At 41.6% G+C, this 576716-nt stretch overlaps 9 protein-coding genes, 2 long non-coding RNA genes and 3 pseudogenes across 17 annotated transcripts; 9 read left to right on the top strand and 5 right to left on the bottom strand.

Annotated features, from left to right (window-relative positions):
* Positions 1-11369: 11369 nt before the first annotated feature.
* On the bottom strand, positions 11370-39513 carry sonb (SON DNA and RNA binding protein b). Of its 2 annotated transcripts, none has more exons than XM_085264979.1 (20): positions 39398-39513; positions 38702-38902; positions 38316-38350; positions 36047-36219; positions 34678-34832; positions 31651-31841; positions 28646-28913; positions 26009-26202; positions 25089-25241; positions 23365-23540; positions 22681-22815; positions 21588-21674; positions 19979-20197; positions 18343-18453; positions 17089-17205; positions 15912-16059; positions 15600-15668; positions 14508-14623; positions 13186-13287; positions 11370-12406 (listed from the first exon to the last, which is right to left on the bottom strand). In XM_085264979.1, the coding sequence occupies exons 1-20, from the start codon at positions 39478-39480 to the stop codon at positions 12329-12331; spliced, it is 2811 nt and encodes a 936-aa protein (XP_085121105.1). In that variant the 5' UTR covers positions 39481-39513; the 3' UTR covers positions 11370-12328. The 2 variants fall into 2 exon arrangements, with proteins under 2 accessions (XP_085121105.1, XP_085121106.1); XM_085264980.1 differs by lacking the exon at positions 39398-39513 and adding an exon at positions 39189-39312.
* Positions 39514-49353: 9840 nt separating this feature from the next.
* Positions 49354-50315, top strand: LOC146548345 (uncharacterized). The gene has a single exon (XM_085265519.1). The coding sequence runs from the start codon at positions 49386-49388 to the stop codon at positions 49992-49994; it is 609 nt and encodes a 202-aa protein (XP_085121645.1). The 5' UTR covers positions 49354-49385; the 3' UTR covers positions 49995-50315.
* Positions 50316-53003: 2688 nt separating this feature from the next.
* On the bottom strand, positions 53004-130466 carry hecw2b (HECT, C2 and WW domain containing E3 ubiquitin protein ligase 2b). Of its 3 annotated transcripts, XM_085265518.1 has the most exons (31): positions 129988-130466; positions 124329-124848; positions 123646-124248; positions 117329-117436; positions 115094-115188; positions 108789-108864; positions 108547-108716; positions 96020-96162; positions 95406-95506; positions 92605-93500; positions 92278-92419; positions 87519-87620; positions 85670-85820; positions 85420-85523; positions 85202-85326; positions 78527-78712; positions 78157-78309; positions 77904-78006; positions 77686-77782; positions 75963-76046; positions 75651-75760; positions 74955-75075; positions 71205-71318; positions 70977-71129; positions 70777-70875; positions 69587-69716; positions 66989-67135; positions 66746-66860; positions 62450-62535; positions 62198-62310; positions 53004-53456 (listed from the first exon to the last, which is right to left on the bottom strand). In XM_085265518.1, the coding sequence occupies exons 3-31, from the start codon at positions 124025-124027 to the stop codon at positions 53345-53347; spliced, it is 4518 nt and encodes a 1505-aa protein (XP_085121644.1). In that variant the 5' UTR covers positions 124028-124248; positions 124329-124848; positions 129988-130466; the 3' UTR covers positions 53004-53344. The 3 variants fall into 3 exon arrangements, with proteins under 3 accessions (XP_085121644.1, XP_085121642.1, XP_085121643.1); XM_085265516.1 differs by having other exon boundaries at positions 123646-124848; XM_085265517.1 differs by having other exon boundaries at positions 123646-124848; positions 130220-130466.
* A 3878-nt stretch (positions 130467-134344) lies between these two features.
* gtf3c3 (general transcription factor IIIC, polypeptide 3) lies at positions 134345-145163 on the top strand. 2 transcript variants are annotated; one of them, XR_014890757.1, is made up of 19 exons: positions 134345-134598; positions 134729-134801; positions 135339-135652; positions 135724-135847; positions 135992-136183; positions 136938-137103; positions 137265-137412; positions 137508-137679; positions 138460-138560; positions 138652-138823; positions 139040-139242; positions 140001-140102; positions 141253-141385; positions 141476-141701; positions 141786-141840; positions 142284-142419; positions 144473-144597; positions 144700-144824; positions 144929-145163. XR_014890757.1 is itself a non-coding variant. In XM_085265155.1 (19 exons), exons 1-19 carry the CDS (start codon positions 134506-134508, stop codon positions 145049-145051), a joined length of 2811 nt encoding a protein of 936 aa, XP_085121281.1. In that variant the 5' UTR covers positions 134345-134505; the 3' UTR covers positions 145052-145163. The 2 variants fall into 2 exon arrangements, 1 of the variants encoding a protein (XP_085121281.1); XM_085265155.1 differs by having other exon boundaries at positions 144672-144824.
* A 4274-nt stretch (positions 145164-149437) lies between these two features.
* Positions 149438-445869, bottom strand: dmd (dystrophin). Of its 2 annotated transcripts, XM_085266347.1 has the most exons (83): positions 445634-445869; positions 375014-375075; positions 356978-357070; positions 355480-355560; positions 353714-353806; positions 351535-351636; positions 349990-350060; positions 346546-346664; positions 336609-336805; positions 327334-327462; positions 323727-323822; positions 322559-322657; positions 321214-321395; positions 319419-319569; positions 316171-316290; positions 314901-315002; positions 309273-309380; positions 308942-309121; positions 307250-307419; positions 307128-307163; positions 303536-303659; positions 294838-294916; positions 292916-293028; positions 292553-292681; positions 291168-291360; positions 289616-289761; positions 285110-285210; positions 284414-284525; positions 284161-284274; positions 283735-283890; positions 283477-283647; positions 269576-269758; positions 268176-268310; positions 267592-267741; positions 259250-259411; positions 258408-258524; positions 257612-257785; positions 257381-257536; positions 257135-257305; positions 256819-256998; positions 256550-256669; positions 256271-256441; positions 255885-256007; positions 255658-255792; positions 254871-255023; positions 252458-252628; positions 249191-249313; positions 247235-247407; positions 246926-247061; positions 246545-246720; positions 244788-244935; positions 244293-244418; positions 243681-243830; positions 243379-243477; positions 243009-243108; positions 242172-242341; positions 241792-241909; positions 237760-237971; positions 237282-237436; positions 235188-235377; positions 224580-224752; positions 224327-224483; positions 222589-222700; positions 213732-214000; positions 211479-211625; positions 208953-209016; positions 201605-201665; positions 175865-175926; positions 175521-175595; positions 172097-172298; positions 171913-171998; positions 171598-171755; positions 170772-170938; positions 169475-169586; positions 169241-169377; positions 168747-168785; positions 166678-166743; positions 163059-163124; positions 159996-160154; positions 158955-159198; positions 154133-154247; positions 153808-153897; positions 149438-149707 (listed from the first exon to the last, which is right to left on the bottom strand). In XM_085266347.1, the coding sequence occupies exons 1-83, from the start codon at positions 445713-445715 to the stop codon at positions 149589-149591; spliced, it is 10968 nt and encodes a 3655-aa protein (XP_085122473.1). In that variant the 5' UTR covers positions 445716-445869; the 3' UTR covers positions 149438-149588. The 2 variants fall into 2 exon arrangements, with proteins under 2 accessions (XP_085122473.1, XP_085122474.1); XM_085266348.1 differs by lacking the exon at positions 307128-307163.
* Positions 445870-456735: 10866 nt separating this feature from the next.
* Positions 456736-457376, top strand: LOC146548341 (uncharacterized; annotated as a pseudogene).
* Positions 457377-462106: 4730 nt separating this feature from the next.
* Positions 462107-485019, bottom strand: LOC146548340 (transmembrane protein 47-like). Its single transcript, XM_085265438.1, has 3 exons — positions 484607-485019; positions 471337-471477; positions 462107-468788 (listed from the first exon to the last, which is right to left on the bottom strand). The coding sequence occupies exons 1-3, from the start codon at positions 484833-484835 to the stop codon at positions 468610-468612; spliced, it is 549 nt and encodes a 182-aa protein (XP_085121564.1). The 5' UTR covers positions 484836-485019; the 3' UTR covers positions 462107-468609.
* A 22493-nt stretch (positions 485020-507512) lies between these two features.
* On the top strand, positions 507513-516682 carry LOC146548339 (uncharacterized). 2 transcript variants are annotated; one of them, XM_085265217.1, is made up of 9 exons: positions 507513-509024; positions 509156-509213; positions 510908-511131; positions 511337-511983; positions 512294-512556; positions 512752-512942; positions 513076-513169; positions 513351-513544; positions 514165-516682. In XM_085265217.1, exons 4-9 carry the CDS (start codon positions 511786-511788, stop codon positions 514350-514352), a joined length of 1128 nt encoding a protein of 375 aa, XP_085121343.1. In that variant the 5' UTR covers positions 507513-509024; positions 509156-509213; positions 510908-511131; positions 511337-511785; the 3' UTR covers positions 514353-516682. The 2 variants fall into 2 exon arrangements, with proteins under 2 accessions (XP_085121343.1, XP_085121342.1); XM_085265216.1 differs by lacking the exons at positions 507513-509024; positions 509156-509213 and having other exon boundaries at positions 510365-511983.
* On the bottom strand, positions 513670-516761 carry LOC146548338 (uncharacterized). Its single transcript, XM_085265215.1, has 6 exons — positions 516552-516761; positions 516161-516289; positions 515761-515954; positions 515117-515264; positions 514817-515021; positions 513670-514736 (listed from the first exon to the last, which is right to left on the bottom strand). Exons 1-6 carry the CDS (start codon positions 516759-516761, stop codon positions 514432-514434), a joined length of 1191 nt encoding a protein of 396 aa, XP_085121341.1. The 3' UTR covers positions 513670-514431.
* Positions 516762-522406: 5645 nt separating this feature from the next.
* Positions 522407-531947, top strand: LOC146548337 (uncharacterized). The gene is made up of 3 exons (XR_014890811.1): positions 522407-531547; positions 531656-531727; positions 531882-531947. It is a non-coding gene; the product is annotated as an uncharacterized LOC146548337 (long non-coding RNA).
* A 342-nt stretch (positions 531948-532289) lies between these two features.
* Positions 532290-533329, top strand: LOC146548336 (uncharacterized). The gene is made up of 4 exons (XR_014890634.1): positions 532290-532348; positions 532425-532535; positions 532768-532866; positions 532959-533329. It is a non-coding gene; the product is annotated as an uncharacterized LOC146548336 (long non-coding RNA).
* A 258-nt stretch (positions 533330-533587) lies between these two features.
* Positions 533588-551509, top strand: LOC146548334 (uncharacterized; annotated as a pseudogene).
* LOC146548335 (zinc finger MYM-type protein 1-like) lies at positions 537353-541228 on the top strand. The gene is made up of 3 exons (XM_085263839.1): positions 537353-538272; positions 538697-538811; positions 539019-541228. The coding sequence occupies exons 1-3, from the start codon at positions 537353-537355 to the stop codon at positions 539544-539546; spliced, it is 1563 nt and encodes a 520-aa protein (XP_085119965.1). The 3' UTR covers positions 539547-541228.
* Positions 551510-561017: 9508 nt separating the features above from the next.
* On the top strand, positions 561018-561136 carry LOC146548333 (5S ribosomal RNA; annotated as a pseudogene).
* The last annotated feature ends 15580 nt before the right edge of the window (positions 561137-576716 follow it).

The raw sequence follows: 576716 nt of genomic DNA, 5'->3' as shown, positions 1-576716 counted from the left end.
ATACCCCCTCCCGACCAGGTTATGGACCTTTCCTCAGTGCACGTGCGAGAGATGCCCCAGATTGAGTGGTGGCTGGGTGTGGCCAACTCTCGTGTGCGTGCAGGAGGAGCTCCGAGTGGTGTAATCTGGTGCGTGTTTGAGAGGTGGACTGGATTGTGTGGTGGCGTGGGCGTTGCGCACTCTTGCAGGAAGGGCTCAGAGCGGGTAATCTTGTGCGCCCAGATTTTATGTGGGAGCAGCGCCCTTTCGCACATTAGCGAGAGGGCGCTGCTCCCACGCGTTTTTCCTGTCCCTGCAGGAGCAACAGGAACTGAAGGAGGAGCAGGAGCGGCTGGAGATGCGACAGGAGTAGCAGGACCTGCCGGACGAGCATGAGCAGCATTCTTCACCTGATGGAAGAGACAGGAGCAGCAGCCATCATTAATAAATGCAACATCATATCAAAATAATAAAATCAATCAGTGTCATTCATAAAGTTGAAGTTGTGTCACTTCAGTCTTCAGCACTTCCTCAAAACATGAAGAAATCCTTTCTCCTTACAAATATCTCTGCCTCACATGATTCTTTGATTAAAACTCATTGTTTAAGTTTATTGGTAAATATTGACACTGATACACACTGTGAATGTGTATGCCAGTGTTGGTGGTCATCTCAAGTTCACTGTACAGATAAATATATATATACGTATACATAAATATATGTAAATACGTATAAAGTATGCATTTTTAATGTGCCGTGCTCAGTTATATGTTGCAGCGCTGACTCAAAACTCAAAATAAACCCTTCAGATTTTTCAGCAATGTCTTCAAACCTGGTTTTTTGCTCTTCAAACATGGGAATTCCATTTAATATCACATATAATTGTGGGAGCCAAACTTAAGGTGCCAATGCTGTAATCCACAAACCTATGGGTGATGTCAGGGTGGCTGCATCGATCGTTTACATACAGTCTGTGGTTAAGATGCAGAAGTGCATCTTTTGTACCACTCTAACATAAACTGCATCAAGAAAAAAACACAAATCTATTTTTAAGTAAACTGAATTCACACATTGATCACACTTTCTGCTTCTTTTACCTGCACTGTTCACTATTGTCTGCAATGGATATTTAATCTCCTTTGTTTCAAGGCTTGAATTAGTCCAGCAGAAACTTCATTTAGATGAGAAAGAGAGAGAAAGTTGAGGGGTGATGATTATCCGATTGTTCAGTCTGACGTCACTAGCCGTGTCTGGGTCTAAACTCCGCTGCAGGTCCATATATCAAACGATCACTATGGCATTACTGAGAGTTGAAAAACTGTCTAAAGTCTTTCATCTTTAATAAAATGATCAGTGTTCTGCTCTACCAGGTGTAACAATTGAGTTTAACATCCAGGCATCCATGAAAACGGAATTTATGACATTTAACAGAGTTAGAAGTTAGCAGGGAGTTAGCTCGCTAGCTTCTATCTAAATACAATATAGCATGTCCTGACTGCGGGGTTTTGGAAACAAATTAAAACGTACAGCTCTGTTATCACTTCCAACATAAATGAAGACAGAAAACTAAACAGCAGTGACGTTTGTAGGGTTACTGAAGTTGGGCTAGCTGGTATATAATGATGTGCTACGTGACCGCTAGCGACACAGCTATGTTAGCATAATATAAACAAGCTAACTTTTTTTCCACTCGATAAAAGTTAACGTGAGTGTTCTCGGTGGTCAGGAACAAATGTAATCGCATGGCAGGATGCTGTAAAAGGACCAAACTTCAGCCAGGAGAACAACTGAGATAATCCATCCACAATACGAGGTTAGTCATTCATATACTGCTGCATGGGCTGGGCTGTAGCTACATCCTAAGGTTTTAAAAACTGAGCTTAAATAAATGATTAGCGGTAATAAAAGCCGAGGGAGGTCAACAGTGATCACTGACTGTTTTAGGAGCTTTTTGAGATCAAATAGAAGAAAATACAAAACATTAAACATGTTAACAACACAAAAGCCGAAGCTCGCTTCTGTCAGACTGCCCCAGGGCAGCTGTGGCTACAACCGTAGCTGCCTCCACCAGTGTGTGAATGTGAGAGTGAATGAATAGTGGCATTGTAAAGCGCTTTGGGTGCCTTGAAAAGCGCTATAAAAATCCAATCCATTATTATTATAACTCTGCTTCCTGGGGCCCGTTCTTCGTACGTCGCTCACTACATCCAAGATCAAATGACACATCCAAGACCAAATCATCGCGCTAACCGTGAACTCGCTAATCTGGTTCTCCGAACACACCTGCTGTTGACGATTAGTACAGCTAGATGAAGTAATCACTGGGTGTCGTAAAAGGGGCTACGCATCGATAGTAGAAACATTGATCGGCAACCTTCTGATTGGTCGGCGAAAATGTTGAAGGAGCGCGCTCGGTATTTGTCGGCAGCAGAGCAAGAACTCTTGAGTGAGGGATTTCAGGAGTTTCAGAGTTTAATCAGAACGCAAGGGAACACTGCAAAGGCTGCAAAAGCAAGGAGAGAGGGCTGGCAGAAAGTTGCTGACAAATTAAACTCGTAAGTAATTTAATAATAACAATAATAATGGAGTGGATTTATATAGCGCTTTTCAAGGCACCCAAAGCGCTTTACAATGCCACTATTCAGTCTCTCTCACATTCACACACTGGTGGAAGCAGCTACAGTTGTAGCCACAGCTGCCCTGGGGCAGACTGACAGAAGCCAGGCTGCCATATCGCGCCATCGGCCCCTCTGGCCAACACCAGTAGGCGGTAGGGTAGATTTATCATATCACACTAAATATAGTGTGATATGATAAATATATCACAAAAATATAAATATATCCAATATTATATTACATCATAGCTTTGGTCTACAGCAATTGATTCATTTTGCCAACTTACTCCAAGAGCCATATTCTTGATATTATCTGTTGTTCTGGTGTTACTCCTTCAACCTCTCCATATCTGATCTCAAGCTGGTATCTTTTGATGTCAATTTAATATTATCTAAGTCAAATTATTTTCCCTCTGTTTCATATCACAACATAACTCGGGCGTCAGAGGGAGTGCTCGCCCAGGGCGCCAAACAGGCTAGGACCGCCACTGCTTGGAACACCTTTGCACAAAGACTAGTCTGAGGATGTGTCACTAACAGATGTGACAGTATAAGGATGCTCTCTCTGCAGCCAAATCTGAATATTATGCTGTTCTAATCAGGTCTGGTGAAGGAAAGGGTCAGACCCATCGGTCTACTTTAAACTGCATTCTTCAGTCACTTGACAGTTTTCCACCCCGGCTTCACTGGACTGGGCAGTGTAATATTTGTATGATCAGTAATATCTACTAACAGCTGGCTCTGGCACCTGCAGCGCTGTGCTCTGAAGCCCATTTCATTTCAGTAGTTGGGACAGTTACAAAGCTTTCTTCTTCATGAATAAGCAATACATGTTTGTTTTAATTTATTAAACATAATACAACACAAACTATTGTAGAGGATACAAAGTCAGAAAGATAGAAGGACCCTGTGTATCTAGTGGACTTAGAGCGAACACACAAATGACGTGTAGGCAGGGTGCAGCCTACAAGTTCCTTTGCTCTGCGGTCAGTGCAGCACATGCACCGTCCTTTGTGAAAAGGCCTTTAGGTCCCCTTCTATTTATTATTTATCTTTTACCCTTTGATGACATATTTAGGAAATTTGGCATATATTATCACTCTTATGCTAGTAATACCCAGCTCTGTCTGTCCACTAAGCCTAATTAGGCTCTCCCACCACCTTCTCTCACTTACTGCCTACGCGAGATTAAATCATGGTTGTCTGCTAAACTTCTTAAATTAATAAACACGGACAAAACAGAGGTTCTTCTGGTAGAAACTAAAATCGTTTTAGACAAAAGTGAAAGATTCTCGCTGTGCACTGACAATTTTCAAACGTCTTCCTTCCAGGTTAATAATTTAGGTGTTGTTTTTTAAGCTCCTTAAATTTTGGAGCACATCAATATTATTACTGTCTGCACATTTCCACTTACGTAATAGTTGGCTGTGCCCGTCCCTTACAGCTAACAGTACTGCTCTTCTTGTACATGCTCTGGTTATAACCCGTGTTTATTACTGTCATTCTATCCCCTCTGTCTTTGTATGCAGATTTCTTCACAGACTTGGTCTAAAATGCAGTCGCTTGTGTCATTAACAGAAACCCTTCTAGTACTCCTGTCCTTCAACAGCCTCACTGGCTTCCTTTAAAACATCGCATTCATTTTAAAATTCTGCTTCTTACTTTCAAGCCTCTTCATAATCTCGCACCTCCATGGCTCTGTTTTTTTGCACAGTGTCACTTCTGCCCATACTTTCCCTATCTTTAAAGCCGTTCTTAAAACACATCTTTTCTGTTTGATTTTAGTTTATGATGTTAATTCTATGGCGTCTTGCCACTGTTATTTTATCTATGCTATGATTTTTGTTTATTTGCTTGTAAGGTGTCCCTGAGTTTCTTGAAAGGTGATTATGAATGAAATGTTGTGTCTACATGGGAAACTCTTCACTATCATTCGCCTGCACTCAAAAACCAAGGTCAGGGCGGTCCTCATCCACGAATTGCTGTTGCAAACTGCACAGCACTGATGTCACACAGAGAAGCTGGTTTCCAGCAGGGACATGCGAATTATACTTCTGCCAGGCACGTTGGAGGCATTAGAGCTCCAAACCCACCCACTTCCTCATGCCAGAGGAGACGAGGCTCCGCGAGTAAAATCAAGACTGTGTTCACTGTTCCTGAGTTGGCTGGTAATAAGACTGTGTTTTCTGTTCCGATGTTAAAGACATGAAGACAGTAGTCTCTGCTTGTAAGCTCTCTGTGAGCTGGCTAAGAGACTTTAAGTGTTTCTGAGACGGCTGATCAGGTTACGTTTTGTGTTGCTGGCCGGTATTATAATAAAGAAATGAACTGTGTGTCTGGTTCGCTGAACTTAAAGACTGTTTTTGAAGGCTTAGACACCTCAGTGTGAGTCTAGTCGACATGCTTGTGAACAATGTATGTTACCAAAATGTTCTTGTGTATGAAAGACTCTTAGGTTTGAGGATAAGCCTTCTTTGTCACCAGTTTGTTACGCTCATTCTCAACCATCTCCTTGTGAGCCATTGCTGACCTGATACCTTTTAACGGACTCAAATTTTGCTCACTGTGAGCCAAAGCCAGCTTATTCAGACATTTCATGCATCCAAACCTGTTGCTCCATGCACTGCTTGTGGTCATTCTCTCTGTGTGCAGGCCTTGGCAATAAGTGTTTGTGTCCCAGCCTGCACCTTAAAAACTGATTATGCTACAGGACCAAAACGTCCCAGCTTACTGTGTCTATATGCCTATAATGGCACTATTTATGCACCACAGCCTGCACTCCCAACAACTATTGCTCTTGAGCCCCTTTTCAGTGATTTGCATCCTGAGGACTGTTTTGCTCCACAGCCTGTGACTTCAAAGACTGTTGCCAGTGTCCACCCCTGAGCCTATTACTCAACCTGTTCCAGTTCCCCAGGACAGACTGGCTAGGGCCCAGCTAGTCCCCTGTCTCTATTCCCAGGGAAGGTTGGGTCCAGCTTTTCCCAGCAACCATTTCAGTTCCTGGAGTAAGGCTGGTTAGGGCCCATCTGGTCCCTGTTCCAGTTCTCAGAGCAGCTAGGTCTCCGCCGCTCAGCTGCACCTGTTCCTATTCCCAGGGAGAGAGTGGCCAGTCTTCCTTATCAGCCTCAGCTATCAGTGGATGCAGCTAAGTGCCCTGCGCATCCCCAGTCGCAGCACCCAAAGCAGATTGAGCACCCTGTGTCTGGTCCTGTTCCATCCCAGCTAGAGGTCTTCATTTAGTTCTAAGAATCCTCCTGGGTCCAATCCTTCCTTGCTTCACACAGCGTACATGACAGTTTGGCCCAGGATCTCTGCCCTAGACAACGTACCTCACCTACCTAACTCTGGCGATTCTCGTACTCTGTCTGAGAATGAGAATCGCCAAAGCTGTAACCATCATGCCAAGACTGAACAAACCCGTGTAGAGCAAGAGCTAGCTGACTTAAGACACCAAGCGGGAACAAGGCTATGGCATACATGGACAAGGGAGAGAATAGGGGACTGCTAGAATGCTGCTACACATGTAGCCTCAGTTAAAGGGGTTACATGAAGAGGATGTGGGAACTATGGGTTCTTTGACACCCAACTTCTACAATAACATCAATACAACTAGTAACTCATTGTTAAACATCCAGCACCCTGAGACTGTAGGCTAAGCTGAAGAACGGGGCACATGGACTAGGCCGTGTAAGAACCACTATAAAGGTCGAGACAACAAAGATCCATGAGTACATCGGAAGATGGCCACAACCACTAATGCGCTTAGTGAATACCTCAGGCGGAAGACACCAGAAAAAAGAATAGGAGCAAAAGGAGGCATTATGGAAGGACAGGCCCCCATATTCAATGTACCACCAGCAGGGAGAAGAAGTGGCTGAATAAAGCTGAACTAAATAACAGCACAGAGGCACTAATCATGGCAGCACAGGAAGAAGCTCTGAGCACAAGATCCATAGAGGCTGGGGTCTATCACACCAGGCAAGACCCCAGGTGCAGTAAAGATGCCCCTGAGACCCTCCGCTATTGATTTGGGACCCCTGGCAGAGTATTTTAAATCTGTTGTTACAAACCTGGGTTTTAAGATGGACAGTGATTTTAAATTAGAAAGTCAAATTAGGGCTACTGTCAAGTCCAGTTTTTATCATCTAAGGCGCTTGGCAAAGATAAGACCTATTGTATCCAGGCCGCATATTGAAACGGTAATCCATGCTTTTATTTCATGTCGTGTAGATTACTGTAATGCACTATATTGTGGAGTTAGTCAGCATCTTCTCTCTCGTCTGCAGCTGGTCCAAAATTCTGCTGCACGACTTTTAACCAGAACTCGTAAAAGAGAGCAAATAACTCCCGTCCTGGCTTCACTCCATTGGCTGCCTGTATATCTTAGAGTTCATTTTAAAATTCTCATGTTTGTGTTTAAATGGTCTTGCCCCAACTTACCTCTCTGAGCTTCTGCATCCTTACTCACCCCCCAGGTCTCTCAGGTCAGCTGACAAGCTGCTCCTGGAGGTACCCAGGTCCAAGAGGAAGCTCAGAGGGGACAGGACCTTCTCTATTGCTGCTCCTAATCTGTGGAACAATCTTTCCCAGCACATTAGAGAGGCCCCTCACTGTCCACTTTTAAAACACGTCTTAAAACCCATTTTTACTCTTTGGCTTATGACACAGTCTGACCCTGATTTTATTGTTTTAAATGTGTTTTTATATATGTATATATATTTTACCTATCTTATATTATTATTACTATTTTTCTCATTTTTTTAACATGCTCAATGTATCATGTTTGGCATGTCAAGTGTACAGCACTTTGTGCTCAGCTGGTGGCTGATCTGAAAGCGCTATATAAATAAATTGCTTGCTTGCTGAGACAATCCAGCACATAACAGCAGGGTGCAAGATGCCAGCATAACCAAGTGGCCGGCATAGTGTACAGGAACATCTGTGCTGAGTACAGCCTAAAGGTGCGGAGGTTAAAATGGGATATGCCCCCCATGGTGGTTAAAAAAGACCAAGTTAAGATCTTGTGGGACTTCCAGACAAACTCGCAATGGCTAACAAACCGAACAATGCTTGTTGGTTGGCAAACAGTGGAAGAAGGCCTTAGTGATAGATCTAGCTATACCAAGTTAGAACAACATCAGGAAGAAGAGAAGCTGGAGAAAACAGCCACCACCACTCATTCATGTAAGTATCTAATCAGACAGTCAAATGGTAACAACTTACACATGATAAAGATGACGTGATGAAGCAGTGACTTTGAATGTGACAAGCTGTTGGTGTAAGACAGGCTGGCCTCAGAAAATCTGAAACTGCTGATCTGCAGGGACACACAGACATCCTCAGGGTTTACAAAGATGGTAAACAAAAGAGAAAATAGGCCGTGAGCGTCGGTTCTGATGAAAATGCATTCTTGATGCTGGATTTAGAGAAGACTGAGTTTGAGCTGATAGGAAGGCAACAGAATCAACCACTCATTACAACCAAGGCATGCAAAGAGAGTATCTATGGATAAACAACACATTGAACCTTGAGGCAGATACACTGCAGCAGCAGAAGACCAAGCTGGGTGCCACTCCTGAAAATCCCTGGATGGTCTAGTGATGAGTCTGGACTCAAGGGTGATGGTGTAATGCTGTGGGAGGATACTTTCTTTCTTTGAATGCATTAGTCCTAATTAAGCGCCGCTCAAATTACAGTGTCTGTCTCTGCACGTGTACACTGCTCTACAGTTTTTACTGAGGAAATTAGGATTCATATACTTTACAGGTGTTTTTGGATGTAATGCTACAAGAAAAAGTGGAACGAAATGATGCTTCTTGAATTCACTGAATACAGCAGTAAGATGAACTGTGTGCTTGTGTGTGTTTGATACAACAAGCTTACATAAGGAATTCTACTCAACCTCATCTCTGACTTGCACAAAAACACACTGCATGTGTCATTATGAGTTGAAGTGGAGCAATTTTGGCTCAGCCATTATCTGCTTACACAACCCACTACAGTGAGGAGAGTCTTGATGTGTGCTTGTGTGTGCGAGCACTAGCTGGTTTTTGTAGTGTACAAGGACAATGTCCACCACACGTTTTATATTACGAGGACTGGGCCGGTGCCCTCATAACCCACCTCCACGATTTCTCCAGATGTCATCATGGCTCAAAATAACTCAGCTTTTGTTTCAGGAATCTGAAATCTGTGTATTTAAACAGTGCCCCTTTGGTGGGCGTGTATTGGTTTGTAGCTCTTAGTTGGCAGCCTCATCAAGTAACCTCTTCTTTGATCCTCAAGCCCTATGTTGACTGCTTCACTCTAGCCCAGCCAGCTGCTGAGCTATTCAGATGGCATTCATGACTGCTCTTTGTTGTTAAGGTAACATTCTGTGATAGAGCTGAGTAATGAATAGCATCCCTCTCGGGACACAGCCCAGGGTGCAGTTATTAAATATTCTGTGGTTACAGAGAGAAACAGCACAGCCTCTGGCCATTTTCCTGTGTCCATGAAGGCGAAAATAGAAGAGGAACTATGTGCTACATGAAAATAAGGTGTTTCCTGCATGGGAAAAACAGTGTTGAGCATTCGAGAGCTGTGCCACTGCAGATATTACCAGGAAATACAGAAGAAGCCTTACATAAACATGCCTTTGGGACTGTGCAATTAGGGAAGAAGGGAGACCTACTGTGTGCTATTTCAGTAGTACACACAGACTGCATGTTAGTACTTGTGATTTAGTTGTGTGAGAGACGATGTGAAGCACTACTCTCGGTCATATCAAAACCCTGTGACTGCTGGCTTGTTGACTTCTTGTCTGCTAGAGGTCTGTGCTGCCACTGCTGTCCCTGGGATGTGAAATTCTGCCTATTTGTGCATGTTGCCCATTTTCTCACGAGCACATTGTCTAACACAGGCCTATGTCACAAGCACTGACATGCATTATTTCAAACTGGATAAATCTAGCTAGTTACAATGTTACTGTAACCTTTCCTGAGCCTGCTACCCCAGACCTCTGAGGTCATCAAGGGTAACCAGCAAAAATATACATTTCTAATTGGACTGGCATCTAAAATAGCAGTCTCTAAGCAGTTTTATATATAACAGCCCCAACATTAATGCATTGGTTTCACAAGAAATGCTAATATAGATTAACATAGACCTGCATTACAATTCAAAGGTTTGGACACAACTTCTCACTTAAGTTTTACTTTATTTTCATTTTCATTGTAGATTCTCACTGAAGGCATCAAAACTATGAATGAACACATATGGAATTCTGTAGTAAAGAAACATGTGGGGAAAAACTCAAAATATGTTTTATATTTTATATTTAGATCCTTCAAAATAGCCACCCTTTGCTTTGGTTACTGCTTTGCACACTCTTGGCTCCCTCGATGAACTTCATGAGGTTGTCACCTGAAATTATTTTCCAACAGTCGTGAAGGAGTTCCCAGAGATGTTGGCCCTTTGCCCTCACTCTACGGCCACGGCATGTCACTGCAGGATGCTGTGGTAGCCATGCTGGTTCAGTTTGCCTTCAGTTTTGAATAAATCCCCAACAGTGTCAGCAGCTCCTGCACTGGGGAACACATTGACTGAGAAACTGTCATTTCTCTTTAATTAGCTGATTGGTTCTTGGTATAATATGAATTCAAATAGCTATCAAATAATGCTTTCGGCTGTGCACCAACTTGACTTCTGCACAACACAACTGATGGTCCCAACTCCATGAAGAAGGCAAGAAATTCCACAAATGAACCGTGACAGGCTCACCTGTGAAGTGAAATGTGTGGTTTTCGGGGTTTTTAACGTGAACTCTGTCTTTTCCCGTGTTGTAGCTGTGCATCTTATTTTGAAAGAAATATTTACGCGTTACCATAGCGACCAGAGAGCATTATGGGGCAGAGAGGAGGATGTTACTCTCTGTCGTTGGTGCATTTCAGGAGGACGCTGCTAACAACGTTGCACAATTACACAGTGAATTTGTGTTTATTGTTATATTTACAAAATACCAGTTTCTGTCTCGGCCGTATGGTTTTATTTTGCTGTATTTATCTGCGACAGCTTAAAGGCCGCTCCGTTAAACTGGTCCGGAGGCTGCGGAGCGCTGCACTAAATGTTACTAAATTATATTATAAAGTCCCACATTTCACCTCAAACTAATTCTTTATACAGAAACAGCATTCATATTTAAAGCTTTAAATCACCATTTATCCTCATGATACTGATTTAATTTGTTCAAATACTGACTTAGTTTGGTGAGCAGTGTGTATTTTACAGTGATGTCCTCAGGCTAAAATATCAGCATAATCTGTCTCCATTTAGGTCTATTTTTAGGAGGTATAATACCATGTTTATGCCTCAGCAATACCATTACACAAAGCTCTGATTAAAAAGTGTGTGGAGCACCAGTTTAGGTCCAGGTGTGACTCTGAGCGGAGGTCTCCCCCTCCCCTTTCTCCGCTTTCTCGAGTCACTAAAACTATTTAACAAAGGTGACAAAAATCTCCCCCAAATCAAAGCATCTTCTGCCATTTATAGTACACAGTTTAATATGAACGATCAAACGGTTCTTTGCCTGACTGCATGTAATGTGTTGACATTTAGACAATATGTTGGTGTTCATGTTCACGGCAATTTAGCAGGATAAGTTACACTAAACATCAGGTCGAGACTCCAGAACAACGCCACCCTCATTAAAAATGTTGGTCTGAAGTCAAAAGTGCTAAAGAGTGCTGGTATAGGACTCTGAACAAAGAAAGACAATGCAGTCCGTCTACTAAATAACATAAATATAATCTTTATTTCTGTATACATATGTTTAGAAGGCCAGAATAAAAGTTTAACAGCCTTGTATGAGAAACACTTTTGTTTAAATTTAGGTCATCAATGTAACACAAAGACTAACATTAGCTGTCATTCACAGATACAACTTTTCACTAACAGTCCAGTTTGCTTCTGCTTTTGTGTGACTATGAGAAATGTCCTGCAGACTGTCGGCTGTGTGTTAGACGTAAGTGTTGATCAGCTAATAGAATATAGGGCTAAACTGCTACTAAACTATACATTTGTCATACATATGTACACACACGCATGCACACATCGTCCACTTTTACTATGATCACTTTTTACCACTCCTACCCCTACAAAAACAAACAAGGTGATCATTCAAGTACCTTTAGAAAAGGTGTGATGTCTTATAGGCATAACACTGGTCACCATCAGCACTCTGAACCTGCTTTCATTGTTCTCATGTTATGTGCCAAAGGTGGTAGTTCTTGAAATATAAATGAGCCTCCAGAGTGGAAACACTGGTTAATCACTGGGACTGAAACAAACAAAAAAACAACATTGGTGACAAACTAAAACTATCTAAACCACTCATGGAAGACCTTGTAGCAGTGCTGCGGTAGCTGTCGTTACTTCACAACAGTTGGTTCCCCTTTTTGTGTGGCATTTTCTTCAGGTGTTCTCTAACAGTACAAAGACACCTGAGTCTGTTTTCAGGTACCCTGTGTGATTGGTGTACCTGTGCCTGTTACCCAATGGGTGGGAGGACAGGGCCACATGACCCTGGTTGATTAAGCAATTAAGGAGCCAGGTAGACACTGTGACACTGGGAAAGTAGATGGACCATGGCACAAACCACAGGACCAGCTTCAGAGCTCTGGGCTTTCCTACTGTGACAAATCAAAATGTTTGCCTTGAACAGGGTCCATATTACATTTGTAATGTGTGCATGACTATGTAGAGAAAAGCGGGCCTGTAGAAGCAGCAGTGAAGACAGGGCCAGTGTAGAGTCCTGGTCCATCCACAGGAACCTTTGGATAGAAGAAAATAAAAAATTAATGCAACCTTGCATTTTTATTATTGATTATGCCACCAGGATTTAAAAAGCAATAAAAGCTATTTAAATTCTATGTGTAGTACAACTTTCAGAATGCCTTAATTACATTACAAAAACATTTACGTTAGTCTTCAAATAAAAGGAATTTGATCATTTTAGTCTATTTTCCTACTGTATCCTATAACGTCTTTAGATTGTTGATTCTGTGCCAAAGGTTTTGGCTCCTTTAACCTCTTAAGCCCCGAGCCTGACTGATCTCCTGCCTTTTGCCCCCGTATCAGGGGGCGTTGGGGCTTAAGAGGTTAAGGACGCAAACAGAAGTGATTACGTTCACGGTTCATACTATCCATCTGTATATGTTTAAATAAAATCTTTTTGATGTGTTTTCTTTGTTGATTTAAGCACATAAAGACATTCAGAAGAAGTGCCCTTCAACTGCACACTATCACTGCTCTGTGAGGCTGAACCTGCACGGTGACATAAAGGTTCTCGATCATTTCAGGGTCACAGCACACAGACTTATGACTAACTACATAAATAAATGCTACATTTATTTATGTAGTTAGTCACAACTACATAAGCAATAGATTCTTTGAATTGTGTCAAAACTTGTTGAGTTATTACAGCAGCCAGTGTAGACTGAAGGCTCTCGCTGAGCAATCAGTTACAGCGGATCCACTCTTTTCTTTGTAGTTACACACTTGCAGGGTGACTTATATTAAAAGTGACGTGACTGTCAGAGCTGTGGGTTACCTCTCCCAGAGCTTGCAGGGCAACTGTGGCTGCCATGGCCTTGGCGTGCTTCTTATTGGGACTGGCTGTCTGGGGTTGGTAGTCCACACCATTCACTGTGACCTGGAGATAACACAACACATAACTCTGTTCACTAACAACATCCAACAAACACAGGTCCAGATTAACAAAATCCACTTTCTGGGATCGTAAACAACACGTGAATCTGATGCATTTATTAAAACACATTTTTAGCAGTTTTTTAAAAGGTTTTTAATTACATGCACTCTCAAGGATTTAGCATGAGGGACAATAACACGAGCTAGGAAGTACACCTGTGTGGTGCTCAATCATCTTTGATCAAATAGATTGAAATAAAAAAGTATCACATATACAAAAACATGTGTTTAAGAGTTGGCAATAGGGTCACAAATGAAGTTAAATAAGGCCAAAATGCATACGAGAGGAATAAAGAGCTGGCTGTATATAACAGAATCAGGTGCTTCCCTTTGTGACATACATTTCTTGGTACATCTTTACAGTCACATTGTACCACTACAGTAACATCTTTGAAACTGACAGCACACCACAACAACTGGGAAGCAGCAGAGACTCCAAACTCTCCCTGAGATGCTGGATATTACGAACACAGATCACTATTTATAATTTTCATTTTCTCAGATGCACCTGTAAGTTACCCAAAAGTAATGAGATTACTGTTACTTTCCCATAAGCACGCTGCGTTACTGCGTTACTAAACCGTGGTTTGTTTGTGAGAGCGTCTCATGACAACGACGTACGAGCGTGCGACGCCCGTGGCAGCAACAGACGTGTGCAGATCAACAATGGATAAAATAGTGCAGAGAGAGTACATGCAGCGTTCAACGCTTGGAAGTAATCACATTACTTTGAGTTTGATTCTGTAAAAATCCACTGTTCACTCTGCGTGGGAAGAAAACTTTCTACAGCGAAAAATGAAACTTCAAATGTGAGCGAGTGGCGAGCGGCGAGCATGCTGCCACGGGAACGCGACGCTCACAGAGAAACCCCTGAATGCGTAAATGAGTAAACAGTAAACTAATGGGATTACTTTCTTGGAGAAGTAATCAGTAATTAGTAACTAATTACTATTTTCAAGGCCAACACTGTTGGTCATATAAGGTGATTTACCCACCACCAGCAGTAATGTGATTACTATCGTCAGATGATTTTTGTTGCCTCTCGATTATAAAGCCCTGCAGAGCAGGAAGCTCCAGCTGCACAGAGTGACTGTGTGGGGTTTAATGACGTAGTGGAGAAGGTGCAGATTGTCGCCAGCTTCACGCAGAATGAAAATGACCCACCTTGAAAAGAAAATTCTTGCGGTGGTCAGGACCACTGTGATGGACCATAACAAAGTCTGGCTGCATTATCTTTCTCTTGTTACACAACTCAATGAGAGCAGACACCGGGTGCTTCCCTGCACACAGATAAAAGGACATCGTTAGATTTGGACAGCGCTCAGAGGAAGAGATGTTCTACAGAAGCATTGATATTTATGATGAATATTTTTTGTCCTTGTTTATGTTTGACATGCAGCTCAGACCCTTGCAGGAGCTTTTGCGGTTTACTGCAGATTTAGAAGTTACTATTCCTGAAAAAAGATCGACTGCAAAAACAGTTCAGAGAATTCTGTTTATTGTTTATGTGAGATCGCCATCTTGTGGAAAATATCAGTACTGCGGCTTGTTTGTTCTTGTTTTTGCACATTTTATAAATATGTTGCACATAATCACGTATATCTGCACCTTTGTTCTGATTCACATCACTTTGCTGAGGATAAATTACACACACTGTTCTGATGCTACCGATACGTTGATCCTGTGGATGAAGGCTGAGAGCCAGACTTACAATGCAAACTGCACGTTGGAAATGAAAAGTTACTTCCTGGATTTACCAAAGACGTGCAGCAGCATGTTTGTAATTGACAGGCATGGTTGTTTATTGTTTATATATTTGTTGGAATTTTCCTTTTAGAGGTGAATGCCTAAACATGTAAGTGCTGCTGCGTTTATGGACTTAACAGTAACTTCTTTAACACGCAAATTGGTTCGTTTCTGGACACAAATACTGTTTTATCTTCTTCTGTCAATCCTAAATGTCAGCTGATACACACGGATTTCAGATTTGGTGGAGTAATATATTCATTCTGTCAGATTTCTCCAGCTATCACCCCCTCACAGATGACACTCAGGCAGCAGAAACCTCTAACAGCAGGGTCTGATTCTCTGCCTCTCACTGGTCCTAAGCACCATCGTTATCATAAAGAAATGCATGTAGAACAAGTTTACTCTGTATTTGCTCCTGTGGGTCTGATTGGGTTTTTTTGATGAGCTGCAAGACTAAAGGTCAACAGTATCACCATCTTTAAGGAAACAAATTCAGGTGTATTTTACCCATTAGGTCCTTGGTTACTACCAGTCCACCAGTTTGCTTCTGTAGTTTCTCTCCTTCAGCAACTAGACCTAAAACATTAAAGTCAACATCAATAATGTGGTATTATTTATAATATCACCCATACACTTCCCTAAAGAGTGAAATGTGAGAATCGTACTATAAACTAATATTTGTGGCCAAATAACAGTAAATCCATGCAATATGACACCATATAGATCCCACTGCCTTCACTATCACCGTCTTGCAAAGCTTGTGTGAGCATCTATTGTCGAGACTCAGCAGCAAAAAGTGCATCACTTGGTTTCTCGTACCTTTGCGGTCAACCTTAAAGTCAATAACGATGGGTTCCACGGTACCCTCGCGGTTCCTTCCGAGCCCTTCGCCTGTCTTCCACCCCATCTTTCTCATCAGGAACTCCCCGACACCCCCTGACACTGGAGCTGCCCTGAGAAACTGGTCCTAGTCAGAACACAAACAACACAGTAAAAAGTCAGAAGGGAGAAAAGAAAGAAAACAACATCTACACGAGCGCAGGGATGGACAGGATGTGTTATCACATTTTCATCGCAAACATTTTCTTCTCATGCTCCTTGTCACAGTCGCAATTGTGTGGTGTCTCTTTAAGACAGCCTAAGGTGATGTTTTGTGATGTCACAAGTATGCGCTGCTGCCCATGCTGCACATGAACGCTGACTGAGATGAACCTCGTATCTTTACCTCCCTAACTCAAAGCAACGTTACGGGTTGTGTGAACACTGCTCGCTTTATATATGATGAGACAGCAGCCGTTCAACCGGGCCGTGTAAGGTTGATGAAGAGTGTGTTTATTAACGGACGAGCACTGTGGAATTCCCAGTGTGGTCGTGAGTTTGTGACCGTCCTGCCGAGTGTTTCTGCCGCCTCCTCTCAACCACTGAATACAACCCACGTTGCAGCATGCAGTGAAGTACACGCAGGTTAAATGTAGGTAACACTTAACTCGAACTGAACGTGAACCAGCGATCGATTAGAGCAGGCAGATACGTCTTCTTCATGTTTATGCTTTGAGAACATGCGATTCGATAAGACTCCAAAGGTTTTGATCACGACAGCAGTGATGAGTGCGGCTGCTGTCTTAAAAACACACTGTTTGTATTCCAGCTGTGTCAGACAGGAAGAAGAGGCTGCACAATAACTTACACACTTCTTTGCTGCTGTTGTTGAGAAAAAAAGGGTTGAATCTTGCATCACTTTCTATTTGCACTCAAGCTTTTGGATGTATATTACAGTACGCATGTGATGACACGGCTGCACTACTGCACGTCTTTTCTTTTATATTCTCTAGAAGAGTTATAACCTCTGCTTTCTAACAGCCTCAGATGTGAGGCTCAGTGTGAAAATACTGAGTATAGTATACTAGACGTGGTGCAGAGCTTCACTAGGAGATGACTACCAGGGGGTTCAAACTAAATCAAGCTTGATTTTTGCGTTGAATGCTGTGTACATTACCTTCTTCAGCCATGCTTGTGGTCCACTGGTCGAGAGCTCCTCAGAGCTGAGGACCTGGGCTCCAGTTGAACCAGTGAAAAGACCAGGAACCGTGTTGGATTGGGCCCAAGCATCTACCTATTGAAAAAGGACACTTCTATAAAATAAGAGCGTTTAAGCATGTCTGTATTTGTCTGACACAACTGTCAGTATTCCGAGATTAGCTATCCCCATTCTCTGGGCTTCACGTTTGCTACCATGGGTGGGAATGCAGATTTGATTTGGCAGGTTTTCTGACAGATCCACAGGCCTCTGGCTGCTCTTTTTGATTTTATAGAAGAAACACTGTCACATAAATCATTAAGACTAATTTCATTCACGAAGCGTCTACAAAACATCTGCTTCCAAACAGATCAACTGCAGCTGCTGCAGTCAGTATCAAAGAGGCAGCTCCACCTCACACTCATGACAGCCGCACAGATATTTATGAGGCTCAGTCACCACTTAATCAAAGCCTAATGTTTTCCCAAGTTTACGCTTTTGTGAAATTGTATAATACGCATAAAATACTATAACACTCAGAATTAGCTGTGAACTCACCAGCTACAACATTATACAAGTATTAATATGTGAGTAACGTCTCAGCAGTGGTACACCAGGGACAGATCACCTACTACCAGTGTGTGAATGTGTGTGTGACTGAATGTAGTGTAACGCACTTTGGGGTCCTTATGCACTGAGTAAAGCGCTGTGCAAATACAGGCCATTTACCATTTTTACCATCTACTAATCAGAAGGCTGGTGGTTCGACCCCCATCTGCTCCGGTCTGCATGTCATCCTTGGGCGACATACTGACGCCAAGTTGCTCGAATGTGTGTGACTGTTGGGTAGAAAGCACTTAGAGCGCATGGAACAAAGTGCTTGTGCAAATGTGTTTGAATGGGTGAAGGAGGCAAGTTGTGTAAGCAGCAAAGCACTCTATAAGAACCATTTACACTGAACATGAAATGCTTTTGTATCTTTTGTCCATTTTCCTGTTTTACAAAATGCTGACCTGACAAAATGAGAAAAGCCATGTTTTGTTTTTATTGAAAAAAGATGATATTAGGAGCTGAAACCCAGAACAACATATACATGCTGCACCTAAAACTGAGGCTGCCAGAGTGGTGATACAGTGTGATTATGCTGCTATTATAGCATCTTGCTAATAATATAAAGTTTTTATGGTGAGCACGTTAGCTGCTTTAAACGTTTATTCTTTTGAGACTTATTACCTGCTCTTGTGCTCGGGTGAGCATGCGGATGGCACTGATGTCATAGGGGTTCTCAGCCAATCGCCTCTGAGCTTTGATTCGTTCAGTTACAGCCTGGGTGATGTCTACTTGCTGGAGAGACAGAAAAACAGAGAGAGTCAGACACAGGTTTGAGGGTTAAGAAGGAGAGAAGACCCAAACTAGAGTTGTTTTAAACTCTTACAGTCTGAATAAGTCCGTGATACAAAAATATCTTAAACCATTCAATTGTTTTGCAGCTAGTTTATCCGTTTACCTGTAATTTGGAGAAAAAAGCAAACTGAACAAAGAAAACGGAGCTTCCTCCAAAACCCTAAATACAAGCATACTGGGTTCATTGGTAACTCTTAACTGGTCAAAGGTTTGGCAGCTGTGTGGCTGAGACTTTGTGTTAGCCCACTGCTGGCTGGTTCACACTCCAGGGCCCCACTTATCTAGAAATCTCTGCTCACCTGTTTGTTCATAAACACTTCACTTTACTGATGATTACCTCGTTAAAGACTAAAGCGTTGGGAAGTGTTTTCAAGAAACTGTTTAAATTCCATTTTCTCATTTTATATGTCAATAACAACATTACAAATTCAGCCACTTTATGTGCAGAATTGTGGTTTCCAAATCAATCCATGCCTGCCACCAAATCTAGTGCTTATAAATCAGAAGGTGTGGAAACACAGCAGTTCAACAATTCAGAGAAGATAAAATCTCGAACCACATAAAAAAATTGCACCCTATGTTTCAATTACATACTTCATTTAACTTTTGTAAAGCATTTAAACAATGTTTCCCACAGACAGGCAGTGTAAAAATAAGAGCTCTCCCACACAGCAAGACAAAATATCCCCAGAGATCCTTCCAGGAAAATTCATGTCAGCTCTGCCTTCACCACACAAAATCTGTTTCAACGCCGATATTGTCAAAGTTGAACATTAATTAGCATCTCATTAAGCCGCATTTTAAAAACAGCGACCTTTCCAGTCCAATAAAAGTAATGTCTCTGTGCCTTCCCTCAGAGCACGTCTTTGGTGGGACGGGAGTAATCTTGTCCCATCACTGTAGACAAACACTGTCAAATCACGGTCCAGGCAAATGGCAACAACATACTGTTTGGATCGTTTTGCATTTTATGTTAAACGAAACCTTCTTTGGGGAAACACATGAGGAAGGACGCATGAAGGAAAATGCAACAAAGAACAGAAGCAAACTGAGGGTTTAAATATGGGAAGAGTGAAGAAAGACAGAAACAAACAGCGAGAAAGACACCAGAAGGCACAGGGAATAAAGGGAAGGCATAGTAGGAACAACAAGAGAATATAAACAAACTAGATAATTCAACTAAGGAGAACTAAGAATACAAACACTCCAAAAAACTCAGCCTAAGAATTTTATCTCCAACTTCCTTTCAGATAAGTGGTAAATCCACCTCTTGGAAGAAGAGACCTGGTTGAGCTTGCTAGCATTAGTACAGGATATCCAGTGGATTTTGTCCAACTAAACACTGTAATGCCTGGCATAGTGGAATCACACAATCACATTTACTCCATGCACTGTTCACCAGCATCGCCCAAATCATCTTTAAAAAGGTGAGAGGTGTTCACTTCTGTTGTATCTCATTTCTCACCTGCAGTTGTGGGTCAGGAAAAACTTTGTCACTGTTTGTCACAAACGCTGGCTGTTCAATAACTTCCTGCAAAACCGCTGCCGTTTCCCCTGATGATGATGAGGAGGAGGAGGGTGCTGCTGACAGAACATTTGTTTGGGCCTTTGTTGTAACAGCAGCCTTCTCGGTTGTTTTGTCAACTGGCACCCATTCTCCATAAGCACCCAGTCCCTCTCCTTCCTGTAACACATTACATTAGATAAGTAACTATGGGTTTATATTAAAAGACATTTTCTTTGATAATTACCTGCAATTAATCCGTTTAAAGGGAGACATTTATTCTGTGGAATACAAAGTGCAGCTCAAAGAATAAACTGAAGCTAGAATTGTTTCAATGCTTACTGTTCATATAGATCAGATTCAGATCATTTTATTGATTCTGACAATTCATTTGCAGCTTAGCCACAACCTGCTCATGCAATCACAGGCAAAAATAGAAATGTGTCCACCAACGATCATACAAAGAAGTCAATCTAAGTGTGTCAGAGTTAAGTGATCTAATAGCCAAGGGAATAAAAGATTTGAAGTATCTGTTTGTGTTTCACTGGGAACGAGGTAATGGTGACCTGAGAGGAACTTCCTGAACTCAAATGACGAACATGGTCAGGACAGCTGATTCTTTGGGGGGTATTGAGAGGTGCCCTGCTCCTGTGGATCAATCAGGATGCAAACTGACATATCTAATGCACCACCAGCTACAGGCTGAGACGTCTGCCACCGTGCACCTTTCTTCTCATACAGCATTACCCCATTTTTCTTTTTGTGGTTTTTAAATTTGTAAATGTCTGCATGTGATCGTCCCGAGATGAAGAAACAAACAGAATATTGTTGAGATATTGATGGTGTGAAAAGTGCCTCGACCATGGCCCCAGAAAAAATATTAAATATCCATTAAACTCGAAAGCCCAAAAAGTCTCCTGAGATGGAAACCAATTCCTAATAAGACAAATGGCACAAAAATGTAGGAAATGTAAAAGTTAAATGTTCTCTCGACATCCTGCAAAGTTCCCACCACGACCACAAAGTAAGATCCACAAAGATGTTCATTCATTCAACAACAAAAAGAACAAAATTAAGGAAGAACACCGTCGTAGTCATGGTTACTGCTCCCACAAACTATCCTGCAACACAATTCTTGGGACAGATAAAAATTTGTATTCTTAACTTTTCAACAAAAATGCACAACACATGTTTGGGAGAAAAAAAGATTTTGCACACCAACAACAAAACCTCATATTTACCATAAAGCATGTTGGGGGGGTTCGTGCTTTTATCTCAGCCCCTCAAACCCTTGAAAACTTTGTAAAGAAATCATAAATAAATAAAATTTAAGAAGAAAATTCAAGGCTAGAGTCCGTTACTATGTTGTTTATGCAACAAGACGATGACTTGAAAGCAGCAAAATGGCAGCAAAATCTAAATATTATGGTTTTGAAATGGCCACGCCCCCTGCTGACCTAAAGAAAGGAAGATGCTAACTCAGACATCCCGGTTAAGTGGAACAGAAACGTAGCACTGAGATGCACACTGGAAGTGATTCTATTCAGTCTAATAAAAACGAGTTTCATACCTTCTTACGATGCTGTGTTCCTGAAGACACTGGAAACTCCTTGGCCATGCCTGCATCACTACGGACTGCTGGACGAACTGTTGAGTTCTGATTGGACAAAAATTGGAAATGGTTACTTCTTTTTTCGAAAAAGTTACTTATTACACAACTGCGACTATATCCACCAGAAAAACCCTATGAAGGACCAGGTGACCCCATCATTACATGCCTCTCTGCAGCTTCTCTCCTCCTGTCCCTGCCCACAGAGAATGTGCCAGGCCATCAAAAATAAACCCAAAATGAGTCAAGCAAAAGTCAAACATAAAGACTCACAAAGCTATGACTTTTCAGCTGGTGGAATACATTTGAGGTACTGCTACCTTTTGCAGCAATAGTTTTGCTGCATGTTTTGCAAATTACCGGATGTTTGACATCCTCTTTGTGAAATCCAAACGGCAGCGAGTCTCATTCCCTCGCTCTTCTGAAACTCCCACTTTCACCATATTATTCCCTATCTGGGAATTTGAACTGAGTTATATAATTGACATCAGCTCAAGAACAGAAAAACCACTCAAAACATCTGCCCAGTTTTGGGATAGCATTCTTCAGAAAGTTGAAACTAAGATAATCAGTTCACAGTTCACACCAGAACCACAGGAAGAAAACAGTGTGACAAAGAAACCTGCATGTGATGACAGGGTCATGTGTATAGGGACATACTGTCAGCTCAGATTCAGTTAAATGAATCGCACAGACAGATGATAACCTTCAGCATACTCCGCAATGAGCCAATCATGCGAACTTGGCCTGATGAGAAAATGGATTTTAATGCCTGTAAAGAATTCCTAAAATATCCAAGATAAATAAACCTCTGAAATGAAAGGATTGTGTAACAAAATGATTGTAAATCCTAAAAGTTTCACGTAACATTTCAGCTGTATCACTTATATTTAAGTTAAGTCTGCATCTAATTGGTATTTCAGCTCCTGCATTTCAGATGTGTTGTGTTGTGGGTGTACAAAGACTAAGCTATGAAAACTGCGTGTTTGTCCAAATATTTCTGGGTCTAACTGCATTTAAAACAGACACGATGCAGCGCACGTGTGCATATTACATTAACACTGAAGGTGATTGCTTTTGGTTCTCGTAGAGCTGCTCCTCCAAAAGGTTTCTCATCATCCTCTTCATCTGAAACATGAGGCACTGCCACTGGCAGCTCTTCTGTACTGTCTGCAATCATCTTGCATTTCTGCAAACACACACACACATATAAAGAGTAAGCTATGTAACTACGACGCATCGCTCTTGTTTTTCCACATTGCAGGCTGCAGATCTCCATGGCTGTTACAGAACACTGCAGAACTGTACTTTAGAACTGCTATGATCTGAGTAGGATCCTGTATGTAAGCAGACAGAGACCTTTCCACCTACAAAGGTAGAGCGGCAGAGCTTTAACAAAACGTAATGCACTTGTCCTTTAATGTAAGGCTCACTCTATGACATTAACCAAATCTGGAAAAGAAAATCCCACCTGACCCTCTTTGAATCAGCTCATATTTTATACAACAACTGTTGGATGTATGTAAATCCATGCTCTAAATCCAAAATCATTTTTAAGTATCAGGCTCATCGTTGCTATGTGAGCATGCACAAGGGCCTGGATCACAGAGGATCATGGAGTGCTTCAGTGTTTTAACTCATTGCCTGTTCAGCTTGTGACCGTTTTCTTTTGGCATACGATGGCCTGTCCTTTGCACTAACTTTAGTTGTTTTGATACATAGAAAACATGAAACTTACGTCAGTAAATTCTTTAATGCTAATGCTGTTCGCTTGCTTTGCTACTTTCCTTTTCACCTCCTCCAAATTAGCGATGTTGGGTTGGGCAGGGGCAACGGGTGGCTTCTGCATAATGGAAGGCAGTGGAACCAGTGACGACAAAGTGCCAATGTTAGTCAAGGCTGCTGTCACAGTGGCTACAAGTGAGAGGAGACACGGCAAAACACACAAATCGGTGAATAAGAAGCACAACAGCTGACTCAAATAATATTCGAACATTTCAGCTTCAGTCGTGTAATTCTGCTTATAGTACTTATTTTATTGACTCAACACACTCGACACTTCACTTGACCTTCATGGTTATTTTGCTCCAGAAAACTTACTCATCAGCAGTAGAACTACTCACACACAAGAAAAGACATCAGGGATTAAGGTTAGGTGATATTTGAAAAGTTTCCAACCGACAATCGTCAGTCCAATAAATGACAACAGGTGATATATTCACGCAGGTGACTTTTCGATGGGCGGAGCAACGTAATCATGCACGTTTAGAATTTATAAGATTTGTTTGAATATTTTACCTTCTTTTCTTGTTTCAGTATTAATATTGCTACTTTTTGGATTATTCATTCATTTATTTATTTATCTGAGATGAGCCAAAGCACACAAAAACTCAACATTACATCAGATTTTTTTTTAATGTTCGCAGGAAGAGACATTTGGATTTTTAACTTACTTATTGTTTAATTTTGTATTTGTTGTTTGGTCGAGTGTGTGATAAGATAAACACAGTTATAGTGCTAAAAACAGCGCTATTATGTTTTCCGTTGACTGCTTCTCTTAGTTTCAACCAACATTATTAGCAAACCAACTCATGGGCAAATAAATAAATAAATCGCTCTTGTAAAAAACGACTGGTGAAAGGCTCAGCCTATAGTCAATATATCCGTCCAATTGCCCAACTTTATTAGAGATGCAGTTTACTGTTGAAGAAAGAAGTCAACTGGATGTCTGTATTTGTACATTTTGATAAATTACAACTTCATTCCAAACAGACAGATTCAAACTAAGTTAAACAGTCCCCTCAAGGAAATGACCAAATCTGTATCGATGGAGCAGCGGTAACTAGGGATGGGTAACGGTATCCAGTGTTCTAACATAAACGGTAGTAACCAGACCGAAAAGCAGCGCACATTTCGGTGCTTTTTTTCTGTGCTTTTTTTTTTCTTGACATGTCACACACTTTGGATTTTAGCCAATCATTTTACCTTTCCAAGGATAGTAGGCGGGCCCAGGTACGTACATTCTTTTAGAGCAGATGGATGATGATGCAGCAGCAGCCGTTCTTCTCTGCGTGAGTAGCTTCATGTTGTTCGTGTGTAATTTACGCTGAGTAGGCTAACCACGTTATTACATTAATGCATGTAAGGTGAACTAGCAAACACCGTCGTAGTTACATGTCTACCTGTCTTCTTGTTTGATAGAGAGATAGCATATATGTCCTATAGCTGCAGAAAAGGCTAACATTGTTATCTTTTTACAAAAAAACAGCTGAACATGAGAGGTTTTAGGACAAAGTTTGTGTTCTCCATTCTCTAAGCACCGGTTCGAGCACCGTTTAAGCACCGGCACCGTTTCAAAAGTACCGGTTTGGCACCGGTATAGGATAAAACCTAAACGATACCCATCCCTAGTGATAACAGGAGGAAAAAATCATGCAGGAAAGAGGAAAGTCAAATTCCTACCAGCAGTCATACTGGCCATTGCAGCATTCATAGCCATTGTTGGCAGAGCCAGGGGAAGCACTGAGGATCTCAGGCTAGCAGGGATAGGCATACCAGCTTTGGCACACATGGCAGCAGCATTGGCCTTAGCAATTTCCAACAACTGCTCCTTATCTGAGAAACAAAGAAATAAATCTTACATTTTTTAGACATAATACATAATATGAAGTTTCTAACAGCTATATACAGTTTTATTTTCCTTTTTTTAAAATAGAAATCTGAGCATATGATTTTAGCGGTAAAGAAGATAAGAAAATTGTAATCTCAAGTAAATCATCACAACAAAATGAATTAATGGGAATTAGTGTGATGATCACATAGTCAGAAGCAACATATAACCATCATCTTTCAGAGGTAATGGACTCAGACTCAAAGTGCTTTATACTACTTGCCTAATTCATCATTCAGACAAGCACTTTTTCTATTCACACTAACTTGGAGTTCACAGCCACCCCATAACATACAGGATCCCACATATATTTACTGGTACTGACTCATGATAGAGTACAACATTGAATCCCCTGTTGTTCTCACAGTATTTAAACTTGAGCTTTATCATGGGGGGGGGGGGGGGAAGCATCAAGTTGACAAGGAAAGGTGAGCAACTAAAAAATGAAGTAAACAAGAGGTTTACTTCATTTTTTAGAGGTTTTTACTAGAAAAAACCTCTAAAAAATGAAGTAAACAAGAGGTTTACTTCATTTTTTAGAGGTTTTTTCTAGTAAAAACTGGCACCTAGTAAAAATCAGGCGCTAACTTATTTACAGTTACTTTATGACAGCAGCCTCCTCTTTGTTATATACAATAGCACCAAAATACAAGTAACAAAAAGGAAAAATGGCACGTATTACATTCACACGAGTGACTTCATAATATCTGACCCAGTTCACTGATACGGTGAGGGCTGTTGCTCAAGCTGCCGTGTTTCCGTGAGGGCGACCTGTTTTTGCGTAGGATTAGCACAGGGGAATGGCTCGGCTCACGCTTCCAACGGTCTCTCTGGCTGTATGCAACCCTCCGCCGACTTTGTGACACTGACCGCGAGCGTGACCGCCGTGGCCTGCGGCCCCTTGACCTACAAAGCAACATGCAGTCTCATTTATCTTTCAAAAAACCAACTGCTAAACAACATCTGTATACAAATATTCATAGGTGAAACTTTACAATGTAATAAAAGCACTCACAAACTTTCAAGAACCACTGTGTACAGCTACAACTGTGATAAATATTTTGGGCACCCTCCTCTATGATTCTGTTCCATGGACTGAAAAACTAGATGTGATGAAGACAATGTGGTGATTGCAAAATGGCCAGGAAGCACTAGTTTCATCAGAACACTCTTGCCAACACATAATCAGGCAAACTGCATTTGCAACTGTGGGGAAGCAAGTTGCCACCTCTAAATGAGGCCGTGGTCCTGTGGAACAGGATGACTTTGACGCCATCGTGCACGCACGGGCGTCTGCTTTGCATGCACTGCTACAGTTTCAGGGTCCTGCAGGTACCTCCCTGCACTCAGAGAGAAATCCTGCTCACGTGAATAAACTTACTTTTGACTGTCGGGAGGCAGAGCCCAAAGGAGGATGGGCTCCTGATGTGATTGGCCACTTTGATGGACACTTCAGATTACTGTGTTAAACTGAGTTACACTGTGCCAGCGACAAATGCTGTTCTAAAGCGCATTTGTTTACAATTTGAAAGATAAAGTTTAGTGAATTAAGTATCAACAGCTATTGTTTACTGAGTGGAAATACACACAAGTGTCACTGGATTACTTTAATGCTGAAGAAATATTTGAAACCATTAATCTGTGGTACAGAATAACACAGCTTCTATGATTTAGAAAGAAATCATCATAATGAGGACGCATCATTCCTCAAGTCAACTGAGTAAACTTAATTTTATAAAATGTGAACAAGTATAACATGTTTTATGTTTTTGCCAGTGGGTGGCTTCACTCAGTGAAACAGCTTTACACATCTGGCTCAGAGCTGCACTCACTGTGGGCTCAGAGCTCCACTCACTGTGGGCTCAGAGCTCCACTCACTGTGGGCTCAGGCTCTACTCACTGTGGGCTCAGGCTCTACTCACTGTGGGCTCAGGTTCCACTCACTGTGGGCTCAGAGCTCCACTCACTGTGGGCTCAGGCTCCACTCACTGTGGGCTCAGAGCTCCACTCACTGTGGGCTCAGAGCTCCACTCACTGTGGGCTCAGAGCTCCACTCACTGTGGGCTCAGGCTCCACTCACTGTGGGCTCAGGCTCCGCTCCACTCACTGTGGGCTCAGGCTCCACTCACTGTGGGCTCAGAGCTCCACTCACTGTGGGCTCAGGCTCTACTCACTGTGGGCTCAGAGCTCCACTCACTGTGGGCTCAGGCTCCACTCACTGTGGGCTCAGGCTCCACTCACTGTGGGCTCAGAGCTCCACTCACTGTGGGCTCAGGCTCCACTCACTGTGGGCTCAGGCTCCACTCACTGTGGGCTCAGAGCTCCACTCACTGTGGGCTCAGAGCTCCACTCACTGTGGGCTCAGAGCTCCACTCACTGTGGGCTCAGAGCTCCACTCACTGTGGGCTCAGGCTCCACTCACTGTGGGCTCAGGCTCCACTGTAACAGGTTCTCTGAAAAGACAGTCTGTGGGCTGGACAGGAGAGCAGGACGTGACGAGTTGTCCAAGGTAAGCAGCTAATTTGTCTGACAAGCAGTTCAGGTTGTTCCCAAAAGTTGATTCTGTTGATCTGGATGTTTTGAGTGGGAGAAACGTTTCGTCACTCATTCAAGTGACTTCTTCAGTCTCAGCTGACTGCAGGTTTCCCAGCCTTAAGATACACGTACTGTTTATGTACGACTGAAACTAGCACCAATGGTGAGCAGTGGGATATGGGGTCAGTTCTTGAACTCAAACTCGTGCACTCAATGCTAGTTTTTTAAACGTGTTAAAGATGCCTGGAAAAGGAAGAGTCCAAAGAAACGATTAAAAGCCTAAAATTACTATGACAGTCATTTCTACTGTGATGGGTCTGTATAAACTTTATATAGGGCTTTTTTGTTCACTCAAACCACCACACACACATTCATGCAGCACTATTTTATGCCTTATCTACACACAAATGCACACACTCAATTTCACAAATGTATTTTTGTGTCTATTTTAGCACTAAAAGCTTTGTCCTCTTTCACTGAGTGAAATTAATGCTTTACTTTACCAAACAACAGGATTTTTTCAATGTTTAAATTCTTTGTGCAAGAGCAGTGATAAATTATAAGCAATGGATGAATACTACTGCTAACAATTAAACACAATCTAGCAGTATGCAGACTGGAGGCAGACTCCCGTGTACTAATGAGAGGTGAATGAATAAAGGGAGGGAGGGTCCATGGGGCTATTTGGTGTATGGATGTCATGTATAGAACAGAACCATAAGGCGTGTGTGAGGTGTGATCATGCTTCTCAAATGCAGATAAATTATCTCCAGGTAAGTAAGCCAGCGCAAACACACTCCACCCCCTGACCTACCTTGAGCGTGATCTCTTCCTAAGTGAAGGGCTCGTGGATCTAGATTCTCTCTTGTAGCCTCTACGTGGTGACTTGGATTTTTTCTGCTTCTTTGATGACTTCTCCTCTTTTTTCTTCTGTGGTGACTTTTTTCTTTTCTTTCCAGCAGATTTCACATTTGCAGGAAAGGACGTTTCTGATGCCTTGCACTGAAGCAAGCCAGGCTCAGTGCTCAGGTGATGTTTAGCAGATATGGACTGGCTTGGCACGGACGTGGATGCACTAGAAGCTGAAGTTTTTAGAAAATCACATGACAAAGACCACAGCTTGAAAAAACCCAAATACATCTAAATTAAAAGCCACACCTATTAATAACACAAAGCACTGATTGGACATTACAAAGTATTTATTTTAGTTTTATTCTAGTATTTTAGAATAAAACTGTGTATGTGTCTGTAAGACTAGAGAGGAAATGACATTTTTCAAGTTATCTCTATTATCACCAGATTTATAGTGTGTATGTGTGGCAAGTTGAGGCTGATGGCTCAGCTGCAGGGGAGGAGTGAAGCAGCAGGTTCAAGGTGTGGTATCAGGGGAGGCTGGTCTTCGCAGTTGGCGAGCATCATCTAATCATGCCTTCCCTATTTCAGTAGCGCCTGGGGCGAGAGAGGGGGGATATCTGATCAGATCTGCTGGAGGTGGAGGAGCTGGCAGCGGAAATCGCAGAGAAAAGAGAGCAGAGCACTGTAAAGTGCAAAACATAAAATAATAGTTTGCACAAGAATCTGGGTGGAGCCGAAACCCAGGACACCAGCATGTCATAGCCCCAACCCCCGCAGCCGGTGGAGGCACTAGCGAAGATTGGGTCTGAGCTGGTGGCAATACACCGGGAGTAGGTGGCGGTAGGACTGGGCCATGTCAAACCGTTCACGGTAACACCGGTAAAATGTTGGGCAACGATAAGAAAATGAAATATCGCGATAGAATTTGGGTAAAACGCGCATGCGCAGTGCCTTTGTTTTCATACGCACATGACCGATAAAGCATGGCGGTGACGCAGAATGAGAAGAGCGAAAGCGGATCGTTGAATGAAACGATGACCCAGAACTGGTTTGTAAAAATGCTGCAGCTTCACTGGTGTGGAACTGGTTTAGCTTTCGTGCGTCAGATACACAACAAAGCACTATTTTTGGTAGCGCATGCTAGCGGGCCGTCGTTATTACCGAACCGATTTCATGTACACGGCGCTCAAAAATCTGTTAACAATGTTTCAGTACGACTTTGCTAAGCTACGAAGCCGCACCGCTTGATGGATTGTTGGAGCATTACGGCTGTCGTAGGCGGAGCCTGGCGGAGTGATACGTACTGTGCTTCAACATAATATTACCGTATTGTGTGTGTTTAACCTCTTTTTAAGTTTTGTGTATATTATACATGGTTATGCTGAGGATGTGTCGGCCAGTTTCCACTGGAAACGCCTTTTGGTTAAACTGTCAGCAACGAATTTGCACTGTTACATGTTTATATAACTTTAATGCAGATAAAAAACAGCTGCTTGTTTAAGTGAAAATACATTGATGGGGTTTTTGCACTAATAAAGTTGTGGAGTTGTAAAGTGTTTTGTCTAGTGTCAATTATATTGTCAGTTATATCGATATTGCAAATTTTCAAATATATATCGTGATAAATAGTTTTGGCCATATTGCCCTGCTCTAAGTGGCAGTGCATCAGAAGCAGAAGCATTGTGTGGACCTCCAAGCTTTCTTGGAGGTGTTCCAGGCGATGGCCGGCAGAGGAGTCGGCTCCCCGGCTGCTCCCGTTGCTCTTAGGGGAAGCCCAAGTGGTAGCGCTGAGTCTTCCCACAAGGCATCCTGGACCAGCTAGGGCTCTCCTCCGAGGACCATCTGCACCACTTTCCAGGAGGGTCGGATAAGGCCGGAGGTCCACGTATGTCAGCCGGCTGCAAGACACCGGGATGGCGAAGTGGGTCTGTTGCCACCAGCCGCCGAGCCTTGAGGCTGCGGTGAGGCTGACTTAGGACCAACTGGCAGCGTGGCAGGAAGGTCCGCAGGAGCAGCTGTGTGCAGCAGTGGCTAACTGACTGTTCCCAGCTGTGCGAACAAGGGTCCAGGTACTGTTTTATACAACACTATTTCCCACACAAATGTGATCAGAGCTAGTTCTTACATTTTCTACTCAAGTCCTTAAAGCCCTTTATACAACATGCCTCATTCAGCCATTCGCACGAGCACTAAGTGCCTTCTATTACACACACTCCAATGAACTCATCAGAGAAAATGTTGGGTTCAGCGTCTTGGCCAAAGATATTTAAGAGTGAAGACGAGAGACTCGAGCACCGACCTTTCAATTAAGTGGAAACTGGCCGACATATCCTGAACATAACCATGTATCATATCCACAAAACTTAAAAAGAGGTTAAACACACACAGTACGGTAATATTATGTTGAAGCACAGTACGTATCACTCCGCCAGGCTCCGCCTACGACAGCCGTAATGCTCCAACAATCCATCAAGCGGTGCGGCTTCGTAGCTTAGCAAAGTCGTACTGAAACATTTGACAGATTTTTGAGCGCCGTGCACATAAAATCGTTTCGGTAATAACGACGGCCCGCTAGCATGCTCTACCAAATAATGTGCTTTGTTGTGTATCTGACGCACGAAAGCTAAACCAGTTCCACACCACTGAAGCTGCAGCATTTTTACAAACCAGTTCTGGGTCATCGTTTCATTCAACGATCCGCTTTCGCTCTTCTACTAAACGACCCTGCTGTTACAGCCACCCCAAATTTGTGTTAATAGCTTTTGAGTAAGATTTACAGTATTATTCCTGGATACATGGTGTTTATACTGTTTGAACAGTGATTTCCTCAAACTTGAAATTTAAGATTTTAATATTCTGAGATCCTGGATATCTGATTCCCATGAACTATGAGCCACAATCATCACAACACACTCAGGACCTGCTCAGTCATGGAAACCAACGTCCATTTCATACAGGTCTTACCTAGTTTTTCTGTTTCCTCTCCTTCACTGTGGTTAGAGGTCTGCCGTTTTATTACTCTTGATTCAGTCAACTCTTCTGCTTGTAAATTACTTTCAGTGTTGCTGAGGTTGCCCTGAGGTGGCTTCGGCCAGTTTGGAGGCCATTGGTGGGAATGAAAGGATTCATCTTCTACATCTTTCTTCTCTGACGAGCTACAAGTAAAAATAGAAATCACATAATTGCAGGATGAAGTAATATCACAGTGAAACATATTTATCAACAGTGCTGTCATCAAGCACAGAGTGTTTCATACAGTTAGTTGCAAAATCTTCCTCCATTTTTTTCACTTACAGTGGGGCAAAAAAGTATTTAGTCAGCCACCGATTGTGCAAGTTCCCCCACTTAAAATGATGACAGAGGTCAGTAATTTGCACCAGAGGTACACTTCAACTGTGAGAGACAGAATGTGAAAAATAAATCCATGAATCCACATGGTAGGATTTGTAAAGAATTTATTGGTAAATCAGGGTGGAAAATAAGTATTTGGTCACCTCAAACATGGAAAATCTCTGGCTCTCACAGACCTGTAACGTCTTCTGTAAGAAGCTTTTCTGTCCCCCACTCGTTACCTGTATGAATGGCACCTGTTTGAACTCATCATCTGTATAAAAGACACCTGTCCACAGCCTCAAACAGTCAGACTCCAAACTCCGCCATGGCCAAGACCAAAGAGCTTTGGAAGGACACCAGGAAAAGTATTGTAGACCTGCACCAGACTGGGAAGAGTGAATCTACAATAGGCAAGCAGCTTGGTGTGAAAAAATCAACTGTGGGAGCAATCATCAGAAAATGGAAGACATACAAGACCACTGATAATCTCCCTCGATCTGGGGCTCCACGCAAGATCTCATCCCGTGGGGTCAAAATGATCATGAGAACGGTGAGCAAAGATCCCAGAACCACACGGGGGGACCTGGTGAATGACCTGCAGAGAGCTGGGACCAAAGTAACAAAGGTCACCATCAGTAACACACTACAACGGCAGGGAATCAAATCCCGCAGTGCCAGACGTGTTCCGCTGCTGAAGCCAGTGCATGTCCAGGCCCGTCTGAAGTTTGCCAGAGAGCACATGGATGATACAGCAGAGGATTGGGAGAATGTCATGTGGTCAGATGAAACCAAAGTAGAACTTTTTGGTATAAACTCAACTCGTCGTGTTTGGAGGAAGAAGAATACTGAGTTGCATCCCAAGAACACCATACCTACTGTGAAGCATGGGGGTGGAAACATCATGCTATGGGGCTGTTTTTCTGCCAAGGGGACAGGACGACTGATCCGTGTTAAGGACAGAATGAATGGGGCCATGTATCGTCAGATTTTGAGCCAAAACCTCCTTCCATCAGTGAGAACTTTGAAGATGAAACGAGGCTGGGTCTTCCAACATGACAATGATCCAAAACACACCGCCCGGGCAACAAAGGAGTGGCTCCGTAAGAAGCATTTGAAAGTCCTGGAGTGGCCTAGCCAGTCTCCAGACCTCAACCCCATAGAAAATCTGTGGCGGGAGTTGAAAGTCCGTGTTGCTCGGCGACAGCCCCAAAACATCACTGCTCTCGAGAAGATCTGCATGGAGGAATGGGCCAAAATACCAGCTACTGTGTGTGCAAACCTGGTAAAGACCTATAGTAAACGTTTGACCTCTGTTATTGCCAACAAAGGTTATGTTACAAAGTATTGAGTTGTATTTTTGTTATTGACCAAATACTTATTTTCCACCCTGACTTACCAATAAATTCTTTACAAATCCTACCATGTGGATTCATGGATTTTTTTTCACATTCTGTCTCTCACAGTTGAAGTGTACCTCTGGTGCAAATTACTGACCTCTGTCATCATTTTAGGTGGAGGAACTTGCACAATCGGTGGCTGACTAAATACTTTTTTGCCCCACTGTACATTTGCAGCCTGTTGTTCCCCCATCCCATTTTTTTAGACATGTTGCTGCCACCAAAGTCAAAATGAGCCAAATAAAAACCGAATAAAAACGGAACTGCTCTCTCTGCTCTCTTCGCTTCCGCTTATCCTTTTCAGGGTCGCGGGGGGCGCTGGAGCCTATCCCAGCAGTCATTGGGCGAGAGGCGGGGTACACCCTGGACAGGTCGCCAGTCTGTCGCAGGGCTAACACACAGGGACAGACAACCATTCACACTCACATTCACTCGCACATTCACACCTAGTGGCAATTTTGATTATCCAATTAACCTATCCCCACAAGCTGCATGTCTTTGGACGGTGGGAGGAAGCCGGAGTACCCGGAGAGAACCCACGCAAACACGGGGAGAACATGCAAACTCCACACAGAAAGACCCCGGCCTGATGGTGGAATTGAACTCAGGACCTTCTTGCTGTGCGGCAACAGTGCTAACCACCGTGCCACCGTGACTAAAAACAGAACTGTCTTAGTTTAAACATTCAATGTGTTTTCTGTTTTCAAGTGTGAATAAAATGTGTTTATGGGAGTTGCAAATCACCACATTCTGTTTGTGTCTATATTTTACACAGCAGCTTAACTTTTAAATTTAATCTAAAAGCCACAACACGACCTGATTAAAAGCCTAGTAATTTTACTAAGGACTCAATATTTATTATGGAAAAATAAATATTGCCATTATTTTGCAAACATTTATTTTACATTAACTGGGAGATATTGTGTCTGTCTCTTTAACCTTTAAACAGGCAGGTGGAGTCGGTCAACCATTCATCGGAGGACAGCTGAACATAAGAAAGTTGGTAGTAGTTCCTAGATCTTCCAGTTAGCATGTCAAAGTATTGTTGGTTAAGTTCATAAATCCAAATCATGAATGTGGAATGTCAGGTAAAGTCTACAGAGTGGTAGAATAAATACTAAATAAATGCGGTACATTTACTGTTGGCAGCCGTCTTGGCAAATTAGGATCATCAGCCCACAGATTTGAAGGGAAAACAGTTTGTATAACAAAATAAACAGAGGAGGAGCCATCAACATTTCGTTCAAAGTTTGCTTCCCACCTGGAGCGAGTCCTAGACCTCTGACGGTAGTGTCGAGTCCGAGAGTCAGAGTTCTTCACTGGGCAGGAATGTGACTGGGAGTAGGAATGTGAAGGTGAATGGCATCCCTGCCTGTCACGTCTTTCCTCATCTTCTATTCCTTTATTTGAGTTTTCCTGTCAGAGAGCAATAAAAAATAAACCTTATTTTCATTATTCTTTCGTGAGTGTAGCATGGACTGGTAATGATATAGCACTTTCAACTAACAACTATTTGACCACACAAAGTGCTTTCTTATAACCAGCTTCATTAAACCCCCACACACACTTTCACACCATCACACGGGGCGACTCAGGTTTCACTGTGATGTGCTTATCCTGGCTTTTCCGCCTGAGCCAAAGCTGCCCCAGTTACATCAATATGTAATTTATTTGACCCATCTCCCCTCCGAAGTTATTTTCCCATGCACTCTCAGAACGTCTTCAGTGTGACTGTTACACACTTCCACCCTCAGAGTTGCAGTCTCAGTCCATTCACTTGTGCATTTGCAGAGGAAGCTGGATGTGTATAAAATGGAGAGTCTTCAACTTGATTTTGTGGAAGTGGGCGAAGTTGAAGGAAGGAAAATCTGACAAAAAGGGCGGCTTTTAAGCAACAATTGTGTTTTTATAAGCGAAACCCTTTTGACCTCATCGAGAGGTAGAGGCCGTTCTTCCACAGATGCCTCGAGACAGCACACCAGAACCCTGCAGCCACAGTCTCACTCTGGAGGACAAATTCATGGTTGTGCTTCTCATCTCTCCCCATTAGCAGAAATATTCTTAATTATCTCACAATCAAACAGTTGGTTCAAAGTCAGTGGCTGAATCGACCAAATGGCCCAAACTTGAATTTGAAAATTGAAGAATTTTTCATTAAGCCTTATGTATTGGATCTAATGGTAACAGGCAGAAATATATTACTGTATTATTACTATTACCAAGCACAAAAATATCATCACACAGACTTATAATCAACACACTTAAGATTTACAATGAAAAAGATAAAAGCTCGCATGCAGGGGCTAAATCGGGCCCAATGTCCCGCCTCAGACGCTGGCCCAACAAATGCAGGACACTCGCTCCTCCTAAGATAATTAGTCCAACTAAACAGTCCGACGGTGACGACTTTGCAAGAACAGACTAACAAGCTACAGTCGCAGTCAGAAGGACAGCAGTACATAAATTTAACGTGTATTCTACTTGACATAGTTACTTGTGAACACTACAGACAAATCAAACATGAGAAAGGAATTCTCTCCTACTCTTAGTAAAAGCAAAGGGATAAATCTGTATTAGAAACTAAAGCTGATTTATGTATTGGGACCACAATGAAAGTACTTTGTTTTCACCTGTTTTGGGATTATATCAGGCAGCTCCTCCTGTCGTTTTAGTTTAGTATGCTTTAACACAAAAGCAGAGTCAGTATCTGATGAATTCTCATCGTCTTTCCTCCTTTTCTTCTTCTTCCTCTTTCCAATTAAGTGCTTCTTGCGGCATCTGGACTTACTCTCACGATCCCCACCTGGAAAACAGTTTACCAGCTCTGCATATTTTTGCAGCAAAAAATATTGTATGTGACATATACAGGACAACATATGGCAACGTAGACAGAATTTACAAGGAAATGGGAAAGGAGAACCGCGGAGCTCACAGAGTCTGACTGCACTTGGATGATGTGACAGCAGATGCTGTTTATGTGGGTCTGCTGTGGTGAAACGACAACATGCCGAAGATGGACAACAAAGCACGCGTCTTAGATTATAGCCACTTACCAGCAATATTCGTTGTTAGTTTTTATAAATGATCTACCAGTACGTTGATATAAACTATGGATATAAACTTTAATGAAGGATGGCCCCCTGTGGACTCGGCTAAAAGACATATGTCTACATCATTAAAGCAGTATTGAAGAAGTTTTTAGAGAATTCCACACTGATAATTGTCACATTACTCAAATAGAAACTACTAATACACTATTGAACCTGGCCCTTGTTTTGCTCTTCAACTTCTCTGAGTTTGGTTATGCAGCATGTCTGTAGGTTCTCAGTCATTCCAGACATCGTAATCTAAGGAGCTTGGAATGAGAAGCAACTGGACTTCTTTCAGTTTCTTGAAAACGTGTGTAGACCTCAGACCTCTGCATTGGAGAAACCAAACAGCCACTCCATAAGCGCACGGCACAACATAGAAGAGCCACCTGGACAGGACAAGACTCAGCTGTACGTCTGCATCTAAAGGTCAAAGGTCGCTCTTTCGAGGACACCAGAGAAGACCGATGGTTTAAAAGAGAGTTGACAGAAGCCATCTATGTCCACTGTGAACGACCATCCTTGAACAGAGCGGATGGCTTACTACACCAACCATCTGCCACCTACAATCCAGTTTTGAAATCCCTTCCCTGGCGTCTTAATTAGGGGTGGGTATCGTTTAGGCTTTATCTGTGCCAAATCTGTACTTTTGAAACGTTGCCGGTGCTTAAAGAATGGAGAACACAAACCTCTCATGTTTTCATTTTTAGCAGTCTCTTTTTTTCTGCAAAATGATAACCACCGTCTAGCCCCACGCACGGGGCGATCCGCGCTAACTCACTAATGGAAATTTACCACACCCGCAGTAGATGTGCTCGGTGTGAGGTCTCGCAGCAAGCTATCAAATACGGCGCATTTCTCGGCTTTTAAAACAACGCTATGCGTCGCCAGGTGCTTCATCAGATTCGAGGTGTTACCTCCTTTGACAGTATCACAGTATCAGCTTAAAGCACTTGTTGCTGCTGAGTTTGCATCTTTTGCTGTGAAGTACAGCCAGACTTTGACCGCTTCGCCTTGGACATTTTTAATCTGTAGCTCTGCTCTAACAGAACGTACGTACCTGGGCCCGCCTACTATCCTTGGAAAGGTAAAATGATTGGCTGGAATCCAGAGTGTATGACAGCTCAGAAAAAAAATGGCACCGGATATCGGTACCCATCCCTAGTCCTAATGCCCACTCACATTTTGCGTCAGTTCATCTACACAGACACATGATAGGGTGAGTCAACTGGCCCACACACTTTTAAACAGCTTGGCTCATGTGATGAGGCACATGATCAATAATAGGTTGAGGAGACTTTTCCTCACCCTATCATGTGACCTATCAGGTCACCTGACGCAAAATGCGAGTGCGTGTTGAGGTACCTGGGAAGGGATATCAAGACTGCTTTGTAGGTGGGTGTCTTAAGCCACCCCCTCTGTTCAATGATGGTCATTCACAGTGGACATACATGGTCTCTGAGAACCTACACAGACATGCTGCCTTCCAGAGCAGACAAAACCTTGAAAAGGGTGCAGTTAGAATACAGTACAAAGGACCAGAGTCTTCATGTAGCTAAAGAAGGACATCAAAGACGGGGACAATGTCAAACCAATCAGCTTCTGGGAACATGAGACTGAAAAGGGCCTGGGCCAGCTGGTCAGCAGTGACTTAACTTTTAAATACGAACAAGGGGATTGTCTACTGAAAATATTTTTTAAAAACATATATAAAGATTAGCCACAGAATAGGGCAGCTGTGAATATACCAAGTCTATCTGCGGTAAACACTCGATGCTCAAAAAGTTGACAATATAATAAAGAGCCGTACCTTGCTCTGTTTTTCTTTCCGTTGGTGTTCCTCTTCTATGAAGCAAAGATAAAGCCTGAATTAGGCACATTTAAACAGTCATAATTAACAGTAAAACGGCAGGAAGCTATTGGCTGTTTTTGTACAGTAGTGTTGCCCCCCTGAACGATCTAGGTTGCGGGCTACACGTTATCCCACCGTGTATGTAGTAAACCTTTTTACTCCCTTCATTCACTGACTTTTGAAACTGGACATAATGCACAGGTAAAGTTACAGGTTCCTTTGTGAGCCCAGCCCCTTCCTCTCAGACTATCACATGCTTTCTTTGGAGTTATATTTGCTGGCTGAGCACGTGAGCACACAGGTTTTCTGACTGTGGATGTTGCAGCATGTGCTTTCAGGATCACCTTGACTTGTGTTTATTTTTTCGCTTCAGGTCTGCCCCAGACTCTGAACTACTCTCCTTCTCTCGGTTCCTCTTCTTCCTCTTGCTTTTGTGTTTTTTGTGCTTCTTGTGCGAACTGCTGCTTCTCACGTCTTTGTGTCTCTTTGTAGAGGCATTTTCTGCTCCATCCATGTTACTGCAGTCACCCACTCTTTTAGCATCACTGATGGACAGAGGCAGAGAAAATACGTGTTACTGTTTGACCAGAAAGAGTCAGCCAACGTTTATTAAATGTCTAATATTCTGAAGCCTCTCCCTGCACCGCTTATTGGATAGTAAGATCCAGATGAGGTGTTTAACAGTCATGCCTGTTGAAGATTTAAGAGGTTTCAGGTTTCTTCTATCATTGCTTCGAATTCTTTTCATAGTCTTATCATTAAAACCGGCAGTGACTTAAATAGAAAAATGTCCGCTTCAAACCTAATGAACTGTTTTTAAACTTTACGGACTCTCTCGGCTTTCTTTTCGACCTCCCGCGTCCACGAATGGCCTCGCTCCTAGCGGTACAGTTTAACTGAAAACAAACCTAAGCAACGTTAGCTTTCATCCTTTATTTGGCAACTGGTGCAGCAACCGGTAGCTGCAGCAGCGACTAACATGTCTGTTCAGTGAAATTTCAAATAACGTCTCAATAGAAGAATACAAACAAACAACATACGCTTTGTCCTCATTCTGGTCTTCAATTTCTCTGATTTTATTTAATATGAAATCTTGAAAAATTTGCTCTATGTTGGCCGCCATGTTTTAATGTGCATCGCTTTGCCGTTCCGGGTGGAAAGTGAATATCTGTGGCAATGTTCCGGATGAAAATCTGTTCCTCCTCAGCAGACTACACTCAATCCTATACAGTTCCTCTGTATAGGGTATTGTTTTTTTCAATAATCATTGTCATAATGATGATGATTATTATTATTAATTACTATTGTCTCTGCTCAGTTTATTATTATTATTATTAGTATTAGTATTATTATCATCATCATTATTATTATTAGGGCCCGAGCACTGAGGCCCTACTGTATCTTTCATCTTCTTCTTCTTCAGGCGAAACAAGTGCCTTTTTGAGGGCTTTAACATGCTCAAAAACTCATGAAATGTTGCACACGTGTCAGGTCTGGTGACAAATTTCGTATTTTAATGGTTTTACATATGAGCATTGGAAAATGGCTCTGGAGCGCCACCTATGTGTTGTTAAATGCAGTCCTACGAACACATCGTTTGAGCTACATGAATGAAATTTGACCCACATGTGTATCATGCTGACATGAACAAAAAAGTCAGTGGGACCATTGACACAAACCCAACAGGAAGTCCATCATTTTGGACTGAATGTGACATTTTGGCTCAGTTTTTGCTATTTCCAGGCCTTGTACTTTTGCAAACTCCTCATCGGGATTTGATCTTATCAGCTTCATATTTGGTCAGTGCCAGCTGCACACCTGGGCCATGTTAAATTGTGGAGCTGTTGAGTTTTCGGGATAGAGTGTGGCCGTGGCGCCACAACCGATCCAAAATATCAATTACCAGTCTTATGTTGTTAGTTATGTGTCTGCCATTCATAAAACCAGACTGTGTTTCATCAATGATATCATTAAGTGCACATTTTAATTTTTTAGCCAAACACATAGCAATTATTTTATATTCATTATTCAGTAGTGAAATATGTCCAATTTTCTATCAAAAGGGCATCTTTTTGAGGGTTAGGAATCCAAGTAATTAGTCCCTGAGTCAAGGAAGGAGGGAGCTTTTCATTATCAATGCTTTCAATATATACTTTATGTAAAAAGCGTGATAAGTTCTTTGAAAATAATTTGTAAAATTCAGAAGTCAACCCGTCACTCCCTGGACTCTTATTAGGTTTAATTTTATTAATAGCACCTTCAATATCTAGTGTTGTGATGGGGGCATCACACACAGTTTTATTATTGTCACTAATTGTTTTAATATTACCTAAGAAATTACAGAATTTTTCCATGGCTTCTGTAGAAAAATTAGATTTATAAAAAGTTTTATAAAAAAGTTCACAAGTCTTGGAAATCACTTGAGGTCGTGTGTGATGACCCCATCTGAACAAAGTTTAGTCATGCTGCCAAGTGTATTGTCATGCTTTTCTAATTTTAAAAAATAGCTCGAGTTTTGTTCTCCCTCTTCAAGCCATTTATTTCTTGACCGCACAAAGGTGCCTTTGCCTTGTAAATATATATATTATCTCATTTTAATTGTAAAATTTGAAGTCTGTTTCGGTTATCTTCAGATAAATGATCAGGTGATCTAGACAAAGCGATAATTTCAGAAATTATTTCAGACTCTTCTTTTTTTCTATTTTTAACTATTTCAGCTCCTCTTTTCATTAAAAGGGACCTCAATTTAAATTTCATGAACTCCCAATTTTTACAAAAAACTTTTTCAAAACATGCCTTATTCCAATACTCATCTATTTTTGTTTTAATTTCCTTTACCAAAGAATCATTCAGTAGAAGACAATTATTTAATTTCCAATATGAATTCTACGGTGGCCCTGAGAGGCCAAACAGACTGCAACTTCAGAAAACACCAGCAATAAGAAAAATGCTGCAAAAGCACACAAAACACAACGGAAATAGGAAAAAACACAATGGAAGTGTTTCTGGGGAGACAATAACCTGACGGACCAGTTGCAGGAAGCAAAATAAACTCTGGACCCCACGTGACTACCAGTTGTCAGGTGACTAGTGATGGTAAATTCAATTCTTTTTACTAAATCGAGTTTGAATGAGTCACTCGCCAAAGTGAATCGGATTTTTTGAGTAATTTAAGTCAGTTGACCAGAGAGTGCAAAAAATTTACATTTTTCACTCAAACTTAATTTTATTTCTCTTTTCATGTAAATTCTGCTAAGATGAGTGATTGGAAAAGAAAAAACAATTATTTTTATAGAGCAAAAAAGAGCAAAAAAAAATTCTAAAGGGAACATTTATTTTTATTTTTATTTTATTAGTATTTTCCTCAAATGTGTCAAATATATATTTTCTCATCTAAATGTCCTCTGAGCTGTGAGCCAGGGGGCGGTAATGCTCCTTAACATTGGTTGCCAACCAAGCTGTGAGCCAGGAGGGAGGGGGTGAGTACTCAAATGTGCTGTTAGCATGTTAGCAGAGTGATGCTACTGTGAACTGAGGAGTTATTGTCTTGATGTGAGCTTCTACTCAGGGTTTTTTCCTCCAGTGCAGAGCAGAAATGTTTTTGTTAACAAACTGGCTGTTGCTTTCCCCCCCACAATTTTAATTATAAGTTAGATATATTTCTACTAATGAGATTAGTTTGCTGTTCTGTTTGGCTCTCAGCGAAGGCGGCCGCACTTTTCTCCTCCTTCCCCTTATCTTCCCTGCTTAGCCTCTTGTGTCCTTGTCTTGTCTCGTGTGTAGTTCACTTCCCTGGAACACTCTCTCACAGTCTGTGTCTAAAAACCTAAAGAGAATTATGGATTTGATCAACTGGTCTCTGAATGCTTTTGACACCCTTTTCTCAACGAGAAGTCTGGGCTCGGGAGAGCCCGAGTGCCCTGGAGGGACTTTCCCTGCCGGATACACGATGGACGGGTGGCAGACATGGAGGGTCGTGTGCTTGCGGTCTGTCGATCGAGAACACTGAAGATATCGACCTATTCGGAACCATGATAACAGAGTTCTTGCTGATCGGAGCTGGCTTGGCCCTGGCTTATCGGAGAATTAAGAAAGCGGAACCGGCTGTTCAAACCCCCACAAGGCTGCCCGCTGGGATTGGAACGATGGGACGAGGTGCGGCTTCTCAGAAAGGGCTCACTGAATGCAGCAGGTTAAGAGCTTGGAGGCGCTAACGGCTGCAGTGAAGGCTCAGAATAACACCTCTGAGCGTATATTGGATTACATCAGGGAAGAGTCCACTCGGAACAACACCTCTGGGCGGAAGCTGGATTACATCGCGGATCAGTTGGCTGCGGTCGTGAGGTCTCAGAATCTGCTCTGTGAGCAAAAGTGTGAAAAGACCACGGAATTGAAGGTAAATAACATCATGGAGAAACTCGCAGCTATCCAACGGGAGATTGAGAGACCAGTGTCGGAGTGTAAAAAACAGCTTGAAATTCTCATGAGTTGTTTGTAAAAGAAAAACCACCATTATAATGCGGATACCCCTTCGGTGCCAGCTGTGGGCTCAAGCTGAACAAAAACTCCCTGATAACGACTGTGTTGAGTCTGTTCCTTCCCATTCCATGCAAGGCCACCTGGGTTGGCTGGTAGACTGTTTACTTAGCCTGATAGGGCGAAGGACACTGTCTCAGCTGAACTATGGACACGCACACACATACACTTACACTGATGAGCACACACTCATCCCCCCTCCCTTTCCAAACGCCTTAGATGCTTGTTTCCTGCGGGGGAACATGGCGGGTCTGTGTGCCGCGCTGGAATGGTAGCGCTGTGCAGGGCGGCTGCTGTGTTCGCTTCGGATTACTCCTCACCCCCCACCCGACCCTGTGGCTTGTCATGTCTTTCACAATGTTGTGCTGTGGACATTTATGCGCTTTTTGTGCAGGGGAGTTTTTTTTGTTTCCTGTACTCATGCTGTCCCACCATGGAAGCACAGCATGAGTAGAGGTCTCTTTTTTCCTCTTGTACTTTCCCCATTGTAGTGTACATTTCAGTGTTTTTCTGTAACGCTACCGATCTCCGACTTGTATCCCCATGTAATGTCTGTGTTGTGTGTGTAAGGTCGGGGGGGGGGGGTCCCATTTCACTGCAGGGCAACCTGCATGTGGCGAATAAAGCTTTGATTGATTGATTGATTGATTGATTGATTGATTGAGTAATAGCAACAGGGATGAGTCAGTGAGTCAGTTGGGTGTCAGTAAAGTGATTCTGGAGTATTGAACGATTCGTTCATTATTCGCACATCACTAAACCGAGCAGATATTTGAAGTTTACACACCCACATTCACAGGCACTGAAAAAATGTTAAAAGTTTCTTTTGTGACCCAGAAAGATTAATAAGAGTTGTTGTGATATTTTGATACCATGGTAGCATTTACAGGATATTGTTTTATAGTGATATTATACAGGAAAACTGTTACTCAATAAGGCCCATTTACTAGTTGTTTTTCTCTTTCTCTGTGACCCAAGAATTAATGTGTAAGAATCACAGGATGGTACCTCAAGGTCGAAAACACCACAGAGATCACTTCCTTACTCCCATCCTCCCTTCCTTATCCTTTAGAAAAGAGTTTGTTAAAGGCCAGGTGGTTTGTTTCAGAATTCACTAATGAAAGAACTCTGTATTCTATGTCTAGGAGTGTATTTTGCTGGAATGATCATAAATTGTAGCTGAACTGATAAACTACACAAAGGATACTTCTTTGCTCAGAAGGCAGGAAGACGTTTCCTTATTTGGTCTGTACCGGTTTGAACTGAGAATCTGCTGACACACGAACCTTTTTTTTTCCTCTATATAAACTGTTGTATACTGAATAAACCTTTGAGTTGATTTTGGAAGAGCAACCTGAAGCAGTTTCTGTGTCATTTTGTTCTCCCAAGCTACTCCCGGCGCTGTAACTAACCTGCTGAACGGCATACCTGAGCTTACTTTGAATAATTAATTTTATACAGAACTCTGCTTATCGGTGCTCACGCCTTGGAGGAAACCCGATCCATGGAGAAACCCGGGACGGAGATTTCTTTCAATTTGGTGTCAGAAGTGGGATCCGCTGACGAAGGTAAATACACGTCTTTAATATTTATATGGGACTGTATTATACCTCTCTCAGTGATTGATCTATAATGAAACGGGATATGCTGACGAAGTTTCACTTAGTGATCCAGAGAGATACACTGACGACTTCCTTAGTCCCCGAATAAAGTAAATTAAAAGCAGAAAGACACAGGAGATTGCCTGTTGTATTGCGAGAAGTTGCTCGTTAAGTGAGAAATTGCTCACCCAAACAAAAATTGCTAGCTAGCGATAAGATTTAAAGTAACCTCAGCTGTGCCGCAGCAAAATACTAACATAAATCCTTCAAGCGTGTAAACCCCTCTGGAAATCACTGAACATGGGTCAGAATAATTCAAAGACCACAGACAGGTCCGATAAAAAATCGAAATTACCTGTAAAACCAAAAAATAATAAAATACCAAAAGCGAAACATCAGCATTTACCACAACCAGATTTTCCATTTCATACATTATGACTCCATCTGCAGCAACCAAATTATCTCCATTTGAAATAAGACTATTTCCAACACCATGGTCAGCTTCCAGAGGGGCACCGCTAGTAGAAGGTGATGTATATTGCATTGTCCGACTATGTTCACAATCTGGTAGAAACACTGAATAATAACTATCAGAAAGTTTGTCTTTCTCAGCCTCTCCCCTCCACAGTTCCACCAGTGGAGACAAGGAGATGCGGTGTTGGTGAAGTCGCTAAAACCAAGGACACTCAGGGAGGCCGCGCGTTTTCCAGCCCCCAGACTGTACTGGCAGTGACGAAGAACCAGCATCCTCACAGACGGACAACCTCAGTGGATTCATGCCAGCAGGGTTAAGACCAGCCCAACCAGACCATCTCAGGCGTCGGATCAAGTAGACGACGTCTCCGGCGAGCCAACGCCCGGAACCAAAACAAATAAACACACAACGGGTAGATGACATCTCCGGCGAGCCAGCGCCCGGATCCAATACACCTACACACACGCAATCACTGATTAACACACAACGCCTGAAAGAGCCAAGACTCAGAGAGCTCTTTGATGCTTCACCTGAACAACAACAAGGTACTCAAACATCCAGCAGGAACAGAAAGCCGAGAGTACCACAGGATGTCTAATCTGATAAAGCTAGACTCATTCCATCCTGATCATGGAGAAAATGAAATGCCCATTGTCATCATACGACGCTTATTCTGTGTCTCTCGAACCTGGGACCAGGCCAGGAGACGACTGAAGAACTGTTTTTCTTATATATTTAGGTTATTTATCATATCTATCGCATTAACTTTAGGATTTTTCTTTGCTATTTTGTATTGTAAACTGCAACCATGTTCACATTTCTGCAGGTCGTATCTTGCTGACAATACCTCATGCTCCATTTGGCAAGACACCAACCTAGTACGCTCCTTACGCTCCCTAAAATCAGTAAATGGCAACATAGATGCCACTAATAAACCATTTTATGCACCCTCTAGAGCAGGAGTTAACTCCTGGTATGAAAATGCCAGAACAGCCGCTCGTGACTTAGGAAACAGTAACTGTTATGTCTGTTCAAAGGCTAATCCAGAACAGGTTATAGTAGGATACCCCATATCCAGTTTCCCCCTCACTGAGGGACTAGAGGAAATCGGCGGAGATAATGCTCTCCTTAAAGACACTTTACAGTTGACTCTGAGCCCTCTCGACTGCCTACTTAGACACACACACACACCAACTAACCCTGAGACTCCATTAGGCGAATTATTGAAGTTATCTAATGACACCACAGGGACCTGCGCCCCAATGAAACGCCCCAAGAATAGGTTAAAGCCCTCACTACCCCTAGGACAGATCCCTTTCCATTTTAATACTAGTATGATATGTCTGCGCAGACTAAAGTTAACTGGCCCAGACACACACATAGATTATACAAAGGATAACTACACATTTTTCTCTGACTCCCCAGGTGCACGCTGTAATGAGACATGGCTAGCTGTCTCTGTGGCTGAAGTTTTATCATATCTGGAGGAACACACACACAGTTCAAGTTTGAGCGGAGAATCGATCATTGTTCCCCCAGAAGGTGTATTAAATGATACTGACTGGGGGGAGTTAGTTAAATCACACATGGTCACGCGCCTAACTAGAGCAATCCCTAACGGTTATTGGTTGTGCAACAATACTCTTAGACTAGCCTTACCTGTTAATTGGACCGGTACCTGTGGTCTAGTGACCGTTGATGTATGCTGTACTTTCATTCCCAATAACACCGCCCCTAACGGTTCATTCACACAAGCTATGAATAGACTTGAAGCATTGAAGATAGAACTAATTGCCAATACAGGCCACGGTCAGTGGCTAGATAAGTGGCTACAGGACACGTTTGGAAAATGGAAGGAACTAATTGTAGCCTTTGTAACCGTTGCCGCATGTTTTCGATAATTATTGTCTGTTGTGTGATACCATGTATACGCTCTCAGGATTTTTGATATTAAGCTTGCTCGAAGGACCAGTTACATTTATGATTTGTTTTATGTTTATGATTTGTCTTTATATTATGTTATTACATTCTGTCTTTATACTATGTTATCATTTCATGATAAAAGGAGGGAACTGTTGTGATATTTTGATACCATGGTAGCATTTACAGGATATTGTTTTATAGTGATATTATACAGGAAAACTGTTACTCAATAAGGCCCATTTACTAGTTGTTTTTCTCTTTCTCTCTGACCCATGTATTAATGTGTAAGAATCACAGGCTGGTACCTCAAGGTCGAAAACACCACAGAGATCACTTCCTTACTCCCATCCTCCCTTCCTTATCCTTTAGAAAAGAGCTTGTTAAAGGCCAGGTGGTTTGTTTCAGAATTCACTAATGAAAGAACTCTGTATTCTGTGTCTAGGAGTGTATTTTGCTGGAATGATCATAAATTGTAGCTGAACTGATAAACTATACAAAGGATACTTCTTTGCTCAGAAGGCAGGAAGACGTTTCCTTATTTGGTCTGTACCGGTTTGAACTGAGAATCTGCTGACACACGAACCTTTTTTTTTCCTCTATATAAACTGTTGTATACTGAATAAACCTTTGAGTTGATTTTGGAAGAGCAACCTGAAGCAGTTTCTGTGTCATTTTGTTCTCCCAAGCTACTCCCGGCGCTGTAACTAACCTGCTGAACGGCATACCTGAGCTTACTTTGAATAATTAATTTTATACAGAACTCTGCTTATCGGTGCTCACGCCTTGGAGGAAACCCGATCCATGGAGAAACCCGGGACGGAGATTTCTTTCAAGAGTAATTTTAAAACTTAGTAGCAGCCGCCATTGCTGGAAACTGGAGTTTGGCTGGGCCGCGCTATGAATTCTGGGATATGGTGGGCCACGAAAGGACACACCTGACCCATCCTTCAAATTCAGGGAAAAGGAGGATGCATTTGTCGGCTGCATTCGGAGGAGTCTATGAATTTGGACAGCCTTCGGCGCGTCACTGTGACATAATTGGTCTACGAATGCGCCCTCAGCAGTGTTGCCAACTCCTCAGTAAGGAAAATCGCTATTGGTTGTCCTAAAAGTCGCTAGAAGTCGCTAAATGACGTCATCGCCTAATTTGCATAATTGATCATGCTAATCTAATTGTAACCTACGTTGTTGGAGAGAGAAATAACATCGTGGAAGAGACATAAAGTGAGTAAAAAACGTCCTAAATGCATTTAGAATTTATTTAGAACTACAAATTAAATTTCTTTTAGCAATTATTGGGATTTTTTAATGTCACAATTCCAACCCTGCTGCTTTACCCGGGCTTGGACCGGCAAAAGTGACCCGAAATAGGCACTCTGGTGGAGTTACTTTGTGTGTGGGTTCCAAGGCACTTGTAGCTATTCTGGTGGTACAATTTCTTCAGTTCTGACTACTTCTCTCTCTCTCGCGCTCTCTCATACCATCTGAGTATGTCCCCCCCAGTCCAAATGACATTCCAATGTTGTTGATGGGCCCTTCCTGTTCGAGCATTACTGTACACCAGTATACAAAGCAAGGTCCATGGATGAGTGGGTTTGGTGTAGAAGAACTTGATGGTCCTGCACAGAGAGCACAAATGCTGCTGGCAGTCCTTATGTCCAAATATATCCCCTCACTTTCCTCTCTTCTCTTTCTCACACCTTTCTCTATCTCTGATTTAAGTTATCTCTTACTCTTTTCTCTCCTTGGGAAATACAGCAGGTGTACCTTTAGCTAGCACAGTGTGACAATGTGTCTTTGGTGATTTTTGTTCCTGCCATCTGAAGGTACTTATGGATATCTGGACCAAAAAGTCCGTTCCAGATGGTTCTGGCCTACTTTAAAGATATTTGTATTAAAATGTAAAAAAGTATAAGGCTGTCTGAAGTCGTCTCAGTAAATAGTATTCTAAAACTAGAAAACAACAAATCCTCAAAGTTAATGATGTGTAGCACAGATCAACTATTAGTGATTTTCAATTTATTCAAGATTTATTCAAGATTTATTCAAGCCAAAGGCAAAGATTTATATATTTGTCTTGTACTTAAAAAAATACAGTTTCACTACCACTCAGAGAATGACTGGGAAGTGTTAGCAGAATATCCAAATATCCTCATTTCAGTCTTCATCTCACTTTTGCCATCATTCAGCTAGTTACATATAAGATAAGATTAGGTCCCAGGTGTACATTAAAACAGCAATAATCTGCCTATGGATGATTCATAATTAACACATTCACATTTGAAATGTAGAAAATATTAAGGATTATATAATCTATTTTATAATAATAACACAATTCTTCTTGAGCTCTCAGCGCAGGCGGTCGCACTTTCTCCTCTCCTCCTCACCCTTATCTTCCCTGCTTAGCCTCTATGTCCTTGTCTTGTCTTGTGTGCATTTACTTTCCCTGGAACAGTCTCTCACAGTCTGTGTCTAAAAACCTAAAAGAGAATTATGGATTTGATCAACTGGTCTCTGAATGCTATTGACACCCTTTTCTCAACGAGAAGTCTGGGCTCGGGAGAGCCTGAGTGCCCTGGAGGGACTTTCCCTGCCGGTTACACGATGGACGGGTGGCAGAACTGGAGGACTGTGTGCCTGGCGGGACTGTCGATCGAGGACGCTGAAGATATCTACCTATTCGGAACCATGATAACAGGGTTCATGCTGATCGGCGTTGGCCTAGCCCTGCTTTATCAGAGAAATAAGAAAGCGGAACCGGCTGTTCAAACCCCCACATGGCTGCCCGCTGGATTCGAAGCGCCGGGACGAGGCGCGACCTCTCACAACGAACGTAATATGGTCAACACCTTGGAGACGCTTACAGCTGCTGTGAAGGCTCAAAACAACACCATTGAGCGTATGAGGGGAAACATCAGAGAGAGGCCTGCTCAAAATGAGACCCTTGAGCGACAGTTGGAAAACATCGCGGAACGGATCACTGCAGTTGTGAAGTCTCAGAATCAAAAGACTGACAACACCATGGAACAGAAGTTTGATACCATCATGGGGAGGCTCGCGGCTCTCCAACGGGAGATCGAGAGACCAGCCTCGGAGTGCTAGAATTCGAGCTGCTCACAAAGGAGAAATCAACAATATTCAACATTTGGACACCACGGCCCCAGCTGCAGGCCCAAGGCTGGAGCCCACCAAAACAACTCCCTGATAACGACTGTGTGATGACTATTCTTCCCGCCCCATGAAGGACACCTGGATTGGCTGGAGGACTGTTTACTTAGCCTGATAGGCCGAAGGACACTGTCTCAGCTAAACTATGGACACGCACACACACACACACTTACACTGACAAGCACTCACTCATCCCCCTCCCTTTCCAACGCCTTCGATGCTTGTGCCCTACCGGGGATGATAGCAGTCAACTGGACCAGCGCAGATGCTGCAGGACCGGATGCGCTGTCTACGCCGGCTCTCTCTTACCCTTTACTCGCCCCTGTTGCTTGTCTCGTGTTTCTATGGTGTATTGATAGTCATGTGCTTTGTGCTGAGGTGTTTTTTCTGTTATCAAATTGTTCTCCCACTAGGAGCTCAGTCTGAGTGGAGTTTTTTTTCTCCTCCTCTTACCTCATGTAGTGTATTTTCGTTGTTTTTTCCTATCAGCCTACCTTCTGACATGTCTGCCCAATGTGATGTTTGTGTAAAGTTGGTCAGAAGGTTCCTTTGTGAGTGCGCATGCGCCATTAGCGTGCTGCCTGCTGTAACCCTAATTTCCCTCGGGATGAATAAAGTATTCTGATTCTGATTCAATTATATTATTATATAAAATACTTTTATCATTGTGCATCTTGATGTTTGGTTTAATCTGGTATTATTATGAAATTTAAGCCCCGATTCATCGTCATTAGACACAGAGTCTGTCATTAAAAACCAAACAAAAACTTCAATAGAGATGAAACTTTATTTTAGAAGAGAAGTGCTTACAAATATTCATATATTAAAGTACGGTGGACTGGACAGACTGATTGGCTGTCAGATGTGTGGCTGCCACGTAAGGCTCAAAACTTTGGTACATTCTAGCCAGACAGACAAGTGAGAGAACTGACAGAACTGTTTTCAGTACGAGAAGTATTTGAAGTGAATTTGTACATGAAATTTTACTCAGCTTCCTGCCAAAATGTATCTTTAGTCTCTAAAAATATAAAGAAGGAGAATATGTCTGTGAAGGTTCTCAGTCATCCAGGTCATCGTAGTCAAAGGAGCTTGCAAAGAAAAGCGTCTGGACTGGACACATCCTGGGCCATCTGACCTCAGGAAATCGCATGATAAGGTGGGGCCAGGTTTCACAATGAACACACCCGAAACTCTGGCTGATTGGGACCCACACCCAGTTTCACGCCTTGGCTCAGGCGATTAGAGGATAATCAGGGGGTCCTTTTGTCCCTCTGTGGGGGGAAACTCCCACTAGGTTTATATCTGGGACTCTCCACCATTTGACCTTAGAACTGAAGAAGCTTCTCGGATGAGAGGTGAAACGTCTTCAAGCAACTTAAAGAAGTCCAGACGCTTTTCTTTGCAAGCTCCTTTGAATAAAGAAGGAGAACAGTAGGTCCAAGACAAAATCAATTTCAAATATTTAAAGCAGCAGGAGTGGTTCCAATGTTCTAAATAAATAACTGTGCACTAAATAATTTACACTGTTGAATGCCATCTAACACACATAAACCTCTCTGCACAGTAGCAGTCTGTATGTTGTTACTTCAGGCACACATCCAGTGGTGTAAACCCAGTGGGACACTCATTTCAGCAAGAAAAGAAAGTAGATGAAGAATTAAGCATGTTTACACAACACTCATATTACAAGAAAATAAGTCAGAACTAAAGGGACAGTGAAAAGTGATGAGAATATAGACACATTCAAAGTAAGTAAGTAATTGAGAACTTGTGTCAGCATTAATGATAGTGCATCAGAATTACTCAGAAATAATTAGTTTCATTAAGGGCAACTTTTTCATGCACTGCTTTTAGGTTCCTTTTTAGTCTTTAATATTCTGTGCATGAAATAATAATATAAACCAAAGTCCAGGACTAAAGATTTGACTTGTTTTTCTGTGGTAGTGCAGTGCATGCTTAAATTTATACTGCATCCTAAGTGAAGATCTGAATATACAAAAGAGAATAAACTAACTGCAAAGTCCTTCGAACTGGATTTTATGGGTAATGTTCATGCTTCTACCATTACAGAGTTTTTACTGCTGAATGACTGAAGAAGGTCCAGGTGCTTAATTGGCTGACATCTAAGTCTTTCATCAGTGAAAAACATTTGATACATGAGGAAGTGAAAAACACAACAAAGAAGACTTAAGTAACTAGAATCCTATATCAGACAAGGAGATAACATTCCTTTTCCAAAGACTCACTCAATAGTGATAAACATGACACGATCCCGTCTTAATTTTTATGAGATGTGTTTCTGCCATTAAATTCAAATTGACTTTTTTTTCCTCAAACTCCTCAAATTTTCTGTCTTAATTTATATTTTACATAGCATCCTAATGTTTTGAAGACTGGGGTTGTAAAAGTAAAATGATAAATTGATGATCATATATTGGTTGTCAATATAGTAACTCAGGTAAGTGGTGACCAAATATGTTTTTGCCAACAGATCCAGATCTGGTAGAGATATCACAATCTACACTGTAAAGCTAGCTAGTTAGTTCAGATCACACATGTCACTCCTGCATCATTAGAAAACGAGTTAAACAACAGGGTAGCTGCAATACCAAAAATGTCTGACTACACTCCAGAATTAGCTGAGGACAAAGTCCACTGAAAAACAAAAAAAATTACCTTAGGTCTACCTCAGCTTTTTAATAAATAAATGCACAACCTACACATAGTGAAGTTACTACATCACAATAACATGCTGTATTACAAGTGCATTGTAGAGACACATAGTCTTGGATGGTCCTTATAGTCCTCCAAGATCCATCCAAACTCAGTTAAAGAAGTAGAATCAGGTCAATATTCGCAGGGAAGGCAGTGGCTGCAGGTTCTTTAATTGGTCTAACCATTTTAACCTCCTTGATTCCCCCCCCCCCCCCCCCCCCCCCCCCCCCAAAAAAAATAATTAAAAAAAACTCAGGCGCCCTTGACCTCTGATTGGTCAGATCTTGGCAGTTCCAGTCAGAGTCCTAAAGCGAGCGCAGGTCTTCATTTGTCATGTCACATAGGTGAAAGCAAGTTATTAAGTAGGTGTGAAGTACATGCAGGTGCAACAAAAAAGGTTTACCTTTGTACACAAAACATTTCAAAGGGTCAGATCCTGTAACAAAACATCCTGTTATAAATTTAAATCAGGAGTTGGACTTCAAAATCTGACTTTTAAACGTCACTATCAGCAGCAGTCTTCCAGGGGCAGACGCAGGGTAAACTGGGATATGGGGGAGACGAGAATCTCATTCCAGTCCAAAGGTGCTGGTCTCTTCCACAGCAGTCAGCAGCTTCTCATACAGCACTGAGAAAGATGGGTACGGTGGTAGGTCCAGCCGGTTGAAGCAGGTGTGAGCTCTGGAGAACAGAGCAGAGACAGTGTTGTTCATCAGCAAATGCTTGAACAGAAGCCACAGTGTGTATTCTGGATGTATTAAAGCACAGGCCACTGACAGGATACATAGAGAAGCTCAAATCTAAGAAAAATCAGGTTTTATTATCATAATTACTACAGTGCATGACCGAAATAAGTGCCTGGAAATGCAGAGAACTTTAATATTTAATATCATAGACACAGAAATAACTAGGATTACCCCAGCAAACTAAATGTGGGGCACAAAGTTTGACTGTGTGAGAATATTACCATTTCTTCTTTTTGCATTAACATTTACAGACGTGACAGACAGACAAAAACATGTCAACGTTAAGAAACTCAACTGAAAAGAGAGAAAAATAAACAAATTAAAAAACATATTGTTGCACCTGTATGTGTAATCATAGCATGTTTCTGTGAAGACTAAGTATCTTTTCTAGTATAGCACATATATACATAATAATACATTTTTGATTAGAACCAGAAATCCTATCACTATTGTATCATATCAAAATTACCCCTACATGGAGAAAGAAGGAGAGCACCTCTGATTAAAAAAATATTACATTTTGACCACTAATTATCATTTTTATCAGTTAAACGTTTAAAGGAAAATTTCATTCTTTCCATTGCATGTATATGTTATACAGTCTCTATCCTATCTATCCTAACAATCTTCAATAGTCGGACATGTGATATGAAAAATCTTAAAATGCTCTTCCCAATTACTCCTTTGCATGTTTCTGAATTTGAGGTGTAGCAGCATTTCTTATACATATTAAGCCAGTCATTTTTATTTATTTTATATTTGCATCTTTCTCCCTAAATGTACGAGGTAGATAAAAGTAGATCGACGTTTTTTCCTTCTTGCAGAGACTCGAAATAAGTTTCCCCTTTGTGTTGCCTTCATATGAGTTCACAAAAATAGTGATCAGGCCAGATTCTTTACCTTGTGTAATTGTGTCTTTTTTGAAGATGTCTAAAAAACATCCTCTTTTTCTAAATTACATTTATTAGAATGTTTTTGGAAGGAATCCAGGCCTTCTTCAGATGATACATAATGCCATATGAAGTGATTCCATTCTCTACCCATTTTTTTTTTTTTTTTTTAATACTTTCTCTTTATTGATTTTCATCTTATTTTACATACAGAACTAAAGAGGGCAGGGGGAACCAACACAGTCACACATGTTCGCATATTCCAAAATACACAACGCCTTGTTTTACTTACACATATTACATATTACACAGGTGCATGTTCCATTCAAACAAATTCGCAGCTGTCCCTCTGCATCACAGAGGTATCAGTTTCTAGCCTCTTGACATAATGATCCCATCGTTCCCAAAGTCTCTCTCCTTTCTCCTTCTGTAGCCGCAGTGAGAGGGTAATCAGTTCCATATGATGAATTGCGTTAATAATGTCTATGACCAGCTTCCGCGTGGGGGGGCTTGTCTGTAACCAACACCTAGTAATTGCCTTTTTGCATGCAACCATAATTATTTTCAGTAAGTATAAGTCTCTGTTATTTATATCCTCAGGGATATTCCCAAGGTACATGGTACTAAAGGAGAAGTCCAGTATTACTTCCAGCACATCCATCACCATTTGTTTAATCTCCTCCCAAAAGGTCTTCAGTTTAGGGCATGACCAGAAGACATGGAAGCAACCTGCAGCGACCTCCCCGCACTCCCTCCAGCATGAAGCGCCTGAACCACTTATTTTGGATTTCTGCTTTGGTGTGATGAAGAATCTAATTAAATTCTTCCATCCAAAATCTCGCCATGTTAAAGAATTTGTGGTAGACAACACATTCTTCCACATCCGCAACCAATCTTCCTCTGAGATAGTTATACCTGCTTCTTTTTCCCATCGATGACTGACATATCTTGTTGAGGTCTTTTTCATGGCTGTAAAACTTCTGTATATTTTGCCTATAGTACCTCTTATAATGTTCTCACCATAAGCATCCATAAATATTTGGATCACCCCACTAGCATCTGCGTCAAGCATTCTAATTTCCTTCCGGAAGAAGCTCCGAACCTGCAGGTAACGATAAAAATCTTCCCTGCCGATCTCGTAAATCTGACACATGTCCTCAAATTTGATCAGCTCCCCATGCTTAACTATCTTACAGATCGCAGTGATTCCATGCCTGGACCACTCCCTGAATTTATGGTCTAACAATGCTGGAAGGAAGCGTGGGAGATACGCTGGCCATCCCAGCAACCCTATTTCCCTATTAAGACCAAAAATTTTAATCACATCTGCCCATTTTTTCAGGGAAAAACTTACACATAAATTTTGCATCTGATATGCCTGTGGCAAACTCTCAAGAGACCCCAGAACAGACTGTATTGGGAAATCCATCAAGGAAAGCTCAATGTGCTTCCATTTTGCCTCAAACTTAGAGTTACACCAGCACACTAGAGGTCTGATCTGGGCTGCCAGATAGTAATCCTCAAAGCACGGTAGAGCCATGCCCCCCCGCTCACCAGGCAGCTGCATTGTTGCATATTTCACTCTCGGCCTTTTATTTCCCCATATGAATCTTGAGCAATGCATATCCCATTCCCTAAATTGTTTTGCTGGAACCTCAACTGGAAGTGCTGCAAACAAATATAGCAGCTTTGGGAGGATATTTATCTTTATCGCTCTAACTCTGCTGCCCAGATCGAGGGGGAGCAGGCCCCACCTCTCCAGATCTTCATATATCTTCTTGTTCACCCGATTATAATTAACTTCATATAACAATGCAGGGTCTTTTGTCAGCAGGATCCCCAAATACTCCATTTGAGATTGATGCCATCCGAATCTATATCTTGCTACCAATTGTCTTGAGGGGTTAAAGGAGAATGCCAAGATTTGAGTTTTTTGAATGTTCAGTCTATAACCAGACAGTCTGCCATATTCTTCCAGTATTTCCATAAGCAGAGGAATTCCCTCTTCCGGGTTTCCTAGCGCTACCAGCACATCGTCTGCATACAAGCAAATTTTATTTTCCACATTCCCCGTTGTAACCCCCTCCAATCGAGTATCTTCCCTGATACATTGAGCCAACGGCTCAATGAAAAGGTTAAAGAGCATTGGGCTCAACGGGCAGCCCTGCCTGCAGCCACGTCGTAGCGTTATCCGATTTGAGAGGCTTCCATTAACTTTGATCCTCGCTGTTGGAGACAAATAAATCATTCTTATACACTGAATAAACCTGTCACATAGCCCAAATCTCTTCAACACATGAAACAGAAATTCCCACCCGACTGTATCGTATGCCTTTTCCGCATCAAGCCCAATGAGAACTGTTCCAGTTTTCCCTTTAAGTATCCGGTCAATAATATGAATGGCCCTTCTGATATTATCGTGTGTTTGTCTGTTACCAATGAAGCCTGTTTGATCCTCCTCTATCAGCGTGGGCATCAATGTACTCAGCCTCCTAGCCAAAATCGCGGCAAATAGTTTATAATCTATATTTAACACGCTAATAGGTCTATAACCTCTGGGGTCAGTTTTATCCTTCCCTGCTTTTGGTATGACAGAGATATACGCCTCCCGCCACGATGGTGGGAGCGCCCCCCCACTCAGAGAGTAATTAAAAGAGGCCTTTAGTAGCGGGATTAAGGGTTCCCTCATCTGCCTATACCACTCTGGTGGAAATCCATCACATCCTGGGGCTTTAAAAGTCTTGAGTTTTGAGATCCCAATGTTAATCTCTTCTGCTGATATTTCTCTGACGAGTTTTTCATTCTGCTGCTTACCTATAAACGGTAGATCTAGGCTGGATAAGAAATTCTGAATCTTATGCTCATCTGCTTTGTCCGGTTGTGTGTATAGCTCAGTGTAATATTCTTCAAATGCTCTCTGAATTTCTTCAAGTTTATTAGTTATCTTATTTGTTCTTAAATTTCGAACTTTATGAATAGTGTTCTCCTGTTGTTGCCTCCTGAGTCTCCATGATAATAGCCTAGCAGCTTTGGGTCCTGCCTCATACCACCGTTGTCTATTATATTTTAATTTTTTTTCAATTTCCTCACTTAAAATTTTGTGGATCTCTTGTTTAACCAGCCTCATCTGCTCCAATACCTGGGGGCACCTTGTAACAGTGTGCAATTGTTCCAATTTTCCCAAATTTTCCTGCAAATCTGACAGCTTTTTTGCTCTCACCTTCTTTAGGACTGCACATTTTGCAATAATTTTACCCCTAAGGTATGCCTTAGCCGCATCCCATAAAATCGTAGGATTAACTGTTCCATTGTCATTGAGTTCTAAATATGTTTTTAACTCCTGTCCCATTTCTCTTTTAAACAAGTCATTATTTAACAGACCTGTGTTAAGCCTCCATAAGGTGTTTTTGGGGCTAGCTTTAAACCCAATCTTCATAGTTAGTCCCGAATGATCAGATAAATCTCTTTGTCCTATTATACAATCCTTCACTCTGTGGAGATCTTTACTAAAAGTAAAGAAATAATCAATCCTCGAGTACATATCATGTCTCGCTGAATAAAATGTAAATTTGCGTTCATGTTTGTGTAAATATCTCCATATATCTATAAGCCCCAACTCAGACAACATTGTTTTTACTTGTTTCTCTAATTTAGTTCCCCTCCGGTCTCGGCTAGTTGTATCCCATTTTGGATGGAGAAGTAAATTAAAATCTCCTGCACATATACATGTACCAACACTTTCTGCGGCGATAAGACTGAATATCTCCTTAAAGAACCCTGTACTACTACCAGGGGGTGCATATATATTACACAGCGTGACGTCTTCCTGTTCCATCTTCCCTTTCACCAACACAAATCTTCCCTCTTTATCTTTATGTTCTCCAGTAAACTCAAAACCAACCTTGTTCGGTATCAGAATGGCCACTCCTCTTTTTTTGCCAGATCTATGTGAGGCATAATAGATATTTTTGAATCCCATTCTCTTCCACTTCTCATGTTCTTCCTTTGAGAGATGCGTTTCTTGTAGAAATGCAATATCAATTTTTTCCCTTTTTAGCTTTGAAACTATCTTACTCCTCTTAATGGGATTCTTTATACCATTTACATTCAAAGACAATACCTTATAATACTGCATATGTTCTATATATTTCCAACTTATTTTCCTGCACCAACATACCAATACTCCCAGCCCTCAGAACACATAATAAACACACATGAACAAAGACAGAACTTGTCTTAACCAAATAAACCAGGTCTTCCATAAGAGAGGTTTTTTCTCTCCTCTCAGTCTGGGGGAAATGCCACAGTGTGGGGCCCCTCTCGTTTCCTATTTTAAAAGAAAAAGGGAAACTAAAAAACAAAAACAAAAAACACGTGAGTCACCTGCATCGGCCCCTCACCACTCTATGATCAAAGGGATATCGACGTGCCATATTCCATCACGGCCAGGGGAGGAGGCCATCCAACCATATATCCCCCTGTATTGATCAGCAGCCCGGCGCACCTGTTGTTCCGTTGGTCTTATGATCATCTTAACAGCGAAACGGGGCGGGTGGGGCGCAGGTGTTACTCCTCCGTACCGACGTCCTCCGTGCGCTGGAAAACCTTCAGCTTTTCCCGTACGCTCCCGCGTAGATCAGCTGTATTCCCGGCGCGTCGCGGCCCAACCACGCTCGTCGGTAGGATACTGCTGATCATCTCCGCCGTAATGCCTTTGGGCTTTCTTGTGGCCACCGGTCCCACCGTGTATCCGCGTCTTCTTAGATCCGCCGCAGCTTCCTCCGCGTTATTGTATAGGACCATTCCCGAGTCAAAATGAACCCGCATTTTAGCAAGCGGGGTCTGGAACCGGATGGCGTTTTCTTTAAGTACTTTTTTAACCGGGCCATACTCTTTTCTCTTCATTTGTATGTTTTCGGCATAGTCGTGATCAAAGAAAATCCGTTTCTCCTTTATATATACAGGCTTCTTCCATGCAGCGCGTAGGATTTGTTCTTTAATATTGAACTTTAAGAAGCGCACCACCGTTGATCGAGGGGGCGCCCCCGGCGGCGGCTGCACTCCCAGCGCCCGGTGAGCTCTCTCTATCCCTAGGCTCTTCTCGCTGCCCAAGTCCACACCGTCCCCCAACTCCGATATCATCATGCTTTCCACATACCTTAGCATGGAGGTGCCTTCTATGTTCTCAGGGATGCCATATATCCGTATGTTATTACGGCGTGAGCGCCCCTCCAAATCCGTAACCTTCTCTTGGAGCTGCCTCTGGTTATCCAGCAGCTGAACAATGGCATCCCTCACTCCAATGTCCCATTTCTCCTTCCCTACCATGTTTCTTTCCATTTCTTCCAGACGTTTCCCCACCTCCTCGATCCTGCTTGTGGCGGCGGTAACCTGTTGATTTATCTCGTGTGTTAACTCGCTCATTTGGGCTTTCATGTCCTCTTTCAAACTTGTTCTCACGAGCGATAGCTCCTTCTTCATCTCTGCCTTAAGGTCTTGCATGCCCTCCGCCACTACTTCACTCACCACTTGTCTGAGGGGGCCTAGCGCTGATGTTGCGGCCTCCGCCGCCATCCTCTCGCCCTCTTGCTCGGAGCGTGTTTCATATGTCTTACTCTCAAGTCGCGTTTCTAAGCTTCGGCCTGGGGCTCGTCCCTTCTTATTTTTATCTCCGCTCATTATTCTTAAAGGGGAAGTCGCTTTTAATGAATTATATTCTTGAATTGCGGATTATTTTGGCTATCGATGCAGGAGCTCCTGTTTATGCTGCTACTCTCGCCACCATGACACCGGAAGTCCGCTCTACCCATTTTTTTAATCTGCCATCTAATTCTGCTGGAAGCAATTCTGACAATAGTGAAGTCAGGCTGCCTTGTAATAATTTTCTAGGCAATGCAGAGCTATCCCTCTCTCCTCTTTGGTTAACTGCAGAGGTAGGAAGTAATGAAGTACAAATCTTAAGTAGAATTTTCAGATATTTGTACTTTACTTGAGTAGTTTTGTTTTTGCCTACACTGCATGCCAATTGGCTAGAATGTAGGTTTAATTTGCATGTAGGCAATCCTTGATTATTGTCCTTTTGTAAAAAAATAAATAAATAAATACAAAAAATACAAAAAATACAAAAATGTGTTTCTGGAAAATTGCCCAATACTTAAAATTACTTGATGTAATTATATCATTGTTTCCTGCAAAAACCTGACTTGTTACCAGTACGTATACACCTTTCTGGATTGAATTGTCATTATTATAATTATTTTTTGCACATATTTTGACCAGCTAATAGTCAATTTCAGGCTTTTATCTTTAATAGTTTTGAGATATTTATATGTAAACAATTTTTTTCAAAGTGCAAACAAAAAGAACAAAACCATAACATTTTTACGCAAATCTGAGATGGTTGGTATTTACTAGAGATGGCACGATACCACTTTTTTATGTCCGATACCGATACCGATATCATAAATTTGGATATCTGCCGATACCGATATGAATCCGATATAGTGTTTTTTAATCAACAAAACTGTTTTTTAAATATCTTGCTGCATTTTGCAAGTCTGCAAGTTCATACTCAAGTTTAAAACAACAACTACACTAAAGCTATTCTGTTATACCTGTATACAAAAAAAATATTTCATAGTTCAGCAATACTGATCAATCTAATAAACTTAGACCTACACCATCCTCCCTATTCTGGTATTTTAAAGAGTACTTAGCGTAAATATTAAGCAACCTAACTGATAGGGTTCCAACTCCCAGCAACAACAAAAATAAATAAATAAAAAATAGGGAACCACCCCTCACGCTCCACCTCATGATGCTTAATCGACGTAATCAACCTTAATTTGATGCAGTGTGAAAAAAAATGCACAGAAATCAATTATTTTTCAAGAAATATTAAATAGATTCAACATCTTTCTTCAACAAAATTGCAGACTGCACAGATGGTACCTTCCCAAAGGAAAAAGTACTATAGCTTACTAGGGTATATATATTAGACTTAATAGTCACTATATACAGTAATGGACTTCTATTCATTTTACATCAAATTAAAACTTTGGGTGTCAGATAATTATTTATTAAAAGCTCGACATTTTAAATGAGAATAAGAAAAAAGTATGTCTTTGTGCCCCCTTTTCCCTGTTCATGCCCTATCGGCCCCCCTGGCTAAACTTTGCTAGATCCGCCCCTGCACAGTTACCAGCCGTCAGCTACGTAGAAAAAGATCCTCGAGTAGAAAGTAATATTAAATACATTCTAACAACAGCTTATCAAGCTTAAACGTGCTGCTGTTGTTCAGCCGCTGGTTTCCTCTTTCTGGTGCAAAGTGGGCCAAAAACAAAGACGGACTCGCCACAGAAAAGCCGATCAGCTGATCGTTAAGCAGTTTCATGATTGAAGTAGCAGCAAGAAGAGGCAGTCGCTCGTTAAGCTTAACGCAGGAATGCTTTACAAACATTCAGAGATGGACTTACACACTTGCTTTACTTCTCTCGGGATAACTTTGTCGGAGATGAAATGCCGGGTTGCTAGCGAAGCTCCAAATGCTATCCAGACCACCGACAGGTCCCGCATGCCACAGCCGCTCTATCACGTGATGCATACTGCTCGACGTGCTAACCTGAGGTGAGTTACGGCGTGTTGCAAGTTTTGTGAGGTGCTTTCGTGATATTTAATGGATCGGATTACATTTTTTATTTTTCTCCGATATCCGATCCAGTAATTTAGGTCAGTATCGGACCGATACCGATACGTAATATCGGATCGGTCCATCTCTAGTATTTACCTGGGTAGGGAGGTGACTTTACCCCACTTCTCCACACAGAACCTACGGGGTCCATTGCTGCCTCGCAGAGAAGCAAAACCCTCATATGGAATGCTGGATGTCCCAGTCACAAACTGAGGATATAAGGTGAGAGACAACAAGTAGAAAAAAGACATGCGGATAAGAACACCAAGAAAGAACTGCAGTGTTACATGTTTGTTGTTATTGTTGCTTTTAATAAAAAGCCTCTTTAACTAAAACAAAAAAGCCTACCTGTAGGAGCCGCAATCTCTGCTCATTATTGAATCTCTCCACCGCTGCCCAGAACCACCGGATCACAATGTGGTTATCATGGTAACCTAAACACAACATTTCATGTTTTGTCAAAATGTCATGGTAATAGGACTATAATGAAAGCCAAAAAAACCAAAGCTCAAGTCTGAGTGAATCAAGGGATGAGCTTTTTGAAACCTTATTCTTAGTAAAAGTCGCCGAAGTTGTTAAAGTTTTTTTAAATCCTTTTTTAAGTGATGTATTTATTTTTTCATTTTAAACCACAATGACAAAAAAATCAAAATCAGAAAACCACGAAAACAAAACACAGCAAAACAACAAATGTCTTGATGCATGCTGAAGTTGATCCAGTTCATCTGGACGTTTTGACGTTTTTAGTGGGAGAAAAGTTTCATCACTCATCCAAGTGACTTCTTCATTCTCAGCTGAAGGCAGCAGTTGTTGTTGAGATGCAGTTGTTGTCTCTGTGGCTTTCAAATCCCAAAAACTGGTCCACCTGAACGATCCGGTCCCATGGCACAAATAGAGTAATATAGTGTACACTGTTCAGTCGAATGATTTATAAATCGGGGAAACCAAACAACCTCTCGACAGCCCAGGACTCTGCAGTCTACAGGCCAGTGGCCACTCTGTTAATGATGAGGATGTAACATCCTGGACAGGGAGAAACGCAGTTTGAGTGGGGAGTCAAGGAGGCCATTTAGATGAAAAAGGAAAGACCATCTCTGAATCGATGAGGGGGCCTAAGGGTACATCTGTCACCATCTTACAAGGCTGTGATTGCAGCCATTCCCCAACTCTCTGTGAATAGTTCTCATGGCGATTGATCAGTGGTCTTTGATCATCAATGGTTATTACAATTTGCAGTCTTTTGAATATGTGGCTTTACAGCTGAAGGCCTCATCCAGAGTTGTGTTTCTTAATGTTTACAGGCCTCCCAAATACTGCGCAGACTCTTTTAATGATCTCAGTGAACTGCTGTCTGTGATCTGTGTTGATTTTGACTGTGTAATTATTGTTGGGGATTTTAACATCCATGTGGACAACCCTCAGGACAAAGGGACTAAAGACCCTGAAAGTAAAATTTCAGCGCACACAAATACATCAACAGCAGTGATCACAAAACGGTGTATAACTGAAGACAGTAGTCAGATCTTTAACCAGGTCTTCCCATTAACACCTGACCTGTCCAGAGGGTCAGTCAATGAGCTCGTCAATAGCTTCAATGCTAACATGTTAAATGTAATGGACACTATTTCTCCCATTAAGGTGAAGGTTATCTCTGGAAGGAAAAAGTCTCCATGGAGAAACTCCACACTGGTGAAAAATGAAAAAAGAGAGTGTAGGAAAGCTGAGCGCAGATGGAGAAAAACAAACCTCCAGGTTCATTATGACATCTATAAAGAGAAACTTCACAATTATAATTTACAACTGAGGAGTGCAAGGAGGTCCTACTTCTCTGACATCATCACTAAAAACAGCCATAATGCTCGGGTCTTATTTTCTACAGTTGACAGGCTAACAAACCCTCCTGTGCCAGTGGCAGCTGAACTTCAACCATGGCCTGCAATGACTTTGCCAAATTCTTCACAGACAAAATCCAAAAGATTAGACAAGCAGTTGGTACATCAACAGCAGATCCAGGATATGTACTGTGTCCACCAAAAAACTGTTTAAACACCATGAAACAGTTTCAACCTATTAACAGCAAAGACCTGGAGGACATCTTAGGTCAGCTGAACTCCTCCTCCTGCTGTTTAGATGTCCTGCCAACAAGTTTTTTCAAAAAGGTCTCAAAGACTTTAGAGTCAGACCTGTTACAAATCGTCAACTTTTCTTTATTATCAGGTGTGTTTCCAGAATCACTAAAAACTGCTGTAATCAAACCTATACTGAAAAAGGACAATCTTGACAAGACACAAATGAACAACTACAGGCCGATCTCAAATCTCCCGTTTTTAAGTAAGATCATTGAAAAAGCAGTTTCTCAACAGCTCAGTTACTTCTTAAAACAGAATAATTGCTACGATGCCTTCCAGTCAGGTTTTAGACAGAACCACAGCACTGAAACCGCTCTGACCAAAGTGTTTAATGACATATGTCTGAACACAGACAGTGGAAAAATGTCAGTCCTAGTTTTACTGGATCTCAGTGCAGCATTTGATACAGTTGACCACAACATATTACTCAAACGACTGGAGAACTGGACAGGTCTCTCAGGAACTGTACTAAACTGGTTCAAAACATACGTAGAAAACAGGAAATACTTTGTATCAATAGGTAACTTCACATCTGAGCAGACAAGTATCACATGTGGAGTTCCCCAAGGTTCCATCTTGGGACCCCTTCTGTTTAACATCTACATGCTCCCACTGGCACAGATTATAAACAACAACAAAATAAACTATCACAGCTATGCAGATGACACACAAATATATATCACAATGTCACCAGGAGACCGAGGCCCTGTACAGGCTCTTGGTAAATGCATTGAGGAAATCAATGACTGGTTGTGCCACAATTTTCTCCAGCTAAACAAAAACAAACTGAGGTAATAGTCTTTGGCGCCAAAGAAAAACGATTACAGGTCACCAGAGAACTTCAATCTATACATCTAAAAACCACAAACCAGGCGAGAAATTTGGGTGTAGTGATGGATGCAGACCTAAACTTAGAAAAACACATTAAGACAATAACAAAGTCAGCTTACTATCACCTCAAGAATATTTCAAGGATAAAAGATCTGATGTCTCAACAGGACCTGGAAAAACTGACCCAATTTGTCTCAGGGTCACTTTTCTGTTTACACGCAGACAGGCGCTCGTGTGTGTGTGTGTGTGTGTGTGTGTGTGTGTGTGTGGTGCCACTGGCTGGAGTCGCTATAGCAACCAGGCTCACACCTGCCTGCTTAATGAGCTCTGTCTCTGTGAGCTCATTGTGAAACCTGGCCCCGCCCTATCATGTGATGTCCTGAGGTCAGATGGCCCAGGATGTGAGTGGGCGTTAAGGCGTCTGGGAAGGATCTCAAAACTGGATTATAGATGGCAGACAGTTGGTGTGTTAAGCCCCGCCCTCTGTTCAAAGATGGTCGCTCACAGTGGACATAGATGGCTTCTTTCACTCCTCTTTCAATGAGCTCACCCGAAACTCTGGCTGATTGGGACCCACACCCGCTTTCACACCTTGGCTCATGTGATTAGGTAGAGGATCATCAGGGGGTCCTTTTGTCCCTCTGTGGGGGGAAACTCCCACGGGGTTTAAATGTGGGACTCTCCACCATTTGACCTTAGAACTGAAGAAGCTTCTCAGATGAGAGATGAAACGTCTTCAAGCAACTTAAAGAAGTCCAGACGCTTTTCTCTCCAAGCTCCTTAGACTAGACCTGGATGACTGAGAACCTTCACAGACACAGTATGTCTGTAGTTAGTGCAGGCCATCTGATCAGAGCATTCTGCTTGGCCCGTTAAATTCAAGCTTATTGTTCATCGGTGGATTTGTCTTCTGCACACAGGTGGTTCAGATCTGGGCAGTTGGAGTCAGATGATGACTTTTAGAATCATCTTTTCTGACTGAATGACTAGAACTTGCAGCATTTACCTGTCTGTAGTGAATCCTCCCACATTTCAGTCATTCAGTGATTAAAAGAATATGAACTTTTAATATTCATTCAGATGTTTTCTGACTCTAAATTTCTTTTGTCATTACTCAGCTTTTTCTAATATAAATTTTAAACATGTTCAGCTACTTTTCAACTTCTTCTGTGTGAACGTCAGCTTTCAACAGTTCTGCACTTTAGTTTTCAGGTGAAGAATTCAGAACAACATTCAGCAACATTCATTTCAGCTCAAAACATTCAGCTATCAGCATTCACGCTGCAGTGTCTTTAGAAAATGCATTTTTCTAGTTACCTTTTGTTTCCAGCTTCTTATTGGTTGTTACATGAATTTAATGCTAGTATTTCTCAAACATAAAACTGCGACTGTAATAAATAACTAATAGCAGGTAATAGATTCTCTTTCCCCTGGGTCACAGGTTGGCAGTTTGCATAACTCTATTAACACACATGCTATATGTATTCATTTATCCTCCCCCAGTTAGATCTGTGATCCACCTGTCTGTCCCCAGCTGATCCTTTTCTCCTGTTCTTTTGATGTTGAAGTTTGCTGACACCTGCCTTAGTTAATTGTAAGGACAACACTTTATCTTAAACTTTATCTAAAGGTTTAAACAAATCTATCCTGAAAAACAAACATTCATTCTTAGCTTCCTCCACACCTCCTCTGTACTCAGTGTTGTTCCTCCAGTCTGTTAAGTCAATTTCCGCAGTGCCTGCAATTACCAGCTCCAGTTCCCTAGCATCAAACACAGACACCAACCTGGCATCCACCACCTGCAAAAACATTCAAAATGTAAAACAGTGAGATCTTTTTTACACTGTACATTTAGGGGCACTAGAGATAAACTGGGTGATGCATAACATGTGAAATATATATAAAACTCTGTCACACTAAGCCATACCTCATAGAAGCCTCTGACCAAGCTTTCAGTCTGGTGCACCACTCCTCTCTCTATCCTCCACTTTACCATGCGCTCAATGTATTCCTTCTTGTTCTTCTCTGAGACAGGAATGTTGGCTCCACCGGGCTTCAGCTCCCTTTCTGTTATCTATGGCAAAACACAATTATTTGGTGGATATCAGGGATTGTTTCCTTTCTAAATCATGAACGGTTAACGAGATTCAAGCTAGAGTGTCTTTCCTCCTCCTCTGCACCACTGTTCAAACTGCAGGAGAATCACTTTTCGTTCTCAAATCCAATTTCGAGATTTTCTACCCTGTTATTTGCAACAGCGTATATTGGCAGTACATTCTGTATCTTCACATATATCCAACAACATTTTTCTAAGTGTTTCGATGATGAAAGTAAATCTAGTATCTTTATTTTTCAATTATCTTACATTGGCTCTTTCTTACTTGGCTCTCGGTGAAGGCGGTCGCACTTTTCTCCTCTCCTCCTTCCCCTTATCTTCCCCTGCTTAGCCTCTTGTGTCCTGTCTTGTCTCGCGTGCACTACTTTTCCCTTGAACAGTCTCTCACTGTCGTTCTCTAAAACCTAACAGAGAATTATGGATTTGATCAACTGGTCTCTGAACGCTATTGACACCCTCTTCTCAACGAGAAGTCTGGGCTCGGGAGAGCCCGAGTGCCCTGGAGGGACTTTCCCTGCCGGATACACGATGGATGGGTGGCAAACCTGGAGGATCTTGTGCCTGGCGGGACTGTCTATCGAGGACGCTGAGGATATTTACCTATTCGGAACCATGATAACAGGGTTCTTGCTGATCGGAGCTGGCTTGGCCCTGACTTATCGGAGAAATAAGAGAGCGGAACCAGCTGTTCAAACCCCCCCTAAGCTGACCGCTGGAATTGAAGCGATGAGACGAGGCGCGGCCTCCCACACCGAACGCAGCATGGTTAACACCTTGGAGACGCTTACAGCTGCCGTGAAGACTCAGACTAACACCATTGAGCGTATGATGGGATACATCAGAGAGGGGCCTGCTCACAATAACACCCTTGAGCGAAAGTTGGATAACATCGCAGAACGGCTCACTGCAGCTGTGGGGTCTCAGAACCAAAAGAATGACAACACCACGGAACAGAAGCTTGATACCATCATGGGGAGGCTCGCAGCGCTCCAGCGGGAAATCGAGGCCCCAGTGTCAGAGTGCTAAATTCACTGCTCGCATAAAGGAGATATCAACAATATTCTACATTTGGACACCACGGCGCCAGCTGCAGGCCCAAGGCTGGAGCCCACCAAAACAACTCCCTGATAACGACTGTGTGATGACTATTCTTCCCATCCCATGAAGGACACCTGGATCGGCTGGAGGACTGTTTACTTAGCCTGATACAGCGAAGGACACTGTCTCAGCTGAACTATGGACACGCACACACACACACACTTACACTGATAGGCACTCACTCATCCCCCTCCCTTCCAAACGCCTTCGATGCTTGTTCCTGCGGGGGAAGGCGGCGGGTCTGCGCGCCGCGCTGAAATGGTAGCATGGTGCAGGACGACTGCTGTGTTCCTTCGGATTACCCCCCACCCCCCTATCCATCCCCTGTGGCTTGTCATGTGCTCTGATGTTGTGATGTGGACATTAATGTGCTCTCTGTGCAGAGGAGTTTTTTTGTTTCCTGTTCTCATGCTGTCCTCCCATAGGTTGCCCAGCGTGTGAAGAGGTCTCTTTTTTTTCCTCTTGTACTTTTCCCAATGTTGTGTAATTTTTTCAGTGTTATTCTCCCAACGCTGCCGATCTCCGACTGTATTCCCTTGTGTTGTCTTGTTGTTGTGTGTGTAAGTCGGGGGGGGTCCTATTCCTCTGTGGGGCAACCTGCATATGGCCAATAAAGCATTCATTCATTCATTCATTCATTCATTCATTCATTCATTCATTATATTCACTTACAGACGTGAACAGCATGCTACCTGACTGGACAGTGCTGTGCAACACCCACATTACCAAACTTGGTGTTGGTGACAGCATGTGATGTTGTCTGGTGTTGCAGATTGCCCACCCTTGGTTGGTCAAGTTTGTTTATTTGTTGGTCAGAATTGTTTAGGCCCCATGAAGACCTCTAGTGAATAAAGTTAACAAAAACTCAAAGTAAATGAAACGACTGTAAAATAATGAAAAAGGATTGATAAAACTGGCAAATCACTCGGTAACCTTCATCCACTGGAGAGACGGGTGAGACTCCTTACACTGCCAAGGCATCTGGGATGTTGGCTTGGTGTGAGGCCAGGATTGTACCCAAGTTGTGTATTTTAATTTGGTAATTGGACTGGTGCTTTTCTACTCTACCTGAGCACTCAAAGCCCTCAATACAATTTGCCTCAGTCACCAACTCACACAAGCACTCTGCTTTCTCTAAGTCACGTTGAACTATCTAACATTCACACATAAGTATCGTATTTGGCATGTCGACCGAAGCAGCCAGGGAACCACCAACCATCCGATTAATAGATGGCCTGCTCTACGTCCTTTGTTGAAAGCATAGTTGGTGTACACACACACACAAGCACGCACACACCTACATACACTGACCTGTCCAAAAACTTCTTCATTGACAGTGAAGGAGAGGTCCAGCATATCGTCTATGTCGTTGTCCTTCATCCACTGAAGAGACTGGTGAAACTCTTCATCCAAATACTCCAGATCACTCAGGTCACAGGGACTACAAGTTGGGAAAGGCAGATAATGTGTGTCTGCTGTCTTAGACCCACATACAGATTAACTTATCCTCACACTGGCTCTTGTTCACAGTTAAAATCTGTTTAAAAATGTACATATATATATTTCAGCAAACTGTGTATACATTAGTCACTTTGTTAAGTACGTATTTCTAGTACTGAGGTGGACCCCTGTTGCATTCAGAACTGCCATAATTCTTGATGCCAGACATTCAACAAGATGCTAGAAACATTCCTCACAGATTTTGACAGGAGTGGCACCTGGTGTAGTGCATCTGCACCAAGCTCCTCTGCCTGCTTTGGTTGGTTGGTTATTTTCACATTACTATCAGCTTGAAGTGCTCTGGCCATTGTCCTTTGACCTCTGGCATCAACACATGTTCAGAGAACAGCCACTCACAGGATATTCTATATTTGTCATACTATTCTCTGTAAATCCTAGATTCCCAGCTTTTGAAATAGCAGACCAGCCGGTGTGACACTAAAAACAATGACACTTCAAAGTAACTTAATCACCTCTCTTGTCCATTCTGATGGTTGTTGCGACCATGTCTACAAGCATTAAGTTGCTGTCATATTATTGGCTCAATAGGTGCGCTGGACAGCTGTCAGAAGACTGCTGTGGCTGGTGTGGTTTGGGGTTCAGCTGCAGGGGAAGGGGACAGCGTCAGGGCAGAAACAGCTGATTCTGATTGGACTGATTGTTTTTTCCTCTCCTTATTTTAGTATCTGCTGGGGCCTGGAGAGTAGGGATCGGCCCAAGGCTGAAGAAATGCCAAGAGGGCTGGAGATGGGCTGGGTTGGCGTGTGCTGTAAACACACACTGACCCAGAACACACTTCTATAGCAGCTATAGTTATAGCTGCAGTATGTTGGCCCACAAAATATTAAACCCTGGATTAAGAATGTGATATCACTCAAGACGAGCGAAAACATAGAATATATGTGTTAACGAGCAGCTGCTCAGGCGTACCTAACAAAATGGCAGGTGGGCGTATACATACAGACATTTCATGTGCATTTGAGTATTGTGTGTCAACATACATCCGAAGTAGGCCTTTATAAAAGGGTCTGGTGAAGAAGGCATCCAACAGGTACTGATGGATCAGAGCCATTCCCAAAATGCGACCACTGAATCGGAACCTGAGGCACACACAAACACAAAAGTTAAATACTGTGTGTGTGTGTGTGTGTGTGTGTGTGTGTGTGTGTGTGTTTGGGCGGGGTTTCAAATTGACTTTTACCACTCATGGTGATTGTCAACGAAGGCAGACATGGGACTGATCTGAACGGTGTAGGTGTCATTGGCAGAGTACTCAAACAGACCATAATAAGGGTTAAACAGTTCTCTGGACACCAAGAAGAAAAATTCTCTCGAGGGCCCGCTGTAGTCCAACCTGAAACACACACATTTAGACTTTAGATTTCCTTTCTTTCTTTTCTTCCCTTCCTTGCCCCTCCCAGACACTCACCCCTCCTCCCCGACAAAGCTAACATAGAGCTTGCTCCGCTGTAGGTCTTTCCGGGAGTAACACATGATTTGGTTGAAGGCATCTTCCAGGAGTTGGTCGCGACGGATGATCAGTCTAAGACAGACAGACAAGAGTGAAGACAGACAACTCCCAGCAGACAAAGAGTGCTGTATTTATCGGAACATAAGGCGCATTAAGCGAAACAAAACAGGCAGATAAGTCAAACTTTACTCAGTTCATTTTTTTTTGCTTGCTTCATTTTCGTACCATTGACTCATTAATGTCATATTCTCTCCAGCTGCTCTATTCCCCTGTTGTTGCAGTATATTAATGACTAACCTCGTATTGTGGATGGATTATCTCAGTTGTTCTCCTGACTGAAGTTTGGTCCGTTTACAGCATCCTGCCATGTGATTACATTTGTCCCTAACCATCAGGAACCCTCACGTTAACTTTCATCGAGTGGAAAAAGGTTAGTGTTCTTCCTCTAACTTCACTGTGTTTATGTTATAATAATGATAATAATAATGATACATTTTATTTGAGGGCGCCTTTCTAAAACCCAAGGTCACCTTACAAGAGAAAAAGACATCAAATAAAATAGTAGATTAAAATAGATTCTAATAAATTAAAATACAGAAAACCACAAACAACAAATTAAAAACAAACAAACAAACAAAAAACAAAAAAACATGATTTGACAACAAGTAAAATCTGTATTAAAGCGAGTAAGCCAGTTCAAACAAGTAGGTTTTGAGTTGTGATTTAAATAAGGGAAGGGGATCCATATTTCTTAAGGCTGAAGGAAGTGAGTTCCAGAGCCGAGGAGCAGGGCGACTGAAAGCTCTGAGCCCCACAGTGGTGAGGCGAGCAGAAGGAACAACCAGATGAGTGGCAGATGAAGATCTGAGAGAGCGGGAAACTGTGGTGATATGAAGCAGATCACAGAGATGACGAGGGGCAAGGTTATGAATACACTTAAACGTGAGAGCTAAGATTTTTATCCTGGCTTCTATGGGCAACCAGTGAAGCTGTTGAAGAATTGGGGTCATCTGGTCTCTTAAGGGAGTGCGAGTTATGACCCAGGCAGCAGAATTCTGAAGAAGTTGAAGTTTATGGAGGGACTTATTGGGGAGACCAAATAGGAGGGAGTTGCAATAATCGATTCGGGAAGTAATAAGACTGTGGACGAGGACGGCAGCAGCATGGAGAGTAAGGAAGGGACGGAGTCGGCTAATGTTACGTAAGTGGAAGTAAGCAGACCGGGTTATGTAATTCATGTGAGACTGGAATGAGAGAGTATTATCAAGTATGACACCCAAACTCTTAACCTGAGGGGAGGGGAGGGTGGGAGAACTTTCAATGTTAATGGAACAACTGTGGTTAAGGTAGAGGCCGTGCCAACAAGTAAAACTTCTGTTTTATTACTGTTAAGGTTGAGAAAATCGGAGGAGAACCAGGATCTAATCTCCATAAGACAGTTTGAGAGGGAGGTAGGTGGGAGGGATGAATTGGGTTTGGAGGAAATGTAGAGCTGGGTGTCATCAGAATAGCAATGAAAATTGGTATTATATTTTCAGAACATATGACCAAGAGGGAGCATGTAGATAATGAATAAAAGAGGCCCTAATACTGAACCCTGGGGCACACCAGCAGAAACAGGATAGAGACTTGAAGAATGGGATTTAACTCATTCACTGCCATTGACGTCTATAGCCGTCAATTGCAGTGAATGAGTCAATGGGTTTAACTCATTCACTGCCAATGGCTGGCAGTGAATGAGTTAAATTGGATAAACGGAGTGCGGTCTGAGAGATAGGAGGTGAACCAGGCAAGGGGGGTGTGACTAATGCCAGTGGATGCTAATCTGCTCAGGAGGATATTATGACAAATTGTGTCAAACGCTGCACTAAGATCCAGAAGGATGAGGATGGTAAAAGACCAGAATCAGCTGCCATCAGAAGGTCATTGGTAATCCTTAACAAGGCAGTTTCTGTACTATGATGGGGCGGAAACGAGATTGAAATTGTTCGTAGAGATTATGGTTATTGAGGTATGAGTGAAGCTGAGAGGCAACAACTTTCTCAAGGATCTTTGAAATAAAGGGGAGCTTGGATATAGGACGGAGGTTATCAAACCTATTGGGATCTGCACCAGGCTTTTTGAGAATTGGAGTGACAGAAGCAGTTTTCAGGGATGGAGGAATAACTCCAGTGTTAAGGGAGTTATGCTAACTTAGCGATCACATAGCACAGGGGTCGGCAAGCTGCAACTCCGGGGCCACATGCGGCTCTTTAGTCCTTATAGTGCGGCTCTGCGTGGTTTGGGAAAATAAATTAGAAGCTATTAGCTGAAGTGTATTTTATTTATATTCTTTTTTAACTTGTAGTTCTAAATTGGAAGATTATTGTGATATTGAAATATAAAAATGAAATTATATTATATTATTTTTTCATCGCTCAAAATAAGCGTCACACTCGTGGAAGCCGGTGTACCCGCCGAAACGCTGTGCATTTATCGAGACTTTCAGCCCCAGGTAGGTCAGTTATGGATCTTCAGATCCACATTATGTCAGCAGCTGTTCTCCACCGTGAACATGAGAGGTTTTTGGACCAATTGTGTGTTCTCCATTCTTTAAGCACCGTTTAAGCACCGGCACCGTTTCAAAAGTACCGGTTTGGTACTGGTATCGGATAAGACCTAAACGATACCCATCCCCAGGTAAAATACATATTTAGGCAGAATTTTGCAAATATCTATTTTTCGTTTTTTAGCAGCATAGTGCTTTTTTTCCAATTATTTTTTAAAAGTCAGGTCAAGGCTCCAAAAGCACAAAGGCGATATAAGGGTGGCTCACAGCAGTTTTTGTTTGCTGGATCATTTTAGTTCAGCTGGGTGTCTTTCCTTTGGTTATATTTCTTTAAGAGTTCAAATGTGTTCATTACATAAATAAAATGTAATTTTCTCTGTAGCACTTCATGGATTTCATAAGCAACACACCTTAGTTGTTCACACAAAGCATAAAGGTAAAACAACAATACATACAGTGTTATCTTCATTTTAGATGTCAGAAAGTATTCGCGGCTCCCAGTGTTTTCTTTTGCGTGGAAACTGGGTCCAAATGGCTCTTTGGGTCTTAAAGGCTGCTGACCCCTGGGTTAGCACATCATTATATACCAGCTAGCCCAACTTCAGTAACCCTACAAATGTCACTGCTGTTTAGTTTTCTGTCTTCATTTATGTTTTAAGTGACAGCAGAGCTGTACGTTTGAATTTTTCAGAAATCTCTCAGTCAGAACATGCTCATGTTTAGGTGGAAGCTAGCGAGCTAACTTCCTGCTAACTTCTAACTCCGTTAATTGTAATAAATACTTGTAATTGTTACACCTGGTAAAGCAGCAACACTGATCATTTTATTAAAGATGAAAGAATTTAGACAGAATTTGGACCTGAAGCCGACGGCGTTTTGGACCCAGATTCCTCCGCGAGGCTCCTGACTACAGTAGCCATAATGCTCCAACAATCCATCCAGTGGTGCGGCTTTGTAGCTTTGCAAAGTCCTGCTAAAACATTTTCTAACAGATTTCTGAGCGCCGTGTACTGCAATAAATCGGTTTCGTTGTCAGTAAGCACAACCAGAATTCATACATAAGCGCACCCGATGTGTAAGTGTGCCTTACAGTGCTGAAAATACGGTAAATAAAAAATGATGAGAAAGGATGCCTTCTACAGTCAAAGCTGCTGACTTACTTTAGCTTCCCTGGTCCTTGTCCATAGCCCTTAGTTTCCAGTTTCCTGTAGAAGTTTCGCAGTTTTGCCTCAAAGTCTCTCTTGTAGGGTGCTGGTGCTCTGGCATTAGCTCTCTGAGTACCTACGCACACACTTAAATGTTTACTTTGATGGGTTATGTCAACAAGCTGACAGATAAAGCAGAAATTTCATTTATATGTGCAGAATTCTACCAAGCAAGAATATGCCAATTAATTTTGTCACATGCACAACAACAGTGGTGCAGCTGTCATACAAGGGTGTTTATTTGTAACCTGGGTTGCAGGTTCAGCTTCTGCACTTTACAGACAATGAACTGATCAGTTAAATCTGTGATTAGTGAACAACCTGCTCTAACATGACTAGCTGTGTTCTGATTTTACCAATGGTTGTCAGAAACATTAAGTCTTTATTGTTGGTGTGAAAAGTCATTCATTTTAGCTCAGAGCTCAATTTCTTTCTGTTGAACTGGAGTTCTGAGTTCAGTTCAATCCAGATATTCTACGTGAATCAGCTGTACAGCAATGTGAAGTGCACTTAACGAAAATATCAGCAAAGTACTCTGCAGGGCTCAAACACAGTAAAAGGTTCCATATGAATTTGTGAGAGAGGGTTTGTGGATAATATTTTTTGCATGTGTTGGGTTTTTTCACAATGACTTTTCTGTTGATCTTTTACCAGGTGAATTCTGTGGGGAAGAGACAGGTGACCCCCGAGGTGACTGGCAGTAGCTGGGGTGAAGTAAGGCATGAGGAGGCACATAGGACATCACTTCTTCTTCAAAGAGACTGCAGATGGAAGGTTGGAGAGGGGATGAAGGGACATAAAAAAGAAACCAATTCACTAAATGCAATTACTTCAGCAGAGCAGCGAGAAAATGAAAAAAAAAGAGGTAATAACAAGAAGGGGATACACAACTAGTCCGATTAGAAAAAGGAAAGCCAAGAAAAAAAAGAATAAGACAGAGGAGGTAAAGCAGAAATATGTCACCTTAGCAACATGACAAGGTCGGCAGATCCCGACAGCCTGGCCAATCCTGACACTCCATCTGTGCGGATCAGCTGCACTTTCTCCCTGTTGTCACAGCAACATTACAATGGCAATGCTGTTCATTAATGTATCCTATGCATGTATTTCACTTTGACTTTGGCTACTTGAGGGACAACTGGAGCAGATCCCAGTCTGCTCCAGTCTCTGTACGAACCCCATGCTCTCCGATGCAACCACTGGAGTATGAATGTGTGCGTTAGACAGAAAGCACTCAGAAAATAGTCCTGCATGAGGCTGTGTAAAGCGCTTTGAGTGCTCAGAGAGAGTAGATTAAGCGCTATATAAGAATCAGTCCATATTATTTGTGTGTTGTGACTGCTTCTTGCAGACAAAAGCAGTTTCTGCTGGAAAGTCTTGGTTTGCAGTTGCAGTATGGTCTCCAGAAAATTGCAATTTTTATTTTTGTGTTTGCAACGACAGATTTATCATAGTCAGGACATTTTGCAATCATCTTTTCACATTTCCAGGCGTATTTGAAGGTTATGATCAGATTTTAGGGCTAGTGTTTTCAGCTTGTATCAATTTATAGTTTAAATATTCATTTAACAATAATCTTAATTAATTTCTAATATGTTTTTGTAAATGTTTCATCATTTTATTATTGATTTTTATTTCCATTTTCATTTTTTGGCACTTGCTGTTTGTGCATGTCTTTGATTATTATGTTGTAAAACTTCAAAAATTAATGGAAAAAAAATGTAGCAGTAGCACAATGAACTTTGCTTCCTGCTTTGATGATTTTCTCTTCTGACAATTAGGTTTTCTTGCAATACTTAAATGTTTCTAAATATGATACCAAGGCACAGCAATATTTTTCATCTTGTCTAAGGTCTCTAATGTATGAAGTTGATTCTTGTAGTTTGTTTCCTGCAAGCTGAATCGTGTTCCTCATCAAAGCTACTTAAAACACGTTTAAGTTCTAACTGGGTTTTTCCTAATGAGCCACATTCAACATGTCTTCATAAAGTTTAGCTCAAAAATAATATTTCAGTAAAAATCTGTCAAGATCACCACCGCTTTTAGGAAGTCAATCTCTATACCATGAAACAGAAAACAAATTATGCCCAATTGGACTGAAATATCTACCAACTTGGATTTTTCATTTTTATTCTTTTTGTCATTTGAGACCCGTGGAGCAATCATAAGGTCTATGTGGAGTTTTCTGAAAACTCTTGCACTTAAACTCGACTTAAACCGTGGGAACAGACGACAGGTCTGAGGGTTAAGGCGGTGGAGATGTGGATCAGAGGGATTGGATAGTGAAGATGATTTCAAATAATGTTTGTGTACCAGACATTTCATCTAGAAAAGCTGTTTTTCCTCCCATATTGGTGCGGCAGCAAAGCTCTGCATCAATGACACATAGTGGTGGAGTTTGTGGAGTCCTGGCACGAGAAATGTCTTTTGAATATATTTTAAGCATGAAAAATAGCACTCTTAAACTTTTACAACCCGGGGTTCGTGCTTGAAAATGACATGCCCAAAATGAAGTGATTATTTCTCTGCTATTACAAACACTTGCAAGACTTAAGGGGCCATTATGTGTAAGTATCACAGCAGATGCCATTGCATCAAAGTAACTGAGAACAAAGAAAAAATCTAGTCACCAGATTAAGGAAAGCATTATATAAACGCCAAGCTGTGCATTTCTGTATGTGTGTACCTGAGTGCATGGTTCCGGTTAAAGTCAGGCTGCCTCTCCTGCAAAATCTCAAAGATGTTTGGTTGTCGTAGAAATGCCACAATCTTCTCATTGTAAGCTAGAAAAAAGTGAACAGAAATTTTTTGTCAAATGTATTCATCTCTTCCTCTCAGATTCTTGTGTGTGTGTGTGTGTGTGTGTGTGTGTGTGTGTGTGTGTGTGCTTGTGCATGCACTAACCCACTGGTATTAAGTCTTGGCATGGCCCTCTGTTGGCAGATGTGAAGGTGCTGGAAGGTCGTGGAAGAACAGGTGGGCTAACATGGCGAGGGTCCTCACCCAGCTATAAAAACAGGATGTCAATAAACATGCTGCCCAGGTTTACATGATATGTAAGTGGAGGAAGAAAACATGTAACTGTTCCTGTTATGATTAGAGGACCAATTTAAGTAGCTGTACTTTCTGTTGTCCATGATCGTTACGTGTCCCTTACCAGTCGCCGAGTGGTCACCTCTCCAGCACTGTGGCTGCGCTGGCGAGTCAGGTGTTGGCGGTGAGCGAGGAGGCTCAGCGGCCGAGAGCTTTGGAGAGGCAGCCGGGGGTCAATGAACGTAGTGGCACGGCAGTTATGGTCTACAAAGAAAGGCTAGATGGGTGTGCACACAGATACACATACAAGCTGTCAAGTGTTAATCATTTTTAATTTGATTACAGTTTTTAAAAAGTAAGAAATACTTGACAGAATAAGTGTAGAACAGTTAGATACTATTGAGGATCTGAATACAGTTTAACTGTATTCAGACCCTCAAAAAGTCATGAAATGTAGACATTGGGGCACTGACTGATTACAGTGTCAGCCCTACCTTGCCGGTCTGGTCGTGCTTCATCTCCCAACCCCTGGGCAGCTCCAGCTGTTTGTTAGCAAACATGTTGAGGAAGGCCACCAGGTCCCTGTTGTGCTGGTAGCGCTCAAAGTGATGAGCATCCCGACGAACCTTACTGATCATATGCTTCAGACATGTGTTGGTGGTGAACATGTGGTAGGCACTCTAGAACCAGGAAATAGATTCCAGTAGACAGGAAGGAGATTCAGCACAGAGGAAACACATCAAGAAAAGAGTAAGTTTTAATCAGAATCAGAATCAGAATGGGTTTATTGCCAGATGTTGAGGTTTACAACATTAGGAAATTGCTGCGGTGCTTCAGTGCAGACAATAAGAATTAAAGTGCTATGTAGAAAGAAAGATATGTGCATGCGATATACATGAGATATATACATGAGAATAAGAATTATGAGTGCTACGTAGAAAGATATATACATGAGTGCAGGTGGTGATCAGTGCCAAACATGAAATGATGCAGTGACACAGCGTAGGGTCATGTGTTAGTGGCGGGGACAGTCATGTGGTTATTGTTCATGTGTCCAACAGCAGAGGGGAAGAAACTGTTCTTGTGGCGAGAGGTTTAAGTGCCTTGTGCTACTATTACACTATGTAGTCACTATCGTATGCACACATTTCAGAGGGAAAGCAAAGGGCATGGCTGTTGTGCTTACTACTCACAACCACTACACAATATAGGTGCTGTTTTGTATGAGCTGAAGCTTTGAGTCTGGGATTTGAGTCTTTTGCATGTTACGAAAATACACTATGGAGCCTCTGCAGTTACTACAGTATGTGTGTGAGGCTTTTCTAATGCTGTTAATAACCTAGTAAACACCTTCAGTATGCACCATCAAGTATTTCAAAAGATTACAATTTATTCTATCTATCGCATACATACAACGTTAAATATTTTGTCCATTTTATTTGTATGGCAATGTCAGTCTGTCAGTAAGCCTCAAGTTTGGTCAAATTAAACATGAGAATTCTGCTGAATTCTACTTTTATGCCTCTTAAAGTTTTCAGTTGCAAAATTGTGATTTTTCACAAAATACATGCGTTGTTATGGTTGCTATGCTCTTGGCTTCCAGTGTGCCACTGAAGGTTTTGCAGTCTTCTCTTCATGTCCGAACAACTTCTTGCTACTTGCTCAATTTTCACTCAACTTCCACAAATTATACATCAAAACGTAGGTATTTTTGCTGGCTTTCCGAAAATGTCACTATCATTGTTATGGGATTTATAGAATTTTGGCAAATCTCCTCAGACCAACACAAAGTTGCAAAACTCTCTATAGAAAGTCAATGGAGAGCTTGTTCAAAATCACCGCTTGATTTCTGTAATGAGAGGCATATTCGAATCGTCATATCTCCTTAACGAAGCAAAGTTAAGACATAAGGCTTGTCCCAGTATATCTTCAGACACTCCTGACGCTCACAATTCAAGAATTATTTTCTCACCTATTGCCGTTCTGAAATGAGTTAGACTTGTTTGAGGGTAGGAAATTCGTCCTTCGCTCAGATTTCTTCAGATTTCAAACTCTGGAAATGAACCACTTTTTTCTCTCGTCATATCTTTTCAATGGATTTCCACAGAGACCTGAAAATTTCCATGATTGTTCGCCTGCTGTCTCTTACGGTGAAAGAATGATATTGATACTCCAAATAGATTTAGAGTTAGAAAGCGTTGTTTGAGGGCAAGTCAAGGCAGTTTTTGCTTTGCTCTACTCAGTTATGGTGCATTAGAAATCAAATATCTTTAATAATTCATATTTTAATGATAAATTGTCAACACTGGAAGATTCCCCCATCTCTTCTGAACAAAACGGTGTAAGAATGACCGTTCTAGCCCTTACGGTTAGGAAATTATGGTCATTTGTTTGAGGGGAGTCCTCACTATGAGAAATAGACTGCAAAAATCCTGTGTCTCTCTGTGCTGCATGCACCTGTTTTGGCGGGAAAAAGTACACAGCCTCTCTGATTGGTGGATTCAAATTCAGCAGCTCCCAGGCTGCTTGACTGAGCTAGAAACTTGCTTCTCTCTCCGTGTGTGTGTGTGTGTGTGTGTGTGACAGAGAGAGAGCGAGAGCCTTTTAATGGGATGATCTCATTGTAAGATTCAAATTCAATATATTTAGACTGGGTGACTGAATTGGATCTTGTGTGTGTGTCTCTCTGTGCATGTGTGTTTCCTTATGTGTACATATTTCTGATTGTGTGGCTGTTATATATTTTTTTGCTGATTTTTTTCATTTAACAAGTATATTTGAGGGACCCTCAGCATGTTCAGCATTTTTTCAGCTTTCCATTTTGCTTTTCCAATTTTTCTGTTTAAGTTATTACTATTGTGCTAAATCATACTATTTCTGCTATTTTATAAGATTTGTGCAAAATATAGTATTTCTGCCAAATATAGTATTTCTGATTAATTATAGTTTTTCTACCAAATCATAGTACAGTATTTCTGCTTTTTATAGGATTTTTGCTCAAACATAGTATTTCTACTAAATGTAGTATTTATGCTTAATCATACTATTTCTGCTTTTTATAGGATTTGTGCTTAATATAGTATTTTTCCTAAATTATAGTATTTATGCTTTTTATAGTATTTGTGCTAAAACATAGTATTTCTAGTAAATGTAGTATTTATGCTTAATCATAGCATTTCTGCTATTTTATAAGATTTGTGCTAAATATAGTATTTCTGATTAATTATAGTTTTTCTACCAAATCATAGTATAGTATTTTTGCTTTTTATAGGATTTTTATAGGATATTTATATTGCTTAATATAGTATTTCTGCTTTTTATAGGATTTGTGCTTAATATAGTATTTCTGCTAAATGTAGTATTTATGCTTAATCATAGTATTTCTATATATTTCTGCCAGGTCCCCAGGCAGCCAATCCTCTGTGAGGACTGAGGCATTCAAATTTACATATCAGGGCCTGCACGGCTTCCCAGCCAGCCAATCATATCTGAGGTCTGCCGTTTCTTCTCTCGTCATATCTCAGCGACGGATGTACAGAGAGCAATGAAAATCGTGGTCAAAGTACACCAGAGTCCGCTGATTCACCCAGTACAAGAATTATGCTTCTAGTCCACCTAGTTTTTGAGTTACACAACGTTTTGTAACTCCAAAATACAGCGTTTTTCTCCTCTCACCGCGATCTAATTCTGACTGCTCATCACCCTGTTTTTCCAAGTACCTGCTCTCTTTCCCAGTGGGGCAGTTGGTAATGACACGGGTCTGCAAGCCAAAGATTGTGGGTTCGATTCCACCTTAGTCAACATGTTTTTTTCCCTACAAATTAATACACTATCACAGACCAGTAATTCATATTCATCATTTATTACAATTCTGCAAACTTTTATGATTTTACCAGCTTTTCTAATATGGACCTCACATTCTTGTTAACACTCCATGGCACAAATACTCTTCCCTTTAGGCTCTGTGTATGTATCAATATTTCTCCCATTTTAAAGTATTACTCCTCCATAATTGTATTTCTGTTAAATCAAAGTACTTTTACTACATCTTAGTACTTCTGCTCAATCATAGTATTCCTGCTACTTTTTGGTACTTGTGCTAAATACAGTATTTCTGCTAAATCATACCATTTCTACTTTAATATATTTTTCTTTCTAAATATAGCATTTCTGCTATATAATTGTATTTCTGCTATGTTATAATATTTGTGCTAAACCAGAGTATTTGTGCTAAAACATAGTATTAATTTAAAATGACAATATTCATAGTTCATCACAGTGTCTCTGGTAAATCACAGTATTTCTGCTATGTTGTACTATTTTTCTAAATCATAGTGTTTCTGTAATGCTTAAGTATTTTTGGCTAAATATATTCTTTCTGTTATCTTATACTATTTCACCTAAATTCTTGTATTTTTGAGAAGTTATCATGTTTCTGGTAAGTTACAATATTTCTGCAAAGTTCTGCTATGCTATTGTATTTCTGCCAAGTATTATGTTTCCTCTAAGATATTGCAGTTCTGCTAAGTTATTCCATTTTAGCAAAGTTCCTTTGCTTCTGCAAAGTTTTTACAATTTCTGCAACTTTTCAGCTTTTTCAGCTAGTTTTTGCAGACAGCTTCAGCTTTAAAGCATCCACACTGCATTTTCGCAAGAAATGCAAATTTTTCTAGTTATTATTAATCTCCGATTCTCTTCCACAGAGTGTCTTTGTCGTTTCTTCCCAACCGGTTGCATCAGGTGTCCAGCCCCTCCCAGGTTTCTTCCTATTAAAAGGGAGTTTCTTTCCCACTCTCACCAAAACACTTCCTCAGAGGGGATCATATGATATTGGAGTTATCTATGTTTTCTTTGTATTATTGTAGGTTCTTTGCCTTACAATATAAAGCACCTTGAGGCAACTGTTTTTGTGTTTTCTTGGCTTTATATAAATAAAATTGAATTGAATTGAACAAATATAAGCAAACTCACAAACTGTGTGCAGTTTATTGCATATTGCATCTGCTAGGTGCAGCTGCTGTATTTCACAGGGAGATAAAAGAATTCAAGATAACTTGAAATGATGATGTATGAAGACAGGATACGACAGGATGAAGAGGTAAGGAGTGCTCAGTGGTATTTGATAAACTGCAAATTTAAGGCTTACATGTAATGTCATCATTTTAATTAGCTATTCGTTCTGTATATGTTGCTTTGACAAATTATGTATTTTCATATAGTAAAATGTTCTGCAAAACAAACTAAGGTATTGTACAATGTTGTACTATGGTGAGTTTGAAGTTTTACCGGTTTACAGTGGTTGAGGCGTTCGAGAGTCAGATCAAGTTTTGCAGATATTAGTTTGTATTAAGTTGGTGATACTTAAGAGTTACTCCCTAAATTCAGTATTTATACTACCTGTATTTATTTATACACTGTCCAGTATTAAGACAGTATAAACTGTATAGTGTCAGTGTAGGGGATGGACATCAGCCAGGAGGCATGAAACATCTGCTTGCATCTTGTTGAATTCAGTTGTATGAATCCACAAAAAGCAATAAACCTCAAGCAGCAGCAGGTCAGCTGATCACAGGCTGTACGCCGTGAAAATCTAGTTCACATTAGAAATTATTCATTCATATTGAAATGTTTTAGATTGATCATCAAACAAATTTTAACATGTCTTAAAATGCAGTTTTTAAATGATTTTATTTATTAAGGGAAAACATACACGTCCCTATGTGAAAAAAATGATCTCCCTCTCTAATAACTGCAGGATCGCTGTCCTGCTGCATAACCTAAGTGTATTTGAGCTTCTGATCAATCAGTCTGAAGCCCAAATACTTCTTTAGAGTGTGGCATGATGCATTGCTTTTTAAGATTTTTAAGCTGCTTTACTTTGTCAGCCAGGATCTATTTGAGTGACTTATTGATTCAACAACAACAATAATAATAATAACAATAATAATAATAATTTATTTGAGAGTGTTGATGTGGAAGTATAAAAAAAGGTCAAAAAGAGTTGTGCCATGTCTCTGTGGATCTAGAGAAAGCACATGCTGGGGTGCTGTGGAGGTGATTGAAAGAGGATTTCACGATGCTGGGTCTTTTGACTCAGCGTTTTGAGTTTTAGTTTATTTTGATGTTTATGGTTTATGTTTAAGTTCATTGGGTTTTCTGAGTTCATTTGTTTATTACTTTCCCCGTATGTTTTCAACGCCTCTGTTAAGTCTCCTTTGTCCTTTATGTGTTTCATGGCTGCATGTCTTTTGTTGTCACATCTTTGTTTCATTATGTTTCCTATTTTATTTTGAAGAGGTTCTGTGTTCCTGTGTTTAGCTTTACGTTTCCCCTGTGACGTTGTTATGCTCACTTATCCTCATTATCCTCCTGTGTGTATTAAGTCCGTGTGTTTTCAGTCATTCCTTGTCAGGTCGTCTGCTTTGTTCACGTCATGCATCCAGTTTTTGTCCATGTCTCCATGTCAGGTCCCACGTGCACGGTTTTTTCATGCTTTAATCTTAGTTCACCCAGTTTAATTTATTGTTTAGTTTCACCTTTGCCTTTTGTTTTGTACTTCTTGGCCAGCCTTAATAAACGGCTCATTTTTTGTTATTCCACGTCACGTTTCACATTCTGTTTTGATCTGCATTTGAGTCCTTTTTTGCAATACATACAGTCTGCCTCAGCCAGACTGTGACAGAGGAACTGGACGTCAGGAGTGGCAGAGAGTATGAGGATAGTGGTGAGGTGTCAAGTAAGAGTGACATGGTTTGGGGGGGTTTGGGGGTGGGATTACATCAGGTATTCGCTTTGAGCCCCTTAACTATCCGTGGTTAGAATCATAAACTATGGCAAGCCAAAAGCTGATTCTATTCTTTTGCTTTTATTCAAAATGTTTTTTGAATTTCTGCCAATGAGGAAACAAGGAAAACACTTCTGACTGTCACAGATCACAATCTATTTACATTTTTCTTAAAAAAAAAACCAACTACATTTTCTTTTCTTTTTTTAAATATAACAGAGTAAGGTTAGGGTTATCATCTTTGATGACCTCAAAGGGTTAATAAGTGCGTTGTTTAAAATCCCTTTCTTGAAACAAATAGAATGTGGTCTGTTATAAAAGAAAGACACATGAATGGAAGTAAAAGAATAACAAGAGATAGAATGGAAGTAAAAAGTGTCCATACAGGGTTGGAATGCAGCACAGTGAAGAATTCAGGGCTGGTGAGGAACTTGGCGCTAGGGGACTGAAGCAGCAGGGTTAGGCGAGACCTGGGACTGGACTGTGGCAAATTGCTGTCCCTACGTAGCTCTGCAAAATATACCAGAATCGTCAAAATAAAAAAAAGAAAATCACAGGGGAAGAACATGGATCAGGATTTTGTGCCGTGTAGAAGGGGGCTACCTGGGAATGAGGGTTGCATATCAGTCTCATCAGCTGAAAGCTCATTGGGTAGCTGCTCTTCTGGTCTACTGTCGTTGGTCATTGTCCTACGTATACTTTGATACCTGCAAATTTATGTGTACAGTAACAATTAATGATAATGTTACTAAAAACAAAAAAATGGGAAGTGGCAAATTCATTTCCATTTTTAACTGAAACTTTGGACGAACATCTAGTTTGCGAATCTTCATGTGCATGTTTGTTTTCTGACCTGCGATTTAGCTGTTCCATCTGCTGTATGGAGTTAGACCTCTGAAGAGTTTGTGGGGCCGGGGGTGCGGTTGGACGTTGCCATGTTGTTGTTCTGTTCACGTGGTCCACATAGAAAATGCGACCATGGCTGTCTATGCGAGCCTCCCAATCTGGATCACACACAATGCAACAGAAGAACACATATAGTAGTTCTCCAAAAGATTCTGTTCCTCTGGACGTAGCGTTTCGTGGGAGAAACGTTTCGTCACTCATCCAAGTGATTTCTTCAGTCTGCATCAAGACATATAGTAGCTGTTTTTCATGAAAGAATATAGGTTTCTAAACTAAGGTTTTATGAACAAAAATGACACAGTAGATTATATATAATTATAATCATATATGTATAAAATTTTGGCCTTAAAGTTGCATAACTACTGACTACAATCTACAATCTAGCTGTTTTTAAGATTAAAATACAAAACTGAATCTGTGGCTTATGGGTTTATTACAAATGAGAAATTCTAGCATTTAAAGCTAAGGTTGCAAATTCAAATTCAGTAGCAAATTACACATCTGGAAAATAGTAACACACATTTGTGTCAACTTGTCTAGTCATACATACATGTAATTGGAAAGGCCTATTACAGTATTTTCCACACTGTAAGGTGCACTTAAAATCCTTTAATTTTCTCAAAAATCGACAGCGTGACTTATGTATAAATTCTGGTTGTGCTTACTGACCTCGAACTGATTTTATGTGCTACACGGTGCTCAAATATCTGTCAAAAAATGTTCTAGTACAACTTCGGTAAGCTACGAAGCCGCACTGCTTGATGGATTGCTGGAGCATTACGGCTGCCATAGTCAAGAGCCTTGCGGAAGAATCTGGGTCCAAAACTCCGTCCGCTTCAAGTCCCAAAGTCAAACGAACACTGCAGCATCACTGAGAGTTTAAAACTGTCTGAATTCTTTCATCTTTAATAAAATGATCAGCGTTGCTGCTTTACCAGGTGTAACAATTAAGTTTAACATCCAGGCATCCAGGAAAACAGCATTTATTAACAGAGTTACCAGTTAGCAGGAAGTTAGCTCGCTAGTTTCCACCTAAACATGATGTAGCATGTTCTGACTGAGAGATTTCTGAAAATATTAAAACGTACAGTTCTGCTATCACTTCCAACATAAATGAAGAGCGAAAACTAAACAGCAGTGACGTTTGTAGGGTTACTGAAGTTGGGCTAGCTGGTATATAATGATGTGCTACGTGACCGTAGCGACACAGCTATGTTAGCATAGCATAAACACAGTGAAGCTGGAGGATGAACGCTAACTTTTTTCCACTCGTTAATGGGAGGGTTCCCGATGGTTAGGGATAAATTGCAACGCAGGATGCTGTAAAAGGACCAAACTTCAGTCAGGAGAACAACTGAGACAATCCATCCACAATACGAGGTTAGTCATTAATATACTGCAACAACATGGGAATAGAGCAGCTACCAGAGCATTTAACATTAATGAATCAATAGTACGGAAGTGGAGGAAGCAAAAAGAATGAGTTGAGTAAAGTTTGACTTATCTGACTGCTTTGTTTCACTTTATGCACCTTATAATCCGGTGCGCCTTATGGTCTGAAAGATACGGTATCTAAATTCCTTATCACAGCTCCTGTGCTATATCTTAATAGTTCCTCAAACTGCTTAATCCAGAAGACTTCTAGGGACCCTAGTACCCTATGCATAAACCCTGACTGCTATACTCAATCTTCAAACTTGAAGATATCTGGTAAAGAAAATATGTGTATGCAGTTTCTGTGCTGTATTGTGTACTTTAATGTTCTTTAAAACAGACATATACACACACACACTCACCAGGGGGCAGTGGTTCATCTACTCTCTGGTAGCGACTGATGTCATGGCGAACAGATGGCAGGGAGTGAACAGACTGGTGGCCATTGACCTGTTCTGTGGCACCTGGATAAAAACACATAAACAAGCATCAAAATGAATATAAGAAATCCAAAAAAGTTAATTTTTTTTATAGTCATGGTTCATAACAGCTCTGCTGCTTAATATAATTCAATAACATGAAAAGGTTAAATAAACAAAATTGTTCCCTTTAAAGCCAGTGCATTATTTGTTTTGAATTAAGTGCCACTACAGTCTTTCATTAATACTTCCTGATCGCTCGTTTTTTTTTTTTTTAACAAGGTTATTCATCTTTTGCTGGACTGGACCCCAAATGGCACAGCCATACCAGGCTTGGCACAGAGAAAAACCTATTGACACTTGAAGCACCCATCTGTAGGCAAAGAGCTGAAAGGGGGGTCACTGGTCACCAGTCTGCCCTCCTGTGTGTCTTTACAAATTTCATGTGCATGAATCTCAGGATTTTGTTGAAATGTTTAATAAGCCTATCCATGCACTGCATGAAAAGTTTAGTTTTTGTCAGTGAGCAACACTGTAAGCTGCTATGGAATTACAAGTTAACTCTATACAAAGGTTTTGAGGCAATAGAAGAGAGCTTAGTGTGTAAATCAGGGGTGCCCAATCCCGGTCCTCGAGAGCTACCGTCCTGCAGCTTTTAGATGCATCCTTGTTCCCACACACCCGAATCAAATGAATGGCTTGTTATCAGGCCTTTGCCAAACATGATGGCATGCTGAAGAGGTAATCAAACCATTTGATTCAGCTGTGTTGGAGTAGGGATGCATCTAAAAGCTGCAGGATAGTAGCTCTCGAGGACTGGGATTGGGCAGCCCTGGTGTAAATGAATGAATATCATGATAGTATGGAAGGGCCAACACAGAAACACAATTAAAGTAACACTTTGAAAACATCAGATCGCTACAAGAGAAAACATATTAGGTTCCGTTGAGTGAACGCTGGCGCGCCTGGCTGCTGCTGCCAACCGGTTATTGTTATTATTTTTATTATAATTTCTTCAGATGCTGACAACAATTTGAATCGTACGTTCACACTGCAGGCGAAAGCGCATCAAATCCGACTTTTCTGACCCTATGCGACCCATATCCGATCATGGTATGACAGTGTGAACGGCACAAATCCGATATTTTCAAATCCGACCTGGGACACTTTCGTATGTGGTTCTGAATCCGATACATATCTGATGTTTCAGAAAGCGACTGCTGTTTGCAGTTAGCTCCTAGCATTTCTCGACAGCTCTGCCTCCTTTTTGACTATACGAGTCTGCTGCTTCCTATTTGTGTGACCTGCTCCATATCACCACTGTTTCCAGGCCTCTCAGATCCTCATATTCATCTTACTGTTCTGCCCACGCGTCTCATCACTGTGGGGAACAGAGCCTTCAGTCACTCTGCTCCTCGGCTCTGGAACTCTCTTCCTCCAGCCATAAGAAATATAGACTCTCTTCCCGCATTATTTATATTATATCATTATTATTATTTTTATATCATGCTGGATACTGATGTGGACCGGACAATGTGTTAGGACTGAAAGGATGCCACATTCTTTTAAAGAAAATGATCCACTTATGGAGGGCTGAATTTAAAGACACTCCAAAAGTCCAAGTGAAAAACTGATGCGGCAAGCTAGTTCATTTTGCTGAAATCTTATTGCAGCAACTCAGAAAGGTACCTGACAATGTTGGGGCATGCTCCTAATGAGACGACAGATGGTGTCCTGGGGAATCCCTTCCCAGATCTGGACCAGGGAATCACTGAGCTCCTGAACAGACTGAGGTGCAACCTGATAGCGTCAGATGGATTGAAACATAATGTCCCAATGGTGCTCTGTTGTATTTAGGACAGGTTAACATGTGGGCTGGTCAATGGTAACAGTTCCTTTATCCTCCAGGAACTGCCAGCATACTCTCACCACATTATCCCAGGTATTATCATGCAACAAGAGGAACATAGGACCCACTCCACCAGTGTAGGCACTTAGAATGGTTCCAAGGATTTCATCGTGATGTCAAATGGCAGTTGGAGTCCCGTTGTCTGACTTTTAGAGGTCTGTGCGTCTCTCCATGGACATGCCTCCCCAAACCACCACTGACCCATCATCAAACTGATCATGCTGAACAATGCTACAGGTAGCATCATATTTGGAAATCATGTATCGGTATTTCAGGAGCAGGACCACGCCTCCTAACATGCTCCTTCCAGTTGTTATCTATAAATGTTCCTCAAGTTTGGCAAGCTGTTCATTCTCGTTTACTTGCCCCACCCTCCCTCCTTCCTTGTTCTCAATTCTTTAACTTCTTCACTTCTATTTAGTGCATGAGGATCTGCCAGGCCCGGGAGCCGTCGCCAGTCCCCTTCGAGGCCTTCCCCAAACCGCAGCTCAATACATGTCCAAGCATCACCTTTACCTACCAAAACACTGTCAAACCTAAAATGAGGACGTGGGCCCAGCTAGTGAAGTATAAATATACTCCATGGCTTCTACTGAAGAGAGTTCAGTAGACGACGTGGGCTCTCATGCCACCCTCATAAAGTCTGTTTCTGATTGTTGTCACTGAAATTCACACCAATGACTTGCTGGAAATCCTTTTGTAGGGCTCTGGCAGTGCTCATCCTGTTCCTCCTTGCACAAAGGAGCAGACGCTGGTATTGCCAATGGGTTAGGAACCTTGTATCAGCTGGTTCAGCTCTCCTAGAGTAACTATCTCCTGGAATCACTTCCATGCTGTTGAGACCATGCTAGGAGCAAGCCTTCTGGCAATGGCACATATTGATGTGCCATCCTGGACCGGATGGCAATTTAATACGTCCGTTTCTGTCAGTATGGAATTGACGTATTGATTTCGTATTGAATATGTCATTCCTTTATTGGACTACCTTTGCAAAGTCTGTAGGGTCCAGACATCGACCCTAGCCAAATGCATAACCAGTGAAAAACGGTCCAAAAAGAAATGAGGATGTGGAGACGCAGATAATCGACAAGTAGTTTGATGGTGTCGTACCCTTGTGGGGAGATTAGGACTGTTCTGCCCTGTGTCAGTCTGGATGAATACCTGCTGTTAGTAGCTCCTTTACTTGTCCTGCCAGGTCATTGAGTGCTGTTAGTATAGAGGTAGAGGCAGTAGAGGGGCACTATTTGTGATCAACTATGAAAAGGTCACTATTGTGACCTTTAACTTTTGTGATAATTAGACCAATTAAAGTAAAAAGATGAGTTTTGGTGCAGTTTTTGGTGCATAAATACTACATGCAATAGTGAGCAGACTGTTGTGTATTGAAATGTATAATATAATGCCCTGTATACTCATAATGGTAATAGGGGTAGCATGAGGATTGGGTTGGGGCCTTTCTGTATGGAGTGTGTATGTTTTCGTCATGGCTCCTCCCACAGTCCAAACATATGCAGTAAGTGGAGTTAGTCTGTCTTCATGCATGCTCAATCATCCAGTTAAGGAAATCAGTTAGTCGGTGGTGCTGGTGTCATTCTGCAGATGTTTATAAGGTTGGGGAAACCTTCAGTCAGCTGAAACTGAAGAACCGATGATTCTAAATTGTCCATAGGTGTGAATGTGGAACATGACTACGGATGATGTCTGTCTGTGTTGACCCTGCGACAGACTGGCGATCTGTCTTGGGTGTACCCCACCTGTAATCTTATCACAACTTGGATAGCCCTCCCATAGCCCCAAAGTTTGATAAGTGGAAAGAGAATGCATGGATGGATGGAAGCTTAATAATTATAAAAATAAGAAGAAGAAGAAGAAAATATTTGTGTCTGGAGTTGAAATGGTCAAAAGAACATTTGGTTAAACTTTTGCTCAGTGCCTTGGATATGGGTTTTTACATATGGATTTGTTGATCTGGTTAGATGTGCAAAGGTTATGTTAAACTTTCACATTGTTACACATGAAACCACTCACATTTAATGTAAAAAATATAATTACTATAATCATTAAAAGATCAGGCTGAAAATCTGAAATGTCCTGATATACATGGCCAAGGTTTTTATTTTTAAAAATGCATTTCTTACACTCTACATACTTGAATAATATGTAATGCCTGGATGAATTAAACTCCTCTGGTATGGACAGATCTATTGCTCAAGATAGCTGCATTACAGAAGCAGAAAAATTATTCAATATGTTGTTAAAGAATTAGGTTTGTTACACATGAGGATAAAACTACAGCAGAATGTTAAGACTTGTATTCTTGTTCTTACAGTATGTGAACAATGTGGACCCAAAACAGTACAAACAGAAAACTGCGTAACATGATGACGAGCAGACAAAAGCTGAGGGTACAAATAAACATGGAGACACTTGCAGAAAGTGAACATACAGGTGCAAGCAACTGGGAGATCGTGGCTGAGGAAAGTAGAACTGAATAAAACACGTAAAAAAAACTATCAAAATAAAACAGCAAATAACATACGAAGGAACAGTTATAACTATAAAACCTGAAGACTAAACAGAGTATAAAAAGCAGACAAAACCTGCAACCGGAGATTTGCACAATCAAATGAAAAACTATGAGTGAAAACAAAAGGAGTCCTTTGAATGTATTTGGTACTCCTGTATTTTTTCTGTTTCTTTTTGTATACTTTATATAATAAAAATGAAATTGTGTTTGAAACTTTTTTTCAGTGCCTTTAGCAAAACTTTGAAACTTTTTGTGACAGAACCTACCAGCTTTAGATGTCATGCTTCTTCCTTGCTCAGCCATGCAGGTGGATAGCGAAGGTGGTGCTGGCCCATTTGCCTCACTGCTTGATGGCTCCCCCGGTTCCTCCTCTGCCTTTGGAACAACTGCTTTTCTTGTTCTCACTTCCTGAAAAAAATGAGAGAGGAAACATGCAGGGGTGAAGCTTTGTCAAAGCTCTTGTCAAGATGACAGTGATTGTCAGCAATGAACTATTGATAATTTATAGTTTCACTTCAGCTTTTAAAGGTAATCTGCCACATGTAGAACCAATATTAAAGAGGGATGATGCTCCTAAAGTCACAGTGCCTCACCTGAATGGGTGAAAGAGGACCAAGTGAGGGATTGCAGTGTACTTCTGGGTTTTTCCCAGTCCTGATGCTGTGCTCCTGACTTGGACATTCCCCTGGAGATTCTCCAGATCTGACTTCAGCTGCCTCAGCCCTTGATACCTGAGATGAGTTGGAAGCTGTAGCAGTTTCTCCAACAACCTGTGCAGCCATTGTTCTGGCAGCTTCTTCAATTCTATCTGCTGATTGTCGTGTCTGTATTGGGAGTGCAGCAGCACCTTCTTGTGCTCCTGCTCCAGCTTCAGGCCCTGCAGTGTTGGCTCCAGACTGAGCACCAGCAGAAGAACCTGCCTCTCCCGTGGCCTGAACTCCAGGCCCTGCCTCACATGAGCCCTGTGACTCGCCTTTTGAACCACTGCTCCCCTGTGGAGACTCAGGTGTAGCTGAGTTGGTATTCTGCTGTGTCTTTGTTTCCAGCGATTGATCCCAGTGCTGCCCAGCTCCTTCCTCATCCTCATCTGAGTCAATGTGTAGCATGGCACTGAGCCGTGTGTCTGTGGGAAAGCTGGAGCTGAGCTTTGGTAATGGCCCTGCTGCAGGTCGGTCCCCAATGCTCCTGGGACCTTCGAGAGAATCTAGGTAGTCATTAAGTGACACCTGCCTTTGGGTGAAGCTGCCAAGAGCCACAGGAAGCAGATTCACCTCTCCCACTTGCCCAGGCTCCTGCCACACACTGTCATCGCCATAGTAACATGAACCATTAACATATAAGGAGCCCTCATCAGAACCAATGCGAGAAGGTCCACATGTAGCACCTAAAGACGAGGAGAGCTGATGGAGATCTTCGTCGTCAGAGGGACTCCCAGGGTCACCATTCATCACACCACCCAGGATCGTTCCCAGAGGGTCTGGCGAAGCTTCTAGAGCAGAAAAGAGGATGGATGAGAAGGACAGGATGTGACAACTGAGAGATAAATAACGTGTGCTTTCATGACATGTTAGCAGAACAAAAACAACACCTCCCACTTCCTCGTCTTCTTCTGGCTGTTTCTGTTAGGGGTTGCCACGGGGGAACATCTTATTCCATCTCGCTCTATCTCTAGCATCCTCCTCTGTCACACCAATTGTTTGCATGTGCTCCTTCACAACATCCATGAATCTTCTCTGTGGTCTCTGTGGGTGCTGGTCACGCCCAGAGAAAACCTTAGCATCTTCAGCTCTGTCACCTCCAGCTCGGCCTCGTGTCTTTTTGTCACTGTCTCCAAACCACTCACCGTGTAGACCAGGTTTCGCTACAATCTTCTAAACGTACTCTTTCATTCTTGCTGCTATTGTAACAAATCACACCGTGACACCCATCTCTATACACTCCACTCTGCTTGCCCCTATCTTGTTCACCGCTCTTGTGTACTGTCCGTGGCTTTGGAAGGTTGACCACAGGTACTTGAACACACCCTGCTCCTCACTATTACGCCTTTCTTATTTACACACATGTATTTTATCTTGTTTTCACTGACTTTCATTCCTCTTCTCTCCACAGCATGCCTCCACATGCATGTGGCATGTGGATCTTGGTCATTTTTTTGGCATGTTTTTATGGCCCTCGCAGTGCTTTTGTTTTTACATTTTGCAACACACCGCTGCTGCCCAGAGTTCCACAGGAACTCAAGAGGAGACATCAGGCCAGAGCAAGAGTTAAAACAAGGAGAAGGGAATATAAATCCCCTGTTCCATCAGTCATCATAGGGAATGTGAGGTCTCTGACTAATAAGATGGAGCTGATAAAACATCAGAGGCAGTATTGGGAGGCAGCTTATTATGCATGGAGGCATGGCTGCACTCAGTGCCACCGGCTTCGTCATCTGGCTTTTTCACTGCTCGGGCCAACAGAGAGGCCAAGCTGAGCAGTTAGAGGAAAGGTGGAGGGATTGCAGTGTTTATTAATGAAAGGTGGTGTATTCCAGGATATGTTACTGTGAAGGAACATCTCTCCTCACCTAACGTTAAACTTTTAGCTGTCAGTGTGCGCCCATATTATTTATCGCAGGAATTCTCCTCCACTATATTAACTTTTTTTTGTACCACCATCAGCTAATGGTGCAGCAGCGTGTAACATCATACATGCAACTGTTGATGGCCTATAGTGTAAACACACAGAGGCATTGATCACCATCAGTGGTTATTTTAACCATGTCAGTCTAGACTCCACTCTGCCAACTTTCCAGCTGCATGTGGACTGTAAAACACAGGACAAACGAACAGTTCTCTCTACAACTTCTGTTCCCTTTCAGTCGATTCACTCGGTACAACACATAAGGCTGGGACATATATACACGTCCCGCAGAGCAGCCACCGAACTGGAATCGGACCACCACCACCTTAGTGTGCAGCAGACCAAGCAGACAGGACAGTATGAGCCACCGAAGGGGCTGTAACATCCAATCGATAAAACCAAAGCAAACCAAAGTGTGCGAGTGAAAGTTCATATCCACAGACTCAATGGGTTCAAACGGGGGCTACAAACGGCCTCCAGCACCAAAGATAAGTCCCAAGCAGGGACACTGGACTTAAGCACAGGTCTCAGCCAGCGAACCCCTTTCAGAAAACATATGGCAAGGGGATGTGCACCTGGTGTCACCCCATCAAAGCCAACATGACAAGCAAATATAGCCGCTAGACAGACCTTAACTGTTGAAAATGAAAGGCCCGTATTCAGCAGCTCCTGCAGGAATGTCAAAACATCCACAATAGAGCACTGAAATGAGTATGGAGGTCCTGGCACCATTGCTCGAAGGCTCACCATTTGTAAGCGTACACATACACACCTTCTTGTCCAGCTGAAGTGATGTCCACTCTGAACATAAGCTGCCCGCTCACATGGTCCATAGGAAGACGACGACACAGGCTGTAGCTGACTGTCTGATCACTGCACACACATAAACAATTGTTTTGTCCCTACTGACAAACACCTACTAGCATTTCAATACGGTACAGAAAACAAGCTCTCTTTCCTCAGCACACTGATCTCAATTCAATCAACAATCTGCATCAACTACATTCTGCTGATTTATATGCAGTTTTCCACAATGGGGAATTTATTGGTAATTTCTGTGCAACTTGCCTGGAGACTGACAATTGTTGTTAACACTGCACAAACTGTATGCCATCATTGCTTACTTAAATTAATGCCTGACCAGAAAGCTGGTTGGGAATTATGGATAGGTACTGACTGAACTACATAACTACTACCCTCCAGAGAAGGTTGCTCTTTCTGTCTTAAAGAACAACCTTCTATGAAAGAAACGTAAAAAAAAAGTACAACACACGTGACACCGTCACTGACGCTGAGTCTGACTGACTTTCCTTGCACAGTTGTTTTGTCCTTTACCTGTTTTTGGTTCTGAACCCATCTCATGTTTGGCTCTGCGTGCCAACTTACTCAGCAGCTGGCCGTTCCAGAAGTCTCCGGATGGGGATGATCAGCTGGCCCAGGAAGCGCTTGATGATTGGCCGGCTCTTGGCAAACTTGTCCTTCACCTCAATCTCCAGCACATCAGTTATCAAAGCCACAAATGTATATTTCTAAAGAAAGAGTAAATAGCAAAATGCTGGAAAGTTTAGTATATTTATACAGTTTTGCTTGCATTACATAAAGTTAATTATTGACTCTGCCCAGTGACTCTACCTGGCCTACCACTTCTCAGTTGCTGTCGTTCCTAATCATTTCTACTAACAGTTGACTGCAGAATATTTACAGTGGGGCAAAAAAGTATTTAGTCAGCCACCGATTGTGCAAGTTCCCCCACCTAAAATGATGACAGAGGTCAGTAATTTGCACCAGAGGTACACTTCAACTGTGAGAGACAGAATGTGAAAAAAAAATCCATGAATCCACATGGTAGGATTTGTAAAGAATTTATTCTGGTCGATTCTAGCACCAGTTTTCTACAGAACGTTGTTGGAAATTAAAGAAAAGGGCAGACTTCCATCAAATATGAATTCTGCAAACATTAATCTCCTGCTAAAACCAGGCAAAGACCCTGTATATCCCTCAAGCTATCGTCCAATATCCCTTATAAATGTAGACCTTAAAATAATCTGCAAAGCTCTCTCAAAGAGACTGGAGAAAATAACCTCCCTCTTAATTCATCCTGACCAAACTGGTTTCATAAAAGGCAGGCACTCATCAACAAATACACGTAGATTACTTAATTTGATAGACTACTCATACAGTAAAAACCTAGAAACTACAATATTCTCTTTAGACGCAGAAAAAGCATTCGACAGAGTTAACTGGAAATTTCTATTTGCAACTTTACACAAATTTGGTTTTGGATCCTCTTTCATAAACTGGTTAAAAATATTATATAATTCCCCAACAGCTTGTGTTAGAACAAATGACCAGACATCCTCCAGCTTCTGTCTCTTGAGGGGCACCAGGCAGGGATGCCCACTCTCCCCTTCACTATTTGCAATTTTTATTGAACCACTAGCAGCAGCAATTAGACAGAATTCAGTAATTAAGGGCATAAAATGCAAGAACGTGGAACATAAAATCAGCCTTTATGCGGATGATGTGTTACTCTTTCTCCAAAATTCACAAACCAATATCTCTGGGGTGATTGAATTGATAAACTCTTTTGCAAGAATATCAGATTACTCAATTAACTGGTCAAAATCTACAGTCCTACCGATTAATTGCTCCTTCCATAATTCCTCTTCTACACCACTGCAATCGGGAAATATAAAATATTTAGGTATTAATGTTTCTCCCAAGCTTGCAGATCTAACTAAATTAAACCATATCCCACTTTTAAAGAAGGTAGAAGATGATCTGGCTAGATGGAAATGTCTACCCATATCACTCATGGGAAGGGTTGCCGCTATAAAAATGATGGTCTTACCAAAAATAAATTATTTATTCTCAATGATCCCAACTAAACCGCCACAAGATTGGTTCAGATCTCTAGATTCATGTATGTCCAAATTCCTTTGGAAAAATAAACCCCCACGTATAAGCTTAAAAACACTACAAAAGACCAAGGATAAAGGAGGACTAGAACTGCCTAACTTTCAGCACTACTTCTTAGCCAACAGGCTTCAGTTTATCTCAGGATGGCTAAAACACACCCTCTTAGATGAACCTTGGCTAGATGTAGAACAAGCACTCTGCAATAATCTAGAGATCTCAGACCTACCATTTATCAGCTCAAACATCCAACGACATGAATGCTTTAAAAGCATCAACATCAGCTCTTCTCTGACAGCATGGTGGGAGTTTCTAAAATTGACGGCGTCTTCATTAATCCCATGCAAACGTACACCTATCTGGAACAACCCTGACATATTACAAAACAATAATATGATAAACTTTTCAGATTGGAGTGATAAAGGAATCAAATATTTAGAACATATACTAGAAGGAACAGAATTTATTTCATTTGACGGACTAGTTACACAATATGGGATCAACAAGAAAAGATTTTTAGAATATCAACAAATTAAATCCATAGTAAAAAAGAAATTTAAACCAGGTCAAGTTGAACTACAAACACCACCAAGTGTGGGTCAATTTCTTACTCTTAAAACCCCCAAATTACTATCCAAAATATACAGAATGCTTTCTAAAACAGATGAATCAATATCACTTCCTATTGCAAAATGGGAAGCGGATTTATCAGTTAACTTAGACCTAAACTTCTGGTCTCAGATTATCTTAAAAACCTTTAATCTAATTAGAAATCCCAGTCTTCAATTAATTCAATACAAAATATTACATAGAGTGCACTATACAGGTCATCGGATGTTCAAGATGGGCTTTACGTCTACCAACAACTGCTCACACTGCCAAACCAATTCACCGGACAATTATATCCACGCTCTTTGGTTCTGTCCACCAGTTCAGAAGTTTTGGCGCGAGATATGTGAAGACTTATCAAAGTGTCTGAAATGTAACATTCCAACTTCCCCCTTAGTGTGTTTGTTGGGCAGCTTAGATAATGTCACTTCAGAAAAGAATATAGCCCATATGATCTTCACTGCCCTATGCATAGCCAAGAAAACAGTCCTCATGAACTGGAAAAATAAAAATAATCTTAATTCTAACCAATATAGAAATTATCTATTAGATTACATTAGTCTTGATACAGCCTCTGCCACCACATCAGATCAATTGCTCTGGGCTCCTTTGATCAGCTCCATCACCTAGTGGGGGTGGGGGGTCATAGTTTGGTCCCGCCTTCATTGTTGTGATTGGTGTGGGGGTAGGGACAGGCTTAGGGCGTCGGGGGGTTCCCCGGAGGCATCTTCCTTGGGGGGCTCAACCCGGGGTAGCGGTCATGTCCGGTTAGGGGCTCTGTTGGCTCTCAGGTGACTGTTTCCTCGCGGCTGCGTGCAGCGGGGCTAGGGGAGGGTCTGTGCTGACGGACGTGGGTTACTGACCTGGTAGCCTGGCTGCCCCTGGGTGGGTCCGGGATGGGCGTGAGGTTCTGGGGGCGCTCCGTCTCTGGGCTGGGACCCGGACCGGGCCTCGGGGGCTTGGGTCCTGGTTGGTGTGTTGCCGGGGTTGTGGGCGGGTGGGTGCATGGGGGCCCAGCCCTGGAGCAGGGTGCCGCCGGTGCATCGAGCCACCTGGGGGGCTCTTCAACTGGTGGGGGAGATTGTCACATCTTGCAGGAGCTCTCCTCTCCTCAGGAGCTCCCTCTGCAGGAGGGGGAGATACAGGAGAGGTGGAGGAAGATCTCAGCCTGGGTGTTTATTGTCTTATGTAGTCTGGAAGATGAGTGGATGGTGGGGTGGGTGCAGTTTTCTCTGTGGTGGGGTTGGGTGGACTGTCCCGGGCTCTGTGGGGCCGGGCGGCGCTGCTGCGCTGGGCCCCGGTCTGGATGGGCCTGGGCCCCCTTTCCCTGGCGGGTCGCGGAGTGTGGGGGTGCCTACTGGGGTCAGCGGGGGAGCTGGCCCCAGGGAGGGGTCACTTGCCCCTCCCTTCCTTCCCTCCCCATCTCCAGCTGCCTCCCTCTTCCCGCTCCACCACAACCACCCACACATGCAGGGCCTTGGAGTAGGGGTATGTCACCAGGGTGCAGAGGAGGCTACCCCCCCCCCCCCCTCTGTCCCCTTCTGGCTGCCTCTGCCTCAATTTTATCCCACAACTTAGACATTCACATTACTCACACTCTCATTACACATACATATAGGATCTTGGGGGTGGGCACGATACACGGAGTCCAAAGTACCATCAGGGTGTACACCCCACCCCTGGCATCGTTGCCCACCTCTCAATTTTAAATACACGTAGACATTGAGGGCTAGCAGGAGGGACCATGCGCTTACCTGCTGCTCTCTGGCAGGTAGCTCCATGCCCTCCTGGGTTTTAAATGCACCTTAAAACACACATGCATCAACATTACAATGAGCGGGTGGAGGGAGGTTTGGAGTCTTCTCTCACCCCCATTCTCTGCGACCTGCTGGAGCAGGGGGGGCTAGGAGGAGGAGTTGGCCGTCCGACTGCGGTCTGGAGTGTGGAGCCTTCCTGCTGCTGCGGAGTCGGGGCGGTCTGCCTCCCCCCACCGCAGGGAAAAGGGAAACACCACCTGGGTCTGGGTGCAGTTCCCCCCTCCAGGGGCGGGGGCACCTAGACCCGGTTTGTAGAGTACGCTTGGGGAGTGTGATCGTGTGTACAACGTCTCTTTATGTCTGTCTCCACGTTGGTTGAGTGTGGAGTAAGTGCATATGAGCGCATGAGGGTGGGAATGGATGTTTGTATCTGTGTGTGCCTGTATGTCTGTGTCTATATGTCAGGTTGGGTGTCAGGCGCCACCTCTCTGGGGACATCTCAGGCCCTCCAAGGTTTGGAGGCCTATCTCCCCCTACCACCACTTCCCCTGCCAGTGGCGGACCCCCTCAGACATCGGTGCGTTGGTGGTTCTTTGTGTTCGGGGATGGGCGTCCAGGTACACACCGGCTCACTCCTTGGCGGCCGCTTATCGGGGCCTGGAGCCTGGGGCTCGCTCGGGCCACTTCGGAGGTGGGGTGCCCCCGGCCTCTCGGCCTGGGGCTCGGTCACTCAGGCGCAGCTGGCTGCCGGCGGAGCTCACGGGCGCGTCACTGCAACTCCCCCTGGCTTCTGCTCCGCGGCTGCTGAGTGAGCCCTCATCTGGGGCTCTCCTCAGCTCTTTCTGGGACAGTGGCGCGGCTGCCCCTCTGTTGGTCTTCCTTGGTCTCTTGTGTTCTGGGGGCCTCTGGATGTCTGGAGTTTTGATCTCCTCCACACCTGCTTCACGCCCTGGAGGACGGGGCTGTGGCCCCCCCACACCCTCTAGCAGATTATTACATGAAGGAACCTTTTAAAAACAACAAGCGTGTCCATGCTCACAGGTGTACACACGGGTGATCACACCCACAAACTACACCCTTTTTGGCTCCTACCTCAAAGCACACTGTGTTCTGTTGATCTTATGTGCTGCACAATAATGTTTAATATTTAGTATTTACTGTCATATTCCCATATATCATTGTGATGTTGTTTATTCTATTACTCTTGTTCTCTTCTGCTTGCTTTCTTTTTTCTTTCTCAGCAGGTGACCCAGGTGATTGATATATGCATTTTTTTTTCTCTGCCCGTTCTGTTGGTTTTTGTCTTTTGCCCTTCTCCCCCGTCCCTCTTCTCAGCTGTTTCTCTTTCCCTCTTTCTTTCTCCCCTTCTTTCCCCCAGTCAAGTCTGTCCCGTATTCAGTAAGTGAAAATAAAATAAACAATAAAAGGTGAATCAAATGGACCATTACGGCAAGGCTGGGATGATCAGTTTGGTAAAGTAAATCCGTTGGGCATCTTTCTTTGCCTTTAGACAACAATTCTGATGCAAAAGAGCCAAACGGGACAGGCCAAAAAAAAAAAGAAAAAAAAAAAATTTATTGGTAAATCAGGGTGGAAAATAAGTATTTGGTCAATAACAAAAATACAACTCAATACTTTGTAACATAACCTTTGTTGGCAATAACAGAGGTCAAACGTTTACTATAGGTCTTTACCAGGTTTGCACACACAGTAGCTGGTATTTTGGCCCATTCCTCCATGCAGATCTTCTCGAGAGCAGTGATGTTTTGGGGCTGTCGCCGAGCAACACGGACTTTCAACTCCCGCCACAGATTTTCTATGGGGTTGAGGTCTGGAGACTGGCTAGGCCACTCCAGGACTTTCAAATGCTTCTTACGGAGCCACTCCTTTGTTGCCCGGGCGGTGTGTTTTGGATCATTGTCATGTTGGAAGACCCAGCCTCGTTTCATCTTCAAAGTTCTCACTGATGGAAGGAGGTTTTGGCTCAAAATCTCACGATACATGGCCCCATTCATTCTGTCCTTAACACGGATCAGTCGTCCTGTCCCCTTGGCACAAAAAAACAGCCCCATAGCATGATGTTTCCACCCCCATGCTTCACAGTAGGTATGGTGTTCTTGGGATGCAACTCAGTATTCTTCTTCCTCCAAACACGACGAGTTGAGTTTATACCAAAAAGTTCTAGTTTGGTTTCATCTGACCACATGACATTCTCCCAATTTTTTCACACCAAGCTGCTTGCCTATTGTAGATTCACTCTTCCCAGTCTGGTGCAGGTCTACAATACTTTTCCTGGTGTCCTTCGAAAGCTCTTTGGTCTTGGCCATGGCGGAGTTTGGAGTCTGACTGTTTGAGGCTGTGGACAGGTGTCTTTTATACAGATGATGAGTTCAAACAGGTGCCATTCATACAGGTAACGAGTGGGGGACAGAAAAGCTTCTTACAGAAGACGTTACAGGTCTGTGAGAGCCAGAGATTTTCCTTGTTTGAGGTGACCAAATACTTATTTTCCACCCTGATTTACGAATAAATTCTTTACAAATCCTACCATGTGGATTCATGGATTTTTTTTTCACATTCTGTGTCTCACAGTTGAAGTGTACCTCTGGTGCAAATTACTGACCTCTGTCATCATTTTAAGTGGGGGAACTTGCACAATCGGTGGCTGACTAAATACTTTTTTGCCCCACTGTAGTAGCAAGTAAATTTCTCAACTGAAATATTGCACAGGTGCCATTCTATCACAGTACCACACTGGAATTTACTGGAATGACAGTATTACATAGCTGGCATGGTGGATTCAAACAGAACAAAGTAAAAAAGCTGCTTCAAAATGAAAACAGTGAAGGGAGAAAAGAAGAGGACAAAGCAAGGATTAACCTGGGACAAGGATTTACAGAGTTTTAGGATTTAAGGGGCTTAAAAACAGAAACCCAGGAGTTATCATCTAACTGATGGCTAAGTAACAAACCATGCCATATATATATATATATATATATTAGGGGTGCAACGATACACAAAATTCACGGTTCGGTTCGGTTCGATACTTTGGTGTCACGGTTCGATATTTTTTCGATACAAAAAAATGTTCAAGCATTTTTAATTTGTCATTTATTAAAATTATAAATATATATTTTAACTCAAAAGTACAGTTTTTAAATTTAACCCTAACCCTTGTGCGTGTTTTTTATTTTGACAGCGAATGCACACCTGCGGACCACTTATGTGCACCCCTGGTTATTTAGCTCGTCATATTGCAGCCACAGAAATTATTTTGTCCATGAAACCATAAAGCTGCACTTTCTTTTTGCCTTATAGTCTGATTTGTCATAACTTGTCCGTTTTGTGGTAAGCTTTTCTTTGGCTGTCACTTCTTCACCCTGACCTGTCTTATTTGGCTCAGCAGAACTGAAATGCTTTTACACACTCACTGCATGGGGCTAGACGGCCAACACGTTAACGAGCTAACTGCGCTAACACACTAGTTCACACCAATGTAATTGAGCATTGCATGGCACATCCAACATACTGTTTTACTTTAGTCCATGACGCGCTTACCTTCAGGGTCATACGTCACATGAAAACCAAAATAATTCCAAACGCCAGATCTGAATGAGAGTGGGGGAGGTCCATGTTAAAAGTAGAGGTTAACTTCTGTCTCGCTAGCTTGCCCTGCTCTCTTCCTCCTGACTATGCTGTCTGTGTTGAGCGCTCAGTGGATCTGCGCTGGACAGTGCAGCCTAGGCGGAGTAGTCGAACGCAGATTCACTGAGCGCTCAACACAGACAGCATCGTCAGAAGGAAAATTGATAAAATAAATTACAAATGTTGTATTGTTCGATACATATGCGTACCGAACCGAAAGCACTGTATCGAACGGTTCAATATCGATACGAATATCGTTGCACCCCTAATAAATAAATATATATATATATATATATATATATATATATATATATATATATATAGAGGGAGGGAGAGAGAGAGAGAGAGAGAGAAATATAGAGATAGATAGATAGATAGATAGATAGATAGATAGATAGATAGATAGATAGATAGACAGCTAGATATAGATATAGATATAGATATATAAGACCCTAGAACACTTCTAAAATTTTTCTGTTGTTTTTATGGTTGCAACGCTGCAGCTATCCATTAACCCATGTTGTTCTGCTTATAAAATTCAGGGTCACAAGTATTGTTTTATGTGGTTGCATGTGGTGTGCTGACCTTTGTTAAGCTGATAGAAACGATGCTTTTGAAAGTACCTGCCACTTAAAAAACTCATGTCATGCTTGCACTTCTTTTGTAGTGCTAGCTAGATGCTGAAGTACCTCAACTGCCACTTATGGATATTAACACTCGTTACCATGTTGTGCCAATGAAAAACACCGGCCCATGTTAACCCCTGACCTTGGCATACAGTTCTGTCTCTTTCATCTCTTTCTATGCGACATCCCTTACTGATTGATACACCATTAGGATGTATGATTAGGAACATAAAATAACTCCTCTCAGATGTGTTCAACCGAAAGTAACAAGCCTGTTTTGAAAATGTAAGGAGTACAGATATTTACTTCAAAACGTAGGGAGCCTCCCTTTTTTCCGCTTCATCACACCAAGACACATGCAGGGCCTTGGGTACAGGTGTGTCAGTGAGGTGCAAGGGGGCATTCCTCCTCTGTCTCCTTCTGGCCAACTGTGCCTTAATTTTATTCCACAGCTTAGACATCCACATTACTTACACACTCATAACACATACATGGGCTCTTGGTAGGGGCGGTGCTGACAGCAGCTGCTTCCTGGCAGAGAGTACCATGCCCCTCCCATGTTTTTAAAATGCATTTTAGGTATGGGGTCTTCACACCCCGGTTCTCTGTTCGCCATCTGGGGTCTGGGATGCTGGGCTTCCGTGCTGCTGCAGGACCGGGCGCGGTCTGCTTGTCTCCACCCCAGACCAAAGGGAAACATCTCCTGGGTCTGGGGGCGGATTGGCCCTCTGGGTTTGCCCCTCTGGATCTGGAGGTATAGAGTACGTTTGGGGAGTGTGAGTGTGTGTACAGTGTTCATTTCTGTTTGTCTCCATGTTGGGCGAGTGATGAGTATTTGTATATGTGTGCATGAGGGTGTGAATGCATGTTTGTGTCTTAGTGTGACTGTTTGTTTATGTTTATGTGTCAGGTCGGGTCTCCATCTCTCTGGGAACATCTTAGGCCAACCCAGGTGTGGCAGCCCATCTCCCCTCACCACACTCCCTGCCAGTTGCTGATGCCCTCACCTTTCGGACACTAAGAACCACCAATGGGTGGTTCTTAGTGTCCGGGGCTGGGTGCCTGGGTGTGTATTGGCTCACTCCCGGCGCCTGCTTGGTGGGGCCTAGCACCCGTGGCTCAGTCGGGCCCCTTCCGAGGGGTGGAGGGCCCTCAGGCCTCTGGGCCTGGGGCTCAGTCTGCGCTTCCCAGAGTTGTCTCTATTTTCTGAGGCAACTGAGGTAGTTTGCGTTGGTGTCTGTTGTGTAGGTGACATTCACCATGCTGTTGCATGCTGGGGCAGCAGGCTGACGATGCCAACAGACTCAATAAACGTATCTGCCAGTGACATTGTGGAGAAGGAGCTGAACATATATTGTCCAAAATAAGCAGAATGTTGGACAACACCTCCGACCCAGTCGTTTAGCACCACTGAACAACAGGAAATATTTTTGTTTAATTAATTTAGGTTAGTTAGTTGCTGTTCTTACTGTCTTGGAGCAACTATGCCCACAATAATGTCTTCTGTGATTAATAAAGTACTCCAGCTTTGATTGTGATTCTGATCAATCCCGAATTATTTAAAAGTAGAATGGGAGGCAGAGCCTTCAGCTACCAGGCGCTCATGTATTGAACCATTTACCTTTTCATCTTAGCTTTGATGCCTGACAGGAGTTTTCCTGTAGGCATCACAGAGCTACCAGGTTATTGGCTGGTAGTTGATGGGACCTGCCTTTTCTGAAGATCCTTAGCAATCAGGACTGTTCAGCCTTTACTTCGCCATTCCAGGCGTGTCTTGTCCAATAGCAGCTGGTTCCTTTGTGCTGGTAGATGCTCACAGAGTGCAGTGCGCTTGTTTAGCCAGGAGATGTGAATCGTGTCAGGGCCTGGCTCTGTCCAACTCTACATACTTGAGACTCTTTCTCAGATGTCTACCATGGTGATTGTTATTGGATCCTGTTCAAGGAGGTTGCTGTGACCTGCTCTCAGATCCATTGGCTACTGAGCGTTGTTGTTATATGATGTCTCCTTCTCCCATATGCTCTTCCAGTTGCTCTGTCTCCAGCCTTGGTGGGGCTGCTCTCATAGTGCTCCTCTACCACTGAGAATATACCTTGGAAGGTTTATTCTCCTGCCTTCTGTCTCTTGTGTATACCTGTTCTAGCGGCTAGTCAAGGCTGTGGTTCTTTGTTGGCAGTATCCAAGGCCACAAGTATAGGCAGCTTTCTGTACTTCTTAGACATCCCCTTCTACGTCTGCAACTCCGACATTTGGCTAACTGCTCTCCATGCTGCTTTGATTTTGGTCTCTAGTCTCCTTCTCCATCAAGGGTACTGCTCCTTGTGGCTGTTCATCTTGTAGCCAAGCATGTCACTGATCACTGCTGCTGTGGTGTACATAGGCTGGCTGGTTTTGCTGATGGTCACAGTAGAGATTCTCCATAATGCATCTTTCTATAGACCTTCAGAGTATACTTCATGTAGTCTTGATAAATGGCCAAAGGGGGTCCAGGTTTCCAGCTGCCAGCTGCTCTAGCACTCAACGCCTCCAATTTGCTAATGCAAGTTAGCCACACTGTCCCATGTAAGGAGGACTCTGATTGGTTAGAGAGAGACACACTGGCTGCCTGGATCTTTCTGCAGAGCTGTGCAGATAGCTTTGCACTGCTAAGAAGTATCTGTGCTTATACAAATACAGCCTCTGTATTTACACTCTGCCCAACAAAGACATACGTGAAGAATATGAAAGGATTCTGCAGTGAGATAAAGAGCTGAACCTTGTGTCTGTGGACAGCCTGACCCCCTGTTGAAAGTAATGTGCTAAACATGGCTAATGCTATTATTACTGCCTTAAAGCTCATGATTAAAATGCTGATTGTAAATACATCAGTCCATATGTTGCCACATAACTATAGTTGTCTCTTCTATCTTTCCTTTTATTACTCTGCCAAGGCAAAGAGTAGAGTGAACACTATTGCTGTAAGTTCATTTATTTTAACTACACGAGTATACAAATTCATCCTCAGCTGGACATAGATGATCATCAAGGACCATCTTTACCTAATCCCAGCCTCTAGGGCTACGCTCAAACTGCAGGTCTTAATGCTCGATTCTGAGTTTTTGAACAAATCCGATTTTTTTGTCTGCTCGTTCACACTACAAATAAAATGCGACAGCAAATGCGCTCTAGTGTGAACGCTCAAAGCGGCCGCATGCGCAAAAGAAGACGTCACGCACAACGCGCTCTGTTTAGACCCAGAGCAACAGTGTTGTTTGACTGATGGCCTTAATATAAAGACTTGTTTCTGACTTTACGTTTCCCAATTTTGCTTCAAGTTATTTTGTTATTTACATAATAATGTAGATAACCTAATATTGATCCTTATTGCTGTTTTAGAGGAGCGGTGCTTCAAAGGATAGCTGCAGATTTCTGTCAGAATCTGCAGATTATACAGTACAAATAAAATGTTCACGTTTCTCCAACGTTGTCTTCCCAACAGTTTCACTGATATCTACACTGGATGGTCAGGAAGCGTTCGCGATGTCTTCTCCGGAGCTGATAATTGGCGTCTGTCTTGTGTCAGTGATGTAAAAGACGGATTTAATGCGACATGACCATCAAACAGCAGTCGCTTTCTAAAACATCGGATATGTATCGGATTCAGCGCCACATACGAAAGTGACCCAGAATATCGGATTTGTGCCGTTCACACTGTCACACCATGATCGGATAGATGGTCGCAGAGGGTCAAAAAAGTCGGATTTAATGCGCTTTCGCCTGCAGTGTGAACGTAGCCTAATACGGTATGTTCAATCTTATCAGTGAATGCCCAGCATATTGCAATGAGTATCATTTAACCATTTACTGCACCTACAGTACCTGTATGTAGTCAAATGTGTGGTAAAGATGTAGATAATTGAATTTAATTATTAATAAACTGCATGCAATGAAAACCAAAACTGAAATTGATTCAGTTTATACATTTCTTCTGTATGCCCTCTAGAATATATACAGACATCCATGTTTACAGTGATACAAAGCATTAGAACAGTTTATCTATATGTACTTTTGCTAATAACAAATCATCTTTATTTTTAATCAAAAACATAAAGTACAAGTCTAATTAGTACCATGAATAAGAAATTTGAGTAGTGAAATGGTTCAAATAAAAATGGATGTTCATGTGACAGTGAGCTAATGATAATTCTATTAGAAGTAAAAGAACTGGCATGGCCAGGGCATGCAAGACTACTTAGGGCTGCCAGTTTATTATTAGAATAGGTGTCACAGATAGAGTGCCCTCACCCATCGGCTCCATCCAAGCTCTGTAGTGCCTGCTGGGTAAGGTAATCTTATTGAGTCAGTGTGAAGTTATGCTAACCTCCCCAAGCCACACAGGGTTGATGGTGTTGGATATGATGGAGGAGCGTCTCTCCTGGCCATGGTGGGTAAACTTTGGGAGGCCGCTCCTCTTCCCGGGCTGGATCGACATTTTCAGGTAGGGGTCCGGGTTGAAGAACATCCCTTTCTTTAGGTTCACTGCTCGGAAGTCTGAATTGGAATACTTCATGAGTATTTTTGTATTCATTCTCCAGCACATTTCCACTGACTCATTCATCTCACCTGACAGGGTGAAGCTGACAAGTTTCCGACAGTGCTCATACTCTGACTGCTCCTCCACCTGGCCTTCACCCCTCACCTGATGACAAAAAAAAAGAAAAACAAAAAAATGAACATGTTTTCAGCCCTGACTCTAACAGATAAAAGTTTAACCAGGAAGACTTAAGTGGGTGGAGTTAAGACTGTTTCTCACATCTCTTCACATGAGAGAGGTTAGTGCCATTCACCCTCACTACAATCACACCTCATTGAATCTCACTGTTTAAATTCAGTTTATGGCTTCCCAAAGCCACAAACTATCCAAAATATATTATTCTTTTCACAAAGCTCCATGTATTAATGCTTGAATTTATTAGCCATTATTTTATCAGGATGAGTCAGTAAGAGTGAAAAATAATTTTGTGAGCTCTTGAACTCTTGAACAGTTCCTCGTGTAACCTGGATTTATTATCCATCCATTTTCTTCCACTTATCCAATTCTGAGTCACGGTGTGGCTGGAGCCTATCCTAGCTGTCTTAGGGCAGAGGGTCGGGGTACCCCTGGACCTGTCCAGGGTGTACTAACGCATAGAGACAGACAACCATTCATACTCCAATTCACACCTATGGGCATTATAGAATTACCAATTCACCCCACTAACTGCAGGTCTTTGGACGGTGTGAGGAAGCCAGAGTACCCAGACAGAACCATACAAACACAGGGAGAACATGCAAACTCCACAGAGAAAGGCCCTGGCCTCACAGCAAGAAGGTCCTGAGTTTAGTTCCACACTGAACCTTCTTGCTGTGAGGCAACAGTGCTGACTAGGGCTGGGCCATATCACACCGTTCACAGTAACACCGGTATAATGTTGGGCAACGATAACAAAATGAAATATCGCAATAGAATATGGGTAAAACGCGCATGTGCAGTGCCTTTGTTTACATACGGCGACGCAGAATGAGAAGGGCGAAAGCAGATCGTTGAATGAAACATGAACCAGAACTGGTTTGTAAAAATGCTGCAGCTTCAGTGGTGTGGAACTGGTTTAGCTTTCGTCCGTCAGATACACAACAAAGCACTATTTTTGGTAGCGCATGCTAGCGGGCCGTCGTTATTACCGTGTTGTTTGGAAAACACGGCACACTTCAAATCAATCCTTAGATTTTTCTCAAAAATCAACAGAGCCCCTTATAACCCCGTGTGCCTTATGTATGAACTCTGGTTGTGTTTACTGACCTCGAAACGATTTCATGTACACGGCGCTCGAAAACCTGTCAAATGTTTCGGTACGACTTTGCTAAGCTACGAAGCCGCACCGCTTGATGGATTGTCGGAGCATTACGGCTATTGTAGGCGGAGCCTCGCGGAGTGATATGTACTGTGCTTCAACATAATGTTACCGTATTGTGTGTGTATAACCTCTTTTTAAGTTTTGTGGATATTATACATGGTTATGCTGAGGATATGTCGGCCAATTTCCACTGGAAATGCCCTTTGGTTAAACTGTCAGCAAGGAATTGCATTTGCACTGTTACATTTGTATATAACTTTAATGCACATAAAAACAGCTGCTTGTTTAAGTTAAAATACATTGATGGGTTTTTTTTTTTTGCACTAATAAAGTTGTGGAGTTGTAAAGTATTTTGTCTAGTGTCAATTATATCGTCAATTATATCGTCAGTTATATCTTATCGCAAATTTTCAAATGTATATCGTGATAAATATTTTTGGTCATATCGCCCTGCTCTAGTGCTGACCACTGTGAGATTGCAGAACACTGGTCAACTGTTCTGCAGGTCAAGTTAAAGTCCGACATCACAAAGGAAAGTCCTACAACACAAGGCACACTGTCCTTTTTTAGTCACTAGTGACTAAAAGATTCTCACCTTTCCACGCACTGAGCACATACTGCTTTGCCTTTACAGTATGGCCCAGATAAACCTCAAATTCACACTGTACAAGATCTATCGTAAAACATTGTTAGATCCCAGGAGGTCTGGACTCCATCTACATTAAACTTTTCTATAGCATTGAAGGTCTCAGTGAGCACCATGGCCTCTATCATCTTAGTCAGGAAGCTGAGTGTTAGGGTACCTGGGTCGTCCACCCAGTGTTTGTGTTTTTGTTTCTCTGAGTCTTGTTAATTTATTCGGTTCTCTGTGTATTTTAGATTTCTTTGCCCAGTATGATTTTACTCCTGAGTTTATTCTCTATTTCTAGTCTTGGTTTGCCTTCGTGATTCCTCCCCTGTTAGGTCAGTCTTGTCTTCGTGTGCATCTGTCTGTTCCCTTAGTCTGTGTCTCTGCGTACTTCCTGTTTTACTTTGATAGTCTCCCGTCGGTGTGCGTCAGGTTCTGTTTTGCATCTCATCTGTTTAATTAGGGTCAGCTGTGTTTCCTTTCTGGTTCTTGTTCCCTTATTTAACCCTTGTATCTATTGTCTGTGTTTTCCTCTGTTCAGTGTTGTGTGTTTCTAGTTTAGTTTCTAGCGTTCCCCAGTTTATTTCCTGTATTGACTCATGCCAGCAATAAAGCTGAGGTTTTTGAGTTTATGTTCTGGAGTCTGCATTTGGGTCCTCCATTCCTGCCTGCCGCACACAGACCATGACACGAAAAACCTGACAGTGCTCCGGCGCTGCTCTGAGGATAACCTTCCAATGAGACAACCATTTCTGCAACAGTTACGCCTGTCTGGCCTGACAAAAGCCACTCCTCAGTAAAAGGCACACAACAGCCTGCATGGAGTTTGCCAAAAGGCACCTGCCAGGCAACCTATCAGATAATGACAAAACAAAATTCTCCAGTCAGATGAAACAAAGATTTAAGTCTTTGAGGGTCATGTCTGGAGCACTGCTCATCACCTGGCCAATATAATCCCTAAAGTGAAGCATGGGGGTGGTAGCATCATCCTTTAGGACGGGTACTCTGGCTAGTCTTCCCAGTTTCTGAGGAAAAAAATGAATCTAGCAACACAGAGACATCTTTGATCACGTTCTAAGCTGGGTTCAAGGTTATGGCACGGTGGTTAGCACTGTTGCCGCACAGCAAGAAGGTCCTGAGTTCAATTCCACCATCAGGCCGGGGTCTTTCTGTGTGGAGTTTGCATGTTCTCCCCGTGTTTGCGTGGGTTCTCTCCGGGTACTCCGGCTTCCTCCCACCGTCCAAAGACATGCAGCTTGTGGGGATAGGTTAATTGATTAATCTAAATTGTCACTAGGTGTGAATGTGCGAGTGAATGTGAGTGTGAATGGTTGTCTGTCCCTGTGTGTTGGCCCTGCGACAGACTGGCAACCTGTCCAGGGTGTACCCCGCCTTTCGCCCTATGACAGCTGGGATAGGCTCCAGCGCCCCCCGCGACCCTGAAAAGGATAAGCGGAAGCGAATGGATGGATGGATTCTTGTGTATTGGTTTGAATAACTGTGTCCACCTTTTGCTGTTCTGGCTTGGCTGGTAGGTACTGGACCTTCTGTTCTGGTCATGCTTCACCTTTTCAGGTGAAGATGGCTATTAGAGTCCTCTACTATAACTGAGTCGGCTGGGTCCATGATCAACCCAATATCACGGCAAAGGATGTTATAGACAGGCCAGTCCACTGTGTCCATTTCATGTTTTAGAAAGCTAAAACATGAAATGGACACAGTGGAGGGGAGTTGCCATGATGGTCACATTCTTTTGTCAGGCGGCAATTTGATCCATAATAAAGGACTTTGAAAACCACACAAAAACTGAAATTTCAGTTTCATTGTTGAGTTCTTACAAAACACTAAATAAAACACATCACAAGGAGGAAGCCAGTGGAAGAAAGTGGCATTGAATAGACTGTGACAACACAAGATAACGGGGGGATAGGAAACAGGTGGGAACACAGTTTGTTAATAATAATAATAATAATAATAATAATAAACTTTATTTATAAAGCACACTTAAAAACCAAGGGTATGCCCAGGTGCTTAACAAGTAACATAGAGAATAGGAGGAGGATAATAGAAATAGGACCAAAGCAAGTACTAAGTATGCAAGCAGGTAGCTGTCACTGATACACAGGAAAGCAACAGGTACAGAGCAAACAAGAATTTAAATGAGCATAAAAGTGCATCATATAAAATCATAAAAGAAATATTAACTAGAGGGAAAGACAAGATTGAATAAGTGGGTTTTTAGTCGTGATTTGAACAGTGCAATGGAGTCAGATGCGCGGAGGTCGAGAGGAAGGTTATTCCACAGTCCCGGGGCAGCCAGAGCAAACGCACGGTCACCCCGGGACTTCAGCCGAGATCTGGGTCGGGTCAGAAGTAGTTGAGTGGCAGATCTGAGTGTTCTAGCAGGAGTATGTGGTTTGAGAAGTTCACTAAGATAACTTGGCGCTAATTTATTAATAGTTTTGAATGTAAGGAGTAATATTTTAAATTGAATACGGTACTTTATGGGCAGCCAATGTAAGCTAGCTAGAACAGGAGTAATATGGCAAAATTTCCTGGCACCAGTCAAGAGGCGGGCTGCTGGATTTTGGACTGTTTGCAGTCTACGAAGAAGAGAAGAAGGAAGACCGTAGTACAAGGAGTTACAATAATCCAACCTGGAGGTCACAAAAGTGTGAATAAGCTTCTCCAGGTCCTCGTGCAGAACATAATGCCTAGCCTTAGAGATAAGGCGCAGTTGGTGGAAGCTAGATCTCACTACAGCAGACACTTGCTTATCGAGTTTGAGCGAGCTATCCAGCAGTACACCCAAGTTACTGACATAGTCACAAGAAAAACTAGCAAAGGAACCCAGGGCAGCACAGAGTTGGGCACGAGGGATTTTACTGTTGAACACCACAATCTCAGTCTTCTTATCATTTAAAACAAGGGAATTACTCAGGAACCATTCTTTGACCTCCCGCATGCATTCTTGAAAGTAGTGCAGGGACACAGCAAGGTCGTCAGTAAGGTCAAAATAGATCTGTATGTCGTCGGCGTAACAGTGGAAGGCGATGTTGTATTTTTCAAAGATTGCGCCCAGAGGGAGCAAATACAATGAGAAGAGAATAGGGCCTAAAACTGATCCTTGAGGCACACCACAACAGACCAGAGCGGAGGAAGAGGAGAAGGTGCCTAAGTTAACTGATAAGGATCTATCAGCGAGGTATGATTTGAATCAGTCGAGGGCAGTGCCTCTAATACCCACAGTGTGCTCAAATCTTAGTAATAAAATGTTATGGTCCACCATATCAAAGGCCGAAGAGAGGTCCAGTAAAACTAGGTTTATATGTTGAATTGTCATTTATGCTTAGAAATATGTACTCATATATACTTTGATTTTTATAATCGATTGCATAATGATAGAGGTCTGATCCTTAGTAGTCTGCAAAGACTGTGTGTGCCTCCCAGAGTGTTCTGGCACACACATCCTAAGGTCATGAGAGAGGTCGTACCTTCTCTTACTGTTTTATGGTACGGTAAATACATCTATGTCTGCTTAGGTATAAGTGTCTTTTGTTTAGATGAACTGCTGGACTTCCAGGTCCAGCAGATCTAGGGGAGTCATTCACGGGGTCACATGCTTTTTGCCATTGTAGCAGATCCATCTGCTTCCGCTTATCCTTTTCAGGGTCGCGGGGGGGTGCTGGAGCCTATCCCAGAGGTCATAGAGCGAAAGGCGGGGTACACCCTGGACAGGTCGCCAGTCTGTCGCAGGACTAACACACAGAGACAGACAACCATTCACTCCCGCATTCACACCTATGGGCAATTTGGATTACTCAATTGGGAGGAAGCCGGAGTACCCGGAGGGAACCCACGCAAACTCCACACAGAATGACCCCGGCCTGATGGTGGAACTGAACTCAGGACCTTCTTGCTGTGCGGCAACAGTGCTCACCACCGTGCCACCGTGCTGTAGTAGAATTGTCTCTAAATGTTCCAGCAATAGGCCTGTGCGAGACAGACCTATCACAGTTCTAGGTTAACCAATCACTCTGGGGGACGGTAACAACTCAGTTTTCCTTTAATATAGCTGGTGTGTTTTTCTTTCATTTTATGGAAGAGATCAGCAGAGTGTGATGTAGGAGTGCGTTTAAGTTTTAAGGAGTTTGTAGAGCTGAGCTGCCTTTTATTTTGAAAGGTTTTCTCATGTCTGATATATTAGACGGCCAAGTAAAAGCCTGTATTTTGGTCAAGTTTTGGCTTGTCCTCACTGTGACGCTGATTTAAACTCCTTTATTTATTGACAGATACAAAACATATACATTTGTAACAAATCGCAGCTGCTTGGGCCCACACCTGGACAGAGGACACAACAATCACTGGGAGAAAAGAAGGTGGGACACACAGACAGCTATACATACTGGTACTGCAGGATTCTTGACGGTGATACAAGGTGTTGTTGCTCTTAATGCTCCACTTATACCATGATAATATTTAAAGCAGATCTTTGTCTCGGCTGTGGAGAGAGAAAACACAACACTCTACCTTTATGATCATAATTCCATGTATTAAAAAACATTTTCATAAGAGTTATGTAACTTGGTAAAATATGTGCCAACAACAGAAAGCATTGATTCCAAAATCACCTTATTTAAATAAAATTGAAACATAAATCTGCTACTACATTATATTACACACTGTGTAAAAGTCTTGAGTTACCCCAACCATTCATTATAATTTGCTAGAAAAATGGGAAATGTAGTGATTTATTGAAAGACATGCAAACACACATGGAAATACAGTTTGTAAAGAAAAAAAAGTCTGTACAATTTTCAATGTAAGTCAGTATTTTGTATGAGCACGCTGAACAATCTCAGACACGCATCTTTGTCATTTCTTTAAGCAGTCTTCGCAGATAGCTCTCCAGGCTCGGTGAAAGACATTCCAATGCTCTTCTTTGGATGTTGCAGATCAAAATCTGACCATACTTTTCTGTGCTTGTAATGCCATCAATTCTGACAAGATCCGTAACAGCACTGGCTGAAATTGTTATTCAGATGCCAGAAGAGAACGGATGTTGTCGCGACCTCCTGAAAATACTTTTAGGATTTAATCCACCATATACACTACTGGTTAAACACCTTCTCATTTAATGTTTTTTCTTTATTTTCATAACTATTTTCATTGTAGATTCTAACTGAAGGCATCAAAACTATGAATGAACACATATGGAATTGAATTATTCCAGGGTTTACCTTCCAATATAAAGCGCCTTGAGGCAACTGTTGTTGTGATTTGGAGCTATATAAATAAAATTGGATTGAACTGAATTTAATTATGTATATCTGCTACTGGAACTCTGTGTGGCATTTAAATGGACTCTAATCTGAGGTGCTGTTAACTTGCGATTTCTAAGGCTGGTGACTCGGATGAATTTATCGTCAGCAGCAGAGGGGACTCTTGGTTTTCCTTTCCTGAGGCGGTCCTCGTGTGAGCCATAGCACTTGATGGTTTTTGCAACTGCACTTGGGGACACATTCAAAGTTTTAGCAAGATCTGAAAACTGCTGTTCACAAACGCTGCCCATCTAATCTGACTGAGCTGGAGCTGTTCTGCAAAGAAGAATGGGCAAAGATTTCAGTCTGTAGATGTGCAAAGCTGGTAGAGACAGACCCGAAAAGTCTGGCAGCTGGAACTGCAGCAAAAGCTGGTTCTACAAAGTGTTGACTCAGGGGGCTGAATAATTACGCACACCCCACTTTGCAGTTATTTATTTGTAAAACATGTTTGGAATCATGTCTGATGTTCGTTCCACTTCTCACGTGTGCACCACTTTGTGTTGGTCTTTCACCTGGAAGTCCAATAAAACTGATTCATGTTTGTGGCTGTAATGTGACAAAATGTGGAAAAGTTCAAGGGGGCCGAATACTTTTGCATCCACTGTAGTTTTACTAGTGTTGTGAAACTGGCTCTAGATTTCAATATGCTAGATTTTAAAATGGCATGGAAGTGGGTTGATGACTTTTTAAAAACTATTTAAAAGCTAAGTATTTGAAGTTAAAAATATAAGGAATTATATACTGTATGTTTAAATTTTGTATCAAGTTAAAATAAAATAATTATTTTTTTAAATACAAATAGAAATTTGATCATTTGAGACTGGAGTAAACCAGGTCTTTAAATCTGTCCCACATTACTAATTCAAGTTTATTTTGATGGTAAGAAAGACCAGTGAAAACTGAACCTTCAACAATTTGTGAGATATTCATATATAAACATCACCTCAAATTTCAATGTGCAACAAAATGGCCTGAAATGAATATCTATGTATCTTGAAACATATTTAATACATGAAGCTAAAATTTCACAGTAACCACGATATATGTTCAAACTTTGTTCCATAACATTTCATGCAAACCAGATGGAATCACCCACTGATATAACCTTGTTGTCCTTTGCATCTCCAACTCAGAAACGGAGACTGAGACTTTAATGCACTTGTTCAAGCCCTGCACAGACCCCGGTGAAGCCTGGCCTCCACAGCATATCATTAGGTTTGTATCACCAAACTCAACAAAGCTATGCAGCATTAACGGGAAGTATGCATCGCATAAATACAGGATCATTTGTAATTAACAAGAACACAAGACACTCACGCTCCATAAAATAGGGTCCCGGCTCCAGTCTCCACACAATCTGTCCTCTCTGGGTGCCGTTCACACCGCGGTTCTTGGATTCCCACACATTGGCCACACAGTTCTCATCTGTGAAACATTTATATGTAAATATACATAAATATGTTTAAGTAAATATACATTTCTAAATGTGTTCTTTACCTCTGCACAGATGCTTACAGACATAGAAGGATGCCAACAGTTATTGATACAAGAAGAACACAAAACTAAGTTTTTAAACAGTGAAATTACAACTCACACAACTACACTTAATTTTCTATTTGTTTGTTTAATTGTTACATTATTTCAATATCTTACATTTTATGTATTTACCTTCTTATTCTTAAGATCTTTTGTACTTACATTTTTCCATATCATTGGTTTATTTTAAGTTTTTCTTCTTCATTGTCTGTCTGGTGTGTAACATTGTTGTTAATGCACAATTTGCACAGTTAAGCAGCATGATTCATTATTGAAGAATTAGGGGTGCAATGATATTCGTATCGATATTGAACCGTTCGATACAGTGCTTTCGGTTCGGTACGCATATGTATTGAACAATACAACATTTGTAATTTATTTTATCAACTTTCCTTCTGACGATGCTGTCTGTGTTGAGCGCTCAGTGAATCTGTGTTCGACTACTCCGCCTAGGCTGCACTGTCGAGCGCAGATCCACTGAGCGCTCAACACAGACAGCATAGTCAGAAGGAAGAGCGCAGGGCAAGCTAGCGAGACAGAAGTTAAGCTCTCCTTGCAACATGGACCTCCCCCACTCTCAGATCTGGCGTTTGGAATTATTTTGGTTTTCATGTGACGTATGACCCTGAAGGTAAGCGAGTCATGGACTAAAGTAAAACAGTATGTTGGATGTGCCACGCAATGCTCAATTACATGGGTGGGAACTAGTGTGTTAGCGCAGTTAGCTCGTTAACATGTTGGCCGTCTAGCCCCATGCACGGAGTGATCGGCGGTAGCTCGTTAACGGAGATTTGCAGTGTTGTGACGTTAAGGTCATTTCAACGAGATTAACCTGAAAGCACTAGTGGGAACACAACGAATATGACTGCACATTTACACCGACATCATCCTAGTGCAAAGACAAGTGGAAGCAGACAAAAAAAAGCAAGCATGCTACTAACTTTAGCCGAGTCATTTAGACAGCTGTTAGCACGTGATTCTCCTTATGCTGCTGAGAATATAGCCCAGAAGAAACGGATAGTATAGCTTTTATTTTGGAAAGAGACATTTCTCTGTAATAAACTCTCTTTTCCAAAGATGAGTGATTCCTCAATCAGATACAGGGCTCGCAATATCGCTAGCCCGACGTCCTGGGGCTAGAGATTTTTTTCAGTCGGGCTACCAAAATCTATCTCTGCCCTGCCCGTCGGGCTATTGTAGGAAGAAAAATATATGTCAATGCTTTTGCATTCTTTCAGAAATGTAGCTGGGTAATTATGTCATTGGCATCGGTGAGCCACTGTCAATATGTGACATATTGAAATCGCGTTTGAATTTGCGCTTGTTTTTTTGCTTTCACTTTGCAATCGTGCGAACTGTGTATAGAGAGCGACAGCACTGATCTGTGAGTGATGATAATTTGTGCACCAATTCCTCTGACATCGTCTTATTAATCGTTAGCTTACTATGCAAACATGACAAGTGAAATCTCCCGCAGCTTAAACATGTGAGAGGTTGATCGCAGAGAATCGCTGAGCTTATGTGAGTGCGTGTGTAAAAGCATTTCAGTTCTGCTGAGCCAAATAAGACAGGTCAGGGTGAAGAAGTGACAGCCAAAGAAAAGCTTACCACAAAACGGAGAAGTTATGACAAATCAGACTATAAGGCAAAAAGAAAGTGCAGCTTTATGGTTTCATGGACAAAATTATTTCTGTGGCTGCAATATGATGAGCTAAATAACCAGGGCTGCACATAAGTGGTCCGCAGGTGCGCATTCGCTGTCAAAATAAAAAACACGCACAAGGGTTAGGGTTAAATTTAAAAACTGTACTTTTGAGTTAAAATATATATTTATAATTTTAATAAATGACAAATTAAAAAGGCATGAACATTTTTTTTGTATCGAAAAAATATCGAACCGTGACACCAAAGTATCGAACCGAACCGAACCGTGAATTTTGTGTATCGTTGCACCCCTATGAAGAATGTCATAAACGGTTTAAAGTGCCTTTATTATTAGATTTTTTTCAGTCTTCACTAAACGGTTCTCAAATTTAACTTAATATCTGAGTGTCTCTTAGCTTTCAACCAGTTGGTTAGTCCATTTTTTTCCTCACTAAGTTGACTAAGAAATTGGTTGCCCTGAACATCCATAATAGCCATTTATTTACAGGCAGCGCCTGCTAGTCCATATCTGATGATCCCCAGTTCAGTTCTGAATTGGCCTTTTCCTGCTCCTATTTTTAAGCATATTAAAGGACAAAATCAGCAGTGTCATCCAAACTGAGTTATGATCTGCACCCAGTTTTACTCACTTTACTTAAATTCACCATCTCATATTTGCTGGATGACGCACATTTGACGATGAAATTAGCCCACTATGGTTGGGCTAATTTCTGACGGAGATGAGACAGCATACAGGGTAGAGAATTTAAAACATAACTTATGGACTTGGCACAGACAGGTCCGCTCCCCTCTCATTATAAATGGAGAACGGCTGGCCTCTGCCACCCCTGAGGCTATTGCCAGTTCATCCTGTCTCAAGAAACCAGGACAATCACAGGCGACCCCTTGCACCTTGCCCACCACTTGACTCACTGCCCTCTGGTCGGCACCTCAGGTCAATGAGGTCCCACTCCAGCCTCAAAAACACCCCACCCACCAATCTGAGCCGTGGTCTGAGTAACCCTCAGGTCACTCACACACAGACTCTATACTCAGACCAGGTCCAATGCACTACTTTCAAGCACTTTGCAACCTGCCCTCTAATGTGTGCCTTCATCCTGCTTTGTATCCGTGCTGTCCTACTATTTACATTTTTATTCCATGCACATCGTACATGTACAATGACAATAAACGTCTATTCTATTCTAAGATGTGCAGACACACACATGGAGTAAAGAAGCAAAATGCACACTCACATGCAGGGGTGGTTAAACACAAGGCGAGGCATTTATTTTGGCCAGAGAGAATAATAGAAAACACAATAGAAAAAGATGGAACAAAAGCCAATAGTGGGAAATAACACTAGGAAAACAGTAATACTAAAGCTGGCAGACCCAAGGAGAAGATGACTGATGTTCTGAGAAGAGACAATACATACACAAGGAGGTGATTAGGAAAAGTGGAGACACATGGGAAAAGACACAGCAGAATGGAATTAAGCTAATGAGGCAGGAACAGGAAGCATAAACAATGAGATCCAGACTAAGACACAAACTTGACAAAGAAAATGTAAATGGACATGACTGACTTCACAAAGGTGATGCTGGGGAGAAGACTCTTAGATGAGACCAAGACCGACTGGACGCAAAAGGGAAGAAATCTTCCCGTTGTTTTCATGGCATCGCTGGAAAAAGGCTGAAGTTAACCTTGCAAACCACATTTTCGACATGGTGTATACGGGGTACAGTGGTCACTCAGCATTAGCATGATTTTATTTTTTCTAAGTAAACACACCTGTTTGACATTTGACCACTGTTAAAAATAAATGTATTCATATAGCACTTTTCACAGATAAATGTCACAAAGTCTTCACAATAAAACGAAAAAAACTCAGATTAATTAAAACATAAAACAACAAATGAATTGTTGTCTGTATAGAAGTGTCTTCAGCTGCTTTTTAAAAGAGTCAATGGAGTCTGTACAACTTAAAGACAACTGAAGAGAACTGTATAGCCTTGGTGCCTGAAAAGCCCAAACCTGGCGTGTTTTGAACCTTGTACCAACCAAGCATGAGGTTTCAACAGCTCAGAGTTTTGCTGGGGAGCTTCACCACGTACAGCCCTAAAACTTAAAACTAAAATTTTAACATTTATCAGCAAACAATGAAGAGAAGCCGAAAGGCAATATGCAATCTCTTGTTAGGGCCAGTTAAAAGTCTTGTCGCAGCATCATGTCGCAGTCCAAAATCCAGAGTTGATTTGGAGAATCACTGAACTGTCAAATATGACGCCCAAATTTGAGACTCGACTGAACAGAAGAGCCGGAAAACCCACTGATATTCCAACTTACCCAAAAGGAATATAAAAGGAGCCCGATATCGACCGCCCACTTACCCCACGTCATAATAAGACACCGAAGAAGAAGGAAGCATCCAGGGTAGCAATTCTTGTTTCTGTTACACTGTCATCGACTTTAAACTGGTGTAATTTTGCAATTGAAACTATGATATATCCCATGATATTGATGGACAAAGTTGTAGAAAATAGTTCAACTAAGATAAATTACCTATCATTACAAAAGTACAGCAGACTGAATGCACAGTCTAAACAAACACTGTTACTGTAGAGCTGCAGAAGGAAGAATATTTCAAGAATCCAATAGAAATTCAGAACTTGTAACAGCTTGTAATAAAAAATGTAATTATGATAAAGATAAACAAAGATTAAGCAAGCTTTGAAAGTAAAGTATAAACAGTATTTATTATTTTTTTAAAGTGTTTTATGCAAATCTAAATGTGTTGTTCATATGTTTGAGCTTAAAAAATTTTTAGTTTGAAATATATACTGGTCAAATAATCCGAATACCTTAATAATCCCTAAGTATATGTATGTATTATGTAAATAAATAAATATAGGAACACTTTGGAAAACACATCTGATCTCCATCCATCCATTCTCTTCCCTGTATCCTTATCCAGCTCACAGTAGGTGCATGAACCTATCCCAGCTACCACAGGGTGAGAGGCAGAGTACACCCTGAGAAATGTGCCAGCAACAAAAGAGTCCAACGTCTTGAAATGAAAAATGTACCCACAGAACGCCTGAAAAAGTAGTGAAAAAATAATGTGGCAGACTAGTCCATTTTTCAGAAATGGAACTGCAACAACCCAAAATGGCACTTTGTATGGCCACCACATGCTTTGATGCATGCCTGACAGCAGCAGAGCATGCTCCTAATCAGATGATGAATAGTGTCCAGGGGCATTTTTTTCCCCAGGGTATCACTGACCTTCTAGACCAGGGATGTCAAACTCAAATACACAGTGGGCCAAAATTCAAAACTGGAACAAAGTCGCGGGCTAACATTAATATTTATTGAAATATATTTATTCCTCCAGATACAAGAATGAATCTTATGGACTCAAACATGTTTTGCTGAAAAACTGAATATGGAACAAGCAAAGCTTAATACTAAACAATATATATATTAGCTGTATAATACCAGTAGGCCAGCTCTAATAGTAATTTGGTATGGCTTCATGGGCCAAATGTAATTAGGCTGCGGGCCAAATTTGGCCCGCAGGCCAGAGTTTGACACCTATGGTCTAGACAGTGCGTTTCTGATCCGTTAGACATTTACACCAGTCGATCACTGGAGGTCGATTTGTAGGCTCTGCTACTGTTTATTCTGTTTCTTGCTGCACAAAGAAGCAGATACTGCTGAAATCTTACCAGCCACTTTAACCAGATTACCAGGTTTGGTCTTACTGGTTAAGAACAGATTACCGTACCAAGCTATGATACAAGACATTCAAACAGATTCAACAGGTATCACCTCCACTGTAACTGTAGGTTGTGGTCCTGAGTGTGATTACTGTGTTAGACTCATGAACCACACCACGAGTAAAACGAGCCAGAGTTACATTTAAAAGGGCCGAACACCAAAGGTTTGGAAACATCCTGAGAAACTTGGATCATTGTGCCAAAACCACAACACAGTCATCTGCTGTCCAATTTAAGAAAGCGAGCTATCTACATAGTCACAAAAATACAAAAAGAATTGTTAATAATTAGTAAAATTATATAAGTGTAATAAGTATAAAAGCAATAATAATAATAATAATAATACCTGTGCTAAAGTCATTAAAAGCTGTTGTAATTTTTCCCAACAGAACGGGGAGCATCTGATTAAAAATTAAGAAGCTTTTGTCTATTAAATCTTTCAAAAGTAATCCATGAAATCAATCTGGCATGTTGTCACAGTTACCAGCTACCTGTGCCAGAGAAACGCCCACCATCTTGTTCTGTACCTACGGGCCAGCTCTATGAGGTTACCTTGGATTGATACTAAGCTAACTTCAGCTTTGTTCTACTAGTTCACGAGTAACAAATAAGAGATTTATGCAGAGTAACTGCTGATAAAGTAGTAATTAAATTTGTTTTCCAGTTTCTCACCAATGTGGTATAAGCCGATCCAGTCAGTTGCATCCACTTCCTCCTTTATGTCCCAGGAGATCACCAGGTGGCTGTGACCCAGAGTCACCTGGTATGTAGAAGCTGTGAGCGATGACCGACTTTCTGAAGTCACCAGGTCTGTGTCACTATTGGCCCGCTGAAGCCCCAGTCCTGTTTCTGGCTGATTCCCTGATGACATTGTAGAGGAGGCCGAGGCCGAGGCTCCGATTGGTTCCTGCACTGACAAGCTGCAGACGCTGTCAGGCCCGATCGTGTAGGGTCGGGTATGTGGAGTGCGTCGACGCACCGCCAGCAGGTGTTCCCTGGCACTGCCACTAGGTGATGATGAGGATGATGAAGAGGCAGTGGCAGCTGTTGCCATGGTAACAGTAGAGAGAGGTGAAGGGAGGGGATGAGAAGTTAGGGGGTTAGGTGATTAGCTAGTGGTGCTGGTAGTGGTGAGTGTGGGATGTAAAGGTGGAGATGGTGATGATGATGATGGTGGTGGTGGTGGTGGTGGGGGGGGGGTGACTATGGACAGGGGCGAGGGGGAAGGACAGCAGATGCAACAGAAAGGCGAATGGTGGTGACAAAACAAATGGACTGAAAAAAGAAAACAAATAAGGAAGTGGAAACGATGAAATCAGAGTATGAATAGCAAGAGATAAGACCAGCGACCTTACAGGAGAAAAGAGACGAAGAGGTGGAGGCAACTCTTCATCAGAACTGAATATTTGGAGCAGTGCAACTGCAGTATAAAGTAAAGGGAACTGCTTGGATCATATTTCCACTGAAAGAAATCTTCTGCTCGGTGGCAACATTTAGGACAAGGCACTTGAGAGTTCGCAGTTTCCACAAGCTATCATTGAGAAGAACGTAAAGTGTTGGTGGCTGAAGCTTCTGTAAGCAGTCGTTTATATCCTGTCATGTGACACCAGTCCATTTTAACACACACTTAAGTGCCAACAGTACAGCAGCCTCTTGCTTAAGAATTAGTTTGCTTGAAAGGTTGAAAGGTTGAAAGTCATCCAGCCACACATTATAAAAAGAGAACCATGGAGGTGGGACAGGGGCAAAAAAGACGCAGGAGGAAGGATAAAGACGAAGCCAAGATGCTGCCACTTGTATGTCCAGGTAGGAGGAAGTGACGGGGGTGGTCCTACAATCCACAAGGACTGTCGGGGATGAAAGGAGGCTGGAAACCTAAAGGAGAGAAAAAGAAGCAGCTGATTAAACAGGAAGAAAACAGGAGTGAATTATCTTTTGTCATAATCTTTTGTGTGCTTAACAGTGGCTGATGTCACCTGAGACGACTGTCTGGATAATAATCCGTCAGTTTAAAATCATTTAAACGTTACTAGAGCCACTTGCAACACATGCAGAGCTTCGATAACAACAAACATGCAGCAATTAGCACAAATGTAACGTCTAAGGGTGCTTAGCGATCAGGGGCGGGGGGGTCATTTCACCATACACTGGCTGTGACCAGTCGCTCCCTGCAAGATTTCAGACAGAGGAGGTAAAGGAATTATAAGAAGAGTCGTCCAAGAGCCAAGGAACACTTGTGGAGAGCTACAGAAGGAGCTGGAATCAGCAGGTACATGTTTACAAGAAAACTATAATTAATGCACTCTTACAAACAACTTAATGAACATCTGCTGTTTGATTTCTTTGGATGTGATTGGATGAGTTATTACTGACGTGTGGTGAGAGTTTAATTTCAATAGTACCTTTGAGAAATACATCTACTTAAAAAAAAGTGGTGACATATTCAGTACTTATTATTATCTACATGATACATTAATGGGAAGAAAAGCCGAAAACCATCCTGACACTGGCAAAGGCATCAACTACAGGCCACCACTACAGCATCATCTGCCCCTAAATTAAGGAAAATATCAATTATATATGAAGCAGCTGGAAGTGCTTTCAGCCTGCAGGTAAAATAAGTATTGTGTTGTGGTGTAATTTTCTGGCAGCAGGGACATCACAGTTAAATTATTAACTCTAAATTATTAAAAACTGTGTTTATCTTGAAGAGTTTCTGGTTAACCCAAAGTTAATAGCTAATTTTTTATAAATCTGGAGCAAGTGTGTAGAAAAAGAGCCGAGCTCTTCGACAGCACCAGTCACAGGGACGCTACATAAATAGCTGCAGCATGATTAGAGAACAATAGAGGGGCCAAAGGGAACAGCTTCCTGTTCCCAGCACACCCACCACATTCCTCCATGCCACTTTGTGTCTGTTTGTTTTTCCATGCATTGCTCTGCTCGAGCTTAGAAGCACAACAAAGTGACTGAGTGTGACAGACTCCAATTATTTAATTAACTGTCTGCACATAATTGAGACAACACTATCAATCTGAGAGATGTCAGGACAAACTAGAAATGCAGACAACAAGTGCTTTTGTCTGAAGCAGTGCACTGATTGCTTTGCTTTTTTAAGTCATATAGCAGCTGCAGCACTGTATCCAGGACACAATGGCAACTTAACGTACCCTTCCAATAATTAAAAGAGATGCAAATAAAGTCTAGAAAGATGCATTCTGGATACATACGTACATGTTTACATTGACACTGAAATGCATTTGAAATAATTCAAATGTAACTCATATTGTACACAAACAGGCCGGATTTGTAGTTCAGATTCTGTAAACTTACCTAAACAACAACATTGTCCAGCCATAAATATTGCCAGTGTAAATTTGGCTATTATAGGATTTGCTCCTATATGAATGAAATTGTCCAAAATGTCTTGATATGTTGAAGGATTAAAACTTTTAACTAAAAACAGCCCCACACCATAATCCCCCCTCCACCAAACTTCACACTTGGCACAGTGGGGTCAGACCAGTACGTTTCTCCTGGTGACCACGAAACCCAGACTCCTCCATCAGACTGCCAGATGGGAAAAGTGTGATCCGTCACTCCACTGCTCTAGAGTATAGTGGCGGCATGTTTACACCACTGCATCCAACGCTTGCATTGCACTTGATGATGTAATGCTTGGATGCAGCTGCTTGGTCATGAGGCTCTCTACACACTGTTATTGAGCTAAAGCTCCAGAGCTCTATAGCATGCATGTCACTTGCATTTGCCACTAAAACAGACCTGGAGTAAAACATATTAAGCCCAAGCAGCCCATAGGTCTCTCTGAATATGCTATCATCCTTCAGTGTGGAGTCTGTCTACTCACAAATGCCAGGAAACAAAGAGGCAGAGCTGCCACAGAGATGCTGAGCATCCACTAGCATCCAAAACAGAAGCGCTTGTTACTGTAATCAAAATCCTTTACTTGGAAAAAGCAGGTGGGAGTTCTTAATTAAACCAGCTTTTCGAAAACTTAAATATGAAGAAAAGTTACTTTGAAGCTCCTCCCATCCACTGCAGTTCATGTTACACAGTGAAAAGTCTACAGTAACACTACAGACGTTAAATTAAACCATACGTACGCCGATGAACTATTAACTTAGTGTGACATAATGTTTAAAATGGGCATCTTTTCTGTCATAGTGATACCTGCAGTAACCAGGTCTGCTTGACCATCTATATTTCAAGGCTTTAGTAACATTGTTTTGTGGAGTTATAGAAATATAAATATATAAAAATTACATTTGAGTTGTGTTAATGTTTTAAAATATAAAAATTAAATCCCACACCGTCCCAACATGCCCATAAAAATATACATGGGAGAGTAAAACGCCACTGACCTGGTGCTGTTAGGCAGGACAATAAATTATTAACATTTAAACCTAATGTTGCATCAAAGCACAGCGTGTTTTCTTTCTTGTTGCCACCACAGTAAAGGCTTAGAGCCACACATACTCATTCAAAAACACACAGGCGCACACACACACACAAAAAGCATATACCCATGAACATACACCCACTTTATCTCATCCAGGAGCCACAACACTCTCAGAACTGCTTCTGGCTCCTCAGTATTTAAGGAAGCATTTCATGAAGAGTAAAGGCTATTTTATTTTATGCTTTAGTTTAAATGATATGTAAAACTTATTTTATTTGACATTAATGTGTTTGTGAATATTTGTTTTTGCATTTAGGGAAATGATTTCTACAAAAAAAATCTAATTTTTAATCAAAGGAAGGGTTTTTGCTTTTTTGGCAGATATTGTATCCTGTTAAACTGTTACAACACTTGAATTCTAAACTGGAACCAATGAGCAGTTATATTTTAAAAGACATGTAGGGCTAACCCTTTTGAATATTCACTGTTACTTGCTTAGGACGTATTTCTTATGTGATTACTTGACAGAGTAATAAACAGAAAACTCGCTAAAATAACCAACAGCTGCAACATAATACAAGATTTGAACTGCAGCCAGTTTGATTGGCTGGATGTTGATGTAACTGGAAATAAAAACTACTCACAGTTTTAATATTACCCACAGACTAGAATCAGCCGTTTACTGAGGTTTGTGTTTAAAATCAAAAAAGCAAGTTAGAAAAGACAGTCAGGAATTTAATTCAAGTAACAACAGGGCAGGATGTCCTGCAAAGGAAGTGGTATCAAGTATCAAGTCAATAGCCCCAGCTGTCCAAGGTAGGCTTAGTACACCACAGAACAGTGCTGCCAGTTTGCTAGTGAAAAAGTCACACATTCACCCAAGGAGAGAAAAACAAGTTGCCACTCAACCTACAAACAGACCCTTGGTTTATACTACAGTTTACTGTATACAGATTACACAGTCAGGCTCAGACCCTGAGTAGACGAGTGGACACGGTGAACAAATCAGAACTGCAGTGCACATTCAGGTCAACCTCAGAATAAGCCCTGATCCCCTGCTGAGTTTGTAAATGTGTACACAAAGTCATTCTCTCTCTTTAGGACAATTTCATTTTAATGACAGAGTCAAGAAAGGAAATCATTGCATAAAAGTTATAAACTGATCTGCAAGTCACTGAGTGACCTAAGTGATGGTGAAGCACACCTGTCGGCAGATTCAGTTTCATCTATTTCAACTTCTCCAAAACCACAACAAGACCAAACAGCTGTGTCAGGGACAAGCTTCTATTCAATTCACTTTTATTTATATAGCGCCAAATCACAACAAAAGTCGCCTCAAGGCGCTTCATAGATACAGAGAAAAACCCAACAATCATATGACCCCCTGTGAGCAGCACTTTGGCGACAGTGGGAAGGAAAAACTCCCTTTTAACAGGAAGAAACCTCCAGCAGAACCAGGCTCAGGGAGGGGCGGGGCCATCTGCTGTGATTGGTTGGGGTTCTAGACATGCACAAGGCTAAAACAAACTACAAGACCACCAGCAAAACATTTGGTGAGGTGGTGATCACTGTTTTTTTAGGATTATTAGAAAATGTTAGAAATATAAAATGACCATCAATCTCCAGACCATCGTTGGGTCTGGAATGATCATGAGAAATGTGCAACTTCAACGCAAAACTACACTGAAGGAGCTTGTTGATGATCTAACGGAAGTTGGGTCTCCAGTCACCAAGAACACTGCTGGTAACACACTTTGCTGTAACAGACTGCAGCACCTGCGAGGGCCCTGCTCAAGAAGGTACATGTACAGACCCATTTAAAGTTTGCCAGTTAACCTTTAAATGATTCAGAGGTTTGGGACAAAGTGCTGTGGTCAGATGAAATCGGGCGCTTTGGCATCAACTGTGTTTGGAGGCAAAGAAATACTGAGTATGACCCAAAGAACAACATCCCCACCATCAAGCATGGAGGTGGAACCATTATGTTCTGGGGCTGTTTTCCTGCTAAGGGGACAGGATGGCTTCACTGTCCCATGTACTGTAAAGTACGAGAACTTCCAAAACAGTAAGAACAGTGAAGCGATGGGTCTCCAGCATGACGATGACAAGAGTCAAAGTGGAAAGACAATATGTGGAGGGGCTAAAGCTTTGAGGTGCTGAGCAGCAGCCCATAAGCCCAAAGGATTTAGTTTCTGTAGAGACAAGTGGACCAAAACCTGTCTGCATATGTGCAAGAACGTCGTTATTGCAGAGAATGGTTCTGATAACAGGTTTAACTCTTTGCTCCTGCAGCTTTTCCTCCTGACAGCAATAAATGAAGCTGATACTCGAGGCTAAAGCGTGTGCTGTGTGTGCTGTGGCTAATTACAGATTTATTTGTTGCTGCTGCTACAAATGGATCAAAGAATGACTTCATCCGCTCACAATAGCAAGCTCGTCAGAGTCAGGCTGTTGCCTAAAGAAAATGGGATCATGCAGCGTTAACGGGAACAAAAACAACAGTTAAACCCAGCTGTTGAGGTTCTTCTCATAAACGCATACTCTGTTGTGCTACAAGAAGTGTGTTATTGCATATATAGAGGCGCCTTCCGTACCTTTGAAAAACAAAAACAACCCGTCGTTTACACGCTGAGAGCGGCGAAAACACGTCGCGCACTGAAGGACAACAGGCCTCCTCACGGCCCTGACACAACAGATCCCTCATCAGCGGAATCCGCCGTCCAGAACCAGGCGCAACCCCGCCGCCTGCTCGTAACCCAACAAGGGAAGCAGCACCTCTTAAAACGTTTGCTTCTTACGGCTCCCGTTTATAAATCATGGTCCAACCTCGTTCTGTCTGCTGCTCGGCGAGGTTTCCGATTTAAAAGATCGACTTTGCCCGGACCGCTTCAAATCCCATCTCCTCGTTTCCTCGCATCCCTGCTCTTCATCCTTAGTTGGTACATACGCCAACTACGCTGCGTGATCGAAAACAAACAGTACTCCGAACATGGAGCTGTGCTCCTGCTCAGGAACTTTTGTTTGTAACCAAACCAGTTCTTCCTGTGGGGAACCATGCAGCCCGTTCAGCGTCGAAATCACTGATTTGACTGACACCTCCCACCTCCATCCCCTCCTTACGCCAAACGTGCAAAACATGAGGGTCGGGGACCTTCAGGGGTCGCTTAGAAGTATTTCAATTACAGGAGGAGAATTACTGTGTTAATCACAGAATTCAGTATGCTGTTTATATTTTTTAAATGAAAAGTTGAGAATGTGAAAAGCATTGATATGAGGGGGGCAAGGTCTGAATTAATAAAGAATAACTGCTTGAAGAAGGAAAATATACTAACAAAGGCTGAAACAAAAGCAAAAACATTCATGCCGTAGCAGCGCTATAGCTCGTAACCATGTAACAGGTAAATGTGTGCCTGAAGAGTAGCGACAGCACCCGGTCAGGATGACACTGTCACATTTCAAAAGCTATTTTTTTAAAAGAAAAAAAAAAAGCATAAAGATGTCTTTTGCTAAGCTATGTTGCTGTATAGCTACAGCAGGGGTGTCAAACTCAAATACACAGTGGGCCAAAATTCAAAACTGGATCAAAGTCGCGGGCTAACATTAATATTCATTGAAAAAAAACTTCCTCTAAATATAACAAGGAATCTTTTCTTATGGACTCAAACAAGTTTTGCTGAAAAACTGAGTATGGAACAAGCAAAGCTTAATAAATGTATATATAACTTAATATTGCACACATGCAAAATCAAAGTTCCAATTAAATAACACATCAGTGGAATTCATTTCTTAAATAAAAACTGTATTTGCAGCCTTCTGAATTAAATTGTATCATTTTATCATTTGTCAAATTTTCATCATATTCTCCCACCTGCTCCTTTTTTTATTCTTTTAGCCATTTTGGGATTGGTAGCATGGCAGTATTTGCATGGTTGCTATGACTATAGTCAACAGAGGAGAGGGAGCTAATAAGTCCTGTCGTGACTGACAGGCCAAAACACCAACAGAGCATTCTAGGAATTGTAGTATTAGCAGTACATGACCTGTATAATAATGGCAGGCCAGCTCTAATAGCAATTTTGTATGGCTTCGTGGGCCAAATGTAATTAGGCTGCGGGCCAAATTTGGCCCGCGGGCCAGAGTTTGACACCTATGAGCTACAGCTAACTGCCACATCTAGCATAGCAACATATACAACACTGAAAGTGAAGTTGCTGAGGTTAATATTTTTCCTTCTTCCAGTTACTACTCAAGCCGTGCATTGTTGGCTTTGGGACCTCAGCTACATGTTTCTCCCAAGCTGGAAAGCACCACAGTAAAGTGCTTCCATTCACGACCAGTTTATACGTATCACCTAGTAAGGACATTTGTGTTTGATCGATTTGTTGTAACAGTGGTTCTTATTAAGAATTATAACAATAAATCAATAAATGCAATAAATTGATCAATCTGAAAGCCTTTTTTTGTTTTTGTGGGTTTTTTTTATTTTTGTCCACCTTTAAATAGTGTGACATTTGTAAAGAAATATGTGGGTTGTGCCCATGAAAAACCTTAAAAATCTTCTCTGCCAATGCCAAACACCTTTCTGCTTTTATCTTCTATTAACTCCTGTCTGCAGTCCTGACCTGAACCCCACTGAATACTTGCAGGATCAGCTTAGGCCACAGGTGTCGAACTCCAGATGCATTACTAATGGTTTTCATCACACTTATTTGTGTTCAAAGTCTCCTTTCTCATAAGTTTGATTCTAATTTCTCGCTTGATGCTGTAAAATTGGGTTGCAGCGCTTTAACTGCAGCTGCAGCAGTCACGCAGAAACTTGAATGCAGTGTCGTATTGTAAAAATGCAAGTCGAGCAGGTACGTTATATAACTTTAAGTATTAAAGATAAATATATAAAAGATTTAAAAAAAAATACAAAATTGAAAAAAGAAAAGGAAGGAAAAAAGATGCAGAGCGATTTTTAAAAATAAAAAAAATTTAATTTTGGTGTTCTAAACCAATTCCAAATCTTCAAGGATATAATGCCTTTTAACCTGATTAGGGGGAAAAAATCTTTGACTAAAGTCATTCTAATAAATTTGGAGATTTTTCAGTCACTAAAGTCAATATATTGAATGCTGAGTTTGCTCAAACTAGGGACAGTGCAGCAGATCTTCTCTAACCGTTTTAGAGGAACTGGCATTGCTTTTATCACCGTGTATATTTTAGGATCTGTTCTTCACACAGTAACACATCACAAATATGATTCATGAAATGTGATATTTCCCAAAAACCTTTGGAAAACTCCCTTTTCATTCAAATTTTCTATTAATAATAACACATCTATAGTCCATACTGGTCTGTTATGTGAACTTCTGTTTATGAATCTCAGTAGAGAAGAGCCTGTTGATCAAACTGACTGCTTGTTATTAAGAAAAGATTAAACAGTTTTAGCTTTAAAGCAACATTCATGACACCAAAATCAATCACATTTCCCTCTTTATAAATGTGTGTGTCTGTACATACATGTATATATATTATATATATACATCGCCACGGGGCGATCGTGGCTCAAGAGTTAGGAGTTCGCCTTGTAATCGGAAGGTTGCCGGTTCGAACCCCGGCTTGGACAGTCTCAGTCGTTGTGTCCTTGGGCAAGACACTTCACCCGTTGCCTACTGGTGGTGGTCAGAGGGCCCCGTGGCGCCAGTGTCCGGCAGCCTCGCCTCTGTCAGTGCGCCCCAGGGTGGCTGTGGCTACAATGTAGCTTGCCATCACCAGTGTGTGAATGTGTGTGTGAATGGGTGGATGACTGGATATGTAAAGCGCTTTGGGGTCCTTAGGGACTAGTAAAGCGCTATATAAATACAGGCCATATTTTTAACGAGGTCCAAGTTGTGTGCGTGGGAGTTCGAAGCAGCCACTCCACCTAATGTCACTACTGTGCAGGATCCAAAAGCACAACGTGACAGCTCCTAAAGGGAAACAAGTCCAATTTAAAATCTTGAATAAAATTTACCCAACAAATAGACTCCTTGGTGATAGATTCAAAATAGAAACTGGTAATTGTGTATTTTGTGAAACAGAAGAGGAGGATTTGGACCATCTATTCTTTTTGTGCAATTTTATACAAATAATTTGGTTGGATTTTCATACCTGGCTTTATTCCAGTGGGATTCAAATTACCCCATTTACCTTAAATATGATATTGTTTGGAGTGTTTTTGAAAGAAAAGAAAGCTAACTAGAAAAATTTGCATTTCCTGCGAAAATGCAGTGTGGATGCTTAAAGCATCCACACAATTATGGTGTTAATGTGTTATTAATCTTGTGCAAGCAATTTATACATAAATGTCGTTTTTTAAGACTAAACCAACACTAGCTTACTGGAAAAACGACTTAAACCTGTTGGTTAAATCTTTGACCTTAGTTAAAAAGAAAAAGGCTGCTTTTTTTGTTTCCTTTGTGGAAGATTTTGATTTAGTGAGTTAATAATCTGTATATTTTCTTTTCCCCATGTATGGAAGTTGCTAATATGTAAGGAATGTTTATTCTCTCAATCTGTAATATATGGTGCATTTTGTTTGTATGTTAATATTACTAAAAAAAAATAATAAAAAAATAAAAAATAAAAAAATAAAAAAACAACAACAACGTGACAGCCCCACACAAACGGGAAATGTTTCGTTTTCTACAATGGGACGGAGTGCAGCCACAACAGGGAACACAAATACTGACAAATCATCTGACCACAAAGAAACAGAAACAGTTAGTTTTACAGTTATTTTAGATTAATAATACTGAACATTTGTGCTTTGTATTTTAAGCACAACTGCAATTCAGAAACAAAAGAAAAGAAACATAATTTAAAATGAATTATTTCATTATCCTCCCCATGACAAAGCTGCACTTGGTATGGCCCAATCAGCACTTCCTGTGCTGTTATTTTGAGAGCGCTAACCCGGACGTTTTTGAAGGATCACGTGGTTGCCGTTTCACGTTAGTTAATGTTGACTTTTGCTACAGTCTGAGTTTAGAGTGCTAGCGGACGTCACGTATCGGATGTACAGCGTCGTACACATGATTTATGTGTCCGTAAACTGATGTGACAGCTTGTTTGAAGTGGCGGGAAACATGTCTGGATTCAGTAATGAGCTCATAGATTACCTCGAGGGTAGAATAACTTTTGAAGAGTTCGACAGAAGGAGAGACGAGCGGAAAGCCAAGGTAAGTTATGTTGTTAGTTCGGTAACTGTTAGCTGTCTAGCTGAGGCAGTATCACTCCTCAGCATCACTTGGACTTGTGCTCCACTTGTGTGACATAAAATTATATACTTCCTTCATTCTGACCTCTCAGTCAGGGCAGGTAGCTGAAGATGTGGAAGACGCTGAGCTCCCGTCGACGTCCGGACTCATCTCAACGAAGATCGGTAATCTCTCTCTGTCAGTGGCTCTGGAAATGTAAATAATGGACCCTTCTTTCAATAGATAGCGACACTGAATCCCATGAGCGAGTGTGTTGTAATTGTCATGGTTTTAGGAATATAACAAAGTTTTAAAAATAACTGGAACAACAAAACTGGATGAACATATTCACCAAATGTAAATTCCAACCTGCCATCATCTTTCCTCTAATGGAAAAACTAATAGATTTCAGTTCTGGACTATTTAGCCTTTATCATGCTTCTTGAACAGGTCAGAATTTCTCTTAATGGAACTCTTGTGATTTTCCTACTTTGACAAGTTAAAATGTCTGAAACTGCCTTTTATTTGATATCAACATCAATAAAAATGACAGATAATAACTACTGTTCTTAAGGGTCCACAAAGTACTGAGTGTTGCTCATAAAGCTATTGTTTTGGTCAGAGACTGCTTATAAAAACTGGGTCAGCTTACTTTGATTCCCATCCTGGATTGCATGCAAAGTATGGTAATGTTACTCAAGCCAGCTTTCCTGTCTTCTCAGAGGATGGAGTTAGCCCAGGAGTCCAGCTGGCCTTTGCCTCCATGCTGGGAGAAACTGCTGAACCACAGTCTTCAGAGGAGGAGGAGGAGGAGGAAGAGCAGGACAGCCTGAGCTATGTTGATGATGCACATGATAAGGATTACATTGCAGACAAAGAAGAGTTGCAGGCAGAGGAGATAGGGAAGAGGCCAAGACAAGTGGGGAGACAACAGGGAAAGAAGAGTGAAGCTAAAGAAATGGCAGAAGATGTGACTGTAGGAGATGTGTTTGCACTGGAGATGGAGCTGAATCGAGAAAACAAGAAGATGATGAAGGTGAGACGGGCGAACGGTCATGCCTAGGTGAGTTTTTGCAGTTCTTAGTTAATATATAACTATGTGAACAGGGGCGTCGTCATGGCAGCAAGCTGCCCCGGGCTCTGAGAGGCTTGATGGGAGAAGCCAACATTCGCTATGCAAGAGGAGAGAAAGAGGACGCCATCCTGATGTGTATGGAGATCATAAGACAGGGTACGACGTGGGTTTGCGTGACCTTACAGGCATATATTCACTCGCTGTTTGTGTCGACACTAACTTTGGTTTGTCTGTGTGCCAGTTAGTGTTCAAACACTATGAAAAGTTAAAAACAAAATCTCTTCTCCCTTTGTCCCTCAGCTCCTCTGGCATATGAGCCTTTCTCCACGTTGGCTATGATCTATGAGGATGAAGAGGACATGAGCAAAGCGCTGCAGTTTGGCCTGATCGCCGCCCACCTCAACCCCTCGGACTGCGAGGAGTGGATCAGACTGGCTGAAATGTCTCTGGAGCAGGACAACATCCAGCAAGCCATCATCTGCTACAGCAAAGGTCAGTCTGACACGGACCGGCACGCATCACTTCCCACTGGAACTTCACATCTGTTTATTGTCTGTTGGTGGGCCTGTTGAACAACACAGTCCCTACCTGTTGTGTTAAAGTGGATGTTCATTACTGCAGGGCCAGTACTTCAATCCCATGGTCCTATAGCTATATTTATGCTGCAGTAATAAGCCCTGTCATTTCCTCAGTCTGTAGTTGGGGTGATTGCTGCAGCATATTTAAAACTCTCAGACTGGATTTACTTAGTGGGATAAACTGGCTTAAGGCTGCAGTTGGAAGAGCCATGCAAAGTAACAAATCACCCGAGGGGCTGAGAAATGAACTAATAAAAGTAACGCACATCAAGTGTGTTTGTCTCTACAGTTTCTGATCAAACAGCACAAGAACAATGGATTTTCTGATGTAAGAGCAAAGTCAGAAGGTGTCAGGGATTGTGTGGGGTCTTAAATATGGGACAGGTGTTCCTCTGGATGAGTCCTGCGTACCACTTGAGCTGTCGAATCTATCCAGAGACGAGCTGTTTTAGTGCAGACAAGTCCAACGTGTAAATCTGAAACGTGTCTGTGAACTTTGACAAATCTGCGGTTTAAAAATGACTGCTACTGCGCCTTCTATCGTTGGTGCTTCTCATACCGTTGAATTGTGGAATATGAGCCACCACTGCAAAACAAACAGGGACCAGGGAAACGCTGGTTATCATTTATATACTTCTCTAGGTTCAAGCCTTGCTCCATTTCCACAGCTATCAAGTACGATCCTACCAATGTGCGCTATCTGTGGGAGCGCTGCAGCTTGCAGATGCGCCTGGGAGAGCACAAACAGTGCATGGACGGCTACCGCAGGATCCTGTCACTTCTGCCGCTGGAGGATGGAGAGCACTTCATACAGCTCTCCAAAGACATGGCCAAGTAAGGGACACACACTGACATGCTATGGTATGTGTTTTTATATACACATAAACTATGTTCTCGTTTTCCCCCCTAAAATACCGTCACCTCAAACCATCTGATCTTGGATTATCACCTTGACAGTTCAGTTATCGGTATTTGCTTGTGTGGGTCGTGTTTAGGAGTTACTATGAAAGCAGTGACCTGCCCTCAGCTCTGAGTGTGATTGAGGAAGCTTTGGCACGACACCCCGACCTGGTCAGTGATGACTTTATCAACATGGCCGCTGAGCTTTATATCACCAACCGGCAGTACAACAAGGCCCTGCAGGTGGGTCTCTGTGGAAAAACCTTTATTGCCGTTTAGACTGAGAACAAATGTTTTCGGTTTAAATGGATAAACATTCCACGTGTTTGCTCTCCTAGGTCTTGGTGCAGTTTGTAGGCATCGTTTTGGTCAGAAGTGAATCCACTTCAGATGTTATTCCACCAACACAAGAAGAGAAGATTAAAGAGGAGAGCACCGAAGACCAGGAGAAGCAACCTGCAGACGGGACACAGTTACAGAAGGAAGAACAAGCTGCAGCAGAGGAGAGCGGTAAGTTGCAACGACATGAGGCGCTACACATTTACATCCTTACAAGAGGATTCAAACTCATCGTGGCTGTTCTTCATCATATGAAGAACTCTCATAGCCTTCATGACGTCACATAGGAAGTGCAGAAAGATGAGGACACAAAGTGAGCGTTCGTTGTGGCTTCTTTAGTGGTGCCTCTGTGACTACGTTTGCATAAACAGGATGTGTTTAGATGTTGTTGTTTTTCAAAATGTTTTCCACACTCGAGCACTCAGTGATCTCAAAAGACACTTCAACAGATGCATGCAGCGATCGCTTTATATCAGCAAAATCACCTGTAACTCGTGATTGTGTGTTTAACACTTGCAACATACTCGATAACATTTCTTATATTCAGAATTATTTAATGAGGGGTGGAATCACATTTTCTGTCTTTCCTCAGTATTTCATGTCCACGCACAGAAAATCCAGACATTAAAACATTTCTTTACTCAAACTTTTCATTCCACATATTAAACAAACGTATGCTTTCATTTTATCTTTGATTAAGAATAAAGGTGATTTACTGTTAACACAAATAGATAAACTCTGTTTAGCACCATCTATCATTTTAACATAAGGCTGGATGCTACCTTTGGCAGCAATCCTGCTGAGACGCGTTGGCATGGCTTCAAATAGGATATTCAGTCTCAAAACCCTCTAAGTAGAGTGGGCCAAACATCCTCCAATGACGTGAAAGAATCATTGCCTGAGTCTTTGGGGAACTCTTTTTACTGATTGGTCGTTGTGTGCTGTTTCCAGGTGAAATTGTGGATGTACAGGTACCAGACAGCGTCCCAGTGGACCTGAGGACCAAGTTAATTGTGTGCTTCATACACCTACATGTCTACGCACCCACCGAGGTAAAACAGGACTCAAAAACATACAGAGCTCAGATTATTAATGAAGTCTTTATTAAAAGATCATTTCATTTTAGAATCTTCTTGCTTTTAGGGCTTGGTTTCAACACTGATGGAGCAGAGTCCAGAAGAGATCGGCGACTTGTACCTGGATGTCGGTGAAGCGTATCTGGAAGAGGGCAAGTACATGTCTGCTCTGCCTCTGCTGACTGCCCTCGTCGTATCTGAAAAGTACAACCTGGCTGTTGTTTGGTTGCGGCATGCAGGTAGGTCCAGCAAAAAGGGAATGATGTTAAAGGAAGAGGTGCGTCTGCAAACTTAGACTAAAAAGACATTTCACCTTCCATCCCGAATATTCTTCATGTGTGAAACTCTGTAACAACAGAGAAGCCAAGACCTTAAACGAGGTCTCACTTCAGGTCTGGCTTGGAAAAAGAAAACCACTGTTATGTGTCTTTGTCACTTTCCTTTGTCATCTGCAGAGTGTCTGAAGGCTTTGGGCCACATGGAGGCAGCAGCAGAAAGCTACACCAAGGTGGTGGAGATGGCTCCGCAGCACCTAGAGGCCCGGCTCTCCCTTGCCACACTGCAGCAACAGTTGGGCCGCATGGATTGTGCCCTTAAGGCGCTGGAGTCCATGTATGATAGCAACATACTAGCACACGATTCTTCAGCCGCACAAAAGGCAGGGGATCTTTGTTTTTGCTTTTTGCATTATCACGTTAGGTTGCATTATCTTACATTTACAATGTTCCTGAAATGTCATGGAGGGTTCTTAGAGGTCTTTTTCATGGACATTTTCTGGTAACACCAAAGGGGGAAAAGGAGTGCAAACCTCTGTCCTGTCAGGAGGCACTGACAGTCACACCTTATAAAGGGGCATCCCCACTGAAGCTGTAATCAGCAACCCAGTGACCAGAGACCACGGAAAGTGAATGTATTTGGGAACTTCAAGCAACAATGGGTGAGATAGTGTAGTGATGTGAAGTGGGTGGGTGCCACTTTTGGCTTCTCTCAGCTTAGACGTGAGCCATTGAAGTGATTAGGTGTGGAGAGCACAATAGTGAGTTGGATTTGGAGCCCGGCGAGTCTGGTAGTTAGTTTCCAACTGTTAGTGGTAATATGATGCAGAGTGAGCAAACGACTTCCTGCCCACATCCCCCTCATTGCTTCATTGTTTAATGCACGACTCCTCAGAGCTTACAGTGTAATCATGCGTGTTTGACCCACAGCAGTTTACCTGCTTTCATAGTTTACTTGGATTCTGGTTAAACACAAGATTTCTGTGCTTTCCAGACCTGAGCTGAGATTAGAGTCAAGAACACGTAGTCTGGTTACCAGCTGGAAAAAGGAAAACCATCACCTGCAGCATTTGGGGATGCTATGCTGTTTGGTCAGTGCTCTGTGTTTGGTAACTGGTTTTGTATATCTCTGTGTTTGTAGGAGTTAAAGCTTTTGCTCCATCGCTCTACGCTCCTGAAGACACAGGGGAAAATGCAGGACTACCTGGACACTGTGATCACTATGATCTCGATGCTCCTCAAGGTAACACACTTTACGGTTGCTTTTTATCCGTCAGCCGCTCATGATGGGGGGTCGTCGTCACCCTGCTGGACGGGCAGCATGAATAAGTTTGTGAATGTGAGAACTCTAAAACGAAGCTACATTGGAGTTTCAGATTGATGGAATAGGAGTCTGAGAGATGGCCGCCACAAATATTCTGTTTTTATTCATACTGCGGCTATAAAGAGTGCTTTTTCCTCTCTGATAGAGTCAAAGGAGTTGGTACAACTGTTCCACATATAGAATACACTACGTTTGACCTCAGCTCTGCAGTCTAGCCAAGTGTCAGTGAAATCAAAGAGGGAATGATCTTAGACGTTTTGAAAAAATGCAGAACTACTTGGATGCTTTGAATTTGGGAGGAACGTTCGGCTGCTTCGGCTGGATCAGAGCTAATCTGCCTGACACGTAAATGATGTTAACTAGTTCGCATTAGCAGCTGGGTTATTGCATTAATATTTCATAATTCAGTAAACAGGGCGGCACGGTGGTTAGCACTGCTGCTGCACAGCAAGAAGGGCCTGAGTTCATTCCACCATTTGTGGGTTCAGTCCAAACACATGCAGTTTGTGGGGACAGGTTCATTGATTATTCTAAATTGCCCACAGGTGTGAATGTGAGTGCGAACGATTGTCTCTGAGCCCTGCGACAGACTGGCGACCTGTCCAGGATGTGCCCCGCCTCTCGCCCTGTGACAGCTGGGATAGGATCAATAAGTAAATATATACTATACCAACAATATTAATGCACTTACCAGGAGAACTGTGACTGCTCTCAGTCTGTCAGTGATATTGACACAAGTACAAATGGTGTAAACACAACTTTAGTGTAAGTTCAGTTTGTTGTTCTTGATATGTAATTGTTTGGTTTTTGACTGTTGGTTCAATTCTTAACAAACATTTTTATCATTCAAGTTATTTTGTACCCGACAGGGAAAAAGGACAAACACCTCAAAGTTGATAAGACGGGCTTTTTACTGTAGTTTGTTTACTGAGAGTTCTCCTCAACAATGAGGTTACTGTGAGAGAAGGTGAATCTGAACAAATAAATGCTCCATTTTTTGTTTTTGTTGTGCACATTTCATTGCGTCCTGGGAGTCATTCAAAGGTGCATAACGCATGCATGTTTATAGGTGGCCATGCAGCGAGCTAAGGTGTGTGTGAGCTCTGTAAACGTGTCAGGTGAGAATCACCTGAGGCTCGTGAAGGTCGAAGACATGCTACCAGAGATTGCTGACCATGAAACGGCCTATCTGGACAACACTGGTATGTTATCTTTGTCTGCATCGTACTTGGCTACAAGGTCGAGCCCGTAGTTGGTCTGGTCACTGGATTTCACTTTGTCACTGTCATCAGGTAAAACCAACGTCCTGTCCAAAGAGGACTGGTGGCAGCTGCTGCTGAGCTGTGTGCTGACGCTGTGTGAGGTGCAGCGCTTCCAGGAGGCGGAGATGCTTGTGGATTCGGCCATGGAGTTCTACTCGTTCTATGACAACAAGCCCAGGAGGAAAGAACTGGAGTTCATTGGCCTGTCTGCCACAATCCTGGACCACAACTATTACAAGGCCTACAACTACATCAGGTAGTTAATATGGGCGTGGCCTGGCATAAAGAGCATGCCGCAATTATAATAAATATAACATTTCTCTGTTTTTCCTCTCAACAGACTGATGCTGTTGGAAAATGTGGCTCTGCCTCAGCTTTGGAATATTTTTAACCAGGTCTGCTTGTGTGTCAGCAGAATAGAAGATCACTAAAGGAGAAACTGGCCCAACTATTTTACTAAACTCTTTTCTTTCTAGGAATTAAAGCGGCACATTTGTGAGGACAAACTTTTAAATATATTTAAAAGTATTTGTTTGTATTCAGGAAATGCGTCACTACACTTCTTAATGAGAAGCAGGAAAGTTTGTCCTCATGAAATGTGCCTGCTTTCTTCTGAAACGACCACTTATCTTGAATTTTGACTCTTTCATTTTTACCGTCTTTGCACAGTTGATTTATTTATTAACCAGAGAGCCTCTGATGCATTGTCATAGTCTGTATGAAGATTTACTGCTAATACTAAATATTCAAATGAATCAAAAGCATAGATTTCCTGAAAGATTTTGTAAACAAATGTTTGTTTGTTTTGTTTGTTTTTGTTTGTTTTAACTCTCTGCAGCTGACAATAACGTCGCAGCACCAGCGCCACCATCGCTTCTGTCTGCGCATGCTGTTTAAACATCCTGACAATCACGCCCTCTGTGTTCTCTGCGGACATAACGCCATGGTGTCAGGGAGCTTCAAACATGCTCTTGGTACTCGCACACGAATCGACTAACTAGAGATGATAAAAACATTTAACATCACTACCGTACTTCAGCATATCTTACATGATTGATTTTAGACCACTTTGGAGTGTGACGACCATCACAGCATCAGCACTATAATCAGGGACCGCGTCATGTTGTTGTCATTTTAAGAGGAACATGTGATCTGCCACTGATGTGCACCAGCATTTTAAAGGAGCCCTTCCTTTGCTTACGCCACACCTCTCAAACTAATGTCATCAAGTTTTGCTTATTAGCTTGTTCTTGATTGCAGATGTCGATGATCACATACCTCCAACACTGCTTTGCATTGAAAGAGAATTATGTGAATTAAAATGTGTTTTATAACAATATCCAAGCAACTGGACACATATTGGTAAAGTAACATTGCTTAAAATGATATAAAACACTAAAAAGGTGCTTTGAGTGCCAAAGAGATTTGATCCCAACATTTAAATAAATAATTAACAGTCTAGCAGTTTTGTCTCCGTTAAATCTCACAAGATATTTCTCTGTTTTTCCTACATAGTCGATTTAAATGACAGTCGGCATAATTTTCGAGTCGTCAGCCATTAGAGTATAATTCAAATGTTACTGAACTAAACTCCCGATGAAAACAGTTTTTCAAAAATACAAAACTTGAAACGCACGCTTCCAAATTATTACGCACACACAGTTTCAAAAGATTTTACAGGTTGTAGAGAATTGAAAATGGTGATTTGTTGAATTTGCAGCATTAGTGGATCAATTTCACTGAAATCAGAAACATCCTAACAGGTCAAGTTACACATTAACACAGGACCCCTTATTTGATAGCAGTTCTACAATTCTTGGAAGTTTTTGGAAAGTTTCTGCTTGAATGTGTTTGCAGGATGTCAGAATAGCCTCCCGGAGCTGCTGTTTGGATGTGAACGGCCTCCCACCCTCATATTTGTTTGCTTGAGGATGTTCCAAAGGTTCCCAATAGGATTGAAGTCAGGGAGGAATGGGGACCACACCATGAGTTTCTCTCCCTTTATGCCGACAGCAGCCAATGATGCAGAGGTGTTCCTTGTAGCATGAGGTGGTGCATTGTGTTGCATGAAGATGGTTGTGTTGCAGAAGGCACAGTTCTTCTCTTTCTACTATGGAAGAAAGTGGTCAGTCAGAAACTCCACATCCTCTGCAGAGGTCATTTTCACTCCTTCAGGGACCCTAAAGGGGCCGACCAGCTTTCTCCCTGTGATTCCAGCTCAAACATGACTCCACCTCCTCGCTGACGATGCAGCCTTGTTGGGACACGGTGGCCGTCCACCTCTGCATCCATCTGGACCATCCAGGGCTGCGCTGCACTCATCAGTGACCAAGACCGTTTGAAAACGAGTCTTCTTGTAGTTCTGGGCCCACTGCAGCGTTTCTGCTTGTGAGCATTGGTTGGAGGTGGTTTATGCACAGCTGCAGGTCTCTGGAGGATCCTACAGCTTGATGTTCGCAGGGCTCCAGAGGCACCAGCAGCTTCAAACATGTGTTTGCTGCTTTGTGATGGCCTTTTAGCAGCTGCTCTCTTAATCTGATGCATTTGTCTGAAACCTTCATCATTGTGCCTTTACCTGCACGGACCCATGTGTGCTCTGACTCACAAATCTCTTAACATGATGGTGATCACGCTGAAATATTTGTGAAATATCTCGTTACGTGTCCAAGGCATTCAACTATTTCACACTTTTCAGCAGCAGAGATCCTTTTTCATTCCTCTGTTTCTTGAAAATGGAGGCCTGCTTAATAATGTGGAACATCCTCCTTTAGTAGTTTTTCCTTTAATTGGGCTCAGCTGGCAAACTAACGATCACAGGGGTCCGAGGTTGATTTCAGTGAAACACAGAGTCCTGAGACACACTCCCATCCATGGTTTTTATCGAAGAACAGCTTATTTAATCTTTATGACACTTAAACACAATTTGCATAATAACTTGGAGCGTGGTGTAAAGGGTTTAGGGATTATGTTCACACTTGGTCCACTTTGCACAGTAGTACATTTTTCAAACACTGGATGTGTTTTCAGGTCAGTATGTTCAGGCCTTCCAGACTCATCCCAGCAATCCACTGCACAGCCTGTTTGTAGGTCTCACCTTCTTCCACATGGCATCTCAGAGGTTTGTGGCTAAACGGCACACGCTGGTGCTGCAGGTACAGAGTTCGTTTATTTCTGTGCACAGTTCAGTCCTATAGTCTGTTCTTTTAAAACCAACGTGTGCTCTCAGGGTTTCTCCTTCCTGTGGCGTTACGTAGAGCTTCGTGGAGAGTGTCAAGAGAGTATGTACAACCTAGGCCGAGCGCTGCACCAAATGGGCCTCACACACTTGGCTATGCATTACTACCAAAAGGCGCTTTTACTACCAGCAAAACAACTGGAGGTGGGTAAAAACACAACTTGCTGCTCAGTGCAAACGTAGCCTTTAGGACAGTGATGGATGTTTGCCTCTTTCTCTCTCCCTTTGTCTTCTTATTTTTTCTGCAGGGCATCCCAGGTGACCAGGTGGATCTGAGGAGGGAGATTGCCTTCAACCTGTCACTCATTTACCAGGCCAGCGGTGCAGTGGAAAAGGCCAGATACCTCCTGAACACACACTGCATTATTTGAAAATGCATACTCGTCTTTACTGGTTCTTTTTCATTAGAAATTTCTACCAACTAAACCCCCATGAAATGGATTCAGGAAGTCTTATTTATTAAAAAGTGTTTGTAAATATTTACCATTTTGTATGGCGTATGTCATTTCTACATTTGTGCGGATTTATCTCTGTAGTTCAGTGTCTGATAACATTTGAGGCATGTACTGATACTGGATCTTTCAGTTGTATTATTTTTGCAAGACCTATAGTGTCTGTCTGCTGTTATACAAATTACCCTAGAAAAGCCCTCGTTTATTTTAATAAAGAAATACAGAACAAAGTATTTGAGGTGACAGTGTTAGCCACTGATCCACCCTGCTGGCTGACAACAGGATAAATCATTACCAAATCTCAGAATCATGTATAAAATGTCAAAATTCAATTTTATTTTATTCACACAGCAAATCACAGCAACAGTCGCCTCAAGGAGCTTTATATTGTAAGGTTGACCCTACAATAACACACAGAGAGAAAAACCCAACAATCATATGACCCCCTATGAGCAGCACTTTGGGGACAGTGGGAAGGAAAAACTCCCTTTTAACAGGAAGAAACCTCCAGCAGAACCAGGCTCAGGGAGGGGCGGGGCCATCTGCTGTGATTGGTTGGGGTGAGAGAAGGAAGACAGGATAAAGACATGCTGTGGAAGAGAGACAGAGGTTAATAACAGATATGATTCAATGCAGAGAGAAAAGGGGGAAGGAATGGAGCCGAGTCTCCAACTGCAGCATCTGTAACAAAACACACTAAGAGTGCTGAAGACCTGAGGCAGCAACCATCCTTCAGCAGAAAGAAGAGGGAGGCCCCAGATGGTGTGCCTAAACTTAAAGTCTGCATTCATACACCTCTCTGTATTTAATCTTTAGTTATCATTGACCTCTGGCTCTGTCTTTATCCTGTCTTCCCTCTCTCACCCTAAACAGTCACAGCAGTTGGCCGCCCCTCCCTGAGCCTGGTTCTTCCAGAGGTTTCTTCTATTAAAAGGATATTTTTCCTTTCTTTAAATAAATGTGAATAGAATTAAGCGCTTCATTTTCAGAGGAGCAACGCAGGCAGTGGAGCCCATTTGTTGCTAATGGGCTCAGTATGGTTCGCCATTGGCAGACTGCAGGTATGGACTGCAAAGTGTATCTGTGGCCAGATGTAGGCAGCATCATCCACGTCGAACTGCATAAACAATAACTGTGTTGGATGGTTTTGTCATTCCTGTTAGATCAACCCTCACACTCTACTGGCACAATTTCATACAGTAGATGCCTGTCACCGATGCTATTACGCTGCAAGATACATTTCATATCTTTTTAAAATTTCCTTTAAAAAAAATTGCTGTTCAAAATGAGTCTCATGTCTGTGGTCAGTGATGTCTGCGGCGTTCTCTGGTTGGTCTTTGCACTACTTTCACTGCCGTTAGCCTTTCCATGCACGCAGCTGAAAATGCTGGGAAGTCCTTGAACAGATCAATGCAACCAAATTTAAAAGTTTACCTTTGGAAATCACACAAACTTAAAATACTCCACTGCAATATTTTCCATTAGGAAGTCCTACCCTCTGCTCCTGCCTTTTCAGTGGTTCATTGTCAGCTTACTTATCCAGATCCACTCTCATCATATGCGGGAATATTTATCGCAGCAAACCCTGAGAAACAGGACTCGGAGATATTTCTTCAGTCTGTGTAGGTTCTCTGTCATCCAGGTCATGGTAGTCTAAGGAGCTGGGAAGGAACACAAATACAAGCTAAACAACATAGTGTGTGCTGTGTGGTGCAGCGAGTCCTCCTCAGACCTCTATAGTGTAGAAACCAAACACCATGTCGACAGGACCAGACTCAGCAGCACATCAACATCCAAAGGATGAAGGTCAGTGTTTCAAGGATGCCAGTGTTCATATTCCGGACAGAGAACGTTCATGCAGAGATTTCCTGCAGGATCCTGTGTTTACGTTTTCTTTTTAATTCAAAAAATCAAGTGTCTGAGTCAAATCAGTATAACTGCGTGCTTTATTGATATACAGTAAAGCATTTTATAATACAATAGTAAGGCATATATTTGGTGGAATCTGATATGTTGTGAAGTACTGATGTTATTTGAAAAATGATGAGACTGAAACAAACGTTAATTCAAAACCTGGCCAGTCAAATCAAACTTAGTGCCAGAAACATCTCTGGGATACTGCTCGATGCCAAAACACGCATGCACGTAATACTGTACCACTTTCACATACTTCTGAGTTGTTAAATATTAAATAATGATGAACTTCCTGTAGTCACACATGCTTTAATTGAAACACAACACACAGCACAAAATCAAATAACCTTTAACCAAAGGAAAAAACGTAATGTTTGCTAGAATAAAATACCTCCTCCACATAGAAAAAGGTTTAGTATATCCCAGGTTTGACAGTAGTGCACAGGGATTAATGCATGGATGCACGGATAAATGCATCTGGGCATTCAGGCTGGAGGCTCCTACAGTGCATTTACTGAACAGTATAGTTCTGAAATGAATTAGCTAGCAATTTATTAATGCGAGGACTGAGAACAGCGGAGAAACTGCCTCTGAACTTTCACACAAACTCAATTTAACCAGTCTCTAAACATTCTTTCATAGTTCAGGAAATCCTCACAATCTAGCAGCCGTGTAACACTGCAGTGCTCAGATTCTAGTCTTACAGTACTGCTGAAGTCGGAAAGCTGTGTTAAAAATGAAATTCTCATGTTGCACGTGTCAGTGCAACAACCAAGATCGGAACTTCAAGGTCCAATGTAGAGCTGAAGCTGAAAACTAGATAATACGAATATTCTGAAGAAGATATAGGAAGTACTTATGGAGAAAGAGAGGGACACCATCAGATCTTTATCGCTGAAGAAATGCCTCTTGCTCACTTGCACCAAACATCTTTCTCTGACTTCTCAGGTGATGCACTTTTCAGGTCCTTACTGCTCTCATGCACATGTTTACTTTGCATCTCCACGAGAGAAAGAGGCAAGGTTGCTCTTGCAGCGCAGTTCAGTCATTAGAAATGACAGATCTGAACGAGGCCTTTGGGCAGTAAATAAGGTGAAAAACTGAGAATAACAACAGGGATGAATGTATGGAAAGAACTCAAACAGAACAAAGTTTGTCACACACACACACACACACACACAAATATACAGAAAAAGAAGCACAATCGTGTTTCCCCAAAAGCTTGGCCAATGGCTAAAATGTCAATAAAATGAGAATTCAATTACTTGCAAATCATTTAAAATGTGTGTTTGATTTAATAAATGTTGAAACTAAGAATTTATTTTCTTCTTTAGGCTTTTATCTTTGACATAAGTCAAAGATACTTTTAAAAGTTCGTTCACTGTTATGCACCATAGTGGATGGAAGTCACTAATCCTCGCAGCTTTGTTGATGTGCTAGTTGGATTCCAAACAGATACCTTTGATTTGGAAGAGTTTCACACTCAGTGCCCTCCAAACATACAGAGCGACCTGCTGTGGCAGGGAGCAGCCTGCAGGAGCTGCTTGGCAACGTGATTCTGCAAAACTTTGTCAAATGACAGTCATTCTGCTTGATTAAGTACAAATTTGTTCATTCTTTCTTTCTTTCTTTTATTTTTAAATGAAGGAATGATTGAAGCTGACGAGGAAAGAGTCTTCTACTTTCATCTACAGCGTATGGCATAATATTTGAAAAATTGAAAATGAGATAAGGGAGCAGTTTTCTTAAATCTTAGCTTTTCTTTTTTTAGGCTTTGCAGCAGATTAAACCATAAGAAATGTTGTGGCTCTAAAGCAAAGGCTGGCTTCAGAAGCCATGTTTAAGACAAATACACACTTTATAGCAGCTGCTATAATGTAGTAAGTGTTTATTTAACTGCTATCATGCTAAATGATTAAATGACTTGCAAATTGATTTTTCCTTTTATTGACCTCTTCCATTGCTTCTCAACCTTTTGGAAAAAGGATTGCAATATGAAATTTAGGCACCACCACATACACGACCAAACACGCGTCCATACAGTCTTGCAGACACTCTACTTTAAAGATCCAATAGGTCTGCATTACTTTGACAGTGTATGTTTTACAAAGACATGTTTTCTCTTACAAAGCACCCTTATTATGTCAGTCATTCATTTTGATACAAATATGTCGTTCCCCCAGTTACAAAGAGATGGCAAATATATGACCATGCTTCTTCGTATCTCGACCCCAGCCCAGAGCCCCATTGTTGTTTTGTACAATTGCATAGAAGTTAAAAAACAAAAACAAAACCCCAAAACAGCCTCTCTTCATAATAAAACAACTTTAGGACATTTTAAGAAACTACTGAAATCTACATGTACTTTTTTGATGAGACCTTGCTGGAACTTTAATCTTTCACAAAAATAAATGTTATATATATATTCTCTTTGTAAACTGTTTCCAATCCAGTTGTTTTGACTAGAAAAGCATGCGATAGGTAGGAAAGTAGGGAGGGATGGAGGAGAGGGGGGAGTTGGGGCTGAAGATTAAAGGCAGGATCAGAAGTGCAGGGCCTCGTGCTGTTTGGTGCTCCGTTCGTCCGTCATCACACTGACCAGTGACTCCATGGCACGGCCCAGATCGTCAGCCATGTGAAACAAACTGCCAATGCTGGGACCTGAGGGGAGGAAGAACACACTTATGGAAGATTTCACCTAAACCCCGCTTGCACAAGAATTTTAGCATATCTGCACATGAAAAACGTTTTCTTTGTGCTATGATTTTCATTTTTTTGTGAACTTTTCACATATTTATGAAATAATGAGGGCTCAAAATGTTGAAAACATTTAAAGCTCTGTTAAGACCTGCAGCATATCAAAGTTACAGCCAATATCACAATGTAAACACTAAACTCTGTATAATTCAGCAAAGAAGGGATAGAAGCAGAGTCGTGTGACTAAACGGGAGCTGGCAGAAATACGTTTCTGCGTTGTTTCCTGGCATGACCTTGTTCAATCAATTTTTCACCTCAAAATTCTGCACACAAATAATATAATATAATATAATATAATATAATATAATATAATATAATATTATGACAAAGTGAAAAAAGTTTGAAATTCTTGCATGTAAATAACACGTACAAAAATATTCACAGCTTTTCCTATGACACTCAAAAATGCGCTCAGGAAACTAGTTGGGTCCTTGATGATAACTTGCACCAGTGCGGTCTGGACCTTTTCCTGTTGGAAAATGAACCTTTGCCCCAGTTCAAGATGACAACAGTGGCTTCAGGACCACTCTGTGAACGTTTTTGAGTCACTAACCCAGCCAGAGCCCAGACTTTGGTTCAAGTCTGGGCTCTGGCTCCAAACTCTGAAGAGATCTGAAAATGTCTGTGTACTAATGCTCCCCATTCAAACAGTTGGAGCCTGAGCCCATCATACTTAAAAAGCCTGTAATTGCTTGAAGTGGTGCTTCAACACTTACAGTTTTCACCTTGTCATTATGGGCTATTGTGTGTGAATTTTGAGATGAAAAATGAATTTAATCCATTTTGGAACAAGGCTGTAACCTGACAAAATGTGGAACATTTATGTTGCTAGCTCCTGAATTTATGAGGTTACGAGAGGTCGAAAAAAAAGGATGAATTAAATCGTACAAATTTTTGAACCCGTTTATTAAGTGTACTAAATATACAGCTCAATGCACCAACTTTAATGATCTCATCTGAAAATGGAGAGGCATGTGTCTGAAAAACACATCTGAACATGTGCATGTTTGAAAACAAACTAACTGATAAGCGATACAGCACATTTTTAAAGCTCCCATGACCTCCACAGAGGCACTGAGGCCACCACACTGGAAACTCAATCAGATTCTAAACCCACAAGTTTCAGTTCTTAAACAAATCAATTAACAAACTGAAGCTGCTAAAAGGCTGCAACAAAGCAGTAACAGTCACAGTGTCATCTTGTATATGCAGCCATTACGTAAACACATAGCACCGACTTTACATTGGAGCACTAATTCCACTGCCTATCGTGAAAACAGGCGCCATGGTGCAGGCTGGACTGGGACACGCACTGGGACAGCCACTTGCACTTGGCACGTGTTCCTGTGCTGCCATGATTAGTACATTTTCTACTCTCGCGCAGAACTTAAGAGGGTTTTATGCTCATGTCTCATTCAAAAAAGCACTTTTTTTTTTTCTATGCTTATGATTAACAGTCACAGCTCACACTCAGTGCTATTAACACATCAGTTGTGGTGCTTGGTACCCAATCATGGAGGGTGGGGATAATGACATCTCACCAATGACCTAATGTCCTGGCTCCACCTTGCTGTAGCATTTGTTTTGTACCTCGTCGATCTCTAGTTGTGATAGTAGTTACTTCTTCCAGATGTTGGAACAAAGCTACTAGTTGTTTCACCAGAAGTGTAAATGTTGGATTTCCAAGACTCCATAGATCCCATATCCTCTTCATGTATCTCTGTCGCTGGAATTACTTGTTAGTAGCATTCAAAAAGCCCCATATTCTCATTCAGTTCAATTACATTTTATGTACAGCGCCAATTCACAACAACAGTCGCCTCAAGGCGCTTTATATTGTAAGGTAGACCCTACAACAATACATATGGACCCAACAATCATATGACCCCCTTAAGCACTCTGGTGACAGAGAGAAGGAAAAACTCCCTCCAGCAGGAACAGGCTCAGGGAGGGGCGGGGCCATCTGCCGCAACCGGTTGGGGTGAGGGGAGAAAGACAGAAGACATTCCTTGTCTACTCGTGCCTTCTTGTTCCAGTAGCCAGTGTGTCCTGGTTCTGTCACACCTGACACGGTATTTTTCGGACCATAAGGCGCACTGTCGATGAACGGGTCTGTTCACATAAATAAGGCTCACCGGATTATCAGGCGCATTAGCGGAACAAAACAGTCAGATAAGTCAAACTTTACTCGACTCATTCTTCTTGCTTTCTCCACTTCTGTACCATTGATTCATTAATGTTGAATTCTCTGGCAGCGGCTCTATTCCCATGTTGCTGCAGTATATTAATGACTAACCTTCTATTGTGGATGGACTATCTCAGTTGTTCTCCTGACTGACGTTTGGTCCGTTTACAGCATCCTGCCATGCGATTGCATTTGTCTCTAACCATCGGGAACCCTCACGTTAACTTTTATCGAGTGGAAAAAAGTTAGCGTTCATCCTCCAGCTTCGCTGTGTTTATGCTATGCTAACATAGCTGTGTCGCTACGATCACGTAGCACATCATTATATAGCAGCTAGCCCAACTTCAGTAACCCTACAAACGTCACTGCTGTTTAGTTTTCTGTCTTCATTTATGTTGGAAGTGATAGCAGAGCTGTACGTTTGATTTTTTTCAGAAATCTCTCAGTCAGAACATGCTATATCATGTTTAGGTGGAAACTAGCGAGCTAACTTCCTGCTAACTGGTAACTCCGTTAAATTTAATAAACTCTGTTTTCATGGATGCCTGCATGTACAACTTAATTGTTACACCTGGTAAAGCAGCAACGCTGATCATTTTATTAAAGATGAAAGAATTTAGACAGTTTTGTAACTCTCAGTGATGCCGAGTGTTCGTTTGGCTTTGGGACATGAAACAGACGGAGTTTAGGACCCAGATTCCTCCGTGAGGCTCTTGACTACGGTAGCCGTAATGCTCCAACAATCCATCCAGCGGTGTGGCTTCGTAGCTTAGCAAAGTCGTACTAAAACATTTTGACAGATTTCTGAGTGCCGTGCACATAAAATCGGTTCCAGGTCAGTAAGCACAACCAGAATTCATACATAAGGAGCACTGCTGATTTTTGAGAAAATGAAAGGATTTTAAGTGCACCTTATAGTGCAGAAAATACAGACCCTGACTACATACTGGTCAGAAGTTGAACCCCAGAGCCTAAGCAACAGTAGCTTCCTGTTGGCGGTGCATCAGCAGCCCTGACAGCTAAGATGTTGGTTAATTCGACATTTTGCTGCAGTTTTCTTTTTCTCTGTTCTACAAGGCGCGTGAGTGCACAGCGAAGGTAGAGAAAGGGCTGGTTGTACTCATTAGTTCATTTTCATTGTCAGTGCTTGTAGGGCCAGTGGCCCAGTATGCCAGATTACCAGTCCAGCACTGCTGTGGTGCGACAGAAAAGGGGGGAAGGAAATGAAAGCAAAAGCAAAAGAGGATAGATATTTACATTTTCCCACAGCATCACTGCACCATGTCATCTCCACTCTGCCATAATATGCCCAAATTTCCGAATAATTTCTTCAGCTGTTAGACTTCTATTAAGAGCTCGGCTCTGTTCCAGATGACATTTAAACCATAATTTTTTAGGGCAAAAAGTGTTGCAAACATGGTACTGATACAGCAGTAACAGAAGCATGCAACAGTAGAGTGGGGAAGGAAAGAGGAAGGTAAGCCACTAACCTCTCATGGGTGTGCCTTTCTCCCTTCTAGCTCATGTAAAAAGGAGGAAAGAAAGAAAAGACAAGAAAGAAGGTAAAATCATCTTGTGTTGGTAACAGAGAGGAAGAAAGACGCTTGAAGGTGACACCGAAATGATGAATTACAGCTATGATAAAGTTTGATATAAGTATGTAATTGAAAGGAACTCTTCAACAAAGCAGAAGAGTGTTTGAAACCCATAACCTGAGCACTACATCAATCACAGCATAGTTATTCATATAAATGAGATGCTCAGTTTAGTTTCAGTAAAAGGAGGCATCTTGCTGCAGAAGAGGTGAATTATTTCATACCCTGACTTTGAGGGAAAGAGTTGTTGAGCTGTTCCATCACTTCCTCCAGCCCAGCTGCATCTTGGGATGGGCTGGACAGCTCATCATCACCTGAAACAGAAAAGAAACAAAGCGTTTAAGGATAGTTGGACGAGTACTGACCCGAACACACGTACGCACACACACAGCATGAAACACACATGCAAGTCTTTAGCGTGTGTGTTGTCTCATGTAAACCGATGTCCAAGGTACATCTACAGGTACTAGAAATCTATTTATATCGTCTATGCGTCACAAAGGGTGGATGCAAATTAAAGAATATAAATGGATGTGTGGGTGTTTTTACCCATTGTATCAGTAGTTTGGCTGGCAGCCACACGCAGCAGAGGGAGAGAGGAGTCGGAACGCTGAGAGGAGGTGGATGGCGAGGACAGAGCTGTGCCGTTTACCTTGGAATCCGTCTGAGGCACACATGACATAAGGACAGCATCTTTTATTTGCTGTTTGTACACTGTTGTGCAGAGCTTAGAGTCAGTCATAAATACAGATACATTTACAGTATAAAATAACGTGCAAGTTGAGGTAACGTAGGTTTTTTTCTATAAAGAGATAAAGATAAAAAAACCCCAATATGTCGAGTACAACACAAACAAAACAAGAAACTGGCAGTAATACGACAGAGCAGAGACGCGTGCACCCTGCTTATTCTCAGCTCTTTGCTCACTGATGAAAATCAGAGACCATCAGTATCTTGTGCTACTTGGAATTGACGCCCAGCTTAAGAGCATTTTATCATCAGTAGATATTGAAGAATAGTCTAAACTCACTTGATCAAATCCAGTAAAGTTTAACTGTCTTTTACCTTGTTAGGTAGTATTCCTAAACATCTTAGGGAATACTACCTAACAAGGACTAACAATAGGCTAGCATACATGTGTGGGCCTTAGTTTTTCCAAATACAAACAATAAGAAATATTCAGAAACACCTTCACCTGCTGAGGGTTTCCATCAAGAAAATGGTGATTAGATCCAAGCAAGTAAAGAAGAAATAAAAACAGAGTGGAAGAAGAGTGGACCAAGGAGAAGAGTGAGCTTCAGAAGCAGAGAAAAGAAGAAACCACACCAGAGTTTACTGAACTTCAAAGGAAAGCTGGAGACTAAGTCAGCTGACCAGAAGGGAACAGATGGGTTAACATCTATTGCGTTCAACTTCGTGTCTTTGCAATTCAGCGCAACAACGTGATTGGATGTCTCAGTGGGTGTGGCCAGATGCCTCTCAGAAGATGTGACGCCCAGAAACAGAGGGAGGGTAGAAAGACCAGATATAAAAGTTAGGTGAAGAAGAAAAAAGTTTTTTCCCTTCATCTACTGCGAGATGAAAAGATCAGGCATAAGATGTTCAGTTAAAATATTCCAGCAGAGATGCCAGAAGGATTATCCGCTCCCCAAACTGTGAACCTGCAGATTGGGTTTGTGTTTTTTGGCTTTTTCGCTGCTCATTTTTGCCGTGTTAGAGTATGGAATCAAGAAGATTTGCATTTCCACTTGGAAATATAGAGATATGCCAAATATCCTTGGGCAAGATACTGTGTGAATGTGAGACAGAAAGCGCTTTCAGAATTGAATTAAAAAACAGGAGCTCACTGTATGGAAAAAATTAGCAGACATCCAAAAGTTAGAGATTGTCCTTTTGTCTCAACATCTCACTCATCCTACTTAAGACTTTTTATGTTTAATAAGGATATTATGCAGTATAGAGATACAAGCTCATGAAGAATTAGGACATTAGATGTCTCTGAACATAGTCCAATTTATATGGATTTGAAAATTCAAAACAACAATAAATTTTCATCCATCCATTCGCTTCCGCTTCTCCTTTTCAGGGTCGCGGGGGGTGCTGGAGCCTATCCCAGCGGTCATAGGGCGAGAGGCGGGGTACACCCTGGACTGGTCGCCAGTCTGTCGCAGGGCCAACACACAGGGACAGACAACCATTCATGCTCACATTCATTCCTCCATGGACAATTTGGATTACTCAATTAACCTATCCCCACAAGCTGCATGTCTTTGGACGGTGGGAGGAAGCTGGAGTACCCAGAGGGAGCCCACGCAAACACTGGGAGAACATGCAAACTCCACACAGAAAGACCCCGGCCTGATGGTGGAATTGAACTCAGGACCTTCTTGCTGTGAGGCAACAGTGCTAACCACCGTGCCACCGTGCTGGAAACTTTAAATTTACTGAAAGGATCGATCCTTTTAATGGTCTTCTTGGACTTGGCAACCCTATCCCTAACCCCTAACCCTATTTCTTTGTGCTAAAAGGAGAGTGCCACAGAATATCCAGTGGTTTCACTGGTTCTATTGATTTATCTGATCATGCTCCTCTTTCAAGCATTGTTCAAACTGGTGAGAACCCAAACAAAAAAAAAAACGCATATAAAAGGAAGGCAGAACAATCAAGATTAATAGAGCTTAAAACGCAGCGCAAGGAGGGAAAGAACCAAACCCTGATTACAAAACATAAATACACTATACTCACAGGAAATGGTAAAACGATGGTATTCACAAAACAAAAAGTTTATGAATCAGGCCATAAATCAGTCAAACTATTAGCAAGAAAACCTCAATAAACAGCAAGTAGACAATACGATATACAAGATAAGAGATCCAAAGTCAAAAACTGTACAGTATCCCCTCAGGTAAAGAGTTTGGGTCTCAGAATGATTGATTTTAATTTATTTTATTCATTTGCCCCCAGAAAGCCATCAGCTGGATGAATGTCTAAAATGCAGGAGTCCATGTTTGCTAAACAACATTTAGACAAGCCTGTGAAATACTGCGAGAACACAGTCTGGTCAGACCGAAACTGAACCGTTTGGATGACAGACACCATTCCAAAAAACACAAACACAAAGATTAATAGTTTTCAGAAACTGGAACAGTATAGAGATAATGGTCTGTAAATGTCTGCGATTCTCTTGCTAACATGTCCTGCTACTGATGTCCCTTCGCCTGGCGTGCTTGAATAATTGCCAGAGGTCGAAAGACATCCATACCACAGCGTTCTGACACACGCAGATGTCGCACACTCTCACCGGCTTGTTCAGATCAAACTTGATGAGCACTTGTGGCACAGTAGACGCCCACAGTGGCGGCAGCGATGTTTTTATGGGCTCTCTTTGCAAAGCATAACTAGAAGGCAACTGCTTGGATGCAACCTGGTGGCTGAAATATGATACCCTGATTACTCCCAGGTGAGCCCCCGCCCCTCACAACAGCACAGGCTTGCGTTTGCCTTCACATAGGCCAGGAGTAGAACTGTGTTCCCTCTGCTGTCAGCTTTGTCCAGAGGATATTCAGGCATACGCTGGAGTAGAGCAGGGCGATATGGCCAAAAATATTTATCACGATATATATTTGAAAATTTGCGATAACGATATAACCGACGATATAATTGATGCGAGACAAAATACAACTCCACAACATTACTAGCGCAAAAAGACAACCTTCCATTTATTTTCACTTAAACAAGAAGCTGGTTTTTATGTACATTAAAGCTTTATAAAAATGCAACAGTGCAAATGCAAATTCCTTGCTGAAAGTTTAACCAAAAGGCATTTCCAGTAGAAATGGGCTGACATATCCTGAGCATAACCATGTATAATATCCACTGAAGTTAAAAAGAGGTGCTTTGCAACATTAAACTGCAGTGTGCAGTACGCATTTTTCGGACCATAAGGTGCACGGGATTATAAGGCACATTAAGCGAAACAAAGCAGTCAGATAAATCAAACTTTATTAAACTCATTCTTCTTGCTTCCTCCACTTCTGTACCATTGATTCATTAATGTTGAATTCTCTGCAGCGGCTCTATTCCCATGTTGTTGCAGTATATTAATGACTAACCTCGTATTGTGGATGGATTATCTCAGTTGTTCTCCTGACTGAAGTTTGGTCCGTTTACAGCATCCTGCCATGCGATTGCATTTGTCTCTAACCATGAGGAACCTTCACGTTAACTTTTATAAGTGGAAAAGTGTTAGTGTTCGTCCTCCAGCTTCACTGTTTATGTTATGCTAACATAGCTGTGTCGCTACGATCACGTAGCACATCATTATATACCAGCTAGCCCAACTTCAGTAACCCTACAAACGTCACTGCTGTTTAGTTTCCTGTCTTCATTTATGTTGGAAGTGACAGCAGAGCTGTACGTTTGATTTTTTTCAGAAATCTCTCAGTCAGAACATGCTATATCATGCTGAGGTAACTAGCGAAACTAGCGAGCTAACTTCCGCTAGCTTCCTGCTAGCTTCTAACTCCGTTAAATGTAATACATTTTGTTTTCATGGATGCCTGGAAGTTAAACTTCATAGTTACACCTGGTAAAGCAGCAATGCTGATCGTTTTATTAAAGATGAAAGAATTTAGACAGTTTTTAACTCTTAGTGATGCTGCAGTGTTGTTTGACCTGAAGCATACGGAGTTTAGGACCCAGATTACTCCCAGATTTAAGGGCATCTTAGTCCGACAAATACGACAATAACGACGGCCGCTTGCATGTTCTGCAAAAAAATGTGCTTTGTCGTGTATCTGACGGACAAACACCAAACCAGTTCCACATCACGGAAGTTGCACCATTTTTACAAACCAATTCTGGTTCATCTGTTTCACTCAACAATCGGCCATGTGCGTATGAAAACAAAGGCACTGCGCATGCGCGTTTTACTCCCATTCTATCGCGATATTTCATTTTCCTATCGTTGCCTAACATTATACCGGTATTACCGTGAACGGTATAATATGGCCCAGCCCTACGCTGGAGGAACAACTCAAAAATGGCAGCAGCATTTTCTTTGCCTTTATGGCACATAATGCGGTGGTGACTGACTGCCGAGTTCGACAGTCTCAGCATCAATGTTGGACTCTGTGAGAAGGACTCTGACATTGTGAAGGCAACCCTGCATCACAGCCAGATGCAGAGCATTATTTCCATACTCGTCCTACACACCCGACCATTTCCTTGACTTCCTTTTTATCCACTGGAACGTAAACTTGGGCCGACCCAGAACCCAACACCACTGGGTAGAGAATGGTAACACAGAAATGTGGAACTTGGAGTGTGGTTAAAGTAAAATCAGGATGCGTGAACTGGAGTGTGTGCATACCTGCTCCAGGAGCTGTCTCAGTCTGTGAAGCTGGGACTCCAGCTGTTTGTTGTGGTCCTCCAGTATCTGCATCCGGGCCTCTAGACGGCCTTTATGTTGCCGTAGCAACTTAGCCTCAGCGATAAGCTCAGCATCACGTGTGCACTGTGGTGACACTGGTAGCATCTCCGGGGGCGATGGCAGTGGGGAAAGACCCTTTCTGTCGTGTGTCTTCTTCAGACGGTCGTACTCTGCTTGCAGTTTCCTGCACAGATGAACAGAAATGAGGTCACTTCCTACTACAAGCTCTGGTAGTGGGCCAGGAACAGATGGATTCGAATGAGGGCAGTGAACCTTTCAACCAGATTATTTAACACAATCCTGAAGAGTAAGACGAAGCCTGAGCAATGGAAAAGGAAGCAATTTCAAGAACAAGGGTGATGTGCAGAGCTATAGTAGGTACAGAGGATGAGTTGATGAGCCATACCATGAAGCTATGGGAACGATTTGTTAAAGCTAGCGAGGTGAAGGCAGAAGCAAAAGAACAAGACTTCTTATTTTTATTTTAATAAAAATAAGAAGTATCACAATCTTATTATAAATGAAGCCACACTTGTGTCTGCTGTGGAAAAGGAATAAATGAGTATGATGTGGGCATCGCATTTTACAGACTGTCCTTTCAACCGACAGAAGACTTGAATCATTTCTTAGTGTTCATGAATGATTTAAAGTTGTGCCATCATTGTATAATTGGTCATATTTACATTACGTATGACTTATGGCGCGTTAGTTCAGTTTAAATAAAGTTAAAGAGACAGGATGATGATTCAGGCAGCAAAGGTTAAGTTTTGGAGCAAAGCAAAAAGAAAAAACCCAAGAAACAGTTCTTAATGCTCGTCAGGGACAGTTACTTGTTGTTTTGTCCCCTGACTAGATCTGGATTTTCTAGTCAACCCTTGTGGTCAAATCTAAAGTCCGTTAAATGTGTCATGTGACCGCTTTCAGATTCAAAGCTGAGTTGTGTAGACTGGAGTGTGAGGCACAGTAACAGGATCCACTGACCTGTTCTCCTGCTCCAGGTCATTAAGGACCCTCTCCAGCTCTCCCTTCTCCTCTGTCTCCATGGAGATGAGGATCTGGGCGGGGCTGCGGGGCTGGCTGAGAGGAGAGCCTTGGTTCAGAGACTGGCAGTAGTGCTGGATCAACATGTGCTCGTCATCGCTGCAGACACACACACGTCAAACATACCCACCAATGATGCACACACATAGCAACAGAGATGCCAGTGCACGTACACACAGACACACACACACGCACGGAAAATGAAGGAAAAAGAAAAGCAATTGAATGAAAGAGCAGCAGCTAAACACAACAGCACCACAAAAGAAAGAAACATGAAGCGCATGGAGACAGAGAGAGGGCCAGAGCGATCTCCTGTCAGGAACACTGGACTGGTCACACGCTGCCAGCTCTGAGCAATGAGTTCTGTGGCCTGAAGATTCAGGAGCATTTAAATAGGTCAGGTTTTTAGCTATGGCGCTCACTGCACTGCTACCATGAATATTATGGGATATGTGCTTCACCTTCAACATGACTGCTGATTTGAAAGTGAAATCCACTTCGGGTAAAGTGGACTCTCAGCTGTCTTTAAACTTTTTATTCATGGACCACACCTCATCAACCAAACTCCATATTGCACTTTATGTGGATGTGAAGATCGAAGCCGTTTTTGAACTTAGCCTTAGTTCAATTTCCATGTGTGCTGGACTACTTTTAAATGTTGGTGTTTGTCAAGGAACTAACAGGGCTGCAACTTTTTTTTTGAAAGTGGTTAAAGCCCACTTTCAAAGGTAAGAACACTACTAGAACAAGACTATTGTTCCATTATTGTTACAACAGGTAAGGTAAAGACGCACAAAAGGAACAATAAGTTATCCTATACTGAGTAGTCCTTAGCTTTAAATCTGGTACCAGGTAAAACCACCTAACTTCTCTTCTTCTGCCTGTCCTGTCTTCCATACATCTTCATCTCCAAGTGAAATCATCTCACATCCTTTTCTTTATTCTCCCTGGAAATCTGGACTTCTAGCTAGCAACACACTCTGTGCCAAACTCTTTATTTCCTGATGTCTGTTAAACTAATAGAAATGATCTAAAGGTTTAACAGACTTTACTGCCTTTATGCTCGAGTGCAGCATTCGTTCCGCCCCTCTTTAACCCCCCGAGTATAAACACTAACTGATGCCACTGAACCAAAAGTAAAAATGCAAATGTGGGGAGTAAAAGCCAAAAGCTGTCAGAAAAATAAATACTCAAGAAAAGTACAGAAATCTGAAAATTCTATTCAAATACAGTAACAAAATATTTGTACTTTGTAACTTCCCACCTCTGCTTAGTTACCTTTAAAAATGGCTGGTTTCCCCCCCCACACACACACACACCAGCTTTAATGCTACAGGTGATCTGTGATCTGATTCTAAGCTTTATGCTAAACAGGTGTGAGGGTGTTTAATACTGTGCCTCTGTGTCAATATAGTTATAGCAGTATCAGTTATTCAGAAATAATAACCACAATCAACACAACATCATTTATCTGTTGTTTCTCACCCTTTTGCTACCTCCAAACTTAAACATAGCCTCATGAGCCCCTGTGGTTGTGTAATTGAATAGCACAGCAAAAAGTGCTTGTGTGAATGTACAAGTTGTGTAAAGCACTTTGAGTTCTCAGATCAAGTAGAAAAGTGCTTTATAAGTCTTCATTATGACCCTGCCTCTTTGATTTCACTGTACGTGTGTTTGTATTTGGAAGAAAGAGGAACCTGTAGCCCAGCGGTCCCCGACCCCCGGGCCACGGTCTGCTAGTCGTTTGGTACCAGGCTGTGAGAGTCGAGGCTCGGGTGTGAAATTTATCGTTTTCAGGGTTTTAATCGTTAACTCGGTTCCCCCGGGTCTTTTCCCGTGTTGTAGTTTGTGCATCTTATTTTGAAAGACATTTTTACATGTTACCATAGCGACCACAGAGCATTAAGGGGCAGAGAGGAGGATGTTACTCTCAGTGTTGTTGGTGCATTTCTAGAGGACGCTGCTAATAAAGTTACACAGTTACACAGTGAATTCGCGTTTATTATTATATTTACAAAATACCAGTTTCTGTCTCGGTCGTATAGTTTTATTTTGGTGCGATCGTGCGCCACGCCTTAAAGGCCGTGAAAATATCTTCTGACATTAAACTGTCCGTGACACAAAGGCACCGCTGCTGTAGCTGATGCCATCCTGGTGCCATTGACCTCTTTCAGGACTTGTTTGGCTGAATATTATAACACTATGTGCTGGATCTATATTTCCTGAGGTGGCTACTGTCACCACATATTGGGGCAACTGACCATTTAAGATTTTGCGTTTAGCTTTCTCATTAAAATGTAGCCACTTTTGAATATTCAGTCCTGCCAATCAGAGCAGAGAAAGTAACCACTACAAGTTTTGTCGTTGCTGTGAGGACTTTGAAAACATACAAACTTTTACTGATGTATTAATGCATAAACATGCTCCTGTCATACTTGGACATTTAAGAGTGTGGGTATGTTTATGTCTTGTGTAGAGGTTGTGGAGGTAGGGCACAGTTTACTGCTAGAACAGTAAGTTAATAAAACGTAAACAGAAATGGAAAAGAGTAATGATTAAGCACGCCAAGGCCTTCATTTTGACTGCAAGGCAGCCAACGTGGACGGACCGTCTGCTCCTCTCTCTGTGCCTTGCTGTTTATTTTGTTTAAATAAGTAAATTTGTTTAGACTCAAGTCTAGAAAGTTGTTGGGATGATGCTGTTTTTGGTAAGAAATCTGACGGGACTGTGAAGGAGAAAGAATCATGATAACAGACAAAAACATTATATCCCTCAGGACAACATGATCATCGAACCCACCAACTGCACTACAGCTACGTTTGTGTGGCTGTGATGATGCACACGAGAATAACACCTGGATCCAGGAAACTCAGCACAGTCACTGACATATACAAAAACCAGCCAATGGAAACAAAGAAGACAGAGCCAGTTCACAGACATCAAGGCAGTAAGTGAGTGAGAAGGGTTTGGCAGAACAAGACACAGACAAAAAGCGGTTCTCACATGCTCTCATTGGGTGAGATACTGTCAGTGAGATAAGAGCCATTACGATTCTCCATTTCTGCTAACCTGCAGAGGGGGAAGAAACAGAACAGTCAGTCCCCAAACCAAATGGTTGAACAATTAGCAGATGAGAAGGACACACAATGCTAAACCTTTCATGTCACTGAGAGTTTTCAGAGTACTCAAGAACATTTAGTTCGACAGGGAAAAACTCATTTTACTGGGAAACTGGTTTAAAATATCATTGTTTTTCCCCAGTGTTTGCCATATGTTGTCATTATTTTGTCCTTTGCAGATGAATGTTAGACGCTACAGGGAATTAATGGCAGAGCCCAGCAGATGTCAGCATATCACATGGGAAAAGCTTCAGCCATGCCAAGCTAAGCATTTACTGCAAGGACCTTCTGTTTCCAACGTACAGACCACTTCATACAAAAGTATTAACAGAAATGTTCAGAATGAACAACAACATATTCCTAAGGATAGTGCTGCCTTAAAGACTTTCACCCAAGCTCATTGCAGAGAAATAAAGGCCAAACGTCCCAAAGAAAGACCCTCCTCTGGCATAGTAACCATGTTACGTGTGACATGTGATGAACGTTTTGATCAACTGGGACTGGACACGAGTAGAAGTCATTTCTTGAAACTTTCATTAATAGATTAAATAGACACATTTGTAACATTGACACTGACAGTCCATTCTTCCCCCTCCTCTCCTCTCCGGACGGACTGTGACAGACTGACGACTAAGGCTGGTGTTGTTACAATTAACAGATAACCTCATGGCTTGGGAACCATCAGCTCACTAAAGGCTTAACCATGTTATTTCTGCACCCTACCACCAGCTTTAATCAGCTGCTGGATGTTTTCTGTGCCGATCTGGGCCTAACAGGCTGAAAGCGCTGGGCTTGTTTGTGTTAGCCTAAAGCAACAGTGAGACGTGTCAGAACCCTGGCAGAGATCAAATACTTAGCCTTGGCTTAACGTTTGGCTCACACCAGAGGAAAGCCAACAGCTCCCGACTGACTAAAATGCAACTGACCAGCTGCCTGATTGAGTCATTGTTTAATTTAACTTCTTCTAGTCCCTCAGCAGTGGGTTAGTGGGAGCAGTTAGCTGCAAACTAAATTAACATGTAAGCAATAAGTTCTAACTGACTATATTAATGGCCTTTGCCCAGAGTCCAGTACTGGAGAGTATTACATGGATATAATATTAGTTTATGGAGATGTAGATTTAGTTTGTACTTCAGTCAGATTCAGTCTTGATCGTGAGCTTAGTTAGACCATGACTAACTGAAAACAACTTGAGCATACTTGGCATTAAAAGCACAAAGACTCCGGGCTGTAAGGACTGTTCGCAGTGACTCATGACCTGAACTTAAATACAAAGTCATTATTGTATGAAATTGACACGTCTTTGAAAAGGAGACGTGTTTGGTGACTACATCAGTGAAAAGTCATCACTCTTCAGGTCCAGGTCGATGAGAAGGTGACACATTTAGGACCTAAAGAAGGCAGCAGGTTTCAGGTGTAAATCACTGAGCATCTGCTCGTGGGACGTGCAGAATGTACGTGGAGCCAACAGGTATGTGAAGGTACCTTACATCAGAAAGAGAGAAAGCTCCAGCAATCCCACAATCCAGTGAGGACAGGAAAAACTGTCCTCTGTGACTAAATGTCTGCATGAGCACAGTGGGGGAGGGGCACAGAAAATGCTTTGCTTTAGCATTTTTCCCCAAAATAATAATTTCAAGTCACATGAGTCAAAATGACTGTTCTGCAGAGAACATCACGCTGCCCGTAACATCGTTCATGCTTGGGTTTGTGGTGGATCAGTGATGGTCTGCGGAGGCCGATCCATGGAGGGACAATGAACCTCTACAGCACCGTGACTGCCCTTAGGCATCGGATCGAAAACCTCGGACCCATTATCAGATCCTATCCTGGTGCAGGTGGTCCTGGGTTCGTTCCCAGTGCGTGACAACGCCTGGCCTCATGTAGTGTGCAGGTACTTCCTGTAGGATGAAAGGGTCCACACCACTGACTGCCCTTCGCCTGTCCTAAATCCAGTGGAACAGCTCTGGGACACTATGTTTCGGTTTCATTCGTGCAGGAAAATCAGTAACGCCTTGGACCAGATCTGGGAGGAGATCACCCAGGACACCGTCTGTTCTCTGATTATAGTGGCACACGGGGGGCTTACAGACTACTCTTCCACATTCTGAACGGCTGCACTGAAATATCGGCACAATGGACGAGCCTGTTGCATCGTTCGTTCACTCGATTTTTGGGGTGTCTTTCAATTCAGCCCTCTGTAGGTCGATCGTTTTTCCTTTACATTAAAATATATGGCATCCTTTATTTGCTAACACATTAACCAGTCCTTTTTAGTATAGATATCCAGCATGAGCAGTGTATCAGAAAGATAACCAGAGTAAAGACAGAGCAGCATGATTTCATTTGTAAAGGGAAAAAAGCTGCCCAGCTGCTTGGCCTCATGTGAAAAAATAGATGCCCTCCCTCGTTGAATCATTGGGGGGTCCAGACCCAGGTCAGCTGCATTCAAACGAGACCCCTCAACTACAACTTGCACTAATCTATACAGTTTGGTAGAATGAAAAACTTAATTGGCCGTATTACAGTTTGCAGTGCAAACTCAGTTTATTCAGTTCACAGTAGTTTAGTGCTTCTGCAGCAATCATGGTAACTAGCCTGGCTGACGAGGACACTGAGCGGTTGGACTTTCACTTCACGTTTATTTGAAACTTAAAAGAGTTCATTCACCAGTTTGTGAAGCTACTGGAAAATTGCAAAAGAAATGGAAACCAGCTGTGAGCCACTATCTCCCCTGCTTACCTCTGTTTTTGCATTTTTCCTGTGGTCACAGTTCTCTGCTAATGTACTGTGTGTGTATGGTTAGAATTATGCATTGCATGGATTTTTTTCTATGGAAATGCCTCCCTGTCAAAGCTGGTTGCACATCCAACTAATTCTTTCTCCTGACGAGGCAAAAGGCAAAGACTGTTTGGAAACAATGTTTTTGATGGAAGCTGTATTGTTGCCTCGCAGCAGGTCCTGGGTTCAAATCCACTATCTGGCAATTTGGCAGGAGACTTTCTGTGTGGTGTTTGGATGCACCTCCTACATCTGCTTAAATTACTCCAAATTCCTTCCACAGTCCAAAGACATGCACTTAACAGGGCTAGGTTAACGCGCCATAGGTGCAAAGGTGGGTGTGGATCTGTCTTGTCTGAGTGTGTTGGCCCTGTGACCCTCCGATGCAGCTGAATTAGAATAATTCTGAAAAGAAGAGTGGGCCAGTGGAAGCCTCCTTACCAGTTACTGCAAATGCTTAATTACAGTTCTCACTGCCAAGAGCAGCACAACCAGTTATTAGGTTTAGGGGGGATTAGCATCTCACATAGAGGCAGGAGGCTCTGAAAAGCTTTTTTCTTTATTTGAAATTGTAATTCAAAGATTGCATTTTATATTTACTCAGGTTATCTTTCTCTAGCATTAAAATGTGGTTGATGATTCGAACATGTAACTGTAACAAATATGCAAAAACCCCCAAAACATTACAAACATAAATCTACTGCTGTTTGCAGTCATGTTACCGGTTGGCATAGTGCTCGATCCGCGTGTGCGTGTCGTCATGTGAGAGCTGAGGGGAAGATCCAGGCCTGCCAGGAGAAGCAGAAACAAGGAGAGAGCTCATGAATCCAACCCATTAATCACAACTCTCTCTCACAGACACACACACGCACACACGCACACACACACACGCGCGCGCACACACACACGCACGCACACACACACGCACACGCGCGCACACACACACACGCACGCACACACACACGCACACGCGCGCACACACACACACACGCACACACACACATACACGCACACACACGCGCATGCACGCACTTACACACACACACACACTTACACACACACACACGCACACACACACACACACACACACTTACACGCACACACACGCACTTACACACACACACACACACACACACACACACACACACATACACGCACACACACACTTACACACGCGCTGCATGAATTCATAGCGGAGCAGTGAAGGCAGCGACAGCACCAGGAGCAGGTTTGTGTGAAACGTTCTGTAACTACGTGTCTTACAGCTGCACTTGGACTTCATGTGCTGAGAGAACGCAAGCAGTTCATGAAGAATGAAGGACCTGATACAAATGACACCAAGCTCACCCAGCTCCAATAAAATACCTCTGGGACATTATGTTTAGGTCCAAGTTGCACCTCAGATGTCGTGGAGGCTGGTAACGTCCTGGTCCAGAGCTAATGGACGGAAACTGAGCCTCATTCACCCGTTTATACAAGCACTACCTCCTGAGCTACACCCCCCAGAACCCCATCACTTGTCCTAATGTCTGATTCGGAGCCCAGCCTGTTTTCAGGCAGGCGCGTATTCAATATTACTCAGCACCATTTTGAGTTGCTGCAATTAAATTTGGACAAAACGGCTTGGCCTGCCGCACCTCACTTTGATTTTCTGGGTGTTTTTGAATTCAGCCCTCTGTAATCATTTTCATTTCCCTCCTTTATTCCTGACATTACTCAGTCCTCATCATTACAGATATCTGGCTCGTTTTTTCCCATCTGACGTGAGAGCTGATGTGTTTTGTGTACGCTCGCTTTTATTGAGCAGTGTATAAAAAGCAGCAGACAAATTGAGCAGCATCCATCAAAATGGTTATTGGCATGATGTCACGCAAACTTATGGCTGCTGGTGGTCGTTGGGCTTAGTGTCTGCTCAGCTTTAGGAGGAGAGGTGGAACAAAATGGGTGAGAAATCAGTGGTCATGTAATCAAGTGCTGGGACTTTGTGCTTCATATTCACAGGTTATATTAATATAACATATTCCTCTCCATACAGCAACAGCTGGAGGCACTGAAAATGAAAACACTTGGTTTGCTGCCCAAGCTCAATCTATGTCTGGGTATATTTAAGGTATCTTTACCTCGTCGTACCCCTGATATTTGACATGTGACTTGATAAAGGCTGAAATACTCTGCAGAAATCAGCCCATTTTATCCAAACCATCTTGTTCTTTCAGCTGCTTCCTTTAGAGGTCGCCACAGCGACTCATCTGGCTCCAGCTCACTCTATCCACAGCACTCTCTCCTATCAACCAACCCAGGAAGAACATTCAAACTCCCAACAGAGCCAGCAAACTGAAACCCAACAGCCTCTCACTGTGAAGAACGCAACAGAGGTCGCAGCATTTTCTGAACTGACTTATCACATACACTTAAACTAGCATTTTTGTGTTATACTAAAGCTATTTTTTCTTCAAGATGAGCCTTGCATATATTTTTCCCTGGAGTATGATCACACAGATCAATGAGAGTCTGTCTGTGCTGATTAGCAGCAGGATGCTGACAGCTGCAGGGACACTGTCTCCATAGTGGTACCAGCCTGACGTGGAGTTCATTTATAACAAATCAAGAGAACAAGACGACAACACAACGACTGAAATGACTGGAGGTGAGAACGTGTGTGTGTGTGTGTGTGTTTGAAGCATAGAAAAAAAACATCTGGTTCGGTTACATGTCTGTGTAACAAGAGCAACTAAACACGAGGCTGACAGAAAGTATAGTGTGTGCGTGTGTGTACGAGCCAGGTACTCACGCATGGTCTACAGGCCAGAAGTTGATCAGTGTGACAGGACTGCAAGACAAAAAAACACAGGAAGTGGATGGACAACATACAGGTATGATTGGAGCTGAAATATGGAAAGCATCAAGCAGGTGATGCGGGCGGGTAGTGTAAGGCTGTAGTGTGTGAGTGTACGCACAGCACTCTCACACACACTAAACAAACACAGAAACACATCGGACATATTTTGGTTGACCTTCAATAAAACAACACAAATGTCCACAGGAAAATGAACAGAAATATGGATAATAAAACACCGCTATCATGTGACAGGTCAATCCTTAATATCATGCAGCTGCATTTAGCTTTTGTCCTCACGGGTTTGAAGGCATTTTTGAGGCTCAATTAGGTCATGGTTAGGCTTAGGCTCAGGGTTAGGCATAAGCAGCTAGGGAAAGCATAATGCCAATGAGATGTCCTCACTAAGATATTAAAAGTGTGTCTCTGTGTGTGTTTGAAAGCCTCACGTTTCCATGTTGTCTCCTTCCAGGATGGTCTGGACGGGCAGGTAGCCCATCCGTGGGTGTTTGGCGAAGTAGCGCTTGGTCCTGAATTTGTTCTTCAGCACCTTGGCAAAGTCCCGGACGTCCTCTCCTGATGTCGTCTGAGAGAGAGGTAGGACACAAAGATGACATCGTTACCTCCGTAGGAAGAAGCAGACACACACATGCCGTATCAGAACAGATTACTTCTTCACATACCGGGGTGCAGTACTCGACCATGGGGTACTGCATCTTGTGCCCCTTTGCAACACGGCCAGAGAAAAAGCAGCTTTGACAGATGTCATAGTTGAAATGTTTTAGGCTCCGATATCTGGGGGGAAAGAACAGGAGAGAAAAACAAGTGTAAATGAAAGAGAGCAGAGGAGATGAAGAAGCCAGTGGGAAAAAAAGAGAAGGCAAGGGGATCAATACAAGGAGGTAATTTATAGCTCTGCTCTCTCCGAGGTGAGAGAAGTTCAAATTCTTTCAGCCCATGGCCCCAGTGACACATTTATTCTCTGCCTTTGGAAGTCTGTTTAAATTGATCACCGCTCCTGACAAAAGTCAGGGTTAGCCTCCAACAGCATCAGCACCGTGCTTATAGGTCTAAACCTTTGCTATGTAGAATATGTCTCTTATTTCTTACTTACTTTCTATATCCCAAAATTAGTTACTTCACATGCACACAAGGTTAAATACAACCTGTAGGGACACTATTTGAGATGACATTGGATCTTACAGCCATTTTTAGCTGTGAAACCTTGTTCCCAGACCTCCCACTTGGACTTTTGTTGAATGAAAAGTAACACGTGGGCAGTATAGTGGGGGGGGGGATATTTTCTCCTTGAGATATTTCCTCTCAAAGCAAGAAAGAAGAAGCACTGACAGACTAGTTTCAGGTTTATCCGTCTCAAACTGAGCGCTTCAACGCTTGTTTTAAGATATTTGTCACTTATGTAAAGTCTAGATATTATTTTTTATTTCAAGAAATCTTACCAAGTGTAACTTTCTGCACTTGATTGTAATCTATACTCCATAGTTATTTTCTCAAATAAGTACTTCTTCAAACTGGTCTCTTTAGCTTCCAGACATTTAGGAGCGGATGATGCCGTCCCAACTCGGAGACACGGAGCTGCCATCAGATCCAAAATGAACTCAGATTTTTCTTAAACATTTCTCAGTTTGGACATTTTATATGTTTTCTATTTACGGTTTTGATCTGAAACTAATTTTATTCTATTTACATTTACTTTGTACAGGGCAGCCCAAGATTTATAGAATTGTGTTTGGATGAATGCAACTTGTAAGGTTTTGGGTCTTAAATGAAACCATTTGAATATTTTTAGTATTTCAGATTTGCTGATGTGAGCAGGTTCTGGACCTGAGACTAAGAATGCCAAGACTCACAGTCATGGCATTCTTAGTCTATATACACACATGAGTCTTTAATACTATGAGAATTCTTTGCATTGTAAAACAGATTGCAATACTGCAGCAACTGTTAAAATGCACCGACCTGAAGCCGATGATTGGACATTCCTTGCAGATGTTGCACTTGGCCTGGTGTTTGGCGGTCTCTGCAGCAGCGACACGATGAAGGACAGGTAGCCACACCATGGACTGAGGCTCCAGGCGCATCCAGTCCAGGAACATGGTGGCCTCAAGCTCAGGCTTGTTGTTGGCCTGAAATAACAACATGACAGGTTACGGTGTTACAGTTTTTTCTCAGAAATCTGGAAAAGAAGAAAAGAAAAGTGGCCCTAATCCTCTTCCGTAAGCGTCCACAAGTTTCAAGATTTCATTTTCAAATTTTGTGTGATCCCATAACAGCTCGAGCTGATTACATTTTTATCCAACGTCAAAGGCAAGGTCACAACAAATGTAAAGGAAGAAAAGAAAATTGGAAACGACAGCAACTCAGCCATGATATGGTCGAGGAGGGTCAGCTGACGTTGAGGCGCGTTAGTGTGCAGAGGTCGCCAACTTTCTGCAGTCAACAGCTAAAAACCTCAAAATTACATGTGACCTTCAGATTAGCTCATAACAGTACATAGAGAGCTTGGAATGGGTTGTAATCCTGAGCTACACCCACACATTTGCGATGGCTGTAGAGCAGGACGAGCAGCCATCTGCTAATCAGGTTGGTGATTCGATCCCTGGCTTCACCAGTCTGAATGCCAAATATCCCTGGACAAGATACTACCCCAAGTTGCTCTCCCATGCATCCATTGTAGTGTGAATGTGTGTGAATGTTACTGTGGTATTAAGTGGTATTGAGCACTTAAAGCATAGTAAAAAGCGCTGTGTGAATGTGTGAATGAGGCAAGCCTCACGAAACGTACAAACTGAAAGCAGCTGCGGACGGAGGGCTCAATGTTGGAGCCGCCGAAGGAGGCGACCTCGCCAAGTTGTCGGGGGATCTGAATGGAGTCGTGCAGAAGGAGCCCCAGTCGACGCTGGTCACAGAATCCCGTTGCACTGGCAACCTGCCGGAACAGGACTAGAGAGGACGAGGCAGAGAAAATACGAGAGGTCGGAAAAAGGAGAGAAAGTCCACACAAGGATTTTCCTTTTTTATGATTTTATTTGTGAGATGAAATATAAGTACTTATTATTAGGACACAACAATGGCAGAAAAACATTGCACATTGACTTACATCTGTATTTATCCTCCAAATGAGCCTTGCAGAGTGAGATGATGCCAGTTTTGAATGACAGAGATCTGATCTTTCCGGTGCGACCGCTGCCAACCAACAAAAAGAGACGGTTTAGAGCACGCTGGATCTGAATCATCCGAGAAACACTACGTGTTTAAGCGCTCGCTCAGGGTGCTGCACGTACGTGTCGTAGACGTTAAGCAGCCAGTTGAGGCACATGTCAACGCAGAGCGGGACACTGACCAAGTGGGAGTGGTTCTGCTCAAGTCGCTGGTAGAGGCTCGTGAGACAGGCGACCAGCTGAGAGATGTCCAGCAGCTGCTCGTTCTGCTTCAAACCGTGCTGGTCAAATATCTCACAAGCTGCCGGCATGCTCAACAGGTCCACTAAACACAAGACACACAGGCAGGGGCACGGTTAGTCAGTACACACACATCTATGGGCGTCTTCCAGCCTGAGTCAGCTCAGACCTCCATGTCCAACGTTTCCTGGAGACTGCTGCCTGTCTCGAGCAACGGTAAGGTGTCCCATTAGCATCTTTATCGAGTGTTTTTCTATCTATGGTTTTACTGCATTAGCAGTGTGTTTGGGATGATGCTGATCATGCTGAGATATGTCAGAATTTAGGCCAGTTGTTGCTTTCAAATCACCTTGTTGGTGCAAAAACACTATTTTGTGTATTTCTAACATTGTTATCGTTGGTACTTTTTGTCACTTCAACTAAAGAATTGAAACAAATTGTGTTTTTGAGCAACTGACATTTTAAGCCAACAGCTCTTTGGGAATCACCCTGTTGGTGATTATACCAGTCAAACTGTTAACTTTGGCATGTTTGACAGAATTAACCAGTTGCTGCTGATGCTAGTAAGAAAGTACCTAAAAATAGTAAAGATAGATCACTGTTATTTGTCTCAACAAGTCTGTTATGTGTGAACAATCTTCGTTGACCCTTGGGTTAGGTTTGAAAAATTAATCTGTGTGTCTTCAACCTGGCTCAGCAAACAACACCAAAGCAAATACAGGTGAAAAGTGCAGATGGACTAAAAAGGGGGAGAAGATACACATGCCAATTTAGAAAGAAAACTTTGCAAGATCCCAGAAAGCCTGAAAAATTACATCTCAAACCCACTTTAAAAAAATACAAGAAGGTTTGGCTCCTTGGAAGCAAAAGATAAAGAAATGAGGAAAGAAGAAAGAAATGAGCAGTGGCTCAAACCTGCTACACAGCGCTGCACTTGGTGTGGAATGCATACAAAACAGCTAGCAGCAAGGCACGAGCTATGTATCTGTTTACTGTTTAATAAGAGTTCACAGTGAGCCACGCTGTTTATCACAACAATGTGAAGAAAAATAAACTGGGCCAATATGACATGTTTGTTAATACAGAGACACACACATGTTAATGTGATCCTGGGCTCCCACTCAGAGACACAGGTCTCCCACTCAGAGACACAGGTCTCCCACTCAGAGACACAGGTCTCCCACTCAGACACACAGGTCTTCCAGTGTCCAGCATTCAGAGGCTGCCTCAGGACTCATGTGAGAGAAAACCTGCTCACACAGACATGTAGAGCCAAATACTGTCAATAAGGCCTCTGCAATGTTCTGAAGACAGTTAAACCTGTCAGGTAGTGACGTCCAGCAGGTGCAGCTGCATGAACACACACAGCTGTGGATTCCAGCTGCTTCGTAGTTCTGCAAACTTTGACAGAGTCGAGCTTTTCAGTTCAATCAGCTGCATTTCGATGTCCTCTGTGTCCAGCAGGTTAAAGAGAGACAAATCCAGCTGCTCATTAAAGCTTCTGGTTTGATCTGTCTCGAGTCTACGGATGTATCTGTGTATCTCCGTGGTGCTGATGCTGCGCTGAGCGGACAGCTGCTGAAGCTTTTGAAGAGTCGGAATGTGGAAATTTCAACATCGCTTGAAAAAACTGTGAGCTAGCAATGTCGCTCTCACCGGTAGGCTAAGTTTTAGCCAGTTACAAGTTGAATGTGGCAGTTGGGGTTGTTGGCTAAGAGACCGTCATTAAGAAGCGGCACAACTAATGTGTCTACGCGAGCTAATTTGCGATGTGCACCAGTGGTGGCCCGGCCATTTTTAAAAAAAAATCCACTTTCTGCGTGTCGTGACATCAGTTAACCCTTCGCATGCTGCGGCACGAGTGCCCGGGGTTGCGACCCCAGCATTATGCTATTATAAACATAGTAAAAGCTTTAAAAACATGTGTCACACTGACCATGAGAATGCGAGTGAGAAAGGAAACCATTCATTGTATCATTGTGGTCACTGGACTGCTTCAGTCATGTTAGTTCACTTGACTGCAATTTGCAACTATAGCCAGAAATGGCTCCAATCTTCTGTAGCTGTCGCCATGCTCTGTTAGCACATGGTGTTGACACATGATTACGCGCTGTGGGTCAGCTCACTGTCACAAACATGCAATCTGTTTTTTTAAGCTAGCATCCCATCAATATTTATTGACATGAATACTCGTGAAATGTACAACTGTGCTTAGGCTCTAAAGTTCGGTGAATGTATCTCGCCTTGCCAGAGGTGACAACAATACCAGCTACACTAATTCAGCTGTATCAATCCAGGGGTGGATGTGGACATTGTGGAGGACTGTAAATACCTTGGAGTACACTTGGACAATAAACTGGACTGGGCTAAAAACACCACAGCACTTTACAGGAAGAGCCAGGGGTGTCTCTTTTTTCTGAGGCGACTGAGGTCCTTCAACATCTGTCGGACAATGCTCAGGATTTTCTATGAGTCTGTTGTGGCCAGTGCGATCCTCTATGCTGTTGCATGCTGGGGGAGCAGGCTGAGGGTTACAGATGCCAACAGACTAAATAAACTGATCTGCAAGGCCGGTAATGTTGTGGGGATGGAGCTGGACTCCCTTAAGGTGGTGTTGGAGAGGCGGATGTTGTCCAAGATAAAGACAACGTTGGGTAACACCTCCCACCCACTCCATGACGTGCTGGCTAGCCACAGGAGCACGTTCATTGAGAGACTGAGACTACCCATGATGCACCACTGACCGACACAGGAAGTCATTCCTGCCTGTGGCTCCCTGTACAACTGCTCCACCTAACACACTGTGAACACTGCAATAGCTACACCCTCTTGCACTCTCTCTTTTCTACTCAGTCATGTTGCTGTCAATATTCTTGATATTTATAATCACCTCTGTTAATCCTTGATGTTTATTATTGAGCGATTTGTATATATCGTGCTATTTATTAAATTTGTAAATCTGTAACAGATAGTCTAGTCTGTTACTGCACTGGAGCAACTGTAACCCACATAATTCCCTGAGGGATTAATAAAGTATTCTGATTCTGATACACTTAAATTACAAACAGCTTGCATTCTGTAGAATAAACACTCACATGGACACACAGGCCGAGTCAGAGAGTAAAAGAGTAATAGTGCAGAGAAGGTCAAGACAAAATTCAGAGAGAGCAGAAAGAGAAGGAGGTGTGGGAGGGTATCAACACAACAACAGACACACTTGTGTTGGGAGGAAAGGACTTAAACCCAGAGGCAAAGTCCCTGTGTGACACAGATGCAGGAGAAGTGTACAGACAGAAAGTGTACTTACAGCAGAGAGCCTTCTGCAAGCGTCTGAGCTTCATGGCTGTGCGGTAGGCTGAGAACCGAACATTGTTCAGATCGGCTAGAGAAAGGAATACGAGGAAGAGAGCATTAGTTTTATCAGTGTTTTCACTTCAGCCAGTAGTGCTTCTTCAGTTCAGTTCTATGTCTATAACAGCCACCTCGAAGGTGCTTAGTACGGCAGAAATCCTACAGTAACACAGAGAATCAGACGACTCCCAATGACCAAGCATCTTTTTCCATCTTCTCCAGTATGTGGATCATGTGGCACCTGTTTCAAAGACTTTAGTCAAAAAGAGCAAAAACGTCCATAAGCAGGAAGTTTCTCACCCAAAGACTGGTAGAGCTCAGCCATCTTGGGATGGTCCCAGCATGTTGTCTGGGTCTGATGGCTAGAAGGGGACAGAGAGGCAACACATGAGTGAAATGCACATCAGCCATCACAAAGAAGTGTTGGTTAGGCTGACGTACCAGCCTATATTCAGAGGCTACATGTAAAGAGCAGTGATTTCAAGGTTTATGCATAATACAGTATTCAGTAAGTTTTTTAAGCCTGCACGGTCGCCCAACCAAAGCACGTTTTCCAGGTGAAACTCATCTTCTGCTTCTTCATGTGCACCAAGCAGATGACGAAGCCTAAATAAATCTGACTGAGCCCAGTAATAAAGACATATAGCAGTGTGTATATAGTTAAATAGTGCTGTGAGTGGTACATTTACATGCAAGAAGATGGGAAATCCTTTGAGAGGAACAAAAAATAAACCTCAGTAAATGAGTTGGATTCATTTGAACAAAATTAAAAACATGAATTTAGACTCCTCTCGCTATCATAATATTCAAAAAGAACAAAGCGCAGCATCTTCATCTCCGCTGTGTCAGGAAAGGACGACACAGCCAGAACGAGCTAAATGGTTGCTGTGTCATTCGCCCCTCGTGACTGCCACTTCAAAGAGGCTCTGCTCTGTGTGTGTTTGTGTGCTGAAGATAAACAGACTGACGCACATTTGTGTGACTTCAGAAAACAATGAGTGATATGTGTGGTGTGTAGAAGAACAACAATATGATATCTAAAGGATTTGCATGTCCATCACTGTATCTGCCTTCTGAAGGGTATAATAATGAACTAATTCAACGTTTATCTGAAACTTTCATACTTGGTGAAATGAAAAACTGGCCATGCAACCTTTTCAGTGTCACAGAGCTCAATGTGATCGCCAGACACAAAGAAACGGGCCGACAAAATTCAGATAAAGACAAAAGAAATGGAGGCTACCAACGACACCTGGTCAGAAATGAGCAGCTGGGCTGAGCAGGAACATAAATGGACAAACTTAAGTCAGGTCCTTCTCATGCAAGTTTACATGGTGCTAAATTCTGCAGGAATATTAGGAATGTGTGATCTTATCCCAAAGTTAACACAAAGCTTCCATCTCTCCATCCATGCTCATGATTACATTCATTTAACTCATTACTTTTCATTTTTTAATGACACTGTGATCCGTTTTTAAACTGATCCTTTCAGTTTTAAATACTTTTAACGATAACCAGTAAACAGTCACTGACTCTGTCATGGTCCGTGGCTCTGTGTCTGAGGAGTGTGTGGGATGCCCGGTGGCCACACCCCCGGGCTGGGCCATCACGCCTGCATCCCATTCCAGGCGCCAGGAGGACTATTTAACCCTGCGCTGACGGCTGCTCCACGCCAGTCCGTTAGTCACCCTCAGTGGTTACTAGGCTCCCTGCAAAGCTTTGTATATATCTAAGTGTTACATGAACTGTTTTAACTCTGCCTCCGTGTGCCCAGGTTGCTACGTTTTGTATCTGCCATCTGCCCGTCCTCCTGCCTGCTCGGATCTCTAAGTGCACCATCCGCCCTCGTCCCTGCCTCCTCTGATTCGCTTTCCACGGACACGCTTCCCCCATCTCGAGCCCCACGGTCCGGCTCTGATCGTAAGAATTGCTACAGCCCTGTTTAGTAACGTCCCTCATTCTCCCTGCTCAGTAGTAATCTTCTCCTCCTTCTCTTGCAGCCTCCCACGGTCCTGATTACGGCTTCTCTGTGTAATTTGTCTTCCCGGTTTCCTTCAGTTCTGCCATTTTGCTTCCTTGGTTGTTCCGGGTCGACTTTTGTTAAAACAATAAAATGTGTACTTGCTCGCATTGAGTCTGTTTTTGGATCCCGCTTGTGTGCACGAACTGCGGTTCATGACAGCGTCGATCCCCAGCTCCTCCAACCACCCCCCCTACAGTCCTTGCACACTTGTGCACCTTGTAGAAAACAGTTTTGTTTGATAAAGAAAGAAAACAGAGGAGCTGAAAAACTAGGCGAGAACAAGAAGAGGAAAACTACAAATTGTCCCACCAATATGTGTTAAATTAACTAAGACGTTAGCTGTTAGCACCGTCAACAGTAGTACCAGCAACAAGTAGTAACAGGTCGCTGGATACTAGTCATCAGTTAAGCGAGCTGTGGAGAAATGCAGGGGGAGGGACAGCAGCCCCAACCACTCAGCGAGAAAGACAGAGGGTGTAATTAACGTGGTAAGAACATCGATGGAGGGAAAGATTTCATTAAGTAAAATAATTGACTACAAAAATTGTTCATCAAATAAACTGAAAAATGTACATTTATGTTGTATTTGTATGCATAAACTATTATTATATAACTTAATTTGTTTCATTTATACATTTCTTTTCTTTTGCACTTTACCATTGCTTTGAGAAATTGCACAAATTTATTGACTGGACCATCTGGGCCAGGACTGGGAACCGATCCATTTACCAGCTAAAAGACCAACTGTGATTCAGCTCCACGTGTTCTTAGCAGAATCAATACGATATGTACAAATAAGCGACTTGTGGCTGTCACACAAGAAATAACATTTGATATAATATCTTGGGACAATTTATATTTCACATGCTAACATGACAGGCAGCTAGGTTACGTAGCACTATGTGGCAACAAGTGCAAGAACGTGTGTGAGTTCTTGGGGATCTCTGTCATAAACCTACCTGTAACTAAATCACAGCTATCGAGGGTTGGAGGTCTTATTTGATGACATGATATTCTTCTACTGAAGTCCAAACAGCAGACTTAAGTAGAGAAGCCTGCAGTACCTGAGAGCGTGCATCACGCCATCATTGCCATTTTCCTCACAGGTTTGCACAGCATGACTTCTATAGCCAAACTGTCAACACATCTTCCTGTCACAATCTGAGGGACGACATTCAACGTGATCTGAGATGTGGTGCAATGTCTGTACAGCTTTTCTAGAATTTCATTAACAGTCTGTCCAGCAAACCTCACGTGCATCTGACAAAACCACCTGTTATTAGGTTCACAGAGCAAACAAACTTTCACAATGGCATTTCTTCACTCCTACAACATACCAGCCAGAACACTGGGTTCATAGTTCACAATGCCTCAGAACACTAGGAGGTGCTCGCGGCAGGACAGGGAGCAGAAACAAAGCTGCAGTGTGTAGGAAAGGCTAAGGAAAAGACCGCACAAAACTCCGGTCATTAGCCTTTTCCTCACAAATGCCAGGTTTGTTGTGAACAAAACGGATGAGCTGAGGCTACAGTTGGAAGACAATAGACTCACTGAGGACTGTTGCGCTTTGATAATCTTTATCCTGCATTACCTGATGCAGTTGTGAAGCTAACGAGTCATATCCTACACCGCTTAAACTGAAACCAGAACTCACGAAAACAATGACGTGGAGATATCTGCATTTATATTCATGAAAAATCAGCCAATAATACTTAAGACTGCAGTCAGTCGCTGCCCTCCACACTTAGAATATTTGACAGTTAAATGCAGACCCCTTGTCCTCCACTGTGGGATCACAGCAGTGATCAGGATAGCTGAGTATTTGACAAATACTAAAGCTAACTTGGTCCTTAGCCTCCTACATGTTGCCATTAGTAGCTGAATATACCCAGAAGCAGCACACATAATAGCTGGGAACATCAGTCTTTTAGTGCGCCCCAAATTCCATCAGCATTTTAACTGTTACACACGGGAAAAACACACGGGATAAAGTCCAAAGATTAAGCATATACAGGGCCATACAAACAGCTCACCTGGGCCAGTTGGACCAAAGTAAAGAAAACCGCTGCCCTCTACTTCAAAAACTGTTAAAACGTTGCCTGATGGTTCCTCCTCTCAGCTGCAAAACTGTTTTGAGAATACAGACTGGAGTATCGATGAATCTCAGGACCTGGATGAGGACACTGCATCCGTACTCTTCTACATCAAGCATGTCACAACCTTGTGCAGCGGCACAGCACACAGTGAAGAGACACAACGGTCCTCCAAGACCATGGTGCTACATATGACATATAACAGACAATCAACACAAATTGCACAAAAAACCCCAAAACAAAGACAGTGCAACAGCATGATACAGACACAAGACCGTGCAGACGCAACAGAAATGTGCAAAAGACTGAGTACTGTGCAAAAAAAGTCATTTGGTGTATGAAGGCGTGCGTGTATGTGTCAGTCCAAGCACTAACTGTGTATGCCCACCAAATATCCTGAATGACAAAAACGGTCAGGACCTTGCTGAGAAACAAAAACACTGCTTTCAGGCCTGCTGAGGTGTGCAGTACAGTCCAGGCAAACCCGGAAATGGGAATGAGACAGGGCAAGCTGGATTATACAAATACAATTGAGGACAACCTCTGCAGCAATAACTTGAGGATGGTGCGGCCAAAATATCACTAAAAACCCAGACCTTAGGGCTGCTCGATTATGGCAAAAATGATAATCACGATTATTTTCACTGAAATTGAGATCTCGATTATTTGACAATATTTATTTAACCCTTTAAGACCTACTATAGAACCAAGTCCGCCAGAGCTTATATTATTTTTTTACATGTTGTAGTGCCATTTATGGGAGCATTTCAAGTTGCTATACAACTGTTATAGCCCATATTTTAATAATATGTATGCATTAAGTCCATAGTAACTACATTAATTGCAAAAAAGTGCAATAAACTACAAAAAAAATTGAAAATCGTTTTTGGTTTTTTTACATGTATTTCTACTTGGAGAAATTTAAGAGGCTTATCCCTCAAAACTTTAAATACAAAAAAGTTGCAAAAATAGTTTACAACAACAGGAAATTTATTTTGAGTGTCTTCATAGTTTTATTTTGGAGATACACCAATTTTTATATACTGCAGGAAAAACAAAAAAACAATCCTATGATGCAAATTTGCAAAGAAAACAGCAGGTGCATCAAAATAAACTATTTCCAGCAGTGCAATTTGAGTTCTAAGCATCCCAGCAACTATTCAGAAAGGTCAAACATGACCAGTATAGGTTTTTAAGGCCTACAAGTAAAAAAAACTACATTTTCCGCGAAAATGACGTCACTTCCGGTTTCGGCCAGGAAATGGCGGACATGCGATCGTTGTCTGTTTCACTGTGGGAAGTGTTACGAACAGCTGATCGGATCGGCAAGTGTTTCTGGAATATTATGTTTTTGTTCCTGCAAGCGCTTTTTATGCAGTTTTTGCAAAGCTATATGTGAAAGGAAACCGTGACCGAGGACAAGCTGATGACATCAGATGTAAGTACAACTCCTCCGGTTTCATATGCAAAACAAATTATTGCGCTAGCTTACACGGTTCAGGTTCTACAGGGATTTAAAAATAGTTACACAAAACGGAGCGTGCTGCTCTGACGGCTTTAAAGGGTTAACAATGACTTTAAAAATAATATAAAATAGTGTGCAACACCACTGAAGTTTTTTTTTTTAACCTCTCTTTTCAACCAACAGCAGTCACTCTCCAAATAACTTCTGCTTAGCTTTCCGAGCTTCCCTCGGGTCCTCTTAATCAGCGGTCTCCAACCTTTTTTGCGCCACGGACGGTTTATGCCCGACAATATTTTCACGGACCGGCCTTTAAGGTGTCGCGGATAAATGAGGGAGGGGCTAATAATCGGCTCAGTCATTTTTAATGATCGTTGAAAGCCCAGACCTGATGGTAATGCTGTGTTGGCAAAGAAGCTGAACTGCTTATTCGCCTGCAAACAAAAACAACAACAACAACAAAAAACCCCACACCTCCGGCCAACACCTGCTACATCTTTACAGTGGAGGAGCATGACCTGATATTAGCAGCAGTGAACCCCAGAAAAGCAGCAGGGCCTGAATGTGTCAGTAGTGAGGTGCTGAGTTCTGTGTAGACCAACTCACAGGCGCCTTTACAAAAGTATGCATCCTGTTCTTAGCATCGTCCCATTCTGCTTGAAGTCCTCAAACATGCCTGAATGATATCCATCCAGTGGCTCTCACTCCAGTCATTATGAAGTGTTTAGAAACTGTTCAGAAGTCGCATCATTCAAGGTCTTCCACCCACAGGTGACTCCCACAATTTCTGGACACAACTGTGGTCTGTCTGGAACACAAGGATGGCCGTGCCAGACTTATTTTCATTGGCTTTAGCTCGACATTCAGCACACAGTCATCTCTAACAGACTGCTAACAAAACTAATCAGTCTTCACCATCTGGATTTAAGGACTTCATCAGAGACCACCCACAGAGATTCAAAGTAAGGCCCCGCCTCTCCCAACACTCAATCTCAACCTCGGCTCCCACAGGGATGTGTGCTGAGCCCCCTACTGTGCACTCTCTACACCCATGACTGTACCCCCTCCTCAGCAATTCCTTTGTGAAGTTTGTAGATGACACAGCAGTGGTCGGGCTCATCACTGGAGAGATGAGTCTACCTACAAGAATGAGGTGGAAGACCTGGCGTCATGATCCAGCAATAACAAGCTGGTCCTCAACACCGCAAAACTGAAGGAAATAACAGTGGACTTCAGGTGAAGCACATCTGAGCCTCAGCCCATATACGTCAACGGGCATTATGTACAGAGGGTCTCTGACTTCATGGACGATGATGTATTCTGTTAAACTAACACTGCACAGACCAAGAGGGCACAGCAGCAACTAAACTTTCTGGGGAGCCTGAAAAACTACACCCTTGCAGAGGAGCTTCTGCTGTTCTTCTCTGCTCGGTTTAGTCCATGCTGGTTGCAATAATAAATAATAAACAATAAATGAACATTGGTATGTACCATTCACTAATGTATCCAATCAGTAATTACTGAAGTACACATGTATGTAGATACAGATAACTAAAGTTTCCACCACAGTGTAGGAACAGTAGGAATCTTCTTATGGCTGTGTGGAAACTAGGAACTGTAATCAGTTATAAGGCTCATGGTCACAACCCAACAACAGGTTTGCTTCGGGTTGAGACACAGAGGGAGGAAAATTAATAGTACGGTGAAATAAAAAAATAAATTGCCCCAAATTTTACAGAATAATTTTTAAAAAGCAAAATTTTCCCCAAACTGCACAGAGAGCAAAAATAATCAGCTATAAAATGTAGCTGTTTTAAATACAGTGCACAGACATAATCCGAGAGTCTGTTAAATCAGCACACAACCTGAAAATTCAGGCTAACTGCACCTGCAGTTAGCCTCTACCTGAGAAACATTTACAAATAATAATCCATAATTATGTTTTTTTGCTGCATTGCCTTTGTTTGTCTCTCTAGCACAGACAGGATCCTCCACACACCCACTCCAAATAATGAGTGGAAGGGTACTAGAGCTACTCAAATGTCCTCAAACACTGAATAAACAGGACCTCAGTCACATACATGTCTGTAATAAGCATGACAGAGTCTGGAGTATTTCATCCACAAATGTGCAGCATCCTTACACTGTAAATTATTACTATCATATATTATATTACGATATATATATAAATTTAAGATCAAAGGCTGGTAACTTGCAGCAGCTTATACCTGCTGCTCACCAGCAAACAAGTAGTGGAAAGTAAAAATAAAAAGGGGTTTCCAATTAAATAATTCCAGCTGCCCACAACCAAGTCTCACATGAAAATATATTACAGCAGTTTTATTATGGACAGTACTTTGCTGTTCACCAGACAACAGATACTCCATCCAACTAAACTACGTCTCCAATTCAGGTTATCACAGATGTTCTTGAACGAGAATCTGAGTAGACGCCGGGCACATAAACACTAAACTATCACGGACACATATAGACATCCACGCTCACCTATGCTAAATTTAGAACCACCAATCAACTGCTGATATCCTGCTAATATAACACTGAAGTTACTTCAATTCATGGTCTGAACAAGCAGCACTATAAGGTGGTTCAGTGGTCACTTTCCACCTCAGGTTGCGAACTCATTAGGCAGGAAAACGGTGTCAAAGGGGGGAACTCAGTGGTGCAATTGAAGGGTATACATGCACTGAAAGCAAAGTTGCCGTTATTAGCAAGAAGCTATCAAGCCCTTCCTGCTCCTGTGTCTTTGAACCTATCTGGTCTTTAAGTCTGACGTCATTATCCGTTTCCAGGTCCAAACTCAAGTTCATTTCCCAAAGCCAAACGAACACTGCAGCATCACTGAGAGTTAAAAACTGTCTAAATTCTTTCATCTGTAATAAAACGATCAGCGTTGCTGCTTTACCAGGTGTAACAATTAAGTTTAACATCCAGGCATCCATGAAAACAGAGTTTATTAAATTTAACAACGTTAGAAGTTAGCAGGAAGTTAGCAGGAAGTTAGCTCGCTAGCTTCAATCTAAACATGATATAGCATGTTCTGACTGAGAGATTTCTGAAAAAATTCAAACGTACAGCTCTGCTATCACTTCCAACAAAAATGAGGACAGAAAGCTAAACAGCAGTGACGTTTGTAGGGTTACTGAAGCTGGGCTAGCTGGTAGATAATGATGTGCTACATGGTGGCTAGCTACAGTTAGCATAATATAACCACATTAGCAGAGTGAAGCTGGAGGATGAACGCTAACCTTTTTCCACTTGGTAAAAGTTAATGTGAGGGTTCCCGATGGTTAGAGACAAATGCGATCACATGGCAGGATGCTGTGAACGGACCAAACTTCAGTCAGGAGAACAACTGAGATAATCCATCCACAATACGAGGTTAATATACTGCTGCATGGGCTGTAGTTACACTGCAAGGTTTTAAAAACTGAGCGTTAAAATGAACAGTGGTAATAAAAACCGAGAGAGTGATCACTGACTGTTTTTAGGGGCTTGCTCAGACTAAATAGAACGAGACACAAAGCATTAAAACATGTTAAAAACACAACAGGCTTAATAAACACAGAGTAGTTTGGACCTGGAAGAAGGCTTCATACGCCATCACTTAAAGACCAGATTGTGTTTTTACGCCCATCTGTGCAGAGCAGCTGTAGTTCGCTATAGGAAAGCAGCGATGGGTGTTAAAGAAGAAGGTAACATTCTGCACCTGTTTCCTCCTGACACGTTTCAATACGTCTACAACATCCAAAATCTTACTACTGTGATGAATAGAATTAATGGAATTAAGAACAAAACAATCAACAGTGGCTTAAGGGAACCAAACTTATCCACTTTTGGCTCTTTGTGCTCTTTCAAAGCTACTCTGTCCCTCAAGAAAAATATATCATTGCCACAGGACAAAGCACTGATAATGTATCGTTAACTGTCAAAAACAAATGACTGTACACTGAGCAGCTAATGCTAATGATTTAAACTAACAATCATATTTATACAAACTTGGAGTTCAGTCGTATTTTTGTAGTACATGCTGCGATATTTAAGAACGTAATGAAAAGCTACTATCTATTTGTTCATTTAGGTAACATAAGTCTTGTATTTTTATGTACTTGGGCTTCTTATTTAACTATATACCTAAAGTGTAATTCCTAATTAAGGTATTTTATATAACTAAAAAACAGGAATCTGCGATCACAGTCTACATAAATGTTTAGCTTTGAGCATGTGATACCTTAAGCTGTAGGAAGGGCTGGTCAAATCTGAAACTGATTTATTCTAAGGTTCATTTTGACACTACTTGTATTAATGTGACTGCAAAATAAAGTATTTAAAAAAAACACAGGAGTGTTGTCTAAAATTATTTTTTGGGGCAAATTACTTTTGCTTCTATGCTACAGCATCATTTTTGGTGGGAAATGCAGAGTTTGGTGTTTTATAACAATCTTACAATTCTAACAGAAAGCAGAGCTGTTGTAATAACATGGCTTAATGGCAGAACTTTAGCTTGTGGGGAACAAAAAAATGTTCCTTAAAGATGGAAGCTGAAGCAACTCTTAAAGGACGCTAGTTTAACACCTGATGTGAGTCGGTGGGAAGAGTTATGCAAGACCATTTAGATACATCTCTTACATGTTTTCTACGTTATATTATGAATAAAATGTTGGTTTCTGAGATTTGCAAATCATTTTTATTTATGTTTTATGGTTTTTTCTTTGCATTTATGCAGTGTACCAATCTTTTTGGTAATGGTATTGTACCTCTAATACTTAATTGAAGCATCTTAGAAGAGAGTAATTGAAGAACATGTAAAGACTGTGCTTCACCATTTTGCATGCACCCCATCTTCAGCATGTGCAAGCTGGCTGGCTTCAGTGTTGAACCAATCATCTAGACATCAGTCATTTTTTTTCTAATGTGGTTGTTAAGAATATATTTCAATAAATGTCTGACGCCAACTCTTTACGTCACTGTTGACAGATGAAGAGAATGGATGCATTTGATCCAACTGTTTCCCAAAACTGGGGATTTCCAGGAAATGTCAAGCATTACCTCACTCTGCATCTCTTAATGTTGGAATGAAATCCAGTAATTCGTCCACAATGACACAAGATGTGAGGTCATACACCACGTACACATACATGTGCAAAGAAATAATGCTATGAATTGCAGTAAGCAGGCAGTTGAATAACTTATTGCAGCAATGACAAGCATTTTCCATGTTTCTGCAAAGAGGCATGAGAGTCACTTCACACTCGTTTATGGCAACATCTTCCTCTGCCTATTGCTGAAAGTGAAAGCAAAAAAACTTTTTTATATATGTATATTTGTTGCTACCTTTAAAGTACGTCCAAATGTGTGAAATCCATATTTAAAACTACTGAAAATAAGGGAGAGCTGTTTGCAAAAGAGAACCACAAAGTGCAGGGATTCAGGTTATCCCTGCACTTACAGAAACTTTTGGTGTTTTTCAAAAATGCTAACTTGGTTTTATTAAAATAATAATAATAATAATAATTTTTAAAAATCTCAAATCACATTTCAGGCAGCATGGTGGCACGGTGGATAGCACTGTTGCCTCACAGCAAGAAGGTCCGAAGTTCAAGTCCGCCATCGGGTTCTTCCTCCCACAGGCCAAAGACATGCAGTTAGTGGGGTTTGGTTAAATGGCCCAGCCGTGAGTGGTTGTCTGTCTCTCTAGATTGGCCACCTATCCAGGGTGTAACCTGCCTCTCGCCCTAAGACAGCTGGGATAAGGATCCAGAGGAGGACGGATGGATTCAAAATTTTGCAATCTATAAAAATGATACGGCTGGCGTTACATAAACTTCAAGTCGGATAAATGATGATGGCGAGCAAACAATAACAAACAAAGTTTCTTTTTTGCCCCTTCTGTCTTTTAAGACAACATCACAGTCCACACTGGTGCACATTTACACTGCCAGTGCCAGTGCACTAAAACTGGTGCTCTGAACTGCAGTTACCTGATGCCACGAGGAATCCTGTGCTGTTTATTAACTCATAGTTTAAGTTTGACTTTGACGTGTTGACGTTTCAACTCATGACTAAACTGCTCAAGCATTCTCACAATACTGGACTTTTGAACCTTCCGCTACACATTGAAAAACAGTTATTCTATAGTCGGGTAAAAAACACTGGCTTGCTTTTGTCCTTTGCCTTTCTCTTTCCTCAGAAAGTAACATAAACATTAGTTCTATTACTGTTATGTTGCCCATCTGCATGCCCTTAATGGTTCCACTGGACTGAGTGATAATTAGAGTGCTTAAGAACATAAAATAAAGCACTATAGTAATGTTAATGTGAAAGATTGAATGTAGTAAAAAATGCTCAAAGTGAAAAGGCTTTGAGGAAAAGTCCCTTTAATTATTGGAGCTCGTATTAACCTATCACAGACAGACTGATCAATGCATGTTGTCTGATACTTTACAATCTGATAATTTAGAAATGGAGTCATGCTTACCTGTTGTTTGGTACATGCCACAATACAGTGACCTAAAGAATCTGTGCTTTGTTCATATCAGGCAGATCTGACTTTGTTTCCAACGCTCTGTTGCAGCACAAGCTGAGACACAAGTGTCATTTTCTCCTAGAAAGAAGAGGTTATCTAGGCTTAATACAAAGTCTGCACACAGTACGCCCCAAAGCCAATTCACCATGTGTGGCTTCTCATCCATAAACGGGACTAAGTCGATGAACACAAACACACAATAGGCACACACCTGCATTCACACTGTGGCCAAAAGTCTGCATCAGCATCCTCTGCTCTCATCTAAATGAAGTTGCATAGAGATCACTAAACTAATTGGAAGCTCTTGGTTGGCTGCATAGACAACAGTGCAGTGCATCGAAATCGCGGTAAAACTGCAGCAGTCAGTGTGCGAAAGAAAAAAATCCCGCACGGATCCAAACAGGAGCAGCCTCGCTGGCAAAGGCGGTGACTACGTCTGTGCGTGTGAAGGAATGCACAGCGATCCATTAGCCTGCTGCTTTTCAAGGCTCGCTCGCTTACACACACACACACACACACACAGAAATTGAAAAGAAAACACAGTCTTGTGAAGTTCAAACACATGCGGATAAATAAAAACAGCCCACGCCGATCCCAGCCTGGGGCTCTGAAGCTCCGTGTGTTCCCTTTTATTCCAATATGGCAGCAAGTGCCCAGAGGAAGAGCAGCCTGCAAAGGAAGGATTTAGATTTAGGAAATGCACGATTCAGCCAGCAAGAAGCGGCCGCCTGCACACCTGGGCTGGCTCCTCTGCAACCATCCCGAAAGACCAAAACCAGACCCGAAGAACAACGGTCGGTTCGCTCTTTAAGACAACATAACAGAGCCGATTTCCCGTCTTTTGTTGAAAAATATCGATCGCTTTATATTGCGTATGCTCTGTCATCACAAGAGCATACGCGGCGTTTTCTGCACGTCCAAATAATCCGATCATTATAGCGGGCAGTCGTTTGAAGCGCGTTTTATACGCCGGGAGAGAAGAGCACACAGTGAGGCAGCAGACCTATTTAAAACAAATCCTGCATGCAACCTCTCTGCCATTTAAAAATTGCGGAGTCTATGTTTGCGCATTTTCGGCAGTAAGGATGAAATAGTGTGCAGTGTGGGGGATGTCTCTCCCTCGGCCACACAGCCAGCGTTGAACAGGTTTACTGCATTACGACCAGCACGATTCCCATCATAATCAGACTACTTATCACCAGCAGAGACAGACCCCAGCCTTCAGCACTCACTTCCGAAGCTGTTCTCGCATCGCCGGCCTTTCCGAGCCTCTTCCGAGCGTGACAGAACGATCCGATTCCCGGGCAGAATAGAGGGGATGTGCCGGCCCCTTCCGCGGTCCGACCAAGCGTCCTATGCAACCGGAGGGAGACGTCCGAGATTACAGTGCGGAGCCTGTGTTTTCCCTTTGTAAGTGCTAGTTGTAGGCTGCAGAGGCTGACTGACCCAGCGAGACACAAGGATCAATGTCCCAACATACAACATGCACGACTTCCGCCTACTATTTCAAAATAAACGCTTGAAGCCAGAAAGATCCTGACATGCAAAAACACGCGAGAAAATCATGGGTGATCCTCCTACTTAGTTGCAGAATTTAGTTACACATTGCATCCATCTAAAGCTGAGTCCTATAAAAATCACACGAGTACTGCTTCAGATTCTTTTTAAAATAGCCTTTATTCACATTTTCACTTGATTTGACCCGAATCTTTGTGGATTCCCTTACTAATTATATAACTATCTATCCAGGAAGTTAACTAGCTCCCTGTAGAAGGCTTCATATCCCTGGCGTGTGCTCGTTTTGCTTGCTTACTATCATAAACAGCTTCAAAGATAGACAAAGCATCCAGGTCTGAAAACCAAAGCCAGTGGAGAACTTAAATGTGCATTCTTTCTAAAGGCGAGCAGGGGGTGAGCCTCTTGCTGACAAAACAACATCCTGCTGTTTTTAAATCTATGGGACAATGGCCCTCAGCTCCTTTGCTCTGTGACCTTAGCCGCTTTACTGATGGTATTATCAGACTTTATATCTAGTTTACATTGGATACAACATTAAGTTCATGAGCATTTGGTTTTTCTTTTGGATACAATTTGAAAATACCAAGAGGAAGATGGTGAAAAGGCTCAGTTTGAGGCTTTAAAGCAGGGCGTCTTTGCATGAGTCATAAGCTAACAGAAAGTGGAACGCCCTGGAAAAAATGAAATGATTGTACAGCATTTTCTGTCATATATCCTTAAAGTAAGCTGCCCAGAATATACAAACACAGGACATGCAAAAGTATCACCACAATAAGTGTAAGTAGAGGTCCTGACTGCAGAAACAAGTTATATGGGAGTTATGGTTCTGAGTTGGGATCCGTTAATACTATTGACAACACACAGAGAGGGACCTTAGAAATTGTACCAAAGCTGAGGCTTACGAAGATGCACAAGCATGAAATACTCCCAAAAACTTACAGTGGACGGCTTGATGGCAACAATGATCTGCACAGGTAGAATACTGAGCAGGCTAAAAGTTGGCTTAAATAAGGGAATGATACCAAAAAGAGGAAGAACCAACAGAAACCCAAGAAAACACATAAAGCACAGACTTATTGTAGTGGACAGTTTTCAAGGTTTTTAACAGTCAGCTGGTATAATTTGTATTCAAGTGCTATTTGATCAAAATCCTACCTTGTTTTGAGGATTTGGTCTGTATCAGTGTCATTCACTCACTGCCAAACAAGCTCTGCAGTACATCTCCAGAAACAGTTCATTACAAATAACCTGTTTCATTTTCTGTTAGAATCCGTGTTTGCTGGGACACCGGTGTAGCTCAGTGGGTGAGCCATGTGCCATATGGCCGGAGAGCAGCAGGCCCTTTGCTGCATGTCCTAACCTCTCTCTCTCCCAGCTTTCCTGTCTATGCCCTCTGTCTATTTATGCTGAACAAATAGTATTAAAAACATGTGTGCTTTGGGAGAGCCGTGTTTGTAAAGTGCTGCTCAGAGTTAATGTATGTGCAGATATGTACACACCCTCCTCGCTCTGTATGTGCTACAAAAATAAAATGAATGTTGAATTTAAAGTGAAGCTGTATGACAAGGTCTGTTACTACCCACGGTTCTGAGATTTGTCAGTTTGGAAAATATTTTTTAGGTGATCTTGCCCAGACGTTGGTGAAGTAAAGAATATTCCCACTATAGATTCTGGCTATTTATGGAACATATGCATACAATCTAATCTAAACCCAAACAACAGAAGTAATAAAAAGTTAGTCATGTTCACAGCTGTGGCTGTGATGGTAGTGTGCATGGTGACGTCTGCAACTGGACCCTTCTAGTGGATCATTTTTAGTTCTGTAATTGTGTCCATCTGTGTATGAATTTTGACACAGACTGTGTACAGACAGGTTTTCACCCACTGCAGATGCACCTGCATGGTTCTCAATGTGGATGACACTTATATTGGTTGAATGCTAATTTGTTGACAAGTGGGCCTAAATAGGTAAGGGAGAAAGAGCAGTGTTCGCCCCGAATGGGAGAACCATGAAAAAATACCAAAGATACCAAAATATAGTATAACAAACACAGAAACACCTGCAGTGGGCACTTTTCTGTGACTGGCTGATGGACCAACAACAGTAAAAGTGAGACTAAGGTGTCATTCAGTGGGGATTTTCTGTGTGAACGTCTAACCAAATACCACAACCTGAAATAAAACAAAACCAAGATGCATCCTGGGTTGTTGTTGTTGTTGTTTTTTTTAACAAAAACAGCTTTTCATCACATTTGAACTCATTCGAAGTCTTAGCCAGTGCAAGGTTGATGTAACAGACAACATGGGTGTGGAACTATCATCTTATTACATAAAAAGATGACATTTACTGGTGTAATCTTATATGAGAGTGAACAGCTTTCCCATATGGAAAAGATATATATAAATCTTATAAAGTTTGTATCTGTCTTGTGTGAAACTTGTATGAAAAGCATACAAGAGTGAAAACAGATATAAGACCCCTTGGAAAATTATATAAATGAAACTTGTATGTTTTGGATACTTACTAAAACAATGTATGAAAGTAATGAGAAAGTGGCCACTTTCATGAGTAAATCATATAAGTTTTTACTATTTCTTTTCCATATGGGTTCCCCCAAAGCCCTCAGCAAGTTTACACACCCTGGCTATTCATTGCTAAATAATGGGAATATGCACAGAAGTTACACAACTATGACAAATATAACAGGATTGAACTGGAAATCCTGACACCTTTATTTTGAAATTAAACTAATTTCCATCTAGTCCTGTGTGCTTCCAGAAAACTTAGCCTGGGCTGCTTGAATAGGTGGAGCTCAGGCTCCCCGCCTCTTCCACCCTTCCCCCATCCCACTGTTTCTCAAAGCAAAGGAGCCTAGACTCCATTAGAAGTTTTTCACCTCAATGATGAGAGCCAGAAATGGAGGAGGAGGGGTGCAGGATTGTAGTGGTGGTGTGTATGTGTGTATATCTGCAAATGCGTGTCAGGGTCATTTTTTGGGATTAGTGTTCAAGGACTGAGCCCCCAGGATGGTCCTTTTTACCCCTGTCTGAGTGGCCAGCACAAACACCAACCTCAATCCTATCCATCACCTAAGAGATGAAGGCCAGCGACAATGAGCCGTCAATTGCTGACTTTACTAATTCTCTTTGGCTGAAGATTCCTGTTTGTTCTTAATATTTAATCTTATGCTTAAGTTCAGTAAGGAAGATCTGTCAACCACCTGTCTATTCTTTACATCACTTGTTTGTTTTTTTATCTGTCAAACTTAGGCTGCATCCACACGTACCCGGGTATTTTTGAAAACGCAGATTTTTCTATGCGTTTGCGCCTTTCGTCCACACGTAAACGGCGTTTTTGGTCACTGAAAACGGAGATTTTTAAAAACGCCGGCCAGGGTGGATATTTTTGAAAACTCCATTTTTGCATTTACGTGTGGACGAGGAAAACGGAGAAAACGCAGCGTCAAAGGTGTGCGCATTTTTTGACGTCACACTGTGCGCCACGTTTCGGTGAAATGCATTTCTACAATGGGGGACTTAGACAAAATACTGTTACTGTTACTTGTACTCTCTGCAGTGTTTAAATGCTCACACATACACACACAGTTACTGTCCCTCCACACATACCACTCGGTTCTGCTTCTATGCGCCATCTTTGTTTACTATCGCTCACCGAGGCTTCTAGACTTCTGATTGGCCAGCATTTCTACATGCTTAGGAATATATCGCCACATGTTGCTTTGACATGTTCCTAGCAGCGTTTTCCTTCATTTTTGCGTTTACGTGTGGACGGGATTACTTTTTAAAACAAAAACGGAAAATCTCCGTTTTCAACAATACCCGTGTACGTGTGGACGTAGCCTTAATATTGACATCAATACTCTGGTCCAAACACTTTCTTATCCATGTTCTGCAAACCAGTCAGGCTCTGTTCTGCGTGCTTTAAATCTCAGTGCTCTCCTGTCATCCTACCTGTTAGACAGTCATTCATACAACCCTTACCCCCATTTCCATTTCTCCCCGGGCACTCAGAGGCCTCCGTCTTCATTTTCACCACAACTAGAATCTCGACTCTGTTCTGTTGGTTGTCCAACAGAGGAATTCACTCTCAGAGTGCAGGCATACTTCCCAAAGTTTCCAAAAATACAGTGGAAGCTAAGCCTTCAGCTTCTTGCCTCCTTCTGTGAAAGGCAGTTATTCCTATCTACTGTCAAGTGCTTACTCCTAGAGCATCACTGAATTAAGCTACGTCCACACTAATGCGTTTTGCATCGTCTTCTCTCCGTTTTGGCCTCCTGTCCACACTGAGACGACGTTTTTCCCCATGGAAAAATGCAGCGGTTTGAAAACGCTCTCGAAAACACACACATTTCAAAACGGAGCTGTCCCGTCGCAGTGTGGACACTCGAAAACGCAGACTTTCTAAAACAATGACGCATTTTAGTCATGTGATGCAGTCATGTGACCATTTAAACAAAGGTAGCGGAGGGCATTATACAGCAGTTGTTTTGATTGCTCTCAATTTTGACAGCCCTAAAAAGATTAACATCAGCCTGTACACGCTGCAGAGAGCTGTTCTTCACATTCTTTAACTCTCACTCGCTTTTGCTACTTTGTACTTTTGTGTTACTCGCAGCAACAGCTCCACCTCATTGTTAGTCCATTTAAAAAACTCGGTGCTTTTCCTCGACATTTTGCCGCGACGTTTCAATGAGCTGGAACGTAAATAAGCGGCAGACAGAAATGAGACATTGTGAGATGACAGTTGTTATGACGTAGAGCTAAATATATAAACAGAAAATGAACTGAATCTTCAACAGCGATAATGCTGTTATTATGAATGTTAGGTCAGTTTGACAGAGATCATGATGGTGTTCACTACACCTCAGGGTATTTGTGCTTATTGTTCTCCATCAAGACTTTGAACTAGAACTTTGTGTTGGCAATCTAACCTTGGGAGTTGAATTTCTGATATACAGTGTCTTGAATTTGGAGAAATAAGAAAAAACATTGAAGAAAAACACGATGATACAATTGGTAGAAGTCATTACCTGATGCGTTCTTAATGCTACACCTGCAGTGTAGTTTTTCCCTTTGCTTTGGAGGAATTCTGACCCACTCTTCAGAATTGTTTTTATTCAGAAAACATGGAGGGTTTTCAAGCATAAACAAACTGTTTAAGGTTATGTTTAAGGAATCTCAATCAGATGTAAGCCCATGTTTTGACTGGGTCACTTCAAAAGCTTAATTTTTTTGTTTCCATTCACCGGTGGTGTGTTTCAAATCCTTATGTTGCTGCATAATCCAAGCTTCAGGACACAAACGAATGGCATTGCATTCTTCTTTAGGATTTTCTGGTAGAGAGCAGATACAACAGAACCCCGACTTACCAAATTAATTCGTTCCCAAGGGTCTTTCATAAGTCGAAGCACCCATCGCGCGTTTTGAGTGACTGATAGGCTATAGGCTCATCGCTAACTGCAACAACAATACGTGGTTCAAGTGGAACAGCGAAGCGCAAGTATGAAAGCCAAGGGGTTGTCACATGATTTGGAAGGCATTGTGGGCATTGTAGGCTCAGCCAATCAGAGCCAGCGGATTTCGTTACTCGGGCATTTTGCCGTAACACGGGCAGAAATATTGCCGTTCAGCGCCTTCGTAACTTGAATTTTTCGTGAAACGGGGTATTCGTAAGTCGGGGTTCCACTGTATAATAGTTCCAATAATTATGGCCACCATGTTTGACTGTTGTTATGGTCTTTTCATATACTGCTGTGTTAGTTCGTCTGTCAGGTGTAAGGACACAAATCTTCCAGTTCAACTTTTTTCTCATCAGTCCACAGAATATTTTCCCAAAGGTCTTCGGCATCATCAAGATGTTTTTTGCCAAATGTCAATAAGCCTTTGTGTTCTTTTCAGTCAACAGGGGTTTACAATCGTCACTCTCCTAGAATGTCAGCTGACACATCAATTTTCTTATATTAAATAAAATCATAGACTTCCAGCTTAATGAACTTAGTGCCAGGTTTCATAATTCCTCATTTGGCCTGATAAAATCAGAAACCACTCTACTGGCGCTTACTATTAATAGAAATTTGACTGACATGGCGACTCGTCGATTTAACCTGAGAGAGTCTGAACGTTTGAGTGTCGAGTCTCGAGTGTTGGGAGAATAAGGAGTGCCAGCAGGTGCTCCTGTGGCACCATGAGGTGCTCCATGAGGTCCACCTCATGGACTCGCTTTGATGTTGTCACTTGAGAGAGATCTTACATCAGTTCTTGACTGTGAAGAAATTATTGACATGACTAAAAGCAGACCACACTGACGGAGGAGAAATGCAAATAAGGGCCTTTTGCCAAAAGTAATGATAGTAAGATTTAAGGATTGTTTTGTTTTATTAGTTGCTTTTCCCTTTGTGCATTGTGTTCGTGTTGTCTCTGTTGTTCTTTGTCTTTGTTAAGGTCAAGGGTCTGTTACCCGTGATTTTAAATGTTGTTGTTTTTAACTTTCTAGTTTTCTTTATGTAAATGTATGATTCTTGATTTTCTTTGTGTTTATATCCATGTGTTTGTCCCTTCCTGTTGTGTTCTGCTAGTTTTCTATATTACATTTTTTCCTAGTCTTCAGCCCTTTTATGTCAAGTCTCTGTCACTGATGTTCTCCTTCTTTATTTCCTGTCTAACTTTTGTGTGTTTAGTTTCACTGAACCCTCCTGTCTATGAGTTTCAGCTGTGTTTCCCAGGTGTTTCATCTCTGCCCCAGACACCCTTCTTTGTACTTCCAGTCTTCTTCTTGTTCTTTGTTTGGTCATCTGTTGTTTATCCTTGTTTTTGCTACTTTATTTGTACCTGTTCACGTCCATCATTAGCCTGTATCCCCAGCGTAAACTGTTTGTAGTTCCTGGCTTCTGGTGTTTCCCTTTTTACTTTGTTTCCCTTTTGGATTTAACTACGGGATTATTAATAAATGACTCCCTTTAAGTTCACCTGTGCCTGCCTCCATGCATCTGCTTTTGGTCCTTGACTTTACTTTTTCTTTTACTTTCAAGCACTCTATACTGTTGTTAGTGTATGTGTAGTCCATTTGAGTCTGCCCTGTATTTCTTAACCATTAACTTCGTTTTTCTGCCTCACTTCTGCTTTTATGAAGACCACCATGTGGTGTTGCTGTAATCACGAGTAATATGAATGCTCAACATGAGAAAAGTCAATGTCAGGGATTTGATTATACTGAACTTACATGGCTTTCTTTTGTTGTTCATGCGATGTTTGCACAAGAGATCTCATTGGAAAAAAATATCCTTTTATTAAATATTACCCTAATTATTAAATATTACCCTAGTTATTAAATATTACCCTAATTATTAAATATTATCCTAATTATTAAATATTATCCATTGAAAGGAGAAAAATCTAGAAAATAATAGATAAGATGGATAACTTAATGATGACAGTTATCATTTAAATATAACCATATTTAATAAGGATCTCAGTGGAGAGTGTGGTGGCGTGGTGATTAGCACTGTGGATTAAAATATCTAGCCAGTGCCTTTCTCTGTGGAGCTTGTGTGTTTGTGTGGGTTCTCACTGGGTACTCTGGCTTCCTCCCAAAACCCAAAGGCATCCAGTCAGTGGGCTAGGCTACTATAAACTGCCCATAGGTCATAATGGTTGTCTGTCTCTCTGTGTTAGCCCTGCGTCAGGTGTTCCTCGCCTCTTGCCCCTTTCCTCAGGGTTATTCTGATTCTGATGGTAGTTGGAAAAGGCTCCAGCCCCCCTGCTGGTGAAGGGACTTGATGGATCTCAGTGGTTAAGTGAATGGATAGACTATATTGGTCTTGACAATAGACAGCAAAAATAACAATGATGTATCCAGTATTACTTTGTTCATTTTTATGAACAGGTGTACCTGCTTGCAAATTATAGCAGTAATACTGAAAACATTAACGTCTATAATTAACAACCCAAATCAGAATCATGACACTGTGCCTGCTTTGCTCTGGATTCTTAAACCACTAACTCAGTTTTTCGTTTACTTCCCGTTCAGTAAAGATGACCAGGTGATGTTACCGTAATCAGGAATAATATAAATGCTTCATATAGGTAAAGTAAATAAATGATGCCATGTTAAAAAGCACGAAGGTCCTGAGTTCAATTCCATCAACTGGCTGGGTCCTTTCTGTTTGAATTTGTACGTTCTTCTCGTGTTTGTGTGGGTACTCAAGGAAGAAGGTATGCAGGAGGAAGCCAGAGTACCCGTCTTCCACCAGTCCAAAGTCATGCAGTTAGTGGGGTTAGGTTAACTGTTTATGCTACTTGGTTATTCACAGAGGAGGCCTACAGCAGAGGGGTCCGGGCCCTCTACAAGCAGGCTAGAAACACGCTAACCAAGGAGATCAGGGTAACTAAAGCCGCTTTTCCGTTAGTCCCTACGCGACTCAACTTGTTTTCCATCACAACGCCTGATGTGCGTGGGGTTGTCACAGCAATGTGGCTGAGCGTCCCATGAAGGAATTACTGCGCAACATGAACGCCACAACAAAGGTGGACGTCGAGAGAACACACCTGCTGATGGGTCTGTGTCTTTTTGTCAGACTCAGGACAATGATGTTCTTTTTTTGCAGCTGTTTCTCTCGTTGCTGGGTTTTAAAAATGCCGGGTTTGATTTTCGTGAAGGAGACGCTCTCATGGCTCAGCGAGTGATGCCACTGATTAGCCAATCGGTGGCATGCAGTCTGTTGACATCACATTTTCAGATCACTGGGAACCCGAGCTGAGTAGGTACTAACAGGTACTGTCTCCTAATGGAAAACCCTGAAAAGCATGGCAAGCGACCGGATTAGGCACTAAAGCTAAAAGCTAAAAAGCAGCTTCTCAGCCGATGACCCTGCATCAGCTTGCACCAGTGACAGGAGTCCATTGCTCCACCAGCTGGCTGATGGCCTTAAAACCTTCTACTGCAGATTTGAAAGACAACCACTCACACCTCCCACCTGCTCACCCTCACATCCACACACAAAGATGCTCACTCTCACCTCACACCTATACAAAAAGACTACTTGCACCCCCACCCCATCCCATCTGACCCCTACCTGTGCTAAAGATCCGTGAGGATGTTTAGTCTGCTTATCCAGAGACAGAACACCGGGAAGGCTCTGGGATTTAACAGTGTGTCCCGTCATTCCTGAAAGTCTGCACAGACCCACTGGCCTCCATCTTCAACCAGATCTTTTATGTCGCATTGTTTCACAAGTGGCAACAGTAAACAGGATCACATTTGACTGTATTACAGTCAAATGAAATTTGAACTCCCATTTTTACTGCCTTAGTTGACGAGAGATAAGCATCTGATGTTTTGTCTCCAGATGCACAACATTCTAGTGATGATGACTTTGAAAAACGGTCTTTTAATAGTTCGTCTGTCCCCAAACTTATTCCCTCAGCCAACGCTAAGTGACTAAATATGAGATTTGGATCTGCCAAAGGCACAATGAGAAAGATCTCCTGAAACCTGGAACAGAGTTTTTGTCACGGTCCTGGGTCTCCTGACCCAGCGTTTTTAGTTATTTGTGATTTTTGTATTATTGTACTTGTGTGAGTTATTCGATGGTTTCTAGTTTCGATCCCTTGCCCTTCATGTTTCTGTGTCCCCTCTGTTCTGTGTAAGTCTGTGTCTGCATGTTTGAGTTCCCCTCTGTGTCTTTCAGTTCTTAGAGTCCTCTGCCTTATGGTTTATGTCTCTATGTTTCTTAGTTGCTGTCTCCACTGTGTCAAGTTCGCGTCTCTGTGTGATCCTTCCTGTTTTACTTTGAAGGTCCGTGTCTTATGTGAATGTGTCCTGCTTTGCTTGTCTCGTCAGTCCTGATTTCTCCCAGGTGTCCCCTCCTTCTGTGTCTCATTCCCCTCGTTACTCCCCAGTGTATTTAAACCCTGTGTTTCTCTGAGTCAGTGTCGTGTCGTCTGCTTGCCTGTCGATCCTGCCTATCAGTTCTACTTAAAGTCGCGCTACAATCAGCTGATTTCAGTTAGTGGTGGATAATGGTGCAGTTTGCAGCATGTCTATGAATATTACTTTTGTTTTATTAAACAAAAGGACGAGAGTAACATGTGTAAAGTGCATCCAGGACCGAAACAACTTAATTAATGCTGCTAACACAACTTCAGCTATTTGCAAGCATCTGCTCGGACAGCATGCTAGCACTAAGCTAGCCAAGAACCCAGAGTGTTGATGAAGCTGAGTGACTGCCAACCTCAGGCCAGCAGCCAGACCCCGAACTTCAACACTTCAACAAACTGATGAGCAGTCAGGCTGCAGCTTGTACCTGTTCCTGCAGTAGAATCACTGTGGCTATCACTAAAGTGTCTTTGTGCTGGATTTCATCTTTGCTTTGTGCTGAAAACTAAGAGAAAGATAATATGTGTGCACTCATTAGGATATGGATTTATGCTTGTGTATGGACAGTAGCCTAAAGGTTTATACTGTTGCTGGTAATTATGAGACAATGTATTTCAGGTCATTTTATGGAGAAACTTCAAAGTAATGCAAGTAGTGTAATGAATTACTTTCTCCTGGGAGTAATACATTACTTCTAAGAAAACTGATTTGTGAATATGTGTAATATATTTACATAATAATAATTACCCCAAGACAGATCACAACAAAGAGAGGAAATGCCTCCGACAAACAAACATTTTACCACACAGCATGAAAGTAATTTGCCCAAATATAATGCTACGGTGGTGACTCCCAATGTGGAGTCAGTGAGTTGATGTGTATATGTTTTTATGCAAGTGTTTCTGCTTTTTCTCGTCTAAAGAGTCAGAACTTTGTTTCAAATTTGGACGTACAGTTGAGTGGATGGAAAAGTGCAGACAAATGAAGAATTGCATTAAAAGCAGCAAACGACTGAACGTATCCTGAGTGGATGAATCTTTGACCAGCAATACCAGGCAAGCCCACAGTTATGGACCAAACAATGTGCCACGATGTAACAATCCACCTTGAACTATTAAAAATTGGGAAACAATACTTTGAGTGTATCTCGCGTCCTTGGCTTGCCTCTGCTGAAAAAGAAATATTACAGTGTAAGAAATTGACATGCAACAGTGTTTGTGATTATTGGTTGTGTGTTTGACTGTGGGAGTAGGTTGTGTGGGTAAGCTGCGAACAAACTGCCTCCTTTTGTGATTAATAAAGTTGATCTGAATCTGAAAAGGACCAACTTTGGGTCATTCCATCTAAAATCATTTAAAAAATATTCCTGTACGTCTTTCTCCAACTTGCTTTACTTTTATGGTCCAAAGGTCCAAGTTATTTTAGCATACAGTAATAAAATTTAAATTAGAAAAGACAATTCTTAGCAATTTCTGAATGACATATAATACTGCAAAATAATGCATGCAGAATACTTTTTAACCCTTACATGCACAAGTGACTGGGTACACTCTTCCAGAACAGAACAATCGCTACATCTAATGACATCCATACACTGGATTTACCACACCAACTTCTGACTTCATGATCTTTGTTTCTCTTTGGTTGGGCTTGTCTGCTTTTCCTGTGGCTTTTTGTTGGGAGCAACTTTCCAGTTGAGTTCTCATGTGTGGTGTGAGTTGTGCATTAGTGATTCTGCTCTTGAATTCAGGGTGCTAAGCTATGAAAAGGTGAAGGGTAGCAATGTTAAGTATGTCATACCACAGCACCATTGACCACCTCTTTGTTTTTAAACTTACATATGTAGGTGCTAACCATGTGGTCCATGTGTCTACACCTCCTTTGGTCTTGTTGTAGAATGTGACCAATTCTGTTTTTATTTCTACCATACCACAACAGCAAGATGCTTCTCCATGAAACACTGTGCAAGAGGCATTTAACTAGCCAACAGATATCTCCAAAAGTTCTGTTCATCTGGACGGAGCGTCTTCACTTGCCTGGATGATTGGGCATGCATTAAGACGTGGCCAATAGACAGACATTTTTCATGTATTTTTCACAAATTACAGATTTTGATTCATTTTGATGGGAAGAAAGACCAGTGAATCGTCTGTCTTTAACAGTCTTTGAGGTACTATTATTGCCTCAGATTACAATGTGAAAAATAAAATAAAATAAAAAAGGCCTGAAAGTGGTTTGACAGACCATTATATACCATACATATCTTGGAAGGCCTATTTGATTTGAGAAAGAATAGCCCCACTGCTAGTTTAAGACTGCCTACTGTCACAAATCATGTTCGCTAATGAAGTTTGTAGTTTTGAAGTTTGAAGTTTCCAAAGCACATTTATTCTGTGTTGCGCCCCAGCCCAGGGAAACCAGAGTGCGACAGAATGAAAGTTAAAAATTGTGTGTAGCCGATGAAGAGGACAAGCAGGGCTACAAGCTGAGCACCAGAGCACTTACTTGATGTAGTACGGCACGTTGTTTGGAGAGACGCCCTGCTCGAAGGGGGTCACCACAGATCCTGCACAAACAGATGATAGATGATTAAAACCCAAAACAAATATTGATAATCATCTCCTAATTTTGTTTGAAGTGTCTGAAATTTCCAAAGCTGTCATGGTCCCTCGGTGTTGAACGCAGAGTTTTTAGTGAGTTCATGTTTTGTTGTTGTTTTGTGGATCATTTGTTTCTTAGTTTGGTTTGTTCGTAGTATTTGTTTGATTGCTGTTTCTCATTTCATTATTGTATTTTTCAGTCGTCGGTTTGTATTTTAGCGTCATCTTCCCTGCTTATGTTGTAGTTGAGTTCATGTGTCTTGGTTTTGTAATATTTAGTTATCATCTTTGGTTTTCACTTTCTGTTTTCTCAGCCTTATCCTTGTGTCCGTCTGGTCTCTGAATCTTTGTTTACCTTTCTCCCTTTGTCCTCCTGTACACTGTTTTTCTATTTTATTTTGATGTTTGTTCTTCCTTGTATTTTGTGTCTAGGTCTCTGTTCGTTATCTGGTGTGTCTGTATTGTGTCAGTATTCTTCATGGTGTGTGTTCATTGCTTTTCTATTCCATGTGCTCCAACTTTAGTCAGTGGCTACTGCCTTGAGTTTAGCATGATACTGCTTATCCCTTATTTCCAACTCCCGCCTTTTGGGTCTTACTCCTGCAGCCACACAGCTAACCTGACAGAAGAACACAACTATAAAAAGACTGAGCCCAACAGTACTTCTATGTCATCGCTGCAGTGGACGAGCCCTTCATCACTGCCACATCAGTGGATCACATGCTTTTTGACATCACCATAACCGGTTCCCACTTTGAGGAGGAAGTGAAGCTGCCACCACCGGTACCTTTCACTACTGCCCACATTTGCAGCTCCACTGGTATCTGCTAAAACAGGGTCTCCACAACAATCCTCTAGGCTGAATGAAAAAGACGTGTTCTCTCGTGCTACCCCAGCCAGAAGAAATCTAAGCAAAGACTGTTCTGTGTTCTCTTCACCATCAGCATAACCGCTAAACCAGCAAAGTTAAAAACTGAGGGTTTTGTGTCTGAGTCAGACTGTTGATGATACAATATAAGACTGTTTTTCTTTTTTTATTCCTGCTGGAAGAAAGACCAGACGACCAGTTCAAAACATGTTTTTTGTGGTCACCTCATTCAAAGACTGAAGTGTGTTTCTTTGAATTTTGTAATGAGTTTTGTATTTCTTAGTCGGTCAGTATAAAAAATGTGTTCTGTATTTGTGAGCTGGCCAATAACCAAAGAAAGTTTTCTGTTTCTGGAACAGATAATAATGTTTGTCTGGTGTTTCTCAGACACCCAGTAATAAAGAAGAAGTCCACGGCAGTCTCTGAAGCAGTCAACAGTGAAATACTTGGGGTGTTTCTGTGCCGACAAACAGTGATACGACTGTATTGGTGTTTCAGAGGAAGAGACAATGTTTTCCATTTCTGAGCTGGTACCTCACACAGAAACTGTTTACTGTGCTGCCGAGATGACCCCTCCAGAGATTGAATTTTGTGTTCATGAGCACACCATCTCAGAGACTATCCCCAGATATTGTGACTGTGCTCTGGGACTTCTGGGGGAATTCTGAGCCAGAACAGCCACAGTCCCTGTCCCCTGTAAGATTTGCTGCATGCTCTGTTGAGCTGCCCCAACCACCAGTGTTTCCAAAGTCTCCTATATGTGCAGTGAATCTTGACATCCTTGAGCCTCAGCTGATTCCTGAGCCTGAGGGTCCTGTGTTGTCTGAGCCTGAGCCCGAGGATGCCATATTGCCTGAGGTTGTGGGTTTCTGTGGTCATCCCCGGCTATCTGTCAAGCCATTGATGGGAACTCATTGTTGTGGTTGGCTACCTGGCAGGCCACGAGGGTTTTCTTTCTATCCTTGCTGTCATCCTTCTCTGTCCAATCCATGTGATGGCCTCCATTGGCCTCCATTAACGTCACCCAAGGGCCCCTCTTTAAGCCACATTAGGGTCTCTGTTGCCATTGTCGGCCTCTGTCCAAGGCACCCGAGGGTCTATATCACCCTTGTTGGGTTCCATCCTAGCCACCTTCTGGCTATGCCACCTAAGGTGTCGTCTGTGTCAGCACTAGCTTCCAGTTAATCATATCCTCTGCCATCAGTGGCCTCGTGCCAAGCCACTGGATGGACCATGTCTCCTTTGGTACTAGCTTCCAGAGTTTCTTCATGTCTTTCACCGGTGGTCACCTGTTCTGCCATCATGGGTCATTGGTCTAATCGCCAAATACATTAGTTTCTCTATCTCAGTAAATCATGTTTAAATCTTTCAAATGATCTCTCCTTCTTGAGCTACTAGCTGAAGGTAGGAAGATGCACTGCTGTTCTAAACTCTGATTATCAAATGTTATCATTGGAGTGTGAATGTGTGTGAACGTTAGGTAGAAAAAATGCTTTTATGAATGGGTGAAAATGAGTAAATGATGTATAAAGTGAGTGCTTGAGTTTGAAAAGTGCTATAAAATCCAGTCAATTTACCATTTATCTTGCATATATGGACTTCTGAAGATCAGAAAAGATGGGTGGAGTTCCTATTCTGGGCCGGGCATGAGTTGCTGCCCCAAATGGAGTACGAACGAGTGAGAAGAGAAGGGAGTGGGAGACTGACTGATGAACTGGGGCTGTAGTTGAAATGATATGGACACTGCACTGTACCGTTTTGGTAGAGAGAGAGTTGAGCATAAAAGCAGAACTTCTGATTTACCGGTCGATCCCAGCACCCGTCTACTGTCCTGGCCTGTTCTGGTCACTTCTATGTGCCCACTTCAGTCCGTCTAAGGCAGGGGTCAGCAGCCTTTAAGACCCAGAGAGCCATTTGGACCCAGTTTCCACGCAAAAGAAAACACTGGGAGCCACAAATACTTTTTATATATTGTTTTTTTTTACCTTTATGCTTTGTGTGAACAACTAAGGTGTGTTGCTTATGAAATCCATGAAGTGCTACAGAGAAAATTACATTTTATTTATGTAATTAACACATTTTGAACTCTTAAAGAAATATAACCAAAGGAAAGACACCCAGCTGAACTAAAATGATCCAGCAAACAAAAACTGTTGTGAGCCCTCCTTATATCGCCTTTGTGCTTTTGGAGCCTTGACCTGACTTTTAAAAAATAATTGGAAAAAAGCTCGATGCTGCTGAAAGATGAAAAATAGATATTTGCAAAATTCTGCCTAAATATGTATTTTACCTGGTTAATGTGTGTGGCGGGGCGTGGTCTGCAGCGCCGCTGCAGGGGAGGCGGACGCACCTGAGCGGCACCCGCAATCACGCCTCGCCGCCGTAACGTCTGTGCTGTTGTGTTGGTGTGTGTCGGGCTGTGAGCTGCAAAGCTACAGCCGGCTGTGTGCGTACAGCAACCGTGTGTGAAAAGTGGTCAATAAAGAGAAGCTGAAAAGCGTGTTCATGCAAACATCGTCGGGTCTGCCGTGACATGTTTACAACGGGACTTCTGCTCCTGAACCTCTGCGCACAGCGTCTGCAGGTCGGGGCTGTACGAAGTCACTTTCATCTTTACAGGACTGTAAGCTGTCGTCTGTGAGGCGTGAGCGTGTTTGGTTTAACATAGTTCGCCTTGTAATCGGAAGGTTGCCGGTTCGAGCCCCGGCTTGGACAGTCTCGGTCGTTGTGTCCTTGGGCAAGACACTTCACCCGTTGCCTACTGGTGGTGGTCAGAGGGCCCGGTGGCGCCAGTGTCCGGCAGCCTCGCCTCTGTCAGTGCGCCCCAGGGTGGCTGTGGCTACAATGTAGCTGCCATCACCAGTGTGTGAATGTGTGTGTGAATGGGTGGATGACTGGATATGTAAAGCGCTTTGGGGTTCTTAGAGACTAGTAAAGCGCTATATAAATACAGGCCATTTACCATAGTTCACGGTGGAGCTGCTGACATAATGTGGATCCAAAGATCCATAACTGACCTACCTGGGGCTGAAAGTCTCGATAAATGCACGGCGTTTCGGCGGGTACACCGGCTTCCACGAGTGTGACGCTTATTTTGAGTGATGAAAAAATAATATAATATAATTTCATTTTTATATTTCAATATCACAATAATCTTCCAGTTTAGAACTACAAGTTAAAAAAGAACATAAATAAAATACACTTCAGCTAATAGCTTCTAATTTATTTTCCCAAACCACGCAGAGCCGCAGTATAAGAACCAAAGAGCCGCATGTGGCTCCAGAGCCGCAGCTTGCCGACCCCTGGTCTAAGGTATTTCACACACGGCCAAAACCTAAATCCATTTCCTTCCTGCGACATCTGTTCTGGTGCCCTTCTCTTATAATGCATGTCACTGAATATGTTTCTGGGTCCTCTGTCTGCACCCAGACCAAGTCCTGCAGCCACCCTGCTAAGGAACAAGGAGTAAAATAAATGTCTTACCAATCGCAACAGAATCCTAGTACCCGCCTACCGTCCTGGCCTGTCCACTCAATTTGTACCCATCCATGCTGAATCAAAGAAACTGTCTTCTAATTACATTAGACCATTTGAAATTAAAATGGACTTTCTACACCCCTGTTTCCTGCACCCTCCTGGGGCTGGAGCTGGCTGGTGGGTCGGGGGTCGCTCTTGGTTCTGGGGAGAATCCATTCATCTGCACTTTGGGGGGGGTCAATGGATATTCATCTTTATTGAATTTTTCTTTGTGTTTGTCTCCTGGACCTTTCTCTGTCTGCCTCTGGCTGTTTGTGTACCTACTGCTGTGGGTTCTTTGAACTTAAAAAAAAAAAAAATTTTGTTACAAAACTTCCAGAAAGACATCTACTGTAATGAAATGTATTTCCCAGTGGTGTGAAGAGACATTGTTATTATTTCCATTATTATTATTATTATTATTATTATTATTATTATTATTATTATTATTATTAATAAACATTATGAAAAAATGGTCAGACACAAAGATTTTCAGGCAGTACTGTTAAATGATTTGTTTCAATGCTATATGTCACGGCCCTTTACATGTTGTAACAATGTTTTTATCTTTGATATTGTCATATTTTATTTGCACATTATTTTAGCTTTTTATCAATTAAATTTAAATTTCCATTTAATTTATTTTTCTGTTTTTTATCATGTCACTCAGAGTGGACAGAGGTGGAAAAACTATTAAAAAATCATTCCAGAAATGCGTGTGTTTTACATTTAATTAGGAACATTTTTAGATATTCTTTCTGAAAACTTGAGTTTTAGTTTTGTAAAACACGGTTAATTTGCTGACAGTGTCACTTTAAGCACTTACACATTTATATTTCATCTACTAGCGCAATGACAGAAACGCATGAAACAAATAGCAATTAAAAAACAAACAAAGAAAGTAATTAAAAACAAAAAGTGCCTGATCTTATGCATATGACCAAATAAGCCCCATAGCTCAGACAGTAGGGCCGGCTCTAGCCATTTTCATTTTAGTCCAGATTAAGATTTGGAAAGATAGCCTACTCGGTATGGGAACTGATAAGAGTTTAGGATTCAGATTATTGATCGCTTATCACTTCAATACCTTATCGATTCTCTTATCGATTCTCACTTAGTTCTCAAGGAGTCAGAGTCACCATCACCACTAAGCAGGATATCAAAGACATTACATTTGTGTTAAGTGCATGCTGTGAGGGACAATGTTTGTATATGTTTAAGGCATTTCCCCTTTCGTGAGATAAAAAAGTAATGTATCACACATCCACAGAGAACTTTCCTTAAAAGAAATCTGCATATTTCTTAATTACTCTCAGGAGAAATGATTTCATTACGCTACTAATTGCATTACTTTTTTGTTTCTCTGCAAAAAGAACTGAAATGCATTGTCTCATAATGACCAGTTAAAAATATAAACCTCTAGGCTACAGTCCCATACACCAGCATAAATCTCTATCTTAATTAGGACACACATATAATCTTTCGCTTAGTATTCAGGTATGAACACAAAGCCGACGGCACAAAGCAAAGATGAAATTCAGCACAAAGAGACTTTAAAGCAATGACCACAGTGATTCTGCTATAGAGACATAAACAGGTAGAAACGGAGGTTGAAGCCTGATTGCTCATCCAATTGTTACCTGTTGAAGTTCAGGATGTTGCTGTTGAGCTGGGGTCAGCATTCACATAGCTTTAACATCACTCTGGGTTCTTGGCTAGCTTAGCAAAGAACCAAAGTTGTGTTAGCAGCATAATGCAGTTGTGTCTGCTATGGATGCAGTTTCCGCTTTACCATCGCACTCTGGTTATTTTGTGCAAAACAAAACAAAAAGTATTGTCCATATGTAGACCACACTACTATTTCCCTTCTCCAACATCACAAACGGAACTCAACTGATGGAAGCCCAACTGCAAGTGGAACCGATAAGTGGAATCGATAGGGAAGCAGACTAACAGAGGAATTGAACTATCAAGAACTGGTTCTCGATTCCCATCCCTACAGCCGGCCAGCTGTCATTATATTTTTTCTCATTTTGCTCTCCAAATCAGTGACAAAAACTGCCTTTTTGTTTCTACCTAACGACTGCTGCCTGCTAATAGCTTTTGTAGCCAGTAGATATAATTAGATCAGCTTGCTGGCTGAACTTTGGCTCATGATCTGGTTGAGCTAGTCTAAGGTTGATTAGTTATAAAATGAATGCCTTGTAAATATGTAATAGAGTGCATTTCATGTACATGGAAATATTAAAGATCCGTTATTCTTGCATTGAGGTCTTCTTAGTTAATCCTGAGATTATGTTAAAGTAACAGAATGGTAATTGCAAGTGAAATGCTGGACTTCCAACATGATCAAAAAAGCACTTTTGAAGCATCTTCTGTTCTCTTAGCTCATTTATTACAAATAATAAATATCTTGTGTTCCACTCTTCCTTCACTCATGAAGAAGACTCCAACATGCGTCTCCCTACACTCTCACTTATACTTCTGATTAGATCTTAAGTTTTCTTTTCTTTTTTTACATTTTGAATGTTTAGCCACTTTGCACTTCTGTTATGACTGAATGACATCAGAGAGCACAGAGCTTGCGTCACAAGCTTGGGTCATGCTGGCACCGCATGATGAAGCTGAAATCAAAAAGTTGAACAGAACTAGACAGCGATCCAGTCAAAGGAGAGCTTTGTTACCCCCATCGTTTATTTTGTGCCACTGCTGTCATCATTAGTTCAAATCATTTTATTTTCACACACACACACACACACACACACACACACACACACACACACACACACACACACACACACACACACACACACACACACACACGTCTCATGTTTGCTGGTAAGTACTACTAAATAAGCAGTATAGTTACCATGTGTAAGGCCAAAATCCCCATGAGCATCTGTCAGCTGCTTGAGATGCTCGTTGATGGAGATCTGTGAGAGGGGAGAAAAACACATTAACAAACGTGTGTATATTTGTTCTACTATTAAAATCTCTATATGAATCAACATCATTAATAATGTAATTTTAAATCAATTTAACCTCATCAGTTTAACCAACTAATACCAGTGGGGACATGCAGAAAACCAATGTTAAATTAGATTTTGGGTTAGGCTGGCCCCAGACTTAACCCTTAGATCAGTTCCCACAGCAGCTAACAGACATAAATTACTTGCTGCAAAGAGCTCGGGCACGTATGGATCGTCCTACTCTGGATTAGGCCACTGCTTCATTTAGTTATGTGGAAGAGTAAAACTAAACATGATATTGCTGTTAGTATTTTCCAGTCACAGATAAAATCTGGGGAACAGACAGCCAATAAATGTAATTTAAGCTTTAGCTTGGATTACTTGTGGCTTTCTTTCTACTGCTTTGAGTTGATTTTTTTTTACTTTTAGGTGTTTAGTTATAGACTAGTGTTTATGGGTATATAGTTATAATGTGCATGCTAGCTTTATAGAATAATACAGCCCCGTTTAAACGTTTAAGACCACCTGAAAAATAGCAAAAAATCATATTTTGCTTGGTTGGATCTTAACAAGGTTCAGCAGAGCTTCAACATGCAACAAGAAGAAATGTGAGTGAGACATCAGACTCCATTGCAGAAGCTTAGATAATAAAACTGGCTGAGGTGCTTTGGTTTAAACAGCATTGCAATATCTGTAGCTATAATGTAGCTCCATATGTGTTGTCATAACCAGGACTGTTGTTGATTTATGGCAGCTCCCTGAGCCTTAACTGGAGCCCATGCGTCCTTCGCTGGCTATGTGTGAGTTTAAGTCATAGTCCAAGGGTCCAGTGCCACCCAATCCTGATGGTCTCTGTCTCCACTGCTGGTCGCCTGCTGAGGGTCACATCTATTTTGTCACCAGCCTCCAGAGACATCCCATCACCCCCACCGACACTAGTCTCCAGCCAAGCCACAAGACGGTTCTTGCCACTGATACCCGAGTTGTCCAATCAGCGCTGACATTATCAGACTGGCAATGCATCCAGAGGGTCCTTGCCACCATGCTGCACTGGCTCCCCGTGTGTTTCAGGATCGATTTTAAAGTTCTTTTATTGGTTTTTAAATGTCTTAATGGTCTCGGGCCTTCTTATCTCTCAGATCTGCTTTTACCATACGAACCCTCGCGGACCCTGAGGTCCTCTGGTACTGGCCTTTTGATTGTCCCTAAAGTCAGGACACATACTCACGGAGAGGCAGCGTTTCAGTGGTATGGTCCTCGTCTGTGGAACAGCCTGCCGGAGGAGCTCAGGGCCGCAGAGAACGTACATGTTTTTAAGAACAGGCTCAAGACCACCTTTTTAATTTAGCTTTTACTTAGCGTTTATTTATTTTATGCTTATTTATTTTATCCTGTTATTCTATTATTAATTTAGACTTTACCTAATATTTTTTGATTTTATTCTTATTCATATTTTAATCTTCTTACTCTATTTATATTTATATTGTATCCTGTTCTTATTTATTTTATCATTTTACCCTGTATATATCGTATTGCGTCATATCTCCAGTGTTTCCTCGGAGGGCGCTCTCTGCACCGGGGCTGTTATTGACCGTGGCTGCTGGGTCTCTGGGGTCCTCTCAGCCTGGTTGGGGGGCTCCTTTGCCTCCCTCCTGCTGTGTGCCCAGCCCGGAGGCTGCGGTCTGTGACCGGCTCCCGGTGCAGACGGCTCCCTGTTATAGTGTTTCCTCACTTGGCTCATGCGAGCCCAGCCCAATTTTTACTCTTTAAGTGTGCGCATGTGTGTATGTGTGTGTGGGTGGGGGTGGGGGGATATATGTGTATTGAGAGTGTGGGGAGTGAGTTGGAGGGTGGGGTAGGCTGCTTTTAACTATGTAAAGCACTTTGTGCTACATTTTTTCTGTATGAAAAGTGCTTTATAAATAAAGATTGATTGATTGATTGATGCCACCCAAGGGCCTTTGTCTCCATCATCAGCCATGCCACCAGAGGGTCTTCACTGCCATCACCAGCCCCCAGCCAAACCACTGAAGGGCCTCTGCCACTGGCCACAAAATCACCATTCAGGTGATGTCTAGAAACTGGGCTTAATAGATTTGGCTGAAGAAACAGGCTTGAGCTGCAGCCCAGTCTGGGCAGAGTGAACTGAAACCAAACTTTCACCAAGTGGGACATGAATAACTTCAGCTTATTATACTCAGGTTAGTACAGTAGTGATATATAATACTTTCCTTAAAAATATAATACATTTTTGGTTCAAATTGAAAAAAGGCAAATTTAAAAGTGAGATCACTGGTCAAATGCGACTTGATATTTGGATACAAACTATCATTTGATATTTGCAATATTTGTCGTGGCGTGAGTGTATCTCATTTTTATTGCTTCTACATTTGTGTAAGTATGTGTATGTGTGCATTTGTGTTTACCTGGAGCAAGCTCCAGCGTGTATTCAGATCTTCGATGCGTTCCAGGTTCCTGGATGATAACTGGATATCAGGCAGATTGAAAGTGGATGCTAATTCGTTCACATGCGTCACATCGTCCTTAATCTGTGCAATTTCTTCCTGAAACTCCTGCAACATAAGCACATATATGCATTGAAATAAACACACCAAAACCTTTACATGTGACAGTGAGAAACTAATGCAGCTGTCACATAAAACCCAGTTTGTTGATTCTTTAATGTAGGACATGGAAATCGACGATGGACTCAGGTGAAGGAATATTTCAAAGATCCATATAGGAAGCTGAATTTGGGAATAAGGGGAAAGACTCCTACTCTCATCCATTGTTATGAGCTCTGGGTAGATGCAAACAGTCTAGCCATCTGAAGGATGGCTCTGCACTCTTGAAAGGGTGAGGAGTTGAGTCATTTGGAAGAGACAGAGTGGAGCTCAACATTGCAAGGAGTAGGGATGGGTATCGTTTAGGTTTTATCCGATACCGGTGCCAAATCGGTACTTTTGAAACGGTGCCGGTGCTTAGACGGTGCTCAAACCGGTGCTTAAAGAATGGAGAACACAAACTTTGTCCAAAAACCTCTCATGTTCAGCTGGTTTTTTGTAAAAAGGTAACAATGTTAGCCTTTTCTGCAGCTATGGGGCATATATGGTATCACTCTTGGCTGGAAGCAGTGCTTAAACAATGGAAAAAACACAAACTTTGTCCAAAAACCTCTCATGTTCAGCTGTTTCCCACTTTTTCTTTGGTCATTTTAGCCTTTTTGGCCAGGGTGAAGGGAGTATCTGCCATCAAACAAGAAGACAGCCTCATGTAGCTATGATGATGTTTGCTAGTTCACCTTACATGCATTAATGTAATAACGTGGTTAGCCTACTCAACGTAAATTACACACGAACAACATGAAGCTACTCACGCAGAGAAGAACGGCTGCTGCTGCATCATCATCCTCATCATTTCTGCTACACTGGCAGGGCTAGGGGCCAGGACTCTATTCTTCGGGTTTTTGGGGGATGTTGCTCCGGTCCGATAACAGGCAACCCACCCAACGTGCACAGTGTGAGGTCTCGCAGCAAGCTATCAAATACGGCGCATTTCTCGGCTTTTAAAAAAACGCTATGTGTCGCCAGGTGTTTCATCGGATTTAAGGTGTTACCTCCTTTGACAGTATCACAGTATCAGCTTAAAGCACTTGTTGCTGCTGAGTTTGCATCTTTTGCTGTGAAGTACAGCCAGACTTTTGACCGCTTCGCCTTGGGCATTTTTAATCTGTAGCTCTGCTCTAAAAGAACGTACGTACCTGGCCCCGCCTACTATCCTGGGAAACGTAAAATGATTGGCTAGAAGTGTATCACAGCTCAGGAAAAAAAAGCACCGAAATAAAGCACCGAAATGTGCGCTGCTTTTCGGTCTGGTTACTACCGTTTATGTCAGAACCGGTGCCATCATGGCACCGGACACCGGTACCCATCCCTAGCAAGGAGTCATTTGAGGTGGTTTTGGGTATCTGACCCAATGATAAGGTGTTACAGGCGTGTCCTACTGGAAGGAGGCTCTCTGGCATGCTTTACGCTGATCTGGGAACATGTCTCTATCTTCCTGGATGAGCTGAACAAGGTGAGAGGCGGGCGTGGGCTTCTCTGCTTAAACTGCTGTCCTCATTGTCCAGCCACAGATAAGCGTTGGAAAATGAATGGATGGCTGGAGCTTTTAATTATTTTTCTAAGCTAAACTCATATAAAAAAAAGGGATCTTGATCTTCCTTTCCAAAGTCAGTAAAGATTCAAGGCGATTTAAGTCAGGATATCAATAATTATCTCTACAGTAAGTCCCGGATGAGCCTACTTTACAAATCCAGCAAAATGTATAAAAAGTCAAACCAAAAGTTTTTAATGCCTATCAATTAGAATGATTATCTTCTTTGTCTTTGATTGTTAAGATTTGGGGAGAACATTTTTTAACAAGAGCAAAAATGGAAAAATCCTCATAGTGTTATGTTCATGATTAACACTAATCGAAAGCATCAGAGGGTAATGTAGAAGGAAATAGCCTGGGCTGAACCTTGGATCTCACAAGGTGTAACAAGCACTCCCAACCTAATTACATCTCTTCCCGTTATCTCGTTTAAGGAAACTGTTGGCTTGTTTTATTAATGTTTTACACTGTCTGTGGGTGTGAAACAGAATACTATATCTAACGTGAGGGTCACTGATTCTCACCTTGACTCTGTCGATATGGTCTGGTAGCAAGTCAATCACGAGGTCTTCTACAGGTTCCCACGCATCCTTTACCATTTCTGCCCGGCTCAGCTTTCCATCCAGCAGGTCCTCCGCCTTCTCCAGCTCCATCAGTTGGTCAAGGGCCAACTCTAATCTCCTCTGCCAGTCATCTGAGTCAGTGTTGAGCTGGTCCCATTTGTTCATCATATCGTCTGCCTCCTTACGCAGGATTCGCCCCACGTTGTGTGCGCGCTCCTCTGGGCTGATATCTGAAGGTTATGTAAAGAATAAATGCAGAAATAAGCAAATGTCACACACCATGCAGTAATCTAAAAGGCCTTCGGTCTGTCAGCGTATGGTAGGGCTACTATTTCAAAATTGATATACTATAACAATGTCAAGTGCCTGGAGTTACTTATGGCTGAGTCCACTAGATTACAAATACAAGCATGTGTATATTTCAATGCACATGTGTATTTCAGTCTGTGTGGGGAGTTGTGCGTGTGCACTGAGTTGTTTCTGCTTATTCAAATCTGTGTGTGTAATAAGATTTGTAAATGTGTATGCAGAAAGCTGCTGTCATCAGATTTGTGAACGTGTAAATAAATGATGTATATTAATGACTCGTGAGTCTTGTCTTGTGAGTCATTATAAGACAAAACGATGTGACTTTCCCTAAACTTCTAACATGACAGATTTGTGATCAATCAGTGATTTGAATGTGTGCAGAGAGTTATCTGTAAGTTAGGGTTCATTAACCCTGAGCCAGGATCACAGGCTCAGACCGTCTCTCTCACTCTGCACAAACCACCAGCTTGGTTTTTACGGTTGTCACGGGTTGTGCCATACAAGACGGGGTCAGACGCACAGACCGCAACGGATTTATCAGAAATCCAGCGTGAGTCACTGGAGGATTTGATATTCAACTAGAAGCCAGAGTAATATCCCTGAAACCAACAGTACAACCACCTGAACAGCTCTGATTCATCAAACAGCCAAAATAAGAGAACAAATGTGCAATTTAGGTTACAGTAATTCCCTCTATCTAGTTATCAGACTATATATATATAGAGTCTAGATGTAGGCAGGAAAATGTTCATATTGGCTTAATGTAAGAATGGTCACAGTACTCATGTTTAAAGGAATTATGAATAAGCAGAGTAAACGTGTCTTCCAAGCCCAGTCGGTCAACTCAAAGCAGATAAGGAGGTGATTAATGCCTTTCTCAGGTGAAAACTACACCATAATAATGATGTGTTACAACTAAGAGTCTGGCACTCATAGCACTACGCATAAATATGCATGTCTTATCAGAAAAGTTATATAAATACTAGGGGTGCAACGATACACAAAATTCACGGTTCGGTTCGATATTTTGGTGTCACGGTTCGATATTTTTTCGATACAAAAAAAATGTTCATGCCTTTTTAATTTGTCATTTATTAAACTTATAAATATGTATTTTAACTCAAAAGTACAGTTTTTAAATTTAATGTTGCTGAAACAAAAGTAATTTAAAAAATTAATATCTGATTGAGGAATCACTCATCTTTGGAAAAGAGAGTTTATTACAGAGAAATGGCTCTTTCCAAAATAAAAGCTATACTATCCGCTTCTTCTGGGCTATATTCTCAGCAGCATATTGTAGCGGGTCAGGGCTGTTCGGGGTTCTGTTTGTACAGTTATGTTTTGTTTATGTTGCCATAGTGACGGGTGACGCCCTCTCGCTGCGACGGTGTGTCCATCCGGGGTCAGAGGGCGCCCTGTGTGTTGTTGTTGTTGCTGTGCGGTTGCCGCGCTGAGCAGTTAGCTAGCGGCAGTGTTCTTCTGCAGATGTCAATAAACGGCTGTGCTCCCTGGCTAGCTCACGGGAAGCAAGACCAAACGATACCTCCGTCTCCTCCTTGTCTGAGCTCGCCACAATATTAAACATATCAGGTCCCCATAAGGAGAATCCTGTGCTAACGGCTATCTAAATGACTCGGGTAAAGTTAGTAGCATGCTTGTTGTTTTTGTCTGCTTCCACTTGTCTTTGCACGAGGATGATGTCGGAGTAAATGTGCAGTCATATTCGTTGTGTTCCCACTAGTGCTGTCAGCGTTAATCTCGTTGCCCTGCGCTCTTCCTTCTGACTATGCTGTCTGTGTTGAACGCTCAGTGGATCTGCGCTGGACAGTGCAGCCTAGGCGGAGTAGTCGAACACAGATTCACTGAGCGCTCAACACAGACAGCATCGTCAGAAGGAAAGTTGATAAAATAAATTACAAATATTGTTCGATACATATGCGTACCGAACCGAAAGCACTGTATCGAACGGTTCAATATCGATACGAGTATTGTTGCACCCCTAATAAATACTTTAACTTGTGAATACTTAAACTGCCATGTGGACTTTTTACAGGTAGAATTAAATATATTGTAAAATATGACCCTTGTTATTAGAAATATTGGCTTAATCTGTCCATGAAGAGCTACAAGCTACCAGGCTGGGTATGAAAACAGGCCTGAAAAGTGATGCCTTCGCCACAGATCTTACATGTTTCACAAAAGATATTTAACACCACTGTCAAACACTTAAAGAGCCAGACAATCAGAGTGGATTGGGCAGAAAGGAGAGGTGGAGGAAGATGTTCTGCTTCAAGCTATTCAAGCTCAAGAAAATATACAAACGAAACTGACAGAGCTGAAAGCCCGATCACGTAGAAACAATATTCGTGTATCGTAGTGCCTGGAGACACTGAACGGAACAACCTGACGGGGTTTTAGAAACTTTTATTAAATGGGAGTTTTCTTTAAGATGTCACAGAGCCACCGCAGAAACCAGGCCCCACTCAACAGTAATTTACTTTCTACAGCACAGTGTTAAAGAACTGGTGCTCTGAGAGTTTTTTCTGAGAGGAGTGAGAATTGACTTTGACCATGACTAACCCCACTGACGCTCAGCAGAAAAGAAAGGCCACTTTCAGACCCCCCACCAGCAAAACTCAGTGACGGCACCGTAACTTACAACAGCGCAACAGAGGCCATGGAAGATGTAGAGAAGGTCCTGAGCTTTACAGGAGAAGAGACCCGATCCACGTAATCAAGGAGAAGCAGAAGAGCTTTTCCTCAAAGACAGCGAGGACACACCGGAGCTGTCTCGATGTGTCACTAAAGGCAACATGTCTCTGAGCAACACTCAGCTGGCAGCCAAATATTTGTATTCGCTTGTATTTCTTAGTGGGACTGTAGCATTAGGCTGCTTCCACACATTCACAGTCGCTGTATGAGATAAAGCTGATTCCCAATCCTCTGCTGCATTTTAGCTTCTACCGTGATCTGATTAACAGGATGTAAGTTGATCATAAAATTCTGATATGATACTTAATCAGTCCTTCTGTGAGCAGGTGTTTGTGGGCGTCCAATAAGTGGATTACACTCTACTGCCATAAGTATAAGCTCCTTTACTTTCATAAACATGTGAACTTGAGCGCCATCTCATGCTTAATCCACAGGGTTTAAAATGATGTGAGCCCACCTTTGCAGCTATTGCAGCTTCAACTCTTCTGTGTGGGATTTCCACAAGTGAGAAATGACAATGTTAGAACATTCTTGCAAACCTAAAGATCTCAAAACATAATTTTGGAATGCTGATTAATGTGAACGCCGATTAATGTGAATGCTGATTAAGCATTAATGTTGTTATGTACGGAAGAGCAACAGAAACCATTTTGGTATCAACACATTCAGCTTTTTGTGGACAAGTATTCTATTACTTCTGTTTTCTTTAACTTTTATATGTTTTAAAATATTTGTTTGTTTGTTTTACACTGAAATGAATGGTGAACGCTTAAAATCCTCATCAAACACACTCAACATTGAAAGTTATCTAGTTCAGATTACTTTAACCTCCTAGGACCTGCGTCCACATATGTGGACGTCACATTTTGGGTTATTTAGACCAAAATACTCAATTTTGCTCTACAAGGGCCTGATATCCACTTACGAGGACATTATACTGCTACTGTTCAATCGAAATTTTAAACAAATATCCTCATATGTGGCTCTTATTTTTCTTAGAAACAAAAATCAGGTAAAAAAGAATCTGGTCATTCTTTGCTTTTACATTCATCGGGTCCAAATCAGCCCAAATATCAAAGAGAAATCAAAAATGCTGCCGTGGAAGAGTTCGGCTCTTAGGAGGTTCAGCTAGAGAAATAAAAATCAAACTTTAAACTGGTCCCAACACATGTTCAGCTAAGTATGTTTTCATACAGTTACAGTTTATTCAGCTTACTCTGGCCAGGGCATCTCACCCTTTTCAGCCGGGCCCCACACCCTGCCCACACCTGCGCCTGGAGACTGTGTCAAACCTCAATATTATTGGAATGATTATTGCGATCTCTACCTGCTTAATTACATTTCAGCTCCCAGTTTTTCATTTTATAATTTCAAATAATTTTTAGACACTTTCAGACTCTGATTTTTCATAATTCAGAACATTTTCATAGTTTTATTGAACCATGTTATTCTTATATTGCCATGTTTTCATCTCTTTATTAAACGTTGGTTGAGTTCATTAACCTTATGTTGAAGTAATCCCATTCACCCCCATGCAGGCAAACTCATTTAAGATCAAGGACGTCTACACTGTGATGCTCTTCAGCTCCAATTTTGTTTTTTTAGAAAATGCCACTCATATTTAGGTCATTTGGTTTATTTAGAGAAATATTCTACATGCTTTATTTAGTGGTATATTTAGTCCAATATAGTTTTGGTTCTGCTCCCAAAAAGGTTGATTCTGTTCATCTGGATGTTTTCAGTAGGAGAAACGTTTCGTCATCATCAGGTGACGTCTTCAGTCTCAGCTGACTGCAGGTTTCAATATTATAAACAGCACATTTACATCAATGACTGAAACCAGCCCACTGAAGGAACAATGGTCAGTTCCTTGATGATTGATATGCAAATTCTCACGACCATTAATCAACAACCACTGATCAAAGACCACTGATCACTGAGTCCCATTCACAGAGAGTTGGGGAATGGCTGCAATCACAGCATTGTAAGATGGCAAAAGACATCTCAGAAGCAGTGAATCAACCTTTGGGATTTACTTACCTGGATATTTGAGCGTGCATCAAGAACTTTTGCTTTTTACACTTAGCTAGCTGATATTGTTGAAATCTAATGTCACTGCGCTGGTTCAGCAAGGTCACCTTTGCATATTTCAAACATTTTTTGGTATTGAAGGAAACATCTTCAGCATTTTTTGACAGGTAATGCTGTTTTTCTAGTTAAATATGTTTTTTGATTTGTTGAGCTTATATTTTCTTTTGCCTATCACAATCTGTTCAGTGTACTTTTTCACATTAGCTGCAATTTAATTTAATAATTAAAGTAATGAATATAATTTAAATATATATATTGAACTCAGGACCTTCCGCACAGCAAGAAGGTCCTGAGTTCAATTCCACCATCAGGCCGGGGTCTTTCTGTGTGGAGTTTGCATGTTCTCCCCGTGTTTGCGTGGGTTCCCTCCGGGTACTCCGGCTTCCTCCCACCGTCCAAAGACATGCAGCTTGTGGGGATAGGTTAATTGGATAATCCAAATTGCCACTAGGTGTGAATGTGCGAGTTAATGTGAGTGTAAATGGTTGTCTGTCCCTGTGTGTTGGCCCTGCGACAGACTGGCGACCTGTCCAGGGTGTACCCCGCCTCTCGCCCTATGACAGCTGGGATAGGCTCCAGCGCCCCCCGCGACCCTGAAAAGGATAAGCGGAAGCGAATGGATGGATGGATGGATGGATGGATGGATGGAATATAATTTAATGTGCCAAACAAGACTGTGGAGACATAGGATTGTGTTTTAGAAAACCATAGTAAAATTTCATACATGTAACCATGGAACTGCTTGCTTTTCAGATGTCCCTAACCACTGCCTCATACAAGATCAAATAGCTGAGATGGATTAAAATAACAGGAGGGAGGATGAGAGGAAGTCCCATGATTAGCAGCTGAAAGTCACCATTGTCCTTGCAGTTCAACAGGGCGCAATACCTTTCAGCTGAAGACACATAGTAACCAGATTGCTGCCATGGTGCAGAATTGTTGCAGAATAGTGTCTGTTTATCTTTACGAGCAGTTGTTAGAATGCTGTTAATAATTAACCAGCTATTCCCACATTTAAATTGCAAGTTAAAAGGTTGCTGTCATATAATGTGTCTTTAGTACAATAGCCTCACATTCAAAACCCTACAAAGGACCAAGTTCCCTCTAAGCTGCGCGTGAGCAGTTGCGCTCTGCTGGCACGTCTCTGCGCACAGAAAATCTGCGTTGCGCACAAAACAAATCTAACCTGAATTGAAATTAAAATTAAAACTTCAACAATCCTGTTTTGCAGTGTGAGTCAGTGACTGGCTGCTCCCGTATGGGATCAGAACGATGCCACCTTATCCCACAGTCCAGCCAATGATGCGATTCACATTCGTATATACGCAGCTGATCAACGTCGCTGACAGGCTCTGACAGCGTCCTTATGTGCGACACCGGTGTTTTAGCAAAGCGGTTGATGTGGAGTGAAGCCACGTTAATGACAACGTGTACAACCATTGGAGACGTGAGCAGGACAGACAAACAACTGACGGACAAAGTGTGGACTTTATACCAGTTTTTAAATTGTGTTGATCGGCCACGTAAAACCAGAGTTATGATAAAATATCTGCAATGTTTGGTTTTCTTCCTGAATACTGTCGTTGTTTATATTTACTGCAGGAAGAAACGGTAAAAACGGCGTTTTATAAGGAAAACGCTCGAAAGCCTGTGAGCAAAAACACCAAAACTCCCAGCCTTTCCTATTGGTGGAAAAATGTACCATGTGGACCAATCAAAGAATGATATGGCAACATGACCTTTAGTTGTTTAGGGAGGGGGAAGTTTTAGGAGGGACGGCGTGTTTGAGATGTGAGAGATTTGAGACGTTTAGCGCAAATCTTGTGTAGTTAGCGTGTAGTTAGTGTGTAGTTAGTGTGTAGTTAGTGTGTAGTCAGCGTGTAGTTAGTGTGTAGTTAGTGTGTAGTCAGTGTGTAGTCAGTGTGTAGTGAGCGTGTAGTGAGCGTGTAGTTAGTGTGTAGTGAGTGTGTAGTTAGTGTGTAGTTAGTGTGTAGTGAGTGTGTAGTGAGTGTGTAGTTAGTGTGTAGTCAGCGTGTAGTCAGCGTGTAGTTAGCGTGTAGTTAGTGTGTAGTGAGTGTGTAGTTAGTGTGTAGTCAGTGTGTAGTTAGCGTGTAGTTAGCGTGTAGTCAGCGTGTAGTCAGTGTGTAGTGAGCGTGTAGTTAGTGTGTAGTGAGTGTGTAGTGAGTGTGTAGTCAGTGTGTAGTCAGTGTGTAGTCAGTGTGTAGTTAGCGTGTAGTTAGCGTGTAGTTAGTGTGTAGTGAGTGTGTAGTGAGTGTGTAGTTAGTGTGTAGTGAGTGTGTAGTTAGTGTGTAGTCAGTGTGTAGTTAGTGTGTAGTGAGTGTGTAGTTAGTGTGTAGTGAGTGTGTAGTGAGTGTGTAGTTAGTGTGTAGTGAGTGTGTAGTCAGTGTGTAGTCAGTGTGTAGTTAGTGTGTAGTTAGTGTGTAGTCAGTGTGTAGTTAGTGTGTAGTTAGCGTGTAGTTAGCGCGTAGTTAGCGCGTAGTTAGTGCGTAGTTAGCGTGTAGTCAGCGTGTAGTTAGTGTGTAGTTAGTGTGTAGTCAGTGTGTAGTTAGTGTGTAGTTAGCGTGTAGTTAGCGCGTAGTTAGCGCGTAGTTAGTGCGTAGTTAGCGTGTAGTCAGCGTGTAGTTAGTGTGTAGTTAGTGTGTAGTCAGTGTGTAGTTAGTGTGTAGTTAGCGTGTAGTTAGCACGTAGTTAGTGCGTAGTTAGCGTGTAGTCAGCGTGTAGTTAGCGTGTAGTTAGTGTGTAGTCAGTGTGTAGTTAGTGTGTAGTTAGTGTGTAGTCAGTGTGTAGTGAGTGTGTAGTTAGTGTGTAGTTAGCGCGTAGTTAGCGCGTAGTTAGCGTGTAGTTAGCGTGTAGTTAGGGTGTAGTTAGCGTGTAGTGAGCGTGTAGTTAGCGTGTAGTTAGCGTGTAGTTAGCGTGTAGTTAGCGCGTAGTTAGCGCGTAGTTAGCGTGTAGTTAGTGTGTAGTTAGCGTGTAGTTAGCGTGTAGTTAGCGTGTAGTCAGTGTGTAGTGAGTGTGTAGTCAGTGTGTAGTTAGTGTGTAGTTAGCGCGTAGTTAGCGCGTAGTTAGCGTGTAGTTAGCGTGTAGTTAGTGTGTAGTTAGCGTGTAGTTAGCGTGTAGTTAGTGTGTAGTTAGTGTGTAGTGAGCGTGTAGTCAGTGTGTAGTCAGTGTGTAGTTAGTGTGTAGTTAGTGTGTAGTGTAGTCAGTAGTGTTGTTGTGTGTCAGAACAATGAGTCGCCTGCTGAGTGTTACAGGTGTTACAGCAGTGACACATCTGCTGCTGTCAGGCCTGCAGGTATCAGGCTGTTGTTCTCCTTCATCTCATAGTGGACACAAATTATTTTTGGAGCGGCACAAATAATTTGTGTGGCATCAGATTAGATGCAGAACAGCTGATTGTTCTGTAAATAGTTTGAAATGTTTATTTAAAAAAACACCTTGGCACACGCCTGCTGCTGCTCACAGTGGACCAGGGGACGCTCAGGGAGTTTGTGTGTTCGCTCAGACACATGAAACATTAGAGGCAACATCACACTGCTTATAGCACTTACATTCTTAATTCATCCAGTAAGTATAACATTAAAACAAGCATGAAGTGCTGAAGGGGGACATTTTAAGCTATGGAAGAATAGTGGAGGAGAGCTTCTAAGCATTCTAAGCATAATTGTGTGAAATGAGTGTGTGTTACCTCTGTGCTCAGGTGACGGTGTGTCTTGTGGAAGTTCAGACAGAAAGAGTCCCACATCATCCAGAGCCTTGGTCATAACGGGCTCTTTCGCTCGCAGCTCCCTCTTGAAACCCTGTAAAAGCACACATACTTTTTGCATTTGTACTAAACTAAACATCAGACAGTCAGTTCCACCCTTCAGTGTCATATCTGGGACTAAAAGACTGAGCTTGATGTGACTTTATACAGAGAAATCTGTCTCAAAAGGGTTACAAATGCATAGGGTACGATCAGAGGCATAAACACATGTGTGCAGTGATCTGTCTGTAACTTTTGAGGACTCACAAGTGCTTCAATCCACACACAAAGTCATTAGTTGTTCACAGAGTCTATTAATAAAGCTTCACAAATGGAATAATTTTCTCTTTCAAAAAGCTTTCTGTGGATACGAATGTCTAAAAATACAGGCAGTGGCCAGTGGTGGCCCTCAGCCTCAGTAGATGCAAAGGGTACTTTCAAAATCCTAAGTCACCTTGTTCTTAGGTTATCACACTGAAAAAGATTTTCAGAAAACTTGACCTCTGACCCCTGACCTTGAGGCCAAGATCACTGAGATTCAAACTTGTCTGATATTCATACTAGATGTGCCTATGGTTTCAAAATCCTGTCACTTCCTTCTCAAGTGATCACAAACTCAGGTATCCATGTTGAACGACAATACCCCATCAGCCTTTTACAGCTGAGGGGTAATAAAATACTTGCAACATCCTTCTCACTCACTTACAAAACCTTTCCTAAGTGAGAGGTTTCACTCCTGATACGCATGGATCCCACTGCATGCCCACGTGGGGTTTTGAGATGTCTGAGAGGAGAAGCCAGCTCTCCTGCCTCAGTAGAACTGAGTAAGGCAGATAAGACGGACCGCCATGATGGAGAGCAGTTTGTTGTTGTTTGTTTGATCTCCTGTCCCTCACTGACTCAAAAGGCTCCAGACTCTGGGTAATGATGGTTCCAGCTCTGTGAATCATTTTGTTAATCCTGCTGGCACTGATGGAGACAACGGCAAAGGAAGTCGCCAATAAAGGATCTGAGAAGCTTCTTGTACACACCATCACTGTTGGTCCATCCATCCAAACTCTCATTCAGGTGAACTCCGTACCTGTACCTGTAGTACCTGTAGGTGTTCACTGGTTCCACCTCCATACACATGTTAATGGGCCTGCTTACTTATCTTCATTTAGATGAAGATACATACAAATGCATACAAATATGCACGCTGTATCCTTTTCAACGTTTTCTTGTTCCTAGACCTGACGACCCTCCTGTCTTCTTTAGTGGAGTGATCTAGGACTAGAACAGTGCACTTTGATGCAACCTCAAAGGCTGAAGGTGATTTTAGACTAAAATCCTGGGTTTTCCTCCAATCATTAAATCTGACTACAAAGCAGGCTATAATTATAAGTTGATTAGTTTATTCACTCACATCTTTGATGTCACTGCGTGCTGCCTAGGGGAATTAATCTGAGTTAATATTTCTCTAATTAATTCTGTTTAAAGGCAGAAACTGATCATTTTGTTTGAGCTTTAGTTAAAAAAACAATTTGTCGAAGGTTATCATGTGCTGATGTCACTTCCTGTGCAGATATATTGTCGATTCCTGTTTGTGAAAAGTCATGGCAGTCGTGTTGACAATTAGCTGAACACAATCTGCACCAAGAAGCAATGTTGAGTGAGCGTTCTACCATGCTGCACCTCCTACCCGGTGTATGTCCAGCTGAGCCTGCACGGCCGGGACGTCCCCCCCTACAGGTCGCTCCTGCTCCAGCTGCTGACTTTTCAACCTTAGCCAGTTCAACAGTTCTTGCAGCGACATGTGAACCCTCTTCCAGGGGGCCATCTCTGAGTCCAGGTGGGCCCTTGAAACAGAAACACAAACATTTTTTCTTTTTCTGTAGTTTCAACAACAGTCGTTTACAGTTCTTTGCGTTGTTGGAACCATTGCAACCGCTCACCTCATGCGGAGGGTCTTATTGTGCAGGTCATTCCACCGCTGGGTCATGTTGCCAAGACGTCTCCTGAGCAGAGCCCCATCCTCGGAGTCCCCCAGTGACGTAAGAATCCTCTGCCCATTTTCATCCAGGGAGTGATACAGTTCTGTGTGGCCGTCAATCTCTATTTGGAGGTCCTATAATTGCCAGAAATGGAGAAACAGCATGAAAAACTGTAAAATTCGGTTACAGCACACACTGAATTTTTTGGTAACATCAGCAATCTTTCAGGACTTTCACTGATTGGTGCTTAAAATCAGATGATGATCCGTTAATCAAGATATCAACCGTATTTATATTTATATTTACATCAACCGTTTGTATTTTAATTTCTTAGCACTGTAATGTCAAAATGTATAAAACTCCGGTGATTTCACTTCTGTACATTTTGTCCTACAGACAGTCCATTACTGAAGCTCTTTATGTTCCCAATTAGTATTTGACAGTCCAACCTTTTGTCAAGTAAAAAGGAAAAAAGATCCATTTGATGATGGAACGACCAAAATAACAGATATGGCGATATGGGGCCAGGGTGGTGGCGGTGAGGGTTAGTGACAGCCCGAGAGCAGGGGTAATGAAGATGTTGCTGTTCTGCTGTGGATCCTGCAGAACCCTTCACCCAGATGTAAGCAGGGAGCATGGTGGGGATGTGAAACAACAGTGAAACATTTGTTCTGATCAGAGAACGTTTCACTGCAATGTCCTGGAAGTGGGGAAGTGGAGACTCAGTGATCTTCTCTGCTGTCTTCAGCCCTCTCTGCAGGGATTTCCGGCACTGCAGGCCCCTGACCACACAGATATTCATGTCAGTAAGCTCTCTATAGTACCCTTGTAGAAACTGGTAAGGATACGAGAGGGTAAGTGACCTCTCCTCGTCCGGAGCTCTCCTAGCAACAGCTCTGGTGTGCAGTGACCGGGACAAAGTGTCTGTTATCTGTACTCTCTGGAACTTGGTGCTGCTGACCAGGTCCACTGCTGTTCTGTTAATGACTGTGTGGGACTGTGCCGACTTCCCCTTAAGTCGACAATGAGCTCTTTGGTTGTTTTCAGCACAGACAATGTGGTCGTTCTCCAGTCTCTCAAAGGACATCACAATGGGACTGAGTGCTTTGGGGCAGTCGTCATGAAGATACGGGCACTTGGGCACTTGAATGTTGGCAGCAATCTTAAAGAATCAAATGGAATCCCCTTTTATTGTCACTGTATATGTAGAATGAAATTGTGGATGCTCACCACCAGCTGTGCATGGAATAATAATATGAATAGCAGGACAGCAAGAATGAATAACAGACTAGATTACATACGCACAAGAGGTATGTATACAAAACAGGAGGCACACAATAAAAAGGCACACATTAGAGAACAGTTTACAAAGTGCTTGAAAATAGTGTAAAACACTTGGTCTGAGTATAGAGTCCATGTGCGAGTGTCCTGGAGGTGTGTGACCTCATTGACCAGAAGCGCCATCTGGGGGGCAGCAGGTCAAATCCGTGGTGGGCGGGAAGCAAGTCGTTACATCTGATGGCCCTTGCAGCCCGTTCTCACTCTCAAGGCGTAACATGTCGACGTTTTGTCACCTAGCGTAAAATGTTACGCTTTGGGAGTGAGAACGTGTTGGCCCTGGAGTCAGGAGGTGCTGGTAATGGCCTCCAGAGGTGGCAGAGGATGGCCAATGACTTTTTTGGGGAGTGTTAATTAGCCTCTGCACAGCCTTTCTGTTTTCAGTCCTGGCCTCTGCGTACCAAACACACGGTGGTAGAAGCAGCAGCTTCTGGTCCAGGTTATTCTTCCTCTGAATGCAGGACAAATGAAAAATGTCTAAAAGAGCTGAAGCTGGTCGGTCAGGACACCAAGCTGGTGTGTTGTCAGTGCCGGCTGCTTTTCTTACGTTCCCTCTCCTCAAAGTCGTATAGAGCGCTGTTCCTTGCAGGTGTATGACTAAATGCCTCAACCCTTCATAGTGTTTGTTTACTTACTTATTCAGAAAGGTTGTCTTGTTCACACAGGGTGGAGGAGTAGCTTTAAACTCTTTGATGGCGTTGATACTTTGCCACATTCGTCTCTTGTTTGCATGGTCATGGAAGAACTTCTGTATTCTCTTACCAAAGTCATGCTTCGTTGCTCTTATGGCATTGTTCAAGTTGGGTCTTGCTGATCTGGGTGCCATCATATCACATTACACCTAAAACCGTCACTTTGTGCTTTCATTGCAAGCACCCCTTGGTCATCCACAGTTTGTCACCAGGAATGTCATCTAACAAAGACATCTTCCACATATTTCTAAACTTATGGAGACACTAACTCAGCGTACTCATCTACACTCAGTTGCAGATGCCTTGAACACATCTGTTAATACATTCAATACAATACATCTTTTAATGCTTCTGTGGCTCCTGTAGAGCACTTGCTTCACAGTGGGGTTTTCTCTGATTATTAAGCACTTCTATGCAGGAAGCAGCATAACAGAAAAATGGTCTGACGAGCAGAGGTGGGGGCAGGGTGTTGCCTTAAATGCTTCCTTAATGTTAGAATAGGCGAGGTAAACTCAGGCTAGGTGAAAATCAGTGTCACTTCATCTTATTTTAATTTGGTGCCTTCATAAAGAGACTCCTGCATTTGAATTACTGGCTTTATTAATAGCTAATACATCATTTACTAATGCTTTATACATAAATTCAATCATTAAGGGAAAATGTCCATTTCAGGAGTCTTCAGAATTCTGTGATACCTGATAAGACAGACAATAGTTACCTTAATGCCTTACATACTGTCTATTAAGTATTAGTAAATGACTTATTTACAAATTCTGTGCTCAAAAAATTACGATATCAATTCTTTGTGTCTGACTTTATCTACTTTTTCTTATTTTAATTCTCTTAATGTTATTGTCATTGTTTGAGTATTGGCTAATTACCTTCCACATGTTCTTTATATTACTAAAGTAAAAGAGAGCTGCAGTAGACGTCTGACCTCTCACAGAAAAAAAATGGTACAGCCGGGACCCCAAGTTGTTTGCATGACTTGATGAATGTCAGATTGTTCTCACTCCCGAGGCGTAATACATCCCGAGGTATTCCATGGGAACGCGAAAGACAACCTTCCGCGTTCCTATGCTACGCACCGGGCTGTGGATGAAATCCAATAGAACGACCGTCCCACAGTAATAGACGTTCCAGCCATGTATTCCAGCCCTAACCTTATCCCTTAACCTTAACCAGCACTTTAATGATGTTAGTGTTTTCAGAGCGATTTAAGTAAGATAAACGTACTTGTGTAGATTCATTCCAAACAGTTCTCATGTTTCCTCATTTTTCCGACCTCGTAATACAGCGCTCCCTCGCTATAACGCGGTTCACCTTTCGCGGCCTCGCTGTTTCGCTGGTTTTTTTGTGTGCAATTTTGCATGTTTTTTTTTTTTTACAGTGCATTGTGTTCTGCGTCCTGGTTGACTGTAGACCATTGTTAACCAACCTCCTGCCGTGTCTCCTGTACAGTCCAGAATACATTCAGCTTGTTAAATTTACACAAATCTTCGATCTCTAGCAGTGTGACTCTGAAGAGCTGCACTGTATGTTTGTAAGTTTCCTGCCCAACAAACGCAACGATGTCGACGAAACGACAACCGCAAGTCTTTGGTTTCATTCTCTAATACTGGACTTATTTTTCTACAAGGTTTGAACTTTGAGAGTTTAAACAAGAGAGAAAAGTGAAAATGTTCAGCCTGTCTGAGAAAAGTGCATAAAGTGTGTAGTGACGGGTTTTACATCCTTAAAACAGCTATAATAATTGTAAAAAATAAGGTTGGCTACTTCGCAGATTTCACCTATCACGGGTTATTTTAGAACGTAACTACCGCGACATACGAGGGACGGCTGCATAGGGAAGCAGTAATATACAGGCGATTTGTCACCTTGTGGAAAATGTTACGCTTTGGGAGTGAGAACGTGTTGTGAATATAGTCTCATCAGTTTTACCACAATGCTATGCAATTCAATTTTAGAAAATGCTTTATTTAATTGGAAAAATATGACACATTACTTGATTGTACCCCAAACTGTGGAATAACACTAGCATTCCCAACATTAGATCTAGTCCATGTGTAATACAAATTACTCATCCCTTATTTTACTGTGATGATTGGTGGGTTCAAAAAGGTCAATAACACGCTTCTTTGTGGTTATCTTGTGGCAAAGCAATCAAACCACTTATTTCTTTTGAGTCCTCTTTTTGGAAAATTGCATTCTCCCAACTTTGTGGAAACACTTTGGGGATGCCCCCTTTCTTTTCCAACATGACTGTGCACCAGTGCACAAAGCAAGGGCATGGGTGAGGCAGTTTGATGTGGCAGAATTTATCTGTCCAGCACAGAGTCCTGACCTCAGCCTGACAGAGTAGAAGAATGGGCAAATGTTAATATAAACACACTCCTAAACCTTGTGGAAAGTCTTCCCGGAAGCGTTGAAGCTGCTACAGCTGCAAAGAGTGGGCAGACATCATATTAAAATCCTATGGATTAAGCATAGAGTGCCACAAGTTCATGTGTGTGTACACACAGACAAATACTTCTGGCAATAGTGGACGGTATCGAGCATTTCTGCTCAATTTGAGTACTCGAAGCTCTTTTACTACAAACACTAAAAATATGAAACTGAATTTGACAGAACTTCTTATGTTTCTGTGCTTTGTGAAGAGGACGTGTCACTAACTCACCATTTTTATTAAAGAATCAACAGTGTCTTTAGAGCAAATCTTCTTATAAAAATAAACTGGAGTCAGTGAATAAAAACATGCTCCTCCTTTTTGGGAAGAGAAAAAACAAGAAGCGCTGAGGACATTATAAATAGGAGTTAAGTAAGTGCACTTGTTTACAAGAGAGCACAACTCCAGAGGGCAAGTGTGATACTAACACTGACATTTTAGGATTTTGATGTCCACCTGTTTTCATTACAATACAATGATGTCATCCTGTTATGGTGTTATTGTGACGGTGTTGAGAAAATAAAAGTGTTGTACAGCTGCGTCCATGCCCTTTCAAGATGATACACTCTACTCTATATGGTTTCTTGAAATTGTCAAGGTCACACAATGAAGATCAAGGTCAGCTGCTTAGCCAACACGGGAGATCATGTCCCCCCTACGACACTGTTGTGAAGTTTAAAGACTTTCAATTAAAAATACAAAAATCCCAGCCCTGCACAGCCTGGCGACCTGTCCGGGGTGCACCCTGCCTCTCGCCCAAACACACAAAATCTGAAACATGATATCATGAAAACTGTGGGCGCTAGACTGCTAACAAACAATCAAATGGAACAAATGACACAGGGGGCAGGAGGATTTTATTACGATTACCATGTGATCTAAATGATGACACAATGTCAGGCAGTCCAACAGTTTGCATTTTTACCTTGATTTCTGCCTTTTAAATGAATAGTTCCAGAAGTCGTGCGAAAGAAAAATCTTTCCTACTGTTAATCTCAAATGCCCCACAACAGAATCGAGCTTATATAAAATCAAGTACCGTAATTGTCGGGCTATAAGCCGCTACTTTTTGCACAAGCTTTGAACCCTGCGGCTTTTAGTCAGGTGCGGCTTTTCTATGGATTGTCCATGATTTTTGTCATATCGTAAGATGATTTGTTTTGTTTGTTCCGCTGTTGTACGGCACTACGTTGCCTGGCGGAAGGATTGGGGTTCAAGAGTGGTATGTTAGTCACGTAGTGCCGTACGAAGTAGCGCGAAAAACAAACTTCAAAGTAGCGCTACGCGTTCAGCGGGAGGCGTGGATGACGAGCGGCGATAAACTTGCGAAAAGCAAGTTATGCTCAACTCCACCGGTGGATTCTGACAGCGTGGAAAAGTGCGAAAACATCCACGATCACCAACGGATTTTGAAGGGCTGGACTGCTGCATGATGGAGAGGAGGACACCGCCACGGCCCTTCTGAGGGTGTTCGACTCTGACAACGAGGATTTCTTTGGTTTTGAAAGTGACAACGAAGGAGAGAAGCGGAGAGTGGATGACGAAGCCATCCTGAGCCTGTTCGTTTCCGACACTGGAGGAGAGGACTTTGGTGGTTTTAGTGCGCAGGAAGAAGAGAAAGATGGTGAATGACTGACTTTTCTTCTTGTTAAAGCCGTGTCACTGCACCTGAGCCTAAAAGGTAGTCCGAATCTATTGTTCTGGTGTGCTGTAGGTTACTGTTATGTACTACATGTGCAAATATGTACCCATAACTTGTTTTTCAAAATATTAATAAAAGGGGTGTGTCTCCAAACAGCCATCTCTTTCCTGACAATTCCCTTTGTGCATATTCTCTTACATATGATAAGTCAACATTGAAACACCTGCGGCTTTTGGTCAGGTGCGGCTAATGTATGTACAAAACAGGATTTTCCCCTGATTTTAGCTTGTGCGGCTAATATTCAGGTGCGCTTTGTAGTCCGGGAAATACGGTATATTAACTGTTTTGTAGCCAGGAAAAAAATTAACTCTTGAGATTAAAAATTTCCCCTTTTAAGAGTCTCCTGACCAAGCAGTACAATCCTTGGTTGCATACATTAAATCACATACACATAGAAATCCATGCACCAGTTAAGTACAGTCAGAGTAAAAAAATAACACAACCCAGATCATGCTAAAAGTGCTACTGAATGCCACAAACAAAGGAACAATATTCAGGCAAAACAGCAGCCTGCATTAGTTCTTTAGAATCGCTTTAAAGTCATTAAGTGAGACCAGCTCCTTACGTTGATTCTGCAGCTGATTCCAGGAGCAGGAAGCTGCACATGTGAAAGCTCAAATTTAGTGTGAAGCTTTGAGACAGACGGAATAAATCTTGGGAAATAAGATGTATAAGAATATATCAGTCATATATATCATATATACGTCATGACAAAGCAGACCAGCAAAGGAGTGGTGAGTAAGAGCTTGTAATCCAGCATATTTAAGGATACATGCATATAAATCGCATTGCTATAATCAAGTATAGACATAAAACTGGGAACAACAAGTCTCTTTCTTCTCTCAAAGTACAAGCAGGACTTTTAGTCTAAAGTAAAAACCACAATTCAGTTTTTTCACCAGTTGCTGAAACTGAGGCGTAAACGAGAGCGAGTCATCAACTGAAGTCCTAAGTAGCTGTAATCAGATACTAACTCAATCTCAAAGCCCTGAATTGTAGTAATACACAAAAGGTTACTTGGTTCAGATTTTTAATTTGTGAACACCATCGATTTTTTTTGGTCAGCATTCAAAACAAGTTTTAAATGCCACAGGTTATTCTGTAGCGTAGTGAAAGTTGATTTAACAGATTACAACCTATATGAATCATCTCAAAAGTTTAGTGTAAATGTCAGTAGAGTAAATGTTCCAAATGAATCTACTTGGTTTTTATTCCCAACCTGAACATGGTAGACCTTTCTGCGCAGCATCGTCCAGACTGAACCCTGGAATCCCCAAAATCACACATCAAAAAGAAGAAGCACCTCCATTAAGCCCCATTTCATTCCTTCTAGCTTCCAGCAGGCTGAATTACACTGCCCTCTGTTTAAGTGTTGGTGACACAGTGAGACGTTCAGATAAAGAGGAAGAGAGGGAGGGTCAGTCGCACATAAAAAAGAGAGATGGAGTTGAACGTCTGAGTCAGAGTGAACACAGGGTACGAGAAAGAGTTAAAATGACGATGAAAGACGCAGAGAAACTTTCAAGGTTACATAAAATGATGAGTGTACTTCTTTTCCAATTAAACCTTATCTGCATGTTGTAGCCGAGGGAACGAGTGAGACTTCATAGGATGCTGTGTACTTTTAGCACCCATCATTGTAACTGGACAAAGACAACTATCTCAGTGCTACACACAGTGCTACACACAGTGCTACACACAGTGCTACTGTTGTACTGAGAGAGCTCTGTGTGTACATGTGTGTGTGTCCCCGTAGGTGTGTTGTGTGTGTGTGAATTTCTGATTTTAAATGTGCTGCTTGTGTGTTTCCTTGTAGTGCATGCACTGCACACTGTGTCACAGTGGTTGTGTGTGCATCACTGTACATGCTGTGCTACCAGAGAGTGTGTGTGGGTGCAGGGTGAGGGTTGACGGTCAGAATATGTTTTCTTGCAGAACAGAGCGTTCCCTTCACCCAACACCCACAATGCATTGGGGGAATTCGGGATTTGTGTGCAGACAGTGACAGTCCAATCAAATCTCACCATGTCAGCATTCCTGTCATACTAGCCAGAGCAGAGTTGAAGAAGGGCTAAAAACTGGAAATATACTGGATGTGTGGCAGATGAGACTAAAGTCTAATCATTAGTCTTTTTATCCATATCAGGGTTGCGAGAGCGGGCTCGAGACTATCCCAGTTATCAGAGGGCGAGAGGCGGGGTAAACCCTGCACAGAATACCAGTCTGTTGCAGAGCTAACGCAGAGACAGACAACACTCTCCTTAACACCTGTGGGCAATTTAGAATCACCAATGAACATAACCCTACTAACTGCATGTCTTTGAACTATGGGAGGAAGCTGGAGTACCTGGAAAGAACCCACATTGGTTTTACTTTCTCACTAATCCTTCATGGAGTTTTTCCTTGCCTAACTTAATTAAACTGTGTTAATGGTATAACCAATTTAATGATTAATTCTGATGACAAACATGTTTGAACTTACAGCTTTCATCACTGCAATGTGAACCCCTCAAAACCAAACACAAAAATAAAATGTTTTTATATGTAAAAGCCAGATGAGGTCCAAACACCAATCAGCAAAGAAGACACTAAATTGCTGGTTAGTAAATGAATATGTGTTTAAGGCTGTTTGTTTTATCCAATGAGGAGGTCTAAGCACTCCTTGCTGCGCTGTGCAGCATGCACTATGTTGTTTAGCTTGTGTCTGGGAGTTTTGTCCTCAGGATCAACCGGTTTTAGTCTGAGGTTATGGCTGGGTCTGAAGTGCACTGATGTTATGCTTGCAGATAAATCTCCTGAGTTTCTCAGATAAACAACAAAGTTGTTACTAGGGCTGCTCAATTAATCGAATTTTAATCTCGATTACGATCTGGGCTTTCAGCGATCATTAAAAATGACTGAGCCGATTATTAGCCCCTCCCTCGTGCTTTACTCTCGCGCTGCTCCGTGTGGCAAATCGAGCGCACCTCTCTGCAGAAGCTCAGCAGAAGTTATTTGGAGAGGAGAGTGACTGCTGTTGGTTGAAAAGAGAGGTAAAAAAACTTCAGTGGTGTGGAAACATTATGGGTTCAGTCAGACGTGGATCAAGTAGACACAGTGTGTAAACTTTGCTACGGTGTCGTAGCTGCACCACAGAGCAACACTGCAAAGTTCACTAAACACAGATGTTTACATTTTTCATTGATTTTTTATATTGCAAACATTTGCACTGTTATCAGTATTTGCACTATTTTATATTATTTTTTAAAGTCATTATTCAACACATTGTTATTGTTAAATAAATATCGTCAAATAATCGAGATCTCAATGTCAGTGAGAATAATCGTGATCATCATTTTTGCCATAATCGAGCCGCCCTAGCTGTTAGATCTCTTTCTCCCTTGTTGGTGTCCAGGCCCAGCTGGGAAAACCACGTGTTTTAAGAGCTTTCTTTAATGTGTGTGTTCGTGTCTTTGGCTTAGAGGGAATGTTTTGTGCCCAGTGTTGCAGCGTCCAAATGACCAGGTTTGTGTTGTGGGAGTCAAAGAGTAGGTACTGGTGTGTGTGGGCTTTCAGTAACGTTCAGTGTTGAGGTTTCCATTCAGCAAGCTATTATCATTTTTTCTCTTCCCTGGTGAGCTTTACATTTCTAACCACTGAGTTGATGTGAACAGTGAAGGTTTCTACTTCTTGGGTTTAGATTTTGACCATTGTATCACATCCATACTCTTGTCTGTAGCAACTCTCGTATTTTAAGATATGTGGCGGTGAGGCAAAGGTCTAACAGTGTACAAATCTGATCATTTGCTGGCACTCTCCACTACCTCCTTTGTAGGGATACAAGTGAAAAGGGAGACCACATTAAAGGACATTATGGTTTAATCTGGTTTGGCACCAGCAGCAGCAGCAGACCTATCTTCAGCCTCCAAACCTGTGTGTGCTATGAGACCAGTTAGGTTTTCTAAATAGTATTGTAAATAGTTTTGTCCTTTTTCAAATAGCAAAGGGCTGAGCTGCCTATTTATTTCTGTACATTTATCTTGTGTAATAAGTCAGGGAGTTATGGGGTAGTGCTTGGATTGGCTTGTTTTGTTTGTAATTTTGCCCTGGAGCTTAAGCGTTGAGTTTTGATAGTATTGGTGCAGCAATAAATCTCACATTTATCTGTGACTTGGCCATTGGGTTTCTGGTTTTGGGGACCAGGGCGAGGACACCCTTTTTTATTCCTTATGTTGCACCTAGACCGAGGCATAACATGTCCCTGCTAGTGTATTGGTCCTCATGACTTAGCCCTGACAAGGTTAATCTTCAGGGCCTTATGCTGATTTCTGGAACGTGTATATGTCCATATCTGTACATAGATACAGAGCTAGCTATATCAGAAAGATGAGGTGCACCTGTGTATGGCCCACCTTCCACTGTTCCAGCAAGTTCCTTGCTGCCTCAGACTGCTCCTGCAATCTCTCCTTGTTCGTGGCATCTAGTAAAACATTGCAGGTCGTCTCAGCCTCCGTGAGCCAGTTGAGGAACTTTTCCAAATCAAAGTAGAACTGCTGCAGCAACTTTAGAGCAGCTTCCAAAGCTGCCTCCCTGTCCGAAACACTGAAAATGTGCAGACAGATGACAAGAAACAAAGGTGGTAAATAAAAGTTATTTCCTCAAAAAAGTTAAAGAAGCAACAGATTTGTTTTGCACACATCGGTAAACACGATGGCTCAAAGTTTAATATGAATTCTGATAAAACGTCGCATGTTTGATATATGTACAGTGAGGTTGAGTTAACAATTCAATAAAAAAATTGACAAAAAAGTCTCATAAAACATATACAAAGTACTTAAATATATTTAAACTTTATCTCCTTGTCACTTCACCCCAAGTCCAGCACCCTGAGACTGTATGCTAAGGGGAAGGAAGGGAGCCAGGGACCAGTGAGACTCAGCACCACAGTCCAGGATGAGGCAGTGAACATCCATGAATACATGAGGAAGATGGCCTCAACCGACCGAGTGCTCAGTGAATACCTCAGGCAGCAGAAACCCAAGAAAGAGGAGGAACCATCATGGAAGGACCAGCAGATAGAGGAGGGGGCTGATATCCAGAAATCCTACCAGTGGCTGGACAAAGCTGGACTGAAAGACAGCACAGAGGCACTAATCATGGCAGCATAAGAACAAGCTCTGAGCACAAGATCCATAGAGGCTGGGGTCTATCACACCAGGCAAGACCCCAGGTGCAGGCTGTGTAAAGATGCCCCAGAGACAATCCAGCACATAACAGCAGGGTGCAAGATGCTAGCAGGCAAGGCATACATGGAACGCCATAACCAAGTGGCCGGCATAGTGTACAGGAACATCTGTGCCGAGTATAACCTGGAAGTCCCGAGGTCAAAATGGGAGATGCCCCCAAGGGTGGTGGAGAATGACCGAGCTAAGATCCTGTGGGACTTCCAGATACAGACGGACAAAATGGTGGTGGCTAACCAACCGGACATAGTGGTGGTAGACAAACAGAAGAAGACGGCCGTAGTGATCGATGTAGCGGTTCCGAATGACAGCAATATCAGGAAGAAGGAACACGAGAAGCTGGAGAAATACCAAGGGCTCAGAGAAGAGCTCGAGAGGATGTGGAGGGTGAAGGTAACAGTGGTCCCCGTGGTAATCGGAGCACTAGGTGCGGTGACTCCCAAGCTAGGCGAGTGGATCTCAGGAACAACATCGGAGATCTCTGTCCAGAAGAGCGCAGTCCTGGGAACAGCTAAGATACTGCGCAGGACCCTCAAGCTCCCAGGCCTCTGGTAGAGGACCCGAGTCTGGGCGAGAGGGGAAACTGTGTCTTTTTGTAAAACAAAACGTGTTCATTTATGTCATTTTAAGAATATTTCAATAGTTTCAACAGGGTAAATAACAAAATCCTGCACTCTGCATGTGTTATTACTGAACTGCAAATTTAAAGTACATTTAAAAAGAATAACAGAATAAATATATAGAAAATACAATACGATTCCCTTAGCAGATAGAGAATAAATAAGAAAGATAAGTAAATACTGACCAGAGAGTGAGTGGTTTTCCTTTTTAGGATCAATTCTATTCCAAATGTAATGTAGCAGAAGTCAGTAAACAAGCCTAAAGATTTGATAGACGTAATATCCAGACTTCCATGATGGCTAAATAGCTTTAAAAGCTTTCTTGTTAGATAATGCAAATGCTCTTTTTATCATGCTCGTCTGTTATGTGGAAAACTAAACGTGTGCCTTTTGTGCCAGGAAATCACATCACGATTACTTCCTGACTAAACACGTTTTGCAAAAAGGTGAAATAGTCATTGTGGTGTTTTGACGGGGTAGTTGCACTAAAGTGCACTTATTATTTCCATGGAAACCAAGGTTGAAAGCGTAAGAATAGCATCGTTTAGAGACATCCATTAAGTCAAACACCAACATAGCTGCCTAAATGTTTATTTTTAATAAAAATAAAATAAATGCAGAATAAAATTTAAATAATGCTTACCGCTTGTTGATGTATATGCAGGCAGTGTCCATGTTGTTGTTGATCTGGGTGACTTTGTGAGTGTCATCGTTGCCATATAGCGTCAGCAGTTTGTTGGCCAGTGTATTGGTTTCTTTGACTTGTATCTGGGATTGCTGCAGCTCCTTCATTAAGAGCTGGGTAAGCAGGGAGAAAACAAAGGCCAAATCATCAACACGATTACCTGGTTCCACCTGATTAGTACTCTAAGCGATCATCGTAACGGGCAGAACTCTGTCTAAATAAATAAATACATCTGGGTAAATTCCCAGATGATTAAACATGCAACTGTTTTGCTGGTAAGACCTGAAATGAGTAAAGAAAATCAACAGCCTATGTATGCAAGATAATTCATAATTTGATTGGGGGGTTATATTGGTTGGATCTGATTAATGGGGGGCTCTTGTAAGCAGACTATATGTCTGTATAAATACAGTGAAATTCAGAATGCAGATCCCACCTTCAGTTCAGCGTTTTGTTTTTTCAGTGCATCAACTGTATAAGTGATCTCCTGCCATGAATCCAGTCTCTCATTGGCCTGTTTGACGACATGATCCACCCCCTTCTTGGCGTCCAGCCAGTTGGTAGAGTCTTGCAGCATGTTTTGTAGCTGCTTCATCCTATCAGACAGTTTGGTCTGACAGTCTTCCCAGTAAGCCTGGAGTCGATCAACTATGAAGAAAGAGAGAAAACACTGCTTAACAAGTTCTTTAGAATAAAATCACACAACTAGTAGAGGTGTCAGACAGTTTGAAAATAATACATGGACTGAGTCTGGAAACCTAAATCCATCCATCCCTCCCTCCATCACTGGGGATTTTGTATGACATACATACCTGTATACACTGGACAAAGACTCACATATATAATGTAATCACATATACTCGTATACACTATACATACCTACACTGGAGTGTTTGTATTGGAATCACTGCATTTAACCTACATATTCAATTCACAGGACACATATATTTAGGTCAAATATTACCTACAAGCATATTAATGAAGTCTGTGCCACTTGTTATATAAGCACCTGCTGATCCATACTGGTTACAATATAATAATTAGGCTCAACAAGTAATCTTTGATTGTGTTATAGCCAAAGGTGACAAGTCCAAACATTGGGCTAATTCAACTGCACTGCTGAGTATGCACTTGGGAGTCTCTTTACCCATTTTCGCTGCCCAAAGGTTGTGAACAATCCTTCTTTAACAAATCCATGCATCCATCCATCCATCCATCCATCCATCCATCCATCCATGCATCCATCCATGCATCCATCCATCCATGCATCCATCCATGCATCCATCCATGCATCCATCCATCCGTGCATCCATCCATCCGTGCATCCATCCATCCGTGCATCCATCCATCCATCCATGCATCCATCCATGCATCCATCCATCCATCCGTGCATCCATCCATCCGTGCATCCATCCATCCGTGCATCCATCCATCCATCCGTGCATCCATCCATCCGTGCATCCATCCATCCGTGCATCCATCCATCCATGCATCCATCCATCCATCCATCCATCCATCCATGCATCCATCCATGCATCCATCCATGCATCCATCCATCCATGCATCCATCCATGCATCCATCCATGCATCCATCCATGCATCCATCCATCCATGCATCCATCCATAGTGCACAATAGTGCCCTGCAGACTGTTCACAAAGCTGAGGGATCTGGGACTTAACAGCCGTCTGTGTGCATGGGTGTTGGACTTCCTCACTGGCAGAACTCAGGTGGTGAGGGTGGGCAGGTGCTTCTCCAACAGCATCACCATCAACACAGGAGCACCTCAGGGATGTGTCCTCTCGCCACTGCTCTACTCCCTCTACACTTCAGACTGTGTGGCCACCCATGGCTCCAACACCATTGTGAAGTTTGCTGACGACACAGTGGTGTTGGGTGCCATCTCCAACAACGATGAGACGGCCTACATGGATGAAGTGAAGAATCTGGCATCGTGGTGCCAGGACAACCACCTCCAGCTGAACGTCAGCAAGACCAAGGAGCTGGTGGTGGACTTCAGAAGGGGTCAGCACAGAGACTACAAGCCCATTATCATCAATGGAGCTCCAGTGGAGAGGGTGCAGTCCTTCAAGTATCTTGGTGTCCACATCTCCTCAGACCTGACATGGGCTGCCCACATTCAGGTCCAGACCAAAAAGGCTAGGCAGCGCCTGTATCACCTACGACAACTGAGGAAGTTCAGGGTCTCTCCAAAGATCCTCAGGATTTTCTATACAGGCGCTGTGGAGAGCATCCTCACACAGAACATGACATCGTGGTTCGGGAACAGCTGTGTGAAGGACCAAAAAGCTCTCCAGAGAGTGATCCGTACAGCAGAACGCTGCTGCAGGATTGCTCTCCCCCCGCTTCAGGACACCTACACCAGGAGATGCCGGACTAGAGCAGCGCAGATACTGAAGGACCCGTCCCATCCTGGCAACAAACTGTTCCAACTTCTGCAATCTGGTAGAAGGTTCCGCATCTTCCGGGCAAGGACAGAGAGACTCAAGAGGAGCTTCTATCCCCAAGCCATCCGTGCCCTAAACACACACACCCGCCCTCTCACATCATCTATAACTGACTGAGACAGGACTCTTCCAGACACTAAACCAAGGCACAATGTACATTTCAATTCCTTTAATTTTAAATATGTTTATATTGTCTATCCTGTAAAATAGTCAGATGTCTATTCTTATTAATGTACAGAATTCACCTGCTTGCTGCTACTACTGCACATTCACCCAGTGTATATACTACATATATATATATATAATGTTCTTCCTCTACACCCCCCCCCAATTTTTGCACATGTCGAGGAGCGTGTCAGGCTACATTTCACTGTGTGTTATACTTGTATAACTATGCATGTGACAAATAAAGAACCCTGAACCTTGAACCTTGAACCATCCATGCATCCATCCATTCTCTTCCTCTTATCCAATTCCAGGTTATTTAGGAAACCTAAATAAAAAAACATATTTTTAAGATAGTTACTGTTGGACTTCTTCAGATAGAAAGAAGATGAGAATTTGAAGTTGAAAGAGAAAGCTGATAACTTTTGTACATTTGGCCTTTTGTGATAATTATACCTTTACTGGACAGTTACAGCTAGTACAACTAGCTCCCACACTCCCTGTTTGTCATGACTACACAACAAAGTCTCAGTTCTTGGCAGGAAGAGAACAGTAAACATTTGCATTTGATATCAAGGAACATATGATGCTTTGTAATCTCACAGGTAAAAACAAGACTTTTTTACACTATATATGACTGAATCTATTAAACTAAACTAAATTATGAGTAAAACACAAACAAAATCAGAATGTGCTATCAAAATGAACACTGTAGTAACTCCTCTCTTTGAGATGGTGATCTTTGCGAAAACAAGCAGTAAGAGAAGAAGAAGAGAACTGAGAACCTGCAGATTTGTAGAGGAGGAGTGTCCCCCAATATAAAATAGAAATATAGAGGAAAGGCTTTTGGCTTCAGGCTAATTTAATACAATTTGTGACTACAAAAGCATGCACACTTGGGCTGGGCAAAAACTGAAAAGTACTGTTGAAGGAGGTAGATCCGGCTCCAGTGATATCGGCTTCTGAACTGATTGATTGGTCATTATCATTTGATTATCATTTGATCTGTACCTGCAACTAGAGAAGGAAAATGCAAAAACTGAGAAGGAGCGATTGCAGTGTGACGTGGAACTTGAAAGAGTGAGGGTCGGGCGATATGTAAACATTTTCCAATTGGCAATAGTCAGTCCAATCGCCGATAGGCAATATATTCACACATGCGCAGACTTTTTGATGGGCGGGGCAACGTAATCATGCACGGACTGATTTGCGCGTGTTTAAACGCGGGCATCACGATTTTTTTTAACGCTTTCAACCCATCAGGAGCGCAGAAGGAACAAAATTTGGACAAACTGGAGGGGGAGACAGTAAAGGCTGGAAGTGGCAGAGAAGCAGACAGGCAGAGATTTAGAAACTGGAAGAGGGGAGAGAAACAGACTAATGCTGAGTTTGCTTGGAACATTTTCCACCACTTTACATGTTGACGTGGTGCTGAGGAGGCAGGGACACATGATGATTTGTGTAACATGGTTATCTTGGAACAGTTTAATAGGAAGAAGGTGAAGACAGCTTCTGCAGCTTGAATATGTTTTGTCCAACTCCAGGCCTCGAGGGCCGGTGTCCTGCAGGGTTTAGATGTGTCCTCGATCCAACACAGCTGATTTAAATGGCTAATGATCAACATGTCTTGAAGTTCTCCAGAGGCCTGGTAATGAACTAATCATTTGATTCTGGTGTGTTGACCCAGGGTGCGATTTAAAACCTGCAGGACGCCGGCCATCGAGGCCTGGAGTTGGACACCCCTGATAAAGCCTAATATAGGCTCTAAATAAGCTTCACTTAGCCTCTGTGGGAGGCTAGGTGATGCTATGTTGCATGTGTATGTGTGAGACTTACTGCGTTCAGAAATAGCATTGCGGGTCTCTTGGCTGCTGGTTTTGTTCTTCAGGTTCTGGGCTGCTGTGATCTGTGTCTCCAGGAGGGGGCGACGTTGATCAAGATCCTGTAGAGAAGCCTGAAAACAATCATTTTAGTTTCTCAGTTGTTTTAACTTACTTATTGAATTTTCCAAGCAATTAAGGAGGAAAACAAATCAAGAATAAAGGTCTGTAGCATGTCTAGCTTGTCAGTTTAACCACTGACTGTTTTAAACTATCTGTGAGTCCTCAGTATTTACACACTGAGCCATACTCTCACACGGCCCCGTGAATGTCGGCAGCTCGGTCAGGTTTTGCAGTGCTTTAAATAGAGTCAACAGTGAGGTCAGAGGTCCGGACCTTGAGTTGCCTGATCATGTCGTTGATGTCGTCGAGGTCAGCCACCACTACCCGCTTGTTCTGTACCATGTTATCCATCATGGTCAGCCAGTCAGTGAGCTCAGCCCAGGACTTGTTGAACTGAGCCAATGCTGCGTATTCAGGCTGGGAACTTCCTGTCAGACCTTCATCTGAGACACAGATACAGTTAAATGAACTTTTAGTGGAGGAAGTGCTCATATTCTTATTTCAAAATAAAACCACAGTAAAAGTCCTTCACTGAATTTGCTGAAATGAATCGCTCATTATGAACAGAGAGAACTCGATGGCCCACCACCAAACGCATCATTCATGCTTTAAATTCATAACCACACCGACCCGGTCCCCATTTTTCAAACAACCATTTCAAAAACCAACAGCAAGTTTATTCCACGTGGTCACGAGTTGGGTCATGACCTGGTTTCCAACCACCGTTTTTAATATTGTGACTGTAGCATTAGAGACAGCTCCCCAAATCAGCTGATATTCTATAACCATGTGCAGGAGCTGATCTTTCCATTTGTTTTTCCATTATTTAAATGATTCTAATTATTCAAATGGTATCACTCATAGCCCGAAGTGTAATCTGGGCAATGACTGATCAACAGAAAAAAGAAAGATAAAAACTAGAATCTCAATCCCAAAAACAAATGAATAATTAAAAGAAACTGAACCAGACTGAATCTAGTAAAATGAACTCTTACTGAACCTAATATCAGGACTTTCAGTTGTACTGGGAACATGAATTTGTGTCCTAAACTCAGTCCGAACTTAATCTTGTGTGCACATGCATGCGTGAAAGATTAAATGTGGTCTTACTGTCTTTTCTGGTTATAAGCTGAGCAGCCGTCCTCTCCTTGTGCTGCTGCAGCAGCTCCAAGATTACTGTCCAAGATTCCCTCAGCCTAATATATTTCATCTGAAAAAACATACAAACACACATGTGAGCAGTTTCCTTATTGTTGATAACAACTTCACAGGTAAGTGTCCAAGCATCAAATGCTGGAAGAAGTATGTATATTTTTTGAGTCGACGTTGTTTATATATATTTGTGTCTTGTTACATTTCTTCAAAAAGTAACTATTTATTCATAATATTTAAGGTAAAGGTAGAAGTGAGACAAGTCAGTGTTTTAATGATTTCATGTGACTGAATTTGCACGTGAGTCACCTGTATTTAATTTCCTCACCTTGCCAGGTTGCTCAAGAGGAGAGTCCTTGTATAACTGATCAGCTTTCTCCAACACACACTCCACCTCTGGCTGCTTGACTTGCACTTCGTTAATGAGCTGGAGAATCAGAGAGCTTAAACTGCAATAAGCCTTGTGGACAGATGAGTGTATTGCATGTAATATAATAAATAATATATTGGATGTAATATATGCAATGTATTATTTATTTCAGGCAGTTTGGGCTTGAATGTTTTACTAGTAAATGCCATGGTGCACTGATACCATGCATACATCTATATGCACACTGTTTTGCACCATACCCTGGCAGATGGTCCCTCAGGGCTGTGCTCCAGCTTGGCTCTGGTGCTGGATGCCCAGACTGACAGGTCATCCAGATGACTCTCACACTTCTCCATCTCCTTCAGCAGACCCTCGATCTCCAACTGACGTTCAGGAAGAGCCTTCGACACCTAAATGAAGATTGGCCATGAAGCCTACCACTCCCACCGTGTTGACCCATTTTTCAAGATATTTATTACTACGGGGGAGGTGAGGTGGTGATAATCTGGTCTGTAGTAAACACAGTATAAGAATGGTTTTCCATCGTCTTTCTGGTAAAGATTAAAGCTCACCTTCTTTGGTAAATCAAACTCTGTCTGGAGCAAATAAACTAAATCTAAGAGAATCTTTCACAGCTTTTGTACACAGTAGATGAAAGTGAAAATATTGCCACTTTGATAAACAAAAAGAGATTATAACACCAACAAACTTTCAAGCCGTCAAACCTAAACGTCGTAAGCTTAATGATGTGGTGCACTGCTTAGCTAGACGTAGGGAATACCCTTCTCTCAGAGCCTTTGTGTATTATTCAGTTGATGCCTTTCCTGGGCAGCGGCGTGCTGTCCGCTGTGTGTGTAGTGAAAGAAGCTGACCTGAGACCAGCGAGTGTTTATGATCCTGATGTCTTTCTGTTTATCAGCAGGAAATGTTATCTGCTTCAGTCTTGAGTTCAGATTCCCCATCACTACATTCTGGGCAGGAAGCTCCTCCACACATACCTGACACACACACACAGAGACACACACACACACACACAGACACACACACACACACACACACATACAGAGACACACACACAGAGACACACAAGCACATTACTGCAGCAGCTCAATACAAGCAGAATCTTATGTAAGATTTCAGAAACACACACACACACACACACACACACACATACACGATCTTGCAATAATTAAAACGCTGCAATGTTTTTACTAATTACACACAGCAACACATTGGAGTAATTTACATTGTGACTCATCTAAACTCATTTACACGATGATGGCAGCTAAATTAATTTGCATAAATCCGTAAATATGCACACACATTCAGAAGCTCATAGTAACTGTGTGGCTGTGAACTGAATATACCTGAACTTTGCCCAGAGTGTCTCTTATGTGCTGTGGCTCTGCAGGCTGCAGAGGAATGGCCAGGACGCCCTCAGCTTTGTCCAGCCAGCCCAGCATCGAGCCAACATTCTCCTGCAGCTCTGCGGTCAAGGTGGATGCCTCTGCAGACCTGTAGGGTTAGAGAATCCAAGAAACAATAAAAGAAGTGTTTTCCTCTTAGGGGCGGCTGTGCCTCAGGAGGTAGAGCTGATCATCTACTACTCAGAAGGTTGGTAGTTTGATCCCCGGCTGTTCAAGTCTGCATGTCAAAGTATGCTTGGACAAGATACGAGCCCGGTTGAACAAAGGGGCAGTATGAACGTGTTATTCAAAGTGCTTTGAGTAGTTTAGAAAAGCACTTTATAAAAACAGTACATTTACTATATTGAAAGACCACATGGGCACAAAAATCAGTAACGCACGCACGCACGCACACACACACGCACACGCACGCACGCACACACACACACACACACACACACGAGTGTATTCATATCCTTGTGTGGAAATCTCACTGACACAATGCTTTCCTTCGCTGCTTATCCTACCCATAATGCAATTGTAACGCTGACACTAAAACCACATTTTGAGTCTCAAAAATGCCTTCAAACTTTTGGGGGCTGTTGGTCCCTGTAAGTATAGTAAACGTGCACATTACCACCGTTACAGTGGGTTTAGGGAGCAGTGGCAAGGGAGGCTGACCAACACAGCTGATGCCCATATTCTAATCATGCTCCCTCTATTTTAGTAGCACCCAGGACCTGAAGAGGAAGAGGAGCACAAGCAGCTGAGCAAGAACGACACCAAAGGATGACTGTTTGAAAAAAAAAAAAAAAATCCAAAACACTAAGACTCAACCATGAGCCCATCGGTGTGTCAGTTTTCTAATTACATTTGTTTATACTGTTAGCTTTTTATTTGTTTCTGTGGAACTGATTCTACATGCTGCTAACAGGCTGCTTCTAATCCCATGAAACATCTGATGTTTAATGATGATAAAAGGACAAATCCACGTCCAGCTTTAACATCACGCTGGGTTCTTGGCTAGCTTAGGATTAGCATGCTGTCGGTGCAGGTGCTTGCAAAAATGCAAAGTTGTGTTAGCAGAATAATGCACAAAGTTTGCAATTTACAGTTGCACTCTTGTCTTTTTGTGCAATAAAAATAAAAGCAATGTCCACATCCACGCTGTAGATTGCACCATTATTTTCCTCCAAATACATTTTTAGTCCACATGACAAAAATCTGCTGATTACAGTACAATTGCAAAAAGCAACAAGCAGAATCAATCGACAGGCACACTAACAATTCCAACGAATTCAAATACTTGGAATTGGTTCTCTACAAGCACCGCTTCACAAATACCATCCCTAACAGGAACCATCATGGAAGGACAGGCCTCTCCATGGCACGCACCACCAGCTGACTAAAAACTCCTACAAGTGGTTAGAGAAGGCTGGACTGAAAGACAGCACAGAGACATTAATAATGGCAGGACAGGGACAAGCTCTGAGCACAAGATCAACAGAGGCAGGAGTCTACCAGGCAAGACCTGTGCAAATATGACCCTGAGGCAATCAGCACATAACAACATGTTAGCAGGCAGCGCATACTTGGAACACCAGGACCAAGTGCTTGAAATGCTTCTAAAATTCCCAAGATGTGGAACTCATGTTATGACAAGGCATGAGTTACTCTATCCATGTGGAAGCTACAGACACGTACACGTGCACATTTACCTCCTTTTTCGTTTGTTAAGCTGCTGGCAGACGTTGGCCCACCGAGTGTTCAGTAATTTGAGCTGTGATTGAAGCTGCAAAGCATCATCTGGTGTGCTCATCTGGCTTATGTCCACCCCTGCAGAGTTCACTCTGCCCAGCACCGCTTCCTGGAGGGGTATTTCCTCAGTCAAGTCCTGTGACACAGTAGATTATTACTGATTAATTATTTATTGATTTCAAGTGAAAATTATAGACAGAGATCCAGGTGGAATTTTAAGATTTCCCACAGTGTCGTTGACACTATTCAACAACAAACGCTCAAATTTACCTTTAATTTACAGGTTATATTTGTGCAGTTACATTTTCTCAAAAAGGAAAAGTAGTGTATGCGTGTTTTACCCTTAGGTGCTGTCTGTGTGCTCCTGGGTCACTCTCGGCCAGTTTCAAAGTCTCCTCAGCATCGTTCAGCCACTCCTCAAGCTCCTTCTGATCCGAAACAAACTTCTGCCACTTGGAGTTACAATCCTGCCAACGCCTTGACACACACACAGAAAAAAGTTTATTTATAATTGTGCACAATGTTTGAAATATGCATGTAAGCACACACACATAATACCACGTGTGCACATAAAACACACACAAAGGCAAGCATGCGTGCAGAAACGCACACACGTGCAGGACTCGCAGTATACAGGGAACCACCCTTACTTAAGCCTGTCCTGGTAGAGCTTGTTCAGTTTGCCCCAGTTGATACTGAGCAGGTTGACAGACTCCTGGATTCTTTGGCCCTCCAGAGGTCGAGCACCAGACATCATCTCCTTCCTGTGAGCCAGTACTCCATCGACGGGACCTCGCAGCTTGTCAATGTTCCCCTTTACGTCCTGCATGTGTGGAGGATAAGATTATGGTGGAAAAGTGACTGAGGAGAGTACACTCTCTGGTGTGAAAATATTTCGAATTGTTCTCTTAACACGATACATTTTAGAAGAAAACCCCAAAATAGAACAGAATATAATTTCCACATCCCAATTATGCACCATTCTATGTTACATAAAATCCCAAAAAGTACATCGAAGTTTGTGGTTTGTTGGGATTTAAATAAATATATTCTTAGTGCTTATTGTCTGATTATATCGTTTTATGTATGCCAGACCCACACGAGAACTATGTTAAGGGTGACAAGTTGCCCTGGCAACAGACTTTAGAAAGAGGAAGTGCAAAGCTGCAATATGTAAAATTAAAGATCCTTTTTTGAGTTAGACCACTCTGAGCCGTGTCTTTCTTTGCCGTTAACGAATACAAAGAACTGGATTTAATAGGTTGTAATGTGACAACCAGTTCAAAGGGTGTGGATACTTGTTCAAAGGACTACAGTAGCTCGAGTTGCTATTCATTATTACAACAGCTTCTTATGTTACAAGACGCACATTTTCCTGTTTGGTACGTAGTCATAGAAACTATGGTACACAGTAGGGATGCACCGATACCGATACTGGTATCGGGGCCGATACTGTAAAATATGTGTGTACTCATACTCGTAAAAGTTAACCGATACCAACTTATTTCATTAGTCAGAGGGTGGCTGGTCATTTCTGTTGTAGTTTTTTAGATTGGCCACTAGGGGGACATCCCGCGCTAAACAGGCACAGGGTTAGGCGAGTGAGACTGGCGGCTCCAGATAAAAAAGAGAAACTGGAGGCTGCTGTAGCTAGGCTAAACAAAATGCCAGCAGTGTGGACCGGAACAGCCGACTTTAGCTCAGGTTTTGGAAAAGCGATGAAAAATGTCAAGAGAAAATCCACGGGCAGTTAAAACAACAGAGGCTCTGACTCATTTTATCGCTCTGGATGACCAGCCAATGCCAGTCGTGGAAAACAGGATTGCGCCGTCTTCTCAGCGTACTCGTACTCGAGCTGCGATATAAAATTCGCAACCGCCACACATCAGGGAGATAATGGTGCCAAAACTTTCTGAAGAGGTAAAGACAGCAGTGTGTGCGCGATGTCAGTCCTCGGTTTAACGGCACAGTGGACTGTTGAGGAGTTTGTTCGTCAATGCCAAATACTTTCGTTATTTTGTTTGTTTACAATATGGACACTCTGCAATAATTTAAAAGTTTATTTTATTCTCAAACCTAAGTTGTATTTATTTTATTCCAAACAGGAGTGTTTATTTATTATTCTGAAAGCTCGAGACAGTGCCAATAGTTCAGTGATATTTTGTTAAATTACAATGTGGAGACTCTGCAATAATTTAACAGAAGTGCTTATTTTTCACTTGAAATTTTTTTGTGGTCATTTTTATTAATATTTTATTTTTTACCGGCAGAGAATAAAATAAAACCTGTCTTCCAATTCATTGCATTTGTGTGTGTGTGTGTGTGTGTGTGTGTGGTAGAAAGAAGTTTTTGTACTCTGTATCGGCAAGCACTCAGATCCAAGTATCGGTATCGTATTTGTTTGAAAAAACTGGTATCGTTGCATCCCCAGTACACAGCATGAGAGAAAATACATTAAAAAATAAAACAACATTGACTACAACAGGAAACTCAGTATAATGGTATAAACAACAGTATAATACTTATAGGTTTTAGTTATTTGATCACACTGGTGGTCAGTTTTGACTGACTGGGCTTTCAGACAGAAGTTCAAAAGCAATGCTGACCTTCAGGCAGTGCTCTTGCTGAGACATGTTATAATATGCTGCAGGCCAGTATTCAGGAGAGTTCAGCTTGAAGTCCGTCTCTGACACCGAGCACAACAGCGCCTGGAGCTCTGTGATATACTCCTGATTACACAAGTGCACACACATGCACACACAGACACATAAAAAGGCAACACAAACATACAAAGCAGAGCCAAATCAGAAAAAGAGAACATATCAAAGAAAACAACATCTGCAACTGATCTGCAATTTTGTTTTCTCGTCATCTTTTTTGAATGTGTAAGAAATCTCAATAAATGACTCATTTTCCTAAACCCCCAAATTTTCAAACTACATTTTGTATCTGCATAGTTTATTTTTGTCTAATAATAAACTTGTTGTGTATATATATGCATTTGTGCATAAGTCATGTAAGTGTAACACATATGATCAAAACCCAGAAAAATGTGACCAAACAAAGGCTGGGAACTCTGCATGGCCAGTACTGAGTAAATGTCTCTTTGCAAACACAATAACCATTGAAGCCTTTTGAGCTCAGAGTATGTGACTCCGTGTTTGATTGAATAGGTTTCATTCGTTCTGCAAACTTTTAGTACTATGAAGCGATGGTGTCCCTGTTTGGAGGCCTAACCCAGCTGTATCCTAGTTTAGGTTAAAGGGTGAGGCAAAATCTTCAGCTTGTGCCTGATGTAGTTTATTGAGATACTGAGTTGTATTTATGTTTCTTCTTTCTGTCATAGAAGTCAAGTTACTGACATTTGCTTCGAGAATTTGGAAACGTTTGTTAAACTGCAGTTTTTTGAATTCTTTCCATAAAAGCTACGCAAACTACTACCTAAAAACACTTGTTTTCATTTTTAGAGTCCCAATCAGGTGCATCGAGTAACCCAAGCCTGTTAATTGTTAGGGGACGGCTGGAGGAGTCTGAGTGTTGAGAAAGCCTTAAAATGTGCATCTTTAATGACGACTGTGAACGAGCTGTAACACTAACAGGCTAATTGAGATCTGAGGATCTTTGGTCAGTGAGAGCTGAGGTCTCCTGGGGGGTCCTACTTTGAACTGTCCAAAGCAAAACTAATATGCTAATCTTGTTTTTTTATTTTAAGGATCTCAGTTTTTACCACTGATGCCCAAACATCTGCATGCTAACGTGCACCTGGTGCCATAGAACCACTTGTGTTCATCACGAAGGTCAAAGTGATTTTGATGTGAAGACCTGGTGGGCTGATCCTTCAAGCCTTTGCAAAAGAAAAACCCTTTCTCTGATATCATGCCAGGTGTGTGTGTGTGTGTGTTATGAGGTGAACTTGAGAGGTACAGTTTTGAATGCCTTTGCTTCTCTGCTTACAGTCATCATGGTTTCCTACACTAGGAGCACGTCTCTGAAAAACATGCTGTCACCTACCATCCTGTAAAGTTACCGCTCACTTTTTTTGACGTCTCGTATTTTAAGCCAACAACAAGCCCATAAAGTGCACACAATACTACGTTTCATGTTACATGCTTTTTCTTTCTATTGTTGGTTTGTTCTGTGCATATGGCTGTTTATAATTATGTGTCCCACAACACTGTAACCATCAAAACCTAGACTGTCATAATATCACTCAGCTGTGTTCCTAAACCTTCGTTAGGCAGCAGTTTTCCCTGGATGCTAAAGACTGACTATTGTTATTTTTTTCATAATTCTTAAGACTCATTTTACATTTATTTATTTCTTTTTAATCAACTTCACTGGCTGATCAGAACCTTCCTGCTTAAAACAGACGTGATTAAAAGTGGGAAAAGCGTGTGGTCATATTTATGAATTATGTCAACATTGGACATTATTTTAAGAGCAAAGGCTGCATAGTGATTAGACTCTAATTTACTGCCTCACATTAGTAGCAAAGGACCAAACACTGCCCACACATTTTCATTGTGAGCCTTTCCAACATTTTGTATTTGACTCTCGTGTGTGAGCACAGAGCACCTGTAGTTGACAGTGGACTTAAAGCCACTCAGGTTTGACCTCATATTAAACAATAACAGAATTGGTTTCATCTGCCAGCTAAAAGGTTCATGTTTGATCCCTGGGTGCTTCCAGTCTGCACGCCAAATATCCTTGGGCAAGACACTACCAACAGGGGTGGCCAGATGTGCGGCCTTATTTCTTACCCCCTGACCTGTAACTCTGAACTCAAAATAAGACTTTATTTTGAGAGCACTTTAGTATTATGAAGACAGTGTCCAGAAGATGTCAGCTTCATAAGATCGCTGTGATCAGTAATATTTAAGGAAAATATTTGACCAGATGAGTGACATTAGCAGCTTATATGTTTACTGTCCAATGCTGTGAGAGAGCAAGGCAGAAAATGACAAACTGATACTACTGTGCTTAAGACTGGTCTGAAATCACATGTAGAAATAAACTAATGTATACCTGAAATCTGACAGTTCACATGCGTATCTGTCTATGTACATGGATTTCCTGTTAGTGGCTTACAAGATAAATACATCGTCTGTGATTTGCAGATCAGGGAACTGCCAGTAATGTGATTGGTTTGTGGAGCAGGAGGCATGCAGTGACACAGAGTAAGACAAAGCAACCAAGGAGATTTAAACTTGTGTACAGGTATAATGTGTGGATGAGAATGCAGCATAGAAAGACACAAAAAGCAACTTGTTTCCTTGAGTGGAGAAAATCAAATCCAGATTTTCAAAACATAAAAATGTATTGTACTATCAGTTTTGAAGGTATTAAAAATGTAAAGAGATAGAGAAGGTCTCAAATTTGGGGTATTTAGGTAGGGACTAATATTTTACTAAAAGATAACGTTGGTAACATTTTAAATGTTTCTTATCATCCATAAGTTTCATAGGCAAACACACAAAATGTAACCACTCTATGCTAACCACTCTATGCTAACCACTCTATGCTAACCACCTCGGTAGCACTATTAAAAAACAGCCTACATGAATTCTGAATCTAGTAGTAAATTATTAAGATAGCACTACTAGCATATCATAGTTGTTAGAGCTAATGAGTTTGTGGTACCAATATTAGTTTGTACTCGATCAGAACACTGTTCGTTGGCTGACTGTGGATTTAATAAGTTTACTGCTCCTAACCTTCGTTTGGATTGAAGCTTTCATGCTGTTACATAAAAATGAATTGTTACAACTTTTACTACTACCTTTGAGAGATTAAAGAGTTAGTATTGAAATATAATAATTAAAGTATTTTCTGTTAGTACTGTAGATACACAAGTTGTGCCTACTGAAACTCACACATTGTCTTTTGAAGGGTATGAACTTGCCCTCCACCTCAACCCAGCGTGTGTTGAGCTGGAGTTGGCGGGGCTCCACTAGATTGGTGGCTCCAGCCTCTGAAAGCTGATTGGCTAAGCCCTGCACCTCCTTAAGCTCCTCCTTCTTCTTGTCGAACTCTGAGCCAATTTCCTATTGAACAAAATCAATGGGGAAGGTCACTTGCTATTGGTTGGGGGCCAAGTGGGGCAAGCACAGAGAAGTATGTAGATGTATTGGAAACACATTCTCTCTCACACACACACACACACACACACACACAGTTACACAAACATTTCAAATAATAAATAATGACACATTCCACTTTCTTTTTCCCATCAGCACATCATTTACCCATCAGAGACAATACATTGACAAAAGGGACAAAGTGTTGTGTTCGTCAGTGTCACATATAAACATACAAAGTTCAGGCTGCATATTTGTATAGTATTTAACTCCATTTCAAAAAGAAAGCAGTGCTATGATCATGAGGCACTGACTGCCTTGAGACTTTATTCATACAGAGAACAAGTAAAGTTATTGTGCTATGTGAGAACTAAGCAGCTTCTGGCTGAACAGAAACAAAGAGCTACACGAACAGACTGGAAGCAGAAGGATGGACAGAGACACAGACGGACAAGCAGTGAGGAATATCTGTCGCGGCAATGATGATGAGTCTGAGACGTGCGGGTGGTGTGTCCGCTTAGCGAAATGTCATAGTGATCATCTGAAAGTGAAACACATACAGAGAGTCAGAAAGGGCGGGGAAACTGGTGGGAGTCCAGGGTTTCCTTCTCACACCTTCTCCAAATCAGAACCAGATGTTAGTGCTGCACTGCTGTAGCACTTTGATCAAAATAAGAAATCATTGGACATCTTAATACTTAAAATTGCTCTAAACAAACAATATGATTCTTGTGTTCTTTTCAGATGCTGTAGTTTCAAAAACTGGAAGGAGCGCCTACAAACTGTAACAAAGATACAAATGCTGCCTTCACAAGCGTATGAAATTGATTGAGATCCCATTTTTAACATGGGTTTAATTTGACGTTGGCTCACCCTTTGCAGCTATAAAACCCTCAACTCTTCTGGGTAGGCTTTCCCTTCCAAGTGCATTTGTGAAGTCAGACACTGATGGTGGACGAGTAGACCTGGCTCGCCGTCTCAGCTCCAATTCATCCCAAAGGTGTTGTATTGGGTTGAAGTCAGGACTCTGTGCTGGTCAGTCAAATTCTTCCACACCAAACTTGCTCATCCATGTCTTTGTGGGTCTTCATGCACTGAAGGATTAAGAGTTCCTTTCACTAGAACTAAGAGGCCGAGCCCAGCTCCTGAGAAATGGCCCCATACCAAACTTTACAATTGAGACAATGCAGTCTGACAAGAGCCATTTACTTGGCAACTGCCAAACCCAGACTCATCCAGTGGATTTCCAGACAGAGAAATATGATTCATCGCTCCAGAGAGCACATCTTCACTGCTCTAGAGTCTAGTAGCACCATGCTCTAGGCCACTACATCCAATGCTTTGCAATTGTGCTTGTCATGGTGATGTAGGGCCTGGATACAGCTGCCCAGCCATGAAGCTCTCTACCTACTGGTCCCGAACTAATCTGAATCCCACATGAAGTCTGGAGGTCTATAGTGATGTGCACTATACACCTCAGCATAACCTTGCTCTGTCATTTGTACATCTGTGGCTATCTAAGTGATTGGAACACCTGAATTCAATGGTTTGTGTGAATAAGTGATTACTTTACACCACAGTGTATATAAATTATTCTGAAAAACTAATCAAGTGGCAAATATAAGTAAAGTACACGGTTTTAATATAATGTTGGCAATGTCTAAAGCTACTGAGTTGGTCAAGTGAGGTCAAGTATGTTTGCTGCAGCAAAGCTCAATAGTATACTGAATTACATAGGAGCATGTTTTATCATCATCATGAAGTAATAAACAGGGATTTTAAGTTCAATGCTGCCTTAAAAGACAGTTAGTAATTATTTAATGACAATAAAATATTGCATACAACTCTGGTCCATTGATAAAAAACTAAATCCTTGATAAAATCTACAGGTGATCGTAATAAAAAGACTATTCCCTTAAAAAATGCTCAGGGAGTGTTTCCATGTCATTAAGCTGCAAATCTTTGATATTAAATCTTTATCCAAAAGTTGGAGAAGGGGAGAGGAAGGATAGAAACAAAGGAATATATACCGCAAAACACAGAATGGCAAAAGATCAAAGCAGACGATGTGGGAAAGAAAAGGCGTGAGATGAAGAGCTGCGGTGACAAACAAAGTCAGGCTGTGGGTCTTTGAGAAAAGCCAAATAGAAAATACAAAGAAGTGCTTTATGGAATGGAGCTGTGTGTGTGTTTCTGTGCACATCGTCACCTTGACCCTCTCTCCCTCAGGCGGGTCAGGCAGTAAGTCCACTCTGCGCTGAATGTCATCTAGCCAGGCAAGCAGGTCATGTGACTTCCTCCTGTATTGGTACCACTGGGGCGCAATGGCCAATGCCTTCCTGTTTCGAAGGACGCGCAGGTCCTACATGCATGTGCCCACACAAGCACACAGAGACATGCACACACATGAATATCACGAATATCTTTATGTGACAGCTTTCATCCAACTGACCTGCTGTTACATGTATTCAAAATAAAACAGTGTTTATGTGCAGCTATAGCTGAGAAGAACATTAACATTCATGTCATCTTGCTTCTTTCCTCCCACAATTATTATCTCAAAAAAAGCTGGTCATGAAAGTACTGACTCAAAAAGTTTTCATTGTAGAAACTGTTTCTGTATTTGCATGTATGAGCACGTTAACATGTTTTTATTTATTTCATGTAATACATACATACTTCTATATTTATAGAAGCAAGTACAACAAGTTTAGTTTTGTATTTAGTGAAAATGAAAAAATCTTTACTTTGTTAAGTTTTATTTTATTTAATGTAATGGTTTGCTTTATTTTGGCTTATTGTTAACATAATATGCTAATATTAGCATAATATGCTAGCCAGCAAAGAGCAACTTTTTGCTGACTTGAACACAGATAACAGGCTTTGGCTTAATGTGTTAGCAGCAACTTTTAGCTATTTCATTGCAATGATATAACACATTGTGAATATACTCCCATGTTATTACTCTGTTTAATATTAGCTGTTGTGTGTGTTACCTTCACTGTGTTGTATTTCATGTTCAGCTTGTTATGCTTAAGTCTGATCTCCTCTCTCTTGTCCAGATCCGGGACTCTCTTCTGTAGACTCTCTCCTTTTAATAGTAACTCCTTAACTGCGCCCTCCTCACAGTCCTAAAAAGTACATGCTTGGTTTGTTAGTCGAAACAGAAAATGACTGGAAGTCACACTAGCTGTGACTGAACCTTGGTGTGAGGGTAACAGACCTTGTCCTCCAGGAAATCTTCTTCCTTCAGGTTTTCCCCTTGTTTGACTTCATCTTCCAGGAGCTCCAGCCAGACCTGCGCGTCACTGTGGTACTGCTCCAGCTCTTTGGCTGATGCTGCCGTCTGCCGCACACACACAGTCCCATGGCAACGATGTACAGGCGCACACATACACACAGAACGTACATTTATTTACACAGTCGCAGACCTATGTAGTAAGACTAAGAAGAAGAGTTAAGGAGCAACTACAATTTGAAATCTATTAAAGTAAATTCATGGATTTTAGGATTTAAGATATAGCATTTAACAATAAATATGAAACAGCCAAACAAACAGACTGTGTGTTACTGCTCTAAAAGTATATCTCCATAAAGGTACTTCCCTACCATTCCAGAGGTAATGCGCTGAGAGATGGTGTCAAATCTGTGGTTAAGCTGCTCCAGCTTGGGTCTGACCTGGGCCTGGCAGTTGTCCCCCCTGGTGGACATTAACTCTTGCCCCAGAGACCTTACCTCCTCCATCTTTCCTCTGGTGAGTTCCAGCTCTGCACGTAGCACCTGCAGGTCCCAAGACACATATGTAAGGTGCATAAACTGTCTTCACCAAAGGCATGAAAGAAACATTTGGCATAGGGAAAAAGCCTCAAAGTATATAAACAATAGAACCTTCAACACATCACTGGGTCCCTGGCTGTCTATCTCATTCATTTTTCTCTCTGCACCATTGATCCATCCATTCACTTCCTGTATTTGTCCATCCAACTTGTGCATCTGCTGCTGGTAGTCCTGAAAGAGATAAAGAAAGAGAAAAATCTGACTCTTCTTCTGCAAACAGTGACATCTACAAGAGCTATATTTAGCAAACCAGGTCTAATATTAGAACCGAAACAACAGGTAAAGGAAAATCACAGAATGATTTCAGCTCTATTTCTGACCAGCAGCAGGTTGAGCCATTCTTCTGCTCTAGAAGTCACTGCAATCCAGTTGCAGTGCAGCAGGCTGACTTTGTCGTCCACCAGGCCTCCGTGGCCGCGCAGCACAGCCTTTAAGGCCTCGGCGAGGTCCACCACTGCCTGCAGCTGTGGCTGGTGTCTCTCCGTCTCCCCATGGATGCACTGAGAACAATTAGGAAACAAGGACAGAAGAACTTTTCTATGTAAGGTGACCTTGCATGTTTATAAAGGCACTTAAAATAAAAGATATTATCACTCTTTAATGTTTGTCTTCATGTCGATATATACACGTAGGTACCTGTGCCCACGCCACCTCATCCTTCAGGTCACTGGGCATTCCATCCACTGCAGAGCGCCTCGTCAACTCGGCATCAGTGGCGGCGAGCCATTCTGTGAGCCCGTTCAGCTCCTTACGCAGCTTCCTTGACAACTTCAGACTCTTCTCCAGCTCCAACTTACTCTCTGTCACCTACAAACACATATTCTTTGATTATGCTGGTGGAGTTACTCCAGTGTGTGTGTGCGTATGTGTGTGTGTCCTAACCTGAGCTCCCATCTGGTTATACAGCAGTTTCAGGGCGGTCACTCTGTCGTCCAGCTCTTTGGGCTGCTCAGTCTGCTGCCGCTGTACGATTTGTCTGCCTGTTTTTATAACCGTCTCCACCTCCCCTTTCACTTCACTCAGCGCTTTATACAGCTTCTGTTCAAGCCAAATAGATAGAAGCCACTTAAAATAGAATCTCTCCATCAGTTCGTATGTGAAACAAATACCCACCATGCACTGCTCCAGCTGTGACTGCACCACATCCTGCTCCACACTGCGGATGTCCAGCACCCCCATTTGACTTTTGACCCAGGCTAGCACGCGCTCACACTCGAGCAGCCGAGAATCAAAGTTGGCAGGCTTCTGGAAGAGTCGGAACTTAGTCCACACATCTGCCAGCATATTCTGGGAAATGACAAGACCCATAGTACACATAATGATAGGCAACGAGTCCTACAGGAGTACTGATTACAGCAAACACCATATCCTGTCTGTACATGTGTCCACTAACATGGCAAAAAGTGGTCATTGATACAGTTACCACGGCAATAACTTCCAAAGACACGTTTGAGTACTGGCAGGTATTTGATCACCTGTCAGTGGCGCAAATGTGCAACACACATGCATACTTGCAGTTGAGTAGTATCTTGCCCAAGGATATTTGGCATGCAGACTAGGGGAAGCCAGGAATCGAACCACCAACCGCTCAGTAGATGACCTACCACCTGAGCTACAGCCACCCCACATGGCACAGTATGCTCGCACTGATGTAAGTAATAATGCCCTTTGATTTTCAGCATTATCTTCTGCGTTTTATGCTGTACTGTTGGTTGTACCACCCAACACCTCAAAACAGGTTCTGATGAGGAAATTTGATGTGCAGGAGATCTGAGCATTCGAGTAGAGTCCATTTACATGTTTTCTAGCTTTAGGATAAAAAACGTGACCTGATGTTTTCAAGTGGTCGTCAGTAAGGGCTGTTTGCACCTATATTACCCATTTCAGCACACTGTCTGTGGTTATGTACCTGGGTAAGGTCCATCTGTCCCATGATCTTTGGGGAAGGCTCTTTGTCTTTGTTCTGGTTCTTCTTCCTCAAGTCCTCCAGGGTCGTTTCATGGCTGCTCAGCTCTGACTGGATTTTCTTGTGAAAACACAAACACACATGATACATAAGGAATTCATGTAATTTTATGTAATTTATTAAATTCAATTAAACACTAAAGTCAAAGTGAAATAACCCTAAAAATGCTTAAATGGACTGACAGTGTACAGCCTTCTGCTGACCACAAGGGGGAAGGAGATATCAAGAAGAGAGAAGATGGAGTCCAAACACGAGCCTACATCACCGCCACACTTACAGATTCTCTCGCACACACTTTGTCTCTGCCACCCTTCTCTTTAAAAACAAAGTCCACTCTGCTCCAATAATGTAATCATCCTTTTATCCTCTTGTGTGTGTGTGTCAGTGAGAGAGAGATTGAAAAAGAGATGGTGAAAGGGAGACAGAGAGAAATCAAGTCAAAGTGTGGGGAAGACAGCAGGAAAAAGAGGCAAGGACACAAAGACCGAGGCTGTTTGTGTGTCTGTTTGTTTCCTAACACCAGTGGTGAGCGGTGGTCTGGATTTGCCCTTAAACAGAGACTTTCAATCTGCTAAAGACGCCCAAACTGGTTTCAGAACTGGTTCTTTTTATTTTGGCCAGCTGATATTAGACCTCACACTTGGGTGCTGTAATATTTTACAAATGTTTGTAAAGTCAGGATATCGTTTGGAATTCTGTCTTCCTCGGTTGGCGTGGGAAACAAATGCCTTTGTTCCTCTCATGTGACTATAAAGGTTATAGAGGGATTATTGTGCTATGGCTACCTGAGCTTCCTGTGGTATCTGCTGAGCGTCGATTTGATCAGCCAGGTATGCAGTAAGGTGGCGGTCTGTGTTAGCTAAGGATTCCTGGATCTGCTTCAGGGTCTCGTCATTCTCCCGAGCCCACTGGAGGTTCTGCTCCAGCTCTTTTTGCCTGAGTGCTGCCTGTGGAAACAAGAAAGTCAAAAGACATATTCTAACTCATGTAAATTAGAACAAGAACAATAACTAAAAGTCCGGCCCCTCTCCTGTAGAACCAGCGCCCAGTTTGCGTATCTTTAAATATGAAAACAGACTATTTTCTAGCTATTTACAGGCCATGAGAATTTTAGCACAGTAAAGCACTCGTAGAGGCTTCACTATTAGCACACAAACAGACACACACAGCTACATACACGAGACAGGAGTACATCTACACAAAGACACACAGCCCCCTGTGTGTACCCTCTTGAAGGATGGATTCTGGGATTTCTCTCGCATGTCCTCTCGGTGTTGTCGCTATATAACCGACGCTCTTCTGAAATTTGTTATCAGTGAGGTGTCTCAGTGTCTACTGCAGTGTTTCCATCTTCACTCTCTCGTTAACTGCAGACAGGAATAACTAGTAAACAATCCTATTACATCATATAAGAGCCTGTGTGACTGTGTGTGAGAGAGAAGGCTTAAATGTATGCGGTTACAGGTGAACGTACTAATCCCATACAGAAGGATAATGGTTCCAAGTATAGTCCTGAGGCAGCCTAAGCCTTGTGCTAGCAGTGCATGCGTCTGAGGCCCTCACTCGGGTTTTTCTTCTTACTCATTATTCCTCTATCCCGAACATCGGTGACTGACTGCCTTATGTTAAAAACACCTTCCAATTGGTTTTCATCTGTTACCAAACAATGAAATGAAATCTCCAAGTATGCATCTGTGATCTGAAGAAATGAACAAGGAGACGTGGAATTATTTAATTATTGTTTTTTGCATGCATGGGGCAGATTTATCACTTTAAAGTGGAACATTAATATATTGAGATTATTATTCTGCTCTGTCAGCTAACTAGAGCTTGTGAAAGGAAGCTGACTGACTCTTGCACTTATCTTATTTTTCATCAGCTAAGTAGGGTGAAAAGGAAGAATGCTGCTTTTTGAAGCCTCTGGGGTAAGAGTAATCGCCAATGACAACAGAGCCACAATCTCAGAATCACTTTCTAAATCAAAATAAGCTGTTATAGCAGCACAGCATGTGACAAGTGAAGTAGATCATTGTTCTGCTGAATGAAACCAAAAAATTGTCTGAATCTAACAAACATTGTTGAAAATGTTACCTTTCTCCCAAACCCCTTTAAAGTCGACTTCTGTAGCATGCTCAGGCCTTCAGTTTACTGACGGTACTGTGTCAGTAACAGAAGTCATACTTTCGTCTGTACTGTGGCCACTCATAGCAAGTCACCTTTTATCATCAGATGAGAATAAACCAAGATTAAACAGTGAGTATGGCTCGTCTCTATTTAGCTTATTTATCGTGCACCTCTCGTCATGGAAAGAAAGTTGAAACATGATGACAGAAAAAGAGTTCCTTTAGTTTTTGATAGAGTAAACAGAATGTCAGATTTTCATTTGGGCATTTTTTTATAACATTTTATGTATTTATTTATTTTACTCAATTTGCATTTTGAACATGTGTTGTCATCCTGCTTAATATAATAATAATGCTAACTTATTATAAGTGAAAACTAAACCTCTACGCTTATATATAACCATATTTCACTTGCATAAGAAAATTGAATTTTAGTCAGTTTAAAGATGAATTGCTGAAATCTCCTTGAATCCCTTTCCTTTCTGTAACAAGACTTTTGCTCAAACAAAGCTTTGGATGATATATTCAGACTAATGTGGCATTTTGAGTACATGTCATTATGTTCAAATTTTAAAACGATAAGATTTCAAAGGTCATCTGAAATCCCTGGGAAGACCATGAAACTGACAAACAACCCTAGTTATCTGACAGTGTTGCTCATGAAACATCCAATTTTTGCCAGATGTAAGAAATAAAAATTGATTTCCTCAATGCCGTCTTTTCAGCTCAACAAAGGAAAAACATCCAGGCAATATTTTGCTCTCTGTGCACATTTTCTTCTCATCCATCATTCCAAGAAATACTCACTAAAACTCTGGTCCTGTCTCGCGGCTCCTCGTCTTTTTCATAGATAACAAATAAACAGGGCTCAGACCTACCCAGTCTCTCCCTACATGCATACATGCTGGTATAAATACCAAAACAAGGAGCAGGAGCTTCTGTTCCTCTCAAAAATACAAAAGGTCTGAAATAAAAAACACAAAACACGCACACACACTCTTGCAGTCTATGTAGGGTAGATAAACAAAAGAAGGCTTATCAGGCAGCAAGGAGAACATTAATCTGGTTCTATTGTAAGGGAGGCGCACAACTATGTCTAATCTGTCGCTGAGGATCACAGCAAGTGGCTGAGAATACAATCATGTCATCGGTGATGACTGGAAGGATGGCAAAGGGACAAATGGAGGACAAGAATTAGGCAGATAAAGATACAAAAGGGGAGCAATGATTAAAAAAAACAGTTAATGTGTGAAAATGACGAGAAACACAAGATGTCTCAGGAGAATTACAATGAAGAGAAGAATCATTAATCAAGCTCAAAGAGAAGATGTGCGTGACAACAAGAAATCCTACCAGTGGCTAAAAAATCAAACTGTATTTTTAGAAGTTCTAGAACTTTTCCTGCTGATAAGGACCTCCACTTTTAGTTACGTAGTAGATCAACAATTAAATTACATAAAAGTACCTTTTGTTCACCGTCTAATATAGAAAGTTCAACCAAAACTTTATGTTTTATAAATATGGGACAGTCTGCTTCCCACTTTTGTCTCCTCTCACCTGTGAGCCATGAGCAGTAATCAATGGATTGACTTTTAAGACCAGCTGAGAGCAGGAGCAGGTGGTGCCACTCTTCAGTAAACAATGGCAATCAGTCACCGTAGTTCAGGAGATCCGCTCCACCGCAAGACCCACCCAGACACTAATGCTTATGGCTCAGACCCCCATAATTGTGCGTGAGGCAGACGCCCAGAAATGATGCTGTTTCACTTCTGCCTGAACTTTTTCCGGTGAGTTGTGAAAGGGCATGACACATGGCAGCATGTCCGATCTGAACCCTGACCCGGTCTGTTACAACTCGCGTCAACGTAGTAGCCACTAGGCCCAGGATCCTGCAGCAGCCACCAGGCCCAGGCTCTTCCAGCAGCCACCAGGCCCAGGCTCTTCCAGCAGCCACCAGGCCCAGGATCCTCCAGCAGCCACTAGGCCCAGGATCCTCTAGCAAGGCACCAACAAGTAAATCAACAGTGACTTCAACGGGCCATCACAAGGAAATACCAATCTCATCATTTTCAAAATGCCACCTAAAAAAGCAAACCCAGGAGTTGAAGGCAATTAACCAGTGAGGTTAATTGCCAGGACAGGCCGGGTTTCGGCAACCCTCAAGGGTGCTTCGCAACCAGTGGGCCTTAACGCCGTTAAGATGCCGCCTAAGAGGAGCAACGTTAATGAGGAGGAACTGGAGGACATAAAGAAATCCCTAAACTTTATGTCTGAAGAAATAACAACAATTTCAAAACAACAAAAACTGATACTCAATTTAATGGATGATATTAAAGAACTAAGAAGGCAGAGCGAGGAAAAGGACAAGAAGATTGCTATGCTGGAAGGACGGGTGTCAGATCTGGAACAATATTCAAGAGTAAATGATGTGATAGTGACAGGACTGGAAACCAAGCATCAGACATACGCACGGGTAGCAGCATCAGAGAGAGGGGAGCCACCCGAGCAAGAGCTACGCTCTTTGGAAGAGCAGGTAATGGCCTTCTTTAAAAGCAAAGGTATAGAAATGGACAGTAAAAATATTGAGGGATGCCATCCGCTTCCGAGAAAAAATCAAATACCTGCCATTATCATTCATTTTGTTAATAGAAAACAGAAAAAAGAACTGCTCAAGCAAGGAAGAAAGCTAAAAGGTACAAATGTTTATTTAAATGAACACCTAATCAAGAAAAATGCAGACATTGCAAGACAAGCAAGAATATTAAGAAAACAGAAGAAAATACAGTCAACTTGGACGTCAGACTGTAAAATATTCATTAAGTTAAATGGAACACCAGAGCAGGCTAAGGTTCTAGTCATCAAAGAGATGACTGAACTAGAAAAATATAACTGATAAATGCAAAGCAGTGCTAAATATGATGGGACCGTCCAAGTGCTCAACCAATGCAGATGTCTGACAATTTTCAACTAACAACTCATATAGATATTGAAAATAAGACATTGATGTATGACAGCAACATAGATCCTGATTGTAATTTCTTTAACAATAAGACAAATGAATGCAATTATTATACAAATGAGCAACTTAAAAAGGAATTCAAGGTAGAACAGGGTATAACAATGGTTCACTTTAATAGTCGAAGCTTATATGCAAACTTTCAATCCATCAAAGACTACATAACACAGTTTGAACAGCCATTCAATGTGATAGCCATATCGGAGACCTGGATAACTCCTGGAAAAGAAGAAGACTTTAAAATAAATGGATATGAATTCCTTCATGTAGACAGGATCAACAAGAAAGGAGGTGGGGTGGCACTTTACATTGATAAAAACCTAAAGTACAAAAGAATGGGAAGAATGACAACTGTTATTGATGGAGTGATGGAATGTTTATCAGTGGAAATAAGTATAGAAAAAAGGAAAAACCTAATTGTCAGTTGTATTTACAGAACACCAGGATCTAAGATTGAGATATTTAAGGATAATATGGAGGACTTATTTACAAATATAAATCAGAAAAGAATGTTCATTTGTGGGGACTTTAATATTGACTTATTGAATCCAAATCATAATAAGAGTACAGAAGAATTTATTGATTCCATGTACAGCATCGGTTTATTTCCACTGATAACAAGACCGACCAGAATAATATCTCATTGTGCAACTCTATTAGATAATATATTTACAAATATAATAGAAGGAAAGATAAAAAGTGGGCTGTTAATCAATGATATAAGTGACCATTTACCAGTCTTTGCATCGTATAATTGCTTTTATAAAGTGAACAACGATGGACATAAGATTATTTACAAAAGAATAAGAACAGAGAAGACCTTAAATTGTCTTAGAAATGAACTTTTAAAGCAAGATTGGAATATTGTGTATGAACAAACAGAAGTTAATAAAGCTTACGAAGGATTTTTAAGAACATTTAACACATTACTTGATAAAAACTGCCCAGTAATTGAAATCAATAGGAAACACAATTATGCAGGAAGACCATGGATGACAAAAGGACTAAAAAATGCCAGCAAAAAAAAGAATACCCTGTATCGAGAATTCATAAAAAAGAGAACAATAGAAACTGAAATGAAGTATAAAACTTACAAAAATAAATTAACTAATATAATGAGATCCTGTAAAAGAGAGTATTTCATTAAAAGGTTAGAACACAATAAAGATAACACAAGAGATATATGGAATGTATTAAACAGAATAATCAAAAATGAATCAAGGAATAATGATTACCCTGGGTACTTTATAGAAGGGACAAGAAGTATTAATAACATGGAGGAGATAGTAAATGGCTTTAATGAATTCTTCGTAAACATAGGGCCAAAACTGGCAGAAGAAATAAAGGTTGATGGAATAGAAAGGGACACTGGTGAAAATATTGAAAGGAATAGTAGCTCAATGTTTTTAAGAGCAGTGGAAGAGAAAGAGATTTATGACATAGTTAGAGGACTTAAGAACAAAACCAGTACAGACTGGAATGATATTGATATGGTAACGGTAAAGACAGTTATTGATGGTATCGTAAAACCATTAAAATATATATTCAACTTGTCGTTTCAAAAAGGAGTTTTTCCACAAAAAATGAAAGTTGCTAAAGTTATTCCCATTTACAAAACCGGTGAAAGACATCATTTCACAAACTATAGACCAGTGTCAATACTCTCCCAGTTCTCTAAGATACTGGAAAAACTCTTCATAAAAAGATTTGACAGTTTTGTGGAAAAATATGAATTAATGACAGATAGTCAGTATGGGTTCAGAAGCAACAGATCAACAGCTTTGGCACTGATAGATTTAATGGAAAAGATAACGGAATGTATGGATAATAAGAGGTATGCGCTCGGAGTTTTCTTAGATCTAAAGAAGGCGTTTGATACTGTTAATCATGAAATTCTATTAAAAAAACTGGAAAAGTACGGGTTTAGGGGAGTGGTTTTGGAATGGTTAAAAAGCTATGTAGGGAATAGGCAACAATATGTACAAATAAATGAATATAAATCTAATTTGATGGATATAGCTTGTGGAGTACCTCAAGGTTCAGTACTGGGTCCAAAAATGTTTATTATGTACTTAAATGATATCTGCAGAGTATCGGAGAATTTAAAGTTTGTAATATTTGCAGATGACACAAATATACTGTGTTCAGGTGTGGAATTGCCACAGGTTTTGGAAATGATCACACAGGAATTAACGATATTAATTGATATAAATAAATTATCATTGAATCTCGATAAAACCAAATTTATGTTGTTTGGAAACCAAAAGAAAAACATCGAAGTAGAAATATGTGTTGACAATGTATATTTAGAAAGAGTAAATGAAATAAAATTTCTTGGGGTGATCATTGACCACAAGCTCTGTTGGAAGCCACACATTACTTATGTTCGGGGGAAATTGGCACGGGGCATTGCCGTCCTGGGAAAAGCAAAGCATATGTTGGATCAGAAAGCACTGCACATTTTATACTGTGCTTTACTACTGCCATATATGAGCTACTGTGTAGAGGTCTGGGGAAACACATACAAAAGTAACACACAAACAATAACTATAATACAGAAAAGGGCCATTAGATTAATAAATAATGTAGGGTACAGGGACCATACAAATGCACTCTTTGTCAAAATGCAAGCTATCAAATTCCAAGACTTGGTGAAGTTTAAAACAGCGCAGATAATGTGTAAAGTAAGAAATAAACTGCTTCCCAAAGAAATCTGTAAATTGTTCATAGAAAGAGAAGGTGGGTATAACTTAAGAGGGAAATGGAATTTAAAAATACAAAGTGCTAGAACAACTTTAAGAACTATGTCAATCTCAATTGCAGGAGTTAAATTATGGAACAGTCTAACAGAAGAAATAAAAGACAGTCAAAACATAAAACAGTTTAAAGTAAAATATAAAAACCTAATTTTAAATAAGTATAAGAATGAAGAAAACGGGGTTAACCCAGGACGGTAATGTTGCTGGAAATGGTGTTGTGGTTCTTTTTTTTTTTTTTTTTTTTTTGGTTTGTTGTTTTTCCATAACTTGTGTATCTGCAAATATACACATTCTGTATTTTTCATATGAAAGAAACTATACTGTGGTGGGGCTTGCTAATTTCTTGTTTTGATTTATGTATGTTATGTTTTGTTTTACTTCATATGTTTCATATGTTTCATATGTTGTTTGTTTAATTGAAGACAAAAAAAATTAAATGAATGAGAGGTAAAACTTGAGGGGGTAGGGACAAATAAGTAAATACTTCAGCCTACTCCTTTTCAAACAAATAATGGAATGATATTTTGTAATGATTGTGAAGGCACATGTTTGAAATGTTTGAAATAAAAATGAACTGAACTGAACTGAACTGAACTCAACACACTGCAGACCCTGGACTCATATAGCACTCGATTTTGTTACCAGCCTACCAACCTCCAAGAATACAACAGTCATCCTTTCCATCCTCTCCAGGTCAGCACACAACTGTCCACAGCCTCTGAGAACGCTAAGTTACTCATTGATCAAGTTTTCCAGCTTCATGGTATCTGACTGAGGTCCACAAGTCATCTGTTGCATGGAAGACTTTCTGCACTGCCCTGAGGTCCAAAAGCATGCCTCAGGCCATGAAACTGATTCTGTCATCAGTCCTTCAGCAGTGAGAGTTAAGTTACCGCCATCCCTGTGTATCCCCCCATGTTTCATGTCTCCCAGACCAATGAATTATCAGGTTGTCCTAAAAGCTCCCTGTGCTGCAGCCAGAGTTCTGACAGTGACTAGAAAGTTCATGCTAAGTAGTTCAGTGACTAGTTCATTTGAGTTTGCCACTGTTACGTCCAGACAAACTAATAAACTACACACATTCAGGTAAATGAGCACAAACTGCTCTCTGGCCTAAAACATATTAACAAATATGAAAAAGTAGACTGCTTATTAAAACAATAAAGTAACGGTTCTTTCAGGTTTTCCACTGTGTGCTTACATTATAGTTCACGTGCTGTATATCTTACCCTCGCCATAAGTTCATCCCATCGGGTGTTGAAAGCATCCAACTTTTGCTGAATCAGCTCATCCAGAACACCTCCATCCATCAGGGTCTGGGCAAGTTCTCTGATCTGGTTCCTGTTGTCTTCTGGGTGCTGCAAAAGAACCTCGATGCTCTGCATGTACAGACAGAAAGAAATAAGAGAAACTACCAGTCAGAAGATCAGCTGATCGATCCCCAGTTCCTGCATATCGAAGGATCCTTGGGCGAGATAGTAAACACTGGAATGATTAGAGAAAGCGCGTAGGCATCGATAACAGTGCTGTAGGAATGTGTGTGATTGGGTGAAAGCCCTTGGAGTCAGTTTCAGTAGAAATCCACAACACAAGTAGCAATTCATTCACCGTTTTCCACGTTAGGCTGCACAGCACACAAGAGGAGGGCAAGATGTGAGACACAGGAACAGCATACAGCAATATCAGTTACCATGTGAAGACTTCTCCAAGTGTGGATTAAATGTGTAGAGAATGGAGCAAAACTGCATTATTGATGTAACGTGGCAGAGCCACTCCTGGTGCTTTACCAGCTTTACACATGAATTACACTTACATCCAGCACCTTCTGTAGCTCATCAGATCCTCCCGGCAAGTTTTCTGTCTTGTCCAGTTTCTCCTCCAACTGGTCCAGAAAGGCATTCTCCTGCTCGATGTAGGACAGCAATTCACACCAACACGCCCACACCTCCTGCAACACAAAACAGACAAGTGCCCTGAACTCACAATTAGAGGTAAGAAAGACTCTGGAGAATGGCAGAAAAAGAGAGAGCAGCAAGAGAATGCTTCAGTCAAAGCTGAATTATTGCAAACTGCAAGACACAGATGTAATTATTTCTCAGGAGCATAATAGCAAAATCAAGCACTGATTAGTTTGTAATTTACCTTTTAATTAGGTAGCAATCCAGTCAAGCTGTCAAATTGCAGTTTAAATAATATATGAATATGTCTAGATTCATAATATATTTAGTAAAGACTTTGAAGGAATTAGATGAAATAAAAATAAGTGTAATTATTATTATTTATACAGGTTTTAATACCTACAGATAACCCCAATGTACCTCATTTTGATAAACACAGACACGTAGTACAAATACTTTGTTACTGTACTTAAGTAGAATTTTCACATATCTGTACTTTTTATTTTTCTGTCAACTTACTGTTACTGGCTACATTTTTGCACAAATATCTGTATGTTTCTGTAACTTCCTGTGCATTCAAACATCAAACTGATTTGAGCTTAAAGAAAGGAAACAATGGAACATTAAAGCGATAAAAGACACTTCTTTGGACTTTCTCATTGTTCTGCGTATCTAAAATGCTTTCTAAAACAAAAACTACCGATTGTACTCAATCACGATCAAACAAGGAATTAACAGGCCTGCCCTTTTCATTGTAGAAGCTTTAGCACTGCTTGCATGTATATATTTGAGCCTGTTTTTACAATTTTGACCGTGTGCAACATAAATTCAAACTTGTGCATCCAATTTTTTAAGTAATTAAAGATGCGTACAGTACAATCATTCCACCCTTGAAAAAGAACAATTCAAATAAATAATTAAAAGCTCCCAAATTACCATAACATTCATTCCCACGATGAGTGCGTGTAGACTACAATTGAACATAAGACTTCTTTTTAATGAGGCTTAGAATTTGATGGTAAAATGATAAAATGAAAAAAAAGGAACAGAAAAAAGTCTGAAAATTGGCTTGACTTGGTTCATTTCAGCTATAATATCTATTATACACTCTCTAAAATCATATCTACAGCAAAACACCCCTTTAGAGCTGTGCATGATATATGCAAGCATCAGCCTTGAAGCCCCTTGTAAGGACATGACTATTTTACATAAAAGTGCATAACATTACATAAAATTTACATAAATGTTTTCTGTGCACACCAAGGTTGAAATTACTGCAGAGATAACAAATAAGAAAAGAAAGAATGCAATGTACCTCTAGAGTTTTACATTTCCCATCAAGGCGGCTGCACAGGCGCTGGTAGTTGGCTGTCAGTACATCCAACTCTGAGTGCAAAGCATCATGGGCTGTGGGCGGGGCTTTGGCAATGAAACTATTCACACTGGCAGTCAGGAGTTTGACCTTTTGCTCCTTAGAATGAACCTCTTCCTGGGCCGTCTGATGAACAAACAGACAAACAAACAGAGAGAAGCTGAGAGAAATGAAGCTTCACACTGCTAACAGAAAAACTGTGCAGTCTTTAATTTTACATCCAACAAAAAAGTACTGAATGAGGGAAAGTATACATTTAGAAAGTGAGGCTGTAGTAGTGAGACCTCCCTAATCCTTAACATAACATGAAATAAAATTGCATACAGTATTGTAGTAAGTTAAGTAACGGAACGAGCTTATTTACTGTCTGCTTGCGGTTTAAATGAAGAGAAATGGTGGCGTAGTGATATGTTCCAAAGTGGTTCCACATTGAGAATGACTTTTATTGTGACGTGTTGATCATCCAACAATAAAGTTTCCACAGTACTTAGTTTGCATATGGTCATTGTATGTGGTTACAAAAGGGGAGGTGCTCAATTAAAGTAGTCAGTACTAGTCACACATGTAGGAAACAATGAGGACTCACTTAGCGGCATTATCAAGGAAACTTTGTTACCTTATGTGGCTCGATTCATAACCCTTGCACACTTTGTATATGTTAGAGAATATGGATAAGTTTAAAACTTATAGGTTCTATGGTTGTTATTTGGAACATATCACCGTGTTCTCATTTCTCTTTATGAGAGGAAGAAGTTTAACTGTTAGAGAGAGAAGCCTAGTTCACAGAGCCAAGAGATTTTGAAAACTGTATGACTGAAGGAAGTGAAATAATAGTTACTGCAAAGGAAAGCAGAGAGAAAGAAGGTGCACCATTGTTTTTTGTTGAGTAGTTTAAAAATGAAAAACTAAGAGAGCCTTGCACTACAACAGCCAAATGTTGTGTCCTCTTTAATGCAAACAGGGAGTTTTGCCTTGAAGATGAAATAAAGAACAGCCCAATAGAAGGAAGTTACAGACTGTGAGTGATCTGGTATGAGAAACTTACTGAACATCAGTCGACAAATAGGTTCATAAGTAAAATGAAGACTCGCTGACATGCCAGTTGGTTGGCAACTTAATCATGTTCTGTTAGACATCATGCGTCTCTGATGTTGTTTAAAATCCGCTTTTTATGATATACCCAAAAGCTGAAAACCACCAACTGACAGCACAAACTGTGGCTGACACAGTTACTGTCACGGTAAAAAGAAAGTACACGTTCTATCAGCAGGTGTTGAAATGAAAGCTCAGATGAACAGCACAACACATTTCACTGTGTCAAATTATTTGACAAAAAGTTTCTGAAAAACTTACTAAACCTCATGATTTAGTAGCATTTGGACCCAAACACCTTTAGTAGCCATTTCTTGAATTGTTTCTGTATGATGTTATCAGTCTCTTACACTGCTGTGAAGAAATTTGGACCCACACTTCTATGCAGCGTTGTTTCAGTGCATTGAGATTTGCATACAATTATGCACAGCAACCCTAACGCGTGACTCTGTTTTGGCCATGACTAGCCGTTGGACAGATAGTATAAAAAAGGAGTTCATGGTCGATTCCATGACTCCAAGATGACCAGGTGACTCCCCTATTTGTATTGTGCATTTGAAGAAACCTAAGGACGTTTAAGACTAAATACACAAACAAGCTAGAAGTAAAAGGCTTTGTTGAAGAGGTGAGTTTAAGAAGTTTCTTAGGAGACTCCAGTTACGGGGCCTTGCAAAGCTCAGATGGGAGAGCGTTCCAGAGGGTGGGGGGCTGCCACACTGAAGGTTCTGTCCCCAAAGGTTTGGAGACTGGTACAAGGGACAGAAAGCAGTCCCATGACAGAGGACTGCATGTATGGGTGCAGCAGGCCAGACAGGGGAGCGAGGGATTTGTAAGCAGGAAGAAGGATTTTGTAAATAATGTGTGATTTTACTGGAAGCCAGTGGAGATTTATGAGGGTGGGGGTGTTCCCAGAGCTTAGTCTCTTGGAAGCCTGGTGGGTGAGTTCTAGAGTCTCTGCTACAGAGTCAGCTAATAATGGCTAAATCTGAGACATTAGGTTCATTAGGTGAAAAAAGCCCTGCTTTGGTTACAGACTTGATATGAGCCTGGAATTAAAGTGGGAGTACAAAACAATATCCAGATTAGAAATGTCTGGGAATGGTGAGATGAGAAACCATCTATGTAGATTGCCAACCTCCCAGAGTAGGGCTTTGGGGACAACAACCAAGAATTCAGTTTGTTGGGTTGAGTTGGTTAGATGACATCCATTTTTTATTTCATGCAGACAGCTGGCAAGTGATTGTGGGTAGAGCTGGGTGGAGGGTTTGGTACTGAGAAAAAGTTGTATGTCATCAACATAGGAATGGAACCAGAAACCATGGTGGCGGATGATCTGGCCAAGTGGGGCATTAAGATGAAGAAGTGAAAGGGTCCAAGCACAGTACCTTGAGGCTCACCTTGGTTAAATGGAGCAGAGGTGGAACTGGAGCCTCCATTGGTGACAAACTGTGTTTTGTTGAAGAGGTAGGACTGAAACCAGGAAAGTACAGTACCAGTGAGGGCAAGTTTGAGAAGCTATCTGGTTAGAGGCGAGAGAAGGATGGTGTGATAAATGGTGTCGAAGGCTGAAGAAAGGTCCAGGAAGATGAGGATGCTGATGTGGTCAGAGTCAGGGCAATGAGAAAGTCACTAGTTATTTTGATGGGAGGTAAGGTATTTAGTTTTGCCAAAAATCTGCAATTTGGTATCCCCTGTCCAAAGGACAATGTTTCAGAGGTCTTGTGATGAACCTTCTGAGGCCTGTAAGTCTGAAATATGGATCTGTTCTTGCAGTGTCTCTGACCTTAGGGTGAATGTGCTAGGACATGCACTAGTAAGACTGGGAAGCTTCCTGAATGTTTTCCACTTGTGAATGTTTTTCTCACTGTAGAATCATTGACTTCAAATTAATGGAAATAACCTTATAACCCTTCCCACACTGATGGGCAGCAATACTCTGTTGCGCTAGCACACAGCTGAATGACAAGGTGTCAAACGCCATGTTTTATTGTTCATCTGAGTTTGCATTTACTTGATTTTATGGTCTGCTGAGAACTTTAGAATTGTATGTTCTTTTTACTATGACTGCATATGGAAAAGTCTCAGCCTCAGCTTAATTGATTTGGTTTGGTTGAATTTCTAAGCTTCATCATTTTAAAAAAAAGTCTTAAAAATTATTGAATACCAAAAGGAAAACAACGACAGATGGTTGAAGGATATGAAACAAGACAAATGAGGAACAAAGAGAAAAGGCTTAAAGAATAGAGAGATGGGTGCACAAATAAGGGAATCAATATGCAGTGGTGTGAAAAGTGTTTGCCCCTTCCTGATTTCCTATTTTTTTGTATGTTTGTCACACTGAAATGTTTCAGATTATCAAACAAATTTAAATATTAGACAAAGATAAAACAAGCAAACAAAAAATGGAGTTTCTAAATGAAGGTGTTAATGGTAGAGGGAAAAAATGCAAACTTACTTGGTCCTGTGTGAAAAAGTGATTGCCCTTCCCTGTTATAACATAAATTAACTGTGGTGTATCACATTTTTGGAAAGCTGAGTTCAATTTCCTAGCAAGACCCAGGCATGAATACTGCACACCTGTTCTCAATCAAGAAATCACTTAAATAGAACCTACCTGACAAAGTGGAGTAGACCAAAAGATCCTCAAAAGCCAGACATCATGCCGCGATCAAAGGAAAATCAGGAACAAATGAGAAACAAGGTCATTGAGATCTCTCAGTCCGGAAAAGGTTATAAAGTCACTTCTAAAGCTGTGGGACTCCAGCAAACCTCAGGGAGCGCCATTATTCACAAATGGCAAAAACATGGAACAGCGGAGAATCAAGAGTGGCTGGCTGACCAAAATTCCCCCAAAAGCGCAGTGATGACTTATCCAATAGGTCACAAAAGACCCCAGAACAACATCCAAAGAACTGCAGGCCTCACTTGCCTCAGTTAAGGTCAGTGTTCATGACTCCACCATAAGAAAGAGGCAGGGCAAAAATGGCGACATGTCAAAAACCACTGCTGAGCAAAAGGAACATAAACACTCATCTCAGTCTTGCCAGAAAACATCATGATGATCCCCAAGACTTTTGGGAAAATACTCTGTGGACGGACGAGGCAAAAGTTGAACTTTCTGGAAGGTGTATGTCCAATTACATCTGGAGTAAAAGTAACACAGCATTTCAAAAAACTAAAACCATACCAACAGTAAAATATGGTGGCGGTAGTGTGATGGTCTGGGGCTGGTTTGCTGCCTCAGGACCTGGAAGACTGGCTGTGGTAAATGGAAGCATGCAATCTGCTGTCTACCAAAACATCTTAAAGGAGAATGTATGGCCATCTGTTCGTGACCTCAAGCTAAAGCACACTTGGGTTCTGCAGCAGGACAATGATCCAAAACACACCAGCGAGTCCACCTCCGAATGGCTTAAGAAAAACAAAATGAAGACTTTGGAGTGGCTTAGTCAAAGTCCTAACCTGAATCCGACTGACATGCTGTGGCAACCTTAAAAAGATGCTTCAAGCTCGAAAACCCTCCAATTTGGCTGAATTACAACAATTCTACAAAGATGAGGCGACCAAAATGCTTGATGCTTGATTGTTGCTGCTATGGGTGGCCCAACCAGCAGGTTTGGATATTTTTCCCCTTAATAATTAACACCTTCATTTAGAAACTGCATTTTTGTTTACTTGTGTTATCTTTGTCTAACATTTAATGTAGTTTGATCTGAAACTTTTAAGTGTGACAAACATACAAAAAAGGAAATCATAAAGGGGGCATTTTTTCACACCACTGTGTTTCCTTTTGACAAAGTCACAAAGTGTAAAGAGATGATGTGAACGAGTAAGCCAACATACTGATGAGTGAAGGAGTGTAGCTAGCGAGTTTCCATTCACCTTGTAGCACAAAGCCAGAGCAGAGAAGAGAACGAAAAGCTTGAATCTCAACTTTTTCAGGGGGTGTAGAGAATGGCAGATGGATTGCTAAGGCTTTTGGTTATAGGGAAAGGAAATAGTGTCACATATTTACATCACAAATACATCACATGAACGTTATAAAAAGCTAGCAAAAAATGTTTCAGTGGAGAATCACTGCAACTTTAATAGAAAACTGAGGCATCGGGACTTGAGACAGGATTGAAAAAGAGACACAAAGTTGTGACTGAGGGTATGTGAGTAAGACAAAGTGAAAGAAACATGTTTCTGTTAAGGTCAGAATAAAAATTGGTATCTGAAATTCAGAATCAGTATCTGAAATTAGCCAGTACTGGGCTAGAGTGACAGGAAAAAGTCACAAAGTATTGATATTTAGAATCTCCATATATGATTACCTATATGCCTATACGTGGTCAATACAAACAAGGACAGTAAGAAACAGTTTTAAATAGCTCTATATAGCATTATTATCACTTGTTTTCATCTGACCTTGAAGAATAGGTCAGAGGTCAAAAGTGACAGGATATTTATAATCTTTATATGCTTCTTACTATCCATCCATCCATCCATTTTCTTCCGCTTATCCAGGGCCGGGTCATGGGGGCAGCAGCCCAAGCAGAGAAGCCCAGACCTCCCTCTCCCCAGCCACCTCCTCCAGCTTATCCGGGGGAACACCAAGGCGTTCCCAGGCCAGCCGAGAGATATAATATCTCCAGCGTGGCCTGGGTCTGCCCATAAAAACTATGAACAGAATCGGTGACAAAGGGCATCCCTGGTGGAGCCCATCACCCACCAGGAACAAGTCCGACTTATTGCCGGCTATGCTGACCAAGCTCTTGCGACAGTCGTATAAGGACTGAATGGTCCGTAGCCAGACACCCCATACTCCCGGAGCACCGCCCACAGGATACTCCGAGGGACACGGTCGAGTTCCTTCTACGAGTCCACAAATCACATGTAGACTGGTTGGGCAAACTCCCATGCACCCTCGAGTATCCTCGAGAGGATAGAGAGCTGCTCCAGTGTTCCACGACCAGGACGAAAACCGCATTGTTCCTCCTGTATCCGAGGTTCTTACTATATGTTGACAATGCACACCAAGCTTGTATGAATCCGTTTCTAAGATATACGGCAATAAATTGACCTTAGAAACCAAACTTTATTGAACGGTTAATGATTTTCCATTCTAAGCTCCTACAAAGTTTTACCAGAATTCAAATCTTTTCGAATTATTGATTTTAAAAGTAGAATAATGACATGCTGCCAAAAACAACCTTGGTGGGGGTAATTATTCTTAAAAGCAGTGTTCTGTTATTGGACTTCTGTGCAAACCACAGTTTGTCCATAATGAATTCAATGTTTGAACATGGGAATGTCCATGAGTGCATGTGGCACCAGGACAGCCTAGACAGCAGGTTGCTGATGGATTTTGCAATTGCATGACCAGATCTGCGGCCGCATGTTCTGGACACTTAGGTGAAGAGAGGGGATAAGCTGTCAACTGATCCCCACCAGGTGGTTGGTGCCTGATGGTTGCGGTGATAACCCTCAAACTAGCTGGTGGACATTGGAGGTGAAAGGAGCCGTCAGACTGAAAAAGGAGTCCAATTGAATCTGGGGACAAGGAGGACAACTCATCCATCACTGGGGCGGGGGAGGGGGGCGGGGGTGAGGTCACTGAGTAGGGATGGGAATTGAGAACCAGTTCCTGTTGCGAAGCGGCTCCCAAGAAGTCCACAACCTACTCAGGTTTCTTCATATCTGGGTTAGTAAGGAACACACTGGGACGATTTCGAGGTACTCAGTACTGGATGAGTCCCTTCGCAGACTTCAGCTCCAGGGCCCTGCATTATCTTCTGGCTAAGACTCATACGATCAGGTAGTAGGAGTTTTTTGTTTGTTTGCTTTTAAATCAGAGCTCTGAAATCAACTTCCCGTGTAAGGATTTTTGTGGGCGTTGCTGGAGATCGACACAGGTCATGGTAGTCAAATAAGTTTGGAAGGAAGACACTGGACTCCATTAAATGTTTTGAAGACGTTTCACCTCTCATCCAACAGGCTTCTTCAGTTCTAAAACCAAACAGTGGAGAGTCCCAGGTAATTCAAACTAGATGACAATGTTTATATTTTGGACCAAGCAGGCAGATTGTTTGAGAGGGAAGTAAATAAGGCCATCTATGTCCACTGTGAATGACAATCATTGAATGTAGGGGTGGATTATAACACCAACTGTCAGCCACCTACAATGCAGTCTTGAAATTCCTTCCCAGGCACTACAACCCCAACTCACATCTTGCCTCACCTGATACCTCTGGTTTAATAACCCACTCCTTTTTTACACCTTGGCTCATGTGATGACACACATGATTCACAGTGTTTCAACAACCTAAGGGAAAACCCTCACTAGGGTTTAAATACCTGGGCCTCTCCACCTTTTGGTTCTAGATTTGGAGCCTCTTAGATGAGAGGTGAAACATTTTCAAGCTGACTAGACCTCATAATTAGTTGTGCCACACTTTGCAGCAAGAAGTGCAATCAAGGTTTTTGCAATAACTGGTAATGAGTCTTTCACATGGATGGAATTCTTTCCATTTTTCTTTGCAGAATTCTCTGTCCTGCTGCATAATTCAAGTGCACTTGAGTTTCAGGAAACAAACTGATGGCCTGTAAAGTTCCAACAGTCACAGCAATACGTTGAGGTCCTGAGCAGCCCTCGATCATCACACTACCAGTATCATGTTTAATGGTTGGCATGATGTTGTTTTTGTTGTTGTTTTTTTTGGCGCCTGCATTGCAGCTGTGGTAAAATGGAGACACTGATCCATAATGACGTCCAATGTTCACACAATCGGGGAAAAGCAGCAGCTGCTTAGTAGTGTGAGCTTTGGAGAGCCTTTTGTGAGGTGGAGGTCTCTGTTGTCACCACGGGCTAAGGAATTGCCAGCTTTTCCACTTTTTAAGAGAAATTTAAATTACGATTGATGCTGTGTCACAATGGGATGGGTTGCGCCTCCCTGATGCCACCATTCCGACTGGAGTAATGACATAGAGCAAGGATGTCAAACTAATTTTACATTGAGGCCACATACAGCCCATATTTGTACTGTACTGTACTAAGATGGCGCCAGTGTGCTCGGCAGGCCGTCCTACCTCTTCTTACCCTCGTCTCTGTTTTCACACTTTTTATGTAGACATTTGTGTGCTTTTTATTCTTGTCTTGGCTTCATGCTTCTCTGAGAACAATGCTTTAATCACATATGATCGTCTAACTTTGCTAAATCTCCGGCCACCTCTCTTCCACGAACTGGAGCTACATTGGGACTTAGGAGACGCTACGCTGCTGCGTACCTGCCCGTCTACAAGAACTTTCTGCCTGCCTCCACCTTCCCTATTTAAGAGGCGCTCCAGGAAGCGTGGCAAGCGGAGTGGACTTCGGGTTCGCCTTAAAGCCTTACTTAAGGTACATGCTGCGGCTAACTCCTCTCCCATCCCAGACTTTCTGCAATTTCCATTCACCTCCCACCGCCGGCCATCCTTCAAACTGCTCAGCCATCGCCGGATTTGCCCTGTTGGACTTCAATTGTATCCGACCTTTACGGTGTTGTGCTCGCCACTTCGGACCTGGATTGGGACCTCTGGGACTCGTGCTCAACACAGGCACCTAAGCAAGTTGAGACGCGCCTCTGTCGGGGACGAGGTGACTAAGAGCCGGATGGCATTGTTAAACACAAGATCGCTGGTGAATAAAACCTTCATCCTAAACGATCTTTTTCTCACCCTGCACCTGGATGTTTTATTCCTGACTGAAACTTGGATTCGCCCCGGTGAGTTTTCTCCTTCTCTGAACTTCTTCCCCCTGACTGTGGTTTTTTCAGCTCACCGAGACTTTTGGGGAAGGGCAGAGGCATAGCCGCGTTTTTTAAAAATAAACTTAAACTTCGGCGACTGCCTTCTCCTACTTCCTCTAGCTTTGTGGCTCAATTATTGGAACTGACTGGCCCCTCTATGACTCTCCGTGCTGTGATTTATCGGCCACCCAAATACAATAAGTCTTTTATTCCCGAATTTGCGGATTTTCTAGCTTCTCTGTTTTTAAATTATGACGTGTTCTTATTTCTGGTGATTTTAATATACATATCTGCAGTAAGGAGGACTTCTTAGCCAAGGATTTCCTTGTTTTCACTGACTCTTTTAACCTTATACAATGAGTGAGTGAGTGCACCGACCCATGTAAAAGGCCATATGCTGGATCTGGTCTTCCAATATGGCCTAAATATTAGCATTAAGGACATTGACAACGTTGGTATCTCTGATCATTTCCTGGTAACGTTTAATGCAGACTTAGGTGTAACACATATAAACACTGCTGATCTCTGTCGCCCTTGTATGTGTAATCGACTCTGAGAGTGCGGCTAATTTCACTGCTGTCTTTCTAAACTCTGTCCGCCTTGGTCCTGATGTGATGGACCTCAAGTGTTGTACTCCCCCCTCGGCTGATGAAGTTATGACTGCTATGTTATCCACATGCTCAACCACCTTGGACCTAGTGGCCCCCATAAAGATGAAGCATGTTAGATCCTCCCCTCAATCCTGGTTAAATTACTCTATATGAGGCTTACGTCGTATTTGTCGTCAATCTGAGAGGAGGTGGAAAAAAGACAAGCTTCAGGTATCCCTCGACATTTTATGTAGCAGCCACACTATGTATCAGGACGCTGTTAAGACTTCTAAAGCTGCTTTTTTGTCCAACATCAATGGCGACTAATAGCCATAATCCCCGGGCCCTGTTTAAAATTTTCAATTCTGCCATCAAATCTTGCCCTGATAAACTAGACTTTGCCTCCCCAGCTCTCTGTGAGCAATTTTTAAATTACTTCACGAGGAAAATCTAAAAACCTCACTCCCTCATCTTCCTGGTGGACCTCCATCCAACTTCTGCCAGTGTGAGCCAATTTCACTTTCTACTTTTAAAAGTATAATTGATCAATTGAGAAGTTCGAACTCGGCTCATGATTTCCTCCCATCCCGGATTTTAAAGGATGGGTTTGATGTTCATTTCTTATCATTGATTAATTTATCATTACTCACGGGCCGTGTCCCAGCTGCATTTAAACATGCAGTGGTGCAACCTGTCCTAAAGAAAACCAGCCTCGACCACACTGACCGTGTGAATTATAGGCCAATCTCTAAACTTCATTTAGACTTTATCTGAAATATTAGAGAGAACTGTGCTTTTGCAACTACAGGCCTACTTAAACGCAAATAACAGTGACACATTTCAGTCTGGTTTTAAACCTCACCACAGCACTGAAACGGCAGGTTTTTCAATGATCTTCTTTTAATTACTGACTTAGGTTGCCCTGCCATTTTAATTTTATTGGATCTGTCCGCTGCTTTTGATATGGTAGACCATAAAATTCTTTTAGAGAGACTGGAACATGTTATAGGCATCAAGGATTCTGTCCTTAATTGGTTTAAATCCTACCTCTCGGGTAGGACTTTCTCTGATGGGCTGCTACTCGTCCACCGCTGCCCCTCTTTGTTGTGGAGTACCGCAGGGGTCTGTGCCGGGCCCTCTACTATTTGCCTTGTACATGCTACCCCTGGGTTCTATCTTTGACAAATATCAGATCTCCTACCACTGTTATGCTGACGACATTCAAATCTATTTCCAGTAGTGTGATGACCTGCCAGCTTCATTGAATCGTTTGTCTGACTGCTTGAAAGAGGTTACAGAGTGGCTGTCAGCCAATTCTCTCATTTTAAATGAGAAGAAAACCGAGATTATGGTTTTTGATAGTCACACTCGACGATACCAGCTAGCTGCGCGATTTGGTCCCTTTGCTTACTTTCTTACAGATACTGTAAGTAAGCTAGGTGTTTGCCTGGATAGTTCATTTAAGCTAGATAAACGGGTTTCCTCAGTAGTTAAATCTGGCTTCTTCCAATTGTGCCAAATTTCAAAGGTCAAACACTAATACCGTACAAAGATCTTAAAAAACTGGCACATGCCTTTGCGATTCCAGATTAGATTATTGTAACTCGCTTTACTCTGGACTCCAACTTGCTCACCTCCAACGATTACAGCTCCTTCAGAATGCTGCGGTTCGTCTCCTAACTGGAACTAGAAAGTTTGCCTCTATTACTCCAGTGCTCTCTGACTTACATTGGCTGCCTATTAAATTTCGTATTGATTTTAAAGTTCTGCTGCTTACTTTCAAATGCCTAAACAACCATGCCCCTGACTATCTCACCGACCTCCTCAGTCTCTATACTCCCAGCCGTTCTTTACGATCTTCTGGTCAGTTACTTCTAGCCCAGGCACCATCGGAAGATTAGGGGTGATCGCTTTTGTTTGTTTCTCTATTTTCTCTATTTTACCTTGTATTAATGACTCACTGCTCAGTGTAATCATTTACTGTTATTCCTTATTGTGAAGCACTTTGGTGTACCCCCGGTTTTAAACGTGCTATATTAATAAAATTGTATTGTATTGTATTGTATATTGATCTTAAGTAGGCCGGACTACTGAAAATCCTATTTTTGTCAGTTTAAAGCAGTGGTTCTCAAAGTGTGTGAGAGTTCTGACAGGTGGGGCACAAGTTACCTGGCAGAAAAGCCATGTGGAACTAATGTTTAACACTGAAATTACTTTTGCGTGGGAACAAAGAAATTTGCGGCAGTTACTTTAATAATATGTGCATCCTGTGAAAAGCTGCAGGCGTAAGTCGACAGCCACAGTAAAGACGTGTACTGAAAAGTGCAAACGTGGTCGTGTCTGTTGTGAGGCGTTTACAGTGGTGCTGAAACCCACGACTGCGGCGCGAGAGACCGAACCACATTTTCGAACTTTTCAGTACACGTCTTTATTGCGGCTGTCGACTTACACACGCGGCTGCAGCTCTTCGGCTGGAGCCCACACACATCATCAACAACAACGACAGGACCTAGTTCATTCTGTTTTAAGCCGGCCAGGCGTGATTAGGGATGCCGCTCAGGTGCGTCCGCCTCACCCACAGCCACGCCACAGACCACTCCCCGCCACAGCTCTGCAATCAAAAACAGGCTCACTGCAGCCACTACGAGTGAATAGTATTAAACCCTCACTAAATCATATAGTTTTCATCTCTGTTCACAAGTTTCTGTATTTCTTTTTTTAAGACTTCGTTTTTCCATGTTTGGAAATGTTCAAATTCTGTTTAAATTGTTCCTTTTTTGAAGAAGTGGTGCAGACTAACGAAGCAGTTTAGTGACAAAAATGATAAATAGTTGTTTGTTTAAAACAAAAATTACTTACGGACTCATTGTGAATAAGTTTATTATCTAAAGATTTCTCGGTTTTTCTACATGTTAAATGGGTAAAACTTCGGTGCGTAATGAAGATACATACATCACCGACCATAAAACCAAACACCAATAACATCTATACCTTCTTCAAGGACTCCAACACCTCCCCCTTCACTATATCCGGCCCTATACTAGATGAACTACCCCCATGCTTCTGCTGCATGACCTCAGCAGCAGCGACCCCCATAAAGCTGCAGGCCCCAACAATATTCCAGGACGTAAGAGACTGCACAGCAACGGTTGGAGTGGCTGACATACATCGTGAACACCTCTCACAGGCGACACACAGAAACTCACACATACAGGCTGTGCAAAGATGCCAGAGACAATCCAGCATGTAACTGCAGGGTGCAAGACGCTGTAACCAAGTGGATCACACAGCATACAGAAATATGTATGCCGAATATGGCTACGAAGTCTCAAAGCCAAAATAGGATATGTCCCCCAGGGTGGTTGAGAATGACCGAACTAATATCCTGTGGCTAACCAACTGGACATAGTAGTGGTGGACAAGCAGATGAAGACGGCTGTAGGAATATATATGTAGCTATACCAGCGATAGCAACATGAGGAAGAAAGAACACGAAACACCAAGGGCTGAGAGAGCAGCCAGAAAACTTTCAACAAGAGTTAATGGTCTCTTAGATGCAAAGGGTGGGCTGACGCCATTTTAAACCCGATGGACTAAGAAGGCAATGTCACTCATGGTCATATGCATGTGAAGGCAGATAAGCAAATACAAATACTTTTGGCAATACAGTGTATCACAGTACCATGATGAAATATATTGAGTTACTGAGAGTGACTAGCAGAGGGAGAAGGCTGTAGTGACAGCAACATCAGGAAGGAGGACCATGAGAACCTAAATACAAAGGATTGACAGAGGAGCCAGTGAAGATGTGGAGGGTAAAGGCAAAGTGGTCCCCGTGGCAATCAGAGCACTCGGCGCCCTGCGAAACGGGTGAGTAGCCCTAGTAGGCCCCGGGAACACCATCTGAGATCTCTGTCCAGAAAAGCACAGGACCAGCAAAGATGCTCTATAGAGGACCCAAACTTGACGGATAGAAGACTGCCCACAGTGGGGTATTTTCTAATATATCTTATTTTATATGTTTCTTTTTCTCATTTACACTAAACTGTAAATATGCTTATTGTTACACAGTAAATACATTCTTTTTTTTCTATGATATATTGGTGACTTTAATTGGGAAATTTAGTTTCACCTCATGTAAATACATGTGCTTGAATGACATCTTCTCCTAGTTACTAAAGCGGTTAGGCATTTCCACGAGCTTTCCCTTAAATCTACATTATGAAGTTATAAGTGTGAGGCATGATTTAGGCTCATGAAACCTTCCACCCTCTTGTCCACCCTTTTTACCCAGTCCGTTATTCATCCGGCCTCTTCAGACTGTGTCACACAATATTTATTATTTGTTTACCTTTGCAAGCAGATCAGGTTTTTGCTTCACACTAACATATACCTTTAGCTCCTCAACAGCCTTGCATAGATCTTCAGGCGTCTTATATGTAAAGTCTCTCTCCAGGTAGTCTTCCTCGGCCTGGTTGATCCACTCCTGCATCTCCTGCATCTCCTTCCTCAGAGCCATGGTCTTGTCAAGGCCTCCTTTTAGAGCTGACTTCTTTGCATAGGCCTAGACAGATAACACATAGCAGCAAAGGTGCTTAATGCTGAACACGACTCCAAGCATGAAAACAGACTGTGGATAAAGGCTACACACCTGTTTGCAAATGTTTTCCCACTGGGCATTGAGTAAGTCCAGTTCTTTCTTGATATGCACAGCAAATGGAGGCTCAGCCTCTTTCTTTAGGTACAGGCCCACCTCGTTGATGCCATTGACACTGGGCTGGATGGTGTGAATGTCATTCACCAAAGCCTGGCCAATCGAGATATAGGTTATACAGGCAGACTATCTGTCTTTGGTTGGCTGTATCCCATATTTGTCTTTCCTTGAGTGATGTGTTCTAAACTCAGATACTGTGAAACCTTCACTATTTATTGTATCAGTTCTCAGGGGAACTTTAAATATATATATAAGGAAATAAGCTTCTATAAACTCTGGAAGTTTGTTTTTGGTAACAACAGTAATTTGTTGCTTCTGAAAGAGATCTACAGTTATGACAGGATGCAGTTTTTTAATCCTTACTGTGCACTGCTCTAACTGTTTCTCGAGTGCCTCAGAGTCTCCAAGTGCTGGCCATTCCTCATTTAGGAAGACGTCGACATCTTCCATCCACTTCTTTAAAGTCTTTACGTCATTCTGACAGAGAGAGAGGCAGACAGAAAGCAGAAACAGTAGAAACAAATCTACAGCATCTCTGTTTCTTTATATTAAGAACATTACTTCAAGAATTATTTTAACTTTAATGCAAACATTTAAAAAGCTCTCTCCCGTGTACCTCAAACTGCATCAGTTTGGCCATGAGTTCCTGTATTCTTTGGGCGCTGTCTGTCAAAGTGGAGCCCAGTCGTCTCCAACGCCCCATGATGGCATCCATCTCATTGCGATACCTACACGCACAGAAAATAAGGGAGGTTTAGTACTTGTTTTCTATGCGTACGTCTTGAATTGTTCTCAATCAACTTTCTTGTTGATTAAGAGCGCTGGTACTCCTTCTTTTTTCTTTTTTGCCTGTCCTGTCTGGCAGTGAAGCAATCAGAATTGTTGTCTGAAGGCCAAAAAATGTACAACAGAATGGGACAAATGGACCATTATGGCCTTTGCTGTGAGTCCTTAGGTAGAGTAGAAGAGCAGTATAAAAGAACCAGTCCATTTACCATTACTGCTCTGATCTCTGTGGCAGAGGCATACTTTGACCAATCTCCTCTCAGTTCTTCACCTCTTAAAACTAGCAGCTAAACACAAACTATTAATAAACGGGAAATGTTTTAGTTAACAGCAGCTATTTCTTTCAGAAGCAATGAAGCAAATGAGCATAAAGTGCTAAATCTCTAAGAAAAACTAAGCAGTCTAGAGGGCCTGAGCCTCTGCAAAGATGGCTGAAAAGGGACAATCTACGTCCCGCTACATGGGCACTGGGATCTGCAGAACTGACACACCTTAGTTATTTGCATTGCACATATTCAGCTCTTACTTCTGACTGACATCTGGTGGTGCTTTCTGGAAGACCAGCTCCACAGCTGAAGTCAGGTAGTTCACATCCCCCTGGTGTTCAGCCAGAGCCACCTGGAGAGCCTGAGGAGCAGCAGAGCGACAGACAGACAGTATGGTAAGTCCTAGTCTGTCCCATCTATTTACATACATATAAACCAGATGATGTCAACTAATTTTTGCTCTAAGAAAACATAAACGTTAAGTTAACCAAACAAGGAACATCATTAATATTATATAATGTTCCTGTGCATACGGTCAATTTAAGCACTTTACAATAAATTAGTCACATTAGTCACTCAGTGCTCATGAATCATGTTTGCTAAATCTTTTGGCAGAAACGAAGGAAAACATGTCTCACAATGTGATGGAGCCAAAATGATTTGTTTCCTTATACAATTCTCAGTGTGAAGGGAAAGAACAATTAATAGAGAGCATAGGCTCACTCCAAACGTGGCTACTGCATTAACATTTAGTAACAGAAAGCTTTTTGTAGATTTACAATTTGTTTTCTGCCATGAAAAATGAATTTCAGCTGAATAAGTGACAATGTTTCTGGTGCACTTAAGATTGGAGGTGGAAAGTGGAAGACCAAGGTGGCTCAGAGGCTTAGATTAGCTCATTTTGAGAACAGCCCCTGGACAGGTCAGCTCTCAGTTTTAAGCCCAGGATGAGAAGAAAGACAAGAAGCAAAGCAGGAGAGAAGCAGGAAGCCAACGGCAAAGCCCCCATACAGGTCAAACAACCCGTGTTCTAGTGGCTATATCCCAAACTTCATTTTCTTCCATCATATAAAACATACACTATATACAAGTAATTTCTTCTTCCCCAATTTCCTGATTGGGGAACATCCATAAATTACCACTACTTACCACCCACTACATCAAAATCCCAAAATCAGTCATGACATTTAATAACACCAAAATCAGTGATGAGGGAATCATTTCAACTAGCTGTGCATAATAATGCTCATCTCTCTTCAAGCTGTCATTTAACTCAACACAATAAGGTTATTTTTAATATTGTCTCAAGTTTTATTTTTCAGTTCAGTTCAGTTCAGTTCATTTTTATTTCAAACATTTCAAACATGTGCCTTCACAGTCATTACAAAATATCATTCCATTATTTGTTTGAAAAGGAGTAGGCTGAAGTATTTACTTATTTGTCCCTACCCCCTCAAGTTTTACCTCTCATTCATTTAATTTTTTTTTTTGTCTTAAATTAAACAAACAACATGTGAAACATATAAACATATGAAGTAAAACAAAACATAACATACATAAATCAAAAACAAGAAATTAGCAAGCCCCACCACAGTATAGTTTCTTTCATATGAAAAATACAGAATGTGTATATTTGCAGATACACAAGTTATGGAAAAACAACAAAACAAAACAAAACAAAAAAACAAAAAAACAACCAAAAAAGAACCGCAACACCATTACCAGCAACATTACCGTCCTGGGTTAACCCTGTTTTCTTCATTCTTATACTTATTTAAAATTAGGTTTTTATATTTTACTTTAAACTGTTTTATGTTTTGACTGTCTTTTATTTCTTCTGTTAGACTGTTCCATAATTTAACTCCTGCAATTGAGATTGACATAGTTCTTAAAGTTGTTCTAGCACTTTGTATTTTTAAATTCCATTTCCCTCTTAAGTTATACCCACCTTCTCTTTCTATGAACAATTTACAGATTTCTTTGGGAAGCAATTTATTTCTGACTTTATACATTATTTGCGCTGTTTTAAGCTTCACCAAGTCTTGGAATTTAATAGCTTGCATTTTGACAAAGAGTGCATTTGTATGGTCCCTGTACCCTACATTATTTATTGATCTAATGGCCCTTTTCTGTATTATAGTTATTGTTTGTGTGTTACTTTTGTATGTGTTTCCCCAGACCTCTACACAGTAGCTCATATATGGCAGTAGTAAAGCACAGTATAAAATGTGCAGTGCTTTCTGATCCAACATATGCTTTGCTTTTCCCAGGACGGCAATGCCCCGTGCCAATTTCCCCCGAACATAAGTAATGTGTGGCTTCCAACAGAGCTTGTGGTCAATGATCACCCCAAGAAATTTTATTTCATTTACTCTTTCTAAATATACATTGTCAACACATATTTCTACTTCGATGTTTTTCTTTTGGTTTCCAAACAACATAAATTTGGTTTTATCGAGATTCAATGATAATTTATTTATATCAAACCACTTCTTTAATATCGTTAATTCCTGTGTGATCATTTCCAAAACCTGTGGCAATTCCCCACCTGCACACAGTATATATGTGTCATCTGCAAATATTACAATAAAATTAAAATCTCCGATACTCTGCAGATATCATTTAAGTACATAATAAACATTTTTGGACCCAGTACTGAACCTTGAGGTACTCCACAAGCTATATCCATCAAATTAGATTTATATTCATTTATTTGTACATATTGTTGCCTATTCCCTACATAGCTTTTTAACCATTCCAAAACCACTCCCCTAAACCCGTACTTTTCCAGTTTTTTTAATAGAATTTCATGATTAACAGTATCAAACGCCTTCTTTAGATCTAAGAAAACTCCGAGCGCATACCTCTTATTATCCATACATTCCGTTATCTTTTCCATTAAATCTATCAGTGCCAAAGCTGTTGATCTGTTGTTTCTGAACCCATACTGACTATCTGTCATTAATTCATATTTTTCCACAAAACTGTCAAATCTTTTTATGAAGAGTTTTTCCAGTATCTTAGAGAACTGGGAGAGTATTGACACTGGTCTATAGTTTGTAAAATGATGTCTTTCACCGGTTTTGTAAATGTGAATAACTTTAGCAACTTTCATTTTTTGTGGAAAAACTCCTTTTTGAAACGACAAGTTGAATATATATTTTAATGGTTTTACGATACCATCAATAACTGTCTTTACCGTTACCATATCAATATCATTCCAGTCTGTACTGGTTTTGTTCTTAAGTCCTCTAACCATGTCATAAATCTCTTTCTCTTCCACTGCTCTTAAAAACATTGAGCTGCTATTCCTTTCAATATTTTCACCAGTGTCCCTTTCTATTTTTCAGTGGGAGAAGAGTTAAATTTCCACATGACAGCAGCACTCATCTGGATGCTGTTATCTGCAGAGAGCAGACATGTACATGTGTGGAATTCCTGTCTTTATATATGAGAAGAAGGACACAGAAGATGAATTTCTCTGTATAATTATCTATCCATTCTTTAGCCTATTCCAGCTCATTCGCATTTGTACCTATGGGCAATTTAGAATCACCAGTGCATGTCTTTGGACTGTGGGATAAAGAACCCATGCAGAAACACGCAAACTCTGCACAAACAAAGCCGGCACAGATGTAGTATATCGAACCCAGGACTTTCTTGCTGTGAGACAACAGAGCTAACCACCTCACCACAGTGCTGCTCTATCTATAATTACCTTTAATTTCAGCCTACAAGGCCTGATCTCTCTGTTATTCTACATTAAAGTTATCAAGCTTACAAAGCGCTGAGTGCATGCACACGTCAGCTGAACATAAGCAACTCAGGCCTGCAGGGAAAGTCAAAGAGGCTCATGAGCATAAATCTATGTAATAAATTTGTAAATTTATGATATGCAGATTCAACATTTAAACTTTACTTGTCACATAATCTATATGAATGCAAATTACATGTTAGTTTATATGTAGCAAAAGTAGGTAATATTTTAGTTAAAGTAAGAAGTAACGAGGACAGCTGTCTTTGTCAATGCCAGTTGACTTTTTAAACACTCGGAGTAATTGAAACGCTGAACATCTGAACATGACTATGGGGATACATCAACAACGTCCTTTTAATCTGCTGCATGCTTATGATCACTATGGCTCCACTGGCAGATCGACAACATCCAAGACGGGCCCTCACTGAGTCTGACCCTCCCTCCTGTCTCATTGCAGGCTTATTTAAAGTCCAAACATCTATCCAATTCACTTCAATTTTATTTATATAGCCCCAAACCAAACGTGCTGTTAGATAATCTCTCAGTGTATTTATGGGTCACATATGTTTGATCTTGATCAGCTTCTTCAATAAGAAAAGTTGAAGGGAGACTTAAAGCTACGATTAACATTTTACTTTAGTCCACCAAATAAAAATGGTAAGTGGCCTGTATTTATATAGCGCTTTACTAGACGAACTCCCAACTCTTGAGCCACGATCGCCCCATAGTGTATCATTTCCAAACCTCTGCCATCTTCTCATTTAGCCGGACGTGACCACATCGCATCTGCCTTCAGAGAGATGCTGTAAATAGAATTCCTTTTCTAGCCATCAACATAGAGCTGACATCTAAGTCCTATTAAAGGTCAAATAGATAACATCCATGTAATGTAGCAGTGAATTATGGTCAATTTATAATGTCAGTCAAACAAAACATTGGCCTGCTTCTCACTTCAACAGTAGTTAAAAGCCATCGTTAGAACTGTGCGTATGTGTGTGTGGGAACAAACCTGATTGTCCTTTAGTCGCTGCTCCATGATTGAATATTCTGTAACAGCTGTTGATGGAATGGCCAGCTTGGCTTCACACTGTTGTAACCATGACAACAATGTTGATATTGTTTCCCTATAGCGAGCTGGGGGCAAACTCTCCAAAACTGAAGACAGACAAGAAAAAGATGAAAGAAAAGCGATATCTCAGAGAAGTCTGTGCAGTGGTGTAAAGCAGGCTGCCACTGGATTCTAGAGACATGCTCGCTGGAGTGACCAATCGCACTTCTCTGGCTTGCAATTTGATGGACAAGTATGGGTTTGGCATAAAGCTGCATTGTTTCAGCCAGAGTCAGTACAAAAGTGACTCCTTCAAACTGCCTTCTAGTTTTTCTTTCCTGTCTTTCTATTGACTTATCAGTTCTGTCACTCATTAGCCAGAGTAAAAGACACGGTCAATTAGCCTTAATACATAGTGTTTCATGTAACTTTACCCAGAGAAGGGTAAATGGACTGATTCTTATTCAGCGCTTCTCTAGTCCCCTGGAGCACTCCATATGCCACATTCACTGTATCTATGCTTTGAAGTGCTCGGGGTTAATATCTTGCCCCAGGACAAACTAGGAGGAGCCAGGGATTGACCTACCAACCTTCCGATCAGTAGATGCCGTGCTGTACCTCCTGAGCTACAGCCACCCTAACGTTACAGTGAGTAGTTAGCATGTGCTCATTTGAGAGGATGTGTAACCATGGTGTTCACTCACACAGATTTGACTTTTCCAAGCTAAAAAACGTCCAGCATGTAGCAGCAGCTTATTTAAACCAAATATTAACCCTCAGAGGCTACTGAGTAGTGTCTGTAACTGGTAAACCTACGCTTTCTAGTACAGGGAAGACAAACTGTTCTGTTTATTTATAGAAAGAAATGTTAGTTTAATTTGAAAAAACAAAACAAAAAAACGCAGGAATACAGAGGAGGCCCAGTCTTAGTTTTCCACTGGTACTTGAACGCAGCTCATATTTCTGAGGATCTATATGAAGCTGACAGTGTCAATTTAAAAAAACATATTTGTGTAGTAGCATTTAATTTAAACACAAAATAAGTCTGCTTACCTCCTGAGCAGGAGGGAGAGCAGGTGCTGCAGATGTGGTCATCAATGTGTGTGAATGTTAACTAGAAAGCTCTTAGGTGTAGAAAAAAGTGCTTGTATTAATACGTGTATGAATGAGTGAATAAGGCGTTGCACAGAGCACTTTGAGTGATCAAGCTGAGTAGAAAAGCATTAAATCCGAAATAAATAAATAAAATCTGATCCATATATCATTTACTTTGTCTCTGCTAGTTACTGGAATTAAATAAGAATTCCCTTCCAGATCAGTCAGCTGGAAAAGTCTTCATATATAACAAGCCAGGATAGTGTCATTACTGATAAAAGTGACATGAACATGTTGTTAAAAAGCTTCTAGAATTTAGAATTGTAGTAATGACCATGACGTAACTAACACGCTGACCTGAGAGCACCTACTCAGACACGGGGGACACAAAGTGTAAACCAGGTTAATAATATCTCACCAAGTTGTAGGTGCTTCTCTCTAGCCCTCAGATCCTCCAGGACCTTGTGGTAGTGTTCTTTGAAGGCATTGAGGTCAACATCCAGGAATGCTGCAGGGTCCTCGTCCCCTTCTTTCTCTTCCTTCAGCTCTTTGAGCCTCTTATCCAGGAGGTGCACCTGGGGCTGCAGTGAGGACAGCCGAGCCACCTCTTCCTATTTGGGGGGAGGAAGAGTGTTACAGAGTATTAGTTGTATAGACACGTCCAATAATCAATACAGAGTAAAAAGCTGAGTGTTTTCATTTCCACCCTATTAACCTTATACTCGATTAGTCTTATTTTACACAAGTACTTAAATATAGCCCCCCCCCTCCCCCCCGCCCCAATACTAATGAACAGGAAGCCAAACAGAGAGTTGGACGAGTTCAGCATCATTGAAATATGACTGTGAAACAAAGAGAACAAGCATCACATGAATAATGTGAACAATTTTATGTACCTTTAAACCTGGAACAGTGTGTTTCATCAGCATTGCTGACTGAATGAAAGCTTGGCATATTTTAAAAGAATCAGATTGAAGCTCTCTTCCTCCCCGTACGGTAATTTCTCTGCCTTCATATTTTGTCCAGACATGCTCTTACTTTGAAAGTTCCTACTGCCCCATTTCTCTCTTCCTCTCTTTATGCCGGTGGCGCCTGTCTCTGTTTCTGTCCTGTCTTTCACTTCAGTTGTGCCTCTCTGTCTTTTATTTATTCAGTTTGGTTTTGCTTCTTCTGTTGTGTAGATGTTGACAAAAAACTGCCACACAAAGCCCGTGTTTTGTGTTGCAATCCGAGTTCCTGCTTTTTAAGAAGCTCAGGCCTTTATAAACACATCTGGTTAGGAGCAGGGGGTTTGTCTGGCAAAATACATAAGTAAAGGCAGTTTGTAGCTCTCACTGCATTACTTTTATACAAAAAAACCTTTTAAACGTGACAATTCTGTTAATTCTGATGGAGGTTTATTTACTGTCAAAGACAGGACAACATTTTCAGAACGTGTAATAATGTATCAAAAGCATGAGTACACTTTGTGTTCTGAGTCAACTGAATTATTAAACAGACTTTTTTAATTAATAAGTGCAAATATATTATCCATAAAAAGAACAAAAAAGTACTCACAGCAAAGTGCTATGCAAAACAGGTGCATGAAATACAGAAAGTCAAACAAAGCCGAATGAATGAATATGTCAAAATGGAAAGAAACAGAAACTTCTGAGATTTCTAACACAAAACAAAAACCATTTAAAAACATGAGGTGAAAAACTCTACGATGACACACTGCAGTAAAGTAACCGCATGTGCTGTTTACCAACGTAAACTTTGGATTCAAGTGGCAGATAGTGACCAAAGTCAGGACTCGCTCACCCGACATCGGTCCAGTTGCACTTTGAGTGGTTCTGGTTCAGATGCCAGCGGGGGCTGAACTTTGAGCCAGTTCTCACTGCTGTCCACTGCCTGCTCACACTGCTCATACAAGCTGTAGAAGGCCAGTACCTGCAGGACACACAGAGGACAAAATAAGCAAACACCCACACATTATTATCTTTTTAGTCTGCAGTAGAGAGAATGACCAGACTGGGTTGCGTTTACTCACACCTGTGATTTTTTATATGTGCTCTCCTTATTGTATTGTGAAGAATATGTAACATATGGTTCTATACCAAGTTAAATTGAAAATTTTCCCATACACTGGAGGCCTGGGTATAATGTGCACTCAGATGTGTGTACCTTTGTTTGATAGGACAGCCATGCCAGTCTTTCTCCCAGCAGGGTGCAGAATCCTGCCCAGCGCTGGTTAAGCTGTTCTGCTGCCTGGGCAATGTCTTCGGCACGACTCCCCTCTGGAGTAAGGGGGCAGGGTTAGGTGGTAGTGATGGGAGGATCAGAAAGAGAAAGAGTTGGCTGTCACACACACAGACATAGAGTAAATACCGCATAACAGTTCACATAAGCATGATAACTGCAGACAAGAGTGCAGGTGAGAGGTGAGCCTCTGGCCTGTAACAGTCTGCTGCTAACAGAAACACAGCGCTGTGCTACTAACTGGTATATTTAATGTGAACAGATATTAACGTTGAATGAATGAAATCTGTTCATACAAAGAGTTTCATCTCCAAAAGAGTAAACTGAACCATGTTGGCTATATTATATTTGCACCTGGAAATGACAGCATTAGGCTTGCAACTCTGACATGGAATCATGTCTTCATTATACTCCATGATGTCATACCAGGTAACTGTACTTTCCATAGCAGTTTGCATCTGAATACAGCAGCCTACAGTAAATGTGTTTATTTCATTCCTCTCCTGTTATACCCCAATTACAATTCTAGTTGGTGTTTTGTTCTTTCTATTTTTCGTGAATAACCTGCATTTAGTAGGCGATAACTGTCAGGAACAGATCAATTGAATTCAGTCACTTATGAAGAAGACCAATTTTATTGACTTCATCTTCACTTCATTGGGTGGTTGTGGATCAGGTGGTAGAGCAGATCAGCTACTGATTGGAAGGTTTGTGGTTTGATCCTTGTCAATCCCAGTCTGCATGCAAAATATCCTTGGGGAAGATACTAACACCAAGTTGCTCTCCGACGCGTCTATTGGAGTGTGAATGTTGGTTAGATTGCACTTGAGTTTAGAAGTGCTTGTATGAGTGTGAATGAGGCATGTTGTATACAGTGCTTTGAGTATTTTGGGAGAGTAGAAAAGTGCCATATAAGAATCAGTCCATTTACCATTTCATCATCTGACAGCAAGAAAATTGTTTTTGTCAGACATCTGAATAAATTTGTTTAAATAAAATTAGAGTGCTTATTATGGCAAATGGACTAGTTCTTGTGTAGCATTTTCTACTCTACCTGAGCACTCAGAGATTTTGAATTACTTAATTCAAGGCAACATGTTAACCAGTACAGCTTGCATCCCATTTTATATAAACTTGGCACAAAAAATAAGGAAAGGCATATTGGTTAATTATTTCTTTGTTGTAACGACTCTTCTTTGTAATAAATCTTACAGCATGGAAAGCCTGCTTATTTCTCCTTCGAAACTGTGCCACATTTGTAAGGAAAACGCATTTATGGGTTGGTAGTAGTCTGGAGGCAGTCTCTGACAACTCTGTGGCAGTAAGTGTCATCTTGAGGAGGATGCCAGTGGTTGCAGAATCTGAGGGATGGCATTCCTTTCTTCAACCAGCATTTGTCACAACCACATGGGGTACCAGAAGATCAAAACATGCGTAGATTAAGCTGTGTGCCACTGGCAGAGAAGATTTGGCAAGTTTTTCAAGGGCGTAACCACACACTCAACTCTGCTGCTCAACCCACAAGTGCATTTTCCTTACAATTTAGGCAACATTAAAGAGAAAATACACAGATGTAGCTCTGGTCAGTAAGTTGTATAAAGTTCAGGAATGTTTTGTTTTAAGGTTAGGGAAAAAAACAAAAGAACATTTAGTGTTTCTGTGTCACAAGGACAGAGTGAAGGACAGATGAGAAGTCTCTCTTTCTGTCCGTTTCTCCCTGTGAGTGAGTGTTTCTATGGAGACAAGTAGAGTGGGTGGGACAGGTGGAAGTGTTGCCATGGGAACAGACGAGGGGAGCATGCATGTCTGTGTATGCATGTGAATGAGTATGTAAGCGTGCAAGTTACCCTGCTCGACTAGGGCCTGTGCTGTGCGTGTGGCCTCCTGAAGCTTGCGGTACTTTTCTGGCCGCTCTCTTTCAATCGCCTGTGGCAAACAAACAGAGAGGCAGAGAGGATGGATGATGGACAAATCAATGTCCAATCTACAAAGCAGTATGAACCAGGTGTGCATCTTATTCTGCTGTCACACTTACGAAAACCTGTGCACGACTGGCCAGTTATTTAGAAAAGCATATATATTTTAAAAGTAATCTCCCAGACTGCTTTGAAGCTGATCTACTAATGAAAATAAAATTTAAATTAATGCCTATTGTTACTAAATATGAGAAATAAAACATATCAAGAGAAGTACTAGTTTTTATACCACAATATTTTTGGTCTCAATTCATTTATTACAGAACATGTCAGGTAACAGCAACATCATATCTAAAATAAAATCAGTGTGTTGGAGATTTTGGAAAAATAAATTTGAAGACATGAGTTCTGCTGCGGGTCAGAGTCAATATTACGATTACGATGAATAAAGTTTTTGGCTAAACAAAATCTGCGATTAGCGTAACTCAAAATCATAGCATGTAATGTGAAAACACTGTACAGTAGCATTTGTTGCCTTATATTATGACACACACAAGAATGATTCTTCATGAATGAAGTATGTTTTTATTGATTAATTCATTATTATCATAAAAGACAAAACAAACAAAGAAACTACATAAGTTAGGTAACCTAATATTAACTTGGTGGAAGCTACTGTAGCTAAACCCAGTGATGTCATCTGTATTTAAAACACTCAAATACACATTTTTATGAATGTGTTGTGAAACAACATTATGTTACCGTTTCTATCAGCATATAATAATAATAATAATAATAATAATAATAATAATAATAATAATTATTATTATTATTATTATTTAATATTAGTAGTCCATTTATTTAATTCTAAAAACCAGCAATAAACAACGTAATCATAAAAAAGAGTAAAACAGTGAAATTTGGATTATTAAACATTAGGACTCTCTCTCAAAGTTCTGCTTCTTCACCCTTTTTCAGCAGAATTTTGAGCTTCTCGGCCTGTTTACAGCAGAATTTTCAGTATCTTCATCTCTTTTTAGAAGTAACTTCAACAAGTTCATCTCTTTCCAGCAGAAAGATCAGCTTTTTCCACCTCTTTTCAGCACAAATCTCAGCCTTGTCTGCGCTTTTCAGCAGAACCTTCAGTTTCTTAACCTCTTTTCAGTACAATTTTCAGTTTCCTCATCTCTTTTCAGTCACCTGAGAACCAGTTTGACTCAGTGAAATGAGCAGCTGCCTTGAGACCAGGTAGCGCAGGTTCAAACCCTTCTACACAGTGTTTTCAGCAGATAGTTCTCCTTCATCTGCTGTTTTCAGATCGCATAACATGGCATTCACACTGCATTTTCACAGGAAATGCAACTTTTTCTAGTTATTCTAGTTACTCCCTTTTTTTGCTGCTTAACTACTCCCTCAGTTTTCATCCAATTTTCACCATTCAAATTTTAACCTGTTCCGCTCTTTCTGTTTATGACTGCTATATCTTTTGGTGGTCATAACCTTTATACCTTGTGAAATACTAAGCTTTTTATGCCATTTTTTTGGCCCATTTTGATGACTAGGACCACACTAGAAAACGTTTCATTTCCTGCGAAAATGCAGTGTGAATGCCTCATATTGGAATCTGCTGAAAACAACTGAAAAAGCAGAATTATCTGCTGAAAAGAGATGTAGAAGCGGAAGTGCTTGCTGAAGATGGCTGTATGTGAAATGGTACACTGAAGAGTGTCAAGAATGCAGAGTGGAGGAAAGCAGGAAGATGTGTGGAAACCGTCACACGTAGGATTCGATCCTTTACCAACGGGTCTCACGGCAGCTGCTTATCCCACTGAGCCAAAGAGGCTGAAATTTGTGCTGAAAAGAGCAGAAGAAGCTGAAAATTGTGCTAAGAAGAGGTCACAAAGCTGAAAATTGTACTGAAAAGAGGTGAATCAGCAGAATTTCTGCTGAAAAGAGGTAAAGAAGCTGGAATTTGTGTGGAAAAGAGCTTAAACAGTTGAAGTGTTAACTGAAGAAAATGTTGCCATAAAATGTTTACATTCACTTAGACTCTTTTTCTCCAATTAATCTTTCTGAGTTAACTTCAATAATTATTTCCTCCAACCCATCAACGTGTCTTTTAGACCCCATTCCTACAAAACTGCTCAAAGAAGTCCTGCCATTAATTAATGCTTCAATCTTAAATCTTATCACCCTGTCTCTAATAATCAGCTATGTAGCACAGGCCCTCAATCTGGCTGTAGTTAAAATTCAGATAAAACTGAGGTTATTGTACTGAAAATCTTAGAAATATGGTATCTAACCACCATATTCTTACTGTGGATGGCCTCCAGGAATCTTGGAGTCATTTCTGACCAGGACATGTCCTTCAATGCACATATTAAACAAATATGTAGGACTGCCTTCTTCCATATGTGCAACATCTCTAAAATTAGAAATATCCTGTCTTATTACTTCCAGGCTGGACTACTTTAAATCATTATTATCAGGATGTCCTAAAAAACCCCTGAAAATCCTTCAGCTAATCCAAAATGCTGCAGTAAGAGTCCTGACAGGGACTAGAAAGAGAGAGCAGATTTCTCCTGTATTGGCTTCCCTCATTGGCTCCCTGTTAAATCCAGAATTCAAAATCCTGCTCAGTCTCCGAGTCCTGCGTTTGGATGCTCATCTCCGCCTGCCCGTACACAGAGCCCTGACAAATCGTACTCGTTATTAATCTCTGTCTCTCTTCCACAGCATGTCTTTATCCTGTCTTCCTTCTCTCACCCCAACCAGTTGCAGCAGATGGCCCCGCCCCTCCCAGAGCCTGGTTGTGCTGGTTGGAGGTTTCTTCCTGTTAAAAGGGAGTTTTTCCTTCCCACTGTCGTCAAAGTGCTTGCTCATAGGAGGTCATATGATTGTTGGGGTTTTCTCTGTATGTATGACTGTAGGGTCTACCTTACAATATAAAGCGCCTTGAGGTGACTGTTGTTGTGATTTGGCGCTGTACAAATAAAATTGAATTGAACTGAATTCTGTTTGTCCATATCACGGTTGGGCTGGAGTCTATCTCAGCTATTATAAGATGAGAGGCAGGGGTACACCGCAGAGCTAACACAAAGCACTAGCTGGTAAACATTGTGCAGCATTTAGTGGCTAAAAGTGAGCTGTAAGTTTTAGCACATCACATATGCTGTATCGATAATAGACAGATCACCACTGAACTTTTAGGCTGTACATACACAGAGAGCCTTTAAACCAACCAAAAAAAATAAAACACAATCACAAAGAATTTCTAAGTATGTACACACTATCAGTTTTAGAAAACCCCATTTTTTCCAGTTTTTTATTAAAAATTATGCAGTTTAATATCACATCGCACTCTGAAATGAAAGCATAGTACAAATAAGTAATTGGAGTTAAAAAAACAAGGAATCAGTTTATAAATGTATTCTAAACGTTTGACTCATCAGTAGCCACCTTTGGCAGATATAACAGCTGAACACAGATATGGCATTCTGCTACAGATACGGGAGAATATTTGATTTCTATTGTAGAAAGAAGTTCCCATAAATGTGGACCTTGTAGGTTGCTTTGCTCTTCTGTCCAGTTCATCCCAAACCAGCTCGGCGGGGTTTCAGTCTGGAGACTGTGCTGGACACTCCATGTTTTCAAGCTCACCATCTTGTTCTTTTTCCTGAGGTAGTTCTGGCACAGCTTGGACTGATGTTTTGGGTCATTATCTTGCTGTAGGATGAACCCCTGACCAACTAGCCTCATACCAGAAGATATTGCATGGTGCTGCTGAATGCTGTGGTAGTCGTTTTGGTTCAGGGGGCCTCTCACTCTGTACAAGTCACTGACCCTGGATCCAGCAAAACAGCTCCAGACCATCACATTTCCTCTTCAGGATGTCACACACTGTGGAACCATCCTTTCACCTACTCAACGACGTACAAAGATCCTGCATCCTGAACCGAAGATTTGAAATTTTGATTCATCAGTCCATAAAACCTTCTTCCAGTCTTCATGAGTACAATGGTGGTGTTTCATGGCCCCGACGAGCCTCTTTGTCTTATTCTGGCTTTCTTGCTGCCACTCGTCCTGTCAAACCTGCAGCTTGAAGTTTTCTCTTCACAGCTAAAACTGAGACTTTCTCACTACGACCACTATGAAGCTGCTTGAAGCTGTTGTCCTGTGAGCCGCCGTCACACAGCTGTTAACTCTCAGAAACTTGTCCTCTGATTCAGTCGTGTCTTTGGGTCTGCAGACCTCCTGCTGTCACAGTTTCTGAGCCTTTGATGCTGAAGGAAACTGGACTCACTGACACCTTGACTTTCTTTGCAGTTTCTCTGTAGGACAGGCCGACATTTACAAGTTTTATGATGGTCTGTCTCTCTTCAATTGTTTTTTCTCACCATGTTTGTACCAACACACTACTTTTTGCAGTACAATGTTGTTCAACTGATGCTCACCAGGGTATGGTACCACCGTGTGTTCCAACACTGCTTTTGCAGACAGAGACGGTTGGAAGTAATCCACAAAGTTGGAACAGCTGTAGGAATTAGTAGCACCAGCTTTCAAGGCTTGATTTGCCTCCATTGCTGCAGAACAGCTTTAAATTGTTAACCCATTTTCCCTGAACTATGCAAGAAACATCTCCTGGATGCACTGGCACGCATCTTCAGTTATGTATCCTGGGGTCATCAGGTATTTCGGGTCTCGCAACATAATACACCCTCGCCCAGGCGACCCAGTCAGGGGTGATCGAGCCCTGACTTGCGTACCAGTAGCTACCCATGGATCAGCCCTCTTAATCCACAGCCATCTTGTGGCTTTCTCTGCCGCTTCACTCACAACCTGGATGGTCCTCTTCTTGGCAGCCCCAGCCACACCCAGCCGGCCAAGGACTTTGCAGGGTGATTGTCCTGCAAAGCCCCTACAACCCACTTCTACGGGCTGATAGAATGTCTTCCAGCCCCTTCCCCTGCACTCCTGCACTAGGTCCTGGTACTTGGCACGTTTCCTCTCGTTGGCCTCCTTGATCCGCTCTTCCCAGGGCACTGTGAGTTCATGCATTAGCAGATGTTTTGGGGCCTCAGAAATGTCTGGCCAGAGGGATGTTTTTTACAATGTGCTGTGGGAAGTTTAGCTGTTTACCCAGGTCAGCCTGTAGCTCCCAATCAGAGGCTGTGTTGAGGAGGCCGGTTGTTAAATGTGGGCGCACCTGGGGTTTCTCTCTAGCCTTAATGAAAGAGATGGCCTTCTTTGGAGCACGATGGTGTTCACTGGTGCTGATTGCTGAGGCAATCTTCTCAGGTACTACTCTGAGCATCTGGTCGTGTCGCCAACGATACCGACCATCGGCCAGGGTCTTTGGGCAGCTGCTGAGGAGGCGTTCTAGGGTGCCTCTTCCAGAGCACAGGGAACAGGCAGGTGTCTCGCTCTTTCCCTACACATGGAGATTTACTGGGCTTGGCAGAATGTTGTATACTGCCTGCATGATGTTTGCCCAGGTGACCTTGCGCTGCAAGGTACTCTCCCACCGTGTCCATGCTCCCTGCCGCCTGAGTCCTGTGGCCCTGCTTATTTGCTCGTCACCTGCGCGGACCTCTTAATCGAGTAGCTGGTGTCTCTCCTTTCTCTGTGCCCTGCTGACCTGGGCCTTTGGGAAGTACCCCAAGCCTGCTCCCCCTGTTGCTAAGACAGGGGGGGTGTCTTCTGCCTGACCAGTTTCTTTTGCCTTAGGCGTGACTCTGCCACCTCAACTGCCTTCTCGGCCTTCCACTTTCTTCCTGTCCTTACCTTGACACCTGCTGATGTCACCTTGCCGTCTTTGGAATCTCTATACTGTGGGGCGTCTTGCCCCATACAAGGCACTACTGGTGAGGCTGAGGGGAAGACCCAGCCACTTACGAAGAAAGCCACTGATCTTCCTTTCAAGGGATTCCACATTAGTTATTGGAACTGTGCAGACAAGCAGAGGTCACAGGATTCGTGGGAGGATGTGCTGGTAGATCCGGGCTTTAAATCTTCCAGGCAGGCTGGACTTATACACCTTAGTGAGCCACGCTCCCAGCTCCTCATTTGCCTTCTAGATGGCAGCAGAGCACTGCAAAAGGCTTTTTTGAATAATTCTGAAATGTACATTATTTTTCAGTTTTGGGTAACCTTACCTTTATTTTTAATTTCTGGCAGTTCACCAGTTACCTTTGCACAATTTCAAGCTGTTCATTGGACTTGAATGACTTGAATTACAATAAACTGTAAAAATGAGGGTGTTCTAAAACTTTTGACTGGTAGTGTAGTTCTAAGTGATAGATGAAAGAATAAGGATAATTAATGTGCACTGATTTATTGCTCAGGAATTAGTAAAGAACAAAAAATGTGACTATGGACTTAATACATCATGTTTATCAAGTGTTTGCAAGCAGCCCTGCAAAGGTTAAACTGTTGTCAGTGTTGTGTTTATAAAATGTTTTTCTTTACACTTAGTTGCCAAAAATATCAAATTAAAACAATGTAAACAACAAACTTGGATACTTTGTGTAGCTTTCAAATCCAAATGCCTACTGGTAAAATGTAAAGTTTGAACCAGATTAACATACTAACCAAAATTACAAAATATATGTTTGTTTGGGTATGCTGCTGACGTCGACTGAGAAAATTGTCAGGCGGTGGAAGGAATACTTCGAGGACCTCCTTAATCCCACTGACACGTCTTCCGAGGAGGAAGCAGAGTCTGGGGATGAGGGGAATGACCCGCCAATTTCCGGGGGCGAGGTCACTGAGGCAGTTAAACAACTCCTTGGTGGCAGAGCCCCTGGTGTTGATGAGGTCCGCCCCGAGTTCCTGAAGGCTCTGGACGTTGTAGGGCTGTCCTGGTTGACACGCCTCTACAATGTTGCGTGGAGATCAGGGGCAGTACCTGTGGACTGGCAGACCGGGGTGGTGGTCCCCATCTTTAAGAAGGGGGACCGGAGGGTGTGTTCCAACTACAGGGGGATCACACTCCTCAGCCTCCCTGGGAAAGTCTATGCCAGGGTGCTGGAAAGGAGAGTTCGTCCGTTAGTCGAACCGCTGATTCAGGAGGAACAATGCGGTTTTCGTCCTGGTCGCGGAACACTGGACCAGCTCTTTATCCTCCCCAGGATACTTGAGGGTGCATGGGAGTTTGCCCAACCAGTCTACATGTGTTTTGTGGACTTGGAGAAGGCATTCGACCGTGTCCCTCGGGGTGTCCTGTGGGAGGTGTTGCGGGAATATGGGGTGTCTGGCCCATTGCTACGGGCCATTCGATCCCTATACAACCGTTGCAAGAGCTTGGTTCGCATTGCCGGCAATAAGTCGGACTCGTTCCTGGTGGGTGATGGGCTCCGCCAGGGCTGCCCTTTGTCTCCGGTTCTGTTCATGATTTTTATGGACAGGATTTCTAGGCGCAGCCAAGTGGCGGAGGGCTTTCGCTTTGGTGGCCTCAGAATCTCATCTCTGATTTTTGCAGATGATGTGGTTCTGTTGGCTTCATCGGGTGAGGGCCTCCAGCTCGCACTGGAGCGGTTCACAGCCGAGTGTGAAGCAGCGGGAATGAGGATCAGCACCTCCAAATCTGAGGCCATGGTTCTCAGCCGGAAAAGGGTGGAGTGCCCACTCCGGGTCGGGGATGAGTTCCTGCCCCAAGTGGAGGAGTTCAAGTATCTCGGGGTCTTGTTCGCGAGTGATGGGAGAAGGGAGCCGGAGATCGACAGACGGATTGGGGCTGCAGCTGCAGTAATGCGGACGCTGCACCGGTCCGTCGTGGTGAAGAGGGAGCTGAGTGTAAAAGCGAAGCTCTCAATTTACCGGTCGATCTACGTCCCTACCCTCACCTATGGCCACGAGCTGTGGGTAGTGACCGAAAGAACGAGATCGCGGATACAAGCGGCAGAAATGAGCTTCCTCCGAAGGGTGGCTGGCCTCTCCCTTAGAGATAGGGTGAGAAGTTCGGCCATCCGGGAGGGGCTCAGAGTAGAGCAGCTGCTGCTCCACATCGAAAGGAGCCAGCTGAGGTGGTTCGGGCATCTGACAAGGATGCCCCCTGGGCGCCTCCTGGGTGAGGTGTTCCAGGCATGTCCCACCGGGAGGAGGCCCCGGGGCAGACCCAGGACACGCTGGAGAGATTATATCTCTCGGCTGGCCTGGGAACGCCTTGGTATTCCCCCGGATAAGCTGGAGGAGGTGGCTGGGGAGAGGGAGGTCTGGGCCTCTTTGCTTAGGCTGCTGCCCCCGCGACCCGGCCCCGGATAAAGCGGATGAAGATGGATGGATGGATGGATGTTTGGGTATTTTTTAACTATCAAAGAAAAACAGGCTTTTTACCCTGTTTCCTCTTGTTTTGTTTCATCCTTATACAAAGCACTTAGAATACAAATGTTGTCAGCTGACACATATAAGTAAAGGGTCCAAAATGTCTGCAAAATGTCATCACACTCATTACTGACACTTTGCTGCATCTCATATGAGGTACATTATCATTGCCTTGTAAGCCCAGTTCAAAATGTCCCCTCAGGTATGACTGAAATGCTGAAATAACAAGATCCTATTGCACATTTAGATCATATATAAATGACACAGATCCACATATGCACATAAGACACAGACACACAATTTTTACCTGGACTTTGTCATGTAGCTCCTGAATACTGCTGTCTTTGCGTGTCACAGAGAATTCAGGGCTCTGCAGAATGGCTTCACCACGAGTCATATAGCTGTGGACTTCAGTGAAATCCACATCGAACCTGGCAATAGATGCAGACAAACACAAATGTGTTTTGTATTATAAGGCATCACACTGTGTTGAAGCACATAAGATAATGTGGTGGTGAAGTTCTATTAACACTACATTTACAAGATTGCATACAAGATGTCACATAGCAGCACTGTAGTAATGTATTTCATGTAATCATATAGGACCTAATTTCAGCTTCACACTCAAACAGTTAGTTATTACATATCATAGAGGGAGTTTACTATTATCCTGTAATATTTTAAATTCGGTGGAAATTATGAAATACCATTCAATTATGGAATGTTGGTGTTTGCAGATGTCTTCTGTGGAGAAAAACCTTTGTCAGCAACATAAATTTCATTGTCCTGAAAGGAAATAAGAACTGCCAACACATTGGAATTGATGTGCCGAGTGGAAAAGCAATTCAGAACTGTAACATGTAACGTTTCTGGCTGACTGACAGCTGCCAGCTCTAATTACAATCCCACTGCAATGACCATGCAGGCCACACAAATGTCTGTGCTGAAAAGCTGAGAATTAAAGTGTGGACACTTTACATGTCTTGTCTTGAGATGACCAGTCATGATATATGCATAGAATAGAATTAGAATAGAATTCAACTTTATTGTCATTGCACATGCACAGGTACAGGGCAACGAAATGCAGTTTGCATCCATCCAGAAGTGCTTTAGTGATATAGATATATTACAATATATATTAGCAATAATATAGATATGTGAGTATATTACAGAAATGGGTCTATTATGGTATGTTATAATGTACACGGTATGAAGTATGTTGTGAATATTCTATAACTATAAGTATGTACAGGCTGTAGTGAGTACAAGCTATGTACAGGCTATGAACAGGATATAAATATGAAAAACTATACAGAATATGAAATAAATAACTTTACAGAAATCTGAGATATACAGCTATACAGAAATGGGAACTATGCAAGTTGTAAACAGTTGTAGAATTAAAGATTATCGAATGTACAGAATGATTATTCACACAGAGCTATACAGTAGTGCAGTTAAGATAAGTGAGGGTGTAGATAGTTTCTACAGAGGCTATATAAAGTGCTAGTGGTTGTGAGTGGTGGTTCAGTCCATGTTATTATTGTGTGTTTGAGGGTACAGTTGTCCATTGTGGGTGTGTGTATGTTCAGTCCATATGTTAACGTGGGTCAGATGTCAGGAGGCAGAGTTCAGGAGTCTGACAGCTGTGGGGAAGAAGCTGTTCCGGTACCTGGTGGTCTTAGTCCGGAGGCTCCTGTAGCGCCTCCCAGAGGGCAGGAGGGTGAAGAGTCCATGTGATGGGTGACTGGGGTCTTTGATGATTTTCCCAGCCCTTTTCAGACACCGCTTCCTGTAGATGTCTTTTATGGCAGGAAGTGGTGCTCCGGCGATGCGCTGGGCAGTTTTCACGACCCTCTGCAACGCCTTCCGGTCCGAGGCAGAGCAGTTCCCGTACCAGACTGTTATACAGTTGGTCAGGATGCTCTCGATGGTGCAACGATAGAAGTTCACCAGGATGTCTGAGGACAGGTGGTTCTTCCTCAGAGTCCTCAAGAAGAAGAGGCGCTGGTGAGCCTTCTTGACCAGCTTGGAGCAGTTGGTCGTCCAGGTGAGATCCTCGGAGATGTGGACTCCCAGGAACTTGAAGCTGCTCACACGCTCCACAGCCGTCCCCTTAATGTGGATGGGTGGATGTGGGTCAGCATTCCTCCTGTAGTCCACGATGAGCTCCTTGGTCTTCTCGGTGTTAAGCAGCAGGTTGTTTGTGTCGCACCACTCAGCCAGACGATCCACTTCCTCCCTGTAGGCGGCCTCATCGTTGTCACTGATGAGGCCAATCACCGTGGTGTCATCTGCAAACTTAATGATGGTGTTGGAACCATCAGCAGGTCTGCAGTCGTGGGTGAAGAGGGAGTAGAGGAAAGGGCTCATCACACAGCCTTGTGGTACACCAGTGTTCATTGTGATGGTAGATGAGCAGTGGTTATCCAGCCGGACATGTTGGGGGCGGTTGGTCAGGAAGTCCAGTAACCATTTACAGATGAGGGAACTGATGCCCAGGTCTGTCAGTTTCTTGATGAGTTGTGAGGGGTGGATTGTATTGAATGCTGAACTGAAGTCTATAAACAGCATTCTGGCGTAGGTGTTGTTGTTGTCCAGGTGTGAGAGGACAGAGTGCATTGCGATGGAGACTGCATCCTCTGTGCTCCTGTTCTGGCGGTATGCGAATTGGTGGGAGTCCAGGGTGGGGGGGAGACAGGATTTGAAGTGTGCTAGGACCAGCTGCTCTAAGCACTTAGTGATGATGGGGGTGAGTGCTACTGGGCGGTAGTCATTGAGGCAAGATGGGTTGGAGTTTTTGGGTATCGGGACGATGGAGGTGGATTTGAAGCAGGCCGGTACCACAGCGTGGGCCAAGGACAGATTGAATATGTCTGTGAGCACTCCTGCAAGCTCCCCAGAACACGCTCTGAGAACACGCCCGGGGATGCCATCGGGACCTGCAGCCTTGTGGACATTGATTCTGCTCAGCACCGCTCCTACATCGGTGGGGGAGAGAGTCAGAGGTTGGTGGTCTGGCGTCATGTCTGCTTTGGTTGTGGTTGTGGGGTTCCCTCGCTCAAAACGAGCATAAAAGTTGTTGAGCTCGTTGAGGAAGGAGACATCAGAGGATGCGGGGGAGGGTTTGGTGGTCCTGTAGTCTGTAATGGTCTGGAGTCCTTGCCACATGCGTCGGGGGTTGGAGTTGGAGAAGTGTTCTTCTACCTTCTTTTTGTAATGGTGTTTGGCTTTTTTGATGCCCTTCATAGTCGCACCTGCACACAAACCCCCTGTGATCAAAGGGGGTATGTGTTCTTCATAACTTCTTCACCTTGCTAAGAACACCTCTGCCAGGTCGGGCTAGGTAGCAACTGCTAGTTAGCTCTGTTTGCTAGCTTAAAGTTGGTGTTAGCCACCACTGCTCAGCTGGTGCGTCGGCTGCCCACGGAGCACTATATTCGAGTCTTCTTGTGCAGTGTTTTTGCTTTGCATTTTGATATGAATATCAAACCAAAGCAAGCAAAGCAGAACTCTTCTGTTTTGCCCTGTCCTCAGGGGTTTGGTTTCTCTTTGTACAACAAGGACCAGCACGCTACGTGCCCCGCCTGCCTGGGATCCAAAGTAATGTTTACCTGACTGTGCTCACGCATTGTAGCTGAGAATTACTCAGTGCTGTAGAAAACCCTTAAATTTTATTTTAACTTACATTTAACAAAATGCCTCAAAAATGACCAAAAAGGTTCACTGTTAAACTACCACTACAAAACGTCTAAGCTTGCTTTTCTACTTACTACAAGGTCGAGGAGAATTTTCAGAAACTTCTACTTGACTATTGGGAAAAGTTCAGTTTAAAGCTGCTTACTATTATAACCACCAAACCTAGATACTATGAGTATTCACAATATTTCATCACCTACCTGCTGAGATAAGAGAGTAAAAAGGGATGCATGTATCTGAACATTTAATAAAAGTTAGAAGGCATCTTGAAATGAATAATGCTCCAACGCTCACGTTTTCAAGTGTAGGAACATAAACACACCTTTTCCTGAGCTCAGAATCCACAACTACTTGTCTCTTCTTCTGTGGAGGTGGTGATTCTCGGGTCTGGCGGACAGCTGACATCTTCTCTCTTGTTGTCACTTTGGTTACAGTCGCAGTTACTGAGTGGGTTAGCTCAGAATGCTGGGCTGCACTGACAGCTGCCGAGAGCTGAATGTTAAAGGGAGAGCATAATACACTCAGGCAGACGGTTTAACATCAGGAGCTGAATTATACAGATGACAAATCCTCATTCTTGACAGGTGATAACTGATGGTTGGACATCATCTATCATACAAGGTCATGAGTACAGTGTTTTGCGGTATAAGTGTGGGTTCCAACAAGAGCTCTAGACTGAGTGTGTGTGTATGTAGGTGAGTGCACACTCAGACAGCTGTGGAGGCAGTTAAGCAGCAATTTAGACTATGACTTTAGAGTAGACTGTAATGACAACGTGAGAAGAAGCATATCGTTAGCTTCATAGCATAATTGCCTAAGTCATTGACTTAGTCAAATGACTTAGGCACTTATGCTATGAAGCTAACGATATGTAGAGTGTATGTATGTGTATGTAGAGGTCAATCTGCTGGTTATCTCTTTCAATGGAAAAATAAATAAAATAAGAAGGAGAGGGAGAAATATCGATATCTGTGCAACCAGCTTGAGCACTAATTAATGTGTGCATTTAAAAGTACGTGTACATACAAGCAAACATTGTGTATTAAGTGGTTTTCAGTTGGCATTTTCTTAATCTTAACAAATCTCGTGCAGATGAGAAAACCAAAGTTCTATGATTATGAGGCCACATGAATTTATTTTAAACAGTGAAATCTGTTTAAATGTGCATAAAATGCACCAAAAGTGAAACGATCTTTTCATTTCAGACATGCATGCAAACAGGCAACAGAGCTTTGCCAGTTTGCATGCATCCTTTACATTACTGCCATCTTTTGATCACAGTTGGTTGTTGTTACTGAAAGCTCTGCTTGTTTTGTACTCACAGTAAACTGCAGCTTCATTGTAGATAAAGCCTGTCTTTCACAGTAAATTGATAGGGAACCAGCATGTGATACAAGCTGCCGCTGGCACTGCTTTTACTGCTGCTTACAATCTTCGCTTTGCGTGGAAACACAGCTACCATCAGCAAGTAAACTAGATTCAGCGATCCTCGCAACAGAAGAGTCTTTCTCATGGCAACAATTAAACATGTTATACTTGTTCACTCCTGTTCTCATTGGACTGTCTTGAACTTTAATCAAGACAGCTACATTGTAGCCACAGCGGCTGTGGCTACACTGTAGCTGCCATCACCAGTGTGTGAATGTGTGTGTGAATGGGTGGATGACTGAACGTGTAAAGCACTTTGGGGTCCTTAGGGACTATGCAAAGCGCTATACAAATACAGGACATTTACCATTTAATATCTAACTTGCTAACTGAAGCCTTTTGAGTTTGTTGCAGTTTCTCTGACCATTGCACTGTCTGACCTTGGGGAGAATTTGCTGAGACGGCTGATGTCATTCCTTCTCAGCATAGTGTTAACACATACCTGAGTGCAGTCGGTTTTTCACACTCTGTTTTTGCATATTGGCATAGCTTTTGTTAAATAAATACTGACTCAATGTAAAAAAAAATTGCCATGATGTTCACATGACTCTACATACAGTAAAAGACAACTCAGCACTCACTGTACCTGGGTGATACTCATCTCTAGGATCTGGACTAGTTGCTCCCAGCGCTGGGCAAAGCTATCCAGTCTGGCCTCTAGTTTGCTGGCCACCTCTCTGTTCTTCACACTGGACAGCAGATCCTGGCTCATTGAGCATAATTTGTCCATGGTGGGGCGCTTAACATCAAGGTCTGCTTTCAAAGTCTTACGGAACAGACACATACACACAACAAAAGTTGCAGAGATCTAAGCCTACCTGGCATGTCACTCATGTAACTGGTGCAGAGTTTTTTAAGTAGGAACATTTTCTGTTCTTTACAAAAAGGTACAGCAGCTCCGGTATAGGCATACTCACAGTAAGATGGTGCAAACAGGCCACCATCTCTGTCTGGTCCTTCAGGTTGGTTGTCTTAATGGACCCAACCATGTCCTCCTTCTGAGTTAACCAGGAGTCAAATAAACACTGTAAGAAAACAAGAAGACAGAAAAGAGTTTGACAAGAAAGGAGTAGAGAAAATGTGTAGAAATGGAAAGATAAATGAAATTCAATTTAATTCAATTTTATTTCTATAGTACCAAACCACCTCAAAGGTGACTGTATATGAATAGTGTAAGGTAAACCCTACAACAATACAGAGAAAACCAACAATCAGATGATCTCCTATGAGCAAGCGCTTTGTGAGAAAGGGAGGGAAATATTCCCTTTTAACAGGAAGAAACCTCTCACAGAACCAAGATCAGGAGGGGTAAATAAAGGGACATATAGGAAACACTAAATAAAAGAAGAAGAAACCAGTGGAAAGTAAGGAGACTGACAGAAAACAAAATAACAAGTTAAAGATGGAAAACTGAATAAGAAAATAGGAGGGAAAAGGAAGGAGGGAAGTTAGATGCCAAAAAAGGATGAAATGGGCCGACAGGTGAGAAAAATTGAAAAGAAGATAACACTGGTAGGAGAGAAAGATGAAAAAGGAAAACAAAAGAGATGGTCAAGCAAAGGTCACAACAACAACAACAACAACAACAGGCAGCACAATGAGGAGGCAGGTGCTCTACATTCAATGTTATTTATACAGCATCAAATCACAACAACAGTCACATCAAGGTGCTTCATATTGTAAGGTAGACCCCACAATAATGCATACACACAAAGTAGCTCACAGGCCTCCATTGCGCTCGAGGCTTGTGTGCTAATTTTTTTTTTACCATGTCGTGGAAAGAAATGACCAGTAGAACAAAGCACATATTGTCCTCTAGTATCATGAGGAAGAATCAATGTTCAGGACGATCCAGGGTTAGAAGATAAAGAAATATTGCCAATATTTAGAGCACATGTTACCCTTTCTCTGAAAAAGCACATCAGCCACCTGCAGAAGTGGAAGAAGGCTATGAAGTGAAGAAAAGTGATGAAGAATCTGAACTATGTTCAAGCAGGTTCTCAGGCATCCAGGACATGGTAGTCTGAGGAGCTTGGAGAGAAAGTGACTGGGCTTCTTGAAGTTTCTTGAATTTTCAGAATGTGAAACTGAAATAGAAGATGTGTCAGAGGACTACACATCATCCATTTCAATTATGATGAAGACAAAGAATCAAGCAGGAAAGAGGAATCAGCTGAGACAGAGGAATATTTGCAGTAACGTGAGGAAACACTGATCTGGTCTTCTAACCTTCCCAGTGACAGACGATGCATGACTCTCTCATGTGCCTCAGAGAAAGATGATCTACCACAGTCCAAGCACATGTGCCAGGTCCCATACTCCTTCAGTGGCTTTTCTACTCGAGTACTGAAAGCATTATACACAGTGTATTCTGCTTGTATTCTGCTTTTTAACGTTCACATGCCAATGGATGCATCAGAGACCAAGTTGGGGTTCAGTAACTTGCCCAATGACACCTTGGTAAGAACTCCAGACTAGAGCACACAGAGATTGAACCAACAACCATCCAATTAGCAGATGACCTGCTCTACAGCCAACTCAATGATGAACAAGGAGGGACAACAAGAGAGGAAGAAAAATGGACCGAATGCAGCTGTAGGCATATGTGGGTGTGTTGATTCTTACTGCCGTGCATCCAGTAGAGTCGCTACGGCCAGTTTATGACATCCTGAGTCTGGTAGAGAAGTTTTCATGCTGACACAAGATTAATCATAGAAGCAAAAAAAGGACATAATTTCTTGATAAAGACACAATAGATGATCATCGTTCATGACACAAACGTGCTCCTGTGAGGTGTATGGAACACGTGGGTGTTTCTCCTGCTGTGATGTAAGATCCTGGTACTGATGTGACTGTATGAGCACCAAGTCCCCTTCAGAGGACTCTGTCCAACAGAACATCCAAGTAAACCAGGGAACTATGAGATACAAACATGGGCAGCATGTGATGCAGGTCCAGCTGTACATGGAACATGCTCATGTACGATGGCAAACCGTCTGTCCTGCAGTCACGACACGCGAGTTGTCCCTAACATTGCAGGTTTCCAAAAGAAAACAATCACCTGTAACAGCTTGTTTACTGTATATGCCCCTTGGCCTGCAACTGCAGAAAGAAAGCTGTCCATGATGGGACCAGTGCAGAGGAATAAACCTGAGCTTCCTCCTGCACTTGGGTCAAATATGGACACGCCTTTGTCCTCATGAAAGTTTGCCTTCACTCAGACTCATGCCCTCCTACCATGCCAAAATATAGAAAACTGTCAGGCAATGAGTTGGAATAAAGTTGAATAAAACCTTGAAACACAGAGATGGATGATATTTTATACTTGTTGCTTCAAAGCAAACGGGGTCATTTTTGAGCCCAGAGGACAACAGATGTGATTATGTGCTGCCAGTAAAAAACTTGAAGTAGTTTAAAAACAGCTTCCTAAATTAACTTTGACATAAACCCGTCTGTGATCATCTGTTAAAGCAGCCGACTCTGGTTGTGAAACGATCCTCACGATAACTGATGATTTCATTTATTTTTTTACCCAAAAACAAAGAATCATTTTGTATAAATAAAGTTTTATCAGATATAAATTTGAAATGAAATAAAGAAATAGTGTCAAAATGTTTGAATTAAGTTTTAATTAAAAGTGGGGGAAAATCTACTTCATATTACTTAAGTATCAATCAAAGCAGATGGGGACATTTTGACCCCTGAAGACAACAGCTGTGATTATGTGCTGCCATTTAAAATTTATAAATGATTAAAAAAACCATTCTCACTAAAGTTCAACATACAGCACTCTGTGGTTATTCAGACAGTCAAAATAATCTAAACATTTAAATATTTTATTGTCTCGTTTTATTTTCGCTCAAAAACAGACGATACTTTATGTAAACAAGGTCTGGTGCCCCTAAATTGTAAAATGAAGGGTCAATTTGTGGTAATGTGTTAGTCTTAAGTAAAACTCAGGTGTATTGATTGATAATTTATACTTATATACACTTATATACATTTTTGTCCCCTGAGGGTTAATCCTTCCATCTTGACAAGTTTCCCAGTTCCAGACATCAGACCCATCCCCACAACATAATACTCCTACCACCAAGTTCCATTATTAGATGTTCTTTGGTTTGTAAGCCTCAGCCTTCTTTCACCAAACATAAAGCCAAAGAACCACAGCTGCGTATGATCTGACCAAACAGCTTCCAGTATGGATGATTTTGCTCCAGGTTGTCCTTAGCAGACTTTAGTGTGGCTTAAAGGTGTGAAGTGGATTTTTTCAAAAGGAATTCACCACTTGGCTAAGTCCTTCACTACTGTCTTGACAGTTGTTCTGAGGTCTTTAGATACATCTCTCATCTTTTTCTTTCCAGAGCCTTTAAAATACTTATTTTCTGTACCGTTCCTGTGTACTACACGTACATGCATCCATGATAAGTCGTGGTCATCTTCCTGATGTGCTCGTGGATCTCTGTTGTTTCCTGGATTGCATTTCTAAAACTCACTATTCCTTGGCCTCCTTCCTTCCTTCTGCTTAGCATACAGTCTCAGGGTGTTGAATTTAGGTTGAAACCCTCCATGCATGGTAAGGAGCTTTCTTATCTTGATGTCAGCGGCTTCTATCTCCTCTTCTGGCAAGTTTATTATCCTAGCACTGTACCTGACGACTGGCAGGGCATAGATGCTGATTAGGCCTATGCAGAACATACAGGGACAGTCCATCTCCTTGGTAATAGGATCATGTAGTTTTAGAGTCTCTACTTTATAATATAAAGCACCTTCAGGTTGGTCAATCTCATCTTACAGTCTTGAGCAGTGTTGGTCAAGTTACTTGTAAAAGTAACCAGTAACTAATTACTGATTACTTCCCCAAAAAAGTAATCCCGTTACTTTACTGATTACTTATTTTCAAAAATAATTAATTACTTAGTTACTTAGTTGCTTCAGTTTCACGATTTACAACCTGAAGAGGTGATAAAGTGATAGATCTTTCAGCCCAATTCTACTTTTTCTGCATAATCCATCATACAAAATGTAATCAAATGGAAAAGTCTCTTTTTTTAACTTGTTTTATTAGTTTTAATCTTTTAACTTTATGCATCAAGCAAACATTTAATTATATGCAACATTCTCTGACTGGAAGAAATTAGTTTAACATTTAAACCTATTTTCTGCACATTCCAGCACATAAAATAAAATATTTTTTGTGTTTACACTCAGTCTTTCAAATAGATGCAAGTAAAACACAGCAGAAAATAAATCAGGAGTGGGGCAGGCGGAGGTTTGTCCTGGTGCAGGTGTGCCGCAGCGGTCAGTGGAAGGAGTTTCTCTGTGAGTTTCCCATTACCTCGTAGCTACTCGGTGCTTGTTGGAAGTTTACGGGTTTTTTCGTTGTAAAAAGAAGTTTTCTTCCCACGCACAGCGGACGCTAAACTCAAAGTAAGGTCAGTACTTCCACGCTTTAAACGCTGCACGCTCATACTCTCTCCGCACTCGATATATGATCCATTGTTGATCTGCACACAGCTGTTGTCACTAACGGCGCACTCGCTTACGTCACTGTCGTGAGACATTCTCGCAAAAAATCACGGTTTTAGTAACGCAGTAATGCAGCGTTCCTACGGGAAAGTAAAGGTAATCTAATTACCGTTTTTGCAATAGTAATCCCTTACTTTACTCGTTACTTGAAAAAAGTAATCGGATTACAGTAACGCGTTACTGCCCATCTCTGGTCTTGAGTGACTGTATCTAACAGTAGCTGGTATTTCTGACAATTCCTTTGTGTGACCCACTCATGTGTTGAGCCATATGTCTGTCCATCTTAGCCATGATGCCTGACAGGAGCTTCCACGTGGCGCTGAGGCAGGTTATTGGTTGGGACCAGCCTCTTCTGGGAATCTGGGGATCAGTCTAATCTTTGGTTAGCCATTCCATGTGCAGGTCATTCATTAGCAGCTAGAGTGCTGTCAGCTTGTTTAGCTAGTAACTGTGAATCATGTCAGAGCCTGGTGTTGTCCAACTCTTCATGCGTGAGACTCTTTCTTGGATTTATTCCACTGTGATGGTTACTAGGCGAGGTTAGGGGAGGTAGCCAATGAGCATTTTCTTATGTGCTGCATCCTTCTCTGTCTTCACCCTTGGTGGGCTGGTCATTTATTGTTTGCCTGCTACTGAGAGTACACCTCAGATTGTTCAGTGGAGAACAGCTGATTTATTCTCCTGGCTTCTATGTCTCTGCAGTTTTAGAGATACTCTGAACCAGTCAAGCCATCACAGTTTGGTCGTTTAAATCCGTACACTTACACACTTTTTCAAAATTCTTTCCGAAGAGATAATCATGGTTCATCACTTATTCATAATATTATGCCTGATCTGTGCATTTGTGTTAATGAGCAAGTTGAACATATATAGATAAAATGTAGACAATAAGTGTATACGAGAAGCATTTATCCAATCTGTTCTAGACAGGTGAAGAACCCTCACATGCATAGACACATTCGGGTTTCTCAATACATCAGCAATCTTATCTGTGATCCTACCTTAGACAGTCATACCTGTTCATTGGTGAAGTGCTGCCATTTCAGCAGAGTCTCCTGCAGCACAATCCAGCGTTCTTCTGTCCATCTACAAATCGCTGCCCAGCGGTCACCAAGCACCTGCACAAACGAAATAAACACAGACACCCATATAGATCCCACTCAGTCCCCTAGAGCGTGATATGTGTATCCTCAAGCTTTTGAGTCCTTAGAGTTGGAGAAACTATTCCTGAGGTTTACCCTCTTCTGGACAGAGACCTCTGATGTTACACCTGGAATCTGCAGTTTTCTGCTCTTTGTCAAACACCATTATGTGAGGTTGGTTTGCCAGCGCTTCATTTTCAGGTCATCATGCCTTTTATACAATGCAGCCTACTATGTTATCGATCACCTCTCAAATTTGTGTTTTGTGAAGGACGTTTTTAATGCATCCTTTTATGTAAGTGTCCTAATTTTCTTTGGTTCACAGCAGCCTTTACCTCTGATTCAAGCTGTAGTTTGCACTGTTGTGCTCATCTCATCCATAAATAAAATATGTTACAATGGGCTCCAGATTTGATTTTCTCTTTATCTGTAATCCTTCTTGCTTTTACCAGCTCTCATGGATGTGCCCACAGTCAGTCTGTTTCTACCATCAGATTTTTGTCCAAACCATAGAAAACCGACTCTCGTTATTGCCAGCGGATTAATTTTCCGTTCTCTTGTTTCTTTTTCAAGTGATGAAAAATAAGTTTCATGGTCTCTCCAAATTATAGATGGCATAACATTTTAACACATTACCCTTGAAGGGCTTGACTCAATTTTGGGGCTAACCTTAGGCTAACCAGTCAAACTGCAGTTTGTAGCACTTGTGTTTCCCTCAATTTTTCTGGAGCATTAGGAATTCTACTTTAATTATTGCAGATTTTGTGAGTTAACAGTGGGAACAAACAAGTACACATCAAAGGCTAAGAGAAGGATGGATAATTAATCACAAAGACAAAGAACTGGAGTTTGTGTGATGATGACAAGTAAATTAATTTAGCAAAAAGTTAAGATAAACACACATACAGCAACAATGTCTTACTGCAGCTAATTACTGCACAACTGCAAAGACAAAACAAGCTCAATGTATTTTCCATTAGAAACAAAAAGCCCACGTTTTGCTGGAGACAAAAAGAGAACTCAAAAAACATTTAGACAGAAAATTAGCCCGTCAATAAAATCTCTTGCTAATCTGTGTGATCAGCAAAAATATGTGCTGTGTGTGTGTGTGTGTGTGTGTGTGTGTGTGTGTGTGTGTACTTGCCTGAAGTTTGTTCTCCAAGGCAGCAGTGGTGCTGTCTCCACTGTTCTCATCTACCACCACCACCATGTGGGTCAGAGAGTTCACCCTCACCTGCTCAAGTTCCAGGTCCTCCTGCAGGAGCTTTAGCACACATTGGCACCCATCAGTATAAGGAATTCCCAAAATGCTGATGGTTTAATCACAGATTAAATTCAAGATTAACCTGCAAAAGAATAATGTGAAGAGAAAACTACGGACTGGAGAGAAATCATGAAGATACCACATGCTGCCAAACATGTTGGAGCAATTTTAGGGGATGGGGCTGTAAGTCTGTGAGTGGAAATGTTCAGAGATGATGTGAGAGCTGATAGTAGTGGAATGGATTCTGAAGTGTGCACAGCTACACTTGCAGCTCAAATTCAGTCAAATGCTAGCAAAACCGATCATGTGCAGGATGGCTGTAATTGCCAGGCAATGTACATTTTTTAGAAACTGTCTTGAATTAAAGCAGGAAGTCTTTCAGAAAGTTCAATCACACAACGACTGAATAATTGTTTGATATGTAGTACACCACCTTGTGTGTGGTGGAGCACACACTTGAGTTGCTTACTTGAAACCACCACCCCAGTTTATCAATCTTGACTTTCACAAAGTGTTGCAGAGATGTTGCTCAACCAAGACAGCCCCATAACATCCAGACCCTGAACTTTTACATTTCAGGGTCTGTATGCTTGAAAATGACGCGCCAAAAAGGAATGATTACAAACTCTGTGTAAACCACCTTGGTATCAAAATAAACATCACAACAAAGTAAACATCACAGCAGATACCATTGTGTCAAAGTAACATATAACCCCTAACCTCTATATAGCATATAGCAAAATGCGAAGTGTAATTTTGTCACGCTCTAAACAAAATTTACTGGACCAGCAAACGAAGCCAAACTTGCAGTTTTGAAATCTGTAGATCTGTGCTTTCAGCAGAGACGCTGTCTGTGCACATGCTGTTGGGTGAACGGGGGAATCCGTACTTCGTGTTTACACCTTTTTGCAGGATCTTTTTTACCTGCTGTTTAGATGTTTGATGTTTTAGCTGTGTTTGGTGGTCATGGATATGGATTTGTGAGCGTTTTGCTGACTTTTCTGTGGAAGCACAAACCAGCATAGCTCCTCCTCTTCCCCCAGTACAGGGGGCATTGTGGTTGAACAGGTTAAGGAACTCAGGGTGAATCTCCTCCTCCCAAGGAGAAGTACTATCAAGTAGTTTTTTTAAACTGTCTCAGTGGCCTTTGACCTTATAATGGGTGAGTTGTCTCCCTCATCTCCACATTCTGCTTCCTATATGGAAGGTGTGACCCTGGGATTGAGGAGATCTTCAAATGTTCCAACAGCCACCTCACTATGTCCCCAGTAGAGGTCATCACACTCCAGTCCATGTGTGCAGAGCACTACCTCCCTCTTCTGACGTCAGCTGACGTCTTGGATCATGACTACGTTGACCTCTTCCTCTTACTTCAAGCACTACTTCACCAAATGCCCGTCCCCTGGTCTGACTTTAGGGTGGAGTCCCTATAACCTAGTCTGGGTGAAGGTAACATGATTCCTCTATTTTTCTATCTTCGTGGTAGTTTATTGAAACCACTCGGTCTAGGACAGAGGTGGGCAATCTCAGTCCAGGAGGGCCGGTGTCCCTGCAGGTTTTAGATGTGTCCTCGAACCAACACAGCTGATTTAAATGGCTAAATTAGCTCCTCAACATGTCCTGAAGTTCTCCAGAGGCCTGGTAACGAACTAATCATGTGATTCAGATGTGTTGACCCAAGGTGAGATCTAAAACCTGCAGGACACCGGCCTCGTGGACTGAGATTGCCCACCCCTGGTCTAGGAGCTATGCTTTGGTGGTAAGATTCAGTGGGCTCAAGATCACTGCAGGGTTTTTGCTTTTTCTGGTCACCTCTTGGCTTCAGTGATCTCCAGCTTCCACCAGGCCATTTTGCAGCCAGGTGTGAAGCGGCAGGGATAAAAGTTAGTACCTCCAAGTATGAGGCCATGATTCTCCATGAAGGTTCTGCTATGGATTTACTGCTGTCCTCATAAGCTACAAGGAGTGGAAATGAGAGGCTTCAACATAAATTAAGTAAAGGAAATGTATGAAAAAACACACTCTTACTGCTGTATGATTCACACAGAAGATTATTCCTCATAGACTTCAAAAGAGTGGTTAATGTGTACACACAGGTCATTCCAGCTCTGGAATAACTTTATTATAGAGATTTTATATTTCTTTACCTTATGAATGACTAAAATTAGGCCATGTGTTTCAAAAATCTAACTTTTAGTAGATATGGCAACAACTCTTTTTGTGAGTTTTATGGTTCCAGTGCTGGTAATGCAGTAAGGCAGTGGGGTAATTAAATTTAGCAAGATGAATGCAAATGTTTTCAATGTTCATGTTCAGGCAACAAAAACAACAACGGAGCTGGGTAAGGAACAGATTGATGGGTAAACAGATGGACAGATGTTCACACACCATGAGGAAAGATGCAACAAAGAAGCGAGGGAGATGCAGATAATATGTACATAGGAGGAGATTCGAGCAGAGTGGACACACCTGCCACAGCACAGCTGAACAGAATCTGACAGACAAGACACAGGAAGCACAACTGAACATGACCCACATGAGACAGGACTATCAAAATAAAACAGTATGTAATGCACACGCTGAGAGCCAGATAAGACACGTGAACTTGACAGAGGGAGCGGACATAAACAGACATGGAGACACGACTGACTGAGGAGACAAAAGGATGAAACAGATAAATACTGGGAGCAGGACTAAAGATGTATTCACTAGACCAGACAGGGAAAACAAATAATCACAGAGACAGGACACAGAGAGACGAGACAGACACAGGGCATGACCAGGGAGACAAAAAGCGAATGTGCATGAGTCTATATCCCTGATACATTCAGGGAGGTTTCCCTAAACATGCCGACACACTTTAAAGACGATTGTGTAATCAGCAAGTTTGATTTTGATTATCTACAAAGTTTTATTTTAAACTAAGATCTGTAGACGCTGGATTGGAGCCACCCTTTTTTTATTCTTTTTGAAATCAAAAGCTTAATGGCAAGACTGTAAGGAATGTTTTAATCACTTTAACTGCGAATGACAACTTGTTGTGTAACATTATAAGGAAAAAGGGAACAACATGGCTGGATTAGTAAAGCAATCTTTCAAAAACAAGGATCAGCCTAGTACACGCCCACCTTGTGTTCTTCTACTCGGCGCTTGATGTCCTCCAGGTCAGGTCCCAGTGCCTGAGCCCCCATCTTCTTAATACGTGCTTCTGTCACATCCAACCAGTCTGTGAGTTGCTGCAGCTGCTCATGCTGCAGGTCCATCAGAACTTCATGGAGTCTGGGAGTGAGATGCAATTCAGTAATGTCTTATTTTGAAACCACAGCAGTCTGGTATTTACATAGCTATTTTCTAGTCTTACTTGTTGCCAAGTGTTCATCTATCTCACTTCCACACAGCCACTTTGAAATCATCAGTTAAGCTAACATACATGTCTTTGGACTAAGGAGGTGTGGCGTGGTGGCAGTGTTAACCTGACAGTGCTAAACTAACACTGGTGGATCATGCTACCATCCACAGAGACCGAAGGGTTTAAACCTCAGGCACTAGCGATTAGAGCTGATTTACTTGACTGACACTTAGTATCTTGTCTTAGTGGTGTGGTGTTAGTGGGATGACATTAGTTGTTAGATGTGTTATTAAAACATTTTTTAAATGTGAAGAGTGGTAAAGCAGTCTTTTTGAGAACTGTATTAGGTCAAATTACATACACTTATCATGGGCATGAGTGTCATGGAAATGTATGTTTGGAGGTGTAAAGGTGAGGCTTTCCACTAGGGTTGGTTTGCTGCAAGAGTTTAGTGGAACATTGCAGAGAGTGGATGGAACAAGGACTTTCTCCAACTTCACCCAAAATCAAATGGACTTCTTTCTTCTATCAAAGAGCTTTCTATCTAACATTCACACTTCAATGGATGTATTTGAGAGCAACTTGTGCTTAGTATCTTGCTTAAGGATATTTGGCAAGCAGACTGGGAGAGCCAGGAATTGAACCACCAACCTTCCAATTAGTAGGTGACCTGCTCTACTTCAAGAGCTTCCAACAGGACAATGATGTCAAATACACATCAGAATTGTTTTTGAAAAGGAAAATTAAGCTTCTGGAATGTTCTTCTCAAAGCCCTGACCTCAACCCTACTGAAAAAATTGTGGAGTATGCTTAAAAGCCTGATCCCGGCCAAGAAACTAACCAGTTTAAATTAAATCTATTTTTAAGAAGTGTCCACAAATATACAGACACAATTATGCCAGAAGCCTCTCGATGACAATCATTAAGTGCACCTTGCTAAGGCATGTTTGGCCAAATATTAGTGGCAGTCTATGCATATATTTGAACCTGCATACTAATTTTAACCCTGTGTGGATTACAGAAAATAAAGATAAATAAAGAAAACTTGTGCACCCAAATATGTACACATTACAATGATTCCACCCTGGAAAACACAGCTGAACAAAATCAAAGAAATTACATTGGGGATTGACATTCGTGTCCATGATGAGTGTAAAGTTCTGATCACAGCTGTATATCACGCCTGATAATACTGGTGGTGCTGAAAAGGGTTTTACAGTCTTCGAGCCGCTTTCAGCAAAGATGCAAGATTTTGAGAAGTGAATAGAATTTCATAAAGTCACAATCAATGTTAAACTGTATTGGTGATTATCAAAGCTCTCACTGATGCGATCTCTGATAATCACCAATGCAAACAAGAAACCTTTTTAGACCCATTAAAAATAGTCTCAGTGGAGACTACTCATCATGTTGCTTTAACTAACTTTAACTGATGGAAAATGACTTAAAGATGTATCTTCTAAGAAAATACTTTCAAAATATCACATGACCAGGCTTCTGTCAAAACAAGATCAATAAGATAGATGTGAGTTTTAATATTGTTAATTGTACTGATGCTTGTTTAATGTATGTACCTGCTCTGTCGCTCCATGCTAGCGACTCTTAGGTGCTCCCACCGGGAGTTGAGAAGGTTCATTTGCTCTCTGACTTCAGAATCCTCCTCTTCACTCAGGTTTCCTTCCCCCAGCAGGGCAGCACCGGCCCGGAGGACTCGTCCTACACTGCTCTGGTGTGTTGTCAGCTCCACCATATACCCCTGTTATTAAAGAAACAGATGGAAGAATTGCACATGCATATTCACAGTAATTCAACTATTTTTTAATCCTACAAAGGTGAGGGGGTACCTCATATTACTATGGCACCTACTGCTTCATCTATTTTTATTGAACACTTAACTGCAATGTGATCCTTCCAGGATATCAGAAGGCAGAATGGTCAGAGTAAGTGAGTGCATCAAAGTCCTAGAAGCTCCCATTCAGTACAGTTAATGCATCGCTTACAGTTAAAGCTAAAAACAGCTGCCCATTGCAAACAGCTACTGCAGGAGACCAGCTGTTTCCATACCAGATATAAAATGCTTACAAACAACAGATTTAAAAACTTTTCCATGCATAAAGTTTTATTACAGTAAGATATCCATATCTCACAGATTTAACTGACGTAACTGCAACTGTTTATTCTGACTGTGGCTTAAACCCTTTTCATATTTCTGCTCTTTGATCACATTTCACAGGCAAAATGTGACGTTGATACCGTAGATTTTTAACGTCCCCCTTCACATCTTATTTTGTGAAACTGTAAAATTATTTTTTTAGCTATTGGATATTCTATGGATTGATGACATCGGAAAATATAGAGGATCAGTGATAATCAATACATTTTCAGCTGCTGTGACACAAATATGAGAGTCCTTTAAAAGAAAAAAGTTTTCTAATCCTGTGCACATGGAATAATAGCTCAGTGTTATTTGGGCATTTCACCTTTAATTATACAGTTCCAAAGATCCAGCTGTACGCAAATGTGTGAAAACATAAAATCCCTTTAGAAACGTAAGACAGTGCAAACATTTTATTACCAGCTGTACTTTAGTTTGTCTAGTGTCCTACACTATATAAACTATTCAAATGCCCATATGACATGTTTTCTATTTCACCATTCACTAACAGCACAGAGAAGGTGTTGTTTAAATATGCCAAAGTTTTCTTTAAACAAACAGTATTATTAAAGCTCTTCATGACCGTGTCCTATTTTTTGGTCACCCTAAACTATTCTGACAAAAGAATTTAAAATTCTATTAACTCTAAAAAATTCACTGGTCAGCTGTGGGAATCCTGAAAATAAGTGTTGAATCTTAAAAAATAATACAATACCTTTATTTAATTTAAAAACCACAATCCAGTAGGATTTCACTAGTCCTACCTCGTGTGTGTGAAACTGCTCCTTAACCTCCTCCACATGGTTGGAGATAGGAGCCTGGCCCTGGAGACCATCTTCAGCGGACAGAAGCCATGTCAAGACCTTAAAAGTTACATTTAATTAACATAACAATAGCATACTTTCTTTTTTTTTCTAAAATAAAGTTTTTTTCTTCTTCTTTATCTTTCATTTTCTCCCTCTAGGGGTTGCTATATCAGATCATCTTCTTCCATCACACCAACCCTCTGCATTTACTCTTTCACTACATGCATGAACTTTCTCTCGGGTCTTCCTCTTTTCCTCCTGCCCGAAAACCTCATTTTTAAACATCATTTGTCCGATTGATCTATCTGCACTATTGGGTTGAAATCAGAACTCTGTACATACAAGTTCTTCTACACTCACTGGCACATGTCTTTATGGACCTTGCTTTGTGCACTGGTGAGCAGTCATGTTGGAACAGGAAATCCTTTCCACAAAGTTGAGAGCATGAAACTGTCCACAGTGTCTTTCACTGAAAATAGGGCGCCGAGTCCATAATCTCCCACCAAACTTGGCACGATGCAGTTAGACAAGAACCGTTCTCCTGGCATCCACCAAACCTCATCTGTCTCATGTGTTGGATTGCAATACAGAGAAGTAGGATTTGTCACTCCAGAAAACACGTTTCCACTGTCCACCGTGCTTTATACTACTCCATCTGACACTTTGCATTGGGCTTGGTGATATAATGCTTGAATACAGCTCCGTAAAGATCTCTACGCACTATTCTTTAGCTAATCTGAAAGCCACATGAAGTATGGAGATCTGTAGCAATCAACTCTGCAGAAAGTTGGCGACCTCTCTGGACTATGTACCTCAGCATCCACTGGAAAATTTAGTAGAGAACAGGTGGCATCCTATCATGGTACCGCAATGAAAGTCACTGATTTCCTGAAAGCAACTCATTCTTCCACAAATGTTTGTAGGAACAGTCTGCATTTAAAATGCACTGCCCGGCGACAGTGTGCCATCGAAGAAACCACACGTTTCTTATACACTGAGAGATGTCGCATGCAGGAAGGTGGTGACTCACACACAGACACACCCACGCACACACAATATTTGCTTCTGTACATTAAATGTTTTATAAAGTAGATATGAGTCCTTTATCATCACCACATTGTCTTACCTCCTCCAGTGCAGCCTGGTAGCTTTCCAGGCTGGTGGTTCCTGCAGGCAGAGGACTGAGACGCTGCTGCAGCTCCTCTTGGCTGGGATCCAGCAACTAAACAAGGCAGCAACAGGTTAGAGATAACAGGCAGAGACAGAGTCCGATGGTGGAGATGACGTGAGGAGAAACAGAAGAATGGAGGGCACCAGGGTTAAGAAGTCGAGGGGAAAAGAGGACAGACAGAGATGATAAAACAAGCAGAATGTCAAAAATCAGAGGGGTGAGCAGGGAGGGATCGGGACGAGTAGAAAATATTAAAGGCAACATGTGAAAGAAATGTGGGAAACAGAGAGATAAGGAGAAGCCTCTGAGTGTCAGATATTAATGATGATGATGATGACAAGCAGTTTTAAACTTTCTCCAAACTTAACTCGTCCTCTCTCTCCCCTTATCTCTCTCTGTGCGCTCACTTCTGATCTAGACACCAATAATTCTCTCTTTTTATCTCATCTCAGTGCTGTTTCTCTCACTTCATTCTTCTCTCTGGTAATAAGGTCATAAGATGATTCAATAACTGCCAACCACAGTCAATGCTGCCGTCTCTTAATGTCTATTTTGCTTGGATCTGTGTGACGGTAGACGCATAAATGTTTAGCCTATCTAACATAAACAAATAAAAGGAGTGTAGGGTAAAAGTGTAAGGGTGTAAGGGTGTAAGGGTGTAAGGGTGTAAGGGTGTAAGGGTACGCTACGGAAGAGGAATTCTGGGCCCACTTTCTTTTTCTAGTGGGCCTAATCCTCTTCTGTAGTAAACCCTACACAATCTCGTTTCTGACTTTTTTATTTTCTATTATTAACTAATTGATAAATTTCTTATATTGGTTGATCCTACCTATGATAGTTATACACTGTTTGCCCAAGTTTTCTTTCTTTTCTGTTTTTAATTATCGTTGCTTTAGCTGTTTTTACTTTTTTGTGTTCTGTAACATACTTTGGAACTATGTTTAGAAACGGCTTCATATTTTAAGTTTTACATTTGTTATTAGTCCATCCCCAAAAACAACAAAAGGGGGTGAAAAAAGATCAAATACTCACAGTTGGGTTAAAGATTGAACTGTCAAAATCAGTATGAAATGTTTTGTAGCTTTGTTTTTCTTTTTCTCAAGATGCAAAAACGTCAGTAGAAAAATTGCGTTTTCTATTGTCTATAAAATTATAGTTGTTGATAGCTTGAACAGCCTCTTGATGTCACCTCACAATAAATATGCTTGTAGGTTCACCTACTAGATGTAAAGCTCATGTGACAATTGATTTATTTTCACACAAGATGAAAACAATAAGAAGAGGAAGCTTTAGACGTCTATTTCTGAGTTCAGTCGTGGGTTTGATTCGGTTTAGCTGACTCTGTCTAATGTTCAAAAAAGCTGCATCAGCAAAGTCTCTGAATTGTTGTAACAACCAAAGATAAAGACGAAACTCTATACAACAACGAACCAGCCTTTTTTATTTTTATACTTGTACGCCAAAAAACATGATTTCATTCTACTTGTGCACTTATGGGCCTTTAGTTCTTACACTACAGCAAGAGGAGCAGCATGTGCTCATTTAATCAAATAGCTCCCCTTGACTTTCCAAATATTATTGAATAGAACAGTTTAAGTAGGTATGTCAGCATGACACATCTACTTATCTGCAAGTTAAGCAGATGTGTCAAGAATACTGAATATTGTTGAGCCATTGAATTAAACGATTTATGAGAAAATTGCTACATATAGCTTAACTCCATCCACATGGGTTTGACTTGACACTCAGATGATTTTTTAAACCAAGTACAAGCTTGTTCTAATAAAAGCTTCAAGAGTGCTGAAAGATCAAATAAGTAATTTATCCTTGTGTTTAGTCTGTGCTCTGTCGTGAAAACAACTATCCATCGTCCTGACCAACGCCAGATCCCTCACAAACAAAACGGAGGAGCTTCAATTAGAGATTTACTACAACCGTCCGGGAGTGTTGTCTACTGATTGTAACCGAATCCTGGCTCCATCCAAAAATCCCAGATGCTTCAGAGGAGGTACCAAACTGGTCCTACAGGTCCTACCTCACAACCTAACATTAGCCACAGTTACCATTACCATTTACAGTTACAGTTACCATTGTTTACACCCCCCACCCGCCCCACCCTATGCTAACGTTATCTTAGCACGCAAGTGCCTTCAACTTATTATCAGTAAACAGCAGAGAGAGCGCCCAGAGGTCATCTATACTGTTGCTGGGGACTTTAATAAGGCATGTTTGAAACTGAGGTGTCTTACCGGGGGGATAGGACACTGGTCCATGTGTACAGTAACATCGAGCAGGCCTACAAAGCAACACACCTCCCCCACCCAGGACAATCTGACCACCTCTCTCTGCTTCTCGTCCACCCCCTGTCCCTGAGGCTGAGGCACAGTTCTCTGTACAGCACTGCCTGAGCCAACCTGGGCATCAAACAAGCTAAGGAGGCCTACAGCAGGTGGGTAGAGGGCCTCCTCACCTACAACAACCCCCATCAGGTGTCCAAAAAGGCCAATCCTCCAACCCCCAACAGCAGCATCAAAGTAGCAGAGCTCAACACTTTGTTTGCTCGGTTTGAGACCACCCCTGCCTTATACGATGGAGACGAGAGACAGACCGACTTCAGGAGGCACAGACAGGTCCGTTCCCCTCTGATTATAAATGCAGAGCGGGTGGAATCTGTCTCCACCTTCAGTTTCTGGGCACCAAACACCTCTGCTGATCTCACCTGGACCCACAACACCAACACCCAGGTAAAGAACGCCCAGCAGCGACTGCACGTCCTCCATGTCCTGAGGAAAAATAACCTGGACTAGAATGGGCCATCACAGGTGACCCCTTGCACCCCACCACCCGTTTGACCCGCTGCCCTGTGGTCAGCGCCTCAGGTGAATCAGGTCCCACACCTCCAGACTCTCAACCAGCTTCTTCTTCTCGCCCTTCTCCCTGTTAACAAACGATCCACCACACCAGACCCCTGCTCACCCACCTCACCACTCTAAGCCATGGTCTGAGTAACCCCCATCACTCTGGCCGCCCACACAGGGACTCCATTCAAATCTAATCCTTTTACTTTGCACTACTTCTAAGAACCTTACAACTTGTTCTCTATTGTGCGCCTTTCTCTTGTTTTGTATATATTCCTCTTGACTGCCAACATTTTCAAAGTTAAGTAAAGTCAACCGCTTTCATCTACAGCACGCTGACAAAGAACTGCGAGCTGTATCACTACTGATTTAAAGTGAAGACACAAACACACAGTTAGCATAGCTTATGACTTGATTTATAAATGATTGAAATTAACACTGATTAGAAAAGTCAATGCATTTCAAATCGTGATTTGCATTGAAAACGTGATGATGTAAACACACCGCAAAACTGTACACTTCAAGTTTTTCTTCGGGTTAAAATTTCAAAACTAAAATTCACATGTTTAATGCATTTTTAAAACATCACAAAAACAAAGAGCATTTTTAAGAAAGGGACACATTCTGGGGAGCAGACAGAACAAAAACCACACATGCAGAGACAGATGGGGAAGTGGCATCAAGTGTTAGTGTGAGACACGGACCTGATCAGTAAAACGCCTCCTCTTTTGCTCGGGCGACTGGACATATGCAGCCTGGGTGTAGGCATAGCTTTTATAGCGAGGCTGAGGGGAGGGGCTCTGCACTCGCCCCTGAGCCACATTCACTGTAATCTGAGAGAGGACAGACAGCAAGGAAAAGACAGAGGCAAGAGAGGAAGAGAGGAAGAGGCAAAAGAATGCAAAAAGGAAAGCGAAAGATCCAAAAGCTAAATTAAATAATTGCTTTACCAAGTTAGTGAAAATGTGCAGCCCTGAAAGAAGTATTCACATTCAGCCACTATTGAATGTTATTAGCACATTAAATAGCTATTAACAGTTGTTATTACTACTGTAATTGTGCTTCAGACTGGGCAAAATCCCACAGGCGAGCTCTGTAAAGCAACCAAGGTATAAGGTAACTCTTGCTTGTCATTTGAATAAATGCATGTCGATTCTGTAATGTTTAAGCACCATGGGAAAACCGCTGTTACTAACTCCTGCCATACATAAAACTGAATTTAATTAATCAGGCTATTATCACTCTACAGCATGTAATAGACCTGGAGGTTCACTACAGATTACTGTGTTAGTGTCATGTTCTTCTTTCCCCGGGTGTAAAAACAAAGATCTCGTCACACAAGCCACGAGCTTTCCCTGAAACTAACCACGCCCAAACTTAACCAAACAGCAGTTTTTAAAAAACATCAATAAATAACCGTCAACAATCTTCATGGTGTCCAGCAATGACTTGTGCCACCTTGCGCCTCGTATAGCTTTGCTTTGCACACTAGCATATGGGAGTAATAATAACTCATTCAGCGCTGAATTCAAAATCTCACAGAAAAATCAAGGCACAACTTTAAAAAAAAAAAAAACAGTCCAGTGTAGCCTGCCTGGGACGGGATTACCGGAGTGGATCGGGCTGTGGCCAGAGGCAGAGTTCCAGGTTCTACCAATCCCTGGTTCCTGAATCTGGCTTGTGGTACGTGGAACTCCTGGTGGGGAAGGAGTCAGAGCTGGTGTGTGAGGTTGGGAGATATGGACTAAATATAATCAGGCTCACCTCAACATGAAGCTCAGGCTCTGGAAACAATTTCCTGTGAAGAGGGCTTGGACTCTCTTCCACTCTGGACTTGCTATAGGTGAGAGATGGCCATAACGAACACCATGTTCAAGAAGTAGGGTCTTTATCACTGCACATGGCAGTAGGAGACCCTAGGTCACAATCCATGATTGATTTTGTAATCATGTCATCAGATCTGCAGCCAAACGTCTTGGAGGAGCTGATCTGTCAACCGATCACCATCTGCTGGTTAGTTGGATCAGGTGGCAAGGGGAAGATGCTGGACAGACCTGGCATACCCAAACATATAGTGAGGTTACGCTGGGAATATCTACCAGAGCCCCAGCCCGTGAGAACTTCATTTCCCACCTCGGCAGAGCTTTGATTGAATTCCAAGGATTTTGGTGAGACCCTGGAACAAGACTTTGAGTTGACCTCAAAGCAAGCTCAGACAACTGAAGAGGGGGAAGACGGTGCTCTGCTGTTTTCAGTGTAGCACGGCCTGTGGATGGAGTCAAGTGGCAGAAGGAATAACTTGAGTGTCTCCCCAATCCTGTAATGGGAGCAGAGGCTGAAGATGGGAGATTTCCTTCCAACCTACGCCAAAGTGCTTGCTTATAGGGGGTCATGTGATTGTTGGGGTTTTCTCTGTTGTTCTTGTATTATTGTAGAGTCTTTATCGTACAATATAAAGCGCCTTCAGGCAACTATTGTTGTGATTTGGCACTATATAAATAAAACTGAACGGCCTGTATTTATATAGCGCTTTACTCGTCCCTAAGGACCCCAAAGTGCTTTACACAACCAGTCATCCAATCATCCACACACTGGTGATGGCAGCTACATTGTAGCCACAGCCACCCTGGGGCGCACTGACAGAGGCGAGGCTGCCGGACACTGGCGCCACCGGGCCCTCTGACCACCACCAGTAGGCAACGGGTGAAGTGTCTTGCCCAAGGACACAACGACCAAGACTGTCCAAGCCGGGGCTCGAACCGGCAACCTTCCAATTACAAGGCGACCACCCAACTCTTGAGCCACAATCGCCCTAAACTGAATTGAATTGAATTTGACTCAGGTGCTTTCTGGATGCATCCTAAGTTAGGTGTTTCAGGCATGGTTTATTGGGAGGACACGTTGGAGAGATTATATGTAATCCTATCCATATGTAACCCTAACCCAGCTAAGCAGTAGAAAATGGATGAATAATATAATGAATAATAATAATACGATGGTGCTTTTTCTTTAAGAGCTATTGCTAACTTTGTAAAACAAACTATTTTAAGTGATTTTATTTTTTAAGGCACTTTGTCAGTAATCACATTGCCAGAGAACTGTTTGTGGATTTTCCCAGAAATAACTGTTTTTTGTAATCGGCTGTTTCAGACAGTACAACTAAACAGAGGCGTGGCCTAAGCAAAGGGCTGGTTTATGGTAATCAAAACTGCTTATAGTTCCCCTCAACATGTTTGCTGTCCAGGGACATGGTTGTCATGCTCTTGATCAATTTTCACACAAATGTGGGAAACAAAAAATAGTCATACAACCTATAAAAATAGAGTAATGTAACTAGAGCTTTTCTCACCTTAGTACAGCTGGCCAATCATAATGTGAAGTGCCAACATTAGATCATGATTTCTAGAAAGATGCTGAAATATTCCCGTGTCTTATGTTAGTAACCTGGATGGGGAGATTTTAACAGAATTTATGTAATTTGCATAGAAGGCAAATAAGGATCATGAAGTGCAGATATTATTCACACACAGTGGAGGGGATTATTATTTGACTTATCTGCTCCACTGCAGATTGTGTTAGTTCCATTTTAATAGAGAGAGAGAGAATTAAATGAAAGTTATACACTGATTTGCACGTCACTGAGTGACAGTAGTATTTGTATAAGGATTTGATCCTTCAACAAGATGTGATTTAGTACTCAATGGAGAAACCCTGGTCACCAGGTTTGCACACATCTAAAGAAGGATTTCTTTAAATTCTTTAGGTCTTTTTTTGGCTGCTGCTTGACAACTCAAAGCTTCAGCTTCCTCCAGAGATTTCCTATGATGTCTAAAGACTGGCTTAGACTACTTAATTGATGTGCTTCTTCTTTAGCCACACCTTTGTTGCCTTGGTAGTGTGTTTTGGGTCACTGTGATGCTGGTTCTTGTCGCCAATTTCACACTGCATGGCTCAGGCCATTGGCCCCTTAATGCAGTGAAGTCGCCCTTAGCAGAGAAACAGCTCCAAACAGTCACACATCAGGTCATACAGCATGTCTCTTCCATCAAACACAACAGGTCAGGTTGATGCCAAAGAGCTTGATTTTGGACTATAGCACTTTCTGCCACGCTTTCTCTGAATCGATTAAATGCACACTGGCAAACATAAGAGGGGCCTGTACATGTTCCTTGTTGAGCAGTGGGACCCGTGTTCCCAGCTGCATTTAGATCATTAACAAACTCCTCCCATAATGGGCTGATCCATCACCTTTCTCATGCTCATCCTCACCCCATGAGGCATCATGGAGCTCCAATCACTCATACATACTTTACATAGAAATTATGACTATTTTCCTCCTCACAATGTCTATATTTTGTTGCACGACTGGGTTCAGCAATCATCAAGGAAAGAAAGAAAATCTTGTTTTAATCATTTTGCTGTTTCAGATAAAAGAATACGGACAAATCTCAATTAACGGACACAGGCATTAGATAAATAGTATAACAGTATAATAATTATAAGTTGAATTTTTTAAATCACAAATATGTATTTCAAACAATATTTGACCATTTGAAAATTTTTCATTATCTGTTTCTAGTTTTTGCTTTTTCATCTTCATCATCTGCCTCCTCCAGCACTACTCTCACCTTCTCATCTCCAGCTCATCCTCTTCCTCCTCAACTTAAGCCTTCCTCCTGAACTGCAGTTAGGGTTAGGGAACACTCATAATTTGAAACAGTGTCAGTGCTTATTTTGAATAAACAGTGAGATATTAATATCACCAGCAGTTATTCCGGGAAGATCACTCCATTATTGTAGGGTCTACCTTACAATATAAAGCGCCTTGAAGCCACTGTTGATAAATAAAACTGAATTGAACTGAACTGAATTGCAATATGCATGCAATAGGATTCCACTGATCTCAGCTTAATGTAGCCTGAAACATCAGAGCCAGCTGATCTTGTTTCTGACTGATATTTATTTTTCTTTCTTCAAAGATTCTGTCTTAATTCAGAGTTTCCTTTTCATTCAGGTAACAACTGAAAGAATGAAATATATTTTGGGTGATGCTGTGACCGCATCCTCCAGCATGGACAGCAGTTCCCAGGAATTACACAGAACAAGCAGGAGGAAATTAGTGAGCAAAACAACATCTGCTTGCCATGCTGCCTCTGAGACTGCAATCTAGATATCCATCTATCCATTTTATTCCAGTTGTCCTATTCAGTAGGATGGGGGTGCTAGAGCTCATTCCTGCTTCACAGGACGAGAGGCAGGATACATCCTGGACAGGTTGCTAATCTGTCATAGGGCACACAGGGAGACGAGCAACCATTTACTCTCACATTCACACCTATGGTCAACTTAAGGTGAACAAACATAAGGTGAATATGGAAACGCCACACAGAATGGCCTCAGAGTGGATTTGAAGCCAGGACCTTCTTCTTGTGAAAAGACAGTGCTAGCCATTGTACCACCACGCCTCCAATATACATACGCAACAATGAAATGAACTGACCTCCCAGCCCATTGTTCATTCAGTGGGCTGGTTTCACTCATTGTGCAAATGTACTGTTTATAAGGCCGGTGAAACCTGCAGTCAGCTGAGACTGAAGACGTCACCTGCATGAGTGACGAAACGTTTCTCCCACTGAAAACGTCCAGATGAACAGAATCAACCTTTCGGGATCAAATAATCTATATTTAATCTAGAAGTAATTAAAAAGGAAAAGAAAAACTGTAATTGTTTGATGATCGGTGAGGTATATATACATTTATGATGTTTTTAAGAGAGATCTGCTGAGAGACCTCAGTGCTCATAAAAATGTAAGAGCACATTTACATATTTTGAGCATACATGATGTGTACTTATAATGTAAACCGTAAATTTCACACTTCATGAATCTACAAGAACACAAATTAATGCACAACAAATTATGCATGCATTTTCCATTTTTATTAATTACATATTTAATCAATTATCTAATTGTTTAATAATACACTTAAGTAATGAGTTATTTCAAAATGATAAATAATGAAGTAGCATAATTTTTAATGAATTATCTTTCTATTTTCTAGTATTTAAGTAATATTTATTACTATTATTTATTAAGTTTATAAACTTAAAGTTTATTTAAGTTTTGCAAGTTTGGTTATTCACCCTCAATGTTTCACACCACGTCATTTCCTGTTTACTTTTGTGTGTGTCATTGCTGCAACAGGAGTAGCAGTGCTAACAGGTTCAACATAGATCTGACTTTCAGAGTTACCCAAACTTCTTTGTTTAATTCTGCACTTATTACATTACATTCTCATACAGTGCTGATTAAAAGCTATTCAGACAACACTGAAGGATCTCAGTTTCTTCATCTCCTTCAGTTCCAGTATACACAAATGGTTCTGTTGTGAATTTTACAAGCCCACTTTGAGAAGGTGGGATGGCCATGTTAATATTTAGAAGTATATTTTGTACCTGGGTTTAAGAATTCTGTTTCAGAGCTGATAATATAGGCTACTATGCAAATATAACCACACTCATTCAGCTGTATAATGTGCAGTACTGCAGAGTATGGATAATGTGGCAACAACATAGCAACGAACAGCACAGGTGAAGAAGTAGCTTTGAACACCAAGTAAGCATATACAGCTGAGTATCTGCACAACTTCCAGAAATCATAAAACCTCAACACCATCACAGCATTAAGCCGGGAACAGCTGCCATTATATATTCATTGCCACTCTTGGAATTAAATTCCTTACATCTAAAGTCCGCAACCCGTCTGTGTAGTGCTTAAGAGGCACATAGACAAAGAAGTCATCACACATGCATGCTGCAGCAGATTCACTCTCTTGCGAGTAATTATTCTCGAAGATTAAGGATCTTTAAAAGACGGCGACTGGACTGTTTTTTTGAAGATGTTTCATTTCTTATGCATCTGTTGCTAACATGTCGGTGCCAGATACCACAGCACACCATTTGGGATCTAGTGGAGTCCACGCCTCTATGGGCAAAGGTTGGGTTGGCAGCACAAAAGAGACCATTACAATATTAGACAGGTGGTCATCCTGTTATTTCTAATAGGTATATAGCTTTTACAATTCAAACAAATCAAAACACAAATTACCGATATAGTGAAAATCCCAACTATGACTTGACCTTGAGGTTATCGAACATTTTAGTAGCTGCACCAATGTTATCAATTTGAAAATCCTCGGTGACTTCCTTCTTGAGTTATAACATTCACAAGACTTTCAGAAGATTTCAGCGTTGAGGGGTAAAAAGGTAGCATACCTAGCACCCAGCAGCTACAGGACAGTGTGTCATATAGTTATGATTTGCACAAAATATTAGCAACAACCTTAACTGTTTTATCAGACGCTAGTTTAGATCAGACAAATGTCATGTTGCTCATTGTCACGTTTTGTACAAAGCATATCCCATCCTCCTCTCCTGTACATTCACATACTGCCTATTCTAAGTAGGGTTGGGCATATGTAAACATTTTCCAGTCGGCAATCGTCGGTCCAACAATCGTCGATAGGCGATATATTCGCGCATGCGCAGACTTTTTGATGGGCGGGGCAACGTAATCATACACGGACTGATTTGCGCGTTTACAAAACAGAAGAAGTCCAAACATGGACGAACTAGTTTCCAAAAACAAAAAACAAAACGCTGTCAGCATTAACGCGGCTTAAGCGCGGTCATCACAATACCAACAGTATGTTACATGCAGCACACATCAGGGGAAGACTCTAGATAAATGCTATGGCTCTGTACCAGATGCATTTATAGCCCTCCCCCCTCTCAGACCATCACACCGTCCTGCTGGCCCCTGCTTACACCCCAGTCATCAAGAGGATTAAAAAGGTCACCAAAAACATCAAGCAGTGGACAGAGGAAAGTATCCTCACCCTACAAGGATGTTTCGAAGCCAGTGACTGGGACAGCCTTCTTTCTACCTCTGATGACATCGGCGAATAAGTCAACACGGTGACATCATACATCTCCTTCTGTGTTGACAACATTATCCCCTCAAAAACAGTCTCCATCTACCCCAACAACAAACCCTGCATCACCAAGGAACTCAAGGAAATCCTTAATAAAAAAAAGAGGATTTTCTTCTGGATAAAAAGGAGGTCAACAGGGAGGTCAAGAGCGCCATAAAAACTGCTAAACTGGAGTATACCACAGGGGACCTCCACTCAGCCTGGCAGGGCCTCAAAACCATGGCCTCTGTGAATACTGTGGTCACCACCCCCAGAACCATCCAGGTGGAGGGGAGCAACCCCTCCTCCCTCCCTGATGACCTCGCTTTCTACACCAGGTTTGAGACGGACAACATCATCCAGCTTGAGGAGTCCAGATCCTCACTCAAACCTGGCAGCTCTGCACTCACCTTCAGGACTGAGGACGTGGTGAGAGCCCTCAGGAGGACCAGGGAGAGGAGCTCACCCGGCCATGACAACATCAGCAGTCGAGTTGTAAGGCACTGTGCAGGGCAACTAGGAAGTGTGTTCTGGACTCTATTTCAACACTTAATTGACAGTCACACCGTCCCCCAGCTGTGGAAACACTCCACAGTCATCCTCATCCCCAAAAGAAACAACCCAAAGTCTCTGAATGATCTTCGTCCTGTGGCCCTCACCTCCCTGGTGATGAAGGCCATGGAGAAGATCATAAAACAGCACATCGTAAGAGCAACTGACCCCCTGATGGACCCTCCAGTTTGCTTACCGTGCACGCAGAGGCGTCGATGATGCAAAACTCTTCATCTTGGACTGCATCCACAAACATCTGGAGCTCCCTGACTCTGCCAGACTTCTGTTTGCTGATTTCTCATCAGCGTTCAACACTCTGCAGCCTCGTATCCTGGCCACCAAACTTTCCATCCGATTTAAAGTTAAAGATAAATAAAGTCTTTCTGATTCTGATTACAATTTTTAACGCTTTCAACCCATCTGGAGCGCAGAAGGAACAAAATTTGGACGATCTGACGAAATGCGTTGGCAGAGACATTTCAGGGATTTTGACTCAGTCTGCGCTCTAGATGGGTTAGTTGTTAGTCATGATGATGGCGCGTTAACGCTGACAGCACTAAAAAAATATAAAGTCGGGAATTTGGGATTTCTTTGGCTTCAAACCAGATGAAAGAGGTAAACCTAAGGATGTAACCAAAGCGGTGTGCCACTTGTGCAGACGTATAGTGCGAGCAAAGTACTCAAACACGCCTGACTTGCAAGAGCATGTACGTGTCAACCATCCGGCTGAGTATGCTAGGCTATCAGCAGCTCCTGCAGCTCCATCAACAAGCATTTGGGCGCACTCTGAGGAGGGGGCATTTGCTCGCAGATGAAAGAGGGTGCTGTTAAAACAGCGCTACTATTGTTTTTTTTCTGTTGACCGCTTCTATTAGCTCCATCATTATTAGCAAACTTACTCATGGCCAAATAAATAAATAAATCGCCCTCGTAAAAACTATCGACGACGCTGAGCTAATCCATATATTCGTCAAAAGTCAGGTAATTCTAGCCAGTAGAATGAAGCTTTGTGCACAGAGGTACCAGCATCATGCACTCACAGAGCAGACACTCTCGTTTGCTTGATGGCCTTTTTGGGCATAGCTGCTGAGTTCCACATGCGTGGTTTCAGAGCATTCTCTTTCCCAACGCGTAACATGCCAACGATTTGCCACGTCCCGAGGCGTCTCATAGTAACACAAAAGGTAACCTTCCGCGTCCCTATGATACGTTCCGGACTTTGGATGATGCTCCCTGTGTTTTCCAACTCTAACCCTAACCTTAACCACAACCTTAACTGTATCAGATAGTGCTTTCCCAAGCAAACCATGATGAGAAAGTAAACTAAGTTTACAACAGTTCTCGTGTTTCCAAAGGCGTAACATACTGACGATTTGTCACATAGTGTCGGTATGTTACGTTTTGGGATGAGAACGTGTCTGTGGTTTAGTTAGTCTCACAAGTGTTGGTGTTTAACCTGCTCAGAGAAGCGCTGCTTGGTCTGGATCTGATAGTGTTCCTCTGTTGTCACACGGGTGATATTGGCTGTGGCTGCCTGAGGTAACGTCTCCACCTCTTGGATGGCTTCCATAGAAACACTTTGCGGAAGTACCCGGAAGAGTGACGTCACATACATGATGATACTCTTCTTGTCAGGGTGAGCCACTGCCACATCTGAAAAGAGTGAGAAGAGTGAAGTTTATCCTAAATATCACGAGCCACTTGTGATAAATGTCACCTAATATGACAATAGAGCAAACGTTTCTGGAAAAAAAAGTTCTTCAAGACCGAAAGTTGTCTGACGAGGGTGATATGTCCAAACTATAGATATAAAATAAACTATATTCACGTGTGTTAAAATACGACTGTATTAGATAATTATTTTGGCACAGAAGGAATCTTCACTGGAAGATGAGCCTGGTATGAAAACTACAGATCAAAAGAAAGACCCTTCAGTGAGTTCACCAACTACCTGTCCACTGTTCTGACACTCCTGTCACCATAATGTTTTCATTAGCGATAAACATTGGTGTCCATTGTGTCTGTGTGGCATTCAAACCCTCACACATGCTGTGATTCAGAAATAGCCGTCCCATGAAGCAGCTTTAAGGTGAACTGTAAGCTTACATTTGAGTCACTGGAAATAGAGAACTGTTAAAAGAAATGCTTGTCAAAAAATTGTAAACTGCCAACAAAATACTTTTGTTCAATTCAGATTAAAGCTAAGAACCAGCTGTTTAAATCATATTCAGTATGTAGTATAACAGCAAGTTAAATAAGCAATAGGTGACTTCACTCAGAAAGTCTTCATCCAAAAACGTCACTTTTTGGCATCTAAGGAGCTTGGAAAGAAAAGCGTCTGGACTTCTTTAAGTTTCCTTGAAGACGTTTCACCTCTCATCTGAGAAGCTTCTTGGTGGAGAATCCCACTTTTAAGCCCCATGGGAGTGTCCCCCAAAGGGGACCATGGACCCCCTATTGATCCTCTACCTAATCACACAAGCCAGGGTGTGAAACTGGGTGTGGGTCACAATCAGCCAGGGCTTCGGGTGAGCTCATTGTGAAACCTGGCCCCACCCTATCACGTGATTTACTGAGGTCAAATGGCCCAGGATGTGAGTGGGCGTTAAGGCGTCTGGGAAGGATCTCAAAACTGGATTATAGATGGCAGACAGTTGGTGTGGTAAGCTCCGCCCTCTGTTCAAAGATGGTCATTCACAGTGGACATAGATGCTTCTTTCACTCCTCTTTCAAACCAGATGCTTTTCTTTCCAGGCTCTTAAGACTACGATGACCTGGATGATTGAGGTCATAAGTGATGTTTAAGTGATGTTTAGCTCAAAGGCGTCGACATGCCACAAAGCTAAATCCAGTAACCCAGGCTATGTCCACACTAATTTTCTTTAATTTTAACATTCTTTCCTCTCCCGTCCACACTGAGACGGCGTTTTTGCTCATGGAAAACGCAGCGTTTTCATAATGCTCTCGAAAACTCATACATTTCACAACGGTGCTCACAGTGTGGGCAGCAAAAACACAGACTTTCGGCCATTTTCAAATCTATCTGGGCTAGTGTGGATGTAGCCCCAGGTTCAACTACTACCCAGGGGCCATTGCTACATCTTTTCATTCTCTCTTCTTGCTTTCGTGTCTCATTTTCACTGCACTAGCTAATAAAGATGTCCCCCACCCCCCAAAAATGAACAACAAAAAACAAACAAATAAACAAAATAAATAATTAAAAGAGAGCAATTGCTGTGGGGCAAATGAGTGAATCCCATATAAGATACAAAGATGGCACAGTAGTAGGAGAGGAGCAAGAAAAAAGAAAGACGGATGACGATGGAGTGCTAATGAACTGATTGCTGTGGTGATGTTAATAGAATGATGTGTGGAGTGCAGTTAGCTCACAGCTAAGAATAATGAACAGGACCAAGAGGAAATAGTCTGTGCGGCAAGCTTGCCAGGAATGATGTGTGTCATTGCAATTTGTGAGAGAAATAAAGTTAGAGTATGAGTCACACATTTGGCTGTGGAATACTGATTTATCACAGAGAAATCTTATGGTGTTATTGTTTCTCTGAGAAGAATAAACAGTTCCATAAATAATGCCACCATCTGCAAGTGTGTGTATACATCCCTCAGTGGTTTAGACTCTGTAAGTCCAATCTGTGATCTCCACTTTAATCATTTTACCACGGCTCTGCTACATAAGTATGCATTTTTATGAGGTATTGTGGGAGTTTGTGTCAGTGTATACTGTACTTTTCAGGTGTGTATAAGCGTAATGTATGTGTGTCTCTATGCCTTGAGGTAATTAAATCTGTCTCAGTAACCTCGCATTATGAAACTGTCATTAGTGTGTATTTAAACAATTCTTCAATTTATTCCTGAAAAAATATTTGATGAAATATTTTCAGAGACTAATATTTATTCCTAACAAATCCTTTCATTTAGTTCGGGACTTTGCTGAGTCCTGAATGAAATGTTCAGAAAAAATCTGAAAACAGTTTGTGGGAACTACATCTAACCAGTATTCCACAGTTTGCTAGTGTTTTTTGGAAAATATGGCTTCCAAGAGATAAAGTTTCCGACCTGAGCTGCATTGCTGCAGCTGGATGTGCTTTAATGGCCAGCTGAAGAAGAGAACAAAGACAACAGTGCAAAACAAATGAAAAGAAAGAGGAATTAGAGAGAAACACCGGTGAGAGAAATACACAAAAGACAAGACAAACAGTGGGAGGAGAAAAAGGAAAAAAGTACTAATGAAATCAAGAACAGGATTATATGCAGGATAAACGCCCTATGAAGGTCTTCATCATATAAATACAGCTCTCAAAATTATCAGCAACGTATAAACTACAGTGATTAAAGTTGAATTCTTTTAGTGCCTTTTTAAAATCACAACAGTGTGCTTTATATGCACAACAAGGAAGTTCAAGGGCTTTTGAAATTCCTTTGAGTAAATATTAAACCAAAGAAAACATTTTCTATGATACTGACAAGAAACCTTTTCAGTGCCAATAAAAGCTAGTCACATCACATACTCTGCAGTAGTGTTCATAATGTGCCTCTTGATCACCACTGAGTGAGCTGACTGTTGACACCTCAGAAGCTGGTAGCATACTCCTCAAAAACAGAAACTGTACATTAAATGGACTGTCTAAGGACTGGAAGTCCACTCACTTTTCTTTTGCCTTGTTCAAGAGTTATCGCATCTACAAGATTTTCACAAATTTGACCTCTGAACTCTGACCTTGAGGCCAAGGTCACTGTGCTTCAAACTCATCCAAGAGTCTTCATAGATGCACATATGGTATCAATATGAAAATACTGACCTCCTTCTTGAGTTATCACATTCACGCGATTTTCATGAAAACTTGATCTCTGAGCTTGAGGTTGTGGTCACTGAGATTCAAACTCAGATTTTTAGTAGATACACCTATGGTATCAATTTGAAGCTCCTACAACCAACGTTCCCTCTAAGCTGCGCGTGAGCAGTTGCGCTCTGCTGGCACGTCTCTGCGCACAGAAAATCTGCGTTGCGCACAAAACAAATCTAACCTGAATTGAAATTAAAATTAAAACTTTAACAATTCTGTTTTGCAGTGTGAGTCAGTGACTGGCTGCTCCCGTATGGGATTAGAACGATGTCACCTTATCCCACAGTCCAGCCAATGATGCGATTCACATTCATATATACGCAGCCAATCAGCGTCGCTGACAGGCTGTGACAGCGTCCTTATGTGCGACACCGGTGTTTTAGCAAAGCGGTTGATGTGGAGTGAAGCCACGTTAATGACAACGTGTACAACCATTGGAGACGTGAGCAGGAAAGAGAAACAACTGACGGACAAAGTGTGGACTTTATACCAGTTTTTAAATCGTGTTGATCGGCCACGTAAAACCAGAGTTATGATAAAATATCTGCAATGTTTGTTTTTCTTCCTGAATACTGTCGTTGTTTATATTTACTGCAGGAAGAAACGGTAAAAACGGCGTTTTATAAGGAAACGCTCGAAAGCCTGTGAGCAAAAACAAAACTCCCAGCCTTTCCTATTGGTGGAAAAATGTACCATGTGGACCAATCAAAGAATGATATGGCAACATGGCCTTTAGTTGTTTAGGGAGGGGGAAGTTTTAGGAGTGACGGCGTGTTTGAGATGTGAGAGATTTGAGACGTTTAGCGCAAATCTTGTGTAGTTAGTGTGTAGTTAGCGTGTAGTTAGCGTGTAGTGAGCGTGTAGTGAGCGTGTAGTCAGTGTGTAGTTAGCGTGTAGTTAGCGTGTAGTCAGTGTGTAGTTAGTGTGTAGTTAGCGTGTAGTTAGCGTGTAGTGAGCGTGTAGTGAGCGTGTAGTCAGTGTGTAGTTAGCGTGTAGTTAGCGTGTAGTCAGCGTGTAGTTAGTGTGTAGTTAGTGTGTAGTCATTGTGTAGTCAGTGTGTAGTCAGTGTGTAGTTAGTGTGTAGTCAGTGTGTAGTGAGTGTGTAGTTAGTGTGTAGTGAGTGTGTAGTCAGTGTGTAGTGAGTGTGTAGTCAGTGTGTAGTGAGTGTGTAGTGAGTGTGTAGTCAGTGTGTAGTCAGCGTGTAGTCAGCGTGTAGTCAGCGTGTAGTTAGCGTGTAGTCAGCGTGTAGTTAGCGTGTAGTTAGTGTGTAGTCAGTGTGTAGTGAGTGTGTAGTGAGTGTGTAGTCAGCGTGTAGTCAGTGTGTAGTCAGTGTGTAGTCAGTGTGTAGTCAGTGTGTAGTGAGTGTGTAGTCAGTGTGTAGTTAGCGTGTAGTCAGTGTGTAGTCAGTGTGTAGTCAGTGTGTAGTTAGTGTGTAGTTAGTGTGTAGTTAGTGTGTAGTCAGTGTGTAGTTAGTGTGTAGTCAGTGTGTAGTTAGTGTGTAGTTAGTGTGTAGTCAGTGTGTAGTTAGTGTGTAGTTAGTGTGTAGTCAGTGTGTAGTGAGTGTGTAGTGAGTGTGTAGTCAGTGTGTAGTCAGCGTGTAGTCAGCGTGTAGTCAGTGTGTAGTCAGTGTGTAGTTAGTGTGTAGTCAGCGTGTAGTCAGCGTGTAGTTAGCGTGTAGTTAGTGTGTAGTTAGCGTGTAGTCAGTGTGTAGTCAGTGTGTAGTTAGTGTGTAGTTAGTGTGTAGTCAGTGTGTAGTTAGTGTGTAGTTAGTGCGTAGTTAGTGTGTAGTCAGTGTGTAGTGTAGTCAGTAGTGTTGTTGTGTGTCAGAACAATGAGTCGCCTGCTGAGTGTTACAGGTGTTACAGCAGTGACACATCTGCTGCTGTCAGGCCTGCAGGTATCAGGCTGTTGTTCTCCTTCATCTCATAGTGGACACAAATTATTTTTGGAGCGACACAAATAATTTGTGTGGCATCAGATTAGATGCAGAACAGCTGATTGTTCTGTAAATAGTTTGAAATGTTTGTTTAAAAACACCTTGGCTGCATTTTTAGGTAAACAGCTGCAAAAAACTTTGTTGTTTGCATAACTCAGTTACTTTTTTGAAGAAGTAACAAAATAATTAATTACCCAACATTGGTCATTATTTACTGTATTTGCAGACAGAGTTACAGACTCTCTCCCAGACCACAGACTCAGAATACAGTCAGAGCTTTATTAAAAAATAAAGAAAGAAAGTTGTGTTTTCAAAGTTGGAGTTGAAGTTATTTTTACTTCCAGTAGTGTTAACATGCTGCAGGTCATGAACAAGATATTTTAAATATTCATTGTAAGTGGGCTAAAGCAGTTAATTAAAAGTAGTCTAACATAAATGCTGTAATTGGATTATTTTAATAAGCTCAGGGGTTTTGTGTGCTCGCTCAGACACATGAAAAATTAGAGGGAACATTGCTTACACGCCTCATTCTTGAGTTATCACAAACTTGGGTGTCCACTCCGCCCACCTGCTGGAGAGGGAGATGTTAAAACCACAACGACCTTTTACAGCTGAGGGGTAAAAAGCTGTTGATTATATTTACTAAGTCTATTCATCCATCCATCCCCACGTTTACCCTGGGGCCTCCTCCAGATAAAACATGTCAGGAAAACCTCACCCAGGAGGCATTCTTGTCAGATGCCTGAATCACTATGATGATGTGGAGGTACCCTACCCTTTGGAGAAAGCTCATTTCCAAAGCTTGTATCCACAATCTCATTCTTTCAGTGATTATCAAAGTTTGTGATCATAGGTGAGAGTAGGGGTAAATGGGCAGCTTTGCTTTTATGCTCACCTATTACTCACTGGACCAGTGCAGCAACTGCTTCACTGCAGCTACATCCCCAATTCGTCTGTCAGTCTACCTTATCCTTCTTCCCTCACTCATAAACAAGATACTTCAGCTCCTCAATTTGGGGCTTGGACCCGGAGTGGGCACCTTTTCTGCCTGAGGACCACGGCTTCAGACACGTCGCTGCACACCCAGCTATATACCACATTATCCAAAAAAACAAAAAAACAAAACAGAGATGAGATTCTGAGGCCACCAAATGTGGGAGCCTTCTGCCACTTGGTTTTGTCTCGAAATTCTATCGATAAAAATTATGAACAAAATGTTTAAAAGGTACTCTGTATCGTGCATTTGCTATTGGTGAGCTATTAGTTTGCAGTTGACTAGTCTCAAGTTGGCTTCCATTCAATCTATTTGTGATTTCATGGTAACTGTGATAAACTGGTAATAAATACAAATCCATCTTTTGTAAATGTGTTGCTATCTACATACACAACTTATATTTAGAGAAGTTCTATCCTATCTTTACTCTAGTATGATTGAGCCATTGAGTATGATTGGGTATTTCATACTAACAATCACCAATAACACAAATGTCTCAAATGTTAATTTTACCCTGTTAGGGATTATAATCTACAGACCGTCAATCATCATCTTCTACCTGCTCCCTTTAGGAGTCGCCACACCAGATCATCTGCCGCCATTTCACCCTCTTCTGTCACAGCAACACTCTGCATGTCCTCCTCTGCTACATACATGAGCCTCCTTTGAGATCCTTTTTTCCTCCTGTCTGTACCCCCATTACTAGAGGTAGGAATCAAGAAAATTGTTCTCTATAAGAACCAGTTCCAGTGATCCAATTCTTGGAATTCTTAGTCTGCTTATCTATCGATCCCGCTTATTGGTTCCAGTTACACTGGAAATAGCTGCATTTTGCTGTTAGCACTTTGGCTCTTTGTAAGCATCTGCACAGACAATATCCTATAATGCTAAGCTAGCCAAGAACCCAGAATGAAAGCTGAGGGAATGCTAACCCCCGCAGGCAGACGCTGAACTTCAACAGGTAACAAACTGATGACGACAAAGTAGAACAGAATCGCTCTGAAGTTTCTTTGTGCTATTTTTTGTGTGATTACCTAAATACTAAGAGAAAGTTAACACGTGTCCTCATTAGAATATGGATTTGTGTTGGTGTGTGGGGCCTCAGGTTTACGTTATTAAACAGTAATTATGACACAGTGTGTTTCAGATACTTTACAGAGTAACATGAAAGTAATGTAACAAGTAATATAATGAATTACTTTCTCCTTGGAGTAATTATGTAGTGTACTGCATTACTTTGAGGAAAAGAGTGTTCTTTGTAATATGTGTAATAATTACTTTTTTTGAGTAACGACCACAACGCTGATCACAAAGAAGGGAGATACCTCTAATATCCAAAAACACTTGACTCACAGCATGCAGTTGGTTTACATGAATTTCTTTGCAGTGGCATCATTTTTAAAGTGGAGCCAATGCAAACACAACAAGAATCAATAAGGAATCTAACTGATTAGTGATTTTTATAATGGAATGGAAATCACTAATCAGTGATTTCCATTCCATGGACTGCTAAATTCTTATCAATTCTTATCAATTCCCATGCCTTCTCAATACTGTTCCTGCCCTCATACATGTCCTCTGCCACCCCTGCTGTCCCTATGCAGTACCACGGAGCCTCTCTTGACACCTTGTCATGTGATTTCTCTAGAGGCACAAAGACAGTGAAACTCTTTGTGATCTTCTCTATAGTTTATTCTCTTATCTGGAACACTTTAAGATATCTCGATTGATTACTTTCTGCCTCAGAAGAGATAATGACAGCGACTGTTTTAATAAGCAAACTCACTAATGATCACATTTTTGGAATAATCTTTGACCCAGGCTTTATTCTCTCTAACTTTACCAGACCAGACCATTCCAGCTTTATTTGTAAAGCACTTTAAAAACAACATCAATGGACCTAACTGATGAATAATAAATATGTACAAACAGATAGGAATCAAAAAGCCACAGAACAAGAACAAGTGCCATACTATAAAACAAAATAAAATAAAAAAATCAATTAAATTAAATAAACATCCCACATGATGTCAAAGGCCGAGGAAAAGAGATTTAAGAAGAGATTTAAAAACAGACAGAGAAGAGGCTTGTCTGAGGTGTAAAGGCAAATCATTCATATTTTAGGAGCTGTAACAGTGAAGACACGTCTCCTCTTAGCTTATGCTTAGTTTGAGGAGCAGCTGATCAACTGACCTGAGATAAAAGGACGGTTGTAGCATCTCAGAGCGATAGGGTGGGGCGAGATGATTAAGGGCATTAAAAGCAAATAAAATAATTTAAAACTTAATTCATGGGCAGCCAGTGGAGTGAGGCTAAAATGGGAGAAACATACTCAAATTTCTGCATGTGAAAAGATCTGAGGCTCTGTCCTGTACCAACTGTAGTGATTGAGGAGCCAATAACCTCTACATAAAGTGTATTACAGTAATCCAGCAGAGAGTAACAAAGGTGTGGATTACTGTCTCAAAGTGCTGCTGAGAAAGCTTTATGTTGGCCAAGTGCCTCAACTGGAAAAGGCTCAATTTTGCCACTGCCCTGATTTGACTGTCAAATTTCAGCGTCCACCTCAACCCAGAGGTTTGTAATAGTCGGCTTGATGTACTGAACAAAGGAACACAGCTCGACAAAAAGGGTCCGAGTCGTACGCCCAAACACCATCACTTCTGTTTTTTCCTCATTAAAATTGAAAACATTAAGAGCCATTATGTCTCCAAGACACCTGAGCAGCAGTCTAGAAGAAAACGCTTCATTACTTTTAGGAGGGACAAAAATCTTGGTATCGTCCACGTAATAGTGTAATGAAATACAATACGTTCTTACTGTGGAACCAAGTTGGAGCTGGTAGAAGAAAAGAGGAGGGAGCCTAAAACTGAGCCCTGTGGAACTCCACACGAGAAAGGAGCAGAGGCTTCAAAGGCTAGCACAGAAGGTTTGATCCAGTAAAACTTCATGATCGATTGTGTCAAACCCATCGTTTAAATCGCAAAGTATAAAAACAACACAGTCACCAGAGTCGATAGCTAAAAACATGTGGTTAAAAACTCTTAAATGAGATGTTTCAGTGGTGTGTAAGATTCTGAAACCAGACTTGAAACCTCTAGAGTGGTATTCTCTTCCAAAAAGGCCATTCGCTGATTGAAAATGATCTCCAGAAATTTAGAAAGAAAAGGAAGCTTAGCTTAGATAGGCCTGTAGCTAGTGAGAACTGTGATCCAGAGATGTTTTTAAGCAGAGGTTGAACGACTGCATGTGAACAGAAGGCCCTACAGTATGGAGAATCTCTTTAGACAGTCAAGGAGGGACAGTATCATTTGGTGACTTCTTCAGACTGAAGAGTGATAAAATGTTTCTCCCACTGAAAATGCTATGTCTAGATCAACAAAATCAACATTTTGGGGTTTTCTCACCTGGACGATTGAGCATGTATCCAGAAAGTTTAAACTGGTTTCAAGACGGCGTAAATTGGGCAATGATGGATGCCACAGATGATAACACATTTTGTGATGAAAGTATTTGTTAGGAGGCATTCCTCGTATTATTGTGCAAAACCTGTCAACAAAGTTTCCCTTGACAGTAAGGTAATAGGTGAGCATGTAGTTACCCTCAGGGTCCAGTAGCCTCTCTATCCCCAGGTGTTGCTCTGCCTTACTGAAGGCATGTTCCAGTCGGTCGACTGCCGAGGTCTTCTTCTCCACAGAGCTCCAATCAAAAAGTTCAGGCCTGGCAAGATGAAAGAAAATTGGTAGGTATCATACACACCTTTTATCAATAAAAACCCTTGCATTCCTCAGTATTTTGTAGTGCTTTAAGGAAATTAGTAACGTGTTAATAGGAAACAAATATCCTACAGCTTATGCAGCTGGGTTTATTTTTGAGTCCTGGAAGTTTATTTGCTGTGGAGTAATATTTTAATGAGATTCACACTCTCATTCACCACATTTTCCCCCACAGCGAACAATAAAAACAGACTTTTATAATGCAAAATAGCATGTTAGAAAATTCTGAGTGAAAACTCCTCCACTGTGCCATTATGTTCATGGTGATGCTTTTTGTTTCCCACTCTGTGTTCTTGTAAGATTTACTTATTTAATTTAAACTCAATCATTCATTCATGTTAGAACTATCACATTCTTTCCTGTAAAAGCTTAGTCCTACTCATGTACACTAATATCAATAGTGTATATGAGTAATGATGAAAAGAAAATGTGAACCAAATGCACTGCAGGGTCCTTTCTGTAATTTAATGATAATTTATGCTGACTACCTTGATTAAACTTAATCAGCTTCTCATCTGCATCATATTAATAGCAATAACTTTATCAGATACACGTCTCCCTGTTATTAATCTACACCAGGATACATCTATCAGCTAGTTTTCTGATTGGGCAGCAATGCACACTCTGTTGCAGTGATTGCCGAAGTGTAGGCTGTGAAGGTGCAGGTGGTGGTGGTGGTGGTGTCTTTACTGCAGGTGGGCTGCAGTAAACAGAAATTTAGTTAGAATAGAATAAAAAATAACAATTTGAGGTGGTAAGTTGGTTATAGTACTCGTTATTCTTACTCTATGAACAATTTCAATCTGGTTTCCGCCCCAATCATAGCACAGAAACTGCTCTGCTAAGGATTACCAATGACCTTCTGATGGCAGCTGATTCTGGTCTTCTATCCATCCTCATCCTTCGGGATCTTAGTGCGGCGTTTGACACCATGTCTCACAATATCCTGAGGGTGAAGTGCTCTATTGGAGTGATACTGTACTATGAGGTCTTTAAGATAAGATCGGGTTATTCAAGACCTCGTATATTTTTTTCTACATACCTGCTTTCTATCTAACATTCACACACATTCATAATTTGATGGATGAATTGAAGAATAACTTGGGGTTAGTATCTGGCCCAAGGATGCTTTGCATGCAGACTAGACAACTACCAACTTTCCAATAAGTAGCTGACCCGCTCTACGTTCTGAGCTACAGCCACCCCGTAGTACAAGGCTGAGGGTACCGCTGAGTGCCGCTAGTTTATTCTTGAGCTTATGAATGAGTTCCTAGCAGCTCATTTCTTACTCCACTAACCATGGAAAAAGAAATTAGACTAACCAACTAGTCTGATGATTTTCAGATAGTTTACTGTGTTTTTCTTCTGAAAAATGTTGCTTCCTAAAGTTAAAAATGAGGCAAAAGAAATGCTAACTTAAAAAAAAACTACAAACAATGTCTTAATGCATGGATGATTCCCAGGTATGGATAAATGTTCAGTTCCTCTGGAGATGATGGTCCATGACACAAATGTTTTATCAGTCATTTAAGTGATTTCAGTATTCAGTCTCATGGGTGAGTGATGGAAAGTTTCTCCAACAGAACACACTTGCCCAGTTGAACTGAATCCACTTTTTAAAGAAACAGTTGTTAGATGCTGACATGCTTACTAAAACTGAGCCCTTTCACTGATTACAGATGAGCCTCCCAAACTCTTGTCTGTTATTTACATTTTTAATTTTTCCTATTTGAACTTAGTTTTTATACTTACAAGATCCAGCTAACAATCAACTTTGATCAAAAATAAAATTTAAAAACCCATTCTTAGTCCTCACTCTTACATCAGGACTAAGACTTTATTTTACAGCATAACAACTTTGAGCAGAAGGTGCAGAAGAGCCAAAATGTAATATCACAATATGATGACACATGCTATTGTTTCAGGAAACTGTACAGTTGGATGTATTACTTCAGTAAAATAGCACAGGAATGTAAAGTAGAAAGGGACAGATTTCTGGCTGATCCTAATGAGTGGGCGTTGCAGCACGAAGGATGTAACGTCGATGTAAAGCGCTGAGGTTTGTCTCTTTGTCATGATTAAGCCATTATCAGCTTCCTGGTTAGGCCAGTCCTGTGCTTTGTCAGCCTTATCCCACTTGACATCAAATCATGTACTTGTGAAAACAGAAAACGCTGGGAAAGAGACGCTGAAGTGTGAAGGGGAACAGAGAGAAGAGTCGGGTTAGAGCTCGGATGGTTTACATGTGAAATGCAGAAAAGAAAAAAGACGAAAGGGGGAAATTCAAACTACGAAACAGTGAGGTTCACTTTATTATTAGAGCAGCCTCAAGGTCATTATGAAAATGAATAAACAACATTGCTGAAATACTGTGAATAAAGTAAAATAAAATCAGTTGTTTACTACATATAGATGCTGATGCAACTGCTAGGTTATATACTGCATTAAATTATAATGCACGCGGAACTTTATGATACGCCAAAACTCTGTTTGAGGACATGTTCTTCAATGGGATCGCCCTGAATTTGAATTGAATACACCTGGTTTAGATTCTAAGTAATGTTATTTTTCTTTCTCTCAATGAAAAAACTATCACATTTATAGGTTCATTTTAAGTTTGGCATCAAACTCAGAGGCAGATAGTTGGGTAAGAAATGCAAATCACTAGAGGGCAGGGATAGCTCAGTAGGTAGAGTGGTGGCCCCATGATCGGAAGGTCGGGGGTTCGACTCCACTGAACGGTTACCCTGAGGTACCCCGGAGCAAGGTACCATCCCTGGGCGCTGCATTGGTGGCTGCCCACTGCTTCACTGGGTGAATGGGTTAAATGCAGAGGAGCAATTTCCCTATAGGGCCTAACACATACACATTACACATTACATTAGAGACCAGAGTTTAGATTCAGGAATGTGGGTCCAGGAAGGACTTGCTCCGCCCATTTAATTCTGGAAAAAGAATAACTGCTTCAGCAGTGGCAGCATTGGGATGTTAGTCTTTTTACTTGGCTGGCTGCATCTTTTCATATACAATCATTTTTGAACCTTTTTCTCAGGACAGCATTAGCATCTTCCATGTCTAAAATACACTATATCTCTTTAGTGCAATGACTATATTTGCTCTACTATTCCTTTGAAAGTCTGTCTATCCACTTCTCCTGTGTTAAATCTTCATCTGAACACACACACACACACACACACACACACACACACACACACACACACACACACACACACACACACACACACACACACACACACACACACACATACCTGTGGCTATGGATGAGGGCATTGAAAGCCAGTCCATCATTCCAGCTACTGGAGAAGTTAACCACATTGACCTGAGGACAGAGATAATGGATATTCAAGAACCAACCTGAGAAAGCAGTTTGACATTTAAGAGTGGGAATACTGTCATCCAAATACTGTTTACATTTCCAGAGATAGATTAAAGACATCTTTTCGCTCTCAATTTCAGTGAATGGATCAAAAATTTAATACATGAAATGATTGTCTACGGGGGCAAAAAGGGTTTAAAACTGAATATATAGCTAAAAAAAAACATACTAAGAAGTCATCTTAGTGACAGTGGCTATTCCTGTCAAGCACTTCGTATAACGAGGCACGCATGCTCACATGTTTGCAGTGATTATGTTCTGTTGTGATTGGTCTTAGTTAAGCTTCAGGCCTTACACAAAACAAAACAAGTCAAGTGACAGAAACATAAATTAGAGAATTATTAACCACATGGTATAAAACTGTAAATATACGAAAATATTCTACGGTGCAAATATGTCCTACTGATACTGTTAAGAGTATTTTTATATGTCAAGTCTCTTTTTAAGTTTCACACATAGTCATAAAAGCAATATGATGACATATATCCCAAATCTGAATCAAGCAAACACTTGATCTGTATAACATTTTTAATGAATACCAATTACAATTATTGTTTTGATCAAACTTGCCAAATTCTGTTGCCAAATATTTAACCAAACGAAAATGTAACATTGTGATATTATAGGGTTAGGGCTAGAGGTTAGGGTTATACTGATTATGATTTTGCCCTCAAAGAATTTATTGATTATTCCTTGGCTCAGAGCCTCCAACAACCCTTAGAACATGTCTAATAGCCTGTCTGGCAGCTTCGCATTGACAATTATGCTCTGAATGCACTGTTGTGCCTAACATACTTGCTTTTCCAAGACCACCTTTATAAATTCTCTATATTATTTCTGTTGTTATTCTTTTTAATCTGTTTATTTACTAATTTGTCTTATTATTATTTCTATTATTACTCACACTACACGTGCAATTTAAGAATGTCAAAGCTGACATACATGGAAAGAGAAAAAAGGGACAGAAAGAAAAAACAAAGGGGGAAAAAGGAGGAAATGTTATAGGACAGAGCAGGATTGGAAAGCGCAATCGGCTGGCAACTGCTACAACTTTAAGGAAAACCATCAATAACATAAACAAAAAATAAATAAATTTCGTTGTGTTCTGTGTGAGTGTCTGTGTATCTGTCTTTGTCCACAGACGGACTTCATAATGAGGGTGAGTTGACACAATAACGGTCCTCCGGGGGCCAGAGGCAGACCCAGGAGACCCGGGCCATCCCCAGCCCCCCAGAGTACTAAAGACCTTTCTTTCATACTCTATGAAAATAAATAAATTTGAAAGTGGAGACTGCCATTACTTACACGTACTTGAGCACTCAGTTACAGGGTGGTAAGTGTAGTAACTATGGGAGACAGCTATTCGAACATGATCCAGTGTGTCAGCCTGAGGTTAAGACTGAGTAAAGGAACATACCTGAGGATACTGGCGTGTATTCTGACGAACCCAACTCAGCAGAATCTTCTCACTGTTAGTCTGCTGTAGGCCCTCCATCACATCCTTCATCACATCCTTAACCTGCACACAGGAATACAAAACAAGGCTGGTACAAAAACTTAGTTAAGATGCATAAACCTTTAGCACCCTACCCTATAACCCTCACCACTACCTTTCCTGGATATTTTGGACATTGGTGGGGTTTTTCCTAAGTCACTAGGCTAACAACAATGTGACTGGACTAACATTATTCAGTTAATAGGCTTGAGGGTCCTGCGCAGCATCTTAGCTGTTCCTGTGACTGCACTCCACTGATCAGAGATCTCCGATGTTATTCCCGGGATCTGCTGGAGCCACTCGCCTAGCTTGGGAGTCACCGCACCTAGTGCTCCGATTACCACGGGGACCACCGTTACCTTCACCCTCCACATCCTCTCGAGCTCTTCTCTGAGCCCTTGGTATTTCTCCAGCTTCTCGTGTTCCTTCTTCCTGATATTGCTGTCATTCGGAACCGCTACATCGATCACTACGGCCGTCTTCTTCTGTTTGTCTACCACCACTATGTCCGGTTGGTTAGCCACCACCATTTTGTCCGTCTGTATCTGGAAGTCCCACAGGATCTTAGCTCGGTCATTCTCCACCACCCTTGGGGGCATCTCCCATTTTGACCTCGGGACTTCCAGGTTATACTCGGCACAGATGTTCCTGTACACTATGCCGGCCACTTGGTTATGGCGTTCCATGTATGCCTTGCCTGCTAGCATCTTGCACCCTGCTGTTATGTGCTGGATTGTCTCTGGGGCATCTTTACACAGCCTGGGGTCTTGCCTGGTGTGATAGACCCCAGCCTCTATGGATCTTGTGCTCAGAGCTTGTTCTTGTGCTGCCATGATTAGTGCCTCTGTGCTGTCTTTCAGTCCAGCTTTGTCCAGCCACTGGTAGGATTTCTGGATATCAGCCACCTCCTCTATCTGCCGGTGGTACATACCGTGCAGGGGCCTGTCCTTCCATGATGGTTCCTTCTCTTACACCTCTTTCTTGGGTTTCTGCTGCCTAAGGTATTCACTCGGTCAGTTGGGGCCATCCTCCTGATGTATTCTTGGATGTTCACTGCCTCATCCTGGACTGTGGTGCTGACAGTCACCAGTCCCCGGCCCCCTTCCTTCCGCTTAGCGTACAGCCTCAGGGTGCTGACTTGTGGTGAAACCCCCCATGCATGCTCAGGAGCTTCCTTGTCTCAATGACAGTGGCTTCTATCTCCTCCTTTGGCCAGCCTATTACCCCAGCAGGGTACCTGATCACAGGCAGGGCGTACGTGTTGATAGCCAGGATCTTGTTCTTACTGTTCAGCTGACTCCTCAGGACTTGCCTGACCCTCTGCAGGTACTTGGTGGTTGCAACTTTCAATGGTTCCCATTTGCCTGTGGCATCCCCAGGTCGGTCCACTAGTAGCTGGTGTGTTGAGACTCGACTCGTACTATGGTGTTATTACAATTCACAGTAAATACTAATAACTTTGTTCTTGTCAAGGGAACCCTCTAGCAGAGCTTTAAAGCTGAATTTGCCACTCAAAAGACCCTTTATCCATTTTGTTTACCATCCACAGCATTACTGATGCCTTGCTGTCAGACACCCTGAACTATGCGTGTCTGACAGCAAGTGTGTATGCATTACTTGCACATCAAAAACAACTAGAGGTGTTACAAGGAAGTTGTGTTAATTGTGTTAACTTTGAAGGCACTAAGTTACACAGAAAAATATTACTGACAATCAGATCCAGAAAGACACACCAGAAAAAGATTCCCATAAATAAAACATGTATTTTCGCTTCGAAAAGGCCTGTCTGAATACCTTGCCTTTCCACAGAAAATGTATATATACATACAACTGAGAGTTCAGGGAGCCTGCACAGCTCTGTTTCGTTGCATCAAATTCTTTTCCTCAGAGCAGTTCAGTATGAAAACTCATCATCAAGGTCAAGGTGAAAAGAAAAAAAAGAACACTTAGACCAATAAGAAGCAACCTCAGACAACAAAAGGCAACAAAAAGTAAAGTTAAACTAAATGGAGGCAGCTTTAAAGTATCAATGTAATAGTGTCTTCAAATGTTGACAAATCCAGGGGAGGATGTACACGTACGAGCATACACTAACACATACCTGCCAGTGGAGAATGATGCTCCAGATGAGCCCAAGAATGAGTTTGTGATTCCCATCGACGATGTCCGCTGCCCCAATATTCACTAATTCCACCTGGAGATGGGATGCGGGAAGCACACAAATCACAAATGATTTCCACAATTTTAGGAAGGTCGTCTTACCTACTCTCACCTCCATTGTGGTGGTGACTCTTTAAAATGAAGCCATGTTTTCTTGTGAACTTAAACTTGCACGTAACAAAATCAGTCCTAGTATTTAAATGTGGGCATTAATTACACATAGTAGTGTGGTTATGATCAGACATCACAGATGGCACAGACAGTGCACTATTACAACAGGGAGGGATGACTCTTGGTTATCTGATTACAGATGGATACGAGTAAACTACTAGTTGCCATGCAAAACTAATAAAAAGGATCTGTTGTGTGTCAGTTTTGTGTGATCCAGCCATTATTACGCTGGAATTTTTTCCTTTCTTTTTCCTTTTATGTTTTGTTTCTTCATAGTGATTTTCAACAACAAAAAGATGAGAGCTGGAGTAAATCTGTGGATCTGCAAAATTGTTGTGTGTCCATCCATCCTCTTCTGCTTATCCTAATCGGGGTGGCTAGAGCCTAAGGCAAGAGGCGGTCTACACCCTGTACAGGTCAGCAGCCTGTCGCATGGCTAACACAGAGAGACAGACAACCATTGCCACTCACATTCACACCTATGGGCAACAGGCACCAACTGACCTAAACGCACTAAATGCATGTCTTTGGAGGAAGCCGGAGTACCCGCACAGAATGCATGCAAACACCGCACAGGAAGGCCACGGCCAGATGGTGGGGTTGGATTCAGGAACTTCTTGCTGCAAGGCCACAGTGGCAACCACAATGCCAACCACCACACTGCCGTGCTGTTTCCTATATGTTAATCACTATTAAAAGTGCTGACTTTCATCTTTATTTGTATCATCCTTTAATAAAATAGAAAAATTATTATATATTATCACATATTCTTTCTATACATTAATAAGGTAACTGAAGATGGGGAAATAACTATTTTTTAAAAATGTCCAGACAAAAACACATTGCCTATGTTATTGAGTGAAGCAAAATAGTACTTGGTGGAGAAACATTTGTTGGCAAGCACAGCAGTAAGATGTTCCTCGTAGGTCACTTGGCCCACTCCTCTTTACAAAAACGCTCTAAATCCTTTAGGTTTATTGGCTGCCACTTGACAACTCGGAGCTCCAACTCCTATAACAGATTGCAGATTGGATTAAGGTGTAAAGACGGGCTAGGCCGCTCCATGACCTTAATCTGCTGCTTTTTTTTTAAACCGTTGTCCTGTACCCTTAGCAGATGACTCCACCTGCATGTTTGATTGTAAGGATGCTAGTATTTGTGTCATACCCAGCATTTCTCCTCCTCCAAACATGGCAGTTGATGCCAAAATTTTGGTTTTATTTGACCACGGCGCTCTCTCCCATGCCTTCTCTGAATCATTTACACTGGCTAACATAAGATGGATCTGTATATGTGTCATCTTGAGCGGGGAGACCTTACAGGTGATAGAGTTCAATCCGTTAACAGTCACACAGTCATAATACAATATTTAAAAAGAGCTCACTCTTAAACAGTAGCAGTATTAATCCATATAACACTCAGCAGTTTCATTGATTTCAGTCTGCTGATTGTAAAGTTAGATTTATTTAATGTAATTGATGCAAGAAAACCAATATAATTATGTACATTTACATCTTTATAGCAGTGCATACTCACATTGTTCTTCTGTAAGATCTGCAGAGCTCGGTTGACATTGTTTAGCGAGTGAACGCGCGTGAATCCCCTTTCCAACTTCACCTATGTGTATGTGCGTGCGCACACACACACACACACACACACGCACGCACACACACACACACACACACACACACGCACACGCACACACACACACACACACACACACAGAATGATTGTTGGCATTTCTAAAACGGGTGATGAAAATTTCAAATGGTTACACCTTCTGAGAAGCAGCAAGAATCACTGATGAGCAGAGTGGGAAAAATACGTTTTCAGTGTTAGGAGTAATAAATGGTCCTTTTTCAGTAGATATTAAAATCAAAACTACAGTCGGGATTAGGCGCTCTCCTGCAGCGTCTACAGTGGGATCAGTGGATCGGCAACAAGTGATTGTGCCAAACAGAAATAATGGGCAGAGTGCTCTCCAACGTCATCTACACGTGGATTTTACCTATTATTTGGTTATGTTTAGATACTAATTTGATTGCACTGGTTTTGATATTTGTTGGGTTATCATCCAGTCTCCCTTCTTCTTCTAATATATATTCTTCCTCGATGTGAATCACATTTTAAAAAGCTAGATGTTTTCAGGATTCCAAGGTGACAACTTCTAGGTGATTTGAGATTTCATATTCATTTCATATTATGTGTCTTGCTTTCTCTTTATACTGAGATAGATGATTATACGGTTTCAATGATTGAAGTTAAGCTAAACACTATCTAGCTGTCTATGGTTTTATTCTCACTGAATGAATAGCACCTGCTATCATATGGCAAGAAGAACACAGTGTTTAGCTAACAGTGAACAGTAAGTGACTCTAGCCACAACAAGGTTAGAATTTAATATGTTATTTATATCTTATATTTAATATGTTATTCTGTTTTGGTCTTTTGTTTTTTTTAAACAACTATTTATTTATTACTTTTTAAAAATTCTGTTTCTTTTCGTCCGGGGCCGTGTGTACATCATTTCGTTCCACTTCATGTAAACATGCGATGCGAATGACAATAAAGCTCCTTGAATCCTGATATGGTGCTGTGTGGTTTGAATGACCTGTTCCCAATAAGTCATAATCCTGAACATGATCACCACATTGAAATTTTAACTGGCCCACTGACTCATTTATAAAGCTTTAATGGTGTCCATAGTTGTGTACACTGTCAGGTTTTAAAAACTGAACTTAAAATGGACATATTATGTCGTTTCTTAGTTTAGTTATATGTGCAGTGTTACAGTGATGGATGTTTATACAGTGGATGCTTACATAACTGACATTTCCAATAAAAGCCCAGGCATCAAACTGCTACAATGCTTCACTTCTGACTGTATTTTTCTACTCTTGCATTTGTGTCCCAGTTCTATCCTTGACATGTACTAATACAGCTATTCAAAAAACAGCACTGTACAATGTAGAGTGTTGAAAAGAGCCAGTACATCGTCACAATGCAAGCACACTATATGTGTATATGTTCATACCAGCTCATGTCCTGTTAGTCCCTCCAGCAGCTCTAGCAGGCGTCGCCCATCACACAGGTCTGAGAACAGGTCCTCCACAGGTGGCTTCCCTGTCTAAAGCACAAATACATCAAATGAAAATAAGAATGTGGATTTGTGGCAGAGTGTGGTCTCCAGCTCCCCTGCAGAGGAGGGCTGATGTGTGGTGTGCTGTGGGTTTGGGGGCAGTGCCACGGTGGCTGGCAGGGCAGGTGGGATGTATTGACTAATTATGCCTTTCATGTTTTTTCATGTTTTTAGGAGCGTGCTGGGACTGGAGAGAGGACATCTGAAAAGCTACAAGCGTGAATTAGAGCTGGAAACAAAAATAAAACATTCACCTGCCCTTCAACGATGTGTGGTCTAGGCGTGTCACAGCAAGAATAACAACTTACATTTTCAAACTATGTACATTCCCAGTAGTATTTTCCTACTTTATACATTATTTCAAAAAAGAATCATAACATTGATAACTTCTAAAGATTATATTTCTGAGAAAAAAGTCAGAATTCTGAATGAATGAATGAGCCTTTATTTGTCCGTTGCAGTTGCCTGAGATTACAGATTTCTGAGATTAATATCTGGAGAATTCTGGAAAAGAAAAAAAAGACGAGCCCCCCCCCCAAAGTGGCCCTAATCCTTTGCGTATTTGTCTGATGAGGAGCATGTGTTCTAAAAAAAATCATGCACCACTAAATGCAATAGTGTGCAAACAGTGTGCAAACCATTTAATTATTCACTGGAGGACCAGGAGTGACAAAATAGCATATTTAATTATTTCATTTTGACACTTTTGGCCCTCCATAGACCTACTTGCTCAGAGGGCATAAGTATATAACCACTTCATTTGTGTTTATTCTACATACTAGCTGCTACTAGGCAAGTAATGATTTACTCTTTTCATGTTTGGTCAAAAGGAGGACCTGAAAATGGTGGACACTAATGCTAACAAAACTCTGCTCTTTAGAAGTAAATGCTAATGGACAATTGTCATGATGTTGACCTAATAAGAGAGGTTTATTTATTTCCATTATTCCAGAGAGTACTTACACGAGCCTCTTTCCTAAATGTCAGTTTACTGAGCCAATTTCGGCACACATTAATATGCGTCAGTTGCTAGGGTTACATTTATTCACAGTACCACATTCATCTCTTGAGCGCAACACAGTCATAACTGTAACTGTGTCATTAATGACCCTCTGCACAGAGTCAACCTAAAGTGTGAAGCACTAACCAGAGACTCCTCTGAAGACGCTGGCACAGGACATTCAATGGGCACAAAACAAATCAGATGCTGTCCGAGCACAACACAAACTTCAAATTTCTGTGTTACAGAATGAACTGGCACATCTCAAACATACTGTATCATATATCACTGTATCTCTCTGCATTTCTTGGGGCAGATCATCTATGTGGGAGAACAGTATCCCTTCTTACATATGGCAAGTGCCACTTGGCAAACATTTAAAATAGAAAGGAAACAGTTGAGGTGAAGGTGCAGAAAGTGACACAATCATGGCCAAAAATGTGATCCTGAACTTGTAAAGTATATATAATGTACACTGTACTGTCACGTCTGGCGAAGCAGACGGCGTGGAGTGGATGAGAATGAGGACCCAAGTACAGACAAACAAATGAATGAGAAGGTTTCAACCGAAGAATGAGCCTTTATTGGCCGCTGTACCAAAACACAAAAGGAATCAGAAAGGGAACTAACAAAACCTAAACTGGGAGCAGCTAAACTAAAGAACACCGGAAACATGGGAAAATGTGACAAAAACCTTAGAACCGGGAACGAGGAACCGGAGACACGAAAACGCAGACGAAACACTGGGGAAGACTCACAGGAGAAAATGCAGACACATATATACATGAAGAAATGAGGAAATGGCAGACAGGCAGGGAACACAGCTGACGCTAATCAGATGAGACAAAACCGGGAGGAAGCAAAAAAGAGCACATTGACATAGGACACAGACTTTCAAAGTAAAACAGGAAACACACGACAGCCACAGAGGCACGGAGCTGATACTGAACAGAGGGAACACTGAGTACAGGGACAGGAGTGGCATGAGACACAAATGACTGGGGAACAAGAAGACAGAACTAAACCTACACTAAACACGAGGGGCACAGGACCAAAACCTAAGAAATCACAAACCAAGAAGAACTGGAGAGCTAGAAATACAAAACAGAAACCAAAACACAAGCAGTCAAAAACCATGAGAAATCAAGATCAATAATAATATAAAAGTCAAAACACTGGGTTACCAACACAGGACCGTGACAGTTTCGCTATTTAGCAATGCAACATTTGTACATAACCATTTATTTTAGAGTGGCATTTCATGTCCCTATTCTTTATTAAAAAAAAGAAAAAAGACAAAAATCTTAGAAGTATCTCAAAAGCAATGATAGCAGGAAGCTACATCTTTACTTTCTACAATAAAGGGATGATCGTCTGGTTCTGCCGGAGGTTTCTTCCTGTTAAAAGGGAGTTTTTCCTCCCCACCGTCGCCAAAGAGCTTGCTCATAGGGGGTCATATGGTTGTTGGGTTTTTCTCTATATGAATCATTGTAGGGTCTACCTTACAATATAAAGCGCCTTGAGGCGACTGCAGTTGTGACTTGGCGTTGTGTAAATAAAATTGAATTAAAAAAAAATTATTGAATCGTGGTGCTAGTGTGTTATACTAGTGAACAGAGTGTGAACTGTGTAGCTTCATACTGAAAAATTGCACAATGATACCTGAGCTGATGTTTGCTCTTTGCACAGCACAGGGGACACGGTGTAATTACAAATCAGCAGAAAAGGACTTCCAGAGAGCAAACTTAGAGAAGCACAGGAGGTGTCAAGGGTGTAACAAAAGCAGTTCAGCAGCTAATCTCTAATCAGCCAGTCACGTGGCAGCAAGCCGCTGCTTTTACACATGTGAGTGAGAGTGAGAGAAAGAACGACCGCTGGCTGAACTGCACAGGTTGATATCAACAGAGACAGAGTGTGTTGTAATTCATGCACTTATCTTTTAATAAGAAAATCAAACAGGCCTTCATCATTTTTTTATTAGAAATTGTGTTTGTTGCATTAATTGTTTGAATCATTGTTACTCTAACCACTTACTCACGCTCTGCAGCCAGAAACTGACGAAACTATTTCTACTGTTAATTAAATTAAAGTGTGAAAGCCTAAAAAAATAACAGGTGAACTATTTGTTAACGATTTGTGTGACTTTTTTTCCCCTGAGACTTGTGCTGTAATTATCTCAAACAAACCGCACAGGTTCACACAGGATCTAATATAACCAATCATGCCCTAAGAAAAGGTTTAGGCAGTCACGATGGGGCCCATGTTAAAGTGAACCTGGCACCCTGGGCCATGCTGCCATAGATTTTGGTCATGGGTAACTGTTAGCTAACTAGCCGTGACATTAGTTTTAGCTTGGGTATTTGACACATTCAGTCCAAAAAGCAGTGTGTTCGTGCTCAGTGTGCCCCAGTGTCAGAACTACAGATGACTGTTAGTTCATCTCTGTCCTCAAAAACACAGCACTGTTACTGTGTTTTAATGGCATAAAACACAAGCCACCTTCAGTACCTTTGTGCTTATTTACTACACTCACTTAAAATCCATTCCAGATTACACTTGACAAAGATAGAAGCACTACTTTTATGTTTTGTGTAGTTAGTTAGTTATCAGTAGCTTATGTTTCATGTGACTCACATTTAATTCTATTACTGCCCTACACACACTTCTGCGCCTGCATTTCTAGTTCTCAGGGAAAGATTTTCCACATCTTAAAATACATTTCATTACAAACATTTACTTCCACGGACACATTTCCAGGTTCCTGTCTTTTTATATTGCTGCTCTCGGTATCAGACCATCTCCGACCATCATTGGGCTTGCTAATGTAAAAAACTAATTATTATTAGAAATTGATACTAAAAATTACTCATCTGCGTATTTACTAGATTTTAGACACCGACGTTTTTACATGCTTGTACATGTCTATAACCGATGATGTAACAGTTGTTTCACAATAGCTCACACACTTTGAGACCAACTTTCTAGTCTGCTTAGTTATTTGTCACCGTTACTACACTAACCGTATGGCTCCCTCCTCAGACTGTCCCTCGAGTGTCACTCTGCTTGCTCATCAGCTGATGAGCAAGCAGAGTGACACATTCATCACACTTCCCTGGGTGTGTTTCCCAGTGTTCTCTGTTTTTTGGACTTTTTAGTCTTTATTGTATCGTGTTTTGAGAAATGGATTCTTGATTTGTGTCTGGATTTATATGTGATTATAATTTAGTTCTTTGTCTTGTCTGTGTCTCATGTGTTTGTATTTTCTTCCAGCATCTAGTTTGTGTGTCTTGAATCTGGGTTGCATGTTTCCTGTCTTATTTTGAGAGTCCTTGTCTCGTGTGCATTGCATTCAGTTTTGCTTCCCCTAGTCTCATTATGTCTAATTTGCTATAGCTGTGTTCCCATGTGTCTCTACTTCTTCTTCACCTTTCACCAAACTCTAACAACTTTATGACCAAACACCTTCCTGCTTACCCACCCTTTACTGCCTTCCAAGCTACAGTCCTTGTGCTCCTTTACTCCTTTCTGTTTCACCTGCTCAGCCTGCACTCTGCTGCACCTCAATTCACCGACCCTTCTTTCACCGCCAAAGACCTAGTTTTAAATAGTAAAACAAATGTAAACATAGGAAAGAATTCCCTCTCCCCGCACATTATTTTTGGACATGTAAAATTTAACATCTGACATCAGGAAGTTTCTCTTGTTCACTGGATGGTACTACCACAGATACTAGGAACAAATGTGGGAAACACATTAGAAAAGGTATTCACTCCTTATAACTTTGTGTTGTATGTAACTATGATCCACAACATTAGATTCAAAACACTTTACTAATTCTAGAGGGGAAATCTTTTTTTTTTTTTTTTTTTTTTTTTACAGGCGTTGTTTTAATACTGAAAGCTAGAAAATATAAAGTCTTTAGCCCTGCCCATTGATCAATAATGTAATTTTACTGGAACATACAATTGCACCAGGTAGAATAAAAGAATATAGGCAGAAAGACAAATTTGGATGGAGAAGAGGGTTTGAACCAGGTTTTGGGTCAAGCGTAGTACCCTAACCTCTGGTCCTTACTGGAATAAATGGACTGTTTTATAAACTTTTCACAATTGTGCAGAACAAATGGGGATCCATTGTTTTTTTTACAACTATTATATACGGGGTGGGCCATTTATATGGATACACCGTAATAACATGGGAATGGTTGGTGATATTAAAGTCCTGTTTGTGGCACATTAGTATATGTGAGGGGGCAAACTCCTCAAGTTCGGTGGTGACCATGGTGACCATTTAGAAGTCGGCCATCTTGGATACAACTTTTGTTTTTCCAACAGGAAGAGCGTCATGTGACACATCAAACTTATTGGTAATGTCACAAGAAAAACAATGGTGTGCTTGGTTTCAATAAAGTTACGTTGAAACCAAGCACACCATTGTTTTTCTTGTGACATTACCAATAAGTTTGATGTGTCACATGGTCCTCTTCCTATTGGAAAAACAGTTGTATCCAAGATGGCCGACTTCTAAATGGCCACCATGGTCACCACCCATCTTGAGGAGTTTGCCCCCTCACATATACTAATGTGCCACAAACAGGATTTAATATCACCAACCATTCCCATGTTATTACGGTGTATCCATATAAATGGCCCACCCTGTAGATTAAGTGTCATAGATAAAAAATTATAACTTCATATATGCTTAATTCAAATTAAATTTTAACCCAGTATTTCCATTCAAAGGTGAGATAAGTCAAGCTGTCCTTAGTGTGGAGGGCACAGAATGAGAGAATCATCTTTCTGTGTCTGCAAAGTCTGATTTTGAAGCGACTACATCCACACACAAGAGGAACGAGTCAGCAATGTTTAGCATTCTGCTCACATTCCTGTAGAGGTCATTGCTATCAGTGTTTACTGAAGATGAAAACGCATTTGTGTGTGTGATATGATCAGATCTGACCTCCACCCACCACTTATGCACGTGGGACATGGTGTGGGAAATATGCTGTGGGACATGACTGTCTGTTCCTCCCTGGCTTTGTGTCAGTGCTCGTGTTTTTATGAATGCAAACCGCAGCTTGTGTTGAAGAAGATAAAAAGAGATATGATAAAACAAATCAGGCCAGAATATGGTGTAGAAGCAGCCTGTGAATTCACACCTATTTGTCAGCAGATGTAGAACAGGCTGCCCTTCACATTACCCCAAGAAGTCTATTACCCAAAGGTCTATTTATTTATTTATTTATTCATTTATTTTTTTGACAATATTGTCAAAAATCCAACTACACTGTAACAGCATAATATTTTTATCATTATAAATACATTATTATACTACATTTATAACAAATTAGCAAAGAACACCATAAATCTGTAACAATGGAATTAGGGTAGATTACAGCAGAACAGGAAGAGCATATGGGAGAAGGATGCAACACATAACAATAATGTTCAGTTGCTAGGGGATCTAAGAGCAGACCCCCGCAGCCTCCCTGAATAGGATCCAGGAACCATCACACTGGAAGACATCCAGGAAAGAGTGTCAAGCACTTGACTTGGACAGCACCACTTCGGTTTGCTTCGCTTTCGTTGTCATCTCTCCCTTTTTACCACAACGGACCGATGCAGCATCTGACTCAATGCAATCATCGCCCAATTTGTCTGTTAGTCTCCTGTTCTCTTCTCTCCTGACTCATAAACTAGACCCCAAAGCACCTGAACTTCTCCACCTGGGGTAGTAACTTGTCCCTGACCCAAAGTAGGCACTCCACCTTTTTTGACAGAGGACCATGGTCTCTGACTTGAAGGTGCTGATTCTTCTTTGTGCCCCTTCACAACTGGCTGCTAGAAGTCACCACCTAATGAAGCCAACAGAACCAGATCATCTGCAGAAGAAGAATCTGAGGCCACCAAAGTGGAAGCCTTCCAACACCTGGCTATGCCAAGAAATACTGTCAATGAAAACCATGAAGCATATACTCACTTCTTCTTTCCACATTGGATCAGAAGCCTCTGTCTCACCCTATCCCTGCATCCTCCTCTCTCACCAACTAGTCTGCATAGTCTACTTTGTCTTGTATGTCCCCTATACTTCCTATTCAATCCAAACTATTTCAATCTTTCCTATCTATCTTTGTGTCCAAAATATTTCAACAAATATTTCTATATTTTTCTGATACACTCATAATCTTATCTGTTCTACTCAGTCCAATGAAAACCACAAACTATAGCAGGTCTTACTACCTTGTTATAAACCAGCCATCCCAAAGTACTGTGGCCCACTTAAAAAACAATCTCATGGGCCCCACTCAGTCTTCTTTTATAATTAAAATACATGATAAAGGTCATTTTCTTAAAACATTTTTATAAAAATTTGACATATACAGTATAAACGTGGATGTAGCCACTGTAGACACCAATTAGTTTTGCAAACAGGATGTTGATGCTTCAATTTGATGCGTTAATTTATAAGCTAATCTTAGCAAGCTGCATTCATAACCTGTATTGTGTTTTTAAATACTATTTATTCATATTTTAAACATTTGATACATTTTATGAATCAATTATGTTTTAAATGTAGCATTTATTCAATTCCAATTTTTATCACAATCACAGAATTATTGATAGATGTATGTGATTAATTATGCATTTCTAATGTAAATCAATTTATATTATTATTATTATTTTTTATGCATGCACTCCCTACCATTCATAAAGCTTTACCTCATAGCAAGCCACAAAATAAGTCAGCTAAGAAAGTGCTTCAAAAGGCTACAGCAGCACATAGAGAGTAAAGAGATCCACTCCACATCAACTCCAAGGACTGGATCACGTCTCACAGACTGTGACAGGGATAGCTGTCAATCAGTGCACCAACACCCCTAACTCAATTATTGGGATGAGCTGTAGATAGATAGATAAATAAATACATGTTAAATGACAATGGATTAGTTTTTTATAGGGCTTTTCAACTTTACCAGAGCACTCAAAGCACTTTATACAACTTGCCTTATTCACCCATTAGCCGGAGCTGTTTGTCAGCCCTGTGACAGACTGGTCACCTGTCAAGGATGTACCTTGGCTTTCACTCACAGTTCCTGGGATGGAGTACTGTGACCTTGAACTGGATAAGTGGAAGAAGATGGATGGATGGAGTAAGTTGATCTGTGACACATTTTCTCCTTCTAGTTAGCTCTGACTCAGACAAATTACCAGTCCCAGGAGTATAAGGCCACGTGTCTATAAGCTGGCTTTCCAGCTTGGGTTGTCTAGGAGACCTTCTAAAGTACTTACTACTATATGTAAATAAATAGTATTCATCATTCTTATTGGTAGTCACTACACATTGAGAAAAGTTGATCTCAGGTCCTGCCCACTTCCCATGCTTATATAATAAACAACTAATGGTAAATGGCCTGCATTTGTATAGCGCTTTTCTAGTCCATAGGACCCCAAAGCGCTTTACACTACATTCAGTCATTCACCCATTCACACACACATTCACACACTGGCGATGGCAAGCTACATTGTAGCCACAGCTGCCCTGGGGCGCACTGACAGAGGCGAGGCTGCCGGACACAGGCGCCACCGGGCCCTCTGACCACCACCAGTAGGCAAACACGGGGTTAGTATCTTGCCCAAGGATATTTGGCATGCAGCCAGGAGGCAGCCTGGGATCGAACCACCGACCTTCTGATTAGTGGCTGACCTGCTCTGCCACCTGAGCTACAGCCACCCCGTAAATGGAGATATAAATAAATAAATTGTCATTGCTAAAAATGGAGAGGAACTACCAGACCCCCGTCATCAACGAGTGCCCAGTGGAGAGAGTGGACAGCTTCAAATACCTCAGAGTTCACATCACGCAGGACCTGTCATGGTCCTGTCACATCAACACCGTGGTGAAAAAGGCCCGACAGCGTCTCTACCACCTCAGACGCTTGAGAGACTTCCAACTGCCCTCCAAGGTGCTCAGGAACTTTTACTCGTGCACCATAGAGAGCATCCTGACGGGAAACATCTTAACCTGGTTCGGGAACAGCACCATGCAGGACAGACGAGCTCTACAGAGGGTTGTGCGGTCAGCTGAGCGCACCATCCGCTCCGAGCTCCCTGACCTGCACTCAATCTACAGCAGGCGGTGCTGGACCAAGGCCAGGAAGATGGTGAAGGACCTCAGCCATCCCAACAACAGACTGTTCTCTCTGCTGAGGTCAGGAAAGCGATTCCGCTCCCTGAAGACCAACACAGAGAGACTGAGGAGGAGCTTCTTCCCGCAGGCGATACGGTCTCTCAATCACACCACCACACAGTACTGACCCACACATACAGTTCTTACACACACACTGGACTTTCTGGACATTTGTTTACACTAGTGGCCACTGCACAACTACAACTACTGCGTGGTCATCCAATCAAATCACTCTATCACAAGTCACTTAAATAAATCACTTTTAGTCATATTTGCACTGCACAGGACACTTAAATATGTGGATTGCACAACCCTGGACATTACATTTCTTTCATTACCATTTATTACACGTACAGCTGCTCTTATTGTCCTATATTTTTATATATTGTTCTTATTGTTCTATATTTCTTCATATATTCTTATATATTTTCTATATTGTGTATTTTGTTGTACAGTTATTTTATTTTTAACTTTAATTTTTATATTTTATTCTATTCTTTCCTAGTTAAATTTACCCTTTATTTTAATTTTCATATTTATTTTCTATCCTATTCATAGTCTTTTATTTTAGCTCACGAGCAGCTGTCTAAGCATTTTACTGCATATTGTACTGTGTATGACTGTGTATGTTACAAATAAAATTTGAATTTGAAATGGAAGCATCAGAAGAGTAAATGCATATGAAGTAATTTACAGATATGGTGCAAACAAGAAAGTATAAAAAAAACTATTCAGTTTCCTGTTGGTGACTGATCCTCATATTCATGCAGTGCTTCTTTTTATGGTTTGCTTAGCAGCAAATCACACTTAAATCAGACATGATAGTGCTTCACTGCCAGTTCTTTCTATTCGTACCAAATCTCTTTGCAATACTCTCTTTCCTGGTTTTCTCTAATTTCTCCTCCTGTAATCTAGTTTGCTCCACCTACTGTCTCACTACTCAGTAACTATTAGAATGTGTGTGTGTGTGTGTGTGTGTGTGTGTGTGTGTGTGTGTGTGTGTGTGTGTGTGTACCCACATGGAAAAGAAATAGAAAATAATTATGAAAGACTTGCATAAGATGTGGCCTACTTGATATAGTGATCATATAAGGCTTATATGATTTACTCATGAAAGTGGCCACTTTCTCATTACTTTGATATATTGTTTTAGTAAGTATCCAAAACATACAAGTTTCATTTATATAATTTTTTCAAGGGATCTTATATCTGTTTTCACTCTTGTATGCTTTTCATACAAGTTTCACACAAGACAGATACAAACTTCATAAGACTTATAAATATCTTTTCCATATGGGAATGACAGACAGAGAGAGACTGATCTATCTAGGAAGTGGTGCTAATTATGCTTTGGTAACCACATGTACTTTTCCTTGCCCCCTACATACAAATATTCTCCCATTTCAATGTGAAGAGAGGATGGATGAACAAAAAAGGATACGAAGGAAAGAACAGGATGGGAAGGGAGAGGTGAAGGAAAAGGGGAAGAAAATGAAGAAACAAGAAGAAAGGCGTGTAAACGAAATGTAGGACAGGTAGAAAAAATGGAAAGAGAGGAGAGCAAAAAGGGAAGAAAAGGGCAAGAAGAGAAGAGAGAGAAAAACAGGAAATGTAGACCAATGTAAACTTTAAGAGAATAAAGGAAGAACGGAAAGGAAGAGAAAATTAAAGGGGGGAAGGAGATCCCACCATGACAGCCACCAACCATCCTGCAGCTACAGCTCCATGCAGTGGCCTCTGCAATCGAGGTGAGGAACAAGGTGCATTTGGGGTCAGCGTCCCCAGCCTTCCTCGGAATGTTGTTGATGTTTTGCTGAAGTTGAAGATTTTGAGGACCAGGCCCTCTGCCAGCCTATGGTGTCCTGGTTCCACGGCTTATCCACAGCTCATGGAGGCCCTTATATTTGAACATGGTGTTTATTATAGACAAACTGTGTTTTGCACCGAAGTCCAATACCAGAACACCATCTCAGGTTTAGATCAAGCAGGCCATTCCTTCTGATTACTCCCCAGCAGGCCTCACTGTCATTGCCCAGGCCAGTATTTAAGTCTTCCAGTAGCACGACAGAGTCCTCAGATTGAGCACCCTCAAGCATCTCACGAGTGACTCCACGAAGGCTGGGTACTCTGAACTTTGTTTGGCACATGAGCACAAATGACAAGACCTGTTTTCAGACCCAAAGGTGCAGACAATCAACAGTGTCATCCACAGGTAAAAAAACCCAACATACAGCAGCAAGCTGAGGAGATACAAGGACACTACATCTACATCTAGCTGGTACCGCTCAACCACTCTTAACCTGGACATAGAATGGTTTTCTTTTCGTTTTGCGTAATTAAAGTATTAGGACATGTTTAATTACAAATAACATTTCAATTCAAGCTCTATTACTTCTACAGATCTTATTTAATAGATCTCTTTATCTCCATTAAATAAGATCGAAGAGAAGAGAAGAGAAGAGATCTATTTTTAAATCATTTGGCTAAGATTAGAATTGGTTCTGACAGCTTTACTCACACTGTCACACCAACATGCATACATAGTACATTCACAAAATCTCCTTCACCATGCCAACAACACACCAACAACACCTCTTAAAAATACAACAAACCTGCTTCCTAAAATTTGTGCTCATACAACAAAATGCAATTGTGAGGGTGGGGTAGGCATAATCCACAAAACTTTCATCCAAGGGACTACTTTTAACCACATCTGAAGTCCAGTTTCTGTGACTTTACCTATATCTCAATTCATAACAGAATTAGATGGGGAGACAGTTGTGCGTGGCAGCAGCTACCTGTGCACACAGCAGATAAAGTTGCCAATCCCTTTGCATGTATTTTGTCTATAAAGTCATCAAAAAAATGCTGTTTTTGGGCTTGTTTTAAAACTGCATTTGTCTAGTTGGTGTTTTCTCCATGTCTCTTATCTCTATCTCAGTTATTAACTCCATTACTGAGGTAAGCAGCGACCAGTGGTTGGTTGCTGACTAAAGTTATACCTATTCTGCTGTCATATGAAATGAAGATGTGAAAATGATGAGTTAATGAGCTGGTTGGATGGTTGGTTTATCTGTCCACATACATACAGAATTATTTTTGCTCACATTCACACCTACAGTCACTGTAGAATCACCATTTAATCTCTCATTAATGTCAATGGACACTAGTAAGAATCTGGAGTAGGGCTGGGCCATATCATACCGTTCACGGTAATACCAGTATAATGTTGGGCAACGATAAGAAAATGAAATATCGCGATAGAATATGGGTAAAACGCACGCGCGCAGTGCCTTTGTTTTCATAGGCACATGGCGGAAAAAGCATGGCGGCAACGGAGAATGAGAAGGGCGAAAGCGGATCGTTAAATGAAACGGATGAAACGAGAACTGGTTTGTAAAACTGCTGCAGCTTCAGTGGTGTGGAACTGGTTTAGCTTTCGTCCGTCAGATACACAACAAAGCACTATTTTTGGTAGAGCATGCTAGCGGGCCGTCGTTATTACCGTGTTTTTTGGAAAACACGGCACACTTAAAATCAATCCTTTGATTTTTCTGAAAATCCACAGTGCCCCTTATAATCCCGTGTGCCTTATGTATGAATTGTGTGCCTTATAATGAATATATATATGAGTTGTGTTTACTGACCTCAAAACAATTTTATGTGCACGGCGCTCGAAAATCTGTCAAATGTTTCAGTACGACTTTGCTAAGCTACGAAGCCGCACCGCTTGATAGATTGTCGGAGCATTACGGCTATCGTAGTCAGGAGCCTCGCGGAGTGATACGTGCTGTGCTTCAACATAATATTACCGTATTGTGTGTGTATAACCTCTTTTTAAGTTTTGTGGATGTTATACATGGTTGTGCTGAGGATATGTCGGCCAGTTTCCACTGGAAACGCCTTTTGGTTAAACTGTCAGCGAGGAATTTTTATATAACTTTAATGCACATAAAAAAACAGCTGCTTGTTTAAGTGAAAATACATTGATTTTTTTTTTTTTGCACTAATAAAGTTGGGGAGTTGTAAAGTATTTTGTATAGTGTCAATTATATTGTCAGTTATATCGTTATTGCAAATTTTCAAATGTATATCGTGATAAATATTTTTGGTCATATTGCCCTGCTCTAATCTGGAGTATCCAGACCCACCTACTTACATTCTTTAGCTTAAGCTGGTGCTTGTATTATTTCTTTAAACAATAACTATACAGTGTTTAAACATTTTTGGGAATATGACTGCCTCTTGCATGGAACTAGCAGATATAATTTTGTGCTAACCAAAGTGTTGAACACCTTAATTTAGCTTTTTGTGCGTAGAGTACATGTAGATTATACTGATTAAATTCTATGTCATTTAACAAGGAGAAGAAACAATTGTATCGTATTATGTGTCTGTCTTTACTCAATGAACTCAAGTGGCTTATATACAGAACCTTTGAAACTTCAAGCCAGTCTCAATTTAACCACCACCGCAACAGCTACCACATGGCAAAATTGGTATGGCCCGGATCTGGCCCACACAATGTGCTTACACATGGCCCACATACCGGAAAGAATGACGGCCCTTTGGTAGCCCAGATCTGGTTTGCCAGAGATTGCCCACACATGGACCAGTTGCATTCACACTGGTGGTGCTGTGCTGGCCCAGGACAGTTTCAGCTCTGGCCACAGATGTCAGCCTAATGTGTACCTTAATCAAACCATGTAATAACAACGTGCCGGAACATAATAGTGCAAAAACAGCATGACAGAACTCTGTTCTGACAGTGAATGGACTGCTTCTTACGTGGCGCTTTTCTACTCTCCCGATTACTCAAAGTGCTCTATACAACATGCCACATACACACACTTTCACTAAACTGAGTGCTTCCTAACTACATTCATACCATGCAGACTGGAGGAGCCAGGAATCGAACCACTATCCTTCCGATCAGTAGGTGACCCGCTCTACCTCCTGAGCTACAGCCACACGGTGGTAGACATGAGCAAACTCTCACTAGGTTTTGGATAAAGTGTACACTCACAAACCTGTCAAACCTACATTTGAAACGTTGGCTACCATAGCAGTATAGTATTGCAACATGGCATTTGGGTCTTCTAACTAAAATAGGAACATAAATAGTGCCTCATTGCCAGACCTGGCCCACATCTGGTTGACATGAAGTGTCAGCTTGATGACGGATCCAGTCCAGACCTATTTTCTATGAGCCTGGGCCACATAAAGCAAACCACAATCAGGCCAGATGTATCATGCCATCACATAAACTGTGCCATCTATGCCAGGCCTGGCCCATATCTGGATGACAAATCACTAACTATGCCAGAAGTCAGCCAGCAGTGCCGGCATGACACCAGATCTGGGTCAGACCTGCCTGCTATGTGGGTATTGTTCAATTAATTAAGACAAAGCCACGCTTTTTTGAATTCGATGATAAGGCAGGGAAACTTCTGGCCTATCAAGCCCATGCAAGGTCAAGTCTGCTACTGGCGACATAATATCGGACCCAGAGGGAATTAATGAAGTATTTGTTCGTTTCTATTGCGATCTGTACACTTCAAGCTCTCCACCTCAGGCACTCATATGACAATTCAAGACACCTCTTTTGAATATTATCCATACGTCGTGCAATTCAGTTCCAGTGGTTGTGGTATCTCTCGACGTGGAGAAAGCTTTCGACCGCTTCGAGTGGAGCTTAGTCTATGAGGTGATGGATAGGTTTGGCTTGGCGGTTGACTTTATTCTCTGGGTTAAGTTACAATATTCCTCGCCATCCACCTGTATTCATGCTAACAACAACTTGTCTTCGCCTTTTCCACTTGAGAGGGGGACTAAGCAAGGGTGCCCTCTCTCACCCCTCTTAATCGCCATTGCTATTAAGCCTCTCGCAATATGGCTGCGTTCAGAGGGTATATTTAAAGGCATTACGAGGTTCGGTGTGACCCACAAACTCTCACTTTATGCAGACGACTTGCTCTTGTACATTTCTGACCCTCTAAACTCATTCCCGGTGCTTTTTAACATACTGGACCAATATGGTACACTGTCAGGGTATAAGCTCAATTATCAAAAAAGCGAGATGCAACCCCTCAACTCCCTGGCCCGAGCTCTTCCCCACTCAATAGTACCCTTTAAGTGTACAGAAACTGATTTAAATATCGCTTTTTAATTTTATTTCTTCTTCTATACCTAAAATGATGAGGGAGAATTTGCTATCCCTACTAGACAACGAGAAAGACTGTGACCATCGGACTTCACTACCATTGTCAGTGGCAGGAAGAGTTAATCTGACAAAGATGAATGTCCTCCCCAAATTATTGCATCTTTTTCAACATGTCCCCATTCTTCTTACTAAAGCATTCTTCGACAAGTTAGAAAAAATCCTGTCACATTTCATATGGGGAGGGAAACAAGCTAGAGTTTGTAAGTCTGTTCTTCAGTCCTCTAAAAATGATGGTGGTCTTGGTCTGCCCAATTTTAGACACTACTATTGGGTAGCTAACATACAAAAACTTTTACATTGGGTTCACAATGACCTCCCTACCGGCCTGGGAACTCACAGGAAAAAGCTTGATTTCTTAAAAAAGTAAAGCTGTATCTAAATAGTGAAAAAAGTTCAATATAATGTAGTGCAGAGCATATTCCACATAACTGTGGTAGTTATGGGTAATGGCAAAAAGTTGAGAAGCACAGGAAGAAAAGCAATTAAGGTTTACTTTGAATTAACACTTCAACTTTAAAACCATGGTTTATCCCTCTGGGCCCATGACAGGAATGAATCAAATGTGGCATCTTAATCTTATTCCAACAAGGTTTGACACAGAACCATGAGCGGAAGCTGGAATACATGGAAATAACCTATGCAGGAACAGGGAGACCATGCAGAAGCCATACAGAAAGACCCCCACCAGGATGTTGGTTTCAAACCCAGAACCTTCTGGGTGTGAAGTGTGAAGAATTCTCAAAATTAATAAAACCAGGAAACTACATCTTTACTTTCTACAATATAGGGATGATTGTCTGGTTCTGCCGAGGTTTCTTCCTGTTAAAAGAGAGTTTTTCCTTCCCACTGTCGCCAACAACCCCAATATTACCCCCAAATATTGGTTAATTAATTATTGAACCAACTGTTGCCAAGTTCTGTTAATGAGATCACATTTTTTATGGTAAGTATCAGTGCTCACAACAACAGTGCAGCTACATCCTGTAAATGTAAATGTGTATATAATATTTTTTGGGGAGGTAAAAAAAACTCAGCATCAAGAACAGCAACCTCAAATGCACTCACAAAGTCGGAACAATGTTTAAAGCAAAGTGTTTTCCAGTTAGTAAGGCCCAGGGCTATAATGCAGACAAATCCACTGTTTCCACTCAATCATTATCTCTATACAGAGTGACCTACCCACTTTTTAAAAGTATTTTATGGTGAAAGTCCAATGAATTAGTATAAGACGGCAGACTTTGGAATCCAGGAGTGCCCTTTGGGGCCATATCATTCCCGGTCTACCAGGTACTAAAGACCTCTCCCATCACATCTGATGCCCACGATCAAACTAAAAAGGTCGGCTTGCCCATGAAACAAAGACACGCAGCAGTTTCAAACGGGAACAAAGGGATAGTGTGCTTCAGCAACAATAGCCAATTGCAGCCACAGCATGATAGTAATTTAAGTGAAAGATCAAATCAGGTGAGAAGCTTTTTGTTTATGTAGTTTGAGCTAAAAGGAGAAATTTGGCTTTCTCCTTTATTTTAAGTTTAAGCTATTCGAGATTAAAGGAGAGAGATAGCATCCAATTTGGTATGTTTTAATTTCTGTCTATTTTTAGATTTGACTCAGCAAGCACTGCTCTGCTTGCCATGCTTGTCTGGACAGAACACAAAGCAAATATTACATCTGTAGTGCTCTTTCCTGGAGCTATGCAGGTGCTAATGGATCATGACCTCTCTTCATAACCTTTGTAACACTAGGAGCCTTTTGAGGTTGAGACATGACCAAAATGAATTTATTATTTCTCTACAATTACAAACCCTGTTTAAATCTATGTTGGTATCAAAGTAAAGCTAACACTTGTGAGACTTTTTACAAGTGTGGGAGGTTTTATTAGATGATAGATCTTTTAGTAGATATAACTCTACAGAGATCTGTGCTTTCAGCAGAGACATTGTTTGTGTGCGTCATTGGGTGAATGGGGGAAATTCAGACTTTGTGTTTACATCTTTTTGCAGAATCTTTTTACCTGCTCTTTAATTTTTTGTTGTTCTAGTGGTGTTTAGTGGTCCTGGAAATGGTGAGCTTTTAGCTGAGATTCTGACATTTCTTTATCTGTGAAACCATAAATGTTATTTGGTATGAATGTAATCATGATCTCCAAAGTCAGCTTAAATGACTCACCACAGAAAAGCTCATCTGGAGAATAACTGATTAATGCAACATGGTTCTAAAGCTTCTTTATCATCATATCTATATGTATTCATATCCATATGTAAATGTTATCATAGATCAAACTGGATATAATGTTGCCAGTTATGAAAAACACTATCCTGGTTCATTCACAGGGTTGTTGGAACCTTACATATGAAACCAGAATGTCAATACAGAAAAGATGATGAATTCACAGAGCTCAACCTACTAAAGACCCAAGATATGCTTGCAAGAGATGGATACTATTTAATACTGATGAAATGACTTCTCACTGGGTGTAAGGTGTGCAGGTGCAAGTTAGAGACGCAGGAAGCTCTCTTACCTTAGCCAATTGTGAGTTTACCCATTTTGTGAAAGTCTTCTTCTGAACGTCTTCTCTTTCATCTGTCGGGGTGAAAAAAATAAAAAGACAGAGTTAGGAAAAAGAAAAGGAAAAGAATCCGTTTGCGTTACTCCAAAATTCCTTTTTTTACTGCTAACTAACATCACGCTCATGATACTGTCTGACAGTCGTTTTCAATTCTACAATCCTGCCTTTCTTCTCTCTTGCTGCCTCAGATCACACCTTTCCCATCTTCTCTTCCTTTGTCTTTTGCCGGCAGCAGCACTGTTCCCACCACATCCTGTTGGCCAACAGCATCAAAGGTGGTCACTGTTAACCTGAGTTCTGTGGAAATGTTTTTCTCGATGAGCCACATATTTGATTTGGTTTCACATGCCTTTCTCACTTGGAGTAAAACGGCTTGGTGAGATTCTTGTTAAAGACTTTAAACCTGGGTTATTCCACTGGAATTTTCCTTTTTTAAATTTGAAGCTTAACTGCCGTGTGGTGTGCAGCATGCATAATGTGGAAACTGACTCACACGATGACAGCCCCAAGAAAGGAAGACCACTGCTCCTGAGCACAAATTCATCTGAATTTATCCTCAAAAATCTGTATTTAATGTTTAATTGTAATCAACTGCATGACTGTCCACAGTTAGATTATCTTTAAATCTTTAAATTAATCACTGATTTTTAAAAATCTGTCCTAAATGTACGTTAATAAGATGATTTTTAAATTTCCTTTAAGGACACCATGAGACCTGGGGTCCAGGGACTGCCTCTGCTTTCAGCTTCAACCTTTGTGTTTGTGCAATAACTGTGTGTAAATGCACATATAAGTCTGCACACTGGGAGAGAAAGGCCATGACCAATAGTCCTCTTAAACTAAACCTAATTTAGAACTGATTTACATGTACACACACACACACACACACACACACACACACACACACACACACACACACACACACACACACACACACACCTATGATTCATGAACACAGCTACTTCTGCATACTGCATCTCATTAAAGGGAATCCAGCCTTAATAGCTCCATCTTAATTTAGAAAAAGTGACAAAAAGCGGTGGAGAAAATCATGCATAGAAGTGATAAAAAAGGAAAGATGTAGGGAAAGAGAGAACAGTTAAAATGAAGCCTCTCGAGGAGAAAAAAGATTGAAAACAGTTTAGACAAGGCAATTAAAGGCAGAAAACAGAGCAGACAATATGAAAAGACAGCTGAAGGACACAAAGACAAAAAGAAGACAGAGGATTATTTTGACACTGATGACCAAAGACTAGATTGGTTCCAGCCTTCAGTTTAAAAGCAGCAGTCTTATGCATAAAGTTTATGTTTTTGTTGTCACTGTGTGTTTGTGTGGTTCAAATCAAAGGTTTTACTGTTTGTGTTGACAGCTTCAGGGGATATAAAAGAGAAATAAGTGCCTGGGTCATTTTCAAAATCAAATAGCAAATTTCCAACATAAATGCTTGCACACTAAATATGTACTTTCATCTTTAAATAGCAGAATGAATTCTAAAGCGTGCAGGGTTATAGACTTTGCTCAGTGCTGCAAAAGTGATTGGACAGTGCTTCACAGTGCAGAGGGATAATGACCCAAAGCATGCTAGAAACACAACCCAAGAGTTTCTCCAGGCAAAGAAATGTTCAATTACCAAGTCAGTCACATGATCTCACTCCAGTAGAGCAACCAGCAACGTTTAAAAACTATTTTCTATTTGTCCAACTCATTTTGAACCTTTAAAATAGAGGACTATGTGGAAAATGGCTGTAACAGTTAATTAAACTGAGCAGCAACATCAAATCAGATGTTTTGCCCGTCGAGTCTGGTGAAACTAGACATACAGGGATACAAGTGGATCCAAAACTTTGTACTTTGAACAGTTTCTAAGCTAGTTACCTTGAAAGAAACTGTTATTGTTATTGCAATGGAAACCAGCTAAGATCCCAGTAAATGAAACTAATGAGGCTTGAAATAATCAGAGGTAAAAAACAAACAAACAAACAAAAAAAAGGTAAAGATGTGGGCAATAACAGAATACACGCACACACACACACACACACACACACACACACACACACACACACACACACACACACACACACCTGGAAACATTCTTTTTGTCTCTCATTGGTTAAGTCCAAGAATAAAGTAAAAAATCAAATAAAAAAATACCGAATGTAGTAAATCAGTAACTGCTTTATAAAAGCAGCAACCGGGAGATAACAGAATAACATCTAACAAGTGACACAAGGATTCTTTCTTCATCTAACTAATCATAACATGACCCTAAAATGCATTTTTAACCAATTTGATGCAAATAGGAATAAAAGCATACCATACACAATTCATTTGCATGAACTGGTAAAAAGTGTGTTTGTTTTGAATGTCAGTGTGATGACCTCCTTTACTAAGAAGATCCATTTTACAAGCATTCATGTGGTGGAAGCATAATTTGAAAATTCACAAGGAAATGTGAAAACTTCCTCCAAACAGTGATTCAGAAAGTGGCAGAAGATTTGCAAGTTATTGATGTAACATACACAGAAAAATGGCTGAACCCCCCCAAGGTGAAGTTATTAGTTCATAAAAATTGTAAATTGCAAAATAATGACTTCCTGTGGGACTGATGGATGGGCCATGCTGGATTACCATTCATCACTTTAACTTTTGTTTTATTGGAGTGTAACTTTGAGTAGACGTGGCTGATGCAGGATGAGAGTCTAGGATAATATGACCCAGGTTGAAACAATACCTCAACTTAGTGTGTTAAAGTTTCCCCTCAGTGGTGCTAAAATAATTTCCCATCAAAATATGTGAAAACAACTGAGCTGAATGGAAGGTGAAGGTGAAAAAATACTATATTTCCATAAATAAGCTGTAATTTCTTACACAGGTAATGCAATCTCCTTCTATTTTAATGGAAATTAATTTAACATCAGGCAAGGGGTGCTTCTATATCACTTAGCTTGCACAAGCTCAAGTTATTATCGTAGAGCTATAACTCTTTACCATAGTCACATTATGAGAGTCCTGGTTTGCTTAGTATTGGTTACCTTTGCTTTATTCCTCTCTTTCAGTTGCTCTTTTCCTTTTTGTTTAGTCCTGTCACATCTAGGTCTTCTACTCATTTCCCTTCTTGTTTCCTTTGTCTCGTCCCTGTGTTTTGTCCTTCCTTTGTATTTCCTTGTGAAGTCAGTCTTGGCTCCCTAGTCGTGTCCCTGTTTCTGAGTGGTCTGTGTGTCCTGTCTCTGTGGTTGCCTGGGTTCCCTTTTTAGTTCTGTCAAGTTGTATGTCTAAGGCTATGTCCACACGTACCCGGGTATTTTTGAAAACGCAGATTTTTCTATGCGTTTGCACCTTTCGTCCACACGTAAACGGCGTTTTCGGTCACTGAAAACGGAGATTTCTAAAAACGCCTGCCAGGGTGGATATTTTCGAAAACTCAGTTTTTGCATTTATGTGTGGACGAGGAAAACTGAGAAAACGCAGCGTCAAAGGTGTGTGCATTTTTTGACATCACACTGTGCGCCACGTTATTCTTTCGGTGAAATGAATTTCTACAATACTATTACTGTTAATTGTACTCTCTGCAGTGTTTAAATGCTTAAATATACACACACAGTTACACATGCGCCATCTTTGTTTACTCTTTCCCACCGAGGCTTCTAGACTTCTGATTGGCCAACATTTCTGCCCGGTTAGGAATATATCGCCACCTGTTGCTTTGGCATGTTCATAGCAGCGTTTTCCTTCATTTCTGCCTTTACGTGTGGACGGGATTATTTTTTAAAATGAAAACGGAAAATCTCCGTTTTCAAAAATACCCGTGTACGTGTGGTCGTAGCCTAAGTTTAGGCCCCTGTTTTAGCTACTTCCTGTTTTACTTTGGTAGGTCCTTGTCCCATGTATGTCATTTTCAGTTTAACTTCTTTAATTCTGTTCAACCATGTTCCCCACCTGTTGCCTGTTCCCTTGTCATTTTATGTGGATATATTATCTCCCTGTCTCCCTTTGCTCTTTGTGGCAGCCTCCCTCATGGTTCCCACACCCTCTTGTCTTTCTAGTGTCCTGGTTCTCCTTGATGTAGTAAATTCAGTTCCTAGCATTCCTAGTGTATTTGTGTTCTGAGAGTAAGCTTTTGAGTTCCAGCGATAACACTGTATTTTCAAGCATGTCCCTGAGACATAAATCACCCAGCACTGATATGAAAATGGTAATTATAAAATAGCTATCTATATTTAGCACTAATGTGTTAAATACAGATAATAAGTTGGAAGCATAACATAGCTAAAGAGCAAAGATCACATTGACATGAAATAATGATCAACTCATTTCCATATCTGCCTTGAACTTGCATTTATTAGAATAAAATGCTTTTCTTGAACTGCGTGATGGCAAAGAAACCTGGCAAGGCAAATAAGTGATCTGTTTCTACAGTCGGAGTGGTCCTGTGCAACAGCCATGTTTGCCAATGTTTTGATCCCAGCTGCCTAGCAACAGTAATGGCTATTAGCCAGGGAAAGGAATATGAGACCAAATCCAATCAGATCAGGTCATTACCGAGAGATCAGATGGGGAAGACTTGATGAAGAGAAGTAAGACAGAGAGGGAAAGACACAATGACACGAGAAGAATGGAAAACAGAAGAAAAGAATGAGAGGGGGCAATAACTAGGAAGTGAGAGTAAAGGATTGCAAGCTTATGTTCACATCAATGTCAAAAATAGCCTCCGCAATAAAAGTAAGTGTCAGTACAAAATGTGTAGAAATGTGCACGTGTGTTAAATTTTCAAAGGCTGCCACAGACATAATCCAGCATTTTTATCTTCAGCAAGAAAAAAAGCACAGATGGGGCAAGTCACTGCTATACCCTGTGAGTGTATTTATGTCTGCAATGTGTGAGACTGAGAGTGCATTTTGGATCTGTGTGTGCAAGTGTTTTGCATCTGCCTGTGTGTGTGTGTGTGTGTGTGTGTGTGTGTGTGTGTGTGTGTGTGTGTGTGTGTGTGTGTGTGTGTGTGTAGCTTTCCAGGAAAAAGTACATTTATAGGCTCCATAATGTGGAACTGATACCAATCATCTGCAGGCAGGGAGCAGGAGGAGAGAGAGGAAGGATGAAAAGAAAAAGAAAAGGGCATGTGGAAAAAAAGACAAAGACAGACAGGAAATGTCCTGAGCTCTAGAGGGAAAGAGACACTTTTGACTTTTACCCTCCTTTATTAAAAAATGTCTTCCAACTGCCACCCTACAATAGGATGCAAAAATAGAGCCTTGGGCCAGACTTTTCCATTACAATGTGACTCACAAAATTCATTAGTTGAAAAAGACAAAAGATAAACATTTAGTGCAAAACCATAAAAAAAGCATTTGAAATATTAAAAACAAAGAATTTCCAATCAAGAAAACTCATTAGAGTAGACATAACCATGTTTACAAAAGAGTTGTGGAGTGAATAAAATCAGTGTCCATTTTAATATTAAATTCGCAATTTTGAGATTAAAGTTTAAATATTATTTTGAGAAAAACAAATGTGGAGATTTCAGTTGTCATTTCAAGCCAAACAACTTCCACAGCTACTACACGCTCTACAAACTGTGCAGGTGAGATCGTGAACCAAACTGATTAGCTGTCCTATCGTCTCTTGTGATACAACATGCATCCTCTTAATAAGAGGCTGTATCATCCATATTCTTGCATCTCTCCCTTCCTGGCCATTTCATGTTGCACAAATCAAGCCAAGTTTGTGTGTTTTTTCCTTGTGACCAGATGCTGCTTTCTGCACCATCTTTTCAATGTCCTTACACTTATCACCACACTGTGTTTTTCTGCTGTAACTAAAACCAATTCTGAAGTACAATCTCAAAATAATCCACACTATTTTTTTTCTTAACGTGGCCCTAATAATCCATACAAGCAACCAAGAACAGGAAGAAGGCAAAAACAAAGCTGGGATATCTACCATGCCTATAAGAGGACATGAGGAAGGGAAAAATAGGCAGAATGCAAAAAAAAACCCCAAATAGATAATAAAGATGATGATAAATAGACAGCAGGAGGAATAAAAATGTGTATTACAAAGAGAAATGAGTGAAGTGAAACCCTGTTAGACTGTACATCAAACACCCCTTCATGAAAACGTATGTTACTGTGCGAGTGTGTGAGAGACTATAAAGATTGTGTGGGAAAGGGTGTAACGTCTTACTGCGTCTGTGTGAAACACAAAGCGATGTGTGTGTGCGTGTGTGTCACCGACAGACAAACAGAGCCAACACAGAAAATGTGACTGGAGAGCAGCGATATTTATTTCGCTGCTACTTCGCAACTCAACAATTTGACACTCAAATTCTCACACAGCTACAAATCCATTAACAGACCGGAGTAACTAAAGCCATTGCACCTGCTAAAGCAACAACAGGCTGAACTGAGTATTCCTATTTTATCCCTCTACTCAAAATTCAAGCCAACTGCTGTTCAATTGACAGAATACACTGGATACATGTCTCTGCATTATACCACTGCTTCTGCTCACTGTTATGTTTGCACTGGTCTTGTCAGTCTACTGGAGGATTATCTCGTCTCAGGTTATCGATCATCCAGTTCTTAGACAAATTGATAAAAAAAAAAAAAAAAAAAAAAAAAAAAAAAAAAAAAACAGGAAATGTGGACTATGTTAATTTTTGCTTCAGTAAAAAAGAAAATGATAATGAAAAAAAAAAGATTTTGTAACACGATGATTTAAACTATAAAAGGAAGCAATTCAAAACATAAAATAATTAAAATAAGATTTTTTTCTAAAGGTGTCATGATCCTGGGTTTTTTACCCAGGGTTTTCAGTTTTGGACCGTCAGTCTTCTGTTGATATCTTCTGTTTGATTCTTTTTTGCAGTTTTCAGGCGAATATTATTTTGCATTGGTTGCTTTATTTGTTCTCAGGTTTTTCCTTTCCTCTGCTCTCTGTGCTTAGACTGTTTCTGTTTAGTCAGTTTTGTCTTTGTGTTTACTTTGGTCTGTCAAGTTTAAGTGTTTTAGTCCCTGTCTCAGCGTATTAGGCTTCCTGTTTTATTTTGATAGTCTCTCATCTCATGTGCATTATGTTCAGATTTGCCTTCCCGCTTGGTCGTTAATTGATTGTGTTCACCTGTGCCTTGTTTTATCCAGCTGCGTCTGTGTCCTTGATTACCTCATATGTACTTAAGCCCTCAGATCTCCTTAGTTCTTTGTTGTGTCGTACTGTTTGCCTGAGTGATTGTCTGCTTTCTTTCATCACCTGGATTTGTTAAAGGTTTGCTTTTTGTTTGTTTAAATCCATCTTGACTTTGCTTTTTGGGTTTTTCATGACAAAGGCAGCTGTCCTCTTCTAGAGTTGGCAACAGTATTTTTCTCGTGTCAGTTTAGGATTCTGAAATACCTTCTGTTTCAGTCATCCAAAGCTGAAGGAAAAATGTCTACTATGCAGACACAATATATGCAAATTATATATACATATAGTTTGTCCTCCTGGGATTAGCTACTTGCTTTCTAACATTAGTGATCAAGCACTGGTCGTACAGACAAACTCACTTACTGCCCAAATAACTAAAATAACCTCTGACAGTTTTGTAGCTAACTGCAGCATTACATAAGAAAATAATTATTCCTCATGTTATTGTCATATTTCTGTTTAAAAAGCAAAAACAAATTTGTTCCTAAAGTGGAATTAAATTTAGTGTCTTTAGTTGTATTTACAAACACCTGTGTACATATTTAAAACTATATTAAGGCCATTTTGTGCCGTTGCATCATTTCCTGCATTTGTGTCTTTCAGTGCATCGTGTGTTATGTGTGTGTCAAATGACGCAGCTCCCACATGTTCCAGATTAACCCAGTGTGCTCTTTTCCAGGTAAGGATTAACCTAACTATAAATGTGGATTAAGCACATATGAAAGCACACACTGATGCATGAGAGACTGACACAAACACAGAGGTAACATCCAGGGAGAAGATTCATGGGGGAAAAAAGAGAACACAGGACGATGGTGTGTATACAGTTTTCCTTTCAGTGTCGTGATCATTCCTGTTGACATTTTGCAGAGGCCATCTCTCCATCATAATGCCTTTTATGGTTCTACAAAGTGTCCCTCCCTTATTGCCCATCGTTCTCACACCAATTTATGTCTTCATAAAAGCAGACTTTCTTGCAATTACTTTCCTTTATGGAAAAGGTAATCTCTCCTCACGCCGTTTTGTTTGTCAGGAAGCCTAAGAGAGAATTCCAAGCATTAAAGAGAAATGTTGCTTCAGTTAACTTGAATTAATTTACAGACACATTCAAAACTATCACCTTATTCTCATTAGCACTTTACTGAAAACACAATTTCAGATTTACAAGTAGAAAAAAATTGCTTCTTGCTTTTGTGATAAAAGCTTGGAAATATTTATAAGCTACACATAAGCTACTGGTCAAATCCAGATTTGATTTGTTGAACACTTCAAACTATTTATTAAGTGTAAAAACAAAGCTGCAAACTCCTGAGTTGACACATGGGATATATCAGCAAATTCAAGTTTATCTTGTATGCTATGCATACAACGCTTCTCAGTGAAATATACTTCAGCAGTGTGTGCTGAGTGCTGATGCAGGCATTAGAAAATGTCGTTAAGAAAACGGTTACTAAAATAAGAAAGGGGGTCACTTCCTCCATTCCCATCTGTCCTATCTCCTCCTCCTTTCCTTTTTAGTTCATCTTTCCCCGTGCCTCTTCACTCCCTTAAGTTCCCCCCCCTAAATGTTTCCTTTTCATTTTCCACCTTTCCCTTGCTAACCATTTCTTCAAGGGACAAGCCAAAGGACCAGTTTGGTTTCAGAAATTCGCATCTCTATTTCCTAATTATCTTGTGGGGGATCTAAGGGGCTTTCCAGATGGGCAGTGCTTTACTATACACTCTTTAGGCACAACCCTTTCTCTCCTCAGTTAAAAGCAGATGCAAATTATAACACAGAACTGACTTAAGGCTGCCAATCTTTAACCCTTTAAGACCTACCATAGAACCAAGTCCACCAGAGCTCATATTATATTTTTACATCTTGTAGTAATATAATATGTCTGCATTAAGTTCATCGTAATTACATAAATTGCAAAAAAGTGCAATAAACTACAAAAAAAATTGAAAATCATTTTTGTTTTTTAACATATATTTCTAGTTAGAGAAAGTTAGTTAGGCTTATCCCTCAAAACTGTAAATACAAAAAAGTTGCACAAAATAGTTTCCCACCACAGGAAATTTATTTTGAGTGTCTTCATAGTTTTATTTTTGAACTACACAAATTTTATATACTGCAGGAAAAACAAAAATAAATATTATAATGCAAATTTGCAAAATAGCAGCATATGCATCAAAACAAACTATTTCCAGCAGTGCAATATGAGTTCTAAGCATCCCAGAAACGACACAGAAAGTCATAAAGTCAAACATAACTTTTAAAAACACCAGTATAGGCTCATGAGGCCCTGATGGTAAAAAAAAAACAACTACATTTCCGCAAAAATGATGTCACTTCCAGTTTCGGGCAGGTCATGGCGGACATGCGAAAGTTCACGCTGATGGACGTAGGAAGTGTTAGGAACAGCTGATCGGATCGGCAAAGCGTGTTTCTGGAATATTATGTTTTTGTTGCTGCAAGTGCTTTTTATGCAGTTTTTGCAAAGATTTATGTGGAAGGAAACTGTGACCGAGGACAAGCTGATGCCATAAGATGCAAGTACAACTGCTCCGGTTTCATATGCAAAAAAAATTATTGCGCTAGCTTACGTGGTTGCAGTGCTACCGGGATTTAAAAATAGTTACGTAAAACAGAGCGTGCCGCTCTGACCGGCTTTAAAGGGTTAAACTGCAACATGACACCCTTGTCACCCCACTACAGTTTTTGTTTACATGTCTCAGTAGTCATCAAATAGCAAAGCCAAAGTAAAAGGGCCAGTCAGTTCATGTGATTTAGATTTAATGTAGGTGGACTTGAATCCACAATTCCAAAGGACCAGGACATCAACATTCAGGTCAAGAATTTGTTAAAGTTTAGGAATGCAAGTCAATGGATGGTGATGAAAGAAAGCAGACAATCACTCAGACAAACAGTACGACACAACAAAGAACTAAGGAAATCTGAGGGCTTAAGTACATATGAGGTAATCAAGGACACAGACGCAGCTGGGTAAAACAAGGCACAGGTGAACACAATCAATTAATGACCAAGAGGGAAGGCAAATCTGCACATAATGCACATGAGATGAGAGACTTTTACTCAGTGTGATTGTTTTTAATGTACTCTTAATTTGATCTGTTATTGTATATTTTACACATGTTTGTATGGGATATTGTATTTGTTTTAAATGTTATATACCTATGTGGTATGTGACTTTTGTTGCTATGATGCCAGGTTTCTCTTGGAAATGAGATTTTTAATCTCAATGAGATTTTTTACCTGGATAAATAAAGGATTTAAAAAAAAAAAAGTCAACTACTTAACAGCTAAGCTGGAGATGTGATCTTTGCTGTCTCTGTCTTCCAGGATTGTAGTGGAGGATAAAAGTCATTTAACAAAGCTGAACACTGGTCAAGTTGTGGAATATTGTTTTTGCATGCATGACTATGCTTGTTAGCGTCACCTGACATAGGCTCCCTCCCACTGTCTGTTTAACACATTGAGGAAGTTTAGCCTATCCGGTTGTTCAGTGATGACGTGACGAATCCTACTTCCGGGTCTAAAGTAGTCTGCGTTTAATATGGCTTTTGTGTTGTTAACATGTTTAATGTTTTGTATTTTCTTCTATTTGATCTCAAAAAGCTCCTAAAACAGTCAGTGATCCCTGTTGACCTCCCTCGGCTTTTATTACCGCTAATCATTTATTTAAGCTCAGTTTTTTTAAAACCTTAGGATGTAGCTACAGCCCAGCCCATGCAGCAGTATATGAATGACTAACCTCGTATTGTGGATGGATTATCTCAGTTGTTCTCCTGGCTGAAGTTTGGTCCTTTTACAGCATCCTGCCATGCGATTACATTTGTTCCTGACCACCGAGAACACTCACGTTAACTTTTATCGAGTGGAAAAAAGTTAGCTTGTTTATATTATGCTAACATAGCTGTGTCGCTAGCGGTCACGTAGCACATCATTATATACCAGCTAGCCCAACTTCAGTAACCCTACAAACGTCACTGCTGTTTAGTTTTCTGTCTTCATTTATGCTGGAAGTGATAGCAGAGCTGTACGTTTTAATTTGTTTCCAAAACCCCGCAGTCAGGACATGCTATATTGTATTTAGATAGAAGCTAGCGAGCTAACTCCCTGCTAACTTCTAACTCCGTTAAATGTCATAAATTCCGTTTTCATGGATGCCTGGATGTTAAACTCAATTGTTACACCTGGTAGAGCAGAACGCTGATCATTTTATTAAAGATGAAAGACTTTAGACAGTTTTTCAACTCTCAGTAATGCCATAGTGATCGTTTGATATATGGACCTGCAGCGGAGTTTAGACCCAGACACGGCTAGTGACGTCAGACTGAACAACCGGATTGAAAGCTTTGTGGGCGCAATCCAAATCCTGTCATTCCAGAACCACCATAGAACTATCTGTCATAAGTGAGACTTGGATGGTACTGTTCCCAGAATAAGGTCATCATCTCTCTTTTTAGTTAGTGCATGTCATCTCTTTTAAGCATTGCAAGATGAATGAGATTTGACGTAGCCTTAATTTCCTCCAAACAGCTCTTTTTATACAGGCAGCAACAGAATGATACCAAGTCTTTCACAGCTGCTGTAACAAGTTTGAATTTGCTGGCCATTTGGGGTCTTGCTGTGTGGCCTTTGCATGTTCTCCCTGCCTGTGTGGGTTTTCTCCGGGTACTCCGACTTCGTAATACAATCAAAAGAAAATCATGTTAAATGGCTGCTCCCAAGAATGAACAGCTAGGCAGTTTCCAGGACTTGGGCATGCCAAAGTAAAATTTTCAGAAGCCAAGATCTGAGCAAAAGAAACCCTAAAAAATGGCAGACTTAACACACTGTCTAGGGCTGACAGGCTGGCAACAGCCTTGGGGAAACCAGAAATTCACACCAGTGTGACTCCCCTGCTCCTCCTCCTCAAATCCAAAAGAAAATAGAGGGCTCTTACTTGCCTCCCTAACCCAAAGACTTTTGAAAAGATAATGGAGAAAAAGATTGGCAGAACGATTTGGAAGAGTTGGCTGGATTTTTGCAAAACAAATTGCTGGCAATGGACAGATGGAAGGATGGGTACTCCCTTGTGCAAGAGGATGTATGTTGCATCACAAAACACACAAAAAACCCCCACCTGATCAAATTTGTTTCACTAAGTCATCTATGCAAGAGAGCAAAGGAGACCAAACGAGTGGTGGCAGCTGTTTGGGTTGAAACGATAACTGTAGCCTGTAACTGCCACACTTCAACTTTATTCTCAAAATAGTATTTCAGCAAAATGTGGCACCTATGATATCAATTTCAAAATCCTGTGTCACCTTTTTCTCGAGTTATTTCATTTACAAGACTTTCAGAAAACTTGACCTTTGACCTTGAGGTCAAGGTTAGACCAATGCTATTTTTAGGAGATGCACCTATGGTATTGTCTTCGGCACCCACCCACCCCGTGGGGTGATGACAACACAGTATAACATTTATTGCCAAAATATTGTGACACACAAATAATTGGCCAAATGCAAATTTCCTTATGCTAAATGCATTACTGTTGAGAGAAAAGACATTGATTCTCCAGGTTTAGTTAAATTCCCATGTGTGTCTGAGTTAATACAAAGGAGACAGATGTTTAGTCTTTATACTACGTCTCAATACAGAGGCGATAAATGATATTGACTGTTAGTCTGCACTTGTTCCAGTCAATGTGAATTACAAAATATTGTAATAACAAGCTGTTTCTGACACGCGTACGGTTCTGACTATGGTTACAATTCCCTTCAAGCATACAACAGCTTGTGCCTTTGATTACTGCTCCAAGTCTTGTTACCATGGAGTGAAACCAACCCACAGGCTGTCAAGCAGCACAAAATAGGCAATCAAGATGGTTAAAGGGTGAAAGAAAACAATCACACAGGGGGGAAGCCTCAGCAGTGAGCACCATACAGTCAACAGTGTGTGTGCATGTTTTATTTATCTATATCTATATATCTATATATAGATATATAGATGATAGAGAGATAGATAAGTGTGTTAGACTTGAGTTTTGATGACACCATATCACAAATTTATTTATTTTTAAACATCTAGTGAGTTTTTTATATATAGTTTTGGACTAAGATTTTTAAACTGGGTATTTCTCTACATTATGACGGCCTACCTAATGTTTGTACCAAAGCAGCCCTTACCTGCTGAGGCATGTACAGGTTTACTGTGGTATAAGGCAGAGGAGGTTAACGAATTTTCTCTGGATATCTGATTGAAACCTGATGTGGTACTCCCACTCCCACTCCACGTATTCTCATTTGTGTATGGATGTCTTGGGGCTAAACCTGATGGCTAAACCAGCTGCACTGTGTTGAGAGAGGATGATGTTTTCTCTGGTTGCCATTCGCATTCTCTTTTGCATTCTCACTTTTTTCCACTTCCCAGATGATCAAACATGATCCCTCATAAATTGAGTCTGAAGGTTCAATTTCCTTCTGACGCGCAAATGCCTCGGAGTTCTCCTCTTCTCTGCTTTTGTCTCTAGTGACATACATAGAGAGCAATTAGGCAGAACAGTGATTTACATCTCAGCCTTTATATGCACCATAGCAGGGCAACATGGCAGCTTTACTGAAAAAACATCTACTCCTATTTTTAAAGAACTCTGTTTATTAGAATGCACGTTGGGAGACATAATTACACACTAATGAATGTGTTTATGAGTCTGTTTATTTCATTTGACTCTTTTCACCAAATAGCTATGTCAGTGGTAGGGTCAGTGTTACTTTGCTAATCACATAGTGTTGCTCTGAAGGAGGGTGTTGGAGAAAGCAGTGGGTGACTTGTAGGCAAGCGCTTGCAGTGACAGGAAATTACACCCATGCCGTTCCATATAACTCTGAGAGTACCACAGTGCTTAGGTACAACTGCAAATTATTCCTGCCTCTGACAGATCCGAGAAAAGAACCACGTTTCTGTGACCAGTCTTTTTTGTGTCTGTTTGGAGGAGCACTATTTCACTACAAACACTGATTATTGGATACTGAGAACTTTCAGAGCTACTAAGATTACTTGCAAGTGTGAAATCAAGGAATTCCAAGGAAACCTGGATTCTCTTCCAGTGACAGAAACTCAGCTAAACATGCATGAGTTTAGCCACTTTTCTGAACTTGTCCCACCATTCTGTTAGTATCTCAGCTCACCTTGGACAACGGGCTGGGGTGGAGGGTTAGCTCAAACACTGAGCCATGGCTCTGCATCACATGGACACACTTCTGCATCTCTGCCATTCAAGGACACTTTGTATGTTGTCTGTTTTATGTAATGTTCAATACTGAATTGTACATTTAGTCTTTTTCAAGTGTTATCATAAGCACCTTATCTTTATGGATTTACTACTACTAGGTAGAACAAAAAAGGATAGACTCCAGGTGTCCTTTGATGGACTTCGAATCTTTGTCAAATTATCAGAAGGCTGTGAGAGCAGCAAAAACAAAGTAGTTGTCTAAGATTTTATTTAGCATCATTAACTCTGTTTGTTTCTCTACTCTTGTAGCATCAAAATCAATGTGTGAAAACATATTCTTCATTAACAGGATCACAGATATCAGGTCTCATATTATCCCTCCTTCTACTGACCTGAAATAGCCAGCCACTCGAACCCACATGATGTACTCTGATATAGGGCTGTGCGATATGACCAAAATCTCATATCCCGATATAAGACATCTATCGTCCCGATAACGATATAAATCACAAAAATGTAACATTTCCTGTAAATTCTGTGAATCTCGGGCAGCTCGACTTGCGTGAAGTGTTTCCAGCTGCGCGTCGTGTAGCTGGAGTCGGGTTTTTTAACCGATGCATGAAACGATACATTTTTAGACATAAGTTGTAACAGCCGCCGTTTTCTTTGTGAGTATTTATTACACGGCGTGCTGCGGGGAAAAGCCTGTTCTAACGTTTGAGTCTAAGGTTTATTTTTTTAGCACCTGGCGGCTCTTTTTTACTTCTCATCCGTATATAATCTGCTCTTTCACGTGATTCTGTTTATTTTGAAAAGTCTCAACAGGATCTTGAGCTTTATTGTGAAAGGTTTATGTGGAACATAAACAAGCGGACACGCGATGCTGTTACCGTCGTTGTTGCTAACCACAACGCATGAAAATAGGCGCTTGTCCGTCCGTAGTGTGGTTATATTAAATATAAGAGAAAGAGAGAACTTTAAGAAATGAATACAGCCGCTACAGTGACATCAGAACATGAACAAATATTGCTGTAAACAGTTTATTTTGTGACACCACGAAACAAACGACAGCGTAAAATGAAACGACAGACGTTTTTATATCGTCATCCGATATATATCGTTATATCGAACAGCCCTACTCTGATATTGTTCCATCTCGCCTACTGAAGTATGTTTTTGACACAGCTATTGATGATATGCAGCACACTCATTCCCACAGTCTTCAGTCCGGAGTCGTCCCTGCTGATTTTAAATTTAAAAAAAGAGAACCTGGATCCAACAGTTTTGTCCAACTTCAGACCAACTACTAAATTTCCTTTTCTTCCTAAAATCCTGGAGAAAATTGTCCTTCAGCTTCAGAACTTTCTAGATCAAAATGGCACTAAAGCCATTTCAGTCCGGTCTTAAAGCGCACCACACTGAAACTGCTCTTATAAGTTTTAAACAGCCTTTTAACTTTTACTGATTTGTTAGATTCTGCTGTTTTAATACTATTAGACCTCAGTGCTGCCTTTGATACCATAGTATTCTCCTAGCTGGAGCACTGTGTCGGAATCAAAGGGGCTGCACTGAAATAGTTTAAATCTTACCCGTCCAGCAGAAGTTTCTTCTGTTAGACTGGGGGATACATCTCTCTCATCTATCTTGTTGGGTCAGCCAGGGGTCCATTCTTGGCTCAGACCTCTTCTCATTTCATTGTTATGCAGATGACTCACAGATTTACCTGCTACTAAAATGTAAACTTGAGTCCTTTGAAGGTACTACTGAACTGTCTGGAGAATGTTAAGCTGTGCAATAGATTAAATTTCAAATCAAATTCAAATTCAAATTTTTATTTGTCACGTACACAGTCATACACAGTACGATATGTAGTGAAATGCTTGGACAACTGCTCGTGACCTAAAGAAAACAAAAAAGGAAAAGGCTATGAATAAGAAAGGAAATAAATATGAAAAATTAAAAAGGGTAAATTTAACTAGGAAGGAATAAAATATAAATTAAGGTTAAAAATGAAATAACTGTACAACACAAATTAGAATGAAGGGTAAATTTAACTGGGAAGAATAAGATAAAATATATAAATTAAAGTTGAAAATAAAATAACTGTACAACAAAATACACAATATAGAACTATATAAGAATGTATGAAGAAATCTAAATATAAATAAATATATACACAATAACAGCAGCTGTACAAGTATTAACCGGAAATGAAGAATATAGTGACCAGTGTTGTGCAAAACCAAAGTCCAGAAAGTCCAGTGTGTGTGTAAGAACTGTATGTGTGGGTCAGTACTGTGTGGTGGTGTGATTGAGAGACCGTATCGCCTGCGGGAAGAAGCTCCTCCTCAGTCTCTCTGTGTTGGTCTTCAGGGAGCGGAATCGCTTTCCTGACCTCAGCAGAGAGAACAGTCTGTTGTTGGGATGGCTGAGGTCCTTCACGATCTTCCTGGCCTTGGTCCAGCACCGCCTGCTGTAGATCGAGTGCAGGTCAGGGAGCTCGGAGCGGATGGTGCGCTCAGCTGACCGCACAACCCTCTCTAGAGCTCGTCTGTCCTGCATGGTGCTGTTCCCGAACCAGGTTAAGATGTTTCCCGCCAGGATGCTCTCTATGGTGCACGAGTAAAAGTTCCTGAGCACCTTGGAGGGCAGTTGGAAGTCTCTCAAGCGTCTGAGGTGGTAGAGACGCTGTCGGGCCTTTTTCACCCCAGTGTTGATGTGACAGGACCATGACAGGTCCTGCATGATGTGAACTCCGAGGTATTTGAAGCTGTCCACTCTCTCCACTGGGCACTCGTTGATGACGGGGGTCTGGTAGTTCCTCTCCTGCTTAGTGCTGAAGTCCACTATCAGCTCCTTTGTCTTACTGACGTTTAGAAGGAGGTTGTTCCTCTGGCACCAGTTCTCCAGATTCCTAATCTCCTTCAGGTAGGCCGTCTCGTTGTTATCAGAGATCAGGCCCACCACGACGGTGTCGTCAGCAAACTTGATGATGGTGGTGGAGCTGGTAGTGGCCACACAGTCATATGTGTACAAAGAGTACAGCAGGGGGCTCAGAACACACCCCTGGGGGGCTCCAGTGCTGAGAGTGGTGGAGGCTGAGACATGTCCGCCCATCCTTACTGCCTGTGGTCTGCCAGTTAGGAAGTTGGAGATCCACTGACACATAGATGAGCTGAGTCCCAGATGCTCCAGCTTGGTGGTGAGTGTGGAGGGAATTATGGTGTTAAATGCAGAGCTGTAGTCTATGAAGAGCATTTTAACATAATTCCCCCTTCTAGTGTCCAAGTGAGTGAGTGATGTGTGGAGGAGATGAGAGATGGCATCGTCTGTGGAACGATTTGGACGGTAAGCGAACTGTAGTGGGTCCAGTGCGTCTGGTAGTGAAGAAATGATGAAGTCTCTGACCAGGCGTTCAAAGCACTTCATCACTACTGAGGTGAGGGCTACAGGGCGATAGTCATTGAGAGAAGCAGGGTGGGGTTTCTTCGGGACAGGAACAATGATGGACTCTTTGAAGCATGTGGGGATCACCGACTGAGATAAAGAGATGTTGAATATCTCAGTGAACACAGGAGCTAGCTGGTATGCGCAGTCTCTGAGGATACGACCTGGGATGCCGTCTGGTCCTGCTGCTTTCCTGGTGTTCACTCTCTTGAAGGCTCTCCTTACTTCATGCTCGGAGATGACGAGCACGTTTCCGGTGCTGGCAGTATCTTCCTGTCTGCAGCCGTTAGCGCCGCTAACACTAGCATTGTTGGAGACCTTAGCTACAGCCTCGAAGCGAGCATAGAAAGTGTTCAGCTCGTCTGCCAGAGTCACGGCCGCGTTCGTCATACCGGTTGTTGGTGCTTTATAGTCCGTTATTGTCCTTAGTCCCCGCCACAGGCTCCTAGAGTCACTCTGTTGGAGTTGTGACTCTAGTTTCCTCCCGTAGCGCTGCTTCGCCTCTTTCACCGCCCTCCGCACGTTATATGACGCGGCTTTGTACGGGTCCATGTCCCCCGTCATAAGTCCCGTGTTGTAGGCAGCGGTGCGGGATCTCAGAGCGTCGCGGATGGTTTTATCCACCCACGGCTTCTGGTTGGGAAACGTTGTGATAGTCTTTGTCTCCACGGTATCATCCGCTAGTTTCCCGATGAATCCCACAACCGCTTCCGTAAACACGTTGACGTCATCGTCGGAGCTGTTTCTGAACATGCCCCAGTCTGCGTCATCAAGTGCGTCCTGTAACGCGGCCACCGATTGATCCGTCCAGCGCGCGACCTTCCTCTGAACCGGAACTTCCTGTTTCAGCCTTTGTTTGTATTTTGGCATGAGGAAGATGGCGGCGTGATCAGATTTGCCAAACGGGGGGCGGGATTGTGCCTTGTAGCCGTCCTTGACCGTAGTGTAGCAGTGGTCCAGTGTCCTTTCACCCCTGGTGGGGCAGGTGATGTGTTGATAAAAGTTCGGCGCTGCGCGTTTGAGGTTGGCGCTATTAAAGTCCCCCGTCACAATAAGCGCAGCGTCCCGGTGTTGTGTCTGGTGCTGTGTGAGTGCCTCATGCAGCTCGCATAAGGCGGTGACCGTGTCCGCTTGTGGTGGAATATAAACGGCACTTACAATGACCGATGTAAATTCCCGAGGTAGATAAAAAGGACGACACATGATGGACAGTAGTTCCAGATTTGGTGTGCAGGAGCGTGTGAGAGGAACAACGTTCGCACTGTTGCACCAGTTGTTGTTCACCATTAAACACACGCCGCCTCCCCTTGACTTCCCCGAGTCCCGTGTCCTGTCCATGCGGTGAACCGAGAGGAACTCGGCCGGCTGGATGGCGTGGTCCGGCACCGCTGGGTTCAGCCATGTCTCGGTGAAGCAGAGGAGATTGCAGTCCCGAATGTCTCTCTGGAACTTTATCCTGGCCCTGAGGTCGTCAAGCTTGTTCTCCAGTGACTGGACGTTGGCGAGCAGGATGCTAGGCAGAGGTGTGCGGTGTGCACGAGCTCTCAGCCTGTTCCTGACGCCGGCTCGCTTCCCTCTAGGCCGCCGCCGCTTCCCTTTGTTCTCCCTCGAGATCTCACTCGGCCAGCTCGGATCCGGAGTTAAAAACTTCGAATTGTGAGTACATTGTATACCAATAGAAACAAGAGTGTCACTGTCATACCTAATGTACCCAATGGTGATGATTTTGCCGATTTAGAAACGCTGAAAACTAACTTAAATGAACATAAAACGGAGTTCATTGTGTTTGGTCCGTGTTACCTCTACAAAGCTTTTAGAGATTTGTCAGAAAACACCCTGAAACTTTTTTCTTTGACAGTAATCCAACGTTTGACAGACAGATCAATGCTTTTATCAAAGTTTCTTTTATCTCTGACTACTTTGAGCTATCCATGTCTTCGTTTTTCTCTCGATTCGACTATTGTAATAGTCTTTATTCAAGTGTCAGTCTGTCATTGCTTCCCCAACTGCAGCTGGTCGAAAACGCTGCAGCAGTGTTACTAACTGGCAGATGCAAGTGAGACACCACATATCGCCCATTGACTTTAGGACTAATCACAGACTGCAGTGCAATCTTAAACTGTGGAAAAAAACTGCTTCTTCCCATAAGGACCTCCCCAACATTAGACATTTGAAACCCCACCGTTATTCTCTGGCTTTTAAATCAGAGTCAGAATATTTGTTATTTCTTACTCCAGAAACAAAGAGAAAACCTTTCTTACAATTCTGTCATGTTGTTCTTTAATATATCATTTGATTATTTTACATATACAGCACTTTGGTCAACAGCCATTGTTATATGTGCTATATAAATAAATTTCGACTTTCAGTACACAGGCTGTTGTTAAGCTCATTCATTTTACTTTCATTTTGCTACTTTAAGGTGAGAGGAGTAAAAATCCTTTTTGTCTTTAATGCTCTATACTTTGCTCAGTCTCCCTGTAACTTTCTGCCTTTAGTTCACCTTTCTTTAAACACTGAGTGTTGCTACATTTCACTCCCATTGTGTCACTCCCTACCTTCCCGCTCCATCTGTCTCTTACTCACCTCTTCGTCTCAGCTGAGAAATACTGTGGTGGGGCCTAAAATAACAGCACTCCTGCCAAAAGGGGAGAAGCTGCACTGCTGTAAGTTGCATCAATGTGAAATATCTCCACCACTTCAACTGTCTACACCAAGCTCTGTCAAGCCCTTTATGAAACCCATTCCTCGCTCTTCCTTCCTTCAGCTACTACTCTTTAGTTCCCATTCTACTTCTTTTGTTTCTCAGAGTGATCTTACATCTTTATCCCTGGTCTCTCTGTGTGGAGGAACATGGAACAATGGGTAATGACCATCACTCTGATTAGTCCTGACTGATTTAGTTGCATCTTAGCCTAAAACGATGTCTCTTCTTCCACAGAGCTCATCAACAGTCAAGTTTTTTTCCATACTGTAAATGAAATTTAATAGAATTTTTCAAATACATGAAAATATCACTTATCAATAATATATCAATATTTTTGTATACATTTTTTATCACTTAGTTTTTGTAATATATAAATATCAGTAAGAAGTTAAAGGGTTAACTTGGGAACCTTCCTGCAAAAAAGATGTTTTTGCTTTGAACAGAAACAAAGATGTGGGGTGAAAGCGACATCAACAGCGACATCAGCAGTAGGTCTTTCAGGTCAGCGCACTGGGAGCCATTTTGGATTAACAGACAAGAAGGTGGAATTTTCCACCTTTTGGAAGAGAAGGTGAACACTTTTTGTTTCAAACCAGACAGTTCTGGTATTTTTCTGGGGACTGTCCAATGTTTTTCATGGTGTCCGACTAAAAGACTGGCAGCGTTTGTTCTGTTCCTCCGAGCACTAAGACATTGGTCCTGAGGCTCAGTTGATGCCTTTCTACAGTTCTGTCCTGCTATTCCTCATGTAATAGCCTATGGTATCTCTACCAAACTGTGAGACTGTCCTGGGAGACGCAAACCCTTCTCACAACTGCATCTATGGACCTGCCATCCTGGTAGAGCTTGAAACATGCTGTGTCCAAACATCTTTAGACATGCAGCTTCAGGTAAACATGTTCAGTGTGACTCTAAGTTTAGGGTAATCACTAGAGGTTGTTAATTCTGTTTCCTTTATGGATCATTAAAAGCCATTTAAGTAGATTTTATCATTTGAACACAATTGTTTAGGAGTTGTCATTGTGATATGTCATTCAGTTAATAAGGGGAAGGAAAAAAAGATTATCCACAAAGAAAGTGGACTAAGTTTCTAACATCCAGCAATGACGAAAGTCATGATGAATAAGTAAATTTAAGAAGAAATGAGGTAAACATTTTCTCCTCTTTGCATGGTTTGAATCTATGCTTTCCTTCATTCTCCCTTTTAAACTCTCATTTGTGCAACCCACCTCTTCCCCCATCTGCAACTCTGACACCTGAGAGCTCCATCCAAGTCTGTCTTCATCTTTACCACCACCATTGTTTAGACTAACCTATCATCACTGGAAATTCGTTCTGCAGTCTAATCGCCAAATACATTAATTTGTCAATAAATCAATTTCAGTTCTTCCAAGTCATCTCTCCTTATTGAAATTTGTAATCTAGAACAAATTCAGGTAGGAAAATATCCGTTTCTGCATAAAATTTTCATATGAACAATTTTTGCACAGATGTGTGCATATGGCCCTAGTAGATTAGGGCCATTATTGTAACTGCTAACATGATCTAACACCCATCCTGATCCCAGCAGCTGATCGATCAATTCCATTTCCCACTAATGAATCCAGTTCGGCTGCAGCTTTCTTTGAAAACTATGGGAGTGCCCCCCCCCCCCCAAGAAGGACATGGATTCCCCATTGATCCTCTACCTGATCACACGAGCCAAGGTGTGAAAACGGGTGTGGGTCACAAACAGCTAAGGTTTCAGGTGAACCCACTGTGAAACGTAGCCCCACCCTATCATGTGATTTCCTGAGGTCAAAAGGCCCAGGATGTGAGCGGGCATTAAGGCGTCTGGGAAGGATCTCAAAACTGGATCATTATAACAAATAACAGAGTTCTTTGAACAACACCAACTGTCTGCCATCTATAATCCAGTTTTGAGATCCCTTCCGAGACGCCTTAACGCCTGGGAGACAATCGTAATGATGCATATCTTTTTCATTGTCTGCTTGACTACATTTTTTTCATTGCTGTAGCCAAACACAGAAAACAAAACATACTCAAGATATTTACAGGAAAAACTGGAATGGTTCTTCATAGCACTTTTAGCAGTTTTTCATCAATGTAAAACATCAATGGTAAATGTCAGAGTTTTGCCGTCAGGCTCTTGGAATCAAAGAATGAGGACTTAACTCCAGATTAATCATTCTGAACTGATGTTCCACAGTCATACAAATAGAAATTGATCATTTAGGAAGCAGAGATGCCAATTTCTCTCAGAGCAAAGTGCAATGCAGACATGCTGCATGCTGCATTTGAGAAAGTTTAGCTAATGCAGCAAGAAGGTAATTTCACGACTTTTATCATTGATGTTGAAATGTTTTGATGAGGAAATGTTTCACATTGTAGAAAATTGTATTTTTTTTTCCCTCAAGGAACTGCCTGCATACTCTTTCCACACAACTGGCCATCACTGCTTTTGTTACTTGCTGAAGATCAGGCCAGGTCTGCTGGGCTCGGCTCGGCATGCGCTAAGCTTTAACATCGCTGTGGGTTCTTGGCTAACATGCTAACACAAAAAGCCCAAGTTCTGTTAGCAATTTAATGAATTTGTTTCAGTCTTGGACACATTTTTCAATTCACCATCGTTCTCTTGCTCCTTTGTGCAGTAAAGATAAAAAATTATGTAAAAGCAGCATTTTTTTTATCTTCCTGGCACACAAAACTGTAATTTAGTGCAATATGTGTTACAGTACTGCTTTTACAATCACGCATTACTTTAACATTATAAGTCAGAAAAGATGAGGGGAAAAATATCAGTGGCCTTCACCTGTTTTGCTGATTCTCATTATTGCCTCTGTTGCACCTGTTATTAATTATATTAACACCAAAAGAGCTGAGAGTGTTTAACAACCCTATGCTACGTAACTCACCACATCAATATCCCAGATGTTTTACTGACTTTTCTTCCTACCCACTTGTGCTACAATCAGATCATTTCAGCTGTAAGTCATATATGATTTTACTGATATATGATTAACTGCCCAGTAAATAAACATGTCAACCTTCTCTCACCCCAACAGGTCATGATAGCTGCCCCTCCCTGAGCCTGGTTCTGAGGTTTCTTCCTGCTCGCTCATAGTTGTCATATGATTGTTGGGTTTCTCTGTGTATGTATTATTGTAAGGTCTACCTTGCAATATAAAGCGCCTAGAGGCGAGTGTAGTTGTAGTTTGGTGCTGTATAAATAAAATTGAATTGAACGTTTAAATCCCTGCCCTACCCCATAAACATTGGGTTTTGTTGCCTCAACCTAACCAAACGCCAAGTGTAAAAAAAAAAAAATAAAAAAAAAAGACACTTAAAAGTAAAAAAACTACACAGCAAATGACAAAATTATAATTAAGGACAAAGCATTATTAAGCCTCACACAAACTATATCTTCTCTAGGAACTTCCAAAGCTGACAAAGAACAGTGGAATTCTGAAGTATTGAGTATTTCAGGAATAGCTGCAAATGGAAAGCAACCCGGCCCCGGATAAGTGGAAGAAGATGGATGGATGCAAATGGAAATTCTCTTCAGGGATGAAGCAATGAGAGAAATCACCAACCAGCTGGTGAGCCTAGACAAAGACCAGACTGCTGTGAAAATGATCACAGCCATCTCCCTTGGAATACTATAGGACTATATAGATATGAAGTGTAGATATACACTTGCAACTTTCTCCTACAGTATGCGTCTCCTCCCACTTGTTCTCCCTTACAAGCAAAGACAAACACTCACTTCAGGGGTGTCTCCCACTGGGAAACTGAACATTGAACGGTTTCTTTTTCTGTCTCATACAAACAAAACATCCCAACACACACTCTGATCTCAATTTGTTAACCTATAACTGAACTTACCAGTCCTTTTCTTCTCACTCACAACCCTGCTATGACCTCATAATAATCTTCTACACAGCAACACATGTGCATACCTCAGCAGCACACAGACACACACTCTGTGCTATTTTAAATTCCCACACTGGGTCTGTAATGATCTGGCAGGCACTGCATGCTCTGAATCCTTTAATAGTCCATTACTTAACACAGTCTCAGTGGAGTACTCTGTGTTCACGTGCTCGGTTGAAGTGCTTGAAAAAAAATGCCAGATTCACCACAAACACATTAAGTTGGAAATATGTGCATTTTAAGGTTTTTCAAAACTAAACTTAGCATATACCTTTGTGACTTTTGGAAGAGCCCTACTAAAATTCAGCATTCCTTTTTATGTGATGTAGCCTGATGAGAATAGAAAATGTAAAAAACAAATACACACACACATACATACATACCACTATCTGCTGGTTGGGTGGATCACTGCTTGGAGTGAAGTTCTGTCCACATATTATGGGCACCTTATTTTCTTATCCACCAGTCTTTATCTAATTATCTCAAACTCCTTCTGTAGCAGGACAACAAGGCCAAGTGCAAAATAACTAGTTCTGCAGAAGCTGGTAATGTTCCCAAAAGCAGCCTTGATCTAACATCATGGACACTTTGAAATATATGCTTGTATTACAGTGGCTTGCAAAAGTATTCGGCCCCCTTGAACCTTTCCACATTTTGTCACATTACAGCCACAAACATGAATCAATGTTATTTGAATTCCAGGTGAAAGACCAACACAAAGTGGTGGACACGTGAGAAGTGGAACGAAAATCAAACATGATTCCAAACATTTTGTACAAATAAATAACTGCAAAGTGGGGTGTGTGTAATTATTCAGCCCTCTTTAGTCTGAGTGCAGTCAGTTGCACATAGACGTTGCCTGATGAGTGCTAATGACTAAACAGAGTGCACCTGTGTGTAATCTAATGTCAGTACAAATACAGCTGCTCTGTGACGGCCTCAGAGGTTGTCTAAGAGAATATTGGGAGCAACAACACCATGAAGTCCAAAGAACACCCCAGACAGGTCAGGGATAAAGTTATTGAGAAATTTAAAGCAGGCTTAGGCTACAAAAAGATTTCCCAAGCCTTGAACATCCCACGGAGCACTGTTCAAGCCATCATTCAGAAATGGAAGGAGTATGGCACAACTGTAAACCTACCAAGACAAGGCCGTCCACCTAAACTCACAGGCCGAACAAGGAGAGCGCTGATCAGAAATGCAGCCAAGAGGCCCATGGTGACTCTGGACGAGCTGCAGAGATCTACAGCTCAGGTGGGGGAATCTGTCCACAGGACAACTATTAGTCGTGCACTGCACAAAGTTGGCCTTTATGGCAGAGTGGCAAGAAGAAAGCCATTGTTAACAGAAAACCATAAGAAGTCCCGTTTGCAGTTTGCCACAAGCCATGTGGGGGACACAGCAAACATGTGGAAGAAGCTGCTCTGGTCAGATGAGACCAAAATGCAAAACGCTATGTGTGGAAAACTAACACTGCACATCACTCTGAACACACCATCCCCACTGTCAGATATGGTGGTGGCAGCATCATGCTCTGGGGGGGCTTCTCTTCAGCAGGGACAGGGAAGCTGGTCAGAGTTGATGGGAAGATGGATGGAGCCAAATACAGGGCAATCTTGGAAGAAAACCTCTTGGAGTCTGCAAAAGACTTGAGACTGGGGCGGAGCTTCACCTTCCAGCAGGACATTGACCCTAAACATAAATAAATAAATAACTCATGAAAGAATAAAGTTACGTTGAAACCAAGCACACCATTGTGTTTCTTGTGACATTACCAATAAGTGTGATGTGTCACATGACCCTCTTCCTATTGAAAAAACAAAAGTTGTATCCAAGATGGCCGACTCCTAAATGGCCACCGTGGTCACCACCCATCTTGAGGAGTTTGCCCCCTCACATATACTAATGTGCCACAAACAGGACTTTAATATCACCAACCATTCCCATGTTATTACGCTGTATCCATATAAATGGCCCACCCTGTATTTTGGGTAGGGACAAAGCTACTGATTTTTATTTTTCATAATTAAGGAGATACTATAGGGTCTGGTAGATCCATACTGCTTGACAGCCAAGATTGTCCTTTTATTTGATATGCCAGGCTAAGAGTTTGTATGAAGAATCTGCTTGATTCTTGACCACACAAGTCAAAGTCAAAATCTAAGCTTAGACTGTACTTTCCTAAAATGTCAGTTGTCGATGTCATTTTAGTGAAAAACAAAGGCTTATAAATTTGACTGCAGCACATTTAATCTGAACCGAAGTGCTTCTTTGATCCTGAGTGTTTAGTGTTTAAGAGATTTCATTTTTTTTTTTACTGCAGGTAGCATTGTTGTGTTTCTTGCAGCATTGGTGTCTGCATATGCCAATGATATTGCATGCCTAACTATGTTGCTAAGCTAGCCCCACTGAGTTGAGGTATTCCCTGGACAACTGGAGTTTCTTTTGGAGCCACATCCAGGCAGCATGACCTCTATTATTGAGACAGACACACTGTAACAGGGTAGAGATGCTCAGGCAGGCACTGTCTCTACACACAGAGACAAACAAGGAAGTTTATTTCTCCTGTCAGGAGCACATAACAAGCCATGAAGACAAAAGGAGATCACATTACAATAGCTGAGTTGTAATATTGGATTAGGTTAGTGTATGAGTATAAATACAGAGAACAGAACACACACTGGCATGGCTGTAAAGATGTGCGAATGAGTCCCACAAGAAGCAAGGTACAGCACAAATGCTTCCAATAAGAAATGTTGGCTGTCAGCAACCACCAGCAAACAATCACATCAAGCTATCACCATCCTCCTGAAATCTCCCCTCTCAGACAGATTATCACAAACCATATCTGTCACAGGAAGGAACCCTGAACTCAGGGGAAAGGAAATGAAGAAGTAATTCATCCTGTCAGGGATAAACTAGGGGAGATCTCCTGGGGAGATCAGAGGATGAGGAGGTGGGTGCATATCCGTGACTTTTAGGAATGTCCTGTGACAGAAAAAATGTGATGCTTGGTTTAATATCAAACATGCAAATCTATTAAAAAACAAACAAACGAAAAACTCTACCCTTATCTGTCCTGACCGTTTACCTCTTTACTTGAACTGGATAGTGGGTAGTTTTTGCATACTGCATACAGTAAACAGGAAGTCTGCACTGGAGACATTTGGCTTCTTTTGGTGTTTGTTGACAACATGTACAACAATATACATCCATTCTCTTTTGTCTTCCACTTATCCTTTTTCAGGGTCACAGGAGAGCCTATCCCAGGCAGGATGCACCCTGGACAGGTAGCCAGTCTGACACAAAGATACAGACAACCATTTGGATAGGTTTCCAATTAACCTATCCCCACTAACTGCATGCCTTTGGGCTGTGGGAATAAGCCGGAGAACCCACACAAACTCCACACAGAAAGACCCTGGCCTCATTGAACTCAGGACCTTCTTGCTGTGAGGCAATAGTGCTACTAGTGCTTTTTCTTCAAAAATAATCTATTCCAAAATAGTGTTATGAAAACATATTTGTCTCCTTCCCGATTTCTCATTTTAACTTAACTATCCCACAAACAAATTTCAACATTGCATAACCCGAGTAAATACAAGATGGAGTTTTAATTTCATTTATTACAGGAAAAAAAGGTGAAAAAGCAACTGTCCCCTAAACCTAATAACTGGTTTTGCCAACCTTGGTAAAAAGAACTGAAATTAAGTATTTGTGATAACTGCCAATGAGCCTTTAGGACCAGAACGTTGCTGAATTGTTTTCAGCCACATTGGAGGGTTTCAAGGAGGAGCAGCCTATTCATCTCAAAGCATCTCAATTATTATGAGGTGTGTTTCGGATCACTGTCGACATGAAAAAGCAACTGCCCCCTAATCCTACTAAACATACCTTTGCTTCCCCTTTTGACTACCTATAAGAATAAGCTTCTTATACAGAACTTTGGTGAAAAAAAAGTCTGCCCTGCCTTCTCCTCCACCACCTTTACATTACACACCAGTTCACTACCACAGTGCCTCTATGTCTATGTCCCAGTGTTCTTCCTTCAGCAGTCTGCTTGAGAGTCCATTTCTATCACTTACTTTACACCCCCCCCCCTCCCCCCTCCATCCTCCACCCTTCACATTATAAACACACACGAAAATTCAGTCCATGGTCCAGCACTTACAAACACCAAGGAGCATTGCAAGTAGTGGCTCAGGGGCTAAAAGCATCCTCTTTGATAGGGAAAGCAAAATAGATGGTGCTGAGTGACGCAGATGTGGCTACTCCTGAACACCACACACACTCTATTAGATCCACAAACACACAAATGCTGGCAAATATTAACCAAAAAGTGTTCTTACATCACTAATGGACAACATTAGAGTTAGCTGAATATGCAGCAGCCTTGATCACAGTGAGAGGCACCAAAGTAATGTCACCCAGTCATATTTGGCCCCAAAACACTTGATGTCCTAAAAGCTTCCTGGATGAGAGGAGAGTTGTTAATATATGCATCATTTGCTATTGTTCAAGCCTTCCATTCCCTCTAGAAAAATACTGGCAGGGGCCAGTGGCCTCAGCTTCCTAATAGATACACCGATGGTATCAATTTCAAAGTTTTACGTCGTCTTGTTCTGAAGTTATCACATTCACACAATTTTCTCTGTCTTGGTTTCAGAGATGCTCTCTGCTTAGCGTGTTTGTAACCAGTGGTTATTTGAGTTACTGCTGGCTTCCTATCACCGTGAAGTAGTCAGGCTGTCCTCGTCTGAAATATTAAACAATGCCACGTTCAGTCATCTTTCTTCCTTATTCTGATGCTCAGTTTGAAATTCAACACTGTTTTGACCACATCTACATGCTTCGAGCTGCTGCTGGTACAAAAGGCTGATTGGATTGCTGTGATGGCTGTGATTATTATTATTATTATTATTTTATTTTATTTTTTTACTATTTAATTTGTAAAAATGTGTATACACACACACACACACACACACACACACACACACACACACACACACACACACACACACACGTAGGAAAATATTTAGTATACACATCCAGAAATGCATACACTATTATATATTGTACATATATTTATTAGTTTCAGATTAGCCATTCTTGTATTTTGCTCGTTTGTGTTGTTGTGTTTGCACATCTCTGTTGCTTGTGGGGCTCGCACACAAGAATTTCACTCGCATGTGCTGTGCCAGTGTGCCTGCACATGTGATGTGACAATAAAAAGTGATTTGATTTGATTTGATTTGATTTGATGAGCGGTGGAGCAAGCGTACTTAATCATTTTGCTGGACTATACAGCAGTCGGTGCTATGTTCTCAGACTGTATATACTGTTTTCTGATGCATATACTTTAACACATATTATTTTGCTTTTCTCCACTGCAGCAATTTTGTTTACCAAAAAACCTTGACATTTCGTTTTACTCTACATTAGACCTGCATTTTTGCAGAACTCTGTGCAGAGAAAAAAGAATAACCATTTTGATGAAATCTTTAAAGAGTGGTGAAAGACTTTTATTCATAAAACTGCAGAAGTGATTGAGGCGCTGGTGTTGGGATACCCGGGATGAACTGGAAAGCATGGCTGGCAAGGTCACCTGGAATATCCTAATGCTGCTGCAATCTGACTTCAGATAACAGCAAGACGATGGATGGACTGAAAATCTATTTAATTAAATCTAGGGTTAACAAGAACTAAATGGCACACAGCACCCCAGCTTCTTTTAAAATAGTGCATAGCATCTTAACTTTAGAGTGAAAGTTAGTCGCTGCGTACCAGCTACTACCTAGTCCAAGGACGTCCAGTTTATGAAGAGAGAAAAGTTTCATCTTTGAAGCAATTATTTATAACAGTAGACACCAAATGCATTTTAAAACCAATCCATCTAAATATTTAGAAAGACGAGCACACTGTATGAACAGTAATAAGTGACCTTTAAGAAAATTGCAGAAAAGTAATGAAGATGGAGTCAAAGGGTATCGGTTAGTTGGTTAGAACAGACAGACACAAAGTGAGAGAACGGTGCACGTAGGAGGATTTATACTCCTTGCCAATTACGGGTACACTGTGAGGGCTTCTGAGCCATGCCCTGGGACCAGGAGCCTTAGACTATACATTTTTAACTCTCATGCAGTAAAGTCGATTCAGATCCCCAAAGAGTACAAAATACACTAGACCATAGAGATGTAGTGCAGTGCTGAGGCGTGTTTTCCATTTAAACAAACAGCCCACTTAGTTTGAATCATCTTCACATTGTTTTGGTATTAAATGAATTGGTTAAGTCATCTGATTGTTAAGAGCAGTAGAAGATGAGGAAGAAACTATGAAGCTCCATAACAATGATGTTAACGGAGGCAGTTCAAGTATTACACGCTATTAAATCCAACTACCATTTAAAGCTTGGTAGCTAAATGTTGTTACGATGATTATGTGAACAGATCACAACTGTAATGTTTCTGCATTTTATTTTCTAATTACAGTCGGAGTCAAAGTGGTTGTCTGCTGTAGATCAGTGCATTGTAACTTGTCAGGGTACAAATATTGTAAACATGTAAATATTCAAACCTTGGGTGTGGCATTCTCAAATGGGAGATAATAAATCTTATTAATTACTAGCGGTGCGCGGATCGATACTGAAATATCGATTCTTCCGATACCAGTAAAACATGTTCTAGAATCGATTCTCATATTGAAAAATCTATATTTTAGTACTCTGGGTAAATTTGTAGTTTTCCCATTAAAAGGAACAGAGTGGAAAGAAACTATCATTGGGATCATCTAATTTGGAAGGAACTACTTCCTCTTACGCCTTTCATAGTCGTGTGCGAAATATGGCTGTATAAATGTGTCGCAGCCCCTGGCGTGCGCACTCACAACAATGGCTGAGCGTAAACTGAGTCATGTATGGACGTATTTTACCTCCACAAACAGCCAAGATGCGGTTTGTGATACATGTGGCAAGACATTGAGGTGTTGTGGCAACACCAACACCTCAGAGTAAATCATATCACAGAATATGACGAGCTTATGTTGAGGCGAACTGAAGAGGAGGAGAGGTGCTGCTAGGGCAAGACAGACGTCTCTCGCTGAGTCCTTTAGTGCTGCAGGCAGGCAGCGTGCTCAAATAGCCACAACTTCAGGTTTTTCATTTCTATATGATTATTCTGCATTATTAAGCAATAAGAAACAAGTAGTCTGATGTCCTGTAATTATTATAAAGCTATATTATTATATTATTATTATTACAATTATATATTGTGTTGTGAAATGCAAAGAAACATTAACTTTTTGTACAAAGTATCGGTATTGTCGATACCTCCCTGAATTTTGCTTGGTATCGGATCGGAAAGGAAATCAGTGGTATCGCACATCACTATTAATTACAGCTCAGCTTTTCATTCTTTGGGAGCATACACCATTTTTAGAGATGAGTGCGTGAATGACTTTTGGAAATCACCATCGTGGGTTTTTTTTGTTTTGTTTTTTTTTTGGGGGGGGGGGATGGGTGGAACTGTTAGGCTAATACAAGTGCTAGCTTGGTTTAGAATATGTAGCATTATTCACTGAAACTTGGCTAAAACAGTCTTAAAATCAAATGTAATTACTAAAAATGTGTCTCCTAACGTCCCAGCTACAGTTGAAAAAATGTCTATGAGCAGCTGGACAGCTTACTTTACCAACTGTATTTGATCAGCAACACCAGTATGTTGCCAGTCACCAAAAATGCATCACTAACTCAGAAAACCTAACAGATCTTTTGGTTTAATGTTTTGGTTTCTGCACCAAGATAACTTGGTTGTGTCGCACACATACAAACATATACCTCAGATTTATGTTTCTGTGTATTTTGCATTAAATCAGACAATATACGACCAGTGAACAAAGGTTTCTGAGGAGTACTTCCTAGATTCAAATTGTTCTTGTATGAGGTGCTATTTGAAATATATTTATATTGTCAAAGCTTTCAATTAAAAATGAAAATGCCTTTACTGTAACGGTGTGGTTGGCATGTGGTGAGAAATGTGGATCCCAATGCAGACTCAGACTCATGGAAGATGTAACATAAAGCGCTCTGTGAATATTGATTATTAAAGTGATCAAAATGAAACAGTCCACAAGGCCAATGCAAACAGACTCAAGAGTAAGAGGGAACTCACAAGAAGAGGCAAACAGAGCTCTGACAGATCATTATCAGAACGCTGACAGAAACTGGCACCATATATACATAGCAAGGACAATCGAGGGAGAAGAAAAGTGGTGGGGAACAAGGAGCAGGAGAAACAATACAGAAGACGGGACACGGAGTGACAAATCAAAACAGAAAGTTACTCAACTGGAAAACATGTAAAGACAGAGCCTTAACAAGAAAACGCTAAGCTAGACTCCTTGAGCCTGGATCTGCCGGAGGTTTCTTCCTGTTAAAAGGGAGTTTTTCCTTCCCACTGTCACCAAAGTGCTGCTCACAGAGGGTCATATGATTGTTGGGGTTTTCTCTGTATGTATTATTGTAGGGTCTACCTTACAATATCAAGAGCCTTGAGGTGACTGTTGTATAAACAAAATTGAATTGAATGTAATTTAAGATCTGTAGACTGTAGACTTTAAGAGACTGTAGACCATTGTCAATCAATCTCCTCCGTGTCTCCTGTACAGTCCAGAATGCGTTCAGCTTGTCAAATTTACATAAATCTTCGATCTCTAGCAGCGTGACTCTGAAGTGCTGCACTGTATGTTTGTAAGTTTTCTCCCCAACAAACACAACAATGTCGATGAAGCGTTTTGCACCGTCAAAGGCACCTGCAGTAGCACCCAAAAGGCAGAGGAAGATGCTAACCATCGCACAGAAAGCTGGACTTCTGGACATGCTAAAGGAAGGTAGAAGTTACCGTATCTTTTGGACCATAAGGCGCACCGGATTATAGGACACATTGAGCGAAACAAAACAGTCAGATAAGTCAAACTTTACTCAACTCATTCTTCTTGCTTCCTCTACTTCCATGCCATTGATTCATTAATGTTGAATCCTCTATCAGCTGCTCTATTCCCATGTTCTGAAAACAGGGTTTGATCTTTGGTTTCATTCTATAATACTGGACTTATTTTTCTACATTTGAACTTTAAAAAGGATAAGCGGAAGCGAATGGATGGTTGGATGGATGTTGCGTATGATATATTTTGATACATCGGCCGGTTTTGGCAAGTTTTTGTTAACAAGTTTGGTTAATTTTAGACCAAAAAAAAAAGAGTTTTGTCCATAACATTTTGAAATTATGGCAAGTACTGATCATGCTGATGAGATAGAGGTCTCAGAAACTCATGTATCAAATATGATACAAAGGGCATTATGGGGTTAAAGATAGTTTTCAGTCTGTTACAGTCGATGCACACTATAGTGTCTGTACAGCTGCCCTTTGTTAATGTGAAAAATGCCTGGGTCTATTGAAATACACGAGCAAGGTCCAAATATACCAGTTTGTCAGCAGCAGCTTGAGTAACTTACATGCTCTCGATATAATGTGTTCTGTTACTCATGATGAGAAGCCAAATTACATTATGTTGCAATTAAGAATTATGTGATGTTTCTTTCCATTAGTCTCCCTGCGATGCTTTATATTTCCATATGACGCCTTAGTCCTCTATCAGCCTCACTCTCCCCCAGCTCTGCATGTCCACACACATATACATGTGAGAAAAGACTTTAAGACTGCACTGGCAGGCAGCTGATTTCCATTTAGCTGGTAAAAATGCAATGTACTGCTAACCCCTCACTTCGAGTATTATTAACACTCAAAAATAATATGGTAGGGATGATGATATTCTTTCCAAAGCGAGTTCAAGTAGCTGCTTTTTAAAAGTATGTCAGTGTGTGTTTGTGCAGCTTCCCAGGTACACATTTGAATTAGCAACACTTGGTCAGCTCAGCTCCACTCACTTCATTATCCTCTTTGGACAAGGGCAGACATAATCGCCTTCTCAGTTTCTCCCATCATCTCCTCTCCACTCTTTTTTCCTCCCTCTGTCCCCCTCTTGCATCATCTTTCTCTCCTCTCCTTTTTAACCTTTCTACCTGCATCTTGTCCTATTTTTGTCGCCTCTGTTTTCTCCCACTCTCTCGCTCTATTCCTCTCTTAGACATTACACCCTTTTTTTTTCTCTCACAGTTTTGAACATGCTGTCTACCCTCAGTTTCACTGCCTGTGGATTGATTAGTGTAGCCTGTGTAGTGTGCTGCTGGGTGACAGAACCCACTCATTATGCTTGGTTTTGATGGGTTAGGGGCAGGAAGTGGTGATGCTGTGTTGGGGTTGTTGAAAATGTCACCATCTAGACTTCCAATAAGCTGCAGGGCATGATTCTTCTTCTTCTGTCACTCTTCTGACTGCCTAATCTCCCTCTGTCATGCCATGAGGACCCGGTATGAATGAGCAAAGCTTAAAACAAGCATATGTGTTGAGAACAAGGAGGCTGATTCAAGAAACTGGAGATTTTTTTTTTTTGGCTTTAACTTGACAACTTCTCATCAAGCAGGAAGGATGCAGCTTCCAAATGGAGCCAATCAGTATCTCACTGTCACCTTATTTTAGAACAAATCCAAACAAAAGAGGGAAAGAAAAAGCAAACTATTCACTTGTTTCCATAATCCAGAAGAGGATGAATGCGAGAAGTCAGACACCAATACGTTAATCAGAAATGCATGAGGTGTTTTCATTAGGCAGTAAATGAGCTTCCTCGTGGCAGAGTAATTTGACAGTATTTCAGGAAACTCATCCGCCAAGAAAAGTGCAAAAAATTAACCATTTTCTTACACGCCACTTGGGTTTTTAAAGATCAAGCATACTATTTTTCAAAAAAGAAAGAGAGAGAAGGAGATTGCAGAATTTAACTCGTGCTTTTTAAATATTATAAATAAACAAAAACATTTTTGGTAAAAGACAATTTTTAAAAGGTCTGTTTCCTAGGACAACAACTGATGCCTAGAAGCTAAAATGTTCTTCCAAGATACTAAATACATTTGAATTCTTCTTCAGGCTTCAAAACTTCTATTTATGAATCAACAGCTCGTATGAGCCTTTGGGCCTCGGACTTCTGCTTGGACATTAGAGCAAACAGTTAATAACTTAATGGCACTATCTGTAGCGCACAGCCTCAGTGTCTCTCTCACACATGATTGTGGCCTCAGTTGTGTCCAAAGTGTTGCTAGTATCTTCAACACTTTGTTCTGCCCTTTTTCTTCACTTATCAAAGCTCTGCAGCATAGGTACCTAGTGCCATCGGCCCTTTTAGGCCCCCTTGCATACAGTAGGACAATAACAAATACTGCACAAGCCCCATTAAAGAGACACGCAGAAAATTAAAATTTGAATTTGAATTTGAAGCCGGGGTTTGGTTAACTGGTGACTCTAAATTGTAGAGGGTGTGAATGATTGTCTGTGTTAGCCTGCAGCAGACTGGTGACCTATCCAGCTGCATCTCACCCTATGGAAAAACAAAACCAAGCGACAAACAAATTAAAAACAAAATAGCTGACATTGGTAAGATTAGAGGTGAATATTGGTTATTGTTAACTTTCAATTAATTGCCCATCCTTAGAAAGGAGTATTAAGGGGAGAGGGAGAAACGTTAAGAGCTGATGGTTGGATTCCTCCTCTTGTTTCTAGTTGCTGGGGGATTAACCAGCTTTCTGAATAGTGCAACACAAAGCAGATGGATGGAGGTCCAGCCAGCCAAGCAGGGCGATGGAAAAAAATAGAGCCATTAACAGCTTAGGAGTTATCTGTGTGTGAGTGTAAGTGTGTGTAAGAGGACAGGGCTGGGACAATGGGTGTCAAGGACCATAAACGCTATGTGTGGACAGGAAGCCTTTCACATCTGAGCTCTGAAAATATTTCAGTTGCCACATGGCATGTGACAAGTGAATATCGTGGACACAGATTGCAATGGTAGTCCTTATTTTGTTCAGCAGCATCAATAATGCTGAATGCTCTACAGGGTGGGCCATTTATATGGATACAGCGTAATAACATGGGAATGGTTGGTGATATTAAAGTCCTGTTTGTGGCACATTAGTATATGTGAGGGGCAAACTCCTCAAGATGGGTGGTGACCACGGTGGCCATTTAGAAGTCGGCCATCTTGGATACAACTTTTGTTTTTTCAATAGGAAGAGGGTCATGTGACACATCAAACTTATTGGTAATGTCACAAGAAAAACAATGGTGTGCTTGGTTTCAACGTAACTTTATTCTTTCATGAGTTATTTACAAGTTTCTGACCACTTATAAAATGTGTTCAATGTGCTGCCCATTGTGTTGGATTGTCAATGCAACCCTCTTCTCCCACTCTTCACACACTGATAGCAACACCGCAGGAGAAATGCCAGCACAGGCATCCAGTATCCGTAGTTTCAGGTGCTGCACATCTCGTATCTTGAGATACGCGAGTAATTTTCTTTGAATTTGACCGGATTTATTTGGACTAATTGCAAGAACATAATTCAAAGGAATTGTGTGAGTTGCGATTTATTTTTATTTTGTAGTTTGCACAAACGATGTCCAGAGAACAGCCTATCTATGCTAACACAGAAAATAAATGGCTGCACCCATTAGACTCTTCTGTCATTCTAGGGGCTGCTACAGGTACACTGCACAAAGTAAATGAAACAATGAACAAGGAAGAATACTTCCAAATTCTTGAAATTCACCTCAAATCAACAGCTAGACAATTGAAATTGGGTCATAATTGGGTGCTCCAACAGCACAATGATCCTAAGCATCAGAACTGGCTTTGTAATGGATAAAGCAAAATAATGTTACGAAAAGTTGATAATTTGTGTTTGACCTTTCTTCATTCTCATCTCACGAGGCAAACTCTTGCATGGATGTCCAGACCGAGGGCGCTTGCTGGTAATTTTATATTTCTTGCATTTCTGAATAACGCACCAACAATTGGCACATTCTCAGCAAGATCACTGGTCTACAATCTTGTCCATAATGCTTTTGAAAGCTATTTGGTCTTGCCCATGATGGTGGTGAAAGGCTGGAATGGAGGAAGCTGATTCTGTGGACAGGTGTGCTTTACACACATAACAGGTTTAGATGGGGAGTAATTGATTAATGATTGACTGATTGTAATGTATGCGCCACACAGGCACACAGCCAATCTGTGAGTTGTCGGAGTCAAATACTTATTTCACTTAGTGACATGCAAATCAATTCATAACTTTTATATAATGGATTTTGGTTGATATTTATCCCTTTCCATTAAAATGAAACTGATTCAGCAGGGAACTAAATAATTGTCACCCCAATTGTACACTATTTGCAATAAGTTTAGCATGGCTGCAAGTGACTTGTGTAATCCATTCATACATGGCACCTTATTATCATTCTCGATACTTTCACCATGAGAATTTATTTCTTCCTTGTTGGGACTGGAGTTTAAACCAGACTAAGCCAGAGGGGGAAAAATACTAAAAACCCTTTAACTCTTACAGTGTGGTAATACACTCAGAGTCATAACTGTGACTTGCTCTTAATGGAGCCTTACCCTTATGTTTACAATTACCGTAAGTCCCGGACTACAGAGTGCACCTGATTAAAAGCTGCATGCTCTGATTTTAGAAAGAAAATCAATTTTGCACTTGTACACGCCACACCGGATTTTAAGCCGTATGCGTTTCACTTGTAATATGAGATATGTGCACAGAAATATTACGCGTGAGGATTTTTAACGTTTAATTTAATCCCTAAGGTAACATAAACATGGTAACATAAACGTTATGGTAACATACAAAAATACATACTGCAAATGCTTCTTTTGCTCAAACAGCGCCTGTAGCACGGCTACCTTTAAGTATACGTACGTATCAGTAACACACAAATTACGTTGCTTATGGTTCTTTTTAGGGAAAAGTGCACAAACAACATTACAACGTCTCTTAACAACCGGTAAAAATATATATACTACTTATCAATTTTATTGGTCTACTGTTACCAGGCAAAATGTTTTTGGCCGCATGAAAAAAAATATGCATTAGCCGCACGTCAGTATAAGCCGCAGTGTTCACAGTGTGGGGGAAAAGTAGCGGCTTATGACCCGAAAACTACAGTCTTCAAACAGAGTCTTTATATACAACATCACAAAACCGGGGTAATACAGACTAACACACGAGCACGAACAGAGAGGTCAGGCAAAGTGTTTAAATTCAGTTCTATCCACGGTATAAAAACTGAGCAGAAATGCCACATTTATGCAATGACACAGGTGCAGGATAACTTCCAGTTTACTGAAACGTCAACTACTGCGTCCACACACGAAGAATATGCTCTCATACAATGTCTTGCAAACAACCCAAGTTAAGACCTCTCATAAGAATAAAGACACATTTTTATTGAATGTGTTTTTATTCCTGTGAGTGATGAGAGTGATGAGGAAAGTACTTCATTATATCCAATCATCCATTTTTTTTTTTAGCTGATCCAATTCAGAGTCACAGAGGGCTGGAGCCTATTTGTAAACGGACTTGTTCCTAATAATGGTCTTCTGCTCTACCTGTGCACTCAGTATACAAATATATAACTTTTCTCATTCATCCATTCACACAGGCACTTTTTTTCTATGCTTAAGTGATTTCTATCACTTTTTCACATTCCTGTGGATGCACCAGAAAGCAGCTTGCTGTTAGTACCTTTGCCAGGGATTTTTGGCATGCAGACTGGAGCATTCAGGGATTGAACCACCAACTTTCCAATGAGTAGATGACCTGCTCTACTTCCTGAGGAAAACATGCTATAGAAGAATTATTTACCATTACCATCACCTTGAATAAATTTACAACTACTCTTGTTATTACACATAGTGTGTGTTTAAAATATGTTGCTAATCTTTTGCTAATCCTGATCTATTTTTATACATTTTTCTATGACTTGAGAATGAAAGGAGAGTATGATATGATGATCTCTCTTTCCTTTTATCACAAGATGATGGATCCATTACCAAACACTGCTCCTGGATGTTATCATAGTCACGTTTTCTTAAAAACACTTTTAGAAATTCAGACCTTATGTGAGACCATATAAATTGTTCTAGCTTATATTATCCTCTGACACAAACTGTATGTACATACTGGTTGTAGAACTGCTATTTTACCAATAGCAGCTCTACAACCAGTGTGCACATTTTGGTTAAGTTAACCAAAAAAATAACTTGGTTGGAGTTCATATGGATAAGTTATTAGAGCTGCCAATAGTGTGGAACAGCCATAGTTAAAAGGAACAGCTTGAAAGAGGAATTTAACAGTAGTGATTACAGTTTAATGTGTTGGCACCCTAGCCCTAAACCTAACCTCCTGACAAAAGGGCATTCTGGTCTAACAGTAAAACGTAAAAGTGTGCTGTAACGACAAATCATTTTTTGTGGGATGCTGATCTTGCATTGTAATAAATTTATCAATGAGTCTTGCCATTTTTAAATTGACCCAATCTTACAACCCTAGTCTTAGAAACTTTACACCAGCAATACAAGAATATATTTCTTGTTGAGACGGCAGCAATGAAAAATGCTCAGCCTGGGGCTTTACAACTTCACTAACCAGTGGTTGAGATCTAAATGGCTCTCTCCATCTTTTAAATACAGTCCACAGTTTTAACCCTCTCTACCATCATCATCATCATCATCATCATCATCATCATCATCATCAACTTTATTTATAAAGCACTTTAAAACAACCACAGCTGACACAAAGTGCTGTACATTGGAACTGTAAAATAAAATTACATGAGATATAAATAAAAAACAAATAAAAGAAGAGTGAAATCATTAATTAAATAACTACTGCATTAAAAAAGAAACTAAGTCTCACTGAGGTTAAAAGCCAAGGAATAAAAGTGGGTTTTAAGACGTGATTTAAAAGTGGACAGTGAAGGGGCCTCTCTAACATGCATGGGCAAATTATTCCATAATTTTGGAGCCACAATAGAGAAGGCCCCGCCCCCTCTGAGCTTCCTCCTGGATCTCGGTACCTCCAGGAGCAGCTGGTCAGCTGACCTGAGAGACCGACAGGGTGTGTGGGGATGAAGAAGCTCAGAGAGGTAAGGCGGGGCAAGACTGTGTAGGCATTTAAAAACAAACATAAGAATTTTAAAATTAACTCTAAAAGACACAGGCAGCCAGTGCAGAGAGGCCAGCACAGGGGTTATATGCTCTCTTTTTCGAGTTCCTGTTAGGAGTCGTGCAGCCGCATTTTGAACCAGCTGCAGACGTGAGAGCAATGACTGACTGACCCCCACATAAAGTGAGTTACAGTAGTCCAGGCGGGAAGAAATAAAAGCATGGATCACTGTTTCAAGGTGCTGCCTCGAAAGAAAAGATTTTACTCTTGCCAGTCGCCTTAAATGATAAAAACTGGACTTCACCACTGCTCTGATTTGGTTGTCCAATTTAAAATCACTGTCCAACTTAAAACCAAGGTCAGTAACAACAGATTTAAAATAGACTTCCAGGGATCCTAAAACAACAGAGGAGGACTCACAGGGACCACTGGGTCCAAACACCAACACTTCTGTTTTCTTTTTATTAAAATTTAAAAAGTTTCGAGCCAACCAAGCTTTAATGTCATCTAGACATGTCAAGAGAGGTTTTATGGAGATGGCATCCTTGTGTTTTAGTGTCAAATAAATTTGGCAGTCATCGGCATAACAGTGAAATGAGATCCCATGCCTTCTAAGGATAGAACCCAGAGGCAGTAGATACAGAGAAAAGAGCAGTGGCCCTAAAATTGAGCCCTGTGGGACACCACATGACAGAGGAGCAGAAGACGATTCGTAACCGAGAAGGCTGACAGAGAAAGTTCTATCTGACAAATAAGACCTAAACCAATTGAGTGCAGTGCCACCAATACCCACTACATCATGTAATCGAGAAATTAAAATATTGTGGTCTACTGTGTCAAAGGCAGCAGTTAGGTCAAGCAAGACAAGAACAACATGGTTACCAGACTCACATGCCAGAAGGATGTCATTAAAAACCCTTAGTAATGCAGATTCTGTGCTGTGAAGGGTTTTAAAACCTATATCTCAGTATGTGTCATGGATATATGTTACTCGTGTATATTTAAGCCTGCCTTAACATGTACTTAAATATGATATCCCTATAATATGCCTGCACCTCTGAAATACCAAATATCCCTCATATATCATGAGTCCCTACAGTATTAAACTGGCTGCTCAGAGATTTAGAAATCGATTTAGCTCCAGTAAATACAAATAATAATTCTGCCCAGTATAATTTCAAATGTGCTCCTTTGGTGAAGAATCAAATCCATTTCAATCGTTATTTGTAAAGAAAAGCAGTCTCGAAGTCAGCTGAATTACCTCACATAAAGCCTAATCAAACAGGAGATTAACCCAGGGAAGTGGAGGTGGACGATACTATAGGCGAGACAAGACACACACACATGCGCACGCACGCACAGTTGAGTCTAGATGTCCTCCGTTGCTAAGGGTTTCCAGTTTGCACCCCATCCACATTTAATTAAATTACATATTATGAATCTGTGCTCCCGACAAACCCAACCACAACACATGTATGTCGTATTATAGTATTAACAGACCACTTAACAATAATCCCCAGCAAACACAAGGCATGCATGCGCAGATACGCAGACACATCATGCTGAGGAATGTCGTATCTCTCGGATACCACCGCCTGTTGTTACATAGAGTTTACTACTCAACAGCATGAAGACAGCGAGCAGCAAAAAACCCCATCAAACTCTGCGGAATACCAATCTTTCATCAAGAAGCGTGCACAGTACCTAGCGTGCACCCAGTGCTCAGTTGACAGGCACGTCTGCTGGACTTCTTCAAATAAAACACGTTGCACCTAAACGGTAGGACGACACACCTTTAAGTGAGAATTTCCAACCTGCCTCACCCATCCCCGCGGAGCATCTTACCTGAGAACAACACATTTTAGCCCGTCGTCATCTTAGCAGCTGTTAATCCCGCTGAGGCAACCGGGTATGAGCCGCTATGTAGCTCAGCACAGGTGAAAGGCGGAGGTCCTCTTCAAATTTCCCAAACCGCTTAACCGAGCCTGTTATTATCCAGGTACCCGTGTAATCACCTCTGACGTAGGTGTGCCAGCATCTGCGTCTTTTTATTAGTAGTATTATTATTTTCTGTGCTGTTAAGCTTTGCAGGACTACAGTGAAGAAGTGCGCGCTAGTGTATCCTGTCGATCAGCGACAGTCCCGGTGATTTCCCCGTTCCTTGACAGCTTCCCCGTGTCACAGTGGCCGAGACTCCTCCTCTCTCACCGTCTGGCGTGGTCCGGTATATAACGGAGTCTCTTTCTGCCTGCCTCTCTCTCTCTCTGCTCGTCGGAAGGTAGTTTTTCCTAGGAGAATGAGGCTAGGAAACTTCACCAAGTTGTACCACATAATGATGTAATGAGGTGAAGGTGAGTAAATTTCACCTGCAGACAACATTCCATGAGCATGCGTACTGTATGTAACATGTAAATCTGCGCCACCTGGCTAAATGCCATGTAAAAGTTGTGTATTCCCAAGGTTTCCTGTTTCTCAGTCAGCAGATGTTAGACAAAAAATATGAGAAATGACCACTTTATTCACCTCTTCCACTGGCATTTTGTGCGCACCCGAGGGTTTGTTAGCTGAATGGTCAACTGGTTGGTAGGCAGCTTACTGTCGTGATGGATGGTGTTAAGGTTTTGCTTAAAAGGACAGAGGCTTGCATTACCCTGTTTGTATTTTGACAGCTAACAGCTCTAATAATCAGCCACAGTTAGTTTTGATTTCTTCTTCACATTCTGTGAGGATGGGTGCGTACATGTCTTCAAACTATTTCAAAATCTCAAAATTAAGTAGTCAAATGCAAGGTGTTTGTTTGTTCTTTCACAGGCTGACCCTCTGCTCCCTAGACTCCTGATTCATGTGTTCACAGGTCTCTGTGACTTTGACTTTGACTCTTTCTGTGACCGGCCCGGCAGCTCTCTGCATTCTGAAACATCAGGGAGAGGAAAATTCATCATGATGGATTTTGATATTGGGAGCTCTAAATGGGATGAAACTTGAAATGAGGTGCAACTGACACAGTGTTAGGTTATGCAATTGGGTGACCTGATCTCTGCACAGCCCTGAAAAGTGTATTTTTCTTCCCATGAATAGAATATTAGCTCATTTTGTGGGTCATCTGCTGCATGAATAATTGGCTAAAGGGCTGAGGGTACAATGAACACATCCTAGACAGAGCAAGAGGAAGAAAAGCACAATTTGAAAACCTTTGAACTTTCAAGGAAAGATACACCAAAGGTTTTTATTTGGGGTTGTTTATGAGTTAGTGTCTGGCTTTAATGTTTACAGTTCATTATTCAGTAAAGTGTTTTCTATATCAGATATATGGGATTACTGTTGGCTTTCTAAGAACTGAACAAGATGGGATCGAATCATTTTTTAAAATTTAGCCTGAAATTCTTTTCATGGATGATTTTCTTCACTTCCCATGACTGTCTGAGTAAATAAATGCACAATTAAATAAGTCAAAATGAATTAGAGCAGCTGCTGGAACAGACTGAGATCTATGTCAGTAAAACAAGAAAAACTTGCTTTAAATTTTTTGCTCCGTCCATTAAAATCGGCTTTCTTGGTATGTCCACTCACAGCTGTGAAAAGAATCTCTGAAGTCAGATTTGTTGCTCTCTATTCGGCTATGATAAATGCACTAATTCTTACATAGCACTTTTCTTCTGCTTTATTCACCCACTTCTATGTTTTTAAGTGATTTGTATCTACTATTCACACACATTCATCACAGAGCAACTTGGTGTTACTATCTTATTTTAAATGGAGACTGGAGTACCTGGGGGTCGAACCACCAACCTTCCATTCAGTGACCTGCTCTACCTGCTGAGCACTCCATATGTGAATGTTTAAAAGTCATCATCTTTCCTCCTTCTATAATGCATTTTCTGACTGATATCACATATCATGTCCCATCAAAGTGAACCAGTTTGACATACAAACAGGACAAAACACTACTTTAATGCTTTTAAAGTGCAAAAATCTGCATAATTCAACATGAAAACAACAGGAAAAATGTCACGTTTTATTGTAGAGATTTTCAAATTACAGCCAGCAATTAACTACAATGCAGCCTCTGCATTACACACACACACAATGGGTCTGAAATTAATGAATCAATGATGTGTTTAAAGTGCACACTTTCAGCTTTAATTCAAGGCTTCAACAAATATATTGCATTAACCTTTCAAAAATTACAGCTGCTCATTACACAGTGCCTCCGTGTTTACGAACATAAATAGCCCTTGACCATTGGCAGCCAGTGACCACAACAGATTTGCATTTGTCATTAAATGCTGATTTTCCTCCTTTGAGGTGCTTTGCCAGGCCTTTGATGCACTTGCTTTACTTTCTGATTGTTTTGTTTGTCATTTCGTTTTCAGCAAGTGAAAAATTATGTTCAGTTGAACTGAGGCCAGGTGACTGATCTGAGCTGTTTAGTAGATTCTGTTTTTTTGCTTTATGAAGGTCTTGGGTTACTGTCAAGGTATGCTTGGGATGCTATCCATGTGTACTGTGATACACCAGTCCAGTCAGCACATGGCTGGATCAGGAATAAAGCACCGGTCTATATTCTTAATAACTAATCATAACCAAGCCTTCTGTTTATTTTTGCAATAATAAACCCCACCTGGATTCTTTTGATAGTCATACATCCCTGTGGTGGCCCCACCAGCCACCCTTCAGTGTTAGTATTTAGTTTGGTTCATTAACATTTCTGAAGTTATGTTACAGGCTGAAGTTTTATTAGGGTGAATTCACCTCTTGATCAACACCAGAGGAAAACAATTTGGAGCCCCTCCTGGACCACAGTGCATCTGTCATTATAAAATAATCAGTAGTCTTGGGCTACTATACAATGATCTGTTCATTAATGAATTAAATGAAAAACTGAATAATATATGTCAACCGTTTGGGAGGTTATAAATCATTTGAGTCACTTTTGCAGCACACCAACTCATCCTGTGAAGGAATCAAAGGTCTTCAGTGCTCTCCCCAAAAAATATTCACAACACCGTGGAGGGAGGACCTGTTCCAGTTCCTCTTCAGTGGTATAAATTTCTGACAAGTGGGGCTAAACTTTGTGGTCTTTGTCTTTTTCCTCCTACCTGGCAACTCCATATTCAACACGTTTTGTCCAGTATTTTGCCTCGCTAACCGCTCAGTCCAAGCTGTCCCCCAGACTCCTGAGTACTCCCAGGGACAATCTTAACATCCTCAGCTCTGCCACATCTAGTTCAGCCTCCTGTCTTTTTATCTGTTTAACATGGAAACAGTTTCACATTCTTAGAAAAGCGTTCACTACTATAGAGTTATAAAATCTGAAAAGACATTTCGGCATCACATTGTTACTGAGGTTTAGGACTTATGGTAAATGGTAAATGGCCTGTATTTATATAGCGCTTTACTCGTCCCTAAGGACCCCAAAGCGCTTTACATATCCAGTCATCCACCCATTCACACACTGGTGATGGCAGCTACATTGTAGCCACAGCCACCTGGGGCGCACTGACAGAGGCGAGGCTGCCGGACACTGGCGCCACCGGGCCCTCTGACCACCACCAGTAGGCAACGGGTGAAGTGTCTTGCCCAAGGACACAACGACCGAGACTGTCCAAGCCGGGGCTCGAACCGGCAACCTTCCGATTACAAGGCGAACTCCCAACTCTTGAGCCACGATCGCCCCGTATCTACTTTATCAGACATGTTAATCCCTCCAACAAGCACTTACTGTAATGACAAATTATTATACATCTATCTATCTATCTATCTATCTATCTATCTATCTATCGATAACAAACATTTACAAGATTGATTCAAATGCTTAAAAAAAAAAGAAGACAGCAATTGTCAATTTTCCTGATCATAACACTTTTTGTTTTCAATTTAAAAACAGAAAGCAACATCAAGAGAGACAGAGGGATAAAGTAAACAAAGCAAGAGGAAAAAAGAGAACAAGAATGCCAAGAGTGGTAAGCCCGATGCATTGTGTCATCTTAGCTGACTCCTGGGTCTCACTCAAACATCCTTCCAGCTTCCTGTTTGGTCAGCTGGGGAATTGGGCTGGAGTCTAACAAGCTACATCCATACTTTATTACTGAATGGCTATTTGCCAAATCAGTTGTATGTCGCTGTCTCTAAATAATATCTGGTAACTGACTGCCCCCATACCTCCTGGAGTCTGACAAACAACTTCTTCACAAAATAGTGCATGTGGTGATCAGCTATGGATTGAGGCAGAACTCAGCAGTAACAACCTCCAAAGAGCTTGGCTTGGTATGAAAACAATGGCAGGGCTACAAACGAAAGGTAAAAGTAATATTAACTTAGAAGGGTTTACCTCTGACAAACATCTGGCAGACAGTCTTAACAGTTTTTACCTGCGTTTTGAAGATCTTGACTATTCTAGGCAGACCAGCAAACTGAGGGAGAAGACCATCACTCCCCCATCATTTTGTATTGATGAGAGGGGGCTAATCTCTTTAGACACACTAAGAGTAAGAGTCCTGGACCTGACAACATCTGTGGACAGGTACTGAGAACTTGTGCTGATCAGCTGAGTGGGATTTTCACCATATTTTCTCACTTTCTTTAGAGCTACAGACGGTACCTAAGATTTGGAAACATGCTGTCATTGTTCCAGTTGCTAATGATTTTAGGCCTGTGGCTCTGACTTCTTTAGTGATGAAGTCATTTGAGAAGATAATTAAGAAGGAGATTTTAATGCATGTTGAACACCATTTTGACCCCTTCCAGTTCGCCTGTAGAGCAGGGAGAGGTGTGGAGGATGCTGCTGTCACACTCCTGCATCTCTTGTATAAGCATCTTGAGGCCCCCCACACCCACGCAAGATTATTATTTGCTGACTTTTCATCGGCATTCAATACAATTCAACCCTCTTACTTGCTGACAGGCTTTACAATCATTTCAAGCTTGACACTGGTCTGGTCGGCTGGGTGACAGACTTTCTGACTAATGGGTCACAATGTGTGAGGGTGAATCATGTGTTTTCTGATGTGCTCTCCTCCTCTACTGGATCACCCCAGCGTGCTGCCTCTCTCCCCTTCTGTTCTTTCTGTACACAAATGAGTGTTGCAGCAATTTCACGAACAGACACATCCTGAAGTTTGGTGATGACACAGTGATCGTCAGTCTTCTTGTGGGGGCGAGTCAGGCCATGGACAGGTTGTAGATGATTTTGTGGATTGGTGTGATGAGTCCTTCCTGTCACTAAATGTGTCAAAAACTAAAGACATGATTATTGATTTTAGGAAGTCCTCTTATAGCTCATCACCCACTATCATTAACCTTAACCCAATTTCCCTCAGGATGAATAAAGTATTATCAATCAATCATTAAAACTGCTGATATTGGGATCGTTGAGAGTTATAAATATCTAGGTGTACTTGACCATAAAGAATCTCATGCTGATGCCACTACTAAAAAAGTTCAACAAAGACTGTTCTTTTTAAGGAAAATGAGATCTTTTAATGTCTCATCCGAGATGTTGTCTTTGTTTTATAGAAGTTTTATCGAATCTGCGATGTCTTTTTGTATCGCTGCCTGGTTTGGTAACCTGACGGTGAAGAATAAGAATCGATTCGGTCTTCTGGTAAAAACTGCTAACAAAATTTCAGGGCGCTGGCAAGAAGGACTTTTGGCTATTTACAATAAAAATGTGCTTATAAAGGTTCATTCTATTGTTAATTGTTTGAACCATCCACTTCACAGTGAGTTTGAGCTGTTGCCTTTAGTTGCCGTCGTTTTAGAGTACCTGTGAGGAAGACCAAAAGACTCCAGGTATCTTTTATCCCTACTGCATCCTGTCTCCTAAATAGCATATAACCGTCTGGGGATTTTCTATTACTATTATTGTCGTTTTATATTATTGTTTTGTTTACTTTTTTGTTTACCTTTATCCGGCTGCTAAACTAATTTCCCTTTTGGGAAAATAAAGAATTTGACATGAACAGCAGATTGAAGATTGGTGTAGTGACCTGTCCTGTATTTGCATACAACAAAGGTGTCTCACCACCTATCCCAAGACCCTCTTCTGGAGCTCTCTCTCCCGTTGTTTGATGCATGCTCAATCATCCAGGTAAGTAAATCCCAAAAGGTTGACTATGTTCATCTGGATGTAACATTTTGACCTCCCAGCCCATTGTTCATTCACTGGTGCTGGTTTCAGTCATCGTGCAAATGTACTGTTTATAAGATTGGGGAAACCTGCAGTCAGCTGAGACTAAAGAAGTCACCTGGATGAGTGACGAAACGTTTCTCCCACTGAAAACGCTACGTCCAGATGAACAGAATCAAGCAGCTTGAGTTATGTACCTATTCCTCTATTAAACTAGCCTTTTCCATCATAAAGTTTGTTGCCAAGAGTATTGTCACTGATTGTTTTATTGGCAAATGTGCATGACTCTCATTCATAATTCATGTCCACATGAAAACACATTTTCTGCCCTAAATCAGAAACATTTGGTTCTAGTAGAATTCAACCTTATGTGCTGTGGTCAAGCACATTTAAAATAAAGTATTAAAAATTAACATATTAACTCAAATACAGTTGGAATGTCAATTTTTCCTCTGTTTTCAAAGTGGCATTGGTACCCGTGTATAAAAAAAACAAAAGCTTAACAATTTAAAAGGTGTAAAAATAGGATACGAATACCACAGAAACAATAACTGAAGCAAAAGAATTAATGCGCAAAAATACAATGCCTCCCATCTTTTACTCTTAAACAAGGACAGTTTATAATAAGCAGCTGATATGCTACTACTGTTCTCTAATGTTAAGGCACTTTGAGTGCTATAAATTTCCTCTGTTCAGTAAAGATAGAAAGTTTCTGTGTATTTACAACAACATTGGTACTACTGTGGCTTGTACAACATTACTCCTATAAGATGGAGTTGTGGTCAAGCTTCTTTAGAAAAAGCACACGTCTTTATTGAATGTTACTTTGACATGTACAGCTCACCTAACCACTGTTGTGGGCCAGGCACAGGCCCTCAAGCAAGGGAATTCCCCAATAGCAGCAGCCTTTACACTATAATGTGGCACATAAGCAACAATTGTGCTGCAGTAGCTCAAGGACCATAACAAAGAGCCCAGAATTCACCCAGGCACTAAATATCCAAAATCCTAATCCTGTCAAGAAAATATAGAAACAAGTATAATTGTATGTAGTTGCAATATTGCAGCTAATAGCTAAGAGTTGAGTTAAAACATTTCTTTGTGTGTGTAGTTGTGCTTTACTTGCCCCCCTGACTGTGTTCAAATGATCCCCCAGAACAAATAGGAGGATCATGATTTCATTCTGAGTGTGGCTGCTTTACTAAATTCACTCTTGCCAAACCTGAAAGTACAAAACAAAAATACTACAACACAGTGCATCATCCCCAGCATGTGAATGAGCCTGCCTTAATGACAGAAAGCTTTGAGTAGGCGTGTTCTCAGCCACGAAACATATGTCTTTATTTACAGTGATCACGAGCATCATTAGCCATAGCCATTAGTCAGCAACCAAGATCCCTGCAGGGAAGGGCAGGGATCTTGGTTGTGGTTGAGGTTTGTGATTGGTTTGACGATGACTTCCTGTTGTGTGAAATTGCATGTGTGTGTTTGTGTCTCTGTGTTGGCAGGGGAAACGGATAGGAACACAGCCGGACCAGCTGGCTGCAAATCTCTGCAATCTGCTGCTTAGTTAAGCTGGCACACACACACACACACACACACACACACACACACACACACACACACACACACACACACACACACACACACACACACACACACACACAGACAGACAAATGCATGCATTGGATAAATACTTAATTATATTCACTTATGTACTAAACAACAGTTAAAAATAACATTTAATAAAAAGGCCAGTCCATAAATGACCACAGATGAGTGACTAACAGCAGAAATGAAGTGATTTGTGTAATTTGGCATTGACAGCCACTGTACACACTAGCTCTTGATCCACTAGTGAAACCAGTCTCTGCAGAAAAGCAAAGTCATTTGCTGGTTATTAAAATAATTTATTACAACTCTCAATATTCTCTTAATTAAAATTCACTTATCGCAGTTGGGGACTTGAGAGCTGGACTATTAAGGAGAGCTCCACTGAATGCATGTAAAGGAATATGTGCATATGTAAATATCCAAGCATTTGTGTGTGTGTGTATGAGTGAGTGTGTATACAGCCGCCCATGTGCCCAAACATGGCTTTTAATCACCAGTTTTCTTGATTAAGCAATACTGTGGGGTATTTCGTTTAAAAAAATATTATATCCGCCATGAGGCAGCCGAAGCGTCTGGACTTCTTTAAGTTGCTTGAAGACGTTTCACCTCTCATCTGAGAAGCTTCTTCAGTTCTAAGGTCAAATGGTGGAGAGTCCCAGATATAAACCTAGTGGGAGTTTCCCCCCACAGAGGGACAAACTGTCCAAACTGTGAACGTTGGCATCCTCGAAAGAGTGACCTTTGACCTTTAGATGCAGATGGACTGCTGAGTCTTGTCCTGTGGAGGTGGCTCTTCTGTGTTGTGCCATGCGCTTGTGAAGTGGCTGTTTGGTCTCTCCAATGTAGAGGTCTGGGCATTCCTCGCTGCACTGTACAGCATACACCACATTGTTAAGTTCGTGTTTTGGAGTTTTGTATGCTGTACATCTATAATCCAGTTTTGAGATCCTCCCCAGACGCCTTAACGGCCACTCACATCCTGGGCCATCTGACCTCAGGAAATCGCATGATAAGGTGGGGCCAGGTTTCACAATGAGCTCACCCGAAACCCTGGCTGATTGGGACCCACGCCCGCTTTCACGCTTTGGCTCATGTGATTAGGTAGAGGATCATCAGGGGGTCCTTTTGTCCCTCTGTGGGGGGAAACTCCCACTAGGTTTATATCTGGGACTCTCCACCATTTGACCTTAGAACTGAAGAAGCTTCTCGGATGAGAAGCTTCTTCAGTTCACGATGACCTGGATGACTGAGAACCTTCACAGACATATTTCACTCTGAATTTGTGCTTTAAAGCAACAATGTTTCATACACCCTTCAAGTTCCCAAACAAAACATTGTGACTGGTCTCTGAGCAAATAACAATCACCGTTTCAAATAATGTTGTGCCATAGAATTTTATTCCACATAAAGGTCATAAAAAGCTTAAACAGGGTTTGTTAGATATAATGATTCAACACAGAGCAGAAACAGCTAGAATCCACAGGGCTTGCCTGGGACGTGTGCATCACTGTAGTTGTGTCAGGTCCACCCGTCTTCAAGCTGGCTTGGAGCCTTTGGTGAAGCAAATGGGTTTTCGAGGATTTGAGTGCCTACAGTAATCTATCTCAGCTACAGTTGCTGTGGTATCTGCATTGTTATGCTGCCAGTGGCAAATAAATGTATGCATCTTTCCCACAGAGTGATCCCATGAAGGGTGGAGTCATTAGCTTAATGAGCAGCGCTCACTTCTGTAGCTGGGAAGTTGTAATTAACTGTTGTAATTATAATAAGAGGAAGAGCACGTGCGAGAGAGATGTTCCCTAAAATGCAAGAGAAAAGATTTAAGAAATTAAAATCTTTTGCTGTTGTTTTAAGTGCACTGAATTTTATAGCTTTTTCGTCCAGCTGCTTAGGCTGCTGCCCCCACGACCCAGCCCAGAATAAGCAGCAGAAAATGGATGGATGGAAGTTTGTCAGACCAGCTGTGATATAATCTGATCTGGTGGGTTTGTTCATGACTTTTACAATCCTTGTCACGGCCCTGGATCTTTAACCCAGTGTTTTGTGTTTTTCGTCTTTCAAGGTCTGTTTATTATTAAAGATCTTCAGTTTGATTCTCAGTTTGCTTATTGTTTAGATTATAGTCTCATTTCTCATTAGCCTCGGTGTGTTTGTGTGTTTTTAAAACCTTGGTTTATTGAGTCCTTTGTCATGTTGTACCTGTCTGTTTCATTGCATTGTTTCCTATAATCTTGGATTTTATTTCTTGTACTTCTGTACTCCTTGTGGCTTGGTATTTGGATTTATGTTCAGAACTCTTTCATCTGCCATTTTAAAGTTTGAACAACTGGGTCCTGAGCCTGCAGAGAACATCCAGAACCGCTTGAGTCTTAGCTCAAGTTTAACTTCCTGGGCAAGTGAAAACTGAGCTGCTTGTAGTTCCTGACCTGTAGACTTCGAGTCCAGGCTGTCCTATTACTCTTCAACTTGCCTTGAGGCAACTGTTTTTGTGATTTGGCACTATATAAATAAAATTACATTGAAATTGAATTAAACTCAGTCCCCTGAAGGACTCCTCTGCCAGTGTCGAGGCCAGCCCACCAAGGGGCTGCACTGCTGGCCCCTTCCTCAGGGGTCTTGACTCCTAGACCAATGCTAGCTGTCAGCCTAGCCCCCTGAAATGTCCCATCTCCTTTGACACGGGTCTCCTCCCACACCCCCTGAAGGCCCCCTTCTTCGGCGATGCTGACTACCTCCTTGGCAGGACTGCTCCCCCTCTGCTGCTGGTCTTCTGGGTGGCCCCCAGAAGAGGCCCATTTCCTCTGTGGTACTCCACGCTGGCCCCCTTAACCATCTCCTCTATTGGTCTTCAGGCTGGCCACCAGATCTATCCCTTAGCCGAGGTTCTTCTTCGAGTCGACCCCCTGACCTATCCTTTACAGGCCTCAGGATTGGGCCACTTCCAGAGATGTTGTCCCAGGTGTTTGGAAATATTAGCCTCCCTGTGAATCTGCATTTGGGTCCTCATTCACCCCCCAACACGATGAGTAAAAGAAACCCTACAGGTAAGTCAGTTGTGGCTTTTCTTTACTTATTAAAAGCCTTTTCCCTCCAAAAGCACCAGCTGTGATTCCTCTAGAGAACAAGCAATTAACCTGTCTAATTTTCATGTGACAGCCTCAAATCAAGTGAACTGCGCTGTGTTAATTTTCACCATACTGCATTTCTGGGGGACCATGTGGAAAATATTAACTCACTCCTCTGTTTCAGGGTGATAAATGGAATTATCAGTTAAGGAATAGGCCACTAGAAATCTTCCTCTGTGATTTAATTAGTTTAATAAGCATGTAGCTTTATAGAGTATCTACTAAATTATAGTGGAAATTAAGTTTCTTTTTGCATAGTGATTGCTAATAGATTCTGAATTTTAAAATTAAGAATGCATCAAATGTTGGCAGGTTGCCTTAGAGTAGTATTATTTTAACCAAATCTGAAGAGGTGCTGCACACAGCAGTCACACATACTGTTCTTTACAGGGTGGGCCATTTATATGGATACTCCGTAATAACATGGGGATGGTTGGTGATATTAAAGTCCTGTTTGTGGCACATTAGTATCTGTGAGGGGGCAAACTCCTCAAGATGGGCGGTGACCATGGTGCTCATTTAGGAGTCGGCCATCTTGGGCCATGTGACACATCAAACTTATTGGTAATGTCACAAGGGAAACAATGGTGTGCTTGGTTTCAACCTAACTTTATTTCCAGTGAACTCTCCTGTTCCGGCTCATTTGTCAACAAATCAGCATTCGGCAGACTGTTTCCAGCAATGTGCAGTTAGGATCTTCCAGGACTTCACTGGAACACGTCTGGGGTGGGAGACATTTGGTTTAATTTGTCACAGAAGGGTTAATGTACACTTTCACCCTGAACTCACCCTGTAAGCTGGTAAGTTAACTGAAAGTGGTTGAGAACATGTTTCGCCTGTAAGCTAAGTCAGGTAAGAATCAGTCTCTCCAGCACCTTCAGACATCAACTGGTCTGAAGGGGTGGCTTTCTTTGATGTCACTAACCATGACAGTCTTCCACAGCACTGGTACCTAACTGTGATGCAGTTACAACCACACACAGTGGTAATATCAGTGTTACAATAGACTTATACATAACACTAAACATAGTTTTCTTTCTTTAAATGTAGGATTTAATTTACAATAAAGAGTTGGTTTTGGTTTAGAATTAATTTACTTACACGATCACATAATACTGTATTCTAAAATAAGTGCATACATTTTAGTTTACGCTGTTATGCGCATGATTGAATCTTTTTTTGTTTCCTTGGTTGATGAGCTAAGAGATGAAAAAGGGGCAAAGCAAGCCTATATGGAGACCTGCAAATTGGGTCATGTCATGAATCGGGATCGTGGGGGTTTGATTTAGGTTGTTGTGTGTTCTACCACTTTATGTCTCTTTGTGGGATGATCAGCTGCTATTTCCCCTCATTTAGGAAGGTCTTTGAGTTAGTAGTATTGTTTGTTGCCAACTTTTGAGTAGAGTTCTGTTATACTTTGACCTCTTTTATGGGCCCAAGATTTTGATTTTTGTATAATTTAACCAAGTTTGTTTTTTTTGGCTAAAGATAAAAGTCCCCCCCCTTGATCCGAAGGGCCAGCTCTGTTCTAGGATGCCCTCTGGACCCAGTGGAGGTGGTGAGTGACAGGAGAACGGTGGCTAAGCTGTCATCCCTGTTGGACAACATCTCCCACCCCATGCAGCAGACTGTGACAGCACTGAGCAGCTCCTTCAGTGGGAGACTGCGGCACCCACGGTGTGGGACGGAGAGATTTCGCAGGTCTTTCCTCCCCACGGCTGTCAGACTCCACAATAAAGACTTTAACTGATCAAACACACACATCCACACATGTGCAATAACACTAAGTGCAATAATCCTTTCTGGCATCGTTGTATTTTTACTCAGAATACAAATGCTATATACAACTATTTTTATCTTATTGTATATTTTATTCTACTGTATATAGTATTTTATTTTATTCTATTCTGTACAGTTGTGTACTGTATTTATTCTTATTGTATTCTAATTTTTGCTTCATAACTTTTGCACTGTCCACTTCCTGCCGTGACAAAACAAATTTCCCACGTTTGGGACTAATAAAGGTTATCTTATCTTTTGGACTTTAACCTGCGCCTGACTTCCTTCACATTAACCTTGCATCAGGATGCCAGACAGCTAGGCAGCGAAGGACTGATGGAATCAGGGTCTGCAGCTTTGCCTGGGTGTAGTTCCATCAGCCGCCTCCTCACCTGGCCGTCACAGTCGCGTGTCAAGAAAGGTGAATCTGAAAGGAGGATGTGGGTGGGGTGCTTACCCGAGCCCAACACGTATGAAGGGACATGTACTGTTGGTTTGTTTGATGGCTGAGGTGTTGAGATTGTGTTGTGTGAGGAGGTTCAAAAAGGGCCCAGTGCTGAACCTGCTGAAAAACTAATTCAGCTCAGTGGCTTTATCCAGCCCATTTGCTAGTGCTGATGTCTTTGAGTTTGGCGATCAATCAGCGTAATCCTCATCTATGTTTGATGTTCAGCTGGAGATTGGTCTCAGCCACTCCGTATCTTTACACTAAGCCAAGCCTTCAGTTCACACTGTATACTTCTCAACTCATCCATTTTCCCAGGTCTGAAGATTTTTCATTGAGGAGGGCGACCAGTGACCTTGTGATCCAGAGTGATGTCATCCCATGAGGACACAGAGCATGTCTCAGTGTGGTGTGAATGTAGTCCTGCAGGGCCTCACTGGCGTCCTCACTTCACCTCCTCCAAGACTTGGTGGCAACACTGACACTATGGCTCAGCAACTGTCACTGTACTTAAAGAAAATAAACTTCCTCAAATAGCATATTTTATACATTGTTGTTGTTCCCCGTTTCTCCTTTCAGTGTTATGTTGAAAAAGTCAAATTAAGTTGAAAAACCCTCCCTCTCTGATTCAAAGACATGGAAGAGCAAGAGGTTTTGGACACTAATTATAAACCAAGGCTAAAACAGGAGCAAGCTACTGCTCCACTGAGCTTAGGGTTATACCCAGATGCTGGGGAAAAATTAGCATAGTCACACACACACACACACACACACGCACACACACACACACACACACGCACACACGCACACACACACACGCACACACACGCACACACAGCCTCAAAGTGATTAGACCTGCCCTGGATGTGAACAGCAATTACCTGCAATCAGAGCTCTGTCCCTCTTCTCCCTATCTCATTCGTTGCTCTTTCATCTGTGTGTTAGTCTTTCACTTTTTTCTTCTATTATTTTTAAAGGGATCCCCGGGTGTTACCAAGGTAGATTAATGCGCTAGATAGTTTATGTCTAGCTTAGTGTCAGAGTTTTCTGTGCTACAACAGTGGCTCTCTTTTTATTTAGCAGTTATACTGGAATTTTATTGAAGCAGAACAGAACTTAAGGGTGCATAGGCAGGAAGGTGGAGGAGAGTCCTGAAGCAAGACATATCACTGATATCGCTCACCAATTCTTAGCACAAGTATCACAAATTTCTTTTTTTGCCTCACAATGTTGTGGCATGCTGCTTGGGATGGCTATAGCTCAGTAAGTAGAGTTAAGTTTGTTGGTTCGATACTTGGCTGCACCAGTCTGCATCCCATAGTGTCCTTGGAAACATACTGAACCCTGAGTTGTGGGCTTAAATAAAAGTGCTTGTATTAATGGGTGAATGAGGCAAGCTGAGTGCTCAAGTCAAAAAGCGTTAAAACAAAATAAGTCCATTTAACATTTAGAATAATAATAATAATACATTTTATTTATAGGCACATTTAAAGACCCTCAAGGTCACCTTATATTAGTACAGCAAAAATAAGAACATATACACAATTAAATAAAGTAAACAAATAAAATAACAACTAGACTAATGAAGAGAATAAATTCCGAACAGATGGGTTTTGAGACGTGATTTAAAAGAAAGAGACTTTATAGTCCAACGATCTGGTGGAAGTGCATGCAAAGGTCCCATGGCAGTCAGATGAGCAGATGGAACGGGTAAAAGCGAAGGTGAAGAGGAGCAGAGTGGACTGGAGGGTGAGTGCGTACGGAGAAGATCAGATAAGATGGATCAGATGGAGGAGCAAGGTTACGAAGGGCTTTAAAAGTGACAATGAGGAACTTGAAATTGATACATAAACTGGAAGCCAGTGGAGCAGTTTAAGAAAAGGTGTTATACATTCAGACATCTGGGTCAGGATATAATAACAGAAGCTGAATTCCAAACTAATGGAAGTTTATGGAGAGATTTATGGTAAAGGTACCTGGAGGTTTGACAATATGGCATGATGCAGAGAACAAAGTACAAGTGTCTCCTTCAGCAGACTGAAGAACAGTAGTGTAGAAAGCAGATTTAGAAATAGCTTCATTATAATGTTGTACATGTCCTTATGTGCAAGTCGAGTTTCCCTAAAGAGACATTCCAGGCGGCTGCTTTAATCTTCATGTTAATGATTCGTGCTCCATTGCTTCTGACTTTCTTAATCTTCTAGAATCTTAATTTTACTCAAATCCTTTAAAAATCCGCTGAAAACGCATCTATTCAGACATTTGGGTAATGTTTCTGGATTTTGTGATGTTTTACTTGATTCAGGTTTATGTGACCATGTTTTTTAATACCTTTGTAAAGCACATTGTGACATGTTCTGGTCTTAAAAAGCACTAAATAAACGTTATATTACTATCTTACTTGCCAGTTGTTACACATAGATTTCAGGTTAATATGGAGGAACAGTTTGTAATAAAGAAAACTTTTGGATAAATCCTGCGCTCCACTTAAGGATTAGTTATCAAGACATGGTTCTTATTTACACTTCTCTCATTTCTGAACTGCCGCAATTTCAAAGCCGAGCTCATACCATACTGTTTTGTTAGTATAATTATTGCTTCCTCATTTTTTGAGGGGCAAATTTGGCTGTGCATTGTAGAATGCTGTTCATTAATGAGATGAACTAGTTTATACACGTATGAATTATAAATTAGCCCCATTTGGATATGGCCCAGTCTGTGGCTGCGAGAGCTGTGCTTGATGTGTGGATTCTGCCTCTGCTACATTCGTGGCAACAGATTGCAGTTCCACAGGGTTCTGTGCTGAGACCAGATCTTTTTTTAACATTATAAATTATTCCCTTATGTAATAATATTAATAAATACTTTGCTATGCAGATGATACCTATCTTTATTTACTCATTATGTCTAACCAGACACTTATTTGAGATAGCATTGCCTTGGCTCCCAGCAACACTGAGGAATCTTGGAGTCATTTTTAGTCGTCCTTCAGTGTGCACATTAAACACATGAGAAGGATGGACTTCATTCACACTGCTAAAAATTGTGATACTGAAAAGCTTGTTCATGCGTTTATTACTTCTAGGCTGGACTATTTTTCATTTCCATGTGGTCACTTTCAAAGCTCCCTGAAAAGCCCTCAGTATCAGTCAGAGTACTAACTGGGACAGGATGACAGACTAGATTTCCCTGATATTACCTTTTTCTTTATTTGCTCGCAATTAAATTCAGAATTAGTCCTTCTCGTATTTAAAATCTTGAACTATCATACCCCCATCCTTAAAGACCTTTTAGTACCTTATTATCTTAACACAGTACTTTACTCTAAGGCTGCAGGGTGAGATTGCAGGTTCCCAGAGTTTTCAGTATAATGGGAGGTAGAGCCTTCAGCTACCAGCCCCTCTATGAAGCCAGCTCCCAGTCTGGAGATACTCTCTCTCTACTTTTAGGCTTCTTTCTGTTAAAGCTTATATTCAGGGCTTTATCAGGTAACTGAACTCATCCTGTAATGCTGCATTAGGAAGTGTCTGTTGGGGGGACTTCCCATGATGCACTGAGTGTTTCTTCTTCAGTTACCTCTTTTCACTCTGTGTTGATTCACTACTGTATTAAATCATTAGCAATAATTAACCCTGGGCTCGTTCTCCTATAGTTTGTCTTTTATCCTTTGTTTCTCGGTTCTCTTTCCTCTCACCTCCAACCGGTCACAGCAGATGGCTGCCTCTCCCTGAGCCTGGTTTTGCCACAAGTTTCTTCTTGTGAAAAGGGAATTTACTGCTAATTGTGCCAATATTTAATGCTGAAAATGATCATGTCTTTATTTGTACTTGATATTGAAATGAAGAGACGGTGCCTGTGTTTAGAAATATAGTTAAAACTAACTATCTATGAGAACTGTGCTCACATACCATTTTCCCCATTTAGGAAACCTGACCCTTAAAAAACTACATTTCCGCGAAAATGACGTCACTTCCGGTTTCGGGCAGGTCATGGCGGACATGCGAAAGTTCGCGCTGATGGATGTAGGAAGTGTTACGAACAGCTGATCGGATCGGCAAAGCGTGTTTCTGGAATATTATGTTTTTGTCGCTGCAAGCGCTTTTTATGCAGTTTTTGCAAAGCTTTATGTGGAAGGAAACTGTGACCGAGGACAAGCTGATGGCATAAGATGTAAGTACAACTGCTCCGGTTTCATATGCAAAACAAATTATTGCGCTAGCTTATGTGGTTGCAGAGCTACCGGGATTTAAAAATAGTTACGCAAAACAGAGCGTGCTGCTCTGACCGGCTTTAAAGGGTTAATGTAGACACTGCACATGTAACCTTGGCTCTGCATACGATCCCGGGTGTGTTTGTGGTAGCATTGGTTACATTCATTACAGTAGTGCAAATCTTCTTAAAGCCTAATGTCACAAATCATTGGTTTGTTTTATGTAGTTTGGTTATACTTACCATTGTGTGTTACTTTGTGCAGGTCCTATATGTGAAACAGGTATGTGGGAAGGGCTGCCCCAGTACTTCCTGTTTATATAGGATATTATGTCATTGATCATGTCAGTTGGGTGTAACCAAATGAAGGTCTGTAAAATTGTTTACTTCCTTTAAAATAACCTCATGAGTGGGATTTTGTGAAGAGATTGACTTTTCGTTTAGTTGGGTGAATGAGTTTGTTAAGTGGAAGAATGATTTTATTCCTGTTTCTTTGTCTAGACTGTGTTATTTAGTCTACCCTCTATTCTCAATGGTAGAGATTAATGAGTTTCAGCTGTGGGCAGAATTATGTATAAAGCAGATGAGATTTTAACTGGCAGGCTCTTATGTTTTGTGAAACAAATGTTGAAAGGTGACGCCAGAAAAATAAAGGACCCTTAAAAGAAACTCCAACAGTCTGCTGATGCTTTCTTCCTATCACTTGCTGCTTACGTTTTGCTACCTCACACACTTAAAAAGTGAAGAGCAAAAGAAAAATCAGAGTATTTGGCCTCTAGGATCCTTTTAACACAACACATGTTTAGTGAGTGACACTATCTGCTTACCAGCTCAGAGACCCACATAACATTCATAGTCCTTCACTGTTTCCCATGTTTAGCAGTGATTACAAAACTCATTCTTCATCGCCCTCCCATCAACTCACGCACCATCTCTAGACCTCTGAGCCCCTCCATTTAAGGAGCTGCGGGGGAAAATGACTCATCTCTTCCTGTCTGGTCTTTCAACCTTTGCCACAACAGGCCTGAATTTATTCTTCATCTAAAATCTTCTTGTGGTCCCTTCTGACAAATCTTGGGCTTAATCGCTTCCTTTTTTCTAATCTTCACTCATTCATCCATCTTTCACTCCTTTCTACATCCTTTCATCCATTCTCCTTTGCCTCTTTCACTTACTCTCTTTTCCCCCTCACTGGTTTATTTTCAAAACCATCTCTCCCATTTCATCTTTGCTTTCATCTCCCTTGTGACACAATTTTAAGGAGCTAAAAATAAAAACATTGCTGATGTGAGATGAAATGTGAGGAACTGAGAGGGATTAGAAGTGTTTGGTTTGTATCTGACACCACTGTGCAAAAAAGGGAGGACATAATAGTAAAATAGAAATGAAAATAGAGAGTAATGAAGACACCACAATATAAGATGAGAGAGAATACACAGCAAACAGTAGAGACCGAAAGCTAGATTAAAAAGCGTCTATCTGAAGCTGAATCAGCTCAGCTGTCTCAGACGTCTAATCTGAGGAGCTGCGAGAGCACATACAGAGAGAACCGTCCTCAGTCAGCTAATACATACACTCAACAAAAATATAAACGCAACACCTTTGTTACTGCTCCCATTCCCCATGGGATGGACGTAGAGACCTAAAATTCATTCCAGATACACAATATAACCATCCCTCCCAAACAGTGGTCACAAATCAGTCCAAATGTGTGGTAGTGGGCACATCTGCTATATTGAGATAATCCATCCCACCTCACAGGTGTGCCACATCAGGATGCTGATCTGACATCATGAGTAGTGCACAGGTGTACCTCAGACTGCCCACAACAAAAGGCCACCCTGGAATGTGCAGTTTTTTGCGCTATTGGGGGTCTGGGGACCCAGAACCGGTCAGTATCTGGTGTGACCACCATTTGCCTCATGCAGTGCAACACATCGTCGCATGGAGTCTATCAGATTGTCAATTGTGGCCTGTGGAATGTTGGTCCACTCCACTTCAATGGCTGTGCGAGGTTGTTGGATATTCGTGGGAACTGGTACACGCTGTCGTATACGCCGGTCAAGCACATCCCGAACATGCTCAATGGGTGACATGTCCGGTGAGTATGCTGGCCATGCAAGAACTGGGACATTCTCAGCTGCCATCTGCCCTGAACAATGTGAACCATGATTCATCCGTGAAGCGCACACCTCTCCAACGTGCCAGACACCATCGAATGTGAGCATTTGCCCACACAAGTCTGTTACGGCGACGAGCTGGAGTCAGGTCAAGACCCCGATGAGGACGACGGGCATGCAGTTGAGCGTCCCTGAGACGGTTTCTGACAGTTTGTGCAGAAATTGTTTGGTTGTGCAAACCAATTGTTCCAGCAGCTGTCTGGGTGGCTGGTCTCAGACGATCTTGGAGGTGAACCTGCTGGATGTGGAGGTCCTGGGCTGGTGTGGTTACACGAGGTCTGCGGTTGTGAGGCCGGTTGGATGTGCTGCCATATTCTCTGAAAGGCCTGTGGAGACGGCTTATGGTTGAGAAATGAACATTCAATGCACGGGCGACAGATCTGGTTGACATTCCTGCTGTCAGCATGCCAATTGCACGCTCCCTCATTGCTTGTGGCATCTGTGGCATTTTGCTGTGAGACAAAACTGCACATTCCAGGGTGGCCTTTTGTTGTGGGCAGTCTGAGGTACACCTGTGCACTACTCATGATGTCAGATCAGCATCCTGATGTGGCACACCTGTGAGGTGGGATGGATTATCTCAATATAGCAGATGTGCCCACTACCACACATTTGGACTGATTTGTGACCACTGTTTGGGAGGGATGGTTATATTGTGTATCTGGAATGAATTTTAGGTCTCTACGTCCATCCCATGGGGAATGGGAGCAGTAACAAAGGTGTTGCGTTTATATTTTTGTTCAGTGTACTAATACTGTACATATACATATATCAGAAGTTTTTAGCAACTGTCAGCTAGTTTAAAAAGACTATAATATATTTTATTAAATCAAATATTCTTCATACAGAGCCAAAGGACACACAGCATTTGGTTTTGACAGGACATTTAAGACGTCTTCTGACACTTGTCTGACTCTGGGTCATATGGGCAGCTGAGTAAGAAGAATGACCAGACCTCCCTCTCCATATCCACACCTTCAGCTGTTTTAAAGGTAGACTGCAAAGTTACCATGTCACCCAAGGACATGATATCTCAAATCGTCTTCCAAAGATACTTCCTCCTGTGATACATAAAACAAGGATTCAAGAAACCTGAACCAGAGATATGTGATATGTGATAGTGGGTCCATTCTTCATCAATGGAAACCTCAAGGCCACTGGATATTTGAAATTGCTACATGATGATGTGTTTCCCTCTTTATGCACTGAAGCTGGCACGTTCCCTGAGTTTTTCCAGCAGGATGGTGCACCACCACATTATGGGTGCAGGTCCGAGCATTCCTAGATGAACAGTTTCCTGGAAAGTAGATTGGTCATCGTGGGCCAGTTGAACGGCCCCCAAGGTCTCCCGATCTGACCACCTTAGACTTTTATCTTTGGGGTCATCTGAAGGCAATTGTCTATGGTGTGAAGATACGAGATGTGCAGCACCTGAAACTACGGATACTGGATACCTGTGCTGGCATTTCTCCTGCGGTGTTGCTATCAGTGTGTGAAGAGTGGGAGAAGAGGGTTGCATTGACAATCCAACACAATGGGCAGCACATTGAACACATTTTATAAGTGGTCAGAAACTTGTAAATAACTCATGAAAGAATAAAGTTACGTTGAAACCAAGCACACCATTGTTTTTCTTGTGACATTACCAATAAGTTTGATGTGTCACATGGTCCTCTTCCTATTGGAAAAACAAAAGTTGTATGCAAGATGGCCGACTTCTAAATGGGCACCATGGTCACCACCCATCTTGAGGAGTTTGCCCCTCACATATACTAATGTGCCACAAACAGGACTTTAATATCACCAACCATTCCCATGTTGTTACAGTGCATCCATATAAATGGCCCACCCTGTAGATGAACTGACAATGAAATACTTCTTAGTTGATAAAATTGAAAGTAAGGTTTGTATCCATAGCGACTCTAGACATTGTAATGCAATGCCTGATCAAGTGAGGATCTTGTTTATCACCACATATTTTCAAGCATTGAAATATTTGCATTGTTGCAGCAACTTTCCAAACAAGAATTCAGTATGATGAAAACATACCTTATTTAAGGTCTCACGCATATCTTCTGCCATCTGACACACATACACACACTCACAAAAGAAATATTCTGAGAACCCACAGCAAAAGTGTAACCCTTTTGGAAAGATGTTTCCCTCTGCTTCAGTGAGTTGTCTGTCAGAAAAATTTTTCACCCACTTGTCAACATCCTTGGTGTGAGTCTGGTATCCATCTGCTGGCTGCTGAGCACACACCCTGTAGTTATTTCTGATGCAGTTCAGTTACATTTTGACCAGTTAGACTAAGTTCCTCATCAGGTTCACCTCCATCCTTACAGCTCGCATTATCACTCCTGAAGGTTTGTTGGTTCTTTGTTCTTTGACTTTGAGCTTGGATTTATTGAAGCTTGTGTTGCATGCTTCTTCATCCTCACTGGGATGACACTTTTCTCTGGTCTTGCTTCCTGAGATTTCAGTAATTATTTGACCAGATTTGTTACTTCATCTAGGATTAATTCATTCTTTAGACACTGAATCAGCTGTAGCACCTTCACTATCCCCCGCCACAAAAATATTTTTCCTTTCCATTTCTTTCCATCACATTCACCCCACCTCACTCATTAGTGGCAGCACCCGTGATACCGCTTGTCATTTTGGCCAGTGGTCACTTGCAGTTTAAACACAAAGGCATGAGGCTGAAATAAACTTCATACATTTACTTGTGGTCAGCGACATAACCGCCAACACTGAGGCTTCGAACCTCGCTTCAGACTCGATAGGCTATCTATTGTGACGCAGTGGACCGGAGCTTGCTTTAGTTGACATCACTGATTACGTCTGAACGACTTCACTGCTGTTTTAAAGAAAACAATAAGTAATGCACTTCCCTGCCATGGCCTGTATGCACGCTCACCATGCAAGCCTCTGTTGCTGAATGGAAAAATGTATCGAGCAGGGACGAACTGGGAAAAAATAATTGGCCCTGGCAATTTTGGGCCAGACGGCCTATCATGATTTTATTGCATATACTTTTCTTTTCTTTGTCTGTCTTAGTTTTTCAGCTCCACACTTCCACACTAAACTCTGTTCTACATGTTGCACGAGTGCACAGTGAAGGTAGGGGAGAGGAGGGTTTCGTTAAGGATTTGATTGGGCAATACAGTATTGGTAATGAAAATGAACAAATGGACTGCTGTCACTGCTTGAAGGGTTGCTGTGCACCAGCCGTACAAATTGACCCATTGGCTCAAATTAGTGTTGGCCCACCAGATTACCAGTCAGGCTTTGGTACCAATAAGATAACTGGTATAAAAAAAAAATCTGCTTCTATTTGAAGCTCAGGTGGTAGCGCAGGTCCCCTACTAACTGGAAGGTTCGTGGTTCAAACCCAGTTTACTCCAGTCTGCATGCCATATATGCTTGGGCAAGATACTCATCCCATGTTGCCATTTATTGACCAAAATTTTTACAAAATTAGACTGACCCATCTGGACACAATTTGATTACCAGTCCAGCACTAGTTTATGGTGAACTTCAGCCACAAAGAAAAATAATGTCAATCTTCTTTTAACCTGACTGATCAGTGTGAGCCCTACCAACAGCTGTCAGCACTACTTCTATCTGAATGGTATACAACCTCATTTGGAAAAAAGTATCCTCCTACTAACCCAGAAAGGGTTTTTTGTATGAGCAAATGTGCGTGTCTGTAAAGAACTGAGCAGGAAGTGAGTTCTGCTGGGATCCTAGACTACCAGACTCATTACAGCATCCCTACAGACTCACAAACATGCAATCAGTTGCTCCACTCCACCAAACCCAAATCCTCCTTCTGCTCTGTAGAGCCCCACAAACTACATGCGACTCATACAATTAACCCTTCACCAAACCCCAACTGGTTGTGTGTGCATGAGTTAATATCCATCACTCCCCTACTTACTTACCACCAGAGATGGGCAGTAATGCGTTACGTTAATCGTTAATTACTGTTACTTTCCCTTAAACAGGTTGCGTTACTTCATTACTAAACTGTGATTTTGTTTGTGAGAGTGTCTCATGACAATGACGTACGAGCGTGCGATGTCCGTGGCAGCAACAGACGTGTGCAGATCAACAATGGATAATATATAGAGTGCAGGAGAGAGTACGACCATGCAGCGTTTAAAGCATGGAAGTACTCACATTACTTTGAGTTTGACTCTGTAAAAAGTGACAAAAACATCAGCGTGGGGAGAAAACTTCTTTCTGCTGTGGCACCGGGCAAACCTCCACCAGCCCCACTCCTGCTAAACAGGTGAAAATAGATTAAGGAGCGACAGGACTCAGTGCCGCTGAATCTTTGATTTATTTTTTGCTGTGTTTTACTTGCATCTATTTGAAAGAGCGAGTGTAAACACAAATTTATTTTTATTTTATATGCAGAAAATAGGTTTAAATGTAAAACTAATTCATTCAAGTCAGAGACTGTTGCATATAATTTCATTTTGCTTGATGCAATGTGCATGAAGTTAAAAGATTAAATTAAAAAAACACGTTTTAAAAAGAGACTTTTTCATTTGATTCACTTTTAGACGGTGGCAGCTGTCTTTGCTGCCATCTTCTGTCCATAAATGTTATTACCTGAACCTGACTCAATTTTTCAGTCAGAGAAACGTACAGCTCACTAGGGTGACTCAAACTCACAGACTGATCTTTTCTTTTAATCTCACTAAGCTAACTCAGACGTATACTGAGTCATCAGCAACACAACCTAATGTTGACTTGGGGAAAAAAGTAGATACCCAGCAAAAAAGTAGGTGTTATACTCATTTTTTTCTGTAGCAAAAACACTTATGAGGATCGACCCAGAAGGATGCTGGCTTCGAGGCAGACCGAAGAAATGGTGGATGGACAAAATCAACAAAGACATTAAGACCGTCAACGCATCACTTGGCCACCTCCTAGGTGAGGTGTTCCAGGCATGTCCCACTGGAAGTAGGTCCCGGGGCAGACTGGTGAGATTATACCTATTGGCTCGGGCAGGAATGCCTCGGTGTTCCCCTGAATAAGCTGGAGGAGGTGGCTGGGGGCTGTTGTGGGAGTTGCAGCACCCCCATTGCAAAAGACAGACATCACAGAACCATATCCTCTTGAGAACCGAGGAAAACAAGTATCTTTAAGTTTTGCTTCTTTTGTGATTTGCGTGTCTACTGCAGAGGACATAAACAGGCTGGGTCACAGGATGATATGCAATAAATACATAAATACATAGATGGTATTAAAACCATTAAAACACTAACACTATTGTTGTGTTTCGCAGAAAAATTATAAATAAAGTGAAAAGCAAAAAATATGTTTTTCCCCCTGAAAAGCATCATGGTTAAATAACACTGAAGGTTAGACGCCAGTGGAAGCCAATGCATATCTGTCCTTCATTAAATGTGTGTGTTTTTATCATGTTATGAGTGTGCTCTTTTTATAGCCCAACAGAAGAGCAGCAGATTAAGGAGCTTCATATCCTTCACACACACACACACACACACACACACACACACACACACACACACACACACACACACACACACACACACACACACACACACACACACGCACTAAGCATCCAAGTATCATTGTCCAGCTTGGATTGAAAACACAGTTATGCACGACCATATTTCAAAACAGACTCATAAACCTTACTTTGATAAATGTCCTCACAGACATTTTGGACATGAGTGAGCATTTGCAGTTCATTGCATGTCTTGACTGTTCTCTTAAGTTATCTTGTAGTTGTAAGACAGGCATTCATTTTATGGTTTTCATACCTCTGTGGGTCTGACAAATGTGCCCTGTGAGGTTTAATAATTGTTGCATCTATATTAAAATATTATGTGTAAGCTGGTATATTTTTCTTAGCTGTGCAGATGGTCTTTTTTATATCAATTGTTCAACATTTTGTGATGTTAAACAACCATAAAATAAAAACAGAACAGAGTGGGAAAATTATATCGAATTGCTGTTTTCTGGATATATTCACAATATTTTTATAGAATATTTAGGAAAGACAACAACTGGAAATTTCTAATTGTTTTCCATTCAGTGTGTTTTGGGTCTTTTTTAGACACCTGGATACAAGCATTTATAGCTCGGTATGTTAAATATCTGCAGAGATGCCCAGAGCATGGAGACAGACTGTTGGATTTGGCCTCTGACAGACAGCCGTAGTCATACACTGAAAAATAGATCGGGTGGTAAAATATAACACAGGGAGACAGCGGAAGGTGGCACACAAGAACAAGACAGAGAAAGAGAATCTGCTGATGGGGAGCAGAGAAGAAGATGTAAACTAAGTGGAAGGAAGAGAGAGGGCGTGGGAAAGCAAGTAAAAAAGAAAAATTGAAGGTTGGAAAAAGAGGAGTAAAAGAAAGTGAAAATAGAGAGAGAGAGAGAGAAGGTATGGCACTCTCCCAAACTAGGCTATCTGACACTGTGCAGCAGCGTCCATCAGGCCAGCTGGATGCTATTTCCAGCTTGAGATGACCTATCAGCTGTACCATGGGGGAGTCAATGAGAGAGAGACATAGAAACAAGAGAAAGTCAGTGTATGTCAGAGGGAGTGGGGCTTTATTAATTTATTAAAGCTTTATTTAAGAAGTCCCAAAAGAAAAAAAAATATTTACACAAACAGACAGGCTAAAGGAAAGCCAGTGCCCAAGGAAGCAAAAGAATGGAACTAGCTCGTGACTCACCACTCCATGGACCATGCCAGGCCACTCCCCTTTTACAAGATCATTAACTGGAAATAGAATCACCACAGCCTCCAACGCAACGCAAGCAACACCGTGTCTGGGTCACAGTTCACATACAAAACAACCTCCCCCAGAGCATTTTAGCCATGTGCCACCAGGAATTATTTAATGAATGAAATGATATTAACAATACACGCAGCATTACATACAATGACTGGGTGTTTGACAATCCCAGACTTGATACATATGATTTCATTAATTGCTCATTTGCTCAATTAAAGTGCACTATATCAGTTCCACCACATGTACATCCATGAATGTGTTTTAGAAAACAGATCTATTTATTTATGAAAATTCCTAGAATATTTTATTATAATTGCAAGTCACTTGCAATCATGAAATGAGGTAACATAACTGACCCTATGGCACACCGATGAAAGTATTGGAATATATATATATATAGAGAGAGAGAGGATACATGCGTATTCGGTGATCTTGTAACATATAGGCTCAACCTTGGATGATAAAATGGCAGAATGTCACGTAATGTAAGAAACTACCTCAGAGGAGTACTTCAAGTCCAGAGTCATCGGTTGTTTTTATTATCAATACAAACAATTCAAACACTTACTGTCTTTAAGAATTATCTGATTGCTTAGTTCTTATGTACAATACTTACAAAAAGGGTCAACATGATCTGTAATGTGATACCAAAAATTTAAATAATTAGAAAAATTTCAGGAGGTTGAATTATTTCTGTGACAGTCGACGGATTTTGTTTTGTGTTTTTTGGATATTGTTATATTATAGAGACTTTTGTTTTCGGTTTTGTTAGTTTTTTTGTTTTTGAGTTATTTCTAGTATATCTAGTTTTTAGTTATACAGTAGTTATATTTCAGTAGTGCTAATAATGTTAAATTACCTCATTAGGGCCCGAGCACTGACAGTGCAAAGGCCCTGTTGTATCTGTTCCATTTCTTTTGATGGAACAGATGCAACAATTTCGTTTTTGAGGGCTTCAACATTTTCAAAAACTCGTGAAATTTTGCACACGTGTCAGATCCAGTGAAAGTATTTTTTATGTATTTTATTGTTTTTGTACACGGACATTTCAAAATGACTCCCAGTGAAGCACACACCGCTTTCATTTTGTAATGACTCTCACTAATAAGCACATGTGTGGCTAAAGATCCTGATTGTTCCAGCCCTGAGATTTGCAGTACAAGAGCACCATAGCAAGGACAAATCTGGCTTTTGTCTAACCTGTGACGCTGTGACTAAATGACTTCACTCTGACATACAACAACAAGACAAGGGTCGCAAACATGAGCTGTTTTTAGATTTGATAAAGGCTACAACAGGCCTCACCCTCCTCTTTAGGAAGCAAATAGACTTATTGGAAAGGTAGTTATTATTTTCAGAAACAAAAATATTTGGAACATTTTTGCTGACGGGAATTATAAAGACTATAAATTGCCAATGATGTCTAAACAGCAATAAACGACTTCAAATATATTTTTAATCTAGCAAGTGTTTACAGAAAAAGTGGATTCGAACATAGACATGGACGGATTTTCACATGGAACCATAGTAATGCGCTCAGCTCCTCTCAAACTGTGTATCAGTTATATACAGGAAACTGCGTTCCTTTACACACACACACACACACACACACACACACACACACACACACACACACACACACACACACACACACACACACACACACACAGGGAGGGGATGTTGTGGTTTCCTACCAGATCGACACTTGATGATTTCTCCAAACTCGTCTTCCGCCGGCTCATCACAATAGTCCTCAGGGCGCACACCCTCCGCCATCGACAAAACGCACCGGTTTTAATGCTAATTAATGGGGAGAAGTAAAGAAACGGACAGATTAAAATCCACCAGGGGGCAGCGCGAAATGACAAATTTCAGAGCAAACTGTCAAAGGTAGAGCGCACGATGTAGAACTGTGGTGAAGCAGTGGACAAAGTCAAGCGGAGCACTGATCAGTCTGTCACAGGGGCACAGAAGGAGAGGAGCAGGTGTTCTAGAGGGGGCTGGGTCTTAGCGCATTCCCACCTCTAAATAGCAGGGTGTTGGGGGAATAGCTCATCGTGGGCCCCTGTCCCGTTTGACAGACGCCAAGCGTAAAACTCGACACCCAACGAATCTATCGGCGGATTCGTTGGGTGTCGAGTTTCCGCACAGAGTTGATGGTGAAGTGTGAAAAATATCAAAGTGAGTCACCCATGGACTCATCTTTCACCTGCAGGTGGTCAGATCTCATGCTTCCAGCGATATTAACAAAAATTATTAAAGCATTAGGATGAGTTCACTTTGATGTTCACAGATTTAGGTCATGGGCGTCATATGTGAAATTAATCGTAAAACCTTATCCTAAAATATCATTAAAGGTAAAAATGATGTGTATCCTTGACATCTGTAAGTTACAGTTTTTTACAGACGCTAGGACACATTTCTCAATACTTAGGTCACTTTTGCAAAACTCCTCACACAGTGAGCACAACAGAAGTCTATGTGGGCTAAACTGAGGACCAGTTATCATTGTTTTGGCACAAAATGCATTCAATGACTACATCTCTCAAATTTCATGAATTATCTTCTCACTCAGACACAACAACTGCCAAAAATCTTTGTACGTACAGGACATTTTGCATGTGCTTACATACTGTTTTCAAAACTGTTAAACTTATGGCCAAAACAATAACACAATGCAAAACTTAAAAAGACAGCAAAATGCAACAGCAATATTTTATTGAAACATATTTTAAATCTAAAAATGCAGTTTAACCAGCCACAGCTGATTCTCACTGTAGATGAACATCTGCACAGGTGTTACTCCTTCAATTTTTCAACTCCTTCAATTCTGGCAGCCAGAAGATTCTTTCCTAGGTGTGTTGCCCTAGATGACATAAGATGTGATGTGGATGAGAACCTGTGGCCAAATGGAGAAGACCGAGTAGATTAGCATTACTATTGTATGTGTATCAGTGGATGGTGTGCATACAAATTCTTGTATTTTGGGATTACTTAGTGCAAAAACAATAAAAATACAGAAACAAATATTAACGAATTCTGCATGATGTCTGATTCATTCCAGTAACATATATTGAAATTATAAACAGAGATGTGTCCTTGTTTTACACAGGAAACACTGTGTAACATGTTGTTAGTGTTTTTTAGGTCATTGTTTTGTGGGTGACAAAGTGTGTTTGTCGGCTGTCAACCTTTGCTAGTGTTCTGGAAGAATGAGTTTATTTGAGACCTGAATGAAGTGTTTTGGTAGTTGTAGTGCATTTTGAATGTGAAATGAACTGCTTTGCCAAGCTGACGGTCAGTTAGGAGGATTGTGTGAAGAGTTTTGCAAAAGTGACCTAAGTATTGAGAAATGTGTCCTAGCGTCTGTAAAAAACTGTAAACTTGAGAAATGGAGAGTTGAGATAAGAATTAACTGTTGCTTCATTTCTCCTCTTTTCTCTTCCTCAGTTTCTTCTCTTTCTTGCTCATATCCATTTTCCTTGTTACCATATGTTTAGCCTGTATTGTTCAGGCTGTGTTTTTTTCCTTGTGTTTTGCTGTTTTTGTTTAATCATGATTTATCATTGGTTCTTCTGTTGAACTTGTTTTTTGTTAACCTGCTCAAACTGCTTGCAGAATGCTTTGTTGCAGTTTTCCTCATCCCCTTAAAGTTGCTAGGTTACTAGTTTTAACCCTGTAAAACTTGAAATAAAACTATTAAATAATTGCAAGACAATTAGAATTTTTTGAGTGTCAAGGCTCGCTATGTGGCAAACAAGAACTGGACCCAAAGCATAGGACTCAAAGACAAGCTATGAAATTCAAAAACAGCTTTAACTGCTGAAAACCTACAAAATAGCATAATATAAGGCAGGAGCAAATCTACATACAGGCATACAGGACAACAAGGTAACAGAAAACAGGTGGGAGGGGAAGTAGAATTAAACACAGTGTAAGGGTTTTCCTGTCTTATTTTGATAGTCTGTTGTCACTAGTGCTCTGAGACCAGGACTAATCTAAACTTAACAGTCTACAAGTTTTTATTTGTATCATAGCTATATCTGGCAATTGTGTGCAATATATTGCTTAAAATGTATTCTGCAATTTATTCAGGTTTTCTGAGGGGAAAAATCCCCTTGAAAACATAAGGCACGCAAAAAACTCTTTCAAAATGTTTCCACTTGATATGTGTTTTGTTTGGATACATTTTCAATGTGAGCTATTATGGATTGATTTTTACTATACTTTACTGTACTGATTTTACAATACTACCTGGGAACCTAGGAGCTATGTTTACATTCTGTGTTGCATGGGGACATGTTTAATTGTTGCGCTTCATTTTCCACCAAGAATCACCTCTGGGTGGTCTTGGGTCGATTTGTGCCATTTTTCATTGTTCATTTACACGCCATTTGCACTGTGTTGAATGGAATATAGCGAAAGTCTGCAAAAAAAAGTTCAGTCACATTTACTGTTAAAATTTCAGTATGACTTCCGGAAATTAGCTTCAGTGGCTAAGCTACAGACAAACTTACACTATCGGTCCTAGTGGTCGATTTGTGCCCCATTGAAACCCATTATAAACGCTATTTTTCACGGCAAAAAAATTACGGTCAAATCGATCGTGATCGGTTATGTTTCCGTTTCCGTTTGCAGTACTGGCCTTAGAGTTGTAATTTTTTTATTTGTCCACCGGGTGGCGCCCTTGCTCCACATTTGACCCCGGGCTGGAAAACAGCGGGCTGCTTAAACAGACCTGCGGGAAACGAAGCCTCATTTCCGGCGTGCAGCAGCGGCTTCGCCCGCTGATCGGGCGGGACCATTTTCGGCCCCTAGGACCGTTTGAGGGTGCATTTTTTTTTAATCAACAGGAAATGACGTATTTGTTGTGACGTGGTACCGGACGTGTGTGTTGGAAAAAGGGGTCCGACGCAACATGCCCCGGTCATCGTCGGGAGTTAACCCGGGAGGATGCACTGATTTCGGCCTAGAGGAGGAGCATTTGCCGCCTGGAGACCATTTTCTGGTCCTGAAAAAAAAAAAAAGGCGATCGAAATGAAGGTTGGTGCCAATCTTTAGTCCATCTAAAGGCCTAATTATAATAACAATCAAATATTACTTCAAATGTTTTTTTTTAAAAAATATTTCGTTTTGTTTTGGGGGGCTAAAAAAAACGGTGCGCTCATGTAATTAAACTGCGATTAAAAGGGTTAAAACCCCCGAAATATAATTAAAACTTTACATGGATAGTTCAGGGAGAAGTAGTTTTAAAAGATTGGCTAATTTAAAGTGGAATAAAATATTAATATATAAATTTTTTATAGCACTTTTTTGGGCGTGGTCGATTTGTGGCTCTAGGTCCGATAGTGTATGCATTTTTCTAGGACCCCCCAGAGGTTAAGAGTGAGAGAAGTCACAGTCCTGTGCTGAGCTACACAGTTCAGCACTACACTCGCAATAGCTGAGGACGTAGAGCAAGTCATCTATTATTCAGAGGTTTGGTGGTTTGATCCCTGGTTGTGCCAGTCTGCGTGCCCAATATCCTTGGGAAGGAGCTTTCACTCTTCACCTTCTCTGTCTGAGGTATGCAAGGTTCTTGTGACCAGTCCGTACGATAAGGTGCATGGACACCTCCAGCCAATGTCTTCATTCCTCCAGTGCCATCCTGACAGCCAGTACTTCCCAGTCACCGATGTCATAGTTGCGTTCCACTGGAGAGAGATGGCCAGAGAAAAAGACACAAGGGTGCATTTTACTTTCCTTGGATTGTGAGAGAATGGCTTCGACCCCAGAATCTGAAGCATTTACTTCCTGAATGTACTCATTCAAGGTGTTCTGGGCAGCATTGTTACACACACACACTAACAAATGCTGGGTTAAAAATAACCCAATTTGTAATCCAGTGCTGGGTCAAATTTGGACCGAGCTAACCCTGGGTTGTTTCAGCTTAACAGGGTTGGGTTGTTGGTTTGACCCAGCACACTGGGTTAGGATAATTATGAAAAAAATGGGTTACATTGACCAATGTTTAACGCTGAGGTCACCAAAAATTGGGTTGAAACTCATAACCCACCACAAGGGTTATATTACCATTAACATTTGGGTTAAGATTTTATTTACTGGGCGCTGGTTTAGCTCAGTTGGATGAGCAGGTGACCATATGCTGCATAGCTGAGAGTGGTTGACCTGGGTTCAAGTATGACCTGTGGCCTTTTGCCGCATGTCTCCCCCTCTCACTTTCCAGTCAGTCTTCACTGTATCTGCCTAATAAGAATCACTATTAAGGCTGAGAGAAGTCACAGTCCTGTCCTGAGCTGCACAGATCAGAGCTCCAGCTCCAGGCTCAGCAGCGTCAGTAACAGAGGGGCTAGACTCAGGCAATTTTCACTGGGAGACAAAGTGCTTGTATTGCTCCCTTCTTCCAGCTCAAAGTTGCTTGCCAAGCGGCAAGGACCCTTTGTGGTCACGCGGTGAGTTGGGGACGTTGACTATGAGGTCGCACGGTCTGACAACAGATTTTCAATTCAATTCAATTTTATTTATATAGTGCCAAATCACAACAAAAGTCGCCTCAAGGCGCTTTCTATTGTACAGTAGATACAGAGAGAAGCCCAACAATCATATGACCCCCTATGAGCAAGCACTTTGGCGACAGTGGGAAGGAAAAACTCCCTTTTAACAGGAAGAAACCTCCGGCAGAACCAGGCTCAGGGAGGGGCGGGGCCATCTGCTGCGACCGGTTGGGGTGAGAGAAGGAAAACAGGATAAAGACATGCTGTGGAAGAGAGACAGAGGTTAATAACAGATATGATTCAATGCAGAGAGGTCTGTTAATACATAGTGAGCGAGAAAGGTGACTGGAAAGGAAAAACCCAATGCATCATGGGAATCCCCCGGCAGCCTACGTCTATTGCAGCATAACTAAGGGAGGATTCAGGGTCACCTGGTCCAGCCCTAACTATATGCTTTAGCAAAAAGGAAAGTTTGAAGCCTAATCTTGAAAGTAGAGATAGTGTCTGTCTCCTGAATCCAAACTGGAATCTGGTTCCACAGAAGAGGGGCCTGAAAACTGAAGGCTCTGCCTCCCATTCTACTTTTAAATACTCTAGGAACAACAAGTAGGCCTGCAGTGAGAGTGAAGTGCTCTAATAGGGTGATATGGTACAGGAGAAATCTGCTCTCTCTTTCTAGTCCCTGTCAGGACTCTTGCTGCAGCATTTTGGATTAGCTGAAGGCTTTTCAGTGAGTTTTTAGGACTTCCTGATAATAATGAATTACAGTCGTCCAGCCTGGAAGTAATAAATGCATGAACTAGTTTTTCAGCGTCTCTCTGAGACAGGATATTTCTAACTTTAGAGATGTTGCGCAAATGGAAGAAAGCAGTCTTACATATTTGTTTAATATGTGCGTTGAAGGACATGTCCTGGTCAAAAATGACTCCAAGGTTCCTCATAATGTTACTGGAGGCCAAGGTAATGCCATCCAGAGTAAGAATCTGGTTAGATACCATATTTCTAGGCTTTTCAGGGCTGAGTACAATAACCTCAGTTTGATCTGAATTAAGAAGCAGAAAGTTAGCGGCCATCCAGGTCTTTATGTCTTTAAGACATTCCTGCAGTTTAACTCATTGGTGTGTGTTATCTGGCTTCATGGACAGATAGAGCTGGGTGTCATCTGCATAGCAGTGTAAATGTATGCTATGTCTTCTAATGATGCTGCCTAAGGGAAGCATGTATAATGTAAACAGAATTGGTCCTAGCACTGAACCCTGTGGAACTCCATAATTAACCTCAGTGTGTGAAGAGGACTCTCCATTTACATGCACAAACTGGAGCCTGTTAGATACAAACCACTGCAGTGCAGTACCTGTAATACCTACAGCATGTTCTAACGACGGATTTATCATCTCAACCTCCTTAAAGCATGGAGAGAGGCTGAAACCGCTTCTCTGGTGAGTCTGGTGAAGGAGAGAGATGAGTTGAGCAGAGGGAATAAACCGAAAATATAAGACAAATTTATTTGTCACATGCACAGTACAACATATATATAAATGCTTATGTCCTGACCTGTGGACAGGCTGCAGACATAGTCACACCACTCCAGGTCTGGTTTTTAGCATGGGGGGCCTAGTCAGGACCCTTACTAGATACCGGGTGGGAATCAAATTTGCGACCCCCCACTCCTGAGGTGTGGAGTCTTACCATTACACTATCCAGCTGCTGGGAGTGAGAGAAGAGTCGCACAGCGCCTGGTGTAGCCCCATTGTTCTTGTGGTGAAGAAAGATTGGTCTATATGGTTCTGTGTCGACTATCACAAGGTGAATGAAGTGTCACGCTTTGATGCTTATCCCATGCTCCGGGTCGAGGAGTCTTGGACCGGTTAGGCACGGCCCGTTTTTTCACAACACTGGATTTAACCAAGGGCTACTGGCAGATTCCCGAGTCCAAGGAAAAAATGGCCTTCTCCATTCCGTACGGTTTGTACCAGTTCATTATGCTTCCATTTGGCTTGTTTGGAGCCCCGACTACCTTTCAGTGCCTCATGGACCGGGTGCTGTGTCCGCACCCTGCATATGTTGCCGCCTACCTGGATGACGTGATCATCAATAGTGACACCTGGGCGGCGCATGTGCAGGGGGTGGACGTGGTCCTGGAGTCCCTGAGGCAGGCGGGGCTCACGGCCAACCCGAAGAAGTGTGCGGTTGGATGGAGGGAGGGACAGTATCTGGGGTACCACTCGGGGGGCCGGCATGCGCATCCACAGGTAGAGAAGACGGCAGCTATTGCATCCTGCCCGCACCCCATGACTAAAAATGAGGTGAGACGGTTCCTTGGGCTGCCGGGTTACTACCGCCGTTTCATGCCCGGGTTTGACTGATCCGGGTTTGATCAGCCCCTTGACTGATCTCACCCGCAAGGTGGTCCAGATCTGGTCCAGTGGGCGGAGCCGTGCCAGGCAGTGTTTGTGCAGGTAAAAAGAGCTCTCTGTAGGGAACCGCTGCTCCACACTCCTACCTTTTCCCTCCCTTTTGTTCTGCAGACTGACGCCTCAAACAGAGGACTGGGGGCCGTTTTGTCACAGCATGTAAGAGGGGTAGACCGGCCCGTGCTTTACATCAGCCAGAAGATGACGGAGCATGAAAGGTGGTACAGCACTGTAGAAAAGGAGTGCCTGGCTATCTGGTGGGCGGTCAACTCCCTTCGCTATTACCTCCTGGGGCGCTCATTCACCCTGTGCTCGGACCACCAAGCTGGTGGCATTTGGACTGATGACGGTCTTTTTCCCCTTTTTAGTGAGGCGTGAGACGAGCGAAGTTGGTTGGAAAAGCTGAGACCGGCGCTGACCAGACTGTTGGTTGTTGCACAAAAGAACCATAAATAAATGTGACATCTGTGACCAGAAAACAGTTTGTGTGTGGAGTGTATTCTACAATCACACAAAATTGTCACATTATATTAAGCAGAAGCTAACAGCTCAGCTCGGTAGAGTGGGCAATCACAATGAAGTGGTTCATTTTAATTTGTACATTCAAGCTGCTCTTCATATTTCTGGCCACTAGATGGCACCAAAGATGAGAGCATTGAAAGCTTTGAGTAATGAACCATTTTTAATACAAGCGTCAATGCTTCATTTGACCATCACTACAACAAACACTCTCTCAGAACTCTGCTGGGCCATCCTAGCCACAGGTAGAGACACATTAGAAATCTTCAGCAAGTAAACTGAAACAGAGGCATGGTAAGGACTACCATGGTTAGACAATACTCAGACAAAGCTTGTGCACCACTAAGGAAAAACAAGAGTTTTGCGGTTGTTATGTCCTGCTGTTCAATAAAGCATGTCCTTCCATCTTGACCCTTTCAAGAGTCTAACCCAGAAAATCACAACCGGCGACAAGGATTTTAAAGATTTCCACAGCGTGAAAGAGGCTGTAGAGGGACTGTGTTGCTGTTATGCTGATGATATTCAAATCTACCTTCACCTGACTGGGGATGCTTTATCCTCACCACATCCTCTGTTTGATTGTCTGAGTGATGTCAAGGACTGGTTATCACGTAACTTTCTTACTTTAAATGGAAAGAAGACAGAAATTATTGTTTTTGACCGAAATATGCCTCTGGGACAATTGACTGGCACATTTGGGCCTGTTGCTAACTACCTTACTGATACTGCCAGGAATCTTGGAGTTTTCATGGATAGCTCCTTCAAACTTGACAAACAGGTCTCTACTGTGGTAAAAACTAGCTTTCATCAACTACGCCTAATCTCTAAGGCTAAACCCTACATACCACACAAAGATATGGAGAAACTCATTCATGCTTTCATTATGTCAAGACTGGACTATTGTAACTCACTCTACAATCTTCTCTTCAGCAGCGTCTGCAGCTGGTCCAGAATGCCGCAGCACGTCTCTTGACCGGCACTAGAAAGTTTGACTCTATCACCCCTGTTCTGAAAAATTTACACTGGCTTCCTATCAAATATCGAATTGATTTTAAAATTCTATTGTTTACTTATAAAATTTTAAACAATATGGCACCTGACTACTTAGCTGATCTCCTCTGTCTGTACAGCCCTCAGAGAGCACTAAGATCATCGGGCCAACTGCTCTTGGTGCAACCTAGGTCTCGGCTGAAGACCAGAGGAGGCCGTGCCTTTGCCGTTGCTGCACCCAGGCCATGGAATACTCTCCCTCTTCATATTCGCGCGTCAGATTCCATTCAGTCTTTTAAATCACGTTTAAAAACGTATTTGTTTGATCTGGCATTTAAGGCGAATTAGGGTAATTTACATCTGGCTCTGTATTTAGATTATGTAATTATCTTATATTTTATATATTTGTAATTTATATTTTAGTGTGATTTTATTTGTACTGCGATTTTACTGGAAAGCACTTTGGTGTACTTCGGTCTTAAAAATGTGCTATATAAATAAATTTTGATTGATTGATTGATTGTGTTCAAATGTAAGGGGAAAAAAAAGATGTCTTCACGGCTGCAGCGGAACAGCATTGGTGAGCTAACTTGGCAATGCGTGTGGGTCGTGTTGAAGAGTATAATGAATCGAAGGAAGATTTTGAGTCATATTTGGAGCGATTGGAGCAACGGATGCTGGCAAATGATGTTTCTGATGAGAAGAAACTGTGCATGTTTCTCTCTGTTATCGGAGCAGATACATTCAGGCTGCTAAAGAATCTTGTGTCTCCGAGGGTACCGAGTACTGTGGGATATGCAGTGCTGACTGAAGCGTTCAGTGCGCATTATAAACCAACTCCAGTGGTGATAGCTGAGCGTTTTCGTTTTCAGAAACGTAACCAGAAAGAAGCGGATTCAGTTTCTGACTACGTTGTAGCCCTGAGGCAGTTGTCAGTCACGTGTAATTTTGAACAATATTTGGATGAGGCCCTGAGAGATCGCTTTGTTAGTGAGCTGCGTTCTGATGCTGTGCAGCGCAAGCTACTATTGGAAATGAAGAGTGTGCTGGAAGCAGATGGTAAGGCCACATTGCCACTCAGTCTTTGATTGGCAAACTTCCTTATCATGTATCGCAGTATACCGCACACTCTGACGGGTCATACACCAGCAGAGTTGTTCCTGAAACGTCGGGGTTATAGACTGTGTTGTTCCAGAGATACCACCAAGTCCACCTGGGATTTCAACATCACACCCCTTACCTGCTGAACCACCTAAACAGACAACTGATGAAAAAAATATATACATAGCGTAAAATCTAAGTTCTAAAACAAACTCCAGTCACATTCATTCGGGTAGATAGCAGCAGTCCTTTCACAGAAGGGGATGGAAAAATTAGATAGTGTGTGTATCTGGGGAGTGTATTGTATGTGTGTGTGTGTGTGTGTGTGTGTGTGTGTGTGTGTGTGTGTGTGTGTGTGTGGATAGGGGCAACACAGTCTGCTTGTTGATCTTAGAGTGTAGCTGTGTGAGTGGCTGTGTGGGTGGGGAGGGGGCACAGACCATTTATCAGTCTCACGGCTTGTGCAAAGAACCCTCCAGCATCCTGGTGGTTCTGCAACTGATGCTCCTGTACTTCTTGCCAGACGGCAGGAGTGAGAACAGGCCATGAGAGGGGTGGTTGGAGTCTCTGATGATGGAGATAGCTCTGCGTGTGCAGCGCTGGTTGTAGATCTCCTCCAGTGGTGAGAGAGGGGCACCAACAATCCTCCTGGAAGTCTTGACAATCCTATTAAGTTGATGCTTCTCGTAGGACTTGCAGCTGCCAAACCAAGCTGTAAAACTTTGTGTCAGGATGTTTTCAATGGTGCCCCTGTAGAAAGTTGTGAGATGAAGTGTGGAGAGTCCTGCTTTCCTGAGTCTCCTGAGGGAGACGCTTTTGTACCTCTATCACCACTTACTGTGTGGTGAGCAGTTTGGAGCTATGATCTACCTGCTGCTTATCTTTAAGGATTTGAATGTAACATATAAAACACTTTACCTTTAAAGTATCTGATATACAATGGAAATGGAAGCAATCAGAGATTTAATGATGAAGACTGGGGGTCTGTAGTTCACGTTTTACAGTCCTGAATGACTCCTTGGACATTAATATAATTCACTGAAGCAGAGTTTACAATGCAATTTGCATTCAGCCTCCAGTGTTACTGTTTAATTTTTTTACAATGTCTTTCTCGTTTCGTTTGGCTCTCGGCGAAGGCGGTCGCACTTTTCTCCTCTCCTCCTTCTCCTTACCTTATCTTCCCTGCTTAGCCTCTTGTGTCCTTGTCTTGTCTCGTGTGTAGTTCACTTCCCTGGAACACTCTCTCACAGTCTGTGTCTAAAAACCTAAAAGAGAATTATGGATTTGATCAACTGGTCTCTGAATGCTATTGACACCCTTTTCTCAATGAGAAGTCTGGGCTCGAGAAGTCTGGGCTCGGGAGAGCCCGAGTGCCCTGGAGGGACTTTCCCTGCCGGGTACACGATGGACGGGTGGCAGACATGGAGGGTCGTCGATCTGGGACTGTCGATCGAGAACACTGAAGATATCGACCTATTCGGAACCATGATAACAGGGTTCTTGCTGATCGGAGCTGGCTTGGCCCTGGCTTATCGGAGAATTAAGAAAGCGGAACCGGCTGTTCAAACCCCCACAAGGCTGCCCGCTGGGATTGGAACGATGGGACGAGGTGCGGCTTCTCAGAAAGGGCTCACTGAATGCAGCAGGTTAAGAGCTTGGAGGCGCTAACGGCTGCAGTGAAGGCTCAGAATAACACCTCTGAGCGTATATTGGATTACATCAGGGAAGAGTCCACTCGGAACAACACCTCTGGGCGGAAGCTGGATTACATCGCGGATCAGTTGGCTGCGGTCGTGAGGTCTCAGAATCTGCTATGTGAGCAAAAGTGTGAAAAGACCACGGAATTGAAGGTAAATAACATCATGGAGAAACTCGCAGCTATCCAACGGGAGATTGAGAGACCAGTGTCGGAGTGTTAAAAACAGCTTGAAATTCTCATGAGTTGTTTGTAAAAGAAAAACCACCATCATAATGCGGCTACCCCTTCGGTGCCAGCTGTGGGCTCAAGCTGAACAACAACTCCCTGATAACGACTGTGTTGAGTCTGTTCCTTCCCATCCCATGCAAGGCCACCTGGGTTGGCTGGTAGACTGTTTACTTAGCCTGATAGGGCGAAGGACACTGTCTCAGCTGAACTATGGACACACACACACATACACTTACACTGATAAGCACTCACACATCCCCCCTCCCCTTTCAATGCCTTCGATGCTTGTTGCCTCCTGGGAACATGAGGCGGGTCTGGGCCCACGCTGGAGAGTCGGCGCAGTGGCAGGATGGCTGCTGTGTTGCCTGGGATTACTCCTCATCCCCTACCCAACCTTGTTGCTGGTCACGTGCTCCATAATGTTGTACTGTGGACATTTATGTGCTTTCTGTGCAGAGGAGTTTTTTTGTTTCCTGTTATCATGCTGTCCTCTATAGCCCAGCATGAGCAGAGGTCTCATTTTTCCTCTTGTACTTTCCCATTGTAGTGTATATTTCAGTGTTTTTTTTCTATAATGCAACGTTCTCTGACTTGTATCCCCATGTGATGTCTGTATTGTGTGTGTATGGTCGGGGGGCGGGTTCATTCCACTGCAGGGCAACCTGCCACTGCATGTGGCGAATAAAATTTGAACTTGACCTTGAATAAGGTTTACCTGCTGGAGGTTTGATGGATCAGGTGGACGATGCAGTCAAAGAAAGGACTGAATATGCACAGCCATCTTCTTATTTGCAAGAATCCTAGTTTGATATTTTCTTTCATTCATATTTTTGAAAAAAATATCAAACAGTACTATGATAGAATGGAGACCTGGCAAGGTTGTACCTTGCCTTTCACTCCCAGGACAGAGCCCAGCTCCACTGAGGCCCTAGGTAGATACGTGGTTATAAAATGAAAGGACTAATGTTGAATATGAATATTACACGAAAATCGAATTCTAATACAAATTCCTACACATTTGTTGGATCCAGCAAGAGTAACAGGGATTACATATGTCTGAAATGCTAATCCAAACCCTAGCTGTCATGGTCCGCGGCCCGGCGTCCGGGGTGCTGATGGGATGCCCACGCCCACGGGCGTGGCTGCCAACCCCACACCTGCATCCCATCCCAGGCGATCACCAGGTGGATTATTTAATCCTGCCCTACCTGCTCCTCCACGCCAGTCCGTAGTCGTCTCTCAGCGATCACAACTCGGCGTTTTTGAGCCACCTGCCTGTCCACCTGCCCGCCTGAGATTTGGATCACGATCAGCCCCGCCGCCTCGACCCCTTTTGGAGCCCCCCCCCTCTGGTTCACTCAGCCCGGCTATCACCGTAAGACGCATACTCCACCTTCCCTCGTATGCTGCCATTTTTCTGCACCCCAGTAATCTGTTTCTCCTTTTTTTTTTGCAGCCTCCCACAGCCCCGCTCTTGGAGTTCCCTGCGCGACTCACCTCCCCGGTCCTTCGGTTTTTTCTGGTTCCACACGTTGTTTTTTCCGGCTACCCTCACGGGACACTTTTAGTTATAATAAAATTTGGTTTCTTTATTCTCCCCTACCCTGGTGTGTGTGTTCTGCTTCTGGGTCCAGCTTGCGCATGGAACTTCGGTTCATGACACTAGCACAGCAAACAACAATGCCCTGGACTGTCAGTGTCATTACATGCTGTGAATATGAGTCGCCTTGATCACATTTTCAAGTATAAAAGAAAAGAAAAGGAAAACACAGAGAGAGAAAAAGGTATAACAGTGTGAGGTCATTTTCTTCCTAACTGACAAGAAAAATACTTTTCATGACTTAGACCATTAATGCATGTTAGACTGTCAGTGTTCTTGTTTTAGTATGCTTCTGTACTGTTAGGCTCACCATCTCTATTTCAGTATAATCAATATGCAAAAAAAAAAAAAAAACAACCCTAAAAGTTATACATGAATTTGACTAACGGCATTATTAATAGCATGTTTTTTTTCCCAATTTTCTAAAAAAAATGATGACTTTGCAAATAAGTGCAACTCTCATTTTGTCACATTTCTAATATGGAATGTGACAAAATGAAAATGAAAGTAACAGAAACGTTCTAAATAATAAAGTATTTATTATTTTAGTTCTATAAAATTATTAATGCAAATTCTAGTATCAGTCTATAAATAGCCAAACATAGTAGTCACATGTGCCAAAAGATGTCATTATTATACCAATTAGTAATGTTAATACCACAATATTAGCTGCAGGGGGCAGTATAGCCACAGGTTATGGAGTATTATATTAATGTCTAATGTAAAGTAGGCCACTGAGTATTGGAAAGATATTCTTTGAAGATAACTCCCTTAGGGCTGAGAAAACAACAAAGAAGCTTTGAAATGATGATAATGCAATAATAGTAATAGTAATAAATGGTGGATGAATGAGAGAAATAAATCATCTACTGGGCTGTTGGCTTTTAGACAAATCTTTCCAAGAAAACCCAGACTGAGTTGAAAGCTCTCTGATTATGGCCAGTGTTACTTACTGTGATGATGTAAGTTAATGTAAGTTATCATGGCATGCTGCTCCATCACAGGCTGCCAGCTCTCCTGGATGTATACGGCACAAATGTGGTGACAAAGAGATCTTTTCAGTGCTGGAGGCAGCCAAAAGATCTCTTATTTGCACTTGTCCCACATCTGCTTATTGTTTCGAATGTACATTGTAGGACATAAAGAAGTTCTATTTGTTATTTCTTGGAGATAAAGTAACTAATTATTGTGAACTTGTGAGTCCACAAGCTTATTATTTTGGTTAAAATCATTCACAAGTAACAAGAATATTGTGTTATGGCTCAATATGTCACGGTCATGGGTCAGGGACCCAGTGTTTTGTGTTGTTTATTATTAACAGTCTTTTATTTTCGCTTTCTGTGTTCAACGTTTGCTGCCGTGTCCCCTTGTGTCTGTGTTATGCTTCCTGTTTTACTTTGAAAGTCCGTGTCCTATGTTAATATTTTCAGTTTTGCTTCCCCTTGGTCTCATCACGCTGTACTCTCCTCCTGTGTCTCATTCCCTTGTTATCCCTCTGTGGATTTAAGCCTTGTGTCTTCTGTTTGTTGCTGGTTCGTCTGTATCATCCATGACATTTCCCCTGTCTTTAGTCTTCAGTTTCTTTTTACTTGTTTCTAGTTTCCTCCCTGTTTAGGTTTTGTTAGTTTAGTCTTTGTATTCCTGCATCTGTGTTTATGGTTTTGGGCTGCGTCAATAAAAGGCACGTTTTCAGTTTAAGTCCTCGTCAGTGCCGTTTGGGTCCTATCTCTCTTCACTCCACACATCTGCCCAAGCAGCCGTGGCACAAAATGAGTGGAGCTAAGGAATTAAACGTCTTGGGAAAAGGTTTAGTGTATGCTGCTGACATTAACACCAACTGGTACGCTGCTCTGTGAGGTCTTCGTTTGTTTTATATTTGCAGATGGATTTTTCCTGCTGCAAACTATGCCTGTAGCAGCAGCAATAATGAACTACTTTGCTTCAAACAACAAGTCCTTTGTCACTGTGTTTGTTTGTTTTCTTAAGATAGAAACTGTTGTTTTGACTACGCAAAGTCTGTCCTTACGGTGCCAACTGAAACAACTCCTAATTAGCAGGAGAAGTGTTTATTAAGAAGTCTGGCTGTGAGATCCAAATGGTCAAAAAAGACTGGCAACACATATAAACTCTAATGTGTTCAGTGAGATAATGATAAGTCAACTTCCTGGAGCAACTTATGTTCTGTGGATTTAATTATTATATTACTTTAAGAATATACTGTGATGTTTTTTTAACACCAGGGTCAAAACTTAGAGTGAGATAACACGATGTATGTTCCCAGCAAAGATGCCCATGTGGGTCTACAGTGAGTCGCTGTAGGTGCACTGTGGGAAGGGCAAATCTACACTTAACCAATACAGGCCCCAAGTTAAGCAACATTCTCGTCTACACTCCATATCAGTTGGTGCCAGTGATGCACTATGGGACATATATGGGGCCCAGTACCGACCCACAGCAAGCAGCTCACTGTGGGCTAATGTGGGTCTAGGTCAGTGCCCCCACACAAACCCCAAACAGCCACCTTTGTTAGACAATCTTTTGTTTGTTTGTTTGTTTTTTACAGGACATCTGAGAACAAATACAGTAAAACATCACAGTACAGCTTTTCTTTTAATATATATATTAAATATTATTATAATATATTATATAATATACAATATTACTCAACAAATAAGGTCAATTAAACTTCTTCTGAATAGTACATGTCTAGTTTCAGGTTGTGTTGCTGTACAGTCCAGCAGGAAAGTCCACAGCAATGGAAACAAATCTTTTTCAGTTAAGAGCTATTCTGGTATAAAGAAATTTTAAATGCAACCTATCCTGTGATGTCTTGGCTTTTCACTTTGAATTTGACTGGGCATGTTTAACTAAAATGAATACTTTTTTTTGCTGACCTCACATTTGATTATCTGATAAAGCAATAATGTGAAAGAGAATAACTTTCTTTGAACTTTGGACTCACTGGTAAAACATATAAACTTTAATGTGTTCATAAAAAGCCCAAACCTGTTTACTCCTTTGGTTGCACAGCAAAGGCATCCACTAGCTTCACCATAAGTAAAGTTTCTGAGTTGAATAAAACCGACATAAGAAAAGAGATGGTGAGACACAGAGTGAGTCGTTCTGTTCGTTTAATGTGACAACATACAAAGAGATAAATGCCAAGAACTGAAATTTCTACAGTGGCATGTAAAATTAAGCTAATACACGTGCACACACACTCTGTCTCTATGTCAGACACACTTACTTCTTTCTCTGTCATTCACACATTTGGTATACATCCTAAATCCCTATGCACATCAATAGCCAGTGTTTTTTCACCAGTCTTCTGGAAGATGGAAAAAAAAAAAACAAGCGCTCTCTGTTTACAAGTCTCTACTTTTCATCAGCAAGTTGATCATGAAACAAATGCTAATAGCTACAATCAGACCAGGCTAAAACAGACAAGGACAGTGTTTTGTTGTATGTTTACCAAGCTTAAAAGGTTCTCGACTAAAGACAATTACACAAATATTGTTATTTATCCAGAACTGTAAAGATGTGCCTCATCGAATGGTCGCCAACACATTTGCATTGCCCCTGAAGCTCAAACACATATCTGCTTCAGCCTACCATGTACTCGCTTTCTGTAAATTTGCAAATGTTGCACTGCAACTTTGAATCTCAGCAGCTCACCGTTTAACAGGGTTGAGCTCCCAAAGAGCAGTAAGCTTTTGATCTGGATTTATCTGTCGAGGCACTCATCCTCGTTACTGAGTGTGTATGGCAGGTCGGCAAAACATAAGAATATGAGACAAGGGCTACTTCCTCCTCACAAGCATTTATAAGAAAACACATAAGAATTAATATTTCAATTTTATGTTGAAGGTGTTCAATTTATATTTTAGTCCTTTCATTAAGTTATTCCTGTGTGTTTTAACCCAGGTCTGTTACAGTGGTGGTGCCTGAGGCCCCTCTACACCACAAACACAATCACTAAGGAGTGACTATACAAAATTAAATACAGTAGCGGTTATACCGAAATATCATACGATGATAATCTCTATTACTGCACCTTACCATTGGGTCAGGTCTCCTGTCTATCACTGGCAAAATGGAGGAACAAGTCATCAAGTCACACATTTCTGTATTTATGACCACTGATTTGAACCCGTCGCTGAAAACGGGAATGCTGAGACGTCTTTCAAACTGAAAAAGTTGAAGGTCACAATATGAAAAGCTCTTTAGATTACAGTTCAAATGTTAGCAGTACCATGCCTTGTGTTATAAAATAGAGTTAGCTGCCAGCAGCAGGACATTTATCTCACAAATTGAGAAAAAAAAAGATAAATAATCATCTCCTCTCTTCTGAATTATTAATAAATCTCAAAATCCCATGAGCCTGGGATTTCTTGGAATTTACAAAATAATTATCTTGTAAATTTAGAGAAGGACAATACAATTGATCAAGTGAATGCATTACATCCTGTATCATAGATTTAAAGAATATTAGGCAGATGTTTTTTTCATGTAAAACTCTTATAGCTATACATAGCTTTAAGGGTTTTCAATAATGAATTCAATATCAAAGTCATAGGTGAACACATTAGGAAACATTTTTAGCCTTTTTCCACGTGGTTCCTCGTGGATGTTTAGCTCCATCTTTGGGCCCATACCGTGTTGTATCTGTATGTACCTACAGCCAGCAGCTGTCCTCATGAACAAATATGATCTTCTCATGTGACCAAACAATCACTTAGATGCTGCTTTACAAGCTTTAAATTTAAACTTGCAGGTGTTTTTTACGTTTAGCCAGAACCACCTTTACTTTCATTCATCTCCTGGCAAAAAATCAATTCCCCCAAATATCCGAGAATTCCTACAACTACATTAGCTCTGTATTTTGAACCTTTCTACAGTACAATACCGAAACCAATGTTTTATTTCTGTACATCAAAAGTAAAAGTGACAATTAAACAGAAAGGAAGTGAATGAATTGTCTGGACTGTAATCTAAAGCAGGACCTTCTTTTCCAAGTTTGATGATTTTAAAGTGAAGAAGCTTCTCAAATATTCAAGTACAGAACAAACAGTTTTCCTCATCAAGAGCAAAATAAATATTTCTGTCCACTGTAAATATCACTGTAAAATAAATGGACTTCTTGCAGCAGCTTGAATCAAGAGGTGACTTCACAGCTCAACCTTTATTTTAAGGTGCCGAGGGACTCAGCCTGGTTCCTATTTTTAGGCAATAGTTACCTGACAGCTCCACTGCAAATATGTGACAATGGGGAATAGAGAAAATACCAGACAACCCTTGCGCCTCCTCCCTGTGCTTACAGCATCCAGACTCAAAAATGGAGGTTGCAGGGTTGGCAAAATAATTCAGTACAGAGGGGGAGAGGAAAACTAAACATTATTGCACAAGAGTATCGTCCAATCTAGAGTTCAAAATTAACATAGAGGGTAAAATATTTGGTCATCAGTTATCTTTTTACCCAGAAATCTTTCTGGATCCATGGCCCAAAAATACTGATTGGACCCAAATCTGGAGGGCAAAGAAAAATAAGTAAACCTTACATTATTATCACCCTGTTGGGACATAAAAAAAAGATTATCAGATCAGTTTGTCTGTAAAGGGGTAGTGCTTGATATAAAAAACCATCTTGGGTTTTGTTGAAATGTGTCCTAACACCTGTTAACTGTGCCATTTGATATTGGCTAATACTGACATTTTCTTCTCCCGTTTCAGCAGATGCATGTCTGGCTTGTTGGCCAGCAAAAACGTAACACTCCGGATGCAGTGCTGATCCCCGACACTTACTGTAGGCCACGACACGGCAGCACACAGTAATAAACCGATTCCTTGCAATCCAAACGGCTTCTTGTAATCACCAAACCATCTGACATCAGAGTTTGGACATACATGTGTTTCTGGCCTACTTGTGACAATTTGTCTACACTGATTTTATTTACAGATTGTAGAGAGAGTCACAGGGTCAGTAAACCTGATATGGAAATGATGATATTAAGAAAAGTAAGTTTTATTTTTGTTTTGAAAGCAAAAATTGCTTAGGGCCTGTCAAAAATCATCTTTTTGGTTAAAACACACATTTTGATAATGTTAACCATTTATTTCTTAGGTTGCCAGAGCAGCTAGGGATCTCACGTATTTTGAGATTTTATTTAAAAAATACGGACCAATGTCTTTAATCTATCATCTTCCAAAAGATGAAGTAAAAGACTTGATAAATAAAACAATGTGTTGTAGACAGGGCTAGGATTAAATGGTAAATGGCCTGTATTTGTATAGCGCTTTACTAGTCCCTAAGGACCCCAAAGCGCTTTACATATCCAGTCATCCACCCATTCACACACACATTCACACACTGGTGATGGCAGCTACATTGTAGCCACACCCACCCTGGGGCGCACTGACAGAGGCGCCCCGGGGTGATGAATACAAATTTCTTCAAATTGTTTAATTAGTTCGATATATTGTGCCGCGGTTGTTACTCAAAAAAGTAATGTATTAAACATCACTTGTTAATTTTGTTAAAAGTAATGCAGTATTTTACATAATTCCTCACCACAGAAAGTCATTTGTTACAGTACTTTCATTACTCCATAAAATGACCTGGAATGCATTGTCTCATGATTACCAGTCAACAACACAGTTCCACACACCAACACAAATCCCACTGGGTCAGCATGCACTCAGCTTCATCATCACTGTGGGATCTCGGCTAGCTTTGCAAAACATGTGCTAGCAGTATAAAGTTGTTTCTGCCATTTTACTGTTACACACTTGTCCTTTTGGGCCATAAAAATAAAGGAAATGTCTCCTGTAGACGGCGGACGCACCACCATTTTCCTCGCAAGAAGACAAAAAAATCATGTTTGTTTGATCTTTTTTCCTTTCTATCGGCCCACGATGCAAATGTAATATGTGAATGTGTGTGTGTGTGAACATAATTAAATTCAAAACACATTCTAATTTTCTCAAACTGCTGCTGTGCATGACAACATGGCCACTGAAAGACTGGAGCTGTGTGTCTCATGTGTGTTGTAGACACTGCCATGAGCCAGATAAGAAGACTAAAGGATGCTCCATATGTCAATGCAAAGAAACGCAGCATGATAGGCAATCGAAATTTAGCCGAGCGCTGTCCCATCTCACACCTCCAATCATGGCTAATCAATGATGACAGCTGCATGTGCAAACCCTGTGGGTTGCCACAGTAACAGACAAGTGGGTTGATAACAGAATATTGAGCAAATGTCTTTAGTTTATTCCACCCTCCTTACCTTCTCCCACAAGACAAATCGATCTGTGTTATGAAAAGTTATGAGGCACAACTCTAGCATCTGCAGCATGTCTCACATCCTTGTGAAAGTTTAAGAGCTTCACAGAACTCTAAAAATAAAATAAAACCGCTCCTAAATAAGCACTTACGATGATGATGATGATGATCTTGAGGGTTTCTGATGGTTTCTTTACATATAAAGATATGCTGCCTATGCCTGTGTATGTGCATGCGCATCCATGTGTAACTGGCAAAAGTGTCAGTCTGACATCCTGCTTTTCCAAACAGAAAAGTTAATAGACATAATAGCAGTTCTTGCAATTCAGAATGGAGGTATTAACACTGGTAACCTGAGTCCTTTGTTACCGTAGTGTTGTCAGTTCTCCTTAGACTGTATCACGAGCCTTGGGAATAAACCTGTAAGCCCCCTACCTCATCTGTCCCAAGATAATAATATAATAATAATAATAAACTTTATTTATAAAGCACACTTAAAAACCAAGGGTATGCCAAGGTGCTTAACAAGTAAAATAGAGTATAGGAGGAGGATAATAGAAATAGGACCAAAGCAAGTACTAAATATGCAAGCAGGTAGCTGTCACTAATACATAAGAAGGCAACAGGTACAGAGCAAACAAGAATTTAAATGAGCATAGAAGTGCATGATATAAAATCATAAAAGAAATATTAACTAGAGGGAAAGGCAAGATTGAATAAGTGGGTTTTTAATCGTGATTTGAACAGTGCAATGGAATCAGATGCGCGGAGGTCGAGAGGAAGGGTATTCCACAGTACCGGGGCAGCCAGAGCAAACGCACGGTCACCCCGGGACTTCAGCCGAGAGCTGGGTCGGGTCAGAAGTAGTTGAGTGGCAGATCTGAGTGTTCTAGCAGGAGTATGTGGTTTGAGAAGTTCACTAAGATAACTTGGCGCTAATTTATTAATAGTTTTGAAAGTAAGGAGTAATATTTTAAATTGAATACGGTACTTTATGGGCAGCCAATGCAGGCTAGCTAGGACAGGGGTAATATGGCAAAATTTCCTGGTACCAGTCAAAAGGCGGGCTGCTGCATTTTGGACTGTTTGCAGTTTAAGAAGAAGAGAAGAGGGAAGACCATAGTACAAGGAGTTACAATAATCCAACCTGGAGGTCACAAAAGTGTGAATAAGCTTCTCCAGGTCCTCGTGCAGAACATAATGCCTAGCCTTAGAGATAAGGCGCAGTTGGTGGAAGCTAGATCTCACTACAGCAGACACTTGCTTATCGAGTTTGAGCGAGCTATCCAGCAGTGCACCCAAGTTACTGACATAGTCACAGGAAGAGCTAGCAAAGGAACCCAGGGCAGCACAGAGTTGGGCACGAGGGATTTTACTGTTGAACACCACAATCTCAGTCTTCTTATCGTTTAAAACGAGGGAATTACTCAGGAACCATTCTTTGACCTCCCGCATGCATTCTTGAAAGTAGTGCAGGGACACAGCAAGGTCGTCAGTAAGTTCAAAATAGATCTGTATGTCGTCGGCGTAACAGTGGAAGGCGATATTGTATTTTTCAAAGATTGTGCCTAGAGGGAGCAAATACAATGAGAAGAGAATAGGGCCTAAAACTGATCCTTGAGGCACACCACAACAGACCGGAGCGGAGGAAGAGGAGAAGGTGCCTAAGTTAACTGATAAGGATCTATCAGCGAGGTATGATTTGAACCAGTCGAGGGCAGTGCCTCTAATACCCACAGTGTGCTCAAGTCTTAGTAATAAAATGTTATGGTCTACCATATCAAAGGCCGAAGAGAGGTCCAGTAAAACTAGGACCATAGAGCGTCCAGTATCAGTGATTACAAGAATATCATTAAGAACTCTAACCAACGCTGTTTCAGTGCTATGCAATGGCTTAAAGGCAGATTGAAATTTCTCAGCAATATTGTTCGTGTCCAAGTACACCTGGAGTTGGGAGAGAACTAGTCTCTCCAGGATCTTGGACAAGAACGAAAGCTTAGAGATCGGTCTATAGTTTGAAAGGTCATAACAGTCAGAATTTCAGATGCACCATCTAACATGAGGCTTATCAGTCTGAATATCCATTAGAGTCAGCACTGACACTAGTGTTGATTGAGGCAAAAAACTTAAGCTCCAGACCACTAGGTTCACTGTCTGGATGCAAAACTTGTGATAATACAGTTACTGGCTGTCCGATGTGTCCCTTTAAAGTTCTTGGGAATCGAGCTGTTAATAGACACCCACTCCCTCCCCCTTTCCCAGAACATTAGAAATGTTATTCAGTCCCTATGTACCTCTCAGACTCTGAAGATGTGACCAGAGGGTTCCAGACATGAGGTAGCACTAGTAGTATTCCTCATAGTTCTTGGGATTGAGGCAGTAGAGGATTCCCCCACCGAAGGAAAAGATGGTGCCTCCCCAGGCCAGGCCGTAGCCCCAGTTAAATTCATGGTAGATCCTGAAGTTGATACTCTCGATGAACTTGACAGGGTAGAGGACCAAACTGCAGGCCTGGAGTACAACTGGATGCGATATACAGATTTTAGCAAAATTCTACGCATGCATGTAAAGCTGAAAATAAACTGGAATTAAAAAAAAAAAGGTTTATGTCTCAAACTGCACAAATTGACAATTAAATGGATAAAAGTTATATTTAAAATCCCACAAAGAAATTGTTCAAGTGGATATAGCAATTCAATCTTTGTAGCAGACAGTTTTGAACAGAAAACATCGTCTTGTGGATCATTAACATCAGTTAGTAAGTCCTGCTATCACCCAGAGTCAGTCTAAATGTAGCATATCCAATAAAGCCATGCAAAATTTTATCTTTACAATATAAAAATGATCTGAGTTACAGGTCTTTGATGTGCATTGGTGTTGGTTAAAATTTGACAGTATTTCAGTTTTCTTTTTATTTATTTACTTTATTATTATTTTAACGTCCCTCCCTGAGAGGTGGTGGAGGCTTTGTGTGTTTTCTGGGGCTTTTGCCCTTAGAGTCACCCAAGGCAAACTGATCATGGATGAGGGGCAGGACAAATAGTGATTGAGATGACCCCTATGAAAGAAAAAAAAAGTCAATGGAGCAGATTATCCTGCCTGGGATCAGGTTACTCCCTCCTGTGTTATGGCTGTTTTCTGTTGTCTTATGAAAACACTAATTGTACACATCCATGATGTTTCGAGTTGGGTATTTACCCATTAAATTTGACTCTCATCTGGAGAACTTTATGGCACCAGCTAATCTTACTCTTTATCTTTAAAAAATGTAATCCGATCCATTAAATATCATAAAAGCATCTCACAAAACTTGCGACATGGCGTAACCCAGCTCATAACCTTAGCACGTTGGGGCAGCATGCGTAACGTTATAGAGCAGCTGTGGCGTGCGAGACCTCTCGGCGGCCTGGCTGAGCATTTGGAGCCTCGCTACCAAACCGGCATTTCATCTCTGAGAAAGTTTACCCAAGTTCATCTCTGAATGTTTGTAAAGCATTCCCACGTTAAGCTTAACAACCGAACAACCGATTTTGAAACCTTCTCCACTGAATAATCAGAACACTGATCAAGTTGGAGTGGGTGTAAAATTGATTTATTTGCAGGTTTTTCCCCAAAACTTGAAAAAATAAACTGATTTAAAAAGCTCAAAATTGGTCATTCTAAATTTTCTTGTATTTAGTCGATATTTAGATTCAATTTTTTTTAATGTATGATTGAATCAAACAGTCCAGGCTGCATATTTCAAAAATATGCAAATACGAATACAAGTGGTATAAAATAAACAAGTCTTAAAGAGGTGTGAGTTGTGATCCATTATTCACTGAGAGTCCCTTTATAGTTCACCCAAAACATTCAGCCTCTGTATTGGCTCGTTTAAAACTGCTGTCCGCACCCCATCGTGGAAACACCAGTACGAATAACAAGTAGCCACAGATGATTGATCTGTTTTCCAGGTTCTAAAATTATACATCATATAATGATTTTTGATGATTATTTAATTGAAGCATGGATGGTTTAAATTACCAAAACAGTTGTGTTCAAATCCATTGTGAAGAAATGGTAAAAATGCAGTCTTGCAAAAAAACTAATTTGCTTTTACATCTTACAAAACTTACAAAAAAAGTATCAAAATTTGGTTTGATCAAGTATCATTCCTATCAACACATACTTTTAAAGGAATCCTTTGTTACTCACATTGAGGTATTTAAAAAATAAAAAAGCTAGCAATGTCAAATGTTAAAGCAAAATATCTTTGATTATCTTTGAGTACAGCACAAGGTCTAGTGGTACTAGAGGTGCTGCAGCTCATCACAGCACCCTCTGCCAAATACAACAAATAGATAAATCTGTTTAAACACTATTCCTGATGTTATTTGCCTACAAAATGTGTGATTTAGAATGTTGTGTTAAATAATCAAAAATACTATATCCCCCTTTGAAAGCGTCATGTAGAAGTGATGCATTTTGACTCTCACCAGCTAAATGTCCTCACAGACATTTTGAACACCTTGGACATCAGTGCCTCTCGTGACCTAAACTTCTCACCGCAAAGTTACACATGAAGTAATAGGAGCTGCACCCAGATGAAGGTAAAGCTGCCCCCACGAAGATTATCATTATAATTAATCAGTAATTTCAATGTCCTGCCTCTGTTGCAAAAGAGTACTTGTTCAACTTCAATTTTGGCTGTATATCAAGATGAACAGGTTTGTAGAGTTGTGCGACGAGACACAACGCTTCAACACACACATCCATAATGATGTCATATTCCAGTGATTTCATGAGCACTCATTTTTCATTAGTGCTTTGACTGCATTCATAATTATAACAAGTTGCACAGACTCTACAAATCTGTGAACTATCTCTGAACGAATAACACTTTAGTGCTCTCTCCCATTTCTCTGGTACCCACAGTAAGATCTTAAAAAAATGTCTGACAAGCAGCAAATCTAGCGTTGAAAAATCAAGCATTTCATGCCCCAAAATTGAAATTTTCCAATTATTCCTGGAGGTATGTATAGGTATGTACAATAGGTAGGTATATACATCAGTATTCTTGTGTATACTGACCTGCAGCAAAGAGCATGAAGGCAACAGGCGCGTAGAACCGCCGTCTCGTGCCAATGCACACAGCAACCAGAGCAACCAAGAATGACATCAGCACCAGGGCTCCACCCCCTAGCAACAGTGCCAGCGTAGCAACCTGCCAGTCTGTAAGGGCAAGGTGGACAAGAAAAGGAGAGAGCGTAAGATGAAAGTAAGTAAAAGAACAGAAAATGCATTCACTGTGTGAGAGTAAAACTATGACCATGCTGTTTATATTGGGGAAAAAAACAATCACAAGTAAATAACTAATGTAAAACTAACACAAAAGCAGTGAGTTCAGTACACTGAGAAGGAGGTAAGCATAAGAGAAAATGGAACTACGACAAAGAGGAAAGGACTAGGAGATGAAAGAAAGGATACTGGGGAAGGACTTTTTATATTATTATACTAATATACAACTATTTTACTATGAAGGTGTCCAAGAATGAGACTAATAGAAAAGAATAACGGAGAGCCGGAAGAGAAGATGGAACTGGAAAACCGATACAGGAAGAAGGAAACAAAGCAGAAATTAGTATAACGTTACAAGGACAGGGGGCAAAATGAAAAGGGTTGCCAGCAGGATGGGAAAAGAGGATAGTGAAAGGAAAAGTGGAGGTGGAATGGGGAGGACCAGGAGATGAGTACAGTGCAAAGGATCTGGGGACCGAGAGGTGGTGAACAATATGAAGACAGAGAGTGCACTTAGTATGTCTAGGCCCACAAAAAGCCCGGACTAAAAAGCTTTGCTGGCAGGTTATCAAAAATCTTCCCATATTTATATGTTGTGGCTTGAACGACACTGAAATAATTCACACACATGCACACACCATATCACTATTATAAACAACACATTATCTTAAACTGATGATTATATTTCTTCCTACTCCACTTCAGACTTAATGATTGTCATTTCATTTAGATTCTGTTTATATTATTTCTTTTTTCCAGACACCGTGGGAGGCATATTTAAACTGGCCTCCATTAAAGCAGCACAAACTATGACTAAGTAAGTAAAACATCTGCAAAAGAAAGGTAAGCATTTTCATTTGGTTGTAAGTTAACCACACTAAGTAAACTACCAGTTTAAAAAAATACTTATGAAAATAAACAATGGGTCTGGTTGTAGCCAGTAACCTTTTGCAAAAATAATCTTGAAACATAGATTTTATAATGTTTTCAGTTTTTTACCAGCTTTAAAAATGGTTATTAGACTGGGGGTCTTCCCCAATAGAGCCAGATTTACTAAACAGGGCAAAAATAGCAAGGGAGTGCAACACCCAAAATAGTGCTATTAAGACTCAAGATATGCCTCATTATTTTCATAATGGGGTTCAAAGTCAACGTTGTCATCCGTCTGTGAAATTTCTGCAACAGAAGCCACAATATATTTAAAGGAACCTGACACAGAAAATGAAAGAGAAGTTTTGTTGGTGTTGCGTGACTTCTTTTGGTCGGATGTTCCAGGTCATCGGAGTTTGCAAAGAAAATCCAGAATTAGGTGTAATAAGTAATAACTGCAATAACTGCCACCATATCATTCTCTTCGCTTTATTTTACACGTTGAAAAAGGAACTACCAAAAATGTATATGCAATGTATATGGAAATAAAACATGAGAAAAAGGAGAAAGAGGGAGGAAAACAAAATAGAATGGGACAATGTGAAAACAGAAAAAGGCTGACGGATCTTGGTGACAACTGTAATTCAGTTTAAAGCAAAAAATAAATATAATATTTATTTTCAGCTTGCAGGATATACAGTGTCATTTTCTGAACACTTACTCGGAGAGCATGTAACACAAGTTTATTATTGCTGTACTGACAGGATTGTACCATCTACAACTGTAAAAGGTTGATTAAAGAAACGCACTTCCAACACCAAATCCAGTGAGTAAATACGGCTGATACAAGGTTATTTTTAATGTTTAAATATCATAGCTTTTATATACTTCAGATTTTTTTAATATAGTTCTTGATTAAACAGACTGATTTTAGCACACTTACAGTGCATAATTACATAAATTGTAAATGTACAAATTGTTTTCCATATGTACATAATTTAATGTCCTAAAAATTGGACTGGACAATTCTCACGTTTTTTGTTTTTATCATAAATAAGCCCAACCAATATTACATATTTATGTCTCTAAAAGAATGCAACAAACATAAAACCTAAAAAATAAAATGTGTTTTTAAATTTAAAAACAGAAAGCACATTTAATGAAATTAAGACTAGGCTATTGTTAGCAGTTTGTTAAAAAGTGGGAAAATGCACATATAGATATAGATATAAAGATATATGCATGTTATATGTGTGCCACTCTGAAAGCAACTTTGTACCTGTTAGCATTAATGGAGGTGGGATTTGAGTGCATTGGCATGGACCTAATTGGGCCAGTTCACTGGAGTACATGGGGATATAACTTCACCCAGTATGCCAGATTACCAGTCCAGCCCTGAATACATTTTCCTGGTGGACCAAGGCACTTTTGGGTTAATGGGTCGCCTGCGCATCAGCTGTACAAGCACTGACAGCAGGCCATTCATTCATTTTCATTACTGGCACTGAATTGCCCAGTCAGATCTCTTAATTCAATTGGTCCCTCCCTTACCTTTGATGAGTGCTCATGCACTTTGTAAAAAACGTTTAGTGTGCAAGACGTGGCAAGAAGCTGGAGAGCTGAGAGAAAACATGCTAGCTGAGAGAAAACAAGGTGCCTGCTACACCGTGAACAGTAGTACCAGCAACAACTAGTAACCATGCCTCATTGTCACTGTAGCCTGCTGCTGCTAGCACTAGGTGTGGAGAAGTGAAGAAAAGACGGAGGAAGATGAAATTTACATGGTAAGATAATAGTAAAAAAATGAGAATAACTGTTTACTTTGGCTATGAGCTTCTGCTAATACCTAAAGTGTAGTTCTTAATTATTGTCCCATACTGCAGTGCAAATAAAAAGTAACTGAACAACAACGGCACCGACATAATTAAAACCTGTTTCAATATCAATAGTCAAACAAATGAATATATGCATAATATGTGTACATGATAGCAATAACGGTGGGACGCTTGAACCATTTGCTCTTGTACGTCAGCATCCATCACCAGCAGACTGATGAGATGGTGAAGCCTGAGTAAAACATCTGAGAGCAGAGCTACACACATTAGGAAGGTTATCACGTGAAAATCTTCTCCAGGTCCAGAAAGGTTAGCAGCAACTATACAAAAGAGGGGATAAACTCAGACCATTTTCACAGGGAGATAAAGTGCCTTGTGAACCTTCGTGGTTACATGGCGAGGGGAGGATGTTGGCTATGAAGGGGTGGAGCCACACAAGTATTTCACCTCAGCCTCCTTAAAACATGGAGAGAGGTGGAATCCGTTCCTCTGGTGAGCTTAGCAAAGGATTAAGATGACCTGGGGACTGAAGTGTCAAATTCAACTATTTCATCCTTTCTTCTTTGTGATGACCATCTAGGGCCAGTAGGCTAGGCTGGATGGCTCTCCAATGTAAAGTCGGTTGATGGGGGTATGTGGTGGGGTGTGGTTGGCTCAGCTGAAGGGGAGGGGTGGTGCAACAGGATCAGGGGAGGCTGGCCAGCGCAGTTGCCACTGATTGTCGAATCATGCCTCTACTATTTCATCAGCGCGCTGGGAAAGAGAGGAGAGTTGCACGGGAGCAATTGCAGTGAGCTGGGCAGATGAGAGAAAGAGTGGCTGCAACAGCTAGAAATAAGCACTATAAAGATTCACAGTTAATCACTGCTATGACCATTGTGTGTGTTGTGCTGGGTCAAACAGTAGCCAGACGTGTTACACCCCTCTTCAACAACTTGGTGCTAAGATTTAAAAGGCATTTAGGAAGGACTCTTCTGGCCTGAACACCCTTCGGAGAAAACACAGGTAAGAAACACAATCAGTAAAAATTTTCACTCATTAGGGTATAAATTGTTTTTCCTGCCAATTAAGGATAAACATCACACAAACCTTCACAGACACATCACACAAATGTTAAAATTATATTTTCTGTTGGCTTAAACAAACTTACCATACTAATAAGGATTTCTGTTGCTAGATAGACCTTCACCAGTACCAGCTTTGAGACAGCCAACAAGGAAAAAACCCACGAGACAAATTATAGTTTTTGTAAAGGACCAAATATTCATGGTAATTTACATATTCACTGTTACATATTTACAAAAAAAGACAGTTGTTGGAATTAGCATATTCACTGCCTTCTTCTTGCTCTCATTTACACACACACACACACACACACACACACACACACACACACACACACACACACACACACACACACTTCTTAAAGGCAAACACACTGGTGGCTGCCAGTGCTACCCCTCAGCCTCCTAGTAGATGCACTGATGGTATAAATTTGAAAATCCTAGTTGAATTCCTACTGAAGTTATTGCATTCACAAGATTTTCAGAAAACTTGAACTCTGATCTTGATCTTAAGGTTGATCAAGGTCAGAGTTCAGGTCTCAGTTTCAACTGTGAAGTGAAGACTTTGAGCTGCAGGTTTGACAGGAAGAGTTGCTGCAAGAAAGCCATTGCTAAGATGTCAGAATAAGACAAAGAGGTTTGCCTGGGCCATGAAACACTCCCATTGCACTACTGAAGACTCGAAGAAGGTATGATGGACTGATAAATCAAAATTTGAAACCTTCAGTTCAGCACTCAGGATCTTTGTACGCTGTCAAGTAGGCGAAAGGATGGTTTCACAGTATGTGGTATCAACTGTCAAACATGGAGCAGTGGGATGGTCTGCACAGACTTTGACCAAGTGATGAAAACTGATGATCAAAAGGTTCGCCCTGAAACAGCGCTTTTGTATTGATTAGGGACAGACACGACACTCACACAAAGGAAGAACACACACCGTTATTTGTGCCGAAAAGTTGCCGGAAAATTATTTTCCTGGTGGCTCATTACAACCCAGTGGCTGGTCACATGGGATATATAAAACTCTGAAATGAATAATGGCCCGAATTTATTGGCCAGGCATCCGGGTGGATGTGCACCAATCGTGCTCCAGAGTAGGAATTCTGATGCTGACTGACCAGGGCACATTGTTCATGTCTCACACACTAGAAGAATGGTATAAATTATTGGGCCTTAAATCTGTTTGTACCGGCGTCTACTGCCCTCAAACTGATGGGCTGGTTACACAGATATATCACCTCAACCTCCTAAGAGCATGGAGAGAAGGTGAAACCACTTCTATGGTGAGCTTGGTGAAGGAGAGAGATGAGTTGGGGACAGAGGTGCTAATTCCACCTCCTCCGCTTTCCTCCATTGCGATGACAATCTCACACAAGCCCAGAGAGTGGATGTTGCCACTTTTTAATAGCGTTTTGCGAATGTGTTTTCTCCTGGACAGCTGGGCAGAGCATATGCAGCGGGTCCCGGAGTCCCTGAGGCAGCCGGGGCTTATGGCCAACCCGAAGAAGTATGCGCTTGGACAGAGTGAGGTACAGAATCTGGGGTACCACGTGAAAGGCGGGCAGGTGCGCCCCCACGTGTAGAAGACAACAGGCATCACATCCTGCCTATGTCCTAAGGCCATAAAAGAGGTGAGGTTGTTTTTGGTTATTGCTGCAGTTTCATCCCAAACTTTGTACCTGTCCTGTGCACTGCCTGGATTGATTACAAGAAGGCCTATGACTCAATGCCCCACAGCTGGATACTGGAATGCCTAGAATTGTACAAGATCAACAGGACCCTAAGAGCCTTCATCAGGAACTCAATGGGGATGTGGCGTACAACACTAGAGGCCAACTCCAAGCCCATAGCACAAGTCACCATCAAGTGCGGGATCTACCAAGGAGATGCTCTGTCCCCACTGCTGTTCTGCATAGGCCTGAACCCCCTCAGTGAGATCATTAACAAGACTGGCTACGGATACCGACTACGGAACGGAGCAGTTGTCAGCCACCTCCTGTACATGGATGACATCAAGCTGTATGCCAAGAGTGAACGAGACATCGATTCACTGATCCACACTACCAGGCTATACAGCAATGACATCGGAATGTCATTCAGGCTGGAGAAGTGTAGTCGGATGATAACAAAGAGAGGGAAGGTAGTCAGAACTGAGGGGATCGAGCTACCAGAAGGCAACATTGCAGACATAGAGGACAGTTACAAGTACCTGGGGATCCCGCAGGCGAATGGGAACCATGAAGAGGCCGCTAGAAAGGCTGCAACCACCAAGTACCTGCAGAGGGTCAGGCAAGTCCTGAGGAGTCAGCTGAATGGTAAGAACAAGATCCGGGCCATCAACACCTACGCCCTGCCCGTGATCAGGTACCCTGCTGGGGTAATAGGCTGGCCAAAGGAGGAGATAGAAGCCACTGACATAAAGACAAGAAAGCTCCTTACCATGCATGGAGGGTTTCACCCCAAGTCCAGCACCCTGAGGCTGTACGCTAAGCGGAAGGAAGGGGGCCGGGGACTGGTGAGTGTCAGCACCACAGTCCAGGATGAGACAAGGAACATCCAAGAATACATTGGGAGGATGGCCCCAACTGACCGAGTGCTCAGTGAATACCTCAGGCAGCAGAAACCGAAGAAAGAGGGAGACGAGGAACCATCATGGAAGGACAGGCCCCTGCACGGTATGTACCACCGGCAGATAGAGGAGGTGGCTGATATCCAGAAATCCTACCAGTGGCTGGACAAAGCTGGACTGAAAGACAGCACAGAGGCACTAATCATGGCAGCACAAGAACAAGCTCTGAGTACAAGATCCATAGAGGCTGGGGTCTATCACACCAGGCAAGACCCCAGGTGCAGGCTGTGTAAAGATGCCCCAGAGACTATCCAGCACATAACAGCAGGGTGCAAGATGCTAGCAGGCAAGGCATACATGGAACGCCATAACCAGATACAGACGGACAAAATGGTGGTGGCTAACCAACCGGACATAGTGGTGGTAGACAAACAGAAGAAGACGGCCGTAGTGATCGATGTAGCGGTTCCGAATGACAGCAATATCAGGAAGAAGGAACACGAGAAGCTGGAGAAATACCAAGGGCTCAGAGAAGAGCTCGAGAGGATGTGGAGGGTGAAGGTAACGGTGGTCCCCGTGGTAATCGGAGCACTAGGTGCGGTGAGTCCCAAGCTAGGCGAGTGGCTCCAGCAGATCCCGGGAACAACATCGGAGATCTCTGTCCAGAAGAGCGCAGTCCTGGGAACAGCTAAGATACTGCGCAGGACCCTCAAGCTCCCAGGCCTCTGGTAGAGGACCCGAGCTTGAAGGATAAACCGCCCGCAGGGGCGTGCTGGGTGTGTGTATAAACTAGCTTGTTACACTCTTACTGCAAGCTAACAAGATAAAACTTTCAAATGTACAAATTATCGTACCATTTTTACACAAAACAAAAGATAATAATTATTTTATCGTCACTCATACTTACAGACATATGTTGTCCAAGGCAACAACATTTTAAGGTCTGTATCAGCTTAGAACAATAACATTTCTGCATCACTTTCTGCCATCTTTGAATTTTTCACGGTCTCATTTTTCCTTTCCCAAAGTAGTCAAACCTATATTACAAAGCAGCCACTAGAGGGAGCTCTAGGGCAGTTTACAACCGTAATAACCAGTTTACCTTATAAAAGGCAGAACAATATATATGAATGAGAGAGCGAGAGGGAGAGAGATTTTAGCCTTCAGCCGCTAGCATTCCTCCACCCCCCCATCTTTGTGTCATTTATGACACCACACAAAGCTCGAGTGTGTTTTCGGACCGTGCAAATGCCTTTTCCTAACATACTCCCAGAGTGTGTGTGTGTGTGTGTGTGTGTGTGTGTGTGTGTGTGTGTGTGTGTGTGTGTGTGCAGATGTGTTGACTATGGTAGTTGGGGTTTTAGGTGGTGGATTCACTGTCTGTCTGCCATAGAGCTGTATGCCACATCATTTCCCATTCTTCATTCAGCCACTACAAATAGAACAGGCGTCTCTGGGGGGCTCACTGAGAGCAGAGATGGAGCTGAAGAAGGAGAGTGGAAGGGGAAAGAGAGAAGGGTGTGAAGGAAATACTAGAGAAGTTTGACCCACGAGAAAACAGAACAGAGAAATGGAGATGGGAGGGGTGAGGGAAGGGAAGAATGGTAAAACTACAAAGGGGTAATGATTAACATTAGAAATGTATCGCTAAATCCTTTAGGGAGGAAAGGACAGTAATGATGAAGCAAAGGAAAATATAACACAACAAAGAGCCAGACAGCATTTATACAAGGTTTTACGTCTTCACACTGACTTATTGTGAAACAAGACAAATCTGATTTCCAATTAAATCACTACAATTAAGTGACTATAGTAATCTAGGCTCAAGTTCTGCTATTTTGTATACATTAGGTATATAATTCAGTTCAATTCAATTTTATTTATATAGCGCCAAATCACAACAGCAGTCGCCTAAAGGCGCTTTATATTGGACATGTACAGAGAAAAACCCACCAATCATATGACCCCCTATGAGCAAGCACTTTGGTGACAGTGGGAAGGAAAAACTCCCTTTTAACAGGAAGAAACCTCCGGCAGAACCGCTGATTCTGATGTTTCGGTGTGTCTGCACTTTGTGTTTCTGTCCTTTTTGCGCCGATTCTGAAGCTGTTAGTTTTATCTCTCTACAAACAATATTGACTGAACCAGCAGCAAAAGAAGATCCAAACTACGCTTCACATAGACATCGTCGTGAATTCCCTCTGACTTTTGCTGTTTTGCTTCCACCAGGATAAAATCACACTTCATGCAGAGCTCGGGGTCTCTCCCTCTCTCTCTCTGTACCTCAAGAACAGTTTCCCGTCTAAAAATCAGTTTTCTGCATTATTTGTTTGCTTATTATGCACAAGTCTTCTGTTGTTTACAGCGCTGTCGGCCGCTGTTTTTTTCCTTTTACTTACTTCTGAAAAGAAAGCCTCATTTCTACCATTCAATAGGCTGCTGAACAAATTTAAACTTTTTAAAATTACGCAAAACTGCAAAACACTTGGCTGTGTCTCTAATAAAGCCTCTGCAACTTTGCTCTGCTTCACTTCAGCAGCATCAGCTAATGTTCATATGTTGATTACGGTAATGGTTTTCTTTCGTTTTTGATCTACTGCAGAATATTTGTATAAAATCCCAGGCCAGGAAAATCTCCTTCACGTTTTTCTGTGTTTTATCCTCAGCTACACAAAGGCATTTGCTGTGTTGCTTACACCTTTGATAAAGTCTCGCAAATGTCAGCTTTCTTTTTATAGATATATAAAATATGGAAATGTACTGATATGTGATCAGAATTATAATATTTCTGACTGTCTGAGGCAAAATTTCCCCGATTCAAATCGAATCGAATTGAATTGTATTGTGGATCGAATTGATTCGGGACCTTGTGAATCGGAATCGAATCGATTCTAAAAATCAGTGGCGATACCCAGCCCTACTTAAAAGTAGAGATAGTGTCTGTCTCCCGAATCCCAATGAAGGGAAGCCAATACAGGAGAAATCTGCTCTCTCTTTCTAGTCCCTGTCAGGACTCTTGCTGCAGCATTTTGGATTAACTGAAGGCTTTTCAGGGAGTTTCTAGGACTTCCTGATAATAATGAATTGCAGTCGTCCAGCCTGGAAGTAATAAATGCATGAACTAGTTTTTCAGCGTCACTCTGAGACAGGATATTTCTAACTTTAGAGATGTTGCACAAATGGAAGAAAGAAATGTAAGAAAGTCTTACATATTTGTTAGATACCATATTTCTAAGATTTTCAGGGCCGAGTACAATAACCTCAGTTTTATATGAATTAAGAAGCAGAAAATTAGCGGCCATCCAGGTCTTTATGTCTTTAAGACATTCCTGCAGTTTAACTAATTGGTGTGTGTTATCTGGGATTTATAGATGTATTTCTCCATAGCCTCTCGCTCAGGGAGGGAGAGGCTATAGAGACGACTGGTTGGCAATGGAGCGCCGGGGAGCAGGTCAATAGCACAGTCGTAAGGATGGTGCAGAGGGAGTGACTGTGCAAGGTCTTTGCGAAAACCCTCAGCAAGGTCATGATAAACCGAGGGAACGTTGGCTAAGTCGGAAGACGCTGGCGGCTCCGATGGAGAGGCCACCCAGCTGGAAGTGGAGGTAGTTTTTAGGCAAGTCATGTGGCACTCCTCCGCCCACCCAGTGATGCATCCCTTCTGCCAATTGATATGTGGGTTGTGTTGTTGAAGCCAGGGATGCCCCAAAACTAGCGGTGTTTGAGTGGCTCGGAAAACAAAAAACAAATCTCTGACAGTGTGCCAGGTTTTGGAAACGTGCGTAATGTCGGGAAGACACTGTCCTGACAAGGCGGCGACACGCAGGGCATGAGGTAAGGGGTCCAGATTCAGAAAGAGCTGCAGAGCTAATTCTGAGTCAATAAAGTTCATGACAACATGTGACCCAGTAGCAATCCTCAAAGCATCTGCCATTTTTAGACTTTGGTTTTTGACTTTTCAGAACGTGCTTCTGATGATGTCTTGATCACATGGGAAACTTTTCCAATTTGCAGTGAGCTTCCCCTACATTTTCCAGTTTCATGTGCTCTTGCACTCTCTCTCTCTCAGACAGTGAGGGAGTTCTGCTGAAGAGCTTACGACCATATTCCAGGTTGTGAAATTATCTTGAAGGGTCACTTAGTGCATTGCACTAAGACACAAGGGAATCCTGACCAAACTATGACAGAAGGGATATGCTTATAATTGCAACTGCAATTATTGATACAGCTAACTGTATCAACCCATGTGTCATAATTGTCAAACATCCATCAAATTTGAGAAAATTTCAATCTGGACCCAAATCAATGTTTGAATTAAAAGTATTTTATGTAAATAAAAGACATATCACCAGTTCTGAGCGCAGGCTAGGAGGCCAGCAGTGGAGACTGAGCTGTTTTTGGGGAGAATCTGGAGGCGGAGCAGAGGTCTCTCCAGAGGTCCCTCTTGTAACTGTTGATGGAGGCAGCGAAGACTTCCCGTAACATGAGAAAAGGGGGCCCACTTGGCTGGGAGGCAGCAAAAGGGAAGCAAAGGTGAAAACCAGCAGTGGAGACACAACCACAAGGTGGGCTTACTGACTGGGGAGGCTGGACAAATGCAAGCAGCACGGCCCACCTGGGAGCTTAGCTGGAGACAGGAGGGTCCCATCTCCTCTGCCAGTGTTGAGGAGATGGGATCCTTAAGTGGGTTTTGCTGGTGCTGGTGGACAGCATCGGCAGATTAGATGGGACTCTACAAGGAGCTTGAGAAGGGTACAACCAAAAGAAGGGAAGGCTGCGATGAAGGAGATGGAGCCCAATAGGAGATATGGTTGAATGTCAGTGATGCAGGTTGAGTTTCAGAGGAGAACAAGGAGGTTTATCCAGGTTACAGAACTGTGTGTGGGTGAGGTGGACCTACACATACATTGGCAGGTGATTTTGATGCTGTATCTGTTTTTCTTTTTGAGTAGATCAGGCAGATTTAATCATACTATTCAACTCAGCTAACTTTGTGAAATGTCGACATCCAACTCAGTGAGTATGCTGCAAATCTGCCCACTGTAGCTACATATTCAAGAACAAAGGAGGCGAAGAAAGCATTTTCCCAATGATGAGTTCAGATTTACTTCAATATGAAAAGAAATTAAAACGTGATTGTAAATGACGAGCAGAAAAGAGAAACTGCAAGGGAAAGCAAGAGCAACTGACACATAAAGGGTGTGATGTATATTTAAGATCAATATTTGTGGTGGAAAGATACTCATACGACACAGAACCTTCGCAATGGATATCTAATTAAGGAGAACTGGTTAGGTCTCTGAGAGTGAATAGGTGTGTAGGTGTGTGTGTGTGTGTGTGTGTGTGAAGAAAAGATGAGACACTCACACAAACATTAAGTGAATGTGTGTGTTCCCAGGTCCAGGGGGAGATGGAATGGAGATGCAACTACAGAGAAATCAGAGTGTGACATGAAATATTCAGCTGGGCTTCTGAGGAGAATGTCCAGAAATAGGTCATCTCAACATGGTAGCTTCTGATTGGCCCAAAACACACACACTGATTTAAACGCTGACATACAGATTTTTTGTCACACAAAGACAGACACACAATCCATCACACACACACACACTCGTGATCTCATCCCACCCACAGAGAGAGCAGCGTAGACTTCTGGATTGGTTCCAGGTAGATGTATCTATGCGACAGAAGATTTTGAAGATTTTTTAATACCCCAGTAAGCTCCTGCTTTCACACTGGCTGTAAATACAGCCACTTTCAATTTAGTTAAAACAATGCGTGTGAACTGTTGTTGCCCTGGAAACAAATCCAACATTGATGATCAACCAATACTCTCTTGCCAAGAAGTGCAAGACCTCTCCTGGACCTGAGAACAAGGACGCGTTCCCAACAACTATAGAATGGGGATAAAAATTAAAAGAGTGAGATAGGATGAAGTCATTAGCTGTGAGCCAGCACTTCTCCCCTCCACTACACCTTCCTTTTTTGTATATTGTTGACAAATTAATTCATTTAGAACTGACAAGTGGCAACATCCATAAGTGCAGGTGACAGCTGTGGCACTTTCGAAATCACGCAAATTAATTGCCTAAAAAACAGACAAAGAAAACAAATGCTTACAGTAAAGAATAAAAAGCTAGTGGGTGTTTTGCAGTTTAATAGTATATTATTTTCAGATTATCAAAAATAGTTGTCGAGTAAGTTTCAGATCATTAATCTTTATTGTTTTAAGTCTAATGTAATTTTATACAGCTCCCTGACTTGTTGGTTCCAGCTATCGTGTGTGCTGAACAACATCTTAGTTATCACGTTTAAGCTATCGCATTTACAAACGCATTGTGAAGTGAGCTCTAACCGTACATAAGACATCCACTTTACCCTCACAATAATTCATCTGGAGATCCCAGAAGAGAGAGACTGGCGAGCTGTGTCAGGGGGACGCTCTCTTATGGCAGTGGGCAGTCAGAGTACGAGCCAGGATGATAACTTTCTCTGGCTATTAGAGTCGACAGGATCTGGGTATTCTCCACCACAACTCCTTTATTATGATCAGCTTCAGCATCAGTTTTCGCTGTTATTACGAACAGCTCTTTGTTACACAAAGCTCCTGTTAGTGCACATTAGAAAAGATAACCACGCTCTAACATCTTACCTGAAACAGGTGATTTTATTTATTTATTTTTTCATAAACCCAAACAACATCGATACCCCCTTCCATTCATTACCTGAGTCCAGCGTGCTGCTGCACTGCCAGTTCTCGCTACTCGCTGGCTTCCAGCAGGACTCCCACAAGGACAGGTAGTACTGGTCGTCGGCAGTCACCCAAGCCGGGCTCATCACGGCTCCTATGTCCAAGCAAAGCGCCAAGAAGACGCACACCAGCCCGACAAGCTTCAGCGGTGTCAGTGGGGAGCTTCGCGCTGACCCCTCCGTCTCGGGTACAGCAGACGCCATGGCGGGACTGGAGAGGCGAAGAGGGCTCGAAACAAGGGGAGGGTGTGTGTGGGTGTCCTATGAATGTTTTGATGTATCCGTCCCTCACGCTGTTTGGAGGTCGAATGCGAAAGTCGGTCGGGCAAGTCCCAGCAGTGTTGTTACTGCAGCCAGACGCTGCGCCTGTGGGAACAGCCGCCGCCGAGTGCCGGTTCTGACAAAACGTCCTACTTTGGCAAAACGTCCTACTGTAAGTAGTTTATGCACATTTCTGCTGTCACAGGGTCATTCCAGCACAAATATAAGTAGGTATGACGGTTTGCCACTTAACTTTGCCCAACAGAGTATGCTTGTAGCTCGTAATTATAAAGCCAGGACGGTTTGCCACTTCATTTTAGCCGTTAAAGTATGCTTGTAGGTCACATTCACAAAGGTAGCATGGTATGTGTGTAGCTGTTATTAACAAAAGTAAGATGATTGCCACTGAATTCTAGCTGTAAAATTATGCTTCTAGCTCATATTCACAGAGGTAGGATGCTTCGCCACTGAATTTCGTGTTGTGCGCATGCGTAGAAACAACGGGTAGGATGGTTTGTCAGGTAGGATGGATTCCCAGAACACCGGCGATCTCTATCGCTTATAGCGCTGACGTCAAGGCTTGGGGGAATCAGCAGGTGATACGGGTCCTAGAGAGAGAGAGAGACCTCTATTAATTACGGTATAGACATGCTGTGTGAACGAGGAGCCTGGTTAGGCTCAAGAAATCTTACACTAAATCTTTAGATATAAAAAAAAAATCACAAAAAACACAGGTTAGCCAGTTTCAGCTGTCAAATGCTCAGTAAACAAGCTGATAATTGTTGACGTTTCATTGGTTGACAGTCACTTAATTTGGCCACTCGGGGGCAGCAGATACAAAAACAACCCTGACATATAATCACCTGGTCAGTATGTTCACCCTCTGTTCAGTTTTCAACCTTTATTTAAATAAAACAAACATTCAGACTGCATTTATAAAACAAGTTCATTACAATGACTTGTTTTAAAAATACAGTCTACAGCAACATAAACACACGCACACACACAAAACAGGTTATTTGACAGTCCATCTTGATAACTAGTTAGATTTACTAAAATACACTCTTGTCTGTTTAGTTACTTCAGTAAACAGCTTTTGTTTTAAGCTTGTTCTTTTTTTAGCTAAAGTCAGCATCACGTTTTATGACACAATTTATGGATGTATGGATGGACACAATACTCTAAACTAGTATTTACTGATAAAACCAAAGCTCAGCCATCTCATCATAAATATATGAATAAATATTGTAAATATTGCCACATTTTGCCAAACCTGAGACTTGAATACAATCATCTACAGACTACTATGCAATGTCATAGTGGCCATTTTTAATACAGTCTATGACTAAGGCTCAGGTCTGGCTCTGACACCGGAAATTAACGAGTTATAAAGACCTAAAGATCAGTTGGCTCAGGTTACATCTCTGTCATTTATCTACTTCAAGTTTACATTAGTAAACTGAACTATGCAACATCACCAATTTTGTACTAATTCTATTTACTGATATGATTTTAATGATTTGTGAAACCGCTTTTCATTTTGCTCCTTAATTCAAAAGTGAAATAAAGTCAGACAAGAGTAGTGTAATTTTGAAAAAGGCAAAATAAAGACAATCCCTATGGACTGGGCAAAAACAACCACTGGAAACAACATCTGTTATCTGATCTCATTAACTCTTTATTCCCACATGGCCTCAGAGAAATTAAATTTTGGTATTGGTTATTACATTATGGACTTTGTTTACAGTGGAAGAAAAAGTAAAGAGCAGAAGGGAAAGGGTGAACAAATTGCTCAGTAGTGAGCAGGAGGATGTGGGAGGCACATCAAGGAATATTATTGTTTCTTTTGCATACTAATGAGCCAGAAAAACATGAGGAGGGAGGGCAAGAAAGCAGAGGTGAGCAGGTTCATGAAGGCAGACCCACCCATATGTTTATTTAACTGGAAAGAAAAGAGGGACAGAGACATGGATGGAAGGGAAGAATGGCCTTACTTACTCTTCATCAGGATAATAATGAGGCATAATGAAGGAAGAGACAGAAGAAGGCTGGGTAGCAAAGCACAGAAGAGAAAAGAGGGAGGCCACCAGACAGAGGTGAAAGAGAAGGAGGGATGCAAAGGCTAGAGGAATGACACACATTTTTTCCGACATTGACGCACCTTACTTAATGACTGCACTTACTGTTGAACCTGGAACCCATCCTAGCTACCATAGGGTGAGAGGCGAGGCCCACATCTCACCCAATGGTGAGAATGAAACAGGTTTTGTTACACTTACAAATGAGGACTCATACAGGCAATAATATGCAATCCTAGCCAACGAGAGAGCGGGCCACCTACTAATTAGAAGGTTTATGTTTCGATCCCTGTTCTAGTCTGCCTGCCAAATATGTTTGTGCAAGATACTAAGTTGCTTTCTGTATCCATCAGAGTATAAATGTGAATGTTAGACAGAAAGCACTTCAGCATAGAAAAAAGTGCTTCTTTGAACGGGTGAATGAGACATGTTGTTTAAAGCAGTTTGAGTGCTTAGATAGAGTAGGGAGGTGCTACGTTAGAACGAGACCATATCACTGTGTAATTCATATTTAAAATAAGTGAAAATGTCATCAGAAAAAAAATACATTGACCTCAAAGCCTGGAGTATGAATGTGTGTGAATGTTAGATGAATGATAAAAAGCACTTACCTGGAAAGAGCAAAGAAAAAAGTGCTTGAGCCAAAGTGCGATCGTGGCTCAAGAGTTGGGAGTTCGTCTTGTAATCGGAAGGTTGCCGGTTCGAGCCCCAGCTTGGACAGTCTCAGTTGTTGTGTCCTTGGGCGAGACATTTCACCCGTTGCCTACTGGTGGTGGTCAGAGGGCCCGGTGGCGCCAGTGTCCGGCAGCCTCGCCTCTGTCAGTGCACCCCAGGGTGGCTGTGGCTACAATGTAGCTGCCATCACCGGTGTGTGGATGATTGGATGTGTAAAGCACAAGTTGTATGAAGCAATTTGAGTGCTCAGTTATAGTAGAAAGGCGCTATATAAGAACCAGTCCATTTACCATGAATATACTTTTGCCCTTGTTACAATTTATCAACCAGACAGCAACTTTTTTACATTGAACAAAACAAAAAGTAATTAAGCAGTGTTTTGGATATATCTCTATATACAGATATATATAGCAAGAGAGAGAGAAGAGAGAGATATTCTTTTGGGTGATTACTATGCTTACAGTCTGGTGAAAGCAAACTTTTAGAAAAAGAGCTGAACAGCTGTACATTAGTGACTAGATACTTGAGTTTTGTCCTTGATCTTCGCCAGGTGTGTAAGTCGCATTTACCTAATCATACAGCATAAGTCAAAGAGTCATAGTCATAAACTTTGACTACTTGTTATGTAAAATTCACATGCACATCCCCACAGATGCATCAGGGAAATCTCGGGGCTCTTGCCCAAGGATACTTCCACACATAGAGGAGTCGGGGATCAGTCCACTGATGTTCTGAGTGGCAGACAACTTGTTCTACAGATACTGGCCCCTGCTATATACTGGCTATTTTTAGAGGTGGGTATCTTCTATTGATGACAGATTTTCACAGTTGGAGCTTATTGAGTGCACAACCTGTCAGAAGGCTGAGAGACTGGTGCGTGGTGTGGTGTGGATCCAAAGGCAGACAGTAGTTTTCACAAGAATACAAGGCTTTATTGACTCAGGAATCAGGAAGGGAGTGAGTATTAAATTTGAAGTGAGCTGAGTATTTACTAGAGATAATGCTTACTGAGAAAGCAGGGGGTAGTACTCTCTGAGGGGGAAGCAACCACGGGAGTGTCAAGGCGTGAGATGAAGTAGGCAAACCAAGATGTCTGACCTTTTGTGCAGTGATCTGGTGGTAAGCAGTGAGCAGGAAAAAACTAGATGGAGGGAAGTTCATATTTTTACAGTAGCAAAGTATACAGGGCAGCAATAAATGAATAAATGCAGCATACCTTAGAAAATATATCTAATCAAATCAAATCAAATCACTTTTACTGTCACATCACATGTGCAGGTACACTGGTACAGCACATGTGAGTGAAATTCTTGTGTGCGAGCTTCACAAGCAACAGAGTTGTGCAAAAATACAATAATGTAAACAAGCAAAATACAAGAATGGCTAAATCTGAAACTAATAAATATATGTACAATATATAATAGTATATGCATTTCTGGATGTGTATGCTAAATATTTTCCTACGTGTGTGTGTGTGTGTGTGTACACATATTTTACAAATTAAATAGAGTAAACAATAAATAAAATATATAAAAATATACAGAGTTGAGACATGTGCAAAACAGTGGCATTTATATACAGTATGGAGTGCATAATGTTAAAGTTCCAGTAGTGAAGGTGAGGTGTCTATGACGTGTTCAGCAGTCTGATGGCCTGATGGAAGAAGCTGTCTCTCAGTCTGCTGGTACGGGACCGGATGCTGCAGAACCTCCTTCCTGATGGAAGCAGTCTGAACAGTTTATGCTGGGGTGACTGGAGTCCTTGATGATCCTCCCCGCTTTCCTCAGGCACCGCTTCCTGTAGATGTCTTGGAGGGAGGGAAGCTCACCTCCAATTATCCGTTCAGAGCACCGCACTACTCGCTGGAGAGCTTTGCAGTTGTAGGCGGTGCTGTTGCCATACCAGGTGGTGATGCATCCAGTGAGGATGCTCTCAATGGCACAGTGATAGAAGGTCCTGAGGATGCGGGGGCTCATGCCGAATCTTTTCAGTCTCCTGAGAAAGAAGAGGCGCTGCTGCGCCGCCTTCACTGTTTTGTTTGTGTGTACTGACCACATAAGATCCTCAGCCAGATGTACGCCAAGGAACCGGAAGCTGCTCACTCTCTCCACAGCAGCGCCGTTGATGGTGATGGGGGTGTGTACTTCTCTGCACCTCCGGAAGTCCACTATCAACTCCTTTGTCTTTGCGACGTTGAGGGTGCGATGGTTGTCTTGACACCAGTGGGTCAGGGCGCTGACCTCCTCCCTGTAAGCCGTCTCATCACCATTGGTGATAAGACCCACCACTGTAGTGTCGTCCGCAAACTTCACAATGATGTTGGAGTTGTTAGTGGCTGTGCAGTCGTAGGTGTAGAGTGAGTACAGGAGAGGGCTCAGTACACACCCCTGTGGAGCACCAGTGTTCAGTGTGATGGGGGATGAGGTGATGCTGCCCAGTCTGACCACTTGGCGTCTGTCAGACAGGAAGCTAAGGATCCAGCTGCAGAGGGAGCTGCTCAGTCCTAGATCCTGCAGTTTCCTGTCCAGCTTCGAGGGAACGATGGTATTGAATGCTGAGCTGTAATCTACAAACAGCATTCTCACATACGTGTCTCTCTTCTCCAGGTGTGACAGGGCAGTATGTAGTGTCAGGGCTATGGCATCATCAGTGGACCTGTTGTGGCGGTATGCGGACTGTAGAGGGTCCAGTGAGTCGGGTAGTGCAGAGCAGATGAAGTCCCTGACCAGCTTCTCGAAGCATTTGCTTACGATGGGGGTCAGGGCTACAGGTCGCCAGTCGTTCAATGAGGAGATGGTGGAGGATTTGGGTACAGAGACGATGGTGGCCATTTTGAAGCAGGCTGGGACTACAGACAGAGAGAGGGAAAGGTTGAAGATGTGCGTGAACACTCCAGCCAGCTGAGCCGCGCATGACTTGAGGACGCGGCCGGGAATCCCGTCCGGACCAGTAGCTTTGCGTGCGTTCACCTTCCTGAAGCACTTCCGCACATCCTCCTCAGACACAGCGTGCGCACTGACGTCATCCGCGGTGCGCACACTGTCCGGTCTCATGGTGTTCCCTGAGTGCTCGGTCAGTGTCGGCTTGTGGGGGAATGTAAACAGCCGTAATAATCACTGCTGTAAATTCCCTCGGTAGCCAGAATGGCCGGCACTTAATCATCAGGTACTCCAGGTCCGGTGAGCAGAAGGATTTGACCGGGTGCACGTTCGCATAATCACACCAGCTGTTGTTGATCATGAAACACACACCACCGCCTCTGCTTTTCCCAGTAAGATCCTGTGACCTGTCCGTGCGATGCACGGAGAACCCCGGTAGTTGTATTGCGGAGTCCGGTACCTTGTCCGATAGCCAGGTTTCTGTGAGGCAGATCACGCAGCAGTCCCGCATCTCTCGCTGGAATGAGATCCGTGCCCAAAGCTCGCACAGCTTGTTCTCCAGAGACTGCACATTAGCCAGTAATAAACTGGGTAACGGTGGTCTGTTAGTGCGCCGTTTGCGGCCTCCAGGGCCAGAGAACAAAGGCGTCTCAGGTGAGATGAATGGGGGGTCTGCAAACGGAGCGTCCGTGTTGCAAAACTTGAACTCCGGAAAGTTATAAGAAAGACCGTCTTTTATGTCCAGTAAGGTTTGTCGGTCGTACACAAGGAGACATGTGCTACTCGCGAAAAAATGAAGGAAAAGTAAAATTAAACACAGAAAAAAGCTGTTGCTTGGGGGAGCTCGCGACGAGGCTGCCATAATCGGCGCCATCTTGTAGATCACTGATATCTCTCTCTATATATATATATATATATATATATATATATATATAAAAAAAGAAAAAACACACCCAGCACGCCCCTGCGGGCGGTTTATCCTTCAAGCTCGGGTCCTCTACCAGAGGCCTGGGAGCTTGAGGGTCCTGCGCAGTATCTTAGCTGTTCCCAGGACTGCGCTCTTCTGGACAGAGATCTCCGATGTTATTCCCGGGATCTGCTGGAGCCACTCGCCTAGCTTGGGAGTCACCGCACCTAGTGCTCCGATTACCACGGGGACCACCGTTACCTTCACCCTCCACATCCTCTCGAGCTCTTCTCTGAGCCCTTGGTATTTCTCCAGCTTCTCGTGTTCCTTCTTCCTGATATTGCTGTCATTCGGAACCGCTACATCGATCACTACGGCCGTCTTCTTCTGTTTGTCTACCACCACTATGTCCGGTTGGTTAGCCACCACCATTTTGTCCGTCTGTATCTGGAAGTCCCACAGGATCTTAGCTCGGTCATTCTCCACCACCCTTGGGGGCATCTCCCATTTTGACCTCGGGACTTCTAGGTTATACTCAGCACAGATGTTCCTGTACACTATGCCGGCCACTTGGTTATGGCGTTCCATGTATGCCTTGCCTGCTAGCATCTTGCACCCTGCTGTTATGTGCTGGATTGTCTCTGGGGCATCTTTACACAGCCTGCACCTGGGGTCTTGCCTGGTGTGATAGACCCCAGCCTCTATGGATCTTGTACTCAGAGCTTGTTCTTGTGCTGCCATGATTAGTGCCTCTGTGCTGTCTTTCAGTCCAGCTTTGTCCAGCCACTGGTAGGATTTCTGGATATCAGCCACCTCCTCTATCTGCCGGTGGTACATACCGTGCAGGGGCCTGTCCTTCCATGATGGTTCCTCGTCTCCCTCCTCTTTCTTGGGTTTCTGCTGCCTGAGGTATTCACTGAGCACTCGGTCAGTTGGGGCCATATATATATATATATATATATATATATATATATATATATATATATATATATATATATATATTAGGGGTGCAACAATACTCGTATCGATATTGAACCGTTCGATACAGTGCTTTCGGTTTGGTACGCATGTAGCAGCCCTTGGCATCAAGAACGACAGAAGAGTCTCTAACGGGTGCAGCCATTTATTTCCTCTCCACACACGGCTCATTCTCTGGACGTTGAGCACTGTGAAAACTATAAAATAAGAAAAAATTGATACCCATACAGGACTTTTTGAACTAATAACAATGAGCAATAACAAAAATGAGCTTAAGTTAATTCAGGTAAGTTCAAAACAAGTAATTCTGAGATATACAGTCACAGATTAAATAAAACAAAAGGGGTTACACAGTTCGGTTAAATAAAATATAACAACAGATCACCTCTCATCACATACCTCAGTCCGCTTGCCAAGGGTGCAAAACTCCGGTAAACACTTAAACACTTCGGTCCGTTTCTCATGGGGTGCTGCTAGCTTGCATGACACACATGTCTAGCTAAAAAATAGCACATGGATGTAAGTAATGTAAGTACAGAATAAAAAGGTTTTCAGATAGCTCACAATGCAAACGCAGCATCATACCTTACATTAGAAACACACTTATCATACTTATCAAAGTATTATCGTAACTTACATGGACTTTGTACAACTTATTCCTGCCGCGACAGACTGCTCCCATACACGTTACGGGGCATGCCTCTGAGCACATCTGTCCTTAGTGCGACTGCGCATACAGTTCCGACAACCCCCGCAAGGATGACTTATGGTATAGTGATGGGATTTCCGGCTCTTTTTAGAGATCCGGCTCTTTCGGTTTGGCTCACTAAAAAGAGCCGGCTCTTTCGGCTCCGAACCGGCTCTTCAGATTGTTTTGTTGCTTTTTGGGTACAGAGAAGTTAGCTTGTTAACGTGTTGACGCTATCCAGCCCCATGCACGGGGCGATCCGCGGTAACTCGTTAACGAAGATTTGCGGCGTTATGGCGTTAATGTAATTTTAACGAGATTAATGCTGACAGCACTAGTGAGAACACAATGAATATGACTGCACACTTACGCTGATATCATCCTAGTGCAAAGACAAATGGAAGCAGACAAAAACAACAAGCACGCATGCTACAAACTTTACCCGAGTCATTTAGACAGCCGTTAGCACAGGATTCTCCTTATGGGGACCTGATATGTTTAATATGCTGCTGAGAATATAGCCCAGAAGAAGCGTATAGTATAGCTTTTATTTTGGAAAGAGACATTTCTCTGTAATAAACTCTCTTTTAGAATAGAATAGAATAGAATTCAACTTTATTGTCATTGCACATGCACAGGTACAGGGCAACGAAATGCAGTTTGCATCCATCCAGAAGTGCTTAGTGATATAGATATATTACAATATATATTAGCAATAATATAGATATGTGAGTATATTACAGAAATGGGTCTATTATGGTATGTTATAATGTACACGGTATGAAGTATGTTGTGAATATTCTATAACTATAAGTATGTACAGGCTGTAGTGAGTACAAGCTATGTACAGGATATGAACAGGATATAAATATGAAAAACTATACAGAATCTGGGATATACAGCTATACAGAAATGGGAACTATGCAAGTTGTAAACAGTTGTAGGATTAAAAATTATCGAATGTACAGAATGATTATTTACACAGAGCTATACAGTAGTGCAGTTAAGATAAGTGAGGGTGTAGATAGTTTCTACAGAGGCTATATAAAGTGCTAGTGGTTGTGAGTGGTGGTTCAGTCCATGTTATTATTGTGTTTGAGGGTACAGTTGTCCATTGTGGGTGTGTATGTTCAGTCCATGAGTTTAACGTGGGTCAGATGTCAGGAGGCAGAGTTCAGGAGTCTGACAGCTGTGGGGAAGAAGCTGTTCCGGTACCTGGTGGTCTTAGTCTGGAGGCTCCTGTGGCGCCTCCCAGAGGGCAGGAGGGTGAAGAGTCCATGTGATGGGTGACTAGGGTCTTTGATGATTTTCCCAGCCCTTTTCAGACACCGCTTCCTGTAGATGTCTTTTATGGCAGGAAGTGGTGCTCCGGCGATGCGCTGGGCAGTTTTCACGACCCTCTGCAACGCCTTCCGGTCCGAGGCAGAGCAGTTCCCGTACCAGACTGTTATACAGTTGGTCAGGATGCTCTCGATGGTGCAGCGATAGAAGTTCACCAGGATGTCTGAGGACAGGTGGTTCCTTGGTCGATGAGCTCCTTGGTCTTCTCGGTGTTAAGCAGCAGGTTGTTTCTGTCGCACCACTCAGCCAGACGATCCACTTCCTCCCTGTAGGCGGCCTCATCGTTGTCACTGATGAGGCCAATCACCGTGGTGTCATCTGCAAACTTAATGATGGTGTTGGAACCATCAGCAGGTCTGCAGTTGGAACCATCAGCAGGTCTCACTCCTCTTTGGAAAAGAGGAGTGATTTCTCCATCAGATAGATTTATTTATTTATAACTGTACTTTTGAGTTAAAATATATATTTATAATTTTAATAAATGACAAATTAAAAAGGCATGAACATTTTTTTTGTATCGAAAAAATATCGAACCGAACCGTGAATTTTGTGTATTGTTGCACCACTACTATCTATCTATATCTCTCTATATATCTCTCTCTCTCTCTATATATATATATATATATATATATATATATATATATATATATATATATATATATATATATATATATATATATATATATATATATATAAATGATCATGGCAAAACTTGAAACCTGGATCCTCCATAGCGTGAAGTACCCTCAGAAGATGTACTAGATGATGTGAATGCAGTGCTACGGGCAATACCTATCACCACCATTACTAAGACTAACCAGCTGATCTACACCACGGCAGCAGTGATCAGTGAGATGCTTGGCTACAAGTTAAACAGCCATAAGAACCAGTAACTGTCATAGTGCCAAGAAAGGGTCTCCAGTATAAAGAGTTGGACAAGTTGAATATGTATTTTAATGGTTTTACTACAGGGAGTGCAGAATTATTAGGCAAGTTGTATTTTTGAGGAATAATTTTATTATTGAACAACAACCATGTTCTCAATGAACCCAAAAAACTCATTAATATCAAAGCTGAATGTTTTTGGAAGTAGTTTTTAGTTTGTTTTTAGTTTTAGTTATTTTAGGGGGATATCTGTTTGTGCAGGTGACTATTACTGTGCATAATTATTAGGCAACTTAACAAAAAACAAATATATACCCATTTCAATTATTTATTTTTACCAGTGAAACCAATATAACATCTCCACATTCACAAATATACATTTCTGACATTCAAAAACAAAACAAAAACAAATCAGCGACCAATATAGCCACCTTTCTTTGCAAGGACACTCAAAAGCCTGCCATCCATGGATTCTGTCAGTGTTTTGATCTGTTCACCATCAACATTGCGTGCAGCAGCAACCACAGCCTCCCAGACACTGTTCAGAGAGGTGTACTGTTTTCCCTCCTTGTAAATCTCACATTTGATGGACCACAGGTTCTCAATGGGGTTCAGATCAGGTGAACAAGGAGGCCATGTCATTAGTTTTTCTTCTTTTATACCCTTTCTTGCAGCCACGCTGTGGAGTACTTGGACACGTGTGATGGAGCATTGTCCTGCATGAAAATCATGTTTTTCTTGAAGGATGCAGACTTCTTCCTGTACCACTGCTTGAAGAAGGTGTCTTCCAGAAACTGGCAGTAGGACTGGGAGTTGAGCTTGACTCCATCCTCAACCCGAAAAGGCCCCACAAGCTCATCTTTGATGATACCAGCCCAAACCAGTACTCCACCTCCACCTTGCTGGCGTCTGAGTGGGACTGGAGCTCTCTGCCCTTTACCAATCCAGCCACGGGCCCATCCATCTGGCCCATCAAGACTCACTCTCATGTCATCAGTCCATAAAACCTTAGAAAAACCAGTCTTGAGATATTTCTTGGCCCAGTCTTGACGTTTCAGCTTGTGTGTCTTGTTCAGTGGTGGTCGTCTTTCAGCCTTTCTTACCTTGGCCATGTCTCTGAGTATTGCACACCTTGTGCTTTTGGGCACTCCAGTGATGTTGCAGCTCTGAAATATGGCCAAACTGGTGGCAAGTGGCATCTTGGCAGCTGCACGCTTGACTTTTCTCAGTTCATGGGCAGTTATTTTGCGCCTTGGTTTTTCCACACGCTTCTTGCGACCCTGTTGACTATTTTGAATGAAACGCTTGATTGTTCGATGAGACTGCTGCATCCCTCTGCAAGATATCTCACTATTTTTGACTTTTCTGAGCCTGTCAAGTCCTTCTTTTGACCCATTTTGCCAAAGGAAAGGAAGTTGCCTAATAATTATGCACACCTGATATAGGATGTTGATGTCATTAGACCACACCCCTTCTCATTACAGAGATGCACATCACCTAATATGCTTAATTGGTAGTAGGCTTTTGAGCCTATACAGCTTGGAGTAAGACAACATGCATGAAGAGGATGATGTGGACAAAATACTCACTTGGCTAATAATTCTGCACTCCCTGTATACCATCAATAACTCTCTTCACTAATACCATATCAATATCATTCCAATCTGTACTGGTTTTGTTTTTAAGTCCAATAACGATGTCATAAATGTCTTTTTCTTCCACTGCTCTTAAAAACATTGAGCTTCTATTCCTTTCAATATCTTCTTCAGTGTCCCTTTCTATTCCATCGACCTTTATTTCCTCTGCCACTTTTGGCCCTATATTTATGAATTACCAAAACAAACTGGCAAAACACTAAGAAACAAAACACTAAAAGGTACTAAGACCAAAAACTATAACTATAACTGTGGTGGAAAATAACAGGCAAAGACTATGACTAAGACTAATGTAGAACTGACAGACGAAAACCATAACTGAGGGTGAGGGTGAGGAAACCTAACTAAGACTAAGGTCAAAATAAACAGACGACCCGACAATGGCATGCAGAAAACAAAGGGCTTAAATACATACATGAGGTGATCAGGGGAAGTGGAGACACATGGGGGAACAGCTGACTGACATAAACCTAATGACAGGACCAGGAGAGGAAAGCTAAATACAATGAACAAAGAACACATGACACTGTCAGAATAAAACAGGAAATACTAAAACTAAACATGACAACACAACTTAACAGACCTAATACGTGATGAATAAATACAAAACCCCAAAACATAGAAAACCAGAGGAACAATAAACAATAACTGCCCAAACTAAAGACAGATAGGAAATGACACAAAACTAATCACATAACAAAATGAGACAAATACAAACATGAACTCAGAGCGCTGGGTCAGAGACCCAGCCTGTGACAATTATATTTCTAAATATATTATCTAATAGAGTTGAGATGTTATTCTGGTCAGTCTTGTTATCAGTGGAAATAAACCCATGCTTCACATGGAATCAGTAAATTCTTCTGTACTCTTATTATGATTTGGATTCAAGTCAGCATTAAAGTCCCCACAAATAAACATTCCTTTCTGATTGAGATTTGTAAATAGGTTCTCCATGCTGTCCTTAAATATCTCGATCTTTGTTCCAGGGTTTTTATCAATGTAAAGTGCCACCCCACCTCCTTTTTTGTTGATCCTGTCTAAATGAAGGAATTCATATCCATTTATTTCAAAGTCTTCTCCTTTTTCAGGAGTTATTCAGGTCTCCGATATGGCTATTACGTTGAATGGCTGTTCAAACTATGTTATGTATTCCTTGATGGATTGAAAGTTTGCATATAGGCTTCTACTATTAAAGTGAATAATTGTTATACCATTTCTAACTACATATATTACTATATTTTCTCTTTAAATTTGTAATTTGTATAATAATTGCATTCATTTATATTTTTTTCTTTAAAGAGATTACAATCAGGATCTATATTGCTGTCATACACCAATGTCCTATTGTCAATATCTACAGTGGGATGCAAAAGTTTGGGTAACCTTGTTAATAGTCATTATTTTCCTGTATAAATCGTTGGTTGTTACAATAAAAAATGTCAGTTAAATATATCATATAGGAGACACACACACACTGATATTTGAGAAGTGAAATGAAGTTTATTGGATTTACAGAAAGTGTGCAATAATTGTTTAAACAAAATCAGGCAGGTGCATAAATTTGGGCACCGTTGTCATTTTATTAATTCAAAAACCTTTAGAACTAATTACTGGAACTCAAATTGGCTTGGTAACCTCAGTGATCCCTGACCTACATACACAGGTGAATCCAATAATGTGAAAAGAGTATTTAAGGGGGTCAATTGTAAGTTTCCCTCCTCTTTTAATTTTTTCTGAAGAGTAGCAACATGTGGATCTCAAAACAACTCTCAAATGACCTGAAGACAAAGATTGTTCACCATCATGGTTTAGGGGAAGGATACAGAAAGCTGTCTCAGAGATTTAAGCTGTCTGGTTCCACAGTTAGGAACATTTTGAGAAAAAGGAAGACCACCGACTCAGTTCAAGTTAAGGCTCGAAGGCTGCAGACTCCCATCTCTGCAGGACCTGTACACCTCCAGGACATTGCGGCGTGCAGCTCAGATCTCAGCTGACCCTTCTCACCCTGGACACAGTCTGTTTGACCTGCTCCCCTCAGGCAGGAGGCTCCGGTCCATTCGCACCAGAACCTCTCGCCATAAGAACAGTTTCTTCCCCTCTGTTGTTGGACACATGAACAATAAACATACGACTGTCCCCACCACTAACTCATGACCCTACGCTGTGTTCACTGCATGATTCCATGTTTTGGCACTGATCACCACCTGCACTCATGTATATATCTTTCTACGTAGCACTTTTAATTCTTATTCTTACTTTTATTTTTTCATGTCTATTTAAGCGCAATTTATGACAGCATGTTTGCACTGAAGCACCGCAGCAATTTCCTAATGTTGTAAACCTGCTCAACATTTGGCAATAAAACCCATTCTGATTCTGATTCTGAAGTGGCAGACCAAGAAAAATCTCGGACAGACTGAAGCGACGAATGGTGAGAACAGTCAGAGTCAACCCACAGACCAGCACCAAAGACCTGCAACATCATCTTGCAGCAGATGGAGTCGCTGTGCATCGTTCAACCATTTGGCGCACTTTACACAAGGAGATGCTGTATGCGAGAGTGATGCAGAGGAAGCCTTTTCTCCGCCCACAGCACAAACAGAGACGCTTGAGGTTTGCTAAAACCCATTTAGACAAGCCAGCTTCATTCTGGAAAAAGGTGCTGTGGACTGATGAAACTAAAATTAAGTTATTTGGGCATAACAAGGGGCGTTATGCATGGAGGAAACAGAACACAGCATTCCCAGATAAACACCTGCTACCTACAGTAAATATGGTGGTGGTTGCATCATGCTGTGGGGCTGTGTGGCCAGTGCAGGGACTGGGAATCTTGTCAAAGTTGTGGGACACATGGATTCCACTCAGTATCAACAGATTCTGGAGACTAATGTCCAGGAATCAGTGACAAAGCTGAAGCTGCGCTGGATCTTTCAACAAGACAACGACCCGAAACACTGCTCAAAATCCACTAAGGCATTCATGCAGAGGAACAAGTACAACGTTCTGGAACGGCCATCTTAGTCCCCAGACCTGAATATTATTGAAAATCTGTGGTGTGAGCTCTTCATGCTCGGAAGCCATCAAACCTGAATGAACTAGAGATGTTTTGTAAAGAGGAATGGTCCAAAATACCTTCAACCACAATCCAGACTCTCATTGGAACCTACAGGAAGCGTTCAGGAAGATTATTTTTATTATTATGGGTAGGGTAACCTGTAAGAGCGATTGGCACTAATATATACTTTTACCGTTACTGTTTCACAAAAGGTTAAAAAGTGAATGTCCACAATTTAGACTTTGATTGAAGGAGATTTTTAAAAAAGTCACAAAACAATAGTCAAATCATTTAAACTATACTTATCTAACTAACCTACTCTGAGCTCATGGTGATTTTGTTCTTATCTTTGGTGAAGAGAGGTTGGAGGAAGGATGAGCACGAATGGATCCAAAGATGCACTTCTTCCGGGATGATGATAATTACCCAACAGGAAATCAGTTGGACATTCAGTGATGTAAATCAAAACCTTTCAAAATGAGCAGATGAAAAGCCAAAAATCAATTCACAGGTTGGACTGCAGTTCCCCCAGTATCTCTGCTGGAAGTTTCAGCTGTCAACCTCTCAGATCCAATCTCCTGTACTGCTCATCTCGCAGAAGACAAGAGGGAGGAACCTCGACTCTTTTCTTCACCTCACTTTTACACATTTCTCCCACTTCTCCTACTCGATGCCACATCTTCACATTTTGGCCATCCAATTTAGTAGTTGACATTTAATCATCCACTCTCTCTCCCTATCTCACTTACAAGATTTAACACAAGGTTTAAACATTTAAACTTGAAAATCACTGAATTACATTCTTTGTTATTTTTTAACAAAGAAAATTAGACATGACATTTAAACATTTAATCACATATGGATATAATTCAGTTTATTTATCCTGCTTCAATTACGTTTGTTTTGAGCACATTTTACATGAACATTCATTGCAACATGATCTCTTTTTAATTCAAATATAGACGAACACTGTCTTTTATTTTTTGAAAACTCAGTAAGAGGCTAAGGGACAAATGACACTGTCATAACCAACTAATGGGATGGTTTCCCAAAGAAAATAATTACTGTTTTGTTTTTGTTCATTGATTGAGAGAGTTTATTTCCAAACATGATTGTACATATCTGGCAGTTTACTGTTGCCTGAACAGAAGCATGATGATCCTTCCAAAGATTATGGGCCCTGGTTGAATCTAGTTTCTGTAGGTCATATACAAAGTAATGAAATGTGATGTTATGCTTTTTAAAAATGGACCCCATGGGAAGCAGAAATAAAGAGAATGGGCCCCAATATAGAACCCTGAGGTACACCACAACTAAGTGGGGACAAAGGTGATGAATACAGTCCTAAATTAACAGAGAGAAACTCCTATCTCATGTTGTTGTGCTACAGGACTTACAGAAAGACCCTTAAAACAAAACATCAAATTTATTTTTGAGTGAAAACGTGAAAAACGTTGCAACTATATACAACACGATGTCCACAGTGTTGAAGGTCCCAATTCTGAGTCAGTAAAGTGATTCTCGAGTATTGAACGATTCGTTCATGATTCATGCATCACTACTTCTTTGTCTGGATATAAGCCAGAAATGTTATTAATGTATATGAAAACTTGGAGAGCATCCCATAAAAATAAAAAAAAACCTGTTTTCTTTATGATTGATGTCTTTACACAGCCTAGACTAGCCTCACATAAATGCAATTTCTCACAACAAGCAAATATTGCCCTGGGAGGGGATAATTTCAGTTTTGTCTTGAATTAAGGTTACAATGAGACAATCCTTTGCAAAATTTTTCATTTTCTTTCCACTGCATGTGTGATGACAGGTTATTATTATATAAGTTCATTAGCATATTTCATATCCTGCTGCCAGGCATTCCCAGCTTTCTGTCTCAATCAGCAGAAGAGATGAGACACAGGTGTTGGCTGAGGAGAGCTTCATGACTAACAAAACATGTGGTAAACATGGAAACAATATTTTTTTCATCATTCAGCAAGATCATTCCCAACAAAGATAAAAATAAGAGCTACAAACACTGTAATAACACCTTTAAATGAAAACACACACTAGTAATATCATATACCCGCAATGTGCCGAGACATCAAATCTGCTTCAAATGGTAAAGAAAAATGCATGCTTGCCCTCTGTCAGACAAAGTGCTACCTTATCAAACACTCAGCTATACAAAGAATTGCAACCAAGACAGTAATCAACAGAATTAATTCTGTTGACAACGTCTCGCATGCAAACACACAAACACATTTTTTTTCTGTTTCAGAACCGAGATTTTAGGTAGTAACAGGTGGGAGAAGATTAATGAAGGACTGAACAGCTCGTTCTTTCTCCTCATCTCTCCTGTCATGGTCACCAGAGGGAGTTTTGATAGGTGTATGCACATACACACATATACGCAGTGATCATGCAGAAGAGCTGCAGCAGTAATTCTTAATACTTCAAAGAACCAAGCACTTGTTTATGTGGGAAAGGAAAATAATACAGTGGCTTGCAGAAGTATTCGGCCCCCTTGAACTTTCCCACATTTTGTCACATTACAGCCACAAACATGAATCAATTTTATTGGAATTCCACGTGAAAGACCAACACAAAGTGGTGTACATGTGAGAAGTGGAACAAAAATCATTCATGATTCCAAAATAGTTTTTACAAATAAATAACTGAAAAGTGGGGTGTGCGTAATTATTCAGCCCCCTGAGTCAATACTTTGTAGAACCACTTTTTGCTGCAGTTCCAGCTGCCAGACTTTTCGGGTATGTCTCTACCAGCAAAATGAGAGAGGGTATGGAGAACCTGTTTACCAGCTGCTCAAAAGAGGCAAATTGTTGCTTATGTACAGTGGGGCAAAAAAGTATTTAGTCAGCCACCGATTGTGTAAGTTCCCCCACTTAAAATGATGACAGAGGTCAGTAATTTGCACCAGAGGTACACTTCAACTGTGAGAGACAGAATGTGAAAAAAAAATCCATGAATTCACATGGTAGGATTTGTAAAGAATTTATTCGTAAATCAGGGTGGAAAATAAGTATTTGGTCACCTCAAACAAGGAACATCTCTGGCTCTCACAGACCTGTAACGTCTTCTGTAAGAAGCTTTTCTGTCCCCCACTCGTTACCTGTATGAATGGCACCTGTTTGAACTCATCATCTGTATAAAAGACACCTGTCCACAGCCTCAAACAGTCAGACTCCAAACTCCGCCATGGCCAAGACCAAAGAGCTTTCGAAGGACACCAGGAAAAGTATTGTAGACCTGCACCAGACTGGGAAGAGTGAATCTACAATAGGCAAGCAGCTTGGTGTGAAAAAATCAACTGTGGGAGCAATCATCAGAAAATGGAAGACATACAAGACCACTGATAATCTCCCTCTATCTGGGGCTCCACGCAAGATCTCATCCCATGGGGTCAAAATGATCATGAGAACGGTGAGCAAAGATCCCAGAACCACACGGGGGAACCTGGTGAATGACCTGCAGAGAGCTGGGACCAAAGTAACAAAGGTCACCATCAGTAACACACTACAACGGCAGGGAATCAAATCCCGCAGTGCCAGACGTGTTCCGCTGCTGAAGCCAGTGCATGTCCAGGCCCATCTGAAGTTTGCCAGAGAGCACATGGATGATACAGCAGAGGATTGGGAGAATGTCATGTGGTCAGATGAAACCAAAGTAGAACTTTTTGGTATAAACTCAACTCGTCGTGTTTGGAGGAAGAAGAATACTGAGTTGCATCCCAAGAACACCATACCTACTGTGAAGCATGGGGGTGGAAACATCATGCTATGGGGCTGTTTTTCTGCCAAGGGGACAGGACGACTGATCCGTGTTAAGGACAGAATGAATGGGGCCATGTATCGTGAGATTTTGAGCCAAAACCTCCTTCCATCAGTGAGAACTTTGAAGATGAAACGAGGCTGGGTCTTCCAACATGACAATGATCCAAAACACACCGCCCGGGCAACAAAGGAGTGGCTCCGTAAGAAGCATTTGAAAGTCCTGGAGTGGCCTAGCCAGTCTCCAGACCTCAACCCCATAGAAAATCTGTGGCGGGAGTTGAAAGTCCGTGTTGCTCGGCGACAGCCCCAAAACATCACTGCTCTCGAGAAGATCTGCATGGAGGAATGGGCCAAAATACAAGCTACTGTGTGTGCAAACCTTGTAAAGACCTATAGTAAACGTTTGACCTCTGTTATTGCCAACAAAGGTTATGTTACAAAGTATTGAGTTGTATTTTTGTTATTGACCATCGGTGGCTGACTAAATACTTTTTTGCCCCACTGTAAATGTCTTGAATTGACAGGATACCATTTTTACACCAGACCGTCATACCCAAATGTTACGTCCCCTGGCTAGTCTAGGGGGGTTGAAGGGACGAACATAAAGGTGGATAGTGAAGGAGGCGCCAAGATGGTAACTTTAAAAGGTTTATTTAATGCTGGTGATGATATTTGGGTTCAGACTGAGGTATAACTTCAGGGAGAGCCAAGGCCAACATAACAAACAAAACATCCCTGATGTAAAAAATAAAAAAAACTTACCTAACTCCAAAGAAAACAAAATATACAACCTATAACCATAACCTACCTAACAACACAAACAGGAGAAAACGGGATGTCAAAACAAAAGGCAGCTCTCCCCTACAAGCAGTCTGAACATGAAAACAAAAATGCACATACAAGTCAAAGGTATGCAATCCTGCACAGGTATGGCAATCAAAATGGCCAGAGGGCACAGAAACACAGCTCCACAGGCCTTAAGTAGTGCTCCGCTGATTAACAATTATCTGGACTCTGAGCAGCATCCAATCAGGATAGAGGAGGTGGAGCCTAGACAAAACAAAGAGTTAGTAGGGAGAAGAGACATCCTCCTGGGGGATGTAACACCAAATCTAACTTTTTTTTAGAGACTTACAACTACGAAACTTTGTATCCTCACATACTGATTGCTTCCCCTCTCGTCCACCGGTTTCTCTGCTAGATGATATTTTTAAAGTTGCATTTGATCAGAAACAAATTATTCGTAACATCTATAATAAACTAATCCATCACAGCTCAACCACTCTCAATTATCTAAAATTAAAGTGGGAAAAAGATTTAAATGTTGAAATTTCAGGAGAAGATTGGCTGAAAATGATAAGAAGGATCTATTCATCTTCAATTTGCCAACATCATACTGTTATTCAGTTTAAAATTGTACTTTGACTAAACTGGTCAAAGACTAAACTGTCCAGATTTAGATCAGATCTGGATCCTACCTGTGATAAATGTAAGCAGGCTCCAGCCACCCTTCTACATATGTTTTAGACATGTCCAATGCTTCATCAGTTTTAGCAATTGGATTTCTCTACTTTGTCAAAACATAATCATGATCAATTAACGTGCCTTTCTCTATGGTCGGCTGTGTGACATGTTGAACAAATCCCTTATCTGTAACAAAATTGCAAATGCTTTAAGATTTTAGAACATTATCTTTGAAATCTCCTGTTACAACTTTTTTTTTTTTTGTTTTTTTATGTTGCCAAAAAAATTTAATTAGCATCTAGTATCTGAATAATTATATTTTCTGATGCCAAACTGTAGTGTACATGCCAATGCCACCATGCTGTTGGCTTTGTATTTCAATTAATGCTGGATTACTACTAGTGCAAGATCCACTTCATGGATTACATTGAAACCTATATCCACTAAGTTTTATAGTTTCTAATGAAGAATCTGCAGACATCCATTTCTCTGTACCAGCAATACTGTTAGGCTGCAAAAGCTGTGTACACATTACCAAATCAGTGTCACCTCAAAACAGTTTAACCCCAGTTCTTGGATTTCTCAGGCCTCCAGAGACGACAATAGTCACTTCACAAAACTTTATTCATCCACAATCACTTATGCAGCTTCTAGAAGGGAGATGTGCATGGCCCCGGCAATTCCTCTGCAAATCTCAACCCTTTGTCCATTACCTGCAGTATTATAGAAGCGACCTCCGCTGTAAACCCTATATGATGTGCCATAAAACTAAAACACCGTATGTGTGTTCGAGCACGTGAGTGCCTGCATGTGCGCGTACGTGTCTCTGTGGACATGACTTCCTGCCAGTCATAAAGTCATCTCCCCTCACCCAAGCTACACCAAACTCCCCTACAAAACATAGTTATCAGGCTACAAACACTGACACCCCCACTCAGGTATCCCTTGGGGAACTTCCACTAAGCTAGGGCTTTGGAGTTGATGTCACACCGCAATGCATTGTGGGAGTGCGGCGCCATTTTCGGGGTCTACGAATCAAAACAAACACACTGTGTTGGAACGACAACTACAAGAAAGATGCTTAAAAGCAGCGCAAAAGAGAATGGACTGTATAGAGACCAATTGCGTCCAGAGGCGAAGCGGCGGTACTTGCAGAAAATAGAGTGCATTGCAAATCTGGACCCATATGAAATACGGCCGTGGAGTAAAGACCCCGACGACTTACCCCCACTGTCCTACCCCGATATCTTCACGTATCTTGTTTGTGGAGTAAGCGCTTACACTGCGAACCAGTTTCGTAATTACAAGTTGCTGGAGGCGCACATCCAATTTACAAACGGCTAGGTGCAAGATTTGGCTATTTTCAAGCCGCCAAAATGTGAGTACATCGTCATTCAAACCAAGTTAAGTCAGCTGGAGTGCATCGAGTGTAATAGCCATTGTTTACCCCACCACCACAATTAATGTTATACATTAATCAATGAACTGCTAAAATCTTGTTGTCATATTATGTGTCCATAATTGTAAAGTAGATGCAAACTACCACTTTGATAATCGGGCAAGATATTACTTAATACTAATTTGTGTCCAGTCTGTACTCCCAAAGACTGAATGAACCTGCATTACGGCCATAGGTTATTGTAAGCACCACGGGGAAGGTCGAAGCCGCACACTGCACCTGTATGGCCAGAGTAGCGGAGACCTGCACCCATGTCGCTGCGCTTCTGTTTAAAGTGGAGGCAACAGCGCGGATCCGAGGCGCAAAGACTGTCACAGATGAACCAGCCTACTGGGTTTTGCCTGGGAAGACGACCAAGATACAGCCAGAGGGTGGCCATAACATTGACTTTACATCTTCAGCAGCACAAAAAAAAAGACTCTTGATGAAAATATAAACGGACCATCTGTGGTGAAAGGCAGAAGAAGCCATCCTTCAAAAAGAAAGATTCCCACTGCTACGCTTGAGGAGTTGTCACCACTGTTAGAAAAAACACAGTAAAGCAGTGGGTTTGTCTGGATTGGAGACACATTACACAGCACACACTGTACAGTCATCCAAATTACCACTGTCTCTGGCGTGTTTGCGCAACACAAGTGCACAGTCCCTAGGCCTTAACGAGCTACAACTGCATTGTGAAAAGTACGTAAACGCAGCCACAGTTACTCAAGAACAGGCAGAAGCTATTGAGGTAAGCACAAGACTACAACACAAGAGCCCAGAATGGTATGTTTGGCGTGCTGGGAGAATCACAGCTTCAATGATGCACGCTGTGTTTGCCACCAGTGTAGAAAAACCCGCCGTAAGTGTCATTAATTGTGTTTGCTACCCTGATAACTCTGTCTATAATGTGCAAACAACTTGGGGACTGGAGCATGAACAGGATGCTCGACACGCCTACACCCAAATAATGTCAGCACGTCACCAAAACCTACAGGTTCGTATGTGGTTTTCTTGTTAACACGGCTTTTCCTGAGGTAGGAGCATCTCCTGTGGGACTAACCATGTGTGCATGTTGTGGGAAGGGGTGCCTGGAAATTAAATGTCCATTTAAATACAGATCTGACAGCATTCAGCAAGCATTGGATGCGCACAACAAAGACTTTTGCCTCGAGATGACAGCAAGTGGACTTAACCTAAAGAGGACACACCCCTTTCACTCACAAGTGCAAACACAAATCTTTGTGGCCAACGCAAAGCACTGTGACCTCGTGGTATGGACACCAAAAGATATGGCAGTTGTACGCATCTTCCCTGATGTGCACTTCTGGGAACCATGTTTAAAGAAAGCACAGGAGTTCTTTCAGAAGGTTTGCCATCCTGAACTAAAACATTTCTCTATGCGAAATGCCGCCCTGAGTGCTCACAAAGGTTTTCTTTCTGGGGTGTAATTTTTTGTCTGAAGTGCATTGTAATGTACATAACTTGAATTCACAGCTGCAGTACTTACCATGTAACAAATGTGAAAGTGTAAAATAAAAACCTAAATGAAGTTGTTGTTATCTTGCTTTTATTTTAACATCATTTTAGTGAAACAAAGACTTCAAAGCGATGACAAACTGTCAATTATAGTATACAGATACAGAAATGGTTACATAACGTAATGACCATGTGTATATACAATTACACAAGAACAAATGTCTTTACTACTGTTTTACTACCACACTGGGGCACATGTTCACAAAAACGCAACAAACACCACAATTTTATCAAGAAAGGTAACGTCTTCACCCTCACATGGAAGAAGAGAACGGACTGGCATGGTGGTATGTAGCATTTTGAACTTGTTGCACAAACTACCAATTACTCGCTCAACATGGATTCTTAGATGTGCAATGGCTCGTGTTTTTTCAATGTCCTTGGCATCTAGTTGACAGAAGCCCCTTGTAAATGCTGGGATCTTAACCTCTGCACACATTATTCCCACTGCATCTCTGATGTCAAAGCCTCTGTCAGCCAAAACTACATCCCCTGGTAACAGCTTGCTAAGTGTGCCACATTGCTCTGTGATGTGTTTATCTGATTTTTTTTTTTAAAAGCTGAGAAATGCGCCGTATTTGATAGCTTTCTGCGAGACCTCACACGGAGCACATCTACTGCGGGTGTGGTGCCTGTTATCGGACCGGAGTTAGCAACATCCCCCAAAAACCCGAAGAGGAGAGTCCTGGCCCCTAGCCCTGCCAGTGTAGCAGAAATGATGAGGATGATGATGCAGCAGCAGCCGTTCTTCTCTGCGTGAGTAGCTTAATGTTGTTTGTGTGTGATTTACGTTGAGTAGGCTAACCACGTTATTACATTAATGCATGTAAGGTGAACTAGCAAACACCGTCGTAGTTACATGCGGCTGTCTTCTTGTTTGATGGCAGATACTCCTTTCACCCTGGCCAAAAAGGCTAAAATGACCAAAGAAAAAGTGGAAAACAGGTAAACATGAGAGGTTTTTGGACAAGGTTTGTGTTTTTTTCCATTGTTTAAGCACTGCTTCCAGCCAAGAGTTATGCCATAAATCCCTTATAGCTGCAGAAAAGGCTAACATTGTTATCTGTTTACAAAAAAAACAGCTGAACACGAGAGGTTTTTGGACCAAGTTTGTGTTCTCCATTCTTTAAGCACCGGTTTGAGCACAGTTTAAGCACCGGCACAGTTTTAAAAGTACCGGTTTGGCACCGGTATCGGATAAAACCTAAACGATACCCATCCCTAGTCGTCAGGTCCTGTGCGGACCAACTGTGTGGGGTGATGGAGCACCTCTTCAACCTGAGAATGAGGCTAGGGAGAGTCCCATAGCTCTGGAAAACCTCCTGTGTTGTACCAGTGCCAAAGACTTCACGCCCCAAGGACCTCAACAGCTACAGGCCGGTGGCTCTGACATCCCACCTGATGAAGACCCTGGAGTGGTTGGTCCTGGCTCAGCTTCGGCACCTGGTGAGCTCGTCACTGGACCCATTTCAGTTTGCCTGGCATTGGAGTGGATGATGCCGTCATTCACCTCCTACATCGTTCCCTCGCTCACCTGGAGACCGCTGGAAGCACTATGAGAATCATGTTCTTTGATTTCTCCAGTGCCTTCAACACTATTCTTCCCACGGTCCTGAAGGACAAGCTGGAGAACTCTGGAGTGGAACGTCGCCTCACTACCTGGATCCTGGACTACCTCACCGACCGACCACAGTATGTGAGGACTCAGGGCTGTGTGTCGGACAGGGTCGTCTGCAGTACGGGGCCCCACAGGCAACGGTTCTGGCTTCGTTCTTCACCAACTACACTGCAGACTTCTCCCACAACTCCACCCAGTGCTTCCTGCAGAAGTTCTCTGATGACTCTGCAATAGTCGGCCTCATCACTGACAGGGACGACAAGGAGTACAGAGGACTGACCCAAGACTTTGTGGACTGGTGCCAGCTGAACTCCGTCCAGATCAACACCAGTAAAACCAAGTAGCTGGTGGTAGACTTCCGCAGGCACAAACATCCATCACTGCAACCACTGAACATCCAAGGTATGGACATTGAGGCTGTGGACAGCTACAGGTACCTTGGTGTTCATCTGAACAACAGACTGGACTGGACTCATAACTCCGACGCCCTCTACAGGAAAGGGCAGAGCAGGCTGTACCTGCTGCGGAGACTCAGGTCGTTTGGAGTGGAGGGCCCACTCCTGAAGACCTTCTATGACTCTGTGGTGGCCTCAGCTATCTTTTATGGTGTGGTCTGCTGGGGTGGCAACATCTCTGCTGGGGACAGGAAGAGACTGAACAGGCTGATCAGAAGGGCCAGCTCTGTTCTAGGATGCCCTCTGGACCCAGTGGAGGTGGTGAGTGACAGGAGAATGGTGGCTAAGCTGTCATCTCTGATGGACAACATCTCCCACCCCATGCAGGAGACTGTGACAGCACTGAGCAGCTCCTTCAGTGGCAGGCTGTGGCACCCACAGTGTGGGACGGAGAGATTTCGCAGGTCTTTCCTCCCCACTGCTGTCAGACTCCACAACAAAGACTCCAACTGATCAAACACACACATCCACACATGTGCAATAAGACTTTTCTGACAAAGTTGTATACAGCATTTGTATTCTATTTTTATCCTGTTGTATATTTTATTCTACTGTATACAACACAGAAGAGCTACCTCGTCAGGCCAGGACTCTGCAGTCTATTTACACCTACAGGCCAGTGGACACTCTTTCAAGGATGAGGATGTAACATCTTGGACAGGGAGGTACGCTGGTTTGAGCTCTGAGTCAAGGACGCCATTTACGTGAAAAGGGAAATGCCATCTCTGAATCGTTTCTCCCACAAAACGCCACGTCCAGGTGAACAGAATCAACTTTTGGAGATTCACAGGTATATACACGTGTGCTCACAGACACAAACTGCACCTTTTTTGGCTCCTATCTTGAAGCACTCTGTACGCTGTCGATCTTACGTGCTGCGCAATAATATTCAATATTTAGTATTTACTGGTATATTCACACTTATATTGCTCTCTCTTTTTTTGCTTGTTTTCTCTTTTTTTCTTGCTTGTTTTCTCTTTTTTCTTTCTCAACAGGTGATTGATATATGTATTTTTTGTCTGTTTGTTTTGTGTTTTTTGCCCTTTATCACTGTTCCCCGTTGTTTTTCTTTCCCTACCTCTTTCTTTCTCCCTTTTCTTTCCCCCAGTGAAAAATAAACAATAAAAGCAAAGGTGAATCAAATAGACTCAATACAGCAAGGCCAGGATGGTCCATTTGGTAAAGTAAATCCGTTGGGGTCCGTGTACTTTTCGGTATTTGAAGTTTTGTTTCAGAAACCAAAACGAAAAAACGATATTTAAAAGAATTTTCATTTTTTTAATTTTTAATAAAGAATAAAATGGGCGAAAATAACTTGTTTTTTCATTCGGTGGTAACAAATAGCCGTCATACACTTAAAATTAGACGTGCTTTTTTGGATTTCTTCGTGATTCAAATAATGAAAGTATACTAGCGCAAAAACAAAAAAATAGACGCATTTTCAATGTCTGAAACGGGAAGTACTTCTTCTGCGCGTTTTTTTATGGCGCGCGCACACCGTCCCCCACACAAGAGATCGACGGCCTTAAAGTTACACTGGAATAAACAGAGGATGGACCATTACGTTGTTTTTAGGAAAACTAAGAGAGTGACACTCCGGGACGAAGACATGACTGCAGAAAAACTGGGTCGCATCTTTCAGGTAGATATGTAAACTTCGCAAACTTTGCTTTCAGCAGTTTTTTTTATGAACGTTATTGTTCTTCCTTACTGCGGAACGGCTAACGTTAACATTTGGTGATTTCATGTAGGCCTACTTTTACTAATACTATGTCTAGCCGTCTTCATTGTGCTAATATGTGAATTGTGCACATGTGCTAATGTGTAAATAGTTATTCATTGACTTTTACCGGCTACTAGCTAATAAGTAAGCCTTTAGAGCCTATTAACCGTGTGCACAGGAGTAACACGTTAGCAGAGCAACGTGATTTACGGAAACTTTTCTTAAACAGGTATCCGCGCATACTCTGTACATCACGGATGATTCAAACGTGGCTATGTTCCCCGGTGCGGTCTCTGGTGTTTTCAGCGCATTAGACCTTACACCCAGAGGTCACTATGAAGTCCACGGAGAAGACATGGAGTCAATTCCAACAGCAGGTTCCAGCGGGCAGCGTTTTGCATTTATGCGAGCACCAGCTGTGGCAGCGTCTGCACCTTCACGTTCACAGCAGGCTACTTCAAGTTCCCCTATGTCCTCCAAAACATTTCAGAGGTAGGATGAGTCTGTGTTCTTGAATATTAAATTACAGAACAGGCAAAATAAAAAGAAACATAAGGTGCATGGATAGTTGAATTGTTAAGAATAGCAAAGCTGTTTTAGTACAATTTGCCTATAGCAATCACTGAATGGATTTGTGGCCTGCTGTCTTTTACAAGATATGTAAAATTATTATGTTTTGTTTTACAGATCAGTGTACTTTGCAGATGTAGTTGGTGGGAGGTTGATTCCCAATAGAATGGTGGTTGTACGATTCCTGGAGTCTGAGGCTACGCTTCAAGGGATAGTAGGAAAAGTGCAAGATGCCATTGGTAATTACAACCCAATAATTTTGACAGATGCACAGGGCAATGCAATTCTGGAGTCGGAGGGCACAACAGGTGAGCCATAATATTACAGCTAAAGCCCATATCTTATGGAGAGACATGTCTTACCAGACTCTTTGTAATATTTATTGGGTAATATGGTATTGGCTTCTAAACAGGTTTCTTTGGTTTTGTTTTTCATCTGTAGGGTCACAGTACTGGAGACAAAATGCACGAAAAATTCTTGCTGTGCCTGAACAAGACTTTAATTGCCTCCAGGGAACAAAGAGGAAGAAACTGAGGTATGTGAATAAATATGTATATACTATAGGATGAACATCAATATAGAAGAATTAATTTGATTTAAATCCTATAATAGCAGTAAGACATCACTACATAAATCATCATCTATCAGTAAGTGATGTGATGTTTCTTTAAGCCAGTAAGTAGCTTTGACATCTGATTATCCATTTTTATTTGTAGCAGCCGTAAAGATGATGACAGTGCCAGTTTGGGAGAAGTGAGTGACAAAATAGAAGAGTTGGTGTTGGCATCTCAAAGTCTGCCAGCTGTCACAGCAGCAATCAAAGAGCTCACTGATCTTGCAGTTGCCCAGAAAGTCACAACCCCCAAGCTGCAGACACTCAAGGAGGGATTTAGCTGCGTGGTTTGTATGAGTATGTTCAAATGTTGCTTAGTAAATACATTACATCTACACTAACATTTTAATTACAATTAAAACAATGTCAAACCACATTCAATCATTACTTTGGACAAACATTTTTTTACCAAACATAGGCTCTTTATTCAGCAGTGTCCATTTAAATACTTAGGCACAGACAATCAAGATGCAGGTCTACTGTAACATAACATTCAAAAGTTTACATGCACATTTAATTTGGGTTCTCCTTGCAATCTTGACTATGAAAGTATAGCTTTTCAAATTGATTACAATGTCAGTATGGGTGACGGTACACTGTTCACAGTAATGTAAAACTAAAAAGTTCACATTTAAAATGGGACTGTAGTTGCATATATTGAATCAAGTACCTGTAACTTTTTCATTTTTCTTGCTTGCTAATTGAGAAAATGTACTGATTTTGCCCCTCATCAATTATAGACAAAAATATAGACAGGGACTTTCTCAGAACAGCGTGAACAAGAGGAATTACAGAATAACCAAAAATATTCTGCATGCTGTCTGTAAATTTATGTCAAGACTGACTTTGAACCTATAGTTTGAACTAAATTCAACATAAATGGATAACAGTCTCACTTATCTGATTTACTTTTGCAGACATCATTGAGGATCCAGTGTTCTCACTGTGCTGCAGAAGCATTATTGGCTGCAAGACATGTGTGGAACAGTGGCAAGAGACATCACAGCACTGTGCAAAATGCAGGGAGAGTAACAACGGAGTTCTACAAATTACTGGTCTAACAGCTGCATTTTCTGTATTGAAATCTTTTTTTGCAGAGGAGTAATGTAGTGTGTACACACAAATGTTTACAGTCAGTTGATTTTTTTTTTTGTCTGTTCTGTACAGTTTACAGATGCAGTGGTTCATACATTTCTCTGAGTTATGTTTATGAGACAGAGCAGAGCTTCTTTGTATGGCATAAAGTCACCATTTACGGCTCTAAAAAACAAATGTGAAATATCAGGATATTTTTCTGCAAAATGACTCTCTGTTCTAAGTTTGTCCTGTTCGGTTGTGAAGGGATCAACTCCAAAAGTCGAATATTCTTTGAGTGCAGATCCCAAGTGCTGCCTGTAAAGGTCTGCTGCTTCAAGTGCATTTGGCAAGAGCTCTGGAGAAATTCTTCTTTTACACCCATGTTCTGCAAAGTGATTTGGTATGCCTTTTCCTGTAAAAAATAGAGGAGGTGTTTAAATGTTCATTATCAGGGTTGTAAGCAATCTGACTTTTTTTTTTTTTTTTTTTTACCTGGGATTCTATGAGCATTCCATGATTCTACCACACTTGCAAGACCAATGTTACACAGCTGACAGGTTAGATTGGACACACAGTATCGCACAAGGTTATCCTCCATATCTATCTCCTCCTGGTCCATCAGCTGGAGTAGGGCAGTTTTTAGTGGGTAGTTGACACGGTTGTTGATTTCAGGCCAAATCCTTTCAACTGTGTGGTTCTAAAAGAGTTAAAAGAAACATGTCTTAAATGTACGTAGTAGTACACGTAATAGTATAAGAATTTCAGCTGATGTTAATGGTACTTAAATCTTACTCTTGTGGATGAGGTCTGTAAATAAGGCAGTCTCTCCTGATTGAAGCGATGATGTGACAGCATCTCTTGCATGAACAGTGTTAAATAAAATTCCTTTCCATGGTCTACTCGCACCTGGTCCCACATACCATAGGTGATCACTGCAGGTCTGGTACAGGAAAAATAAAGAACATTTATTAACTATTTTGCTTTAAGACCAGCAAAGGTGTTATTATTTTGAATGTATTCATTCATGTTTTTTTTGGGTAATATTTTAGTTGTAGTAGGACAACATATATTTCTTAAGTTTCTTTGCAATGTCACTGTCATGCTCAGACTTTAGATGTATGTCAGAACAATTGAAAGATATGTGGAAATCCAAGAACCTTGTTCCATTCATAAATGAACACTGATTAATTGCAATAAAGTAGTTAAATGATTCATGTGCAATTCCATTTTATTTATTTTTACATTAATAGAAAATGTTGATCAAAATGTTTGGTAAGTTCTTAATATATTATATTCAGGAACATAACCAGACCCATCTGTTGCATGTCTAATTTAAATTCAAATATTGTAAATTTGGGTGCAGCTCATGTCCAATATGACTAACATGTCCATCAAAACACTTAAGATGAAATAAATGGTTTGAGAGGTTGTATTACCTGAAAACATATTCATAGATGCTCAAGTTGTTTTTGATTGGCATTGTGGAATGACTCACAATCTTTTTACTGAATCCATCTACAGCTAAAACATGGGTGACTCCAAACATTACAAGTTTCTCGTTTTGGTCCAGGTGAACCTTGTGCCCCATGCATTCAGCATGGTACGGTGTGGGATTAAGATTCCGAGCTCCCTTACAAAAAAATCACAAAAATAAATGACAGCTGACTGGATAAAGGCAGATTTGATCATACGTTTGAGGAAGAGTCAAGTAACTGTTAAAGCAGGGCGTACATCTGTTAAACAGAATTAGGCCCTACCATTACATGATGTATATCACAAATATGACAAAGAACATTGGAATACAGTTCTAGTGGAAGATTAAATAACATAGGCTACCTGGCGTCTTGCTTCATGATAAGGTTGATGCACCTCTCTTAAAATTGACCCAATTCGTCCCTCTGCAGCATGTACCCCTTTTGTGGACAGATAGCCCTTCATCATTTTGCGGCCATATGTTGGGCCCACCTGTTTAAAATAAAAGATCATGCTACTACTAGAACAACAAATGTAAAGTAGCTTATTCTGAAAGCAAATGTGTAAAGCTAAAGTATTGTGCTAATTAACTGTACAAATACCAGTGAGAGACATCTTTAAAATAACTAACGTTACCCACCACCCGCAAGACGCTAAAACGCGCGGGCGCGCGCACACAGTCTAGACTAACCCCCTTACAACCCAGTTAAGACAACCATACACAGTCATAAGGTGAAGGAAGAAAGTACCTTACCTCATTTATAGCTTGTGTCACCTCAAGCTCCAACCGTGTGTCCGAGAGTCGACAGCTAGTGATTTGCTCAGCACAAAACTTTCTAACATTTCTCGCAGAAAATCCTCTCACTTCCCCGTGTTCATATGACAGACGCTCTGATATAATTTCCGATGACAGGCCTTGTTTTGCCATCTCCATGATCACGTCTGAGTATTTTTCCAACGTCATGATGTCCACACTACAGTGTTTGCCATAAGTTTGCGCATCACTTGTACAGGTTGTTGACCTACTAAAACTTCCGGTTCAGACAAAATAAATAAAGGGCCCTTTCTCGTTCTTTTTTCTTGGGTTTTTCGTTTCTGATGTGCGAAAGGACAAAATGAAAAAAACAATTGTTTTACGTTTTTCATTTTAGCTTTTTAAGTTGAGAATTAAATAAGTGTCTCATTTTCTTTTTTAAATTATACTTTCTGAAACGAAACTTCAAATACCGAAAAGTACACGGACCCGTTGGGCATCTTTGCGTTTAAACAATGATTCTGGTGGCAAAAAAACCTAACGGGACAGGCAGGGGAAAAAAAAAAGAAAAAAAAAAGAAATAAAAATATGAGGCTATGTTGTATGAAAAGCTGCAGGAACATCTGTTGAGGGATGGAATGTGTCTGTTGGATCTTCATATTGCAGTTAGTCGCTAGTGATGTGTCGGTCACGAACGAAATGGCTCTTAGAGCCGGATCTTTGACGTGAACGACGCGAGCCAGCTCCTTACCGCGAGCCGTGGGGCTACACAAGCCAGTAGGTACCAATGACCGGATTTGGTGTGTGGTAGTAACAGGTAAATGAATATTGTTTTTAAATTATTTGAATATATATGAGTGCTTGTGTATAAATACACAAACAATACACATATGCTTTCAATTGTGTAATTTAAGTGATCTAGGTAGCTCTGTTTTGAAGTTCAGTTAACGCTAGAAATGTGCTTTGGAGTTTGTACGTGTTTTGGAATTTGTACATGCTTTGTCTCTAGGGGCCACCGCATATATTTATATATAAACATAAATAAAACCACATTTTTTTTACATTAGTAATTCCTTTTGTGTATAATTTTATATTATTGTTAATAATACATTAATTAAAGCAACAAAACAACCTGAAGAGCCGGTTCGGAGCCGAGCCGAAAGAGCCGGCTCTCTAAAAAGAGCCGGAAATCCCATCACTATTAGTCTATTAAACTTTTCTGCGAACGTTCGCATTATTCACAGACTAATTAAAGCGGTGCATCATCTGAAAAATGTGGCAAGTGACATTTATCCTCCTTCTCTAAATAAGATAGCCCACAATCTAATGACTGTTATTAAACCAGCCATCCCCAACAGAAAGACACAGACTATGATTGAGGGAAACGCGAGAAACTGGGCTCATACAGCCATTTTGATCCTTCGGGATCACTATACTGAGAGCATAGAGAAGGAAATAAAAGCACTTTCTGAGTTCCCTAAACAGGACTGGGGGGGGCATTCGAAATAGCAACATCCTGGGCCAAGAGGAACCTGGGCCGTCGCCTGCAACCCGAATCCCTGGAGCAGGCCCGAGCGGAGATTGTGGTGAAGCTGGCTGATCTCAGGGCAGCCACTGGAACAGTGGAGGAGAATACTGCCAGCGAACCTGTGCGACAGCCACAGGGGAACGGGGAGATGAGGCAACTGGACGCTATTGAACCCCTTACTGAGGTAATACAACAAACTGTTCTACACACACAACCCGCCCCACCTCAGACCGAGGCCGGCCGGAGGATAACAGTTTCTGCACAGGTCCATGACCCACCTGCAACGAGCACCACATCTAAAACAACAACTGCAACAATGACAGATCACATCATTGGAGATTGGTCACCCTTTTCTGAGAGGGAGCAGGAAAAAGAGAGCGACTCGAGACTTACCTCCCCTCTGGAGACTACACAAACGGCAGAACCCAATCCGGCGGCACCGAGGGACCAGAGGGTGAAGAGAATCCTCATCGCACTCCAAGAGACTCTAATCCAGGAGATACCACCTTCTCCCTCCATCCACCCACCACAATCTGTGGAGGAGATGAACACTGAGGGGCTTGACCTCACACAGGGGGAATCCACCCCCAAAAAGACAAAGCGGGTTAACACAGTAACAGTGGCTAAACCACAACCAGCGACTTATCTGGGCCCGCCTCGCAGCAGCTTAGACAGACTAAACTCCAAATAAGAGCAGCAGAGGAATAGTCTTCTTCATCGTCTTCTCCTCCTTCACCAGCCTCATCAGAACAGCAGGTGCGGACCCCGACGAGACATCCTAACACTCGCAGAAAGCTGAAGGACTGGCACCTACATGTTAAGGAGCCCTGGATCATCATCATCGACGATTCCAATGTCAGCAGACTTCCTCCTTTTGCAGCTGACAGCCTACAAATTGGCAGCTTCCCAGGAGCCAAATGGTGGCATGCGGAGAACCTACTGGAGAGAGCGACCGCTGACACATCTGTGACAAAATTAGTCCTATCCTTTGGGATTGACAACAGGTCCCAAAGAGAAGAATGTGCCAGTAATGGAGCTGAAAAGGGCACTGAGAGCAGCTCGTGAAAAGTTCCCTGAGGCTGACATTTATGTGCCTGAAATTAACTTTTCTTCTGCCCTTCCTCAGGTAGAACAGGACACATTATTGCACCTGAACACTTTTATTGCAGGTTTAAAGGACCACATTCCGGCCCTCACTCCAGATGTGTTCACCACAGAAGGTGATGACCTTCATTGGTCACATGGAACTGCAGAAACAATGTTATAGCATTGGGAAATGTATGTAAATGGGGAATCCCCATAAGCCCTGTACAACAGGAGGGGATTAGTGATAGGAATGTGATTGATGGTGTGATGAACTTATCTAAAGTGTTTCAACCTTCCATCGCTCAGAGGACCCTATTAAATAGAGGCCTTACTTTTATACCCACAAAAGGTTACAACAGAAATTCCTATTAGTCTCATCATTCATCACAAAGATGCTGTTGACTGTGACACATGTGATGCAGCTGGCCTCGTGTTTGAGATTGGCATGCCAGTGGCCGTTTTCAGTGCATGCCTTGATGACCTGATACTTCAGGAAACTTAAAAAAAAAAAAAACAAAAAAAAAAAAAAACAACTGTATGGATGCAGCAGTATCCTGTTAGCAATATTTCTGTGAGGGTAGGACACGCTGATGTTGACAGAGTGGTACAGTGTTTGTGGATGTTGGCATGAATGTTACAGCTACACTTGATAAGAGATCTGTCAACCTTGGAAGTGATAATGCTGGCATAGGAGTTGGAGCAGAGGATAGCAGTTCCATTAGTAAGAGTGTGAAAGGATCATTTCACCAGGCTGATGATGGATTTAAATATGGAGGAGTTCAGTGTATGGCTGTAGGTTTGGCTAGCCTCTCAAAACATACATTTGATAGCGTCTTTTCAAGGGAGACAAAACGATCTGGATAGAGCTGTAGTTTTAGGTGACCATTTATACGGCGATTTGAGAGACCGCAACATGATCAGCAACTCATCCAGTCTGTTGTGTGTGCCTCATTTACCTATAAGTTCCTGTGTAGATGGGCAGAAGTTTTGTCAGCTGTACACACCATTCTTGATAAGTTCACCATCAACCATATCGACACTAGCCTACAGACATGTATTATACATGGCACAAAAGATGTGTGCCATGTATTGTGACATTGTGTAGCAGCACATGTGCAGTCATTTCTCAGAATGGATACTGTCCATTCTGACATTACTACTCGACTCTCATGCATGCAGTTCTGTGGCTATGGCCAGTGGACATGGAAGTGTTGTTTTGTATTTCAGTTCTCTTGAAGATGTGTTCAGTCACACCTGCCACCTGGCAAATGGACTGAGTCAGAAGCAAAAGCCTTTTTAATTAGCTTTTGAAAGTGTGAGACCCAGAGTGGGAAAATGAGTCGGTATCAGCCTATGTTGGACATTCTACTACGGACACAGGGGAGGACGAGCTAAATGCTAAAGAGAAACATTACACCATGATTTTAATGAAACATGCAAAGGTGACACGGGGACTGGCAGAACTCTTATGAGTGATGTACTTGAGTATTTAGCAAGTGCAAGTGGCTTGTGTCCAAATTTATTTGATGATAATATTAGATCATAATGTTGTATTACGTCTATTGGATATGCAACACTGTGGCCATATATGGTGGTGGGAAGATTAAGATTTTCTAGTTCCTGCTCATTTTATTTTCTCTTTTACAAACCAACATCCCTTTTACCACTCTTGTTCACAGCTAAAATCCCAGCCAGAAAATACCCCTGACATGAATTCTCAACCTGACATTACGGTGCACTTACAATTTGCAGCTTAGAAAAGGATATCCAGATAATGTTTGATCAATGGCACAAGTACGGTATAATTTAGGATGTAATGGCACTCAAAGATGGTTTACGTATTGTTAATATTTGTCTGCTATATAATGCAATTGAGGACCAGCAAAGCATTCGATCTGCAGCAGGTAGCCAAAAGACTGGTAACAAGTCTTTCAACTAAAACACCTTAACTTCAGCAAGGCTCCAAAAACGTATAGCAACAATTTTGCAGGTTTTTAATCTTCAAGAAAATAAAGCAGACCAACTATCAGGCCTTCTGGGTCATGACATTCGTTTGCACAGGCAGTATTACCGCTTGCTTCAGGAAACCCTTCAGCTTGCTTTTGGCAGTGGAGAATGGAACTCTTTCACATTATAAAGGCCAAACACTTGAAACACCAAAAATTGAAATTAGCGCCGAGTGTAAATTTTATTAAGATGCTCTGAAACATAATTAAAAGATTAGAATTTAAGATTTTTTTTAAATTATAAATTCTCTGGCTGTGTTGTGTTTTCTTTTAACTTTTAGAAAAGTTTGATCTGCAAGTTTCAGATTCCTCAAGGGATGAGAGGTGAGTCTCCTTATTCAGGTATGGAGGCAACAAAAACAAGGGAATGAGACTGATCAGGATAAAGACAGGGGGCCAGGGACGTCTTCACATCATCCGCTTCACATTGAACACATTTGGAAGCAAAGTTCTTACTTTAAAGTTTGCTCGTAGCAAGCACTCAGTGGTAGAGATGTTGTGCATTTTTTGTTGTTGCAAGTTTCTGTGCATACATGTATCCATGCTAACTCCTGAAACAACACGGTAATAAAAGCAGCAGAACATTTAAATTGTTCTATGGCACAACAAGTTGGACAGAGTTGTCATTTCTTGAAGATAAATAGAGACCGGAATTATCATTGTTAGATTGGGTAGTAAAAGATGGCTTTTAACATTGTGACACAGGATTTAACCGCCAAGAAATTATTATTATCTTTTTTTTTTTTAAGAATGCTGCTACTGCTCGCTTGTTGGCCATCATTAGTGATGGGATTTCCGGCTCTTTTTAGAGATCCGGCTCTTTCGGTTTGGCTCACTAAAAAGAGCCGGCTCTTTCGGCTCCGAACCAGCTCTTCAGGTTGTTTTGTTGCTTTAATTAATTTATTATTAACAATAATACAAAATTATGCACAAAAGGAATTACTAACGTAAAAAAAAAGTGGTTTTATTTATATATGTTTATATATAAATATATGCGGTGGCCCCTAGAGACAAAACACGTACAAACTCCAAAACATTTCTAGCATGAACTGAACTTCCAAAACAGAGCTACTAGATCACTTAAATTACACACTTGAAAGCATGAAAGCATATGTGTATTGCTTGTGTATTTATACACAGGCACTCATATATATTAAAATAATTTAAAAACAATGTTCATTTACCTGTTACTACCACACACCAAATCCGGTCGTTGGTACTTGCTGGCTTGTGTAGCCAGTAGGTAACAAAAGCTCAACACTGCACCTAGCATCCTAGAGCACTTGTGTTGTGTTTTGTACGTGTTTTGATTTTTTATGTGCTTCGTAGTTTGTACGTGTTTTGGAGTTTGTACGTGATTTGTCTCTAGGGGCCACCGTAAATATACTTTTATTTATTCACTCCACACAAAATGTAATAAATCAATCATATAATACAAAAATCAACTATTCACATTTCAACTTTTAACTATTTAAATTTTCAGCTTTTTCCTTTTACAAATTTAAAGTGAAACAACACAAAACACTGCAAACCACAACACAATTAAATATAAATTAAAATATGAAAACAAAAAGGTTCAAGGTTCTTTATTATTTGTCACATGCATAGTTATACAAGTATAACACACAGTGAAATGTAACCTGACACGCTCCTCGACAAGAAGATGCACATTCCTCGTCATATGGACCTGCATGAATAAACTTTCTGAATCCTTTATCATCCTCTATCATCTGCAACTGAAAATAGTTGTGGATGATTACTATACCTTTCTAATGTGACGTCGTTGTCCCTGGCTCTCTTTCTCTCCCTCCCGCTCTGTTCCTGTGCTGAGTGTACCTACCGCCCCTTCCCTCTCTTCCTAGCGTAAAGCACACCGCTCGCCTGCGGAGTGAAGCGGGAAAAAAGTGCGAGAGAGAGGTTGAGAGAAAGGAAAAAAAACAAACAAACAAAAAACAAACAAACAAAAAAAAAAACATGTGCCGGCTCGCGTCGTTCACGTCAAAGAGTCGGCTCTAAGAGCCATTTCGTTCGCGAACGACCCATCACTAGTTATCATTTTTGCGCTCAAAGTGCTTAGCCCGAGTACTCACAACTGCTGTGAACTTCTCAAAGATTTCTGTGCTGCGTTCAATGAGCACATTTTGAGAAGCCACGAGCCGTCCAATCATTTCAATCTAGTGATGGGATTTCCGGCTCTTTTTACAGATCCGGCTCTTTCGGTTCGGCTCACTAAAAAGAGCCGGCTCTTTCGGCTCCGAACCGGCTCTTCAGGTTGTTTTGTTGCTTTAATTAATTTATTATTAACAATAATATAAAATTATGCACAAAAGGAATTACTAACGTAAAAAAAGTGGTGGCCCCTAGAGACAAAACACGTACAAACTCCAAAACACATTTCTAGCATGAACTGAACTTCCAAAGCAGAGCTACTAGATCACTTAAATTACACAATTGAAAGCATGTGTGTATTGTTTGTGTATTTATACACAGGCACTCATATATATTCAAATAATTTAAAAAAAAAGTTCATTTACCTGTTACTACCACACACCAAATCCAGTCGTTGGTACTTGCTGGCTTGTGTAGCCACAAGATAACAAAGGCTCAACACTGCGCCCAGCATCCTGGAGCACTTGTGTTGTCTTTTGTACGTGTTTTGGAGTTTGTACGTGTTTTGGAGTTTGTACGTGTTTTGGAGTTTGTATGTGCTTTGTCTCTAGGGGCCACCGTAAATATACTTTTATTTATTCACTCCACATAAAATGTAATAAATAAATCACATAATACAAAAATCAACTATTCACATTTCAAGTTTTAACTATTTAAATTTTCAGCTTTTTTCTTTTACAAATTTAAAGTGAAAACAACACAAAACACTGCAAACCACAACACAATTAAATATAAATTATAATATGAAAACAAAAAGAACATGCATATTCTCTGTCATATAGGCCTGCATGAATAAACTTTCTGAATCCTTTATCATCTGCAACTGAAAATAGTTGTGGATGATTACTATACCTTTCTAATGTTGTTGTCCCTGCCTCTCTTTCTCTCTCTCTGGCTCTGTTCCTGTGCTACTGAGTGTAACTACCGCCCCTCCCCCCCCTCTGCCCAGCGTAAAGCACAAGGCTCGCTTGCAGAGTGCAGCGGAAAAAAAGTGCGAGAGAGAGGCTGAGAGAAAGAAAAAAAAAAAAAAAAAAAACACAAAAAAAAAAAAAAAAAAACACGTGACGGCTCGCGATAAGGAGCCGGCTCGCGTCGTTCACGTCAAAGAACCGGCTCTAAGAGCCATTTCGTTCGCGAACGACCCATCACTATTTCAATCACAGCGAGCAGCCTTGTGGGGTTTTGAACAGCCGTTTACACTTTTTTAATCTTTTAAAAGCCAGAGCCAAGCCAGCTCTGAGCAGCAAGAACCCTGTTATCATGGCTCCGAAAAGGTAGATGTGTTCAATGTCCTCGTTCAACAGTCCCGCCTGGCACATGACCCTCCAATTCCTCCACCTGTCCATAGTGTATTTGGCATGGAACGTCCCTCCTGGACACTCGGGCTCTTCAGAGCCTAGGCTTCTTGTTTAGAAGAGGTTGTCAATTGCATGGGTGTATTGGTTTTGTTTTTGCTCACAGGCTTTTGAGCGTTTTCCTTATAAAACGCAGTTTTTACTGTTTCTTCCTGCAGTAAATATGAACAACTACAGTATTCAGGAAGGAAACCAAACATTGCAGATATTTTATCATAACTCTGGTTTTACGTGGCCGATCAACACAATTTAAAAACTGGTATAAAGTCCACACTTTTTCCATCAATTGTTCCGTCTGTCCTGCTCACATCTCCAATGGTTGTACACATTGTCATTAACGTGGCTTCACTCCACATCAGCCGCTTTGCTCGCTAAAACACCGGTGTCGGCACATAAGGACGCTGTCATAGCCTGTCAGCGACATTGATTAGCTGCGTATATACGAATGTGAATCGCATCATTGGCTGGACTATGGGATAAGGTGGCATCGTTCTAATCTCATACGGGAGCAGCAAGTCACTTACTGACTCACACTGCAAAACAGAGTTGTTAAAGTTTTAATTTTAATTCAGGTTCGATTTTTTTTGTGCGCAACACAGATTTTTTTTCTGCGCAGAGACGTGCCAGCAGTGTGCAATTGCGCAGCTTAGAGGGAACATTGACTGCACAACTATTCCCCCCATGTCTCCATGTCAGTGTCTCATGCTTCTGTTTTATTTTAATCATCCCTCATCTAGTGTTCAGTGTGTCTTGTTTTGCCTTCTTGTCTCGTGTGCGATTATTCCCAGCTGGGTTTCCCCTACCGTTATCCTTTGTATATTAACCTGTTAAGCCCCCAAGTGTTTACTGAGCATTCTGCTCTAAAATGACATGCCCAAAATGTATTTCTCTACTTACAAAACTTACAAACTGTAAAGTAAGCCTTTAAGTGCTTCTGTCTGTCACTAGCAAAGTTGACCCCGACAGTAAAGCTAGTTACCAGTTATGAGCCAGACACAGAATCCGACGTATTAGCCAGATGTCTTGGTTCTGATGCAGGTGACAGTCTTACTGCTCTGTCCTCTGTTGGCCAAATTGAAATTTTGACATTTGACGACTTCCTGTGGTCACCTACTGCACATTCTGATGCAATTGGTAGTCTTGATGTTGTGTCCTCTGCTGACCATTTTGACACTCATGAGCATCCACCTTCTAGCGATGATTTTGATGCAGCTGTTGATGTATTAGATAACACGAATGAAAGTGACACTGTGCAGATTGGCGGTAGCTGTGGTGATGGTAGCGGTGGGGTTAGGAGTAGGGACATGCCTCATTTTAATTCCAGAGAACTGCGTCAGCGTCTTGATTTTAAAGAGATCGGTCTAGATAATCTGCAACAGGTTCCCGGCAGGGTGCGAGAGAGTTTAGCTAATTTAATTGACCAAGCCCTAGAAGATGCCCCATCAGGGAGCATGTTGAATGTTGTGTTACGAGGACCATCCCTAACCAGTGATGTGCAGTGTGTGTTACAATCAGATGATGATTATAATACAGATTTATTCCTTGAGGAAATCATGCAAGTGCTTCAAAGTAATGACGAGTCTATATCATCAGAAACTTGAATTTATCGCCACAGTTGCTCATAACAGGAGCGGCGGGGTTCGTTTGAGATTAGGGCTTGGCTACAGGAGGTGGTAAGTGACTCATGTTGTAACTGACGTCAGACGCCGGAGATTTTGGCGGAAAAATAAAGCGAATGGTAGTTTAGAATTGAACAAAGTTTCTTTAAGCTTTAGTATTACCAAATATACTAATTGATTGTCATATAACTAACAACATCTGTCCTATCATCTCTAACACCCTGGAGGACAACGGGGAGAGTTTAGATGCTCTCCAAGATTACATCGACCGCTGTTTCCAAGATTTAGTCATGAAGAAGGCCCAGAGCGCATCTTCCCCGCCAAAATTGAGACACCATCATCGAAGAGATGTCGCCCGGCAGACTCCCCCGGCACAACATCGCCTTCCGGCAAAGACATTGCAGACATCCTGGAGTCAATCGACAAGAGACTGTCCAGTTTCGATGAGAGACTGTCCCTGGTGGAGATTTTACACCGGGAATTTAAATCTCTGCGAGAATCCCTGGAGTTCAACTGCTGAGTGACATTTCAGACACTGAGATTCACCCTATAGCTGTCAGCGATCATGCTCCTGTATTTTTAACACTAATGAACAAGAATACTACTACACCAAGTAAGAACTGGAGATTTAATACATGGCTGCTTAAAGATGAAGACTTTATTAAATATTTTAAAAAAAGAAGAAAAAAAAGATTGGACTTCATGTTTAGAATATAATGACACTCCCGGAACATCAGCTTCTGTTCTATGGGAAGCAGGGAAAGCTGTGATGAGAGGTCAAATAATTTTCTCATCACATAAAAAGAAAGAAAACAAAAATATTCAGGAATTAGAAAGAAAAAAACAAACAAAAAAACAAAAAAAAAAAAAAAACACCAAATCCCTAGAAGCCTACGCATCCCACCAAGATCAGGAAATATTGAACAAAATATGCAAAACAAAACTAGAATTAAATGAGATAATTGATTAAAAATAAATAAATTCTTAGTACAAAGACTACGCTTACAAAATCAGGAACATGGTAATAAATCAATTTCTAGCAAACCAGCTAAAAATAAATAAAGAAAACACAACTAAAAGGTGCTGTTCAAGATTCATCTGGGAACACAATATATGACCCGAAACAAATAAACAACATTCAGGGATTTCTATAAAACGTTGTATTCACCACAAATAAACCCATCTAAAAAGGAAATGATCAGTTTTTGGACAACATAACTCTTCCAAAATTATTAGACCACAGGTGTCGGACTCCAGGCCTCGAGGGCCGGTGTCCTGCAGGTTTTAGATGAGTCCTTGATCTAACACAGCTGATTCAAATGGCTAAATTACCTCCTCAACATGTCCTGATTTCTCCAGAGGCCTGGTAATGAACTAATCATTTGATTCAGGTGTGTTGACCCAGGGTGAGCTCTAAAACCTGCAGGACACCGGCCCTCGAGGCCTGGAGTTTGACACCCCTGTATTAGACACTCAAGCAATGTGAGTGGATTCGCCACTGACATCAGGTGAACTCCAGGAAGCCCTGATAAGTATGCCCAATAATAAGGCTCCCGGTCCAGACTGCTTTCCTGCAGAATTCTACAAAGAATTCTGGACGATTCTAGTACCAGTTTTTTACAGAACGTTGTTGGAAATCAAATTCAAATTTTATTTGACACACACACACACACACACACACACACACACACACACACACACACACTATGACCACGGGGGTGAAATGCTTGTAGCTGTACAATGCCCGACCATTAAATGACAGAAGAAAAGTTTTACAATATTTACAGTTTACTACAAAATTTACAAATTAACTTAGGAATTTACAGTAAAGAATGTCCAAATAGCAGAAGAGATTATAAAGATTATAAATTATAGGAATTATAGGAGTATAGGAAAGGGCAGACTTCCATCAAATATGAATTCTGCAACCATTAAGGTCCTGGCTTGTGACCAGTGTCAAAAAAAATGGGAAAACCATTGGCTGCTGTGCAACCACTGCAGTGTATAAAGGTAAATATCAGTAGCATTTTAGTAGAAAATAGTAATGTTACCATGTACATTACATATTAATGTGATTCTTTAATCATTGACAGGTGTCACATGTCTGGGAGCTAATCGGAATAGATCTAACTGGACCTTTTCCAAAAAGGGTTGAGGCTTTTCCATTAAAAAGCCAAAGTGCTGCTGAGGTAGCTCATCAGTTGTGCTCACTCATATATAGACATGGCTGCCCAAAACGAATTTTATCCGACCAAGGAAGAGAATTTGTTAACGAGGTAAGTGTTAAGTTTACTTTTCCATCAAAAATCAGAAATCAGAATACTTTATTCATCCCGAGGGAAATTAGGGGTTACAGCAGGCAGCACGCTAATGGCGCATGCGCACTCACAAAGGAACCTTCTGACCAACTTTACACAAACATCACATTGGGCAGACATGTCAGAAGGTAGGCTGATAGGAAAAAAACAACAAAAATACACTACATGAGGTAAGAGGAGGAGGAAAAAAAAAACTCCACTCAGACTGAGCTCCTGGTGGGAGAACAGTTTGATAACAGAAAAAACACCTCAGCACAAAAGCACATGACTATCAATACACCATAGAAACACGAGACAAGCAACAGGGGCGGGTAAAGGGTAAGAGAGAGCCGGCGTAGACAGCGCATCCGGTCCTGCAGCATCTGTGCTGGTCCAGTTGACTGCTATCTTCCCCGGTAGGGCACAAGCATCGAAGGCGTTGGAAAGGGAGGGGGATGAGTGAGTGCTTGTCAGTGTAAGTGTGTGTGTGTGTGTGTGTGTCCAGAGTTCAGCGGAGACAGTGTCCTTCGCACTATCAGGCTAAGTAAACAGTCTGCCAGCCAACCCAGGTGTCCTTCATGGGGCGGGAAGAATAGTCATCACACAGTCGTTATCAGGGAGTTGTTTTGGTGGGCTCCAGCCTTGGGCCTGCAGCTGGCGCCGTGGTGTCCGAATGTTGAATATTGTTGATTTCTGTTTTGTGAGCAGCTCGAATTTTAGCACTCTGAGACTGGTCCCTCAACTTTGCGTTGGAGAGCCGCGAGCCTCCCCATGATGGTATCAAACTTCAGTTCCAAGGTGTTGTCAGTCTTTTGATTCTGAGACTTCACAACTGCAGTGATCCGTTCCGCGATGTTTTCCAGCTGTCGCTCAAGGGTCTCATTTTGAGCAGGCCTCTCTCTGATGTTTCCCCTCATACGCTCAATGGTGTTGTTTTGAGCCTTCACAGCAGCTGTAAGCGTCTCCAAGGTGTTGACCATATTACGTTCGTTGTGAGAGGTCGCACCTCGTCCCGGCGCTTCGAATCCAGCGGGCAGCCATGTGGGGGTTTGAACAGCCGGTTCCGCTTTCTTATTTCTCTGATAAAGCAGGGCTAGGCCAACGCCGATCAGCATGAACCCTGTTATCATGGTTCCGAATAGGTAGATATCTTCAGCGTCCTCGATCGACAGTCCCGCCAGGCACACGGTCCTCCAGTTCTGCCACCCGTCCATCGTGTAACCGGCAGGGAAAGTCCCTCCAGGGCACTCGGGCTCTCCCGAGCCCAGACTTCTCGTTGAGAAAAGGGTGTCAATAGCATTCAGAGACCAGTTGATCAAATCCATAATTCTCTTTTAGGTTTTAGAGAACGACAGTGAGAGACTGTTCCAGGGAAAGTAATGCACGCAAGACAAGACAAGGACATAGAAGCAAGCAGGGAAGATAAGGGTGAGGAGGAGAGGAGAAGTGAAAATTTTAGCTGTCCTCCATTCTCCCTGAGGAGTCGAGTTACGGTGACTTTGTATCTTCTACAAGAGATGCACAAGAGCAAGTTAAAAAAAACTGTAGAGGAAAATATGGCAAAGTCCCAAGACTTACAAAAGGAAGCCTATGCCAGACGAGTCCAGAAGAAATACAGAAACCTTGTGTACAGCGTTGGAGATGAAGTTCTTCTCCTGAACATGAGGAAACGTGGAAGGAAGGGAGGAAGGTTTGATCCAGATTTTTCAGGACCCTACACCATTCAAGACATCGCTGGCAAATGTGTGAGATTAAAAAACACGGAAGGAGCAACTTTAAAAAATCACTACAGCATTGACCATATCAAGCCGTACAGAAGAAGCCACCATGTAAATGTCAGTGACAATGAAAAATACCCAACTCACAGTCAGACAGTGAACAGCAACACAGACCTGAAGATGCCCCCCTGCCATCCTACTGCTAACCCTCAGTGCCAGCAAAGTCCAGAGGATACCAGACCCTCTATTATTCATTATGCACCCAAAACGGCTGACAAAAGTTGTTTCTCCCACAAGGAGTTTAATTCTGTTCCTGGACCGGAAACGCGTGAACAAGAACTTCCCTCCCAGACACGAAGCTCAGAAAATGAAGGTGGCATAGTGAACAACTCTTTTTGGCCCGTTGGTCATTTGTTGCCAGTTTGGCGTTGCAACATGATTGATCATTGCATGACTTGGTTTGCATTTTGCAGTCTTCAACTCATATTGGATGTAAAGAAACATGCAACATGCACTGAGCTTGTGGAAGTCTGGAAATGGATCTGCCTGTCAGTAATTTTCTCTTTTGCCCACCCGCTGTACCTTTCCTATTTCTCTGCGTGAAAATGCATGTTTATTGTGTTGACTTTTTTCCATTTGTGGCCCTTTGGCCTTTACCCGGCTTTTCCACTAAAAATCTCATGCATGCCTGAGCTAACTTATCATATTTTTCTTTTAGTAAAGAGGCTATGGCGTGCAAAGGGTACTGGGCGCTTGGAGTCAGTTGTTGGACCATACAAGTTATTTGATTCCTCTTTACGAACACTGCAGGGGTCACGGTGGCTTTCTGATGAGGAGGTAAGAGAACTTATCATTATTGATTCTGATTTTGAAGTGCTGCTCCTTCTGAAGCATCTGAAGCACCATTAATAGTTTAAAATGTGCAGGTAGGTGTGTGTGTGTGGGGGGGGGTTTATATAGCAAAACTCTGATAAAGTTTCACCCACTCACTTCAATAGGAAAGATTGTTAACAACAACACAGATGTTGTGACATCTGTGACATCATAATACCCAGTTTATGCAGAAAGAACCTTTATCAGAAATTATATTCCTTTCCAAGTTTTTGTGTACAGCACTCAAGCAGTTACTTCAGAATTTGTTGCTGCTGGTTTATAAACTCTGACTTTTCAAAACAGGTCATTGATGCATACCTGCACCGTGTCATTGAGAGACGAAAGGTAAGTAAGAAATGTCCTTTGCCCACTTATATTGAAATACAAGAAATAAATAAATAAATAAATAAAAATGTATTTACTGTTCTGTAACATTTTTGTATACTTCTACAGAATGCTGTACACCTGCTCTGTTCAGTAGTTGCAAGCTCGTTGTTTTCTGGGCAGTTCAGATGCCTCACCAAGGTAAGTTGAAAGTTAAGAAGTGGTCCAAAAAGTTGACTCATTTCTATTTCTGAGGACAGAGTTCAGTTCCTTTAAACAACACTATATTTGAAAACACCCTGAGATGCATGGTACCCAAGTAAATCGAAATTACTCTGCACTTCCAATCCCACAGATGAAGTTCCCAGTTGAAGACATGTGGTTGTGCCCTGTGAACTTTGGTACGCACTGGATTCTTGTGGTATGTGTTCATGTAGTTATTAATTTGCGTAATTTGTTGTGAAGCAGTTTCTTGCTCAGTGTTATTCTTAAATAGGTTTTCAGTGGCAAAAACTATAGTGATTTTTAATTTATTAACTTTTTCCTTTAGATTGTCAACATTTCTGCACAGAAAATACTGCTCATAGACCCCATGGGGAATGAAGGTGTTTATGACAGGAAAATTCTGCGCAACTGGAGGTATGCATGATACTGAGGTATTATTCTTAGATAAAACATTTCTTGTTTCATTACAAACATTTTTGTTCAACTAGGAATTTTCTGAGGATGAGAGGGCATGAAGACACCATGGAGTGGCAGTTACAGACTATGCAACACAACAACCAACAGGATTCCAGCAGTTGCGGAGTTTTGCTGTTAAAGGTAACCCTTATTCAAATGATTCCGTTTATTGTTAGCTACAATTAGGACTTTATATTACAATAATGAGAAATCTCAGTTTGCAGAACACTACCTTGCTTTTGGAGAGAGGTCAGTGAAGTATTAACCACTACAGAAGCAGTTGTGCTGGAGCGAATGCAGATAGCTTGCACCCTACTTGAACATCGAGGTAAGTCCAGTAAAGTCCTTATCACGTTAGAGTGTGTACTTCCATTTTAAATAGTGCTTTTTAAACAGCACAGTACAAATAGTGCTTTTCAAACACTTTCAAATAAGTCTAATTAAAAAAAAAATTCAGGGGACTAATTTGCCATGAAGTATTTGTGGAACAAATTTACTACTATTTTTTAATTAATCAATAAATAATGTTTGAGTAAAACCTAACCATGAATGTGTTTCAGGGAACGCTGAGGATTACTGCATTGTTTGCTCTATGTTAGATACGGACGCTGACCGCAGCATGATTGAAATGGTAAAACAAAACCAAACAAAAGAAACACGTAAGTCTTAGTATCATTACTTGCTAATCATGTTTAAAATGTTGACTAATAGTATTCACCAAACATATGAGCTATTTATTTTTCCTTTCCAGGTGCAGTGTGAATCTTGCCAAAGATGGGCACATTTTGCATGTGCAAAATATAAAGAGCAACCAAGAACATAAATGCAAAAATATGTAAGGAAAACACATAACAACTTCTAATAAAAACAGCTGTCTTTTCCCCTCTATGTCTCTTTGCATTCTTTGTCAACATTAGATGATTGTGTGCTGGAGGCACGTTTTAATAGTGTGATTTGGCCATCTGAACGTCCTACCTATACGACGTAGCCATTAACTACTTAAGGTAGCATATTCTGATAAGGTAGCACGGATTGATAGACAAGACCATAAATTTACGCTACGGTAGGACGTTTTGTCAGAACAGTGGATACAATCTCACTGCACCTAGCCGAATCCTTCATTGCCCTGACGAATTCTGTGGTGTATCTTCATTTACTTTAACAGATTTTACATAGTAAATAAAGTTTTGTTTTTCTGAATGTTCTTTTTTCTTTTAAAAAAATAAATAAATAAAAATTAGATATAGATCTCTCTCGATCTCTCTCTCTCTATACACACACACACAGATATTAATGTAGAACAATTATGTGTATATGTTAGTTTATAAGACCTATGTTATATATAATTCAGAGGAAAGGGGATGTGTTGATATGTAGGTGTTCATGTAATGATAAGGTTTACCAGCAGGGGGGCGCTGTATTTAAGAAAGCTCATGAATGCCTCCAGGGGAGCACATAAAAGACTGGTCTGTGGTGTGAGAGGATGAATGGTGTTAATAAAATGTTTGGGGCAGTAGCTCGCAAGGCATAAGTGGATGCCGTGTTATTTTTAACAAGCGCTACGAAGACAACACACGACCCTCCTCTCCAAGGACAGAAAATGCAGAGAAGACTCACCACTCAGCAGGCCTTGGAAATGATCCTGAGTGAAGTCAACCCTTGTGACTCGGATGGAGAAGACCTAGAATTTCAGAGCTGTCTGATCAGTCTTCAGGTTAGGTTTCATTTCATATTATTTCCTATTTCATTTCAAACAAGTGAAAAATACTAAAAAAAAAAGCAGAGCAGAGTGACAGAAATATCTACTCTACCTTTTTTTTTTATAGTTTCCACTTTTTGTGTGTGCTGGGTTAGGTGTTAAGGTTACTAGCTAACCCCATTTCATTTCAAACAAGTAAGTGGATATAGTAAGTAAGATATTTCAGACATTATTCCGATACAGAGGAGGAGATACTGGAATTATAATTAGTTTCTATGCATGCATTTGTGATTTCGTTTGACCTTCCCACTGCTCACAATTTGAATTTGTTCACACTGCAGATGAGGAGACTGCTTCTCAACCTAAAAAGAGAGCTTGTTTGGTGACTGAGACAGCGAAAGATGGCACAGTGTGGCGTGAAGAACAGGTGGGGACCTGTCTCCCTTTCACCCCAATAGAAGCGTACTCTGCAGATGGAGAGCCAATGGCTAAGGCCAAGAAAAGTATCTCGAGTCGCCTTCAGAGCTTCCTGTGTTTCATCACTCTTGACATGCTTCATAGCATTCAAGAATGGAGTATTCAACATGCACAGCAAACGGAGCATGTTCATTGGTTCATGGACCTCCCTGAACTAATGGCATTTATTGCAATTGTCATCTTGCGGGGGGGTTACTAGGGTTCCATCGCTACGTGACTGCTGGTCAGCAAACCTGGGTAGGGTTGCCAACCGTCCCTTAAAATACGGAATCGTCCCGTATTTAGAAACAAAAGTACACGTCCCGTATTGAGCTAATAAGGGACGCACTTTGTCCCGTAATACAGTGAGAATCAAAAGTAGTCTATAAATGTTAATGGAATTAACGCTTTGTTTGAAAACATAATTCCCAGCCCCTCTCCTGCTTTGTGACCAATGAGCTGACAGCACACTTATGACAATTCGAGTATGACAATTCAGATTATCTCATTGGTCGAGGAAAGGTCGCTTACAGAGAAAATACCGGAAGACAACAGATGACCACAACAACAAGCATGGCCAACAGGGAAACAAACGCCGACACTGCGGTGCAAGTCTCGGATGACAGTAAACCTAAAGCTGGGCAGACACTGTGCGATTTTCAAACTGCACGATTGACTCGCAGGGGTTAGAAGTTGGTAGGTCACGATGCAGGGTCTCACACTATACCGCCCGATGCTCTGATGCGACCTGAGTGCTCACACTGTGCCTCCATAAAATGAAGGTTATAACAGAAATTCTGTCGCTCGCTCTCTCTGTCTTTCACTCACACAGACACACCACCACCATCAACTTTGCTAAATTGCTAATGAAAAACACTGATCAGGCAGCTGTGATTAAGCAGCAGTGTAGATCCAACTATTTTCACGGTTGTTGTGGTCGTGATAATTTTGTGATGCCACATCGAAAAGGCTCGGATGAGCTTTCTAAAGTTCTACAAGTTGTGCCTCCATGGCTTGTGTCCAGATCACACGCTGCACAGCTGTGCTGCTCCGTCTTTTTCACCGACGTTTACGTGTTTGCGCGTGCGCAGTGTGAGCGGCTCACGAGCGATTGATGATCGGGAGCTGGTCGTGAGGTGTTAATCGCTTCTCGTTACCCCACGTATACTACACGACGCACGATGAAGGCCAAAATCGGGCCGATCACCAAATCGGTCGCACGACTCAAATCGTCTCAAAATGGGCCAAAAACCGCACAGTGTGAGCCCAGCATTAGAGCAGCAATGTTTGTTCCCCTCAGAGAAAGAAAAAAAAAAAAAAAAGGCTGCAAAAGTACAGGGAGGAATGGGAAAAGGAAAACACCTGGCTGGAAAAAGTTAATATGGGCATGTGCAGTGAATATCAGCGCTATGTGGCCAGAAGTGTGATAATATAACTTATTTTGTGTAATAAACATCTGCAAGGATAGATGATTACAACAAATAGATCACTAATACATAAAAGTAATACATAGATGAATAATGATGATGAGTTATGATGCGTAATCATGGGAACAAGCAGGTTTACAAACAGGAGCAGCTGATTAGCATTAGAAAAGCTGAAATAATACCTCAACTGAAGCCAATTGTACTAAATGCACTATATGTGCGCTGTTACAAGAATATTTTTCTTTCTATTGTTTTCTATTAATTTATATAATTTTAAGTTAAGCAGGACAGAGTTCTTTTAAAGAAAGATTTACTTATATTCTCAAAAGTTAAGCATGACAGGCTTCTGTTTAAGAAAGAGACCTGTTTTACTGTGTTAATGTTGTCATTTTGAGCTAAAAATAAATGGCTAAATGATCATTTGTTTCCCATGTGTTCATATCACAAAGAATATGCATCTGCTTAAATCAACTTCAAGTCAAATGGTTAAAAAAATAATTTCACACACAAAAAAAGAGCTACCACACTGGGAAGCATAGCTGGCAGTGGCGGCTGGCCCATAGGGGGCGCTCGGGCTCCGCCCCCCCAAATGTGGAGGAGTAAAAATATATATTTTTAAAAAATTCATCAATGATAGTTTTACTATGTGTGTGCCCATATACAGCCAGGCGTATTTTAACATTTTCACCAGCTGACTCATTAAAGTTCAACCAACAAACGGTGTTTTTCTTCTTCTGGGGCGCTCGTCAAAGCGCCCTTGATATGCAGCGAAATAGCCTATCATTAAATGGTTGCCAGGGGAAAATAATAAATATTTGACCTATCAGCGTCGCTGAATTAAATGGTTTGGGGGCGCTTAAAATTGCGCCCCTGCAGAAAACGCGCGAAGATTTGCTGTTCTAGAATTTTACCTCAGTCAGTAGCCTAAGTGAGCTATAAGGTCAGAGAGAGACGATGGCAGCGGTATTGTTAACGGTTGAGGCACAGCCTCCCCCAAATTCGGTTAGATCGCTTCTAACCTACCCTTTTGCCAGAAGGACAATGGCAGAAAAACTGCAAGTTAAAGAGTTGGGACCTGACAAGCCCGAAATTCAACTAACCCAGGCAACGAAGGAGAAGTCAAAAGCATACAACAGGACTTTTTGTCGGAGTTGGTTCCAGCGCAAGTCGTGGCTGACAGGCTGTGGAACAGCTAATGCACTTTTTTGTTTCCCGTGCATACTGTTCAAAAGTGACAAGTGTGATTTGACGTGGACACAATCTGGACAAACCGACTTAAAGCACCTCTCCGAACGAATCAAGAAACATGAAAGCTCACGAGTTCATATGGACAACAGTGTAAAGCTAGCTGTGCTAGGGAAAACTAGCATAGCGGCGCAGCTAGATGATGGACATCGGATTGCTTTAAGAAGGCACAACGAAGAGGTAGATAAAAACCGTCATATTTTATCTAAAATCATCGATTGTATTAAGTTTTGTGGTGCTTTTGAGCTAGCAATGCGGGGACATGATGAAAGTGATTCCTCAGACAATCCAGGGATTTTTAGAGGTTTAGTCGACTTGATGGCATCAATTGATCACGACTTGAGGCAACACCTTGAAAATGCTACTGTATTTAAAGGCACCTCGAAAACAGTCCAGAACGAGATCCTGGATTGCATGTTGGCAGTTCTGAGAGAAAGGATCGTGGAAGAAGAAAAGGCAGCGAAGTTTTTAGCCATTCAAGCTGATGAAACCACTGACATTTCTACACACTGTCAGTTAGTCATGGTGCTAAGATACATTGACCAACGAAACCGTATTCAAGAGCGTTTTTTTGAATTCATCAAGCTACCCAATGCTTGTGCAGATGCAATAGCCAGTGCCTTATCGGAGAGGCTGCGCTTCATCCTCCCCCAGGGACAAGAGAGAAAGTTGATCGCCCAGGCCTACGATGGGGCCGCTGTAATGAGGGGTACCACTGGAGGAGTGCAGCGTAAGATACAGGACATTTATGCTAACGCTCACTACGTACATTGTTATGCCCATCAGTTAAACCTGGTAATGCAACAAGCAACCTCCCACATCCCTCAAATCAGTTACTTTTTTTCCGACATAGCAGGATTCGCTTCTTTTTTTACTAAATCGAGCAAGAGGACTGCAGTGCTTGACGAGGTGGTGGCGCACCGACTTCCAAGTGCATCGGCAACCCGTTGGAACTTCAACAGTCGTGCTGTGAATACAGTGTATGAACATAAAGACGATCTGGTGAGGTGTTTTCAGACCATCCGTAACAGTGAAGGATTTGATGCCCCTACAAAGAGAGATGCCGGTGGTTTCGTGAGAATGCTGGAAGACGAAGCTTTCTGTTTTTTCCTGGCCTTGTTTCACAAGATAATGCCACATGTAGACATGCTGTATAACCACCTACAGAAGAGAAACATCAATTCTGTCACCATCGCAGGGATCACCCAGACATTCATCAGCCGCATGCAGGCTATCAGGTAGGCATAAAAGCATAAATATGTAACCTAGAATAAATGTTAATTATCTATGCATAGATTCTATCAAATTCTCTGCATATATTCTGTGTTCTGTGACTTAAATGTTTAATGGAATTCAGATAATTTTGATTTATATCAGCCTTTGAAGTAATTTTATGAAAAATATTTGATTAAGTATATTTGATGAAGTATATTCCCAGTAATGATTTGATGTAGCCTATACCATAGGCTATTTCCTGAAATTATGGCCAGGGCCTTTATTTACTTGCACTGGTTTTCCCCCAGCCATTAAACCAGGTCCGGTTATTAATTAAATCCGGTAATTCCCGGTAATTAGAACACAACCTTTGTTTGGTTTGTGTTTGGTTAATATATCCCTATTCAGTTTTCAGAAGCCATTAATGAAACTTATGTATTGGATCAGGGAGGCACTTCCTAATCTGGTTGTGGATGAGGAGTACAGGGGACCTGTTCAAGACCCACCCACAAAGAGACGGAGAACATTGGGGGAAGACAGGCAACACCATTTGGCACTGGAGGTAAGCACTAGCTGCTTGGTCTGATTTAAATCGGATCATCAGATAAAATCTAATGACGATGCTGTCAGATGTCATTTGATATAGTGGTCATGACTGTTTTGTTTTGTTATGGACAGATTTTTTTTTTCAGAATAATGATTAACATGAGACATGTGCCAAAGTCTTACCACTGAATCTAACTCTTACCAATTATATATTATTGGATAGGTGTGCGACACCATTATGAGCCATGCCAAGGAGAGGTTTTCTTTCACCAAGCACCTTGTCAGCGCCACTCTGTTGCAAGGAGACTTGTTCCAACAACACAGCAAAAATTTTCCAGATGCAGCACTACAAACCACAGTGGAAGCCTATCCCTCATTGGACAAAGCCAGACTTAAAACAGAACTGTCCCTGATCTACGACAACGAGGAGTTTCAGAGTTGTAGTGGTGCGCTGGCGCTCTATCAGGTTCTGATGGAAAACAACCTTCAAGACACATTCACCGAAACTGTAAGTCTTCTTAACATCCTCATCACCACACCAATGACAACATCAGAATCGGAGAGGTGTTTCTCTACTTTAAAGAGGATAAAAACTTTCCTGAGAAACAATATGGCTCAGGATCGGCTCAACGCTCTGGCTATGCTGTCCATAGAGAAAAAACTCACACAAGAACTTCCTGATTTCAACACCAGGGTCATCGAGAAATTTGCCACTCAGAAAGACAGACGAGCAAAGTTCTTGTACAAATAAGAACCCTTAACCATATTTACTCTCTTTCTCCATCCCTCTCTCTTTCTCTCTTTAGCCCACCCCCCCAATCAGTTTACAGTTGTTGTTTTCAATAGTTATTTTTCATTCATTCAAAAAAAAAAAAAAAAAAAAAAAATCTGTTCATGTTCATTTTTACAAATCTATACAAATGGCCAGAATATGGTTGTTCATTTTTACAAATCTATACAAATGGCCAGAATATGGTTGTTCATTTTAAATTTAAATTAAAATTGTGTTGTTTGATGTACTCATTAAATGGGTCATTTTAGTCGATATCATAAAAATTGCCCCCCCTGAGATTTTTTTCAGGAGCCGCCACTGATAGCTGGACTGGCCATCGGGCATACCGGGCATTTGCCCGGTGGGCCGCTGGCGATTTTTTGTTTTTATGGGCCGATGGATTTTTTTTTTTTTTTTTTTTTTTTAGGAAGGGTATATATAATGAAAGGTGTTGGATTGGCCAATTGGTCATGATCGACTCTGGGCTGGACCAATTACAGCCGAGGAGGCTGGCTGCACCCGCCCCCTTGTTTAGCAATCACGTGATTTTCGCGCATTGCATGCCGGGAACTCGTGGCAAAACAATCCAAGTACCGCATCAAATGCAAACATTTGCAGCACCGCAAAACGTTCATTCTCCGGTTCCAATACCTTCTTTTTTTTTTCTTTGCCGCACAAAAAAGGAATGTACAAAACAAAAGGAGAACAATGCCGGTCCGTACAAAGACAGACTCGACGAAAAGACAAAGAAAAGATACGAGGAAAAAAATCAAAGGAGTGAAAGAGTGGACAAAAGACGTCAGCGTGCTGCCCAACTTTCACCACGCTCAGATTTATAATTATACGCTTCTTGGAGTGAGTGCATACACTCATGAAGTTTAGTAACTTCAGGTCACTGCAACAAGCCCAGGTACAGTTTACCGACGGATGGGTACAGGACCTTGAAACGCACCGTGTAGAACGAAAGACTATTGTACATATCATAAGTTTACCAGTCTCACAAATCGTCTTCATAAATACACATTCATTAACAGTTTATTAATAGGACCTTTGAGCTCAACGGTAATTAATTAGTAGTGGAAATAATTTCTGGTAGTGTAACAGTGTTTGTGGTATTATTCCACTTGCCACAAATATCAGTGTAATGGGGAAACAGCGCCCCCCCTCTCGGTGTGGCTGGCTGCAGTAATCGCTGCCAGTCTGCCGTAGCCATACGAGAGGTGAGTTGTATTGTTCCGCACACAATATAGCTAAGTAGCACAGACACATAAAACATGTTTGATTAGCTGAAGAGCACCGAGTGTAATAAGTGCTTAGTGGACACATGTCCAACACCAGTTTTATGTACTTTTCATTTGTTTATTAATGTGTGAAACTGTATGCTAAAGCGGAATGCTAATGAGATGTTCTGCCGTAGTGTGCTGTGCGGAGTGGTGTGTGGCGAGCCTGTGCACTGATAATACACCGTTGTTTCCATTCAGGTACATCATTTGTTGTTGCTGTTATTTTATTGTATATTAGAAATTGTAATATTGCTGCAGTAATCGCTGCCAGTCTGCCGTAGCCATACGAGAGTGTGCTGTGCGGAGTGGTGTATGGCGAGCCTGTGCACTGATAATACACCGTTGTTTCCATTCAGGAAATAAAGTGGCAACGATCGATCAGAGACTCCTTGTCTTTTTAAAAACACTACACAACGCAGAGTCGAGGAGTCTGTTTGGGCCGAACTGTTCCAGCGGGATGAAGCAGAAACCGGTTACAGTAGCATTACAGAAATGTAGCAGTGACAATAATATTGTATGTTGTAATCGCAATGGACAATAAGTGATACAAAACAACTGTTTTATCTTGTGAATAAAAGTATATGGTTTTGTCAGTGTACCATGGTTATAACAGAAGCGAAACGCAATATTGTGTCAGGACAATTCACTATTTATGCACAATAAACAAAGGAGCATAGCGCGACAATTTCTGTTCAGCGCCAGACTTGCTTGTAATCTATATCACCAATTATGTTAAGAAAAATGACGCATTAACTACTACAAAACTCTGACCTTTGTGGGAATGCTTGGATCAGACTAACATGTGAGCTGGAGTGTTCTGAGATGTTATATTTGGTATATCCAGACCATCCGTCGGCTCTTACTTCGGAAACATGGCTTAAAATTTCACTTCAACGACGTAATCCGATAAAAAAAAAAAAAAAAAAAAAAAACGATCTCTTTACCCATCGGCTTCCCGTGGCTGTCATGCGACCGGCTATTGCAGTTAATAATACAACAGCTTCTTGCCATTTTTTGGGTTTCTTTTTATCGCTGTGTAACTGAGTTCAATTGAAAGCCTGCGTGCGCTAGTACCTCTTGCCACAAGTTCCCAGAATCCTTTGCGGTTTTATCCCTGAATGACGTCACATTTCAATCTTTATCCTGGTGGGCCGGTCTCTAGTCAAAATGCCCGGGCCGATTTTTTGTCCCAGTCCAGCCTTGCTGGGAAGGGTGAAAACAACTGGGTTGCCCGGCCCTGGCCACGAGGTGTCCCTTATTTATTTTTCAGGGAGTTGGCAACCCTAAACCTGGGAAACCCACAGATAATTGGAACTATGGCACGAAACCACTTCCAAGACATCATGCGACACCTACGCTTTTGCTGACAGGTCCACCTGCGGTGATTGAGCAAAGACTGATAAGTTCGCTGCAATTTCCAGTGTGTGGGGATCATTTGTCACCAACTGCATCACGTGCTACAACCCTGGTCTACATATTCAATTCAATTTTATTTATATAGCGCCAAATCACAACAAAGGTCGCCTCAAGGCGCTTCATAGATACAGAGAAAAACCCACCAATCATATGACCCTCTATGAGCAAGCACTTTGGCGACAGTGGGAAGGAAAAACTCCCTTTTAACAGGAAGAAACCTCCGGCAGATCCAGGCTCAGGGAGGGGCGGCCATCTGCTGCGACCGGTTGGGGTGAGAGAAGGAAGACAGGATAAAAGACATGCTGTGGAAGAGAGACAGAGGTTAATAACAGATATGATTCAATGCAGAGAGGTCTATTAATACATAGTGAGTGAGATCATATCACTGTTGATGAACAGCTTTTCCCATTAAAGACTCTGTGCCGTTTCCTGCAGTATATTGCAAGTAAACCTGACAAGTTTGGGATCAAGTTCTGGGTGGCTTGTGACCTAAAATCCAAGTACATTTGCAATGTCCTCCCATATCTTGGCAAGGACCCCAATCCAGTGGGGAGAGACTGTCTGAAAATGTAGTGATGAGGCTGATTGATCCTAGACAAGGGCAGAAATGTTACCACGGACAATTTCTTCACATCACTTTCACTTGCGCAAAAACGTCTTTGACGGAAAACCACCATCCTTGGCACAGTCAACAAGATTCGCCGGGAAATTCCTCAATCCGCTGGACACACAGATCGCAATGAATTCACCACTCAGGTATGTTGCAGGTCTTTTGTGGTTCTCCTCCTTGAATCGCTACCTTATCGTGGTGGAGGGGTTTGTGTGTCCCAGGGATCCCAGGGGCTATGTTGTCTGGGGGCTTTTGTCCCCTGGTAGGGTCTCCCATGGCAAATTGGTCCTGGGTGAGGGACCAGACAAAGAGCAATTCAGAAGACCCTTATGAAAAGAACATTGAGGGAACAGTTTACCCTGTCCGGGATAGGGTTACTGGGGCCCCGCCCTGGAGCCAGGCCCGGGGAGGGTGCCCGAGGGAGAGCGTCTGGTGGCCGGGCCTTAGTCCATGGGGCCCGGCCGGGCACAGCCCGAAGAGGAGACATGGGCCCATCCTCCCGCAGGCCCACCACCCGCAGGAGGCACCATAGGGGTCGGGTGCATTGTGTGCCAGGTGGCAGCCAGGAGCGGAAGCCCTGGCGGACTGACCCCCGGCTGCCAAGACTGGCAATAGGGACATGGAATGTCACCTCTCTGGTGGGGAAGGAGCCTGACTTGGTGTGTGAGGTTGAGAGGTACCGGCTAGATATAGTCAGGCTCACCTCTACGCATGGCTTGGGCTCTGGAACCAGTCTCCTGGAGAGGGGCTGGACTCTGTCTCAGTCTGGAGTTGCCCCTGGTGAGAGGCGGCGGGCTTGGGTGGGTATTCTAATATCCCCTTGGCTTGCTGCCGGTACGTTGGGGTTTGTTCCCTGCGACTTGCGGTCGGGGAACAGGTCCTGACTGTCATCTGCGCTTATGCGCCGAGTGGCAGTTCGGAGTACCCAGCTTTCTTAGAGTCCCTTGGGGGGTGCTGGAAGGTGCTCCACCTGGAGACTTGTCCTGCTGGGAGACTTCAATGCTCACGTGGGTAACGACAGCGAGACCTGGAGGGGCGTGATTGGGAGGAACGGGTACTCCCTGATCTGAACCCGAGCAGTGTTTTGTTATTGGACTTCTGTGCTAATCAGTTTGGCCATAACGAACACCCTGTTCGAGTATAAGAGTGTCCATAAGTGCAGGGATAGCTCAGTAGGTAGAGTGGTGGCCCCATGATCGGAAGGTCGGGGGTTCGACTCCACTGAACGGCTACCCTGAGGTACCCCTGAGCAAGGTAGGATCCTCCAGCAGCCACTGGGCCCAGGCTCCTCTAGCAAGGCACCAACAAGTAAATCAACAGTGACTTCAACGGGCCATCACAAGGAAATACCAATCTCATCATTTTCAAAATGCCACCTAAAAAAGCAAACCCAGGAGTTGAAGAGGAGTTGGAGGAGATTAGGAAATCGCTTAATTTCATGTCTGATGAACTGAGCAAAGTGGCTAAACAACAAGGTATGCTACATGACCTAATGGATGAAATAAAACAACTAAAAAACCTCATAAAGGACAAGAAAATAGACGACTTGGAACGGCGAATCGAGGACCTTGAACAATACACAAGAATGGATGATTTAGTCATAAGTGGTCTGGAGACGCAACACCGAACCTACGCCAGAGTAACAGCTGGCGGAGGTAAAGACGGTGAAGATGCCCCGGTAGAGGAGCTGCAAACGCTTGAACAGCAAGTGATAAAATTCCTTCAAACGAAGAATGTAAGTATTCAGAGCCATCATATTGCAGCATGCCACACGCTCCCCAGAAAAGACAGTAAAACAAAGCCAGCAATCATTCTTCGGTTTGTGAGTCGCAAAACAAAGATTGAGTTACTGAAACAGGGTAAGAAGCTAAAAGGGACTGGTGTGTATTTAAATGAACATTTAACGAAAGACTGCTGAAATTGCAAGACAGGCCTGAGAAAACAAAATAAGATACAAGCGACATGGACGAGGAACTGCAAAGTAATGATAAGACTAAATGGCAATCCCGAAGAAGCGAAAGTTGTGATGATAAGAGAACTCAAAGACTTAGAGCAATATAAATGATCAGGAATCTGCTATGGAATCTATTGGAAAAGTGACGATTGGATAATGAACAATGGGTATGGAAAGTGTTTCTGGCCTTATGGCTCAAAAACAATGGAAACAACAACAACAAAAACACATAAATGACAAGTTTGGACACAGATTATAGGTTTCCATTCGGAGATATTGAAGAGGAAAACTTTGATTATGAAAAGGACTGTCAAGGTGGTTATTTTGCCACACACGCTGAGAAAACGAACTTCAAAACGTTTAACTATGCAGAGCACAACATGCATGACCCTGAAAGTAACATTGACCCAGATACCCACTTCTACAATAACACCAATAATACTTGTGAGTACTATACAGATGACCAATTCAATGTGAATATTAAAATGGCAAATGCATTGTCGGTCATACATTTCAATAGTAGAAGCCTGTATAAAAATTTTTCTAAAATTACAGAATGTTTAAGTAAGTTAAAAAAGTTTAATATAATTGCAATATCAGAAACATGGCTCGATAATGAGAAAGTTAGTGAAATGGGACTGGAAGGATATGAATTATTTACAATGAACAGGGTGAATAAAAAAGGAGGCGGTGTTGCTTTATATGTAGATAAAGTTTTGAAATGTAGTCTGATTGAATGTATGTCAAGCACCATAGATAACATATTGGAATGTGTCACTATTGAAATTCATGTTGAAAAAGCTAACAATATAATTATAAGTTGCATCTATAGGACACCAGGTTCATGCCTTGAGATATTCAATGAAAAACTTGCTGCTATGTTTAGCAACCTAAATGATAAAAAAGTGCAAATAATTTGTGGTGATTTTAATATAGATTTGCTAAACCCAAATGGACATCAGAAAACAACGGATTTCATAAATACAATGTATAGTAACTCCCTTTTCCCTGTAATTATAAAACCAAGTAGAATAACAATTGATACAGCTACATTGATAGATAATATATTCACAAATAAAATTGACCATGAAATAGTAGGTGGACTTCTTATAACTGATATAAGCGATCATCTTCCTGTTTTTGCAATTTTTCAAAATTATTTTGGGATTAAAACTAAACAAAAGAATCAAATATTTGATATGATACGACATAGAACAACAAGAGCCATTGCTGCCCTCCAGGTGGACTTAAAGGAACACAATTGGAATGAGGTTTTTGCAAATGAAGATTCAAATAGTGCATATGATGCATTCTTATCAACTGTAATTTCACTATATGAAAAACATTGTCCTTTAATGAAAATCACTAGAAAGCATCACAGATCAAATAAGCCATGGATCACAAAGGGGATAGAAGATGCATGTAAAAAGAAAAATAATCTATATAAGAGATTCATAAAACAGAGGACAAAAGATGCTGAAATAAAGTACAAGTTATATAAAAATAGATTAGTAAATATTATAAGAACAAGTAAGAAAGAATATTACCACAAATTATTGGAGCAAAGTAGAAGTAACACACAAGAAACATGGAGGATATTAAACAGTATAATCAAAAAGGGCTCAAAAAATAAGAATTATCCAGATTATTTTAAAAAAGATAAAGATATTGTGCTTGATAAAACTAAAGACATTGCAAATGAATTTAATGATTTCTTTGTAAATATTGGCTTTAATTTAGCAAAAGAAATTCCAGAGTCAAGAAATAATAACGACCTAAATAAACATATTACTCAGAATGTGTCCTCCATGTTTATTGGTGCTGCAACTCATAGAGAAATAATTAACATTGTGAAGGCATTTAAAAATAAAAAGTCCACTGACTGTTTTGGTATTGACATGATATTAGTTAAAAGTATTATAGAATATATAGTGCAACCTTTCGCATACATTTGTAATCTGTTCTTTCAAACTGGTGTGTTTCCCTCACAAATGAAAATAGCAAAAGTTATTCCAATCCATAAAAACGGAGAGAGATGTCAGTTTACCAATTACAGGCCAATATCACTACTCCCACAGTTCTCAAAAATTTTAGAAAAGTTATTTGTTAATAGACTTGATAAATATATTGAGAAGCATAATCTCCTAAGTGATAAACAATATGGCTTTAGAGTGAAAAGGTCCACTTCAATGGCAGTGATGGAACTTGTTGAAGGGATATCTAATGCAATAGATAATAAGGAATATATTGTTGGTATTTTTATAGACTTAAAAAAGGCGTTTGATACAATTGATCATTCTATATTAATGAATAAACTAGAGAGATATGGCATAAGAGGGATAGCATACAAGTGGATGAAAAGTTATCTGGATGAAAGATATCAATATGTCGAATTCAATAATGTAAAATCTAAGCAGTTGAAGGTAACTTGTGGTGTTCCTCAGGGCTCTGTGCTGGGCCCTAAATTATTTATATTATATATAAATGACATATGTAGTGTTTCCAAACTGTTAAAATGTGTATTGTTTGCTGATGACACCACTCTGTACTGCTCAGGTAAACTTAGAACAGCTTCTGACTACAGCGGAAAAGGAGTTAAATATATAAAAAAACTGGTTTGATGTAAATAAGTTATCATTAAATATAAAGAAAACAAAATTTATTATTTTTGGCACTAGACAAATGAAAAATGTATCTAAAATCAGGGTTAATGGAATTGAAATTGAAAGAGTGTACGAAAATAAATTTCTTGGAGTGATAATTGATGATAAGCTGAGTTGGAAGTCTCATATAAACCATGTGAAAACAAAAATGTCAAAAACCATTGCTATTCTCTATAAAACAAAGCATGTCCTGAACAAAAAATCATTATACACACACTTTATTGTACTCTGTTGCTTCCATATATGACTTACTGTCTGGAGATATGGGGTAATGTATATAAAACGAACACTCTTCATATTTTCAAGTTACAAAAAAAAGCTATAAGAATTATAAACCAATCAAACTATATAGAACCAACTAACATTTTGTTTATTAATCTGAATACCCTGAAATGTTATGATTTAGTTGAATATAAAATGGCACAGATAATGTATAAAGCACAAAATAACTTGCTTTGCCCCAGTACTCAGAAGCTGTTCAAAGTCAGAGAGAGTCAATATGACTTAAGGGGAACAGATTTCTTTAAAAAAAAAAAAAAAAAAAAAAAACACAAGATAAGGACGAATATAAAGCAGAGATGTGTTTCTGTTAGAGGAGTTAACCTGTGGAATAGTTCTGACAGTGATTTAAAAAGGTGTAGTTCATTTTCCTTGTTTAAAAACATGTTTAAAAATAGAGTATTAGAAAAAATATATAAATCAAGAATGAAAAGAGCAAAAAGGAGAAAAAAAAAAACACAACCTCTTGATTCTTTTGCTTTGATGTAGTTACTTATCTAAGGTGGAAAGTTTTTTTTTCTTTGGTTTTTTTTTTTTTTGTTGGTTTGTTTGTTTGGTTCTTGCTTTGTTTTATTATTTTCTTCAAGCCCTGTGTACAGGAGCTGCATACAAAAAGATATTTTGTGAAAAGGGTTGGCGTAATAAGCAAATGCTTCAGCCAATACCTTTTGATTAGCCTTGTCTCATGCTTTCTTTCTTTATGGTAGATTTTTGTTCTGTTTTCACTGTTTGTTTGTTTTTCCACTGTTTTCACTGAGATTTGAATTTGAATGCTAATCAATAAAATCAAAATAATCAAAGGTACTGTCCCTACACACTGCTCCCCGGGCGCTACACTGGTGGCTGCCCACTGCTTCACTGGGTGAATGGGTTAAATGCAGAGGAACTATTTCCCTATGGGGACTAACATGCACACTTTACTTTACGTGGCACCAGGACGCTCTAGGCCGTAGGTCGATGATCCCTTTTGTAATCGTATCACCAGACCTGCGACCATATGTTCTGGACACTCTGGTAAAGAGAGGGGCTGAGCTGTCAACTAATCACCACCTGGTGGTGAGTTGGGTCAGGTGGCGGGGGAGGACGCTGGACAGACCTGGTGCACCTAAACGCATAGTGAGGGTGTGCTGGGAACGTCTAGCAGAGGCCCCAGTCCGCGAGATCTTCAACGCACACCTCCGGCAGAGCTTCAACAGCATTCTGAGGGAGACTGGGGACATTGAGTCCGAATGGACCATGTTCAGCGTCTCCATTGCCGAAGCTGCTGCATTGAGCTGCGGCCGCAAGGTGGTTGGTGCCTGCCGTGGTGGTAATCCCTGAACCAAATGGTGGACACCAGAGGTGAAGGGAGCCACCAGGCTGAAGAAGGAGTCCTATCGGGCTTGGTTAGCCTGTGGGACTCCGGAGGCAGCCGACAGGTATCGACAGGCCAAGCGGAATGCGGCTCGGGCAGTGGCTGAAGCAAAAACTCGGGTGTGGGAGGAGTTCGGAGAGGCCATGGTAAAAGACTTTCGGACCGCCTCGAAGAGATTCTGGCAAACCGTCAGGCGCCTCAGGAGGGGAAAGCGGTGCTCTACCTGCACTGTGTATAGTGCTGGCGGAGCGCTGCTGACGTCGACTGAGAAAATTGTCAGGCGGTGGAAGGAATACTTCGATGACCTCCGTAATCCCACTGACACGTCTCCCGAGGAGGAAGCAGAGTCTGGGGATGAGGGGAATGACCCACCAATTTCCAGGGGCGAGTTCACTGAGGCAGTTAAACAACTCCTTGGTGGCAGAGCCCCTGGTGTTGATGAGGTCCGCCCCGAGTTCCTGAAGGCTCTGAACGTTGTAGGGCTGTCCTGGTTGACACGCCTCTGCAATGTTGCGTGGAGATCAGGGGCAGTACCTGTGGACTGGCAGACCGGGGTGGTGGTCCCCATCTTTAAGAAGGGGGACCGGAGGGTGTGTTCCAACTACAGGGGGATCACACTCCTCAGCCTCCCTGGGAAAGTCTATGCCAGGGTGCTGGAAAGGAGAGTCCGTCCACTAGTTGAACCTCGGATACAGGAGGAACAATGCGGTTTTCGTCCTGGTTGTGGAACACTGGACCAGCTCTTTATCCTCTCAAGGATACTTGAGGGTGCATGGGAGTTTGCCCAACCAGTCTACATGTGTTTTGTGGACTTGGAGAAGGCATTCGACCGTGTCCCTCGGGGTGTCCTGTGGGAGGTGTTGCAGGAGTTTGGGATGTCTGGCCCATTGCTACGGGCCATTCGATCCCTATACAACCGTTGCAAGAGCTTGGTTCACGTTGCCGGCAATAAGTCGGACTCGTTCCTGGTGGGTGATGGGCTCCGCCAGGGCTGCCCTTTGTCACCAATTCTGTTCATAATTTTTATGGACAGGATTTCTAGGCACAGCCAAGTGGCGGAGGGCTTTCGCTTTGGTGGTCTCAGAATCTCATCTGATTTTTGCGGATGATGTGGTTCTGTTGGCTTCATCGGGTGAGGGCCTCCAGCTTGCACTGGAACAGTTTGCAGCCGAGTGTGACGCAGCGGGAATGAGGATCAGCACCTCCAAATCTGAGGCCATGGTTCTCAGCTGGAAAAGGGTGGAGTGCCCTCTCCGGGTCGGGGATGAGTTCCTACCCCAAGTGGAGGAACTCAAGTATCTTGGGGTCTTGTTCGCGAGTGATGGGAGAAGGGAGCCGGAGATCGACAGACGGATTGGGGCTGCAGCTGCAGTAATGCAGACGCTGCACCGGTCCGTCGTGGTGAAGAGGGAGCTTAGTGTAAAAGCTAAGCTCTCAATTTACTGGTCGATCTACGTCCCTACCCTCACCTATGGCCACGAGCTGTGGGTAGTGACCGAAAGAACGAGATCACGGATACAAGCGGCAGAAATGAGCTTCCTCCGAAGGGTGGCTGGCCTCTCCCTTAGAGATAGGATGAGAAGTTCGGCCATCCGGGAGGGGCTCAGAGTAGAGCAGCTGCTGCTCCACATCGAAAGGAGCCAGCTGAGGTGGTTCGGGCATCTGACAAGGATGCCTCCTGGGTGAGGTGTTCCAGGCATGTCCCACCGGGAGGAGGCCCCGGGGCAGACCCAGGACACGCTGGAGAGATTATATCTCTCCAGCGTGTCCTGGGAACGCCTTGGTATTCCCCCGGATAAGCTGGAGGAGGTGGCTGGGGAGAGGGAGGTCTGGGCCTCTTTGCTTAGGCTGCTGCCCCCGCGACCTGGCCTCGGATAAAGCGGATGAAGATGGATGGATGTTTGTGTTTCATTTTGTGTAAAAGTGTTATGGAAATAATTTCTTATTTCTTAGGTGTTTTCCACCACTGCTGCCACGCTGATGGCGTATGTGGCCAAACGGAAGAAGACAGTCTATATTCTTAGCAGCATGCACAGCGTGGTTCAGACTGATAACACCACAAAAAAGGAAGCCAAACACTGTCACCCTTTACAACACCACAAAGTGTGGCGTGGATGTGATGGACCAGATGGTGCGGGATTACACTGTCCGCAGAGGAACACGGCACTGGCCAGTTGCCGTGTTCTATAACATGATTGACATGGCAGCACTGAATGCACATGTGCTGTATCAAGTATGCACCGGGACGAAGGAAAGACGGGTGGACTTCCTGGTGGAGCTTGCAAGAGAGTTGGCTCACTCTCATATGGCTGGGAAGAAGGCAAGAAAAGAACAGTTGCTTCAGACAACCTTTTTGTTTTGTTTGTACTGTTTTTATCAATGAATCTCAGCAACAAAGGAAATACACCCATGTGTGTTGATTTCTCCCTAAGATGGCAAACTGAAACACAAGTTTCCTTGTGGCTCAGCATGGCCCCACCTTATTTACATAACAAAATCAGCAGTTCACAGGTGATTAAGGATATTCGCTAAAAGGCTGGAAGGCGGGGTTTTTTTTTTGGTAGAAAAGCCAAATGGCCGCTCTGATGTTAAGTATTTCCACATTTTCCCCTTTAAGGTGAGGTTTTTTTTTTTTTTTTTTTTTTTTTAAATGGTTTATTATAAAATTCCTTTCCTAAATCTGTTTGGAGTTTTTCCAGGCACCTAACCCATGCATACTTCGAAATCACATCTATGCATGTCAATAAATACCTAACATTATCATTATCCACAGAATATTCACACATGTCAACCAAATCAGCTTGAAACTGTTTGTCAATCCCGTTAACCAAAACTCCATTTCTGGGGAAATGTATCCTTGCAGGTTTATGAAGAGCCTGTTGCCTCACTGACAGCAATATCGAGTTTCTTTACACTTCCTAAACCCCCTGGGTGTGCAGGGTTGTGATATATTTTTCTCAGCGTGTATTCCATAATCACTTTGACCAAACACAAATGACAAAAAAGTGTTAACATACGTTTTTAAATTTAATTTTGTGTAGTGCACAGTAAGGTTTTTATAACACATGTACATTAAATCTTGTCTCCCAGACCAGTAGTTTCCAATCATGTGGAGCAGCGCTGATTTAACACCGCGGGTGTGATGATTGGTATTTAGCAGGTATCCGACATTCTCATCAATGGTGCATACAATGTGCGGCACTGATCTCAGGTCACACAGAAGACGCTCTGCAGTGCTGTTGATTTGTGCTTCAGCCTCACTGATGCTGTATGAGCACACAAACAGACTGATGGCTGGGATGAATCGGCGCGTCTGGAGCTTTTCCATCACCTCATAGTAAGTCTTGAAGAAAAACACAGGCAATTCAAACAAGCAACTGTGCTGTAACTGGCTGGGGTGACCGGATTGGCATCCATAACATATCTCCTGCACATACGCATTCAGTGCCTCCCCCCACAAAAGGTGCCAGTTATATTCCTCTGAAAGTATTGACATGTTTTACTTCAATAAGAAGTTTACAAGTTGGTCTCGGTGCCAGTGTCATTTTGTAAATGGCTAAAGACTACTGATCTGGGCAAGATGCTTACTTTGGTTCTCTGAAAGCATAATCTAGCGTGGTGATGCAGAGCGGTTTTCCTCCAAAATCAGTTTCAAGCTGACTTATCATATCAACACGTTTAAATATCTGTTGACTGCTATTGATTGATTATCACTAAGGCTTTTGAATCAGTTTTGTTTTTCAAGACCCGGCCATAGCAGTTTTTTTTTTTTTTTTTTAAATTTAAATTTGTTTTGTTTTAACTTTCTGGTTTGAATCCGTTTTCAAAACTTTATTTTTTTTGTAGCTATAATTATTTTTCAGCTTAAACATGCTCCAGTTCAGTGCAAGGCAGTTGTATCAGAGCGAGGCGTGGCCAGATTTATGTCCTTTTGATGAGGGGCTGCAGCGGCCTTTGAAAATCTTTTCAGGTACAACAACATCTGATTCAGACCTGATCAGAACTGATTAATTCAACATTCAAGTTCATTTTATTCATTCGTTCATCGGGGAAACACCACCGCTTACTCCCCCTGTGTGGCCGTGAGCTCAGCCACCATTTAGGCCAGTGCCTCCCCTGGCTGGCCCAGTCAGTCCAGTTCACCATTATCTTTTTATAATTATTTGAACATGGAAAATGAGGGAGAGGATATCAGCCAGCCAAATTATGATTCACTTTAAGCAATAAACTTTGCTCTAGCTGCGATAAACTCAAATAGCTCTGATGAGTCTGAAAATGCACTCAAAAACAGTGACCATCCTGCTATGCAGAATTGTGATGACACTCTGGAATACCCAAATTTAGCCCTAGCCCAATTAGCTAGGGCGAGCTTCAAAAGTAAAATTAGGATTAAATTGAAGGTCTGCCTGATTCTTTTGAAGAGAAGTCTTTTTGCCGTTGCCACCTTCGAGTTGGATTATAGCAGGTTAAATTGGTACAGTGGGTTATGCTTCTTAACTGAATTACATTGCTGTACTGAAAACCCCATGGTAGCTTTGTGTAAAACTGATAAATGTTCCCTTTTATTTTCCGAGCAATGTACAGTTGTGATCAGAAATTTATACACAAGAATCGCCGTCTTGTGGTGGAGGGTTTGTGTGTCTCTGAAGCTGTGTTGTCAGGGGGCTTTTGCCCCTGTTAGCATCTCCAATGGCAAAAAATGTCTAGTCTCTCATCCAAGACCAGGCAGTGATTCAGAAGCAAGATTGTGGGGTGAGACAAACATACAGGAAAAGACTTGCAGGAGCTTTTAAGCTTAAGACCTCATGAATCATGCCACAGATCTTATTTCTTTCCATGCCGAAGTTGACACCTTTGTCCCATTTCTTTTTTCAGCACAAGTGAGCGCAGATTTGAACTGATGTTGAGTCTACCATTTTAGTTAGTTAGTTCTCAAAGAAGAGTCTCCCACTAGGTCTCCTAGTGACTGTGTGTCAGCCATGGCAGAGCTCAGAGACCTGATAACAGAATGGCAGCACAGCATGTTTCGGTACTGGGACTGGATTTACTGGAAGATTATTTAAACATGCCTTAAAATGCAATAAGTTCTGCATGAGAACCCAGAATATTGTGGCACATGGTGGTTAACAGAAGGCAAGCCCTTTAATGAGCTGAGGAAAAACTAACAGGGGGGGGGCACAAGCTCAAACAGTAGTAAACCGCGTGTGCTTGGCAGAGCAGCTACCAGGGACCCTACTAACACTGGGGAACTAAACAGGGTGCTCTGACAAAGTGTGAATGAGACTGAGACAATATATACAGAGGAGGGTGATTAGAGGAAGTGGAGACACATGGGGAAAAACACACAGCTGAACTGAATCCAACTAATGAGAAGAGGAAGCAAACCTCAAGACAACAAATCAGGAATACAATATCCCAAATAAAACAGAAAAAGTAAATGCGGACAGAGGGACTATATGAATCAATAAACTATACACAGACCAAAGGTCAACAAACTGAGACAAAGGCTGAATAAACACAGAGAAGAGACAAAAATTGATTGGACAGGTGAAAGGACTTGAAACTATTAAATAAACATTTTAAGAACTATGCATGTGCATGTTCACGTGAAAATAGACAAGCTCCTTTCAATTACTAATCAAGTTCATTTTACGCATCATTTGACTCCTTGCAAATGATATGTTCTTGTTTAACATCACTTGTTCTAAATCCTATGTATTTGCAAACAACAAATGATGGCACTGAGGGAGTGGTTAAGGTGTGCTTGATTGGCTTTTATCAATCAACTTATTTCAGTTGTAGGAATCTAAAAGAAATTAAAATTTGATGAATTTTCAGCCCTTTCAAAACCATTTTATTTCATATGTTACACAGACTGAGATTTAATGATCTTCTAGCATTGACATTTTCTTTAATTCTCCCCACAATACAGTTCAATTCAATTCAATTCAATTTTATTTATATAGCGCCAAATCACAACATAAGTCGCCTCAAGGCGCTTCATAGATACAGAGAAAAACCCAACAATCATATGACCCCCTATGAGCAAGCACTTTGGCAACAGTGGGAAGTAAAAACTCCCTTTTAACAGGAAGAAACCTCCGGCAGAACCAGGCTCAGGGAGGGGCGGGGCCATCTGCTGTGATTGGTTGGGGTGAGAGAAGGAAGACAGGATAAAAGACATGCTGTGGAAGAGAGACAGAGGTTAATAACAGATATGATTCAATGCAGAGAGGTCTGTTAATACATAGTGAGCGAGAAAGGTGACTGGAAAGGAAAAACTCAATGCATCATGGGAATCCCCTGGCAGCCTACATCTATTGCAGCATAACTAAGGGAGGATTCAGGGTCACCTGGTCCAGCCCTAACTATATGCTTTAGAAAAAAGGAAGTTTGAATCTTAAAAGTAGAGATAGTGTCTGTCTCCTGAATCCAAGCTGGTTCCACAGAAGAGGGGCCTGAAAACTGAAGGCTCTCCCTCCCATTCTACTTTTAAATACTCTAGGAACAACAAGTAGGCCTGCAGAGCGAGAGCGAAGTGCTCTAATAGGGTGATATGGTACTACAAGGTCATTAAGATAAGATGGGGCCTGATTATTTAAGACCTTGTATGTGAGGAGCAGGATTTTGAATTCAATTCTGGATTTAACAGGAAGCCAATGAAGGGAAGCCAAAACAGGAGAAATATGCTCTCTCTTTCTAGTCCCTGTCAGGACTCTTGCTGCAGCATTTTGGATTAGCTGAAGGCTTTTCAGGGAGTTTTTTTGGACATCCTGATAATAATGAATTACAGTCGTCCAGCCTGGAAGTAATAAATGCATGAACTAGTTTTTCAGCGTCACTCTGAGACAGGATATTTCTAACTTTAGAGATGTTGCACAAATGGAAGAACGCAGTCTTACATATTTGTTTAATATGTGCGTTGAAGGACATGTCCTGGTCAAAAATGACTCCAAGGTTCCTCACAGCGTTACTGGAGGCCAAGGTAATGCCATCCAGAGTAAGAATCTGCTTAGATACCATATTTCTAAGCTTTTCAGGGCCGAGTACAATAACCTCAGTTTGATCTGAATTAAGAAGCAGAAAGTTAGCGGCCATCCAGGTCTTTATGTCTTTAAGACATTCCTGCAGCTTAACTCATTGGTGTGTGTTATCTGGCTTCATGGACAGATAGAGCTGGGTGTCATCTGCATAGCAGTGTAAATGTATGCTATGTCTTCTAATGATACTGCCTAAGGGAAGCATGTATAATGTAAACAGAATTGGTCCTAGCACTGAACCCTGTGGAACTCCATAATTAACCTCAGTGTGTGAAGAGGACTCTCCATTTACATGCACAAACTGGAGTCTATTAGATAGATATGATACAAACCACTGCAGTGCAGTACCTGTAATACCTACAACATGTTCTAATCACTCTAATAGGATATTATGGTCGACAGTATTGAACGCTGCACTGAGGTCTAGCAGGACAAGCACAGAGATGAGTCCACTGTCAGAGGCCATAAGAAGATCATACAGGAATCCCATGCATTGGCCTACAATGGCAAAATGGTGGAATCTGCTGGAATATAGTAAAAATGTCAAATGTCACTACTTTTCTTAAAAATGAAATGCTGACATGCTGACTTTTGGAGTGATGAGCCTACTCCTGAAGACCTTCTATGACTCTGTGTTACCGTGTGGTCTGCTGGGGTGTCAACATCTCTGCCGGGGGCAGGAAGAGACTGAACAGGCTGATCAGAAGGGCCAGCTCTGTTCTAGGATGCCCTCTGGACCCAGTGGAGGTGGTGAGTGACAGGAGAATGGTGGCTAAGCTTTCATCCCTGTTGGACAACATCTCCCACCCCACGCAGGAGACTCTGACAGCACTGAGCAGCTCCTTCAGTGGCTGCGGCACCCATGGTGTGGGACGGAGAGATTTCGCAGGTCTTTCCTCCCCACTGCTGTCAGACTCCACAACAAAGACTCCAACTGATCAAACACACACATCCACACATGTGCAATAAGACTAAGTGCAATAATCCTTTCTGACAAAGTTGTATTTTTACTCTGTTGTATATAGAATTTGCATTCTATTTTTATCCTGTTGTATATTTTATTCTATTTAATTCTACTGTATATAGTATTTTATTTTATTCTATTGTGTACAGTTGTGTACAGTATATTATTCGTATTGTATTCTAATTTTTGCTGTATAACTTTTGCACTGTCCACTTCCTGCTGTGACAAAACAAATTTCCCACTTGTGGGACTAATAAAGGTTATCTTATCGTATCTTATTACAGAATGTATGGTTTTATACTGCAATTGAAGAGAGATTAAAAAATACGGTTTCAGTGGAATTGGAAAAAGGCATTTTTGTCCACAAAGGTGTCGAGAGGGAGCATCTGGCATATGTAAATAATAATAATGCGGTCGAATCAGTTTTGTTGCTGATCTTTGATGTCCAATACTCTAATGACCACGAATGTTGCATCCCCAAACTATTTATTATATGGAAAATATTTAGTTTATATATTTACAACTTTTATTAGATAAAGTCTTTTTAGTAGACTGTTTTCTATCAGTCTAACGCTGAACTTTAGTAGCAAATGTCAGTAATAAAACCACTTATTCATTACAGAACAGTATTTTAGTGACAAAGAGCACAGTATCTATTAAGACGATTGTTATTTCAGCGAAATATTTGTTGTTTAAAGACTTCACTGACAGAAATGTCTGTCAAAACAGGCTAATGTCTTGATAAATCAAGCAGATATTTGAAATTTACACAGCAACATTCTCGCCTGAAAATATCTTAAAAGTTTATTTTGTGACCCAGAAAGAATAATATTAAAACTAAATAGCTGCCATTGTTGAAAGCTGGAATTGGCTGGGCCACGGTATGAATTCTGGGATAGGTTGGGCCACGACGGATACACCCGACCCATCTTTCAAATCCGCGGAAATGAATAACGAATTTGTCCGCCGCATTTGGAGAAGCCTTCGAATTGGGACAGCCTCCATTGGCTGGCTGTGACATAATTGGCCTTCCAATGTGGCCTCCAAAGGATAATGTGTATTATCTGTAACATATCAGGCTGATGAAACCGTAACTGATGAACGGTGTTACAGTTGCAGAGAACAGTATAAGTCTGTTGTGGTAAATGTTGTTACAGCATGTATAAATAGCCCGTGTTTGTGGCAGACTGTTGCTTATGGCCATACCACCCTGAACATGTCTGTTCTCAGAAGCTAAGCAGGCTTGGCCAGTACTTGGATAGGAGACTGCCTGGGAATATATTGCTGTAAGCTTTTTCACTTCTGACTGCCTTGCTAAACAATTTAACAAATTATCAAATTAATTCCCATAAACCTGTTTACAACTCCCTACCAACCTAAACATGACTGAACACATCACACAGGGTTGAGCCTCGTTATTACTTTGATGAGAGTACCAGGTGCTGTAAGTTTTTTCACTTCCCTGTACAAACTGCAGAGGGCGCTGATGACACAGGGAAGAATGCATTTATATATGAAGGCAAAATGTGTTTTTTTTTTTAAATCCAGAAACCAATATTATGAACAAAAATAAATCAATTAAGTAAACTGGTTAATTATGAATATAAATAGGGACTGAGCTCAAAAAATGATCTGAGGCAGCAGGAGTTCAGCTGCCCTGCTACTCCTAGTCTTCACTCCATTGACAAAATGATAAATCAGTCTTCCTATAGTGTGTGTGTGTGTGTGTGTGTGTGTGTGTGTGTGTGTGTGTGTGTGAGTAGTAGAGAGAGATATCGACAGAGAGAGAGTGAGTGAGTGTGAGAATGGCTGTGTGTTTGTTACAAACGCACTTGATAATGAGGGTAAGAAGCTGCAGCAATGCCCCCAAGAAGCCTGGAGGCAGACAGAGATGGAAGCAGGACAACTGTGCCATCCACAGTCCACAAGAGTATCAAAGGTCCAAGGCCACACATCCTGGTGACATCTGCGCATCCATCCCAGCAGGAGAAGGAGCGAGGGCCCAGATGGAGTACCCACGGAATCCCAGAGGACCAGAGGCAACAGGTAGTCAACCCTGCTAGGGAGTCAACAGAGGCCTAGAGCCCCATGGTACAAGTCGAGAACAGGCACCCAGGAGCCCCCCTTACAAGGAGGAGGTCCAGACCACCCTGAGCCACCAAGGGAGCGGGCCAATGACAACATCAGGTAGGGGGCAGTAGTGTCCAGCTGTTTTTGAGCTGCTTTTAAGCATGTTTCTAGCAACCGTATGTTTGTTTTGATTAGTGGCCCAGATTTATGGCGCTGCGCTCCCACAATACATTGTGCCATTACGTCAATTCCAAAGCCCTAAGGCAACACACACACACACACACACACACACACACACACACACACACACACACACACACACACACACACACACACACACACACACACACACCATTTTTTCACTCACTGTGACCCACCCACTAGTGACACACAGGAAGACAAGCAGAAAACCAGGATGAATCCATCTCACCACAAACCACCTATAGACCCCTTCCCACGCACGTTGTGAAATAGGGGCATAGAAAGATGCCCTCCCCAACTCAGTGTTAGGGTGCTATGTTGGGTTGGTCCATTGTGAGTGTACTGGATGAGTATGACTGTGTGAAAACGATTATATACAACTTAAAAACTTAAAAATCAAGTAGATAATAATGGAGAAGCAATAGGGAGACAAGAGAAGCTAGTTTACAATCTAACACAGAAACTGACCTTCAGCGACAGAAAACGTTTATGTCAGTGTTACTCTAAATCCTCATCTTTGACTTATTAACACAAAAGGCAACATTTACTTTAAAAACGTTCTTCTTTCATTGTGGAATATGTTCTGAGAATATTCAGCTGGATTTGATTCACACAGCTGAGGTAAAATAAATTAATATAATATAATATAAATCTAATAATATAATATAAATAGCATAAAAACATATTGCTGAGTTACAGTTTAAATTATTTCTCGCCCTGAGGTGTGCTCTCTGTGAGATACTCAAGGATTAACAATGATGTGTTTACCAGAGAATTCTTGATAACCACAACTTAACACCTTATGAGTGCTGCAGAGTGCTGATGCACCTCGTTCCAAAGCTGTGAACAATGGAAACTGTTCTGAGAGCAGAAGAAATCCTTGTATTATTGCAATAATTCTAGATGTTATCACGCTACATAAAAGTGTTATTAAATGTGTTATGTAACACTTTGTTTCTGAACTTGTACATGTCTACCATTTGATACTTCTGACCAAATGGTAAGTAATTAATTTTAAATGTCAGAATTGTTTAAACACTTTGCAGTATTGATTCGACCATGAGCTCCACTCTATAGCAAATTATTCTAGTGTCAAATGTGAAGCCACCTGGCAGACACCCAAAGCTTGTTTAAAACAGTTCACACAAGAGGACAATGATCCCAAACACAGCAGCAAATCTATTACAGAATGGCTGCAAGAAAAGTGTTTCAATAGCCCAGTCAGTCCACACCTCAACCTGACTGAAACGCTGTGATGAGACCTTAAGAGAGCTGTGCATAAACCAGTGCTCACAAACTTCAAGGAACTGACCAAAGTGGTAAAGAAAACTGGAGGAAAATCCTCTATAACAATGTGAGAGACTGATAGTCACATAGAAAACATTCACTTCATGTTTTTGTTGCTACCCACATAGCAAAATTGGTATGGCCCCGATCCCGCCCACACAATGTGCTTACACATGGCCCACATACTGCAAAGAATGACGGCCCTATGGTGGCTCCGATCAGGTTTGCCAGAGGTAATCCAAACATGCGCCAGCACAAGGCCAGTTGCAGACACACTGGTGGTCCCGAGCTCTTCCTCCTGAGCTACAGCCACCCACTGGCACAAATGAGTAAACCACCACACCACCCTGAACACGCCCGATCTCGTCTGATCGCGGAAGCCAAGCTGGGTCGGGCCTGGTCAGTACTTGGATGGGAGACCGCCTGGGAATACCAGGTGCCGTGAGCTTTTGCACTTCAACACACAAATGACAGTTTAAATGTTGAAACGGATGTGAGGCACTCTTTAAGCTCATTTTCCAATAGGATGGTTAGTGAGTCTTGCGCAAAGAGCTCTTCCGCTCATGTAGTAATGTCAAATTCTTCAAGCGTTACATCAATATCACTGTACATGCACAGAGCACCTGTAGATGTTTTTGTGCAAACACTCACAATTGTTTATGACGTGAATATTGCAGCATTAAGTATGCATTATAACTGTGCTGTCATGTGCAGCTATTAAAAAAAAGTAGAAACTAATCAATATCCTTCACTCTAAATTGTTTTTTAAATCCCAATAAATGGGTCAATAAATGGGTTACAGTATCTACATGAACCCCGTTGTCGAGGAAGCCTCTCACTTACGGCTATACCAGCCTGTTCTCATCTGACCCCTGAAGCTAAGCAGGGGCAGGGTAGCACACTGATGCGCATTTATTCAGTGCTCTTCGGGACCGCAGTCGGCAGCCAATAAGAGTTCAAACTGGTTGCACATGGGTGTCAGGCTGACACTGCGCCCGCTGCAAACTACAAGGTTAACAAGTTCCTCTCGACTGAGGCCAGACGGACTAGCCACAGAGATTTTGTACATTTACAGAATAAATAAGTTTGTGTATTTCCTAAATATTTGGTTGTTGTTGTTTTTTTTGTTTTCCACAAAAGCGAAATGCAATGAGGAGCGTTGTCATGAAGCTTTTCCTGAAGCTGCCTCCACTGAGTGAGCAGCGGCGCCCTCTGCAGTTTGTGTGTGGAAGTGCAAAAGCTTACAGCACCTGGTATTCCCAGGCGGTCTCCCATCCAAGTACTGACCAGGCACCACCACATTTGCATCTTTGGTCCAGTTGGCCAATTAGGATCTCTCTCTCTCTCTCTCTCTCTCTCTCTCTCTCTCTCTCTCTCTCTCTCTCTCTCTCTCTCTCTCTCTCTCTCTCTCTCTCTCTCTCTCTCTCTCTCTCTCTATCTATATATATATATATATATATATATATATATATATATATATATATAGCACAAGATCCATAGAGGCTGGGGTCTATCACACCAGGCAAGACCCCAGGTGCAGGCTGTGTAAAGATGCCCCAGAGACAATCCAGCACATAACAGCAGGGTGCAAGATGATAGCAGGCAAGGCATACATGGAACGCCATAACCAAGTGGCCGGCATAGTGTACAGGAACATCTGTGCCGAGTATAACCTGGAAGTCCCGAGGTCAAAATGGGAGATGCCCCCAAGGGTGGTGGAGAATGACCGAGCTAAGATCCTGTGGGACTTCCAGATACAGACGGACAAAATGGTGGTGGCTAACCAACCGGACATAGTGGTGGTAGACAAACAGAAGAAGATGGCCGTAGTGATCGATGTAGCGGTTCCGAATGATAGCAATATCAGGAAGAAGGAACACGAGAAGCTGGAGAAATACCAAGGGCTCAGAGAAGAGCTCGAGAGGATGTGGAGGGTGAAGGTAACGGTGGTCCCCGTGGTAATCGGAGCACTAGGTGCGGTGACTCCCAAGCTAGGCGAGTGGCTCCAGCAGATCCCGGGAACAACATCGGAGATCTCTGTCCAGAAGAGCGCAGTCCTGGGAACAGCTAAGATACTGCGCAGGACCCTCAAGCTCCCAGGCCTCTGGTAGAGGACCCGAGCTTGAAGGATAAACCGCCCGCAGGGGCGTGCTGGGTGTTTTTATATATATATATATATATATATGTATATATATATATATATATATATATATATATATATATATATATATATATATATATATATATATATATATACTGAACAAAAATATAAACGCAACACCTTTGTTACTGCTCCCATTCCCCATGGGATGGACGTAGAGACCTAAAATTCATTCCAGATACACAATATAACCATCCTTCCCAAACAGTGGTCACAAATCAGTCCAAATGTGTGGTAGTGGGCACATCTGCTATATTGAGATAATCCATCCCACCTCACAGGTGTGCCACATCAGGATGCTGATCTGACATCATGAGTAGTGCACAGGTGTACCTCAGACTGCCCACAACAAAAGGCCACCCTGGAATGTGCAGTTTTTTGCGCTATTGGGGGTCTGGGGACCCAGAACCGGTCAGTATCTGGTGTGACCACCATTTGCCTCATGCAGTGCAACACATCGTCGCATGGAGTCTATCAGATTGTCAATTGTGGCCTGTGGAATGTTGGTCCACTCCACTTCAATGGCTGTGCGAGGTTGTTGGATATTCGTGGGAACTGGTACACGCTGTCGTATACGCCGGTCAAGCACATCCCGAACATGCTCAATGGGTGACATGTCCGGTGAGTATGCTGGCCATGCAAGAACTGGGACATTCTCAGCTGCCATCTGCCCTGAACAATGTGAACCATGATTCATCCGTGAAGCGCACACCTCTCCAACGTGCCAGACGCCATCGAATGTGAGCATTTGCCCACACAAGTCTGTTACGGCGACGAGCTGGAGTCAGGTCAAGACCCCGATGAGGACGACGGGCATGCAGTTGAGCGTCCCTGAGGCGGTTTCTGACAGTTTGTGCAGAAATTGTTTGGTTGTGCAAACCAATTGTTCCAGCAGCTGTCTGGGTGGCTGGTCTCAGACGATCTTGGAGGTGAACCTGCTGGATGTGGAGGTCCTGGGCTGGTGTGGTTACACGAGGTCTGCGGTTGTGAGGCCGGTTGGATGTGCTGCCATATTCTCTGAAACGCCTGTGGAGACGGCTTATGGTTGAGAAATGAACATTCAATGCACGGGCGACAGATCTGGTTGACATTCCTGCTGTCAGCATGCCAATTGCACGCTCCCTCATTGCTTGTGGCATCTGTGGCATTTTGCTGTGAGACAAAACTGCACATTCCAGGGTGGCCTTTTGTTGTGGGCAGTCTGAGGTACACCTGTGCACTACTCATGATGTCAGATCAGCATCCTGATGTGGCACACCTGTGAGGTGGGATGGATTATCTCAATATAGCAGATGTGCCCACTACCACACATTTGGACTGATTTGTGACCACTGTTTGGGAGGGATGGTTATATTGTGTATCTGGAATGAATTTTAGGTCTCTACGTCCATCCCATGGGGAATGGGAGCAAAAACAAAAGTGTTGCGTTTATATTTTTGTTCAGTGTAAATTACAAAAAAACACTTTCAAACCTACAACTCAACTCCCTAATATATCAAGGAAAAAGAGGGTGTCTGTCACAGATTTCAACTGTATTTCAATAGCATTTTTCTCTGCCAAGGACTTGCAGGCGGAAATTAACTAATCTTTAAATCTGGGACAAGCCATCATTTACTACTGTGAGGTTAACTTACTGTGTGCACGATCCTTGAAAAAATAAATAACATTTGCTCTGACCTTGAGTGATTCCCCTGGCAGCACCATGTCCTGGATGTCCTTCCTTGTCCTTCCAGCCTGTACAGGAGAGCAGGGTCTGGGGTTTTCTTTCCATTACTTTATATATAGTAATGAAAGGATGACTGGACTCCCCTTAAAAGGAAAAGGCATGTTGGTACAGCCAAACACCATTAAAATCTAAATCTATTTTTTTTTACTTTTGCATTTACCTTTCATTATTTACTTACATGATATGCTGCTGATATTCCAAACAGATGTATGACGTCAACAAAATCTTTCCTGCCTTGTGGTGTTTGGATGAGCTCAGACTGTGATCTGTCTCCCTCTGTTGGTCAATGTAATATCACACAGACCCTAAATTTACAAAACTATGATAATCTAATGTTTATTTTTCTACAGTTTATTACGGCCAAAAGGTGAAAATCAAAGTCAGATTCCTACATGATTCGTGTTACTTGACTACAAAAAGGTCAAATCAGAGCACCTGCTGTGTCTTCCAGTCAATCCAGTGTCAGTGGTTTAGAAATGTTTTGTTGCTGATCTATTTTTAGGTCAGTATGACTGACACACAGTCACAACAAATGGAAAAGAAACTGTCACCTTGATTCTGATAGACTTTATTTGACAGTCATTATAGATGACAAACATTACAGTTCTTGAGATTCTTTCTATTGTGATATGATACAGCAAACTAGTGAAGTTATTAACTGCAACTTCAATATTCAGAGGTGAATTCTTTTACAGAGATGTGCATCAGTGTTACAGTGACAGGGGTCTGCATCATCTAAAAGTTACATTTGTTAAGGTAAACTATGGTATATGTCCCACCCTGAATACGCCTGCCTACACAAGTGAAATTGTGCTAGGCCTGTTTTTTCACTTCTCTTTACAAGCTGCAGAGGTCGCCGCTGCTCAGGAAGCTGCAGGGAAGAATGTAGGCCATATATATAAACAGGTTCTCAAAATCAAAAAAATAAATATATTTTATTCAAATGAACGAAACTCTTTAATTGTGAAAATGAATAGCTGAACCCAAAACAGATGACAAATATAGAAACTGAAACAAACTCTCAAATAAAGTCCAAATACATCAAAATTACACCTAAAAAGGACAAAACTGACAAATAAATGCAAAAACACCGAGTAGGAATTTATTAATTAACCATTCAATTTTGAAAATGTAGAACAAAAATAAACTGCTTCAGTGCAAACATTTCCATCTCGAGACACCTTGTAGTTTTAGGTAATATGATCTTACATTCCGCACAGAAACTGACGTCCAACAGGGATAGAAAAAATTTCTGGTAAATATTTATCAAATTTTTAATCCACTGTTTATATAAAATGTCATTTTTAGTTAAAAATGATTCCTGACACAAAGACTTTGATTTATTCATCAGAAACTTGTTTACGTAAATTAACTCGAGGCCTCTGATCAACATCTGTAAAAATCTTAGAGTGGAAAACACTGCATGAGAATGCAAAATGTCTCATAAGAAGTGTGCTCTCACAGCATCACACTGTGGCTGGACAGAAGGTTTACTTGTGGTGCGTTACGCCAGTTTAGCAAAGACATGTCTAACCACATTCTTCCTTTCATGACCACAAGTAAGCACCTAATGACTCACTGCAGCCGGGTGATGCATCCTTACACAAAACTCTGTACAACTAACACTTTTTAAGAGCGAAATAGATCCTAGTATTGATATGAAAATTTTAGAAGTCATTGCATTGCATTTGATTTAATATGATATAAGGCTTTGTGCCTTTTTAAAATGTTTACCATGTGTTCCTTCTAACCATGATTGCCATCATTCATTTTAAATCTCACACAGGCAGCTCATGTCATTCACGTCTTTACGTGTTTGTTCTGTTCTGACTGAGCCGTTTTGATTTGAGTTAGGATTTTGTGATCGGTGCATGAGAATGACTGCTTGGTTAGCAGGAAGGTTTACGAGAGCTGATCGGAAAAAATAAAAAAAATATACACATTCACGTGTTCCATTTAACACTTTAAAAAAAGTGTTGTGTAGGTGTGAAGACAAATATATTTACCAGCAGGTTTTACATTTCAGAGACCCCAGAGGCAAAACAGACCTGATTCAGAGCAAATAAGAAAACAATGTCAGAAACACTACATGGCAATTAAAGAATATACTGTAATAATATAATAATATGGTGACGGTACATGCAATGACAGAAAATGCTAATCAAATCAGAATGATGGTCACAGGTGATGCATGGTGTGAGAAAATGTGCTGACTCACTCCTAGTTGCTGTATGAGTCTGAGAGATGAAGCAGGGAGCACAGTCTGCTGGTCAAAGACTGCATGTTTGCACTGACACCACACACTATTACACACTATGACTTCATCTGCTAAACTACTTCCACAAAATTTGGGCACTTCCAACAACCCTCAAGTAAGGCCTTACTATGGTAAATATGGGTAAAATTGATCACCACATGCAATAATACAGTAAATTATATTAATTAAATAAAAATGGGGATATAGGAAACAATAAAAGAGAGTGGAAAACCCTTTTTATTTCCAAATATCCTGTAATTTAATGATAAATTCTATTTCATTATGTAGCAGGATTGTCACAGCGTTTATTTCTCTGATTGACGTGTTCCAGTGGACTTCAAAGTCCGGAAAGTCATTCAGTTAGAGAGTGGAGCTAAATTATCATCCACTCCAATTACTTACAATTTGGAATCTGTATAATCAGCTCCTCTTAAATATGATAGAGTGTCCTTTTTGTTTCGAGCATGGAAGTATGCTGTACATACTTGTGTTTACCTGCTCATGATCTGAGTCATACCAGAATCATAGCTTAAAGGCTTTATTCTTGACAAAAAGTGAAGCAATGATGCTAAACAGTCATTCTGTCAAGATCTCTGTTGGTAGCTCATCACAACCTGATGCATCGCTGCAGCCCCTGACATGGGTCAGAAATGCTGAGTTCAACACTCGTGTCGTGCTATTGAGCGCAAGCTCAAATGTGCCTTTCATAAGGTAAATGTAGTTTTTACTGAACAGTTGTGAAGACATGTTTTGATAGCTTAATGAAAATCACGTCTCTCTTTTTCAGAATACAGAAAGCACTTTAAGGAAGAATAGCATGTAGCAAGTACTCATTTTATATTATTTGATCAGTATGTATATTTTTTTGTTCTTTAGCACAATCGCACGAAAAGTATGTGAACCTTTTAACTGGTTACAAGACACACACACACACACACACACACACACACACACACACACACACACACACACACACACACAAGAAGGTTTTTCTGCCTCTTTATTTATCACACAAGCGGATTTCGAATGATCAAAAAACAACATCAGAGAAGCCTTTCAGGTAGCTGCAGACATGCATAGAGAGAACCGATGTCTGGAGACGGTCCTCAGAGAAGTACTCGCTCATTTTGTGCTTTAAAGCAAAATGTGAATGTGGTTTATTTTTCAGAAATATGCAGATAAAACTCAAAAATACTCATTAGCAAATTTCATCACTTGCAAATACATTTTTAACACGTGTAACCCATAAAGGTTACACAAAAAAGTCCAGAAAAATGCATGAATAAACAATGAAACAATCGAAGACAAATAATCAAAATATAGCAATGGCAACATTAAAGGGTTTGTGGCACAGGTAAAATTCTTTGTTCGGTTCCATTCAGATTTATTTAAACAGCGCCAGATCACAACAGCAGTTGTGTCAATGCGCTTTATACTGGGAGGTAAAGATCGTACAGCATTACAAAGAAAACTGAAAAAAGCACAACAATCTTTAATTTTCACTGTCATAATCAAAATTGTCATATATGCCCTGCTCAAGATGTACTGGTAGGCCATTTTCACATTTTACCTTCTTCTTCTTTCCTTTGAGTGCTAGAGACTTGTATTTACAAGGCTTCACACTTTTCATCTTACAGTCAATAACATCAAATTTGTGGGTGATGTATTCATTTTTTTTACCTTTACACAAAGCCTTAACCTTTTCTGCTTTCTGGTTGATAAACGTATTAATTCGCTTGCACTGATTAATGCCATTAACGTTTTTCATCATATCATCACATTTACGAGAGCCGTTTTCTGGAAGGATGTGTTTCTTTTTGAAATCATTGTAAGTTTGCGAGAGCACAGCAGCACAGAGCAGCAGCAACAGCAAACAGGCACTCTGAACCCTCATGATTCTCTGGGGAAGGAAAAGAGAATATTTAAAGGAGTCTCTCCTCTGTACTGTTTTGGTTTCGTTGATGTAATTCAACAATCATATAAAACCTACTTAAAAAGCTTAAGACCAAGATAAAAACCATTTGTAGTAATCTAATCTGGAAAATGAACTTTGTGGTTATTTTTCTAAAAGCTTTTAGATTACAGGTACAATAAAACAATACTCACAGAAAAATATGTGTAAAATAATGAAAATAATACTGCATAGACTTACCCTACTCTTTCGACTGTTAGTGTTACATTAGAAACAACCACAATTTTGTTTGCCACACTTCTCAAAATTATCTTAGTTTTTGCTTTACTGACAGCAGACTCACCTTGACTTGTGAGTTGGTTGCTGGTTTGGGCACAAGGTGGTCGTCTGCAGCACCAGCTGGTAAAGATATCTTCAGTCAGTGAATTTCCCTGAATGTGGTGAATTAATTCTGTGTCAAACTAGACACAAATCAATGGAGACATTTCAGATATTAAGCTTTAGCAAAATCGACCTAATCACAGAAACCACATCATGTTTATCAGATATGCAAATTCACTGAGACTAGAATATGAGGGGTTCCTGTTGTCTTCCTGTCTTTATTGTCTGAGTAGATTCAAACAGATTAAAAGGATTTTTATTTAGCATTTAGAGGATATTATTTCAAAGTGCATTTTATTAAATACATTTATTATAGTATCACAACAAAAGTATGGAAACCTGTTTAATGTCCCATAAATTTGATCAGGTCTTCATTTTGACACAGAAATTTCACCTCAAAATCCTATGAACTTAAATAATGAGTCAAACACAACTTTTTCTTCATTTGCATTTTAAGATGATGAAACCCCAAAATCTGATGTGGATACCGATGTAGACGTGACCAAAGGGCCTAGACCGATTACTGCTGGCTTGGAGCTCTTTGAAGAACAAATACTGAAGAGTTTTCTGACAGACAGAACACCTGACACATACAGATGATGACACCTCTGACTGAATGGGAATAACTACCTAAGAGCCTCTACCTACAAGATTTACAACAATAACAACACAGTCCTTTACTTTGAGTGTTTCAGTGTGTATATGTGCTGCTGGTATCAGTATCCAAACACTGGTATCTGATGGCAACACTAAAGCTGGTGTAGTTATTGAACTAGGTTTAACACTAAATTAGCAGGTATTTCAGTCCCAGTGCTCTGATTCCCATCATGGTGAAGAGAGGTTGATTAAATTGGAACATGCAGACGAATGTTAGAACAGAGGAGTTTTTATCCCTCCCCCCCCAATAAATACATAAATACATAAATGAATAAATAAAAAATAAAATAATAATAATAATATCAGGATGCAAGGAGATTAAATGATGTTTAAGTAGGTCTAAAGATCTCCGTAAATTTTATTACACTTGAGCAAAAAGTTACACGAATGCAAACTTTTGTTAAAATCAAAATAGTTCACAGACTGACCTGTGTGCAGCTGAGGCTCATCCGAAAGCAGAAAATTAGAAAGAGGTTAAATGAACCCCGATTTCTCTGTGTCAGCCCCTTTTATGCTACACAACTTGTACTACTGCCCTGGTTACCACGCACACTAGCACACATAGCTTAGCAACCACATTTCCTGTCCACTTCATGTCTGTACTCTGAGCCTTTATGTGATACACACAAAAACCACACCAGCAGAGTCACAGCAATGTGGCTGCAAATGAAGGAAATGCACCTACTTTCTAGACCTACTTTCTTTACAGCACGTACAAATATTTGTGTGTGTACTTTCCAGTTTTTATGTCTATTTACAAAGACATGCTTGCTTAAATACTTAATCACATCCTTGTAAATAACAAACAGTTACAGACACGCAGAACTACTAAACTGTATTCACATTTAAAAATAGTTAGAAAGCAGAAAATAGAGAAGACATATTGTCATCTGCTTTTGCATTCAGACCTGACTTGTTGCCATTTTGGTTCAGGAGGAGAGAGGAGTGTAGTGGTGGCTACTTGTGGTGGCTGAGAGTTACGGTACATTATTATCATCATTATTATTAAAGCTATGCATTATATCAGACAGCTGTAGTTAGCACCCTGCTAATCCAATGTAAAAGCAAATCAAAGATGAAAGTCAGATCATAGTGTACTTTGAATTAAAACGATAGTGTTACACTGCCAGTTACCACCATCGTGGGCATCTCTATGAGTTTATGAACAAAGAAACTGTGAATGCTAATAATCTACTTACAGCATCATGTCACAGTCACAAACCCAGATGTCTACTAGAAAATACCTGAGTTGTTTAAACTGTCACTTTTAACTTTTAAATCAAGGTTTTAAGAGCTCCCATCGTTATCAAGTATTTCCAGGTGCAGCTTCTTCATTGAATGGCAGGAGCGCCCTCTGCCGTTTACATAGAGAAGGGAAAAGTTCACAGCAACTGGCATTCCCAGGCAATCTCCCTCTCCCACTCAAGATTTATAGTTGAAATGGTAAAAAGGCAAGGGCTAACTTGACAGAATACAGAATAAAGTGAGAACAGAAAAAATATTTCTTTATTAACAAAAGAAGAGATGCAGTTGTTATTGCTAGATCGAGACTTGGCTACTGTTGGCTCTGATAGGGAAACAGCGAGATGGCAAATGTTAATGTAGAAGCACTACATTAGGAACATCCTAACTGAGTGAGTCAATAAACTAGAGCAGCTGTCTTTAATATGCACACACTTACAAAAACAAAGTAATTCTTGCTTAATTGGAAGACAGTGTCTTTTTACACAGTGTGTTTTTTGTCCTGTCTTCCTTCCCTCACCCCCAGTCAATGGCTAGGTCTGGTTCTGCCGGAGGTTTCTTCCTGTTAAAAGAGAGTTTTCCCTTCCCACTATCGCCAAGTGCTTGCTAACAGGGAGTCCTCTGATTGTTGGTTTTTTCTCTTTGCTATTGTAGGGTCTTTGGGATTTGGCTCCCTCTGTTGGTCAATGAGATCTTGTGTACTTGCAAATAACTGTTGTTATAAATAAGACCCTACTAGACTGGATGTCCTATGTACAATTGTGCATTGAACTGTACTATATGCGTTATTTTTTTTTTTTTTTTTTTGCACTTGGCAGTAATAATTTGTCATCTCACTTGCTACTTGTCACAGCCTCCTGTGTTTCAGTTTACTTTACATACCACCAATTCACAACCATGGTTACATCAAGGTGCTTTATGCTGTAAAGAATCGACAATATTACAGAGAAAACCCCCCAAATCAGATGACTCCCTATGAGAAGCTCTAGGTGACAATGGGAAGGAAAAACTCATCATGCAAAGCCCACCAAAGCATCACCTTTTGCAGCATAATTAAGAAATGGGTCAGGGTCACCTGATCCAACACTAACTATGAGCTTTATCAAAAAGGACAACTGAAAAAAGACAAAGTGCTTAAACAAACACCACACACATAATAAGGATTTAGTTAACACACCATATAGACGACCAACAACACCTTCAAACGAACCTTTCCGGTAGCTTCAGATCAGACATGCACAGCGTTCAAGAGGACAAATGTGTAGAGATGCTTACTTTAGTTTATTCATGATGTGGGTGTCACCATCTTCCTCACAGGAAAGCAGCTTCAGTTAGTAATTTCATGAGTTTCGTCCATAAGACATCAGATGAACATTAGAATAAAACAGAATAAAAAGTATGAGCACAAGGTTCAAAACAAATTTGAATCTAAAAGTGAAATACAAGTATCTTTACTTTTTATTTCAAGTTATTTACCAAGTTGTGTAAAAAGTCAGTTTCTGATCAAGAATGTTGTTTACATCCATGACACCCTGAACACGTTCAACCTCATGCTCTCTGAAGCTAAGCAGCATTGGGCCTGGGTGGCACTTGGATGGGTTGACAGGTTCCTGCAAAGATATCAGTTTAATCCTAAATACAAGAAAACAACCCAGCATAACCAGGGAACGTGCTGCTGTGCGGACTGAGAATTAACAACATGCGTCTCCTTATAAAAAAACAAAACAAAAAAGAAACTAGCAGGAGATCTTGTGAGGGCAACAAGGTAACAGCAGCGCTATATGCAAAATAAGTTTGGAGACATTAAAGAATATCTTTGTCATTCATATATGAATACACCTGTGGATGCATCGGTTATTAAAATAAAACTCTTGTGACTGTCGTGAACCCTCTTGTTATGGCCCGTCTAGGGGTGGCCAGACCACAACCATCCTCATCAGACCCCAAGCAGCTACATCACATAAATCATTATCAAATTTTTCCAGTTATTTACAATGAGTTGTTTTGTAAGATTATTTGACACAAAGGAAGGAGCTGATTATAACTTCAGGGTGCACCCAATGCCAAAACAACAACAAAGAAAGGAGCCCGTCTCAAGGATTTAACAAACTTAGCTACTCTAAAAGATTAAACCAAATGACAGCAACCTGTCAACAAAAAGGCAGTCCACCCCTACATAAGACGAACAGCATTGGGCAAGTAACAAAAGGTCTGCTGGTTGGGATAAGCTGAGGATGAATGACTGGCCGTCCATGGCATTGGAGGAAAACAACACACGTAATCAGGAATTTCTGTGTCTTTATCAAATCAAATCAAATCACTTTTTATTGTCACATCACATGTGCAGGCACACTGGCACAGCACATGCGAGTGAAATTCTTGTGTGCGAGCCCCACAAGCAACAGAGATGTGCAAACACAACAACACAAACGAGCAAAATACAAGAATGGCCAACCTGAAACTAATAAATATATGTACAATATATAATAGTGTATGCATTTCTGGATGTGTATACTAAATATTTTCCTACGTGTGTGTGTGTGTGTGTGTGTGTGTGTGTGTGTGTGTGTGTATACACATTTTTACAAATTAAATAGTAAAAAAATAAAATAAAATAATAATAATAATAATAAAATATATAAAATATACAGAGTTGAGACATGTGGAAAACAGTGGCATTACTGTACAGTGTGGAGTGCATAATGTTGAAGTTCCAGTAGTGAAGCTGAGGTGTCTATGACGTGTTCAGCAGTCTGATGGCCTGATGGAAGAAGCTGTCTCTCAGTCTGCTGGTTGGGGACCGGATGCTGCAGAACCTCCTTCCTGATGGAAGCAGTCTGAACAGTTTATGGCTGGGGTGACTGGAGTCCTTGATGATCCTCCCCGCTTTCCTCAGGCACCGCTTCCTGTAGATGTCTTGGAGGGAGGGAAGCTCACCTCCAATTATCCGTTCAGAGCACCGCACTACTCGCTGGAGAGCTTTGCAGTTGTAAGCGGTGCTGTTGCCATACCAGGTGGTGATGCATCCAGTGAGGATGCTCTCAATGGCACAGCGATAGAAGGTCCTGAGGATGCGGGGGCTCATGCCGAATCTTTTCAGTCTCCTGAGAAAGAAGAGACGCTGCTGCGCCTTCTTCACTGTTTTGTTTGTGTGTACTGACCACGTAAGATCCTCAGCCAGATGTACACCAAGGAACCGGAAGCTGCTCACTCTCTCCACAGCAGCGCCGTTGATGGTGATGGGGGTGTGTACTTCTCTGCACCTCCGGAAGTCCACTATCAACTCCTTTGTCTTTGCGACGTTGAGGGTGAGATGGTTGTCTTGACACCAGTGGGTCAGGGCGCTGACCTCCTCCCTGTAAGCTGTCTCATCACCGTTGGTGATAAGACCCACCACTGTAGTGTCGTCCGCAAACTTCACAATGATGTTGGAGTTGTTAGTGGCTGTGCAGTCGTAGGTGTAGAGTGAGTACAGGAGAGGGCTCAGTACACACCCCTGTGGAGCACCAGTGTTCAGTGTGATGGGGGATGAGGTGATGCTGCCCAGTCTGACCACTTGGCGTCTGTCAGACAGGAAGCTAAGGATCCAGCTGCAGAGGGAGCTGCTCAGTCCTAGATCCTGCAGTTTCCTGTCCAGCTTCGAGGGAACGATGGTATTGAATGCTGAGCTGTAATCTACAAACAGCATTCTCACATACGTGTCTCTCTTCTCCAGGTATGACAGGGCAGTGTGTAGTGTCAGGGCTATGGCATCATCAGTATCAGTACTTTATTGAACACAACATAAGCATTCCCAGTATGGTGAAAAATACAAGGGGACTTCATAAATAAATAATCAATCAGCAGCTTCTAACAAGACTTTCTGGTAGCTGCAGACATGCACAGCTTCAGGAGGATCAACAGGTGGACCTTAGAGAAGCAAGTGTTTGTGGCACAGGCAAAGCTAAGCTAATATTAAATGTAACATTGTTTATATCCATTTATTACACATGATTTTATATGGGATCTTTGATCAATCTGGTTGCATTTGATAACATCTGTAATTCAAAGTATAATTATAATTACAATAACATAATATGTTTTTTAAAAGGTAATTCCGTTAACATTAAGACTCATAATAACTTTTTACCTGTTAAGATCTGGCTGATCTTTTCATAACTCTTAAATGCAGTTACAATATTATTTTAGTAACTCATTCCTCTGACTACTCCTTTTGTGTGACTCTGTTAAGAGGCTCCAGCTGCAGCCACAGGCCTCCCTCTGCACGCAGGGCGAGTTGGGGAAGACGGCGCACTCTCCCCGAGCTGCTCCCGAGTTCAGGCTTGACCCCTGGGATCAGTCGAAACCTGAGCAGGGTCAGCGCTACAACAACTCGAAGCTCCGTAAAAGCTATGTAACTTGTGTAACTCAGCTACAGAAATGTCAGAAGGTCAGATTATTACTTGTGTACAGTCTTTAAGGCTTGTTTGAATCGCTTCCCCTGCTGAGTCTTCCAGTAAATCTGGTCCCAGTGGTGAAAAATGTTTTCTCGCCGATGTGTTACAAGGATACTGAGCTCCAATATGGCTGATACGTACTCACTGGAAGACCTGGAGGGACAATCTTCTTAGAAACTGACAACTACAACAAAAATGAAAGATATCAGTTGAAATCAGTGGCTGTTCTCACTCCTGACAGTTGCTGTCATAGCTGAAGGCACATTTTAGTAAACTGTCCAGAGTCAGCAGAGTGATGTGGTCAAACATCTCCAGATTACAATTCGACACCACTTGTCCTAAAAACAGAAACAAGGAGGGATTAACAGGATAAAGATATCAGCATAAGCATGGAAAGAAAATCACATTTGGGGGGTGATTCATGCAGTCCAAGTCTTCAACTTAAAGCAGCTGAACTGTTCAGGATCGGTTTAAGATGTTATTGGACAAACAGTGAACACTATGATTTGATCTCAAATATGGTAACATATGTTATACATATGAATTTTAAAGATCAGCTAAGTTCTGTGCAGTCAGTGTAGATGTAGATTGTGCGTTTGCGTGTTCAGCCTCCTCGATAATTTAAGGAATTTTTTTTTTAAACTGAGAATAAATAAAAACGAATGAATAAAATACCCTAGTCTATTAGTTCCCCCCCCCCCACACACACACAAAACAAACAAAAAAACAAACAACACCCCTCCATGTAATGTTAATATTACCATGCTTCAACACATTCTGCACTTTCGTGAATCTAAAGTAAACAGTCTTTTTTTTTTCCACTCGTCTTTACTCGATCTGTACAAATCTAAGTCCCAGTCCCCCAAACCCCTGACAGGCCATCACCCTCCTCCCCCTCCCTTTCTCCCTCCTCCCCACACCTGAAATTCACTGAGGAGATGATGGAGCGGGTCAATGCTGGGCTCAGATCTACCCCCCGTCCCAATCCCTTTTTGTCCCCCATAAACCCCCCACCAGAGCGGCCAAAGGTTCGCCATCGAGCCCCACCCTCAACAGAGCAATCGAAGTCACATTGCCCAGCCTCGCCCCCCTTAGTTCCTCTTCATGCCCTGTCTCCGCAGTCTGATGTGTGATGTGTGGAGGGTCCGGGCTGTGAGGATTATGGCAGTGATGACTTTTCCCAGGAGAAGCTGGGACCCTGTTTACTAGAAGGTTTTAAAATTTCTGTACTTTTAGGTGACAGAAGGAGACATGTG

This window comes from Mchenga conophoros, linkage group LG23 (genome assembly GCF_057382185.1).
Source record: "Mchenga conophoros isolate Kocher_MC1m ecotype Shallow Benthic linkage group LG23, M_conophoros_male_GT1.1, whole genome shotgun sequence".
In the NCBI taxonomy this organism is placed as follows: domain Eukaryota; kingdom Metazoa; phylum Chordata; class Actinopteri; order Cichliformes; family Cichlidae; genus Mchenga; species Mchenga conophoros.
The sequence above is the reverse complement of the archived record's forward strand: the minus strand, read 5'-3'. Positions and strand labels throughout refer to the sequence as shown.

Coding starts and splice junctions, on each gene's coding strand:
- sonb (XM_085264979.1), bottom strand. CDS start 39,480: ATGGCGGCCAACATAGAGCAAATTTTTCAAGATTTCATATTAAATAAA. Junction 17,206..18,342: donor TCACCCGAGCACAAGAGCAG/GTAATAAGTCTC, acceptor CTTTTTCAATAG/GTAGATGCTTGGGCCCAATC. Junction 16,060..17,088: donor CACAAGCATGGCTGAAGAAG/GTAATGTACACA, acceptor TGTTCTGACTAG/GACCAGTTTCTCAGGGCAGC.
- LOC146548345 (XM_085265519.1), top strand. CDS start 49,386: ATGGATTTGATCAACTGGTCTCTGAATGCTATTGACACCCTTTTCTCA.
- hecw2b (XM_085265516.1), bottom strand. CDS start 124,027: ATGGCAACAGCTGCCACTGCCTCTTCATCATCCTCATCATCACCTAGT. Junction 115,189..117,328: donor GGGACCCTATTTTATGGAGC/GTGAGTGTCTTG, acceptor CTCTCTCCACAG/CCGAGACAAAGATCTGCTTT. Junction 62,536..66,745: donor CAACACTGAGTACAGAGGAG/GTGTGGAGGAAG, acceptor TGTTGTGTTTAG/GTTACCATGATAACCACATT.
- gtf3c3 (XM_085265155.1), top strand. CDS start 134,506: ATGTCTGGATTCAGTAATGAGCTCATAGATTACCTCGAGGGTAGAATA. Junction 139,243..140,000: donor ATTCTTCAGCCGCACAAAAG/GCAGGGGATCTT, acceptor CTGTGTTTGTAG/GAGTTAAAGCTTTTGCTCCA. Junction 141,386..141,475: donor GGCCTATCTGGACAACACTG/GTATGTTATCTT, acceptor CACTGTCATCAG/GTAAAACCAACGTCCTGTCC.
- dmd (XM_085266347.1), bottom strand. CDS start 445,715: ATGGCGGAGGGTGTGCGCCCTGAGGACTATTGTGATGAGCCGGCGGAA. Junction 209,017..211,478: donor CACGCTGGAGCTTGCTCCAG/GTAAACACAAAT, acceptor CCCCTCTCACAG/ATCTCCATCAACGAGCATCT. Junction 149,708..153,807: donor CTCTTTCCCTCAAAGTCAGG/GTATGAAATAAT, acceptor TCCTCCCCTCAG/GTCCCAGCATTGGCAGTTTG.
- LOC146548340 (XM_085265438.1), bottom strand. CDS start 484,835: ATGGCGTCTGCTGTACCCGAGACGGAGGGGTCAGCGCGAAGCTCCCCA. Junction 471,478..484,606: donor CAGCAGCACGCTGGACTCAG/GTAATGAATGGA, acceptor TTGCCCTTACAG/ACTGGCAGGTTGCTACGCTG. Junction 468,789..471,336: donor CTTCATGCTCTTTGCTGCAG/GTCAGTATACAC, acceptor TATCGCATCCAG/TTGTACTCCAGGCCTGCAGT.
- LOC146548339 (XM_085265217.1), top strand. CDS start 511,786: ATGTCTGAAACGGGAAGTACTTCTTCTGCGCGTTTTTTTATGGCGCGC. Junction 512,557..512,751: donor TCCTCCAAAACATTTCAGAG/GTAGGATGAGTC, acceptor TTTGTTTTACAG/ATCAGTGTACTTTGCAGATG. Junction 513,170..513,350: donor ACAAAGAGGAAGAAACTGAG/GTATGTGAATAA, acceptor TTTTATTTGTAG/CAGCCGTAAAGATGATGACA.
- LOC146548338 (XM_085265215.1), bottom strand. CDS start 516,761: ATGACGTTGGAAAAATACTCAGACGTGATCATGGAGATGGCAAAACAA. Junction 515,022..515,116: donor TACAGACCTCATCCACAAGA/GTAAGATTTAAG, acceptor TAACTCTTTTAG/AACCACACAGTTGAAAGGAT. Junction 514,737..514,816: donor GAATGCTCATAGAATCCCAG/GTAAAAAAAAAA, acceptor TATTTTTTACAG/GAAAAGGCATACCAAATCAC.
- LOC146548335 (XM_085263839.1), top strand. CDS start 537,353: ATGGCATCAATTGATCACGACTTGAGGCAACACCTTGAAAATGCTACT. Junction 538,273..538,696: donor AGCCGCATGCAGGCTATCAG/GTAGGCATAAAA, acceptor GTATTGGATCAG/GGAGGCACTTCCTAATCTGG. Junction 538,812..539,018: donor AACACCATTTGGCACTGGAG/GTAAGCACTAGC, acceptor ATTATTGGATAG/GTGTGCGACACCATTATGAG.